Consider the following 576,716-nt stretch of genomic DNA (forward strand, 5'->3'; position numbering starts at 1 on the left):
TCCTTTCAAGCGAGACTTTCATCCTCCTAGATGCATTACAATGCACGAGCCTCGAGGGAATTCAATCAACAGTTTTAAATCAGCATCGGTATAAAAACAATCAAAGTTTCCATGCTGTTCCCCAGTAATTTGTTTGCAATTTATTCATTTCAAACTTGTTCGCTGCGGTGGCTTTAGTTTTTGTCAGATGCTTCTCTATTCAATTTATAACTATAACTGCTATCTTGTTCTTATTTGCGTTTTCATCAGACTGCTTCAACCTCTTTCAGTCAATATTTAGGATCTTCAGATGTCTCCCCTCTCAATGGAAAGGTTAGTGGGAAACAAACAAAAGGTATCCAAACCACAATCTTTTTCATTTTGTTACATTCATTCTAAGAGTATAATGTAGCTTACACCATAAAATAAATATGCCTGTACTTCTCTGAGCACAAAAATGATACTGGGTGTGTAGAAGCTTTCAGTGGCACAACGTGATGCTATCAACAAGATCAAGCATTGACTTGTTTTATTGTTTTATCACTGATGTCATTCTTGGGTAAAGCATCCTTCCCGAGGAGAGCACAGTTTAGTTAAGCAACACTCAGTTTGTTCCCTAGGATTAACTGACAAAAGAGTAATCATATTCACCGTTTTGAAATAAATTAGTATAATTTTACAGTAATTGAGCACTCGGCTGCTGGATTTTCACTTCTTTTGTCTCAGTTCACGTTTGTAAATCCGTCTATGTTCTTCTGCCTGGATGGACACTGCATTGCGAGGGTTAATTCTATTGAGGCAGTCACTGAGGAACCATATGCAGGATTGCAATAGGATGTTCAGGTGTCCTCTTCGTTGTGACTGACATTGTTAAACATTTACACTTCCTAAGTGCGTGATGTCAAGGTAGCTTTTCAGGTTTGTCTTGTCTGACTCTTCACAATGACCTCACTCTTCAAACAAAACCAGGCTTTTCTTTAATACAACTCAATAACTCAGAATAACTACAAAACCTGACTGTCCAGTTTTTTATTTTATTATTAAGTTCATTTTGATAAAGCTGGTGTGACTTTTACTTCAGAACTTTGCTACCTTGATATTTTAAGAGGGAGTTGTGTTTCAATCTTATAAAACTCAAATCTTAAAGAACAATTCCCAGAAAAGTAATTACCAGTATATTATTTACACATAAATTAGTCAAGATCTTTTATTGCATTATTTGTCTTCCCAGGTGTAATAAAAGATCCAACACACTTTCACAGGCATGTTACAGCCCTGGTTAAACATGCTTGCAAGAAAATAAATAGATTCCCCTAAATACAGGCTGTAAGTCATTTCCCGGAGTGAAAGTGACAGCTCGGAGGATGTGGTTGGATTTAGTGCAAGTATGCATCTATTACGCATACTGAAATGTTTCTTTAGGATAAATTCAATAAAAGTCACACCTTAGGGAGTATTTTTTTAATAAAACAGCATGTACATTTCTCAGTAAATCTAAGGACTCCTGAGGTTTAAGTAGTGTCTCATTGCAAACTGGTATCATAAGGGGGGTAGAATGTATACACGGATAAAACTGCGTGAAACTTTTTATTTAAGGATTGATTCCTCTCTGTGATAAGTGAAACACATCTCCCACACAGATTTGGTAGAAAAGGTCTTGGGTAGAAATGTTTCTTGTCAGTCAATGCATTCAGGATTATCATATGAAACGGAAGCACAATTCTCTTTGTCATTTTTTTAAAGAGACCCTTATGAGTTTATGAGTAAGTCTTCATTCTGCTGTACTGCCCACTCACTGACATCAGATGCAGGCCACGTAATGGGGATTTTAACGTGACTTCTGCTTTTTTAAGACGAACGCCTCTTTGACAATGCACAGTCGAAGACAGTAACTGGTAAATAAATCTATTACTGAAATTTGCAAGCAGTCTTTGCTTTAATATCCACGTAGATGGTACTGTTAATTACTCGGGTTGTCTTCCACATGTCCCGAAGGGGCATCCTAACATCTAATATTCATATGAAAGCAGTCTTGTGGAAGTGGCAGCGTTGCCTGAAGTCTAGGAGTGCCGTCTTAAACAAAGTACCTCAGATGTGGGAAGGCCTGTTCCACACAGTTATTTGCTCCTGTGCACTTCTCGAAAGTAAACAGGTTTTGTTATCTATAAAGCCATCCGAGCCATGACCTTTTCAACATTCATATTTTATAATTTATCTATCTGTATGGCAGTCCGAGGAGCAGGAAAACCCGTTCCCAGTTTCCTGTCTCAGCTGTGTCTGACAAACCCTTATTTGTCTAAACAGAGTCACCTTAAGATGCATTCACTCCCCAAGCAGCCCTGAGCAAAGCCTCGTGGACGTGCCATCTGTGTGAATCACCTCCTCAGTGTCAGCAAGCCTCTTAGACGCATGGCTAAGATTCGCAATGTTTCAAGCAGCTCCTCAGTAAGGAACCAAATCTGAGTTTTGGCAGAATAACGGACTAGCACAACTCAACATCTATATATCGGAATACAACCGAGTTACGAATGTGCCTAAGAATTCAGATTTTCATTGACGCAACCTTAATAAACACTTATGTCCCAGGAACACTGTTGGGTTGCCATTGTGTTCATCTTTACTGCATACCCAACCCACGATTATCATTTAAGCCCGTATTCACACACACATGGCAGAATGAACAGTCTCTCATAATTTCTCCAAGTCCCAAGCCTCCAATAATGACTCTATAGTACAGTATCAGAGTTTACACGATTAAAAACTGAGACACGTCTTGTCCTGTTTAAAAAGATTCACAAGCATTAAGAACAACTTCAGCTCGTTAATTTACAACCTCCAGTGTCTTTGTAAAAAGGGATCTATTTCAAGTACATTTCCTGGGATGTGTGTGCTTTTATTTTACTCTCTGTAAGTCTTGGCTTTATTTTCATTTTAGTCATTAAAAGCTAAGTTAGGAGCTGTCAAAGCCTTCCATCAGAGCATTAAAGAAAATTATGGTTTCTACATTAACTGGAATGTATCAGTAATATGTGGGATTTTTTTCCCATGATGACTTCATCTTCTGCGCTGCGGTTGAGACATGCTTCAGCGAGAGCCTGGCATGTCATTAACCCTACAAACATCAGGACCGGGGATTTTCAGTACCGCCAGGAACAGGCACAGAGCTCTGCAGTCTGCCCAATCTGGCTTGCGATGGTGAATCAAATATATAATGTTGCACTTCTCCGTGTGTAAAAATGCACTCCAAAGTAGTTAACACAACCTAATAATTGAGGGTAGACAATGACACAACAGCATCACACATACTCTCCTGCTAAAAAGGAGCACAGAATCTGTTTCCAACTTTCCCTTGAGTGGCAGTTCAGTATGACGATCAATTCCAAGTTTAGGAAATGTTTCTCTCTCTGTCCTTGATATAAATCACAAGGACCTGCATCTAGAGACCAAAAATATAATGATACTCGTATAATGCGAATATAGAAGGATGATATTCCTTCATGAGATATCAACAAGCCATTTTGCATTGGTTCTATCATAGAAGACGTCCAAAATAAATGAATAGATGTCATCGTGTTCGGTATGTTGATTTTTAAATGCTGCTCGATGTCATGTCCGTGATTTGTGTCCATGTGTCATCGTGGTGATTAATGGAGGTCACAATCGGAAGGGTGAAAAGCACTGACAATTTGCACATTGTAAACTATGCTGGGAGACCTTTGGTCCCAATACATCCGGTTTAGAACATATCTGACACGTTTTATGGCTGGCAGTGATACTTCTGACAGCATCAATGATAATTACATGAAAACCTGGATGGGATGCAGTCCATATCAGTGTGCATCTGCCTGACAGACACAATTATGGGAAACATAAATTTTAATAAGCCCAAACTGCAGTACTATTGCATACCAAGGAATATAAAACGTTTTAAAAGGTCAATAACCCAATGGTATAACACCCACGGCCTTGATAGAATACATACAGCACATCTAGCACAGACCTCTACAATATTCTGCAACTCCAATGGTCAGAAATACCTGAAATAAATTAGCAATAACATTATCCAAGAGTAAAAATAGCCCACGTGTGGAAAGTAACCTGTTGAAGAAATTTCGAGCACAAAGCTCAAGAGAATAGGGGGTCTTCTTCTCCAACATCCCTGTGCACATTACAGTTTCGCTTTATTAGACATGCCGTTGTTCAAAGTGAACCCTGGATATTTTTCTCCTGCCCAATTTCAGCGCCTAACAAATCTCAACGGCAGCAAACGTTTTGAAATATAAAATCCAGAATGACGAGGCTGTGTGAAGCCTCTCTTCTGGACCACTGATTGTCATCTGGGAGATTTAAAGGGGTATAACAGATGGTACTGTAAATGCGCTATTGCTTGCAGATGGAACTTACACCATGACCCATATCATTCGGAGCCCGTTAGACTAAATTACTGTACCATCAAACGCAAGCTTATATTTTCCCATCAGTCTCGGAGCACATGCAAGAACATTTTACTGCAAACACTGACTTACGACTACACGGCTATTAAGTACAGGTCAAAGGGGGCAGCTATTAAAGTTGTTTTTAACTAGGAAAATGCAGACACTCAGACATTGTTTCATTAAAGATAATTTCCTCGAACGAGAATAGTCATTAAAATGATGTAGCCATTGCAGAAAGGTTATACAAGATCACATTTTTAAAAATCCATCAAAAGATCGGAGCCTTAAATAAATACACTTTCTCTGTGTGCAGCTGAAGAGTGAGTACTGGATTTTAGGAAACCACTTATCAAACAAAAGCATTTCTTAGTACCAAGTCCAGCTAACCCTCATTAACGACACCATCAATCCCAATGTCATGTTTCGCGTCTGATGGCATTAGATAAGTTAATTAAACAGACTGCAGTGCTATAAAAACAAATCAGGTGATTGGGAAGAAACCGGACAACCTGTTGCTTATGCATTGGCACCAATTGACCCACAATGAAAAACACTCAAACAACCAAAAGCAAGATTAAAAAGCAGGAAACTGGTATAACTAACATGTTTGAACCAATAGGAAGAGGTCAAGGGTTTAACACTGAGCAATTATCCAGGTTCTGGTTGTGTCTTCACCCCCCGAATGCTTATTTAGTGGTCTATCATTTACACATGTACCTTTCTAAAGGTGTCCACTAAATGTCCCTAATCTGTACGGTCTGTGTGAATACAGGGGAGTCTTTATTACAAGACAGTATGAATAGACCCCAGTCAGTGGCCATTTTGATACCATAGCAGTCAAGCTCTTCTTTCGTGCAGGTCTGAAGGTGAGAGCTCACTTTGCAAGGCTATCAGAGTTCCAGCCTTTACTGAGGGGGGGTGTCATCAAACATCAGACTGCGATGAAAGTTGTCTACAAGATGAAGGACTTGGCGAGCAGAGCCTTACCTGGCCATTTCCTTTTCAACTCCCCCCATATATCCTATGAGACTCTCTCCTCCTTTCATGGAAGCTGCGCCAGATTGCCGTCTTTGATGTCCCGAGATCATGAATCCGCGTCTCTGAAATGCTTTCAGTCCTCCGAGTGGCCTCCGATGCTAATGCCTCGATGAGTGCCCGAGCAGGAGGCGCTGTGATGTCGGTGTTTGAAGCCCGGCCCTTCAGGCGAGCCGTTCAAAGGCAAATCTGGGCATCCATCCCCGTAGCCCCTCGCTCGGTGTAATACGGTCTGGGGAAGAGGAGAAAGCACACATTGATCAGCGTTTTGATCTCTAAATCCTCTGCTCCGTCTCCAAGATGTGTCCATTATCAGATAACCGGAGACTTGGCGATGTGGCCTTTGACACCTTTCCAGGTATTATGGGCAGCATTTGGTGAAAAACATTCTATATTCAGGTCATACGAAACCAGTTCAGGATGAGAAAGGGAAAGATACATTTGAAACTCTTCCAGTCCAGGTTCAAATGTGCTTATTATGACCAAAACCATGTCTGCATTGTCTGGGAAATCTATCAGTGCAGGGTGCTATTAAAACACGCGTTTGTGTTGCTGGAAAAGAGAGAAGAGAGACCATTGGCAAACATGGGATCAGATTTCAGAATAACAAACCTTTGGCTCTTCTGCAATGGGACAGAAAACAAGAAGATCCAGCTCCTAAATCAATTCCTTTGTTTTGCCTGATGCCTCCCATTCAGCAAGTGTTGGTTTTTCTCTCTCGCTAATTCATTGGTTGGCATCCTGATTTAATCTGCTACACAGATGTTTAAGTCACAGATTTCAGGACCCTGGGGAACTAGAGAACAGTCTCAGTGGATCATCAATTTTAATATCTATATTTTCAGGACAGTATGGAAATACAAAAACAGATTTTCTAGTTATAATGAAGATCAAACTACAATTAGAGATTAAACCTACTAAATTTACTGAGTTTGTGAGGAGCTTAATATGATGTAATTTACTGGCTCTTTAACATGTGGAAAAGTATGCAAAACAAAAACCAAGTGCTGTACAAGCAGTCAATTACTACAATTTGATGCCAATAATAGTGCCACACCCCACACACACAAGGTTCAAACCTTTTTTGTGAGTCAGTTTTTGCACATGTTCTTGATAAAAACCTGTACTTATTTTAAAACTATCTTCATACACTGGTCATGTTTTTACAAAATACTATTTATAATAATGCAAATAAATGAATGAAACAACATTTACTTGTCAGCATATTATACACTGTTCAGCCTCACCTCTGCAAATATAAAGCGCTAATCTGCCATCTGCTGGGAAAGTACAGAAACAACACTTTACAGACAGTTGAAAGCTGCAAATCCGATAATAAATCAGATACAGGTCTGGAGAGAAAATGAAATCCATTCACAATCAGCAATATGTTATTTTACCTTGTTTTACATTAAGAATCGAATTAAAACGCAACACTAAAAGTAGCTGCTCAACTGTAGGCTGATGAGCAAAATAACTGTGTGCCAATGCTGGCAGGTAAAACATATTTTGTGAAAAGAAAAAAGGTAGACTAATTATTACATTTGCCTTAAAAATTTTTTTCATAAAATAGGGTGACCGAGCAACTTCCTGGTCACCAAGACGGGACGCAATTTGAAAGCTAGCCTGTATGGGAAATAAATCAATATGTAAATGATGCATTACACAGCTTTTGCAGAATGTAATGTATTGCTGATCATCGTGTGCAGCAGACAGGTGACTGGGAACGTGACGTGCGCAGATTTCCGCAGTTCTGCGCAGATCTGCAGAATCTCAGCGATCCCATTGGTGGAGCCGCGCAGATCTGCAGGAACGCGACCAATGGAAAGCTCATTCCGGATCTCCCAGATCCTTCTCGTTCTCTGTGCACAGCTGTGCAATGTCAACCACCGTCCATGTGCAAGACAGGTGACAGGTAACACAGGAAGTGGACGAGGTATTTGTGTTGCTGTTCCTATTAGGTGAATAGAAAAGTTCCTATTCTTCCACGACTCGTTGTGTATTAACTGACCACAGCTTGCATAGGCACACGCAATGCACGGGGTTTGGAAATATTTAATCCCTAAATCATCTGATCGTGCAATGCAATGATTAAATTAATAGATCAGGCGTCGGGAAAGCTAATATCCAACACTGTAGTAAAGGGAACATGCCACCTTTGCACACCGGGCGCTGGGACACGGCGATTCCCGATTTCCTTCTTCGGCTCTCCCGAGGCATTCCGGAAAATCCCGAAGCAGCCGAGTGGGATATCCGCCCGCGTCACATGACCAGGGCCGGGGCGAGCCGCTCCACTCGGGCGGGGGGTCGCGGATGATGGCGGCCGGGCCGAGCCGCTGCTGGGGGCTGCGGTGGGCTTTGGGACGGATCTGCATCTTGTCTCTGTTGCTTCCGCTCGCCAGCTGTCACACCTGTAAGCACCGTGTGCCCGACTCGTCCGAGGTACGTCTCCCTGACCGTGCTGTCCCATCATTGTGCGGTGTAGGCAGTAACTAAGCCGGTTACAGTATTGCTGGCGATTGCTACACCGCTAATTGATGGTGGGTTACTGTATCGCATCTGTTATAAAGGATCACTGTAATGTGCGTGCAAAATAAGCATGCACATGAGTTATGCATGTTATTATGAGTGTTATTATTGTGTATTAGTGGGCAGACTGTGCATGGCCACTGTGATTGCAGAAGGGCTGCTAATTGATCTGCTGTCAGACACAGTGCGCGTCCCTGTCCACAGTGTCGACTGCCGGGGTGATACAGAATAACATTTGACGATGCATTTCTTTATCTTATCAATTTATATAATTTCTGAATTCTGGCTCTGATTTTTCCACCACTATTCACATTTATTGTAGCCTGTATGGGTATAACATGTGCAATCATGTACAACGCCTAAATGCACAGTGTATTTATAAGTGTCTCATACCCATACTGGCTTTTAAAACAAACCTTCGTTAAAAGCAGTGCATTCCTGCAGGGCCATGTCTTTGGGAAAGCAGGGCGATTCCAGATATACTGATTGCTTATCTCTAAATTGGATTATCCAATAGTAATAACCGGCACAGATGCGTTTATCAAGCAACGAGATTTTAATCAAGCTGCCTGCGATATGTATATATGTAATCATTTGGGTTTTCTGTGTATATCTTTAACTTGGTTTAGATGCAGCACCTTTCTCCAATACAGAAAAACAGATCGATCTAATGCATATAATCTCTTCCTCCTAAAAAACACACTGAGCTCTAATGTGATTGTAACATCCAGTAACTGTAGGATATTTTTAGATTTGAATGCAGTTGTCCGCCCATTGGGGTTAAGATTGGTTTTATGTTTAACTGCTGGTATTTACTGATCTGGGAAACAGACTTTTGAAATAATGGTCTAGTAAGTGTTTTCCCTGACTTGCATTTAAAACGCTAAGATGTCCCTTCTTCTCCTAGGTGGTTTACAAAGTATTATTGGAGTCGCAACGCATAGCGAAAAGAAGTACTGATCAGCAGTTAAGAATAAAGATTATATATGATATAAGTTTGGAAAGGTAAGTATGAATGAGTAACACACACAATCCTATTGCTATTTTACAAAATACAGTGGATCTCAAAAGTATTCACCCCCCTGGGACAACATGGAATCGGAATGGATTTAATCAGGAGTTTTTGCCACTGATCAACACAGGAATTGCCCATAATGTCAAAGTGGAAAATATAATCTGCAAATGTGTCTACATTAATTACAAAAACAAAACAGAAAATAATTGAATGCATAAGTAATCACCCCCTTCAGTCAATATTTGGTAGAGGCAACGTTGGCAGCTATTAAGGCCATGAGTCTATGTGGATAAGTCTCTACCAGTTTTGCACATCTGGACACAGCCATTATTGCCCATTCTTCTTTGGAAAATTGCTCAAACTCCATCAAGTTGGATGGGGACCTTTGGTGAACAGCAACTTTCAACTCTTTCCGGATATTCTCAATTGGATTGAGGTCCGGGCTTTTACTGGGCCACTCCAGGACATTGACCTTTTTGATTTTAAGCCACTCCAGTGTGGCTTTGTTTGTATGTTTGGGGTCATTGTCCTGCTGGAAGATGAATCTGTGGTGTGAGTTTTTTTCTTTCCCATAAAGGCCACTTTGGTGAAGCACCCAGGCTATTGTTGCCCTATGCACAGTGTCTCCCTGGTCATCCGTGGAAGACCATAGGCCTCTTGGTGGCCTCCTTGACTAGTGCCCTTGAATGGAGGTGTGGACTCCATTCAACTGATTACGTGACTTTTGGTTTCACCACAGCTCAGTCACATGTGTCATAGCAAAGGGGGTGATTGCTTATGCATTCAAGTATTTTCTGTCTTGTATTTGTAATTAATTTAGAACAATTTGCAGATTGTATTTATCACTTTGACATTATGGACATTTTCTGTGTTGATCAGTGGCACAAACTGATTAAATCCATTCTGATTTCATGTTGTGACGTAAGGAAAAGTGGAAAAGTCCAAGGGGGATGAATATTTTAATATTTAAATTGCAGATATGAAATACATACAAATTAATGTTCTTTTCTTTTCCCTTCAGTTTATATACAGATAAAAGAAGGCTTGTGAAGGTATGAAGAAAACTGCATGTCGATTTAAACTGTCACTTTAAGCCTGCATTGTTTACTCATAGATTACTCAAGTGTGGTTTATTAAGTGCACTTATGATGATGAATATGATTAAAGCTTTAGGTACAGTGTAATACACTTATTTAATACTCTTCAACTTTTTTGTATTGAAGGATAAGCTCTTTCCTCAAGCAATTGATTACTTACAGAAGGCATTTCAAGTTCGGAAGCAGAGCGGACCAATTTTGCTAAGCAGGTAGGAAAAGAAAATAAATAAATAATGAATGTGTTTGTTGTCTGCTTCCCTCTCCACCTATGTGTCTTAAATTATGCTTGTGTTGCTTTTTAAACCTTTTCAGAAACAAACCAGATTTATTTTTGCTTTATAAAGTAGTTTGAATGCATTGTATTTTTAATCTAGTACGCAGTCCTCTTAAATGTATTAAAATGTGTTAAGACAAATAGGAACTGTACAGAATATATGACGTCTAATATCTAGTAGAGCTTTAGACTGTTTTGCATACTTTATAATAACGATCCGTTTAAATGAATCTGTTCTCTTGTATTTTAAAATACTCATGTTTTTCAACAGACAATGTTCGACCAATCAGTATCTGCGGAAGAAAGATGACCCCCACAGATACTGCCAGGGAGCGTGTGCAGAGACCACCCGTTGCGGACCCGTCGCTGTGCCAGAAGACCACTTGCAGGTCAGAATCTTTATTGAAAAGCTCGGTGCTGAGGTTGCACATTGTACAGTGGCAGAACAATGAAAGATGATGCAAAATAGCAAAGTGTCACAGGATTGTTGTAAACTGTCCATCAGCTGGTAATTTAAAGAGAAAAATTAAGTTACTGGCGCTAGACAAGTGTGCGGTGTGTCCCTCAGCAATGCAAGATGTGCAACGCGACGGGGAAGCCATGTGGTGCTGCCGGACCACCCGACGGGCCGGGGATCCTGGAGGCCGACTTCCTGCTGTACGTGAGCGCGCTGACGACGAAGCGCTGCGGGCAGGAGAACATCGTAGCGTACGCCGCCTACTGCCAGCTGGAGGCCGAGGTGGACAGGTGAGACTCGGCACACACACACACACTCATCATACTTGTGTCAAATCAAGTCAGGGCTTGATGTAAAGTGTCTGCTGCTCTTATAATGTGAAGGCAACCAACAGGTCCTCTCTCCTGTCCTTGTGCAGGCCTATAGCGGGATACGCAAACCTCTGCCCAGCCATGATCTCGACACATCCTCAGGACTTTATCGGCATGCTGTCCACTGTGAAACACGAAATCATTCATGCACTGGTAAGACAGTCCAACGTGCCGGTTAACTATTTGTCTCTAGTTGTCATGCTGCTTACGACAATCCCACAAATCAGTAGAATGAAACGAATATCTTAACCTCTCTCCGTACGGAGAAGAAAAGCTGAACAAGATTCCAGAACTTAGAACACTATATTGGCAGATGACAGTTCTATAAATTCTACATAAATATAAACCGTTATTCTGCTATTAACCTATTTTTCATACAGGGTTTCTCAGCTGGGCTTTTTGCGTTTTATCACGATGATGATGGGAAGCCCCTGACACCGAGATATGCAAGTGGATTACCGCCATTCAACGAGAGGTGTGTGTAACGTAATGAAAACTCAATCCGCGGCTCTTTTTTCATGTACTTTGCCTCCTCGTGTTTATCTTCTTAAATCGGTATTTGACTGACCAAAGAGCCTCAATCCTGGGGATGTCCACCAGCTTTGATTGGCGCACTTGTGGTGATGACATCCTTACCTGCTTTCACAGTCTGGGCCTGTACCAGTGGAGTGAGAAGATCATACGGAGAGCCACCAGGCTGTGGGACATCCGTGGCGACAGGATGCTAAGGCATGAAGTGTCCCTTCTGGTCACGCCGCGTGTGGTTGTAAGTGATCGTCGTGATTTTGCCGTTTCAAAGTGATCTGATGTGTCCCGTGCGCTCCACCAGCTTCACGTGTACTGGACACCTTATTTCGGAAAGATGGAGATGTCTTTTCTTTGTCCCCAGGAAGAGGCAAGGAGGCACTTCGACTGTCCGATCCTGGAAGGCATGGAGCTCGAGAACCAGGGCGGGCTGGGAACCGAGCTCAATCACTGGGAGAAGAGGCTGCTAGAGGTAAACGAGACCATTTCATCTTGGCCCGAGTTCACTTCTCTTGTGGTCATAGAGCATAATCATCATCATGTTTCTGCTGCTCTTTGGTGCTTTCCAGAACGAAGCCATGACTGGATCTCACACGCAGAACAGAGTGTTTTCCAGGATTACGTTGGCGATAATGGAAGACACGGGGTAAACACTGAATCTTTCAGTATGCCTTTCAGTCACGTTTTGTGTTTCTGTCATGTCCATTCTGTTGACATTTCAGTTCCCATTTCCGAATGAACCCTTAGGTGGTACACGGCCAACTACAGCGTGGCAGAGAGGCTCGACTGGGGCAGAGGGATGGGCTGTGACTTTGTGATGAAGAGTTGCAGGTTCTGGATTGACAAGCAGCGACAACTGTGAGTCTTGAAAGGGTGATGAGATTTGTTACGTTTAAAGGGCTTGGCAGACGTGGGTAAAGTCACATTTTATGGGATACATATTATGGAGATTGTCCTGCCGTTCTCGCAGGAATCAGACTGTGGCGCCATACTGTGACGCTCTGAGGAGTACACCACTGAAGCTGACCTGCCGGCAGGACCAGATGGCCGTGGCAGTGTGCAATTTACAGAAATACCCCAAGATTATCCCGTTGGAGTATCAGGTATTGGATTTCTGACGTTTGTGTTTGTATTCATATGTTTATGTGGTGATTTTTCCTGTACATATATAACAGAAATACTGCCTACCTTGTACGTGAGCTGTATTTTATCTTTCCTTTTTGTGTGAAGCATATGAACTGTTTTAAACTTTCTCCAAGAGACAGTAATGATGAAAAACAAACAGTCCGAGAACAAAAGAACCACGTTTTTTCTGTAAGCATCCCTTGTCTCGTCCGCAGTACTTTGATCGCATCCCTGACGTACCTGTGCCGGAGTTGCCGTATTACGGTGGCTCTGTGGAGATAGCGGACTACTGCCCTTTCAGCCAGGAGTTCAGCTGGCATCTCAGTGGAGAATATCAGCGCAGCTCGGACTGCCGGCTCTCAGAAAACCAGCCAGGTTGGAAACTCAAAGCAGGAAGAAACATTTCCCAGAGAGCTTTGTCAGAGTGATAAACTTCAGTATCAGTAATAAGTATCATTTCTGAAACAGACACAAGTGTAGTGACTGTAATTGTAAAAGATCTTTCCCTTTATCTTGGTTTTTCCTTCAACGGGAACCAAACCCATTACTCATTTGATCCCGATTTCGTTTTTCTTTCTAGATATGTCCAGAAATTACGGTGCCGAGGAGTATGGCCCCCAGTCAGTGTGTCTTCTCCAGAAGTCTGCTTTTGTCATGGCGCAGTGCATCAGGAGTATGGTCTATCCCGACTGGGGGAGCGGCTGCTATAAGGTAACGCCAGACAAAGACGAGGGGGTAAGAGGATGGAATTGGACTGTGCAGGTGATTGAGTCCAACACCCTAAACAGAACTAGTCGGTTTTCAAAAGCACGTCTGATGTGGTAGTTCTTAATGCCCATGGCTTGCCAGGCGCTGAAGAGGCATGGATTGAAACGCAAAGGTCTTCAATACGAACCCACGTTTATTTATTTCATTTCAATTGTTCTCTCAAGGTCTCCTGTTCTATCCAAGGGCTGACCGTCTGGGTGCAGGGCCACGCGTTTCTGTGCAGCCGTGCGGGTCAGGTGCTGCGCGTCAATGTCGCGGTGAGAGGCTGGGTGTACACCGGGACCCTCCTCTGCCCATCTTGCTCCGACTTCTGCAGCATGTGCCCCCCCGATCGAGACCCTCCTTTCTTCAACAAGTCCAGAAGCGTTCCCATAGGTAATCTCTCTCTCTCTCTCTCTCTCTCTCTCTCTCTCTTTTATGAAACCACCTTCCGTCTTCTCAGTCATGCCATTTAAAGTATACTGTGTAGAGATGCTAGATGGATCATTCTATTTTTATTTTTTTTTATAAACCAATCCCACATATATATGTTTTAATTCCAGATCCGTGCTCCAGCTCATCCAGCTTGGTGGTGACTCTGTGGCTGCTTCTGGTGAACCTCATCCCCCTCATCGCTGGGTTCTTCCTGTGCGCGTGGAACTGAGCTTCGGGTCCCCCAGGGGTCTGAAGGAAACCGAGCGAAACTGCAGTCTGTGGACCACAACACTGCCATAGGCTGTCCTCTTACTGATGCTGCTGCTACAGATACAGTCGCAGTAAGATCTCTAGCTGTTTACTGTGTGTCCACTGGAGAGTGTTCAAGAGGGTTGCAGACATCTGCCAGAAACAAAAAGCCATTACACTTATTTTAGAGACCTAACCCGTAACTAAGTGCCAGTGCACTGTAAATAAATGAAGACAGTTACCTCAGATGCATTAAAGCTGTAATGCTGGCAAATTGTCGGTGCTATGTGTCACCACCCCACTGCCCCCAAACGTTTCCTGGAACATATATTGGTTTTACTTGAATGTGGGTTTTTTGTATGTTTTTTTTATGTCTTGCATTGGCAATATGCAATAAGCCATTATGTTTTGACTGGAAAAGTTGCTTTGATATGGATGGCATGCCAGTATTCTTCAGTTGCTTTGAAGTTGGGGAATTCCAGTGATTGGTTGAAGTCCTACTGTATTTGGAGGAATGGGGGTTTATGGTGGGTCGAGCCTTCAGTAACGGGAAGTTACTGGAGAGTTGTTGGAACGCAATCGGAACTCATTCTCAACCCCATGAACAGTAGGATGAAGACAATAGAGATTAAATCTATTCGTACAAATTGCCTAAGGCTGGGCATATATCTTGTGGTTTAAGTCATTTCAAGATTAATCTAGATTAAGATACAGCGTAGGGAAAAAGGCATTGTGACTTATGACTGTACGTCTGTAAGTAGGTATTGTATATATGTAAATCGTGTAGTTTTTTATGGATAGTTTTAAATATTATGTATAAAATATATTATATTATATTTAAATGAGAGAACTTAGTTCACTAAGAGAACTCGCTCAATCACTGCTGCATTTGTACTTGAAGATGATGTATGCGGTAAGAATATGTCGCTTCTGACCTTTTTGCAGACCTGTTATTATTGCAAACACTTATTTTATAACATGTAACACTAGGGTGGACATTCTGTATTCCTCCTGTCATTGTTTATAGCCGGGGAACGGTACGGCAACATCTTTTCTGAGATTAAATGTCACGTTCCTAGCGTGCCACGAGCACTCCACTAAACAAGAGCTCTTCTGTCAGAACAAGGAAACCAAATAAAGAGCTCGGGCAGCTATAAAGCTTTACCACATCACAGATCTTAAATGCTTCATTCTGAATGGCCTGTAGACCAGCTCTTTAAGGGACATAATCGAGGACAGAAATGTCAGCTTTGTCTTCCGTCTAGAAGGAGAAACTGCTAGTGCTATTATACTGTAACAAAGCGATTATGACGAAGATGATTCAACTAAAAGAGGCATGGAATTAAGCTGTTGTATACATGCAAGAAAAGCATAAGTTGTGTTATTGTATCCTAAATGCACTTGTGTAGTCGAGGAAGAAGCCTTAAAAAGTCCTGTGAGGCGAGTCTTGGCAGGGATTGCCCACAGTTTGTGATGCAGCAGGAGTTTGTGTATTGATGTTGCACCAGCGTGCCTGCAAAACCATCGCTCACATGTTCACAAAGGACTCTGTGTGTCTTCATGTTTTCGGTTTGTTTGTCCTGTCAGTTACCAAGTGTCACTCTAGATCCAGATCAATAAGAACTCAAGGATATTACAAATTATTCAGGACCTTAACCATCGTGTGTTGGATGTCTGTGCTGCTTTGGAGAGTTGTCTGTTCCTTAAGTTATTAACTACTAATGAGGATGTTAGTTGACTTATTTATAGGTAATAATTTTGCATTTATAAAGAATATATTTAGGACTATATTAGGATTTTAATGTCAAGGTCACTTTATATTGAGTATGGAGTTTGTTGTTGTTGGTAACATGTTTCCCTCCTGGGTTAATAATAGTATTATATTATATGTTAGTTTTGCACCTGCTTACACATATTTTCACTCGAAACTGACCTACCTTTATTTTTATTTTTTTTATTATTACTTAAATCCATATTATAGTATAGTATAGTATAGTATAGTTATACCACCCTTTGATTTGATTTAGCTTTCGTATTAGATTTTATATACAATTGAAGAATGTGCTCTCCATCTATAAAATATTATTCTTTATTCTGGGATATTCCTCATAAAGAATCCACCGAACTGTCTGACATGCTAATTTGACACCATAATGTGTCATTTTTATTTTACTTACCTGCTCGATGGGACAGATGTACATAGTTGACTTTTTACAGAATATCCACTTCATTAATAAGCATTACTTAATTTAAGTAAGGAATCCACTGGAGCGAATGGTGGTGTTGAGTTTTATTCCTGGAAAGTGAAGATACGTTGTAGAAGAGCAGCAACTGAATTGTATCTGAGCAGGAGATACATGCCCTCTCGGACCCATCCTCATTTTCTTGCTGATGTTTTAAGATATCATTCATCTATTATGAATTGTGTTGTCATGTTTATGCACATCGTAGAACCTTTCATAAAAAAGATTGTCTTGATTTTAAACATCTGTAAGGTATGTATTGTTGTACCTAAATTATGGATTTGACATTAGGAAGACATATATTGTGTTGCAACTAATACATATTTTAATCAGTTGCTGCTATAGTCACTGCAGTCCAGAAGAGAGACAGTTTTGCAGATTGGAATGGGATTTCAGGACATGGAATCAATGGCAATTTAGAAAATCCATTCAAGTATAGAATGTATTATGAATACTTGGTCTTTTCATCCTTTCATAATTATGATCCAAGGATCACTGTAATTCAAATAATGTTTACATGTTTGTTTTTTTGCTTTGTGAGGTTCTATTCTTGTTTTTAGCACTTAAGTCTTACTATTGTTATTATAATTATGTGATTCACCTCCATTAGACAAGGGACTAGATGATTTCAGTGACTTTGTAATGTACGTGTGGTCAAACCTTATCAGAATGGTTTGAAATAATTGTGATTTGCAGATGTAAGGTAGTTAATTGTCTTAGCTGATGTTTCTCATGTACAGAGACCAAAGACATTTCTATGCATATATCCATCACATTTAAAATAACATTTATACTGGACATGTTTTCTTTAACTCAGTTATGAATTTAATCTATATATAAAAAAAAAACACATTAAAAATAAGGTACTGTTCTGCTTCCTTTGCTGGTATAATACCTACATGCCTGGCAATTATACAATTAAGGGCTTCTTAGTACAACCTGTTGCCTTGTCAGAACATCTTTATTATGGTATTGTATTAGAAGTGACAAAAACCTATTTCCAAATAAAAAGATAAACTGGGAAAATGTGTGCTTCTTTTTTAATATGTACACTTTGTAAACATGCTATTGTTTCAAAGCTTACAGTAATATCTTCAAAATGATGATCTGGCCTGAATGAAATTTAGATTTCGAATCAAAAGCAAACATTTGAAACTACAACTACAATGCATGAGTAATTTTTCAATCAAATATGTAGTGGCCAGTACTAATCTGTAGTTTTGTAAAGCTTATTATGATTTGCCACAATCATTCTGTATGTCTTATATCCATCACCGAGAAATAAAGTAACAGTTCTGGTGTATTAGCACTGATTCCTTTATTTGTGCAACGAAATATAAAGAACATCATAGAATGCATGTCTGTGATGTTAAATTATAATTACAGGTATTTCCCACATTCCCAAACTGATATCTCACCACATTTTTTTTAACCTTTCCTTAAGCCCAAAAATGCAAAATCTGTACATCTGCATTTTGTAATCTGTAAATTTAGTAGTAAGATAAGTCTTGATTCAATTAGTGGTATTGTGTTAGTTTGTCAGTTGAGGTACTCAATTTGCATGTCCAATTTAAGTAATAGAATGTGTGTTAATGACAAACAACATTACCACTCAATGTACCAACACCTTTCGTCACACAATTTTCTAAAGTTTGTAAATGCACTTTCTGAAGTATTCAAGGAACCTTTTTTGTGTTATTGTTTTCAACAGATTCAATTTTTCCATTATATGCATGAAAGGCTGGGATTGGCAGCTAAAAGAATAATACTACATCATTCACTGTTATATATGTGTTTAGAAACATATTTTAGTGTTGCGACACATTTACAAGTATCATGAAAACTAAATTTCTACTGATTGTGCGTTTGCAGCCTGTTGTTAATTACACATTCAAGGAGAGAACAGTGGCACACCAGGTCACATGTGCTCCGGGTGGCTTTGTAAGCATATGATGAAGTCTTGAACAGGTCTGCCCTCGAAGCAAATCTGATAGACGGCCGTAAACAGCGGAAACCTGCATAGGAAGAAAAAAAGAAAATGAGAAAACATAATATTTCCGCCAATCACAAAGATGTTGCCGAAGAACTTGAATGTCAAATTAGTCAACAGTGAGGCATTGTGGGAGTTGCTTCCACTGACCACCGCTGAGTCAGCATGTGACCGGGCCTTTCATATTTGTTTATTGTATTCTGAATCCCTGAATTGTTGAATAATAAAGCCCCATTAACATACTAATTCCCATCAGCTGATACGGACCAAGTGAGTCATTCTATCCGATAGAGCTACCAAATCTTCCGGTCTAGCAAGATACTGGCCACCTCGTGTTAACAGTTAGTCAGAATAAATATCCCGCTCTAGGTTTTGATCGGAGTCCGTGTAGAAACAAACCAGTCGAGTTTCAACAGTGCCACATCAGCCTTTTTGAGTGATCGCTACGTTTGCTTGAACAAATACAGCATTGATGCTTTTTAAGACTTGTGAAATAAGTAAATCTTGTATATCCATTTATTGGCTAATTCTTACCTGGGATAGTTAAAATAAAAAAATAAAAAAAATGTATTTATTACAGGTATTTCAACAAATACCTTTATTTCTATCAAATAAAATGTCATACTTTAAAAAAGGCTGTGTATTAACAGTATTTTAACATTTATAGAATGAAAGGAAGAGATTGTGAGGGAAAAAAGCATGACTTATGTAGCCTATATTATCATTTTATTTTCTGCATGATAATGAATGTCTCTCCGCTGTACTCACTTGTCAGTCATGTCCCTCTGTTTGAGGATCTTGTACACCTCGGCGGACGTCTGCGGACCTTGCAGCTTCTGTCCGTTGAGCATCTCCTTCTCCAGTTCTTCGATGGACTGGATAGAAAAAATGATCAAAGGTCACTGAAAACATAATTATAACACTAAAGAGTAGCTATCAGATCTCACAATTTTCCACAATTATAACAAAGATGTGGACTGTGTTGCCATTTGGTTATGTCCATCGGTGCCGTGACCATTCTTCAAGAGCTTTCGGTTGTTCGTCGTGCAGCGTTAGCGCTCTCACCTTGGACGTCTTCACGAACGCCTCCGCCACCTTCCGGTTGCGGCCCCCGTAGCACGTGGTGATCAGGTCGGCCACCCCGCAGCTCTCCAGGAAGGTGGCCGAGGTCACACTGCCCTTGCAGAACAGTTTCGCAAACGCCACCATCTCCATCAGCCCCAAGCGGATCACGGCCGCCTTGGTGTTGTCGCCAAAGCCGAGGCCGTCGCAGAAGCCAGCCCCGACCGCCACGATATTCTGTCAGAGGTTCGGGAGGAAAGACAACATGTTGACTCTTGTTGAGCTCTAAGGGAAGGTAACAAAAGTCACGTACCACACACTGATTGAATACATACACCAGGTTAGAAATCGGCACTGTTGAGGAGAGTATAGAATTACGAGTTTCTTCATTTCCTTTTTTGGCTGAGACTCTACAAACAAAAGCTTACACATTCATGTAGAGTTATTATTTATATCCTAATGTAGACTGAAAGGGAAGTTATCCATGTCCCAGGAAGTGAAACATCTCGTACCTTCAGCGCCCCACACAGTTCCACCGTGTCGCTCTCCTTCACCACAGTGATCCTGAAGTTGGGAGTCTGCAGAAGGTCCTTGTAGATCCGGCCGTGCTGCTCGTTCTTGCACCCTGCGATGAAGAAAACCCCGAACACCTGCTTCAGCATTGCATTTCACATTGTCCATTTCAGTAAGGTGTGCCGAGATCTTTGTTTTTTATTTATTTCATTTTCCGACACGGGATAATTACCTATGGTTGTTTCACAGAACTTCTCATCTGCCACTTCATTCGCGATGTTGGCGCCCATCAACACGCTGACTTCTATCTCCATTTTCTCTTGGATGATGTGGGATATGAACTTCAGACCATCGGGGCCCTCGTCAATGCCCTGCAGCAATCATACAGGGCTCAAATCAAACACTCACCCACCCAACATACAGCTCGTAAACAACACTGAACTTAGAGGAATATTTTCTCTTCTAATAACTGAATACAATCAAACACTGACGCGTTAATCCTGCAAAGTTTCAAGTATAATATGGGGTTTTGAGTCTTACCTTGATCAGAGAGATGCCAATGGCCCCTGGTTTGACCTGGGTCTTCATCTGATCACACAATTTCCCAATGAACTGATGAGGAATGACAAACACCAGGATGTCTGCGCCAGCCGACGCCTCCAGCACGTCTGGCACTGCAACCTGAACAATGGCAGAAAGCAGGTGTTGGTTCTTGTATTCACATATCAGTTGTGATTTCTAATGCATATGATTCAGGGCTCTAAGTAAGCTTTTTATTTTAGTAGCCATCATTTTAGACTTTATGGTTGGTGGGAATATAAAATGGTTGCCCACACACACATACAAACAAACAAACCATTTGCAGTGGGGGACTCTCAAAAAACAACAATAAAAAGGAGCTAAACCAATGACCCATTATACACTTCTTTTAAGGCTACAGAAACATTACCCTTTCTTCTTTTACAGTAATATCTAAGCATAAACTTATCTTAGATGTAAAGGCTTTGGTGGCACTTCTGCCCATGTGGCTGGCACAGAATCAAGTAGGTCAAAGACCATGTCACACAATGCATTACAAAATAGTGTGAGCTTGTGCTCTCTGGTGAGTCAGACCTTGTATCAGCTTCACCTTGTGAGCATTGCACAACTGGATTGATTTATAGAATACTGAATTATATACACAGAAATTAAGACTCATTTATTGAGACAGAATTAAGGCACATTCATATTTGAGAAAGGCAGATACTGAACTAACTTCTCACACCATCTGATCATAACTGTTAGAAAAATCTCCTGATTTCTCTCTGCATTTTCAATTTCAGTTAATAACTTTTCAATTTCAGGTTGCTATAAGAGTTAGACACACTAGACTGGACTAGAGAATAAAGTGCTGTCGAATATGCACTAGTGATTTCTGTTTATCAGATAATTTATTATGAAATTAATAAAATTGTTTTAAGATGCACAGGCAAAACTCTACCTCAAAGCGAAAAGTGTAATTCTTGCATAGAAAAATAATATATGTGTGTCTGTGTGCATGTTTTGATGACTTGCTGATTTTTAAAAGTTCATCCTGAATTAAAGCCTTGTGATTTTTTAAAAGTTATTATGAAATGCTGTGCAATAAGTCTGTAGAGCAGAAGTAAAACTGTTGACAAAGAGCTTTGTCAGCCTCTTATTTTGGCATTTCTCAACCTTTAGGAGTATCAAAGCAACTTACAACATTTTTTGGCAGCTTGTGTCCAGGCAGATATTTCACATTTTCATGCTCTGTGTTGATTATCTCTGTGAGCTTTTTTCCATCCACCATTTCTTCATAAACCCACATTTTAACAATTGGGTCAAACCTGTTGGACTTGGTGACATTCCGCCCAATAATCTTGGCTATAGCAGATCCCCTTAGGAAAAGAAAATTAATCAATTCTATCAGCCGCAATGCATTATGATTAGGTATCTGTTGCATTTGTAGACATTTCACATATAGTTTAACATGGGAAAACATATTTGAAGCCCAAGCCTGATAGCTATGAACATTTAAAGTGCGTTTTAACTGATCACAAATCCTTTATCATGCTTATTATAGTATGCTGCGACTGCAATGAGACGTATGTGAAGAATAAATGATACAATTTAAGAATGTATTGTTGCAGAAACAGAAGACGTGCGAGTGTCGTGTGGCTCATTTAGATACAGATGTTGAGCTGCAAGTCCAGCGGCAGGGTTCAGTGGTTGCTGTTGAGGTTAACCCAATTCCAGCTCTGTCAAGGTGTGGTTACCCGAGTAATACCTAGTGCTCCGTCTTTAACAAACAAACAAACCCGCAAACTCACCAGTCTCTGTCAACCCACTGGGGATCAAACCACTTCAACCATCCATATCGTTGTGTTTATTTACAATCGCCATTTCTCACCACACATGCCCAACTGAAACGTATGAAGTAAGCGTTAAAGTGGTTCAGTGCTTACCAGTTTCCAGATCCAATGATGCAAACTTTCTTTCCAGGCATGTTCACCTTGTGTTTGTAGTATTCTGGTTGCAAGGCTTGTCTGCTACGTTATTGCTAGTATTATTTGTCATGCACGGTTAAAAGCGCGTCGTTTGCAGCTGGTGGCGGTGCAGAGAGCTGGACTTCCTGGATCCGCCTGTGTTCAGCCTCTGACATTAGCGAGATATCGTTTAAAACCATACCCCCTTCCCCCTTAAACATGGATTCATAATTATGGCGATGCACTGCCCGTAAGGGACAAAGTACACTTCACACACTTCAAAATCCGCTCCACCCCTCAGGTGTGCGGAAAGTGTGTTTAGCATGGATAGTTAATCTATTCTATGCACCTTCCTTCGTTGACAATACGAATCTGTAACGATATATCCTTATTTGAATAATTGTTGTTTTAAGTCGACATCTTTGCATTTGAACCATGTGCATGCTAGGAAAATAATTATTATGACGTAATTAGCAGACACCAAGTTGAATTCCAATGTCAAGTTTGATCAAGTCAGCCTAGGCTATACTATTTATACATTGCACAACCAGGGTTTACAACCTATTATTACAAAGATAAATTGAGCAACAAATAACAGTGAAAGACATTAAGTAACGAGTGTCTTAAGACAGAAACTTAGTGCACAAATAAACTTCCTACTTCATTAGCATACCCATACTACAGCTAGATATAAATAGTATTTATCTACTAAGCTGTACCTACTAGAAATAAGATGAATTTTAATAATCTAGTGAAATCTGTTTTATCTAGGGTAATAACTTGAACAATGTTACAATCGTTAACAATCCCAACGCTAACACGTTAATGATATCATTGGTGCCCCTCATAAAGATGGCCGCCTCCTATCCCGGAAGTGATGCTGTGAGGCTGACCCCCTCCGGACCCGTGTCACATGACTCCATGAATCATTTTGACTGCTTTCATGGAGGGTGCGAGCTGGGAGCTGACCGTCGTGAGCAGCGTCAGATAAACCCCGGGTGTCGATTAAAAAAAGAAACGACATGAAACCGAAATCGATGGTCCGTGTCGGTGCGGCGGAGGAGGATGCGAGTGTCTAGTGTCGCTGCGCGTTTCTACAGCCGCTGACGCCGGGCGAGGCCTGCAGGAGCCGCGGCAGCAGCAGCACAAGGAGGTGGCTTTGGGGTGTCCTGACCCGGGGTTAAGCTTGGCTGACACCCGCCCACCTTTCAACGACAACGGTACCCACGACTCCGGGGGCTCAGACGGAGACCATGCAAGGGGAGACCACCGCCATGCGGATATCGGACAGCGAGGGCAAGCTGGAGCTTTATGCCCAGACCAAGAACCCCAGCGCCGGCAGGGGGAATTCAAAAAGCTGGCAGTACAGGTACGAGAGGGGGCTGTGTTGGTGGTGGTGGTGGTGTCGCTGTTATAAAGTGGGAATTGATATTAATCATAATTATAACCGTATATGAATAGTGTGAATCTGTTATTGTTGCAGCGTACAACTGCTATCTTTGAATGTATCAGATGCATCTCAGAGCAGCGATACAAAGGAACTTACAATTAAGTTTCCAATTAACCAATTGTCTGATGAGCAGAAAGTGTGTATGTTGCTCCTTTTGTTGTCCACGGAGGGATATTGGCTACCTGCCTCTGACCGAATCAATATTGATCTCAGTGTATTTTTACTGTTCGTTTTACTGAGTTAAGCCCCATGTTATTGTCTTTGTCTTTATTGTATTGGGTGTTATTGTAGGTTACCAGTTGAGTGTCGGTTCTGTAGTTTACCAACTGCTTGTTACCAAGCCAGCCAATAACTGCATCTGAAACCCTCCAAGTCCCGCAATTTAAATACAATATCTTTTAATAGTATCACTTCAAATTTCAAAATAATGTTTTGCTTTGAAGTGCTACCTGGTTCTCCCAACTGCAATACACATCAAACCAGTAGCCCTTTAATAAACTGAGTTATTGCTCGTTTGCTCAAAGTCATGTTTTCCAGAAAATAAACTACAACACACTTGTATTGTAGACAGTCAGGGCTGTTTTTCCTCTGTGTGTTACTGTTATATACAAAATAAATAAATAAGCATCATGGTGTCCTTACCTGACTTACTCAAGCACCAGAGCAACCTGTCAGAAGATACCTGGCTAGTTACTGCCAGAACACACTCTTTCTGCCTTTTAAAGGTTATCTTCAGTAGGTATGCCTAGTTAAATTGTTAGAGAAAGCAGCCATCAGCTGAGAAATGTGCTTAACTATCCTCATATTCCCTAGCTTCACATTACTGTTTTCCCAACACAAGACAGTATTTTATCAATACCAAACTTCCTGAAAAGAAACTTTGCTGAGTTTGCTGTCACAGGTGAAATAGCATCTCTGTGTTCAGCAGCGCCACAGAGATATAGGGGCTGATGCTGCATTTTGGATTCAGCCCCGGCTTTCTAGAGTTCTCTGTGTGACCTTTGTTAAGATGTGTATGCCTTAAAGTATAAACTAGTGTCTAAATAACTTGCCTGCTTTTCTGGAGTACATTTATGGGAAGGTAATTGCTTCAGGGAGAATATTTAATGGTGTTTATTTTAAAACCTTTATGCATGCTAAATTAATGTATAGCAATATTACAGAGCACAAGCTATTGTCCTTAAGAGTGTGTTAGCGACAGACCATGCTATGCCAGCAACGTTTACATGAGCAATAAGGTTAATGGGAGTTATGGAATCTATTTGCTTAGTACGTTTGTTTTATTGTTTTTTTTGTATAGGGCTACACAAAACATGTGTATGTTAGTCTAGTTTGCATTTAATGAGATGCTTTTCTCTGTTTATGTAATCTTTAAAATGTTAATTGGAATATATACTACAGTGGCCAATTTATTATCCATTCAGACCAACAGGCAATTTAATTCAGCCTGGAAGAGGTACTATAAAAGCAATTTCAATTTATAGTAAATTATGGAGGCTGTTTTCTCTGTTTATTTTAACTACTGTAAGTCTAGGCATCAAACAGCTATTGGTCAGTATCACCTCTCTAATATTAGCCTTGAAAACCTCTGCATCATCACAGATTCATTACAAAAGGAAAAACAAAAACTCGATTACTTTCTCAAAATAGAACAAACCAGGGGCTTTGTGTCAAGAGTTGGGACTCTCTCTGCATTGACAGACAATACACTGTGCACCCAGCTCACTGTGCAAGTCCATTCAAAAGCTGAATGTCACAATGCCAGCAATACATTGTGCTAAGATTTGTGTGCGCCAGGTTATTACAGGAGAGCTTGCACTTGGTGGAGGTTTCTGACTCTTTGCAGCTGCTTGTGACTCTTAAGAAAGCACAGCAATTAGTCATTAATAATGAACCGCAAGGCTATTATCGGTGGCTTGTTTAATAATTGCACATATTGTTAAATAATGCTGAACTGCACTTTAGAGATGTTCACATGAGAGATACTGTTCCAAGCACAAAACAGTTTTCCAAATGTCAAACCTAGACTGAGAGAGGATTCGGTGGAAATCAGCTTTTATGAGTGTCCCTTGGATGTGATTTTGTAGGCATTCCTATTTTCTGGGAATTCGTTGCCTGTTATCTAAGCTGTGAAGTCTTGCATTCTCTAACTTTTGTCAGCATGCTGACTTGCGCAGTCTGTGGCTTTGTTTGTTTTGCTTGTATGTTTTCATGCAACCAGGGCTACAGCCTCCATGGGGTTCGTATCTCTAAAAACAATGCAATTAGGAGAGTCGATGGAGCGCACACTGCCATTCTCCTGAATTTGCTCAGATGGGACTGCTTAAATCAACAGCTCAAACCCCTCTCTTGGATAAGAACCTGATGTCCCAAGATGGGCTGTTACTATTATTTGCTCAACCTTGAAAGTTTTCTCAAGACAGTGTTCTTCCTTCTGTTGTATTGCTCCTGATTATTTATATATTAATTATGAATGTGTACAGGAAAGCATGCAATGGTCTAAAAGCTTCACTTAAATTAGTAGTATACAAACATGTTATATTTAGGTCTATAGCTATTATACGTCAAAACTATGATGTAAACCCTGGAATAATTGTTAATTCAGTGCAATAGATTCAGTGCCTGTAATCAACAAACACACAAATTGTTTTTTTTTTATTATTTGTTTGCATGTGGTCTTATCCTGTGATTTGAGAAGAAGCACCTTGACACTTTGTCCCTTTCGAACTGTTTACATCTAGAGGAGAGAGAGTTATCTGGCAAGCATGATCTATATTGTGCAATATGCTTGCTATTGCATTTCCTCTCAAAGTAACAATGTAGGCCTACTTGTTTAGAGAAGAGAATTTAACCACTTGCCAGGATCCTTTACCGTGCAATATGTTTCAGGCATGACGATGGTGAAAGCGTTGTGCACGTTTGTACAGGTCCGCAATTAGCTTACCCCCCGGTTTTAATCGAAGGCAAAGGACGGGATTGGAAGAGCTAAGAGCTCTGAGTGCAAGGTGAAGAAACCACTATAAGCAGTAGAGAGACGTTGTTGCTGATTTATGATCTGATAAATGTTCTAGGGTTTCTTAACAAATCAATGTCTGCCATATTAGCAAAGCGTACCTTCAATTGCCTACTGGTGCTGTTACAGTAATAGCAAATCTTTTTTTTGTTTTGTTTTTTTTAATCGAAATGTCTAGCACTCATTCAGAGCTGTGCTTGGAAATGGCTTTTTTATCCAATTTGATAACCCAAAGAACATGAGTTTGGTGATGCAGATAATTATTTTGAATGTGGTCAAGCAGCAGACTTGTTCCTTAGACTATAAGGCTTTAAAAGTGATCTCATCAAACGGTTCTGAGAAATACAACAGATTGTAAAGCCTTGTTTTGACTTAGATTTTTTTTAAATGCAGTGATCACATGGAAAACATTGACGGCTACCTGATGAAGTACACCAACCTGGTGACGGGCTGGCAGTACCGGTGAGTGAGGAGTATAGGCCACGAACTGCTGCTGATCAATACCATTAACTGTAGGTCGATTTCTCTCCTCACAGCCAGCTTGAGGATTAGCTCGGTTTGTGAAAGAAGTATATTATGAACATTGATCTGTAATTTGCAAAAATGTTAGTGGATTTGAGCAGCATGAAAACAAGTTTCAGACCGGTCTATGGCTCTGTGGTCTGTTTACTAACCCAAGCAGAGAAACCTAGTTGTCACTGTTTCGCACCAATAACCACAATAAAGTGTCCAGACCAACATAAAGAAAATTACATTTATTTATAGAACAATGTGGTTAGGAAGTGTGACATCCTAAAATAGCATATAATCCTGAAGCATATAATGCACAAAAACAAACATTAAAAAAACAAAGCCAATTCTAACTGGTGTGATAATTTGAAACTTGCGTCAGTCATATGAGACCAGGCCTCGTTATCTTCTGTTCGCTTCTGCAGGTTCTTTGTGTTAAACAACGACACCGGGATGTTGGAGTACTTTGTCAACGAACAGTCCCGGCCTCAGAAGCCCAGAGGGACTTTGCTGCTGGCGGGGGCTGTGATCTCCCCAAGTGACGAGGACTCGCACACCTTCACCGTCAACGCCATCAGCGGGGAGCAGTACAAACTCAGAGGTAGGAGGCTCAGCGCAGGGTCCCTCGTCTCGTCAGTGTGGACAGAGGCCGCTGAGGCAAACTGATATTATACTAATACGTTGATCTAATGTGAGATCAATCTAGTGTTCTTGTTGAGGGATTGTTTTAAGGCGATCAGCTGGGAAACAGACCACCGTGATAACCTGGTGAATATTTAAAATATCGTGAATTTTATTATGATCCGAAACCATATGCGGTTATCCGTTTGTATTTGTTTACAGCTGCAGACGCAAAGGAAAGACAACACTGGGTCAGCAGACTGCAGATCTGCACACAGCATCATACAGAGGCCATCGGGAAGGTGTGAATCATAGCATCCCAGCATCCCCTTGTTCTGACTGTTGATAATCTGAATGCTGTGATATATAAGCAATGCCGTGAAAGAAATCAGGGTGTGGAGTTATTTAGATCTGTGGCTTTGCTCTGAAGTAGAGCAATAATGTCTTCAGAGAGGGGTGTGGTTAACAGCTAAGCATTGTGATTACTACTTGACTATTTTCTATCATTCTTACTTACGTAGGGAGAAAATAAATCTTCCCACACAGCCAGTTCATAAATCTGTATCCGTACATTTCATTTAGCAGCATGGAATTGAGCAAATCACTCCCCTCTAGTGGTTAAAGAGGAAGGAAACTAAAGTATTACTCTCATTGTCTGAAGTGCTATTAATGACAGCAAAAGTTGGCATTTCTCTTTGTGTGCATCTGCTTCTTCATAGTCAGGTACTAAATAGTCTTTCCTAAATCAAGTCCGTCAGTGCTAACCTTTTTCTATTTCTCTACAGAATAATCCACCACTTAAGTCTCGGAGTTTCTCCATGGCGTCCCAGGGTAGCAGCAATTCCCCCCTGAACCAGCGGAGGGCCAGTCAGAACGCCGCCTCCTTCTTCTCACAGATGCCCAAAGGGACTTCAACATCCTCCAGCAAACGGTCCCTGCAGCCGGACCACTTAGTGGACGTCCGGGAGGTGGGCCTTTAGTTCTGTAACCTGCAGAGCGCGTTTATAAATCACGTTGGCTTTTCGTCCTGATGAAACGTCGTCTTCGGAGAGGCATGCAAAGTCACTCTGGGTTTTTTCCAGCTTTATAATTATTTAAGCTAATGACTAGAACTTGAGGACTGATTCTGAATTCACACAGAGAATGTAAAAAACACAATTCGATTTAATTCTAAGTAACCACACCCAAACAGCTCAACCCTGCTGGAGAATGTCTTCTATGTATAGAGATTGTGATCAATAGATAAATAGTCTGTGTCTGGCTGTGTCGGCACGCTAAATATTTGTTTGTGCTTATGGTGTAACGCAAGCTACCAAATACATCAAATATTTAGGTTACAGCTTATTTTTAGCTTGTGTGCTGATCAGCGTCCTATTTTATGTGCAATTTATATTTTGCTGAAATCATAGCTCTGTGTCCTTTCCTAAGGACATTTTTCCTAACATTTTCTTCCTAGTAAGGGCTTTTTAGGGAGTTTTTCTAGATCTAAACTCCAGCCCGGATATTGGAGGTGCTTTTCCAGGTCACTGGTGTCTTCTGTAATACATTTTTAATGGAACAGGCCAGACAAAGTGGTTCTGACCTCAAGCTTTTTGTGTTTGCTTTGTATAGATACCCATTTAATCTGCAAGATGTAAGAGAGGTTTTCTTTTGATTATGTATCTATATTAAACTGAATTATTGTCAGCTTTCACCACAGTGGTAAAGAATAGATATTCTTGTAGATTTTAAAAACATTCAACCAAAATTGTTTGTTTTGAAGGTCAGTTGGCTGTTTTATTATTGTTCTGAAATATATTTCCATCTGGAAGACCCCAAGCTGTTGGTTTAAAGTCATTAACTAACCTAAGTAGTCCTATTATCCACCCCCATGTTAACCTGATCTCGGCATCCTTGCTGTAGAGAGAGGTCTTATACATGCTGTCCTGCATCCTCAGATGATGACCCAGGCACAAGGGCAGCACAAGGACCTGATCCAGACCATCGAGGGCCTGCCCCCTGCGACCGGCCTCTCTCCTCTGGACCAGGACCTCCTCATGCTCAAAGCCACCTCCATGGCCACCATGAACTGCCTCAACGACTGCTTCCATATCCTGCAGCTTCAGCAGGTAGCCCGACAGAAGGGTCCCCAGCCAGGTGAGACCGAGGGTGGGATATGAAGGGCCTGTCTGTTTTAGTCCTAGCTGATGATCTCTCCTTAATTCCCCGATAGGTACATTTTCCCAGCTTCCCTTTCTGTCAGTGTCTTGGTTATTCAAAGTGTTTGTCATATTTAAGTGGTTTATTTATTTGTCATAGTGTCATGGGGATGTTCTAGTTCTAGGTTTAAGTTATAGATCCACTGTTTTAAGTGTCTAAATATTCTGTCTGTTCTAAGTTAAGCAACCGAGCAGTTCTGTCAGGTAGGGGCTTTCTGAGATGATTCAAGTCATTCTGTAATGTTGAATTCCTCTTGTAGCCAATTACTTTTCACATTAACTAAAATAACTTTTATAATTTACTCTTGTCATGAATCGCACCGAGAACTCCCCTCCAGTTTGATCTCACCCTCGCTGTCCTACATTATCCATTTTTAGTTTCTCTGCTATTTCTACACTTTCTCGGCACATTCTGTATTTGGCACCTGTCAGGACTTGAAGCGTCCTTCCTGTTTCTAAGAGTGCAGGGTCAGATGCAGTGACCTGCCTGGGATTCACGCCATCCACAGCCACAGCTTTCGTCTCAAGGCTACACGGAGAGGCCGTTGCATGAGATCTTTTTATTCGGTGTCCCCACAAGGTTTGCGGTGCTTCGCATCTCATCGGCTTCCCGCTCTGGAGCCGCTTGGAGGCAGGGAGCGGAATATATTTTTATAATTAATGAGGAATCTTATCCACCTCGATAGACTGGCCGGGGTAACCGGAGACGTGGGCCGTCAGCGGCGGAACAGCTTGACGGCTCTCCAAACGCGACACCGGCCTCCCTGTCAGCCGTGACGAAGGCTGCTATTATTAATTCAGCAGTCGCGCATTGTGGCGCTGTCACCCAAAATTAATAACAGCATCTACGAGTGAAGGTCTCTTTCTTGGATATAACAATATGCTGCATATACATCAGCTGCTTCTGATCTGCGGGTTCAGTGTAGGAGACTTTTATACATAGTTTAACACTCCCACTCCTTTCACATCTCCGGAGAACACAATACCTGCCATTAATCAACACCAGTAACCTCGAGGGCAATGATAAGTCTGTTTTTCTTGAGAGAGGAAAGATGAGGTAGTTTCTGATTCCTAAGCTGTTTTGAAGAGCTTTATTCTGAGGGCAAGGAGTTAACAGTACACGCACACACGGGCCATGAATAGGGTCTGTTTAATCACTTTGTCCTTTGCAGAGTTTGGGTGTCTTTCGGGATATGGTTACTCGCGTTCTCATTTCTTTGAGATTTACTCGGATACAATGTCTTTCATCCAATCGGGTGCTTTAGTAATTCCTGCTGGGCGGAGCACTGTGACTTTCTATTTTTTTTTTCTTTCTTCCACCTCTCTCTCCCTTCTTTCTCCACTCCCTCCAGCTGAGGTTAGGCAGCTGTGAGTTTTCTTGGCAACTGTAGTGGGGATAATTAGTCAGCTCTGCTCCTTTTTTAGATGGTGTCTTTTCACCTACCTCTGACATGTCGAGCGTCCAGAGCACGAGCGATTTTGAGCCGACGGCCGCTTTTCTTTCAGGGGCGACCATCGAGTGGCTGGAGCCCAAGCTCGCAGACCACCTGAAGAATGGGAACACGCTACAGAGCTTCTCAGTGGAGGAGGACAAGCCAGCGAGCGACTGCCGGGAGAGCGTCAGCACGGAGCCATGCGACTTGGCGGGGGTAGGAGCTGTTGCTCAGACATGTTTGTTGTGGTTTCTGTCGGGAGAAATATTCGCTCACCTGTGTATTTTCTTGTATTTTCTTTGGCACGGTAAGCTCTCTAATCAAATAACATCAGTTGTGTGTCATCTTATGGGGAAAACACATTCCCTTTCCTTGTAGAAGTTCGTTTTCTTGTGATGCCTCCTGATAAAGGAGTGCAGAAAGATTTTCCTCTCAAAACTGTCCTGGAATCATTTAACTAGCAAATGCGTTCAGGCCGTGGGATATGCTATTACATCACAAGCTTTTGCGTAATCACAAAACTCTTACTTATTGCATTAAAACACCCATGTATAGAAAGACGGTTTGTATTTTTTTTTACTGAATTTTATGTCAGAACTTTTTCCCTTCACAAAAGATGCGTTGTGAACAAACCCCATAAAACTAAGAATGAAATGATTGAGTTCTGTACTAAATAAATAATTGCACCCCAGAATCAAAGGAACAGAGAATGAATGGAGTGTTTTTAAGGCACAGAAAAGGACAAGATGCTACAGGTGAAATTCATGAATAGTTTCTAGTTTCTTTTGAGTCTGTGGGGCAGACGGGTAATTTTTAGAGGCCTGTGGTTTAGTAATCATTCAGCAGTGAAACATTAAAGTAAAAAAAAAACATGTAAAGCTAAAAATACACAGCAGCTCACATTGCAAGAGATGTGAAACTAGTTATTTTGCTCTTACTGGGTCATTTACAAATTTGTTCTTGTGTCAAGTAAAGCGGAGCACCAGAGAGCTTCTCTTACCAGTATATCGGCTTTCTTTTCTTGATGTGCTGTTTCTTGTCAGAGGTCTGTTTTTCACATCGCTAGTCAAACGCAGACCTAATAAGTGTGGATTACTAGGCCTAAATGCAAATCAGCTTCTAAATGATCAGATAAATACATCCAGATGTATTTTTATATGGATTTTACAGAATTATCCCTAAAAAATAACTCATTCCATTTCTCCGAGACGTGTGTGGAGATGAAGTAACTGTGTCACCTCATAAAAGCATGATTCAGGTCCCTCCTCTCTGCCAACCGTTTCCCAGTTTTCCCCCCTCAGTTGAACGCTGTTCTGGTTTTGAAATCATAATTTGGGGACATAAGAGTTTACATGGAACAAACTGGGTATCAATGATCTAATCAGATGAAAGGATCATGTTTCACTGAAGCATCTAAACATTCCGCATCCCTGATGTATATTTTAATGAAAAGCGTTTTCCATCGGCCTGACGTTTTCACCGTCCTGGATAAATGAGTCTTCTCTCTGTTTAAAATCACATAAAAATGATATGCAGCTTTCGGTCGAGCGGCAGTCAGGGTTGTAGTTGAATAGTATGTTTTCAAAATGTCGAGGGACACCACCAAATAAACAAGAACGTCATCCGTGTGACTGTCCCTTTCGATGGAAGGAATTTTCTAATAGATTCCAGACTCTATGGCTTCATGCCGTTTGTTAACATTTATGAATTGGTTTAAAAAAAGTTGACTGATCCTCCTGGTCTTCTCCTCAGGAGGAAGAGGACATCGACTGTGAGGAAGAGCAGGAGGACTCGTTCACCGACACGGAGGAGGACCTGGGGGCGGTGGAGGAGCAGCGCAGCATCATCTTGCACCTGCTCTCGCAGCTCAAACTGGGCATGGACCTCACCAGGGTGCCACACTCATTACTCTCTCTGTTACTGAGCTGGATCTGGCTGAGGCTTATAGTGGAGGCAACGCAGTTGAGCAAAACAAACTAACACTTTGATTTTGTTAAAACTTAGTCTCCGTCATAGTCACAGGGTCAGCTGTAAGACTAGTTAACCTTTTCATTGGTTGGATTGACGTGCTGTTCTCCCTGACGTGAACATGTCCATCCTCATCCCCTGCAGGTGGTCCTGCCCACCTTCATCCTGGAGAAGCGCTCGCTGCTGGAGATGTACGCCGACTTCATGTCCCACCCGGACTTGTTCGTCACCATCACAGACGGTGCTGGCCCCGAGGAGCGCATGATCCGCTTTGTGGAGTATTACCTCACCTCCTTCCACGAGGGCCGCAAGGGGGCCGTCGCCAAGAAGCCCTACAACCCCATCATCGGGGAGACTTTCCACTGCTCCTGGAGCGTGCCCAGGGACCCGGCACAGAGAGGGGGCTTCTCCTCCTCCTCCCAGGGCAGCCTCAACAAGGACCTGCCGGAGGCGGGCGGGGAGGCGCCGGACTGTTACCACGTGCGCTTTGTGGCGGAACAGGTGTCCCATCACCCGCCCGTGTCTGGCTTCTACGCCGAGTGCCAAGAGAGGAAGATGTGCGTGAACACCCACGTGTGGACGAAGAGCAAGTTTATGGGCATGTCCATCGGGGTGTCCATGATCGGGGAAGGTAGGCATGGTCCCTGTTCTGCGTGTCCTTGTGGTGGATAGCTTCACCCTCTGGAGAACGTCCGTGTGCCAGGGTGGGGGATCGGTCTTTCCCATGCATCAATGTTTAGGAAACCATTTTACCCACGGATAACAATGCAAACCCCCAGTTTTAACGTGGGTTAGAGCAGTATTTATCTGTCTTTCATCTGTGTTGTGTGCTGGCAGATTGGTGAGCCTCAGAGCCTCATTTGGGAAAGAATACACCACTAACTGCACATTGAAATCGAGAGCTACCGTCTCGTTTCCTCCCAGCACAAAATGTAAGGGCCATGGCGTTAGAGGAGCCAGGCCAACATGTCAGCGTATCCAGTACCTCGTGAGGCCGATACTTGGAGTTGTTCAGTTAGATTCTCTTCATGCCTGGACATCTTAAAGAATATCTTTATTTAAAACCCATTTCCTCAAGATTGAAAGGCAGGATTCGCTTATCGGTGAACACCCAGTAAACAGGATTGTTCCTTCGCTGGTCACCGAGGCTGTAGTTTGGTATTTCTGCTGCCCCCCAATAATAACTTCAAATTTGAAGCAATTATTCTTGGAATAAAGACTTTCTGTACTCTGCACCTTAAAAGAGAATTATCTGTGGTAAACTGTGCCCTTTTATCAATAACTGGGTGCTGAAATGGAGCTGAATTTGTGCCTCTTGTATTGTTTAGTTCAAATATGTAGTTTTTATCATCCATACCTTCAAAAAGAAATCTGTAGATGTGTGAATAGTTAATCATAATGTCATTTAGAAATGATTGCTAGTGTTGAGGTGTTTGCAAAAAACTAACAAATAATCTGGTTTCTGTTTCCATTTGAGTGAGTGTGTAAAATATTGCTTACGTTTCTAACTATCTTTTTTCCTCGTGACTTGATTGCGCTGTTCCAAAGCATCGTGCACTTCTTATAAAACACACACTCGAGCGATTTCCCACAGACGTGCGTAGGCATGGCACTCTGCTTCAGATTTGTTGAAACAGCTACCGGATTGTCTAAATGACTAATGCAAAGCTGGGCTTGGCCATAACAATACACATTTGTCTCTCTCCATGTGTCCCTGTCTGTGTGCTGGTTGCATGTGGCGTCTGGGCAGGGCTGCTGTGTTTGCTGGAGCACGGCGAGGAGTACACCTTCACGCTGCCCTGCGCCTACGCCCGCTCCATCCTCACTGTGCCCTGGGTGGAGTTGGGCGGGAAGGTGAACGTCAACTGCGCCAAGTCTGGCTACTCGGCCGCCATCACCTTCCAGACCAAGCCCTTCTACGGGGGCAAACTGCACAAGTAAGCTGCAGGGTTTGGCTTTTCAATTGCTTGTTTTTCCCCTTTGAAAATCTAATGGATTGGAGCTAAATGTAATGCCAGACGATCATTTTTGCTCTCTTTCTTTTTGGGAATTTCATTTTCTGAGAAGAGCACAGGAGACCTAAGTGTTTACTAAGCGTTTAATTCACAAATAGAACAAAATCCTTTTATCAGTGACTGAAAATAGATATAAACATTTTGCCGGACTTCAGAGTGTCTGTAAACTAAGTGTTTGTCGTATCGGTGAAGTTAATTGGAGCTGTACTCTTCCAGAGATTTGCTTGGCCTTATTTTGTGATAATTCATCTTCTCCCTGATCCCCCACCCCCGCAGAGTAACAGCCGAAGTGAAGCACAACCCCACCAACGCCGTGGTGTGTCGAGTGCAGGGCGAGTGGAATGGAGTCCTGGAGTTCACTTACCACAACGGGGAGACCAGGGTGGTGGACGTCACCCAGCTGCCCGTCACGAAGAAGAGGGTGCGGCCCAACGAGATGCAGGGCCCCTACGAGTCCAGGTGACACGCCCGCCGGACACTGAGACCGCTCTTCAGTGACCAGAAACAAGTCCCTCAAGTGATTGACGCACAGATTTCCCAGCATGCACGTCGCCATCTTTTCATAGACTGTGTTAAGATGCAGACTTGTTGCCGTTTTATTATTTTTCCCCTCTTCAAATCGACTAAAACTAACAAAAAATTTCCCGCTCGTCGCAGGCGTCTGTGGCAGAACGTGACCGAGGCACTTCGGAAAAAGGACATCGACAAGGCGACTGAACACAAATGCTTCTTGGAGGAGAGGCAGAGGACGGAGGAGAGGCACCGCATCGAGACGGAGACGCCGTGGCGGACCAGATATTTCCAGAGCGAGGTGAGGCACCGCGGCGGGGTCTGTGCATTTCTGATGCTGTGGGAGAATTGCATTAAAGCTACTAAGAGTCGATCGTTTTGAAGGGGGAAATTCACAGTCTGTTCTGATTATTTTTAATGTTTTAAATGACTTCTGTAGATTAGGAATCGGATGGCATAGTAAGATTTGAAACGACTGCCTCCTTTTCGTTTCAGGGCGAAGGCTGGGTGTATCACAAACCATTATGGAAGACGTTGGTCCCAAATCCCTAGACGCGCCGCCTCCCCATCTGTTTCCCCGGAATTAAAGCTCCATACGTTTGCATTGAGGTTTAATTTAGCCATGTGGGTTTTTATTTTAATTTGTTTTAAGAATAAAGAAATTATTTAAAAACTCACCTTTTTCCGATTTGCAAAACAAGCCACTGGTGTGCGTTCGTAATGTACAAAACCGAACACACACCCACACACACACACACACACAATGGGGCACTTTAACCTTCAGTAAAACCCGACACGGTGCATATTTTATAATATTGAATGAACTTTTGTATATTCAAATACTAACAGTCTTCGAGTCACTCTGTATTGTTGTACAGGTACTTTACTGATGCTGCCTTAAACAGATGGGTTTTGGCAGCGAAGAGCAATGCTGCAGTTTGCTCATGCTCGATGAACTGGACTTGCCGTTTTATCTCTTCAGGGAGTTTTAGCACACAATGCCATGTCTGAGAGGTCCGTCCGACCTCCGTAACCTTCCCTTCATGTGATATGAACATGGGATCTGGGCACCCATGAGGGCACGAAACTGGAAACCTTTCACTAGGAGATCGAGGTCTCGGTAGCAGTCCCTGTCGAAGATGTCTTTTCTACTCCGTTTGTACTTCGCCGCTGTTGACCGATTATCTGAATCCGAGAAGCTCTCACTGCAGAGAGATACGAGTCTCCTGACGAGTTCAAAAGCTGATGTTACCCTCAATCTCCAGTGTTTTGACCAAATGTCATGCGGTCGCTCAACACCGAGGTTCAAACCTGGCTCAAGCCGGCGTTCACCTTGGTGTTTGGAATATTTATCCTCAGACGAGCCATGAAATGCCGCACTTCGGTTTGGGTGCAAAGAGTGTTTTTTATATTTCTGTGGTGATTTTCCTTTGAGGTGTGGAATCTATAGCCTTTTTCCTCTTGACATGAAATGCATTATTTGTATTGATTCGGTTTATTCTTTGAGATGCAATCTTCCCAACATGATTCTTTCTCATCTAAGTGTCGTTTGTGTGAATTGTATAATGTTGTGCAGTCGGTGTTCAATTAATTGTGTACTCTTCCCTTAAAAATTATTTCACTACAATCCAATCGCTGACATACTGGGGACAGTAATTAGTAATTTGTGTACTTTAGTTCATTTTGAAATCCATGCCAGACTACAAGTTTCTTTCTGTGTCCAGCTTTTAGACCATGTTCATACTGCAACCCATTTGATAATTTCCCCCAAAAGTAAAAACATAAATTCAACTTCAATTTGAGTGAAATATTGTCGTGGAAAAAAGCACAACCAGAATAGAGAGTGTTCAAATATTGAGACGTCATACTGGAAAGATTGCAACTGAATGAAGAAGTGAACTTTATTTCAAGACTACAGTACTATGTAACTGGTTCTTAATCTGTGTCGTGCATTTTTTGCACTTTTATTTCTTCCTCCTTTTTCGGTCTCTAAATGCAATAGAGAGCCTGTGCTTGAATATACGTGTCAAATTGATTGAAAAGTGTGGAAATAATCGCATGTGCAGTGAACCCCATTGCATCCACAAGACCGGTCCGATTTCACCCCAGGAGCCGCGTTGAGGGCGCTGGATGTTGGTCTTTACTATAAGCTACCTTACTCTCCAGTGTGGTGCCTTAGCCATTTCATCTGTGCATTTGTCTTCCAGTCTGTGTATATAGCATGTCCTAGACCCTCCTCAAAGATAGTCCGACGTCTCCTTACATCATAGCTAAAAGAGACATGGCATTTATACATATACCGTATATATATATATAATAGTTTTTTTATCATTATTATTTTCTTCATTGCTGAAAGACATCAATAACACCTACTTGGGGAATCTGTGAACTGAGAACTTATTATTAAAAGTGTAATGCCCTCTACCCTTGTCATTGTGCCGTGATCGAGCGGCTCTTAAAGTGGTGATTAAATGCACATTTGGTTCCCTGACCGTTATGTACATCTTGCTAACCTGTGAAATGCACTGACATCTTTTAAGAGGTCATTCCTTGTAGTCTTGGCAGATAAGTGTGATGAAGAATGAATAAAGAAAACTACTAATCCATTTTTGGCCAGGTTTTGTTTCCATTTGTTGTTTAGGCATTTCCCCGTTTTATTTTTGTTCTTATGTTTTAAGGTTTGCAATCCATTCTGATATCTTGATTTATCATCCTGGGTTCTGCCTTTTATTATCACCAAGGCTGCTAAATAAATCATTATAATTACAAATACTAATATATATTTCTGATCGGACATTTACCTCCTCTAATTCCTGTACTCTTATTTACCATTAAGGTTTCTTCCAGCCTCTACTGTGTTGCTCAAATTAATTCTGTAATGTGAAATTATTAGTCAGGAAAACAAAAGTTGAAATATTTTTATGGTTTAATTTGTTTATGCTGCCCTCTAGTGACTGGAGACTCAGTCCAGACCTTTTCTCTGGAAATCAGAACATCCTGGCATGTGCAAATCATTAAAATATTGGTATTTCATTCAGTCGTAATGCCCAGGTTTACAAATGCCATACAAGTCTTTCCATATTGACTCTGAGGGAATACTTTTCTAACTGGTGTATTAGTTCAGACCACTTCCTTTTTTTAAATGGTGAATTCCAGTAAATGATTTCTGCACATCTGTTTGAAAGGTCATTGCTGGAAAAGAAAGACACATTCACTGCAGATAATTCCCCAAAATAGCCCAAATCACAGTCTGAGTTACAGCTCAGATGTGAGGCGTGTGCTGTTCTCGGACATCCAGGACATTTTAGTAACGGAAACTGAACACCGAAGGTTAAGGGTGTGTTTTACTGAATGTAGTTTAAGAAGATCACAGATGAGGTGTTTAGGTTGAGAAGAGCTCTATTTCTCCAGGTCTAACGTCTCATTAGAAACATTTAGGACTATCTTATAAAACAATGTTAAATCGCTGTGTCTACACAAGAAATCCCCTTAAACTTTGTACAAAAGTAATGTTCTTTTGATTATGTAATTCTTGAAATAAGCAGACACTGACAGAGTAATCAAAAATATTACACCCAAAAGGAATAGATTGGCCAAAGAGATAATTAACACTTTTTATAAAACGTTATTGAATACAAAAGCTGTACAAATGTGACACCAGTTCACAATAAACACAATATATTGTATTTGGTTACAATGCTGTTACAATGATGTTCTCCATCATCATCAACTACATTAGGTACTTGATCATTCCTTCATGTTCATTTTTCATTTTAAAGCCTGAATTCATGTTTTGTTCTGTTTGTTAACTCTACGCATTACAGTGCACTGGGGAGGGCGGGTGTATATAACTGATCAATTAGTTTATATCTTAATCAACACAATGAATCACTGCATTGTTTGAGTACATGGTTCCAAATTACAGATGTGCATATATTTGATTATTACTGTGTGTATATATATGTATGTGTGTGTGTGTGTGTGTATATTTTGTATTCTTAAGCAGTCAAACAGAGGTGGTCATATTGGGTTAATTCCAAATAATTTTACATTTATAATTCACACCCTGGCTGTATATGGTTACCATAAATTCTTTGACTTGAGCAGTTTTTTCCAGAGGCTTGGAGCCAAAAGCAAGTGCACGGCTCTGGATTCCTCGTTTTCAAGAGCACTTGGCTGAGGTCACAGCCAACTCACAGCCAGCCATGTGTTCAAACCCAGAGAGCTTCCCCGTGCCGGACCTGCCACCTGGCATCGGTGTGGGAAAAAACCCGAACCAGAATCAGACCAGGAAGCCGAGCGCACAGTAAGTGTTACTCGTATGAACTTGGGCATAACATTCATCTGAACCATTGAGCACTTGCCTTTTTAATCTGATGCAACACACCTTTGTGTAAATGTGTTCAGTGTATATATATATATATATATATATATATATATATATATATGTGTGTGTGTGTGTGTGTGTGTATATATATAGGTATGGACAAATATTAAAGATTGATGATGATGATGAATTATCCATTATGATTATGCCATTCATAAATCAGCTTATATTGTCCACACTAAAGGGCATTTGAGGGGGAAAAAAACAAGGTATATATATATATGCCAATCAGTAACTATTCAGCCATGCTTATTGGCTAATAAGAGAGTAAATATGTGACTTGACCTGATTTTAACCGACGTTTAATAGGGCTAATTTATTAACCTTCCGATAGTAAATCTGAATTACAGGGCCCTGTTTTTTGTGACTCAAAGCCAGTTAGGAAGCAGCATCAATCACATGACTTTTCAAATGACTAGCAGAGTGAAATTGCGTTACACACAGAGGTCTGTTTTCCGGATGGTAACAGCGCGATATCTAAAGAGCTGCATTAACGCGGGCCCAACTAATGCCTTTATGATTTAAATCAGCGTGATGGCTACTATAAAAGACAGCGCTTTGGCAGAGATCAGTCAAATGTAACTTGCATGTGCTGTACAGACCAAAAGCCTTTTCTTGTAAATGTTTTTTTTTGTTGTTGAGTTTTTCATTTCAGAATTTAATCCGGTCTAGTTATTTTCTGTTGAATTGCAATGTGCGTTTCTCATTCCTCAATTCTACTACAATGTAGTTGATTTCAAACTATATCACCTGCGGATCATACAGACTCAATTTAAAAGACCGTGGAACAAAATTAAAATCATCTTTTAAATGCTATCCATCTCCAGATCTTTCCTTCATGCTATCCTTAGAATTGTTCGACCAAAACAAATCTATAGTCTTTATAAAGGGCTTCCATAACAAGAAACCCAATTCAGAGGTGACGACCCACACATGTAGAAAATGGTCGCTTTGCTTTAGGAAGTTAAACTTTGTTTATACAGGGGGATGGACTGTATATTTTTACATGGCCATATGATATGTTCTAGTGCTATAAACACTGTAGAGCACACAGGCGCGTAAAAGACTGCAGACCTTCGGAATCAAACGCACCAAGTTAAGACAAATGACCCTGAAAAACAACAAAACTCCTCGGTTACAAATGAAAAGACCGATCAAGTGAATGTGTTAGATTTCAAAAGCAGGCATTGTTTCAGCAGAGACGTGGAACTATTGGTTAAAAACAATGTGAGAAGCAGCTGTTTATTCCTTTGGTTTCGTCTTGAGATGATGTGGCTTTTGTTTATTGTAGTTTCTTTGACAAATTTGCCTTTTTTTTTTTTTTGCAAGAGCCCGGGATTAATCAAGCTCAATATCCAAAGAAGACACCATAGCCATATTTTGTCTTTCTATTCTTGGGAGTGCTTCAGGCCAGAGCCAAGACAGGCCAGACCACACAGCTGCCTGGGAAACTGTGTGTTCATGTGAGGCAAAGAGAAATCTAGCTCGTTATAATGGGTCTTTTACTATAGTTATACTGGGTCTTATACTATAGTTATGATAGGTCTTTTATAAGATTACAAGTAATAAAAAAGTAAAGCCTCAATTGGTACATTTCACATTTAATATATTGATGCAATATCCTTTTTAAACTGCTTTTGTTCTGTTTACTTCAAAGGGGGCTTCGGTTAGAGTGGTTAAATTCTGCTTTAAAGAATCGTATCATGCAGAACAATGATCACATCTCTTTAAAAATAAAAATCCCACTCTTTCTGTATCTGAGAGCAATGAAAAAGTCTTCAGTGATATAAAATGTTCATAAATGCACAGCGATAGAATATCTGAGATACATCATAAAAAGAGACCAGCTCTTTTTTTTTCGTGAAGCAGTATCTTGTCCACATCTTCAGCCCTGCTCCATCCAACGGGTCCAGGATATCTCAAAGTTTAAACCACTCCTGAGGTCTGACTACACAGAAGTGCACATCCTGGGAACGAGCCCCACAGCGCTCCGATTTCTTCGCTGGCCTCTACACCTCGGTCACAAGCTGCACAGTCGCAATCCCGTCAAGGGCCGAGGGTTTCTGGACGTCGCTACTCGCTGGTTTCCTCTGCTCGGGGCCCGCGGGGAAGCGGGGGTGGCTGTTGTTGTTGTTCAGGATGTCCTCGCTCTGCTCCTGCCCCATCGCAGAGAAGCGCTCCTGCACGCAGTGGGCCGTGAGTCGGGCCTCGGGGTCGTGGTCCCAGCACTCCTGGATAGTCGCACACAGGAACTTCATGCCCTGTGGCCGGCACCAAGAGATAGGGAGGACATACATTTTAGCTAGAGTCTTAGATTAAGTTTAATGTTATTCTTGGATGCCCAAACAGCTGGAGCCATAGTTCTCTCACCTTAATAATGACTTTTTTTGCAGAATAATGAAGTCAGTGCAATACAGTGATGACTAATTAAACAAAAGGAATGGACAGTATATCCAGTATTGAATCAATGATACACTTGCACACCTTTAACGTGCCGCGTATCAAGGACGTCTTTATCGCTGAGTTTACAGGATGGGTACACAATGCCTTTCTGTACAATATTATGATTCTGGTTCATAGAATTGTATAATTATTTCATTCATCTTCACTATTCTGAACACATGGAACAGTTTGTCAGAAGACGGGTCAGCCTGGCTGAGTCAGACATTTCCCGAAACCGTAAACGTGTTTTGAAAAGACCGAGAAAAAGACAAGTAAAAACGAAGAAGAAATGACGATGGTCTGCAGGTGTATTCTCACTGCCAGCTCATCCTCTATCTCGCATCGCTGCTGTTATCCGTCTCCCCTCCTCTGCCAGCCGTACCTGATGTATCTGCCAGTTGCTGGGAATGTCCGGCCGGCCCCGATCCCGGAGAACCAGGTCCCTCATGCTCTCCACACACGGCTGCTCGCAGACCTTGGAGCCGAACGCCGGCTCATAGCTCTTCACCTCTGACGGGGGGGAGAACAATGTCACAGAGTCACCTCGGGTTTGGTGTTGCCGATAGACTTGCTACAAACATCTTCTGAATGCATTGTGATGTGTGCCAAGTCCAACAGAATTTCGGTAAAAGTTCATGCAAAATAAATACATTTTGGATTACACGTCATATAACATACATACGGTAAGAGCTAATGTAAAAGTTCTTAAAGGAGTCTCTTACCCCCTATGACATCACACCTCGATGACATTTCCCATAAGACCAGGGCCATGGAGTACACGTCCATCTGTTTGAAGGACTCCAGATCCTCTAGGTTGACACGAGACTCTAGGACCTCTGGTGCCATGTAGCGAGCAGTACCGACCTGCCACGGACACACAGGAGAAAGGCTGGTAAAGTGATCAAGGCTATTTTCATTTTATTTTACAATTATAATGGTTAACCACATTTAATAGTCATAATATGTCGTCAAATTTGTGTGATAAAATTAACTCCCTTAATTTCCCTACCTGCCCACTGTTGGCAAAGTCATCCACCGTGAGAGAGAGATCCAGTCTGAGCGCCAGCCCGAAGTCACACAGAACGCACTCTGTCTTGTTCTTCACCACGATGTTGGTGCTCTTGAGGTCGCGGTGGGCGATGGGGATCTTGGGCACCCCGCAGGTCGTGTAGTCACTGTGGAGGTGGGCCACACCTCGAACCATTGACCCGGCCATCAGATGCAGCTCTGTCCAGCTGAGCACGTGATTGGTCAGGTATTCCTGCAGGTTTCCCAGGCTGTGGTAGGCCGTGATGAGCCAGTATTGCTTCTGTACCCCGCTGCCCCTCTCCTCGGCCGTGAGGAACTGCAGCACGCTCTCGTGTTTGAGGTTGATGTCCGAGAAGATCTTGCGCTCATTCTTCCAGGAGGAGTACTCCACCGCGGGGAAAATCTTGACGGCCACCGTCTCGTACTGGCCCGAGGCGTTGTGGTTCAGCCTGGCCCTCCAGACCTCGGCAAAGCGGCCTTTTCCCACCATCGCTTCCAGCTCAATGGGCAGCAGCTCCGTGTTGTGGTTGATGTTGTTGGCGCACGTGGAGGAGATATCCGAGTGGCCGTCGTCAATGATGCCTCCCAGCTTCCCATTGTACTCCCCATTGTGCCTGCTCTCTGGGATGTCCAGGGACTGGTAATGGGTACGTTTGGGAGACCAGTCTTTGGGATGTTTGTTCTGTTGCCGGGTGCGGTAAAGGTAAAATGCCATGGTGGCTATGATGGCAACCAAGAGAGGTGGGAGCAGGCTGATCACTACCACAGGAATGATATCCTTGCTTTGTAACCTCGAGTACCCTGATGAGAAAATACAACTACGTTTTAGAATGACAGTAAGACAGCAATGTTTGTTTTCTGTGCCTTTTTCAATAACACATGCATATACAGACGGGTGACAAATTAAAGGGAAAAAGCTGAATAATTGAGTGGAGGAACATAACGAATGCAGATGCCTCCAAACAGGTGTACTGCATGATACAATTAAGCAGTTAACATCCTATCATGCAGTGTGGCATGTATACAAATGCTGAGCAGGCCCAGTTGACCTGGATTTTGGATTAAGATTGCAAGAGGAAAGGATCTAAGTGACTTTGAAAGAGGGGGCATTATTGGGGCACGAATGGCAGGAGCTTCAGTCACACAGACGCTCAACTGGCTAGTGTTTCAATAGGAACTGTGACTAAAGTTACATCTGCATTTAGATCTATGGGAAAGACATCAGTAAACAGGGTTGGAAACTGTGGTGGAAAGCATTATGTAAAGAAAACAGAAGAGCAACTCTTTCCCAGGTGACTGAGTGTCAATGCAGGATGTGATCAGACTGTGTCAGCAAGAACAGTCCGTCAAGAATGACACAGAGAGGGGTATTATAATAGGGTTGCAGTGCATAAACCCCTCAGTATAAAGACAAATACACATTTGAGAGTTCAGTTGTGCAAAAACCATAGGCACTGGTCTACAGAGATGTGGACAAAAGTGATCTGGTCAGATGAGTCATCCTTCATCATATTCTGGACAAGTGGGCGAGTGCATGTGTGGGACACGGTACAGGCCTGACTGCTGGACCCCTACAGTGAGGGGGTCCGGAGGCTCTGTTATGCTGTGGGGGGGCATTTTCCTGGCATGTTTGGGTCCACTTGTCCCCTTAGAGGGAAGGGTCACTGCACATCATGACAAAGTGATTCTGAGTGATCACCTTTATCCTATGGTGACACATTTCTATCCTGATGGGAATGTCTCTTCCAGGATGACAATGCCCCCATCCACAGGGCACGAGGGTCACTGAATGGTGTGATGAGTATGAAAATGATGTGACTCATATGCTATGGCCTTCACAGTCACCAGATCTCAACCCAGTTGAACACCTATGGGAGATTGTGGACTGACGTGTTAGACAGCGCTCTCCACCACCATCATCAAAACCCCAAATGAGGGAATATCTTTTGGAAGAATGGTGTTCATCCCTCCAGTAGAGTCAGAGACTCGTACAATCTGTGCCAAGATCATTGAAGCTGTTCTGGCAGCTCATGGTGACCAACACCTTACTGAGACACTTTATGTTGTTTTTTCCTTTAATTTGTCACCTGTCTGTATATCTCTCCCTATACAAAAATCAGACTATATAGCTAAACAGCTAGAGAACATTAAGTACTAAAAAGGATGGGGGAGCGGATTTTGTCAGGACTGCTATATTAATGAGCTTCTCCTTGTGCAATAGCGGGAATCTGTAGCTGGCACTCATATCCTTTTCTATAACGGAGAGTAATGGTTCTCAACAACTTTGAAGAGCTCAGCACTTTTGAACAGAGACTGAACGACCTTGGGAATCTATCCCAGCATTCAAACCACCCATATTTCACCCCAATTAGTGGTATAAGAGATGCTGAATTTCAAGAAATCACAAACAGGACAGGGAAGTTTGACCTTTCACAACAAGATTCACTAAAACAGAGACAACAATGGCAGGAAAATATTAGTCACACGTCATTTTGAACGGATTTTACCGTTGAAGCCCTTTTCAAATATCAGCTTGTCGTTGCACTCATGCTCATTCACACAGGCGCAGATGTACACAGTGCCTTCATCAGAGGACTGCTGCACCATCCGGCACTCGCTGCTCGAGTAATTGGACAGCACGATGTCCTCTAGCGCGTGCTGGGGATGGTGGCACAGCGTCCGGACACTCACGTTCCCGTTGTCCTGCCTCCTGGATCGGACGCAAACAGACACAACTTTGAATCACGGTGGGGCAAAGATAATTAAAGAGAGAGAAGTCCAGTTCTGTACTACAGTTTTTTTATTTTTGTCATAGTTGTGGTAGTGTTGTTTTTAGTTTAGACATTAAGAACACCAACTTGACTTGCTACATGTATATTTATAATAGAAAAAAGATGCACTTCAGAAAGCCTGGATAAAAACAAAATTAAGTCCAACATAATCCATGTTTATTTATATAAAAATAAGTTAAACATAATTTAGCAGTTGTAATACTCCCTCGATTTATTCAAGAATTTCCTAGATATATTTAAGACATTCCAAGAAAATCAGATATGCGACATTGGTATTTGAATAAAAGCAGGTATGAAATGTGTACTAGAGTCATGCTCCTCCAGTGAAAGAGAGAAATGTTTCCTGAACTGGAACCTTTTCTGTGATGTTTTTATTATTATTATTATTATTATTCTGTGTGGGATGGTAGTTTCTAATCGCATGAGCCAACTTTCCATTTGCTTTTCCCAGCAACCTCTTTCTGCAGCCAGTTGGCTCATCCTCAGGAACCAGAGTAACTTTAGAGAAAGTAATTCAGTGTTCGACTTTATTAACCCCATGTCAGTTTTCCTTAAGAAGACTGGAGGGAATTAAAATTAAATGTCTCGTGCATTTTTCTACAAGACTTGACATCTCGTTAGATAAAACATTGATTTAATATCAGATTGGACACAAAGACTAATGGCAGAAATAATCACTGACATCTTTAACAATCTTATTTCCATCCGATTCTTTTTGAAAGTGATTAAGATTGCATTGGAACACACATCTACATATCTGGCAAGAAGCTTTTTTTAAAAGGTTTTCAAGAATAATGAGCTCCTTTGATAATCAGATGTGATGTTTCAGCCTCACCCCCCCCCACACACATACCATATGGCCACACAGATCTCGTCCGCCTGGGAACAGAACGAGCCGATGGAGCAGTTCGTGGAGCAGATATTCTCCTCACACTGTGGTCTGGAATAGTCGCACCATTTACAGAAGTTGCTGTTGATGTGTGTAAAGGCAAGAACGTGAACATCTGCAAAACAAATCAGATCATAAATTAAGAGGGGCGTCTTCAGAGAGCCGTATGGATTCAGTTTAATTCAACCTATATGTTGCACTCCTCTCATGTTTGCATATTTGAAAGCGTTCATTCATAAAGCTAAACATGCCATTTTAGCTCAACAACAACAACAAAGGACAGTACAGCATTGATGCAGAAGTTGTAACATCAATACTAGCTTTTATGTCTTTTCCTTTCAGTGTCCTATCAGCTTCCAGCTTCATACCAGATCTCATTTACACTGTCATCTTTTTAGATAAAACATTGCTCAAATGTTTTTAGTTTCTAGTGTCTCCCACAATTTATTTTTGCTACCCCCCCCAAGCCTGTGTATTAATTTCACACAGTACAACACAACACAAGACACTGAGAAATGCCACAGAGGAACAGGCTCGAGTCAACATGCAACCGGGATCAAGCGAGAGATTATGAGCCGCTGCGCTGCGGGACACTCCATGTGTTCGACTTCCTCTACTTTCGGCCGCGATGCCAAACTGATCAGAAGAAATTGACCTTGACAGCGCAGTCGTGTTTGCGACTTTGATGTCATATTGTAGCCATCTCCACATTTTATGGAGCAGAGATAAGCGTTGGATAGATTCACCCCCTTTTCAATGATTTACTCACAGATTTTCCATGCAGTAAGAATTTTCTTTTATGTTTATGGGTGCCAACAGATATCTACTTCCTTTAGGAGGATTTGTGTGCCAGGTGGACCTGAAATCACCAGCTAGCATTGGCTCGTTCACAAGAGCTACTGGTAAAGTTCTGCTTTGACAGAAAACTTGTACTATAAAGCTGTTTCATGTCTACTTTAACTCAAATATTTATAATACAGCTGCTGTGCTTTGTCCTCATGATAATTGTAACCACTCTTGTTAGTCTAGATCAGACCTTTCTTTTCAGTTTTGACTCCTTGGGAAGCAGATATTTAAAATAAATGTATATAAATGTAAACTGATTTTATAAAACAGCCATTTAGATAATTTTGTAATATCTGGAGAAGATTATAAAGAAGCTTACCCTTGCAGGAAGTGAACGTTTATGTCAGTTAGTTACTGTAAGTGACAAGTTATTGCTTGTTTGTTCTATGAGTTTGAGTTTGGGAATGTGGTATCTAAAAGGAGAAATCTTAACAGATCAAACATACTTAGTGATTTAATGTATGCTCCAAATCTAAAACTAATACCCTTAACTTCCTGTAACCAAGAAAAAAGTAACGATATCATTTTCTAATCTTTGGCCTCTCTGACACTCATGTGTTTTTGTCTGATAGTTATTACCACGACTCAGTCCTGAATAACACGGTTGCCAGATTTTTAAACAGGAAGTCAGTTCTTCTCTGTCAAATCAACACAATTTACACACCCAGAGTCACAGGAGATGATTTTCATTTAAATTAAATAAATAAATCTGACAGCATTTGCGTGCACATTGTGAGGGCATGCACCATGTTTTTATCTCAAGGGATGTAAGTATGGTGTTATGTGTAAACACTGATAAGTCACCCCTAGAGGGTTTATCCACTACCTAAACCACAGTGTTTTTCAGTTCTCTTTTATTGTTTGATGGTTCACCAGAATTTGCAGTCCTACTGTGATGCTCCAACAGACAGGCTATAGCTTTTCCAGAGAGACGTTTACAATATTGCAATACAAGACAGGAGACACACATAGATCACCAACACACTGCTACTGCACAGAACATTTTCTAATTGAAACCTAATTCATCTTTACATGCAAGTAACAGAATCATGCATGATCTGACTGTAGTTGGCTCTGTATTATCAGATAAATACTTTGGCCCTTGTTATTTTGAGATGATTCAACACTGTGAATGTATCTTTAAGACTCTGCAAGTTGTCCTTCATTATCTCGCCTTCAGTGCTGTGTATTTTCACATTTTGGGCTGATTTATTTGTATAAATGACAAATTCCATTCTTAAGGACTTCTTCCTTCATTTCAGATGTTTATGTTACAGCGCTAAATTTAACACAAACCCTCTCTGTACATCTATTATTTAGAAATGTAGTTTTTTTCCAGCAGTTATACTATAATATGTAGGGGGTTTTGTGGCTTGACTAGGGACAATGGCTTTTTTTATTTATAAATCTGCGATGAAGACAGGCAGGGGATCTGCTTTCCAAACATCTTGCGTCTGTATTCTCTGGAGTCCCAAACCACAGATTGACTGCCACATCACAATATATTAATTGTTAATTAGACCCATATGGACCCTTTCCATATGAAAACTACAATGATCTAATAAAGCTGCACAAACATTAAAAGAAACAGTATACATCTTTAAAAAGCGTTCCAGATGTTTTCTCGACGCTAAACATCAAAATACAAAATTCAAAAAAAAAAAAGAACAGAAAAAAACAGAAAAGCCTGGATAAGCAAAAACTCTGAGCAAACTTAAAACTAATTAAAATCAGCAGTTACTGCTCCAGAAATAAATTAAATCCATAAGTGCCAGCCTGAGCCAAGTTAAAAATACAGCCCGTCAATGTGTTGCTGGGAAATTCGACTAAAGTGTGCTGGGAAGGGCGATGCAGATATTGCGCCGCATTGAGGTGTTTTTACATTAAACAGGTTTGTTAATTGATTCCTATTCGTTTACAGTACTCATAAAACACGGCACCTTTAGAACTATCTACAGAGAAAACACATTTTCAGATACTACAGTTTTTATAAAAACAAACAAGAAAAACATTCTACTTAACTGCTTTAATCCACAAAATATTTGATGGTTTTCGTTGTTGTTTCAACAGAAATTAAAAGACAATTTAATAAACGAATGAACCACACTTCTGGGAATGATTAAAATGTATGTTGCTGTGGGAACTGCACTCAAGTTATAGGAGTATGAAAAAAGTTGACTGTATTGAATGATTGAACATGTACTTAAATGCACTGTTATGTGACAATCCTTAGTGTGTATATATAATATATATATATATATATATATATATATATATATATATATATATATATATATATATATATATATATATATATATATTATGATCCAGTCATTCCCAGTGTAATTCTCTTTTCAGATCACATGCTACAGTACTGGATTGTCTGCTCAACAAATGGATGTCACAGTTATTACTTCAGTTTATCAATGAATGAAGAAACTCATCTTTATTGCTCTTGCAGGTCCCATGAGAACCATTTTTAACGAAGAGAATTAGGTTCTGCAGGCCTTGCCAGAGACAAGCACAAATACTACCGTCCGCCGCCAGGGGAGGGGGTATGTGAACTACACACCAATCCCACACAAACAGCAGGAGCAACACTCTACAGCACTGTACTAGCACACAATACAGCAGGGGATTTATCTGAAATTAAGTTAAATAAACTTGAGGCCAATTGGAGGTAAACGGAAACTGTTCTTCTTGCAAAGACATCACCAAGAGCCACTCATCGGACTGAGAGAGTTTTTAGTGTATTATGACAAACTGTCAACAATGGATAGACACTCAATAAGTGATAAAAGTAGCTTAGTAAGGGACTAATGCTAGTAGAGTGTCTAATCTAAACGTGTGAGAGAGAAGTTGTCTTTTAATATAGCATAGGTTTTGATATGTATGATGATAACCATACCCAGAAAAATAGTGAAGTGTCTAGAACAGGTTTGAATAACCTACACAACCATATCTCTCTCCTGCACATCTAAATAAAGCTAATATATAGAATCTTTAATGCATTTATTAAACAGATGTATGTATTCAAGATATGGAATGCATTTGAGTAGGGCTACTACAACATCAAAGCTGCCAGCTGAAATGGAAATTGCCAACATGACATGTTTAATTTTTAAATGATCTAGGCTGAGATTTATAAGGTCGACCTCACACTGGGAAACACCTAAGAGCCTTCCAGGACTGCTTTCCAGAAGGCTACGTGACATAAAAAATAATGCAACAAGAAAAGATCAGAGCTACAAAGACAATAACACAATTTCTCCATGTGTTTCTGCTTTGTTGTGTTTTCTATACAAAGATCTTTGAGATAATGATGTACTCAGATCCCATTAACATAGGAGCTGGCTCTGCTCTGCTGGTCCTATACACTAAAATGTTTACATGATCTTCAATCCTCTTTTAAACAATTTCGCATGCCAGGAATAATATTTAATATATGGCGAATTTTAAGTGCTGCCAAAATCTATATGCAATGGTACTTTTTTCTTCTAAGGAACTTAATGGTCTACCTGTACACTTCAATTCTGCCTGTAACTGTGTTTACAACCAACATGTGGAAAGAAAGAACTAAAAATGGAAAGAAAGAATAACATACGAAGGCTGATATAATTAAAATTCAGTGTGTGGGTAGAACCCTCTTAATCCTTGACAGATGTTAAATATATTATACTTATTGTACTGAAAGAAAGCATTAAAACAATGTTATTCAGTTCAAAAGAAATGCATGCCATTAGTTATACTCTGCTAATGGCACCATAATAGACCTATTCTATACATCCCACATAGTCTGTACCTACATAACAGATTTAATTTCATAGTTTTAATCCTATTTTTCTTAATCGATTACAAACTGATATCTATCCAACATCTCTCTCTCTCTCTCTCTCTCTCTCTCTCTCTCTCTCTCTCTCTCTCACACACACACACACACACACACACAATATATATATATATATGATTAAAGATTACAAATAAATGTCTGTTAATATATCGCTAGGACACACATAAACAAATATTGTGATCGTATAACTCGGGGCTAGAATATGTAATAGGTTAGAATATCGCACAGATGTGACCCCTGAAGAAAGGCCATATGCTACATCACATTGACAATTACAATATCTATGTCACATCTTAACGCCCAATTCCGTTTTTTTCTGAATTCCCGTCAATGAAAAGTACGCTTTGAAATGTGATTAAAGGAAGACTAATAACACTTGACATTTACACCAGGGATCTGTACTTTTAATGATGCACGATTTGTGACACTGAAGTCAGTGGTTTCAACTTAATAGAAATTAGTTCTAAGAAGAAGAAGAAGAAGAAGAAGAAGAAGAAGAAGAAGAAGAAGAAGAAGAAGAAGAAGAAAAGAGTTTGAAGAAGAAAAAATACATATATTTTGACTTAACTGCAATATACGCGCCCCCCCCACCCCCCCAACACACACACACACACACACACACACACACAGTAACTCAGTTTCAATACTTTGATTATATAAATCAGACAACACTGCTCGATTAATATAAATCTGCATTCTGCAATTTTTCATTACACAGTCCTGGAAATATAATTAGATCTTTAAAATGCACTTTGTTTCTCTTGGATGACAGCAGAAAGCTTCACTATCCCGCACACGGGCTTTTTATAAAAATTCAACGTGCAAAGAAAACAATTGAAATGTCTTGAGACGAGGACGGAGTCAAGCAGAGCTCCCCGATACTCACAGAAAGAATGGATCAGGACAGATGTTGCAGCTGTGAACGTCCAGCAGTACCCCATTCTCCGGATAGTAACAATAGCAAAAAATCAAAACGTCCAGCCCTTTCCCTGCTTGCATGCGAAATACTGGTTCATCTGCACATTTGTGAAAGTTAGACTGGTTGTAACAGGGTTCTCCGGGTTCGGGGCTTTTGGCTGCGGTTCAGGGTAGGCGGATCCAGCTGTTGCCGATCCAGCTGTGTGGGGCCCCGCCCAGGAAGTGGAGTTCATGAATGCCATCATCACACAGCACAGCCCGGCCTCTGGAGCTGCAGAAGGGGGGCAATGTCTTTGTATAATAGTAACAACATCTACCCCACATGGACGCACGTAATCAAGGGGAATAATCTGCAAGTAAAAGTCAAATTGAGCACTAAATTAAATAAAGAAAGTAGTGCATTTCGTGCTTGTTGTTAGTATGCACCATTTTCCATAACTCCCGAGACTTCACAGCTCCAAGTAAGAAGAAAACAGCTTCTTTATCATAGTTTATTTATTTTATTAGGAAGGAAACACTTGGCACAATGGTTGTCAGCAACTGCAACAAGCCTAACCTATATTGAATTATCTGTCCACTAATAATTATGCAATCATGTGTCTGATTTCATTGGTAGGTTCTGTCCATTTGTTTTAAGTGAGAGAAAGGTTACACTTGATGTCTGCTCATGTCATCTAGGTGCATGCTTAACACACGCTAAGTTTGCACCCCTAAAAAAGCGTAACTTGAACTCCAGCTGTGTCCAGGGTTTGAATGCCTAGTTAAAAGACATGGGATGTATTAGCTAATTCGTTAATATTGACCAGTTACCGTTGATTAAACGATACTGACTTCGCAATGAGAACAACACACTTTCACACAGAAAAGTCTGCAGTTTGATTGAAGCCAGTTCATCAAAGCAGGGTTGTATAAACTTTGGACTGCATGTCAATCAAATGGAAATTAGAATACCGATGCTTCTTATTCTTCACTTTGGGACTGAAACACCTCATATGGTGATATTGTCTTAAATGCAACAGCAATCGGGGGGTATGCATGTCTCTCTCGGACGTGGCAGACATGCACCGGAGCGCAGCTGGACAACTTCACTCCGGTGAGGAGGAAAGTGCGGTCCCGTGCGCATGCGCAGTAAGCACAAACCTCGGCAAGGATGGCGGACTCGGGCAGCGAAGAGGTAGCCGTGATCGTAAACACCGACCTGACTGATGCCGAGGGGCAGGAGAACCAGAACAACACGGTAACCCGGCGGTCGCTTAACGAGAAAAAGTGCTGGGAAACGTGGTTCAGGACACACGTCGCGGAGAAATGGCGGTTGAGCGGTGTAGGCCTGGCCAGCCCACGGTGTTGCGTGAATATGTGGCCGCAGCTGGAGCACTTCGAGTAGGCGCAGATTTTATTGTTTTATATGGACACCTGAGCCTGACGCTGAACTGCGATTTTAATTTTGTTTTGCTGTTCACAGTGTAGAAATGGTAGAAATCACTAGGCCTTTACCAGTGAAAGTTAACAGAGGGAATATTATTATTAAACGAGTTTATATATGATCATAATAAAAACGGTTAGTGACATTTTGCTAGAGTTAATCGTCCGTTTGCAGGCGGTGAGGTTGATTTCCACCTAATGAATCTATTAATAATCAAACACAAGAAGTATATCCTAATGGGGTTTAATTTACACCTCTCTGATTTATTGAATAAGCTGCCCACATCAGAGCAGAACAAACCACCTGATCGGTCATCTGACCCAACATCAGCGCTGCACTGCATTATTGATACTGCTTTTAGCTTGGAAAACATAGTTCACATCTGTTTTACACTTGTTGTCGGTGCTTGCTTTTTTGATCAAATGCAAAGTGCATTGGTAGAGTTTATAAATCGAGAGCAGAGAGTCATTTGCATGCATTCCTAGCTGTTGTCTGTCTTCCTAAATGAAGGTGTGTGCAACTTCATAGACCCACAGGGAGCTGCTGAGCTGCTGCTGTTGTTGGCAGCTGATGGTGTTTTTTTGTTAGCTGTGCATGATGTGTTTTAGTTGTGTATGAAGCAGGCTCTGCTATAAACTACTATGCTATGGATTCGTGTCTGTACTTGCTTAACCTAAGTTAAAGTTCAGGGGAAGGCCTTGAAATCTAATGTATCATTACAATGTAAGAGAATACACACTTTGCAGCTTTATGAATGTAAATGCATAGCCCTGCTGTGTGTGTGTTACTTGCTCTGTGGATTGTAAAGAATTAAGAGTTAAGAATGTGAAGAATAACATTTCAGTTCAGTCTTTTTTGTAATGCTTTCATGTTTTTTCAATAGGCGGTTGAGGAAGGCTCTACTCTTCTGAAGAAAATGGAGATCAGTGTTGCCGAGGCAGAGAAAAGAACAGGGAAGAATGCCGTGAACATGCAGGAGACCTATACGGTTTACCTCATAGAAACACGGTAAGGGAGTAGAGGGAGTCCTGACTTTCAACAGTTCATGATGAGATGTTAATTACTCATTATTTGACATTTGTGTGAAAGAGTGGTGCCTGAGAAAGATCTTAGCAGAAACCGTAAATCAAATTCTTGCAGTTGAATGTTTAAAAATACATGTATGTGAACAGCAAAAATAAAATGTCTAATTAAGTGCACAGGATAATGAATGCCATGGTTTCTGAAGAGGGGTTAATAAAATAATTCACTCTATGTATGAAAGGAATTGGAAAAAGTGCCAAAGATTAATGTTTCTTTCTAAATGGGGTGATGACTTTTTAGATGGAAAAAAGCTTGATAAACTTAACATTAGTCACTTAACTGGAAAAATCCACTGGGATGGATTAATATTATATTCCAATTTAAAGACTAGTCTTTAAAACTCTACTTGCACTCTGATGGTCTTTGCAGATGGTTACATTTCTTTATGATTTAAAAACAAGATTAAATTGTAACTTCATGATTTTTGTAGGTACCTTAGGATGACACATGAGATGGAAAATAGCTTAATAATGCATTTGTCTTTCTAAAACTGAAACCATAAGCTTTCATGGTAAGCAGCTGGAAAGTGTAGCTGTTGAAACCGAACATGGACAGGTGGGTGGATTTTCTCAACTGTGGCATTGGTAGTCATGCTGATAAAAGATATGCTAAATTACCTATAACATTTGAATTAATATAGTACTCAGGAAGGGCTGCTCAAATTCAAACAAAAGGACACGAGAGCACAGTCCAAAATAAACAGAAATCATGAGGTTTATTCATCTGTGTTTTTTATACCGTAAAAATAATTACAGTACTTTAATGGAGTAAAGGTTCTAAAAAAAATAATGAAATAGGCTGCCATCTTTAGTCCTGTAACTGCATTTGAATGGTGTCAGGCACTGATTGAAGATTCAGTCGTTGAAAAAGTGAAATGCACCGAGTGTGATCATGCCATTTTTTTTTGGGCCGTGTCATTCAGCAGTGTTTGTGCTGTGCCCTTGCAGTCTGTCGCAACTCCAGAGTAATGAGAAGGCGAACCTCCTAAGACGAGCAGACATTTTGATGTACTTGTGGCCTCTGTTTTTATGAATATACAAATTCAGTTTCTCTTTGTGTTACCGTACTGTCCTGTGTGTAGGGCTGTACCTGTTCACAATAACGAACAAATGTTATCTCAATGGGTTCCCACTGTTTATCCAAAGCAGCGCCAGATGAAAGCATGCTGCATTTTACTTCCTGCTTTTGTTGAGTGGTTGAGATAATGTTTACATCAGTGCAGTGTATTTAGACACATGCCGATGCGTAAACTCACTCTCACGCAGGCGTGCCAGACGTCTTCTCGACCTTCAGAGGTTTTCTGTTTGGGGGTAAATATTGACGCTAACTGAATCTTCTTTCCATACTCCATATTCCTCTTTAAATCTTTATGGAAGCTGACTTAATTAATCACAGGCCCATAGGAAGACATTTTTTTATATAATTTTACAGCTGGCAGTGCAGCAGAAATGTAGGAACATGTTGGATTTGGTTAACGAGAGGGACTGATTTATTGAAGATTTTTCAATAAAGTATAATTTACAGTTATTTTACAAAACACAAGGCAAGTCCAGTGTGAACAACACAGCAAAAATAGATTTTTACAATGCAATAGGGGTAAAGCACATTTATCATGGCGAGACTATAAATTTAACAACATCTCATAGTGTTTATCCTGAGATTATTTCCTTAATGCAATCTGCTTAATACAATCCAGGATATATCCTAGGGCTGTGAAACAATAAGCTAGAATGGAAAGTGTTACCCGTGTAGAAAATACTGCAGATTTTTAATTTTTAAATCAGGAGTGTGGCTTTTTTATTGTTTTGTTTATATAAAGTGTACCTTATATAAATAAACTGTAATTTTATTTAGTACAAGCGGACACTTTTAGTAGTATTTCCCTTGTGTTTCCAAACGTAAAAGAAACCATTTCTAAGGATACTTTATAGTAGATGTCAAAATGTGTCACACACAGCTCAGAAACCCAAGACCCAGGTATAGCAATGAGCTCATTGATGTAGAATAGTGTCTTTCTGATGGCCGTGTCTCATGAGACAATCGTTCCTTTGCAATAAACCGATTGCTTAGTCACTGCCACTTGTGAGCAACATCATTATGAATACTTTTCTCGGCTGCTTTTCAGGAACATAGATCCTCCTCTCTCTAGTCTTTTAATCAGGCTAATTGCTTTGGCAAGAAGTAAAATGTACTATCAAAGAATGGCATATCCCCTGGTCCCGTGTTAAAAGGCTAATCAGATTTTGTCAAGAAACTACAAAGATATGCCTATTATTATTAAATTAAGTGGAATTGCTTTCTTCTCAGGATCCTTTTCCAAGTTTATTAGATTACAGTAGCTATTTGGCAATATGTGTTTTCCTTGGCTAAAAAACATTATTTTTGTATGCTTTCTTTCCCTGATTGACTGAGTCTGGTTAGACTGCTGAATATTTATTTTTCATTTAATTCAATTTTCAAGGCAATCATAATACTTTGACATGTGACTTGATTTAGTTAAGCCAGGGTGCTTAAAGAACCAGTTGAACTATTTTGATTTGATTTATTAACTCCTTTACATATTATAATGAGCTACGGCATGTTTTTAACATTACTTGTGAAAGTGCTAATAGTGGGGACACTTTTTTTTAGAATCGGCAATGCTTCCTGGGAATCTAGCACTAGAAAATCATGTTATACTGAAAAGGTATTAAAACGCATAATGACTTCTGTTACAGCCTGAAACAAAGATAAAGATTTAAGCATGCTCTCATGGACAGTTATATGCTTTATCATTTTAAAATGATAATATAACTACTTTTTAGTTATGCATTGCAATGTTGTTATTGAAAGTAATTAAATGGGGAAAACCTATAGTGTATTATTCTACATGGATTCACAGTGTAAACAAATAATGCTATTCTATCAAAAGACCAATGTACCATAATCCTCATTTACCTTCTTGTCATCACTATCTGTAGATCAGGACTTTAGAACCGATTAAAAATTGCCTTTTCTGATCTGATGCTGCCTTCATCTTATTTTAACATAATCCCGTAGCTAACCTGTTGAGATTCAGAGGGCGGATCTGAGTTCTGGTAAACTGGTGGCTCACCTTTCCTACAAACTGAACATGTGAACTTCAGAGGAAATTCTCACTTTCCACACTGTACTAATTACTGGAGTAATAAAGGTCTAGGCCTGGACCACATGACAACTCTGACTAACCCCAGAATCACAACGTACACAGAGGGCTAATGTGACTTTATACGGTAGCCTTTGTTCACTGCATAGACAACTGAGAAAATATTGACACTGAGGAACTTTGCTGCCTCTTTCCAAGCGATTATCCCACAGTAGCTTGGGTTGATCAACTTTGTAAATCACTGTCTACACTTAAAAAACACAGTCTGAAGTGATTAAAATGTGGGTGTATTCATTTTTGCTGTGTAGAAAAGAAAAAAATCTTCAGCTTGCATCATGGTGAACTTATTCCAAGGAGAAAATGCTTTTTGACATTCAGCCATGACTGCATATGTGGTACAAGAGGGGCTAAAGTAATTCCATACTTCCTCTCGGGCAGCTTGTGTAATTATCGGGGGCTCTGATAATTGCTTTGACTTGCTGCTCCGCTGAGACTCCTGAGGTTTCACTTTCCCTTTTTGCCAATAAACCCACGATGACAGGCAGGGCAGATCTGCTAAATAAATCCCCTCTCGCACACCACTGCTTTTTTCACTCGGTGAGGTACAGGATTGTTTTCGGGTTGTCCAGATACAATTAAAGAGCTGACACCTGAAGTATTGCTCCGTATATTTAATCTCGTTCCTGTTGCAGAATATTCGGTGGTTTTATTACATGGGTAAGAGAAAGATGTGATATTTAGTAGACATCTTTACTTCCCTATTATTTTTTTTCTCAGAAAATAACTGATTATAGAACCTAGTATTTTCAATTAGAATACAATTTTTGTATTGTTTAATATACTAGGTTATGTGATTCCTTTATTAGGATAATTGTGTTTAATTCATAGTAGTTTGAATCACTAGGTGGTAAACAATTATTCATTAATAAAGATGGCTTCAAACCAGCGCCATCCATTTTATTTGTTCAGTTAATGTTAGTTTGCGACATGGACTTTTGATACTGTATCATGTCAGCTTGTTTTTCTTTGATTTCTTTTAGCTGTCTTTGCTCTCCCAACTGTGGGGCCTGAGATGTTTATTGCCACAGTTGTGCTGTTCGTGCTGACCTGGCAGTTTAAATAAAGGCCAGTGTGCTGCCTGCAGATTTGTATGTTTCCCAAACGTTTCTGACGGCGATTATGAGAGTAAGATAAAGGTCAAGGCGCAGCCACTTTTTTTTCTTTTGCTTCATCAGTCAGGTTCGCAGGATGCACAGAGCTGTATTGTTGGAATTCATCTTAAAAAGAAACACATGTTTTCCCTTTCTGAATACAGCACAACTATTATATACACATGCAAGGCTAATCTTTATTTACACTGGGCCAGCTCAAGGGGCAAACTGTAATGGGATTCCTCATGCGGTCACGCATACTGAGTCGAGAATGCCTTGAAGCGATGGAGCTTTTTTTTTTTTTTTTTTTAAATGTAATATTAGCATAGACCCATTATGTACTCTCGTTTCGTTTTAGGAATGAAATGTTTCGAAGGGTCTCATTTCTGTACAACTCACTATTGTTCAGTGCAGACTTTCCTCATACATTGTCCAATGTGGCATTAAATTTGTGTGCCAACTGCTTGCATACAAGCTTGAAAACAAACAAAAGATTCCTATCTGTGTATTTTGCGCTTAAGAGCCATATCTCATTGGAAAACAAATCCTGTTTTACTAGGCATTGGAGATGAAGTGATTCTCCAAGTCACAGTTTAAGTTTTGTCATGTGTTTTCTAAAGCCACTTAATATTGTGACTTTCTTAAACCAATGCGGTATAATCTGAGGGTTTATCTGGACTTTTCATGTGTCTTTCTAGCAAAGTTAAATTAATATCATGTTAACCTTTCTGGTCATGAGCTACTTGTGGATTCTCTTTTAATAAACTGGATTTTACCCTAATGCTTGAAAGAGTTTCTCATAAAGAGATCTGTTGGAGTTTCGAGCTGAAGTATTAGATTATTTTGTTCTATGGGATTTTTTTCTCCACACAAAGGGAGCAAACAAAATTGAAATTAGATCTACAACGTGGGCAGGTTGAGATAAAAAAAAAAACATCAAATGTATTGCATGACCTTCAGTGGGATTGCTAACTATAGCATAAGCAATGGTAAAATAGTTGTAACCTATATGTTGACCCATAAACAAGGGTCTGGTTTTGCATCTATTTCCCTATTTTTAAATAGTCTGGCAACACTGATAAAAGCCATGTGAAGGAGAGATAGTAGGGTATTGAACCTTTATGTTCACATTTATTAAAGATTTAGTTGATAATCAATTATTTGTTCTCTGAGTTTTAGTTATTTTCTAACACCCACACAAACCTGCATGTTGAAGCTTGAGTATTGTAACTGATCTTATTATTTGCCTAACGAATGCAAACATAAAGGACTTTCGGGTATTTGTGTAGAAACAACGTGTCAAATCGAATTCTGTAATCACCACAATGCCGTGGCAGTCCCTTTGTGGGGGGGAAAAGATCTCTTAGGATTCAGTATCTACTCTCTGGAGTTGCTGTCTGTAAGTAATTTTCTCGGTCTTTCGTTAAGCTGCGTTCATCTGGTTTGTTTTTAATTAGTGTTAGGTCTCTGTGTAGGAATGTTTATAAATCACTTGGTGTTGTCAAGTGTTAGCAGGGAATGGAATGGATCCATTCGTATTTGTGTGATTTTAATTATCCAGTTTGAGATGAGCTTAATCAAAACAATTCTCCCGGGGATTGGGTTTAAATTGCCTTTTATGCATGTGGCTGGAGTTTTTTTTTTAGTCCTAAAATGTTTGATAGCTTGCTTACTGAAGTGGATAGATGGCACCACTATTGTGTTTTTGTATTGCTTTTATATTCTGTAAGTTGCCCTGGATAAGGGTGCCTGCTAAGAAATATTAATAATATTGTTAAACATCGCATTGCTTTGTATCTTAAGCTCGTTGCTTGTTCTTCACACACAGATTGCTTTTAAATATACTTACATTCATATGTATATGTGAATATAGCATCTAAAATAACCTGATCTCCCAAATCGAAATAGATATTACTAAAATGAATATGCCCTTTTCCAGTAAAGCAGTCGTGCAGTTTGCAGTATCATTAAACATTCAATATGACTGTGAGGAAGAAATGTGTTATCATCATGTGAAATGAACACACTAGAGAGTTTTGACATTGGTAAATAAATGCTCGAATTTGGAAAGAACAATTGTTTATTCTGGAACTGAACAATGATGTTCACAACTTGTCTATGGTCTGGACACAAATCCTCACTGAGCTATCCATGACCAACCCCAGCAACAGCTTCCCACGTCTCCACAATCTCTCAGACGGACTCTGTTCCAGGAATGGCACATAATCCATCTGACCTGAAAGGCGGATGTTGACCAGTGTCCATGCGATGTGTAATTATGCTGTTTTCTAGCATAAAGTGGAGGGAGACCCCTTACTGTAATAATCCATCTCCTATTTTGACAGAATCAAGCATTGTTTTCAAATTTTATATTACTATTTAAATGTGAATTCTCTTCAAACTCTTTATTTTTTAATAGGCCTATATAAACCTTTGGTGTGGGGACCCTGCTTTTTGACTGTATATTTCATATTCATAGTTGTTTTAAAAATAATGTTAGATGCTTTGATAAAGAGGTAAAATACTAAAGATCAGAAATGTAGTGGTTAAAGTGCATTGATTTATTAAGAAATAAAGAATTTAATGGACCATGTATCAATTATTTAATAGACCAAGTATTTAATTGGACATGTTAAAGATGTGAAGGCTTGACTTTTAACATGTGCTGATGAATTTGTTCAGTTTAATTTGTCTGTAAACTTATACTGGAGTTTACTCTTTTAGTTTCTTTTCCTGGATGTCTGAGTCAGGAATAGAGGGGGAAAACAACATTTTTAATTGATTTTTGGCAACTGGATTTGTTTGAATTAAAGCAATATGGTTATAATTGCAAACACATCTCGAGGGCCTTCTGTCTATTACACTTTATCCTTTAATTGATTTTCCAGGAACTCCCTGACAGCTCAAAACATCACCAAAAGCACATTGTAATGGATTCTGCAGAACTGTTAATGAGCTCCAGCTTTGGTACTACTACAGTTGACCTTATATCTCATCAGCAATTCCTAACAGATTTGGGGAATACTTTATGGAGCCTTTCTGAGATGTGACAGCATTATGGGATATATATAGCAAACCATTAGATGTAATTAATTATAACTTATAGCCCACCTGAAATCTGATGCTTACTCATTTGGTTTTTGCATCCCGAATGTCATACAATATAAAACCGCTCTTCGTTGGAAGAATCTCACCACTTTCTGGGATTACAAGATGTTTCAAGGCCGAAGACTGACTGAAGCAGATGTTCCTACAGGAAAAGCTTTCAAACTCGTCCCTATAAGGCTGATAAGCATCATGTGTTTGTTTCTCTATTTCAATGATATTTCCTACAAATTAATAAAGACATGTTAGTGAGTTGGTGTTCAGACTTGGGAATGGTCCTATCGATTTGTTCTAATGGCTGACCGGACTAAAACTTCTCTCCGTGTGTCTCGCAGGGCCATCGATGCTCTCACAGAAGGACAGAGCCCGGCCCCCGACTCTCTGTGGAGGCGATACAGTGAATTTGAGTTGCTGAGGAACTACTTGTTAGTTACCTATCCATTCATTGTCGTGCCCCCTCTGCCTGAGAAAAGGGTAAGTCGGACAGTTAAAACTCACTCTTGCTCAGCGAGCCGGACAGCCTCTAGGCCCAGTCCTCATCCACGTGTGTTTTGTTTGTGCAGGCTGAATTTGTGTGGCACAAATTATCAGCTGATAACATGGATCCCGATTTCGTGGAGAGACGACGAATCGGGCTGGAGAACTTCTTGCTTCGCGTTGCTTCTCACACTGTGCTTTCGAAGGACAGTATTTTTTATCAGTTTCTGACACAGGTATGATTTTGACACTTCAGTGTTGTGTTTCAGATTAATTTTGTGATGTATAAATACTGTGTGGTTTCTGTTGTCAAAATATTACATTGTTCAACAGTATACACTGATGTTTAATAATCCGGTCCGTTTTACTTTAGGTACTATTGAGTTAATCCTAAAAAAAAAAAGCAATAGTTTTCCTTTATAGTTATACATGTTCAGTTGTGTTACGACAGCACTGAGGGACTGTTTAATTATTAAATGTCAATTTGAATGTTTAACAATGTTTGTTTTTAATTGGCTGATTGTATTTCTTCCATAGGAAAATGGATGGAAGGACGTTGTGTACGATACAGGATTCCAGGCGAAGGTACCGTATTTCCGTTTGCGAACGTTTTACGACAGCTCTTAGACGAAACACGAGCCCTCAAACGTACCTCGTTGACCGAGCAGTCTCCCACTCTATTTGCAGTCTATTTGAAAATCCCTGAAAAAGATTAAAAAGATCAACTACATATTCTAATGTTTAGCCTAGAAAGTGTGCGTGCTAGGACGGCAAGTTTATGGTCAATCAAACGCACCATTTCCAAGTGTAAACTGGTATTAATTTATATCTTCAAAACAGACAATTTCCCCAAATTAGGCCTGCGTATGTCTTCAGTTTCCACTGCAGCTGTACATATCAAGGTGACTTTTGCTGTACCATGTGATTCATTAAGCTAACAGTGACTATAAATTATTATAAATGCACTGCACTGGCATATGTCTTTTCCGTGCAAATTGAGATAATTGAAAAAGTAACGGAGTAAAGCGTGTGATGAATAATTAATGTATTTTAAAAACTGTGTCAAGGAAAAATGCTTTAGTAATGATTATTAATATGGATTAATAATTATCAGTGTTTTACTGATCCTTCCTAGGTCAGATATTCCTGTAATCCAGGGGGGAGTATAAACCCTTAAAAAAAAAAAAATTCCGTAAAACAAAATTATCGAATGTACAATTTATAATCCTTTTTTCTTAAAAATACATTTTGGAGTTGAAAACCTCCGAAGTTTGTATATACTGTTCATGTTAGCCATCACATTTAATCTTTTGTTAGACATTTATTTAAAGAAACGGATGAAAACAAGTGTTACGCCACCGAGCTGTCACTGTCATGTTATAAATACGCTCCTCTGTTTATATATTAAACAGAGCAGTGAGCACTCCTGTTAAAATGGAAATATGGCTTTAATAAATCTTGACGCATCTAGAGTTTGTCGATGCTCTAAGGTTTCAGTGAGGTTCACTACCTTTGAACCCTGTGTGGCCCGTGGGTGCCAGCACAGCAGTGTGGCAACAGGAAATCAGACCATCGGAATTAGGTTTGCTGTTTTGCTGTTCAAACCAATGGAAAAAGAATACATTCTTTCTCCTCCTTATGTTTTAGTCATGCATCCTTTAAAAAGAACCCTAAATTACAGCTGTATGCGGCTCCGTGTGCTTGTCTGTACACAGACCTGATTTTGACAACTACACGCTTAGCTCTGTGAACTGAAGGACATGGGAATCAGAACAGAGCATCAATAACACTCACAGATGGAAAGCATTAGGAGTTAAAACGCTATAATATCAAAACTTGATGACAGTGGGGTTTGTGCACGTCTGAGGATATGAAGTACAATGCAAAGTATGAGCTGAATCTGTGTATAATGTTTTTACTCGCCAACGCTGCTAACAATATGATCAGACTTCATCCGTATGCGTCTTAAATTACGCCGCGCACCAGGTACGGGACCCTGGTGAAACCTTCAATTGGGGGGTCATTAATCATTTTCCCAAACAGAACACATTTAAATCAGAGCTGGTTTTTCAGCCTCTCTTTGGCATCGATGGCGGGGCATCAGGATATGTCAAGGTTGTACACCCTGATTTAATATATTTAATTGTATTTTAAAGTTAATTTCTTCCCTGCCCCCTTCCTGCATTAACGCATCCTTATAATACAATAGTGTTCTAAATAATATTGGCATACATTTGTACAGCTAATGATTAAAGGAATATATTGTGTAGACACTTTCTCTTTGTACAAACAAAAGTTGGTTAGGAGTTCAATGGAAACATACTTACACAAGGACACACAGCATGCTCTTGAGAATACAGTGCAAAGAGAGGTCATCTGTAGAGTTTATTTTCTTTGAGTTGTAGAGATAAAAAAAAGACAAGGCCCCTGTGGCTTTCACCTTATTGCATCACTTAATAAGATACAGAGGGTGTATTTTCACAATTATTTGTGGTCTTGTGTGAGACGACACTGGGGAAAACTCCCTGATAACATTTCTTCTAATTGTTTCTTAAAACCTTGTGCTGTATTTATGATTGGAGTTCCTTCCTAGTAATAGCTTTCTGGAGTATACGTTAATTTCCGATGGTAAACTCTACTGAGAACAAATATATCTTAATTATTTCCATCTGTTGGCCAGTCAGCTTTTTTTCTTGTTCTTCCAGCCTGTAAATGGTGCCGGCTATACGTTCATTGTTGTACGTCCTGGACTGCATACACATTGTTTGTAGTATCGGGCGACGCGTGATTTTGTGCCGATGAAAAGTTGTGGAATTTGTGCTGTACTGGAAACAAAAATGACACTGCTAAACTGATAGCAAAACAAAATCTGGAGTAGGAAAGAAAATCTTGATGTGAGACAGATGCATTTGTAGTAGAAGATAAATCTGAATTGTTAGTGTGTAATACTGTTTTCCATAATTGTGTGTTTGTTTATTTTATAGGCTGATTCAAGACTGAAAGCTTTGAATGCCACTTTCAGGGTAAAGAACCCAGACAAGTAAGCCATTCCTCGTATGTTATGCCATCCCACATGTGAGGTTACCACAAATCCTCCGATACTGCCTAAATGATTTCTCAAGCATTGTGCAATTAAGTGCACTGCATACATTTTTAATTATTTGGTTTTGCGACTCCCTTTAATGTGAAAACGTTAATGGGAAACCAGTGTTGACTTTTTAAGGGACCCTTCTCAGAACAGTAACTTTTGAAATGAGGTTTCTTTTAATTCGAGAGTTGCTTTGTTTTGTTTGTTTGGGCTGTCCATCACATGACTGTTTTTCTTTCTCATAACCAGGAGATTTACGGAGCTGAAACACTATAGTGATGAACTGCAGTCAGTCATTTCGCAGCTGCTTCGAGTCAGAGCTGTAAGTATGGTCAACAACAAGTAAATTAATGGCACATTTTGCAGCATGTCAGCTTCACTTGAATTTGTAGGGGAGTATGGATGATTAATAGATGTACATCATAACTAATTTAATATTCTTATTAAGTGTGTGCAGTGCACTCTAACCATTAACCTCAAATCAATGATACTGTGTTGGGGCTGTTCTGTACATTTTCTAATTGCTACTGGCATTTTATTTTCCTTAGACCTACATGCAGTAAGTATGTCTTTAAGTCAGGCCATACCTTGTCTGGGATCTTTTTAATCCAGCTGTCATTCTGATTGACTTTTATAATTTATTGTACATTCCAAACTAATGAAGTCTGTACATATTGTAGATTTTTCTTAAATTGATTTTTTAAATCTAACTAGATTCTTGAAACTTTGCTAATTCCATGCTTAGCAAAAAAACAGTAGGTAAAATATCTTATGGTCAATTTTTCCCAGTAACCTTAAATATCATCAACAAGGTTCCTAGTTTTCCCTGATAACAAAATCACAATTCTCTTGGGGAAAAAATAAAAAGGAAAATAGAACAACAATAATGTTTTTTCAAATGTTAACTATTTTAATCAAGGTCAGAGCCCATAGAAAACCATCAGCCTAATTGTAGCAGTTTTTTATGTTTTATTTACATTTTAATATTTCAGCAAAAGAATCGGAAGTGAAAAAGTCATTTATGGTTTATCCTTTCTTTAGTCATTATCATCAACATTGTTGTTTAGGCATTAAGTTGGCATTAAGCACCGAGAAGAAGCCCCCATTTGTTAACATATATTTAGGCACTGATCACAAGAGGACAATGTTGTGTACAGTGCAGAACTTACACAACTTGGTAAGATAATCATTCAAAACACTTTCATCAGCATAGTTCATGGATAAAACATAAAAAATTCCACAAAATTAAAAACAGTGTTTGGACAATTCTGGTATTTCACAAAGAGTAATAATACAGTTCCATGTAATGTGATGTGTACCGTGGGGGAAAAACAAACATGTGTCTGTTTGCAGAGAGTTGCAGATCGTCTGTATGGCGTTTACAAGGTCCATGGAAACTACGGGCGAGTCTTCAGGTGAGAATTGAGATGTAGTGTGAAGATTACAGCCTTGAAAGTACTTGTATACCAACTGTAACTGAATGTTATCTCCTTGTCTCAATAAAACATTGGTATGCATCTAGTTTTACATACAACGTTCTGAAGAGCATAGTATGTATCGCCCTAATCTATTGAATTACTTGTGGGAGGGGGTGGAATTATTGAGTAATATATACTATAATATCAGAGAGACGGATGCCGACATTTCAGATTTCTTTACTTTGATTGATTTTAACTCTTCGTCTGGTGTTCTCCGCCTCCGGTTGCCAGTGAATGGAGTGCCATAGAGAGGGAGATGGGGGACGGGCTGCAAAGCGCTGGGCACCACATGGATGCGTGAGTACGCTGCGAATGCATCTAATCGCCAGATGGTTTCAATGGAACTAATACAGATATATTATTATTTTCTCTTATGCATGCTGCCGGTTTCATGTAAAGCTGTAGAATGCGTTTTCCAGATACATCGAAATACGGTTGGATTTCCATCAAGAGCTCGGTGTAACAAGTAGCCGAACGCAGAGCCTGAGGGAGGCGAGAGTTTTTGTTAAATTTGTTAGAGCTCCTTGGGAAGGTGCCAGCTGATCTCCTTCAGTCGCCGTGCCAAGAAAACCGGTGACATAACAGAAAACGTCTGTGTTTCCAATCTGATGAGTTCCAGATTGCCATACAGGAGAAACAAAAAAAAAAAAAGGGAAAAGTATACTCTCGACCAGAGCCAGGTATCTGCTGCAGTAACATTAACCTCATAGGTATAAATGAAAGATTGTAGGAAATAGACAAGCATGTCCTTAAATGACACGTACTCCATAACAGCCGCCGAGAGGATTGGGGAGCGAGTGTGTTTCACTTCCATTAAAATGTCTTCTGACAAGCAAGGTTCACACAGGAGCTACACATTTAAAATAATTACATTCATCAGTCTTTTTTCTTCTCTTCATTCTTCCCCTTTGCCTTACTCTAAAGCAGCTCATGTGGGGGTGGGGGAAGTTACTTAAATATAGAGCAGATTACGTGTATGGGGGGCAGGAGATGCTAAAGCTTTGAGACTCCACTTAATGAATCTTCCATTCCATGAGCTCCCTTTGTTATTTATTTTTTATGTCTTAAATGCTTTGAAAACACCTCTCTCTGTGCTCAGCAGTGTTGTTATTTTAGTTAGTCATGTAGTTCGCAGCCCAAGATCAAAGCCACATATCATTTGTTATGTCAATAAGATGGGTATTCATATTTCATCCCCTATTTTCAGACACATTCAGAACTTCTAAAAACTCGTACGGATGACGTACGTTTTTAACCGTGAAAGATTACGGGTGCCGGCACTGGTGCAAAGTGCATCCACGGTCTTGCCAAGGTCTGCTGGCAGTAATGAACAGGCACACCGTTGGACAGCTGGTTTCCGTTTTCCCGCAATAAAAAACAACTTTATCTCTGACAGGAAATCCTAGACCACTAATAGAGAATCTGTCTTTCTTTTTTGCATAGCTGTCCATGTCTTCAAGGAAGATATGTTTATATTATTCTGTTTAGTTTAACCAAAGAGCGGTAAATTACAATAGGGGCACATCTGTCATGTTGACTGGACTGTTCGCCCGGACATGAACTCGCTACCACGTTACTAAATTGATATACTTGCTTAATGAAAGCTGCGACATCTGAGTTATATATATAGTAATCTTATGACACAGGAAATTTGAGGTGGAAGTCCTCACTTATGCACTATCCAATACATAGAGATAGAGATGTGTGTGTGTGTGTGTATATACAGACAGGTGACAAATTGAAGGAAAAACCAACATAAAGTGTCTCAGTAAGGTGTTGGGCACCACGACCCCCAGAACAGATTATACGAGTCTCTGACTCTACTGGAGGGATGAACACCATTCTTCCATAAGATATTCCCTCATTTGGGGTTTTGATGATGGTGGTGGAGATTGCTGTCTAACACGTCGGTCCAGAATCTCCCATAGGTGTTCGATTGAGATCTGGTGACTGTGAAGGCCATAGCATATGATTCACATAATTGTCATACTCATCAGACCATTCAGTGACCCTTGTGCCCTGTGGATGGGGCATTGTCATCCTGGAAGAGACCACTCCCATCAGGATAGAAATGTGTCACCATAAGATAAAGGTGATCACTCAGAATCACTTTGTCAAGATTTGCAGTGACCCTTCCCTCCAAGGGGACAAGTGGACCCTAACCATGACAGGAAAATGCCCCCCACAGCATAACAGAGCCTCCGCACCCCCTCACTGTAGGGGTCCAGCAGTCAGGCCTGTCCCGTTCTCTTGGTGTCCCACACAAATGCACTCGCCCACTTGTCCAGAATATGGTGAAGGATGATTAATCTGACCAGATCACTTTTGTTCACATCTCTGTAGACCAGTGCCTATGGTTTTTGTACCACTGAACTCTCACATGTGCATTTGTCTTTGTAATGACAAAATCAATGTCAACTGGGCTGCTCAGCATTTGTATACATGCCACAGAACGTGATGGGATGTTAATTGCTTAATTGTATCATGCAGTACACCTGTTTGGAGGCATCTGCATTCGTTTTGTTCCTCCACTCATTTATTCAGGTTTTTCCTTTAATTTGTCACCCAACTGTGTGTGTGTGTGTATATATATGTGTGTGAGAAAGATGCTTTAGAATTCTCATTTCAATTTGAAACGCATTACATAACTGAAGGTGATCTTCCCAATAAATGTTTTTCACGTCCTGATTCCTGATATCAGGTATGCGGCGTCAGTGGACGATATCCTGGAAGAGGAGGAGCACTACGCAGACCAGCTGAAGGAGTATCTCTTCTACTCCGAAGCTTTGCGGTAAGTTATCTTTTCCCAGCATACTAGAACTAACAAAGTTGTGCATCGCTTTATGTACAGTCAAAAATGCTAGTCCTCATCTGTCACTTTCCCACTGACGGATTGCTCTCTGTCCCTCCACACTCTTTTTTTCCTTTTTTTATACTCCATTACAGAAAACAAAAACATTTTTTTCCATATGTTATGAGGATTGTGCTTGTTTTTTAAGTTGCTGTAGAATTCTGTAAGACACTCATATAGGCTCTGCCCCCTCGATACTTGTCATATGACTGTTATTCCCTCTGGTAAACACGTCCCTAGAAAGTATCTTAGTCCAAATCTAAACATGTCTAGGGCTTTAAAATCCAATCTCTTTCATATGTAGTATTGTATGTTTTAGATTTTAACCCTTTTCATGGTATATTCGTTAACCCAGAAGCAGCAGAGAGTGGTACGGTAATTGGTGTGTTCTGTCATCGCAGGGCCGTATGCCGGAAACACGAGCTCACGCAGTACGAGCTGGAGACGGCAGCTCAAGATCTAACCTCCAAGAAGCAGCAGCGGGAAGAATTGGCAACTGGGGTGTGTCTTTTTTTTCCTTTTTTTCCTCCTTTTTTTTTTTTCCGTTAGACCGTCCAACTCCTAGACCTCAGGGAGTTGAGCTACTTAAACAATGAAAAATGAACGCCTCTCAATGATGCGGCTTGCTGACAGCTTTGTGGAGGGGGCACACTGTCGTAGCTGTAGACTTCCCTTCGTTTCTAGGCATCCCCTGCTATGATGATTTATGCTGTTTGCTTAAGTATGTTTTAATAACTTGCAATTAAGTGAAAGCACAGACCCACCGAGTGATGGGTGCTAAGTTTATAATAGGTCATTTGCAGGAACGGAAGGTTAAAAACAATGTAATAAAGATATGTTTTAAACTTCTTTCTTTTGGTGTGTTTTAGTTTTTTTGATTTTAATGGAGTTAATTTAAACTAGTCTCATCAATTCACCATGTCCTTGTGTCTGCAGACGGTGAGGACGTTCTCCTTGAAAGGCATGACTACCAAGCTTTTTGGCCAGGAGACTCCCGAGCAGAGGGAAGCCAAGCTGAAGGTCTTGGAGGAGCAGATCATCGAGGGGGAGGAAGCTGTGAAGTCCAAGAATGCTGAGTGCGAGTAAGAAAGTTTTTTAAACCATTGGAGATGTTAAGATCGCCCAGTCTGGAGTTTTAGTCCAACCCTGACTTCAGATTCATAGATATCACTTATACACACAATCCACAAAGTTTATTTCACAATTTGGCTGATCGCTGGAGGAATAAAAAAAATCTGCATATTTTTAAGTGAACATAAACAATCTTCAAGGCAGAAGTGTGTAGCCCAGCCATCCTTCCCTTATAAGAATGGTAGGTTAAGTGAGAAATCACACCCTTCGCAGTTTCAGTTTCAAAGCTGTGAGGGATGGACTTCTCTAAAAATACATCTCACCCGGCCAGCTTTCCTCCGTGTCTGTGTACTTTGGCATGAGCACAGGAGGGACATATCAGAAACAAATGTTATTTCATTGTAAATTGCACTGTGATTAAAAAAAAAACAAGCCATGAATCAACCACAAGATGCTTTAGATCACATCGTTACGAGATTTATAGAGATGGGTGATGTTTTATGATCTTCATTTTGGTAGAGATGGCAGCTTGTTGGCTTCTTGTTCTCCAGCGCTCTCCCATCGAAATCCCAGCATTACAATGCAAAAGGACGTTTATATTAAGTCTCTCTTGCTATGGTTCTACACATCCGTTCTGTTCATCCGCAAGTGGAGAATAAAATCAAATGCTCCCCCCACGATTGTTGTGTAACAGTATTTCTGATTTGACTTGTTTCCACTCTCAATCCAGAGAATACGTCCAGAGTGCCAGGGTGGACATTGAGCGGTTTAAAAGCCAGAAGGACCAGGATCTAAAAGAGGCTCTTATCAGCTATGCAGTTATGCAGATTAGCATGTGTAAAAAGGTGAGCATTTAAAAGATTTTAAAGTTTGCTTTTTCATCACTGGCTGTACTTTGTACTCATGTGTTCGTCAATCTATTCAGATAAAACCCTGCTGACAGGATTTAGAGCAGCTGAAACCTTGTTTTAACCGTATTGGCCAAATTGGAAAATTGTTGTTCTGCATCTCTTCAAAACGGGCTTCAAGTGCCTTTTGCATCCCTTCATTTCAGTTACTGGCATTGAACTCAAGAAGAGTTCATAAGGAGTGTGTTTTCATCCAAACTTTTTTTTTTTGGGTCATTAAAACCCTTTCCTGTTTCACAAACTTTGTGAGCTGGTTGAATAAAAAAAAGTTTTATAGTAACCCAAGCTTTTCTTTCTGTAAACTTTTAAGTGTATAGTTTGTTTCATCTGGCACGTGGTGTGTCTGTTAAGTATGGATTTATTTATTCAGCAGCTTATTACATGTTTGATTAACTTGGCAATCAAAGCAGAACATCAACGCCAAGTCCCTACGTGAAGGTAGATTGTATAATTTGCGTGCCCTTCGTACCAAGTGGTGCTCTTTTACTCTTCTGTCTGGTCACATTTTCATTTCCTTTGTCAAAAACCTTGATAAAAGTTATGTCCTGCCATGTTGTTTTAGCAGCAGAAGACTAGTATTTTGTAAATATCTGGGATGGTGCTTAAAAGTATTTCTAGGGCTGCAATCACCTTTCAAGACCAACAGATTGAATTTGACCCCTAAAAAGTTGTGGCATATTTTTCAGTCCTTGGTGAAACTGAAAAGCAACTTCATGCAGATAATTTGCTAAAATCTGCTATAATAACTTTAAGATCATTTTCAGAAGTTCGTGCTGTCCAACCCTTGTAAAACAAACAAACTGCAAATGACTGTGATATTTACCATCTGGGGAAACTTAGTCCAGTTCTGTTATCATTTCTTAAGTTTTATGCTTGTTCAGATCTACGTTTTTCAGTTTTTAAATAGCTATTGCCCATTCTGTAGCAGATTTGTTTAGTTTTTCTCCTTCATAATGCATCACATTTGTTTTTATCGTATTTCTTTAAACAGCTCATAGTAAATGTACAGTTGTTCTGTATGTGTGAGTTTCCAGTCTGCCTTGGAAGCTGTTATTTGTGCTGAAAAAGCTCAGAGGAAGTACTGTGGGCATGATTGACTTTTTGGCAAGCCTCCCGCATAATTACGGCGTGTTTTTGTTACACCTTTGGTGATTGTAGCCGATTTTGACCAGTACCTAGTATGAAATGATCTGGTGGCAAGGGACTGCATTACTTCAGACTTATCAGATCGAGCTCCGCCGGCGTGCAGTGCCCTGTCACGCACAGCCGAAAGGGAATTAGGGCTTTCAGGTTACAATCCGAGGTTTTTTCAGAACTTTGTTTTACAGGAATATATGTAAAATACACAAATGTACGAGAAGAGAAGCCCACCCGAATCACTGGGTGCAGGGACAGGTAATTCGGCTTCCTCTGAGTTTTCTTTCTTGAACATTATCAGCCATCTGTGAGTTTTACTCCAGTAAAACTGCTTTATAAGGGGGACTGGTAGAGATCTTTCTCTCTACAGACTTTCCCAACTAATATGGTCAAGAGGAGTAATCCTTTTATCTCAGTTTTTGTGATTACTTTAATCATACAACAATAACAAACACCGCTCCCTGCCCAGCCAGCATCACCCTCTCGCTTTCAAACAGACTGGTTTTCTCCCCCGCCCTGAAAGCGGCTCGTTAAATTGTTTTGCTGGTTAGAGGATAAAACAAAGTTCAGCTTCAATTAAGGTTTTCAATAACAACGTTGGCAAGAAGGATGGCGTTGAGTGCCAACCAACATGATACTGCACTAGTTTAGAGACGAAACAAAATGCCATACATCAAAAACAAATTAATTTTATATTAACAAATTATTCACTAATAACTGATAATATGGGCTCCTTTTCACAGCTTTTGTTTTCTTAAATATCAAAGCCTAGAAGTAAAATAAATGGCAATTAATTTGCCTAAATAATTTTTACACTAAACCATGATACTGCGGTACCAAAAGGAGATTTTACTTTATTAGTGTTTATGATGCTGGAAAGGTTCATGGAGAACTTCTAATATGTAGGTAAAATAGTTGTATTGAAAGAAATGCATTTTGAAAGGATAGATTTAATTTGGAGTGTGAATACTTATAACCGAGAATTCAGAGTGGTCTGGAGTAACTCCAGTTTTTTCATTTTGTATATACAGTGTGTTATTTAGCTGGTACTTAATCTCATATTTCAGGTTTTAGTTTGAGTAACTAAAAGTGCAGGAGATGAGAGGCTTTCCTTTGAATTAAAATACATTTCTACAGGACTGTTGTGGTCAGATCTCCAGAGAAAATCTTTTTATGGCATAGTTACTTTTAATCATGTTTTTGTACACATAGGGATTTGTTTTGGACAGAACTCCAAAGATGGATTATATTGTGTCTTATCTATGTAATAAAACTGATAAGGAGCAGAAATGTAAATGGTATTTATCAGATTAATCAGATATAAGCCTTGTGTGACAGTTTTGCTTCTTCTAACTTCACACTTCCTGTATTTAATCTGAGGAGAACCATCTTTACATTTGAACTAAAACACAGAGGAAACCAGATGTGTGGATTCTGTGTAGTAGAAAAATATTACAAACAAGTTTTATAATATGTTTCTTTGAGTGGAGGGTGTGGGTTTCTTTGACCTGGATAGTGTTTTTCTGCTTCTTTTGTGTTCATTCCCGTTCACCACAGTCTGAATTGCATCTCAAATAATGACTTCATCAACAGCAATGACTTTTTTTTGTCAAATGAATGTTTTCCTTCAGTAGTGCTCGTACTATAGATGTTAAACTGAAGGGCTTCATTTTAACAGAGTAATACCTACATTATTGGTGTCTTAAGCCCAAGAGCTGGTAAAAACTGCCAACTGAGTGCAACAGTAACAAACACATTGATCTAAAGTGAGTAAGCATGATTTAAAATCACAATGTGGGCTATGCTTGATATCCGTAAACTTAAGTTTCTATCAATGGTGTTTCTAGAGTGTATTATGTTAGGACTGTAGCACGATTTCATATCTTTTTCTCTGGGGGAACAGCATTTGTTAAATCACTCAGCAGTCAGACTCCAGCAGGTGTGCCGTATCACGCAGACCTTTTCTGGGGATCCATTATCGAAGAATAACAGAAGTTCTTCTGCGCCTGGAAAGCTGTTCGAGTGCTGGAGTCCGGCTGTTGTATAATTTGATTTAAAGTGTGTATGAAAAGGTCGGTCCTGTGAAAACAACGACTTGAAAGACACTGAACAGCGATGTTAAGCTAGCTTTTCTCGGGGACAGTAGTAAACCTTTAAGCTGTTTCCTGTGTTACTAAAAGTCATTGTTGGTGTATCCCTGAGTTTTAAGATGAATATCCCCACTTAAGGAGGTTAAAACCTACAATAATACTTCTACATTTGGAACTGAGTTACTTTTAAAAAGCTTATATATTTCCCTTATTTTTAATAATAAAATTGTCATAATGCCTTAAATTTGCTAAAAGATCAAAGTGAGTTAAGACTGATTTCATCATTTACCACAAATACATGACTAGCTAATTGACATTTTGAATAATTCTTTATAATTGAATTAAACCGGTCTCTGGTTTACAGACACTCAATCTTTCAGTGTATATAAATGTGGGTATTTTATATCTGTCTCATTTGGATGCAAGAGTATTTTTCTCACTGTGATTTATTTTCAGCTGCTGTCAATTACAGATTTAAGAAAGCTGTACATGTAATCAATCAATAATTTAAATATACTTTATTTTTTAGGGAATTCAAGTGTGGACCAATGCTAAGGAATGTTTCAGCAAAATGTGAAGTTCCGGTCCAGTCAGAGCAACAACCCACAGCAGCAACACAACGGAGAAAAGTGGTGACACTACACATTATAAACGACAGACACTCCCTGGGACTCGTCCAGTGATCGACTGGAATCTTTTTTTTGGGATCACCCACATTTTGAAAGGAAACTGCACAAAATAATTAGTTTTTACTGAAAGTGCAAATTATGTTTTCAGCAAAGAAAAACTGAAAGCCTCTGAATGGAAGAATGAGTTTGTCTCCTTTAAACAATCACTCTGTGGCACTGTAGAATTAATCTAAATTATTGGTTCCAATTATTTCCACATGTACTCACAATATGTCCATTTATTTCTTGTTATTCTCAGATTTGCCAACCCTTCCTCTTGCGATTCTTTATTAGTTTTTAAGACATTTACGTGGCACTTATGTTTGATATATTTACTTTGAAGAATCTTTGAAATTGTTAACGTTTTCTTCTCCATCTTGCAATTAATGATGTTTACATGTTTTTTATTCCTTCAGATGAAGAACTGAACTCATTTAAAAGGCTTAATTCCACATTTTAAACCTAGTATGTTTTGTAGTCTGTGATGAATTCACAACGGCGCAGTTGACCAAAAAGGCCCGTTCAGCAAGACTCTTACAGAAATATTTATATTAGATTTAAAGACTGTTTATCTGCTCTTAACTCATATTTACTAATCCCTTCTTTTAAAGATGTTTAATTGGGTTTGAATTTGGCCAGTCAAACATGTAAAAGCAGCCTTGCTTTAACACGTCAGGTTATTTATTCAGTGCTGAAAACCCTTAACAATTATTATTTTTTTTCCTCTCTCTTCCCGTAACTCAAGTCCACACCCTCAAGTTTTTGCCAAACCCACTGGTGACCATACTGAGTCTCTTAAAACATTTCCTCTCCTTTCGTTTTTTTTCCGAGCATGTGATGTTCACAAACACAACTGAAACACAGTGGGCTGTTTAGAAATCCTGAGATGATTTTCTGCTTCCCCTCGGCTACCGAGGCATTATTTCGGATGAAAGCGTTGAGTGTCTTGAAGAGCGTGAACGTGGGTGAAGGAGGCGAGTTTGCAATGTCGTCAGCCTGTTTACCTTGGCCCGGGGCGATGCGAGTTCTCCTGAAGGAGCTGTTATTGAACTGCCTGTGAGAGCCGGGGTCAATCCCTCACGCTGACACGTGCTGGGGGGAATTGAACTCGTATATAAAACGTTAAATGCTTTTATCTCTGGCTGATGTACATTGGTAGTCAGTCCTAACTTCCTGCAGAGAAATGAATGGAGAAAAAACGCTGTACATTCCAGAACCCCCGGTCAAACAGACGAACGTTCCGACTCCAGAGACATTGTTGCCTTATTAATTAATGAGGTTAGTAAGACAGTAGGATCCTTGTCTTTCTTCTGTAGACGAACTGCCTCCTCTGTAGTACCTGAGGTCGATGGGCAGTTTGCACCCCTGACCTTCGCCCTGCGTCTCTTCTTCACCTTCAGCTCGGTTTGATCACGTTCCAGACCCAATTGGTGCTTGATTTTTCGTACACTATTGGGACAGATGCAGTAGTGTGGTACATTTCGACGAGGGAAAGTACTGTACTTGCATTCTAATCTTTGTGCCAAAAAGGCTATTTTTTTTCCTTTTGTATGTGTGTATGTATATATACAGATATGAATATAAATAATGAATTATGTTCATATTTATATAAATATGAATAAAGACAAACAAAAGATAAACTGGAGTTGTGTTTTTAAACCTAGACATGGATTTCAGCAACAGATGGTGCTTGAGTTTTAACTTGTTCTCTGTCAACATTGCTTATTTTTCCCCAGATAGTAAAGTAAGATTAGAGAAGATATCGAAAGGTTTACTTACTTGATCAAAAAGCCTGGCATTTGAAATTTCTGCGTGGTTTGTTCAGTGAAAGTCCTAGACCTGGAGTCTGTGTTTTCAAATGTATTTCGTCACTCAGTGCTGGAGAAATTGACCCAAATGGTGGGTTGGGTATAACTGAGGTAAGGCCAGACGGGGAATATAATACAGAAATGATTCTGAGCACATGGAAGCTGTGTGTCTGACGTAGGAGAGGTTAGGAAAGCAGACATAATCGCATTATCATTCACAGTATGTTCTGCTCGTGATTCAGTCCCCAGAGAGTGATGTGTCAAGTTTAATGCAGCCGGCCTCCTACTGTGTGAGTGACTTATAGAAGACGTGTCCTTTGATGTGCGTGAATGTGTCACTTCAGCAGAATAGGACTTTATCTATTAGAATAATGTGTCTAAAACAAACTTGAAACAGAAATACCCTGCCCTTATGTGGGATGTGGCTAAAGTTGTCTTCCATCTACACTTTAACATGAAAGACAGCTTAACAACACAAATAGGGCTGGTGAAGACTGAGCTTTTTCAGCTCTAATATCTATTGCTTTTTATTTTTGTAGAAATAATCATTTTTCTTTTAGATTATTTTTCAAGTAAGAATATGTGAATTAAATGTTCTAACCAATCCCATTTGGATTGTGTGGCACAGATGATGTCACAATCTATTTTACAAAAACAACTGTACCAATCTGAAATTGCAATCTGAAACCCTTGGTTATGAGGCTGGGCTCTGCATAGTGAACACTGCCCTCCTGTGGTCATCGGCTCAAACAGCTTTCACAGTGTACAGCACAACTGAGTGGCAACTACAGCTAATACTCATGAACACACCCGGTCTGTGGTGAGGAACAACACAACCTGCACAATAAAAACAGCAGTGTAATTTACCAAACAAACCCAAGCCAATTTTGTTGATACTTCCCTAGTGTACCACACTAAATAAATGCGCACAGGTGTAAATGTAGTCAGACTAATCACTGGCAGTCCTTCGAAGATGAATATATATGAAAATATGAAAGAATTGAGCTCCACGTGAGGTAAGCAGTAAAAATGATACTTAGGTCCCCAGTGTAGGGTTTTAAAACACTTGTGGCAGGTTATAAAACACATAATTTACAAGTGTAAAATCTAAACCCCTTCCAAATCTCCTGTAGTGGATAAAAGGAAAGAAATAAGAACTTAATTTAATCTTCTGTTATAAAAATAGTTAGTAAGCGTTTGAGTGCATCAGTTTTCACTTTCAAGTGACGTTATTAGTTTGAGTATGAGTGGTACTCCCTCCTAATCCGGACAGATGTGCCTGCATGCAATATTGACTGCTGTTAAAACATCAGGAGTACAGGGTGTGTGTTAGAAACCAGCCAAGCACAGTAAGCATTTTGATTATTAAACTGAAAACTGCAACCCAAGAGATCTGACATAAAAGACATGAAATTCCCAAACACATTTGGCACCATACTGATGTTGGCAGGACTTCAGTCAAGTGTATTTTACAAGCTGATATCATTCTGCAGCCCGATGGGCAGATCTGGAGCTCCTAAGCAGATTTCTTTTCAAGCCACGGGTCGAGTCCTGCTTGGAATCTTTACATGAAAATGAGTCCTACATCAATAGAGCAGTGCATCATGGGTACTTGCAAGAATTAAAGTGGTGTTTTATTTGATTACAGTGAAGATGATGATGAGGATTCTTAGAACATAAAGTTTTAAATCGAGAGGAGGCCATTCACCCCGTCGTGCTCGTTTGGTGTCTATTAATTAAGTGATCCAAGGATCCTATCCAGTCTGTTTTTGAATGTCCCCAAATTGTCTCTTCAGCCACATCGCTGGGGCGTTTGTTCAGATTGTGACGCCTCTCTGTGTGAAGAAGTGTCTCCTGTTTTCTGTCTTGAATGCCTTGCAGCCCAATTTCCATTTGTGTCCCCGGGTGTGTGTGTCCCTGCAGATCTGGAAATATTCCTCTTATTTAATTTAGCTCATGTCCAGGACAACTCACATTCAATAGTGAATTAAAAACTGTACAGTGCTGAGATGCATATTATAAACAAAAATGCAAAGTATAAAAAAAAAGCAAAGAGTTTTAGAGAGAAACACAATACTGTGCCAGATACAGCAATATAACTAGTGAAGTGCCTGAATATAAAACAATTATAACTTTTTAAGATGCATGTTATTTTATCATTACTGATAGAATTTCTCATGTGGGTTGTTAAAAACATTACATGGACTCTATGGAATAGAAAATGGGCAGTGTGTTATAATTGGGCTTCATTGTGCACTTTAGGAATATCGTTAATCAGTAATACCAGTCCCATAACAATCGTTAAATGGAACTGCGTGGAATTTGAACATTTAAATGGGCTTTCTCATAAATTTAGAAGCCAAACAATGACACCAACAAATAAACTGAGTGTTACTGTAGCTGACAGGTTATTGTATAAAAACATGACTGCACAGATGCTTATGTTAATCAGAGACAGTGGCATAGCTTGACTAGTTTCCAGGGGAGGCATAATTAAAAAAATAACTGATTTCAGTGATCAGGTTTGAGATGCATAAGTGATGTTATGTGACAGTAAGTATGTTAGTAGCTGGGGACAATAAAAGCAGGATTGTTAGTCTCCCTGATAGTATAAGTATATGTATGTTGGAAGCAGTGAGAATACAGCAGTATGTATGTAACAGTACTACACTTTACTACAGTATATTACACTACACTCTACAACACTGCACGAGCACATTGCAACACTTTACTACACTACATTGTGTAAAAGCACAGCAATAACTGCACTACAGTATATTACATTACACTGATGTTTCTAACAGTACAGTACTGCGAACAGCTGAACTGATCATATAGTGGTAACGTACCCAAGTAAGTCTTTTTATGTAGGGTGATCAGTGCCAAAATTAAGATGCATGCATTCATAATCGCGTGCATCTTTATTTTGGCACTTATCACCTTCATATCATTTTACCCACATCATAGGCAAATATGAGCCCAACATAGAAAGCACAGTCAAAGTGTTGTACAGGATGGCCAGAAAGTGCCATACAGATACAATAAAATGCCATATGGTTGTAAATAGTATCATTCACCCCTAACAAGATGTTAAACAAGACCAAAAGAAATGCCATATGGGAGTAAAAAGTCATGCCCGTCCACAAATGTCATACAGGACCTGCTTATTTTAGCACCACACTGGTCTGTGTGTATGTGTTAGTCAGTGTATCCTGGCTTCATTGCAAATTACATTTTAAGTTTTAATCCGCAAAAAACATTACTTTTGGATGATATCATGAAATAAAAAAAATAAGAACTAACAGCCGATTGTGTACGAGGTAGAATCACTAAGTTTTCTCTTTCTCCTAAAACAACAGTGACTTGGTTGAGCTGTTTTGACTGCAGTGGCAACTCGCAATAGAACTGGTCCAGGGGTGAACGAGGCATGATTATGATTTAGCAATGTGGTCACGCAGAACACAAGGGCGATGTGAACATAATATAATACATGCCATTTAAGCTTGAGGTTTTCATATTGCATTGTGCAGTCACTCTGTGGTCGCTGGTGTACATGACTGCTCTTTGTCCCGATATCTTCACTAAACTGAGTCTGCACACAAAGTTCTGCTGACTGAGTTTCCTTACAGAAATAGGTCAGAAGTAGTAGAAGTAGTGTATATGGTTATGCATACCAAGGGAATGTGCCACCTTCTTCTTAAAGAACAAATGGTAATAAATGAATAATGTTGGATAGTATCGGGTACAAAACCAAAAGGAACATATTTCATATAAACTAAAACACTTTTCAGTTTCATATGTGTAGGGCAATCACTATGTTAGGAGTAGGTGATTGTCTAAATCAGATAAAAGGAGAAGAAGATGATCTATGCAAGATAAGTTCTAGCACAAGCAAAAAAAAAGCACCTCCTGTACAGGCAGTCAGTGTCACAAAAGTGTCACAGAGGACAATGTCATTTCAAAAGTATTTCTGCCTAATCTGTGGCCCATTTGAACTATATAGTAATTATACCTGCGTATCATGTCACCACTTTCCTTCAGAAAATGACCCAGGTCAGAAGTGCAACTGTGTCAGACTCCAGCTCAGCTCAATGCATCCCCTTTCCCGTTGCAGAAAGCAGACGAAACCGAAGGGAGGGGCTGTGTTGCACATTTGCACAGAAAACCCAGCAAAAAAAACAAAATAAAAATAAATAAAGCCACCGCAGCAGCAGCACACAGTCTACACTGCACTTCCATCCGAGAAGTTCACCTCCCACAATGCACCGCGGGCAGGGCGCTCCGGAGCTGGAATGCTGTTGCTGTCACAGGGAGCCTCGGCGGAGAAACTTTTGCAGCCACAACATGACTCCGAGACGGCGCTGATCGCCCCGGCGAGACCCTGGTACGTGGCGGTGCAACACGCAGCGCTGGGCCCCGGCGCGGTACTCCCGAGCGGGCCGCCCCGGCTCCGAAACGGCCCCCTCCTCTGTGCGCGGCGGCGCGACTCGGTTCCTTATTTTGTTGCGCGTCGGAGCGCAGGCCTGGACCCCGCAAACAGCGCCTGCAGCCCCGCGGCGCCCGTGTCGGTGTGTGGGGGGGAAACAGACCCTGTCCTGGGGGGCTCGGTGGGGTGATCCTCGCCGGCCAGCAGGGCTCTGCGGCGGTCGTGCTGTGCTCGCCCGCTGCCTGGCTTTGTGAGCGCGGCTCGCCTGGTTGTGTCGAGGAAGAGACAGGCCTGAACTCCGGTACCCACGCAGCTGCATCGGCCTCCCCGTCGGGCCGGACCGGGCTGCTGCGGACCGTGCGGCGGTAGGAAGTGCACGCCTGTGGGGATGACAGTCGGCTGCGCTGGCCGGGCGGCGGGGGTCTCGGCTGGCACTCGGGTGGCTGTGTGGCGCTGTGTGGCGCTGGTGCTGGTTTGGGGACCGGGTCTGAGCGGTTCGCGATTCGGGGCAGCTACGTGTTTGCATTCAACTGGGGTCGTTTTGAAGATAGGAAAATATGACGTGCACAACTCGACGGTTAAAACGGAGCTAACCCCTTCATTTCCGACGTGACGTATTTTTTTCCGCGGCTTTATCAGTTTATTTGGCTGTGCCTGTCGGGGTCGCGACACACTTCTGCTGCCCGCAGGAGCTCGGGTTATATCTTTGAAAAACCAAGCTTAAAAAATAAAGAAACCCACCGGGTAGGATGCAAGCATATGCTCAGTGTTTGTTTATTGTGTGCACTTGATCTACGTCACAGGCATGTTTGCAACACTTCAAAGACATGGCTGACACTAAGTACATGTGTACATGGTTTCAAACTGATTGAAGTGCATGATGGGTCAGTAAGAACATTGCTTGTAAAACACACAAAATATAGGGAGAGTGTTTATGGTATAGAATTAAAGTTGAATCTCAGATTAATCAATTGTTGTGATATTTGAAAAATAAAGCCTATAGTCGTCGTAATGTTTTTATTTGTCATTCGATTACATTATTTGATCAAATGTTGATTTCCACAGAAATATATCGCCTTGAACTAATGGTTTAGATTCAATTCTTCGCCCTGATGTTTTAAGATCATGGTCAGTGTGTTTGCTACTAATGTAGTTTCCATCTATTCAGTCTGAAGTGATGAACCATACCAATTATATTCATTTCAACCAAAGTGGATAATGGTATTCATTGATTTTCTTTAATTGCTGTGATGATAAAGCATGCATTTATTACATTCATTAGTTGATATTCAGCTTCTTGCACCACCATTCTATGAGTAATGCCCCAGCACACAACTGGAGGAAGAGAGGAGAGGGAGATCCAGTTAACTGTATTTCTCTGAAGGAATATAGAACATTATTTAAGGGGGATGAAATATTATCAGTTATATCATGACATGAGGGCAGTTATGAGGTATTGCGGACCTTTCTCAAGGGAATTGAAAGAAACAAAAATGTGCAAATTGCAAACAATGTGAACTAGTGTATCCATTGCGACACACTCAGGAGTGTAAATGAAAATGATAATGCTAACATCATTACCAAGATTTAGAAGTAGACTTATTGTCTCATTATATGTCACCTTATTCCTCAGGTAGGCCTTTATTATTGTGTCACTATAAGGATGTCATCAGAAAATAGAACGGGAAGCTGTTAGAATTGGTGACTGAAAGTTTATGTCACAGAGGAAGAGAGAAATGTTCCCAGGGATGAAAATAAGATGCCTGTCTCTCTGCAGTTTGGTGCATTTCAGGATGAATGAGTAGCTGTACTGATGAGGCAGCGGGACGTGTGTTGAAAATGTGTATTATTTTAATTGAACTCAACATTTCGGGCCACGTCTTATTTCTACTCGCGTGTCCTATGAAGCATGTTATGTTAATTTTACCACATGCCGGTGATGATGAGCAATAGAATTAACAGAATTATGATACTTTTTTCCTCTCCCCCCTCATCTGCAGGTCCTGAACTGCAGAGTGCTGTTTTTGAGGATGAACCTCGACGAGAAGCTGGAAGGCATCCTTCTGAAATGCAGCAGCGTGGCGGGCATGCAGGCGTCCCGGGGGCTTGGTGCTCCGGAGGCGGCGGAGGTGGAGCACGGCGCGGGGTTGGGGCCGGCCCTGGGCGACCGGGGCATGACGCACGACGACCTACTGGTCGACGAGGACGAGGACGATGACGAGCACCTGCAGGCCGGCCGGCTCCCGCAGCACGAGCTCATCCCGCACCACGACGAGCTCATGGTCCACGAGGAGACGGTGAAGAACGATGAGGAGGAGCACGAGATGCACGAACGGCTCTCCCACGAACTGCACTACGCCATGCACTTGCCCGTGAGTCCATTATAGTCCAATATAGTTTTTCAGTGCTATAACTTTACTGGAAAAACACCGATTATAGTCACCGATTTATGTAAAATGAAAGACTTATTAAATTCATGTAAATAACTTCATATCAATTGTATCTGTGGCTTGCATATAGATTGCAAGTGTGCAAGGTTGCATGCCTTCCGGTGTTCACTCAGCGTTAGATTACTGGTGATTCAGTAGCTCTCAATAACGGCCGTCAGATTGAAGGGGTTTTAGGATTGATTGGCGTCCAGTGAGCTCCCCTGTCTTGTCACTTCCTCTCTTTCACTCAGTGGGAGTCATAACTCACTCTGACACCTGTTTAAAGTTGTGTGGTGTGGTGAGGTCAATCAGCCGCAGGTTATTTGCCCGTCCTGCTTCAATTCAACTGTCACAAAGGTGAATGTCTCCCTGACTGTAGGATCTCAGCCAAGACTGCCAGATCGACCTTACATGTACTCACAGCTGCCGATCTCTTGATTCGCAGAACTCAAAATGCAGAAATATTTCAGTAGCATTTTCTGTTATGCAGAGGTTTTTTTAGTTGTTTCTTTTCCAAGGATTAGAATGAGAGAACTCAAGATTGACAAGTTTATTTTATAGCATGGTTAACAAAAATGATTTGCACCTGTGATATTGTGAGACTCTCAATTTATAAATGTCTCTCTCCAAACTACGGATTGGATAATAATTGCACACCATGTATTTATTTTTTCATTTTCGATACTACAGGGTAGCTGTTCTGTGTGCTTTCTGTTTAGTGGTCCTTGGCTGTCTTACAGGTAAGCGTCAAACAGGAAATAAAGCTGGCAGAGGAAGCGATGCAGCTGAAAAAGGAGAAGAAGCAGGCGAGAGAAATGGCTGATTGTCAGAAAAAGAAGAAAAGAAAGCAGCGTTCTCCTGCTAAGGTATCCCGGCTTCTCATCTCATGTCCTCAACCCTTTAGGCAGGGATGTGTTCACCGTGATTTTATTTTTTTATTATAGTAATGGGAGCAAAAAGTAAACTTTCATCGGCACAGAATCTTCCCGGCAGCCAGATTCTCAGATCCCCGTCTTTGGGTTTCCTACAGGATGTCTTATAACTGTATTTCTGTCAATAAATTGCTTTCTTTTTTCTTTGCATGTTAGTTTGAGGGTAAGCTGTAGAATAGGAATATTTTTGCAGGAGGACTGATGGATGTAGGGGTTACATTTATCCTGGATTAAGTTGCCCAATACCCAAACATGTATGGGTTTCCGCTCTTAAAGCGGTTTGTGTGATTTATTGAAATGCATTTCTCGCCTCTGTTTCTGTCAGATTCTTACCATTAATGAAGATGGTTCTCTGGGACTTAAGAGCCCCAAGTCCCATGTTTGCGAGCACTGCAACGCTGCCTTTCGAACCAACTACCATTTACAGAGACATGTCTTCATCCATACAGGTATGGGTGGCGGAGATTTTTACCCACCTTTGCTTTAGTGTATTAATCTATGTCAACCGCGTTCAGCATTGCTTGTCTGTTGTCAAGACTCCTCCCAGCAGTCTAATGCAGTGAGATGAACTAGTCAAATAGTACTGTGGCTGTCTAAGGTGGACGTTTGATGTAATGCAGCATTAAGCAGTGACTAAAAGGACAATCCCTGTGTTAAATGCATGAATGAATGACTATAGATGAGTATACAACAGTATTTGCAATTGTGTTTACGCTTGCGTATCCTAGACATTCTTGAGTGGGACCAGGAGTATTTGTTTTGCTCCTTTGACAAACAGATACATCCCTCATTGTTCACTTTTGTAATAAGATCAAGGTGGTATTTAGGGAACTGTATATAGGTCATGTTTTCTGTCCTTGCTGTTGCAGGTGAAAAGCCATTTCAGTGCAGCCAGTGCGATATGCGTTTCATCCAGAAGTACCTGCTACAAAGACATGAAAAGATTCACACTGGTAGGACGAGAGCTTCCGATGTTATACAAACCGTAAAACTTTCCTGTGGCTCCGATATGTTAATCCCTTCGACCCATAGCGGTAGAATTCATACAGATGAATGAATACATAAAGGCAGAAATGAAGACAGAAATGCTCATAAAACCTAGTTAGTTGCCTGCTTTTTTGGGGTTTACAAATCTTAGTTTGAGGTGTAAGTAGCAGTGGAGACTCAAGGGGTCTTTTTTGATATGGTCTCATTATGCAAATAACTAGTCTATTATGAGAATGAATATACTCCGCTGATGGCTCTGTATTCACAGTTTTCCTTCTCTGCCAGCATGCTACACCCAGGCTATTCTATTTGGATGCTAAATATTTCCATCGTAGCATTGCAGTTAAAACTACACCATACCTTTTTATTTAACAAAACAAAAATCTGGTTTCTATTACCCATAATTCAAAGGTTTGACAGTCATTTGTAACTCCACCTCTGTGAAGCACTTTATTGGCAGCATCGGGGAGGCTGCCTATCTCCTCCCAAAGCTTTTTATAAAAAATATTTTGCCCCGTTTTGAATTAAATTCATAAAGCCATCACGTAAGTACAATTTTACACATTAAGTAAGTGAAAAAATGTGTGCTTGTGATGCACGGTGAGTCTTTGTTAGCCAAGAATGGTGCGATACCAATATAAAGACCCGTGTGGTGTTTTGTGTTCTCCGAATGACTTTGTTACGTAATGAAATGATCTAATTTCTGTTAATGTTTATGATGTGTATCTCCAGGTGAAAAACCGTTTCGCTGTGATGAATGTGGCATGAAGTTTATACAGAAATACCACATGGAGCGACACAAGAGAACCCACAGTGGAGAGAAACCGTACCAGTGTGAATACTGCCACCAAGTGAGAACAAACTGTATACATATATTTGAGAATATGTATATACTTGACTTTCCATTAAAAAAAGTGATACTATAGTAATTTTGAAAATGTATACAATTTCGGATATCCAGTACATGAAATATAATATTGATTATTTTTTTATTATTATATGTAGTGTTTTGACATTTCAACCACACAAGTAACAACAAAGCAAATTATTCTAAAGAGTTTGTAGAATACACGTTTTATGTTTAAAAGGGTGACTTGGCAATGAAGAGTTAATAAATCAAGGCACAATGTCTTCCCTCTTTTTTAGTACTTTTCAAGGACCGATCGTGTGCTCAAACACAAGCGGATGTGCCACGAGAACCGGGACAGGAAGGCAATCAAAGCTGCGGCTAAAGCTGGTCTGCTAGGAAGCGAGGAAGAGTTAGGCTTCTCCTTGCCTCCAAAGGAAAGTTCCCTGCCAAAGAAGAAGCGACAGAAGACTGGTGACAAGTCGAGGACGTCGGCGACGCTTCCGGAGAAAGACCTGCACAGCGAGGAGAAGCTGGAACCGAAGGCCGGTAAGAACGACTACCTGCCTCTGTACGCGATTGCTTCCAAAGTGAAAGACGAATACATGGTGGCGGAGTACTCTGTAGAGCTGCCTCACTCGTCCCTCGGTGGCAGGCACTTGGGTGAGTCGTCCTCGGAGGAGATGAACCCGACCAAATTAGTCCTGAAGAAAGTCCCCAGCAAGAGGAGCCAGAAGCAACCTCTGGAGCAAAGCCAGAACATGGCCGCCTTGTCTTCGTTCGAGGATGGAAAAGTCGCCAAGTACACTTTCGAGCTCGTGGACAAGCAAAGCCTTCTAGACACGGAGAGTAACACGGACATGGACCAGGTAGACGCCCTTCAGGAGGGCCCAAGCAAACCAGTCGCCAGCAGTACGAACTATGACGACGCCATGCAGTTCTTAAAGAAGAAAAGGTACCTGCAGGCGGCGGCCAATAACAGTAGGGATTATGCCCTCAACGTGGGCACCATAGCCTCCCAGCCCTCCGTCACTCAGGCAGCCGTGGCCAGCGTCATCGACGAGAGTGCCACTGCCTCCATCCTGGACGCTCAGACCTTAAACGTTGAGATTAAATCAAACCACGACAAGAATGTTATTCCTGACGAGGTCCTTCAAACCTTGCTGGATCACTATTCCAACAAGGCCAATGGCCAGCCCGAGATATCCTTCAGTGTGACCGACACGGAGGTGACCTCGAGCATATCCATCAACTCCTCGGACGTCTCCGAGGTGAGCCAGGCGGAGACGATCGGGCCGAACTCCCAGGCCCCCTCGACGGAGAAAGCCAGCATGCTCCAGGAATACTCCAAGTTCCTTCAGCAAGCCTTGGAGAGAACCAGCCAGAATGATGCCTATTTAAACAACCAGAGCCTTACCTTTGTGACCGAGAGTCAGAGTCTTTCCAACCAGCCTTTGTTTTCCACCATGGATAAACCGTACGCTTTGACGAACCGCTTCCGGTCGGGGATGAACTCTCCTCTGAGGTCCTCCTCGGAGAAATCCCACTTCGGGCTCATCGTCGGAGACTCGCAGCACTCATTCTCGTTCTCGGGGGATGAGACGAATCATTCTTCGGTCTCCCCTGCGGAAGACTTCCTCGAGCAGGTAACGTCATCGAAGAAAAGCGATTCCCAGGCGATCCACCAGGCCTTTCAGATTGGCACCTTCGAGCAGAATTTCCGGTCCCAGTTCGGGAGCTCTCGGTCTGGAATCTCTTCCCAGTTCAATACTGCCAATGGACAAGTGAGTCTCCGTGGACCTGGGTCCAGCACAGACTTCGCAGAGTTCTCTCTGGTTAACGTCACAGAGAGTAGACCACAAATGTCTTCTTCACCAGATGCCACAACCAGCCAAACCTTTGGCTGAAGAAAAATTATATATAAACTTTTAAATGGCACTTTATATCCACTTTACGTTCTGCCACCCGGGGGTGTGCTGTAAAAATTATAGTTCATGGTAATTTGAATACATTGTAAGTAAAAAAAGAAACAAAAGACAGACGACTATTTTTGGCAACCCAGTTTAATTGTGGGTTTCATCTCTTTAATTCTATAATTTCATACTCTCGGTTTCTCCTCCTCTTCTGTCTAGGAGATAGAAAGTTTGAGCATTTGTTCATCTCAGAATGTCATTTATTTTATGACTTCTTTAAATATACGTTTATTATTAGGGTTACTCTAATCTGTGAATGTAAGACTTTCTATATTTTTAGAAACTTTCACCCAGTCTTGTAATCTTTCATCCTACGGTGTAGAACAAATACTGAATTTAAGTATGATCCCTTTCCTACATCAGATTCTCATTCAGGTACATTTGTAGTTCAATTAGCAAAACAGATACCATATTCATTAACCCTTTACAGATTGTGAGACAGTTCCTTCTGCTAAATACAATTTAAATATGTCCTTTGCATTAGATTGATTTTAAAATAGATGATCAAATAATAAGGATTTTTCAGCACCTTCCTAGCCCTTTGTTCATTTTACAATATTTGCAACACAAACTTGCTTTATGTTCTAGTTAGGCATACAAATTGAGTAGGTACAATTGTTCCTGTAGCACTAATCGATTGAACTCAGTCCATGTGAAACGGTTGCACCTGGAATTTTTTTTTTTTTAGCTGTCAGCTCAAGCAGAACACAGTAAATATTTATTGATCAGTGGTTAAAGTCACAATGGGAAAACTCCCTTTGGGTTGAGCTGTTTTCACCTTTTTCCAGTGATTTACACCCATTTAATTTTGAACCTCTTATTTTTGCCCTGGTAAATGATCAAGGTCACGATTGTTCGCTTAGCCTGCGCCTGCGTCCGATGCCTATTCAGGCGGGTAACAGAGACGAGTCTGTAAAATAAGATAATCATGAAAAGATTTAATTTCTATGAAATTCCCCTAAGTCGTTTTAATAAGTGCTTTAACCTTTTGCATCCTTCCTTGTTCAACTTTAAAAAAAATGGTTTTTAAGTAACATTGAAAAAGCAAAAAAATCTTATTTCCTTTGCATATTAGGCAAGTGCACTTTTTGTTAATCAAATTGGATTATTCTTTGTTGTAGAGTGCGTATCTGTCCCTACAGTTGAACAGTCACTATCTGCCTCTGAATTGCTATACAATCCCTACACAATGAGTTTGCCCCTGTTTCAGTGCTCCTGCTACCTCTCTTAAAACTGCTGAAGAACTCAGAATGATTTTTCCCTGTAGCCTCTTCAGTATAAATGCCAAATGGAAAGCGTTTCCTCCCTCGTACAAAACGAAAGCGCTTTAAAGGAACCTGTTTTAGGGTCTGTCTTGAGCACCATGAAATAACAAAATATGACTAGTATTTTGTTAAGTAGTAAGTAAATGTAAAGCATTATTTGAAGGAAGTGTTCCTGCTTTGGATGCCAAGGGCTCAATGTACATTGTTTTAAGTCATTGGATTGTAAATGTTGGCAAAAATAATTGACATGCAAAAGTTTTTTAAGTGATCAGAAAAAAATATAGAAACCTTGTCATTTTAGTTCCTATATTGATTTTGTTTAAATAACTTAATTTGTATATTTACTCCCATAGCGCATTTCACTCAGAGCTTTAGCCCTACAGGATAGTATGCTCTGTGTGAAGTTATAATGGTTTATTGACTGTAAAATCGCACACACACACACCTATATATATATATATATATATATATATATATATATATATATATATATATACGTAGAAATGCACAGTACTTAAAATATAGATATTTTCAAGTCATATAAAACTTTTCTTTTGAGTGGGTGCAAGGTATTCCAGAATTATGAGTTGCTGAGTAATTGATTATTAATTACAGTATATAATATATAGTGGAGGTCATATTTATAGACCGGGCATAAGATGCTCTGCACAATTATTGTGGTTACCGCTGATCTACAATTCAATCAACTGATATAAAATATTAGCCGTTTTCTTTGTTGTAAACGTATGCAGCTGAAGATCTATACAATACTTCTACAGATGTATTCATATGAAATAATATATTTTAGCAAAGGAAAGGTATAAATATCATGTATAATTCAAATGTTTATAGCAGTAATGACTGCGTTTGTTTTCGCATCTTAGTCAATCTCAGTATTTAAATTTCAAATAGAGTATATTGTACAATATTCCTCATTCTTCTGAAGAAAGGGGATTTATAAGCGTTTCTTGTGTGTTTGTTCGTATGGTTTTCATCGCCCCATTAGTGCCTTTGCATGTATCTGCCATCTTCCTAATGTTTTGTTCACTGAGGGGAAAAAAAGTTTATTTTCTCTTAAGGCTTTAGAGGCACTTTTCCTATCAAGCTCAGCATCGAGGGACTGGCTGCATTTCTGTTATTGATGTTGCATCAACGCATTAGCATTCATAATGTGAAATATGTTTTTTTGGGAACATTTTTGATCACTAGTGGATGACTTAACATTGTAAAGCACTTTTTTATTCAAATCTAATGTTTTTTTCTTGTTGTGTTGTTGCTTTTTTTTGCTAATTGTATCTCTTAGTCATCCAAAGGGTAAAACTTAAAATTGACTCAACATTTGAATCCACGAGGTGTGATGGTGAGCAGCAATACTTTCCTAACGAGTGTATTGTGAGGTTTGACAAAAGTCACTTTAACGGTAGGAAACAAATAGGCCTTGTTTCTGTACAATTCACTTCTCCTTATTTATTAAAATGAACAACAGATATTATTATGGCCTTAAAACCAGTTTTCCATTGGCTGATTTGATCTTTTAAGTACACGTGTACATGATTGTGCATTTACACAATGCTGTTAGCTGAGGATGATCTAGCCGACTTACTAAATCATACCTTAAATCAATGAACTGCTATTTGCTTTGCTTGTCCTAAATTCTTTATTTGATGGAAAGCATATACTGTACTATATTTCATTTTTATAAAGATGAACTACAAGAACAACTCAGGTTCCCACATTGTCATGTTTTTAGTTATATTGTGTTATTTCCTGGGTACAAACATTGAGTTGATTAAAAAAAAAAAAAAGACTCAAAAACAATGCTTATATGGCTGTTTTATGTTTTTTTTTTTTTTTTTTTACATTAGCGTTTAAGGTATGATTTGATCAATATATGTCATTTTGACTGTAAATATCAAAGATTATAGATAAAGCAAACCTTTTTAACATTAACCTCAGCACCTTTTAGACTGACGGTGAGAAGATTTAAATGGTTGGCTCTTCATTCTTATCCTGATAAAGGGATGCCCTGCTCATCGATTAAAAGCACAGTTATCCACAATAGATGTTTTGCTTTGAGATGTCAATATTTGTATGAAAGTCTTCCCAGTTTTTAAGGCTTGTACAGTATACAGGTGTACTGTGATCTTTATTTTATAATAATTTCTTTATATCAAGTGTTGTTTATACAAATCTAGAAATACAAGTACAAAAGCATTCGTTCATTCAGATGTGAGTTTTTGAAGATGTTCCGACAATCAAGGACAAACGATTCTCTTCCTGTTTTTCTAGATATGCATTCCATTTGTTTAGGAATATTACGGTAGAAGGTTTAGATTGGCTGTAAATATGTAATGTATTTTGAACTGTATACTTTCCTTGGCCTGTAAATACAATCATGTAAAGTCAGTACAGTTTAATCCTGGTAACTGTAACATGTTTTTTCTCAGTTAAGCAATAATGTATAAAACATCAAACTGGATTCAAGTAGGGGAACGGTTTACAATCGCAAAACAGATCTAATGTCTATTTTATTAACTACATAAAAGTAAAAGAGAAAAACAAATGTGAATCGATTCAGAAAATTTGATAGTTTCTCTCCCCAGTTTTAATAAAAGTATTGCGATACAACTTTGGTGGGTCAGTGTAAAGGTTTCCAAAGTATTTTTTTCTTTTTTTAATCCAATGAAGTACATTATTGCGGATCTGCAGTCGTATTTTATTTTTATTTAATGTTTTATATTTTGCCAATTTCAAGCTTGAATCATAAAGGACACATGAGAAACCAGTGTGGACCGGCTGCCTGTAGTCCTCAGACTGATCTTGCGGAAAGTCTAGTACTAAGGATTCAAAATCCATCATTCATCAATTTCAATATTACTGTCTCTTCACTTTTAAGGTACAGTCTTCGGTTCGCTCCAATGCATCTAGCTTTGAGGAGCCCAGGAGACACAATCCAAATCTCTTTCCCACCCACACATAATGTTGGTCTCTAGAAATGCTTCCTGTGAACAGAGCTTGACAGTACCCATTAGAGGGCATGTTGATGTGGCACCACATCTCTCGAACACTTCTACAAGCACTTCTCGGTCTTCTACAAGCAATGTTTTCTGAATGAAAAATGGAAATTGATCAGGGGAAAAATAGAAAACATCAACTGAAAATGATATGTTGGTTACATGATCACAATCAGATATGTGTTTGATGTTTGATGATTCATTTAATGTAAACATCTGGAAATGCTCTAATGTGCGAAAATACGACAAGGGTGTAATTGTTTTTTTCTACTCTAGACACCTTCAGATCCAGACATTTTCGGGAAAGTAATAGATAGATCGCTGAACTAAAACTATTTTAAATCCTTGGCATACCTTTTTAAGATGTGTTCACAATTCCAAAATGTTACATTTCATGGGAGAAAAAAAAAACTTTTTAAAAGCTTGCTGTTTATATTGCGCTTTTGAGAGGATTCGCGGTCCTCTTTTTTTTTTTTTTTTTTGGTCACTTTTAGTACACTGGTTCTCTTTTATATGTAATGTAAGCTTTTTATTGTAGCAGATGCGTTTCATTAGGAAGAAATGACTTTTGCAATATTATGTATAAGTTTTGTTCTGTCAAAATATAATTATACTGGATATTGTTGGTTTTTGATTGTGTCTTACATTTTTGCTATAGTGGGTTTAATTTGTCATTCAAATATATGATTTACAGTACACGTCTGTGTCTGATTGATTTGTAAGTGTAAAGCAGATGGTGCATTAGTAATGTATACGGCTGTTTACATCTTTCATACATCATTAATTTATAGTAGGTATGTTTACATTCTTGTGCTTAAATTAGGGAAGTAAATAGATCATATTAAAGTCACTGGGGAATATTATAAATTAGTTGAATCTCAGATATTTATTTATTTTGAGAAGTATATTGTAACAGCAAACACTGCTCAAAAAGAAATAAATGCATCTGAGATCTATAAATATTCAGTTTAGTTTATATTGTAATATGTGTAGCCAGTGGCATTCCACATTCTAGAACTTGTAGAACTTTGAGAAAATCTAGAACTTTTAGAATGATAGAACTTTAAGAACTTGCACTGGTAAAATCCATGCTTCGTTATGCTTTTTAAAATTGGTATTGTCCAGTTTTTATGTTAATGCAATTGTTTAAATTCAGTTGTGATTTCCTTTTCGAAATGAAGTGCACTTTTTGGAAGCAGTTTGGATTTTTAAGACTGTATTACCTTTGAGGATTACCAAACTGCTTCCAAAAAGAAATAAACATCTGAGATCCATAAATATTCAGTTTAGTTGATTTATTTTGTAATATGTGCAGCTCACGTTTTGTTTTATGATAATGACACTATTAGTATGTGTATATTTTTGAGTGGAGGTAACACATTATATACCCATTGAACGTGTGTAACCGTGAACGCAATATGTAAATGTGTGATCTTAAAATACTCAAAACAGGTTGAGAATTAAGCCAGCTTTAAGGACTAAAGTGCAACTAAAATGATTGAATTATGACAGCTGTGTAATACTGTTATGTATGTTTGCTCTTAAACAATATTGCTGGTTTCACACCAGTGCACTTATGAACGCCAGATGTTGAAGCTTGGATGGCTTGCCTTTTGTAAACACACTAGTGCATAACGATACAGATCTCTGAGGCGACTGTTTACATAAAGAAATAACCTAACCTAACCTGCTGCACATTCACTCCAAAGGCATTGAGAGCAGCACTGAATATTCCCAGGAATACATTCAATAACTGAAGACTTCGGTTTAGTCTTGGAAGTGTAAAACACCATCTCCAAATCATCCATGGGGAGAGATGTTATGAAACACAGAACATCATTTCTGGTGCTCCGCAGGATTTACACTGTTCAGTTCAAGTGTTTAAGTGGTATGAGACTAAGCTCGTGTTTCAAAGGAGATTGTGCAAATGTGAATGGTAGGATTACTCGGTTCAAGTTACTAATGGAGAACTGGATCCAGTGATTCCTATAGGGGCAGGCCTGCATTCACCTCTTTCCCAATAAGCGGACTTATTTAACAAGGGAGAAGAAAACACCAATTGCAATGTGCTAATTAACAATCTTGATTTAATATGGATGTGGAGTAGTGGTTAGGGCTCTGGACTCCTAACCAGAAGGTTGAGGTATCATCCTGTGCGGGGCAGTGCTGTTGTACCCTTGAGCAAGGTACTTCACTTAAAGTGCTTCAGTAAAATACCCAGCTGTATAAATGGGCACAAATGTAAGTTGCCCTGGATAAGAGCATCAGCTAAGTATCTGAATTATTATTATGATGATGAAAAAAACACTTTAGCTGACAGATAACAGGAATTTACCCACACACACACACACACACAGATGGGTGGCAAATTAAAGGAAAAACCTGAATAAATGAGTGGAGGAACATAATGAATGCAGATGCCTCCAAACAGGTGTACTGCATGATACAGTTAAGCAATTAACATCCTATCATGCTCTGTGGCATGTATACAAATGCTGAGCAGGCCCAGCTGACCGATTTTGGATGAAGATGGCAAGAGGAAAGGATCTAAGTGACTTTGAAAGAGGGGTCATTATTGGAGCATCATAGGCAGTGGTCTACAGAGATGTGGACAAAAGTGATCTGGTCAGATTAGTCATCTTTCATCATATTCTCAACAAGTGGGCGAGTGCATGTATGATGACACCAAGAGAACGACACAGGCCTGACTGCTGGACCCCTACAGTGAGGGGGTCCGGAGGCTCTGTTATGCTGTGGGGGGAATTTTCCTGGCATGGTTTGAGTCCACTTGTCCCCTTAGAGGGAAGGGTCACTGCAAATCATGACAGTTATTCTGATTGATCACCTTTATCCTGTGGTGACACATTTCTCTCCTGATGGGAGTGGTCTCTTCCAGGATGACAATGACCCATCCACAGGGCACGAGGGTCACTGAATGGTATGATGAGTATGAAAATGATGTGAATCATATGCTATGGCCTTCACAGTCACCAGATCTCAACCCAATTGAACACCTATGGGAGATTTTGGTCCAACGTGTTATACAGCGCTCTCCACCACCATCATCAAAACCCCAAATGAGGGAATATATTTTGGAAGAATGGTGTTCATCCCTCCAGTAGAGTCAGAGACTCGTACAATCTGTGCCAAGATCATTGAAGCTGTTCTGGCAGCTCATGATGACCAACACATTACTGAGACTTTTTCCTTTAATTCGTCACTCATCTGTATGTATGACGTATTATTTATAGACCCCTACCAAGTGAATTGAGTTTTCCCTGTGTTACAACTCCTGGTTATGTTCAAACACTTTTTTTCTTGACCAATATACAGGAATGGGTCTGTGTCCCAGCATAAAAAAGGTTTACCGGTCAACCGGTAATAGGATAAAACATTAAAACAGTCGGTAAACAAAAAAAAATGTTTGTAACAGACCACGCACAGTACAGGAATAGCAAACATGCATCATTAAGCGGTGTAGTCATGCACTGCTGTACTGTATTTCCTTCAGTTTGAGTGTGGGAAGTTGTGCGGGGTTGCAGGACAAATTGGCTACGTCTACAGATGCATGGACTGTCGCCCAAACGCACCTGAGGAGGACCTGAGCACCCCCCCCCCAACCAATATTGACTCTGTGACGTTTAATCACAGAACACGTAGCAGAGGTGGTTTGGGAAAAAATGCACTTCGACAACCTGTGCCTCACAGATGTCACCCAGACTGGATTCCACGGCAGCTCTGTAGACGAAACCTTTTATGTTCATTTTTGATCGCTGCTTCTCTTGACACGGAGAAATGTCAAATCTTGAACTGTTTGCGTTGTCTTTTCGTACGGATCACAAAAGGTACACGTATCCTTTCTTTTGGTTCTTTAATCCAGGATTGTTACTAGATAAATTGAGATGCGTTTATGATTCCACCATTCAGCATTATTTCTCTCATATTCAGCGGTATCTGGTCCGCATTGTAGAACTCTCAGAACGTTTAGACATTCTAGAACTCTTAGAACTTTTAGAATTCTAGAACTTTTACAACTTCCAGAAAGTTTACACTGGTATAATGTTTGTTTCATTCTGTAACAGCTGGTTTTTTAAATGGATATTGTCTTTATTTAAATGCAGTCGTGATTTCCTTTTCGACTTTTTTTACTTTTAAGACCGTATTACCTTTGAGGGATAGTGCGTTTTTACAGGTACTGAAGTCTGCTGAACTTAAACATCCGAGGCAAAACGATACAATAAAGCAGTGTTTGTTAAGTGGGAGGTGAAAGTTGTCTTCCCGGATTCTTGAACTCAAAAATTAAATCTCACACTTTGGTCGATCAGTTGCTTGACTTGTAGAAACAAGAAAGTTAATGCTCCAGAGAACTTAATGATTCTGCATACACAGGTATGCATATAGTCGTTAAGCATGTTATAGTATGTTACAAAGGGTTTAAAATGTTGTTTTCTTGATGATGATGGTGTAACGAAGGCGTAAACACATTAACGTGAGCTGGTTTAACGTTAACATTAGATTGAATTGAACTGGGATGTACTGGGTTTGTGAAGTTCTGTTTTCTAGTGTTTTCTTTAAATGCAAAAAGTGAAAGACCGTTGAAGTGGCTGAATAATGCATTAAAGAAATCTACATAAATCCTGTGCAGATCCGGGTGATGGGTTGGGTTGTTAACAGTCCTTTTATCTACAATATAAACTGATATATAACTGCTTGTTTAACAACCCAACACAACTAAACAGGAAGAGAAATTAACACCTCCTAAGTTGTTTATACTGTTGAAACAAATAAGGCTGATGAGAAATGATCCATGTCTTTTATCTGGAAATACAGTACATGGAAATAGCTTAACAGTTACAGTTATTTCTAAAACAAGCCTTTAATTGATCTTTCACATACAGTAAACACACAGATATATAAAGTTCCATCTGTATGTTTAAAATTATTATTATTATTATTAATAATAATAATAATAATAATAATATTAAACTAAGCTGTTATTTAAAAAAAAAAAAAAAAAAAAAAAAGATCAGGAAAGGAAGACACTCAAGCCCAGAATGGTTTTACATGTGATGTGTGTTCTGCGTATTACTAACCAAACTTAATGTTTGTTTTAGGTACTAATTATGAAGTGGACAGTCATGTAGAGATTTGACACCACCAGCTGACACTTTATGATCACATTTGTTTCATGATGGAGGGCCCGCCATATGGCTGGTCTGAGTCCAGCAGGCAAAGTGTCGGGGATGTGTCTGTCTTACTGGAGACCGGCAACAGAAAGAGCGAAGCTGGGCACGTCCAAGAGCTGTTTCATGAGGACGCACAGGCAAGAGATTTAAAAAAAACTTTGATTACTACACACTCAAAACTCAAATCAATGGCTTTATTTTAACAAAGTATGAATCATATTCTGCCCAAATCTTTTTTAAATTGATATTCTGTCTCTTCTCTAAGCTACTCAAACTAGAAAGTGTCTGGACAACTGTAAGCTTTGTATTAATGGTCATTCATCCAGTTAACCTGGTTCATAATTAGTCATGATCTTTTAACATACTATTATTATTCCTTGGCATTACACCTGAATATTTTGGGCTTTCACTTCCTTCAGGCCAAGTTGATGAAGTGAACATGACTGATCTTGTTTTGTAGGGATCTCAGAGTCACCCCAAACCCTGGTGGAAAGTGAAGTTGTTCGTGTGGGAACCAGTGCTGTTTGGGACCTGGGACGGGGTCTTCACCACGTGCATGATTAATATTTTTGGGGTCGTCCTGTTTCTGCGTACAGGGTGGCTAGTGGTGAGTGTCAGAGATGATGCATCATCTTTAGTACTGATATGCAGGTGAATGTATACTTAAGATTAAGATGTGCAATTAAGACTTCAGGTGGTCCAGAAGTCCCACTTAAGCCTAATTTGTTTGTATGTGACCGCTGTGTTGAAGAGCAACTCTGCTGGAATTGTTTGCGATCAGATGCAATTAGAATAAAGTTGTAAAATAACGTATTTTCATCAGAAATGACTTAAAAAATCGTAATATTGTAACATCAAGATAATTCATGTGGGCCGACACCTGGCAGATGAAATTCAATGTGGACAAGTGCAAGGTATTACATGCAGGTAACAAAAATCTCCACTATAATTACACTATGGGAGGAACAGAACTAGATGAAGTAACACATGAGAAAGACCTAGGAGTCTACGTGGACTCCTCACTTTCTCCATCCAAACAATGAGGTGAAGCAATAAAAAAGACAAACACAATGCTAGGGTATATTGTCAAAAGTGTAGAATTGAGAATAAGGGCAGTGATGTTCAGACTGTACAATGCACTAGTTAGAGCTCATCTGGATACTGTGGACAGTTCTGGGCTCCACACTTCAAGAAAGATATCGCTGCTCTAGAGGCAGTTCAGAGGAGAGCAACCAGACTTATTCCAGGTCTGAAGGGAATGTCCTACTGAGAGACTGAGGAACTGAACCTTTTCACCCTGGAACAGAGGAGACTACGTGGGGACTTGATCCAAGTCTTCAAAATCATGAAAGGCATCGACCACATCAAACCAGAGGAGCTTTTCCAGATCAGCAGGGACACACGCACCCGGGGACACAAATGGAAATTGGGCTTCAAGGCATTCAAGACAAAAAACAGGAGACACTTCTTCACACAGAGAGGCGTCACAATCTGAACAAACTCCCCAGCGATGTGGCTGAAGAGACAATTTGGGAACATTCAAAAACAGACTGGATAGGATCCTTGGATCACTTAGTTATTAATGGACACCAAACGAGCACGATGGGGCGAATGGGCTCCCCTTGTTTGTAAACTTTCTTATGTTTCTTTTGTTTCATCAGTGGCACACAGGGCTGCTTTCATTCGCCCTAGTCTTGCACTACCAAGTGTTATTTCAGGTGGGTTAATCCAGGACTGGTGCTATTTAAGGTCTGTGGAACCAGCAATCAAGGTGTGAATATAAAGTGTCAGTAAATAAGGAATACAAAATTGTCCTTTGTTTTTTTTATGATAGGACTCAAATCAATAAGAAACGCATACAAAGAAAGGGTTTGAAGTGACCCACTTGCCCGAATACGGTCATGGCATTGTGTGAAAACGTATCTCTCGTCATCTTCACCATATACATGTTTTTTCCTCTGGTTGCCAGGGCAACACGGGTGTTGTACTTGGCATGGTCCTGGTGTCCCTGGTGGTGCTGGTTGCTGTGGTGACGGTGATGTCAGGAATAGGCGTGTGCGAGCGCTGCAGCGTTGGCAGCGGCGGTGTTTACGCCATGATCTCCACGGTCCTCGGAGGGAGAGTGGGAGGCACCGTTGGCCTGCTGTACGTCTTTGGCCAGGTAAACGGAGCTGGAATTGACCACGGAACAACCTTTTCTTAATTAAAATCCCAAACCCTTAGCCTTAAAAAAGTGTCCTTAGAGACCCCCTGGAACAACAAAATGGGAAGAGCTTTCAGGAACTGCACAGGAAATCCAAAAGGCGCCAGCGGTCTGGGCTGAATGCAGGCACAAAGGGACGGCTGCGCCACCACACCCCTGCATCCCTTGTTATGCGAGACTCTGGCCTGTTTATCCCTGACAGATGTCTTCTGAGAAGCAGTCCTATTTCACAGGCAGCCCCACACTGTAAGGGATTGTGCTGGGCGGGAATAAGTTATAGTCCGGGATCCCTCGGGGGGGGCGGGGATGTCAATTATTATTTTCAGTGCTGTGTTCTAAGGTCAGGCGCTCCCCGTGAGATTTGGGATCGATTTCACGGAGTCACAGCATTGGTTTTAAGGAATGAAAGCCCTGCAGATTTTATGAAGGAAATAAAATAAATAAAAACAAACCTGTAGAGTATTGGATTGCAGGCTAATCTGATTATATCACCTCTTCTAAACTACTGTGTGACAAATAGTGATGTGTAAGTTGTGAAGTGGTAGATAAGGCTAACCCACAGAGGGTCTGCAGTTACAGCTGATTTAGGAAAGCAATATAAATCCGAGCAAGATAGACTTTGCTTCCCTATGGTAGTTTCATAAGAATCACTGATTAGAAAGGGAATTAATAATCCTGTGAAAGTCATGCATTATTCATCCTATGCCCTGACATTGGAGTATCTAGAATTAATCCTCAATCTATTGTTAATCAATCTCTCCATCTATCTATATAGAGCTGTGTTTCCCAATCTTGGTCCTGAAGGAGCCCCTACCCTGCTGGTTTTTGTTCCAACTGAGATCTCAATTACTTAATTGTACCTTAATTGAGGTAACAGATTTGACTTTTTAAATTGTGTAATTAAAGAGCTGCTTCTTTAATAAGTTATTTATACAATTTTGTGCTTACCCTAATATCCCTACTGTTTAAAATCATTACAAGGCTCTGATTTAGGAAATTATTAGTTCAATTAAGGGTTCAATTAAGTAACTGAGATCTCAGTTGTAACAAAAACCAGCAGGGTAGGGGGTCCCCAATACATAAAATAATGTTTAATATGACACATTGTGTAGTCTCTACATTCTATGATAGTTTTAAGAACTTAAATTATATATTTCAATACTGTATCCCACTTTAAACCCTTGTAATCTGTATCTATACTTTTCAGGGGAGTTTCATAAACATGGTTCATTTAATTCACTTCTGTAAACAAGTAACTCTTGATAATGGTTTGATTGATGCACTGGCATGTATTTTACCTCAAGATGCCAAGTACAAAGCTGTAGAAAACACATTCCTGAGATATTTGTCACTTTTGAAAAACAGGTTTAAATAATAATAATCACCATCATAATAATCATAATAATATATTTATTTATTATCATACCAGAAAGGGCAATTAAGAAACAATCGTTCAGATATAATTGCAATATAATCTACTATATATAAATTAGTTAAGTGTTCAAATCCCTTTGTCACACTGTTTAGAGTTTAAATGTCTTGCTGCTCAAAATATCTTTAGCATTGCATTGAGAAACTGGAATACTTTAGTATGACTTAAACGATCTAAGGTTATAATAACACAGGGCCTCTTAGTCATAGTGGAATTAATACTTTACTTTTTTGTCTGTTACAGAAGCTTAAATAATAATAATAAGAAAAATAATCTCTCTGCTCTTTGAGTGTATTTCCATTGATTTGAAATTATTACTTCAATTAAGGGTTCAATTAAGACTTAAGACCCCAATACTTTTTTCCCCAATACTGATTAAAAAGTAGTTACTGCTGTGAGTGACCGGCTGTTTCTCAGTGTGTTGCAGGTGCGATGTACATCACTGGCTTTGCAGAGTCCATCGCTGAGGTGCTGAACCTCACTAGTGTCTGGGCGGTTCGGGGGATATCCATCGGCGTGCTGCTGGCCTTGCTGGGAATCAACCTGGCTGGGGTCAAATGGATCGTGCGCCTCCAGTTGCTGCTGCTGGCCTTGTTGGCCATCTCCACCTTGGACTTCGTTGTGGGAACCTTCTCGCACTTGGACCCAGGTACTTCTGGTCATTTACTTCATAAACGACTCCGTGAAGACTCTAGGAAGTCATGATATGAAAAATATAGTCAGATTAAAAGAAAAAAAATCTCCCCCCCTCCAAACAAATGAATCCGAAGCCCTGAATTGACATGCGTTGATCGGCACACAAGTTCATTTCCCATATCTGTGTCACCATGTTGTCCTTTGTAAATCTGTCCAGTAGATGTCTCTGTAGCTTCATTGTAGAGAAAAAACAGTTAAAAAGAGTGTCTAAGGCTAAGCCAGTTACAGAATACTGGACTAAATCATGGTCTTAAGTGTGAACTTGTGAAAAAAAGGACACTTTACGTTGGGCTCATAGTCAGAGATGATGGTAAAACTGATAAAATATAAAAAAGCCAGGAATGCTGTGGTTCTGAAGACACTGAGACAATAATTCAGACAACCTATTTCACCACAACCTCGACATTATTGTGGCACTGCTCAAGACAGCGGGCGCGCATATTATAATCACTACATGGACGTGTCCTTTAATATGAAGGGACAGAGTAATTGAGAGCATTGCACAGAGCCCCCCACACCCTCTATGTGTTAGTTGTCAGGAAGCTGCTGATCACTGTAGTTCCTGTCCTGCTTGATTACTAACTTCCTGATGTGAACGGCAGAAAAGACCTCCGAGTGGACAGCTCCCCCTGGCACAGGCTTTAACTGAAACAGGGTTTAACGGCAGATGTTGGGGAGACAGAAGTGCTCGGGGCCTGTCAGCACTAGTAGTCTTTTTATAGGCTGAAGCGGCATGCTTTCGATCAGTCGGTATTATTCTCTATGTTCAGGGGGAAAAAAAGGACTGGGTTATCCAGGTTTTTCCAATTAGGCATCATTGTATGCAGATGACATCACTGTTGAAATCCGGCCAGGCTTTTCAGTGGTCCTGCCTGAAATTTATTGACTGGTTACCTGCCAGTTCTGGGGAGATGTAGCTGCTGTACAGATGTGTTTATGGTTTGATAACATTGTTACGCACCCAACGAGAGATACAGCGACGGGAAGGTTGCGTTCGACGGCAGGAGGAGCCGCTTTTGTAAATGCAGACCGGCTTGTAAACAGCAAAACAGAGCCGAGGTACAGAAATGCGCTCCCATCTCGCCAGTTATTATATAAATCTTGGCAATCTGGAAAATGACAATGCTCACTGAAGAGTAGGTTGGGATGGAGCTTGATTTGTACCTCTGGAACAAAATGTTAATTCTCCGAGAGTTTCAACATCCGCCAAAACTGGGGGTGTGTTTGTGTGTGTGGGGCGGGGGGACGACAAACTGAAGTCTTCCAACTGTGGTTTTATGCTTTCCAACATGTTGGAGCACTAACTGTGGATCTGATCTTTTCATCCGGTCTGTGTCTTACATTCCTGCAATATAATTACAACTCTCATATCCTTAATAGGATAATTATAAGCCTCTTTTTCTCGATTTGACCCAATTAAGTAATCATTGACATGATCTGGCTATACGGTGTCACTGTCTGCTGCATGGAAATGAAGTGTGATGTGCTTTGTTAAGTATTCTTTGGTCTGTGTGACACCTTCTAGATCTTGAGTTTATAGTGTCGATTTTGTTTGCGTTACCCTGTGATGCATGCCATCCCTATCAGGGATCGCAGTGTGGAGAAAAACGAGAAAAGCAGAAAACAGCAGCTCATTTCCTTTGGTGTTCAGAAATGGATTTGTTTAATTAGTTGCAGGAGTGTCTTTGACGGAGAAGCAAAAAAAAAAAAAAAAAAAAAAAAAAAAGGCTAGTCCGGGCCTACTATTGTGTAAGATGTCCTAAGAGCTTCATCACTTCCACGAAAGTCATGTCCCAGATATAGATCCGCCTTTTGGCAGGACTGTGTGATTGTCAGTAGGGGATTTGGGTGTTACCCAGTTTCACCCACATTTTTCAATTCTGACAAAAGATCCAAGGTCCCGATTCAGAGAAAGTCTGAATCTTTAAATCGTTCCTTCCTGAGCCGAGTTCCCAATTCAAGGACGCTTCCTATAAATAGACAACATGTTTACCTCATCCTGTGATGGTGTCAGTCAGGGAGTTGTTTTATATTACTCACTAAAATGTCTACACACCTTGTTCGCTGTAGGAAAAATAATTGAGTTCCCCTTAATTTCCTTCCCAATTTAATCAGAAGCAATCATTTTATTTCTCATGTTTAAATTTTCAAATTTAAAAGTGTGCACAAATAAATCTAAGCAGGTTATTTTACGCATGATCACCATTTTATAACTTGAATGATTTTACACTTCAGTAATGGATTTTCATATTTCCTTTCCTTTCCTGCATGTTTTTTTTCATGTGTAAATAATTGACTATAGACAAAAAGAAGTCTGGAAATGAATTCCCTGTTCAAATTGCAGTGAAAAAAGATGCTCACTGACCTTATTTCTTTACAATGTTTACATCTGCTTGTCCAATCCTCTGTGGAAATGACCTCGGGCAATATTCCAGATTTATTCAGACCTAATCCAAATGCTCCTTTGTAACTTTTGGGATAAATGCACATACTAATATTATCTGACAGGAGACAACAATAAAATAATGTTTAATATGACACATTGTGTAGTCTCTACATTCTATGATAGTTTTAAGAACTTAAATGATATATTTCAATACTGTATCCCACTTTAAACCCTTGTAATCTGTATCTATACTTTTCAGGGGAGTTTCATAAACATGGTTCATTTAATTCACTTCTGTAAACAAGTAACTCTTGATAATGGTTTGATTGATGCACTGGCATGTATTTTACCTCAAGATGCCAAGTACAAAGCTGTAGAAAACACATTCCTGAGATATGTTTCACTTTTGAAAAACAGGTTTAAATAATAATAATCACCATCATAATAATATATTTATTTATTATCATACCAGAAAGGGCAATTAAGAAACAATCGTTCAGATATAATTGCAATATAATCTACTATATATAAATTAGTTAAGTGTTCAAATCCCTTTGTCACACTGTTTAGAGTTTAAATGTCTTGCCACTCAAAATTCCAGAGAAACTGGAATACTTCAGTTTTTAGACTTAAACGATCTAAGGTTATAATAACACAGGGCCTCTTAGTCATAGTGGAATTAATACTTTACATTGTCTGTTACAGAAGCTTAAATAATAAGAATAAGAAAAATAATCTTTCTATTCTTTGAGTGTGTTTGCATTACTGCATTGGATTTAATTTCCAGCAGATAACTTCACCACATGTTTTGGTGGAGTACTTTTGAGGAGTAAACCGAAGCAAAATTGTAACCATTCCTTCTTGCGGTTTTGCACAAGCGCTCTATATTTAGATCCTGCGCTTTGACTTCTCGGTCCAAACTACTAAACTGGACTGGAGCCCCGGCGTTCGCTACAGGGTTAAATGAAATGAAACCAATCGCAGAGCAGGCAAACAGTGGCGCGCAGGCAGGAAGTGGGCCCGCATTGTGCCTGTGAACAGGAGGCCCGGGCGAGCTCTCTGAATCTGAGAACAGTGCCTTGGAAGGGATAAACAGGCCGTGCTTCAGAAGGGTGGTTACTTCCTTTCGGATAAACACGTCATTAATCTGAGGGAAGGCATTCTTTCCCATCAAAAGATAACCGAAAGGAAATTGCCTTTCTCTTGGTTCGGTGTCTGGAGTGAGATGGTTTATGCTGCGTTCAGATTAGTTCCTCCACCTCTTTCTGTCCCTCGTTTAGTTCTTACCAAGTCCAATTGTATATATGTTAGATTAGTGCTGTAGCTACTGTTCTTATCAGTCTGTAAAGAGAGATAAGAAATCTACTTTCATAAACATACATTTTTTATATGTATATGCTGCAGCTTTTTCATATTTTTTTAGGACCAAAACAGAAAAGAATCCCCAAACTAGCAAACTGGAGATGTATGTAGGGATAAGGTCTGCATTGTGTGTTGTGAATTGAATAATTAATTATTCCCACGCTGCGTGAATATGATTTGTAGCTTTATTACAACCTGATCTGAGTAATCAACTGTCTGTTGGCACCACTGAAGAATATTGGCAGATTATTTTATATGAAACCTGAACTGATATGAAACTTTTACCATAATGCCGATTGTCCTAAAAGTAATGCCGAAAATGTGAGGTATTCAGTAAAATAAAATAAAAAGCACGGTTCCTTCAAACTAAAATGAGAACTTTTTCCTCAGTTGTCGACTCCAGTGCTCGCTTTATTTGCTCTAAACACTGCAGACCCGTCTCCATCCTAAACACACACTTGTGGACAGGATTATTGAACTTGGCCGGGTGCAGAGCAATCAGAACTGAGTTCAGGTTTGCACGCATCTTGGCACGACCGATATCCTCTCTGGACACTTGCATAATGAGCTGACCCCGCATCGCCAGCGGTCACTGGCAGCTATTCACGGCTCGGGCTTTCCAGGACCAAAGTGTTCAGGCTAGACATGGCCAGACCTGCAGACTGCGGTGTTGTGCTAAGGAGTGTCCGCTTCCCCCTCGCACGTTCACAAACAACACCATAAGCCGCTTTCAAAACCTCCCTGGAAAAGTCACAATCGGCGTATCAGCCTCGCCTTAGTTTCTCTTGCTTAATGTTCTTTCTTTAAGAGCAATCACTCTGAAGCCACACTTTTTATCTATGATTTTTTTATGTTAGTAGCATAATTGTATTTTATTGAAGCCTTAACAGATACCCTGGGCTAATGCTGTTTTAGTTTTTTTTAAGAACAGTTTGCATTTATGAGAACTTTAAATGAAAGCTAAGCTAATTAAATAGATTTTTCACTGAAACTGGTTTATTTTTATAGCTGCAGCTGGCCTTTCAGCTTTGTTAGTAAAAGTAATATCTGAGTGCAGTTTCTAACAAACGGCTACATTGACAAAACCTTTTTAATGGTAATGATCATGAGGTACACTATAGATAATTATTTCTGCAACTATCTATAAATATTAAATTACATTTCAATTCAAATGGTGCTTTATTGTCAAGGCAGACATTTGTAGCATTGCCAAAGCAATTACATATAAACACACTTCGAATATCCGTCAGTCTTATTGTGGAGATCATTTTAGTATTCAGCCTTTTGTGCTGATGACTCCACACACGTTTTATGCTGGGATTGATTGCCTAGGCTTGTGGACATCGATGTCCTGTCTGAGATGTCCTAGACCTTGACATGTGTTGTGCATTTATAAGAGCTTCAGCCCCAAGTAGCACTTCTGTTTCTGTGCTATTGAAGTAAATATTGGTTACTTGTAAATAAATGGATAATTCACAAAAATTGACATTACCTTAGTCGACTCATTTGAATATACCCTGGGGTTGTTTGTACGTTTTACCACCGAGGGGCAATACAGCTTGTCCTGTCTCATGTCATTTATAGACAGGTCATTTATTATGAAGTTGTTACAGAAGCTTCATTTTGTCCATGACTCTTCATTTTGTCCTGACATAAAATATATAATATTAAATAAATATAATATGTAAAATATTGTTTGTAAATCTGAGAGTACAAGCAATGAAATAACTGTATACGTACACTGAATCTTCAGAGAGAACTGGGGAATGCCATTCACACTAACGGTTTATATTCTCTATTAATATTTCTAGACCATGGTTTCGTTGGGTATTCGGAAGACCTTCTCTATAACAACACCCTGCCGGACTACACGCCCGGGGAGTCCTTTTTCACTGTGTTTGGGGTTTTCTTTCCCGCAGCCACAGGTAACCTCCATTGAAGTGTCTCTCATTTGAATAATCCTGTGAAGCCACTATTCAAGGCAAGGTCCTCCATAACGAGGAGGACCATAAGACAATTCGGCTGCGTAATCGTGTTCTTGGTATAATAGCCAATTAAATTTTTGATGTATTAATGACCGCAGACAAGCCTCCAACCTCAAAGCCACAACAGATAACAACCCAGCGTTGGAATCATAATGTTTTTGCTTTATTGAAAACATAGAAAAGGACTTTAAGGACATGATTGGGTACAGCCTCTTCTCTCAGTGTGTGAAAGTGACCTGTCTGTGCCCCTTCTGTCTGCGGTGCAGGTGTGATGGCCGGCTTCAACATGAGCTCAGACCTCCAGAAGCCAGACTCCAACATCCCAGTGGGGACGCTGGCTGCGGTCGGCACCTCGTAGGTTTCCCCTTATGATTATACTAGCTCGCTCGACAAATACACAGCGATCCGAACGCAACGAGTCCCCTGGAAATTCGCCTCGCTGTGTCGTTCCCCGGCCATCTGGAAGCAGAGGAACCTGGCGGGGCTTCAAGCCGTCCTCCACAGCGAATCGGCGCTGAGCTCTTTCAGTGTGAAAATTCATTTTATTTGCTTGATCCCACATTGACTCAGATAACAGGAATGCTGTCCTTGTGTGTTTTGTGAGATAACTGTAACTCTGAGTAAAACACGCTACAGGCCAAGAAGAAAATAAGGGACCGACAACTGTACTACAGTACTCGGAAAATATGTGGCCGTGAGATGTCCTTGCTGTACACAATCCCAGTCCCAAAAGGCTCCTTCTGACCACTCCCAGAAGAGAGGAATTTTCTAATTTAAACCTTAAATCAGTCCCTTTATGGCATTTACACAGACCTTCAGTCACATTTATGTCTATGTGAACCCCTCCACACACTTCTAATCAATAATTATTCTCACAAGATTAAAAATCTACAAAAAAAACTAAAATACTGTACCCTTCCTGTATTTAATATCTTACAATATATTTGTAGTTCATTTTTCAGCATGAGAAAGTTCCCTGACAATATTTTCTATTTTGGGAATCTGCAGGTGGTTCCTGTATTTAGTCTTTGTCTTTCTGCTGGGAGCCATTTGCACAAGGGAGGCGCTACGCTATGATTTCTTGATAGCAGAAAAGGTAAACACTGTGATGTAACTGGATTTATAGTCTTCCATGCCAGAAACTGTCCTGTTCGGGCAAAAGCTTCTGTTCTCGTTCAGTAATGAACTAAATCAGTATTTTGAGGAGCGCTGTTTTTTTGTTGTTACCCTGTAGAGTTCTTATGATGAAATACAAAAAATGGACACTACAGAGTGTCCAGCCATGTGTTGTTGATATTGTTGAAATTGCTTAATTGACAGAATTTTCCGTGAAGACCTAGTTTTTGATTAATCTGTCTTCTCAAGCCCCCCGGTAGAAATTTGCAATCTTCTCTCTTCTCTCTGAGTTTGGGAGATGTGGCGTATTTGCCAAGCTGGTTTCGTTGGAAATAATAAAGCCCATAAATAAGAGAATTTGCACTTCACTGCACATCACAGACATTATACAGAAAACGTGTCTTATAATAAATCAAAGCTGTCAGCCGTGAAATGGAGCCGGGGATCAGAAATTGCTTTGTTTACCTTGCGGCCTTACTGTGAAATTTCACAACTGTCTGGACTTTTGTTTAAAGAGATCTACAGCCTATTTCACTGATGCTTTGTTCTCTACCAAGTATGCCGAATGTATATACCCGAACACACCATATTTATAATGCATGATCCACGCACAATGTAGATGCATTTTTTAAACAAGAAGGGCTTTTCTTTAAGTACAGCTGACACTGCAATTTATTTTATAAATCTAAGGTGACGGAATGCACCGATACTCTGCTATATATAAATGCTAAATATATATAGACTATTCAGGTAAGGTAATAAGGTTACGTGATTTGCTTTCGAATGGTTATGATTTTTCTTTAGAGTTATAGACATGGGAGTTAATTGGTTCTGAAGTGGAAATGTTAATTAACTCCAGACAAAAAATTTCACTCCCCAGTTTTCTTTCCTAATCTTTCAGTGCATTCTTGCTATCAGAGTAGGGCGGCGGGTTGTTCGTTTGATGTATTTGTGTCAGAATGTCTCTTTTTTTCGGGATGCAGAACGCCGGGTGGCAGGGATTTGGGAGATGGTGATGGCGCTGCTGGGTGGGGACGTCTGTAAGCCCTCCTGTGTTTGTTTTACAGGTTTCACTGGTGGGGTTCCTGTTTTTGCTTGGGCTCTACATTTCCTCCCTAGCGTCCTGTATGGGTGGTCTGTACGGAGCACCCAGAATCCTTCAGTGCATCGCTCAGGAAAAGGTTATACCACTCCTTGGATTCTTAGGGCAAGGGGTGAGTGAGCAGAGACGGACAATTGTCACATTTCAAATTTCATCTCTTAATGAGGAAATGTGGTCATCGCCACAGAACGTGAGGGAAAAGACCTTCACTGTCATTTGATATTTGAAGAGCATGGATTTGATCTTAAAGCATTGATCTCCCTATAACCTGTGTGTTCACTGGCACATATTACACAGATTTAACACTCTAACATTTTTTCTACACATTGCAGACTTTAATTTCACAATGAACACTTTTAGAACAAAATGAATGAATCATGCTCTCAGTAGTGGGTTTTGTACGGTCATTGTTTTCATATTCAAAATAATATTGTGAGGCCCAGTAAGAGTGATCAATATTTTCATTCTAATACATTGTAATGTACTTAAATCAATAATGAATATAAAAGAAACACCGGCTTAATGCTTTGTCATAAAATGCAATGAGCTTAATAATTGATATGGTTGAGTGCAGTGCAAGCACGCAGACATCACTATCACTATTTCCTGTCATAGCTATAGCTCAACAATAGAACATCTATATTAGTTTTTTGGTAGTCATTCATTTGTTATTAACCCTGAAAGGTGTTTTTAGCCAACGTCTGCCTGTTTTAGCTACTCGAGTGAGACTAGTGTATGCAGAGTAAATGTGGACACAGACCACAAGGATAGAGAAGGTGGAAAACAAAGGCATGTAGCTCGGGGGCAGAATAAGTGAATAAACTGGTTAATTCTAATAAGACCCTTAATGTCTGCTCTGTGATATTTTACAACTGCAGCTATTGTTCATAATGATTGCATTCAGGGAAGCACATTTATTGTCGTCTTCACGGCTGTCATGTTTCTAATTACAAGGCTGATTGATATTCAGTTTGCAGTCTGTCCCTGTCATTGGTATTCAGGCACCATCTGTGTTATTATGCAGTCATCCCAAGGAGACTGTAGCCGGGCATTGGTTATTGATGAGAAACCTGTGCAAAGAGTTTGTGGCCATCGACTAAGATCTGGCATCTGACAGTGATTCACGTGACGACCTTTATTGGGGGGTGGGTTGGGGATTGAGAGTGGGGAGAAGGTGAGTCATAGCGGCAAGCAAACATTTCTAGGTACTAAAATAGGTTTGTTTGTTCGCGAAGTCTCACTTCCTTTTCTCAAAACCATGCGTAGTGGCCCAGACTTGGTTTTCACACCTACATTCACATTTCTTCTTGTTGCGCTTTGTTGCTTTGAAATGCTCCTTTATTCAGAGAAACAGGACTGTATAACTTATAATGATCAGTTTGGTGGTTCAAGCTGTCTTGTATAATCACATGAATGTACTTATCTTGCAGTTTCCTCTTTTTCATGGAGCGAAAGCATGACTTTTGTCCATAGGTTACAGAGAACAGACTTGAATTGCAGGACAGAGGTACCAGATTATGAAAAACGGAATCCTGGGTCCTGGAGGTGTCCTAGCACTCTCTTATGCTGTAAACTGCAGATTACTGTGGAGGTTTATAGACCAGGATAGCAGACGGATTGATGTTTGAAAATAAAATGTTTTGAGCTGCTTAATTATCCTCTGCCATATGGCCGTGTTAATTCTATATTTCCTTGTTTTTATTTTTCAATGTGCTCCCAAAACACCATCCGTCACTTGATAATTGTCCTCTGTAGACATTTCAAGAAACATGTTTTATTATAGATGGCATCCGCCATTAAAATGTCTGAATACAGAGACGTTTAGTGCTAAATATCATATTTAGATTATTATCTGATTCCCTCCCCACTTCCTTCGTGGTTCTGACCACTTGAGACATTACACTGCATATTGGATGCATTTCCACATCCTGAAATAATTAATGTATTTGAGCATCTTATAAAAAAGCATCTTACTAAGCGTGGTATGGAAAGAGTAGCTTAAGCTGGTGGAAATTTACACTGAAGGGGGAATTCCTCATCAGTGACAGCCTGTTAATTGCATTTTGATTAACAATTATACAAATTATACACAGACCTTGAATAGGACTAGTCCTGGACTACCCTACCTAAAATAACATGGGGTAGACCCAAGCCTAGTGCTGTTTAAGTCTGTGAAACCAGTCCTCAGAGTTAAAAAAACAAATCACAACGAAATACTAAGTTTTTATTAAGTTAATAAAATACAAAAAATGTCAAAAGACTTAAAACATGAAGTGTTAACAATCTAGTTTGTATTTAATATTGTACACAATTCATTGAAGCTGTGGTAAACACCTCATACTTCTGCTCTTCTGGGTAGAGATGCTAGTCATTGGAATTCAAATTATGCTAGGGTGGAACTGTAACCTCCTTGTTCTTGACGTTATCATGGATAATGATTTCAAAATAATGTCATAACATTCATCCGATCCATATCCCACATGAACGATTAACCGTCAGACTTAAACCACTCGCTGTCAAGCCAAGGAGCTCAACGCACATGGACCTCATTTTGTGTTATTTTGTTTGCCTTTATAATTGCGAAACAGCCCCCACTCCCCTGTTATAAAAAACATATTCAAGAAATAGAAAACCCTAATTATAGAAAAGTACACTCGAAGATTAAGGAACACAAGCTAACCGTTCTGTCTCTCGAAGCGAGCACACCCTTTCCCTTGCCCGCAGCACCGTCTGACCTCTCTCTGTGTGCTAATGGAGGTTGTAGACATCTCCCGCTGTATCAAAGCCCTACAACAAAGGCAGGAAAGAGCAATGCTGGCCAGCCCAGGTTAAACTGGAGGCACGCCAGGGACTAATAAGTATTTCCGTCTCGCCGTAATTAACGACGAGGTGTACTTGTGTGAATTTGAACCTTCTGCTGCAGTTGGAAGCATGAGGCATGTGTTTATGTTTATAATATGATGCAACACGCTACAGTCATTTATATATAAATAGTTTCCTTGTTTTCCATATGTCTGTCTGTGCTTTCGCTTCTGTGTTTCTCACAGAGAGGTCCAAATAAAACCCCAGTGGCAGCGATCTGTTTGACCAGCCTCATCACCATGGCCTTCGTCTTCATAGGCCAAGTGAACATCTTGGCCCCCATTGTCACCATCAACTTCATGCTCACGTACAGCATCATAGACTACTCCTATTTCTGTGTCGCCATGAGTTATGACCTGCAGATGAAGCGAGAGAGCCGCTGCCCGGGGGAGGATTCCTCCCCGAATGCCGGTAAACCTTTAATCCTTGCCAGGCATCCCGGATATGGAACTGAAGGCATCGCGGAGGGCCAGGGAAACGGGACCTTACTGGAGTTCACCAAGGACATGGACCAGATCTTTCACTCGCCCAACCCAGAGATGGCGCATCGCGAGCCAGAGGAGGAGGACAGCACTTTGGGCCACAAAGGCAAAGGCAGGAAGTCCAGAAAGGCGGCCAAGCAAATGCTGATGGATAGCTTTCGGTTGCAGTTGAATGGGAGCTCGGAGAGAGAATACACCGAGACCCCAGGCACAGACGTGTCGGATGATGGTGTAGCTACTAATGCGACACTTAATCTTCTTGAGGGACAGGGCTTAACGGGAGAGAGTTGCACAAGTCAGGGTCCACAGCTGGTGCGAGACGATGACCAGCCCAGTTTGGAAAAAGAGACATCTTCTCTTCAGCGACTGACTTCCATAGAACTCGGTCATTCTCAGGAACAAAGCCTTGAAGGTACATGAAGAAAATTGTAGTCAAGATATTGTGGGTACTGTTTGAGTGATTTTGTTTATTATTTGTGTTGCTCTCTGCAGGAGTATTTTGTAGAAGATATTTTAGATGACAAATCCCACCCTATTTGAAAGAGAATTATACTTTTTAATAATCCCATTAATGGAAGACTCCCTTCGCTTTAGATTAGTACCTTCAGTCAAGATGACCAACTTCTCCCAACAGCATGTTCCTCCCTCACTTCCTGCAATGGCTAAAATGAGAAATAGGTCACAAATATTCTCTCCCATTCACCCGTGAAAATCTCCTCTTTACTTCAATAGTGTCTTCACTTTAGGTGTGTCAAGGTCTTGGTGAATTGTTTAAAAATATATACTTTTACGGCTCTGTCGTTACAATTTAACTATCGTTTCATTTTAAGCATAGCATTACATTATAATACCAAGACTCCAAGAGGAAGGTAAACATTTAAACTTTTCTGAGACGCTGATGTAGAGCAATCTGAAATGTTATTGACAGTTGAAATATTCTGACATTTTCTCAGCAGATTCAATGGTGAAGCAAAAACTTCAGAGACTGGAAATCCAACAAATGCCAGCATCGGTTTACTCCGCTTTCTGCAACCACTGGGTTTCCTTAATTGGTGTAAGTGGCAAGAAAGACAGGGAAAGACAGATGGCTTTCGGCTCTCTCTCTCTCTCTCTCTCTCTCTCTCTCTCTCTCTCTCTCTCTCTTTTCCATTTGGACTAATTGGGCAGATAAGGTACCCGAAAGGGAAAGGAAGAGTTCAGTGGAAAATGTCCTGTGGAGATGTATCGACTTTCCAGACACACCTTTTTCATGTTTTTTTTTCCCTGAGCAACAGAAATCACATATCATGTGTCTGTGTATTTAACTCAAGACACTGGGTGGATTAACGAAACTGACATAAACCTGCCGGGGTGAGGTAAAGACGTGTCTCAGATGTGCAAATCCCTTTAGCACAGTGTAATTAAGATAAAAAGCATTAAAAAAGCAATCCCTGCCAATCTGTACACTAACTGGTGTTGAAACGTGTTGGTGAAGAATGGAAACTCCTTTTGTCCATACTGTTAAAGAAGTGAAATATACTAGATAAATATATATTCCAAAGCAAAATATAAAAGTGTCACATGAGACAGGAAATAAGTATATTAATGATCATATCTTGAGCTACACTAGAGCATTATACATATTTTTTAATTACCTTGATCAATGTAATTATCCGTAAGAATCCGCAATAATGGCAGCAAATTCCTAATAAGTTGATGTATGAATACCTTGGGAATAACAGCTGATCTCTGACATACATTTGCTGCAGCTCTTTGTTCTAACACTGTCCTCACCAATTTTTACAAATTATTTTGTTCAGGCCATAGCTTCTGTTGGGATTATGTTTGAAATACAATGGGTCTACGCCTTCGTCAACATCGGTATGGCCACGATTCTCTACTTCTACATTGGGCAAGCGAGTCCAGGTCTGCCAACAGGTAAGGGTTGGCCAGAATCTGCACAATACATTTTATTTTTATATTTATGAAAACATAATCTTCAGATTGCCTTTAAAGCGGAAACCGATTCTACCTTGACTGAATCATCTTGAGAATTTAAAAGGTGTTGATTATCTAGATGTCTTTCTAATTGGTGTATATTTTAAGGAAGGGTAATTTATTTTGATGAAGTAGTTTTCAGTTTCAGTTTGGTTTATGAGTTCCCTCTTATTTTCCATTCTATTTATTGGTATTTTCAATCAGACTTTTCCATTGTCTAACCAAAAGAAGCTTCTCGGATACACATTAGGTTTGCGCCTCCCTAACATGCTGGTTTGAATATTTCCAAATAATTTCCACTACAATAAAAATAAATTTAAATATATAAGAAGATATTTAAAATATAGCCGTTTAGATTATTATATGATGATTTTTAAAAGTGCAAGTGTTGCTGTTTCTTAACTGACTATAACAGGTTTAGTTCCAAAGTATGTGCAGATATTTTTTAATTACAAATAAAAAAACTAAAATTCTGAGGCGTCGCATGTGGTGTTACAATTTCAGTTTTCTGCAGAATTCCAGTGGATTATCAGGCCACAGATTCCAGACGTTATTTGCATTGTGATCTATTTGTTATGGTATCGTTTACGTTCTTCTGGCAAGTTTACTTTGTAAATTAAGATGGATCAAAATATTGCAAGTGTAAAAGCTAACCAGATTAAGTTATTAAATGGAATAAATGCAAAACAAAACCTCTTTCTGGATTCGAGAGCGGGAGAGACTGGCTTTGTTTGAATGCCAGCCTAGAATCTCTTTTAAACCTGCTTGCAGACGCTTTTGCATGCTTTCTCTCTGCCTGTACTCGGCCGAGCAGCTGTCCTGCTGGATAGCTAGAATACTCTCCCACTGCATTTTGCAACATTTAGTGATATATAATCTCTTCACAATGTCACGGTGCACATTTTAATTTTCGATCTGTGAAGCAAGAGATTCTTCCTCTGTGCTCCAAATAACAGCCACAACAATTCTCTCTCTTAATCACATAGAAAATAAGCATATTAATGTGTACCTATAAAGAAAGTATTCCTAACCTAAATGTAAATGCATTCGGGATTATATAACTGGAGAATCTCCTTATGTTCTCTTTAGACTAAAACAAAATCCCAAGATTAAACTTCAGTAAAGGTTTTTTTTTTTTCTTAGAGCAGCTGCGATATTTGGTCCAGTTGTGCATACTCTTTTAAGTCAAAATGCCATGATGCAATGTTTCATTCATTCTCTTAACAGGAGCAGCTGCAAATTTCAGCTTTTTCAAATGGATCAAAACGTCTCTGAAGACCATGGGCAGGTATGTCGTCCAGCCTCGAGCATTTGTCAACCCGTTGTCAGCCAAAGTCTTAACACGTAATGTCCTGATCTCCTGCTCTCCCCAATCAAAAATCTGCCCTTTTTTGGTGGGATTTATTTGACTAAGCCTCTTAAAGGCCCACAAGGCTGTAATTTTCACTTTCAAAAGCAACGGCAAATCGCATCTATAAAAAATGCCTCCGAGATCTATTGGTTGGGCTTGCTAGGCTGCCAGTGCTGCAGTGAAACACAAAGGGCTGGTGAGGTGGTGCGGGTAAGGCTGCCAGCATTCCTGAGCGCCCGCTGCTCCACGGCCTCGTAGCTCGGATCACAGCAGCACTGTGGGTCCCCTGGCCAGGCCAACCGCTTTCCTGAAAAGACACCCAGAGCAGAAAAGGCCTGGAGACCGAGCTCTCTTCACACCCCATTAGATGGAGAAGGCTGCTTTGAGGCGCACTGACAGGTCATTGAAAGCAAGCCCAGCAGTGAGGACTAGTCTGGTGAAATGTGCAGGTTTCTTGTGCTTTGGGAAGCACTTCATCCATCACTTTTGAAGAAGGCAGGATGCAGGCAGTTTTTTTTTTTGTTGTAGTCTAGATTTAATCTCTCGGTGGAGATCGGCTCATGCCTGGTGCATTAGTTGCTGAAGAAGAACTATAAACCTTCCCCCAAAGGCGATTTTTTAATGCAAAGAGTAATATGCAGCCAAAGGACTTGTTGTTCTCCGTGTACTTTAATTTAGTGCCCACATTAACCTTTTTGAGATCGCAAATGACACATCAGCTTCCCAAAGCCGAGAGGCGCGGATAACGACGTGATTGTGAGGGTGCTTAAGATTCAAATGGGTGCTTTCTCGGCCGGATCACTGCTCCTTTGTTAATCTGGAGTGTCCCGGCTCGGCTTCTGTACTTTCAGGAGGGGGGCTGCGCTGCAGGATCAGATTGTTGTGACACCCTCTTTCGCCGGCGTTGGCATGGAGACCCAACAGCTGACGGAGGAGAATGCAGACTTCGCCTCACGAGACCGATACCACCATTCTTCCATCATCAGCGGAGAAGAATTAACTCGCCAGCTCAAATGAGAAATGAGCAATACATCTGCGTTGATTATTTTCTCTTAAATGGATTGTTCAACTCGAGAGCGTTGGGTTTAATGTGATTTACACTGTAATTATACTAATGGTAAACAATGGAACATTTTTAGATTGACTTTATTTGTTTGGCAAAGTGGAGATTCAGATTTGATCACGTTTAACATTCCAACAAGAACAGACCAACTGTGCCAGAGCATGTCTTGCTTGGACATGTACCTCTGCCCCTGTGGTTCAAGTAAAACATGATGTCTATCTCTGTTTACTGTTGTGTTCCTTAAAATACAATTCATAATAACTCAAATCACAGAATTTGAAAATTATCTTTATTTATTGAATTGAGATGAAGCTGAATATTCAAGAATCCTCCATCCTCTTGAGGAAAGGGCACAGATTTTCTCGCTCAAGAAGTGTTTTGAAGTTGTTGAAAGCAGGACACTAATTGATCAGGGATCTGTCTTGTTTTGTTTATTGATGTGTTTTTCTATTCATGCTCTGTTTGAAGTCTTAAGACACATTTGCAATACGGGATGGAAATTTCTTGGGCGATTGTGTTATTCGCACATGCATTTATTAAAATATAATGAGGTGCATGCTTTACACAACCAGTACCACAACAATGGTGTGACTAACACTAATCTATTCTGAGTATATAACCATTAAACATGGAAAAAGAACACAGTGAATAATAGATCAGCGTACAAAATTATTTAGCAACTGTTTAAAATTAACTCTCCATTTTCGTTATTTATTCATATTTTATTTTGACAAGTGCCAATCGTTCATTAATTCCCCATACACACTGGATGACACACATGTCGTGTACATTTGGCTTTCCTTTTATAGAGCAGACGCTGAATAAACATTCTTGCATGAGCTCCAAGAAAGACTAGATTTGAAACATTAGCATAACAAATGGTTTGTAGTGGGTGTTAGTGGAGAAGGGGTAAGTGTTGTAACAATACATTTGTTGTAATGACTCCTTCACTATGATTAAATATTTATGTTAATGATATTAAGCAATGCAAATCTATAACTTTTTCTTCAGAATATGTCCACATGGCCTTAATAAATTACCAAAAACAAACAAAACTACAGGGGAGACTCCTGCAACAGCTCAATACTCATATTTTCCTTTCAAATGATTTCTGGAGGCTAGAAAACTACACACCAGCTGCCAATCCACAGTGACCTATAGTTTCACAGCATTTTTATTGCATTACTGCCTTGCAGCTTTTATTGTATCGCTCTAGAAAAGGTGTTGAAGGCAGGATGCTGCTGTCGTGGTGGTTGAGGTGCTAAATAATAAACCAGTTTCAGGCTACAATGCTAATACTTTCTCCCGGACAAAAATCACGTCCTGGGATGAATTTGCAGCACCTGCTATTCATACTGAAACTATTTGCAGTAGAGATGCAAAAGTGAAACCATCTTTACTGGAACTGGTGGAGGTTTGTGTTTCTGGGGTGGAAAAACCAACTATTCTCCATAGGGGAAAAACCAACTGGGTTAAGTCTGCTTTGCTGCGAAAGTCTGCATATTTCACCTGCTGCTCTCCAGAATAAGGGGGGGAAACTCATTCATTGCATTTGGAAATAACATTTTCATCTTGCCACGTAACCTGCAGATGTTTCTCCACATCGCAGGAGAAGCAACTACTGCACCTCCTTAAAAATACAAGCCAGTGTGCGTGTCTCAGCTCAGTACAGCCCGACCCGACACAATGTGCAGAAAAGCGAGGACTCCAGCCGCAATCGCCACAGAGCACAATGTTGCAGGATATCCTGAGCTGATGAAAAGGGTGGGAGCTGTTATATAGTGTCCGGAGGAGGAGCCGCTGCGACTTGCGCTTCTGTTTCACTCCCTGCGCCCTGAAGTGCCGCTATCTGCCACAATGGCGCACAGGGAGCGCAGCTGGCATCTGTAGCTGAAGCCCGGGCGAGATGGACCGCCTCAGATGCGCGCTGTGAGCCCCTCCGCAGGATTACTTATCCGGCTGCATCTCCGTCGCCTTCCTCCCTTCTGCAGCATCATGGCAACGTGCACTTCAGTGCTACTGCGCAGCGCTCCTCTGTGCGTGCTGCTGCTGGGTCTTTTTAAACCTCTCCAGGCTGGATCCTATACCGACACCGCGATGGAGACGGACAGCTTCACCCCCAACGGGACTGGCTGGGGAGAGACCACGGAGCTGCCCGCCGAGGTCGTGAGCTCCAGCACAGCCGCCGAGCCGGGCTGGGGAGAGACTGCGTCTGCCCGGGAAAGCGCGTCCCTCTCCGGCGTCGCGCAGGAGCAGCAGCCGCTGGCAGGATCCCGCGCCGGTAGGGTCGCTGTATCGGGTCTGTAGACACGGTGCCTCTCTGCTAGTGAAGTCAAATATTTATCATGTCAGTGTGCTTTCTGCAGATGGACACTTTATACACTTAAACCTACATTATTTCCTTTTTTTTAAAATGAGGGTTAATATGTAATTACTATGAAGTCCATCCTTTCACTTAAACTAGTAATCAACTTAATATATATCGAAACTATTACCAATTAACCATTAGGGGGATGTAAAAAGGCTTTTAACTTTCTGAGATCGCATATATTGTAAATTAAATGCCAACCTATAGACGGTTCTAGCTGTATTATAATTTACATTATAATCTAGTTGTATAACATAATTTAAATATTGGTCTATGATATCAGCATGACTGCCATTTACACTAAACACTTATGTAGTAATACAAGAATAACTGAGTATAAGTCAGGAATATGCCACACTTGTGTCCATTAGCACATGTGTGCCCATACCAGCATTGTGTCGGGAGGTCATTGTTCCAGCAGGTCATTGTGCAGGGAGGTCATTGTGTGATTAGGGTTCAGCATGTGAGCCTTCTGGGAGGGTTTTAGAGGCCAATCTCTCCTTGCACTGCAAGATATTGAGTATTAGAAGTATAGAATAAATTAGGAAGGAGCAGCTGTTTACCATGTGTTTCCTAAGCACAGGCCCACCCTTGACCTTATGACCACTGCGGTCCTAGGTGGGACACTTCTCACAGAAAGCTGCAGAGAGACTGTGTTGCTGTTCTCCCCCTTTCAGCTGCGTTACCAGTCCAGCTTCTTCCTGATTTGCTATTCTGAGTTTCTAAGTCAGGACTCTTAACAGGTCATTGCACGTTTTCAGGCCTGTTTGTAATGAATGGGCCCTCAGTAAAGGATTCTTTTCATTCTGGCCATGTCCTGCTGTCCAAAATGGCACAATACACCCTGACGGTCTGAGGACAGCTGCTGTTGTCCTGACACACCCCGGCCCGGCCGCCAACACTGTCTCCCCAGTCAGACTCTTCTGTCGGTAGCAAGGGGGCTCATCTTTGCGTAGGATGTCCCCCCAACTGGTCCATATCAGACTTTCAGTGTTCTTGGGTCCAGTGTCATTAGTGAATTCATGAAACAATCGTCACAGAGCTGTGAAATTTCCAATTAGGCTGTATTAATTACCTTTGTATCATAAAATTGACAGAGAGAGAGAGAGAGAGAGAGAGAGAGGAAAGGAAAACATTTCAAATCAAAGTTTTCTCTCTCTCTCTCTCTCTCTCTCTCTCTGTCAATTTTATGATACAAAGGTTTGCAACCTGTCTCTCATATTCCAGCCCCTGCTCCATCGCTTTCTCTGAAAAGTATCCGCAAGAATACAAATGTTTTTAAGCCACGTGCCAGGAGTTTTACACACTTGGTAGGCTTTCAAGGAAAATGAGGAAAACAGATGTGATTATTATAATAAAAGAAATCTTTCACTGTTAGTAATGGAAAAGAAAAAGGGGAATTCTCAGCCGCAGATGTTTACATGTTAGAAAATATCAAATCTACAAATAATATTTAAATGTAATCTGTTAAGGCTGAACAAATTAAGGGTACAGGGATCCAAATCAATTGAAAAAACAGACTGATAAAGCATTGTAACTTTAATAACATATTTTATTCTACTACTGTTATAGTGTGGATGGGTAGACAGTGATGTATTTGGTCTAATATCAAGTTGCATGGCTACTTTTACAATCATTCAAAGGTTGTATCACATATGCACAATGGTGATGATTAATATTATACCCCAAGCACAGTCCTGGGTGCTATTTTCTACAAAATATAATCTAGCAAAAGCTGTCAAACCCATAGGACTCTCCACCCTTTTTATGAGTATTTCTTATACTAACCTCGCATAAGAGTCATTTACTAATTATTGCAAGGCTTCTATGTGAACCGCGACTCAAGATATCGTAACAGTGAAAAAAGAGAAGCTCTTCTGTTCGGCTCAATGCAGAATGTCTCGCTTGGCTGTGAGCTGAGGATCCTGCCAGGCGGCACCACACAATGTACCGCTCCGAGTCACAGACTCTCCAAAGCTTGAAATAAATGATGTCTGAGAGTCTTGGACCACGAGGTTACAGCAGTACAATCTGCATTAATAAATTGGGAACAGGCCAGGTGAAATATTGACTTTAAATGTCTTTTTAAGTACAAATCATCAAGTACAAAATATATGAAACAGACATTTGAAATGTGCCCCTCAGGTATTTCATTTGAACAGATTGTGCTCTCTGCAATAGATCATAAAATATATTTTTTTATTTCAACAATTCTCTCTTGGGTGGTGTTTTAAGTTAAGTCTAAAGTGTGAGTGGAAATTCATTCTATAACGGATTGATGATAAGTTATGATGACGGGGGCTTTTGTGTTGCCTCACTCGTGAAGCAGGATTGGGTTTCAGGGTTCTGGATGTGAGATGTCTTAATGTCAATTTGTCTGAAAGCACAGATGAATACCAGTGGTTATATTGGTGAAATATCATCAGAGACGAAGACAAATGTATGGTCTGAAAGCTCTGTAGAGGATGATCTCTCTCAGCTTCCACTCAGCCTTGGGATTTACAGTTCATGCTAAGCGTACAGGAAGGCCTGAATAAAATCAGTTTGTCTTTATATGAATTCAGCCTCCGAAACATGCATTAATAATCATGAACTGAATAAAATGCCCAAAAGCTAAAATCTGTTTTTTATTCTTGCAATCATTTAAATTGGTCCTACGATTTGCTTATCATTCTAGTTTTGCTTAACTGCATCCTACAAAACTCCTCCTAGAGGAAATTAAAAATAAATACTTTGCAGAGGACATACCCCAGCAGCCTTCTCAAACAGAAGCTTTGGACCATGTCAAGGAGATCTGAATCACATCCCAATCTTTTGACTGTTGAGGTGCACACTGAATAGGTACTCTGGATTGATCTCAGATAGAGACAGACGTGATTTGGTCAGAATATTTCCCCCTTAAGTAACCCCAGCAACTCCACCAGCGAACAATTTCTATATTTGTAAGTTTCTTTCTTGTTATCAGAAACTGTGTGTTTCTGATTCACTGCTTTTATCTGTTTCTAATGCCATCAGACAACCTTAAATCCAGTGCTGGAGTTTATATGTGGGTTCTAATCATGCTCGATAGATTTTGTTCCAAGATAAAAACACCCTCTCCCTTGTGGGGTTTATTTGGACTGTGTTTATTCTGTTCATCAAGACCCAACATCATGGAAATTAAGGGGAAAGGTCATAGTTCATATGCAAATTAGCCATGTGTACAGTTCTCCCTCTCATGTCAAAGGAGAAATGGTGATTTGCATGCACAGAGAACGATAGATAGGTGATAGAATTGCGTCCTGAGATATCTATGGTTGTCAGGTGACATCTTATTGCTCTGCCATCTTGGAATCCACACAAGTGAATTCCCTGCTCTCATGTAAAGGTGTGGGATGAGATCATTCACACATGTTCATGAATCACGGGTTTACATGCAGGGAAAAGGACATGGATGTCCAGTTTTTCTCAGTTTCTCTTAAAACTCCTATTTCTCCTGGGTTGACCTAAACAGGAACATAACACTGAATATAATCTCCATGAATGTCAACCACAGACTGTTGTTTGTCTGAGCTTTCTTTCAGCACAGCTTAGGTCCTCTAACCTAATTCACTCTGTCACAATTGTGAAAGAAAGAGTCTGCGTTCGCTTATTGAACGATGCTGGCTGGCAGCAAACTCTAATAGCTCTAATAGCGGTATTGCTAGGGTGCTGGATTCCATGGCATTCGAATGACACCTACAGAAAAAGTGGAGCAAAATCCTCTGTGGTCACCCAGTGTTTGCTGCGTGTGTGATAGTGCAGACACAGCAGGAACACATTCCTCTTACTTTGCAGGATCTGAAGAAATGTGAAGCATGTGGTGCCAATATAGACAGCTTTATAGACGTGTCATTTTTGCCTGAACGTTAAATAAAACCAAGTCCATCCACTCTTTGTCTGCCACTGAATTCCCCATACTCACTGTGGTCTTTTTTGAATGCTGAGTTCATGGAAAGAAATGGATGTCTCTTTTATTTAGTCTTTTACTTTGTTTAAATATATATACACACAAAAACACCAGTCTGACATCTCTGTTGTTGCTTTTTTCCATCCTCTGGACGCTTGATAATAATCTGCAAACCGCAAACACTCCCCACCTTCCGTATTCATCTTGTGAGGAAGTCAGTGCACTTCATTCATCACTGGTTTGGTCATCTATAATTTAAACCTGGGACTCTTAACCTCCAACATGATTTACAGGTTTGCCAGCTCATTCATTACTGAGGCTGGAAGGCAAAAACTAGTAAATAGCCAAAGAGCAGGGAAGAAAAGGTGCCTGTTTTTTTTACAGTGCTTAGATTTAAACGGTGATGCTGGTTTACAGTACATATGGATTAATGTTGCTGCAGGTTGTATTGCACGATGGATGCCACAATATTTGAGCTCAAATGCCATGGATAAACAAAACAATGTTTTAATATATACAAGTATATTCCTATAGCCTATATTCATACCGTATAGTAAAAGAGTATTCTGATACATTTATATAAACCGTTCAGAATACATTTAAAAAATATATATTTATACTTATTTAAATGACTTCCAAACTTTTCATGGGAAATAACCCTTTTTTCTTTCTGATGTTAACTCACTATATGAGTCTATGTAATATATGCGTTTCCTCACAGTACCCAGATCGCTACAATATCCTCCCTGTAGTTAAAATGAATCTCTCAAAGGGATCGAGTCATATCTTTCGATTACAGGTTAAACTGATGTATTTTGCTAGCGTACAGTATAGTCTCGAAACCTTATCTGATGCTTTTCACAGGCACTTGTTTATTTACCTTTTCTGAGGGTGGGGGGCTGGTAACGAGAGAGAAAAAAGGAAAGGTTTGTAAACTTCGAGTGATGGCGTCTCGCCTCATTATATCTCAGTTCCGATGTGACTGGTTCATGGCAGCTGTGTCTATTTTAGGTCTTGCTAGAGCAGTTCATTGCACACTACCCTGCGCCACATCAAAGCAGAGTGCCCCCCACCAGCTCTGTTATGGTTTCATCCACAATGAACTGGACATCGATAAAGAGGGCTCTACTGATGCTCTCTGACTCCACTGAGGTTCACAGGACGTTTCAGGAAGCGATGAGATGAACTCGAACAAGGTGACATTAAATGAGCTATCTAATACTGTAGACCAGGGATTTTTTTTAAATCTTTTTGGCCTTGGTGCATCCCCTTTTTAAATCTCCCCTTCTGAACAAGGGCCCACTCAGTTTAAACATCAGATTTATTGGAAATATATACAGTATATGTATAGTGAGATCACAACTGCAGGTCAATAGATCCACCATTAATGTTTTAAAGGCAGGTCTGCCTTGTAAATGTAGAACAATTGGCGGCCGTTTTTTACGATGATTGCGTAAAATGTGTAAAAATCTTTAAAGTCCCACGGAGATCCCAAGCCTCCTGGTTGGGAATCTCTAATATGGACCTTTCTGTTCTCTCCTGCACTTTCTTAGCAGAGAACCACGTCTTACACTTCTGATAGTTTTAACTATGGAAACATCTTGGTTTTGGTTTGAGAGTAACAGCAGTCTATTATCATCGTTAGAAAGAAAAATCTTCATTTTTATCTGGTGATGTATGTTTCGATGTCTGAATCTATGCATGTATGTTTGATTGTGATTCCGTCCACAATGTTTCTTTCCACAGAATCCACAGTCCAGCCCTGAAAGGAAACAAATACTTTACATTTGTTACATGAGAAACTTGCAATTTCCCGAGTCAGTACTGCTGTAGAGTGAGGAGTACATTTGCACAGGCAGATATGTAGAAACTCTCCTGCAGTGATATATGTGATGCAGAATTTACACTCAGGACTTCTGACAGAAATTACACAGTGTTCTCGCAGCAGAAAAATGCAAATGATCTGATCTGACAGAAACTTAGCCTGACATCATAGACTAAAGCTGATTAAAGCCCAAATTCTGTCACCTCCCGTTAACTTTGAAAAGGGGTTGAATCAAAGGCTAACAATGCTCCTGAGCTTCAGAAAATAATCAATATGATTTATAATGACACAAATCACTAGAGTCTGTGTTATGGTTGTAAAATGTGTGTTGTTTGTGTGAATCAGTGTTGAAGCCAATTGATTCCAATGGGGCCTTTTGTTAATATTTTTGTTTTTAAATCCACATGAGTTTATTATAGCGCCAAAATGCTTTTCAACAATGTGTTTTCTTGTTGTTTGACATGGCTTAGAGTTAGCTGCTGTACTCAGAGGTTAATCTCAACTAGATTAATCCCAGTAGATTTATTAGTGAACTCTAGTGATCTCTAACAAAAAGGTGGAACCTATATATATATTGAACTTTTTTCTATAAATTTATGCACAACTAAACAAAAAACACTTGTTCCTTTTTGGGTGAAAATGTGTTTATGTTATAAAAACAACCGTGTGTCGACCCAAACCAGTTTGGACAAGGCCAATGTAAATAGTCCCTTCTGTTGATTTGTGTAGCATCTTTTTGTGCATCGTGTGCAGGCAAACGTAATAAGCAAATCTTTTTTGGAAATGTCTAAATAAATTTCATATTAAGTATCTTGTTTTCTGATTTCTGTTTCAGTAAATAAAGGAAACCGAGGTGCTTCATTAGATTAGCACTGCAGAGATCACACAAGATAAATGGTATAGAATTAAGTGCTTGTTGTAATCAGATAGTAATGAAACTGCCTTGTGAGCAAATCATGTGCAGTGACATATGCTTGCAAACAGCAATACAGCACAGATGTTTAGTGTAGAGGGTATTTTAAGTTTGCAAAGCCTTCCTAAAATGAAGATTCAAAGGATGCAGGTTAGTCACATGGTTATTGAAACACAGATTTAAAAGAATAATTAATTATGGAGGTTTATTTTAAAGTTTATGTTAATTTATTTATTGGATTGCATTCCAGTTCCTCATTCCCTAAACATGAACTATGTATATGTATGTATTAATTTAGATTAATGAGGAGTAATTCAGATCCCATTTCTCAGGAGGTCTCATGTTTCTCCCAGGACTGTATTTTCAAATTCCTGTGCAGCAGTGTATTCATTCGTGTATCTCTTGACTTACGCTTCCATTTTAACCTGTACAGAAAGCCCAGAAACTACATATCACAGCGGGCAGCAGTTTAAATTTAATGTCAGAATGAGAACGATAAACCTCATGATATACTTGCCATGAATCAAACTGTGCATTTGATCATAAATTCAGCAAAACCTGGGTCGTCAGACATGGACACAAAAACACAAAGTGAAATATTGTGTTGTTTGTTCCTGACGTCCAGAATCAACCTGTTTGAATTCTTATCAAAGGTTGCGTATTGACACAATTATTTTAGTCACACTTACAGCAGAATAATTGTGATTATTTTCACTCCTGCTGTGACATTCCTGATTAGTCCCAGATTAGATGTAATGTATTAAATAAATAACTAGAGAAGACGGCAGAATAGTTTGATAGATGCTATCTCTTAGTGATGGGGTGTATCATTTTCATTTCAACATACCCTTACTCCCAAGGTATTTAATGGAAACAATGGTGAGCATTAGGATTTCAGGACACAAGTTGAGGTGTCATTATATATATAAAGATAAAGTTGTTGTCAGTAAATGTAAGACACAAAATACACAAGGCATTTACATAACATGGAACATAAAAAAGGAATACATTTACTCCTGTGGTTCGAGTCTGTGCCTCACCTCGGTTTAAAACGTTTCATCCTGCATTTCACTCTGACAGTAAGTGGGTGTAAAAGTGCAGTTTTTGCGAGTGGCCTAATTTCGGCTCTTGTTTTCCGACTTGCCGGAGTGCACTGCTCTGTGCCTGAACCCTTCCCTGACCCGCGCTCTCGTGTCGTTGCCATGTTTTACAGTCAGGATGTTTTTCTGAAGCTCCTGGCTCCATTGTTTCACAGACCCCAGCAGCTTCACTCTGGTGGAGCCCTGCCAGCGCCCCCCACCCCCACCACCCCCGGCAGTCTGCGAGGCTCCAGCGCATTAGTTGGAGATTTAAGTCATGTCAAGTAGAATAACTGTGCCACAGATGTAAGTGTCCAGTTTACAGGACACAACAAACAGTGTAACTGGTGAAAAAACAGGGTGGCTGTATAGTATCCATACAGAGATATTGTTTACTATTGGAGGATGGCATTTTATAATGATGATTTCGGATAGATATTCAGTTAATTGGGTGTGGCCACATTCAACCTTTATGCCCTATTTATTATGGGGCTTTTTTGGCAATTAATGGACACTTGCATCACTCTCACCCACTGGTTCATTCCCTGATGATGTCACAGAAGCAAACTGTGTATCAAACGGCTGAGTTTTATCACCTGCATATTTTGCACATTTAATTTACATATTTCCCATTTACTGTGATGGCAAAGATGAATACCAGCTTCCATACACAACACTGTCCGAATTTCGACTAATTTCTGGGAAAGGGTTTTGTTCTGAACGACACAACTACCTTATTCTGAACTCGAGAGAATTAAAGGTTAACGCTGGGAGCGAGGATGTTTGAACACGGGCTCTTACAGGGTCAGCTGAAGGAAGGAAACTTCAAATCCCACTGCACCCAGTAGCCTCCATATTTAGGGCTCAAGCTTTTGTTAGCTTAGACGGGCTTGGCTGCCAATTGTTCTCCACCCACAATCATTACATCCGCAGCCACTTCTCAACACATTCCACAGAATTGGACCTGATAAGTGATAAGGAACTCGCTGTGAGCAGACGTCCTCTAGTGGCAGTTCGGAGGTGTTGCAAGGCTATAAAGATTAATGTGTGAAGTGTTTACTGTTTAGTGCAGGGGTTCCCAACTCTACCCTGCTGGTTTTTGTTCCAACTAGCACACAATTACTTAATTGAACCTTAATGGAAGTAATAATCTGCTTACATTTGACTTTTTAAATTGTGAATGAAAGAGGTTTTTTTTTTAAAATAAGTTTATACAAATCTATAATTAGCTTAAAACCCCTACTGTTTAAAATAAGTCAAAGGCTCTGATTTAGGAAATGATTAGTTCAATTAAGGGTTCAATTAAGTAATTGTGAGATCGGTTGGAACAACAACCAGCAGGGTAGGAGGTGGGAAAACTGTTTTCTGTTCTAGTTAGTTAATTAGATGCAAATTTCAGAGATCAAGAAATAAATTACTCTTGCTGATCACAACCAACCCATGTCTCTCTTTATAGTGTTGTTGACATCTCTCCATATGAGGACCTAATAAATTAACTGACGCTCTCGTTAGTCTAATTGTGGAGAATACATTCTGTTTAAAGTCCATTCCAACTCTTTACTGATCGACAGCTGTTTCCTCACGTCTTCCTTTTCTTTTTGTTTTGTTTTTTCCAGCCACAGAATACAGCCCACAGACTGGCACCCTGACAGACACAGAGAGCTGGAATTCCCCCTCTCAGACAGACAGCACTTACATCTCCTCCACGTTCACAAGAGCTGGAGAGAGGACTTTATTGTCTGTAACTACAGATAGCACTTCCTCCTCAGAAGCAAGCCAGAACCAAACCCAAACCTACACTATGGGACAATCGGACCAGAGCAGCAGCGAAGGACGATCAACGGCCCAGTCCCAGGTCACCTCCACTGGGTCAGGGCGCACAGAAGGAAGCACGGGGACAGATCGTATCGGGTCAGGGCGCACAGAAGGAAGCACGGGGACACATCAGCTCATGTTGGGGCGCACAGACGGAACCACAGGGACAAATCAGCTCGGGTCGGGGAGCACAGACGGAACCACAGGGACAAATCAGCTCGGGTCGGGGAGCACAGACGGAACCACAGGGACAAATCAGCTCGGGTCGGGGAGCACAGACGGAACCACAGGGACAAATCAGCTCGGGTCGGGGAGCACAGACGGAACCACAGGGACAAATCAGCTCGCCTCCAACACCTCAGGGAGCGAGTTCACTAGCTCGGGCTCTCCGAATGTAACTGGAGGGTCCTTTGATGAGACATCAGACAGTTCTACTAAGGTCACATCACCTTTCAGTTCTTCTCACAACTCCACGGAATCGATGAATTCCACCGGTACGTTTGAAGAGACCTCTTCCTCTTTGGAAACCACGTCCAGAACCCCATCTCCTTCATTGCCACCTTTTTCGTCTTATGACCCTGGTGTCACCAACAGCTCCCAGGCAGGCACGGAGCACTCTGTGACTTCAGGAACCAACACTAGTATGACCACGGAATCTTCTACCGGGCCTTTATTAACCGGCACAGATGACACCACAGAACCAATCCAGCCACAAACAGTACTGTCCGTGAATGATACTGATGAGACTGTGGCCACTGACCCGCCGGTGCAGCCCGACACCGAGACCACGGTGGCTGATTCTGGCGATGAAATCGGCTCTTCCAGCTCTACTGTCACCAACAGCTCTGGTGGGGAACTGACTACTTCTGAAACGCAAAAGATGGCAGAAACGACAGAGGTCCTCACCACAACACCCAGCAGTACCACCCAAAGGACACCGTTAAACAAAACCCAGCTAGTTACCCCTCCGCCCCCTGTAACGACGCATTTATATGTACCGAGCACAACAGAGGAGTCTCCAAATGAACACATCACGTCCTCGGCCACCCATACCACAATAAAACCCCAGACAACCAACGCATCGTCTCAGCAACCCTCGACGTCCAGGACCGAGGGGATGCACACCCAGAGTTCCTCGGGGACTAGCCTTTCTCCCACCGATATCACGACCTTAGTGTTAGAAACAAGTACCGCCACCCCGGGGAAAACCTCGGGAACCAGTGCCCACACAACCGCGTCTTACAGGACTCCGGTGCCAAGAAGGACGACTGCCACCTTGCCCGTCACTGAAAAGCCCACTGAGAAAGCAACAACGGCAGCCCAAGTTACAAGTACAACGAAAATGATAACGACCACAGTCGCGTCAGGTAATTTGAGTAAATATTTTTTCTGCAGAAATTACTTGTACGCATTGTAAGAAGGCTGACAATATCTTATCCTAACTGGCAAGGCCTGCTTGATACCAAGACAAAGCCACTTCCATAGTTATGACCTGAAAAGTAAGCTACACAAATATAATATAACAGCTCCATCTAGTGTTCGCTACATGTAGTGAAAGCAGAAACAGACATGCTTCTGTTTAATGCTGTGTTTTCAAATCACAGAGCAGGTTGTTGTTAATTCTCTCAGACCTGCCTGACAAGTGTCTTGGATCATAAAGCTTCTAGCAGCAAATGTGCAAATATCACCTCCTATGTGCTTAAGGTTGTGCAGGCATTCAAGTTTCATAAAATAATACATTTACATACGGAGATACAAAACATATCCATTAAATGCTTGAGTTCCAAATAGTTTTGTTGTTGTTTACTTGTTGTACCCGAGATAACATTAAATCGGATGCAGTGGCCCTGTTGTAAAGTCAAGTTCAATACGATGCCAAGATGGTTATAGACTGAGTCATGTCCTATAGTCAATACTCGCAAAAATAGAGTGGGTCTAATACATTCGTTAAACATTAATAGAGGTTATTCACTTTTATATAAAGTTAGTACCCAGGTGGTCATATAAAACCCTTTCAGCAATCCTGCATCATTGGAATAGCTAATCCACTAAACCATCTTGCTAATTTAATCTTTGAGCTTCCGCATGCATGGCGATGTTTAGAAAAGCAGTGTTAAAAAATGAAAGCCATTATTAATTCTACAAAATATAACAGTAACAGTAGGGACTGGATTAATATGAAGAGTAATTACAGGTGTTGACACATATTTTGTATGAGACACACGAAAGATAAGGGGTGTATACTATATTTAATGCACGCCTGTGAAAATTATGGGAATTATGCGATGCTAAGGAATACTAAATATTATTTTGGTTGCTGTTTTTGTAAACGGTTGTTGTCGAAGGGTTGCAATTTGACAAGGCACAGGACTGACACAGGGTTAAGTTTTTATATTGTTAAAAATGCATTCACAGAGAAATAGATACTAAAATCCAGCTTCTCCGAATGGTTGATTGAAACATTAAGTCAATGCTCATGTGTTGGAGTTCATTCAGGACAGTCCAGATGTTGCGCTGTGACTCAGCTGTGCTTCAGTTGTGCAAGTGGCCGGCTCTGCTTAAAAGTGCTGGTTCAATTTTGATCAAACTCTTCCGGACATCAGCTTTAGGTTGCTGTTTACCCCCATCAGGGAATTACAGAATACTGCGTCATTAACGCCCATGCCCTAATTTCCTCTGCTGCTCACACCCTTCCACGGGGCTGTGGTCTAAAGTTCACAGGCAGAGCTACAGCAGTTCCAGGCTGGAATTGCACAACTTCTACACAGATAGCTTTGGGTACTGTATAGTATTATGATGTATTTCAACACCTGCCAAGAAGTGCCTTATCAGACTAGAACACATGCCCTCCTCGATTACAAGTCAATGATTTGCCATTGGTGGAAAATACATGTGAAACTTTATCACCCTTACCTTGCCAGGATGTGCCTAAATAATTCAAAACATTTGAATCCAAAAAATATATATCTAGTGATGCTGAAAATAGCAAAGATATCAAATGCACAATTCATGTCTTTAATCTGTGCTATATTTGTTTTCTATCAACAGTGAACTTGTGTAAACCCAATCCTTGTTTAAATGGCGGCAAATGTGCCCTTGAGCATGGCACAGGACAGCGCCACTGTATCTGTACCTCCTCGTGGAAAGGAGACGTTTGCAGTGAAGGTAAAGCCTCCTTTGATGACCATAGTGTTTAATCTGCAGTTGTTTATGGATATTATTAACCTTTAACATCTGTACAGCTCATCACCATAACATTCCCTACAAAATACAATATTTTTTTGGAAAGTCTTAAATGTTCTCGTTCTGGAAGGCCAGGTTGAAATATATGAATTATTTTTCAAAACAAGTTTTCATTGAACTACCCAAATTATCTTGTACAAATTCATAACGAGCCATAAATGTGTAAGATATTAAACACTTCAGACACTCGGAGAAGAACATTATCTATGGTGGTAATTACACTGCTGTTCTCATAGACACAAATCTGCTGAGCTAGATTATTTTTTAAAAGAAACTAAATGCTGTTATGGGATACATGCTTTGCCTTTCTTTAGCTGACATCTAACTCTCCGATTCTGTCTCTCGCTCAGATGTGGATGAGTGTGGTCAGACCAGTCCCTGCCCCGCGGGCTCAATGTGCGTCAACACCCACGGGTCATTCACCTGCGAATGCGCTCTGGGGTATCAGCTGGAAAAGGGAAGGACGTGCGCCCTTGGTAAGACACAGGGACGATGTGCAATAATGGAAATACAGAGTCAAGTTTCTCTGTAGTTGCAAATGTATTGATTACACCTGGGCAGACAAATTAACCCCAATATAGTTTTAATCTATGTTTTAAACTTAGCACCTAATGATTGTTTTTATTGCTATATTAACATATTGCTCTGTTCACTTCTGGGTAAAGTCCAATCCAGGAAGGATCATAAAACCCTACGGTGAATGCCTTATCATGCCTTTATAACCCTGCACTTTATGTGTGAATCAACAACAAGGCTTTCAAGATCACAGTTCACGAGTATGTAAATAAGGCAATGATAACAAGCCTTTATTGTATCGGTGGGGACACATTATAGACCGATTCAAAGTGCTGCTGCAGGAGTTCAGCCAGAGAGAGCCTCCATCTCTGGGAAGGAACCACTGAGAGAGTAGCCAAACCAATTTACATCTACACCCCTCACACCAAATCACAAATTGGTGATTATATATGCTAACTTGCATACATACATGCATTGCCCATAGAGGAACTATGAAACTAAGAGGATAGAGGAACTAAAACTATACTACATACCCAACTTCGTTAACCAGGAGATTATATGTATATATTTGAGCACCCGTCCCGTTAACTGGGACACCCCTCTCCAGTCCCTCTGGCTGCAAAAAGATAAATCCTGCTACACGGGTTTGACTGGTAGAATACAGTATAAACACAAATGGATGCTTTGAAATACAACTGAAACCCCATTTGTATGCCATTGAGAAACAGCTCCCGGCCCTCGTATATTGCCTGCTCTGAAATATTCATAATCATAGCCTGCCGTTTTGGAGACCCCATCCAAAAGTTTATCTGGAACACATCCCTCATCAACATGTTATTTACACCACAATCAAGCTATCGATGGATGCTGACCTTGCTTTGTCTTGCCTCTTGTTTCCACAGTGAAGACATTCCTGGGCACTTTTAAAGGTCAAAACATGCAAAAGAACATGAATACCCATGAAATACAGCGAGAAATAATACTAATGGTAAGTTTGGTTTTGATTCAGATGCAGTTTGGATGTAATTGTGGGTGTGCATCTTCCCTCATGACTTCCAGATGATGCCCTGAATGGCCTCCTTTCTCCCAAAACCTTTCCTGTGTTGTTATTTCATACATGGTGCAAATAAAATGAATGGCGTGAAGTCTGTTGCTTGAGGAATTTAGCTCAGATCAGGGGTCTTGGAAGTCCTTGGAGTAAACACAACCTTTCATCCAGCAGATTGCATCAATCTGCCAGGGACACAGTTGAACCGGTGTAGGGAGGGATGCTCCTCCAGAAAGTGACAAAAGCATCTGATTTTGTTAAGGTGACACATGCTGAATAACCAGGCGGCCCATCTGCAGTTTCTGAGCTGTCATGAGATCATACATCCAAACCATTTGGCTTCCAGAGTGAAAGGATCACCGGCACAGATTGTACGAAACCCTGCTGTTTCTTGTTGGCATCTTTTTCAGACCCCAGATTCGCCACGTCATCACTCGGACACTTGCTATAAGGCAGATGGTCCTTGAAATATTGCTTCCTTTTCTTTTCAGCTGAATGCATCACTTTCACACCTGAGGGGCTACTCTAAATCTACTGTACATCTGAACAAAAGGTACGGCCCCATTTTGTTATTTGCTGATCTTTTATTTTAATGTTTAGATCTCCATTGAGTCTTCTTTTTTATTAATAATTAGATTGGGTACCATTGTATACCATGACATTGTTTGATTAACATCCTCATCTGAGCATGACTATATATATTTCTGTGGGGATTTTGCTTAAATACTTACTGCTTTGAATTACCAACGAAATAGTAGATTTTCCAAGGACCCCAATGCCGTGTTAGATGCTGTTAAAACACAGACATGTAATCGATTTATGTTACTTCGCTTTCAGTGGGAATGGTGAGGTCAATATTTCTGCAGTCAATATCTTCTCCATCAATGCGAATGTGACCCACGTGGATGTGCACGGACACATAGACGAATACATGAGGAACTGCGTCCCCGCGAGAACCGGCTGTGGGCACAGGCTTTGGCAATACCTGTCCTATGAAGGTAGATGTGGCTTTTCCTTCTAACATCTTCCCTTGCAGTGTAGTGTAAGAGACAGAAAAGTGTGATTTAAAGGTTTGGCCCTCATGCCGTGTGTCTCTTCCCTTTTCCAGATCTGAGTTTATGTGCCAGGATTCATCCCCAGTGTGACACTAACAGGTCCACATGTACGGACACCACTGGAATTGCGGTCTGTCAGTGCAAGGCAGGCTATTTCAAATACAAACCGGACGTCTCATTATGTGGAGGTATGGTTTTCTACAATAGTGTGCTTTTATACAACTACAATATTTGGAAAAGGAATTACAGAGGAGTATGTTCTGTAGTAGTATAGCTGTTGAAATGCTATAGTACCAGATAAGCTTTTCTAATGTATGCATAATAAAAAATATGACGCATAAATGCAGATAAAATGTGTTTTAATGTATTTAAAGACAAATCAAATTACATTTAAAAATGTTTTTTGGCCTTTATTTGAATCACTACTTTGCTTTTTTTGTCCTTAGCATGTGATGATGGTTTTAAACTGGAGAACGGCACTTGTGTAAGGTAAGGACAGTGAAGACAATTTAAGCAATCTAATACATATTTAGTAAAAACAATACACTTTATTAATGTACTCACACTAAATAGATTGGTGTATCTTTTTTCTTTGCAGCTGTCCCTTTGGGTTTGGAGGATTCAACTGTGGGAATTGTGAGTAAACCCTCTTAACATAAGAATAACTTAATTTGAAGAGTCAACAAGAACCACTACAAAATGAACTTGCCTTAATTGTATGTTTTTTTCCCTTTTCAGTTTACAAACTCATCACTGTGGTTGTGTCTTCTGCCGGAGGCGGTTTGCTGTTGGTTCTGCTCGTTGCTCTGATAGTGACCTGCTGCAGGTGAGAGTCAGATCAAATACTTTACACAGAGAGTGACAGTGTGGGAGTCAAGAAAACAAGTGAAATATTATTATTGAGTATTACAGGACTAAGAGTTGAATATGTGCATTATTTGTCATGGTAGAACAGAGATAAACGTACATGGCTCTCCAAAATAAGTCACTGTTATTTATATTTATTTTTTATCGTTGTGTTTGTGGAGAGACTATATTTGTATTGTGTCACCATGAACTAGATAAAACCATGAGTTAGATTTCAAGTCCACCACCATTGTATCGGTGTCATCTTGACGTAAGGAAGTCAAATGCTGGTTTGTATAATATTAAGATATAAAAAAGACCTCATTTAGATAAGAAAATCCAATGTTCTACTTTCTGAGAAGTGTAAAGTATCAGTCAGGAATGTGCTGCTGTGCAAACCAATCAACTGATAGGACATTTTGCACTGATGTTTACCCCTTACATGAACGTCAGTAGCTCAGTATTTCCTGGTCTGTATAGAAAACACAATATCAACTGAGAATAAGTTATTTTTTCTTATTTTCTTTATTCTTGGGGCCAACTTTATAAAAACAGATTTTGAAACCTCGTGTGTCACAATGGGGTATTTGATGATGTCATTATGATATTCCTCATGGATGTCAGAAACACAAAACACAAAATATCCAGGTCTCCCCATCATCCGTACTTTGCTTGCAGTGCCTTTGCGCCATTAAAACGATGGCTTTTTCATCTTCTCCCAGGAAGGACAAAAACGACATCAGTAAACTAATCTTCAAAAGCGGGGAGTTTCAGATGTCTCCGTATGCCGAGTATCCCAAGAGCAACAGGATCTCCGTGGAGTGGGGCAGAGAGACCATTGAGATGCAGGAGAACGGGAGCACCAAGAACCTCCTTCAGATGACGGACATATATTATTCAGTACGTATATATATTCCTCTGTACGGTATTCCTCTGTAGGTCGAGCTCGTAGACGTATTGCTTTCCCATGAAGTATTTAAATACATACAGTTTTTTTAACTATCTTTAAACAAATAAGATCCAGTAACACACAACATCAGGTATTTCAATACATTTGATCACTAATGTATAACTCCATGAATGGAATTAATATTGTCCAGATCTTGATTTTAAATGAATAGATCTTAGCCTATTTTGTAATAAGTGTATAGGAATTTTTCACTTATTTTTTTGTGTGTTTGTACGTTGCAGCCCGCTCTCAGAAATCATGAGCTGGAAAGAAATGGCCTCTACCCGTACTCTGGTTTGCCGGGCTCTCGGCATTCTTGTATCTACCCGGGACAATACAACCCCTCTTTCATAAGCGATGACACACGGAGGAGAGACTACTTTTAACCAAAGCAATGTTGGCAGCGCCTGTTGAATGATCGATGCCTACAGCAGGCTGGCCAGTTGTGTACCGACTGAAAACCAGCAACGTACTGTGAAAAAGCAATGTAAAGGACGATGTTCGATGAAAAGGACGTTGAATGTGAAGGCTTACTACTCAAATGTACCTTTGACCAGAGAAAAACCCTCCAAGGGGAACCTAAGTGGAGTGTGGAAATAACTCCCCTGCAATAACAAATCAAGGGACCGTCTTCCTCAGTACAGTTAACGTCTTTGTCCCAATTCTTTGGACTCTTTGTTTGTTTCTGTCAAAGTTGCACGCGTTCTACACACGTTGTTTTGTAGGAATGTGTTTTATGTTTCGTTGTAAATTATGTATTTATTTTTTCGTTTTAATTAATTGTGTGCATTATTGAAAGTTATACATTTTGTTTGTTTGTTTGTTTTGTGTAAGGACAGGATTATCTCTCCATACGATCATAGAAAATGTTTCCATCATAATGAACTGCTACTAATGTCGTATAATTGAAAAAATACTCAAAGTAAATAAGCCCTCAACCACAAACTACTCTTGGGACTGTTTCAAGACACTCCAAAAGACTTGTTATGATGAATAAATTATTAGAGTATAACGTATTAATAGTGTTAATATATGAATGCACCCCATCAAGAAGCTTTCCCTAAAACTGAACTGACCTGGTCTGCATTGTATCTTACAATTATATCATCATGATGTATTGATGAGGTACTTTGTTATGCTTTCACTTTAAATTCAGAATCCACTGGACAAATTTAAACAGTCACACATGTGGTTGAACTAGTCTGTAAATTCTGTCAATGACAAGCTTAGAGGTGAAAATGTATTAAGCATGTCTTCATTGCATATTTCATAGATAAGATTGCTACCAAAATCACACTACTACATTTGAAACTATGATAGCAATGTATAGCCGGTCCCATAATTTTCCTCAGTGTTTTACAAGATAACCCATTTGAAAAACGCTTAATTTATTTTCTCTATTTTTACCCATCATGCATTTTCACACACAATTTCTGTTGTTTTGTAATTTGAGATGAAATGCTGTAGCGACCAGTTATTTGTTTGTTTGTTTGATAGATTTGTGTTGTTGTTTTATATTTGTGTGTTCTGGCTCTCTGTTTGTATCCTGTATCATGTTAAAGACCATGCTTATTTAAGATTTACAATATTTGTAACTTGTCAGATATATATATATATATATATATATATATATATATATATATATATATATATATATATATATATATTTTAATGAACTATCTAATTAATTCTGGCGTTATAGTCAGACATGCATAGTGAAAACAAATAAACAAAATATTTTAAAGTGTTTCAACTGTAATTTTCATTTAACAGAGTGTTAAGGAAAAATAATGTTTTTTCAGACTTTTTTATATTTTAAAAAGAAATGGGTGGTAGATTTAACTTCATGTTAAAGTTTTATGAATACAGACCCATGTTTTCATTGTTCAAAAGGCATGTTCAAAGCATGCCTACAAATATACAGCAAATGGCAGTTAACAAAGTATGAAATACACATTTTCAGAAACAGCCATTATAAATGTCAACAGTTATTCATTTGTAATAATTAACCACCTTTATAGCTGCAATTAAGGTTCGGTAAAACCTTCCCTTCCACTAATGACCTTTCATTTGGAAAAGTGTTCGTGAGGGAAGAGAAGCATCTTTAAACTCTTGGGGGAAAATGGATTTTAAAATTTTGATTTATTTAATTCTTGTACTCTGTTCAGGTTAGTAGGACATAATTTTATATATATACACATTGTTTTTTTAATATTCGTGTATAAAGTAAAAGCAACATGTTCATTAAGTTAAATATAAGCATTACAAAATTAGTCTAACCAGATACATATTTTACAAAACTAATTAACATGGAAAGTATTTACAGCAGGTAGTTAACATAATTTGAAACAACATCTTGTATTAATCATAATGATACATTTGAACTTACATCTACTAGTTATGAATACTTTTAATTTTCAACAAAGCTCTATACTCTAAAACCAACAGAAATATTATTCAACATCTTATAAAAATAACATTGAAGACATTTGTACTTGCATTGATATATGTATTGTTAACAGAAAGACCAATCTTTTTCCATGATTTAAGTTATTCAGTCCAGCTCCGGTCGTATCTAACTCAACAGGGATCTGGGTACACAAAAAGTATTTACTGCATGTTTAGGTATTCAAAATCAGAAGATATATTTATTGGAAGTGTTATATTTATAAAGACATTTTAAATGAAGATCTTGTCACATCTAGCTCTACCGTTTGTAAATACAATATTATTAGAAATCACAAGTTGTAATAACAATAATTCTGCACTGATATATAACAAGTACAGACAAACCTTAATTCTTTAGTTTTTTCAAACTTCACATCTCACTCTACAGGTAAACAGTATATAATTGGAAAATACTTCTATTACTACATTTTAGACATTTGTACATGCATCTATGTATAATATTTATAAAGCAAGACTAAGGTTTATTATTTATAGATTTTTGTGGGATTTGTTCATTTAAAATCTATATCAATCTATCTATCTCTCTATCTCTATCGCTGCAGGGAAAAGTACATCAGGTAAACGGACTATTTAAGAACTCCTTCCAAAATTTACGATGAGACAAGGTTTACTCCAAGCTATCAAGTATTAAAATTCGAAAATTCAATTGCCAAATTTGTCAAAGTTTAGACAGGTTCTGGGCCTATATCCTATTAGAAATAAAAGCAATATTGATCAGTTAATGATGATTAATGTGCTAAAAGTGTTCAAATGATAAAAAAAAAACAATGGCAGATTAGTACTCGAAAATCATGTAGGAATCAAACGTCCTTCACGATTTTATTTATTCAACCATCTCCAATCATATCTAAATCAACAGCTGCAATCAGAACACATAAGTAGTATTGTAATATGTATAAAGAAAGAAATGTTTTTCATTATTTTATATTTCAAATGAAGATCAGAGAAATGAATACAAGATTGTTAGAAATCATGTCCTCTCCCAATCATAGTCTCCTTGCATTGACTTAATATATTTATGAAGACTAAGCTTTTTTATATCTCTGTATAATACTTTTCCCATTGTTTCTTTTTGTTACTCAATTTAGCATCCACTACAACAACGACACCAGGTAAAATATCGAATTAAGAAATCCTTCCACTATAACATGATGACATGAGGTTTACTCCAAGCAATCAAGTATTAAAATTAGAAAATATAGACAATATTTCTGAGAAATAAGCTTTTTCTTTCATTTCATAAACTGTCTCTAAAACATCAGACATTAATAATAGATATATATAATGAAAGTGACAAATCTCGGATCTCACTCTACAGGTAAACAGTATATCATTGGAAATGTTTAAAGTAACTATTTAAGAACTCCTTCTACTATTTATGATGAGACGAGGTTTACATCAGGGTATCGAGTATTACAATTAGAAAATTGCCAACTGGGTCAAAGTATAGACATGTTGTGGCCTATATCTTATTAGAAATCACAGCATTATTGATCATTAATTGAGGATTAATTTGATCAAAAGTGTTCAAATGATGAAAAGAAGTGGCAGAATAGTTCTTGGAAATCGTTACATTATTTCTCAGGCAAACCTCTAGAGCGATGGTATTTATCCTGGGGGTATTTAGCTCCGGTGTGTAATTTGATCTTTTTCAAGGGGTAAGGAACTGGAACCAGTGTTAAAAAAACTGAAATGAAAGCTTATGTATCTCTACAGAATATAAAGGCAATATTATAAGAAATCATGTTCTTCCAAGTCAGTTATTTTACAGTAACACATCATATTTAGAAAGACTAAGCTTTAATATTTCCTTTAACAAAGTACTTCTTCTAAAAATCAGACATTAAAACTGTATATATATATTATACAACGTGCAAACTTTTTCTATTTGTATTGAACTTTCTGTGAGAAACTTATCCATTGTATTTGATTCTATCTATCTATTTAAACGTGTCTGTATGATTCTTAAAAAAACATAACTATGTTTCTAAAACTCACAATCAGATATTTATAATAGATATATAGTATAAAAGAGAGAAATGATTTTATATCTGTATTGAATGTCCTGTCACATCTCACTCTACAGGTTAACAGTATATCATTGGAAATGTTTCTATAAGTCAAATCCAGACATTTGTGCAAGCATCTACGTGTAATATTTATTATGCAGGACTAAACTTATCCTTTGTATTGATTTTATCTATCTATTTATATATCTCTATACAATACGTATAAAAGAAGTAACTTTTTCCTTTGTTTATTTGTGTTACTCAATTCAGTATCCACTACAGCAACTTCACCAGGTAAAGTAACTATAAGGACTCCTTCCACTATATCATGATGACACGAGGTTTTCTTCAGGGTATCAAGTATTGAAATCAGAAAATGCAATTGCCAAATGGGTCAAAGTATAGACATGTTGTGGCCTATATCTTATTAGAAATCACAGCATTATTGATCATTAATTGAGGATTAATTTGATCAAAAGTGTTCAAATGATGAAAAGAAGTGGCAGAATAGTTCTTGGAAATCGTTACATTATTTCTCAGGCAAACCTCTAGAGCGATGGTATTTATCCTGGGGGTATTTAGCTCCGGTGTGTAATTTGATCTTTTTCAAGGGGTAAGGAACTGGAACCAGTGTTAAAAAAACTGAAATGAAAGCTTATGTATCTCTACAGAATATAAAGGCAATATTATAAGAAATCATGTCCTCTCCCAATCATAGTCTCCTTGCATTGACTTAATATATTTATGAAGACTAAGCTTTTTTATATCTCTGTATAATACTTTTCCCATTGTTTCTTTTTGTTACTCAATTTAGCATCCACTAAAACACCTACACCAGGTAAAATATCTAATTAAGAAATCCTTCCACTATAACATGATGACATGAGGTTTACTCCAAGCAATCAAGTATTAAAATTAGAAAATATAGACAATATTTCTGAGAAATAAGCTTTTTCTTTCATTTCATAAACTGTCTCTAAAACATCAGACATTAATAATAGATATATATAATGAAAGAGACAAATCTCGGATCTCACTCTACAGGTAAACAGTATATCATTGGAAATGTTTAAAGTAACTATTTAAGAACTCCTTCTACTATTTATGATGAGACGAGGTTTACATCAGGGTATCGAGTATTACAATTAGAAAATTGCCAAATGGGTCAAAGTATAGACATGTTGTGGCCTATATCTTATTAGAAATCACAGCATTATTGATCATTAATTGAGGATTAATTTGATCAAAAGTGTTCAAATGATGAAAAGAAGTGGCAGAATAGTTCTTGGAAATCGTTACATTATTTCTCAGGCAAACCTCTAGAGCGATGGTATTTATCCTGGGGGTATTTAGCTCCGGTGTGTAATTTGAACTTTTTCAAGGGGTAAGGAACTGGAACCAGTGTTAAAAAGACTGAAATGAAAGCTTATGTATCTCTACGGAATATAAAGGCAATATTATAAGAAATCATGTTCTTCCAAATCAGTTATTTTACAGTAACACATCATATTTAGAAAGACTAAGCTTTTATATTTCCTTTAACAAAGTACTTCTTCTAAAAATCAGACATTAAAACTGTATATATATATTATACAACGTGCAAACTTTTTCTATTTGTATTGAACTTTCTGTGAGAAACTTATCCATTGTATTTGATTCTATCTATCTATTTAAACATGTCTGTATGATTCTTAAAAAAACATAACTATGTTTCTAAAATTCACAATCAGATATTTATAATAGATATATAGTATAAAAGAGAGAAATGATTTTATATCTGTATTGAATGTCCTGTCACATCTCACTCTACAGGTTAACAGTATATCATTGGAAATGTTTCTATAAGTCAAATCCAGACATTTGTGCAAGCATCTACGTGTAATATTTATTATGCAGGACTAAACTTATCCTTTGTATTGATTTTATCTATCTATTTATATATCTCTATACAATACGTATAAAAGAAGTAACTTTTTCCTTTGTTTATTTGTGTTACTCAATTCAGTATCCACTACAGCAACTTCACCAGGTAAAGTAACTATAAGGACTCCTTCCACTATATCATGATGACACGAGGTTTTCTTCAGGGTATCAAGTATTGAAATCAGAAAATGCAATTGCCAAATGGGTCAAAGTGTAGACATGTTGTGGCCTATATCTTATTAGAAATCACAGCATTATTGATCATTAATTGAGGATTAATTTGATCAAAAGTGTTCAAATGATGAAAAGAAGTGGCAGAATAGTTCTTGGAAATCGTTACATTATTTCTCAGGCAAACCTCTAGAGCGATGGTATTTATCCTGGGGGTATTTAGCTCCGGTGTGTAATTTGATCTTTTTCAAGGGGTAAGGAACTGGAACCAGTGTTAAAAAAACTGAAATGAAAGCTTATGTATCTCTACAGAATATAAAGGCAATATTATAAGAAATCATGTCCTTCCAAATCAGTTATTTTACAGTAACACATCATATTTAGAAAAATAAGCTTTTATATTTCCTTTAATAAAGTACTTCTTCTAAAAATCAGACATTAAATTTTGATTTATTTAATTCTTGCACTCTGTTCAGGTTAGTAGGACATAATTTTATATATATACACATTGTTTTTTTAATATTCGTGTATAAAGTAAAAGCAACATGTTCATTAAGTTAAATATAAGCATTACAAAATTAGTCTAACCAGATACATATTTTACAAAACTAATTAACATGGAAAGTATTTACAGCAGGTAGTTAACATAATTTGAAACAACATCTTGTATTAATCATAATGATACATTTGAACTTACATCTACTAGTTATGAATACTTTTAATTTTCAACAAAGCTCTATACTCTAAAACCAACAGAAATATTATTCAACATCTTATAAAAATAACATTGAAGACATTTGTACTTGCATTGATATATGTATTGTTAACAGAAAGACCAATCTTTTTCCATGATTTAAGTTATTCAGTCCAGCTCCGGTCGTATCTAACTCAACAGGGATCTGGGTACACAAAAAGTATTTACTGCATGTTTAGGTATTCAAAATCAGAAGATATATTTATTGGAAGTGTTATATTTATAAAGACATTTTAAATGAAGATCTTGTCACATCTAGCTCTACCGTTTGTAAATACAATATTATTAGAAATCACAAGTTGTAATAACAATAATTCTGCACTGATATATAACAAGTACAGACAAACCTTAATTCTTTAGTTTTTTCAAACTTCACATCTCACTCTACAGGTAAACAGTATATAATTGGAAAATACTTCTATTACTACATTTTAGACATTTGTACATGCATCTATGTATAATATTTATAAAGCAAGACTAAGGTTTATTATTTATAGATTTTTGTGGGATTTGTTCATTTAAAATCTATATCAATCTATCTATCTCTCTATCTCTATCGCTGCAGGGAAAAGTACATCAGGTAAACGGACTATTTAAGAACTCCTTCCAAAATTTACGATGAGACAAGGTTTACTCCAAGCTATCAAGTATTAAAATTCGAAAATTCAATTGCCAAATTTGTCAAAGTTTAGACAGGTTCTGGGCCTATATCCTATTAGAAATAAAAGCAATATTGATCAGTTAATGATGATTAATGTGCTAAAAGTGTTCAAATGATAAAAAAAAAACAATGGCAGATTAGTACTCGAAAATCATGTAGGAATCAAACGTCCTTCACGATTTTATTTATTCAACCATCTCCAATCATATCTAAATCAACAGCTGCAATCAGAACACATAAGTAGTATTGTAATATGTATAAAGAAAGAAATGTTTTTCATTATTTTATATTTCAAATGAAGATCAGAGAAATGAATACAAGATTGTTAGAAATCATGTCCTCTCCCAATCATAGTCTCCTTGCATTGACTTAATATATTTATGAAGACTAAGCTTTTTTATATCTCTGTATAATACTTTTCCCATTGTTTCTTCTTGTTACTCAATTTAGCATCCACTAAAACACCTACACCAGGTAAAATATCTAATTAAGAAATCCTTCCACTATAACATGATGACATGAGGTTTACTCCAAGCAATCAAGTATTAAAATTAGAAAATATAGACAATATTTCTGAGAAATAAGCTTTTTCTTTCATTTCATAAACTGTCTCTAAAACATCAGACATTAATAATAGATATATATAATGAAAGAGACAAATCTCGGATCTCACTCTACAGGTAAACAGTATATCATTGGAAATGTTTAAAGTAACTATTTAAGAACTCCTTCTACTATTTATGATGAGACGAGGTTTACATCAGGGTATCGAGTATTACAATTAGAAAATTGCCAAATGGGTCAAAGTATAGACATGTTGTGGCCTATATCTTATTAGAAATCACAGCATTATTGATCATTAATTGAGGATTAATTTGATCAAAAGTGTTCAAATGATGAAAAGAAGTGGCAGAATAGTTCTTGGAAATCGTTACATTATTTCTCAGGCAAACCTCTAGAGCGATGGTATTTATCCTGGGGGTATTTAGCTCCGGTGTGTAATTTGATCTTTTTCAAGGGGTAAGGAACTGGAACCAGTGTTAAAAAAACTGAAATGAAAGCTTATGTATCTCTACAGAATATAAAGGCAATATTATAAGAAATCATGTCCTTCCAAGTCAGTTATTTTACAGTAACACATCATATTTAGAAAGACTAAGCTTTTATATTTCCTTTAACAAAGTACTTCTTCTAAAAATCAGACATTAAAACTGTATATATATATTATACAACATGCAAACTTTTTCTATTTGTATTGAACTTTCTGTGAGAAACTTATCCATTGTATTTGATTCTATCTATCTATTTAAACATGTCTGTATGATTCTTAAAAAAACATAACTATGTTTCTAAAATTCACAATCAGATATTTATAATAGATATATAGTATAAAAGAGAGAAATGATTTTATATCTGTATTGAATGTCCTGTCACATCTCACTCTACAGGTTAACAGTATATCATTGGAAATGTTTCTATAAGTCAAATCCAGACATTTGTGCAAGCATCTACGTGTAATATTTATTATGCAGGACTAAACTTATCCTTTGTATTGATTTTATCTATCTATTTATATATCTCTATACAATACGTATAAAAGAAGTAACTTTTTCCTTTGTTTATTTGTGTTACTCAATTCAGTATCCACTACAGCAACTTCACCAGGTAAAGTAACTATAAGGACTCCTTCCACTATATCATGATGACACGAGGTTTTCTTCAGGGTATCAAGTATTGAAATCAGAAAATGCAATTGCCAAATGGGTCAAAGTGTAGACATGTTGTGGCCTATATCTTATTAGAAATCACAGCATTATTGATCATTAATTGAGGATTAATTTGATCAAAAGTGTTCAAATGATGAAAAGAAGTGGCAGAATAGTTCTTGGAAATCGTTACATTATTTCTCAGGCAAACCTCTAGAGCGATGGTATTTATCCTGGGGGTATTTAGCTCCGGTGTGTAATTTGATCTTTTTCAAGGGGTAAGGAACTGGAACCAGTGTTAAAAAAACTGAAATGAAAGCTTATGTATCTCTACAGAATATAAAGGCAATATTATAAGAAATCATGTCCTTCCAAATCAGTTATTTTACAGTAACACATCATATTTAGAAAAATAAGCTTTTATATTTCCTTTAATAAAGTACTTCTTCTAAAAATCAGACATTAAATTTTGATTTATTTAATTCTTGCACTCTGTTCAGGTTAGTAGGACATAATTTTATATATATACACATTGTTTTTTTAATATTCGTGTATAAAGTAAAAGCAACATGTTCATTAAGTTAAATATAAGCATTACAAAATTAGTCTAACCAGATACATATTTTACAAAACTAATTAACATGGAAAGTATTTACAGCAGGTAGTTAACATAATTTGAAACAACATCTTGTATTAATCATAATGATACATTTGAACTTACATCTACTAGTTATGAATACTTTTAATTTTCAACAAAGCTCTATACTCTAAAACCAACAGAAATATTATTCAACATCTTATAAAAATAACATTGAAGACATTTGTACTTGCATTGATATATGTATTGTTAACAGAAAGACCAATCTTTTTCCATGATTTAAGTTATTCAGTCCAGCTCCGGTCGTATCTAACTCAACAGGGATCTGGGTACACAAAAAGTATTTACTGCATGTTTAGGTATTCAAAATCAGAAGATATATTTATTGGAAGTGTTATATTTATAAAGACATTTTAAATGAAGATCTTGTCACATCTAGCTCTACCGTTTGTAAATACAATATTATTAGAAATCACAAGTTGTAATAACAATAATTCTGCACTGATATATAACAAGTACAGACAAACCTTAATTCTTTAGTTTTTTCAAACTTCACATCTCACTCTACAGGTAAACAGTATATAATTGGAAAATACTTCTATTACTACATTTTAGACATTTGTACATGCATCTATGTATAATATTTATAAAGCAAGACTAAGGTTTATTATTTATAGATTTTTGTGGGATTTGTTCATTTAAAATCTATATCAATCTATCTATCTCTCTATCTCTATCGCTGCAGGGAAAAGTACATCAGGTAAACGGACTATTTAAGAACTCCTTCCAAAATTTACGATGAGACAAGGTTTACTCCAAGCTATCAAGTATTAAAATTCGAAAATTCAATTGCCAAATTTGTCAAAGTTTAGACAGGTTCTGGGCCTATATCCTATTAGAAATAAAAGCAATATTGATCAGTTAATGATGATTAATGTGCTAAAAGTGTTCAAATGATAAAAAAAAAACAATGGCAGATTAGTACTCGAAAATCATGTAGGAATCAAACGTCCTTCACGATTTTATTTATTCAACCATCTCCAATCATATCTAAATCAACAGCTGCAATCAGAACACATAAGTAGTATTGTAATATGTATAAAGAAAGAAATGTTTTTCATTATTTTATATTTCAAATGAAGATCAGAGAAATGAATACAAGATTGTTAGAAATCATGTCCTCTCCCAATCATAGTCTCCTTGCATTGACTTAATATATTTATGAAGACTAAGCTTTTTTATATCTCTGTATAATACTTTTCCCATTGTTTCTTCTTGTTACTCAATTTAGCATCCACTAAAACACCTACACCAGGTAAAATATCTAATTAAGAAATCCTTCCACTATAACATGATGACATGAGGTTTACTCCAAGCAATCAAGTATTAAAATTAGAAAATATAGACAATATTTCTGAGAAATAAGCTTTTTCTTTCATTTCATAAACTGTCTCTAAAACATCAGACATTAATAATAGATATATATAATGAAAGAGACAAATCTCGGATCTCACTCTACAGGTAAACAGTATATCATTGGAAATGTTTAAAGTAACTATTTAAGAACTCCTTCTACTATTTATGATGAGACGAGGTTTACATCAGGGTATCGAGTATTACAATTAGAAAATTGCCAAATGGGTCAAAGTATAGACATGTTGTGGCCTATATCTTATTAGAAATCACAGCATTATTGATCATTAATTGAGGATTAATTTGATCAAAAGTGTTCAAATGATGAAAAGAAGTGGCAGAATAGTTCTTGGAAATCGTTACATTATTTCTCAGGCAAACCTCTAGAGCGATGGTATTTATCCTGGGGGTATTTAGCTCCGGTGTGTAATTTGATCTTTTTCAAGGGGTAAGGAACTGGAACCAGTGTTAAAAAAACTGAAATGAAAGCTTATGTATCTCTACAGAATATAAAGGCAATATTATAAGAAATCATGTCCTTCCAAATCAGTTATTTTACAGTAACACATCATATTTAGAAAGACTAAGCTTTTATATTTCCTTTAACAAAGTACTTCTTCTAAAAATCAGACATTAAAACTGTATATATATATTATACAACATGCAAACTTTTTCTATTTGTATTGAACTTTCTGTGAGAAACTTATCCATTGTATTTGATTCTATCTATCTATTTAAACATGTCTGTATGATTCTTAAAAAAACATAACTATGTTTCTAAAATTCACAATCAGATATTTATAATAGATATATAGTATAAAAGAGAGAAATGATTTTATATCTGTATTGAATGTCCTGTCACATCTCACTCTACAGGTTAACAGTATATCATTGGAAATGTTTCTATAAGTCAAATCCAGACATTTGTGCAAGCATCTACGTGTAATATTTATTATGCAGGACTAAACTTATCCTTTGTATTGATTTTATCTATCTATTTATATATCTCTATACAATACGTATAAAAGAAGTAACTTTTTCCTTTGTTTATTTGTGTTACTCAATTCAGTATCCACTACAGCAACTTCACCAGGTAAAGTAACTATAAGGACTCCTTCCACTATATCATGATGACACGAGGTTTTCTTCAGGGTATCAAGTATTGAAATCAGAAAATGCAATTGCCAAATGGGTCAAAGTATAGACATGTTGTGGCCTATATCTTATTAGAAATCACAGCATTATTGATCATTAATTGAGGATTAATTTGATCAAAAGTGTTCAAATGATGAAAAGAAGTGGCAGAATAGTTCTTGGAAATCGTTACATTATTTCTCAGGCAAACCTCTAGAGCGATGGTATTTATCCTGGGGGTATTTAGCTCCGGTGTGTAATTTGATCTTTTTCAAGGGGTAAGGAACTGGAACCAGTGTTAAAAAAACTGAAATGAAAGCTTATGTATCTCTACAGAATATAAAGGCAATATTATAAGAAATCATGTCCTTCCAAATCAGTTATTTTACAGTAACACATCATATTTAGAAAAATAAGCTTTTATATTTCCTTTAATAAAGTACTTCTTCTAAAAATCAGACATTAAATTTTGATTTATTTAATTCTTGCACTCTGTTCAGGTTAGTAGGACATAATTTTATATATATACACATTGTTTTTTTAATATTCGTGTATAAAGTAAAAGCAACATGTTCATTAAGTTAAATATAAGCATTACAAAATTAGTCTAACCAGATACATATTTTACAAAACTAATTAACATGGAAAGTATTTACAGCAGGTAGTTAACATAATTTGAAACAACATCTTGTATTAATCATAATGATACATTTGAACTTACATCTACTAGTTATGAATACTTTTAATTTTCAACAAAGCTCTATACTCTAAAACCAACAGAAATATTATTCAACATCTTATAAAAATAACATTGAAGACATTTGTACTTGCATTGATATATGTATTGTTAACAGAAAGACCAATCTTTTTCCATGATTTAAGTTATTCAGTCCAGCTCCGGTCGTATCTAACTCAACAGGGATCTGGGTACACAAAAAGTATTTACTGCATGTTTAGGTATTCAAAATCAGAAGATATATTTATTGGAAGTGTTATATTTATAAAGACATTTTAAATGAAGATCTTGTCACATCTAGCTCTACCGTTTGTAAATACAATATTATTAGAAATCACAAGTTGTAATAACAATAATTCTGCACTGATATATAACAAGTACAGACAAACCTTAATTCTTTAGTTTTTTCAAACTTCACATCTCACTCTACAGGTAAACAGTATATAATTGGAAAATACTTCTATTACTACATTTTAGACATTTGTACATGCATCTATGTATAATATTTATAAAGCAAGACTAAGGTTTATTATTTATAGATTTTTGTGGGATTTGTTCATTTAAAATCTATATCAATCTATCTATCTCTCTATCTCTATCGCTGCAGGGAAAAGTACATCAGGTAAACGGACTATTTAAGAACTCCTTCCAAAATTTACGATGAGACAAGGTTTACTCCAAGCTATCAAGTATTAAAATTCGAAAATTCAATTGCCAAATTTGTCAAAGTTTAGACAGGTTCTGGGCCTATATCCTATTAGAAATAAAAGCAATATTGATCAGTTAATGATGATTAATGTGCTAAAAGTGTTCAAATGATAAAAAAAAAACAATGGCAGATTAGTACTCGAAAATCATGTAGGAATCAAACGTCCTTCACGATTTTATTTATTCAACCATCTCCAATCATATCTAAATCAACAGCTGCAATCAGAACACATAAGTAGTATTGTAATATGTATAAAGAAAGAAATGTTTTTCATTATTTTATATTTCAAATGAAGATCAGAGAAATGAATACAAGATTGTTAGAAATCATGTCCTCTCCCAATCATAGTCTCCTTGCATTGACTTAATATATTTATGAAGACTAAGCTTTTTTATATCTCTGTATAATACTTTTCCCATTGTTTCTTCTTGTTACTCAATTTAGCATCCACTAAAACACCTACACCAGGTAAAATATCTAATTAAGAAATCCTTCCACTATAACATGATGACATGAGGTTTACTCCAAGCAATCAAGTATTAAAATTAGAAAATATAGACAATATTTCTGAGAAATAAGCTTTTTCTTTCATTTCATAAACTGTCTCTAAAACATCAGACATTAATAATAGATATATATAATGAAAGAGACAAATCTCGGATCTCACTCTACAGGTAAACAGTATATCATTGGAAATGTTTAAAGTAACTATTTAAGAACTCCATCTACTATTTATGATGAGACGAGGTTTACATCAGGGTATCGAGTATTACAATTAGAAAATTGCCAAATGGGTCAAAGTATAGACATGTTGTGGCCTATATCTTATTAGAAATCACAGCATTATTGATCATTAATTGAGGATTAATTTGATCAAAAGTGTTCAAATGATGAAAAGAAGTGGCAGAATAGTTCTTGGAAATCGTTACATTATTTCTCAGGCAAACCTCTAGAGCGATGGTATTTATCCTGGGGGTATTTAGCTCCGGTGTGTAATTTGATCTTTTTCAAGGGGTAAGGAACTGGAACCAGTGTTAAAAAAACTGAAATGAAAGCTTATGTATCTCTACAGAATATAAAGGCAATATTATAAGAAATCATGTCCTTCCAAATCAGTTATTTTACAGTAACACATCATATTTAGAAAGACTAAGCTTTAATATTTCCTTTAACAAAGTACTTCTTCTAAAAATCAGACATTAAAACTGTATATATATATTATACAACGTGCAAACTTTTTCTATTTGTATTGAACTTTCTGTGAGAAACTTATCCATTGTATTTGATTCTATCTATCTATTTAAACGTGTCTGTATGATTCTTAAAAAAACATAACTATGTTTCTAAAACTCACAATCAGATATTTATAATAGATATATAGTATAAAAGAGAGAAATGATTTTATATCTGTATTGAATGTCCTGTCACATCTCACTCTACAGGTTAACAGTATATCATTGGAAATGTTTCTATAAGTCAAATCCAGACATTTGTGCAAGCATCTACGTGTAATATTTATTATGCAGGACTAAACTTATCCTTTGTATTGATTTTATCTATCTATTTATATATCTCTATACAATACGTATAAAAGAAGTAACTTTTTCCTTTGTTTATTTGTGTTACTCAATTCAGTATCCACTACAGCAACTTCACCAGGTAAAGTAACTATAAGGACTCCTTCCACTATATCATGATGACACGAGGTTTTCTTCAGGGTATCAAGTATTGAAATCAGAAAATGCAATTGCCAAATGGGTCAAAGTATAGACATGTTGTGGCCTATATCTTATTAGAAATCACAGCATTATTGATCATTAATTGAGGATTAATTTGATCAAAAGTGTTCAAATGATGAAAAGAAGTGGCAGAATAGTTCTTGGAAATCGTTACATTATTTCTCAGGCAAACCTCTAGAGCGATGGTATTTATCCTGGGGGTATTTAGCTCCGGTGTGTAATTTGATCTTTTTCAAGGGGTAAGGAACTGGAACCAGTGTTAAAAAAACTGAAATGAAAGCTTATGTATCTCTACAGAATATAAAGGCAATATTATAAGAAATCATGTCCTTCCAAATCAGTTATTTTACAGTAACACATCATATTTAGAAAAATAAGCTTTTATATTTCCTTTAATAAAGTACTTCTTCTAAAAATCAGACATTAAATTTTGATTTATTTAATTCTTGCACTCTGTTCAGGTTAGTAGGACATAATTTTATATATATACACATTGTTTTTTTAATATTCGTGTATAAAGTAAAAGCAACATGTTCATTAAGTTAAATATAAGCATTACAAAATTAGTCTAACCAGATACATATTTTACAAAACTAATTAACATGGAAAGTATTTACAGCAGGTAGTTAACATAATTTGAAACAACATCTTGTATTAATCATAATGATACATTTGAACTTACATCTACTAGTTATGAATACTTTTAATTTTCAACAAAGCTCTATACTCTAAAACCAACAGAAATATTATTCAACATCTTATAAAAATAACATTGAAGACATTTGTACTTGCATTGATATATGTATTGTTAACAGAAAGACCAATCTTTTTCCATGATTTAAGTTATTCAGTCCAGCTCCGGTCGTATCTAACTCAACAGGGATCTGGGTACACAAAAAGTATTTACTGCATGTTTAGGTATTCAAAATCAGAAGATATATTTATTGGAAGTGTTATATTTACACTCACCTAAAGGATTATTAGGAACACCTGTTCAATTTCTCATTAATGCAATTATCTAACCAACCAATCACATGGCAGTTGCTTCAATGCATTTAGGGGTGTAGTCCTGGTCAAGACAATCTCCTGAACTCCAAACTGAATGTCTGAATGGGAAAGAAAGGTGATTTAAGCAATTTTGAGCGTGACATGGTTGTTGGTGCCAGACGGGCCGGTCTGAGTATTTCACAATCTGCTCAGTTACTGGGATTTTCACGCACAACCATTTCTAGGGTTTACAAAGAATGGTGTGAAAAGGGAAAAACATCCAGTATGCGGCAGTCCTGTGGGCGAAAATGCCTTGTTGATGCTAGAGGTCAGAGGAGAATGGGCCGACTGATTCAAGCTGATAGAAGAGCAACTTTGACTGAAATAACCACTCGTTACAACCGAGGTATGCAGCAAAGCATTTGTGAAGCCACAACACGTACAACCTTGAGGCGGATGGGCTACAACAGCAGAAGACCCCACCGGGTACCACTCATCTCCACTACAAATAGGAAAAAGAGGCTACAATTTGCACAAGCTCACCAAAATTGGACAGTTGAAGACTGGAAAAATGTTGCCTGGTCTGATGAGTCTCGATTTCTGTTGAGACATTCAGATGGTAGAGTCAGAACTTGGCGTAAACAGAATGAGAACATGGATCCATCATGCCTTGTTACCACTGTGCAGGCTGGTGGTGGTGGTGTAATGGTGTGGGGGATGTTTTCTTGGCACACTTTAGGCCCCTTAGTGCCAATTGGGCATCGTTTAAATGCCACGGCCTACCTGAGCATTGTTTCTGACCATGTCCAACCCTTTATGACCACCATGTACCCATCCTCTGATGGCTACTTCCAGCAGGATAATGCACCATGTCACAAAGGTCGAATCATTTCAAATTGGTTTCTTGAACATGACAATGAGTTCACTGTACTAAACTGGCCCCCACAGTCACCAGATCTCAACCCAATAGAGCATCTTTGGGATGTGGTGGAACGGGAGCTTCGTGCCCTGGATGTGCATCCCACAAATCTCCATCAACTGCAAGATGCTATCCTATCAATATGGGCCAACATTTCTAAAGAATGCTTTCAGCACCTTGTTGAATCAATGCCACGTAGAATTAAGGCAGTTCTGAAGGCGAAAGGGGGTCAAACACAGTATTAGTATGGTGTTCCTAATAATCCTTTAGGTGAGTGTATAAAGACATTTTAAATGAAGATCTTGTCACATCTAGCTCTACCGTTTGTAAATACAATATTATTAGAAATCACAAGTTGTAATAACAATAATTCTGCACTGATATATAACAAGTACAGACAAACCTTAATTCTTTAGTTTTTTCAAACTTCACATCTCACTCTACAGGTAAACAGTATATAATTGGAAAATACTTCTATTACTACATTTTAGACATTTGTACATGCATCTATGTATAATATTTATAAAGCAAGACTAAGGTTTATTATTTATAGATTTTTGTGGGATTTGTTCATTTAAAATCTATATCAATCTATCTATCTCTCTATCTCTATCGCTGCAGGGAAAAGTACATCAGGTAAACGGACTATTTAAGAACTCCTTCCAAAATTTACGATGAGACAAGGTTTACTCCAAGCTATCAAGTATTAAAATTCGAAAATTCAATTGCCAAATTTGTCAAAGTTTAGACAGGTTCTGGGCCTATATCCTATTAGAAATAAAAGCAATATTGATCAGTTAATGGTGATTAATGTGCTAAAAGTGTTCAAATGATAAAAAAAAAACAATGGCAGATTAGTACTTGAAAATCATGTAGGAATCAAACGTCCTTCACGATTTTATTTATTCAACCATCTCCAATCATATCTAAATCAACAGCTGCAATCAGAACACATAAGTAGTATTGTAATATGTATAAAGAAAGAAATGTTTTTCATTATTTTATATTTCAAATGAAGATCAGAGAAATGAATACAAGATTGTTAGAAATCATGTCCTCTCCCAATCATAGTCTCCTTGCATTGACTTAATATATTTATGAAGACTAAGCTTTTTTATATCTCTGTATAATACTTTTCCCATTGTTTCTTCTTGTTACTCAATTTAGCATCCACTAAAACACCTACACCAGGTAAAATATCTAATTAAGAAATCCTTCCACTATAACATGATGACATGAGGTTTACTCCAAGCAATCAAGTATTAAAATTAGAAAATATAGACAATATTTCTGAGAAATAAGCTTTTTCTTTCATTTCATAAACTGTCTCTAAAACATCAGACATTAATAATAGATATATATAATGAAAGAGACAAATCTCGGATCTCACTCTACAGGTAAACAGTATATCATTGGAAATGTTTAAAGTAACTATTTAAGAACTCCTTCTACTATTTATGATGAGACGAGGTTTACATCAGGGTATCGAGTATTACAATTAGAAAATTGCCAAATGGGTCAAAGTATAGACATGTTGTGGCCTATATCTTATTAGAAATCACAGCATTATTGATCATTAATTGAGGATTAATTTGATCAAAAGTGTTCAAATGATGAAAAGAAGTGGCAGAATAGTTCTTGGAAATCGTTACATTATTTCTCAGGCAAACCTCTAGAGCGATGGTATTTATCCTGGGGGTATTTAGCTCCGGTGTGTAATTTGATCTTTTTCAAGGGGTAAGGAACTGGAACCAGTGTTAAAAAAACTGAAATGAAAGCTTATGTATCTCTACAGAATATAAAGGCAATATTATAAGAAATCATGTTCTTCCAAATCAGTTATTTTACAGTAACACATCATATTTAGAAAGACTAAGCTTTTATATTTCCTTTAACAAAGTACTTCTTCTATAAATCAGACATTAAAACTGTATATATATTATACAACATGCAAACTTTTTCTATTTGTATTGAACTTTCTGTGAGAAACTTATCCATTGTATTTGATTCTATCTATCTATTTAAACATGTCTGTATGATTCTTAATAAAACATAACTATGTTTCTAAAACTCACAATCAGATATTTATAATAGATATATAGTATAAAAGAGAGAAATGATTTTATATCTGTATTGAATGTCCTGTCACATCTCACTCTACAGGTTAACAGTATATCATTGGAAATGTTTCTATAAGTCAAATCCAGACATTTGTGCAAGCATCTACGTATAATATTTATTATGCAGGACTAAACTTATCCTTTGTATTGATTTTATCTATCTATTTATATATCTGAATACAATACGTATAAAAGAAGTAACTTTTTCCTTTGTTTATTTGTGTTACTCAATTCAGTATCCACTACAGCAACTTCACCAGGTAAAGTAACTATAAGGACTCCTTCCACTATATCATGATGACACGAGGTTTTCTTCAGGGTATCAAGTATTGAAATCAGAAAATGCAATTGCCAAATGGGTCAAAGTATAGACATGTTGTGGCCTATATCTTATTAGAAATCACAGCATTATTGATCATTAATTGAGGATTAATTTGATCAAAAGTGTTCAAATGATGAAAAGAAGTGGCAGAATAGTTATTGGAAATCGTTACATTATTTCTCAGGCAAACCTCTAGAGCGATGGTATTTATCCTGGGGGTATTTAGCTCCGGTGTGTAATTTGATCTTTTTCAAGGGGTAAGGAACTGGAACCAGTGTTAAAAAAACTGAAATGAAAGCTTATGTATCTCTACAGAATATAAAGGCAATATTATAAGAAATCATGTCCTTCCAAATCAGTTATTTTACAGTAACACATCATATTTAGAAAGACTAAGCTTTTATATTTCCTTTAACAAAGTACTTCTTCTAAAAATCAGACATTAAAACTGTATATATATATTATACAACATGCAAACTTTTTCTATTTGTATTGAACTTTCTGTGAGAAACTTATCCATTGTATTTGATTCTATCTATCTATTTAAACATGTCTGTATGATTCTTAAAAAAACATAACTATGTTTCTAAAATTCACAATCAGATATTTATAATAGATATATAGTATAAAAGAGAGAAATGATTTTATATCTGTATTGAATGTCCTGTCACATCTCACTCTACAGGTTAACAGTATATAATTGGAAATGTTTCTATAAGTCAAATCCAGACATTTGTGCAAGCATCTACGTGTAATATTTATTATGCAGGACTAAACTTATCCTTTGTATTGATTTTATCTATCTATTTATATATCTCTATACAATACGTATAAAAGAAGTAACTTTTTCCTTTGTTTATTTGTGTTACTCAATTCAGTATCCACTACAGCAACTTCACCAGGTAAAGTAACTATAAGGACTCCTTCCACTATATCATGATGACACGAGGTTTTCTTCAGGGTATCAAGTATTGAAATCAGAAAATGCAATTGCCAAATGGGTCAAAGTATAGACATGTTGTGGCCTATATCTTATTAGAAATCACAGCATTATTGATCATTAATTGAGGATTAATTTGATCAAAAGTGTTCAAATGATGAAAAGAAGTGGCAGAATAGTTCTTGGAAATCGTTACATTATTTCTCAGGCAAACCTCTAGAGCGATGGTATTTATCCTGGGGGTATTTAGCTCCGGTGTGTAATTTGAACTTTTTCAAGGGGTAAGGAACTGGAACCAGTGTTAAAAAGACTGAAATGAAAGCTTATGTATCTCTACAGAATATAAAGGCAATTTTATAAGAAATCATGTCCTTCCAAATCAGTTATTTTACAGCAACACATCATATTTAGAAAAATAAGCTTTTATATTTCATTTTACAAAGTAATTCTTCTAAAAATCAGACATTCATTGGGCATCCACAGCTGGACAGAAAGTCACACAGTTGATTCCCTGGAACTAACAATTACACTGCCGTGTTAAAGCAGATGCCCATTTGAACACCCCTGACACATTCAAATAGATCACAGATAAGCAGTTTGAAATGGTGTCTACTCGGGTTGTCTGAATGCATATCAATACAGTGTACTAATGCTTGGGTTTGTTTCAATTTATTACTTAAATACACTCATGATTCATGGACTCAAAATCTGTGTCCGAGCTTCCTTCCTTCATATCTTTGTCTTTTTTCTCTAACATGTTTATTCTCTTTTTTGTTCCTTGTCCCCAAATGTACATCTGTATGCATTTGTTCCAGAGACTGACAGTGAGTTATTCTTCTGATTATATTTCTAATACTTCAAATACTTCTGTGTACTATATTCTCAGTCTTCTTCAAATTTTGCTAGAGACATATGTTTGCATCAGAAAGGTAAATCTATCCAGCATTGATTAGTTTTGCAATTTATTGTACTTTCTGTTTTATAACTTTGTAAATTAACGAATATATTTTTACTGTATCATACAAAATGTGCACTTATTTGTGTATAGTTCAATAGAATATGATGAATGATTCCACAAATTCTCATTGTCTCATTTCATTTGTAGATACCATGAGAGATATTCTCATTGGAGTGAGTGTTGTAGGAGGAGTGGCTATTATTGGTTTAACGACAGGACTGATATGTGTGTCAAGAAGGTAATGCTATCATTTTCATTCTCAGTGTTATATTTTCTCTAAGATAAAATGTAAAACTATATGTGAAATAACTGACTTCTGTTCAGACTGGCATGTGCATAACTCTGTGCTCATATAAAGAAAACAGTATTTAAGCATATGAACCTTAAAAAATGACATTAGACTTTTGTTGGATTAACATTTGTAGAATAGTATATGAGGGCTGATACAATATTTGGAAATTCATTTTAGACGTGTTTAACTCATGTATTAACTTTTGTATTCATGTTTTTCAGTGCAAGAACTTTGCTGCTTGTGTTTCTGCAATAATAACAAGCAGGCTGTTAAAATAATACATATTTGTTCACAAAAAAAAGATGTATCAAGAGTTGCTATAACAATAATGTGAATAATGATCCTGTGTTTTCTCAGGAACAAGAGCAAAAAGAGTAAGGACACATCAAAAACCGATGACTCCGCTATGAAGACATTCAACATGACAAACGATTTCAAAACAAGTGAAAAACGGAGGATAGGGATGTCTAATCCATTGAATCAGATGCCTCTTTCCTATCCCAAAATGGACTATACCCGCTACGATGATGATGACGATGGTGATGCTGATGAGGGGAATTACAGCAGCAAGTTCAAAAGTCAGAGTGTGTTCCAAAACCAAGGGTTCCGAAATTCTGGAATGTCTTTTCCCATCCCTAAGGCCTCCATCACATCTTCTAAACCAGCCAATCCCCCCAAGGCCACCGCAAGAGGGTATGATGACGATCTGGATTTGAGAGTGAGTTCCTCCGACTGAAACCTTGCAAACTAGACAAGTCAGATTTCTTTATTTCTGTCTTGAAGTCGTGTAAAATGCTTTTCACACCTAGAGGACGGAGTGAGTGATTTAATAAGTTTACATTAGGGAAAGATATCTTGGAAATTGCACTTATTCTTCTTCATTATTTGTGTGATACATATCGTTTGTATAATTTTCAATGGTCATTCTTAAATATCCAGCATTATAGTAATTTCATGTGTTGTTTTTATATGAAGCTCATTGTTCAGCACTAGTCAAATAACCACCTCTTGTCTGGGAAAATATGAACTAGTGTTTGCAAGTATAGGGGACAAAACAATGTTCAAATCAGCATGTTTAATTAAACAAATCGGACAAAAACTCTGTAGTGGTTCTTTTAAAGGCCTGCTTCCTGTGAGTGTAGAGTTGTATCTCAGACATTTCAAGGCGTTTTTTACGGTTTTTATTCTTGTCCAGTTGCATTTGTTGTCTTGCAAGAATACCAAGAATAACTTCTCCACATTTTCTATGAACTCTGAATATATATTACGTGCACCACATTAAAACTAATGTTACGATTTATTCAAAGTTTGTAATTTAATTTTAGCAGCTTGTTAATATTAAACACACCATTTCAGTAGGTGGTGTGAACATCTAGATAGTCCCCCTATAAATCTGCAGAATAAAATCAGATAAATGTGTTTTGTGTAATGAAATAAACTATTAAAATGCATAAACTGAGACAATTAAACATGTATACAATATCCTTGTCTCAAAATTAACATGCAACACTATGATGACATGACAAATCAATATGAAAATCAAATAGAATAAAATAATATGATTTCAAAATGCATACAATTACATGAACATGCATTACTTTTAGATGGCATTACTGTAACTGAAAAACTTTAAATATAATTGTTTATCCTTAAAAGCTAATTATTTTTTAATTACATTAAATGTCTATTATAAAATAGACTAGACTATTGTGTATAATGAAACAAACAATCATAAGCTACTGTTTTCCTTTCTCTGATACATGTATTGTGAACATTATGTTTGTAAATGCCAGCGTAACAGACTGAGATGTAAGGTTTTACACGTCTACACAGCAATGTGTGGAATCTGAAATACTGAGCACCAACTGTAACAGACTGATAATGATTTAGATCAAATAGGCTAGGAAGCAATCAGTTTGCATTTGTTAATACGTTAACGTTAGGTAGCTGATTTGGTTTGAGATTTTAACCTTGTGTGGTTAAGGACTTTGTTACAGACCATACACCATCCTCGTGAAGATCTGTGCACTCCCACGCCCTCTGTTTAGCTGATACATTTCCAACTTAAATTTTTGAACTAACGCTATTTGGTCTAAACAAATCTCTCAATTTTAAACCTGCCTCTATGGGTCATTGAAAAAGTTGGTAAGGTTAAGCTAATTAGTTATGTCTCTCCTATGATAGTAATAGCAGATCAAACAACACAGACATACTCGATAGAGTATGACAACAGGTGGTTACAAATGAATGAAATGCAAAATAGGTGCTATTTACTGTAATTAATGTAATGTTATTGACAACTAGTGGTTATATGGTTCCACATTTTTTGTTTTTTAACATTTTTCCCTGTCTTTCATTCAAAAAGTGACTTTTTCTGTGGAATTGTGCACGAGGAAGAGAATTTTGCGTAAAAAGGCAAATTTGCAGCAAATTCATCCTTTAAGATGATCTTCAATTCAGGTGTTTAATTTGTATTAATGTATAAATGTGTTTTTCCTTTTCAGGGTCCCAACAGAAACCCGTACAGCAGCAACCTGTACAACAGCCAACCCAACAGCAGCAACCCGTACAATAGCAATGCCCGGTTCAACAACCCTTACAGCAGACCTCCCCAGAGAGCAGCTGTGGACCAAGGCTATGGTGGAGGAAGGAAATACTGAACAAGTTCACACAGAAATCTGCATTAATCAAGGATTATCAAGGATGTGATTTATCTGATGGTGTCAAATAAATGTATTTCCCCCTCTACATGTAAAAGATAGCTCAGGTTGATGAGGTTAAACTCGGAGACGTGGTGTTGGACCAGGGGACAGTGTGCCCCAGCATTCAGTATTTCAAAACACAGCAAGGTGTGAACACAAGTTTTCAGTCGTTGTGGGAAGAGGGAGGGTAGTGTGTAGATCCAGATGTTTCAGGAGACTTGAGCTGACTAATGTAATCTAATGTAATTGAAATGGTTTTGACTTCAATATTATTGTTAGCTTTTTATTTCTAAGATTAATTGTTAAAAATCATAATGTTACAGTTTTGTGATTTAGCTAAAGACATTCTTTCTTCCTGTATGTGTAAGGTATATTTTGCACTTTAAATTCTGTGCAGGAGATGTTGTTGAGTGCGCAGTGATCCCTACTGTGCTTTGTATTTACTGTTTAATTGTAACACAGTTTAGAGCAGATTACATTGTTTCTATTATTGCTGAGCCTTTGTAGTGAAGTTGCTGATTAATAAAACTTGAGTGAAAGTATAAGATACCACCACCTGCCTGATTCATTCATGTGACCCGAGAACTAACGTAATCCATTGCCTTAAGTCCACTTTTTTGTGTGTTGAAGCTGGCTGCGTCTGGGATTTTGACATGATTTAGGCCTGGGGGCTCATGAGAAATGCTGATGCTAATACTTTTTCTCAAGCTTTCTAGTTAAAATGCAAATGCTTTATGCTTAATTTAAACACCAGTATAATACTGAGCATGTGCAGGGCACACAAACTGAACATTGCACCAAGTCTTCTGAAATATTTACAGGGAATTGCACGTGGAGACCCTGCACTCATTTTGTAGGAAAATTAAATGATGGAATATTGTAAAAAAAAAAAAAAAAAAAAAAAAAGGATGTATAAAGATTCCCAGACAGCACACTGACTCCGGCTCAGTACTGGCCTGATTCCGGCAGTGAAGCGGCCCGATGTGAAATTAGACTCGCTGGATTCGGCCTGGACCCAGCAGCTGGCATCGGGCCGGGTCTCATTGCTCTGATTCCAGAATGTAAAACATACTTTTACATCAGTATATTCATGTAGGATTTATTAAAACCATTTTCACATCAGTATGTGTACCTAAGACACCCACCACCACCATGCAGTGCAACTCAAATATAACCACTACAATTCATTTCATATTGTAATTGCATTAAAATAGTAAAAGTATAAAACGGCAAAAAAACAACTATATTTTAACATTATTTAAAAGCTTATGCAAAGTTATGATTGCATAAGTGAAATAAGGGAAATGTAATTTTATGTAAATGTATGTTGCCCAAATCCTGCTCACAATAAGGGACAGTGGACTAAGGTCCTCAAGGTGAGAGATGAGATGATTCTCACTTCAAGCTCATCCATCCATTCTTCTTCATCTTCTCAGCTTAGATCTCAGTTTGTTTACTTTGTTTACTTGTGTGAAAAAAACATAGAATTAAGAATAAGACTTGTAATCCAGATATTCTGTTATTATTAAGTATAGGTTTGCATTTCTCTAAATATTTCATACAGTATAAAAATGGTATTCAAATACATACACACATACCCATATAAGACATTGTATTTTAAAGGTAAAAAATACTTGATTAATATAAATTTATTAAGTCTGTTAAAAAGGTATGGTAAGGTATGTGCATTGTTAAGGGCAGAGTGGGTAATCAAACAATGTTATTAATAAAGACCCTTTTTTATATATGCTGACATAAAAAAAAAAGAAAATAAAATCTCTGTATTACTGTTTGTATATTTCACATACTTTTCAGTCTGATGTATCCAAAATGCTTTTTTAAATTAAAATCACCAGCCATTTTCCTAGGCCAAAGCTGGTTGAAATAAGCAAAATAAATCTGAATTAGACATTTTAACAATATCTATAGATCAGTTCATATTGTATTAATATATTATGGTGATAGAAAGAATAGAAAGAATACATACTCAGTTTTTTAAAGTTATCCTTCGTCAATCACAGTGTTGGTTCAGCTGACGCGCACAGTTCTCTCAGAACTCATCCCTGCAGTGTGACAGTGTGTTATCCTGCCCCCTGTTCAGGTTAGTAGGACATATTTGTATATACACATATATTTTTCTATAAATTGTTTTTAAATATTTGTGTATAAAATAAAATAAACATTAATTAAGTTAAATACGAGCGTTACAAAAAGAGTCTAACCAGATACATATTTTAAAAAACTAATTGACAGACATTTGTACATGTGTCTATGCATAATATTTATAAAGCAAGACTAACATCTATTATTTATAGATTTGAGTGGGGTTTGTTTGTACCAACCTGTCGTGTATCGCCCCCTCCTATTCAGCTTGCTTAGTTATTGAAGGCCACATGTGATTTTCTTATGTCTTGACAATATAAAAAGGAAACTGAATGCTAAAGTATGTCCCTAACTTGAAATACCAATTTATGTAATATTATAAATGTATTGTTTATTTATTGTGAATTTAAAAAAGGGACGTTACATATCACTGCTCATTTTATAGTGGGTGTACGGGAAATCCTCGTGGGCATTCGACGTATGCCTGCGTGTCACGTAGACTACACCACTGGTCTGGGCCTATATCCTAGTTGAAATAACAGCAACTTTGATCAGAAAACGAGGCCTAATTCGTTTCATGTTTAGCTGATTTAAAAAAAAAACAATTGTATTAGTACTTCAATTATATTTCAGGCAAACCTCTAGAGCAGTGGTATTTAACTTGGGGGTATTATTCAGTTTTGTTTTTTCTGATCTAAGTGAATGCTATATAACTATTGATCAATGGATTGTAGAATGGTATAAACATAATGAGAATAAAATATATTTATTACCATATTTTCCTTTTAAGTAGTGGAGGGGTTAATATACAGTTTCTAGTGACTAAACTATTTTGTACCTCAACACCAGGTAAATACAATATTATTAGAAATTCTTTCTTCTAAAAATCACAATCAGACATTAAGCCTTATCTATATATTATAAATCAGCTGAGCATTTTTATTTGTAATTGAATTTCCTGTCATATCTCACTCTACTGATAAACAGTAGCCTAAATCATTGTTTCTTCTTTAAATCAAATTCAGACATTTGTGCATGAATCTATGAATTATTAAAGTAGTAACTTTTTCCTTTGTTTCTTTTTGTTTCTCAATTAAGCATCCAGTACATTGACACTGACAACTACAGCAGATAAAGTAACTATTTCAGAACTCATTCCACTAAATCGCCCAATAAATGAAGGAGCAATACATTCAAATGTCAAGCATCCCACCCACAACACTCAACAGGCCAATCACTGTGTGGGTCGTGATGTTACGGTTGGCCAGTCAATTAAAGATTTGAAGTCAGTCATCCAGTCCAGCCAGGGATGCCAGATGTGTGTGTGGGGGGGTGGAAACTGAAGCCATGGGGGGAAAATGGAGGGAAATATTGCATGGGAGGAAACGTGGGGGTAAAAATATATGAAACAGGGGGCTAAAGTAAAAAATGTGGTATTGTATTCCTCATTGCAATTTCCCCACAGTGCCCTCATGAAGAGTTCACTTTACCCCTGGACCCCACCTCATCAGCACCCAGCCCATCCTCCCCGTCCTCCCTTCACCTCCTCCGAAACCCACCCACTTTTGTATAGTATTGGGGGGAAACCAATATTAATTCAAGTATCAGAAAAAACAAAACGACAGCAGACAGTAAATATCTCTCTGTGTGTGTATTTCTCCCGCTTATCCGTTCTTATATGTCACTAAACATTTGAATGTAATACCTATAAATACGTTTCAGCTGTGAAATCCTTAAATGTAATAAGTTATAAACACTTTCTTCTCCAACCGCGGAACCTGCAGTTTATGAGGTAGGATATACTGACTACAAAATAGCCGACAATCTGGGCTCTGTAATACAAATTAGTCATTGTGAAAGTTATAATCGTGTTGATTCCTGAAACGTGATTTTCTACAAGTCATATATTCATATATCATTGTCATTATTTATTCTATTAGCAGATTTGCACCTGCTAGAGCTCTCTCTGCCTGCCCTGCCGCTTTCACTTTGCATAATACTACATGTTATATTTCAGTTTAATGGTAATTGTATAACTAGTTCCTTGTTAAATATGCATGCTGATTTATATAATTTATTGTGTAGAGTTTGTTTTATTATTATGTTTCTTGTGTATGTATATGTGCACGTTTTGATACACAGTCGAAGAATGACAGCTGATCTAGCCCGTCTGCTGTCCTCTGATCGGCTCAGTGAGTTTCTAACGTCCTTGGGATTCAATCATGACTCCAGAAAAACTGTCCATGCAAATCTAGAACTACTTAAAGTCCATTAAAGTGTGTTATATTAGGTTATATTAATCAGATCCATTATATCACTGCGTTCTTGTTGCATTTCCTCATACATTACTTTAACAGACTCCTTCATTTCAAAAGGAGTAAGGTTTAGCTGCATTTCTTTAGCATTGCAAGCACAGCAACACTTGACCAGTACAAAACAAATATGGAGAGGAATGAGGGCTATAGTAGCAGCAATTCTTCCTAGGGAGCCACTCATCCAGCTCCCCCGAGACCACTCCGAGGTCTGGTGGATTTTAGTACTTCTTTATGAATGTGATCCGTAAGATCATGAATCTGTTCAGAGTTGTCAGGAATGTAAATACAACAATCTTTACCAATAAGAGCACACACCCCCCTTTTACCGCCAGAGAGAAATCAAGGGCTAAGCGATTCTGCAGAACTGTGGTGCATTTAGCAGCCATCTATAGATTATCTAAACACATTTCCTTTACCATGCTGACAGGCTAGTCCAGGGACAGAGTCTGCCAAGAGGATAGAAGGCGGCCTCTGGGAGGTATTATATGGGCGGAAATAGGGCATTTGTCCAGTCAACTTTGAGGCAGATGCATCAACAGTATTGCAAATGCTCATATTTATTCTATAATGTTTCCATATGGCACAGTTATCTTCCCCAGTCAAGGGAACTGGGATCATGGGAATGCCTCCCTCAGCCTTATGGGGCTGAACACACCCAGCACCTTGACAGATTCAAGTCTTTTGTAAACTGATAAGACAGTTGGAGGTAGGCGTTTCCTCTGGTCAGGTGGCTGTCTCGTTGCTGTCGAATCATCAGTTGTATTTTATCAGTGTACATGTTAGTGTTTGCGGTGTCAGTATTCGAAAGGGGAGAGGTTACTAGCACGTCACACGGTATTTGTGGACCCGTGCATCCTGTTGCTTCTTTTGGGCCACTGCTCTGGCCCTGTGCTGTTAGCTGGATGGTGATGCCGATGTCAGCTTCTTCTGGACTGGTTTCCTCAGTCAGCGATGATCCTGTGGGGCGAAGGTGGAGCATCGCTCTGGTCTCCACCAGTGTTGTGCTGATCAGTCCCATACAAAAGACAACAGCACCATCCATAAAATGGGTGTCCATTTCCCTTACAGACAACGGAGGAGTGACGGAGATTTTAATATCCCATTTTGTCTCTCCACTGCTCCAGCTGACTGAGAGTGATGGGGCAGTGAAAATGCTGTTTACCTCACAGGGCTTTGCATAGTTCCTGCACTATTTTCCCAGTGAAATGAGTGCCCCTGTCACTGGAAACAGTATTTTTGCTACTGTTACTACGTCAGCCTTCCTACGGGATAGGCTTCAACCCATTTAGAAAACCTATACATTATTACAAGTATATATTCATAACCACAACATTTAGGCATTTGAACACAATCTATTTGCATATGAACAAAGTCATGATTTTGTGAGTTTAGCTCCCATCCCAGGATTATGAGCTTGACAAATGTGGCAAGTTCTATAATATTGCTGAGCTGTTACAATAAAACCTGGGGCAAACCAATTTAAAAAACTGATGCACACATCCCCCCTTTGCCCGTGTGACCAACACCATGCGCCAGACGGGCAAACCAGGGAAGGAGTGCCTGTGGGGCAACCAATGCCTTAGCAAATATTTGAGCTCTCTTATGGAAGGTGCAGTGGCCAGTTGCTATGTACTGGAGCTATTACAGCGCATCTCAGATTATTATTATTATTTTCTTGTATGAGTTTTTCATCTAGTATGTGCCTTATTGTTCAGTATCAACATCAATGTTATTATCATTAGTCATGTAACAATTCTAATTTATTTATGGACACTACTGTTGGTTGACACAGTTGCTCTGTGTTTAGTAGAACGATTGTATGCAGCTCGCTCTCTCTCTCTCTCCTCTCAGGCTGCTTGTCTGGAGCACACACAGTCACTGCCCCCGCCCCCTGCTCCCCTCTTCCTAATTGATAGGGTATTTCTGTTTGTGAAAGGACTATTTCCAAACAGTTTTATGACTTTAAACTTGCCATGACTATGTCTCATTCAATAATTTATGTTACATTAAGTTATACCTTTAGTAACTTCCTTATTTTCCTTCATATGTCATTCAAGCACCATCAGAATCTCGTGGCAGTACATTTGTCCCACACATAAACTCTCCTTTCTCACCCTTTTAAGCCTTATCAACTCTCAAACCCTCTTCAACTTTCTCAAACCTTATTCAACTTTGGTTAACATCGCTCTGCATCCTAACAGCTGTTCTTTCGCCTGTTCCTAATTTCTTATGAGAAATGTATTCAAGTTATATTTATCAATATGTATTATTACTATTTATACATATATTTCCCTCCATTATGTTGTTTAATGAATTAATATATCAAGGGATTTGTGCCTACATGACCAGACAGAAAATTGATCCATACCCGAAGAAGAAGGTCAAGGTGAGAAACGTGTAGGTTGCCAGCTTTCCATTGACTTTTAGCATAAATTGCTCACATTTTTAACAGTTCATGTTAAGTTTTGGTGTTCGTTTTAGTAGCCTAGGCTAAATCGTTTACCAATTTACGTAATGTTCTAGCTAACTATTTGACCCGAGTAGCAGCCCTCACAGTTAACGTTAGCTTGCTACTTTCAGCCTATGTCAAGTTTTCGTTGATTGTGCACGAAAAAAATAAAAGCGTTTCTGTGTTGTACAATATTACATTATAATGCCACGATATGGTGTAACTTGTTAAATGCACACACGTGCTTTATTTGTCATTAACAACGTTGTGCTGCAACGCCACTAAAGAGCAGGTTGTCAACCCATCCACCACTCCTTGGCAAGCTCTGTTTCTGATTACGTTTCTGGCTACATTTAAAATCAAAACATATTGATCATTTAATAATTGTTGACAAAGTGCTAAAATGTTTGTTTTCAACCTCCAATTAGGTGTCCAATGATTGATAAATAAATAAATTAATGCTAAATGATTGTACCCTAATTGAAGTAGCTGTTTAGTAGGATCATGATTTTGCATACCATTGCATGAATGACTGCCTGACACAAAACATATTATATTCATGATTAACAATCAAATGATTCATTACTTAGAAAATAGTTGCTATGAATAAAGGTGCCATCAGTTGTCTTCTTATGAATGACTTGTTTGTCATTGAGTCAGTGTTTCTGATGCAAAGTAGGCCCTTCATTACCAAACACCAAGTAACTAAATTAGGATACAATTAGGAGTCATTAGCAAACTGTTAGTTAAACATTAAACTGTTGGTTACTTTAAACTTTAAACTAACCTTCATCTGGGTGATCACAGGGATATGTGAATATTTGATCTGTTAACTGGTTGCAATGTCAGATTTATCACACGACTCGTTAGGCAGAGGAAAGCTGTCGCTATCAAACATTGTCTACTTAATCAGCTGAGTCAGTTTACTGCTGAAGGGATCGATCAAATAGGCCGATAGGAGGAAGGTTTACAAAGTGATTTTATGCTCCCTTGTAAAAGTATTTTTAGTATTTTTAAAATATAAAAATACAGTAGATTATTTTGATACATGGTGTGGCTGCTGTATTTTGTAATTATTTTGATACACTTAAAATTAAGGTATTTGGTATCTTATTTTAAAATACATTTTGATGTATCTTTGCCCATCCCTGAATATATCTACCTTACAAAATATTTTAGGAAAATAAGCCTCTTCATTGATCTCAATATTGATTCCCATTTACCTCAGGAAAACAAATGTAAAAAAAATGTGTTCAGTCAATTATTTCCCCAACGAAGAGCCTGCGTGGGCACTAAGACTGTCCGCTCATAGGTCTTTATTGTGTCAGCTTCCTCCTACTGAAGTCCAATCTACACCGGTACAGGTTCAGAAGAACTGTTCCCAAAGCCAGATTGAACTGATCAATAGTTCATTTCTTACCTACACGGTGTATTTAGGGATCTTATTTCTAGGGATTTCAAAACTCTTCATTGTGGAACTCATAGCTAACAAATGACCACATTTTTAATGTCCTGGAGTATCTGGTTATCTATTTATCCATATCTAGGAAACCTTCACCAAATGATTGCGGTTTCCTTGCATTCTTATTTCTAAATTTTGCTCTAATTCAATTTCTAACATGTTCCTTTCATTTCTGTATTCATAATAATTTTGTATTATTATTTATTTTGGTAATAGCTTTCTGTATACAGTTAAATGCTTACTTTCTTGTAGGTCTGTTATTATTATTATAATTATTAACATAGTTAACTGGTGTTTTTAGCTATCAGGCTAAAAACTCTCTCTCCCTCCCCAGTGTAGCACTCATGTGTATGAACTCTCTCTCTTAGAGTTTCTTAGAGCAGGCGTGTGACGCGCCACAGGAGGCCCTATGTTTTTCTGTGTCTGTGTATAAGGCCCTACTGTAATACATGTGTACTGTATATGTATTGCCTCTTTTCAGTCAATAGACAACGTAACTAAATATGTCCGGTGTCTTCTTGCTAATACAAGAAAAAAAAAAATCTTTCTTTGAAACTCAAGACGCTGTAATGTTTATTTGAATATATTTGTGATCTCAGACCCAGAATACTACAATTCTAACATCTAGGTAATTAGTACTGGCTTATATTAACACCAAATGGTTTGTTATTTTATGTTAGTAAAAATATAGAATTGTATTGTGTTACATACAATGCCATCCAGTGGCCAGATATCATAACGCAATTGTGCTGTTCCAATTGAGCTCTAGACTTTAGCTAAGAAAAGATGCTGTTACTGCTAAAAGTTCCTTTTCTAGCCTTTACACGTATGTTTGTTTGTACATGTGTGTGCTCATACAAATGTTTACGAGACAGTGGGGTTAAGCCCTTGTTAGTGTGATGTTGTGCCAAGTGGGCTACAGTGAGGGGCCACCAAATCTGTGTGGCAATCTGAAGAAACGCTGAGCATGCTGGGTAATAACAGCATGCACACAATATGCACCCAGCTGCATCAAAACAGAGAACAACAAAAAAGTGCAATACATCTCAGACACCAACAATACTGGAGGATGTGTAAAGAGTCACGGTTTTATTTCTGGAAGCATTTCAAGCTGAGAAATATACAGGCTTCAGTGAGGTTCCCGCATAATGCAATCGTTTGTAAACTTTATTATGTTCGTAATGTCTGAAATTAAGTTATTCATAGCTCAGCCAGGCCTAAGACCTGCAGACTGAGGTACTCCAGGGATCCTATCCAGTCTATTTTTAAATGTTCAAAAATGTTCAGCTTCTACCACATCGCTGGGGAGTTTGTTCAGATTGTGACGCCTCTCTGTGTGAAGAAGTGTCTCCTGTTTTCTGTCTTGAATGCCTTGAAGCCCAATTTCCATTTGTGTCCCCGGGTGCGTGTGTCCCTGCTGATCTGGAAAAGCTCCTCTGCTTTCATGTGGTCGATGCCTTTCATGATTTTGAAGACTTGAATCAAGTCCCCACGTAGTCTCCTCTGTTCCAGGGTGAAAAGGTTCAGGTCCTCAGTCTCTCAGTAGGACATTCCCTTCAGACCTGGAATAAGTCTGGTTGCTCTCCTCTGAACTGCCTCTAGAGCAGCGATATCTTTCTTGAAGTGTGGAGCCCAGAACTGTACACAGTATCCAGATGAGCTCTAACTAGTGCATTGTACAGTCTGAACATCACTGCCCTTGTTCTCAATCTACACTTTTGACAATATACCCTAGCATCCTGTTTGCCTTTTTTATTGCTTCCCCACATTGATTGGATGGAGAAAGTGAGGAGTCCACATAGACTCCTAGGTCTTTCTCATGCGTTACTTCATCTAGTTCTATTCCTCCCATAGTGTAAATATAGTGGACATTTTTGTTACCTGCATGTAATACCTTGCACTTGTCAATCAGACAAAAACTCTGTAATGGTTCTTTTAAAGGCCTGCTTACTGTGAGTGTAGAGTTTTATCTCAGACATTTCCAGGCGATTTTTACGGACAGGTTTTTATTGTCTAGTACAACTTCTTGACATTTTCTATGATCTCTGAATATATATTATGAGCACCACATTAAAACTAATGTTACAATTTATTCATAGTTAGTAATTTATGTTTAGCAGCCTGTTAATATTAAATACACTATTTCAGTAGGTGGTGTGAACATCTGGATGGTATTCTTCAGGCTTTAAGATGAGCTCAGGTGTTCAATTTGCATTAATGTATAAATATGTTTTTCTTTTTCGGGGTTCCAACAGGTACCCGTACAATAGCAATGCCCAGTTCAACAACCCTTACAGCAGACCTCCCCAGAGAGCAGCTGTGGACCAAGGCTATGTTGAAGGAAGGAGATACTGAACAAGTTCACACAGAAATCAGCATTAATCAGGATTATCAAGGATGTGATTTATCTGAGGGTGTCAAAGACATTTAATTTCCCCCTCTGCATTTAAGAGACAGCCCAAGTTGATGAGGTTAAACTCGGAGACGTGGTGTTGGTGATTCGATCAGTGGTAACTACTGTATTTAAGAACACAGCAAGGTCTGAACACAGTCGCTTGCAGGAGGAGGGAGGGTAGCGTGTAGATCCAGGAGACTCAGATGTTTCAGGAGACCTGGGCTGACTCATTTAATCATATGCTTTAAGGAACTGAAATGGTTGTGACTACAATATTATTGTTAGCTTTTTATTTCTGAGATTAATTGTTAAAAACAATGTTAAAGTTTTGGGAATTAGCTAAAGACATACTTTCTTCCTGTATATGTAAGGTATAGTAACTGAGACAGGATGTTTGTCTTTAAATAAGAACAAGAATAAGAAAATAATAATAATAATAATAATAATAATAATAATAATAATAATAATAATATATTGTATTTTTATTATATTATTGTATTATATACACATCAAACACACAAAGCCATTTGACCACAGTGCTACAGTCAATCTTCAATCTAAGAATGATGTGATGTACAGTTGATTTTGCTTCTGTGATTTAATTATTATATTCATTATCTCAACAATCAACCACAGTGCAATATGTAATTTAATTAATTTGAAGTGTTAAGGAACTGAGCAACTTTCAGTTTTATTATAAAGCAGCACACTGCGGTAGAGGAAGGAATATTGACAGTCTGCCTGTCCACCATGACAAGATTGAGATATGTATTTTACCCTAGTTTCCCATAAGATGGCGCCCACGTCCAGAGAATCAAGTATTTTCAAGTTAAAATGGAAACGTATTGTCAATTTACATTACGGTGAACATAAATACAAGAACCAGTTGTGTTTCGGTATCCCCTGCTCATTCTTATGAATATCAGAAATATGTGCCTTTCTGGGACTATTGAATTTGTATAACAATACCATTGACTGTATACTAATTTCATAACTGAAGAATAAAATACAATATACACCTCGGATTAATATTGCGCAGACAATAATGTTACCTTATAATTATTAACAACACTAATAATAATAATAATAATAATAATAATAATAATGTGAAATCCCAGCTGATATTGGTGATATTTGTACACTTACTAACATTGTGAGTACCAGCTAATCGAAATAATTAATAATTAACAGTAGATTTATACATGCATAATTAACAGGTGGCAACCTAATTAACAAGTCACCTGACTGCCCGTCGTGCACAGATTGATTCCTTAAAGAGACAGTACCCATATAAACAGAGTGCGACATTCAAAGAGCAAAGATTGACACCATATTACATTAACTGTTAAACTAACCGTATATGAAAAAACAAAACCAACAGGGTGACTATTTAATCATGTCGACATATTGTAAGAAATATCACAGCATCGTCAACCATCGCGTTTTTCACATTAAACAAGGGTGTACTGTTGCCCAAATGTGCAAAAGCACGTCTTAGGTCAATTATACGTCTACTTTACTGGTGACATTGTAGTGTTTATTTCAAGCGTACACAACCTGTGACTGTCTTATACATTACTATTTACCTACATGCACTATATTTATTTCCCATGCCACCCATACTTACCGCGTAGTACTGTAGTCGCTATGCTTTACTAAACACCTCCCTCGGCATGCTCCCTAATGCCAGTGGTCTGCGCAGTGAAGTGAAGGGTTAAGTGATGCTGCCCCAACCCCCCATGCCTCCTCTCTCCTCCCCCGCGGTCCAGGGGGCGGGGACTGGGCTTGATCGACGGGGCGCTTTCGGGAGAAAACTTCTGGGAGACGAGAGGAGCTGGGAACCAACACCAACACCAACACACGTTAAAAGTGTTACAACAACGAGTGCAATGGCATGACATGTTGCGCGTATACAATGCAGCGATGGGGGACAGATCCACATTCACAAGCCGGATTATGCATGTTTAGCGAAACCACCAATCGGCTAAATTCAGAGAAACGGGGTGGCTACTTCTGAGGACAAAACAACAGGGGGAAAAACTTGTTTAGCCGGCAGCTCTGGCTCTGTGGTTTAATCCTCGGACGACACCGGGTTTTGTAATCTGTGCAGAAAGAGAGCTGGCGTGATGAGTCCTGCTCACTTCGTCCTGGCTTCGTCTGTGACGTCATCTGCTGTGCAGCGGGGATACTAATGGTGCAACTTTTGCGGATCGAAATCTGTCAGAGAAGCGCCTCACAGCTGCGGACCCGCACAGCTCCATTTTACACACTGCCCGAACATCATGGGGAACAAGAGGCACCTATCCTACTGCTTCGCCATCAGCTGTGTGCTTTTGCAAGTGCTGATCCGAAATGTTGCAGGTAAGAGGCAGGTAACAGTTTAACTTCGCAGCAACGTGGTGGAATGATTGTTACAAGGGAGCAAGGTTTTATATGGACTATAGTAATAATATACAGTTATGTATAGACTGCATTAACATAACTCGCTTATGATGTCTCGCAAAGAAACTAAAACGGCAACTTTACTCGTCACATGCATGCATAAAGTATGATTTTTATTGATTACTGTTATCCACGATTACTGGTATACTTTAGGTTACAGTGATATAGTTTATTTCTCCACGCTTTTTAAGCTGTTGTGTCGCTGTGCTGTTTGCGCATCACTGCTTCCTTTGCTATTGGGAGTTATGTGAAATCATTTTTCTGCTCCAGCTGTGCAGTTGTTCTTGCATCCGCACCTGTGCCTGCGAGCCAGTGCACCAGCTACATCCACGCAACCCCCCATTTTTGATGTGAGCTGCTCTGCTGAGTTGCGGGAATTGGGTTTTCTTGTGAAAGCTTTGGTATTCTACAGGGGTTTCTTCAGGGAAAGTAAAGATCTGTCTTGCACTGATCACCAGGCCAGTGGTATTAGTCAGTGATTATTCATCTTATGGTGATGATGCTGGTTATTATTGTATTCGCCCCCTGTGTCTGTTGGCTGGTTTTTAAACTGTAGGGCAGCAGACATGGTGTGGTGTTGGTTGTCAGTGATTTTGTGATTTGTGTGCAAGGTCTCAACATGTGCTCCAGTGGAAGCGCCGCCTCTTGTGAAGAGTGTCTGCTCATCCATCCGGACTGTGCCTGGTGCGCCCAGGAGGTACTCCACTGCTTTGTGTCTTTCATCCCATTGCACTTTGATCTCATTTGTACTGTCCACTTTCCAATCTGTTTCAAGTCTTACAGCATAGAAGCATACATTTCCTAAGGTTTTCCTCGCATACATGGTGGTTTGGTTTGTTTTGCATCTGTTTCAGTATGTTTTCAAAGTTTCACAAAGAATGTCAGCATTGTGCGTTGATTGTCACTCTGCCTAAGTAGTGGGATTGTTAATTGAATCCCAAACTGTCTATTAAAGGTACACTCGTGTCTTAAAAGCTAGGCTATTGTGATTTTAGTGTAGTCTGCAATACTGCCAAAAAGTTTTAAAGTATAGCTTTGTGTAGAGAGTAGATGTCCAAAGTGAAAAAACAATGTGCCCTTATTTTGGTTTCACAGACCTGGATTAGCACTGGTCTTGCACCGCTCTACCGAATATCAGTGGCAAGTCCACAACTAGTGCTTATCTGGGTCTGTGAAACCAGCACATTCAGTTTTAAATACATGTTATTAAAGAGCCACAATGGATTTGTCCTGTTTTTTTCTTTTATAGGAGTTCGGGAGGGCAAGGACTATCACATCCCGGTGCGACTATAGTCCAAACTTGTTGAAGAGGGGCTGCGAGAAGCGCTTCATCGAGAGTCCAAGCAGCAAAATGACCGTGTTGAAGAACCAGCCGCTGAGTTCCAAAGGGTCGGGACCCACCCAGTATGATGTCATTCAAATAATGCCTCAAAAGATTGCCCTGAATCTGCGGCCTGGTAAGCCACTGGTCACGACATTTTTCGAATGCGCTGAATATTGCAGTGGGGTGTTATTAAAGATGACAGATTATGCTAAAAAGAATGTTGGCAATGGCAGCACTTTTGAGAAAAAATCTCAGCAAATTTGTTAAACTGAGCTCAATGAGTTGAGCTTTCCAGTAGCACAAGGAAAACCACTCCTTCGTGTCAACACACACTTTAAAATCCCAAATTCAGATTTAATTTCAGAGAATCTATCTTGCTCTCTAGGAACTGTGCAATACAACATCACTCTATTCATTCACTGTGAAGCGAGACAGCTGGGGAATTTAACAATGGTAGGAATAGATTTGCAAGCAACTTTACAACTGACCAGCAAAACAGCTGGATCTGTAGACTATTCATACCGTCTACTTACAATTAATCTTTTCTCCTTCCTGCTTACAGGTGACCAGACCTCGTTTGAAGTGCAGGTTCGGCAGGTGGAGGACTACCCGGTGGATCTGTACTACCTGATGGACCTGTCTCTGTCCATGAAGGACGATCTGGACACTATCCGCAACCTGGGCACCAAGCTGGCGGAGGAGATGAAAAAACTCACCAGCAACTTCCGTCTGGGATTTGGCTCTTTTGTCGACAAGAACATCTCCCCGTTCTCGTACACGGCGCCCAAGTACCAAGACAACCCCTGCAATGGGTGAGTGAGCCGGTGCACTGACTGACTTTGCCTGCATTTGCCGATTTCAAGCATAACACTACATGAAACCAACAAAATCAATTGTGTAATTGTTTTCTTGTATGTGTTCTTATGAGTTACTGTCAGAGCCATAGAGGCCGAAGCATCATTGATTTTGAGGTTTGGATTTAGCTTAGATATTCAGAAATTCCAGAACATCCCCTGTGAAAGTGCAGAAGTGAAGTGGAACTGTAATTTGTTTTCCTTTTCCTTCTTTCAAATCAAAATTGAGTCAAAACATCCTCTTTTTGGTTTCCTCTTTATTCATAACTAACATTCAGCAAATCTAAGCTAAGATGCCTGTTTGCAGCCATATGTCGTTATGTGTAAATTTTGACAGTCTGTGCAAAATACATATGCTTAGAATCAAAATGTCTTCAAAAGCTACATGTAAAGGTATTTATTCATGTACGTTATGCTTGTGCTTATCTATAATATGACATTGTGTAGATCAGCTGGTATCCTACTAATATAAGCTATGCAGTTTTAATTGGTCATTCACTGCCTTCTCACCTCTATTGGTGTGTGATTAGGTTAGGATAAATTAATGCTAATTACAAAGCTTTAAATTGTGATCTGAATTGTGTTACAGAACAGTATGATTTAATGGGTTCCTAGTAACAGGGAGAAATAGGCCCACAAATATAAAATTGTCTGTAAAGGAAACTGAGCTAAAAAAATGATTTAGAAGCTGTCCTGCAACATACTTGCCCTAGAGGCAGAATTAACTCTTGTCACGCCTCATTGCTCAAGTAGGTTATGCCCTTGCTTCTCTGTTCGAAGCAAAGTCATTACCAACGCCAGTGGAAAACCACAGTAATATTCAGATACTTTCGCCTTGATTACCTTCCAGCATCTGGGATGTGTTGTGTATATATGTATTACACCTCTTATTGACCAGGAGAGGCCTTAGAAAGGTGAAAGTAGGATAGTAGGATGGAAAGAAGCTTACAGGTTGGTTTTGGTCCCCTACAGATACAAGCCGTTTCCAAACTGTGTTCCCTCTTTTGGTTTCCGTAATCTTCTCTCCCTGACTGACAAAGTGGACCGCTTCAACGAGGAAGTCCAGAAACAGATGGTTTCTCGAAACCGGGATGCACCTGAAGGGGGATTCGATGCAATCTTGCAGGCTGCAGTGTGTAAGGTGAACCAGTCTCCTTAAATCTCCAGTTACTACCCATGGTACCAGGAAAGAGAGATTTGTGATGTGAAGGCTGTGTCATAGATTGGTATGACAAATTGAAGGGAAATAGATGGGTCATGGAATCTTTTTGTATTGTTTAAATCATTCAGAGTCATTTGTATTACATGGTAAACAGATGGCACATTGTTTTGCGAATTAAATGTGATTTTTTTTGTCCTAAATCATAGCATTAGTTTAACTGGAAAAGCAGTCATTACAGTCACTTTTACCTGGAACAGACCAATAAATACATGTTCACATCTTGTTTAGATGTACAGTTCTAGTCCAAAGTATTGACTTAAGTGGTGTGCCTACCTCTGCACACAAGTCATTGCTTAACGTAGTTCAAGAAACTGGAATCTGTAAAGCACATGCATTATAGATTGACTTTCTTGTGCCTGTTGTGGGCTCCACATTAGATACAAGCTGACATCTTGATTCTCTCTGTGAAGGAACGTCAAATTAGTTTAGCTCCACAGCGTGCGTTGTTTGGCACATAGTGACATGCATTGTCTCCTGGCACGCCATGTGCTTTTGTTTGTGAACATGTTTCATTTTTATCTCCTTCCCATTGATAAATGCAGTGAAAGGCTGAGTGAGGTCATTTGGCATGCAGAGAAGGAGGCTTTTGTTGATGGCTCATTTCATTGAAACTTTATATTTTTCAATCTTTGTGATTTGCTCTTTTGTTAACGTTTCATCGCCTGTCTTTGCCTTTTTGTGAAATCTGAAGGTCAGTGTGTGGCACGACTGCTTCAGTCCCTGCTCTTCAAGCATACCATGCTAGCCGATACATATATTCTAATTTTTTTTTGTTTAATGTTTACAAACAAACCCACCAAGACAGACATGAATAACAGGCTTCCAATTGTCACGACTGCAAGCGTTAAAGCAAAAAAAAAAAAGAAAACTAGAGGGGCTAAACAATTTAACAAGGCACTGTATATATTGGTCCAAATTGTACTGAACTGAGAGAATCATCTATTGTTTTAGACAATAACGTGTATTATTTTAACACCCAACCAGCTCAAACGTAACTGTTAAGTATCTTTTTGCAGAAATTTCCCAAACAGGTGCAGTTCCAAAGTGCACAGGAAATGAACTATTCATTAAACTGTCTCACTCTGTAACCTGTGCAGGAAAAGATCGGCTGGCGGAAGGAGGCTTTCCACTTGTTGGTTTTTGCCACAGATGATGTCCCTCACCTTGCCCTGGATGGCAAACTGGGTGGACTGGTCCAGCCCCACGATGGCCAGTGCCACTTAAACGAGAAGAACGAGTACAGCGCCTCGACAAAGATGGTAAGAAAGTGACATAATGTGCGTAACAGTGTTATTTATAGAATTTTCCATTTATTTATATGTTCTGGGATGGGAATGTTATTTTACTTCCTAAAGCACAGCAACACGAATTAGATACTTTATTGTCATTATTTATTCTGTGGGTAATCGTAATGCACAGGTCCGTGGGTCGTGATGCGTGCTTTTGTTTTCACGCTCTGCTAAAGTTAGTTCCTCGATGTGTTGGAAAACGCAGCCCTATCATTACCTCAGCCTTAGTCATCGCCAGTGCGTAGTTCTTCGTGGTGGTTTAGGCTTGAGTAAAAAGCTAAATGGTGTTTACAAAAGAACCACCACAACGCAACCAGAACATAAAGCCGTCCTTAATAACGGGGTCCTGTCGTGTGGGAATGTAAAGCGCACGGGTAAATGGCAGGAGAATATTGTCGTGGACAGACTTCTCTTTTTAAATACCTTGACAGGAAATGTGCTCTGTTAAAGATGTACTCTTCTTGTTTTGTAGGATTATCCGTCTCTTGCACTCCTGGGAGAAAAACTGGCAGAAAACAATATCTATCTCATCTTTGCTGTAACAAAGAGGCTGTATATTATTTACAAGGTACTTCCCAAGTAGTTTGCTTGTGGTTTTTGTTCTGATTTCTCAACCTAAGGACATGTCAAAATATTTCAAGAAGAGAGAGAATAATGTTGGCTAATACAAAGGAGACAGATTATGGCAAGGGGGGGACTTAATTAAAATATGCAGTTGTATAATTGGAAAGTAAAATTAAAAACATTTTGTGGATGTATTAATATAAATATATGTACATAATAGCCATGTTCTGATCATTATTTCTGTCTAATTCTTCAGAACTTTACAGCATTGATACCGGGTACTACTGTAGAAATTCTCGACAACGACTCCAAGAACATAATACAGCTGATTGTCAATTCCTATAATGTAAGTATGACCCAACTGAGTATAAAAGCACAACCTTTTATTTCTGTTGTGTCAAGCAGATTTTGTTGTCCTCCCTCTTTTCAAGTTAATAATTTCTGATCCTGGGTGCAGAATTGTCCTGCAGTGTAAACATCGGTTACTCTTTAATGATTCTCGATGTTGCACCAGTTGACTTTTATGGATGTTTGGCTGAACGTGCACCAGGCTGTGCTATTACCGGTCATCGTGAAGGACAGTTGGAAGGTGGTGTGGGCAGCTCTGGAAGATTGTGCCCTATGTGTGCAGCAGTTACAATGCTGACTGAAAGCATTGTGTACAGAATGTCAAACTGCGCTTCTGTGTCACAGTTTGTTCTCTGACCCCATCCAAAAACACAGATAAACTGCAGCAGTGAAAGCTTTGCGAAGCCCAGGCTGACACTGGTGTTATTTTGTTGTTTGTGTTGTCTGGATATGGTTTTGTTTTTAAGTTCAGAACATTCTGGTCTATGGGAGAAGAACTCGTGAGCCGGCATCTGGCAATAATAGTTTTAATAGTGTAAGCTTTTACGCCAAGAGAAGCTTCAGATCAGGAACGCTGCAGCTTTGCGTTAGAATTTAAAATGAAAAGAAAGCAACAGTTTATTTTGCTCACTGCCTCAGTTATTTAAGCCCTGTTTTTGCTGCTCTAGCAGTCTGATTGATGGTGCCCCTACTGGGCTTGTACCCCTGTGCAGGAAGGAAGTGTTAGGCTTCTCTCTGACCCAGGAGAGTTAAACTCGGCACATTTTGTCCTGTTATATGTTACTGACTGGCATATTGAGCTGGTGGGTCAGTGTCAATGGTGCAGTGCATAGTTTGACCTCATGGTTAATGCAAAGAACATGAGATTTAAATCACAAAATCTAGTCAAAGCTTCCGCAAATGGTCGCCCCCCCCAGACAGGAAATAGATTCCAGCGTTTCTAGCAATAGGTGTGTCTGCAACACGGCACCGATATCTTTGAGACCCCATTGAGCAGTGTTGTTCTTCAACAGACAGTTTTCCAGCAAAGACTGAGTCAGGAAGTCATGGAAGGGCTAAAAGGGCCTTCGCTGATTAAGAACTAAAGCTTGTGAAATATTTTACTTGCAACTTATTGACCTATTTGTATTGATGTATTTGTAGATTTGATTTTACAATGCGATCACGAGATCAGTCCATAAGTGTACAAGTACTAGACCGGATAACCATACAGGTTTTGGGCGTGAAAGTAGAAATTCTCCCCTTTTGAACATTTTTATGGGTACAGTCATGCACTCTTTACTAGACAAGTTTGTACACGATCTCTAGTAGCCTCCCATATGTCTTCAGTTGATTTAGTCTTTTTGTTTCAGCCCAGATGTTGAATCTTTTGTTAGTAGACTATCTTTGAACGAGGGTAGAAAGTGGAGGAGCATCTTCCACAGTAGTATTGATTAATTTGTTTTTCCACATACTTTTGTGCTCCTTGGTTTGAGTAGAAATCATAAATCTCTCCAGATTGTTAAGTGTTTATATCAGTGAAAGAGCAAGGTTATAGGAGCAGACTAATTCAGTTTTAATTCTCCTTCCCATTTTAACCACTGTCCATTTTGGATTCTCTTCATCTGAAGATGGCTGAATGTGTTGTACTAGCCAGTGTAGTAATAATAAAAGAATAAGCGCTAAATGAATCCAATTATCATATCTAATTTGTTTAATTTACAATCTTTAGAACATACGCTCTAAACTGGAACTGACGGTCTGGAATCATCCGGAAGACATCTCCTTGTCTTTCACCGCCACATGCCAAGATGGCAAGCCTCTTCCGGGACTCAGGAAATGTGGGGACCTCAAAATAGGAGACACGGTATGTTCAAGCCTGGTTGACAAACATCTGATGATTTTGGTTGAAGTTCCTAACTCTCTTTTCCCTGTCAACGCAAACCGTGGCTAAAAGCTGAAATTTCTGCTGGTGTTGCTGGTGTTGCTGGTGTTGCAGACGTCAATAAGGGTGTCCTGCATTCACTGGTTATTTTGATTGAGCTACTGTCTCACTGCCCGACTTGGCAAGAAACTGTCCACCTTTGCTTTTAGTGTAAATATTTACACACTGCTTGGCATCAACATTGCTTTGGTTTGCTGTTTCCACGATGGCACCTGCCCTTTATTCTCTCATTATCATGGGTCTTACGAATGACTTTTTTATTCTTTCTTTCTACAGGTTGTTTCACTTACAGCTTCATAACACTGTAAGGAAACTTCATAGCCTACTTAACAGGATATCTGACTGTTATTAGTAGTGTATCTCAGAATTTTTTTTTATTTTTTTTTTATCACTACATTTAGCAATAATGGAAATGGATGGAAACTAACAGAAAAGTTTGTACACTTAATCAGCTAAGCACTTGCCAAATTACTCCAAATATTTTTAATAAATCAAGTAGTGACTTGGCAGCTCCAAGCCTCGTAGGAATTTGTCTATTCCCGTTAGCATTTGGTTCCTGTTTAATTAAATCAAAGCGGCTCCAGCTAGGAGGAAGACTTGAAAGTACACGTACACCAAACTGAAAACATAATAATCGCTGAATAAGGTATTTATCTTAACACTCCCTGGAGAAATATGATGATTTGGTAGAACGTCGTCTGCATGCCAGGGGTGGAGGTTGCTGTGGTCAGACTTTCACAACCGGCGTGGAAAACATTTAAAATCTTTACCAGCTGTCATTTTGATTGGTTTGTTTTATACATTTTTATGCATTCATTCTTTGTTTGTTTGTTTCTGAGTGACTTTGTTGGGTTTTTGTTAAGCTTGCGTGATGGTTTCACAATCCTTTCGCTCATGTCCTTTTTATGGAAAATACCCTTTCAGGCCTTATTCACTCTGCCACACACAAGTAGTTTGCTGACCTTTACAGATTAGCAGCCGCCGGCGTACGAAAATGCACCAAAGTCCTGTTAATCACTGTAATGGTGGTCCTTTGTCGATTTATGGACTGCATGTTTAGAGTTGGGGAAAAAGGAAAACCATTGGACGATGTCAGATATTGTTGTTATAGATCTAGATGTTCTCTTTCTGGTGTTGTTTTGTGTATTGCTGATTTTTAATTGATTTAGACACAATTCCTCAGGAATAATGCAATGTAAGTAACTTCATAAGGGATACAGCTAAATCCTTCTGTCCTTGAGATATTATGTCCTCTGCTCTGGTTTGATGAAAAAACAAACAAATATCTGGAGTTGGGTCTTCCAGTTCTTTTCTGGCTTATCTTTGTTTTACACTAATGTTATCTACCACACTAATCCTCAGTCTGAGAGGTCTTTTTTTATTATGATTTAAATGCTTTTGATTAAGTAATTTAAAAGAACAGAAACTAAATAATGGAGGTGGAATAAAACTTGATCTTTTCATTAACTCTGGAGTACCAGATTCATATGAGGATTTTTAGCTGGCTTTGCTACATTACTGTTTAACAACAAGCTGTTCTTTTCATATCGGAGAACTAGGAAAAACCTTCATTATCAATTAACTACCAGCTACTGTGGAAATGGGACTGTTTAACTTGGCACGTAACATTCTCCATATCTCCTCTGAAGCAAACTTCCATCTCAAGAAATATATATTGTTGGTTTTTTGTGCTTCTGATTTAGCTGTGGCAATTTCTGATCTCATTCTTTTATTAAAAGCGGTTTGTCAGAAGTAAAGTCTGCAGTTGAATTCATCAGGTGTTTTGATCATTGAAATGTGGGTCATAGTAAAGATAAAAACTGCAAGGAAGTTTAGTTGTGAGGTTGGTAGGATGGTAAGGAAATGAACACTCACCCACCCACACAAACAGTCACGCACACAATTATGTTGGAAGTCTAAAGCTAGGCAGAATTTCATGGTTTTACGTTAATTTTCAGTTTACGTGGAATTACTTTTGGGATGCACTATATAAACAGCCATTCAGTGTCGACCTGACCTTTGAAATTCTTCCTTAAAGCAGCAGTGTCGGCCTCATGGCTGCTCGGGTCGTCTATCTGGGCTCTGGGACGGAGGTATTGTGAAGGCCTGAATGGGTCAGTGAATAGCTAAACCCATCTGTCCTTAGGCAGCGTAATACTTGTTTTTTTATGCCCAAAATGGGGGGGAAATGAATCGCATGTTGCCCATGTGTCACTCTCCCCTTTAAATATGCTAAATTGGATAGCACTGCAGGCCAAAGCCTAGGTGTCACTCAGAGTGAAACAGCACCCTGTCTGTGTGGTGTGAATACGTGTAATTGACACAGACAGAATCTTAATTGTCTGGGACAAAAGCTGTGGGGATTTGGAGCTCTAAAAAGGACCTTCTTTTAAGTAAATGTGACAGAAAGAACAAAGTAGTCTCAGAAATGTAATTTAATGTCTTTGTGTGTGTATGTCTTACGCAAGAAGGAACTACATCAAAACAAGCAAGAAAGTATCCGTTATGATCTAAATCAATTTGTGTTAAATATCAAGATACAATGCATAGATTTACTTGTGATATCACCCTACAGAATGATAAAGATACAAGTTTGCTCAGATCAGAGCAGTAACAAAATGCTGATGGATTTAAAGCACAGATCAGTTTCAGATCTTTAGCAAAGACTTGGAGCTCCAACAAATGAACAAACTTGGCAGAAACATATGTAGGAGAAAATATTAAACCCCCAGATACAATCTTTTACTTTCAAATATGTATCTGTAACATGATTACATTAGCACAAACTTCCTGCATGCTAGATCACAGGCAGCTGTAAACTAAACTGAACTCACCCCTGTGTATTCTGGGTTTCAATGATTGCCGTCAGATCTGCGGCACTGCCCTGTATTGTGTATTCACTGTGGTCTGACAACGTCGGCCCAGCCCTGCGCTCTGAGCTCCACTGAGCCAGATGTTTCTCTTCTGGCAGACCTCCTTCCATCCAAGTCTGATAACTCAAGGTATTATGTTCCCCCACGGGGTTTGTTATCTTTCTTGAAATGGGCATTAAAAAAAAACCAACAACAATTAACAACCATTAACAGTTTGGCTCACTTGGTTGCTAAATCAAATTCTGCTGTTTAGGACCTTCCAAACTTTGTTCCTGCCAAACAGTGTGATTTAAAAAAAACACAAGAACAACAAAAACCTGTTCTTTATAACTGCAAATCTTGTGATCTGAGTTTCTTATAAAATCAGTGTGGGATTTTCCTTTTTGCTCCAGCGTGGTGATGTATAACAGTGCTAATCTTTTCATATTAAGATGCGAACTTACCCACGACCTACGGATTGAAAACTAGTCAAATGAAAAGCTTTGATCGCACAAGCCAGGACAACCCTGAATGCTCCCTTCGATGTGAACCTTGGTGTCTCGTAAGTTGTGGAACTGCCTAAGATCTAGCAACAGAAATCACAGCCGATTTTCTCTCGACTTCGTGTTTATCGAAGAGCCTTTTCTCATGTGGGGAAGGCAGAAGCTGTTTTTATTTGGTTTTCTCTCAGAAACTCAAAACACAAGAGTCTGACACAAAACGCTGCCAATAACAATATTTCAGGACTATGACTGCTGAGCTTGGTCATAAATTCCTACGATTGAAGTTCACTCTGAAAGCTGGGCCACAGATTTGCTACATAATACTAGTGAATTATCCGATGTACACAATCCAGCTCACTTTTGCCCCTTTCTGTGTGAATCTCTGTGAAGAGCTGTGCTATATTTATCACTTCATATGCTGCTTCACAGACCTCGATTACCACTCGTCTCTGACCTCGGTCTGTGAAACCAGCCTTATAAGTATTGGGAAGACTTTTCTTTTTGTCTTCTTTAATTCGATCTGAAGTCTTCAAAAGCAGCGAAACATTCCCTGTTGGGAATTTTATTTTGGCATCAAAAGCTCTTAAAGAAATCTGTATTGTGGTTTAATCCGTTTTGCGAGGTGTTTCTCTTTGCAGCTTCTAGATTACTTACCTCAGTTGCTGAAGCTCGTTAGGATGGTTAACTGAGATTTGAAATCAGTGGGATTTGGGAGTTTTGGTTCTTTGTTAAACACATTGAAAGAGGTCAGTCATGCGATAAAGTGGATTATAAATGTGCATTTTGTTTGTGTTATAAAATGAAGAAAGCTGACTAATTGGGGTAAACATCTATGGGGTTGCAATTTCCGCACTTCAATAATTTAGTTGATTTTAGTAATTAATCTGTAACACCAATTAAAGCATAGATTTACTTTAGGGGCATAGCTTTAAAATTAATTTTATCTGTAAGTCAAAATAATATAAGTGGTTAATAGACTGATAAATGTGTAGCTGATCCTTTTAAATTGTATACAAAGTTACATGTGATTCTTATCTGAACTATGATTGAGAGTCTAATCCTCAAATTTGAAAGCTTTGCCAACGGAGACAATTATGTACTGATTTCGTCGGTAGATTCCCTTTGTGTCGAAGTTTACATACACATCAACAGGCTTGTAGGAGTATCTGGCAAGATTAAGTGTAATTATAACCAGGTAATGCTTTATAAATACCTTTTGGGTACTTCTATGAATCGGCACAGACTAAACGATATATTGTTTGTTGGAATTTGGGAGTGCTGCAGATCATTGTAACTGGCCTGCGTCTATTTAACCAGTCAAATGTTCTTTAATGCTATCGCATGGTATCTTTATACTTTTTTATTTTCTTTGACATTCTTCATAGCACATACTCTGTATGAGTGTCCATTATCCAAACTGTAAATGTTTTTCCTCAAGGTATAGATGAGAACGGACTTATTCACTGAGGAAATTAAATGTATGTAGTACAGCGAAGATTTACAAATAAAACTTTCTCTTTATGTCAAAGGTATCTTTCAACGTATCCGTGGATGCCAGGACTTGCCCTGCACTAAACACCAAGCACAAATTCACCATCAAGCCCGTGGGCTTCAAGGACACCCTGGATGTGACTGTGGACTACACCTGCACCTGTGGCTGCACCGCCGACACCGAGACCAACAGCAGCAAGTGCAGCAGCATCGGCACCTACGAGTGCGGCACCTGCAGGTGCGACCCCGGGTACCTGGGTGCCCGGTGCGAGTGCCAGGAGGGTGAGGCCAGCAACCTGTACCAGACCATGTGCCGCGAGGCCGAGGGGAAGCAGATCTGCAGCGGACGGGGGGAGTGCAGCTGCAACCAGTGCCTCTGCTACGAGAGCGAGTTCGGCAAGATCTACGGCACGTTCTGCGAGTGCGACGACTTCTCCTGCGCCCGGCACAAGGGCATACTCTGCTCGGGTGAGGGATTGTCGGGGAGAGAGGGAGAGGGAGAGGAGAGAGTGAAAGAGGGTTGCGTCTGGGGTCGGGGTTATGACACTCTTCCCCCTGCACTTCCTGCACGTGACGTAACATGAGCAGAGGAGGTCCGCAGCACAGACTTTGGGGGCACTTTTCTGTCTAAATCATTTGATGTAGAGGTTCAGCATTCAATTAGAAGGAGAGAGAGACTGGCATTGAGAGGATATGGCATATCGAAATCTAGTTTTATTTTTTCCAATTTGAGATTTTCAGGAAGTGACTTTCAGTTAAACTTTTAAATAGAGGAAAGTGCTGCAGGTTTTGTTTGGTGTGGAGTTTTCCCGTCAACGCGGGTGTGTCTGCAGTTTTGCCCAGTTCTGGGACATCTCCAGTATTACTCAGACGTAATGTATTTCTGACTCCCACCTGACATTTATAGCGTTCCCTCACACTCACTCATTGTTTTTTTTTTTTAAGGGTTTTATAGAACAGATTAAAGCTCTGCATTTAAGCATTAGGTATATATTAATTTTCATACTATACTAATATGATACGTGTACGATGACTCGAGAAACATCTGCTTCTGTTTTTTGGGTGACTTTCTAAACCAGTTGGAACGCATGTCTGCATTTTCTTTGACTAATGTGTTCATAGGTACAAGGGGATTTAAAAAATCCTGAATTAGCAATGTTTAGAGGATCCTTGCTTTCAGGCAGATTACAGGAAAGATGGATTAAATACAGCCTTGCCTCTCACCCAGGGGTTTGAATGTTACATTTAAGTAAGAAAACCTGTGCATAAATCATTTCCCATAATTTTAGCTAAATTCGTTCACCATAGTGGCATGAAAATTGCATTTTTGCCTGATGACGCATGCCTCAGTGAAACAATGTCACCATCGTGGTGATTACAGAGCCCAGACCGGCCTGCGTGGCTCATGCCGGGGGGCCCGAGACTGCTGTGCGCTGGTCTGGATTGGTGGAAGGATGCCTGTTGGCTCCCGTGCCTTCTGCTGCTGTTACATAAGCCGCAGTGCATCTTTGTAATGGACAGCTTTGTTTGGTTCTGCATACAGTGCGTTGGTTTATAGGCAATAATGGACTATGTTGTTCGGTCAGCAGGAACAATAGCACGAGCACAAACGAGATTCTGTAAACCTTTCAGAGTGACCCGAGATGGAGTACTGCAGCAGTCATTAAATGTTAACAGTTCAGTTATCGGGACATTTGCTTAGTTTCTAATTTGTTAATGAGGTAGTTGGTACTCGTTCCAGATACTTGATTTTGGTGTCCGTTGTATTCTGCAGTGAATTATTTGTAAAGATGTTTAAAGATTCCCTTTTCACCTGCTATTCTGTTGGTGTGTGTGGAGATTTTTCTGTTCTTAACGATTTTGCTTAATTGTTTCAACACTTGCTTTGTATTTGTACTTCTTGGCGAAAGCATCTACATTATAATTCGACTGAGGAAATCAATGGGACCAAACCTCTAGTAACCTAATATGCAGTAGATACGGAACTGATTATCAGAATTTACTCATTGGACATTCAGTTGGTTGTATTGTTTACCATTGTTGTCCTGCTGATGTGTCCGGTGATTGTTCAGAGTTCAGACAATCTGAAAGTATCATCAGCTGACAGATCTGCCTGTTTACCTCTTCGGCCTAGCTACTGAAGCATGCAGGCCACGCCCCGTAGGAAATATTTACCCAAGAACAGGGCCTAAGAGATCTTCCTTCTGGACTTTGTCAGTCTGATTTGATGCCTGGGTTACTAGGGCAAAAGGCAAATTACTGTGGTATTGATGGCATGTCAGTCACCGCTTGGGAGTGAAATAAAAGCCAGCTGTGAAGAGAGAGATCTGTGGTGGACTGTTTATAGATTTAAGTGAATTCAAGACCGTTAATGTACCCTGTAGCTTCTGCACCACATTCCTGAAATTATTCGCAAATCCGTATTTTGTTGATTCAATTCAGCTTTTTCCAGCTTGCCTGTAAAATATCTAACTATTGTAACTATTTGATGGGCTCACATTGTTGGGCGGTACGTGTTCAAGACTGGCACATGAAAAACAACACAAGCTGCACTTTACTTTGAGCTATGCCTTAGTCATGGTCGCCGGTTAGCTGACACACACGCACACACGCACACACACACAGCAGCAGAGGATCTGATTCGTGGGGGAAAGCGATTATATGAACACGTTGAGGAGAAATGACCACAAGACTCCCCTTGCAGTGAAGCAGTTTAGGCAATTAGCATCTTTCACAGGGGATTGGAAAGTTAATTTGTATAATCTCCTTAATTGCAGAGGTGCTTGTAGTTCAAAGATGGAGATTAGTGTCTCCTAAGGCTTCGTATCAAATCAGTGTTTCTCTCGGTTACAGATTTTAACCAGTTCCCGTTTTTATTTATTTAACCACTTATCCACCTCCTAGCTGACCTAAAAACTGCCGTGACTGTTGCCGCATGTATGATTTAACATTGTTGTCAGTGTAAAGGAAAACGCACATGCATGTCTAGACCTTGAGGGTACGGAGGAATTCAGTGATGGTGTTGAGTGCGTGTTAGCAGAGATCCCACCCCCCTGTAAGCCCCAGAGTCCTCTTGTGATCTTTCCATCAATCACCCGTCATCCAGCGGCTCCCAGCTAAAGTTAGCAGCTTCTCCAGGGTGGCAGGGGTGTCAACCACCAGGCTTAGTGAACGCTACCCATTAAAGCATCTAGGTCAGATCACTTAACGGGGGTGGGGGGGCAGAGATGCAGCAGGCCCCATGGAAGATCTGTTCTATTTCTGTCTCTCTGTGTTGATGTCTCTCTCTCTCTCTCTCTCTCTCTCTCTCTCTCTCTCTCTCTCTCCGAGCGGCTGTGCAAACCCTCGTGTAATGTAATAGTGCACAACCTCCGGACCTCCGTGGTAAATCACTTGTGTTCGTCGTGCTGAAAGGTGTTGAGGCTTGTCTCGGATTTGAGCGCACAGTCGGAGTTTCCTTTAGTTTCAGATTCCAGTGCTTGAGAAGAAAGGGAATACTTTCTCTGTGGAAAGAAAGAAAAAAGAGTGGGGGGATAATAATTTAAAAGCCAAATGTTGTTGTGTATTTTGTTTCTGGTCAATTCTGTGGGAACATTTATTTTCTAATCCTAAGCAAATAACATATTCTGAACTACTGAGCAATATAAGAGCAAACTATTTCCTATTTAATATTAGGACTATTTTAATGAGCCTGTCTCAAAATATTTATTTACTATAATAAACCTCTAATCAAAAGGTGAAAAAACATTTCATGTAATTTCTTTCACGTGATCGATACATTTTAAAGATTGTAAAGGCCAGTTAAATCATATTCAATATCTGGTGTTTTGGTTCATTGAACTGCTTATATTCATAGCCAAGACTTCGTGGCTTTGAGTTCTATATTTAGCTCCTGTAACACGCTGGCTGCTTATGACGAATACCAGTATAAACCTTAAGTTTATAGTTGGCTTGCTAGATATTGCTATTGCTGTTTCAAGCTGCTATTATGGTTAAAGGTCTGTCTATAAATGTTACAGCTTATATAAAACAAAAATCTCAAGTACTCAAACTTAATTTTCCACCATCATAAATTTCAGGGCTAATTCTGCTGCATTTGCATAGTGATAGTGAATTTAAACTACACAGAGGAACATATGTGTATGCCAGCCAGTCAGTGTGGTTTGTATTGATATCAAAGACAGTCCTTTGGAAAATCTTTTCCTCTCTCATTATTTTTTTCCGTCTGTAGCAATGTGTGTTCTCGGTTATACAGTAAGTTTTTAAATAACTACATTAAGTAAACTTAATTGTCCTCAGTAAAGTGTGTGACCCTGAAAAACAACCCTCCCAGCTAAATTAGTAGCAGTGTAAAGCAAATAAAGGCTCATCTGTGTTGACTATCACTTCCAGTTGTACAGTTCGTTTTGTTTTCAGTTGATAACGCACAGCATCACATTTACAAGTCATGTGGAATAAAAAAGGTAGGCTTTCCAGGAGACGGTTAAATGCAGCTGGGAGTAGCAAAATCTATTCCAGTTCCAGGTAAACACTAATGAACATATATTATGTAATTATTATTATTTAGTTCCTTTACAACTCTGAAATTACCAGGCAGCCCCAGACAAGGTGCTTTGCTAGTTAACATCTGATCTTTGAAGTAAACGAGGTGAGCGTGCACCTGTAGTCGAAATCAAAGCTGTACCAAATCATTTCATGCGGTTCAGGAGTGTTTTGTTATTTTTGGCGGAGGGAGGTGTGGCGGGGGGACGGGAGTTGGAAGTGGAGGTGACGGTGAACAGTGCTGAATTGGAAAAAGCCATTTTTAAACATTACTCACTTTTTTTGTCTTCACTTCAAGCATGAATTGCTCCTATCGATTTGTGTGCTAAGCAGATTCCAGTCTTCATTATTGCCATGTTGCTGATTGGACAGGTCTGTCGGTCTGTGTTGAGTGTTTATTGCTAGATCTTCACACTCTGCATTTTGTTTTTCCATCATTATTTATATCTCAGCAGACGCCCTTATCCAAGGCGACTAACCGTTTACACAAGAAGCATTAGAAAAGTGCAGTAATACAATCAGTCCAAAATAATGTTGCATTATTCAAGTGAATGCCTGAACAGTGACTTTTTCAAATAAAGAGGCCCAATCAAACTAAATGCATGTCGATGTGATCACATGGCAGATTGGACGTGGGTGAGGAGTTTGTCACAGCTTATTTGTTTCAATTGAGTAAATTAAACTCTTGATATCTTTGCCCCACCTCCTTAATTAAGTTTTATATGGTTTTCATGGTTAGAAAGTCTGACAGCGTTGGATTTAAATGCTCAGTGGTAATTTAACAATTCAGCTTGGGAGAGGGGGGGTTTCACCACGTTGTCAAACCAGCATTTATGAAAGGCGTGTTTACTTTTGTAATTACTGCGGTGTAATTGAACCAAGACTGGTTATGGTTTTATTTTGAGAACAGCAGAATACACATTGCTATTAAAAACATAACAATAAATGCTGCAAATAAGTAATGGGAATTTCACTGTATCTTTCATTCCTCTATGTGTTTTACTGTGGTGTTAATTTCTGCTTTCCTCGGCTAGGCAGTAGTGACTTGTAGGTCCAGCTGCTGCCGTGGATTAAGTTCACCTTCCTATAGCAAATATTAATTTGCTAAACCTGCGACATGTCTCTACTTGACAGTGCGTTCCTTCCAGCTGTTTCCAGTCAAAAATAGATAAAAGTATACCCCGAGCTTTGTTCTGGCAGGGGAAGAAAAATCATTTGAAACAGGCAGGTGTTCCCAATAGACGTATGACATTTTCTGGCTGTGTTTTATTACCTCAGTGGTGCGCTTGGATTTAAAACAAAAGGGCGGGTGGCGGGGTGTGAAGTCTGGGTGAAACGTGAGTTGAGCTGCACCTTCCCAAAGCTATCGTTTTACTGGCTTTAATGAGGCTGTACACCGTAGCCTTTAGCCATTCCCTGTACTGTAGCCGATAGCCATTTCCTGTCTGAGAGTCATCTTTGGGTATGGATGCTGTAGCAGTGCATAGCCAGGGTTTTGTTTTGTTTTGTTCTACTGCACGATTCATTTCTATAGTGTGTGTGTGTGTGTGTGTCCAGCAAACATGGGTGTGTAATGTGTGCATATTAGTAGTGCAGAGGTAGAGTCAAAAGGAGGAGCATTTTAGATATCTTTAGTCAAACAACTAAAAACCTAACAGACCTTTGGTAATTGTTTTCTTTGATCACATTCGTATTATGGCGAGACTCTCTCTATAATGTAAGCACACTGTCCACAGTATCTTCAATCCTGATTAAACTGCACACCACATTGGCTAGACTTGGGTTAAAGTGATCTGTGGAGTCTGGAAGCTGTTTTTTGTTTCTCCTGTAACCTTCGTAGATGGTACACTGTGTTGACCGAAGGGATGTTTAAAAATCCTTAACCTGCCAGCTGGGAGATAATGTAGAAATTATTTGGTTTCCTGCCATTTAAAATACAAGAATCTTTTAATAAGGGTTCTGTCTGTGATCTTTCAGGCTTAAGACGGTGCATTTTAACTTTAACCTCCTGTTGGAAATGTCATTGCCTTTTTAATGCTGGGAGTCGTGTTGTACAGTTGCCTGCAAATAGTGTCACCAGATTAATATGTGACTGAAATTGGATTGTGTTCATGAGGGCTGGGGAGGAGCCGAAAAGAGTTCAGCTGAGGGATTTGGAAGACCGTTGGAATAGGGCCTGAAAGAAGAGGTCCAGATTATTCCCTGCTTATGTCTCGCAGTATGACATTGACAAGGCAGCAGATAGTAACATGTATTTGAGAGTTTTCACCCATCAAACTAATTTATTTTGTGACAGGCCTAATTATAGGTTGGGGTAGAGAGACCAATCTACAAGTGCCGTCTGGTCTGGTAAAATAGTATCAAAGCCGTCCTTGGAAAAAACCCTCTTCTGTTGGTTTGTACTAATTAAGTTAGTGTGTTTCCAGTGACATTTAAAACTCTGGTTTACCTCTGGATTTTAAAAACCATCTTCTCTGCATTCAGTTTATATTTCCTAATGTTTTTTCCTGTTCAGCCTTGTCCCATTGGTAAGATATTAAACCGAGAGACTGAAGTTTAGGATTAAACAACACTGCTTATGCGGGGGGTTGCATGCAAATTGGAGTACTGCGTGCAGTCTCGCTTGGTAAAGGACGGTGGCTGGGAAAGATAAGACGACAAATGAGTCATATTTCTGAGCTCCACCTTCCTGAAGTAGTTTCTTTAAAGCTGGAGAACCTTAAAGATAACACCCAGACACGGCCATTTCCCCTGCAATAGAAGGACCTTGTGATCAGTCAAATGTTGCATTAAACACAAAAGGTCTTTCTCTACGGTTTAACTATGTGACACAGGTATATCGGCATCAGAACTCCACAGCATTCATGATTATCTCACTGGAAAATGTAGAGAATTCAACATGAAATATGCAATGCATTTTTACGGCTAGATCCACTGAAGTCCTAGAATCGTAATGTTGTCAAGGTTCAGGTGAACAACCTTCAGATTTTCACTTTCCAGCTTGCAGCCATCTGTTCAAATTTTATTGTGCAGATTGTGTGTGCAAATTGAATTGTGAGGACTGGTAGAATATTTTACAGGCTTCCTGTAAAATCAGAAGGTACCAGGATGAGTGCCTACTGTTTATTATTTTATTTTAAAGCATCTTTTTCAGATACCTGTAGAGTACTATAATTAGTGTTGGCACACTCTGCAAACAACAGCTGGTTGCCAAGTTGCATCTTCTGTAGTTTCAGTGTTGTTCGTTTTAAATATATTATTGCTTTTTTTTTTTTCTTCAAACTTTGTACGCGTGTTACAGAAAAAGTGTGGCCATAACTAAATTTTTTAGCAGGATGCACATTATGTGAATGTATTAAAGCAGTGTGTATTGTAGTGTCACAAATAATTATTGTAGTGTCTTAAGAGAGTTAACAATCGAAATCCATCCAAGCTTTATTTCTCTCTGTTAACCGTTCCTTCTTTAGGCTGACTTTCCTTTTTAATACCTGTAGATGGAGAATTAATACATGTTGATTTTAATACAACTTTTTTTTTTTTCAGAAAGTGTATCCAAAATTTAAACAGTAGGAATTCATAGAAATATGGTGCTAGTTGCAAAAAAAGTAAAAACTTGCTAAACTCAGACACTATAGGAATATAGTAGCTCCTGACAATTGTAGGCAAGTAAGCAGTTAATAAATGCCATGAAATATGAGGTGTATGGGATTGTCAGCATATGGGAGTGATTTGTTAGGTATCTACTGAAATGAGATGCCATTTCATTAGGGTATAGTACAGGAATGGCAAAATGGTTAAATGGCAGCATCACAGCTGGGAGCGTGTACTGTGTAATGCGCAAAAGCTGCCTGAAGCACTTGAAGGTCAAAAGTTGGCACGTTCACTGGCGGTTATAGCTTTCACATTTGCAGGAGTCTTACCCAGGGCTCTATCAAGAATTTGTTGCATTATAGTGTTAGCAAAGTTTAGTACCACGTTAGTGTTGCCTTCTGTTCAAGTCTTCGTAACATATGGCGAGCTTCTGACTAGCAATCTAAAATGAAAATATTTTCGAAAGCACATGCAGGCACTAGCGATGCCGGGCTGAGAATAATATCAGCCTGTTTGTTGCTGCAGTTGGAGGAACCCCCCTACACACACACACACACACACACACACACACACACACACACTTTTTTGTTCCCTCTATTTTTCCCCCCAAAGACTGAACTGGCCTTTGTTAAGGTCCTGGCTGTGCATAGCATAAATCTGGCCAACACCACAGAAACCTGTCATAAATATTTCTTAAACCCCGTCAAAATACATTCTAAAGATTGCACAGAAGGAAGTGTGTGTGTGGGGGGGCTATGAAATCTCTTTTAAAAAGTGACTCCTTATTTTTGTATTCATACCGAAAGAATGCAGGCTTTCATGGTGATTGAAGAGTTCACTCTTTTTATCCACAGATATATTTTTGGTATTTGAACAAGAATAATTGTCCTTAGTGACAACTTCAGCCCACCATCCTCCCCTCGGTTCTTTATAGCTTTTTATACAACAACTTCTAATATAAATGTATTTAATCGGGCTCTGGCATGGTGACAGAAACACAAAGAAACTACTGTATTGTGCTTCTTAATCCCAGTTCTTGGGCAGCAACCCAAACCATAGATGTAGGATTAGCAGCTGCTTTTAAGTGAGAGCAGTTTCAAGAGAAAAAACTAAAAACGGAGGAGATACAGTGCTTTCGCTAGTCTTACGGCCTACAAGAACAGATTTTGTGTTTTTCTGCTTTTCTGTGAGAAAATAGATATGTTTAGATACAAATGTTAAGTTTTCATGTATATCTTCCCAAGCTTAAGAGTCTTGATGATTTTTCCATTGTTGAAGTTCAAATGGCATAATCATTACTCATTAATTTTTCTTGTCTTGCCTGACAAAGGAAGACTTGTTTACCTGTTTGGAGGTTTACCAATGACACATATGGCTGGTTTAATGAAGCGTTTCTCTCTGACACACTGCAAGGAGATCTCTCTCAGTTTTGGCCCCAGCTGATGCGGTCGGTGAAATAAGATGAAGCTTTGTCAGTTTACTACTGTTCTCTGAAGTGCATTGTTTTACGAGCAGCTGTTGTGCATGCAGAATATAGCCAGGGTTTTAGTGCCTTAAGGTTGCATGGTATTCCTTTGGTAAGCAAGTTCCTTAGCAGCTTAAATAATAGGGTTTACAGAAAAGCTAATTATTTGTGTATCCACAAATTTGGCTATTTATAGTGACTGCTGAGAGAGTAAAACCACAAACCTCCACCACTACTTAGCCCAAGATTGTTAGTTCACAAGACACGCAGAGACAGTGCAATTGTGGTGCTGTTCTACTTTTTCAACATCACAAAGTAAATCATTCCACGAGGCAGCTTTTTTGTCCTCTAAATCATAGGTAATCTTCCTCAGATGTATCATTAAACACAGCTGGTCTTTGTCAGTCCTAAATATTTAACAATTAAAACAATAGATTCTTCCTCATTACAAGGAGTATAGCTTACATTGGACATTTTATTTGTAATATTATAATAGTTCCATCTTTTTTTTTTATAGAACTGGAACATGATGTATCCAACTAAGTTTTGGCCATTGCCTGTAAAAAAATGAAACGAAAAGTTCGTTGTGTCTATGTATAATAATAGCAGAGGATGTGATTCATCATGACACAATGTTTATTCGCTCAGTGGCGTGTCTTCATGTCTGCAGTGTGCCGTTAGCTCTTGAGGAGACTTTGCTTGTGGAGCTGGAGCCAAAGGAAGAATCACTCTGGTTGCCGTTTGGTTTCATTGGCAGAGTTTGGTTTTCTGGGAAGACGCTTTCTTCTCACCGTACATTCAAACGATGGCAAAGTTGTGCGTTCACATATAATTAGCGATGTTTAAGACCAGATTCTGCTACATTAAAGCAGAAAATGTTAACAAGTGAGACGGTACATTTTTCAGAACCCCTTAACCCCTTATAGTTCCTAAGCATTTTTCTGTGTATACATTCTGTATATTTTAAGAAGTTAACTTATATTTCAGGCCAAGGCACATTGTACACTGGCTTTAAGTTCTGCATAAACTTGGTTTATACATTTGTCCTCACCGTCGCTCTTCTTGCAGTGTGTTAACTCCGAGTTAACTCAGCTGTTCGTTGATAACGTACAAGGCCAAGCTGGGCCGAAGGATCCAATTACTCTGATGGTTCAGTCTAAGTAGTCACTCCAATCTGATTGCTGCATAAACAGTGGTTATATCAAGCTGTTGACCTTGCGGTGTGTTTTTCTTGGCCTCTTTGTTTGTAGGTTTTATTTGTGTTTGTTTGTTGTGTGTCCTTGGCCAACAAATTAAAGCCACTGTTTTCAGTGTCGAGTTGAGAAAGCAAAACATTCGACAGAGTTTTCCTTTGGGACACTCGGATCAAATAACCGGTTGTTTTTGAAAGTCTTTTTTGAGATGGTTGTTCAGTGAAAAGAATATATGAGCCTGAGCAGACAGCCTGCCGTGTCACAGAACAGCCTCAGAGACGAGATCCAAAAGGCATTTCCTCTCCCTCTTGCCAGCAGTGCTTTTGCTGACACCAGGAAATACTTGTGATGTTGGAGGGGCTGGCTGCAGGAAAGGGGCCTTTGGAATTAGAAAAAACAGAAGGAAAAAAGAGCAAAGTTGTCAGCTGGAGGAAGTTCAGAACTGGGTTATATATTTGTACTGACCTGCCTCCAGGTGCCTTGTACGGTAGGCACACATCCTCACTTCTAAGGAAGTTCTTACCAAACCGCTGCGCATGCCTGGAATTGAAACGGCAAATATTTTGAGCATTTGTGGTGAGACCAGACGTCAGAAATAACTGCACTAGGAAACATTGGGTTTATTCTGGGATAGTCACAGAAAACTCACTGCTCGTTTCTCCCAGTAGGTCTTCACCTATTGGTGAGGCTCCTAACTCCTACAGTTAGAACAACATGCGTTTACAGGACCAGCTTCCCACTTTGTGTTTTAGCTTGTTTACTGGGACTAAAAATTGTATATTTACGTTTCTTGTGGATCTGTGGACCTACATGTAAGCAGAATTGAACAGTAAACCTCAATTTCAGGGCAGGGGGTATAGACTCTTAGGTCTCTTATGACTTGTAACACCTAGTAAAATACTTAATTTATAAATGGTGTTTATTTGCTAGCTGAAATTGAAGCAATTGGACCAGTATCGAAGGATATCACATCAGTGCTTTACAGAAGTTGTTGTTCTCTACATAAGATAAATTGACAGCTGTTCAAGTAAGTTGTGATCCATTTTATTGAGGGATGGGGGCAAATCCCTACACAATGCATCACATTATTAAATGTCTGTCTGTTTTTTTCAGGTTGTCTACCGTTTTTTTTTTTTGTTTGTTTTTTTCTAACCATTGATTCTGGGAAGTGAAATAAAACATGTTTTCTTTTGTCCGTCACTAATGGTACCCTCAGGCTTGAATAACATTGATTAGTTTAAGTTCTGTATCTTATCTTCAAAATGTATGTTCTATAGAATAATTAGATTGGTTCTGGTAGTTTTCATCGTGATTTTAAAAATCTCGCTGGTGAGATTTTCCACTTTCAAAAGAAAGAAAGCCCTTTGTGTAGTCTACACTTCCTAGTGCATCCATGAGGATCTCCATTCCTTATTTATAGTCCAAAGAGTGACAGGGTATTTCAGTCTTGATGCCAAGAAAGGCATTTTGACCAAAGCTGACCAACACAACAATCTACTGAATTGAAACATCCCCAGCCTTTGTAATTGCAGGGAAACAAAGAACAGACTCTGAGTCAGTGTCCAGGGGAGCAAGAGCTGTCGTTAAGCCAGAAGTAAGGGCTAGGCATTGACTCCAACTCGGGTGAAATTACAGGCACTAATACTAGAGTATTTACAGTTAATGTGCTTCAAATATAACGCAGAGCACGTGGTTAAACACTCAAGTAATCCAAAGCAGCAAACATTGTTTAGTGGTTGTATAGAATGACAGGAAGTAATTTAACTAATAAAAGACAAAAACAAAACAAATATGGTTAACTTCAGCTGTTTCTATTTCCAAATATTCCAAACCAAATGTGTTCAAGATCACATGGTGTCCAATGGCAACTCTTTAGCATAAAAACAGTCAATGCTTTTTCAACCCTTGTGCATTTTATTTATATATAATGAAGTTGGAGAGGATGCAGAAATGCTGACTGTTGACTTGGCAGAATCTGGTCCTTTCCCACAAATATTCCTCAGTTCTGTGCGTCTGAGTCGGTGGTCCAGCGCAGGAGAGCATGCGAGATAATGGGATCCAGGTTGAAATTGTAGTCTGAGCCAACTGTGCTCTTGTGAATGTTATTGTCAAATGGTCAGACACCTGGCGTTTGTTAAGCAACTTTATAAAATATCTTGACTGTGAGCATTTCCCTCACGTAGTAGAACTTAAACATCTTTACCTGTGCACTGGAATGTCTCCTTGTAAATACACTGGAATTATAGTATTATATTCTAATATAAAAAGGAAACAAAATGAGAAATGAATGAAAACTGCTATTCAGTCAATTCCTTAAAGGACATCCTGAAATAGTTCGACTTCCTCATTGAGGACAGTTTCTCGGAAAAGACTAAAAAAGAACAGCTACATCTGTCAGGATATGAGTGCCTACTAGGGTTCAATGGAGTGATGCTCCAGATTGCAGTGCTGCCATGTGAAAAGCTCCCCTACGGAGTGATTTACTTCATTTATAAAAAAAAATTGACCAAAAACTGGTCTCTCTGCTCGCTTCTGCCGCCCAGTACCCAACGCAAGAGCATCCAGCTTAACCTGCGACAGATACGTGTGTTTGAAGGCTGTCATGCAGGCCTGCTCTACCACTCTGCCTCTTTGAGTCATTTATGGCAGCTGTTCTAGGATATCCCCCCGGCCAGCTGCTGAGGGAGAAGAGCAGTCCTGTCTGTCTGGGGTCAGCTGGTGGCATTAGGAACAGAGATGTTTGTGCCTCGATGAGACTGAGGTTAAGGTGGAATATGTGTGTATGTGACGTAATCAGGCAAAATTGCAAATAACCCGGGTGGGAGATGGGTGGTGTGATCGCCACTGCAGCAGTGTAATGAATCAATGTTTAAGGACTGTCTGAGATTTAGGGATCAAATGCACTGGTCTTCACAGAGCGGTTTGATTGAGAGATCAGGACCAATGCAGGCAAGACCGTCGTGTCCCTCCGGCGGGTTTCCTGCTGGAGAATTCACTTCAGTCTTGCCTGTTAATGAAGACAAAGGGGTCACTGTGCATTGAACGCTCTCCTTATTTATAGATCTACAGAAAACTACAGTTTGTAGCGTTAATTTAGAAACTTCCTATACCTACTTTGGGCTTGGTCTTGAGAGTCAGAAAAAGGAAATTACATTTCTTGTTTTACTTTGTTTCTTTGCTCAAAATTTAGTTTTTTTGATGAGTGTTAAAAATGTTTCCCCATCAGTTTTTGGGAGAAGTAATTTTTTTAGTGTTTATTGGTTTTTTAAATAATCTCGTAATTTGTTTTTGTCCAGTCAGCTTTAGATTGTTTTCAAGTTCTATTGAATGTATTTTAATTCCATTGCATTTTCAGAACATGGAAAATAGTTATTTTTGCTAATTCCCCATGAAAAGCCTCTCATACCAAGACTATACAGTTACTACTACTACTGTTGCGTGCTCCCTGGAGGCTAGAAGTAACTTGAAGTAACTTTTGATTGCCTAGAAATCTTTTGGAAATTCCTGTTACAATGGTTAACTAAGCATCACAATTCTTAATTTTGATGTGCAACCCAGTAAAGATAATAAATTAGATAAGTGTTTTTCTTTCCTTTCATGATGTTCAGTGCAATTCGTTTTCACAGATGTAGCACTGTGGAACTCTGGGAATTCTGATGGTGCAGTAAAGATTACAGTATTTAAATTGCAGAATTCATTTTGTGTACATGACATTGTGTGCCATGAATAAATACTTGTATTAATTGATTTATCTTTTGAGAAAACACTAAATATGAGTGTGCTTGCTCTTGATTGGTTGGCAGGCCACGGGGATTGCCACTGCGGCGAGTGCAAGTGCCACGCCGGTTACATCGGAGACAACTGCAACTGCTCGACGGAAACGGACCCGTGCCTCTCGGGCGATGGGCAGATCTGCAGTGGCCGGGGCAGCTGTGCGTGTGGGAGGTGCCGGTGCACCGAGCCGGGGGCCTTCGGAGACACCTGCGAGAAATGCCCCACCTGTCCCGACGCCTGTGGCACTAAAAGGTAAAGGCAGAGAAACCTCATCTTTCTCAATCTGTGCTTCGTAGAACTGTTTTTTATTTTTATTTTATCTTTTTAAACACTATTTATAATTACATTCCTCTACGTTATCTCTATGATGTCCCAGTCGCGTCTTAATGCTCATTGTGAGAAATGTGAGTATGTGTGTATTTGCCTGTTTTTTCTCAGTTAGAGAAGTCTGTGGCAAACGGAGACACTCGGTTCACAAAACATTTAATGTGCCTCGCCTTGACCTTTTCAGGGAATGAGGTAAATGTGGGTACATTGATAATAAACCTTCCTGTTGTTTCTGAGAGTCTTCCACAAGGTCAGACACTGTGAGGTGATATTTTACCAGAGGGGCATCATATTTATGAACTATATTTTATTACCAAGTAAACGTCTTATTGATTAATCAGAATGTCTATAAATGTATAAATACATTTTCTGATATCTTCTACTTCCTCCTGTCACTTGTTCTTTCCCAGGGAGTGCATTGAGTGCCGTCTGTTTAACTCCGGGAGACTTGCTGACAACCAGACCTGTCAGAGACAATGCAAGGATGAGATCATCACAGTGGACACTCTGAGTGAGTGCACTATTAATTAATCTGCAAGAGGAGCACAAGGTCCTATTTATCGCTGTTTGTCTGTATCGTCAATATAGCAGCAGTGGCTACGTGAATATGCAGTGAGATGAGGGGATAAGATGAGCACGTTCCATGGATGTTTCTGCTCAGAGCTCACGAGTCACATCAGGTTGTTGAAAACTAGGTTACCAGACATGAGGCCAAAGAAGAGATCGCCATTCGTAAACCACAACATCAGCTGCAGCATTTGATTTCACAACCGAGGAGAGGAACGCACAGCTGCAATTGTCTCTGTTAAAATCATTACTTTTAGTGTGTCCAAGACTTGATGTGCATACTGTGGTTTTGTGTTTCAAGATACGCAAAAGACTAGATGCATAAAGACAACACTGTCTCTTTTATGTATTTTCCTGTGGTAGTCTACACTAACATGCTGTGATTATCTTTTAGGCTGGTTTACAATTTAATCTTTTTTACATTCCATAGCATAATTCATTGTTTGAAACTTATAATCAGTTTTATAATAAGTGAACATTTAAAAACACACATGATGTTGGCAGAGTATAGGATGTATAACTGTAGGGTGTAACTTACAATCTTCTAACCTTCAATGTATTTTCACAATTACTGTATAGACCCCATTACTGCAGATGTTTTGCTTTTATTTTAATTATGCAATCTTAAAAGGAAGAGGACCAAGTTAAAAAGTGTATTTTTTAAAAGAAAATTGGTGTTTCAATTGCGTTTCTATGATTAACCCTAACCTTAATGAAAACTCTAACCCTAGCCCAGATTAAAACGTAAAAGTAGTTTCATAACTTTTACTTTAATTTCAATCCTCTGTAAACCACCTCAATGTGACTATTAGACCTTTCCTACATTAATCTATATTCCTCATTATCTTGGTGATTTTTTTTTGTAATTGTAAAACATTTCCTAAACATTCAAATCTTCAGTTAATGCATATTAGGCAATGAATTGGCCTGAGACCTAAATAATATAGTAAACTGTAACCGTGCAAGAACACTTTTTCCTTCCAAATGTACGTTCACATTTTTCAGATGGTTATGATTCTCATAAATCTCTCCAGTAGATGTGTATATACATCTGTACCCAAGAAAGAAGTTCAGTGTTTTTTTTACATAACTCTCAGCTATTTCAGACCCCTAACTCCGCCTTTAATGAGATCCACATGTACATTCCGGAAAATTCACACGTTAAGTTCGCGAACGGGGGGTTGGGAGATTCTGGACATTTACATTTTCTGAAGAGTCAAAAAATAATTTTTTTTTGGCGCATATACCGGGAGATAGTCCTTAATCTGCGGATGATCTCACTGTATATACATTTCCACAATGCCAAGTAAATGTCTAAGTTAATGAGGGCAGTGACTCTGCATGTATTTCACTGTGTGAGAGAGAGTGAGTGTTTAGATATTCAGTCTTGCCAGCTGTTTCATTATAGATGTCTGAGAATGTTTTTGTTTCCTTCTCTTCCAGGAACTGATGACCCAAATGCAGTTCTTTGCCTGTATAAAACTGAAAACGATTGTGTGATGAAATTTACCTACTCTGAACACGCCAGTGGCCAGTCAATCCTTGCCGCACTTAAAGAGCCAGGTCAGTTTTTGGGGAATAATAAAGTCATGGTTCTTATGATAATTGGACATTATAAATTCCATGATAGGTTTTTATCAAATGTTGTTTTATTGTAGTTTTGAGCTAATGTAGAAATACCCACATATACTACATTCAGACTATGTGTCAAAGTCGTTTTCGATTACCATTGTAATGTTTGTTATTTTGGCAGCTGTTTTCCTCTTTGTTCTGTTTTAATCATACTTGCAGCACACCATGTTATTACACTTGATTACTCTGTACATATGGAGGTTGAGAGCAAAGCACGATGTTGAGAGCTTTATGATCATATTCTACAGTTCTCAACACCATTCAAGCCTTTGAGCTCTTTGTATTCAAGTTTCCAAGATCTGAAGCCACGAAAAGCCATAACTCAGACATTTCGATAGCTATGTCCTTCGGGAGACGTTATTTAATTTTTCTTTCTTGGAAAAGACAGAGTAGAGAGAAATGCTTCACATTTGTGTTATTCTTTTAAAAACTATGTGACCTGTGTTCTATGTCTTTCTCTTAAAGTGATTGTAATGTCAAAACTTTTACGAAAGAAACAAGAAAACATGGGAAATAATGAGTTTTCAGCTTCAAGGATCCAGCAGAGCTTGAATATAAATGCCCCAAAAATGTATGAACCGTCCACTATGTAAAGTTAAAATATTTATTTTGTTTAGATAGCAGTGGAGAGATTATTGTTGATGCTGTACCCGTTCTATTTTCTGATGATGTCATTGCTGTGCCCGTTTTATTTCGTAGAGTGTGGAGCGGCTCCAAATGCCATGACGGTCCTGCTGGCCGTTGTAGGCAGTATTCTGCTGGTTGGCATCGTACTCTTGGCTATCTGGAAGATGGTCATCACTATCCATGATAGGCGAGAGTTTGCCAGGTTTCAGAGCGCCCGCTCCAGAGCCAGATATGAGATGGTAAGAGTTCACAGAGTGTCCCGGGACATTCAGAGTTTGTTTAACAATGTAGAGGGAAAATGTACTTATTTTATTTTATAGTCTTTATATTAATGGTTTCATGTTGTTAATTCTGTTTTGTCTTTAAAGCAATAATTATTTTGTACTTTCTGGGGGATCCTTTAATTATTTAATTTCTTGGAGTTGTGTACAGCTACTGTCTTTAGGTTCTTTAAATCGGCACAAACTGTATAAAGGTTGTGTGTTTTGGGGCACAGGTATTTGGTATTTAATTACATCTGCTGCCTGAAGAACACTGACCAGCACCAATCAACACATCAAATACAACATTAACAGTCATAAACTCAGGCCTATGTTAATTATTATGCGTATGGTAATTCCATTTGCACAATAGCATTTTAATGAGATGTAGAAAGTTCTGATAAGACTGCAGCCTATTGTCTATCTCTGAAGATATAAAAAGGCTTCTCCAAGTCACTTCCTTAGTTCTTTTCTTCAGTTCCTGTGAGAGGAAAGCTCTGGGTTAACCTGTATTTATTTATTTTCTACTAAAATTGAATAATAAACTTCTTCACCAGTGAATCCTGAGAACTTCTGAAATCTCTGTAACCCTTTAGTCCTCCATGATGATGATGTGTTGGCTTTTTCCCCCCATTTTCCTCCTGTAGGCCTCCAATCCTCTGTACAAGCAGCCGATCTCGAGCCACGCGGTGGAGACGATGTTCAACATGCGCAGTAAGTCCTACAACGGTGCGGTCCACTGATTTCTGACAGAAGAAATGGCAAAATATGACTGGACCAAAGAGAGGACAAGACACCGGAAGATAATGACCGTGCAATATTGACCAGCAGACCTATTCATCTGCAAAGGATACATAATGGACTAACCAAGCAATCAAGGGATGAGCGAGCTATCTGCAGACTACAAGATGAACTTGTGGATTTATTTTCCAGCGATGTCTGAATGGTCTGATCCATGTATTGACCAGAAACTTGCCAATATTTTGCTTCCGCAGCAGATGAACATATTGAACTCTGTTTACTGTGCTACTTTTTAGACTGGATTGAGGGGGGTATAATTCATGTGATGGACTTTGCTACTTGGAAATGATGGGTGAAGACACCGTTCAAGTATTTTTGTAAAGATTTGTTTTTGTTTTTCTATAGAGAGAAGACTGTACTATGAATCATGGGAATCGGTCATTATTTTGCCAGTCCTGCATAAAAGACATTTAAATACACTTTTGCAATTTATATGAATTGTACAAATAATAGGCTGTCATTTTCTATATGTATATATATTTTTGTTTGTTTTTAACCATGAGGGTACTTGCCCATTCAACAGCAGAACGAACTATGCATTTTTACTTAACTACAGAAAATTATTCATTTTTTAAAAAACATCAAGAACTCTTAAATTTGATAGAAGTACAAAACATATACATATTTTATTGGTGATTAGATCAGCATTCTGGTACTAATGTAATGAGAGTGGTTTGCTGACCCAGATTTGCACAAGAGACATTACGGACAGAAGAAAGATAAATGCAAGGTGTCATTTGCGGGGTCGTTTGCTTGAACATGTATCTATGAAATAAATATGAATATTTAAGAGATTTGTGCTTTGAATGCTTTGAAATGGGGTTGTTTGAAATGAAATGTAAACAAAATGCAGATCAGACGCTGTTCCTGTAACATCTCAACTGAGGCCTTCTTATCTGGTATGTAGACTTAGTGTGTTGGGGGTTGGGGCAGGGAATAGTGATTTCTGATCTGTGACTAATGTGTGTGTGTGTATATACACCCTGTCAAACGCATACACCAGGGTCTGCAGTATTGCCTTACTACATCCTGGGTATCTTCCTACCAGACTGGGATTCAACTCTGTGGTTGCTGCAACTTGGAAAATCATTGTACTCTAGAAATTAAAGCTTTTTTTTATTGTTTTCACTCTCTTTATTCAAATATTGGAGTTTTTTTGATAAAGAACTAAATAAAAAAACAGTGGATATATATATATATATATATATATATATATATATATATATATATCGCCTCCTGTTAAATGTATTACCCTAACACTGGGATCAGTCTCTGTGTGACTAAAGCGTGAAGTACCAACGATATTACCCGCAGGACCTCCGTGAAAGTAGTGGAAATTGCGTAAAAGATGCCTGTGAAAACCACAAATGGATTTGTAGTGTAAGGATTGGAAGATTAAACGACACAGTTCTTGAAAAGCTTTGATTCCTCTAGTTATGCATTTCTGTCCCTACAGTTTCAATATAGGTATGTTAAAAGTATTTGCAAGGAAATGGATGTAGAAGCATTCCTTCTGTTCCATCACTAGAGGAGAGTGCTTTCCGTCTTTGAACCTCCAGATCCACATTTCTTCAAACACATTCCAGTTTTGCTCCTGCTCTCTGCACGGGGTCCCTAAACCAGATCCTACTTTGATTCTCTCATTAACACTTTCGGTTTACTAGTTATGCTCTGACAGATGCCCGTACCACAGGCTTTTGGGAAAGTTAATTTCCTTTGCAAGTCTAGACTCATTTCAGGGCTGGATGAATTTGACGGCACGATATTAAGATTTTAGTTCTCCCAAGTTGAGTTATTCAAGCGCCGAACAGTAAATCTGTACAATTATTTTGATGGGGCTTCCTACAATGTGAGCTGGTGGTTAGATACTTGTATACAGACTTTGACAGTGAGTGACTGCTGAAAGGTTTTATAGATAAGATTGCAAGAGCGTTTATATTTCAGGACTCCAGACCTAATAATACAAATAGCATAGTTCTGGTTTCGTGTTTCATTGAACAATACAAGAGACATCACACTGGTTGTTGAATCACTTTTTGACATGAAGGTTTTAACCGGGTAGAATATTCTGCTTTGTTTTGCTAGTGGACTTTTATTCTCATCCATATAAATTTACATAGTCAATTAGTACACTGTGCTTCTTTCTTAAATGGTCTTCATAAGTGGCACAAGTGAAATAGAGGAACAAATAAATACATCTTTGCAATTTCCCTCAAGCCAAAATGTCTCGGGTCAATTTCAGCTGTAAGCATGTAATTTATCAGATGTTCATGACCCCTTAATAAAATGCACTTTTAATTAACAAAATCAATACTGAATTATCTTTAATTGACTTTTGCTCTCATCCAGTGCAACAGAGTCTGCTGAGCAGGAATGTATCCACAGGCTGTGTCAGTATGTGTTTGATTTACCGATGTCACGTGACCTTATCACTTCCACCAAAAAGCACCTCGTTTGTACATCTTGGTGAACAGGGCTTATATATGTAAATAAAGAAGGAGTGGGAAATCCAGTGGCAGGGTACAGATTTTGTTTTTTTTTCCCCTGAGTAGAAAATAGTTTCAGATTAAAGAAAAAGTCAGTCATAGGGTTTCTGTCATGTGAAAATGCTGATCGTTAGAAAAAAGTGATCCCTTTAGTCCAGTAAGTGAAAGCCTTAGATGGTTTTTGTTAAACAGGATTGAGCAAATTTACAAATCCTAATGTGGAGCTTTTTGTTTCCTCTTCCTAATTCAGGAAAATACTAAGCATAGATTGTGTGCTGGAGAGCTTTGAGACCTCAGTAAAGCAGCCAGCAGAGAAATTGTGTCATTCGAAATCATATTTTTACCAGCTCATAGCGAGTGATGCACCATAACCTTTGTTCAATAACTGCTATCAAGAGGAAGGAAGTGAAGTTGCCAAGTTTGAGTGTATTTACTTTTTAACTTTTCAGTTTAGCTGACTTGTACAATTCATGGCTAGATTAGTATCTAAGAAAGTTTACATGCTTTACTTTTTCAGTTATTTAAGTGAATCAGTAACTGTATCAGGGCAGTGCGTGTTATCATGAAATGTTCTCGAGATGAAGATGGGGGAGAGACATATTAGTAATTCACTTCAGTAGAAATTTAATTTAATTGCATGTATTTTCTGGAGGCGTGCAAAGCATTTTGCTAAGTGTTTATGTGTTTTAGTCTAGCGTTTAACTGGTGCTTTCATAATGGGTTTTGATAAATCGGGTAAAGAGACGATTAGTGTAGTTTAGTCTTCGTTTGATAGCATTTTGTTTTGGGCCTACACAATGTAATGTGTTTTTGTGTTTCTTCTATAATTTAAGCAGCAGTTTAAACCATGCATTGTCATATTCTCAGTTCACAACAAAAACATAAAAACATGTATAAATAGATTTTGTTGACTGCCCTTGCGTTTTCATTGATTTATACAACAATGTAATTGATAAGGACTATCTTCTGTCCCACAAAATTTCACACACACACACAAACAAATGAATGCTTTTGTTTTTCATTAAATATAGGGGGGGTTAGTATTACAGTTAGAAAGTTAGTATTATGTGTATAGCTGGTGCAGCAGATGAAAGCGGGGTTTGATGTGACTGTCAGAAAGCAAGAGTGACGTCTCTATGCTAATGAGAGGCTTGCTATATGGTAATACAGTACACAGCCTCAACACATCTCCCCATGCTGTGGGCCCAGGGCAAATAAAAGAGTATTGTCACAAGGAGCAGGTCCATAAAACAAGGGGGTGTGAATCAGAAAGGCGGCTGGTGTGAAAAGAAACTGTCTGGCCGGCGGCCGCACCACAATGCCGACGGGCCCCCATAAAAATCAGAACTTTTCTTCACTTTTGGATTTCAGCCTCAGCAAGGATCACGTTTTTTGGTCTCTCTCTTTTTAATCAGCTCTGTCTGTCAGTCTTTCATCGAGAGAAATGAACAAGATATAAAACCATCCACGTTACGATCTGTATGCATCAGCTATGGGGGCCCGTCGGCATCAAGGACCCCTAGGCAGAATAAAAACACGCAGTTCTGTCATGATTGTGCCACAGCCACCTCTATGGACCATCTTACTTGGTTCTTGTCTTAGACTATTTGCAATAGGAATTTTTAGTATAAAATAACTTGAGGGATTGGGATGTTTGAATGGTTTCTGATTAAATAGTTTTAGTCGAAATCACTGGCTAGGGTTGTGAAATGCATTTTTTACCCCTGATGTTTTTGATGCTCTGGTTTTGTTTTGTTTTGGATACTAATTATATACATTTTTCTTTTTTTTTTACCTCCAACCAAAACTGTCCAGTTTCTTTTACGGTGAAGAGGGAACTGATTCTGGTCAAGGTTGTTAGTGTCTTACCAAACTGAATGAAAGATGATGAGTTGTTTTTTCAGCCTCCTTGCCTTTGTGTTCCTCAGTGTCTTTATAAACCCCAGTCTATGCTCTTAGACATTAAGGAAACCTGCATGTGACACTGGGACACAGATTCACCTCTTTCTCTTGCATTCCTGTAATCACGCAGCCCCGATCCTTCCTTGTTCACTTTGCATTTTCATCAGACTTAAGCTGTAGCTGGTGACTCCACTTAAAATGCGTTTAAAAAGGACCTTTCATCAAATCAGTCGTGCCTTTTTATTTATCTTAATAAGCATGTAATTACACTCGATAGCTGGGATTTCTGGGAGAAGAAGAAAATGGTATGAACACAGTTTTTATAACACTAAACAGTGGATGACTTTAGTCAGACCTTAGTATCTGAAAAACCCTAAATGCAGATTTAAAAAAGATGAAATTTTTTTCTGAATGCAACATTGTTTTGCATAACATCGGGTCTCTTTCACAGATTTGTTTTTAACATGGTATTTTAAAATGATAATTGTACATCAAGAGACACATGAAGTTTATTACATTTGCTGGCCATGAAAAGCATATTTTTAATTCACCATATAGGATGAAAAGACCTCGGATGAGCTCAAACACAGTCTCCGCTTTCTGCTGTTTTGGGGGTTACTAAAAGGTACGGCAACTTGTTTTCTCCTCAGCTTAAAAGCTCTTTATGATGCAAATGCCTTTAGCACACTATGGCCTAGTTCCCATGTCTGGCTACAATGACAATGTGGGCAATCGGGCCTTGTGCAGGGAGGGTAATTTGTTTACCCGTTTACAGGCCATTTTATGAGCTCCTGCCTCAGCTATGCGTGTCACATTAAATACCAAAGCGGTGCATAGCAGCTCGAAGCATATGGCTCAATTAGCAAATTAGATTATTGGAATATGCTACACATTTCCATTGTCTGAAGTCACTGCGAGTTAAAACAATCTGGTTAACACTGACTTCCGGTGCGGTGACATATCGTTCTGTTTTAATATGTAATGAATATAATGACGTATACATTTCCACAAGTATAATTTGTTTTTCTTCATTAATACAGATTTTAGTGTGGGTGTGTGTTTTCACATTAATTTTATCAAAAACAGTGGCAGTCAAAATAAAACCTCAGATTCATGGGATAAATTAGGTAATTTGTGTGTTGATATGTTCATACCTGTACAGGGTATCAGATAAGTCTAACAAGTTGGTGATGAATATGGGTATCCTTGTCGGCTACATCAACCAAAGCCATCTAGTCTATATTTTGGGGGCAGACGGCCTATTTAAAAAAAACAAGATTGTTCTTGCTCTGTTTTTTTTGTTTTTTTGTGATTCCAATATAAATATAAATACAGCACTGACATGCTGGAATATTTGTGTATGTGTTGTGTCATCCAGGCTCAGCAGACATTGTAATTGCTTACAGGAAAGTGTGACTCAGATTGTGTCCAAGTGAAAACTCTGTACATGTGTAGCAACGTCCTGACAGTCACAACAAACATGACCTCTGGACCTCTGCTTCAGGAGGCTGAACATTACAGAAAACATATAGATGGGATTTATAAAGTATTTCTGGTCTGGAATGAAAAACAGGTGGAGCCCAGCGATTTTTCTCACTAAGTGACATTTCCTGCTTACTTTAACTTGGGACGGCCATTACAATGTTTACATATCAGTTTTTAAACAGTGGGTTAAATTTACTTTTGAAAACATCACTCATTGTTTGCAGACGTACAAAGGCCTTTCTCAGAGGTGACAGGTCAAATATGCTGTTGATTGAGACGAGTTGATTGGATGAGAGCAGACCACCATTCTCCAGAAAATGCAAACCGATCGCTAATCTCTTTGCTGTCCCACAGAGACCTTCCATTGTGCAGAATAAAGATTCGGCAAAGTTAAGAGCTTAGCCGAGGTGACCCTTTTTCCTAACGGAATGAATTAACAAAAGTACCCTTTGGAATGGTAGTCTTTGGGAAATCAGGTTGAATGTATTTCAGTTCAGTTTTTGTTTGTTTGTTTGTTGGTTCATTAATCCAATGTACATTACATAATAAAAAATATCTTGAGGTATATTGTTAAAATCATATGCAAACATGACGTTTTGGGTATTTTAGGGTGTGACATCTGTTTTCAGTTATACTTTACTAATTTACAGTATAATAGCTGTCACAAATGATCCTATGGCTCCCTCTGCTGGATTGGTTTATAAATATGTTTATTTGTCCTCTTAATAGGGTGTCTTGGGAATGCACCACACAGTCACAGAGTGTGCAAGGCAGAGCATACACTTTTGACATTTACTTTTACTACTACAATTTCACTCAAAAACAAGTGTACTACTTTAGTAACGGCATAGTTTTTAATAAGTGACAATTACGAAACCGTGAAGCCAACCAGTGAATAAAGATTATTGATGTAAGCTCGCCATGAAACCTAAACAAATATTTCAAAGCAAGTTTGGAGAAACACGACGGAAACAGGAGCCGATTCCTCATTTGTGCCAGATGTACTTCGACCTAGGTTTCATTTTTGGGACCGAAAGCTTGGTGGTTTCCCACACTGGATGTGAAGTTATAGACGAGCTGTCAGAATGAAGTCCAGTACAAATATTTGTGAACAAATAATGTATTTGGCCAACATTGTTTCATGTCAAGTAGGAATGAAAATGCAGCTATACAAATATGATCTATAAATAGGTGTAGTCTCAAAACACAAAATGGAAAGTAATGAAAAGGAATGTATTCTTAAAAACAGAACCGAGTGACTGTGATTGTTTAGCTTTTTACTTTAATATATTCTTTTGTATTCAAGCTTTGTGGGACTCAAAGCACATATCCAAGCGAAATAAAATGTTTTCAGAAATTCATATATTCTCTCTAACTGGGTCTCTGGAACCAAGCCTAGAATTGACTGATAGACAGGAGGGACTGCTGCCAGGTTAACACAATAGCTGGCCCTTCCTGCATCTATCCCTTATAAAACTATTGGTTTGATCCTTAGTTAATGCAGGAAGTCCGGTGTTTCTGATCTCTGTTATCTACAGCCTGTTCACTTTACCAGACCAGCAGAGGGGGCAAATATACAGGAAGTGGGTTAACAGCTGTTTCATGCTTCCTGCACAGAAATCAATTGTGCGTTGTGTTTTTTGCTGAGTAAACTGTGCTGCTGGACGTTGACCAGGCATGATAACTGAAACAAGCAAAAGCAAGAAGGGGTCTGGTACACTGTCTGGTGGTGAAGGTTTTAGCATTTAGATTTATGTTCCACTCCTATGTATTTGCATAATTTGAAATTAAATTTCCCAAACCAAAAAAGTGTTGTTTTTTGTTCTATTTGGAGCTTCGCCTTGAATCAAACATCGACACAGGATTTTTACCAGCCAATGAACCTTAGTAAGACAACTACAGGTCAATATTCAGAATTTGTAGTGGGTGAAAACCCCTTTCTCAGAAAACATCTCTCCTTCTTCTTGCATAATGAGGAGTTGTCAGAACAATAAAGCTTTTTTCTTTTGAACTGTAAACTGCCTCAGCCAGGAAACCAATTGATGGATTATTATTTTTTTAATGATGTTATGTTGGCGTACAGTGAAAGAGAAAAACGTTCAGGAACACTACGATTTGAGCATTGGGTGTAAACTGTTAAAGCTATGGTGTTGAACATAATACTGTGAAGTGCTGGCTGGCTTTGGAGATACTGAAAAATACTGAACATTTGATAATGTAGGACTTTTTTAAAGGAATATCATATTTTATATGTCATATCTAGCATATAACTCCTACATGTACATCCTTCAACAATTACAAGTGGAAAGCAGGAGTTACTTTACTAGAGGAAGAAATGAAAAGCGGAAGAAGGAAGAGGAAGAAATTATAAGCCTGAATCGTCATCCACTGTCAGCACATCACAACATTAGATACATTAAAAATGAGGACGGGCAATTTGTTCAATTTCTGTTTTAAATTATAATAAAATGTCTGCTTGTAATTTTCAATTCCATTATTCATTTTGCAGGTTTTATCTTATTTGCTGCCTTTATTTCAACAGGCAGGTTAATTAAGAACAAATTCTTATTTACAATAACGACTTGGCAGGAGTAAAAAGGCCTCCTGAAGGGATAGGGATAGGGATTAGAAATAAAACTAAATTATATATATATATATATATATATATATATATATATATATATATATATATATAAAACATGGCAGCAGAACAACAAGGCAACAGCACAATACAGCAGAAACATAGAACGGCAATAACAATAACAAGGCAGCAACACAACACAGTATCAACAACAAAAAAAAACAACAACACACAAGGTATGGTCGACAGTGGTGGCATGCTACATATAACAACTGCATGTGTCAGCAAGAGTGACCATAATGAAGCCCTTGAATGAGGAAATAGATATAAAACTCTTCATCTTTAGACCTTTCTGCAGTGCATTCCAGTCACTGGAAAGAGGCACGGCCCAGGAACGTATGCACTTTGGGAACCTTGGGCAGAATGTGTCTGGCAGACCGAGTTTGGTATGTACAGGATGAAGGTTGGATTAGATTACTCAAAGAACATCAAGCTACTCAAGAGCACCCTTACCTGCCGACCTATATACTATTTCTCCGTAATCCAACATGGGGAGGATTATCATTTGGACCATTGGTAAGTTTGGCAGCTGGAGTGAAAGAGGAGCGATTCCGATAAAGGAAACCAAGTCTAGACTTTTACCTTTGCCTGCAGCTTAGATATTGAAAGTGAAGATGACAGTGTATTATCAAGCCATACTCCCACATATTTGTATGAGATAACTACCTCAAGCTCTAGGCCTTCTGAGGTCGCAATAATGCCAGGAAGGTGGACATTTTTCTTTCCAAACCACGTATCTTTGGTTTTGGAGGTGTTCAAAACCAGGTTTAAGGAAGAAAAAGCTTGTTGAACACAAAGAAGGCTTTGTTGCCGAGAGTTTAACACTACGTCCAGGAAGGGAGCAACTGAATATAGGACTGTATCATCAGCATATAAATGAATAAGAGAATTTCCTACTGACCAGGCTATATTGTTTATAGCTTGCCAGACTGGCCTAAAACCGAGCCTTGGGGTACTCCCTTGGTGACAAGTAGGGGCTGAGGTAGTGTGTGTTCTGATTTTACACACTGGACTTTTTGGTAGTTTGTAAACAATGCCACAGACTGCTCAGAGACACCAATAGACCTTAGCCGACCTATAAGAATAGAATGGTCAACCGTATCAAAGGCTTTGAAAACAGCAGCACAACATTGCTGTCAAGGGCAGTGATGACATCATTTTAAGGTTGCAGAGACACAACCATAACCAGAATGGAAACCAGATTGCACATCGTAAAGGATACCATAGACATCAAGGAAACCTGTTAACTGCTTTTTCCAATACTTTGGATACACAGGGCAAAGTAGAAATAGGTCTATAACTGTTTGGATCAGCTTGATCACCCCCTTTAAACAAGGGTGCAGAGTGGAGAGACAGGCTAAAGATGTTGGAAATTGGCTCAGCTATGATAGGAGTGGCCACCTTGAAAAAATAAGGATCTATACCATCTAACCCAGGTGGTTTTATAGGGTCCAGTTTAAGTAGCTCATTTAACAGCTCTGAATCAGTGACTGAGCGTATGGAAAAACTATGTAATCTACATATTTAAAGTATAGATTCATAAACTGGTAAATCCTATACTAGAGAAAATGAAGTAATAAAAACTGTCAATCAAGTTTGTTTGCTGGAAACCACTAATAAACAATAAGTAAATCACTTGAGAAAAAAAAAAAGCCTAATATTACACATATGGAAACTTGTACCATAAGTACAATAAGTGGATTGTCAAAATGCTGTAATGCGTTGGTTGTGCTTAGACCTACGTTTATATAAGCAAGTCATAATTACCATACAAGCCTTTAGTCTAAAGCACATTATGAAAACATGTCTATTTTCTTCTTTGTATGTGCATGTTGGCGTTTTTCAGATTAGCACATCTTGGTACTTTACATCATGCACGTTACCAACAGTTTGATGTCATAAAAAAAAAAACATTACCAAAGCACAGGCCATTCCTCCGGCCCCCCTGGCTGAGATATTATCCTAATTGGGAGTCATTGCTGAGGCACTTTTTCAGTTGGAAACCGGTGACCTCACAGAGCTCTGAGTCGAGCAGTCTGGCAAGCAGCTCTGGTATAAAAACCTGGCACCCAGATGTTTCTCGAACAGAGTAAGCGCGGCACAGTTCCCCCAACACATACACTGAAAGACACACAGGCTGAGGGAATGCTAGTGTTCAAACTCATCTGGGCCATTTGTTTCCTCTTGGAAGAAACACACGAATGGGGTTACAAGGATGGAATACTACACAACTCAATTTGGCTGGGTGAGTGGGATGTGTTTTATGTTTTATAGCAAGGTGAGATGATTCCTAGATACCTATAATGTTTGACCTTGTACACAGATAGCCTAATTAATTGAATAAGAATGAGTGTTCTAACCTCGAAACATGGTCTCAGTCTTACACTGCTCGCTAATGTTGTATTAAAGTTTCATAGACTTTTTGTTCTCGGTGTTGGTTATTAACACAACCTTATTACATTGTTATACTGTAACATGTATTCAATTATATAAATGTGTTGAATCATATTTTTCACACTTTAATTGCCAACAATGATTTCTATACATTCTTTTGTTTTTCATCTTTGATCTGTTATTTTTATTATATGTTTTATTATATATTATATGTGTTTTTGCCCCCTATAATTGTTTGCAGTGCATTGTTAATCAAATTTGCACTTTAAATTGGTTTCCCACATTATTTATTCATTATTATTAATTTTATCTGAATTCAACAGTATTTAGACCCATTGCTTGCACTGTCAACACAGTACAGATGACAAAATGAAACCATACATACGTAAATAAAACATGGACAGTACCAAATGTCATCCCCAAGCACTTTGGGAGAAAAAACAAACGTATAATCGCTCAATGGTTTATTGACCACTTCATGTCATCGACCTTTAAGAGACATAAATGATGGCTAGCATGTGTGATTAGAATAAGGAACACTAAAGAGACAATCAAACGCTTTGCAGTATAAAGAATGGGAGAGGAAATAAAATGTATGAAGGAGAAGAAAGAGGATGTTTTGTACAATTGCGTGCTGAATGGAGACATAAGGAATTATTTGCCAATAGCTGGAATGACAGTGGGAAGACCACAGAAGTAAAGCTGGAGAGATGTGTCCCCTGCTGGCACCCCATTAGCCCTAAGGCTCGGGAACTTGGAAATGAAACCAATCTGTTGTGTAAAGAGAGGAAGAAAACAAAATAGAATAACTTTAGTTAATTTCCATTACATGTCACGCCTGCTACTGAACTGTATATATTTGTTCACAGATGGCTGTACGTCAGACACTAGAATGGTAAAACCCTAGCACTGAAATGAGAAAACTGGAGAAACTCAGTTCAGTGTATGAAATCCCCTAATTAGTCGAGTGGTCCAAGTTTTGAGGGGTCATTCATGCATGATGTCAAAACAAGCATACAGAGATATACAATCAAAGCATAGTGGCCAAGTGTGTGATGGTGACGTGGTTTGTAGAAAGGGTTGTGTAAATGATTGATTCCAAGAGAAACAAAAGCAGGAAATTCAAATATCCCAAGGGTACCTAGATGTAGCAACCTTTTGGCAGTCACCTCCCTATTCTACTTTTTGTGTACATCAAACTTCTTTTGGAGTGTGGTTTTCCTCATGACACATCATTAATGGAAACCAGATAGTGGATTGTAAATATCTTGAATAGTATCATTCTTCGTCTGCTTCTCCTCCTCCTCCTTTATCTTCCCCCTCTCTTTCTCCATATATAGAGCAAGCAGCCGGAGTTTACCACAGGGAATCACGCAAAGGGAAGTATCAGCTGAATTACAAAGAAGCCAAGGCGGTGTGCAAGTACGAAGGGGGACAGTTGGCCACTTACAACCAGCTGGAAGCGGCCCGCAAAATAGGTTAGCCTCCCATTGGAAACAGCGGGGATGCATTTGCCCCAGGAACCAAGTGCTCTACTCTTGTGACACACTGGTTTGTTACATGGAAAATACATTCAAATGACGTAAACACATTCAGATGTAATATTGGCTATTATGGGTTTATGGCAGGGTAAGTTATGTAATACCATGATGTTGTCAGATTGCGAAGAGAGATTAATACTTTAATGTGATAAGGATTAGTGTTGCTTAATTATTTTTGTCTCCACCAAGAACTGACTATAATAATCTGAGCATACATAATTTACATTTTAATTCAGTGGTATTTGTGTTACTGGAAGTTAATCGCAACAACTATCATTTGTCAATGATACCACTGTCTTCATTTGTAACTACTCCTTGGCAAAATGTCTAACCTCAGGAGTCTGTTTTATGTTTTCTTTCCTGGCACAGACTCTCAAATTGTATTCACAGACACAGATCACATTAAGGTTCTTTATATTTTACCCCCACCCCTCGATTCACTTAAAAGTCAGTTCAGCTTGTAATTATAGTACCCAGATTTCCATTTTTAATCTACTTCTCTAGTCACTTCTGAAATGTAAGCTTGTTAAACCCCATTTACTTGGATTTCAGGAAACCGGGGAAGTTCATATTTGTAAAAGTGAAACACAATACGTCTTGGGTTTACCGTGAACCTGTCAGAGTACTACATGACATCTTTATTAGTGAAGTAATAAAAATACAATATCACAAAAACATGACCTGCTTATAAAACACTGAAAATAACTTTATTTGTTAATCTCCACTCAGGTTTCCACGTGTGTGCGGCCGGGTGGTTTGATAAAGGCAGAGTGGGGTATCCCATTGTGAAAGCTGGGAGCAACTGTGGATTCGGGAGAGTGGGAATCATTGACTACGGCTACCGGCTCAACAAGAGCGAGAAGTGGGATGTCTATTGCTACAACCCTACCGGTTAGTAACACCATGAGTAACTCTGTGATGGCACCGTATTCAGTTTAGAAAACATAGTGGGCGGGACAGTCATACCTCTGAAGCATGGGAGAAACTGTTCATGGGTGAGAAAAGAAGTTTCCTCATGGTCCGATGATCAAGCGTGACTAACAGTGTTGTAGGCCACACATTGTGTCACAGTTGGACAAACGATATGCATCCAGTGAAACATCGCTGTTGGACATTAATTATAAGAGGAACCCAAAAAGGGGATTCTGAGATTATTGGCCAGTTTATCCATAAGGATAATCTAAAGATATGTATATTGCACTGCATCCGCGTTACTTTCTTTTATTTTTCCATGAGATGAATAACAGTAAAAACAAATGTATGTAGAGAGACGTGTAAGCAATCAGTTACATTTTAATAGCAAAGTATTCAGAGAGGTTTTCCAAGTTAGGGGCTCAGGCCAATGTGCTACTGCAAAGCCAATTATAATCTTTAAAAGCTTTCTGAACACATGGTAAGTTAGTATTACCTCTTGTAATTAATAAGTAGGAAATCAATTACAAAATGCTGTCTAAGCATATGATTTCAATTAAAATGTAGCTTTGATGTAGGATGTTATTTGTAAATGTCAGTGTACAGATTACTTAATGCAAAAATGACGTAATGCTACATTTTGAAGTTCATCCTATACATTGATGTCACTGACTCAAAGTTATTTAATAGTGCTGTTTGTGTATTTAGTTAATTCCTTTATTAAATTATTAAATGAATGCAAGCTATGAACCAATGAAAGATAAATAAACAATATGATGATAGAAATACTATGGCTACAGAACACACAGTATATATTTTTTTCCTGCCCTCTTTTGAGACATTTTGCTTTTTCAGTTGCGTTCATGTATATATGTAAATAAAGAAATGTTAAAGAATGCAAGTATTGCCCGGTGCTATTTCAGCGGATCTACGCAATCAGCTGAGGGCAGAAGTGACTTGATTGCAGTAGCGAGACACGGAAGTGCAAGTTGGTTGTGAAACTAACTGAGATCACGTGGGAGGTCTAACAGTACACAGTCGAAGTCAAACAAAAGAGAAAGAAATCCAAGCAAGGGTAATCCTACTTCGTTAAAGTGTATTTATTTTGATGGTGTCTGGTGACCACCGTTAAAACCACAACCTCAGAGACCTGCCAATCACAAATTCAAACACAGCTGAGATTCTGTTTCCTCCATCTGGAAATCCATTTGTGGGGTATTGGGTTCTGTCATTTGCGATTGATGGGAGGGTTGGAGCTTTGATTTGATTAGGGCCTTGGTCATTAATTCTTGAATAGAGTACTTTTATTTTTTGTTTTTGTTTTCTAAATGTCTCACCTACATGCCCTTTATATTTTTGTCTGACAAAGCCAAGGAATGTGGCGGCATCCTGACCGAGCAGAAGCGGGTCATACAGTCTCCAGGCTACCCAGATGAATATGAAGACAAGCAGATATGCTACTGGCACATCAGGGTTCGCTACGGCCAGAAAATCATGCTGAAGTTCCTCGATTTTGATTTGGAGGATGACACTTCCTGTCTGGCAGACTATCTAGAAATCTACGACAGCTATGATGATGTATCTGGTTTAACAGGAAGGTAAATGTATTGGGCTACCATTAGTGGTTGTTAGATTAACCGAATATACATATAAACACGCAGAGAATACAACCATACGGGAAGTTGTACATGAAGCAAAATACAAGACATGATATAGCAAGAGAAATAACAGCCTTGAAAAGCAAATGCATTGTGTGAGGGGAATTGTATCTGCAAGTACGTTGGAATGGCACATGAGAACATCCTGAGGGTTGCATTTGTGCTGACTTGGGGAACTGAAGCTTTCTAAGATATTCTCTTATGTTGGTGAACTGAAGAAATGTGCTTTCCTAACAAGTATTTTATATTTCACCTATTTCATTACTTTTTTAGACAACCATAACTCTTCCTCAATCTATAACTCTTTCTTTCAGATTCTGTGGAGATGAATTACCAGAAGACTTCATTAGCACAGGTATGAAAAACAAAGTAATCCAGCAATATTTATTTATTTATTTATTTATTTATTTGAAGATGCCCTTATCCAGGGCGACTTACAAAATATAGGCGCAATACAAAGTGCAAAAATACAGTTCAGTACAAGGCATAAAACATTACAATTTCAAATTTACATAATACAGTGAAATTCAAAGCATAATACATTTTACAAATTCCAATTTACACAAGTGAATACAATATGAGTTCTTACATCCTGGATTGTAAAAGCAGAGTTCAGACAAGATGTTAGATCACAGTCAAGGGCAAAGGGAAAGGGAGCATAGGGGAAATCAGAATAATACGAGTACTAGTAACACAAGGCAAGAAGTATGATAAAACTTTGTAAAGTGCTGTCTTACAGGAGTGTAAAGGACTAAATTACAAGTACTGTCTGAAAAGATGTGCTTTGAGTAAGCGCCAGAAGGAGGTCAAGGAATAAGGTGTTCTAACTCAATTAGAACACCCATAAAGCACTTATATATGTTTTGTCATTTTAGTATTTGTTGTCACAGCAAGTGATTGAGTGTTTCTGCCGCTTTTATTAGATACATCTGACTCAAAGTAAATACCACAGTCTCCTCCAAATTGACCAAAGAGTGATTTATGCTGTATAATCATAAGATGACTAAATGCCTGCATTTTCTTTTCTTTTCCAGGAAATGTTATGACTTTAAAATTTCTGACTGATTCATCTGTGACGGCTGGTGGATTCAAAATTGAATATAATGCGATAGATCCTCCCTTCAGTAACAGCTCCTATAGCGAAACCACAGGCTTGCTGACAAATGACAAGTGAGATGGCAAACTGCATTTAATAAAACCAACTAACTGTATATAAAAGTGTTGCTAGTATTAAATGTTACACTTACCAATATAACCCTATCCTTATAAAAGAAGAATATGTCATTCTATATTGCAATAACAGAAATGCCATTAGTGGCCTTTTGTCTTCATTTTATTCTATGGTAAAACTGTATTCATCTTTATAGAAGGAGGCTTAAGCTTTGGTTTTAAAATATTTGGAATTCTGTTTCTTCAGGACAAGTTTTCCTTTGTTTTTAACATAACCTTTCAGAGTTTGTGGAAAACAATAATAAAAGAAAGGTTAACTGCCACAAACACAAAATGTACTTCTATGTATTTATTATTGTTACGTTTCTAACATTTTAAGTTTTCACAAAGTAACAATCACACTGTGTGACTTTAGTAATGACTGTACAGGTAATCATGAAGTCGATTTAAAAGAGATTTATGCATGGCTAGTTTCCACTAAGCTATTAATAACCATTGTTAATACTGCAGTTTTAATATCCATTTTTAAAGACTTGGCTGCACAAACTGTACTGACGGAGGACCAGTCACTGCAGACACAGGCTTTAATCTCAGTGGGTCGCTTCCCAGATGAAGGTTGCTAATTAGTAAATGTCCAAAATAGCAATGGGGTTCTAGTAATAATTGTAAAATACACTATTATGATTATTTCCGCACTATGCATAAAGCCATTTTTCAATTTAAAATAAACTATATAGGCATAGCTATACTCATAGATATAGGCAAGACATCAGAATGTAACTTAAATTAAATAAATGGCTAGGGGGTTGGATAATTCATAAGGGGGCTGGTGCACTTTATACCAAATTATATGCAATGCTATTTTCAGACTCTGTCTGATCCCCTGTGTTCTGATACACCAATTGAAATCCTGCCTGATACACCAGGGGACCTTCCCTCAGCTGTGATTATTTTCACTGTAGAACTCTGCAACTTACTGTTCATGAATACATTTTTTATTGATTGAAATCAAAATGAAGGCCTCTGCATTCTCCCTGGCTTTTTAAAACTCTGTTCCTTTCTTATAATGATTGTTGGAAGCTCTTCTTGGCCTTACATGATGTGATCTTGCTTTGTAAGCTTCTTTTAAGCTGATGGACTTTCTGTTACTGCAATAAATATTAAAAATGTGACTTTACTCCTACATCTTTGTTTTTGTTAGACTAATGCAGACTTGAACATTACCTGATTGTGTAATGTATTATTTTTCAACTTTACTTATACTCTGTTCAGTTGTTGTAGGACTTTATGAAGAGTTCTTGGTGGGATAAGTGTTCAGCCCCCTAAATCAGCCCAGGTGTAAGCGATCGCCACTAAAATCATGCAGCAAATTAAGTGGCTTCCACCTTTGTTAATTTTAATGATTCACATGATTTCAGTATAAATTCCTGTAGGTTCTCTGTACTGGGGAGTGCATTTCAAAGCAAAGACTTAACCATGAGCATCAAGAAGCTTTCAAAAGAACTCCAGGACAAAGTTGTTTAAAGGCACAGATCAGGTTCTGGGTATAAATAGGAATTTCCCTTGGAGCACAGTCAAGATGATTATTAAGAAGTCTAAAGTGTATGGCACTACAAAAAAATCAGGCTGTCCCTCCAAACTGGATGATCAAGCAAGAAGGCTGATCAGAGAGGCTACCAGGAGGCCAATAGCAACTTTGCAAGTGCTACAGGCTTTTATGGGCAAGACTTGTCAAAGTGTGCATGTGACAACAATAACCCAATCCCTCCACAAATCTGGCCAGTATGGTACTCAGCAAAGTTCACCTTCAATCCTGTTTCAAATATTATTATCACTATCAGAAGTATGCAAAAAAACAAAAACGATTATTCTGAGATTCTGAGGAGATTCTGCAGCCAAGTGGCAAAATGTTTTGTGGTCTGATGCAACTAAAATGCAAAGCGTTATGTTTGGTGCAAACCCAGCACTCAGTTAAACAACACCGTCCTTACTGTGAAGCATGGTGCTAGCAGCATCATGTTTTGGGGATATTTCTCATCGGCAGGGACTGGGGCACCTGTCAGGATAGATGGGGAAATGAATGGAGCAAAGTACAGAAAAATCCATGAGGAAACCCTGCTTCTGTATACCTATCTGTATTACAACAACCTGAAGCACACAATGTAAAACTATATAATTGTCCTTGAGTGGCCCTGTCAGAGTTCCGACCTAAATCCAGTTTGTGGTATGACTTGAAGTTTGCTGTCCATCAGCATTTCCCAAGGAACTTCACAGTGAGGAAACATACATAAATCTTATTAAATATATCTCCAATGTTACAACAATCTGACTCCACCAAGACACTGGCAAGGGCAAGATCTGCAAAGAAATACATCAAGGATACACACTCTCACAAAAATACGTAACGGCAAGACTTTAGACTTGGGGGAGAAAAGTATCAAGATAAATGGAGCTTACTTGCACAACTTACCATTTGCTGATGACATAGTTATCTATGCAAAAACACCTGAAGACATGCAGATGCAAACATCAAGAAGTCTTGGATGCAAATAAGGAAACTGGAGCTTTGTGAAAAATTTTACTAGGTAAAAGAAGACAAAAAAACAACGCAGATGGAGATTTATAAAATAAATTAAAAAAAGCTATCGAAAGGAAATAAGAACATAAGAAAGTTGACAAACAAGAGGAGGCCATTCGCCCCATCATGCTCATTTGGTGTCCATTAATAACTAAGTGATCCAAGGATCCTATCCAGTCTATTTTTAAACGTTCCCAAATTTTCAGCTTCAGCCACATCGCTGGGGAGTTTGTTCAGATTGTGACGCCTCTCTGTGTGAAGAAGTGTCTCCTGTTTTCTGTCTTGAATGCTTTGAAGCCCAATTTCCATTTGTGTCCCCGGGTGCGTGTGTCCCTGCTGATCTGGAAAAGCTCCTTTGGTTTGATGTGGTCGATGCCTTTCATGATTTTGAAGACTTGGATCAAGTCCCCACATAGTCTCCTCTGTTCCAGGGTGAAAAGGTTCAGTTCCTCAGTCTCTCAGTAGGACTTTCCCTTCAGACCTGGAATAAGTCTGGTTGCTCTCCTCTGAACTGCCTCTAGAGCAGCGATATCTTTCTTGAAGTGTGGAGCCCAGAACTGTCCACAGTATCCAGATGAGCTCTAACTAGTGCATTGTACAGTCTGAACATCACTGCCCTTGTTCTCAATTCTACACTTTTGACAACATAACCTAACACTATGTTTGCCTTTTTATTGCTTCCCCACACAGTTCGGACGGAGAAAGTGAGGAGGTCTTTCTCATGTGTTACTTCATCTAGTTCTATTCCTCCCATAGTGTAATTATAGTGGACATTTTTGTTACCTGCATGTAATACCTTGCACTTGTCCACATTGAATTTCATCTGCCAGGTGTCAGACGACAACAAAAAATTATCAAAGTCTCTTTGAATAGCCTGTGCTGCCGAGATTGTATCCGCTGAGCCACCTATTTTAGTATCATCTGCAAATTTGACAAGTTTGCCAACTATCCCAGAGTCCAGATCATTAATATAGATTAGAAAAAGCACAGGCCCTAGTACTGATCCCTGTGGAACTCCACTAACAACCTCACTCCAGTTAGAAGCGACTCCTCTAATCGACACCCTCTGTTTGCTAGACATCAACCAGTTCATAATCCATCTACTTACATTACCCTGAATGCCTACAGCTTCCAATTTGAGGATCCGTCTTTGGTGTGAAACCTTATCAAAAGCTAAAAGTGAAAATCTAAGTATATCATATCATATGCTTTCACATGATCTACAGCTGCAGTTGCGTGTTCAAAGAACTCAAATAGATTAGTAAGACATGATCTGCCTCGTCTAAACCCATGTTGACTATCTCCAAAAATATGGTTTTCGTTAAGATGCTGCTCTATTTTCTGTCTAATCATTTTTTCCAGCATTTTACAGGTGATGCAGGTGAGACTGATCGGTCTGTAATTTCCTGGCTCAGTTTTGTCCCTTTCTTGTGGATTGGATGACATTTGCTGTCTTCCAGTCAGTTGGCACATCCCCTGTTCTAAGTGTCATTTGGAATATTTGAGTTAGCGGCCTATAAATAATTTACCTCATTTCTTTAAGTACTGTTGGAAATATACCATCTGGCCCAGGTGATTTGTTTGTTTTTAATTCTGCTCGTCCCTTTAGTTCCTCCTCCTCATTTATCCTGATCTCTCTTAGGGTTTCACTGGACTGATTGTTAACCTGTGGCATGTTATCTGTTTTTTCTTTTGTAAAAACCTCTGTGAAATACTCATTTAGAAAATCTACCTATTTCCCTGAAGATAAAAGTATCTAGTATACAGTATACAGAAACTTCAAACAGCATGCATGTAAACAAATAGTATGTAAAGATGTATGGTCTTTTCTTGTAATAGCAAGAATAGACAACAAAAACTAATAAATGGATGTGAGAACAAAGAAATGTATTTTAGTAGTGACTTCATCTAAAAAGTGAAAATGTTAACATGGCAATGGGCTGCAACACATTGTGACGACCAGACCAAATATGGACAAAAGGAGCTATAGAATGGATCCCCAAAGATGCAGAAAGTCCCAGCAGACCAAATAAAAAAGGAGAAGATGAAAGAAGAAGCTTTGCTGGCATGACTTGAAAAAGATATACTAAGATGTGTAAGAGATAAAAGAGATATAATATAGACACACTTACATTTTCTTTCCTTTTTAAGAATTAAAAAGTAGATTTTTTATGTATTCATCATCATCTTCACCCTCCTCCTCCTCCTCCTCCTCCACAAACCTTTATGTGGTTGATCTGTTTCCATCCAACACTGCTTTCGTAAATCAGAGAAACAAACACAGTGCATGGTAGTCCCCGAAAATGTGACTGTGTGGAATAATAATCTGATTTTCCCTAATGTATTATTAATTAGATGGGTAGCCGGTCCAATCAGGTGCCGGGGGGTGGTGCATTGAGTCGTATTGTATAAGAAAAGCTTGTATTTCCCTCCCAAAGTCTGTTAGTGTCTTTATAAACATAATCGTATTTTCGTCTACATGTGCAGTGGATTACAGTTATCATTAAGGTAAATTATGCATGGGAGGCGTTATCTATTGTATGTCACAAGATTGCATTTGCATTTGCATTGTGAAATATATTACCAATTATGAAGTGGTACAGATAAATTAGACATCAATACTGTCAGCAGTATGATAATGTATGTGCTTTCTTTTAAAGAATGATGTTAAATAAAGAATATGTTTCAATGATTGCCGCCGAGGGTGTGGACAATTGCTGCTGAATTATTCATGAGGGGGCGGTCCGGGTACGTGGGGTGAAAGGTCAGCAGCATTTCGACGTGCGCTGTTTAGTTTGGCGCCAGCGTTTTCGCGGGGATACCAGGCGAGAAAGTCTGGGAAGGTGCACCTACCGAAAAGATATATATTTTGTATTCACAAACGGATTGTAGCCGTTAATGGTCTCTTTTCTATTGCGTGGTGAGATTACGCCAGTTTTACCGAGGTAAGCGCCGGGTTTGGGCTGGGATTTGCATGTGGCGTTGATTCCCAGATGTACCGCATTCTTCAGCTTTTCCGGGGAATGTTTCCTTTTTTCCCTCCAGCCCACGTATGAAAAAATAATATTAATAATCGCCATCAGACAGCGCGTTTGCAATTGTTAATTGTTATTAAAAAGTTTATTTTGGTTTATGCATCTGAAACCAAAAAAGGTGCGTCTGATTGGGATTGTTGTCTGACACTTATTTGTGTTGTGGGTGTTTAATTGTGTATATTTCATGTGCAGTGTAAGCCAGTGTGCGATGCAGTTGTGTTGTGGCTGGTCTTTGTCGTGTGCAAAGTTAGAAACGTTGACTCCAATATGTTTTAAAAGGCATATTTCACTAATCATGGTGTACAGGCTAACACGTTGCATTGCACACACCGATGCTTCCTTATTTGTGTCGTTTTTTGGTTTGTTTACGTTTCTGCAAAGCTGTTTAAAGCTGACATGCAAGTTGACGACAGATGTTGTCAGTTTCTTCTCCCCGGCTGAATGCAATGCCATGACAAACCTGGATCAAATTAAACCATCGTCACAACCACCCCCCCACATTTTTTTTTTTTAAAATGGACAGAAGTGCAAGTAGTCTCTCAAACTCATCTTTCATGTTACATCGCTTGATTTGTGCACATATGGATGGATGGATTGATTGATTGCTGCTGACATTTTAGCATTTTACCTTTTTTCTATTTAAAGGCTGTCACTTTTCGACTGATGTTAAAGCAACTTGTTGCACGTCACTATGACGTTTTATACTCTGATCCTATTGGTCTCATTTATCTTAAATAAAAAAATATGAAAGCTGTCTTCTCCTATTGGCAATGATTTAATTTTAGGACTAACATCTTTCCTAATTTTCTTAAATCGCAAAGATACAAAGATAGATATGCAAATAATGTAGTGTTGTACAGCTCTCTCCATCCAGATCATCACTTGTTTGTTAATAGTCCTTCAGTAACTACTACACCAGCAGTCATATTGGAGTGTAGGCTACTGTGTGAATTATTTGCACACAATAGTATTGCCAATATTCTCCTACCTAAAACAAAATACTCTGGATTGGCTGGTGACAATGTGGGTTTGCTATAAAGGATCTGATCAGATTTGTGGGTTTTGCACAGCTTTCCCATGATGCACCTAGTCTCATAATTGATTTACACCCTTTTAGTTCACAGGCCGCAGGGTGTGAGGATGATGGCTACGGTCCACGCCACAAGCTCCAGCCTCCTTCCTCTCCTCGAGTCCCTGGAGGACTCCTCGGTGTGTCTCACAGAGCAGACGGATGCTTACCTGACCATCGCTAAGTAAGTGTGCAGCTGATTTTCTGTTACGTGCAGGCTGTAGATTGTCATCAAGAGGTTCCTTCACAGGGAAGTAGGAAGTGATGTCTATTTGGTGATAAGATGTGGACAGTTAGGGTTTTATCTACGGGAATTGCTATGAAATAAACCGAAACTTAAAAGCTCATTGTAAGTCTTTTGTATTAATAGTGTGCTGTGTTTATCAGGGGATTGTGATTTGTGATTGCATATGAAGACTAGTCTCTTCAGTGTTTGTGAGAAAAAGCAACACTCAATTGGCCATTGGTTAATGTCTGTATTGCAAATGGTTGGGCTTTAGCCAATTCACTTTTAAGAGATGCCTTTTCTCTGATTTCAGTTTGTCTTTAATATCAAGGTGATTTTCCTTTTATTGCCATTTAGAACAGAATTCTTTAGAACCACACACAAGAAAAATGAACTTCTCTCTCTTTTCAGCCGTATAAGCGGAGAAGATGGAAGACAGTTTATTCCTGCAGTTGTAAAGCACTTTTCAAGGCTTGGTAAAGTTTTTAAGGTAAGCCTCTTATTCTACTTTGGAGAATACAGTCTATTTGTTCTGGTCTGGTAGTCTTTGTGGGCCAAATTCAATGTTTTAAACTAAAGAGTATGATTGTAGTAATTTCTTTAAGCACCAAAAGTAATGTGTGTACTAAGCACGGTGGTCTTGTACGACTGGCTCCAGATGGTACACAAAATCAGCAGCAGCCCATTGTAGTGCATTGTGGGACTTGCTTCCTTCTTTCCTTCCCTTCTGTGTCTGTATTTTATACCTTCTCTCTCAGGCTTGGTTAGTAAATATGCTGATTGCTTTGCAGATGAATGGACCAGTAAAGTCTTCATGTTTCTGTTTCTCCTGCAGGCGCACATTTCAAGTCCGAATTCGGATCTCAGTCAAGCAGCACTTCAGGCCTTGGGCTTCTGCGTTTTCCACAGCAGTATTGTTTCTGCGTTGCCAGGTACTTTTCCTTCGCACCGAGGTAAAAGCATGCGTTAGTCCCTATAAAGTCCCTGCTGTGAGGGCTTAGTCTTGCCCCTCTGAGGACGAATGGGGGTTGTAGTGGTGAGCCGAGGTCAATAATTGGCAATTCCAGGGAAATAATTGGGCGATCTTAATTACTGTAGGGGAAAATACTATGTATATACATTTAGTTTTTTTATAAATAGTGATGTTTTTTGTTTTTACAGCAAGCTATGTGGAGGAACTGCTTTCGGCTCTTAACTCCATTGCTATCAAATCCACTGATAAAAACACATGCACAAGGGCACTTTGGGTGATTTCTAAACAAAACTTTCCACCTGAAGTAATTGCAAGAAAGGTAGGTAATACTGTAGATCTGTTGCATTCATCCGTAACTTGAGACTTGGTCATTACATTTGTAAAACAATGAATTTATAGTGATGTATTGTGATTACGTAATTTAGTTTTGTCCACAAGAAGCTGACTTTTCCTGGTCGGTATTTTAAAATTTCTGCTGAGTCACATGCTTTAAGACTGTGAAACCCTTATCTAGTTTTTAATTCGGCCTTTATTGGGCATGCTGCTTAAGGATGCACAGTGCGTGCAATTAATAACTTTCAGTGGGTCAACGTACTTGGCCTAATCAAAAATATAAATGCAAATTGAACACGTTTAATGATACTGACTTGTATTGATCATTGCACAGGTACCGGATATCCTGAAAACATTAGAAACCATGCATGCCAGGGAAGATGTACAGTCTGTGGTAATGGAACATGAAGCACTCAATGTTATAATAAGGTAAATATGACAGCTGTTATAATTTTAGCTGAAAACCATCTTTTAAATTAATGGGAAGTGAACAGGTCACTTCCCATTACTTTAAAAGATGGTTTTCAGCTAAAATGAAGTCATTTCATTCAGAATCCAGCTGTTGCTCCCTGTAGCTGTTTTAATCTGTTATTTGTTTATCATTATCTGTTGGCTTGAGTTTGCAGACATCGATGGATTGATTATTTAGGATACAGTGCTGGGGATGTGCCATTGGTGATCAAGAGTGCTTCCCTCTGTGTATGTCAGGTTGTTGGAGCAGGCGCCCGCTCAGATGGGGGAAGGAGCGGTCCGGTGGGCCAAGCTGGTGATCCCCCTAGTGGTCCATTCGGCCTCCAAGGTCCGTCTGCGGGCCGCTGCCGCCCTGGAGATGGGCGTGCCTCTGCTCATCGAGAAGCAACAGGAGGTGGCTGCCGTCACGGAGCCCTTGATGGCCACGGTGAGCGTGCGCCGGCTCCTGAGAATACTGCTTCAACTATGAAGATGTTTTAAAATCCTCCTCAACATGCTGTCTGTGCCATTCAAATTTGTTCGGTGTAATGACACGCGCTGGGACTTTTTTCTTAGAAGCTGATACCAGAGCTGCAGAAACTGTTTTCGACCAAGAATGAGACCAATGTGCTGAAACTCTGGCCCCTGTTTGTGAAGCTGTTGGGAAAGGTGAGGTTTAGAGAATGATTATACTTATACATATATTTGTCAGCAATAAATCTGTATTTCTCTGTATTGATGTATATGATAGTTTCAACGATGATATGCTGTTTTTTTTTTGGCATCCTATCATATTGTAGAAGAAAACTGAGATGCAATAGAGAGGTTTAAAACGAAAGCATTTCTGAGCCGGTGGGCCTCCTGTGCCAATTCAGACCTCTGTGCGTTTGTTTTGCTGCAGTCCCTTCACCGCGGAGGACCCTTCATCAACTCCCTCCTGCACTTAGAAGAGCTGGGTTTCCGCAGCAGCTCCCCGGTCGTCAAGAAAATCGCCTTCATCGCCTGGAAGAGTTTGATTGACAACTTCGCTTTGAATCCGGGTGAGTGAACGGATGCCCCGGCTGGAGTTGGTGTGATGCCTTCACAGTTGGCTGTGTTTTGAATTGGGTTGCTTCATTTTTTTTTTGTTTTTTTTGTTTTTTTAAATACGAAGACATCCTGTGCAGCGCTAAGCGTCTGAAACTGTTGATGCAGCCCCTCAGCTCTATCCAAGTGAGGACCGAGTCTCTGACCCTCACAAAACTGGAAGTGTGGTGGTACCTGGTAGTGAAACTGGGGCCACACCTTGCAACTAACTTTGAACAGGTAGGGGACTTATAATCCACTATAGCATTACTCTTCTCTGGAAAGCTATCTAGTACTTCCAGGTTTTTCATCTGTACTTGGATATTGTGAAATGTATGTAGAGGTTCTCAAATAACCTTGTTTGAGACTCAAGGAACCTTTTAATTGTTGCTTGTTCATTTAAAGGTCTTTAAATCTCTGCAAATACAAATGTGTATGGTATGTAATCGAACATATTTTGAAGAATGGCTAGCATATATTTTGTTATTCATTACTGACAGTTTTGAATCTTTATTTTTATTTTTATGTACAATTTGAAATATGATATTTGTGTTTATTTTGTCAACTTTATCCTTGTAGTACATTTTATTCGTATTCCTCCTTTTTGAAGGTGGGGATTCCTTTGGTCCAGAGCACGATCAGTGCTGAGCCTCCGGTGCCACCAGCCACACCGGCCAGAACCACCTCAAACCTGAACAACAGTGTGGGCCCGACTACCCCGAAAACAGGTAAAGCCATCATTAACGACTCGATGTTGGTGTTTCCTCTTTCTCCGGTTGCACGCATCGTTAACGGCGCCGATCTCTCCCTGCCTCAGGTCCGCACAGCTTCTCCAGCCCCGCCTCCACCCCCCGCATGACGCTGAACAGCAGTGTTCACCTCTTGCCCGCCTATCCCTCGATTCAGATGCTGGGCCTGGAGATGCTTCTGCATTTCCTCGTCGGCCCGGAGATCGGCGCGGTGGCCGCACCGCACAAACTGCACATCAACCTGGGTAACTTCCCTCATGTTTTCACTCTTCTACATTGGCCTATAAGAATTGATCTCCAAAATGAATACATCCTAAAAAGCTTTTATACCCAGAGGGCCGCTCGGGGCCACTCTACTTGTGGTATAACTTGCATGTATGTTGTGTCTTGTTGGTACTACAGCTTATGGTTTGATACCGAGTAGAATTAAAAATGGAATATGCCTCCTGTGAATGTTATTTTGGTATATTGAGCTGATGATTCACTTAGAACAGTGGTTCTCAACCCTGGTCCTGGGGACCCACTACCCTGCTGGTTTTTGTTCCAACCCGGCTTTCAATTACTTAATTGAACCTTTAATTGAAGTAATAATTTCCTAAATCAGAGCCTTTTAATTATTTTAAACAGGAGGGTTTTTAAGTTAAGTATAAATTTGCATAAGGAACTTTATTAAGAAACCATCTTTTTATCAGTTACACAATTCGAAGTGTCAAATGTAATAAAATTATTACTTTAAGGGTGCAATTAACTAATTGAGAGCTTGGTTGGAACAAAAACCAGAAGGGTAGTGGGTCCCCAGGACCAGGGTTGAGGACCACTGACTTAGAATATAGTCTGATATCCCTCTCTGATTGGACATCTTCAGATATGTTACTCATTCCCTTTCTTCTTTCCAGAGCCTCTCTTGCATCCCCTGCTCCCCAGCCCCTCTTTTTTCAGCAAGCACTCTGCCGTGCTGATCAGTGCAGTGAGAGACGGCTTTATTGCGATCGGCAAAGAAGCTCCAGGTGGGTCGTCTTTTTTTTCTTTTTTTTTAGCTACGGTGCTGTGTTTGTTTCCCAAGATAATTATGAATGCCTGTATTTAAATTTACTTTAAAATGTCATAGCGGCTTCCACTTAAGGGGTCTAGTTTATCGAACAGTTGGAAACCTTAACATTAGTAGTGTTTGCCAGCCAGGCAGCAAGCTTCTAGAAGACGTCATCTGATTTTGTCTTTGTTCTGTATTGTGAAATGCTGACTGGGAGAAACTTGGTTTTGGAACTTGGATCCAAACTACGCACATTTTCCTAATCATTTGTTTGTTCACTTTCAAATTCTAATTTTAATACAGATGCTTTGCTCACTCTTATCTGGAAGAATTTGATTGGCCTGGTGACGGGGGCAATAGAGACGGGTAGGTATCTTACTGCTGGCCTTTGTCATTTGAAAGCAAGAACCATAACATCATATGTGGGCCTTCATCTGAAATGGGCAGATTGGGAAATCTACCGTAATCTTCCCCATAGTATTTTTTCTTTTGGAAGAGTCTTCTCCTGTTTAAATATTGGTGACAGTATGAAAGATTGGTTCTCAGTTGATTTATTTTTATTTAATATAGTTGGACTTGCCTCATTTGAGAAGTTTTATACAACTTAAATACAATAATGAGGTTCACGATGTAAATCACTGCCTGCCATGTCTGTGTGACCACCTACTCAACTCTGCTGTGTGGTCTTCTCCTAGCGGGTAACAAGAAGGAGAGGCAGGGCTCGGAGGTGTTGACCCTCCTGATGCAGGCCTTGCAGTCTATCATCAACTCGGAAGCACTTCCAGCTCAGCGGGCGTTGGTGAGACTTTTCTTCTCTATTCCCAGCTCTCTCAAACCGTGGATATAGGTCCCATTGAGCACCAGTTCCTGTAAACCAATTCCACAGAGAGAGCCGAAGATAATCTCACACCATGTCTACTGTATTTTGAGTGCAATCAGTGCTTATCGTTGCTGTGTTTAAAATGTTTTGCTTCTTCTCTTCTGCAAGCAGTTTTCGATTTACTACTCTAATTAACTTGGTTTCAGGGTCTTCTGGAAGCCACGGTGAAAGGAATACCACAGAAGATATTGGGGTCTCCTGCCTACCAGGTAGCCAATATGGATGTTTTAAATGTAAGTGCTCTGGTCCCAAAAGATCTTTTAGCTTAGGGTCAGGAATATGGTTGGAGAACAACTACTTACCTTCTCTGCTTGCAGGAGAAAGACATATAACATACATTTGTTTTCCAAAGCATGCCGTGGGTGGTTGACTGATAGTTATTGGTGATCACATTGCACAGTCTTAGGTACTTGGTTCGTCACAGTAGTCAGTATTCCTCTGCAGCCAAGCAAATCCAGAATAAATTGAAGTCCACCCAACCCCAGGGGCCCTTACTCAGCTCTGTGCAAGCCAGACCCAGTCCAGAAAATAGCCAGACTTCTGGAGTATAAGGCCTAAACTCTACTCCAAATAAAAATTGTGTAAAAGAGTAGAACATTAGCTGCTCTTTGCATACTGTAATACTAAAATAAACATGATGTTCCCATGTATGTCAGTTCTACTGCTGATGTAACTTTCTCTGTAATTGGGTCATTTTTTTTTGTTTTTTTTTTGTTGCGTGCAGGTTCTGCTACAAACCACCTTTTGATTTCTCTCCCTTAGGGCACGCCGGCACTTTTCTTGATTCTCTTGTTCCATCACAATAGCCTGCTGGAAGCCTTTTTAACGGACGAGAGGTGAGCTCCTGGTTTGAACAGGCTAAAATAGCTGCAATGCTGTGATGTGATTTTTATTCAGTTTTCATTACTGCTGCAGGGTTGGCAGAGGAAGAAAACCTTTCCGATGCAAGCTCCCTCTCTTTTGCATTTAATTGACTACTCTAATATTTTCTCTTCCTGCAGGTTTTTCCTTTCCATGGAGACCCTGGTCAGCTGTGGTCTCTCCGGCCCCACATCCCCACTGGCCTTCAGCGAGTCAGTACTGAACGTCATCCACCAAAGTGCTAACCTGGTGCCGAACAAAGAGCATCTCTGGAGGATGTGGAGCATCGTAGTCAACCCTCTGACTGAAAGTATCACACAAGTAAGAACCTTAAACATTCGCCACATTTGCTCTGCTTGGTCTTGGTAAATATGCAGATGAGTACAAAATCTTAATTTTCCTGCGCTACGCTGCCCATCCACCATGTGGATGAATATCAAAATGTAAGTCCTGAGCTTTTCGTACTTTTACTGGGAATTTGTTCGGCATATAAAAAAGATCTCTAGCATAAATTCGACTACTGTACGATGGAAAAATTGGTTGGTGTTAAATTTGGCGGATGTGCTACATTGGGGGATATTGATGTTTTTTAATTTTAAAGTCATGTGGTACAGACAGATCAACTAACCACTTACAGTATTTTAAACTTGACATTGCTGCAGTTTAGGAATTGCCGATTTGATTGAATCTCATTGACAATTTCCTCTTTTCCGTCACGCAATGCGTTCAGAGGTGGCATCTCTTGCTTGGCGGAAGTATAATTGACGATTCAATCAAATCCACCAAAATCGCCTTAATAAATTCCCTGCCAAAATGTCCTGTTATACGGTATATATATTTTTTTCATGAACTAGTTACCCAGTCTTCCTCATAGTGTTCATATCCTTTCATGTGAACCAAGCTAGAAGGTATTACTCTGTATCTGTATGTGATCTAGTACTTTAGATTTACCAGAAAGTTCTGGTCTTTTCTGTTTTTAAAGGAAATTATTCCTGTGTTTTTTTGTCCTAGACCAATGAAGTGAACCAAGGGGATGCTTTGGAGCACAATTTCACTGCAGTCCACAGTGCCCTGGTGTTGCCCATTACACACCTCCTCACGGTCAATGGATTCCCACATGTAAGTAAAAACAACCTGCATATGAAGTCAAAATTAGGAAAATCCTCAGACCTCATATGACGATTAGACTGAACTTGTAGAAAAACCACTTGTTCTCCCTCAAGGCCTAGATAGATCACAAGCTTACAACCCACCTCCTTATTAACAGAATTGTTGACAGCATTGTAGACAGTCTTGTAATAGCTACATTTTTACCAAGCTTTATTCACTTAAGTGGTTCAGTCCGCTGCCTATTTTTCAGCAGCACAGTGATTTGATATAAAACGTCGTCTTTCCTCTTCTGATTCTCTACCTTTTTACGTTTTCTCCAGGTGACTATGAAAGCCCTGCTGCGGACGTGGTCCGAGCTCTACAGGACCTTCGCTCGCTGCTCTGCTCTGGTGGCCACTGTGGAGGAGAATGTGTGCTGTGAAGAGCTGTGCACCAAGATGGTGTTGGGCCTGGGCCAGGAGGCTCTTTCAGTGAGTGTTGGAGCAGCCATTGTGGTTCAGAATCACTTGAAACAATTGTATCATCCGTCAAAGAACGTGTTGTCTGGTGTAGGATTTTATTTATATTTTGTACTCAAGTCTGAACCCCCCAGTGTGCTAGATGACTGGGCCTTTGTGCTGGTGGAAATGTCCAAATTATTTTGACTTGGAGGTGCTCAATGTTCCCAACAGTCTCTGATACCATATCCTTCGCTGGGTGTTTTGTCTGAAGAAAATGAAACTGATAAGAGTGTTCTGAAAGTGGTAATACTGTATATGAGTTCCCTTGATGCCCCTGCCTGAAGGGAAACTTATCGTTACGGAAAGATTTGACTAAAGATGATCTGTTGCAAAGTTCCCTGGCTGTAAACAAGATTGCTTCGTTCTACTCCTTTTCATTGCTGTGATTACCCTCTATTAGAAAATAACACTGAGATACTATTCATACATTTGAGGATCTGTTTGAGTGAACATAATTAAAAGTTATACGTCATTTTAATGTTTTTTGAAAAGGGTTTGATAGTCCAAAGACGACAACATTTTCTTTTCTCTCCTGTTTCCATTCCAGAATCTGTCTACATTGGAAGCAGTTGCTAACATTCTCATGGTCATTATTGAGTGTGTTGACTTCTCCCCTTACACACCCAAGTTTCAACAGAAAAACAAATGTAAGTGTGCTGCAGTAGTTACTTCGGGCCAATGGAACGGTTTTGTTTAAATAAGCTGACCTTTGTTTTCATGTCTTGAACGTCCAACAGGGTTTGAGGTTAGGATTTAACAATCTACCAGGTACCTGGACTTTAAATAATTTAGCCCATGTAGAACTAAGAATGCTAAAATTGTGACGTCAATACAGTATCATTTACATCGGTGTCAGTGTTAGGGATGGGATGGTATTCATTTTCCACATGATAACTTTAAGCAAAAATACCAAGGCAAAAAGTAGGTTAGACTCGCCATTATTAATATTTACTCTTTGCTTGGAAGAATACTGTAATATATAAAATACTTTTTATAAGCCGTCTTTTTCTAAACACCAAATTTGATGCACTGAATTAATGGGAATAGGTTTCTTAAATTAGAAAATGTTAACTAATATAAATATGCCATTAATCAAAAATCAATTTGCCATATTTATAGGAATTTCCCAGCTCCTGACTGATGCTTTCACTTCAATTTAGAAATCTTTATTTCTGGCACGTTTTGAGCCCGTTATCATCATTTTGTTCTTTTAATGTTCTCTCATCACAGTAAGGGCTTATACCATGTATATAGCAATTGCAATATAGTGCAACAGGAACTGTGTAATGCATCTAAAACTTAAAACTGGTATCCTGGTACGGAGGACACATTAATTGGCCGTATTAATGTAACATTGTTGTCATGGTATAAACATCTGACCTCCCCCCTTTCTCGATATATTTAGCACCGCACACACCCCTGAGCTGGACGCGGAAGAAAAACAAGGCCCTGGGAAATATGACCAACTTTCTGAAGCTCCTAGCACAGTCTGTAGAGGCTTTTCACTCCCAGGAATCTCCCGAGACCAAATCAGACGCCCCTTCAAATTCGATGCTTGCAGTTGGCAGCGTCCTTATCGGTGTCATGTCCACGTTATTTAGCAACCTGTCTCTGTGTACTGCCATCCAAGAGGCCCTCTCCTCCCTGGTGGCTCCTCTCACGGTCTTCTATGACAAGATGTCCAAGTAAGAGTGATTCTGTGACCTGTTTTCTTGTGGGATTTGACTCGTGTCTGTATTTATGTAATGTGTACAGCGTGTGAACGGAAAATTTTAAATCTCCTGATTTTCTTAACCAGTTTTTATTTTCAATTTAGGCCTCAGAATGAAGTGCCAAAGTTCTACACCAGTCTGTCACACAAGGTCAGTGTGTGTATTGTTTTTAACAATATCCCCATTTATTTCAAAAGCATGAATACATCAACAGTAGGCAAATATTTAGTGTAATAGTTTAGATATGTGTTTAGTCCACATTCCAAAGAGATGTATGCAAAGAGTCTGTTCTTTTGTTAGCGAATGTCCTTTACAGCTCTGTTTTGTATTTTATTGATGAACTTGATCAAACAATCAATCCTTTGTCTCAGCTGGAGAAGTTACTGGGGGAGATCCTGACCTGCCTACAGACGCGCTATTCCATGGCCTATGACGATGAGTTGCTGGCGCAGCTTGCACCCCTGCTGGCTGTGCTGTTCCTTCACAAGAACAAGCAGGTTCGCAACCTGGTGGCCCAATTCTGGAACGTGACGTTCTCGAAGGCTCCCACTCTGACCTACCCACAGCAGCTCAAGTAAGTGCGACCAATGGAGTACGTCCCCCTCAATGAGGGATTTGACTGAGCCTGTTTCTGGGATTTCTGTGTTTCCTCTCTTACTTTAATTTTGAAATACAGAGGTATTAGCTTGGGATCATCGTCTTCCTTGCTCAGAATGTGATACTACAGGGTAGATTCCCATGGTGCCTTTCAACCCATTGTTATATGGAATACTTACTTTCTTGTGATGTAAGACACAGACAATACCTTTACATTTTCAGGGTGGTGTTGAGCCAGGTGAAACAGAAGATCCCAATTATCCTGCCCGGCTTTGAAGCGGTGATCGTACCTGATGATTATAATGGACCATACTCGGATGCTGTAAGTATCTCAAGTCGTTATGTTGTAGCTTGATTTGCATACAATGGACCAGGTTTGCAAATTTAAATGCTTGCATAAGAGTAATACAATTAACTAAATGATATTGAAAAATATAGTTCTGTAAATATATTGGGTTGGTACACTGTACTTCCTAGAACCAAATTAACTTTTTTTTGGTTGCTTCCTTCTGGTGTCCCTGCAGAGTGAATGTTCCCAACTGGAAACAAAACTCAGCGGGGTTGAAGTGAAATCTCTCGGAAAACGGGATTCTTTGCTTGCCAGAGCCGACGAGTTAAAGGAAAGGAATTCTACAACCAAACCTGTCGCTGTAAGAAATCCCAATTTTGTGATTTATGATGTTTTGGTACTAAACATATAAACCGCCAATTGTAAGTGGTAAAACAAGCTTTTCTGTGGTAACGCGAACACTAGAAATTCCGTGATGGATGGTGAACTCGTGTCAAAACCATGTGCACTGGTTTGCTTTGCAGGTGAAGCTGGACTTCGGTTCTGCTAAACTCCCTCCCAGAGAAGTCCTGTTAGAAGAGGAGAAGTCTGTGGATTTCGTATTTATTCCCCCTGAGACAAAGCAGCGGGTCCTCACTGAGCACCAGAAAGAAGTCCTGAGGACGAAAAGGTTAGGAGAGCGTCATGTCCAAAGTTTGAAAGGTTTCCCGTGTAGGAACGGGGTCTTGTTTACTCCACGCCCCCCTCAGAGGCATTTGTAGCCATATTGTCATAATTGGAGAGACTTCTAACATAAAATGTTTTCTGTGCCAAAGTAAATAGAGAGAGAGCTGTGTTTTGGTAAATGTCCAAGTTCATTTGAAGAACTTTGTGGTTATTTGCTGTTATTGCTAATATGAATGGTCATCTCCCGATACTCTCCATGAGTGCTTAATGCTTCCCCTGGATAGACTGAACTGAATTGTCTGAAATTGTGGAATGTATATTGTTGACGGTACATACGGTATAAGACCTTGAGTAGATTCTTTTTTCTACAGGGTTGATATTCCAGCCATGTACAACAATCTCGACGCCTCTCAGGACACAACTCTGTTCACTCAATACAGTCAGAGCCAGGATGACTCTATGTATGTACCGTGTTCCTGTCAGATTTACTTTTGTCATTTTCTCTATCTGTTTTTTCTAATTTGAAAAACAATCTATTTTTTGAAGGGAAAAATCATCTTCAGAGAAGAAGGCAGAGGAACCTGCAAAACCAGTGGTCAGTTCTGAGGTAAAATTGTGTTCTATATGAATCTGTCTAAAATGTAGTGGTTAACATATCTAGGTTGGATGTGACCCCTGCAAATTGCCTTTGTAATATCCTTTATCTGTGATATTTGTAGAATTATCTTGTAATCGAGTAGAGATCTTGTTCTTCAAACCTTGAGGTTGCGATTTTAGGTCATTTTTAGGCTGAATGGTTTGGGTGGGTTCAGGCTGGTAAAGCTTTGGGTTTGGGCCATGTGGTAGAGTAATATTTTCTTTAGTTATGACTGCATTAATCTATTAGCCTATTGCAAAGACTCGAGTGATCTTTAAGTGTAAATACAAAGTGGTGAAAGATGCCAGCCTTCTCTTTTAATGATTCTGAAATAATGTTGCATTTAACTGGTTTGCTTTGTTCTTACCCCACCTTCAAGCTTCCCGAGGAAAAAATGGAAATGGAAGAAGCCCCTGAAGTGCACGAGTTGAACACTGAGGTGAATGAGGAGAAAGCGGACCGAACTGCAACTTCTGAAATGGACACAGCTGAGGAACTGCCGTCGAAATCTGTGGACGTTTCCCTGGAAGCAAGCAAAGCAGGAGAGGATGCAACCATGGAAACAGAGGAGACCAGTGCCAATATCAGCAACGCCTCGGCCTCTTCCGACATAGTGTCGGGGACGCCCCAGAAAACCTCCAGCCGTCGGCAGTCATTCATCACTCTGGAGAAATTCAGTTCAGAGGGAAGGACGTCCAGTCCTGTGAGCGTCGGGAAGTTTTCGGGTTCAGTTACCAGGGGCTTAAAGTCTGGAAGCCAGGAGGTCGTTGAGACTGTAACAAAAGTGTTTTCCCCACAGCAGAGCCCCACTGCCGAGGTGGAGAAGGAGGCTTCTGCCGAGACGCCAGTGTCTAGACGTGGGCGCCGGAAAAACAGCAAACTCGATTCTTCAAAACCCGAGAAGAGTGTGGAAGACGAGACAGAAAAGCAGCCAGCGAAGCCGGAAGTGGAGGAACCAGAAGTCCATCAAAGTAATGTTACTGTAGAAGAAGATGAGGAAGACTGTATCCCCGACACACAGTCTCAGCTGGTAATGCCTGATGCAGAGGGTTCAGCGGTAGAAGAGCAGGAGAAAACGAAGATGTCGCCAAAAGATGAAAGCCCATCTGCCGAGTCCAAGGAGAACACCCCTCCAGAAGAAGAGTCTGATGACCAGCAGGGCGAGTCCCAATCCTCTCAGAGCCAGTCCAGCCAGAGCGAACCCCGACGCTCCTCAAGACGTCGAAGCAAGCCCTTACGCCCAGGGGAGTCTGCAGAGAGCCCCGACAGCGTTGCTAAGGCCAAGCAGAAGAAGATAATTTCGAAGGGCAAGGAAGATGGCTCTGTGGAGAAGAAGGCTTCCGAGACTGAAGTACACCAAGCTGAGGAGCAGAAGGCCTCTTCCCCGGCTGCCAGTCAAACCGAAGCTCAGTCACAGGGCCAGAGTGCCAAGAGGAAATCCGCTGCATTGGATGTACAGGAGCGGGTGACAAGGAGTGCGACTTCGGCCGCTGCGGTTGAGGCAGAAGCTTCACAAACCGATGACTCCCAGGCAGGGGCTAAAGACGCCTCTCAAGGTCGGGCCAGGTATCGGACGAGGCGGTCCTCCCAAGGTTTACTGTCCAGCATAGAAAATTCAGAGTCAGACGGTTCTGAGACCCGTGAAGAAAACCAGAAGGTGAGAAAGAATGCGAAAAAGAGAAAGCACAACAAACTTGTGAGCGAGAGCCCTCCCTCGGATGAACCGGCTGCGGAGAGTTCAGCGCAGGTCCAACCCATGGAAATGGACAGCGAGGTTGAAAAGGAAAATGCGGACCTTTTACCAGTTCCCGAGCCCGAAAAGGCAACGGATGCCAGCACAGTCACAGAGCCTTCAGGCCACCTTGATGCGGGCGAGACTTTGAAGTATGAGGAGGCTTCAGTAGAACAGGACGATAAAACGCTCGTCTTGACTAAGGCTCCCGAGACCGAACGTACGATGGAGGAAAAAGATCCCCTCGAAAATGCCGCTTCAGCAATGGCGGGGAGCGTCAGCACTAAGACTGTGGTTGAGGATTCTTCTACAGAGGTCTCTGATAGCAGTCAAACCACGGGGAAGATCCACCATTTGCACATGTGTCCTCACAGCAAGCGTGGCCGTGGGCGCAGGCGGTTCAAGGGCTGCAACTGCAGGGCAATGGCAGCCCAGCAGCAAGAGAATGACCTTTCTGATTCACAAGCTTCAGAAAAGCAAGAGCTAGATTTGTTGGGAGAAAAAGTCTCTATGGACCATAAAAATCTTGTTTCTGAAACTCCCTCAATGGTCCTTGACTGTAATGATGCGTTGGTTGGGCAAAACACAGTTAGCAATGATGATAGTGTGTTTGAACCAGATGAAGTTAGCACCCCTACGCTGCCAAATGGTCCAGTCCTGTTTACTCCTTCTGTAAGCACTCTGAGTTCAGTGGGCGAATCGGAAGAGGAGTCCGATTCGCACACATTAGTGCAAGTGCAGGAAGAAACGGAGTTGGAAACCGTTGACCTCGGGAAACCTGAAAGCTGCGAGCTGGCTGCGGTTTCAGAAGAGGAGACCGCTGAAAACCACGTGGTCGACATGGATGAGGACAAACTACAATCTGAAAATGACCTGGAGGAAGAAAGGTCTCCTGAGCCGAGGGAGGAACACCAGCTGGGTTCCCAGGAGAAGGATGGTGGTCAGCAGACTGAACAACATCTGGAGCAGGCAGTGATCGAGGACATTGCAGTATTGAAAGAGCAAGACCAACCAGATGAGCTTGTAGAAGAGCCGTTGGAAGCAAACCAGGTCGAAGCTGTTGAAGCCCCACTAACTGATGCAGATGAAGCCCTGCTAACCGATGCTATGCTTGCTGAGGTTCTGCCCGAGGAGTCCCCTGTATCTGAACAGACCACTGTAGGAGGCACGTGTTTGGACTCGCCCCCCAAACGAAAGGATTTGGATGCTGCTGTCGGACTGGAGGTGGGTCAGAGCCCCAGCAGCTCAAAGCCACGTGGGGTTTGGTCTCCAACAGCTTCTCCTTCCACGAGCATCCTCAAGAAAGGGCAGAAGAGGTCCCTGGAGGATGACACACCTTCCCCTCTGCAGAAGGTAAAGCAACGGAGGCTTTCTGTAGTTCTGCACAGACTTCTGACATGCGTTAGTTTATTTTGCTTTCTTATGTTTCCTTCAAGTCCTGCCATTTCAAAATATATGTACAGACTAAACTAGATTAGTAAATGATAATTCAAACCAAGTGCTAATACTTCTATCTGTGATTGTTCGCAATCGTATGATGTGGTAATGAAATGAATGGTTGCTGGTTTTGCCGTTGCAGGCTCGGCGCGTGTCCTTCGCCAACCCCATCCATCAGCACGAGCTGGCTGACGACATCGATCGCCGCAGCCCCGTTGTCCGGCCCTCGTCCAACAGCTCCCCGAGATCCAAGAACAACACCGTGGCGTTGTCCTCTGCGACACAGCAGAAGGTCCGTATCCCCGCGACATCGACTGTGCTTTGAATTATTATAGATGTGTGAATAACCACTTTACTCTGCAGCCCATTTGGTCAACACAACAAAATCTTAATCAAAAAGTATGATCGGCCTGTGCACAAATGTTCTTTGTTTACTGATGTTGCTATAGCTTTGCTTTATTGTTCAAATGTCTTTATTCGTTGCCGTTGCAGTTCATTACAACTCCAACAAAGGGCCTATTGAGCCTCAGCCCTCGCAACCTCCGCAGCCCAGGATTCAGGAGCTCCAAGAAATGCCTGGTATGTGCTCTATTAAACCGTGGTGGATAACCTCTGCATTTCACTGTGTTTCCAGGCTTCCGGGTGCCCCTGTTGGCCTCAGGTGTGGGGTGGGGGGGTACTCTAGGTGGTCTCCTGCAGTGAGTTTTGTTGGGTTTGGAAAAAGCACGCTCAACTCAATGGGACATCGTTTGGCAGTTAACTACATCTTGGAGACATTATGGAGTTTCATATTTGTGTGAATAATACCAAGTAATGTATTTGAAAACAATGTGTTTCTGTTTGACTGGGAGGGGAAAAGAACAATTGAACTTGTTTGGCAGAATAATGAATTGCCCTTCGTGTAGTTTTAAGCTTTTAATGTACTGAGAGTGTGATGTAAAGCCTGTGCACAAACATCAGGCAACAAATGGGACTAGAGGTTAAGAAGTGTGCCTCTTTTTTTGATCATTTTCTTGGACAGTGTCATCTGGAGTACATCAGAGACTCTGTGGGGGACGTGTGCAGTAAATGCCCTGAGATTAATTTCAGATTTCCTGATCAAGACAAAATATTTGGACCTGACATGTTTTTAATTTAAAGGTGTCTTGGGATTGAAGCAATGTTTTCATGTACAAACACTGTATGTTCATAAAATCCTTCATTGCAGATATCAGAAATGAGTAAAGAACCGAAGCCGATCCCCAAGGATTGCGTCTATCCTGCTTTGGTCAGTTGTTCGGCTCCTGTGGAGGCTGTCCTGCCACAGCTGACTTCTAATATGTGGTGAGTGTGGGTTAATGTGTGTCGATGGCCAAATAAACTTTTTATTTTTTTTATACCCAAATTGGATTTTGAGAAATAGTGTAATGAAGGATTGCAGTTTCCCCTTTATTCATTGGTTGGCAGGTGTTGGCTGTGGTTATTTACTTCTGTATAATACAATTTTGGAGGAAAAAAATTCTTTTAATTGCATTTGTTAGTTTGAACTGTACAACAAAGCTATACTTTTTCCTGAACTTCCAAAATTAGGGAAACAAAGCCCAAAACAAAAAAAAGACCGAAGGTGTGTTATTAATTTGAGATTGCATTATGACCCAGGCCCCCCATTCTAATACTGTTGGTTTGCGCCTGGTTTTAATAAAAACAGGATCATTTTTCACTTAAATATACATTGTCCTGCAGGCCGCGGGGTTTTGGACAGCTCGTCCGAGCCAAGAACATTAAGACGGTGGGAGATTTGAGTGCTCTCACCCCCACCGAGATCAAAACTCTCCCTATACGCTCGCCAAAGCTGTCCAACGTGAAGAAAGCCCTGAAAATCTATCACGAACAACAGGTAGGGCTTCATTGAACAATGCACACACTTAACGAAGTATTAACAAATGGTTTCATACGGGGGCATTTTCAACTCTGAAATAACTTGTTCATGTTTCTACCCTAACCTATTATAAAATCAAGAATAATAATGAATATTTAGAATTAATAGAATATTTTGGACATCTAGACAAGGCATTGTCCCACATCACGATGTTCACCTGTTGGTTTTCACATTTCTAGCGAAGGGGACGCTGTGACGATCTGAAAGGGTTTGATGAGACGGAGAAAATGACCTCAGAGCCTGAAGAGAGGGAGACCTCACCCCTCGACAATGAGGAAGAGAAGGTCGTAGCAGGTGAGTCAGTACCGTAGCACCTAACCTACAGTAAAAACCCAAGCTAAGACTTCACTCTAATGTGTTTCCTTTTGAAGCTTTAGAGGTAAATGCAAATCGAAAGGTGTATACAAAGAAAAGGATGCTTTTTTTTCTTCCATGGCTTTTCTTTATATTGGTGACTGTTATTCTTGGAAGAAAACTGCTCTTGATATTAGAAACACTGTAAGAGTCAATCCTCATATCCTGCGATTTAGTCTAATCTGTAATCCTTCTTCTCCTTTTCAGATGTGGCTGAGGCAACAGTTCCAGCTGAGGTGGAAAGCAAGCCCGTGGACCTTCTGTCCGAGATCCAAACGTTGAGAAGTCATTTGACCGAGGAGGAACTTGGAAGATGCTCCGGCAGCCAGCTGGTCCTGATGCACGAACAGTTGAGCGACATGATGAAGAATATCGTTGTGAACCTACAGTCGCGAGTGTCCAGCCCCCACGAGGAGAGCTCGCCTTGACCGCACGGTGACCCCTGCCCGCTGAACTGGTTTTGATCTTTGTTTGTTAGGATGCATATCCTCGGCTTGAATGGAGTTGCCCATTCCACCTCAAGAGTTGCATTTTAAAATATATTAAATAACAAACTCTGGAATTCACTTCACTTAAGGACTTTATGGTGACTTTTGTCAAGTTCTACCCAAACCTCATTGTGTTGTATCGACATGTACCGATATGAGGGATAAGGCTTATGGACCATGGATTTTAAAGCACTCACACTGGATGTGGATAGATTGTGCAGTTTCTTTTTAGATCCTTGTCAATTAACTGCAGCATCTTTTTAAAACTACTGTACATGGTGTGTTCTTTTTTAAATAAAGCAGTAAGTTTCTTAGTCTATTGGGTGACGGTGTGCTCCTATTCAAAATGTCTTGTGTACTTCTACATGGGATACTTCTCATGGTTAGACCTGTTTTATTTTGCCATTTGTGGTTAACCTGGAAGGCATAGGAAAAGCTGTATAAATAGTTTAATATGCATTTAAAATTGTGGTTACCTCTTGTAGTGATGGGAATTTTAATGAGATGCATATTCTTTTGTAAAGAGACTCCAGATTAATTTTCCTGGACTGCCTTTTAATACATGGTGTTAATGGGAAAATCTGTATCCATTTAAAAGCATATAGAGGGTATAAGAGGTGCTTGTGATTTTTGGGAGCTCTTGATGGTTAAACAAGCCGTTACTAGCACTGCTCAAATGCACTGGTTTTTAAACCGGTCCTGGAGTACCCCCTGCCATGCTGGATTTTGTTCCAATTGAGGTCTTAATTACTTAATTTAACAGTATATTGCTTTGTTAATTCAATTTAAAGATTCAATTAAGCAATTAAGACCTCAGTTGGAACAAAAACCAACAGGGCAGGGGGTCCTCCAGGACCGGTTTGAAAACCACTGCTCTAAGGGAAAGCATCACTTCTATTGGCTCATACAAATGACAACACCGATATACTGCAGAAACTTGGTGTGCTTTATTAGCTACTGTTACAAGGTACAATCGTTATGAACCCCAGAGCTAGGTTATCGGAAGAAACAAAACACACATGCACTAACTGCCAACCTTCAGCCAATAGGAGGGAGAGGCTTTCTTTGATTTTATTTTTTTTACTTGGTAATCTGGTTTGACAGTGAGGGTCCGAACACCCCGAATTTAAGCTGATGTATTTGCAAGGGAGATGTGAAATACGTTCTTTTGTTTTACATAGGTGACTTTTTTTTTAACCACTTTATGGTTTTAAAACTTGGTTAATGTATATTTTGTGGATTCTTTCAGTTTCTATATCCACACCTTTTGTTTTCCTTAAATATTTCTAAAAAGGCTTAGAAATGTTGGTTACAGTCATGGAGCCCATCTCTGGTCTGGTCTTCTACAAACTGATCCGTTCACGTTTGTGTTTTTTATAAATATACAATTCATATATAACAAAAGAGAGTAGGTTGTCGGTGGATTTTCACTTTATGTGGTAATTAAGTCTTGGAACAATGAGCTCTTCAGGAATATACTTCTGTACAGTTAATTTGGTTGGTTGTGACTATTTTGTCGATGGGTCTCATAAGTTACATCCACAAAGGTGAACAATAAACACGGCACCTGCTAAGAGACGATATTTCTACTTTGCAAACAAGGCGCAAACAATTCCCATACATTAGTTCTGAGAAGGTTAATAACAATGGAAACCACACGGTTATAACAAGTTCTACTTACACAAACCTAAAAAGCCCTGCATTCCTAATTCTAACCATAACTGCCACAGTGCCGCGTTTCTCACTCGGTGGATGTGGCCTATGACCCAGCACAATCATGGGTCTGGTTTAGATGGCCTCCACATAGTTGGCCGGCAGCATCCCTGTCTTCCCGGTCCTCTGCACGGTGCCGTACATCCAGCCCTCGTCGATGGACTGGACGTTCAGGATGACATCGCCGTCCTTGAAGCAGACCTCGTCGTCGTCCGCCCCGGTGTAGTCATACATGGCCCGGACGGTTCTCTGCGGGAGACAAAGGAGATTTAATCAAGTCATCCAGGATCGAGGAATCTGCCAACTCATTCGTACTTTTAATCCAAGTGCTGCTCAAGTTTTGGCAAACCTCACAACTGCAGGGGATGCTGCTATGCCGGGAAATGTGTGTTTTATTTCATTTTCTTTCTTTACCCAGGAGAAATCAACAGCAAGAACAGACCTTCTGTTGTTTTGACAAACAAAGCCCTCTTTGGAGCTTTATTTCATTGATTTTATTGATTTATTTTAGAATGACCATGGTTAATGAAAAACTTTGTTAGTTTTAAAAACTGCACAGTGGGATACAAAGACACTGGATTTTCTCATCACTAGTTTTTTTTTATAGATAGTATTTGAGGCCACAGCCCCCTTAACTCTGTACTAGAATGACTCCTGTTACATCCATTGAAGTCAGTCCACATCATTGCCTGCATGTAAGTGTTTGTGTACTTTTTCTGGCAACGGTTTTACATTTTATTGCATTTTAAAGGGGTGAAGTTCCTGTAAGACCATGTGCAACTCCTACAACTTGACTGGAAGCTGATCTCTGAAATAAACGCAAGCCTGTTTGGATTAGCCCAGGGGGTTGTGTCATGCTGTAGTGGTGCTGAAATGCCCATGTCTGTCACATCTGGAATCCTAAAACCCTGTGCGATGTGGCTGTGTACTCACTCCAGTTGTCGAGGGGTGAGAGGGGACAGAGGACACCGTTGTTTGCTGGGTGGCAACAGAGGAAGATCTCTGCTGTAATTCGGTGGTTTTAGCTTGCTGGTAACCTGATGGGGAACAGAAAAGTCTTGAGTTACAAGGTGGTTGGGTGACTATGGATTCAGATAATGATACAGCTTTCAAATGTATTGTGGAAAGTTTATGTTGATTGGGGTTTCTGCAGCATACATTTTTTTTATTCTGAATTTATTTGACAAACTATGCAACATTAGCCAAGTGAATCATTGACATCTGCCTGCCTTGAGTGCAAAGTCACGGCACGTCTTGCATGCTTAGATGAGGGCTCGGTGTCCCGACCTGAGGTGGATGTGGTGAAGAAGCCTCCGTTGCTGTACAGTGACAGGTGCTGATCCGCGGCCTCAGAGGCCTCGGACTTCTCGTCTCCGGCGCTCAAGCTCAGGGCGCTGGTGGAGCGGGAATGCTCTTTGCTGCGGCGCTGGGCTTGAACTAAACCCAAGAAGAGGCCAGTGTCAGATGCCAGAGAAGAACATCAATACGGCTGTCTAATTAACCACTTTTGATTTACTTTTGATGGACCACTGCAGATCGTGAACATAGTGAATCGTATGATGTAAAATCCCAGAAGGTAATTTTAATAAATTGAATTTATCTTATTCAATCACTCCAAAACAGTGGGTCGTGGTGGGTTTGGCCCTACAGTGATTCAGGGCTGTGGATTATCTCATGCAATGCTCCGAGAAACAAACAAGAGTATACTCCCAGGAGGGGAAAGGGTCATGAATAGTGAAGTACTAAAGGAAGAACACCATGTACATTCTGTAAGGGTCTACTACATTTCTCTGCAACCACCAAATGCACAACGACCTTCGCTCATACCAGACAACATGTGCAGGCTCCTGGACTGGATATTGTCCTCCGCAGGGTCATAGTCAAACACGGATCCGGGATTGGTGCGCCACACGCGCAGATCTGGAGAAACAGCTTGGTGTTGGTTTTATTGATTTCTTGGCAGTTGCAGCAATGAACTAATCCTTTTCTTTACATAAACATCCAACCCAGCATGAGGTCAAAAATAATGCATTGCATGGCCTTGCCTGTGATGGTCTCCTGGTCGTGCTCAGCGGCTCTCCTCCTCTCCATCTCCACCACACGCCTCTGGATGCCACGGTAGTTGATGTCGCTGAAGTCCTGTGTGTTTTTCTTCACACGCTCGGTGATGGGATCGGTCACCACAGAGGTAAAGCTGCCTTTGCTCTTCTCAAACTCCTGGTGGTACTTCACCTGCACAGGGGACGAAGGGGATAATCTTCATTGAGCACAGGTTGCACAGGGCAAATGTATGCCCACTTGCTTTCACTAGAAGTTAATTCTTGAGTTCCCTCTAGCACAATATTTTTTAATTAATTTAAAGTCTCAAGGCCATTGTACATTGGATCCGATCCATCATTTATAGTCTGTCAACCGAAAAGTTGTCCATCAAGGATGTTGCACACTGGATCTGTTAAAACTGCACCAGTTACACAGTCTTTCCAGCTTGCGCTGTTGTGCGTCTTGCAAGCTACGGCACTTTCTTCACCTCTTTAACTTCAATAATATATATATTTAAAAAACGTATCGCACAAAAACTACACCTGACCATGAAGACGTAAAAGCAGAAAGTATGGTTCAACGTTAAACTATTAATTTGAAAAATCTTTGTAAAGGTAAGTTACATTTATGTTGTTAATCTGTGCTTAACCATGTTCTAGGAGTATTCTAGCCACATAGCTCCTCTGCGATAGCTTGCCATATACTGTATTGTCCATCTATAGTTTGTGTTCTGTACTTTTTCGTGGTTAGAGATGCAGATGACTATATTCACAAATGAAGTGCATCAATCCACATATTCCCTTTTTCATTGGTCAATGTCATTTTTAACACACATAAAAACGGATCCATTCAAACGCTTTTCGATTCCAAAATTGACGCTTCACCGCCGTACAACAATTACGGACTCGGTGTGCAAGCTGATATAGGGATGCACACACTTGTTTTTTTTTCTCTTTTCACTCATATACAAATCAGATGCATCATCTGATCCAGTGTGCAAAAGCCCTTAAATGTTACAAAAAGAGCAAATTAAAATGTGATCTGTATTTCCTGATCGCTGGGATTTCTTTCTCCGAGGGTAAACAAAGATAAAACACCGCTTAATGTCTTAGTTAACACAATCAACTTTTGTCACCACTAAGTTTGGTTATTGAACATGTTTTGTGGTAGCATCATGGTCAGCCAGGATTCCAGCTGAAATGAAGAAGATTGTGCTGTGGAAGATGAGCGACTGCTTACGCCCGAGATGATGCGCTGGGTCTCTTTGACGCGTCTCATCTCTGGGGTGTCCAGGATGAAGGCGGCCTTGCCCTGCACCTGCTTGCGGAAGCTGTCAGAGTACAGCACCTGAGGAGCAACAACACAGACAATGTGGGGAAGGAAAGGGATGGGGATTTTACACCTCAGTCCTCCACTTTGATGCACAGTGTACGATCTACAAGGAAGCCATGTTATGGAGACACAATGGTCCCCAGTCTTTCAGGGGGCGGGTAATGATTTAGTGAACCGGGAATGGATTAGCAGGTCATAACTCAGATGGATTGGAAGAGGGGAAAGACGTTAAGAAGTTAGAATGATATGCGTACATCAGCTTCAAGTATTAAATACAGCAAAATAAGTTAATTGAAACCAGGGAGAGGCTGAAAGAGGGAGTTAGAATGTTATGAGGGCTTTTTTTTTTTTTTTTAAAGAAAAAGCAAACATCTTTAAAATACCGAGCTAATGTGTTCTTGATTGCGTTTGACTCTCTCCATCTCAGGAGTGTAAGTCACGGGCGTTCCCTTGCTCATTGTCTCCTTATACAACACCTACAGGACACAAGGGACAGCCCCGGAGAAGCAGTGAGACACAACATAGAGACACTTCTCCACACACACACACGCTTCGCCTCAGTTGATCTCACAATCACTCAACAGCATTCGGCTCAAGTGCCCCTGACCTCAGGAACACAACATTCAGTGCACAACAAGAAAACAAACCAGTGCCCATATCGTCTCGGGTTACATTCACAAAGTCAGACAGTTGATTACTATTCCTTGCCTGAGTGAATCAAGTTGTGGTACAGTTAATACAATGGTACATGATGTGAGGTATAGGAACTGGAAAATACGAAAAATACAGACAGATGAGATCACAAATCACAGCAACTACTTTACGGGTTTCAGGCAGACGGGTTACATACACTTCATAATTAAAGGGGGGATGGAGGCCAGATTGCTTAGGTGTTTATTTTGGTTTTGGGAATAGGTGACATGGGAGGGTAGCTTGCACTACAGCGTTAATTCAGGTTTTGGGAATACAGATATGCAGGTGGGAAACAAAGCACTTGGGTCAATGCCTGTCATTTTCTGTGCTGATGAATGTGGAAAGAAAGCAGCAGGGAAAGGTTAAGGCGTGATTTGGGACTGGTGATCACAGAGATAAGGGATCACACTATCTGGGGATGAAGCAAAAGTGTCTCCACTACCGAGCTGATGTTCTTCTGAGTCTCCTTGACCCGTTTCACCTCAGGGAGGTCAGATATCGCAGTGCCTGTCCCCACAGCTTCCTTGTACTTTATCTACTCAATCAGTCGCGTGATGAGCAGAAGGACAGACAATAAGCACAGAGAGCAACATGAAATGCTTGGACAGACAACAACAGTCTGACAGTAAAAACATTGCAACACTACTGATACATGGAGCTAAAATGCAGTAAAAGGCCTAAACTACTTGGATTGATAAAAAAATATCCTGTACAAACATAAGACAAGTTTCCAAAAAGTCTCTCTCTATAAAGAACTTTAATGATATATACATTTTTGTAGTCTGGCAGGTTTAATGAAAGGAAACAGTTTAAGATAAAGGTTTAAGTTAATATTAGGTATGGAAATTCATTACAGTATTTGGATGGATAAAGTACTTAAAAGTAGATTCATGGGAATCTCAGAATGTTAGAACCGTTATTATTGAAGATTATACTTTTAATTTTATACCAGAGGGATGTTTAAGGGGGGTAGTTAGCATTAAGGAGGGAAATCACTCGATTCTGCCGCCAACTATGTTTATATGAGAAAAGTTGGAAGGAAAAAACGACAGGGGACGGGCAGATGATAATCGTAGAGAGTATACCGTGCTAATTGCGTCCTGATTTCTCTTAACTCTCTCCATCTCTGGGGTGTCTTTCATAGCTGTTCCGCCTCCCAGATCCTCTTTGTACAAAATCTTAAACATGCAGAAGCAAAACAGCAGAATTAACAGTATTTTAAGCCCAGACTTTTAAACGATCCACAGAGTCCCAGCTCATACATGGCTTGTCTGAAAGCAAATGCATTCTTCTCGAAGGATCATTTTGTTTGGTGTTTTTACACTATGTAGAAAGTATAATATTTAGACTCTCAGCTATAAAGCAATATGTTACCAATCTTTTACTGACATTTTCTTCCCAACGTAAGGAAGAGAGACCACAAAGAAAGCAGATCACAGAAACAAAAACATATTACACATAACATAAAACATATGACAGTAAGCTCATTTCAATGCATACTATGAGATGGTTGTGAAGTTATGGACACCACTAACAGTTCTGGCATCACAACATCTATGGAAAAACTGTTGCAAAAATAGTTACGTGGTTAAGAGGGTTAAATTTCCTTTTTTTTTGTAATGGTAAATTACTTTTTAAAATTGTAACAGTTCAGTTGTTACGACTGTACTAATTGGTCCTGTTTAATACTGCAAGTTTATATATTTATTTAATGAAAAACAGCTAGAAAAGCAGTGGATGTTAAATTGCACACGAAACTTCAGTGAGTTTTTCAGTTAAAAAGAAAGGCTGGAATGGTTTAGAAATTAAGTTGTTAAGACAAAATGAAAGTGAATGTAAAAAAGAGGCTCAATAAGTACCGAGCTGAAATTCTTTTGATTTTCTTTAACGCGCAGCATTTCTGGAGTGTCTTTTACCACAGACACTTTTCCTTTACTGTTTTTAAGGTCAATCTGGTACAGTTGCTAAAAGGAAGAGAATAAACATACAGAATTTAAAGATTACTTCAGTAAAAGGGAAAAAATAAGTATTTTATAAAGAACATAAAAACCATAAAAGCTATGATTTAATGTCTTAAAAATTATTAGAAATTTCTTTGAAATGAAACACAAATGTAGTGTTTACAGTAATTCATTTGACTGGTCCCAGCTGAGTAAGAATAATGAAAATGAAAACTTCATTGGTTCATAATATTTCAAAAAATAAAATAGTAAAAATCCCACTTCAATTGTAAAACAAAAATGTCCAATGAATTTAATTGTTCCAGAATTGGGTGTATAACATTGGGTGTTGGATGTCAGAGCTAATCATTTCAGGATATTATGTTTAATAGATAAAATAAATCACAATCAACCTGTTTAACACTTTGTGTACAATTCTAAATACATAAGCTTACAAAATAGATAATCTCTTATTATACTAAGTCAGGAAAAAACTTTTTTAGCTTAGCTTTAGTTTGTAGCTTTTTAAATAAACTTAAATACGTTTTTATATCCATTGACCAACACTACATTTGTTTTATACCAATGCCAGACAAACATACAATACACAGGTGCATGAGCAACAGAGCAAAAGTGTTTCAAATAAAGTATTAAACGTAATACTTTTAAACAGCTTAACGTAGGACAAGATCTTTAACAGACAGCAAGAATAACAATAGAAACTGCAGTATAACAGCATCCACCTCCCGCTTCATTCACTTACTGTGCTGAAGTTTCTCTGGTTCTCTCGCACTCTCTGCATCTCAGGGGTGTCTATGATTGGCACGTAGTGAGACATGGTCTTCTCGGCCTCCTCTTTGTACTTTTTCTGTTATTGAAATGCACATACAAAAAAAAATACAATGAAAATGAGACCAAGAGAGGATCGCTCTCTACAGTTAAGCAGATAAACCTGAAATTAGAGTTGAAGGAAGGAATGGAGGGGAAAACAAATAAAATGTTATCTTGTTAAGTTCAAAGATTTTTATGGCTGTATTCTGCTTTTCAGTTTTTAACTTTCCAAAGCTGTGAGTTTTTAAAACCACTTTGTTATTTGGTGGCACATAGGGCCTGCACCTTATTTTTGGGGGAAAAGGTGACATGGGAGGGCAGCTTGCACTTTGGCGTTAATGTCGGTTTTGGGAACACAGAAATGCTGTGCGCAGCAAACTGGTGCCGTTCTCCGCACAGGTGGGAAACGGAGCACTTGGGTCAATGCTTGTCATTTTCTGTGCTGATGAACATGGGAACAAACATGAGAAGATGTCAAGGCAGCAAGGAAAGGTTAAGGTGTGATTGGGACTGGTGATCACAGGGATAAGGGATCACACTATCTGGGGATGTAGCAAAAGTGTCGCCACTACCGAGCTGATGTTCTTCTGACTCTCCTTGACCCGTGTCACCTCGGGGAGGTCAGATATGGCAGTGCCTGTCCCCACAGCTTCCTTGTACATGTTCTATTGTATCAGTCCCAGCAGAAGGACAGACAATAAGCACAGAAAGCAACATGAAATACCTACACAGACAGTTGAATACTATTCTTTCTCTAAGTTAATCAAGTTCTGGTACAGTTGTAAAAAAAAAGAATACATGGGTAAATGATGTGAGATATAGAAATAGGAAAATAATAATTAAAAAACATAGGTCGCGTTCATGTATCCTACAGCTGTCTGACGTCACACGCATCTCACAGAAAAATACCTTTCACAAACCCTGCAGTAATCAATGTAATTGATTGACATGATTTTTGTATTATTTGACAGTTTTTTTTTATTAATTTGGAATTAGACAAATTATTTACATTATGTTTGTTTAAATAATTGATGTAATTATTTAATGACAATGCTAAAGCATTGATCTAGAATTCTGTTTCTATGGTGTTGACAATGCAGTTTATGGCTTCATTGTATAACAATAAGTTGAATGTTGAAGAAAATGCATCTTGGCATTTCTACGCAGAACTGCGGAAATCTGTGCTGCACAAACACGACCATAGAAGAGCTCACAAATCACAGCAACTATATTTATGGGTTTCGGGCAGACGGGTTACATACATATAAAAATTGAAAAAATTAACAAGGACAGATTGTTTTGGGGTTTCTTTTTAGGAAAAGGTGACATGGAAGGGCAACTTGCACTACAGCGTTAATGCTGGTTTTGGGAGCACAGATACACTGGTGCCGTTCTCCGCACAGGCGGGAAACGGAGCACTTGGGTCAATGCTTGTCATTTTCTGTGCTCATGAACATGGGAACAAACATGAGAAGATGTCAAGGCAGCAGGGAAAGGTTAAGGACTGATTGGGACTGGTGATCACAGGGATAAGGGATCACACTATCTGGGGATGTAGCAAAAGTGTCGCCACTACCGAGCTGATGTTCTTCTGACTCTCCTTGACCCGTGTCACCTCGGGGAGGTCAGATATGGCAGTGCCTGTCCCCACAGCTTCCTTGTACATGTTCTATTGTATCAGTCCCAGCAGAAGGACAGACAATAAGCACAGAAAGCAACATGAAATACCTACACAGACAATACTATTCTTTCTCTAAGTTAATCAAGTTCTGGTACAGTTGTAAAAAAAAGAATACATGGGTACATGATGTGAGATATAGAAACAGGAAATTAAAAATAAAACCATAGGTCGCGTTCACGTATACTACAGCTGTCTGATGTCACACGCATCTCATAGAAAAACACCTTTCACAAACCCTGCAGTAATCGATGTAATTGATTGACATGATTTTGCATTATTTTACTTTTTTATTATTAATTTGGAATTAGACAAATAATCTACATTATGTTTGTTTAAATAATTGATGTAATTTTTTAATAAAGCATTGACAACGCTAAAGGGTCAATCTAGAATTCTGTTTCTATGGTGATGACAATGCTGTTTATGGCTTCATTGTATAACAATAAGTTGAATGCTGAAGAACATGCATCTTGGCATTTCTATGCAGAACTGCGGAAATCTGCGCTACGCAAATGCGACCATAGAAGAGCACACAAATCGCAGCAAGTATATTTACAGGTTTCGGGCAGATGGGTTAAATACAAATCAAAATAAAAAAAATTAACAAGGACAGATTGTTTTGGGGTTTATTTTTTGGAAAAGGTGGCATGGGAGGGCAACTTGCACTACAGCGTTAATGCCGGTTATTTTAACACAGATATGCTGTTCTCCGCACAGGTGGGAAACGGAGCACTTGGGTCAATGCTTGTCATTTTCTGTGCTGATGAACGTGGGAACAAACATGAGAAGATGTCAAGGCAGCAGGGAAAGGTTAAGGTGTGATTGGGACTGGTGATCACAGGGATAAGGGATCACACTATCTGGGGATGTAGCAAAAATGTTGCTACTACCGAGCTGATGTTCTTCTGAGTCTCCTTGACCCGTGTCACCTCAGGGAGGTCAGATATGGCAGTGCCTGTCCCCACAGCTTCCTTGTACATGTTCTATTCAATCAGTCCCAGCAGAAGGACAGACGATAAAAGCACAGAGAGCAACATAAAATCCCAACACAGACAGTCTTGTTGACAGACAGTTGAATACTGTTCTTTCTCTGAGTTAATCAAGTTGTGGTACAGTTACAAAATACAAAGGTACATAGATATAGAAGCAGGAAAATAAGAAGAAAAAAGAAAAAAAATAGGTCTCGCTCGCATATCCCACAGCTGTCTGACATCATATGCAGCTCATCTCATGATTTTTGTATAATTTGTATATTATTATTATTATTATTATTATTATTATTATTATTATTATTATTATTATTTTATAAATTTGGTATTAGAAGATTGATTCACATTAACTTTATTAAAATAATTGATGCAGAGTATTGAAGCAGCATCTTCCCCAGGCCGTTTAAGCAGCTCGGTGCAGAGGCGCTAGAATTCTGAAAAGCAAGATTGCCAAGGCGCTATCCTTTTCAATTGCACTATAAATATTCTAACGATGCGCTTACATTTCAAGAATTTGAAGAAATGTCAACGTTTTCAGTGTTTAAATCAAGATTTTGAGACCCGGGCTGCCATTTTGGTATGTACAAAGGCTGATGTCGAATGAACACTTCTAACTGGCTGACAAGCAAATCATAATCTACGATTATTGTTTTCAGATTTCTCTGTGTTACATTGTGTAGCCTTATGTTCCTAAAAGGAAATGTTTGCACTTACAGAAAATCCTGGGGAATACTCTGATTAATGTAATTATTTAATAAGCATTGACAATGCTAAAGCGTCAATCTAGAATTCAGTATCTGTGGTGTGGACAATGCTGTTCACGGCTTAATTGTGTGAAGAACGCATATCTCTGCATTTCTGTGCAGAACTGCGGAAATCTGCGAACGCAACCATAGATGAGGTCACAAATCACAGCAACTACATTTACGGGTTTCAGGCAGACGGGTTATGTACACATCACACAGTGCACTTGGGTCAATGCTTATCACTTTCTGTGCTGATGAACGTGGGAACAAACATGAGAAGACGTCAAGGCAGCAGGGAAAGGTTAAGGGCTGATTGGGACTGGTGATCACTGGGACAAGGGATCACACTATCTGGGGATGTAGCAAAAGTGTCGCCACTACCGAGCTAATATTCTTCTGAGTCTCCTTGACCCGTTTCACCTCGGGGAGGTCAGATATGGCAGTGCCTGTCCCCACAGCTTCCTTGTACATGTTCTATTAAATCGGTCCCATGATATGCAGAAAGACAGATAATAAGCAAAGAAAGCAACATGAAATCCCAACACAGACAACAACAGCCTGACAGTAAAAACACATTGCAACACTACTGATACATGGAGATAAATGACTGATTAAAATATATCTTCTACAAACATAAGACAAGTTTTAAAAAAATCTTCCTTTGGTGGTTTCACAGACCCAGATTAGCACCAGTCGTGAACCGCCCAATCTTATTTTAGGTAGAGTAATCCAAGACTAGTGCCCATTGATGTCTGTGAGACCAGACCCATAAACGCATGATCCAAATTGACCTCTTACCTGGCTGACTAAATTCTTGACCTGCTGAGCATGGATGATCTCAGGGGTGTCAATCACAGTGGTGTAGCTGGCTCTGTCATGCTCAGCTGAGTGTTTGTACTTCGTCTGAGAGAAAAGAACAGCAGTTGAGTGAAATATCACTACCGTTATAGAGTGTGACGTGTGAATGACAGATGTATGTGTTCAGAAAGGCTTGGAAAGACACTCACCTGGCTCAGAATATCAGTGGCGTTCCTCGCTCTCATGAAGTCAGGGGTGTCTGTTGCCAAAGCCAGCATTCCCTTTCCTTTGATTTCCTGCTCCAGGGACTTCCTGTATTCCCTCTGTGCAATACAAGAAAGATCATTTATTTATTATTCAGAATATACTAGTCTGAATTTGCCCGTTCTTGAGAAAAGACCAATAATGAACAATTAAAAGCTCACTGCTGTCCTTAAAAGTATTAAAGCTTAAGTGTATATGTTTATTCTAAAAATGACAAATAAAATTGATGCTGTTCATTTCTTTACAGTACAAATTGACATCATACTCATCTCACTTCATTCTTAATCTCTAGTGTAGGACAGAAAAATATATATTTTCTGGTGTACGCATGCATTTATTGGCGTCATCTGAAGTAATATTTTGTTACAAGTCAATGTAATGTCTTCACTTCAAAGTATTTTAATTTCCGTACTTAGTTCACATGCATTTATTAAAGGTTTAGGTCCGAGAACGTCAAAACAAATCACGGTTAAGCACATGATTAGAGGAACGTGGGATGATTAGAAAGCTTAGGTCACATGTACAGTACAGTAGCACAGGATTAAACTGCAGAAGATGAGGGAACTGTAGTACAACACAAGGAGAACAAAATGTCTGAAGTCCATACAGAGCTGGATAGACAAAAGCGCGTTTAGTAAACGTCTTGTACACTTTTTAATCCGATTACCTTGTTAATAGGAGCAGACAAGTCCCGTTAAAAGGAATCCATGCTTATTACCACTTGTTAGGTAGACACACTGAAGTGCTGCCCAGATAATTAGTCCCATGAAAAAGCTGAAGAAGATGGCTTTGGGAAACATGGCGACCACACCTCCACCTAGAGTCCTACCTCGTTAAAGATATGAGTAGCATTCTTTGCTCTCAACATGTCCGGAGTTTCCTCTAGTACTGTAAGCCCTTTACCTCTCACACCCTCCTCTAGATCTCTCCTGTACTCTTTCTACAGGACGAAGAAGAACAGAGAGACTGCAGGAAAACAACACAGACATACACACATCCCTGCACATCCATAGTGTTCAAATTCACAAAGTCCTTTTCTCCATTGTTTTGATTGCTAATTATTAATTTCTTTGTTTAAAGCATTACTGATAAACACAATAACAGTAGGCTTCTAAAACAATACACACACAGGTTACAATGGAGAAAAAGATTTTGAATTTGTCCTTTTTCTGATACAGAAATAAATATTTGATCACTTGTCTTCTTCAACACTGAGAAAGACAAATTCTGAAATATTTAGTTCATGACTATTTTTTTCAGATTTGTGCACATAGATCTGGCCTTTATTCAAAAGAAACCTCTAAAGAGGAAAAACATCTAATACAGAATATATATGCATATATATGTATAGAAAGAGAGAGAGATTACATATATATGTGTGCATATATATATATATATATATATATATATATATATATATATATATATGCATAGATAGATAGACAACAAGATAGAGCTACAAACACATTACAACTGGATGCAGTATCAGTACAGTTTTAAAAGCCAGGCCAAAGGTGGATTTGAAAAAGACAAGGCTCCTTAATTTATTGCTTTAAAATACCAAAGTTAAAGAATGGATGGCTGGAAAAATCACACATTTAAAAGATGAACAAAAAATAGACATTGATATATAAAAGAAAAACACTCAACAGCTACATAACAGGAAATGGTTGCTATGTTGGGAGTGTATTATTATCTAATGATATGACATGCTCACGTTACTTAATGGAGTTATCCTGAGTGAAACGGAAAAGGCAAACTATTGATTAGTCGGATTATAAGGGAGTGATTTTTAGTTCGATTATGAAGGATGGGTGAATGAACAGAGAGGTGGACTCTCTTTTACCTCATTTGCTATTTTGGTGGCATGTCTGACATGTAATTGTGCTGGTGTGACTTCCAAGCCTGACAGGTTCCTGCCTTTAATGCACTCTTCAAAGTCTCTCTTATAATTTTTCTATCAGTGGCAAGAAAGAGAAATATACTGAAGCAGAAAAGTGTTACAGTGTGTTTTGGCCAGATGTGTAATTGATCACATCCCAAACTAATATTATAATACAAGCTAGTGCTCAACAACAAATAAAAGACAGCAACGACCATGTTTAAGATATGTTTGTCCCGATTTCCTGTCACAGTTATGTAGTCCAAGATGGAGAGGCTGATCCGATCACAAAATTGTATGAGGAAGGTTACATTTCCAATTTGTAGGAAACATGGTCCGCTACACAATACATACAAAACTTCATAGAACAAGAGCACACATGTAGAAAACAACACATAAGACAGACGTACCGCACCAAGAGAATTTGTGAATCTGAGTGTTGTCCATACTTACTGCACACCACATATTTATGAAGCTAAAATCACGTGTCACGTTAAGAGGTTTAGAAAGAAATCACAAAAAATAAATGTCTCATTTACTCATAAGAGAACAAAGGCTGTGAAGAAAAAACAGGCCGTTCAGTGCAAAAAGCTTGACTGGTCACTCGATGTCTTCAGATGAAACTAACATTCAATTTAAAAGAATTTCGGGAAATTTCCTCATTATGTAAATGCATGGATTCATGGAAAAACCAATAAGCTAAAAAAATCTATTAGTAAAGAAACATCCCTTAATTAGTTTCAAAAATGGATGGATGGATGGACATCCCTTAATTATATATATATAAAAATATAAAGTATAAAACATGAATGAAGAGGAACACCACTGTATAACATGTAATACAGGAAGGCTTACCTGATGCCCCCATAGCAGAAGGTCTTAACATCTCAGAACTGACATTAAATAAAAAAGCAGCATTTTATTCGACCTTTAAAATGAATACAACATCAAGTACGTTGGCAAGATTGTGCAAGACTCTGAATACCCATGTGTTGCTTCTTTAAAGGGCATTCAGAACACAAGACGAGTGCAACATAGCGAAAAAAGCGGAAAAGATCAAAACTTTTACCTCACTCTGCATGTGCTGAGCTTCCTTTGCAGTCACATAGGTCGGTGTTTCAAAGTCCATCATCGGCTTGCCTCGCTCCTTCTCGTACTTCTCCTTGTACTTCACCTGAAATCACAAAGTAAGCCATTTTAAACAGTATCGACAGCAGGTATTGCACGGCTGTATTCGCAACGGTGTTCTTCTCAATTATTGCATACGAAAATATCACTAATAATGCAAACCTGTCTTTAAAACTGAAAATGATTATAGTTTTAGCTTAGTAAGATGAACAGTATCAACATGAGAAGGGGTCATGGTTGGTTCTGTGCTTGAAGACGACCTTTTCTTTGTCTGCCTTCAACTTGCATGACCTCCGTTGACCTGGAATTTATCTCAGTGAATTATATTTTGTTTTACTGGACAAAGCAAAAGGACAGAAGAACAATTTTAATGAAGTTTTGTATGCTGAACTCTCATGATATGGAAGGAAATAAACATGAGCTATGGGCTAGCAAATACTCACTTGACTTTGCAGTTCAGAAGCCTCCTTATGATGGATTTGTTCTGGTGTATCAGCGATCATGTGGTAGTGACCCTTACTGTCCTCAAATTTCTTCTTGTACTGGTACTGAGGGGGAATTCCCAAAAAGCAGCTCAATAAATATGTTCAAAAAACACTGCTTTGAGCTCCCTCTAAACCATTAAATATATAAACTTTCTCATGAAAAAAAAAAAGATCCCATAAAAAACACGAGGGGAAAAAAAAGAAGGAAAAAAAAAAAGATACCAGCGACCCCAAAATACTGAAGGACACATTTACATTTAAAACTCCTTGGCCCCTCTGAAATGTTTTGGAATATATATTCTTAATCAATTTGACATTAAGTAAAAAGAGGAGAAAAAAAGACATGTAAATAAAATATCTGTGATAATAAAGGGGGAAATAAATAATCACATTTCAAGGATAAAGGAGAAGGGGTTGTGGGACTGAAAGGGTACAGAAAGTGCCAGTCAGGGAGTTGCCATTGGTTAGTTTTCGGGAGGCAAAAAAGGAAAAAAAAAAAAAAAGCAAAAGAAGAAAAGAGAAAAAAAAAAAAAAAAAAAGGTTGGAAACTACCATCTAAGGTTTAAAAATGAGGTGAAAGAACATGAAAGGTTAAAAAGGAGTGCTAGTAGGAGGAGGCTGAGGGTCAGAAGGTGAGAAAGGTGAAGGTCACTACCATATGATGTCCTAGAAGTATTACACCCAAAGAGGATATTGCATTTATAAAAGCTGTTACTTGAAATGGGAAGGCTGGGAAGGCTGAAGGAGGTTACTAAGAATAGGAAGTGATGGTTAGTTAATGTCTTACATCACTGGCGAGCTTGCTGGTGCTCAAATTGTGCTGCATCGACAGTGACTCGGACATGTCCGTCACCGGCTTGTGGATCTTCTTCAGATCGCCCTTGTATTTGATCTGTAGGAAAATCACAAACACTTTTATTCACAGATTTGAGGGTCTCTCTGTAAGACTGAAATTAATTTTCAAATATCAACTGAAAATGGAATTGTAAAGATGGATAAACAACTTTACTTGAAATATAAAAAGGCTGAAGAAAAGCTAAATCTAATCCAAAGTGTGGTGATTCCTGTATTGTTTTATTTTCTTTGGCACAATAAGACCATGATCCTTTGGACTTTACCTCACTAGCAAGAATATTGGCATCCTTCTGCGTCTGGTAAATTTTGCTTTCCTTCAGGTCAAACTGTGGTCTCTTGCCCTTCATCTCCTTGTCAAATTTCTCTTTGTATTTGATCTGTTAGCAAAGAAAACTTGATTAATTTGTTTTTATTCACTTTTCTAGAGAAAGAAAAGCACGATGCAGCTTCAGACCACCAATCCAGAGGAACACTGACAGGCGGGACAGAAATACAATTATTGACAAGGGTTATAGGGTGCGCCATGGAAGTGATATACAGTGATATCATATTGTAATCATTTTGAAGGAATGTTTAAAGAAATATTGATATGCTTTTTTTCTAGGGAAATATTATTTTCCAAAGGCAACCTATAATGAGACAGAGATATTCACATACATTGGGGCAATGAATCAGTAATAGCTAGTCTTTGGTTTTTTAACGCATTAGAAGTTTGGATACATTTGAGATGTTTAATTAATCAAATTATTAATTTCAGTTAAAAACAAACCCCAAAGTATATGGAAACAAGAGGTCGGAAAATGACACAAGAACACAGATTGACAAGGCCAAACGTGGTACACAATCCATTTCACAATGCTTGTGCTGAAGAAGGATCCTTATTTGAAGGTGTTTCTTCTCATGAACAGTATAAATCGAATATGACAACATTTCAAGCACAATATCACAAGTTATTAGGAATGTTCAAATCTCCACAGTTTTTATTATTTTATGTAATATGATTATTATTTTATATTACATTTACAAAGGCTGACATCTTTCTAGACCTATAGAGGTTAGATTTATACAGATACAAATTGAAACTAATTTAGCACTGTTATTATATATATATATGTTGTGGGATTTGCACAGCCCAAATAATAAAGAGAAGACAATGGGATGCATCATTTCAAATACACTTGAAATAAAATTAACCATATCTGTATTTGCCATTCATCAGATTGTTTTAAGGGACAGAATACATTTAATGAATGTATGTGATGTATGATCTAAAATATAGAAATCAAGGCTTCCACAATCAGAAGCACTATTCAAGCAGCTGTTTCTAAACTGGAATATATAAAATAATAAAACATGTTAAATGTTAAAATGTTAGGGAAGGAAATGCATTGGTGCTATTTGCAAGGAAGCAAAGTGTACTTTGCAAAGCCAGGGGAAAAAATGGTTGTAACTAAAACAGATGAAGCGTGAAACAAGGGAGTCTCTGAAAGGAACCGGGGGAGGAGGCGGGGGGGTAAGGCCAAAATAAAGAATGCCCTGCTTGGAAATGAAAACTACTGCTGCAGGAGGTCTCCTGTTAAAAGGCTTCATCATCTTTAAAAAAAAAAAACCCTCAAGCTAGACATTTGAGCTTGGATGTGTGGCTGACATCTTGGAATGGCAAAAAAATACACATGGAGACAGACAGGCGCTGGCAATCACAGGCCCTCTAACACAAGGACCTTCTTACATTACTAGAGAGGGCAATCATTTTCTTAAGGTGTCTCATCTGAGGGGTGTCAATGGAAGCAGCTCCGTGCCCTGTTGTTGCTCCCACCTACAAAGCGCAGCGAGATAGCAGGGTGAGAGGAGCAGCGCAGCTGAGCAAAGGCTCGGGGAAGAGTATTAGCCAGGCCCAGTTTTGGGAGAAGCAGAAAACAGGAAGTTTGGTTCTGCTAAGCATTAGAAGAAGCACATAATTAATGTGGAAAAGCAGCTTGTTAATGAAGAGCAATCTATGCCTGCCATCTACTGTTCTTAAATTGCTGGTTATTAAAAACTAAATGATAGGTGACATTAGAACCTTTACTGTGTACATGTGTACAGGTGTTACCTTTTAATATTGGTAAATAAATTACACCATTTATTGTGGTAGACTATACACAACTGTGATTATGTTTTTATAAAAGCATTTATATAAAATTAAAACATCTTATCAAGTCTATTCTAAACTCTGATGTTCGTTACAGATCCCACTGCACTATTCACAGGCTGGTAAGTTGTGCCCCTGAGTTGTGGCAAAAGTCCAAGTCTTTCTCTCAGACTGTCAAAATGGCTGCCGTGTGCCAGAACCTCTAGGACAAAGAGCAATATACAAATGGAAGATTATTATGATTAATTCATTTCCCCAAATCCCACTATGATCCTACCACTGATCATATTTCTAAATTACCTGTGGTGAATAAATGGAAAATCCTTACAATCTCATTCAAAAAGGTAACTGTACACTTGAGTAAAATAATAAACAATAACATGAAACCTTATTCTGTAAGACATAACTTTATTCCTGTCGTCCCCTGATGTATTAACAAACACATATGTGATGTGCGTCTGAGTGTTACCTGGCTGGTGAGCTTGGACACCTCAGTGGCGAGCTCAATGTCCGGGCGGTTGACCAGGGACCCCCCGCGGCTGGCCTCCTGTCGAGCTTTATCACGGTAGCCAATCTGTCGGGCACATTTCAATGAGCGACATTTTCTCAAAAATGGTACTAACAGCATGAACTTTCAGTAGAGTTTTCCATGAGGTACATTTAGGGCAATACTTGTGAAAATATGATTACCTCACTGATCAGCTTAGAAGCCTGGGTGGCCTTCATAATGTCTGGACGGTCGGCCACAGAAGTGTAGTTCAGCTTGGCCTTGGCCTCCTGTTTGTAGGCTATCTGTAATGGCAGAAATATACCAGTTTTTAAGTTAAAATTAGTACCATAACAGTTTCCAGTTGCTTCCAAGTAAGCGGAGAAGGAACCACGTACGTTACTCTGGGACTTGGCAACGTCTATGGAGTGTTGCACATCAGGAGGTAAGAGCATCTGGTTATAGTTGGACCTGCCCTTCTCCTTCTGAAACTTCTCCTGGTATTGTTTCTGTGGGAAGGAGGGAACACAGGGTATAAACAAATAGTGAAAGGAATCCCAGTACTGTCGCTGGGGAAATGGAATCTACATTTTCAATGGGACGTGATGGCAGACACTTGACTGTGCCACATCAGGACATTGATGACCTCACAGGTTCTAGATGGTCTCACCTTACTGAGGATCTTGGAGACCTCCTTGACGTGCGCCGTCTCGCGGGTTTCGGGGAGGGTAGTGAAAATGCCGTGCTGTTGTTCCTTCTTACTGGCTTCCTTGTATTTGCTCTGGAGACAAAAAATGGGCATATGATGGATTTCTAATAAACTCTGCAAAATGTCATGAGAACACAAATAGAAAGAAACTGAAATTTGAATCAATCATTGGCGCCACTCATATCAAAGACGTCTACCACTTGACAGTGCGTACACAATACATTTCTACAATTTCTAGGTTACGAAATAACAATTCTTCAAGTATTTCTCAAGCATATCTCTACCTCAGATGATAGGGAGATGACAGATTTAGCGTGAAGGATCTGGGGAGTGTCTGGCACGGCCTGGTAAATGCCCTTAGATTTCTCATACTTCAGCTTGTATTTTATCTGCAAGGAACAAAAAACATTGCAATTAATTTGTCATGCTGGGATATTAAGGGATCTCTTCATCTTTATTTAGAATAGACTTGCAGACACCGGAGAAAAGAAAACTGGCATAGTTTCAAACCAAATTGTGCGCTCCAGTAATTTATACTACCTGAAGTTTAAATTATTTTAAATGAAACTTACAGCAATTAGCACACTTTTGGTCCACTGTGGCAAAAACCTTCAACCAGTGTCACAAAAAACACTCTAAAACACTCAAATAAATATCTACAGAAAACAAAACCAACACATTTTAAACTCACATCACTAGCCATCTCGTTGTTCTGCTTGGCCAGAGTCATGTTCTTGTCATCCGTCACCGATATTTTGCATCCTTTCAGCATCTCTCTGTCATACTTGTACTCAACCTGAGGAATACAATCAGATTAGCTGCAGCAAAGGGTTCGCAAAATACAATTTAGTCTAAATAAATCCGCCCACCTTTTTGCAAAAACTGACTGGGTATGCAATACAAATACTGAGACAACATTTAACCCTCTTAAAACACAGACATTTGTGAAAACACTGTAAAAGAATTTGAAATTTTCCTTATATCCATTAGCAAGTGTTTAGCCATAAACATAAAGTCATTTCAGTAGTTTTCAACTTGTTTCTGGTCAAATAAAGATAAATATGTTTTTTAAGATCCATCAAATAACTGCAAATTTAAGATACCTGCTGTTTTGGAAATATTGTTAACAACATAAACCAGTGCTCCAGTATTACATTTTCTTTTATTCCTCTAAGCTACGATGTTGCTCGGTTGCTCACATCACTCTGTTGGAAGGACGTCTTCACAGCATGGACGAAGTCGGGTCTGTCCACTGTCCAGATCCACTTGGCTTTGGTGGCCTCGTATTTCTTCTTGTAGTCGAGCTTGAAGAAAAGAAAAGGCACATTCTAGACATGGCAACCTGGGAAGATTTAGCAATTTTTTGGACAAACGTATATCAGGACATTCAAAAGAAAGTTTATTTGAAAACAAATATTTTGAACAAAGTGAGAATAGCGTCCTTCCTTTTACAACTAAATAAATAAATCCACAATCCAGTTTTGCTTACATTGCTGGTGTTCTTGTACGCTTCCCTGGCTGCCCTGATGTCGTGGGCATCTGGTGCGATTGTGATGTGAGTCTTATTCTTCTCATATTCCTCCTTGTACTTCAGCTGAGGAAAGACAACAGATATTGTGACGGCAGAATTCAAATGTCGACTCGGCGCGCTGTGGTTCGAACAAGAGACATGCGAGAAACATTATTTAAATTTTACACATCACAGGTTCCGTCAGCCCATTGTTCAATACTAATATCTCTAATGATCTCTATGCATTGATGGTACCTGACTGAGTCTGTCCTTGACCTTCTTCATGTGCTGAAGATTAGGGGTGTCGGGTCCCAGAGTGTATCCCTTGGCCTTGGTCTTGTTGTGCTCCATTTTATAAATAATCTGAAAAATAAACAGGTTAAACAATATATGTGTGTATATATAGACAGATGTATATATAGAAGAATATTTAGCTGATTAATTGATTTAGGATTACAGAATAGATGCTGTCAATGACCAATACCACTATCGTCAATTTGAAATACACAAACATATTTCGTATGTACTAATACTACTACTAGTACTACTACTTGCATTTGCTTTTGCATCTTCTGTAGCTCTCACTAGGTAAAGTTCTCTGTACATTTAATCTGAAGAATCACTGAAATACACGGAGGGAAGCCCATGACTTACGTCGCTGATCTGCTTGCTGCGTTTATGTACTTGATGTGAGGGAGTCTCCAGCACGGAGGTGAACTTGTCCTTTTCCTTCTCATACTCTGCCTTGTACTTCCACTGGTAGAGCAAAATAAGGACAAGTTAGGCAAGAAAATAGGAGTCTCTGTCAACAGTCTAACTAGGAGTATCCCCTGATCTCATGGTTTTCATTAGGAATCTAATCCCACTGACAAATCCAGTGTTGTTTTCCATCTGTCTGTCTGTCTGTATATCTATCTGTGTCTGTATCTATCTCTTATTGGATTGTCTGTAGTATGGGGGGGCTTTTACTGTTTTTTGGGTTTGTATGGTTTGATGTAAAAAGTTGCAATGTTTTTTGGATTTGTTAAAGTTTATTTACAAACCTATCCATCTGTCTGTCTGTCTGTGTCTATCTATATTTATCTATCTATCTATCTATCTATCTAGGTGATTGGTAGAAGGCACTTGGAAGATGTAAGGCAATACATAAAGTGTCAGGAGATTAATGGTATTTATCATAATGTCTCTTCAGATCTTACTATTCTTTTTGGAAACTGGTGTTGAATATTAGCTTTGTACTCTTATATAATACAATAATTAAAAACAATTTAACTTACCACTTATGACTTCATGCACATGTGCACACAATTTACAGATACATGCAAAAAGCAGAGAAAACAAAAAAACAAAAGAATGGCACAGAAGAAAAACATGCAATCCAATAATGGCAAAAACTAATTAAAACAATGCGTGCTTTTTCTGACTGGCCATTAAATGTGAGGGTAAAGAATTGCAATTGACTTGTAAATGTATTTATTTTTTGTAATTTAATAAAGTTAAATTTAATAAATTTAGGCAGCTTCGGATATCAAGAAGGTAACTTCTCATTACTATTATACAAAGTGGTCAAGTGATATTTTTTTAAGCCAAGTATAATAAATGTAGTTAACGTTGTCTGTATAACAGTAGATATATACATAACAAAAACAATTTTATATTTTCTTAATTATTCATTGTTCATCAATTTAATTTTCTCTACATGCAAAGGACATTTGGGAAAGGAAAATTAAAAAAAAGAAAAAAAAATCGCAGTAAGGAAAGGAACTAAATTAAATGATATATGAGAAAGGCAGGAGGTTGGTAGGATTTTGGAGCAGGAAAAAAAGGAAGAAGTCCCAGGGGTGAGTTAGGTTTATAAAAAAAAAAAAAAAAAAAGAGGAGGCAGCAGGGAAATAACCCAAGCGCCGAGCAGTTACCTGACTCCATTGGTTTGAGTTGTAAAGTGCAATCAGGATATCCGGCCGCAGGATTTCATTGCAACCATGCTGCAGCAGTTTCTTGGCCACTGACTTATACTTTTTCTGTCAACGAAGACACATGTAGCATGCACAGGATGAACACACATAGAAAAGACAGGAGACAAAGGAAAGATGGAGAGGAACACTGCCCCGGCTGAGACCGGCTGTCCGGCAGGGTGGGAGACTCCATAGGTGGGCATCTGTGTACTCTTTGTATGCCTTGTCAGAGGCCTCTGCGCCGGAAAAGCCTTTCACATGATGCTTGGAAATTTGAGGAGGCTGAACCATTATGGCACAACATATAGGTTCACATTTAGTTTAGTTTTCTTTAGTTTAGAGGGCAATACACAGGAGTACACAGAGTGAAGACAGGCACACTCAAAATGACAGCATTTTGAGCGGCACAGGACTGACAAGACCTGGCGGAATAGAGACGTGAACGTATGATGTCATGGCCGGGTGAGGGTGACATCATCGCCTGCTGATTAACTCATGCAATGACCAGGCCCAAGCCAGCACCACGTCAGAGGCTAGCTGGCAGGCGTCGTTGGCCTTTGGCTTTACCTGGCTCATTTCATTGGCCTGCTTGGCCAGTAGGTTTCTAGGATCATCTACAACAATGCTGTACTGATCCTTCGTCTTCTCATATTCTGCTTTGTACAGCTTCTGCTCAGAATGTAGCATGGGGTTAAAGACAACTGGCAAACAAGGTTACCCAAAACTGACACTTTTATAACTACTGAAGTAGCGTTCTGTGTACCATATGTAATCTACATTCATACAAGGCTAAGAAGTAAAATTATGCAAAATGTATTGAATACAATAAAACTGCCATTTGAACAAGAACAAATGAAACGTTACTGGTTGCTGATCAACTTCATATTTAAGCTATAAATCTCTCCACCTGTTCCGGTTTTTCACTTTCCATTTACCTCAGTGGCTGTGTGTCTATTTGAGAAGCCGTGAAAAGGGAAATTAAGGTTAAGTACACATTTTTATACCATAGAAGCAAATTATTTTACAGAAGGGAAGTATGTCCCACAGTACTGGAATGATATACAGACACACAGGAGTACATTTAATACCGGTGAAAATGCATCCGTAAACACGGCAGAGATTAAATCTCTCAGTGCAATATTTTATAATGTGTCTGTACTCTATGGTCACTACGATGTGTCTTTTAATTCACGTGGTGTGATTGACGTACCTCATTCAGAAGCTGGGCTGCATGCTTGGCGGTTTTGAAAATGGGCGAGTCTGCCGTGTATTTGAAGTTCGCTCTGTTCTTCTCGAAGGAGGTACGGTACTTGTTCTGTAAGAAAAAATTATGACAAAATGATGATCACAAAATAAGCCATGTCATACATTTTTCCTTTCAGTTTGCTGCCATCTTATATAAATCATTCAATATTAGGCACGTATGAAGCAGAAGAAACTCTTGTAAATGTTCAGAGTAAATGCCAGTACTAATATTATAAAAAAATGTCTGCTTTCATTTGCTACATTAAAAACTGTCACATTATGGCAATGGAAAAGCATATTGAATATTTATGTTTACACAGGGATCATGACTATGAACTGCTTAAACAATCTAACTATTACAAATATATATTATATTCAAATTTGAGGTGGGTAGGGGGTTCAATGTTGGCCCACAGTGAGGTACTGTTCAGATGTGCTGCTCCCAACATTAAAACACAAGCATAAATACACACCACACTGTACAGCTCCTTGTTCTTCTCAGCCAACACCAGATCCGGAGTGTCCCACACATAGCAGCCAATGCCCTTCAGCCAGTTCAGGTCATCTTTGTATTTGATCTGTTAGTGAGTGGAATTGAGAGAAAAGTGAATGGAAGTTCATTACAGAATATCTATGGAAAGGTAACATATTCCTTAAGTAGCGGACTTAAAATCCCAAAATCAGGGCACCTACATCGCTGACTGCTACACCGACCATCCTGTGGTGGAAAAGCTCTGGACGGTCGGGAGTGGACCTCCATGTGCCCAGGGAGTCGATGTACTTTTCTCTGTATTTCACCTGTGGAGAGAGTGACAAGAGAAGTGCTTGTTCTGAGCGTTTAAGGCCAAGGAAGAGTGATTTTCCCCAACTGATTAAACAAATTAAACCACACAGTCTGTTTATAAAACTGATACATCTAGCATCACCCAAGAGCTCACTGTAATTCTCCAAAGAACCTGGGCAGGAATTGTTATTCAGCATTAAAACATACCTACTTTGTCATCGTATTTGTGCCCCAGAGAACTGTACTTACTTCACTGATGTCATCGGTGACCTTGCGGTGGTAGATGACATCCAAAGCATCCTTCACAGTGCGGTAGTGTCCTTTGGCTTGCTCGAAGGCTTCCTTGTAGCGCAGCTGCAGAGCATAAATGGACAATTTAGTGTTCATGGCTTATCTTTATTTAAGGACACCATCACAAAGCTTCAGTAAAGCAGTAGTGGATATGTAAATGTTGTACACACATCGCTGGCGTTGAGGTAGGCCTTCTTGGCTCTGATCAGGTTGGGAGTGTCTCCGATCGCAGTGTATTTGTTCTTCATCAGTTCATACTGCTCCTTGTACTTTTTCTGGGAGGGAAGCAAACACACAAACATTTGGACTGTAATCAAGACACTGTGACCTCTATTACCCAGATGTCAAAGGCTACAGTGCTTAGTCATTCTCTGGCCATCTTTGGAAAATTTTAAGTTACACATCAAGCTACCATTTATCTAATATATACATCTGTATTAATTCTTACTTCCTTGAATAACATCAGGTATTTTATTGTCAATGTAGCAACTGAGATTTGTTACATCCCAGTAGATTTGCTACTATGAAGTTCCAGAAAAAGGTAAATTTCCTTTTGATAACGATTGAGCTCTGCAGAGAATGCTTTTCTTCAGACAAACAAAGAAATCGACGCGTCACTGACCTCACTGGTGATGGTCTTCATCTCTTTGGCATGTTTCAGGGATGGAGTTTGGGACTCGAATGTGAAATTCGGTCTCTCCTTACTGGCCATCTCAGTGTACAGATACTACAGCATATACAGAAAACATCCGTTAGAAAAAAAGCTTTATTATTATCTATTAGATATTTAACATATAATTGTATCTTGAATCATAATTAATTACACCCCACCTGGCTCTGAATCTGTTGACCCAGCTTGGCTCTCTTTATGTCAATGGTGTCCAGGGAAGAAGTGTATTTAGTCTTCTGTTCCTTGGCATCAGCCCTGTATACCAGCTGGGTAAAGAAAAAAGGTTGCATATTAAAAGAAACAGACCATTTATAAAAGACCTTCCCATTGGAGAGATACAGCTGAACACTTACATCGCTCATGTGCGTTTTGAGCTCCGAGACAGTCCTGTAAACAGGCGTGTCCAACACCACCGAGAATTTCTCGTGCATTTTCTTGGCCTCAGTTCCATAGTTACACTAAAACAGAGGAAAGAAACGTCGGTGAGAAACTCATTGTTTAAACTTAAAGCATAAGTCTGAAAACAGTTGTCAGAGTGTTTAGTCTTTTTAAGCTGGTCTTTATGACAAGAAAACTATGGCCAAGTCCTCTAAAAAAAAAAAAAAACACTTGCAGAAATATTGTTAAGGGAGAGTATATGCCTTTTATTACAAAAAAAAATACATACCCATTGTTTGGTCCAATTGCGGATACGGACCATCTCAGGAGTGTCATATAAGAAGCACCCGATTCCCTTCAGCCAGTGCAAGTCCTCCTTGTATTTCACCTGAGGAAGAAAAGAAACCCACGTTACTGTTATTGCTAGAGGTGTGACAGGAAATAAACATGAGTGGAATATTGTTATGTAATGAGAATGGGAATTAATTGATATTCAAGGTGAAATACTAGCAGTCCGTTTCAATACATCTGATTGGTTGGTGTAAAAACAAAAGCAACTACGTTTAAAAAACATCGGAGGCTCTAAAAACAGTTTCAATGGGACAATGGGAATAAATGCTTAGTAGACATCAATCTGCTCCTTAAAAATACGGTACATACATCACTGGTGATCTCGTTGACATAGCGGCAGTGCACCATCTCGGGGGTAATTGGCATAGAAATCAGGTTGCCCTTTATGTTGAAGAATTTTTCCTTATAGCAGAGCTGAAGGAGAGACAAAAAGACATGCTGGTAACCAGTAATCAGAGTAATCAAAGCTGTGTATCGTAAGCGATTAAATGTATACGTACGTCACTGACAGCCTCCTGGGTGGCTTTGACCTGTCTGATCTCAGGTGTGTCATAAATGGAATGGATCTTGTCCTTCTCTTTTTCATATTGTTGGCGGTACAAGCGCTGTTGGGGCAGAAAACAGCTCAGATCAGTACACAGCACATTCAAATATGATATAAGGTCACTTACAGATGCCTGCTTGTGACGTAACACTGTAGGATTCACGAAACTACAACAGAAAGTGTGTGAGCAGCAGCACATTTACATCAGAAGATTCTGGAGGAAAAGTACTAGATAACATTAAATTATTATTGTCTATAACAGAAACCACAATAACTGTAACTTATATAAAATAACATGTACGTTATGCGTCTATTGCCCACTGCAACAATGAAACGCTTTAGCTCAGTAAATTCACAATAATTTCAATGATCAGTGATTGAATGTATCTACTGTAGGACACCTACCGAGTTAATCGACTCGTTTACTTTCTTGATATTGACGAATCCCACGCTGTCAGGGAGGAGGGTGTAGTTCTTGGCTTTGATAAGCTCAAAGGCCTCCTTATACTTGTGCTGTAAAGACAAAGGAAACAATGATCACAACTGTGTTTCATCGCACTCCAGTAATAATAGAAGAGTAAGTTAAATCATTATTCCATATTTTTTCCAGATACATTTTAGAAGGGATACAGAAATTAATTATAGTATAGCATTACAGGATCTAACAGTTACAGTTAATAGTTAGTTACAATACTCAAATCAACTGGTGATATATATTAAGCATAGCTGAAATGGTCATTACAAAGTTGCGAGGCTTTTCTTACATTGCTGTTGATGATGCTGCAGTTCTTGGCCTGCTTCAGGGCAGGGGTGTCAGCAGGCAGGGAGTACCCAGTGGGCATAGTTTGTAGGTTGGCTTCTTTGTACAGTTTCTGGGCACAGAAAACAAAAACAGTGACCCTCTCTTCAGATGTTCACAGATCATTATTGGTTCTATACGACTTATGTCAATGACAACAGCAGTTCTCAGGGTTTACATTCGGTGATGGCACCGGTAAACATGTTTCTATAAACATTTGGATTGCTTACGTCGCTCTGAATCCGGTTGGCTTCCTTCGCCCTCTCCAGATCCACAGTGACCGATGGGGCGGAGTTTGTGCCTTTGATGTTCTTCTCATAATCGTGGCGGTAGACCAGCTGAGGATGGGGAGAGAGATGTCAGTGACACACATAGCTACACACAGGAGTCTGCACTTTACCATCACAGGATGCCTAGAGTAGCGTTCTTGGATTTGCTTTTAACATATTAATGAATGGAATTATTTATTGATTGATTAAATGACTTGGTTGATTGATTATTCATATATTGCATTTTCTATGTATTTATGTATTTGTCAAATTATTATATATATACAAGTCATTCATAAAGTTAATAACACTGTTATGGTGACTAAAAACAAATTAAAGAAGAGAGACCTAACTTACATCACTCAGCTGTTTGTCGTTGATCAAAGACTGCACGTATGTAGGCGTGTCCGTCACCACAGAGAAGTTCTTCATCTGTTCGTCTGCCTTGGCTCTGTATTTGGTCTGTAGGACAGGAGAAACGCAGAATGCTGTGTATCCACGCATACACATATTTACATAGATACACAATTAAGTCAAAATAGAAAGGTTTCTGCTTCAAGTGACTCACGTAGCTCTGAAGATTGTCGGCGTTCTTACAGCGAAGAATCTCAGGGGTGTCCCAAACATAGCACCCAATACCCTTAAGCCAGTTCATATCATCCTTATAGGATATCTGGAGAATCATGGAGAAATGCAATTAAAACTATGATAAACAGGAAGCAGCAGAAACCACTGTTATCCACTATTATTAACCACCAAGTTATCCCTTGAATAATTTTAATGACATTACATTGAGGTGAAATTGCAAATGTTTATTTTCAATTGTGTGCCGAACTGAAGAGTGACACCTAGTGGCCAACAGAGCAGACAGACATGATGGCAAAAACAAAAGTTAATTATAGTGTCATTAACATGATGCAAATGTATCAGTGAAACAAACGAGTACACACACCTAGAGATACTGTGGAAAAGATGTCAAACACAATAGTAAACAGAATATAGCTTCAAGATGTTTGAAAAAAATACACTTTTAAAAAGTGATTAACAACAGCTGACTCTTTTCCTCTAATGAGCAAATAACACAACACTGCTGTTCAGTGTCACACTCAGTATTGCGCACTATACTATCTGTGTTCCTCTATGGTTCAGCCAACCGTTCAGAAACGTTCGATGTCCGTTACTCACGTCGCTGAGCTGCTCGTTGACTTTGCGGGCGTGAACGTAGAGCTGCAGGTCGGGCAGGCAGATCCATTCATGCAGACGCTTGCGGTAGTCGACCTCGCTGACCATTTTCTGGGTGCTCTTAGCAGCCGTGATCTCCAGCATGTCGGGCACGATGTGCACTTTGGCCTTTGTCTTCTCGTAATTCTCCTTGTAAAGACGCTAGAAGATAAAGAAGGCAGACATCATTATGAGCTTCGGCTTTTATTTCCCAGGTTCGGTACATTGGTATTTCACAGACAAGCTCAAGCTTTCTGGATATTTTCGGCACATAACCCTTAAAAAGAAAATATTACATTGCATCACAAATGCAGTGCTTAGCTTTTTTTTTTATCACAACTATTAATACATTCTTACATCGATGGGTAGCTTTCCAACTCTAATGCATCTTGCGGTGGCAGGGTCATCCTCCAAACACTTGGGCAGGGTGTACAGAGCTTTGAACTTCTCGTAATCTTCACGGTATTTGATCTGAAAGACACCACGAAGCTCAGGTTAGAAAAGTTAGACATATATTTAAAAAGAAAGTTTATAGGAAATAATAGCTTGTATTTGAAACTTTACTTTCATTGGGAGCATTTCAGCACATTTACTTACAGAACTTGTGATGTTCTTCTGCTGTTTAGCCAGGTTCAAAGAGAAGGAGTCTGAAGGCAATTTATAACTTGTTGCCTTGACCTTTTCCCAGGCCTCGGTGTACAGTCTCTGGAAGATACAAGAGATATTTTGTGATTAATTAAAACTAAAGCATTCAAAGCGTTAAAAAGATGATTTTGTTTAATGTTTGAAACCTACATTGCTGCTGATAGCCTTCTGGGCTTGAGTTCTTGCGTAGTCAAGAGTATCCAGAACTGTGGTGTACTTATCTTTGCTCTTATTGTACAATTCCTTGTAGTTCAGCTGAAATAAAAACAAATATAACAGAAGTAAATCGTTTTATCGTTCAATCAAAACAGTTACATTAAATCTTATCATGCACTATAAACTATAGTTTAACAGGAGCATTTCAAAATAGTTACAGTAACTGAGAAAACTGATTTAAATGACTTACATCACTAGCAATGAGGTGTCCTGTAACAGCTGTAACGTACACAGGGGTATCGGTCACAACAGAGAAGTTCTTGAACTCCTGTTTTGCAGCGGCTCTGTAAGAAAGCTTAAAAACAAAACAAAAAAGCCATATTAATATGAATTTGATCAGGTTAGTAATAAGAAAAGCAACAACAACATCAGTATGGGGGCAAGGGTGAACAGCCCTCAATTAAGCTACATAGATCACAAAACATCTTATTTTACAGCTTCTTAACTGGGCTTTATCTTGATGCTGTAAACTGATACTTACATCACTCTGGAGGTCATAGGACTTCTTGGCACGGAGAATCTCGGGGGTGTCCCAGGCGTAGCAGCCAACCCCTTTCAACCAGGTGAGGTCTTCTTTGTAGAACACCTGAAAAGGAAAATTAATCAAGCCGATTAGCTAGTGAGTGTTAGCTTGTGAAAATAAAATGTACCAAAGTCATTCTTCTCCCAGTACAAGAGAGTTACATTTGAACTACAGCTTCAACATATTTAAATTGATCGGATTAAATTGGTCTGCAAATTCTATTGATCTACATATTCATGAATTCTATCCATCATCAAAACAGCAATTAGGGTTAGGGCAACGTCCATGATTTCTTACATTTCCTCGTTCAGATTACAGTTTATTGATCAATCTCTTAGCAACAAAGGACATTTTCTTTTTCTCTTTTCGGCTGGGAAACCGAGAGTTAGAAAGAAGGATTGGAAAGGCAGCTCACATCGCTCAAGATCTCGTTGGCCTTCCGGGCGTGGATGACATCGTGCTGGTCGGGGAGGCAGGTCCACTGGTGCAGGCGGGTGCGATACTCCACTTCGCTCAGGATCTGCTGACACTTCTTGGCCATCACGTGGCTCAGCATGTCGAAGGGAATATGGATCTTGGTCTTGCTGTCCTCATAGTCTTTCCTGTAGGTCATCTATAGCACACCAAAAAAATATGTTGAAATATATATTAGAGACACGTTCAAAGCTTGGCAAAAATATTAATCATGACATTTAAAACAAGCATTTTGAAACGGAATGATACCACACTTAAAATTAGATTGACAGTTAATACCTGTAGAAGCATTGCTGTGTACTAGCAGGTTAAGATAATAAGCTAAATCATTTGTAACCTTACAGGAGAGAGGTGAGAGAAATAATGAAACAATATGTAACATTCATAAAATGCTTTTTAGCTTTTTTAGTTGTGTACTACAGAAGTGAAAGAAATACAACATGGGAACTGATGTAGTCTGAATAATGGTAGTATCTTCTGTGCTGTTTGCGCTGCATGCTTTTCAGATATTTCTGCTCCGACTCTGGATTATAAGTTAAGCGGTCATGTGAAGGGTGTTTCTTATTGTATAAGAACAGTTTGTTTCTGGCTGCACAAACTGTGTGAAATGCTGCCCTGTGATTGTCTGGTTTCTCAAATGTGATTTATAATCATTGTTCTAAACACTGGTTCGGAGGTCAGCCGATGCCAGGCTGTAGAGAGCTTCCACACATATCAGAAGTCCAGCACGCCGGCCGTTCAGAGCTTACCAAACTCTTCATCTTCTCCACTGCCAGCGAACGGACGACACTGGGGAAATCGCTGATGTCCTTTCCAGCCATGTAGTGACCCTTGGCCTTTTCATACGCATCTTTGTATTTAATCTGCATGAGTGTGGCATGACAAAATAATGATATTAAATCATCATTCATTTACCGAGGCAAAGTTTTTAGTTTAGTCTGCAACTTCAGTGAGACGACGTTCATAGAAAAAAAAAAGGCCACTCCAAACAAATACATTTTATAAAGACTTACATCACTGACGATATTCTTCGTGTGCTTCGCTCCCACCAGTGGCAGGTAATCTGCAGACAGCTGGTAGCCTGTGGCCTTGGTGTCGTCCCAGAGCGATTTGTACAGTTTCTGCAGGATAATAGAAAGTGTCCAGTCAGGAATTAAATAATGGCATGACAACATCATGATTAAACGAGTGATCTGTCCTGCCATTGTACAGATGTATCTCAGGGAAATTGTCTGAATGGATGCTCTGCAGAAAGTTTTAAAATATACAATACTTGAAAAATCTCCTTGAGCAAAATTGTAAACATGGTAAGAAATATAATTGCAGCATATACTACCAAAAAAGTTTTTTTTATTGTACTTTACAAGTTACATTTCATATTTAAATACAGTTGAGATTTTCACTATATAATGAAAACAATGTCACAGTGGAGAATTAAAACTGTACCCTAAAAAACAACAAACAACACCAACAACAACAATTTAACATATGGATTTAAGGTAAAGCTTCAGCATAATTCGAAAACAGTACACACGGACTGCTGTGTAAGTACTATACCTCACTGATGTTCTTGGCATGTTCTCTGGAATGAGCCAACTGGGGCGTGTCTTGTGAGCCGATGTAGTGGCCCTTCTCCAGGTTAAAGCTCTCCTTGTACTTCAGCTGTGGAAACAAAGAAACACACCATCTCAAAGATGAAGACAACAGCAAATGTGGGTCTATAGAAGATATGAGAATCACTGTAACATTTACTTTAAGTACTTACGTCACTGAGGTTGGCAGCATTAATCTTGGCGAGAACAATTTCTGGACGGTCTGTAACATGGGTGAACTTGGCAAAGCTCTCCGTGGCATCTTTCTTATATTTCCTCTGAAAGAAAAAAAAACAAAACAGTATATTAATAATAATAACAATACTTAAAGGGAGCAGAAATCAACTTCAAATTGAGTTTCTGAGGTGGAACTCCAACGTACTTCATTCAGGATCTCCTGAGCCTTCTTGACCTTCACGTGATCCACTGAATCCATCGCAATCCAGCCACATCCACGTATCCATTCCATATCTGCTTTGTAAACGTACTGAAATGGACAAAACGCACAAGTTAATGAAATGTGTTGGCTGCCTTTTGAAACCGGACAATATTCCTTCATTGGCTGCACGAACAAGCTTCTATCTTAAATGTAATGCGTCCTAATATTGATTCATCTACCTTTTTCAGTGACAAACTGCTAAAGTGCAAACAACTCAATGAATACACTGATAATGCATGAATATGTCAATGTTCAAAAGGTTAACTAGCTTAAGTAGTTATAGATTCAAAGAATCCAACAATCTTCATGTCTAGGTTTTTCTGAACTGAGCTCATCATCTCGTACTCACGTCGCTCTGGAGTTCATATGCTTTCTTGGCCTGGATGACATCGTTCTGGTCTGGCAGGCAGGTCCACTGGTGTGGGATGTTCTTGTAGTCGATGTCGCTGACCTGGATCTGGCATTTCTTAGACAGCACAAAGCTCAGCATGTCCACTGGCAGGTTGTACTTGGTCTTGGACTTCTGGAAGTCTTTCTTGTACTCGGCATCACTGGCGATCTTGGCTGAATGTATCGCTAACATAAGCAGGGGGTCGTCCTTGACGCTGCGCGCTCCGATGTGGTGCCCGGTTTGCTTGCGGAAGCCATCTTTATACTTGTACTGAAAATGAAGGGGAACACAAAAACGTCTGTAGCTAAAATCACAAATATTTCAATGATAATGGTACACAAAAGAGCAGAAATCAAGAGATCATTAAAAACCAAGGTCAAATCATTAAATATACAATTCATGTTATAAATCTCTGTTATAATAGACTCCAACATTATCTGAAGCTGATGAACAAAGGCGATCATCAGACACACTGACAAACTTACGTCGCTCTGTATGTCCTGGCTGTGCTTCACATGTTTGATAGCCACGGCATCTGGAGGGATGTAGTAACCTTTGGCTTTGGTTTTGTCCCAGTTCTCTGTGTATAGTTTCTGTGAAGACATAAAAGTCCATTGTAAGAAGAGTGAATACATACAAATACAATTAATTAATTAATTAATTAATTAATCCTGTTGAATATTGCTATTCTTAATACATACTTATATATGTATTATAAATAATATTTTTTCTTATTATTGAATTAATTAATGAATAATTATATCTTATATTGAGTATTATAAATGCTCATACAGAGTGCCCCACCCCTGTGATGTAATTATTCATTCCTCATGTCTTGCTTTTACATGAACCCCAGTTTTAAGTCCATGCTAACCACAGTCTACCTGGTTAATGTTCTTGGCCGCTTCTCTGGCCGTCGCCAGTACTGGGGTGTCCAGCATGTGGTACTGAGTCTTTACGGCATTCCACGCTTCACGATACTTAGCCTGCAAAACAAAAATAAACTCTTCACAAAATACATCAATACCCACAATCCCTCTGCAGAGAAGGAACTAGGCAAGTTTCCATTTCCTATGAACAACTGACACCTGAACTATAAGTATCCAAACAACACCAGAATGCATGGCACTGAACATTAATTTTGTTTGAGGGCATGTTATACTATTAAAAATATACATCTTTAAACAAGATGTATAATTAGCCCATTGATTTTAAATCTGTAACATCCACATTTAGCACAAAAAAACAACAACATAAACAACACCCGGTCCTCCTTAGAAAAGACATGAATAGGCAAATGAAGCAGAATTCTCCTCTTTTCGCCTTTGATATCAGCAGGATGATCTGTTATCGTAGCAGGCCTCTTTAATATAGGCCAGTGGACATAATACACTGGTCTGATGGAGCCCCACGATTATCCAGCTGTTATATTTGGTAGACACAAATCCCAAAGCTTCCTGTCTGACGGTGTTACTCACATCATTGAGAATCTCTGCTGCTTGCTTAGCGGTGACATAGTCAACCCTGTCAGTCACAGCCGTGAACTTCATAGAATCCAATTTGGTGCGGTAGTCTCGCTGCATTGAAAGAGGGGAGAGAGATGATCAATTAAGAGTTCCAACGTGAATATGAAACAGAAAATAAAAATGGAGAGACGGGTCATCAAAGGTAAATATTCACTCACCTCACTGAGGATGTGTTGGGCATTCTTGACTTTGTTCACCTCCAGAGAACCGTTTGGCATCCAGCCGACTCCCCTCAGCCATTCCAAATCAGACTTGTAAACATTCTAGGAGAAATGAATATGAAGACAATGTTAAGACATGGTTTGGTATATTGTTCTATTCAAAGTCTAAAGCCAAAAGCACATATGTAAGGTAATGTTGTGTGAAAAACCTTTGTAAATATATGTGGGTAATCTTGTGTGTACTTTGGACATTTATATAATCTCCGTGGCTATGCAAGGAATGCAAGGATTCGTAACCAATAAATAATTAAAATGTCTTTAAGTGTCTGTGAATCTGTTATGAAACTTGTGATCATTATTAAATTACAATATTTAACTGTAATTAAGGGAAAAAGCTTGTATAAATTTATTTTTGCATCAAGGAAAGGATTAAATAATGACTACATACTACTTTCATAGAAGGAAAAGAAACAAAGCAAGTACTCACGTCGCTCTGGAGTTCATATGCTTTCTTGGCCTGGATGACATCGTTCTGGTCTGGCAGGCAGGTCCACTGGTGTGGGATGTTCTTGTAGTCGATGTCGCTGACCTGGATCTGGCATTTCTTAGACAGCACAAAACTCAGCATGTCCACTGGCAGGTTGTACTTGGTCTTGGACTTCTGAAAGTCTTTCTTGTACTCAGCATCACTGGCGATCTTGGCCGAATGTATCGCTAACATAAGCAAGGGGTCGTCCTGGACGCTGCGCGCTCCGATGTGGTGCCCGGTTTGCTTGCGGAAGCCCTCCTTGTACTTGTACTGTAAATTCATAAATGCAAGCAATAAAGTGAATTAGCGGACATGCGATTTCTCTTTAGGCTTTATTTGGAAAGTCAGAAAATGCCATTTACTGCGCAAGAAACGCTCACTTACATCACTGGCAATGTCCCTGGAGGCTCTAGCCTTAATCACTGAGATGGCATCCTCCTTAATATTATACGCCTTGGCCTTCTGGTTATCCCAGGCTTGGGTGTAAAGTTTCTGTGAAAACACAAGAATGAGGAATGACAGACCAAGATATTAGAAAGAAAAAGGATAACATTAAAACAAAGAAGCAGAACCTGTTTTGTTTTTTTAAGATTAAAGAAGTTCAGATAAACACATTTTTTGATGAACATCTTTATCCTCACAGGAGAACCTCTACCACAGTTATTAAACCCAGGCCACCCAACACATGCCCCATTGTCCTTTAACACTCAATATGTAGCCTGCATTCTAATATGCATGGGGAGAAGTAATGCGTAAACAAGGCACATACATACACACACTTTCAATCATGTTGTGGCTCCTAGTTCTAATACTGTCTTTTAGTGCAACGGACAGTTTTCAAAGGCGAGTACTGCTCTAAACAATAAGCTTAAAAGATGCTCACATAGCTTCAGTGAAGATGCTTTAACCTAGTCAAATTGTATTATTTTCTTGCCTTCCTTTGGAAAAATATGATGTCCCACTCAGTTCATACAGCATCCATAATGTCAGTTAAAATACAACATGAAGTAACTTGTAGTGTGTCATTAGAGATCTATATGTTTCAAGTACCAGAATACCAAACTTACCTGGCTGATGTTAATGGCATTTTCTCTGGAAAGCACAATAGCAGGTGTGTCAGGCATCACATGAGTTGTGGTCTTCATCTTCTCCCAAGCTTCTTTGTATTTCATCTAATGGGAAATAACTCAGCTGCTGATACACTGTCTCTGTACATAGATCGATATTGCCTCCTAGAGCATTATTACTGCATGTATGTTGTATGTTTAATTCAACTGCACCTTTATTTATTTCATTGATCAAAACAGAGATAAAAGAATACCTCGCTTCATTATTATTATTATTATTATTATTATTATTATTATTATTATTATTATTAGCTAGCCAAAATGTATGATAACCAATGAATAAAAAGGAAATAACGTCCGTACATCACTGATCTGATCGGCATTGGTCTTAGCCAGTACAATGGCAGGCAGGTCAACCACACTGGTGAACTTGACGGTGCTGGGGGGCTGGCGGTACAGCCGTTCATTCAGAATCTCCTGGGCACGCTTGACCTTGTTCACTTCGAGTGAGCCACTGGGCATCCAACCACATCCACGGATCCACTCCATGTCAGATTTGTACAACCACTGAAACACAGAAAATCTTGTGGGGTTACTCTTGTTATACCAATCTAACAATCTGACCAATCTGGCATTTAAAGCAATAATCAGTTACAACAAACGGCCTACGACATGGACTTTTAAAACAAAGTGTTGCAGAAAAATGCTTTTAACTCACACTATGCAGAAGATTCACAGATCACATTTAACAGTTTAATACTCACGTCGCTCTGGAGTTGATAGGCTTTCTTGGCCTGGATGACATCGTTCTGGTCCGGCAGGCAGGTCCACTGGTGCAGATAACGTTTGTAGTCTATGTCGCTGACCTGGGTCTGGCATTTCTTGGACAATACGACGCTCAGCATGTCCACTGGCAGGTTATACTTGGTCTTGGACTTCTGGAAGTCCTTCTTGTACTCGGCATCACTGGCGATCTTGGCCGAATGTATCGCCAACATAAGCAAGGGGTCGTCCTTGACGCTGCGCGCTCCGATGTGGTGCCCGGTTTGCTTGCGGAAACCTGCCTTGTACTTGTACTGAAAATGAAGGGGAATACAAACACTTCTGAATACTGTATGTTTTTTTTTGTAGCTAAATTCACAAATATTTCAATTATGATATGCTACAAATTCCATACAAATACACTACTAGTCCAGTACTACAGTGTCCAGTATTTGGTTTAGTATACTTTTTTCGGTCACTAAACTTACGTCACTGGCAATGTCCCTGGAGGCCCTGGCTGCCTTGATAGAGATGGCATCGGCACGCAGGTCGTAGCCTTTCTTTTTTGACTCCTCATTGGCCAGTTTATAGAGTTTCTGAAGAAAGAGGGATCATTTATTAAGTAAAGATGAAATTATAATTTTTGTACATTTATTTCATTATTAACACAAAATGTTGTTTAAGGTCACCAGACATCTGCAGATCATCTTAACACCATCCAAAAGTTTAAAAATAAATATAAAGAATTGAAAATAAAAAAATGACAGCAGTGGTACCCAAACACGGTCCTGGAGAGCCCCTATCCAGTAAGTTTTGTCCGTCACCCGCTATCGCAAATTTAAACAGACAGGGACCACATGGAAGTTATTGATCAATTAAACAATTAACTTGTTCAATTAAGGGAATTCTGGTGATTGAGAGCTGAAAATTTGGGCTATACCAAATCTCTACATAACTGCATTTCACAAATCACCTGCTAAATTGATCACATTGAAATGGTTCTAGGTGTTAAGAAATTGATAATTAAAGGTTACCTCTAGACAATGTTAGATAGGGCTTGAGGATTGGGTTTGGGCAGCACTGGTTTATAGCTTTTATGGAACTGGTTACACATTTAAACTTGGTAAGATCAATGGTTTTAATCAAACACATAAATGCAATTCTATACAAAGAATATTCTAATACAAAAATGTAGATACTATACATTCCTATTCCTTTAGTATTGTTTAGTCTTTTTTATTTTATTTCACATCCTGATCTCTGTTACACGTAGACCACCCACCTGGCTGGTGTTAATCTTGTTCTGCTGAGCGAGGATGATCTCCGGGGTGTCAGGCATGACGTGGATCTGGACCTTGTCCTTTTCCCAGGCCTCTGTGTAGAGACGCTGAAAGGAAGGACACGATACAATCAAATGAAGGAGCGGTGAATCTACAGATGAGATACCATTTCCATGGTTGGTTACCTAGACTGGCCAGGAACAATGTTTACCTTGTTGATTGTTTTTGCATTGGCTTGAGCCAGAGCGATTGGCATTGCATCGGATTTGCTAGTGAACTTGAAGTTGCAGGGATGCTGGCGGTAATGCCTCTCACTCAAGATCTCACCGGCTTTCTTGGCCTTCTCAACATCAAGTGAGCCGATGGGGACCCAGCCCACACCCCGCATCCACTCCATGTCAGCTTTATAGATAGCCTAGGTAAAGACACACAGAAAACACATACACATGAGGAATCTATTAGCATTTTTATTGCCAGCCCAGAGATCCAGTTTTTATTAAATAATTATATAGCTCTTTGACAAATACTTTCATTGTATACATTGATTTTTCTGTTTACTTGAATCTTACATTAGATTGACTTTAATCAATGGACTATAACTGCTGCCAATCCTTTCAGAAAAAGGTTGCTTAAATGATTTGTAGGCTTCTGCCAAAAGAATCTAAGTAAATACTCACGTCGCTCTGGAGTTCATAGGCTTTCTTGGCCTGGATGACATCGTTCTGGTCTGGCAGGCAGGTCCACTGGTGTGGGATGTTCTTGTAGTCAATGTCGCTGACCTGGATCTGGCATTTCTTAGACAGCACAAAGCTCAGCATATCCACTGGCAGGTTGTACTTGGTCTTGGACTTCTGGAAGTCTTTCTTGTACTCGGCATCACTGGCGATCTTGGCCGAATGTATGGCCAACATAAGCAAGGGGTCGTCCTTGACGCTGAGAGCCCCGATGTGGTGCCCGGTTTGCTTGCGGAAACCTGCTTTGTACTTGTACTGTAACAGAATGAAGTAGACTGATTTAGACTGTTGTTCTAAAACAGGACCACAAAACAAAATAATGAAGCAGTCAGAGTAAATAATTAAAACAAATCTTAGTATTACACTTTCCTACCTGAATAAATTATTTTCTAACTGAATCTCTGTTTTTTAATGGACATACTTACATCACTGGCAATATCCCTGGAGGCTTTGGCAGCTTTAATTGAGATGGCATCTGCTTTTATGTCATAACCCTTCTTGAGAGAATCTTCAAAGCCCTGCCGGTAAAGTTTCTGCAAATACAAAAGTGTTTTGTCATTCCTGTTCTTTGACCCGACAAATGGCTCCACCTAGGATATATATGTAATCGGATGTGTGCTGTGTACACAACAGATAAAGAAAAAGCAGTGAGTGAAATGGAATTTTCCTCATGATTTAATTTAGTGGATTACTGTGTACTGTTGTTTAAATACTGAACAGTTATAACTCTGTTGTGTAAATATAGAAAGGCACTTATAAATATAAATATGTATATATAGTAAAAATACTTTCATGTGACATAGATTATAAAGTATTTGTGATGAAAAGAAGATATATAATTAATTTACACTTTTCAATTATTATTATGAATAATTGATATTTAACATAATGTCCAGACACACAAAGAGTAAAGCCAAGAAGAACATGGATGGAGAGTTACCCGGCTGGTGTTCACAGCGTTGGCCCTCGCCAGAGTAATTTCTGGTGTATCAGGCATCACGTGAATTGTAGTTTTGTCTTTATTCCAGGCTTCTTTGTATAAGCGCTGTAATGAAACATTAAATAATGTGTTATACTATTGGCAAGCACTGTAATGAAACATGAAATATTGTGTTATACTATTGGCTGCCATTATAATGTACACTGATGCTTAAAAAGGACTGAATAAATATAAGATACTTTATCTTAAAAGTTTTCTTTATGAAATACTCTACACTATAATTAGATACATCTGGAATTAGGTGGAATGATATATTTAAATGATCACTTGTATTTATTTTCCTTGTACATTTAAAACACACATCAATGGATCCAAAGAATGACTGTTTTAAACTTCCAGGGAAGTATATTCCTAATCTAATGATTTGTATATTTTAAACTGTACAGGAGCATTTCCACACGTAATATTGAAATAATAAGGTACTCAATGTGTCAATCTTCCTATAACCGGTGTCGGTTCACTTACATCATTCATATTCAGCGCATTAGTCTTGGCCAAGACAAAGGGCATGGCATTAGACAAACTTGTGAATTTCAAACTGTCTGGGTGCTGACGATAAAGACGGTCACTCAGAATCTCTCCAGCTTTCTTCGCCTTCACGACATCCAGTGAACCGATAGGGACCCATCCAACCCCTTTCATCCATTCCATGTCTGCCTTGTACACAGCCTGGAGAAAACAGAGAAAATGTGGAAGAGAAAAACAAAACATTTGGAATGTTATACTAGAGCCCTTTTCAGATTGTCTTTAATCATTGAGCCATTGCTAGCAAATCCTTTCAAGAGGAGATTACGGAGATCATTAGATGTTTCCTGCAACCGGATTCAAGTACTCACGTCGCTCTGGAGTTCATAGGCTTTCTTGGCCTGGATGACATCGTTCTGGTCTGGCAGGCAGGTCCACTGGTGTGGGATGTTCTTGTAGTCGATGTCGCTGACTTGGATCTGGCATTTCTTAGACAGCACAAAGCTCAGCATATCCACTGGCAGGTTGTACTTGGTCTTGGACTTCTGGAAGTCTTTCTTGTACTCGGCATCACTGGCGATCTTGGCCGAATGTATCGCTAACATAAGCAAGGGGTCGTCCTTGACGCTGCGCGCTCCTATGTGGTGCCCAGTTTGCTTACGGAAACCTTCCTTGTACTTGTACTGTAACAGAATGATGTACACTAATTTATATTGTTGTTCTCAAACAGAACCACAAAACAAAATAATGTTGCAGTCAACATAAATTAACATTTAAAGGCTAGCTCTGTACTCCATTTCTTCCCCAATGAAACTGCATTCTTTTGACTGAAATCTCTATTTAATAAAATACATACTTACATCACTGGCAATATCCCTGGAGGCTTTGGCGGCTTTAATTGAGATGGCATCAGCTCGAATGTCATAGCCCTTCTTCTTAGATTCTTCATGTGCAAGTTTATACATTTTCTAGGAAATAGAATTTTTAAATTATAATATGCCAAGAAGAAGCTGATGGTGTCATAGTTTCTGAAAATGGTCAAAGGCACCAGTACTGAATAGAATAGATTCTGACGTATGTTCTTTCCTATACAATGCAGATAGTGGATACAGCCCACTGCATCTTGGTATAACCTTTTCATGATGTGATGTGTCTAATATTTGCCCAAAACCAAGTCTAGTTCAGGTCGAGAATAAATCAGAAAGGGTAACCTGCACCTGCAAAACACAAAATGGGTATGCAAAAGAGACAAAAACGGACCTAGAGGAAAATCGATAGAAATTTGTAACAGAAGGAATGATCGTTTCTCACAACATTGTTATTCTCATCAATTCCCTTTGACTCTTACCTCACTGGTGTTGATCTTATTCTGCTGGGCAAGCAGAATCTCTGGAGTATCGGGCTGGATGTGAATATGTAGTTTGTCTTTGTCCCAGGCCTCAGTGTACAGACGCTGCGATACAAATAAGAAGGCGTTAGAATTAAGACTTTCCAAACTAGATCAGTACAAGATCATCAAAGTACTGGTTTGTACAGTAGTGTTACTACAATCATCAACACTAAACCATGACAAAAGTGTTTGTCATGACACGTATATTTATTTATAATAGAAATGTAACCACCTTGTTAAAACATTTGACTTCTCATTTTATCGGTTTAGAAAATCTACAGGTGGTTTAACACCTTACCTTATTGATTGTCTTTGCATTTGCCTGAGCAAGGACCATTGGCATGGCATCCATTTTGGATGTGAACTGCAGAGTGCTTGGTGACTGGCGATACTTCCTCTCACTCAAGATCTCTCCAGCTTTCTTGGCTTTCTCAACATCAAGTGAACCAATGGGGACCCAACCAATACCCTTGAGCCACTGCATGTCAGCCTTATATATGGCCTGTTAACAACAGACACAAGGACTTTTTTTTAACATTTTGATGACATTAGTTAATGATTTCAAATACACTGAAGTAATACGATATTGGTGACAAATAGGCTGTGTACAATGCTTGGTGAAAAATTCCATGTTTTAATCATTGTAGATTCAGAAAACAATACTAATACAAATCTGCGTTTTTTATCTCTATGTCATTCATGTTTTTTATGTAATCAATTTTATGTAACACCATATATGCACTGTACAGTTTAAATGAGGCTTGGAAAACAGCTTAACATCACTGGGGAACCGTACAAAATTTAAATATATAAATTGCATGACTATGGAAAGTTAATATGAACCATGTCATGAAGCCTATGATATTAAAAGCAATTCTCCTTTTTGATCAAGGAAATATGTGCCCACCCTTTCCATGAATTTAAAACAGGAAGATTCCACACTCACGTCACTCTGAAGATCGTAGACGTGTCTGGCGTGGACAACATCATTCTGGTCCGGCAGGCAAGTCCACTGGTGCAGATAACGTTTGTAGTCGATGTCGCTGACCTGGGTCTGGTTCTTCTTGGCCAGCACAAAGCTCACCATGTCCACTGGCAGATTGTACTTGGTCTTGGACTTCTGGAAGTCCTTCTTGTACTCGGCATCACTGGCGATCTTGGCGGCGTTCAAAGCCAGCATAAGCAAGGGGTCGTCCTTGATGCTACGGGCTCCAATGTGGTGCCCGGTTTGCTTGCGGAAGCCCTCCTTGTATTTGTACTAAACATAAAAAATTGTAAAGTTTATAATTTCTCTTTGCTTAGACAAAAACTGCAAGGAATTCCAGTTTTTCCACAAGAAAGGGAATCACTTACATCACTGGCGATGTCCCTGGAGGCTTTGGCTGCCTTGACAGAAACAGCATCGGCACGCAGGTCGTAGCCCTTCTTCTTGGATTCCTCATTGGCAAGTTTATACAGTTTCTGAAAAAATAAAATCATACATCAGTGTTGGGATAAAGACATGTCAGCTGACGTTTTTACCTTGTATTGTAATATGAAGAAAATGTTGCTCAATCTTAATCATATTAAAAGAAATACAAATTCTCACGTACCTCACTGTAGTTAAGCTTGTTCTGCCGGGCCAGCGTTACTTCCAGTGTGTCTGGCATGAGGTGCACCTGGGTCTTTTCATTTTCCCACGCTTCAGTGTAGAGTCTCTGTAAGGAGTTTTGGAAAATACTTTACTTGATTTCCTCGTTCGAAAAGGAGTTGATATCAGATAGGCTCAATTTATATTTGGTTATTAAAAAACTGAAAGAGTAAAGAGGGGCCATAAGGCTATAAACAATATGAATATCAAAGTTCAATTATTGAAAAATGTATTTTTGTAATCAATAATAATGGGAAAACATTAACCTTGTTCTTATGCTGGATACGTTTTTTTGAAATATCATTGATAAAAATTACTTCTCATTTCATCGGTTGTGAGGTTTCACACCTTACCTTATTGATTGTCTTTGCGTTTGCCTGAGCAAGGACCATTGGCATGGCATCCATTTTGGATGTGAACTGCAGAGTGCTTGGTGACTGGCGATACTTCCTCTCACTCAAGATCTCTCCAGCTTTCTTGGCTTTCTCAACATCAAGTGAACCAATGGGGACCCAACCAGTACCCTTGAGCCACTGCATGTCAGCCTTATATATGGCCTGTTAAAACAGACACAAGCATATATATGAATATCTAGAAAATGTAGGGAGTTTCTGTTTGAATTTAAATCTAAATGAATCCACACTCACATCACTCTGAAGATCGTAGACGTGTCTGGCATGGACCACATCGCTCTGGTCTGGCAGGCAAGTCCACTGGTGCAGAAAACGTTTGTAGTCGATGTCGCTGACCTGGCTCTGGCATTTCTTGGACAACACAAAGCTCACCATGTCCACAGGCAGATTGTACTTGGTCTTGGACTTCTGGAAGTCCTTCTTGTACTCGGCATCACTGGCAATCTTGGCAGCATTCAAAGCCAGCATAAGCAAAGGATCGTCCTTGATGCTACGGGCTCCAATGTGGTGCCCGGTTTGCTTGCGGAAGCCCTCCTTGTACCTATACTGTAACAGAACAACATTGCTTTAACATGACTTTTCTAAATAACCATTGATTTTAATGTTTACATTATTCATGTTTTCATAAAGCTGCATGAATCTGCACATACTTAAAACATTTGAAAAAAATTGATTTAAATGGATGAACCCAATTGAATACAATCAATTCGGTGAGTTTTGTCCATATATTATATCCTCTTTTTTGAATTCCCATTTCATGTCACTGCAACGACCATTTGAAGAGTTGAGAGTAGTGTGGATAAATTAATTAATATGTCCATGTGTCCCTTACCACTGGATTAAAAAAACAACATTGGATCTTGCTGTACAACTCCCTAAACTCCCAAAGCTTAAAATCTCTCTCCAATGTGTACAGGTAGCATACATCACTAAACACCCATAACCACACACCCCTCCAAGATTGGCATATAATTCCTCATGGTCATTTCTTCTTAATACAATAAATAAATGTAAGAAACTCACATCACTGGCAATATCTCTAGAAGCCCTGGCTGCTTTGATGGAGATGGCATCAGCTCGCAGGTCGTAGCCCTTCTTCTTGGATTCCTCATTGGCAAGTTTATACAGTTTCTAAAATGGATAGAAACAGCAGAAAGTTAAAGCAGTCCAGAGATGTGCATTTCATTGGAGAAAAAACAAAGCATTAATTATTGCCATATGTTACACAATACGCAAACTGCATCTGCCACTTGAAGAGTTAGGAGTTGTGCTGATAGCGGTGCTTACCTCACTGTAGTTGACCTTGTTCTGCCGGGCCAGTGTCACTTCTAGTGTGTCTGGCATGAGGTGAACCTGGGTCTTATCCTTGTCCCAAGCTTCAGTGTAGAGTTTCTGAAAGGTGGTTACAGGAATGATTATAACCAGACACAACTGCTATCAGCACACAAAGATCCCAATTTATCGGACAATAAAATATGACTAAATGATCTGCCTTAGCTAACGAAATAAATGAAAGTCTTCGTTCTAACGATGTCTCAGGTTTTCAAATATCAGTGTATTAGAGGCTTTAAATTGGTGAAACTTTTAAGAAAATGTATTCACTTCGAACAAACTAATTCACCAGAGAAACACATATTTTCAGTTTCTCCAAAGATTATTTAACTGACAAAATGTAAATTACTTTTTGATAGTGGGGAATTTTTTTTGAGATAGAATGTTTTATATCAGAGAGCTTATTGCAAATGTTATCGCAAATATATGCAACCACATCATGAATATACAATTAAGCAGGACAAGGAGAAAATCGCACCTTATTGATAATCTGTGCATTGGCTTTGGCCAGGGCCAAAGGCATGGCATCGGTCTTGCTTGTGAATGCGAAGTTGCTGGGAGGCTGGCGATACTTCCTTTCACTGAGGATCTCTCCAGCTTTCTTGGCTTTCTCAACATCCAATGATCCTATTGGGACCCAGCCAGTGCCCTTCAGCCATTGCATGTCAGCCTTGTACATATTCTAGATGCAAAGAAAACAGCCAAGTTTTATACATGGTCTTGGTATTAAGAAACAAACTATCCATTGCACTAATGTTCTACTATTGGGTCTTTCCATATGTTATAATAATGCCAATTCTGATTGGTTTCATGTTCTTAAGCAGTATGGTGTTCAGGAAAAAATTATTTGGTTTTGGTGTTTCCATTGATAATGGGTGAAGAACAAATAAATATAGGACCTACATTTTCAAATCAAAATGATACATACTTGTTTGTATCTGTTTAAATAAAGAAGAATATAACTTACATCACTCTGAAGATCGTAGACATGTCTGGCATGAACCACATCACTCTGGTCTGGCAGGCAGGTCCACTGGTGCAGATAACGTTTGTAGTCGATGTCGCTGACTTGGCTCTGGTTCTTCTTGGCCAGCACAAAACTCACCATGTCCACTGGCAGGTTGTACTTGGTCTTGGACTTCTGGAAGTCCTTCTTGTACTCGGCATCACTGGCGATCTTGGCGGCGTTCAAAGCCAGCATAAGCAAGGGGTCGTCCTTGATGCTACGGGCTCCAATGTGGTGCCCGGTTTGCTTGCGGAAGCCCTCCTTGTATCTATACTGTAACACACAAATGGAAAGTGTTCAGTTCAGAGAACACATACATTTTAAGTAGTCTGTCTTTATTATACATTTAAAGATTAATTTTGTTGTCTCTTGAAAACGTACATCGCTGGCAATATTTCTGGAGGCCTTGGCTGCCTTTATGGATATGGCATCAGCACGCAGGTCATAGCCCTTCTTCTTTGACTCCTCATTGGCCTGTCTGTATTGTTTCTAGAAAAAGCAAAGACAATTCACATCTTTAATACAGAAATGACAGGGACATGATCCTATCGAATCAAGCAAATATTTTTGCAAACAGATTTAAACTTAATTTTAAGTTAATTTTGGTTAAACAACTAAATGTATACTTACTATTTCAAGAAAATATTTCTCCTGGCCCTAAGAATGCTTACCTCACTGTAGGCAACCTTATTTTGCCGAGCCAGCGTGATCTCCAGGGTGTCTGGCATCATGTGAATCTGGGTCTTGTCTTTATCCCAGGCTTCGGTGTACAATTGCTGTAGGAATATAAATTGAATGAGACAATTCAGCAAACTTACCTGAACAATAATAAAAGGATAATTGAACTCTGATTGTGGCACCATTGTGGAGGCTCACTATTATAGATATTATGATTTAGTTTTGGAAAATAAATACATTCCAAATCATTGAGGACATGATTTTCTACTGTGGACAAACTGAGAAATTTGATGGGAAGGTTCAGTATAGTGTGGAATTCAAGTTAGAATCATACCTTGTTGAGTATTTGGTTATTGACTTTAGCAAACAGCTTTCCCATTGCATTTTATTGGTTGTGAACATCTACAGGAAGTTTCAGACCTTACCTTATTGATTGTCTTTGCGTTTGCCTGAGCAAGGACCATTGGCATGGCATCCATTTTGGATGTGAACTGCAGAGTGCTTGGTGACTGGCGATACTTCCTCTCACTCAAGATCTCTCCAGCTTTCTTGGCTTTCTCAACATCAAGTGAACCAATGGGGACCCAACCAATACCCTTGAGCCACTGCATGTCAGCCTTATATATGGCCTGTTAACAACACAAGCACACCAGCACAACCACACGTGTAAGTATGTAAGGTAACTTCAGCTATGAATACAAACTCAGCCTGGTTGCAGGCAAATAAAATAATACACAGAAATGTAAATAAGACATGATTCAGAATGTCTTATTTTGTTTTGAATAAATCTACAAAAATAACATTAAAACTTTAAAGTTGTATTTTACAAACATATGTTTGTTTTATGAAAGCATAAACAATTATTATATCACAGGTAACTATAATATTGGATTTCGAAAATGTAGGGAGTCTCTCTTTGAGTTTAAGCTGAGATGAATCCACACTCACATCACTCTGAAGATCGTAGACGTGTCTGGCATGAACCACATCACTCTGGTCTGGCAGGCAGGTCCACTGGTGCAGAAAACGTTTGTAGTCGATGTCGCTGACTTGGCTCTGGTTCTTCTTGGCCAGCACAAAACTCACCATGTCCACTGGCAGGTTGTACTTGGTCTTGGACTTCTGGAAGTCCTTCTTGTACTCGGCATCACTGGCAATCTTGGCGGCGTTCAAAGCCAGCATAAGCAAAGGGTCATCCTTGATGCTACGGGCTCCAATGTGGTGCCCGGTTTGCTTGCGGAATCCCTCCTTGTACTTGTACTGAAAATTACCAATATGTGAAAAGTTGTGTTACTAAATACTAATGAAGGTTATCAGATACACCCCATGCTTTGGAGTGGTACAAGAGCCAAAGAATACTTTATTACCCCTGATTATAAATATCTGATATTAACGTTGGTAGTTAATATGTAATTTGGTACATGTAATCCACTAACTGGATGCTGATCTTGTTGCCCTCAGAGACTATTTACTAAATTCTTTACTCAGATCTTCTTTCTAAACTGAAAATATGAAAATCTCATTCTCTCACATGAAAAAATTAAACACTTCAGAACTGAATGATATTGTTGGTCTAAATTCAGTGGCTACTTTCACCTTTGAAAGATAATAACAGAACTCTGTAGACTTTATAGAAGAGTATCTTGTGAATGGTGTGAAGAGATTAAGATATTTCAACACTTACATCACTGGCGATATCTCTGCAGGACTTGGCTGCTTTGATGGCAATCGCATCGGGTTTGAGATTATAACCTTTCTTCTTTGATTCATGCCAGGCAAGCTTGTATTGTTTCTGAAATTGAGAAATAAATACAATGTAAACATTAACCATCATAACACCCTATTAATGAATATAAAATATATATTATTTAAGTTTATTATATAATACTGAATAAATTAATAGTAGTTTATAACTATGGAAAGGTTTAACGATTAAAACATTGTGGGGTTATTAATGAATCCCCTACACACATACCTCACTGTAATTTAACTTGTTCTGTGCAGCTTGCAAGATATCCAGTGTGTCGGGCATAATGTGCAGTTTCCCCTTGTCTTTCTCCCACGCTTCAGTGTAGAGACGCTAAAAGGTGGTGGGGGAAACAGGTTTAGAGTGATTTTCCATTATTAAGAACTAGACATCATTCAAGAAAAGCAAGTAAAAGCAAACATTATAAGTTCACGTTCATAAGTTAGACTGGTGCAATCTGTGTACTGCTCCTTCTGAAATAATATAAATAAATATATTTTAAAACACAGTTATAAAAGAAAAAAAGAACCGCAAAATTGCCATTGTTCAGACCGGGCTGGGGCGTTCAATTTTTGATCTCTTACCTTGTTCATGATATGTGCATTTGCCTTTGCCAGCTCCATTTCCACAGAGTCCGTCACACTGGTAAACTGGACCGTGCTCGGGTGCTGACGGTATGCTTTCTCACTTCTGATGTGGGAGGCATGCTTTGCTTTCTCCACATCCAGAGAGCCGATTGGCACCCATCCCACTCCCTTAAACCAGCTATTATAATCCATTTTGTATTGATTCTGGGGAAAGAGAGAGAAATCCCTTCATATCATGCGGAGGTGCTCGCTTATATTTCACTTTCAAACTCTGGGAATCGCATGCGCTCAAAAACCTCCCAGTATGTCCAAATGTCAGTTATCTATTCATCTTTTGAAGAGTCATTACACAGTTTCTGCTGTGAATTCCCCTAAAGGTATTCATAGTAAATCTTTTCGTATGATGGCCAAAATACATTAAAAAGACATTCAGATGTGTCTGCTAACACAAAGCTAATAAAATCTACCCACAAAAACTAGAACTGTATTGGGCAAGATCTTCAATCACCGGCAGACATCAAACTCACATCGCTCTGGATCGTGTTCATGTTTCGGGCCAGCTCCACGTTCATCGCGTCGGGGAGGAGGGTATAGTTGTGGAAGTGCTGCTTGTAGTGGGTGTTGGATATAACCTTCATAGCCTGCTTCGCCGCGATGACACTAAACATGTCCTCAGGCGTGTGGTATTTCACCTTGGACTTCTCATAGTCCTTTTTGTACTCTCTCTCACTCTGCATCTTGGCCACGTTCATGTAGTGGACCAGCTTGGGGTCGTCCTGCAGACTGCGGAAGCCCACATGATGGCCTCTAGCCTTCTCGTAAGCTAGCTTGTACTTGTACTGTGAAGATATGGAAAGATTGAAGTCATTATACTAGACACACAGCTATTTAAGCATGTACTTGGAGCACGTTTATTTCTTACAATAGTTTCTGTTCCTCACTTTCACTATTAGAACATGTTATTCCTAAGCTTCTGAGAGGCCCTGCCAACTTCACAAATTGTCAGGTTTTAAGCACATATTTCATATCGGATTTGAAGCTCATATAATTGGAACTGAATTTCTAAATGAGAAGCTCAAACAGGCGTTTTATTTGTAACAAGGAATTTTAAATACTTTAAGAAGAGAAATACACAAAGTGTGACGGACTTACATCACTTGCAATGTCTCTCGAAGCTCTAGCAGCTTTAATTGAAATAGCATCAGCTCTCAGATCGTATCCCTTCTTCTTGGACTCTTCCAACGCCATCTTGTATTGTTTCTGAAAAGGAATAAAAAAACATTCAGTTTTTAGGTAGAGTGAGAGAAATAAGGAAACTAGATATTCCATATCTCTGTATAGACTGGTTGTTTCAGGTCGTGAACTACTATTTTTTTAAATCTATTTAATGCATTTAAAAGATTAAACAGCTTGTGGTTGCCCTTACCTCACTTATCGCAATGGCATTGGCCTTAGCAAGAAGAACCTCAGGTGTGTCTGGCATGACATGGATACTGGTTTTCATTTTGTTCCAGGCGTCCGTGTAGAGTTGCTGAAAAAATGAAACAGAAAAGTTGAATTGATAGTTATACAGTTATACATTATAGTAGGACTCTAGTATAACATTTGTTTTATCGATGAGTTATACTGCACATAGAATAGCTGTACATTGTGTATTTTAATTCTATTTTACCCACATATTCTAGTTTAAGTATCTATTTCTGTATTTCTGTTTCCTTTTCTGTATGCTTTATTCATATTGGTTTTGTTAAACCTCTCTACACTGCAACTTTAATGTTCCCTGTACTTTTGTGTTGCGTATATTGTTTTGGAAGCTTTGCAATAGTATTTCCCCTGATTTTAAAGATGTGATATGAATAGCAAACATCGGACCAAAGAGGTAAATCTCAGGAGTAACATTTACTATGGAAACTGACTGAATAATGGCACTGAAGAGGCACTTACTTTGCTCATAATTTTGGCATTGTTCTGAGCCAACACCACTTCCATTGAGTCAGTTACACTGGTAAACTCGACGGTGCTTGGGTGCTGGCGGTACTTCTTCTCACTCAAGATGACTCCAGCGTTCTTGTTCCTCTCCACATCAAGCGAGCCGATGGGTACCCAGCCCATGCCTTTCATGAAGTAATTGTAGTCAGATTTATATTGATTCTGAAAGCAAACAAGGACACGGGTCATGTGATGTTGACTAATGTCTTCTTCAGAGACAACCTATAACACTCTTGTACTCACGTCGCTCTGGATGTCCATCATTTTGCGTGTCAGCTCCACGTTCATGGCGTCAGGGAGGAGGGTGTAGTTGGTGAGGATCGATCTGTATCCAGTATTGGAGGTCACCTGCTGGGCTTGCTTGGCCGCAGTCACACTGACCATGTCCACAGGAGTGTGGTACTTCAGCTTGGCCTTGTGGTAGTCCTTCGTGTACTCTCTGTCACTCTGCATCTTGGCCACGTTCATGTAGTGGACCAGCTTGGGGTCGTCCTGCAGACTGCGGAAGCCCACATGATGGCCTCTAGCCTTCTCGTAAGCTAGCTTGTACTTGTACTGTGAAGATATGGAATGTACAAATTTGCTAATGAACAAATCAAGATAATTAGGTCTTACAATGCAGCAAAACATATCATATCCTCTTCAATTAACTATTTAAACATTGAAATATTGTGTATGAAGCTCCTTTTCATAGGCCAGCTTGTACTCGTAACAAAAACATGGAGAAGCTGAAATGTAAGAGAGATACTTTTTTTAATATAGTGTTACATATAACTGACATATATAAGGGGCTACTGTATTGGCAACATGATAATTGCTCAAGGTGGAAATGACTGCAAAGCCAACAAAACACACTCACATCACTAGCAATATCTCTGGAGGCCCGGGCAGCCTTCACGGAGATGGCATCAGCTCTGAGATCGTAACCTTTCTTCTTACTCGCCTCCATGGCAGCTTTATAGGCTTTCTGAAACATAACACAAGCACAAGTCATGCTGTAGTTTCAATAGCCTTACATATTCGTGACTGCTTATTTCTATGCTGTTATTATTATTATTATTATTATTATTATTATTATTATTATTATTATTATTATTATTATTATTATTATTATTTTCTTTCTTTCACTAGAACAATTTACATTTAAAATCATAATGGCCTGAACATAACAAAAAACAAAACTGACTCCACAAACCCTACCAGAAGGAGTTAAATCTGTATTTTTATAGTTTACAGTGTGCAATGTATGGACTAAGTTGGAATAATCAAGATCAATAGACACTTCAGCAGCAAAAGGAATATGAACAGTTGTTTTTATAAAAGAAAAACAATTCTTCTGAATCAGTTGAAAGGCTACCTGACTTATGTTGATCTGGTTGGCCTTGGACAGGACAATCTCGGGAATATCCGGCATGACGTGGATCTTGAGCTTATCCTTATCCCACTTTTCTGTATATGCTTTCTGTAACAAAACACAAAAAAGACAATTAAAATGGCTTCCATTTTAAATGGACCTAGAGGGTACCTATGACATGGTATCTAAAATGTACAACTGTTTTGCTATAAAATCATTCATTGGCTTTGTGTAAGCAGAATAATACTGCAACAGAGAGCTTTGATTTCATTGGATTAAAGTGGTTCTTCTAAAAATGGTCAATAATGTGAATGTTTTTACTAGTTAATAATGTTTTTAAACATAAACGTGATACAGGATGATTCCAATTCTACCTCAAAGTTGAGATCAAAAAGACACCTCGTCATTAAAATGATTTATTTTAATTAGTATTTTGTATTAATTAGTTTGTATTTTCCATTTCAATGCAGTTGTATTGCATTGAAATGCATGTTTTGTATCTCGTAAGAGAGACGTCTGTTGATGACAGGAGGACATCCTTCTTTTCAGTACATCTACATTTAATATGTTGTACCCTTTCAAAAAAGAAATTAATAAATCTGAAGACGGTTTTGGGGGTATCTTACAGTTGGTCCACGTTGTACCTTATTCATGATTTGATTGTTAGCTGAAGCCAGAACAATATCCATGGAATCCATCAGCTTCTTGGACTGGAAAATGGAGGGATGTTGGCGGTACTTCTTCTCACTCTTCAACTGTGAACCTTTCAGGGCCGTTTCCACTTCCAGGGAGCCGATTGGTATCCATCCCACTCCTTTAAACACATTGTTATACTCACTCTTGTACTCATTCTAGTGTGAGAGAGAAAGATGCAGAAGGTTAAATACTTGGCATCCTTTTGTGGAAAACTCTGGAGAAAGAATGGAAGGAAACAGCGAGACTCACGTCGCTCTGGATGGCCATCATGTTGCGCGTCAGTGCCACGTTCATGGCGTCTGGGAGGAGGGTGTAGTTGGTGAGGATCGATCTGTATCCGGTATTGGAGGTCACCTGCTGGGCTTGCTTGGCCGCGGTCACACTGACCATGTCCACAGGAGTGTGGTACTTCAGCTTGGACTTGTGGTAGTCCTTCGTGTACTCTCTGTCACTCTGCATCTTGGCCACGTTCATGTAGTGGACCAGCTTGGGGTCGTCCTGCAGACTGCGGAAGCCCACGTGGTGGCCTCTAGCCTTCTCGTAAGCTAGCTTGTACTTGTACTGTGAAGATATTACCAGCACAATACATTGTAAGTTGTATTCCAATTTAAATCTATTTTCAAATATGTCATGTTTTTAATTAGGTTTGTATTGATGGAAACTTAATATCTACTGCATTTTCAAAATAATCTCAAGTAACGTATTCACACTTTTCGGTACTCACATCGCTGGCAATGTTTCTTGAGCTTTTAGCTGCAATAATGGAAATGGCATCTGGTCTCAAATGATACCCTTTCGCAAGGTCCTCAAGCCAGCTGTGTTTGTAGTGAGACTGGAAGAAAACAAAAATTTTCATTTCAGAGCAAATCTACTGCAATTAAGCCAGAACACAATTCATACATTATCATTTTGAAATTCCACTGTTATTTCTGGCGTCAGTTCACAAAAGGAAAGTGCTGTTCTGTGGGAAAGCCACAGATGAAGGCTACAGCAATGGTTTCTACCGTTCTCACCTCGCTCAGGTTCTGAGCGTTGTATCTGGCCTGCAGGAACTCCGGGCTGTCGGCGGGAAGGTGGTAGACGTGCTTCACTTTCTCTCCAGCAGCTCTGTAGTTGGTCTGAAAGAGACATCAAAATACAATAGGGAGTTCAGTTGGGCACAGTGATTATGAGGCTACAGTGAAAATCTTGGCATGTTTTGTATTTAAGCCAGTGCTGTTGTCCGGACAGTTTATTGTGAACCAAGCTGGCAGGCATGCTTTCGTATTGGCTAATCATCAGCTTTCTATTCACAAAGAAGAGTACTTCTGTGACTAAATAAATGCATACATGATATATATTTACTGATAGTAATGGCACCATAAAAATAGATATTTCTCCCATTCCAGTTGCTTCTGGTGCGGTAGATGTTTAATCCCCATAGCATGGCAACTATTTCGAACGCTACACTGGGTTCTCTGCAAATCTGCACATCGTGGGCATCATTTCTAATGTCTCTGCGAAACCTTACATCGTTGAGCTGTTTGGTGTTGCTCTTGGCCAGTGCCATGTTCATGGAGTCTGTGACGCTGGTGAACTTGATGGTGCTCGGGTGCTGGCGGTAATGCTTCTCATCCAGGGCCTCCCCTGCCTTCTTGGCTTTCTCCACATCCAGGGAGCCAATGGGGATCCAGCCGATGCCCTTGAACCAGTTGTTGTAATCTGACTTGTATGCATTCTGCAAGAGGAAAGACAACGCATACGCAACAGTTATTACCATTTTACCATTTTGTTCTTATCACGCCATGTATTAGTAAACTTGTGTTGTTTACGTATCGCAAAAAAAAGGACACTAAATTGACCGTGGATTTGTAGTCTCCTGAAACTAGGTTGTGTTTCTCTTAAGTCACAATATCTTCTGCAAAAACGAGTTGGAACAAATCCAAGGGTTGTATCGGCCTTCCATCCTGTCTGAGCGAGCAATTGTAGACAGGCCATCGATTTTGGTTACTCAACACAACAACGGTAAGCATATGCCTGAAAAAGCATGAATTGACAATTTGAGACGCCTCGCGCCCAACTGCAGAAGAACACAAAAACTCACGTCGCTCTGGATATGCATCATTTTGCGGGAGAGCTCCACGTTCATGGCGTCAGGGAGGAGGGTGTAGTTGGTGAGGATAGATCTGTATCCAGTATTGGAGGTCACCTGCTGGGCTTGCTTGGCCGCGGTCACACTGATCATGTCTACGGGAGTGTGGTACTTCAGCTTGGCCTTGTGGTAGTCCTTCGTGTACTCTCTCTCACTCTGCATCTTGGCCACGTTCATGTAGTGGACCAGCTTGGGGTCGTCCTGCAGACTGCGGAAGCCCACATGATGGCCCCTAGCCTTCTCGTAAGCTAGCTTGTACTTGTACTGTGAAGATATGGAATGTACAAATTTGCCAATGAACAAATCAAGATAATTAGGTCTTACAATGCAGGAAAACATAATATCCTCTTAAATTAACTATTTTAAATATTGAAATATTATATATGAAGCTCCAAGTGATACTATATAAAACATAATTTAAATGTAACAACTCTAAACAACTTGTATTGTAAACTGAAGACGAAAGACAGCTTTTGCCTATTTTCATAATTTAAGTTTTAAATGAATCTAACTGTACTCCAATACAATAATAAATAATACATAAATGTTGGATATATTCTATAATTAAAATGTGTATGATACTCACATCACTGGCAATATTTCTGGAAGCCTTAGCAGCAATGATGGGAATTGCGTCCTCTTTCATGTGGTGTCCTTTGAGCAGAGTTTTGTTCCAGGCCATTTTATAAGTATTCTGAAAAACAAAACGACAAACATGATAATATATATATATAAGAACTAACTAATTTGTTGGATCAGTGGTAGAGGCTATGATATTCTCCATTCTCTTCCAGACAAAATGTATTGAATCAGCTTATTTAATGAAGTGTTTAACATGACCTCTTAAAGAGCAGTCCCGCTCCAGTGCTGAGGACTCACCTTGCTGATGTTGTAGGCATTGCACTTGGCCTGCAGCAGCTCTGGGGCATCATTGGGCAGGTGGTAGGTATGCATGTACTTCTCTCCGCTAGCTTTGTACTCTCTCTGAAAAAAATGAATCCCAGACCATTAGTTTGCCCGTCGTGACACAGAGATATAATACGTCTCTAGTGTTGTGTTTTCTTTCGTATCAGAACAGGATAACTGATATAAAGTTGAACATGCAGGTAAGATGGTCTCTAAACCAAAGAGCTGAGACTGTGCCATAACCAAGCCCATGAAGATGTCAGGTGACTCACATCGCTGAGCTGGTGGGCGTTGACCTTGGCCTGCACCATGACTGGGGTGTCCGACACACTGGTGAACTTGATGGTGTCAGGGTGCTGCCGGTACTTCTTCTCGTTCAGGGCCTCGCCTGCCTTCTTCACCTTTTCTACGTCCAGAGAGCCAATGGGGATCCAGCCGGTACCTTTGACCCAGCCCTCGTAGTCGGATTTGTACTGATTCTAGAAATGAGATTGAACGAAATGGATCGGGAATTATATATAGAACATATTCATATATAAAATATTGATCACTATAGACTGTCAATCACTATAGACTACCTCTCCTAAGCAAAGGTATTTAGAACGGCAGATTTCCCACAGTTTTCCAACAGTGAAAAATTGGGGTCCTATATATCTATCCCCAGCATTTGAAAATCCTACAAACGTTTTTTAGCTTGAGATTTAGTTTGCTTCCTTTCAAGAAGCTGACTCACGTTGCTCTGGATGTGCATCATTTTGCGGGACAACTCCAGGTTCATGGCGTCGGGGAGGAGGGTGTAGTTGTTGAGGATTGATCTATACCCGGTATTGGAGGTCACCTGCTGGGCTTTCTTGGCCGCGGTCACACTGATCATGTCTACGGGAGTGTGGTACTTCAGCTTGGACTTGTGGTAGTCCTTTGTGTACTCTCTCTCACTCTGCATCTTGGCCACGTTCATGTAGTGGACCAGCTTGGGATCGTCCTGCAGACTGCGGAAGCCCACGTGGTGTCCTCTCTGCTTTTCATATTCTTTCTTGTACTGATACTGCAGGAAAAAAAATCTTCAATATTATTTATTTCTTGGCAGACGCCCTTACCTAATCAATATATATATATATATATATATATATATATATATATATATATATATATATATATATATATATATTGCTCTCCAAAACATTCTAGATAGTATTTTCCATGTCATTTCTAGTTTTATCTTACATGAGTTGGAGCTGTAAGTAAATATACCTATCGCAAATGAAGAATTTTTAAGCCTAGGTCAAAAGAAATCCTGTCTTCATTTCCACTCCTCTACATTTTTGGTAGCCATTTATTTAATTAGCTACAAAACTGGATGACAAGCAATGTCCTTATAATGGGGTCTATTGAAAACACTTACATCACTGACAGCCTTGCGTGCCGCCTTGGCAGCAATAATGGGGATGGCATCCACACGGAGGTCATACCCCTTCTGAATGGTCTCTTCCCAGGCCATCTTGTAGTAGTTCTGAAGGGGGGGGAGAGGAAATTTACGGCTCAGTATATTTGGATGTGACCTGAAATCGCCACACACTCCTACACACACAGAGAAAGGAGTAAAGAGGCTACAATGCATGTCCCACGCCTGAGACACCCCCTGATCTCGTACATCGTAATGAAGAAAACGACCTTACCTTGCTGATGTTGTATGCATTGCACTTGGCCTGGATAAACTCTGGGAGATCTGCAGGCAGCGTATACTTGTGCTTCACCTTCTCGCCCTCCTTCTTGTAGTTCAGCTTGAAAGAAAAAAAAAAAAGAAAATCAGTTAAAGGTACAATACATAGAATAATAGAAGAAAGACACGTTTATAAGGAGAGACCTGTGTGTCTGAGTAACCTTTCTGAGGATTAAACAACTGATGTTACTTATATCTTACATCGCTTCTCTGTTGCTGGTTGATCTTCGCCTGGACCATGATGGGGTTGTCCTCAATCTGAGTGAAGCGGACAGTGTCTGGCTTCTGTCGGTACTTTTTCTAGGAAAACGTGAAGAAACCACGTCAGTAAGTGCATCGCCACTGAAATCTACACAGAAAGCTATTTATATATATATATATATATATATATATATTCTTTTCAGACAGGTAACAGTGTGCAGTACCTCGTTGAGGATATCCCCAGCTTTCTTGACCTTCTCCACCTCCATTGAACCATAAGGAACCCAACCTGTGCCCAAATGCCAGTTTTTGTAATCAGCCCTGTATTCATTCTAGAGACACAAAAAAAAAGAGTGAGGGAGAGAGTCAGCCTGTTTCTCCAGCATCTGTGTTAAGGAAAATGAATCAAACAGGCATTTTTCATAAGCAACTGACACTTTGGCCTGTGGCAGTGATCTCTCTATGAAGTATTGCCATAGAATAGACCTCAAATTATGTGAGATGTCCAGAAAAAGCTAGCTAATGCTGTCCTAGGATTATTGATTCCATGTTATTACAGACAGCTGAAGCTAGTCAGGGTTCATACACTAGCAAAAGAGACAAGATGGCAGACTAATCCAATTTATGAATGTTTTTTTGAACCACAAAGCAGAATGGTGGTGGGAATAGTTTTTTGTTTTTCTCTCCAAACAGTGGTTTAATCTTAAGTAAACAGAAGGACTTTAACTAGGAACATCTGGGTTTTATTTGCAAAGTCAAAAAACTGTCAGAGTCTGAGTTGGTTACTCACTTCACTCTGCAGAGAATACGACTTCTTCGCCAGATCCAGCGCAAGACTGTCAGGGGGATAGAAGTAGCGGTGATTTGGTTGTTTATAGTCCGTATTGCTGGCAATGTGCTGGGACTTCTTAGCCAGAGACACAAGCATCATATCCAGAGGAGAGTGGTATTTGGTCTTCATCTTTTCATAGTCCTTCTTGTATTCACGCTATGAGACAACATTGAAACAGACATTAGAGATCGATAAAAGACACAGAAGTGGGAAAGATACGCTCAAACCACTCCTTGAAATATCGGAGAGACAACATTTCGAAATACAGAGAAGCGTGACTTACTTCGCTCTGGATTTTCGCCACGTGAACAGAGTGCAAGATTTTGGGGTCATCATGGATACTGAGGGCCCCCACCATCTTTCCTTTGGCCTTCTCATACTCTTTCCTGTATTTAATCTAAAATCGGGGTAACAAAACAAACAAACAAACAATCAAACGTAAAAGACCAACATTAAGAATTTGAATGGCATGTATACAAAACATAATGACAATAAAATTAATTACAGACATTGACATGGTTAATATCTTGTACTTTATCTTAGAAATGCATATTAAAATGTACAAAAATGAAACATTACATGTGGTGCTTGCCCTTTACAGGCTCAAAGCATCGATACTTACATCACTAGCAATGTTTGTGTGAGCTCGAGCAGCAACAAGTGGAATTGCATCAACCTTGATCTCGAACTTCTTGGCCTTTGATTTGTCCCATTCATACTTATAACAATTCTGAAAACAAAAAACAGAGAGAGAGATACATATATTAAAATATAATCTGTGACATTTTGCTTAGACATCCAGTTGATGTAAGTCAGTAGAAATGTAATCTTACCTTTAACAGAAGGTATTTGTTTCTGAAATTGATGCAATACCATTTATTTCTATCTCTAATTAAGTATATATTTCTTATGAAGATGTAGACAACAACAATTAAATATCTCTTTAAGAATATTACTCTCACAAAGAAGGTAAACATGACTAGATCTATTATTTATAATGAAATGAAAACAAACAGTTGATTCATCAAGAAAGACTGGATGATAAGATACAAATGTATAAACTAAGAGTACATATCTAAATCTCTTGACAAAGTTCAGACTCACATCACTGAGGTTATAGGCGTTGACTCTGGACTGGATGAAGAAGGGATCGTCTGGAGGACGGTAGCATTTGAACTTCTCTTTTTCATACTTTTCCTTGTAATTCAACTGAAAAGAAAGAAAAATAACCTCTCTGATTTTTGTTTTACTTTTTGGAATATGGTAACTGCTAATACCAGAAGAATACAATTACACCACACTCATAACACATTAAAATACAAAATGGATTATGGGGGAAAAGCAGGTGATACAATTCCCTTCTTGAATAGTCTACTAGTCCAGGTACTTCAACCCCATCTTGTATTTGTGCCCTTGATGTGTACATAGACAAGCACTTCCAATTGTGGACACTAGATGGAGATACTGGCTATTGGTTAAAGTTTATTTCCCTGGTAAAATCTTAATCCGAAGACATATTTTTAGTAAACTAAGCATGTGTTTCTAAAAATAACATATTGCAAATATTCTTATCCATGTCAGTTAGCATATAGTAATCGTGCCAATAAGGTACAATAATCAATTTAACAAGCATCCTTTACTTTTGTGAATGTAGGCACACAGATGTTTTGTACGGTAGTTTCTCTGCGACACTTACGTCACTCAGTTGTTTGGCATTGATGGCTGCCTGCACTTGTACAGGGGAATCTGTCACCTGAGTAAATTTAACTGTGTCTGGATGATGTTTATATACTTTCTGGAAGATAAAAAAAAAAAAGACAAAACAGAAAATCAGCTTCAGAGCTTGACAGTGTACAGAAGACTTACATGAAAAACAGAAAACTGAATAACAAAGTATAACCTGTTTGATTAAACAACGTATTTAATGGTATTTTTTTCATGCATTAGTTGTCATTTTTTATCTGCTTTTGAATACCTGTTTAGGAATGCATGCTACAATTTAAGCAATCCTCTAGTTTCGTCTTAACGCTACCTTCTCGGGCCTAAGGGGCTGACTGGGCAAAATCCAGATATTATTAGAACAACTGTCCCTTCTGTATTAGGATACTTACATCTTTACACTGCTCCAGTTTCTTTATAGCATCATATTCAGGAGTAACGGTTTGAGGAAAGTAGCATTTCGTCTTGTCATATTCATAATCAGCCTTGTAGTTTTTCTGAAAAAGAAAATGTTGGTGCAAAATTGGCACAGAATCGATCATTTACAACTTTCATCTGAGTTCCAGGGCACAGTAGACATTTATAAAACAGGAATGCAGAATTTCTTACGTCGCTCTTCATTCCTTCAACTTTCATACAGTGAACCATATAGGGGTCTTCATAGCTGCCAATATAATGTCCCTTGATCTTTTTCTCATAGGTATTTTTATATTTAATCTAAAACAAGAACAAAAATACAAAAAAATAGTTTAGACAAGATAAATGCAGAGAAATGACAGATTATATGGACACTAAAAGACGAGATATGAGATGATACTACACTTACATCAGAGAAATTCTTCAGCACGTTATCAAGCTGAAATTTGGGGGTGTCACAGTAATTTATACTCGACCCTCTTGATTTCTCATAGTTGTCCTTATAAACTTTCTGTACAAGAAACAGAGAGAAGAAAAAAACATGAATCGGGTGAACTGGGAATGGGAGAAAAATTGTAGAGGTAGACTAACCCCAGTAAAAGACACGCACATCACTCAGAATTGTCCCAGCGTATCTCAGTTGTCTCAAGAGAGGGTTCTCGGTAGCTGGAAGGACATTGTAGTCTGCAGTATTTTTGGTCTTCTCAAAGTCTTTCTTGTATTTTATCTGTCAAAACACAACAAAATAAATGTTAATTTCTCATTACCCCCAAAACAAATCACCGGTCTTGATTTCACAAAAACATACAGATTTACGAACATGATGCGTGTTACGGTTATAAAACTGAATCTTCATATTATCCATGATAGTCAAGCCAAGCAGACCATGAATGTATGAATGTATGCAGTAAGCAGACTCGGAAGTCCAGGTGGGATCAAAATGTCTTCCTCTCGACCAATTGCAAATAAAAAGACGATCTATTCCTGTTGTTTAGAGAATCGTTAGGAAATAAAAAAAAGCCATCTACTGCTAGATTTGTTGTTAGTCATAGTTAAATGGATCAAAGTGTATGCTTAATAGAGGCCTGAATTTAGAAACTTCTACAGTCAACATATAATAGAGTTGGGCAATACAAATAAATGCTTTATGAACAAAACACATTCCTGACAAAAGACACAAGCTTTGAATCTGGCAACTGCACTGCAGGCCTGTGTTTCATAGTTATTTATAGAGTACACCACGAAGCGCACGGCTGTGCGATTGCTATACCGAAAGTCCTTGTAACTATGGAAAGTGACTACAATCAAACCCAGCTGAGCTCCGAGCTCTGGGACACATCTTTTGGCGACACACTTGAATCCCAGCTTGATGAGAGATTCAGTGTTAACTCACACCTCTTTTGGATCCGAAGGTCAGCCCAACAGCATCACTGCCGCATGAGCACAACCCAAATAAATAATCCTACTCACATTGTCTGGCCTTCATTTTCAGTGAACTGTGTTAGAATTCCCTCTAACACACATTTGACCCTCTCTGAGTGCATCACAAACACTGCAAGATACGCACCGAGCTCGCAGCATTCCCGGCCTTTTTGTGGCAGCTGTATTCCGGGGTGTCAGTTTGCATGAAGTAGATCTGGTCTTTAATATCTTCATAATCAGCTTGGTATTTTTTCTGAAAGTAGAAAAAAATTTATGCAAAACATCCATTGAAGAAATCAGTGGCTTTTGTCTAAATTGAACACTTGAACACATTGTCTCCCCTTGGACGTTAAATATAGCGTACATCACAAAATTAAAGCATGGTGTATACAGGACTAAAGCAATTATCATTTGAAGTGTCACTAAAATTGCAGGTGCTGCTCATTTGTTGGCATAAAAAACACAGCAGCTGTAAATCACTCACTTAAATGAGAACAAATATTGAATGTACAGTAAAACACTCTTTAAATCCAATAATAATCTGGTAGAAATAAACAGGCATCTGAACTCAACTTCTAACTCTGAAGTTAAGAACTTCTCCAGCGGTAGTAATTCAGATAATATGATTCATCCTACCCAGTCTTTGGGACACTTACGGTACTGATGTTGTCCGAGACCATTCTTGCTGTGGCAACTTCATAGTAAGGAGTTTCACACCACTTGCCCTTGACATTCTTGTTATAGTCTTCGTGATATTTGAGCTGCAGGGTGAAGAGGGGAAAAGGAAAATAAATGTAGGAAAGATACGAGGCAAATTTCAAAGGAGTGTCAAATATAAAATTTTGGGTTACATCTTAAAGAATTAGCACCACCTATACCGAACATTTGGGTTTTAAATCTTAATTCAGGCAGATGCGTACAAACATGAAGAGCGGATAAAGCATTTGTTATTACAAGTTTTACTGTTCCGTGTAGGAAAGTATGATAACTTTCCAATTATATCTAACCTCTGTGGTAGCAGAGTATTATCTGTATCCTGTCACCAAGGACAGCGGTCACCGGGCTGGCACAACCGAGGTCCAGAGAGCTGTCAGGGTGTGAGTGACAGCAGGACCTGCTCGCTGGCCCGGTCACCCAACTATGTGCTTTTGTGTGACCTAATGCTCTGCTGCTATTCCGCCCTGCATAGGGGGATCTATTACAGCGAGAGAGAAAAAACACCTGCCAAGAATAACCTCTATTTTAGAAATGACTTATTCACAGACAGTTTGCTTTAGTGCAGATTATCTGGATTTAGCACTTATTAGCAGATGGCCTGACTGTGTTTATTTATTTTCCTTTACAAACAACCTAACATTGCATTTAAGTTACAGTAATATGCAATTGATAACAGTAACTTCAAATAAAGGTGTCTGTCTAAATTTGACTGGCAGGAAATCCTTGAAATCTCGGGGGAAGGGAGGATACTCACATCACTGCGCTGTGTAAACACTTTCTTGGCGAGCTCCATGTCGGGGGGACACGCCAGTGAGGTGAACTTGGACAAACGCTCGTCGTGCCCCTTCTTATACTGGATCTGTGTGAAGTGAGATTAAGATGAAATGCATAAAAAAATCTCCTCCAGTCCAATTACTGCCCAAAAAATACCAAGTGTAATGGCATGATAGATCTGCGTTAGGAAGAGAGAAAAAGCCTCTTACATCGCTGAGAACCTTCTGCGCTTTGGCCACCCGGCGGAGCTCAGGGCTGTCGCTGTAGGGGTAGTACAGCACCTTGTCCTCGTCCCACGACTCTGTGTACAGTTTCTGACGGTCAGGGAGAAAGGCAGCGTCAGGGTCGGGCATTCATTGTCTCACTTCTCTCGGAGAACGCTACAGAATACTTGTTTTATATTTCAAACTTTGCCTATAATGTAAATATGTCCTTTATCCACAGGCCCAGAAGCCTTAGCAAATACATGGAAATCAATCGTCTCAAATGTGAAATATGTAGTTTCAATGAATAGCTAAAAACGCTTAAGACTCCAGTTTCGTAAGACGTTCAGTGGATAACCTGTCTGTCCCGATATAAGATGCTCGGCCGCGTACCTTGCTGTAGTTGGCAGCGTTCTTCACAGCTTGCACCAGCTCAGGGGCATCTGGAGGAAGCAAGTACTTGTCCTTGGTTTCATCCCATTTCTGTCTGTACAGAACCTTTGTAAAAATAACAAGGTTCAGTATTATTCAAATGTTTAATATCAAACCTGTAGAAGTTTCTCTTGGTGTAAACAAACACTTAAATATTGAATTGTATACTTGTTATGAAAAACAATAATGATTTTGCTCTGTTATGAAATGTATGACATTGATCACTGTGTCCATGTTTCAATAGTTTAAAATCATTTCTACAATATGTTTAATCAATAATAGCATATTTATATGACTATGGTATATGGAAGGTAGCACTTACTTTGCTGATAAGCTTCGAAACATTTTTGACATGTTCCACCTCCCTGGCCTTTCCATCATAGTTGCTCAATGTCTGTGATTTGTGACCCTCCATGCGATATTTCACCTGATAAACAAGAAATCAGCAATGTTTCTCAGCTGATGTTTCTTCCTGCAGAAGGACGTTAGGAGGTGATAGGACATGTATAGGCAACCCAGGCAAAGGGGAGCTAAAGAAACTCTGTATTATAAAATATGTGTGTGTATCAATTCATAACAAATGGTAACTGGAAGAAAATCAGTAAAACATACCTAGCTGAGGTGCATTTTCATGATAAATTATAATCATCCTATTATAGAGTACCTTTCATAAGCCTACCCCCAAAGAGCTGAACTATATTAATAGAAAAACAGATGTTTTTATATTGGAAATATTATGTAAATGAAAAAAGTGTCATTTCATACATGTGACTGAAAACAGAGCACTTATTATCTGATCTGTCAAGATGATGTGAAGAGACAAGGAACAAGTCTTTAGCCTCTTTACACTTCCTCTATAAAAAAAATAAGTCTGTTCTATCAACTGTCTAACAATGTGTGAGTACAGGAGCAACTGAGTCAGCACTACAATTAGTCTGCACATAATTGTGTGTCATCATCACAGCAATGAAAGCTACTATTGTGTTGAACGATTGTCTGGCTGAGGGGTGGCATGAATAATAAAGACCTCAAAATAGAGTCCCGAGGCCCACCTGAAAAGAACGCCAACTGTCACCCAGTGCCAGTGATTTGAAGAAACAAAGGGCAATGCTTGTGATACCTACGATATTCTCCAAATGCCTCAAGTATCATGAACCAATTATTTGAGCTATAAGATGCAGCAGAGCAAGAATGACTAACCGTAAGCAACTCTGACAAATGGCCATATATATACAAATCTGCAAATCAGCTTGGAAAGACATTGATTAAATCACGTATTTTCCCAATGAACTTTAATATCATGTCGCCAGCTTCTGCTGTACCTCACTGAGCTGCTGTTGAGCCTTCCTGATCCTGCGAAGCTCAGGGGTATCTGTCGAGATCGCATAAGGTTTTCCTTTCTCCTTGTCATGCGTCTCCCTGTACTTGTTCTGGATGAAAGAGAAGCGCGTTAGATGGGTTTTAAAATGTCTCGGTGTGGCATGCAAGTACAGAGAGCTTGGATCCGAGCCAGACACAGCAGTAAAATTACATTAAAGATCTTTCCTTACATGACTGAAGAGATCCATCATCTTCTGGCTATGGGCCAGGTAGGGGGTCATGAATTTGGAGGTGTCAACTTTCTTCTTCTTCTTTACTTTCCTGACAGGCAAATCACTAACCTACAGACCAGAAACACACACATTAGTATCTGTGAAAGGTCTAGTCCCAAGTGCCCCAGATGTAAGGCACCAGGACTGGAGGACTGCAGTAATACTCTCTAATTAGTTTATGATTAATTAGTAGGATCTAATGAATGTTAATGTCTATATTGATATGCTTCTACTAAGAGTAAAACATGTTTGATGGAGCTATGTACACATCACAAATATGTTGAGATGAAAAAAACATGTATAAATACATGTACAAATACAATATATTTATACATTAGCTGTGTCAAAACTAACCTCCTGTCTATCCATAGATCCATTTATCTAAACATTACTACACACTAGAAATGTGTGCATTGCAATGTTTGTACTAAGTGACAAAATGTTCAGGAATACTTACTGGGGATACTATATATATCGAACTGCTATTTTTTGTAAATGAGAAGCAAGTATAACCTTACAATGTGTGTTCTGTTATGTACATCAGAATCTGATGACTAAATCAGATATACACAATATAAATGTACATATTTATAACCACCACATTCACTTACCTGTAAATTAGACAAGAAGCACTACCCTTATACATACAGCAAATCACCAGACCTACCCTAAAGCATGTCACAAGCTCTGTACATTGAAACTGAATTTCATACGTAGTTTCATTACATTACGCTAAAAAATAAACAGCTCCACAAATATGCCACAGCTCTGGACAAACAGCACACAGACAGTGACACAGAGGACGAATATCTCCTGTAAAGCAGCACATTCAGAAAAGCGCACAGGTGGCTGCTGACCGGACCCCGAGCTGTCATGCGCTGGTCTGCAAAACTAAGCAATGCTGCATGTGAAAAATGAGGTTAAGAAAAGCTGCATTTCATTTGAAGACTTTTTTCAAAGAAACGGCTATAGATGAACAGCTTTTTATTAATAACAATATGAAGGTTATTTCATTAGCTACTCCAGTGATATATTTTCCAAATATATGCATGCTTATGGATTTCAGGAACGTGCTGCTATCTACCAGATAAAAAAACACACCATGTGGTGTCTAAATGAGAAAATGAGGAATGAGAAACCTGTGTTTCCTGTACTGAAGTACCCCTAAATCAGCTGGATATATGAAATAACTTTCACAACATGCAGGCACAATCTGGAAGCATAAGTTGCACATTTGTTTCACCATTCTCCAGGGGGAGGGTCTCGTTTACCTCAGGGACCACTGTTTGCGATGTGTGCTGTGTGGTCACTTCCGTACGCTCCACAAAGTACTATAAACATAGGACAAACTCCATTGTGTCAAAACAGGGATCAGGGAGAGATTAAGATACACCAGTCACAGTGGCATTTTCCAGCTCCGGTGGAAATGTGGTCGATGTTCCTAGAATTACGAATCTGACTTGATCCAACGAAAAACAACATCGACGTTTATGTAAAAGTATGTGGTTCTACAGTAACACTTGAAGAAAAAGATGTATAAGGACAGCTGACTTATGGAAGAAGAAAAAAGAAACTTCACGGAAACCACGCTAGCTTGTTTTTGATGTATATTTTGAAAAAACTTCAAAAGACATTTTTAAAACTAAGGGGGCGACTGATGTTGACACAAGATATCCCAAATATCTTATAAGGAATTGAGAACAGAGACCACAGAAGCTATGCCACCAGTCTTGACAGCAGTTCAGGGAGAGTCAGTGTGTTGCTGATATTTTCTTGAGAAGCAGAAGTTTTCCATTAAGATCTTATTTCATTGATAACTTCAGCCTTTGAGCAGCTACACCGCCAGTTACAGAATAACAAATCTGTTCGTCTCATGTAGGTTAAATAAATACAGAAAAATAAACAGACCTCTTTAAAATGAATGAGGGTATATTTTGCCATAAGAAACTAATTAACTGCTGAAATAAATTGTTACCGGATTATAAGATTGTTGTAGGGAAAAGACACAAATAAATAATATTATATGATATGTACCACAAATGTGTTCAAGGAAAAACTCCAGTTTAAAATAGGCCTGACCTACTTCTTCTTGACTGACACAACCAACCCACACCGATATGCCATTATATCCAACTGATCTAACATCTATTCTTGTTTGTTGTTAAAGTTCTTGTCATTCTGAGGTCATTATCTAAAAGAATTCCCTTTCACAGCCAATCACTATGGCACAATCCCCTCGGTGCTAATATCAGCCACAGGAATCCACAAGACCAATCAATCCTGACATTATTTCAAAAGAAAAAGTGTCCTTTGTCTAATTTATTAAGAAAAAGCAGGCATTAAAAAGATGTGGGACAAAATACCAATCACATATTAGTCATAGGCCCTGAGGTTTCGCTGGCTGTTGCTGACGCTGATCACTTGTGCCTTATTTTAGCTTTATTATCCCTGCTGCACTGGTGGTCTACAGCTATTTTAAAAGCTTTTCTTCAACAGGGTACGTCTGATGAGTCTCCCTAAAGACCCCAGAGACCCAGAAGTGGTCTACATTCCTGTCTCATGCATATTCTAGAAAGCCCAGAAATGATCTTCCGTAAATGAAAACGGATATCAATTTGCACCCAGAGCTGGAAAAATAGCCACAAACTAAAACGACAATCGATCAAATAGGAGTAGCTTCTTTCCTGTGAATCTGCAGGATTCGGGAGTTTAATGCCACTTTATAATTCCACTGCTCTGTACAGAAGATAGTGCGGCACGTACGCCGATCTTAACATGTAATAGGGAGTGGGATGGCACAGGTGTTTTATGCATACTTATCCCAATCAATTTTTAGTGCCATGACGTTAATGCTGTGGGTAACTGCAGGGTGATTTACAGTGCGCTCCCTTCTCGGTTGCAGTATATCAGTATATCTGCACCGCTACTTCGACAGTCATCACTTTTCAGAGTGTATGCACTGTGGGGAGGCTTTTCTCTTGTGGAAAGAGTACAAGATCTGCCATACGCTTTGTAATATAAGCAGAAAAGGAAAAGTGATGTAGCACCAGAAACATATTTTCATAAATGTCTCGCCGTATTGTGTGTTTTGGCTCAGTAAGTAGCGCCAGCTGTTTTTAAAAGGATATTTTACGAATGCCTGTCAGAAACAGTGACGGACATTTTCATTCGCAAAACCTCTAAATCAGAGCTTCTGTGTAATTGATGAGTTCATGCATGAATAGTGTATGTATTTAGATATAAAAAGTTTTAAAAGTCGGCTGTCAGTTTCTGAAGGGGCCTGCAGATGCTTCCCTACTTATGCAGATTCACTGAATGAAGCCACTTGAGAGATGTGGTTTTAAACATGATCTTGAGCACTACTGAGATGTCTTTTTAGAAATAATTAACTTCTCTAAAAAGATCACAGAGCAAAGACTGAATGGAAAGGATCTGAAACCAGAAGGTAAAGTCTTTTGGTTTTCATGTGAGAGAAAGGGAGCAGGAAGAGAACATGTTTTGTATGAGAGATGAAAATGTTCCAGCTTTGTAAACAAAAAGATGGAGCAAAATATGTTACAATTTTGTTTCTGTTTTGTAATATGACAGCATATAATAAGACACTTAGCAAATACACAGTTACATTTAATCCCATTTCACTTGGAAATAAGAGATTAAACAATTAACCTGCATCACTCTTCCATTAAGCATTCAGACAGTGTTGGTCAATTCACATCAATTATCATCACACCCAGTATAGTAACAATATAATACAATTATATATTTTATTGTCCTTGTCACAACAGAGACGGACAATAGAATATGGATCTGGAAGGCTTGAAGAAGAATGAACAGAATGCTGGAGCAACTGCACTTTGTGGGGCCTACGATTATATGAATCTTTATAATACATTTGAAAATATATAGTACAGTGTGTAAATATACACCTTCATATCACATTGTCCTTTCATTTGATGTAGTTCATAAGACAGAGAGCTGTTCATCCCTATGGATTGCCCATTTAATACAATCAGAAAGGATTTTAGCAGCGCTCCAGCATAGATGTCCCTTCCGATTTAAGCTTGCAAGCAATCAGGATCTCTTAGCAATAGGAAGTACAGTTGTATGTTGGAAGATTAAGTTTGGTGGTACCTCAAGATAATGTCAACATTCACAATGAGAAATTTTACACAGGCATAGATCAACATTGCAATATAAAAACTGAGTGTACAGAATACAAATACAGAGCTGTTTAAAGAGGTCTTTGTAATTCTTTGTATATATGTCACACATTACGACTGGATCTTGATACAAATCATAATACAATGTGTTGTCAGAACTGTGCTACCACAGTTTTAATGATGTAGTTGATGTTATCTTTTGATATGGAATATATTAATCATTAAATGTCCGTATTTAAGGTGTTTGGAAACCCTGACATGAATCAGAAGTTAAAATGGTGTGTGAATTACAGCAGGCTGACGGAAATGTTTGCCCACTTGCAGAGCGAGAGAAACCTATTTGAAACGGGATATAACATTCCTCTAAATGGTTAGGGTGTCATTTATGAACTGCTGACTGCAAGAGTATCACAGTTCAGCATTCGAAGACAGATACTGTACCCAGAGACTTTGAAGACCACTACACTCATAATGCGAAGAGGAAAGAAAACTGCTAAACTGCCAACAGAGATAATGTCAGCACAGATAAGAATGGAAGACATTTGGAATGATACAATTGATACATCTCACATCCATCCTTTAAGATGACACTTCATATATCCATAAAAAATGTTGTCCAAAAGCAGTACACATTTTTCCACACCTGTAGGTAAGCGATGGGTTATTTCTGAATACGAAAAACTTTAATCTTACCTCCTCCACAATCTCCTCCTCTTCAAACTCTTCCTCTTCATACTCTTCCTCATATTCCACAGTCTCCATTACTGTTCAGTATTTAAGGATCTAAAGACAGATATAATACCATAAATCATATCCCCATACAGCCTAGGATTGTGTAATGAGTTGTACATTTACAGGCATCAGGCAAAACTCTATATAGAAACTAATTTGTCAAATTCCCTTTTCTCCAAGGTGTTGCAATTGTTTAGCGACCAATGAAAAACAGAATTCCATAAAGGGACTCTATAGGTAAGCCATGCATCCCCTATTGAACATGTCTGCACATAAACTAAATACACAGAAACAGTGCAAAACTATGGACATACCGTTGTATAACACGATGCCAATTGTAATATTTTCAGCAACCTTACAGGAAGGAAGCTGTGTGCTTTTCATTCGCCAAGGGGTAAAAATGGTATTCCTTTAATTTGTTTAGGTTTCTGCAGTTCTCAAACCTACAAAAAAAAAAAAAAAGATTGAAATGAAAGAAAAAGTGTTTTATGCTTCTGAAAATGTTGGAATGCTTTTTGCAGGCCTCTCGGAGTCACAGTCCGAAGAGTGACACCCAAGACCGTGGGCTACCAGGCTGCCCCATGAAGGCTCTCGACAGCTGGTCCCCGGCCCTGAAGTTATTTGTCACGTAAGCTAATGCCAGAGTGCGATTGGCCCGTTTTGTTTAGCTAGCTGAGCTGCAATTCCTTCTGAGGCTGCAGGTTAAATATAGGACCACATACTGCAGCGCTACCCTCTTTTTTTAGTACAAGACTCAGATCTTTCTCTTCAAAATACAAGAATATAGATCAAAGCCCTTTTTTTCAATGAAATGGAATGAAAACAAATGCATAAACTACGGTTGGTCGTTACGTAAAGATCAACAGGTTGACATCCTTAGCATCCCAGTGGGATCCCATAGCTGAGGGAGCGGCTCCAAGCTCTTGCAATTAGGAGGTCCTATGAACAAGGACAGATCGGCTTGGCCATCTAACTAAACTTCCTGCATTAAAGGAAAAAAGACAAACACTTCAGCCCAGGCAATGCAGCACAAGTAGAAAAGGAACCCATTGCTTACCAGTGATTATAAGTTAAAAGTTTCCCAAGCAGACCAAAGCCTCCCCAACTCTTCCCTCCTGAGAAACGCTGGGTGAGAGCTCACAGCTGCACCAGCTCCCGAATTATCATGTGCTCCGGGCGGCCAATCAGGAAGCTGCTTTCTCGGGTTTCAAACGCTAAATATACCTAGTGACCCCCTCAGAAAGACCACCTGTTCAGCAAATCCATAGAGAAACCAAAATAAAAAAGGGACCAGGGGCTTAGAGGTTCTGTGAGCCGGCCAGCAGAAAGCAAAACAGACTAAGCAGGTTGACGTCTGAGGGGTCATCTGGGCCTGAGGACCAGAGATGTTCGCATCACGTCAAGGATGCAGTTGGGTAACACTGACACAAACGCTCTAGATCCCACTGAACTGCACCTATAATGCTCAGAAACATCTGAAGTAAACAGTTTTCATTATTTTCAATGGATTTAACTTTTGGGTCTGAATTCCATGAAAGTATTGAAGTCAAATGTCCACTAAATGTGAACAGGCTACAAATAAACCAACCATGATAACCTTTACACTCATATGGGATTTATGTGAAGAGGCGTCAGTTACTGATAAATCCCTTGAGATGTTTATTTTGATTGGTGTTTTGCCTAGATATATAATACAATGTTATATATATGAAGAAAACTTACGCCCAGGACACAAATGTGTAATGGTTCAATAAACATTACATTGTTTTAGTGATGGTGTGTGATGGGAACACATGGTCAATAAAAAACATGAATATGAAAACACAGAGCATAATTGTATACAATTGCGTATATATATACTTTGAATGATTTCATTACTGCATAAAGAATAATTGACAGTTTCAGGACACAGCACCCCTCTCACCTCAAACTGTTTACCCTGCAAAATCACAGCCAATACCTTAATGTCAAATGGATACATCATGTTAGAGTTAATGTTTGTGCGATGCCCTTTAAATAATGAAGATTTGCTGATTTATTGCACAAGCTGCTCCAGAAGGATACTGGAAAAGGATGAAATAAAAATTAAGAGTACCTGGGTAAAGTGTTTTAAAGTTTCCTGTCAATATGCTGCTATATATATATATTTATATACAGATGATTTGGGAGGTGTACAGGTATACCTATTAACACTCAATTATATTCTATTCATTGAAATCAAATAATCACTTCCAGTTCAGTGGTGTATATTACATATAATAAAAACAGACCAGGTGGCAGTTTTTTTTAACTATGACATTTTTCTTGCTATATTTTACTGTGATATTTCAAGTCCACTTAAAACATACAAGCTCCACTGACTTGACAGACAGGCACAGCTGCAGTATTTCAACCGTCCTTCTCCTTTACTCCTTTACTCCCTCGCTCTCTCTCTCTCTCTCCGTCTGTCTCTCTTCTGGAAACGGCAGCATCAGCGCTCTGGCCTCAGAGCCGATGGGTGCCATGCAGCCCATATGACTATAGCTTCTGTTCTTTAAACAGCAGGACTGGTGAACTAAAAGATCACTAGACAGTTTGGCATAAGACATCCAAAGGACACAGAGAATTTAGTAAGTGTGTCTACTTTTTGAATGTGTACATAATTTAATTAATGAATGGGTCTGAACAATTTATAAGCATTAACATTAAATGTCTTTAGGCATTCAAATGAAAACCTCTTGACTGATAGCTTTTTGTGTTGTTGTTATGGAATTACATTAGAAGTACCCATCAACACAGCACAAATTGGAATGAGGTTATTCTAAAATGACAAAACTTTTATTTTTATTGTCATTATCATTAATTGCAACAGATTGAAAATGTGGCGTTGCATAAACATAACATTTTGACGGCAGCAATAACAATCACAACACACCGAGATTGTTCATTTAGGTAAGATTTTCAAAGTTGTGATCGAAAGATAAGCTGATTAAACTAAGACAGGGAATGTATTTTAGGCTTGAGTTTCTAAAATGTCAGACTTTCTTACTTCCTGTTGTGGAAAGAGATTCAACACAAATAGCCAAATAATAATTTAAGCCAAGGATCTACAGTGAACTGTCTTAATAAACTAGTCCTGCACTGAAGTCAGTGCATCCATTAAAACACAATGATAAAATATTTAGTGCTGGTATTTATTATTTATAATGGAAAAAGTGCTGTAACAGCAGGAGCTGATTAAATCCACGTGGAAATCCTGCTGTTTCAGGCTGCCTTTAAACTCTTGTCAAATATACACTCTGATGCTTTTGAAGAGGTTTCATTCAACAGACTTTGTAACTACATTTATGATCGGAAGTACGGTTTTATTTGAATTACAGTTGGAAATATCCCAAAATTGTTCTGCTGATTTCATCTGAATTGAGCTGATACTTTTCAGAATTTGGTGATCTTAACTCTCTACATTTTCAGGTTTGGGAGAGTAGCCCCTTTAAAACATCTATCACAGTGTTACCAGAATCAAATCACCTGTCATTTCCAGGTTTTAACCAGTACATTGAAAACCTGCAGGAATCCAGCCCTCCAGGATTCCAGTTGCCCATCCCTGATTTAGAGTAATAAAGTAATGACAGAGAAACTTCAGGAGGTATTTAAGCGTATAGTGGAAAAGGACACAGCTACCTTTGCTAACAGCCCACAACACAGTGAACGTCCATAACGGTTGACCAAAGATCTTGGCCAATCAAACAAGTGTCAGCAGCCTGTGGCACTTTAGTTTAATTGTCATTATGCCCCTGCAGGTACTGTTATAAAAGTCTGTATTTCAGGTGTTGTTCTGTCCCCTACAAAAAAAAACTAAAAAAAAAAACGTTTTAGACAATTCAATGCAGATTCAAATACACAACTGGCAACACCTTAACAAACATTCAATTCTTACATTAACATATGATGGTTCATATTATAGTTGGATTGATACGTTTGCTCTGTATGGGGGAAAATCATCAGTTAAGTTTAGACAAACAAAACCCTGTTAGATTTACAACTTCAGCACCAGCAAGTGATCAGAAAATGCCAATATCAAGGAGAAGGATTAATGTTGCAAAATCCCATCTAATTTTACACTAAATGTAGTCTACAAAGGATCAAGTTTTCTGACGAAAAATATATATGGATAGTTCAGTTCATTCAAACTTTCACTGTATAAACCCCCTCCCTCATTACAGACAACAAACAAATAACCTAATAAATATCAGTTTAACGCAGATCTCTCCACATCTCTTGGTTCAGGACTAGACATAAAAAATAAAAAATAAAAGTGGTGCATTTGTCTCCCTCTAGTGGCGAGTCCAGATAAACACGAACTCCCAATATTTGTCAATATGTAATTAAAGCACTCAACTGTCTGTGTTGATGCTACAAGAATGGCTTGGGGGAGAATTCTTCATTTAAACGAATTGCACATTTGCCAGATCGACAAGCAAGGCCAAACGAGCTAATTAAAAATCAGCCAACAGTACACATCTCCTCTCAGCAGCAATGGGTGACATAAATAGAGCTGGTGGCAAGATCCCTGTGGATTTGAAAGGGAAAACACGACCTGGTCTGAACTTCATAGATCTGAATATATAATAAACAAACAAACAAATTAATAAAAGGTGTAGTTATCGTTTTTATTAAATATGTTGCTGGTTTGTGTGTTTTTAGAAAACATCAACTCCCACAGATTGTCAATTAATTAAATGGTAATCCAAACAATATAACTGCAATAAAATACTTTTGTAAAACTTGTTTTACATTAAACATTTAGTTTTAGTGATGGTGTGTGATGGGAACAGACAACAAACATGAAAACTTGTTTTACATCTGGCTAGTTCTACTTGGAAGATTATGATATACAGAGTATATACATACATATACATACATTTGTGTATATATATATACACTCACCTAAAGGATTATTAGGAACACCATACTAATACTGTGTTTGACCCCCTTTCGCCTTCAGAACTGCCTTAATTCTACGTGGCATTGATTCAACAAGGTGCTGAAAGCATTCTTTAGAAATGTTGGCCCATATTGATAGGATAGCATCTTGCAGTTGATGGAGATTTGTGGGATGCACATCCAGGGCACGAAGCTCCCGTTCCACCACATCCCAAAGATGCTCTATTGGGTTGAGATCTGGTGACTGTGGGGGCCAGTTTAGTACAGTGAACTCATTGTCATGTTCAAGAAACCAATTTGAAATGATTCGACCTTTGTGACATGGTGCATTATCCTGCTGGAAGTAGCCATCAGAGGATGGGTACATGGTGGTCATAAAGGGATGGACATGGTCAGACACAATGCTCAGGTAGGCCGTGGCATTTAAACGATGCCCAATTGGCACTAAGGGGCCTAAAGTGTGCCAAGAAAACATCCCCCACACCATTACACCACCACCACCAGCCTGCACAGTGGTAACAAGGCATGATTCTCATTCTGTTTACGCCAAATTCTGACTCTACCATCTGAATGTCTCAACAGAAATTGAGACTCATCAGACCAGGCAACATTTTTCCAGTCTTCAACTGTCCAATTTTGGTGAGCTTGTGCAAATTGTAGCCTCTTTTTCCTATTTGTAATGGAGATGAGTGGTACCCGGTGGGGTCTTCTGCTGTTGTAGCCCATCCGCCTCAAGGTTGTACGTGTTGTGGCTTCACAAATGCTTTGCTGCATACCTCGGTTGTAACGAGTGGTTATTTCAGTCAAAGTTGCTCTTCTATCAGCTTGAATCAGTCGGCCCATTCTCCTCTGACCTCTAGCATCAACAAGGCATTTTCGCCCACAGGACTGCCGCATACTGGATGTTTTTCCCTTTTCACATCATTCTTTGTAAACCCTAGAAATGGTTGTGCATGAAAATCCCAGTAACTGAGCAGATTGTGAAATACTCAGACCGGCCCGTCTGGCACCAACAACCATGCCACGCTCAAAATTGCTTAAATCACCTTTCTTTCCCATTCAGACATTCAGTTTGGAGTTCAGGAGATTGTCTTGACCAGGACCACACCCCTAAATGCATTGAAGCAACTGCCATGTGATTGGTTGGTTAGATAATTGCCTTAATGAGAAATTGAACAGGTGTTCCTAATAATCCTTTAGGTGAGTGTGTATAATATATATATATATATATATATAGACGTGTGTGTTTATTACTGAATTGACTATTTTCCATTTGTATTTGGAGAAACTAGAAGAGACAGGAAGAAGTCAATGAAAATGTCATCCACATCATCAGGATACAAACAGTAATGGACACATGGTTGAAAAGCAACTGATAGCATTAAGGTCTCTGATGCTGAATGGGATAAATAAATAAATAGCCAGATGAAGAGGAGAGCAGACAGCTGGTGCCTGACCCAGTGCAAATGATATCATAACCTCCATACATATGTATCATTTCACATTGCAAACAATGGGCACAGTAAACACTGACCCAAGTTCTAAATGTAGGAGGGCACACATGCAACATGACTCACTAAAAGACGTTAAATGTTTATTGCGTTGCTGAGAAACATCGGTCAAAAGATGTTTATACCTTCTGACAAACATGTGACCCGCGAGTGCATCAGAATTAAATATAAAAGACCGACAAACTTGTTGACACAGAAAATTCAATGCAAAATATGAAACGCTTCAAGTCATAATGAGCGATACAGATAGATGTTAAATACATTATTTTAATCTTAAATCTATACATAAATACCCTTTTAAAAGAAAACAAATCCTATTTACTCTAAATCCTGTTTCTCCCTTTTAAAAGCATCATCTTTGAAACTCTGAAATGAACATCTGTGCAAGAGGCCCTAGAATAATGATGCATCAGGCTAAATCACTTAACAGAAATGTGTTTATTTTGAACATTACCCAAATAAGTGCATCAAAACATAACCAGTTATGTAACAAACAAAGTGTAGCTTATATACATAAAACACAAACCCACATTACATGTTTCTCATTCATTCCTCAAACATCACACACAATAAGTGAAAAGACCACTATCATTAAATTGAACTGAATATAATTACACAGTAAAAGCACAGTGATTTTCAGTCGTCACTGCTTTAAACCATTAGTAAAACTTTTTCCACTTTCATTAGCTTTATTTAAGAGTAACAGTGCTTCAGACATTTTAGTTATGCTTATTTTATAAAAAAAAAAAAAAAAAAAAAACTATTTTCACAGTCAGGAAATATATTTACAAGACTTCTGCAAACCCTCAGTTTGCCTTTTAATAAATACACAATTTAAAATCCAATTTTCATATAACAGGATTGAAATTGAGTCATCTGAATTAATAGAGCACAACCTATATGGTTTGTTTGTCCCCATATATATGTTGAGCATAGAAAATAAATATTTGGGGCTTCGGTACTATACAATAATTAACATTTGATTTGTAACAAAAAACAAACCATAATAAAAACAAGACAAAAGCAAAAGTTATTATGCTTAAGAATGTTAAAAAAAATAAATTAAAAAAAATTCAATATTAATGGACTCCATCTCAAACCAATGTTCAAGTTGTGTATTTAAATGGATACTTATGTACATCACATTACCTTTTGTCATGCTTTTTGGTTTAATAGTGTATAAAACAAAGAAAATGTATACTCTAAGAAACACTATAAGCTTACCTTATCTGAAAGTCCAGAACACTCAAAGGCACGTACACGCACACACACACACAGAGGCATGTACACCCAGTTCATGTGAAAATGCACAGCATCTCACAATCTGTGAGTGTTCCCACGCGGCATGAACCCTAAAACTATCAGGCAGGAGAATTAAAGGCAAAAAACTTGAGGAAATTAAAGTACTGTATTGAAATAATGAATCTCAATATAAAGATACATAATCTTGAAATCAATGTAGCAGATGAGGGGTATTGATCAGTAGCCATGTTTTTGGTTGTGATACATGTACAAAAATAAGGGCTCTCAATATATTCGTCAGTACAGTAGATGACAAGTCAGAAGCGAGGTTGCAGTTTAAATTGTAATAAGGCAACAATTCAGGGTTTCGTAATGCTCACGGTACTAAACATGCAGTATGTGTTTGAAAGGGAGTTAATACTGCTCTGAAAACCCAAATCAAGTCAAGTGTACTTGAACACAGCTTTGCAAAAAACACATCTACACACAAAAAAAAGTTTATAATTGTACAGAACTACAAGATTCAAGACAAAAAAATAGGACAAATGACAGAAAAAGCATTGTGTCAGAGCCGAAGAATTAAAATGGATCTGCTTTGAGAACTACTGTAAACAAGCACTCATAAAAGCTGATGGGAGTTGAGCCACAATCAAAACAAATTAAGAGGATACAAAAGACCAAGGGGTAGGGGTTTATAACTAGAGGCAAACCAGGGCATGGAAAACTGAAACCATGACTCATTCTGGAGGAAATCACTAATTGTTTTACCACCTCAAAGAATCAGGATGTAAAAAGAAAACGTTTCCCAGAATACAACACAGAAAAAAAGTCACAGGCTCTGTAAAAGACACAGCACCACAATGTGAAGGTTGAAACTGGAAAGTGTATTAAGCAAGTTTAGACACGTTTACACCCATTTAGGTAAAAATTTAAAGTAATAAATAGCCATTCGCCTTCTTCAAAATGGTACAACTAAAAAAGCATGCATAAATCACCACTTTGATTCCATGACGAGGGGACCTTCAATTAGAGCGTCGAGCTGAGAAAGTCTTAAGTGTAGTGAGTAGTCTCAGAAATGCTGTTTGCAAAGAGCGAAGCCAAATATGATTCATTTTGCTTTATTCAGGTGGATCAACAGGGAAAGAAAGTGAGAAATTGAGATATTTAAGACTAATCTTCCCCAGATGAGAATGGAGAAAGATCCCAGCCTGTCCAGATAAAACGGTCCCTTTCCAACCAGGACATATACTGAAACCAATTCTTTTAATTGCAAAACACAGTGTACCATTAAATAAAAAGGTTCTCTCTTTGTCGTTTTCCCTTCCCCAAGAGAAATGGCGAAGCTCTATAGATTGGTGTGCATCTACCAAGGAAAATACCACATAGGCTTTCAAGTTTCAGTTTAATTGATTTGTTTTATTGATTGTTAAAAGTGAAGAGAGTTTGCCATTTGAGGGGTGTTTATTCTTTTTTTTAGTTCAGAAAATAAATGTATTTTTAGAGAGAAAGGTTAAGACTAAGATCTTTTGAATAGACGGGTTCCCCTACTCCTCCCCAGATAAAGCCTTGGCATCTTCCCTCACACCCTGCCCGATTCAGCCCCTTCACATTGTTTAAAGCATTATACTTTTCAATGTATTTGGCAGTTCAATGTAAACATGAATATAGCCAGCTGTATACCTCAGTCCTTCAGTTACTATAAACGGTCACTCTTCTGTCAGCTTTTCTCCTATCATCATTTTTAGCCAGGCCTCAAAATGAATTGTCCCAGTTTCTCTTGTTTTCTAAGACATATGGGATACCTGGATGAATGTATATTAGTAAGAGACTTTAGCTCATTAGCTGTTTTAGCCCAGAACACAAGATGTGTAAGAGAAACACACAGTCAAGCTCTCAAGAGATATTTATAAATAGGAAGACTGCACCTACTTAATGCAGTCTCCTGACTATCCCAGTAGCAAAGCCTTTTTTTATCCCTCTTTTATTGTACTAGACAAAAAAATGAAAATAAAGTTTTTCCTGGTTACTGGTGCTAGGTTCTGAGGGGAGATTTAAAAACTTGAAATGCTTCTTAAAATTATGTAAACAAGAGACCTTGGCTAGCCATTTCCTCACGACTACAAAATGGCAGCACAGTCCGAGTCCACTGAAGCTCCGACCTAACATTCGCAGCAGCTGATAACGCACAGAAAGATACAGTGTGTCGATACAAATAACAAAACATTCTTCAGAACTTCAAGTAGCCGTCAAGTCCTGAAATCAACGTCAGAAAATCCATACATACGCAGGTAACAAAAACATCATCTTGCAAACCTATTGTTCTACCTGTTATTCATCATATCAAAATATCTTTACAGAAAGGAGAGTGTTAATGTACCACGCCACCACATAAATCACACTTGTTTGGATTATTTTTCTTTTGTTTAAAGTACCAAGATCCCTCTGAAACATGAAACGTAGAAAATATATACGAGCCTTGCCCCCCATAACTTTGCACAGGAAGACTCCCATAGAATTGAAGACATTTACATGGATTAAATTAACTTACCTGCCTTGTCTAAAGTTTCACAAAGCTGGGTGCACCCATAACACATAAAAAGGCTTTATTTAATTATACTTTACAGGACCATCAAGAGTTGCTTTGCTTTTGTTCTGTTCTCCTGTTCGTCTGGGATTGAGGGGTTCCGATGCAGGCACAAAGTAATGCTAAATACTGTACATAAAGGCCAATACTATCTCCGATACGTAATCAATACTACAAGGCTAAACCATCCTCTCAGTCGCAGCATTTGGCTCCATTTTCTTTTCAATTTTTTAGTTTTTCCCAAACCTGAAATCGTAACGGAAGTGTTTTGTTGAGTCGAGCCACAGTACGCAATAAATTACCGTCACATCCACGGAGGGCCAATGTCATCCTGACAGACTGGTAAGTGCGAACTCGTACATAGGGAGAAAAAAGGAGGAGAAAAAAGAAGTCCGTCTAAGATGACAGCGGAGGTCATCTGACTCGAAGTCGCGACATCATCCATTCTAGGCCTTGGCAAAGTCTGCAAACGGGAAAAACACGGCATGGTGGTTATCTAACATTTGGCCAAAATCAGTGTGCAAATACACTTTATTGATTTCATTAAATGAATGGTAATCAACAGATTTAAAAGGCAAAGCGCACACTTGGAGCTCTGGGTCTGGGTGCATGTTCAGGACAGCTCGATAGCCCTCTTACCCCTCGCCGGTGAGGGCACAGCAGGCCTGAATGTGCCACTGGTGATCTTTGACTGAGGTCAGCTTGAGGTACTGGGAGATTTCAGCCACGGTCATGCATCCTTTGACATCCTGCTTGTTAGCAAAGATCAGAAGCCCTGCTTTTTTAAGGTCCTACGAGGAAGACAAAGCGTGTTACAGGTGATAAAAAAACATTAAATAAGCCCTTTTAACATATACACATTGCATGAAATAATTAATTTTCAAAGCTTGTGTTGTGTTCTTTCTACCTTCAAGTAAAGCTAAATCAAAATGTCAAAAGTCTTCTTCAGTATGCTTCAGTCTATATCTATATATTCCCCACATCATGGTTGTCTCTCATGTGAAGCTCTTGACTATCACTTCTACACATTCAACAGAAGAAAGCTTGCTAACATGTAATTAAGTTAGCAAAAGCATTATTATGTTCTCCTGGTAGTGCATCTGAAACTGTTGTCACACTCACTTCATGAGCCAACATTTTGTAGAGCTCCTCTCGGGTGACAGAAATCCTCTCTCTGTCTGTGCTGTCCACCACTACGATCACAAACTGCAATGTGGAACAGAAAGGAAACATGAATGGATAAACAGGCCATGATTCTCAAAATGACAGTCCCCACTTTCAATTCTTGTTGTTACTGCAAGAACAACGATCTCATCGTGTTTTAACACCCTGGGGCTGTGTGCGAACTCACCTCTGTGTTTGTGTAGTAGGTGTTCCAGGACGAGCGCAGAGACTCCTGCCCACCGATGTCCCACATGAGGAAATGGGTGTTATTGACTACGAGCTCTTCAACGTTGCTGCCTATCGTCGGAGAGGTGTGCACGACTTCATTCATTGAACTGCAAAGGAGAGGACATTCAGATTATCTGTGAAACAGATCTGCGCAACTGAAAATAAATGACTTGCCGTAGGGCAAAATAAACACATTCAAATGCTAGCTCTTCAGAATAAACAAACATTACCAGTTTAATAACCCATACATTATAACTCAATGGAAAACTATTACAATTCAGAATAGCTTTTGTCACCCTCTAGAGGCTACAGAAATTACTGCAGAGAAAAACATCTGTAATACTGTACATTCTTGCACTGCCACATGCTTGAGGCGAAATGAAACAGCACTGCACACAGTACAACAATGCAGGGAATGATACTCACAATTGATACAGTATTGTTGTCTTCCCAGCATTATCCAAACCCACGATAATCACTTTGTGCTCTAAAAAAATAAAGATTTATTTTAAATCACATCTCAAATGCACTGATTAAAGGTCTAATGGTTACAAAGATATATAAATATAATCTTGAATAAAGAAAGCTTGTAACCAGTACATTAAAGAGAAAGATTAAAACATAAAATAAATACTGTCCAGCTTTCATTAAGAAAATGGAGTAGAAAATGCAAGCTAGTTTAGGATTAGGCCTACATGTACATTAAGAAAAATATATATTTTTTCTTTACTTTTTAAACAAATTGACAAATTTTTTCACAAACTTAATGCCTTTTTCTGAGCAATAACACTATATAAAACTATCTTCCGTCACATTTGCAAGGTGCACACAATTAGTTCATGGCCGACAATATATTTAAAATATAATTTAAGCTGCCAGGCTCTTGCTGAATCAGCACATAAAAACGCACTCTCGCGCTGGGATTTCGACAATGTTTCCTCTCGCAGTTCTGAAACAAAACCGAAGAATTACTGCCTTTCACCCAGCTGCGATCTTGCACAGGAAGCTGCCTTGTGATATCTTGTACCAGTGAAGAAATGTAAACTTTCACTTCAGTTGTACAGAGGCTGACTTTGCAAAGGTCCAAGAAGCTGAACAAGACAGCTGCTGAACATTAGACTAATTAGCCTGCCATGTGAGAGCCATTAACCAACACACCTGGTGAAAGGAGCTCAGGGCAGCAATCTACACCCAGTTGAGCAGATATTTGTTTTAAGCCTCGAGACACAATGTTCTAATAGGCTTAACAAAAATTAAACTGCAGGTATGGAAATAGAACCTCCATTGCGTCATACACAGAAGCATTCCTGGTCTTACAAAATATACAAGGTAACGCCAGTCGTCAGCCATTTCTGTTAACATATTCTGAATGTATTCGTACAGACATTAGGAGTCAAAATACTACTGATTAGGTCTAATGGTTGTTAATGTCCTCAAGCAGAGTCTGTCCTGGAGTTGGTCTTCCTATATCTCTAAATGTTCAGTAACTATAGAATTAGTGGGCAGATTGTGGAGGAGGAAATAGTGAAACATTTCTCAATCATTGCAGACTCAATCTCTGTGTTTTAGAATGCCTCTCTTAAACACACAGTATTCACAAACACTTCAACGTGAAAGTCAAACAAACACTGAAGTGAATGTAATGTTTGCTGGACCCTGGGGTCATTCTTGTCACATTTGCCGTACAATCACACAGCACATCTGAATTCCCTGTGCTTATAAAAGTTTCTCCACTAGCATGTCAGAGAACCAAAATATATTTTTCCAGGACAATATCTCACTTGCATCTTTCACAAACCCAAGACCCAAATACATTTTTCATAAAGTCTTTATCCCTGTTGAGTCAAGTCTATTAATTTAGTCAGTTGTTGACAAATACAGATTTCATAATCATTTTTCCCTATCATGTTTTAACAGGAAAAACAGCTTTTGCAGAGTCAGCACTGCCACCTGAGTCACCAACAAACAGCTAATTTACAGTTGTTCCCACAGGGGAAATAAAGGCTGAATGATACATTTTGTATTAGGTATACAACAATGACTAGGGATCTACATTACACAAACACACACATATCACCATCACCATCTCTCTCTCTCTCTCTCTCTATATATATATATATATATATATATATAACCACTGCTGGATGAAGGCCTCCCCAAAATGTCTCCACTTACCACGATCTACAGATTCTTTTGTCCATGTCACACCTGCAAAGTTTATCATTTCATCTTTTATGTGGTCGTCTTGTTCCATCTCTTGCTTTCCATTCAATAGCTACCTCTCTCCATCTTTGATCTGTGCTCCTTCCAATATGTCCGGCCCACTGCCATATTAACATCTTCAATGATGCACATCTGAACATCACTTTATACTTGTTGGTAAGCATTAGAAAGATGCAGACAATTTGGGCTTCCACAGTGTGTGGGCTTTATTGACCACGAGAAAGCACTTGATTCAGTATACAAACTCAGTCACCAGGGCTCTGAGAACTCACAACATTGTGGAAACCTGCATAACCATTATTAAAAAGATCTACAACAATGCCATATTCACAATCTGACACCACCAAGACAATGACAAGATCAAGATCTGCACAGGAGTACGTCAAAGAGACACAATCAAGATAAAATAAATCAAGATAAACAAAGCTTACTAGAACAACCCAAGATTTGCTGATGACATCTACTCAAAAACACATACATCAAGAAAGTCTGAGTAATCTTACTAGTGCTTGTGGGGAGACTGTATGGATTTTATTACAATTTGAATTTTGTCTATCGATCAATGAAGTTCCTACTCTCTATAACGTTTGAGGTTTCAGCAGAAGCCATATACCGTAGTGCTTCCTGTGCGCTCACCTCACCGCTGCCCACACAATCACCGCTAATTCTGAAGGAAGTCCTTGTGTGTGACCCCTTTCAGTGTACATGTGACTCTAGGTTAAGATCACAGTAAAAAACTGAACGTGAAAAATTCAAACAAGAAAAAAAAAACTAAAAACAACTTCCCAAGATACCATGGACTGTGCAGATTCCACTTTAAAGTTCAATATCGGGGAAAAACTGATTCTGTAATGAACCTCACACTTGGAAAGCATGACACAATGTTTCTTAAAATTCAGTCTAGATAAACATACTCTTCGCCTGCACCTAAGCAAAATATATTGTTTTGAAGAGTACTTCTTATTAATGTAATCATTGAGACAAGCAAAAGGAATCACTTCAGCCTAATACAGATTAGACCTTGCCAAACTAAACATGTCTTTAGGGATGTACTGTACAGGGAGTCATTTCAACAATTGCCAGGACGTAAAAGTTTCCCAGGTGGCGTTTCCCACATCTCTTCAACCAGTGTTAAAGCAGGAGAAATCTACACAGCAAATGTCAGTATCTTCCCAATTCCTAGTGCCGGTCCCAGTAGCAATTCCCATCATTTATAAGATTCTACAGTCTTTAGAGTATGTTAATATAGATACACAGATGGAAATATGGGCCTATATTTGTTTTCCATTTCTATAACAATTCCATCTTGCACACCGTCATTGCCTTACTACAGTCAAACAATTTGCCCGCTACAATCTCTTCATTGATACAATTTCAAGAATCAATGACCCCATGTCTGAATACATAGAGACAGGGTAGATATAGTATTAATGTAGAGGGGAAAGTAAAACCAATTTTAAACCTTGTAGGATGAAACTTTCATTTTCTAGGCCATGGTAAACTTTCTGAGAAAAAACATATACGGAAACATGCCTAAGTTCATGATTTGACTAAAATCCTCTAATGAGGTCAAAATCATTTATAATGTATTAACAGGTATCAAATGCTCCACCACAAGAACAGCAGCTACAGGGGAACAAATTGTTGTCTCACTTTCAAATGACTAATTGAAAGATGAAAAGGCCGCAATACATTTAGCTGAAAGATTAGTTCTCTGAAATAACAACTTTAACGAGAAGGAAGAAAGGTTGCACTGAACTGAGAGGATGCATTTAAAGAAAACTTGGTTTAAGAAACTGAAGCCAATCGACTTTGTTATTACATCACAGTACTAGAACTGCAGGAGCAAAGTTTGCGTGGTTGACACAGAAACACATCTGTGTGAAAGTATTAATAGGTATAGATTTAAAAAAAAAAAAAACATGTGTACACTGGTTTTTCACAGCAAAAACCAGTCCAAAGCATAGTGTGAATTTTCAGACATATTCCTGCACCTAAAACAGGAAAATAAACTCAATTTAGAAATGCATCCACGTCCACGACACAGGAGAGCAAACAGCTGGCAGACTTTGATCATCTGCTGATGTGCACTTACCACCACCTCAACACATCTCAATCACAATAATACCGTGTTTTTTAACTGTCCTTTCCCAGTTTGAATTGGAAAACGCCTGAAATCCAGCTTTGTCAAGTTGCACAACAAACCCCACAGGATTTCGGCACCAGAGAGCTGGTCTTGCCCTCGTCCAGGCCAGAGACAGTGCCTTTACATGCATTCGTGTCTATCTGTAATGTAATGAACATTAACTGATGCACTAATTGATTCCGTGACAACCCTTGCTGTCTTCTCGTCTCCTTCGACACAATAAGCTGCCGGAGGAGGAGAACACGTATTGATCGAGGCTAGCAATGGAGAAGAGCCGCGGACACCCACCTTGATGGTTAAAAAGCCTCCACAGCTTGGTGAAGAGGATCCCCATGGCCAAGACGAGGGCCTGCAGCCTCGGCCACAGCGTGAGCTCGGCGCAGACAGCCGGACGACAGCCACCGCACAGGCGCCGCGCTGCTCAGTACCTGCCCGGATGGACAACCTGGCTCCGGTTCACGGTAACGCGGGGGAAAGAGGTGTCAATATCCCCGGGAGACATCGTCGACACCGCGCCCGGTCGTGGCCTAAGTGTGCGGAGCCATAATCTGAGCACAGGAGAGGACCTCGGGTTGTGTTACAACGAGAAACCGACTTAAATATATATATATATATGTGTGTGTGTGTGTGTGGAGACAGACAGCAGAGCTCTATGCAGTGCCACTGAGCCTGTACTCGTCGCTGTGAGCATGCGCAGTGGCATTTGCGCCGCCTGGCCGTGCGTGTCAGGATGTGACGTCAGCAGCAGACACACTGAAAGAGGAAGTAGTACATGAGCGTCTTGTTGTTATTGCTCATTATGCCAGTTTCACGCTACTCTTTTTATTCCATATCGTTTGGTTATTTTATTGTTATTATTATGTTGGTGTTGTTAGGGATGAGTAGTAATAGAAAGGAATCTGATTTTTTTAATTTATTTTTTAATCTGTAAAGTGTTTCATCCGCCATTTGTGTTTCTATTTTGTAATCAGTGATATCGGTCATTTTAGTTTTTGTTGCTAGTGCATTATAATAGACTAAGAACATTTCATGACAGGACTTATTGCTGCAGCCAGTGACCGTGTCTATTTTTTAATTGACTAGTTGGCATGATTAAGGAAACTTAATAGTAATTGTAAGACATATTTTCCTTAAGTTATACTTCATGATTTCTCTCAGATTTGGCACTTTTCTGAAGACGTGTGACAGTACTTTTTGCATACATTATTGAATATGTATATATTTGTATGTATGGTGATACATACAAATATATATAGTGATAGTTTGTACATTAGTGTAAGCAGCTGTAGTACAATTTAGTTTAATGCATCAGTGATAGTATGTGATAATATGTAGGTTAGTAGCAGATGTTTTACTGTCCATGTTAGTATGTAGACTAAGTATATAGCAGTCTGATAAATCTGACGTTGTTGATCTTGGGAATCAATGTCAGAATCAACTCTTAAATTTGTGGAATTGCCCATTCCTACCAAGCTTTTCCATCTGTATATTTTAAAAGTACCACAGGATGCTGGTAGGATGTGGGATGATTGAGGGAAAATATGCTTTATGTCAAGAGGGGTAAAACTTTACACTGCTGTAGTTCACAACCATTTGACTTAACTGGATCAAATTGCTTGTTAAATAACTCCACATGCATGTTTTTTCTCTACCAATTACAGATCATACACTGATCAGCCATAACATTATGAGCACTGACAGGTGAAGTGAATAACACTGATAATCTCGTTATCATGGCACCTGTCAGTGGGATATATTAGGCAGCAAGTGAACATTTTGTCCTCAAAGTTGATGTGTTAAAAGCAGGAAAAATGGGCAAGTGTAAGGATCTGAGCGACTTTGACAAGGGCCAAATTGTGATGGCTAGACGACTGGGTCAGAGCATCTCCAAAACTGCAGCTCTTGTGGGGTGTTCCCGGTCTGCAGTGGTCAGTACCTATCAAAAGTGGTCCAAGGAAGGAAAAGCGGTGAACCGGCGACAGGGTCATGGGCGGCCAAGGTTCATTGATGCACCTGGGGAGTGAAGGCTGGCCCGTGTGGTCCGATCCAACAGACGAGCTACTGTAGCTCAAATTGCTGAAAAAGTGAATGCTGGTTCTGATAGAAAGGTGTCAGAACACACAGTGCATCGCAGTTTGTTGCGTATGGGGCTGCGTAGCCGCAGACCAGTCAGGGTGCCCATGCTGACCCCTGTCCACTGCCGAAATCGTCTACAATGGGCGCGTGAGCATCAGAACTGGACCACGGAGCAATGGAAGAAGGTGGCCTGGTCTGATGAATCACGAGTTCAAGGTGTTGACTTGGCCTCGAGCATGTGTGGGATGTGCTGGACAAACAAGTCCGATCCATGGAGGCCCCACCTGGCAACTTACAGGACTTAAAGGATCTGCTGCTAACGTCTTGGTGCCAGATACCACAGCACACCTTCAGAGGTCTAGTGGAGTCCATGCCTCGACGGGTCAGGGGGACCTACACAATATTAGGCAGGTGGTCATAATGTTATGGCTGATCGGTGTATTTATTAGCTGTAGATACACAGCTTTTGATCAGTTTGCAAACACCATCATTCACTTCCTGTAGCAACCACAGTTAGAAGAGGAACAGAAAGTCACAAAGCCTGGGGCATCAGTCATATACGTCTGGCATTTAAGTTCAGATTTTTCTGCTTCCAAAAATGTCTGGCCTGACTTATGAGGTTGTGGTTTTATTTTTGGTTGTTGCTATGCATGAATGCACCCATCAGTCAGGCTGGAAGCAACAACTGTTGATTCTTAATTAGGAATATTAAAACAGGAGAATTTGTCTTTTTAAATTTTAAAGACATTTGAAGTCTGAAATAAAGATATATTACACAAAAGTATAGGTTTATTCTGGATCTCTGTTCTATAAGGGTGCATATTCAGCATTTATGTATACACGTCATCAAAAGTGGTGTATAAAGTTGTGTAACTGGGTTCACACACATGATTAGGGAAAAATGTATTTCTTGACCAGCAGATGTTTAATTTCATTTCCCAATTAATTGTGGTACTCAACACTTACTGAAGACAAATCACATGACCGTCAAATCAGTAAAAAATTTGAAAGGATTGTTGTGGGAAATCAGTTGCATCACATTTAGGCAGATAGTCAAGCAGTGTGGTGACTCTATTATTCCCTTTTCTTCCTTCAATAGAAACTTCAGCCTTTTGTGTGCTATCTCAGAACCTGCTTACAACATTCATATTTTAAGACATCTGTCTAAGTGAGTTTAAGTAAGGTCAGATAATTTCCCATGAGACATCTAAGAACACTAATAGATAACAACATAACTTAATAACATACTACTACTAACAGTACTGTTTGAGTAGGGTATGTTTTTAGACATGAATAAATAAACGAGAATAAGACACAATTGTTAGAGAGTTCCCATTTATTTTAGAAAAAAAAAACTTTTTTTTAAATGCAGCTAGATTTTTTTTTTTACACATCTATTTCCCATAAAACATATTTTGTTTCCGTAAATTTCAGAAATTAAAATGTTATATTCTGCATGCAATTTTGCATTTCCCTTTTAAATGTCTTCTTCCACAAAAATAACAACACAATTTCATTTGAACTCTGATGAAGCCGCTAAGTAGCATAGGGAGAAGTAAGCATCAGCATGCAGCACTGTACACATTTGCATAGTAATGATTTTAATTTCAATTTTGTTTTTTTTACCAGCATGCTTTTTATAGAATACTGCACATAACAGAAATGTTGTATTTTAAGAACATAAGAAAATGTCAAACATATATATATATATATATATATATATATATATATATATATATATATATATATATATATATATGTATGAGACGTGTAGTTAATTGTTTACTCTGGGCATTACCTCCAACTTTAGTAATTATGTCAATAGACTGCAATTTAGAAAACAGTACCTCTAGAACATTAGATAAAACAGCTCAATATTTCACATAAAAATAATATGAAACATTTTTTTGTGTGTAACCTGGACAATCTTTACATATTACATATGCTGTTCATGTAAGGGAAAGAGTTTTTCTTTATTACATATACATATATAAAATATGCAATAGGAACGTTGCTAGGTAGCAACAAAGCAAGTTCAGAAACACAATGGACCATTAAGTTAGGCATGCAATAACCACTAAACTGCCTTAAATTAAGGCTTTTCTGTAGAAAAATAAGTAAATAAAAATCAAAAAAATCAGTTCTTACCTAAAAACCTATAAATTATAATGTAACAGAAACCTCTCCTTCCAAGGTACTATTTTTTATTCTCGTATTTCAAAGGAAATACAAGTCATCATTTTTTGTTTCTTACAGAGGTATTTTAGGCTATACATAACTTAGATGTTACCATTTTTGACCGCAGAGTGGTTTGTGTTTAATTCGCACCATAGACATTGGCAGTGCAGAACGGTATGATCAATTGAGATATCGATGGCATCATATACTAGTCCAATTATCATACCTCTAGGTTATGTCATGTGCTCGACAAGGGCCTTAATAATTCAGTCTGAAGTGCTGCTCAACTCATATTTAATAATGATTATGATGGCACCTTTATTTTTACTTTTTCCAGGTCTCCTCCCAGTGGTTAAAAGAGCATCTGTTTAGCAGCACAATAAACTAGATAGCAAGACATGTAGTGAATAGGCTGTATTCATAAAACTGCTTGCATGCTGGTAAATGCATGTAACCGCAATGAAAGTTATGGTATGCAAATGCTGAATGAATACTGTAAACAGAGAAGATAAAAGGCTTTATAAAATTTGAAGCAATATTAAGTGGAAAGGCAACGCAAATTTTCTGAAAGTAACAAAACAATTGATAGATTAATAAGAAAAACAAACCAAAAAAAACAACCCCTGATATGCAGTATCTATTCATGTCTGGATTCAGGGGAGAGTGGTTCAATCTATGCATTAGAAAGTTTGTTTTATTCCTACCAGAGAAAAGGTGCCTTTACCATTGCGCTTGTTGGGAAATATGTCCCTTCATTTCTAGTTGGGAAAGTTTGTTTGTTTTCACACCTCCCCTGGAGAATGAGGTGTCATTACTCATCGTGTTGACAGGCTTTTCATTCAAGGTGAGGCAAGGCTGAGACACACAAACCCACGTCTTTTGCAGCCCTGCTGGCTTCAGAACCACAAAATGAGTAAGACGCGTAGCAAGTGATTGCCTCCTTTCGCCCCAGACCTCACATTCAGAGTTCAGAGGTGCTGCTGCACAGGAGGATGCAGGGTGCAACATAAACATCATGCCATCAAAGCATCCTCTAATATCCACAGAGAAAGGCTGATGGTGACTCCGCACAATCAACCAGTCATATAATTCACGAAACCGAAGGTAGTTTTTTTAAACCTGTAGCCCTGCTTTTCTTTTTCATAAATATCTGACAGATATGTATTTTAACATATTTACACATGTATTCACTATCTTTATATATTATTATTATTTTAAAATTAAATGAAGCTTTCTGCATTTAGAGCTAAACTATTTTAACCAACTGCCCAATATATATTATTTTCACTATTTTTGAGTAATTGGTTAATTCAGGCTGGGGTTTAAGGGTTATATATCAAAAACAGTACAAAGGAAAAGAAGAAAAAAACAGAATTAAGTCCACAATATATTCTTACCTTTTTGAACATGTATTCAAATAATAATAAAAAAACAAATACATATTTCCATCCCAAGGGGACAATAAACTGCTGGCCCACATCCCAGAATTGGGAACAGGTGCCGAGTTGACAGTTACATTTCTGATCGTTTTAAACACCCCTGTCCCATTTTCACTTGTTCAGCAAGACATATTCAGAGCATGAGAGGTTTTAATTGGATCCAATTATATAATATGTATAATATGTTAAAATGTACAGGGCTAAAAATACACAAATTGTATTGTTTTTTAAGGGCGGCAAAGATTAGATTTGTTATTTATGTTTCTGATGTCAGCTTTTATTGAATTTCATGTTCAGATCTGTATCAGATTGGTATCTCAAATCTAACAATTAATATTCTTACAAAAACATAACAAATCTGGAGTGTATCACATTTCCTGCTTAATTATATATTAAGTCTTATCTGAACAGGTCAATGAAGCTAATTTACCCGTCAGACAGGGAGAGTTTATTATCCTAACTTATTATTATTAGGTTTTAATTGGTGATATAAAACTGCAATATTGCTAAACAGTGCAACCTTGGAAAGAAGATTGGATCTCCAATTCAATGAGTTTGTCTTGCTGTTGATGAAAAAGTGAACACCTATGTACTGAGGAATGGGAATGATAATAATAACAACAACAACAATAAAAGCAATAATCATATATGTACAAAAGTATATTCTTATAATTTTTTAGGGCTTTCACATTATTCTTTAATAACTTCAGTATACAGTACATCCATTGGATGAATTGGGCTTACACTGGACATACTAAAATAAAAGCGGACAGTATTTATTAGTGTGTGTGTGTGTGTATATATATATATATATATATACACACACACACACACATACATATATTAAATAGGTATCTTAAAAAGTTCCAGTAGCCATTCTATAGTGCAGTTATAAATTATTGCATGCCTGAATGCCATATATATGTACAAATGCAAAATGTGTAATGAGCTAAAATAATATATATATATATATATATAGCTATTTGCCAGTGTCAGGGGAAGGTCAGTTACTCCTTTTTTTGCCACATCTTGGCACACTATGCTGTGTCTGAGAATAAGAGCACTCCGCTACTACACACCTACAGAATCACATGCCACAAATTCAGTGAATGTATGTGTAAGAAACAAACATTAGGGATTCACAGAACTGCTGTGCGAAGAGGAAACATTTGAACATTTATTGCAGTGCTTGAAGCGCTAATATAAAATCTCCAAGATTTTTTATTTCAGGTTCAATATGGGGGGATAAAAAAAAAAAAAAAAAAGTGTGGGCTTCCAAGACGTGGCCAAGGTGTCTAGGGTTAGAACAAAACACAAGATCGATGTTTGGATCTCACCACTTTAAGCAAATAAAATAAATAAAATGAATCCTCTAAGGTCACTTGTTCCAGACACACACTGTATCAAGATGTGGATGCTCTTATAGTCTGCATGGTTACCCCTTTTTGATACGTTTTTTTAAAGATGATAATCCAGAATACGTATTCTCACAAAAGTACATGTGGCTATTTGGGCTGCTATACAATATATTCTTCTATGTATAAAACTCCAAGCACAGAAAGTAGCACCAGAGAAGAAATACTCAACTGGCAAGAATAAACTAAATAAAAATTAAAAATAACAAATAAACACAAAAATCCATGTTTAAATAGTCAATTTGGACTATGTATATGTTAATTAATCAGTCTACCAATGATAAAACAACCCTCCCACAAAAATAAAATAAAGTTGTGACAATGGACATCGAAGGGGTTCCTACCAAATTGGTATAGCTTAGCTAGACACAGTATGTGTTGTAAATGTAAATCAGAAGATACCTTGCTGTAAGTAAATTAAACATTAAAAAAACAAAAATGGCACAGTACCAACATTTAGATATTTAAATTAGTTTTCAGACATAATTCTGTTTTAATTTGTATCTGCAAGGTTTATAGAAAATCATATACACGAAAAATTATAATCTTTGTCCAATGGGTGTACTCCTTACTTCCAACTCCTAATACGTTTTCTCTAAATACATCCAGAAAAAAGTAGCTCTAGTCGAAGTTTGTGCTATCACCAATGTGCAATCCCTATATCAGAATGTGCTATTTTATCCTTAATCCAAAGATGTTCCTCTATTTTAAAAACAAATAAAAAAGGATAATTATCAGTACACATGACACAGGGGAATCCAAACATCTATTTTGCAGTATTCCTAAGTAATCAAAGTGTAAAGGCAATACATGTTTTAATTTGGCAGCAAAACATCGCAACAAGTTTACAGAATGATAAATGTAAGGCATTAGATATAGGTTATTGGCATACTATGGCAGAAGTTCAATTATGTCCATTATGTTTCTTTTTTTTTAATCTATAGAACCAGAGTTAACTGAAATACTGCAATTCTGAATAACAGCATGTTATTCCCCCCACCCACCCCAAAAAAGCAAAATAGTATTTCTAAAAAAATCTATAAACTGCTTTGATAACTCTCACAGACATTTATTTTGTATTCACACTTCAAGTGTATTAAAAAACTTTAAAATTGCTTTGTGGAACAAATAGGGGTCTCTGTCAGTTCAGACAAAAATCTACTATCCAGTCTCGAGTGAAGTTTGTTAAATTGAAAATATGGTAGAAAATATCCTTTGCTTTTGCCATATCCGATGTCAAAATCAGAGCACCTGCACCTTTTGAACAGGGCAGGAAATATATTCTGAAGTGTAGATCTATATATTAAATAATGTATCAGGATTTTCTAACTTAGCAACAGTTGTGCAAACCCAGTAGCCTAGCCAAGCGTACATGCTAAAGAAAAAAGAAAAAAATATATGTAAATGCCTTGAACAGACTGAAAAAACAGACATGTTTTCTTTTCGGTGCTTTGGAACTGTTGTCCACAGAGCTTTGACCACCTATAATAGGAACCGTTTTGCACTACACTACAGGAATGTCTACGGTCCAAAACGCAAGAGCTAAAGTGAGAAGAGGAGCGCGTGGGATCGACTAACAAAACTCTTCTGATTGTCATAAAAAGCTGGTCCACGAGCAGTGCTTCAATAGTGGATCCATTCCACAGAACAGGGCAGTGATTTTCCCCAGCTTCTAAAGAAATGATATTCCACCGGCCATGGTTTTATTCTCATTATTGTATAACAGAAAAGCATGCAATATTAATTATTTTTTTATTAAATCAAAATAAATTATTATATATTTTTATAATGTTTAATCAAATGCACAAACTATTACCCTAGCAAATAGTAAGGGAATCATTTGGTCTTCAGGGGAATTCAGCTCATGCAAAAGTTCAGGAAAATAAAAAACGTACCAGGAGACAGGTGTTCGTTTAGGAAATTCCCCCGACTCCTTCTGAGCACTCAGGTCATTATTTTAAATCCTTCAACATGCTATGGAAACTTCTGTCGGCTCACAAGGAGTGAGACACCAAACTTAGTAAAAACCTGGTATTAATACAGAAAGAAACAGAAATGTTCCAGTTGAGTGAATTAAGGCAGCAACTTCCTCTAGCTTTCCTGCTCTGCTGGCTAAAGTAGTGTTAATGTCATTGTTATGGTGGTGTGATGGCTTTAGGACATTCAAGATGGTCTAAACATCCTATTTCGAATGGTCTCTTTAAAATAGTGTGCTCTGTGATATATTCCAGAATGGAGAGTGAAGTGATCAGGCTGAAGCAGAAGAAAAAGCAGCTCTAAAAAGCAAGTGACAGTGCACGATACGAGTCAAGTTAACTTATCTAATTATGCTCAACTCAAATGTGACCCACAATGAAGATACCTACATCCAGTCATGTTTGGGAGTTGTTTACCTGAACCCATTTGATCTCAAGCAGTGGTCTATATGGTCAATGTATTAAGCCTAGAGAAAATAAGCAGCAGGTGGGGGGAAATGACCCAGGAGTAAAACTGCGGATCCGACTTTACACTACTAATATGGATGTCCGATAAAATGCTTTAAACATATTTCACCAAAAGCTAACGATACTAAAGCTGACAATTAGTGACACCAGTCCAATGCATAGGGGGGTGATAGCATTCGGGTCCATGTAGCTGCAATGGGGGTGACAAACATGTTCTCTTTAGGCATGACATGGAAGACTTTTTAACAAGGCTTTAAAAAAGAGGCACTAAAATAACAACGGGAAAAGGAAACTAGGTGAGAAAGAAACAAGTAACATAAACACTGTATGCCATACAGTAAAACACCAAACGCCTCGTCTAAGTTTTCAGTTTGTTTTCTGACCAAAAAAGCTTGGTTGTCCACTAACAAAAGAAATAAGTATATAAGCTTTTCACTATTCAATACATTCGACTCGAGAACGCAAAGTCTCAAAGTGTTAATGTATGCTTTTTGCATGCACTGGTCGCTTTTCAGTTTTTCTGCAATGGGCGCCCAATACCTGGATGTTTGCAAATCCTAATCAGTAGCAACAGTGTGAGAGAGCAGACCTCAAACATTTAATAAAGTATGGGACATTATGAGTCTGGATAAGACAAAATGTCTCATTGGGTTCCCCTAAGACAATATTCTCGGTAATTAAAAGTGTTGTTATCCACGTGACCAAGATAAAAACCTGACAGTGCCCATCTCCACAGCTTGACCCGGGCCCCAGGGAGAGAGCACTGTCTCCTCCATAACTCAGTCCATCTGAGCTGATATAGCCATGTCATATTTCAGTAGGTTGCTTTACTGCAGCCAAGAGTTATGTGGAAGCCTCTTTCATTCCGGTCCAACAGGGTTTTCATTTACAAAATAAATGTGCACTGCAATTGGGGAAACATGCCAGCTACAAAGAGAGTAAAATATGATGCAAATGACATCACATTCACAATAAGCTGCTATGGATTTTGGCACGGCAAATGTGAATCATGTAATCATAGGTTAACATGATCAACACTGTCTGCCTCTTGCCTTACTTAATATCTCATCCCTGCTTAGTTACAACTGAGATCCTTTAGGTAAGGTTTGAGCAGCTGAAAACGCTGAAAGGCAAAGTGTTGATTTATTTCCTTTCCACATGGATGACTCCTAACTCCAGTCCTAATTGGTCAACTTAACTTCATCCAATCCACACAGGAGTCGCCCTCCCCGTGCTGACAGGCAGCTCGCAAGTCCTTAAAACTGAAATTTTGTTCTGCTGTAGAGAAAGGACCTTCCTTCTGTACAGAGTTTAGCTAAGGACATAGTGCAGGCCATTTGGTGCAATTAGAAAAAGAGAAACAAAATCGCAGCCAGACGCTCGGCCTTCTGCTTAGAAAAGACGGCCGGCTGTGTTCCACTTTCTCACGGAACAAAGGGTTAGTCTCGAGCTTGATACCAAACATCTCAAATGACACGAAATGTCATCGGATAGAAAGGGGGATTGGAACGGTCAAGACCATTTACATGTCACGCTAAGATTTGCGGCAAATATATATTTTTTTGCCTTATATTGTACAACCAATTATACAGTGATAAAAGGTAAACATAAACTTAATTGAATCAAAATAAGGACATTGATATAGAGTGTTATACTCCGTTTCGATTGGCTCCTGAAAACGTGCAAATGCCGTGCTGATCAGCGGACGCAGCCGCGTCAGAGCATTTCCGCCACAGTGGCACTGGTTCCACACATGCTACCGTCAGTCCCGGTGGACACACAAGCCAAGTGCTTTCCAACCACTCTAAGCTAGTGCAAACGTATATCTTAATGAGCATAAACCCAATACCTTAAAACTGTAGTTCATGTTTTCTCTTTGTTAACAAATACAGTTACATCAAGCTATACTGTTGACCACAAGGACAGGAAATACAATAACAGGCCCTTAAAAGCCAGCATAAAAAAATAGTACTTCCTTTTTCTCTCGAGAGTTTGTGTCACGCAGAAAAAGTGGATGTACCTAGATTTGTTGGCAGAGCAATGCTTTGTTAGTGGAACCAGTGCCAGAGGGAAACGAGGTATTACACTTTGAAATTTCACGTGTTTCAACAGGACTGTCTTAGCTCTTTAGTACTGGGTGGTGGAGTGGAGAGGCCTAGCAGGTTTCATGTCAACTCAAAGCCTGTGCCTTGAGTCGTGGCTGTAGCCGCCGGGAGAGCCGCGGTTGCGGTGCGGTTTATACGTGTCCTGGTAGGGGTCAGAGTACTCCTCCTCCACCAGTGGGTAGTGGTCTCGGCTGTGCTGGGAGCCCGAGGACAGCCGGTTTCGACTCTTGCGCGCCCGCTCGCTGTGGTAGTTCTCGTCTGAGGTCATCAGGCTGCGGCGTTCGATCGGAGAGTGGTCTCCCGAGTGGTTACTGTGTCTCATTCTTTGGCCCTAGTAAACAGTAATTAGAGAACATGAAACCTCTGTTGTTGTTTTTAATATCAACCAGGATGGGCTCTGACATTTCCCATCTGAACATGCTGAATTACAGGACAACAATGCCAGTTCAGGCACGCTTACGGGTGATTATTATTATTATTATTATTATTATTATTATTATTATTATTATTATTATTACTATTATTACTTATTTCTTAGCAGACACCCTTGTCCAGGGCAGCAATACAATAAATGCAATACAAAGTGCAATAATACAGTGCAATTCAAGGCATAATACATTTTACAAATTCACAATTTACACAAGTGTATACGAGATATACAGTAAACAATATATAAGGTCTTACATCCAAGAATGAAAAAGCTGTTAAGTGCAGACAAGATGTTAAGTCAATGTTAAGAGCTAAGGGAAAGGGAGCATAGGGGAAATCAAAATAAACACTAAAAATACAAGTAATGCAAAGGCAAAAGTACGACAAAACGTTGTATAAATGCAATCTTATAGGAGAATGAATGACTAAATTACAAGTAGAGTCTGAAAAGATGCGTCGAGTAAAAGGGGGGATGTTAGTACGTCAAATCTTTATTGTTATATTGTGGATGTTTGGATATAGATTAAATAATTAATTTCAAGGACAAGGTCAAGTGTTGGCAAATCTAGAAGAAACCCTAGTATGTAAATCATGTGGACTAATTAAAGAGGACTCAAGATTTTTGTATACCTGTACAGAACGGGTAACAGCCAGGAATCACATGGCAAGGACATTATATATCTAGGTAAGCACAGTAGTCAGGCACAGCCAAAGAGAATATTTAAAGGTGCAGTCAACAGGTTGGCACTTCATTTAGTCTAGTAAATGCCACAGAATACCAAAGGAAAGCATCACCTGTAATCCAGAGATAGCTGTAGGATACGGAGAAAGCGCGGTTGATCCTAGGTTTCGGCCTAGCAGAGGATTCATGGGGGTACTACTGGGGGCGTGTGTCGCACGCCAATAGGCCTCCAAGTACTCCGCCAAGTGTTCACAAGCATCTTCTAACTGGTTCTCATCTAAAATGATATCAAACATTTCCTAGGAAGAAAAAGAGATGTGGATTTCTGTATTAATTTGAGCAGATTGGGTCGATGAGTTGTATGCCTTACATATGCATAAATAAAATCTCGCTCAAACTAAATACATACCGGTGGACATTGTGCTAGCTTGTCAGCTGCCACCAGCTGAACATTCAGATGTTTGCTTTGGGATTTCCCTCTAGATTTTATCAACCGTTGAAGAACCTGGGAAACAAAAACAAAATCAAAAACACAGGCAGAATCATATTGCTTTGGACTAAAAGGCCTTATCTTGCTCATATTCTTTCTGACCCTCCTGTGAAAGTGTACAGGTAAGAAGGAGTCAAATGCACCCTTGGTTATGTTTCGGTTAGCCTTTCAAGCACTGTACCTCTTTTAACATTCAGTAATGCGGAGATGAATCTATTAGCTTGGGTGTGAGAACAATAGGCCGACAGTAGAGGGCAGTATTGAGAAATGTTTTAAAAATAGGCTGGTTAAAGCCGTCTACCTACTTTTCTGTTGAGGAGCACTGAAATTCACACAAACATTTATACATCACAGCTTTTGTTTCTGAGATTCCTAAAATAGCAGCATGATCACAGTTCTGTTTTTTGTTGCACCCAATGGCCAAACGATCATTGTCACATTTCCAATTAATTGCAGAAGCTGGCCCCAATGAAATGATGGTTTTAATTATTCATTTAATACACGTGATTAATTATTTGTCTCACATACTGACCATGTGATTCTGAGTGCTGACATTTTATATACGTTTCTTAAAACAAAATACAAAATACAAAACATTTAGTGAATACTGGATGTTATGGAAGAACAATCAGTGTCAATTAAAAAACTCATCGATATGCAGATAGGTCTTTAATAACACACCCTGACATTTCCTAACAGCCAGAGGATGACAATCATATGATATATATGTTTTTATTAGGATCCAGATTTTTGGAAAACATAATTCGTTCCTCATGTGCATATTTATAAATTGATACTGTACAATTACTTTCTTCCATTATTTTCACCTTAAAACTCATGTTTCGTGACCCTTGGGTACCCACCTTTGGAGATGACACTTTCACATGGACAATAATTGGTGCTAGAGATGTCTTAATTAGTTGTGCAGGATGGTTGATGGTGTCTGCATCCAGTACAACTAGCTGTAGGGATCGCGCCAACTCGAAAATCCTCTCTATTTCACTCTGTACCTCAGCTGGTGAAAACACAGAAAACAGTAGCAAGTTTTCCAGTGTTAGAAATTTAATGCAAATGGGAACAATTAAAAAAAAAAGAGTACAATGAATTGTTTCAAAATATTTTGCAACTGCCACATTTTAATACACACATGTAGATCAATCTCTCCATTTGAATGGCAAATACACACATTTTCCTAGAAAAAGAATTCGGCAAACCTCACCTAAGCTAGACCTGGTGTTTGACCTTTCGATGATGGCCCTCTTACTTGGGTTATTTAGCACAGACCTCTTGGCTAGAGATATGTCTGCAGTTACTCTTGTGATAGATATCCTACGAGAACAAAGTCAAGATTACAGTTAGTCAGAAAACAACACACAATGATATCAAGCTTTATTCACTGACTGCAACAAAGGGTTATTTTAAAACCAATATATCAAAAACAAAGAAAAGATAAAGCTGTTTATGTAGTAAGAATCCCCATTGTAATAAATATACTATTTTCTTGTAGATACTTTATGATGGTTGTCTTGTCAGCACCACAATATATACTTATTTCCCCCACAGGAAACAAACCTTGGTCATTTCTTCATATTAATGTGATATTTTACCTTAGAAGTTAACCAGTTTGGTTATTAAATCCTTTTCAGAACAGCAGATATCTGCAAATTGTGTTCTTAAGCAATTGCAACAGAAAACAATTGAAGTTAAAAGAGCTAAGAGAGACAAAGAAAAAACAAAACAGAACCCTTACAGAGAGAGAGAAGAGACAGATTAGCATTTCATGCATATAAAGATGGACTGTCTTCAAATTAACACACATGCACTAGGGGGGAACACCTTGAAGAATGATCAGTGAGTACTTAATAAACTTAATTTTATTTTTTTCCCCTTTTAAATACTTCAAATAAGCCTCCACACAGTCAAATCAAATTCCTACCAATTCTCATATAACAGAGTAACAGATATTAATCAATGGTTGAGATAGTGTTTTTATATATTGTCATTACCCACTGAGCTACACTATAGTAACCTTGTTTACATTTGAGGTGAAAATACTTCCCTGGCATTGGTGCTCCACTGACATTTCCAGGGAAGGAAAATTAATCATTGTGTCATACTAGCCAGACCTAAACCCTCAATAATAAGGAGAGGGGTGTTTTCGTTTTGCTGTGTCTGCACGTGTGTGGAGGATCTGGGGATTGAGCACAGTATGGTTCTGTAAAGCAGGCACAAATAGGCCGCTAAAGACGAGAAAACTTCTATTTTCCTTGTACCGTTCATTGCACCTTGAAAAGCGTCTACTTAATTATTTTCAGATGAAGTGACTGTTACCTCACCTTCCATCAAACCTGTGCTTCAGGAAGTCAAAAAGCGCTTTCTGCATCATGTCTGTGACCTGCACAGAGAGCCGGAGGAGGGTTGCAAAGGAGAAGGTTTCAGAGAAAGATAAAGACAAAGATTAAGAAAAGGAAAAAGAAAATCAGCAAGCACAGATGATGCACTAACCTATTCATTTTTTCTCCAGCCTCACTCATTCACGTACAGTATATTTCCTGCACTGCCTCCCACATTCCTTCTTTCATTGAAGAAAAATGTCCTTTCAATGCTGACCTACTCTATGCTGACAAGACAGTGTTTGTAGACTATGACCATTATTTTAGATTCTCGCCCCCATAGCTCCCTGTGCAAACGTAGCCTGGGGCCTTGGTTATAGTCAACCTCTCAATGTAGTAATTATACCCAAGTGAAATTAAATCAAATAATGAGGCTGTGTCATGGAATTGAAAAGCTCTAACTATCCTGGTCTTCGAACTTAAATCAGAGCCGGAGCTTTTGGTATTTCACCTTGCCAATGCTGCATGCGAGAAAGAGAAAGAGAAAGCCAAGCCACTGAGTGCATTTGAATGATGTACAGGATCTCTGACATGCCCGTGGAATGGACAGATTTGAGACTGAGTTGAGTCAAAACTGTTTTGACTAATATAATTAATACAATTAATAAATCCATTTGTTTTATTGAAAGAAAGAATACAATATCTAATGCAAAAAAACAGTCAAGAAAATACATATTAGCTCGAGGGGAATGTGTATGTTTACATTTAGTAAGGAGATACATTTATATTAATGTTCTCAACTACCCTAGGCCAGTTCGTGCATTAGTAGATAGACTTGAGGATGCATTTTCACTAATGAACACTAAAAAATTTACAGTCTCCAGTTTGTCTATTTAAATGTCAAATTTGACTTCTGGCTCGATAGTGCTAAAACTACATTAGACTGATGCATAATAGAAAGAAATTGATTGGATGTATTTGCTGTTCTTTGTTTCTAATGGCTCCTCTCGGTTGTGGCCATGGCCGAAATGATGAAGTGCTTAGGAACTTCTGCATGTGTGGACAGCCATTATGGAATACAAATGGATTACAGGACATTTTCCTCATGACCAGTAAACACAAATCAAATCCCACTCAGCATCAAGTCAGGTTAAACCAAAAGAACAGTGACATTACTGACTGATATACAGAGAAAGAAAAAGCTTATCGTCTTTTAGATTAGAGACAAATCCCTATAAAAAGAAACATCCTTGATATGTATACTGACAAATAAAGAAGGAGACAAATGTCATAAATAGGATGTTACAATAATACTGCCACAGCCAGTACCCAGAGAGCAATACAACTGGATTAATCAACATAAGACAACACAAAACAATTGATGACAGATTGGTCGCTATAGCATATTCATCGTGGCATATTTCAGACCGTGTTCAAGCATGCAGGTGGAAAGAACACGCGTGATCTTTAGTGACAAGGAGTCCTTCATCTGTATAAGCAGGAGCACCTCTCAGAGCCGAGTCTCCAGAGAGGTTCATTCGCACACAGCCCTGGCTTTAACCTTGACACAGTTGCTTTCCACCGAGGCCTGGCAATAATGGCGTGCATACCGATTTTCTTCCTTGTATAACTTTTAAATGATCACCTACTTATTTAAAAGCCTCCCGTAGCACGATAAATCATGGAGCTGTGCAGTGCTAATCCTTGAAAAGGGCCAGCTATAATTTTCCTTGTAAACAAGGCTCCCTTCCAATCACATTTTACAGTTTATGTAATTGTACTCCAGAGTTTGTGACATATATATCTCCCTTTATTAACTGGCACAATGTCAGCTTCCTCCAGGGCGGACGGCATTGCTGTGCGCCCCCTGCATCATCCTGTACTGTTGGGGGTCGCATTGTCTGCCCTCCCCAAAATTCAAAAGACATCTAGTGCTACAGGTGAGGTGTTCACACAACAGGAACATCTGTAGGTCATTTCAGTAGGTCATCTGAGACGGCGAAGTCAGAAGGTATTCGTCAGTGACAAATAAACAAACCAAACGTGTTTACTTCATTTTATTTAACCGCGTTGTTGATGTTTTAAACATGTGCTGTGATTAAATAAACAGCATCTGTTTAGGCATTTATCATTTATTAGATCTTTGCTTTTCCTTATGTAAATGTTTTGCCGCTGTTGTTGTTGTTGTTATTTGAACTGATTTTTAAATGGTACCACGTTCAGGGCTTCTCTTTCATTTCGAATTGTGTTCTACTTTTACACGCGGCAGACTGTATCCAGAAGGCTGTTACCATGGAAATGATATGTAAAGGAAAAGAGTTTGATTCAAGAGCGAACCGTGATGCCGTATAAGCACACGTTATTCCTTTTCTGTGAGCCGGGAACAGAGCAGCAAAAAATAAGAATGTCCTAATTTAATGTGAGATTTCATGGACGAATGAAAACAAATGTGAAGAAAGGACGTCACACAATCAACATCATCACCAGCAACCAGGCAAAGAGGCAGCTAGCAAGACGGATACCTTGCTGATAAAGCCACCCGAGAAAACAGAACAAATCTAATTGAAGATTCCAGGAAAAGTTGCAGATCAGAGGACTGCAAATGTGTCTATATTAATGTGGGCTTAGATCAAATCAAAACTTTACCCACTAGTATATCACAAACCATGTTTAGGGCAGATTTATGACTGACAATTAATTATCCTTCTTACCAAATGCAAACCACCCATCATGTTAGCAGTTTGAGGTTGGTTCTAAGTTCTGATCCGGCTCAGGCCTCAGTGTGACTGCATTATACCATGCATTATTATTATTATTATATATATATTTTTAACACAGCGTCAAAAATACTGCATTGCCAGCTGGTGGTATTGTACAACTCGTGAAAGTTATTTTTGTAAATCAAGACAACAAAACATGACCCCCTACCAGTTGTAATACATTAGCTTATGACAGTGAGTGGAAAGGTCCAGTGTTGGCTGCCTACCTCATATCCTTTCAGAGATGGGCCAACCAGAACAACAGGCCTCATGGAGGGAACCACATCATAAGGAGGAATGTGCTCAGTCTGTTAAGGAATTACGATGTTAGTCACAGAATTTTCTAGTTTCCAGCTACAATCTAGTTTATCTTTTAAATGTGATTTCCTATTAAACAATGATATTTCTTATTATATGCATTAAATACATGTGGAATGCTGGATGCGCAAAAATACCAGTTATAGTTTTGGATAAAAGAGCATGTTTTTGTTTTAAAGTCACTAAAATGCTTAGCATATACTATCACTTTGGTATGTATTCACCACCTTGAAATATCCAATGTCTTCAAAATCTATAAATACAAGGTTAGACATTGGATAAAACATGGACCAGCTGACGGCAGCATGTTCTGTCATAGATGAGACAATACCTTGTTCCAAAGCAACCCTCATAATAATTTGTCCTAGATGCTGTGTTATTTTAAAACAAGTACACTAATTGATAAGTTATAATGTTGACAAGGTTAATATACATCATAATACAAGAATCAGATCATTGTTCTCAGCAAAGCAGTCAAGGCAGGTCATTCGTATTTTCAATGAAGTCATTCATAATTTGGTTATAACAAAATCCTGCAGTGAAGTACAATAGGTGATCAGTCAGGTCACAGGATAGTGGAAATAGTCTGCATTGATGTTTACCACAATAGTTTATTCCTTTACCTAATCTGATTAAGAGCGATTTCTTAAAAAGTCATATGCTATTGTAATGATCATAAGGAATATCACAACCATCCCAGCTGCATGGGAAATCTATCAGAATAAAACTAGGCTATCTAATAATATTGGTGAGCTTAATAGTTTTGCTTACAGTAGGAATATTAGCCGAGTGGCCACTTTCTTAGGTACACCTCCCCTTTCCATGAAACAGCATAATGTGTTCAGACTATGCTATTTAAAGCAGGTACCTAGGGATTGTGTGTGTGCATTTCAGAGGGAGAATGGGCAAAAGTTTTAAGTGACTTTGAATGGGGCGTGGCATGAGTATGTCAAAAACAGCAACCCTGCTTGGGTTTTCATTCATGACAGTGTCGTGGTTGTATCGTGATTGGTCCACCACCCAAAAAACACCACCCAGCGAACGGTGGTCCTGTGGCCAGAAACAGGAGACTGAAGGAGGCTGACACGACTTGTGCAGTGTAACAAACGGGCTACAGTCAGTCAAGTAACAGCTGAACAGAAGAGTGGTACCGAAAGAGGCCTATCAGAACAATGTCACGGATGGCAGCCGACGGCCTAACCACGTCCCATTCATGTCCATTGCATAGAGAATTGGAAAAACATCGTCTGGTCTGATGAATCCTGGTTCCTGCTGTTTCACGCTGATGGGGGGACCAGGATATGGCAAAAAAATCAGAAATCCAGGGATCAACCCTGCCAGATATCAACAATGCACGCTGGTGGCAGTGGTGGGATGATGTGGGGTATGTTTTATGTTTTCGTATGTTTGAATGCCATAGGATATCTGAACATAGGATATCAGGTGCATCCCTTCATGGTAGCAGTGTATCCATCTACAAATGGGTTATTTCAGCAGGATAATGCTCCATGCCACAAGGCTAGGATTTTCTTACACTGGCCTCCCCAGTCCCCAGATCTCAAACCAATCCAGCATCTGTGGGATGAGATGCAACAAGCTATTCAGAGTTGCAAAAACCATGGGAAGCAATGGAGTCAACATGGGCCAGCATCCCTGTGGTGCACTTTCAACACCCTGTTGAGTCCGTGCCCCAACAAATTCAGGCTGTTCTGAGGGCAAAAGAGGGAGTAACTCGCTATTAAGTCAGTGTACCTAATAAAGTGCCCATTCAGTGTATAATGCCATTATAAATATACTAAAATAAACTTACCACTTTCTGCTTCTGTTTTGCTGTGAAGAAAAACAAAAAACATTGTAAATATATTGAAATAAAATACTTAAGGACCGACTGTTCTTAACAAATCTAGTAAATAAACACAATGTTTTGCATTTGCTTTAAAAAACTACATTTAGTGCTGATCTTGCATAGTTCTACCTAAGACAATATTAGAGAGTTCAATTAACCAAAGACAGTAAAACCACACTTGGTATAATATAGTTTTGCAATTATCACTGTCAAAATACAACTTTGGTTTCTCGGGTTACAGGTGTAGTAATGGAACTAGCAGTGGCTATATAAAATAAATAATGTTCGCATACCACTAAACCGAAGCTATGAGAAAATCACAGATATAAAATTAACGGTTTTCACTTCTCATCGTGTTAAATCAAAAATATCTCGAGTTCCCAACAAGGGACTCTTATCTGTTCACATTTGTTTATTGGAATCAGCAATGGAAAACAAAATCCTTTGACTGTCCAGTACAGGCTGCAACGAATGGATTTTTCCAGTCAGTATGACCACCTGCCTGACAGGAGTCCCGCAAATTAAAGAATACAAGGTTATGTAAAGCTGCAGGTCTCTGCTTTCCATTGTCGTAAACCTAATTTTTTGTTGCGTGAGTCGTATAATTTTACATTTGGGAGTTAAACACATAGGTTGGGTGTAATAGTGCTAGAGAAACAGATAAAGGCAGTAAAGAATTTCTTATATATAAATAATACATAACAAGCATTTTGCCGAGACAAAAATAATTATTCTATAATATGGAGACTGAAAATATAAAATTATAAATTCATGAAGGCGTTGTTTACCATATTATTGTTAAGGTAAGTGTAACTGATATGGAGATGTTTGTCTATAGTATGCTTCTATAGTTCTGCAAATGAGTTGCAATGTGAACATTTTTTATTTAATCCAGCCCTAGGTCTACCTTTATAATTCAAACCAAAATCTTGAAACTATGGTAAATCCGCTGCAGTATTTATACCATCCATGTTTCTGTGACATAACATTCTGCAGACTGACATGTCATGAGACCTGTTTATTGTCTGTTTTAATATACTTTCAAAACAAATGTCAACTGTATATTGCTTGATTTTGACACGAACAACCAAAGCAATTCTGATGCTTCACCTTTAATTAGTTCTCAATTTGTTCTCAAACACAAACAATGTCTTGGATATCCATGTGGTCACACTCTCTTTGTATGCATTTATAATCCAACAAAACAGTTCACACAGTCAGTTAGCATTGCACTGTACCATGCTGTTTCAATGCTGTGCTAAACACTTTTAAAGCTTTTCTGGGCTCTCTATTCTTTAGCATGCTTCAAGTTCAAACAATAATTTAGATTTTTACATGATATTATTCACCATCTAATACCACTATACATGTTTATCAGTAAGAATCATCACTCTAACAATGTCTTATAAAGAAATTGAAATAAACATTAATATTATTCCAATTTATGGTACTTCAGAAAGAATTCTGTTTATAAGACAGAAATAGAAAACTTAAATTGAACTTTCCAGCATTAGCTTTTGGTCTTTGGATTAAGCATCTCTTTTTTTTATGTGGTCATTTGTTAATTAAAAGTGTAGCTGTTTGTTAAATGCCTCAGGTGGATTTGATGCAAAAACAGAGATGGTTGAATGGCAGAATAGTGTTACATGGAAAACAAACTAATTTAACCACCTAGTCAACATTTAACATTTAATAAAAACATTCATTAGGAAAGTTATTGTTGAATATTAATGCATTTTCCTGACACAAAAAGTGTGCTTCTGCAAAAAGGGTAACATGGCTTGAAAACCAGGACTCACTTATTTCAATTTTAAATGCAGGACAGCTCTCTCTAAAATGTATTTATCGTTTGATATATGTGAGAATGTTTGCTTTACATTTTACACTTATTTTAAAAATCTGCATAGTTCTTCAAATTGTTAGCCAAATCATGACTGTAATTTGGCCACCTGCAATAGCAGAGTCAGACCAAGACCTTGCTGATGGTTGAAGATTTCACCAGACCAACACTAGTGTAGACTGAGGAGATGCTTTATCCTGTTGAGAGACCATTGGCTGGTACTAGCGGCCCTGGTATTGTACTTATGAACGTGAGCACCCATCCTCAATGAGCTTGTGTAGTCAACCAGTATCGGGGGGGGTTGAGCGGACTGAATACATGGACTGGCCTTCACGTTCACCAGACCTGAGTCCTATTGAACATGCATGGCACATTCTGGAAAGACACAGAGAACTCAATACGCGCAGCGCAATCCACAACCACCTCTCTCTCCCACTGCCAGCCCGCTCTTATGGTTACGGCACTGCCAACCAAACTCCCAGATGGCTTTGTCACAGTTAATTCATTCACTTCATAAAAATCATCATCATCATCATCATCATCATCATCACTCTTTGCACGGTATTTACATTTTTTCTCAATAAATACCTCGATCAAAAACACTGAATTGGGGAGACCTAACCAGTTTAAATGTACCCATTTGTCGATTGGTTTCTCTTAGAGGAATACACTTCCCACATTTCAAAAAATGCACCGCAACACTGTTTTGAGAACACTGTGGTAAAATTAATTTAAATTACTGAAAACAAAACACAGATACAAGGGACTTGCTAAGCAGGACCACAGAACATTTGTATAAGTACGATTATTAGAACAAGGAAGTGCTAATCAGAGGTCCATTAAACTGAGTATTCAATAGATTCACAGCTGATATTAGACGTTGAGGTCCTTGTTCTTTACTTCATTGAGTTATAATTTGAATTCTAGGAAGCTCATCCCACCAGGCACCTGCTGGTAGGCTCACCTGCAGAGGGAGGGGTGGCTCTGAAAGTGCCTGATACCATCTCTCCTAGACTGGAGGAGGAATTCCCACTGGACTTACTGCAAAGGACAATGGAGAATAAAGCACAGCATTAACAAGCAAGGTAGTGGATACAACACCATACATCACATGTGTCAAACTCCCTGCCTCGAGGGCCGCAGAGTCTTTGGGTTTTGTTTCCTCCATCCTCATTCGGCTCAGCTGCTTTTATGAACCCTTTATATTCTCATCGAAAAATTTCTGTTTTCCACTCTTAAGTAAGTGATGAGTTAAAGACAGTTATAAAATCACTGACTGAATGGATCGTGAAATACATTCAGGAGGCAAAACCGAGAAAAATCAAGAAAACGCATCATAAGGTCAAATCTTTGTTTGTGTCGTATAAAATACAGCAGAGGTTTTCAAAACTTTTTTGTTTCCGACATAACATTTTAGATCAGTTGTGTATTCTTTCCTGTTTTTATCAAAGCTTTGTATACCAGTCTGTCCTTGTAAGTTTAAACATTAGCACTACTGTTTTCTGCTGGCCAACACGACTGCTGTGCATACATTTTAACAACTGCTTTTTACATTTTTGGGTGATAAGTACTTTATTAGAAGGAGAAGGTCATAAAATCTTAGTGAAACCCCTTTTAAGAAAATAAGGTCTGACCCAAAAAAGAATGTGTCATTAAAGAGAGCAATAAATATAAATCCCATACAAATATTTATATTAAAAGTGACACTGTATTAATTCCTAATTTATTACTAATTCCATTTATTTTTTATGATATAGCATACTCAACTAGGAAGACAGAATTAAATGTTGTCAACATATATTTCAGACAAATACAAACTCTGTGTACTTCAGCAGGATTATTCAAAATGTTTGGAACTGAAACCAGACAGACCAAATTAAATATCCCCACCCCCACCTCTCATTATATATAATATAAAGTGCTGATTTTATATGATTTGAAATGTAATGACAATACCAATTCTATAAGCAGTGTCTATTATAAGCATTAACGTGCATGTAAAAGGGTTATCATTTTTTGAAAACACTTGCTCTCAACTTGTGCAATAATAAGAGTATGACTGAAAACAGCTCAGTTTGCATGTGAAGAAAGCTCTGTGGACTCACTATATCTGTAATTGTATGTCAATGCTGGCTATACACATTAATGTAGCTTCACATTTGAAATCATGCATGTGTTGTGTTTTTACCAAAGCGCAAACTGATCCATGGTTACCCCTGGACAACCCTAGAGCACAACCTTCAGCGAAGTTTCATGAAATACTGCATCTTAACAAGCTGCTGCTCCAATGAACCCACCTTCAAAATTAATATAAAGCACAAGCAAATGGTTAAAGCAGTGCTGCAAGAATAGCTGCAGCTTGACTCATGTTTGAAAGTCCCCAGAGCTGTCACTGAGTCAGGTGAATATTTCAAATGAGGCAGTGCTGTCTTTTTTTTTTTTTAATACCTCTCTCTCACGTCAAGGATTTATGATAAATCTTGCCTTATTTTCATTTCCATTTAACACTTTATTCAAAGGAATTCAAATCAGGATGTTCAATTTAGCAAAGAGTCAGACTAGGAATTTTGGAAACCACAGATACCTACTGCACTCACTAAGATGTTGGGATGACAATAATATACATCGATAGCTTTACTTTATAGAGGTATTTGGTTAATACAGCTTTCTCAGACTTCTCCTAGTTAAATACTGCTAGCTAACATTATAAACAAGCTACAAAGGTGTCCGTTGGACCTTAAACAGGGCTGCAGTTACAAACAAACTGCAGGATCTCCATAGGGTTTATAATAATAATAATAATATGTATCTAGCTTTGTCTTCAAAGCATTGGTTCACTGCAAAATCAGTAACACAAAACAAACAGATGCCCAACACAAGTAACTTTGATATAACAGAAAATATATATGTTATCTAGTTTTATGATCTCAAAGAATGGCTCTCTACAATGAAGCAGTCATGGACTGATTGCTGATAGTTGACAGCGGGAAATAAACTGCTAGGGTGACACAATGACTGCTTACTGTGTGGGTAGCAAAGATGGACACCAGCACTTGTCTCTCAAGGCCTGTTAGGATGGTTCAAAATAACATCAAAATAAAGCAGAATGTAGTGCTGAAAAAACTTGATCTGCATGTTTCTGTTTTTCAGCATAGATATATGTGTGTTCTGAAATATGCTGAATAAAAATGCCAGTGTTTGTATGAGTGTAATCGTTGTAGGAAGCAGAGTGTTTAAATATTAAATATGTTGGTCGTGCTATGAGAATCCATCTCACTGTGACTCCTCCCCCTTACCCGTGGAAGCGCCCCCTTTTCTGTTCCTGCTGGATTCTGATGTTCTCCAGTTTGAGGGGGCTTGGGATGAATCCGATCTCACAGCCCTCCTTTACCAGCCGTCCTATCCACCAGTCATTGTTGTACTTCTGTGCAAACAACCAAGGAAACAAAGATTTGTGGAAGGATGACACCTGGCAAAACCTGTGGCGATTTGTCGAACAGGGAATGGTAGGCAAATGACAGAATTATAGGAGTTATATTATTTGAATTATAGGAGGCTAGATGCCAAATCTTCATGGGCATTTGGCATATACCTTTGTATGCCCTCAACTACAACACTGAAAACACCCACAAAGACTAATGAGTGTCAGTGTAGATTGAGTTGCATGGCACTTTTGGGGACCGGTGAGTGACAGCAGCTATAAGAAACCTATAGGGTGGAGATTTTATTTGAGTTTAGATCCTTCAAAGCTGTGGCGATGTTCCGAAGAGTCACTTCACACACCAGAACTTTCTAATGGACTGCGAGAACGCCCATTTTCTTGTGTCAGTTCCTAGTTAAACATGTTTGCATTTCTTTTATTAATTGAGAGCAAATTAATAACATTAAACATCAGGGGGGAAAAGTCTGAGACTCAAGACTTTGTGTTTGAGTAAGGCTAGCATTATGAAACGTATCAATATGATTATTTAAGTGACAAATTCACACTTTTATTAGCTTATCACTTAAAGCTTTGTGATCAGAACCAACTGGAAAACATGACTGCGGAAGGAAGAGGTTTCCGCAGCTACTATTAATGTGAATATAACATGTAGCCAGTAAAAAAAAAATATTTAATATATATTCGACTGACAGTTCTATTCAAAGCAACTTAGATGGTACCCCTTTTATAGAATTGGAGGTTTACTGAGTAAAGTATGTTTGCTCAAATGGAAAATAGGCTGCTGCCGGGAATCAAAATGCATGGTCCTGCTACGCCAACAAGGCCAGACCCCCTGGCAAGGCAGTGCGCGAGAACTATGTGCTCCCAGGACCCACTCCAAGGCCGTGCACGTTACAATATTTTAGGAATCTAATCATCTAAAGTAATACTCTTAATGTCTCTGCCTCTGACACACACAATCAATTTTTTCCTATCTTACCACATGCCAAGCCTTCAATTAGTCAAAATTGCAGTGCTCATCCAGTTTACGGTCATAAGGTGCCAAACCTCAAAATCGAGAACTTTTCCTTTATAACCTGCCAGGCATAGCACTATCCTTCCATTCATAGTGCTTCTTTAAAAAAAAAAGTAATTCTTTAATCTCTAATTGCTGGCAACGTGCAAAGGTGTGTACCTTTTTTAATGTGTTCCCCTTTGCATTATTTACAGACCTCGTGCGTTTGACTGAAACATCAATAGCCTCCTGCATTGTAGTGAATAATGCAGCCTTCAAAGGCACCACGGCCATGGATTCTGTGAAATACGGATCTATCCCCTTTTAATCTGGGGAATTAATGTTTAAAAGATTCCTATCCTTTCACATGCTACTGTATGGACCCTGGAAAAGCCCTGTTGTCTCTTCTATAGGGGAAAGAAAGGTCTGTTTCACAATATAGTTTTACCAAAACAGTTAAATGAACTGATAGACTCGGAAACATTATTATTTTTCGGAAACCATACCTCTTTAATGTGTAGAAAGTCCTTGGCATCAAAAGAAATCGCAGTGCCCGCTACCGGCACGTCCTCATCCAGAGCCCCACAGTAGCTGACATTGGTCTTCACAGCGAAGGCGACGGCTTTGGCCTACAGAAAGAGCACACTAGAAATATAAGAAGACTGGTAGGTGTGTACACAATGGAGCTGAACAGCACACTAGTGGGAAGGGCGCTTGCTGTGGCCTCGCCCCTCTCACCTTTGCCCTCTCCAGCTGAATCGCGGCCTGCTGCTCTCGCTCCTGCCGAACGCCCTCCCTGTCCTCCTCCAGAGAGACATCCGAGTCAGATGGTCTGCTAGTGTAGGAATCAGCTGAACCCTGGGAGGATGCACGAAAGAATGGCGTTAGAGCGGTACATCACGCAAAACTGTGCAGAGTCAGAAATGAGAGCCATGCAATGTGGCGCTTCGTTCCTACGCAGCTTAATGCAACAAGATCCCAGTCGCCAAACTGTGTGGACCCTAATACTGGAGGCGAAATAGCATGAAAGTCGCACAGTTCCACGTTTTCAAATAGCCAACACTTTGACACCTTGTTGACTTGATGCCTATGATGAACTTTCCTAATGAACGATATATAGCAGTGTGTTTGCAATACAGCAGGTGTCTCTGCAGAGGGGAATGCTGCAGTGCGTTGATGTGACAGTGTGGGAGGGTACTGCCCTTCCTTTGCCTTTATATAGCCAATTTGGAGTTTTCCACCCTGCTCTTCTGCATGTTAATTACACACTTAATCACAACATTAATTATAAAAAAGGGCATTCAATTAATACTAGAGAAAAGCTAAAGTGTTAAAGATAGCATTGAATTCTGTTTATTCCATTGCAGCCATAGTTTTAAAACGGAACCATTGTCCATGAACAATAAAATAAAATAAATAAACACGGGAATTACTTCATCGGATTTTATTGAGGATTTTAATATACCACCCATGACACTCATTTAAAATATCAATACTGTAGTAAGAAAGAGATAAAAGAGAAAATGCTCAGGACTTTTATAATGTTCTTTAAGATATGACTTATAGGTATATCAAATTAAATAAAAAAAATTGTAAAGATACAAACCTATAAAAATATGTCAGCCTGTTATTGATTGCAATTACAAAAAGCTACATTACCTGCTTGGGAATATTTTTGTTCAGTCAGCATTTAGTGAATAAAAATGAACTAGATTTAGCAGTGAACTCATTACAGCTATATTTGTAAAATAGTGTTTTATTTCCACCTAGGTGGACTATATTTTTATGTCCAAGTGAAGGATGATACAAAAATATTGACCTGATTTGTCAAAAAGACCAGAACCAAGTCTAAAACTTAGACCCACATCCAACTTTGTGGGTCAAAGCTTTGGTTTTATCCAAAACTACATTAAGTTGTCACAGTCACAGAATGATTATGATCCTTGCCAATGTTTATCTGATTTGACTTCACTTTCATACCAGCTAAAGTAAGAACAAATAAATACAAACAAAGATATTCAGAAACCTCCATTTAAGAAACACATTCTACAATGCATTTTAATGTCGAATTGGAGTAACATACCTGTCTGAGAAACTTGTGAGGTTTGTAAGGTGACGTTGCCTTAATTGTTGTCATAATTACATTACAGACACACTGGTGGTAATGCCAGCTGCAATTGTCTTTATTTTTGATAGCAATCCCGCAAGATATGGCTTGGTTCCCTGCTCGAGTTAATCTAATACGGCCTCATTTTCGACAGTGGGCAGAATGCTGAGTCTAATGAGTGTTGCATGCATTACCTCTCTAATGCTATTGATACAGGTACAGAGAGAGAAACAATCAGATTGCTGAGACGGTGTTGCATTAAAAAGGATCAAAGTCCCACTGATTAAAGCAGATGAGTTGTCGACAGAGTTCAAAACTATTGGGAGACTTTTGAAGCTCTGCACTGCCCTGTGAGTGAATTTAGTTGAAATAATCAAATTGGAAACAACATTAACTCAAGTCAGGGAAAACAGTGGCTGGGTCAATAATGCATTAGGAAAACCCCATGGTCTGCTAAAATACTCAGGAAGGAATTTAAACAGAGGACTTCACAATCAGGGATTGTGTTGTACCTATTTCTCTCATGTACAATTTGTGTATTTTTTAGACAATAATGATGACTTCATTTTTTGTATTATTTGTATTATATTAAGAACTGTTGTCAATAACTACATTTGAATCTTTTTACAATTTGTCTTGCCATATATATGTATAATTAAATTAACTTAATTACATTTAACATCAATTCAGAAAATAAGCCAGGCAATGTCAAGCAACTACAATCCTCCACATGAATGGAGATACTAACTAAATATAAGAAACTATCCAATCAGCTTGATATGCTAAGGTGATGTGATATTTGTAGACCAAGACATACTTAGCTGACATTTATTCTGCAGCATATTTAATTAATTAGTATACAGTTAATAGTATTTTAAATACATGACATCAACAGAATATCAGTTCGGCTGTTTTCATTCACACCTGCTCAATGTAAACTGTAGCTTGTTGTCATAACATGACATAGAAGACGTGCTTTTTTTAATCAAATAATATAAAGGTTATTTCCCCCAGTTTCATTAAAAGTAATGAAGTGCTGGATGCAGTATAAGCAAGAAGAACAAAATATCATGATGTGTGTGTTTGAGGACATCAAGTTTATAAGAAACAGTGTGATACACGCAGCAACAATACTCTAAATTATGGGGTTTTCTCATTTTCAACAAGAACTATTCTGCATGGTGAAGGCCCACTGGATACAGCAGGAAAGAAGTTCTTTGATCCTGGAATCAAAAGATTTCTTACAAAGCAACCCACCCCTTGAAGGCTGATTAACCTTCCCCCACAGAGGGAAAATATATAAAGAATCTCATTCAAGAATTCTTTGTACTTTTAGAATTAATTTGTGCTTCTTTTGTTGCCTGAACATTCCCTGTATGACTGAAAACACTGACGACCTGTAAAAAATAAATAAATACAAATCTTTACAGATACTGTGTACTGTTTTACCAACTACTCATTGTAGATATAATGCCTGTGGTGTTTTCTGTTGCATTTTAAGAAACATTTAAACTTTTTTTTATGTGTTTCACCATGAAAACAAAATGAAGGACTATATTTTCATACATTTGTTTCAATTGCATTCATTGCCTGCTAACAAATAGGCATAATACTCAATCTGTCTAATGTGTCTTGTTTACTTTTGATTGATCAGATGCATTCAAATGTATATGTAGCTAAGCTCTAATAGCACAGTTTAAATACTACATCTCAGTTTGACAATAAAACAAAGGACAAAAAAATAAACTTCCATGTAACATTTCTCAATATTGTGTAAGCATATGCATTGCTTTAAATGTATCCCTGCCTGTATTTCAAAATCCTGTTGGTTGTCTCTCTAATTCAGACCTCCTCTACACAACACTGCTTCATTTCTAATTGTATTTCACAAATTCAGGCACCGAACACAGAGCCCCCTGCATTAGCTTGCCTTGCTTTGTCAGGGTTCAATATTCTTCCTCCCCCCCAATAACCAATCTAATAATATTATGATCAGTGGAGCCGAGCTTCTCCCCCACCCCCATATTGTTAATCACGCTTTGTTGGCTGCTGGGAAAATGACCTAACTCCGCACCCACTCTCTCTAGTCATACTGAGAAACCGGTGGGAAAGACGCCGTCTCTCTGTGGACACTCCTTGGAGGACATAGGATTACCGTTGTCTCTTAATAGTGTACAATGAATAAATAAATAAATGCATAAAATGCCTCCTACTGTCCTTATATGGGAGCTGATCTGATTAAAAGCCTTGCTTAAAATTCAGATGAGCAAAACAAGCAACAAAATAATTCTAAATAAAAAACAATAAAAAAACATTCAGCTTTGTGGAAAACTGAGCATGTATTTTGCTATCTGAACTTCATTCAATTTAGATACATAAACCGCTGTAAAACTGGAAAAGGTTCTTTATGTTTCCTCAACTTATTAGAGGTCTGAGGAAATGCAGAAACTAGACAGATTTTGTGATGTACAACCCACTGCCTACGTCAGTTCACTGCGTCAGTATATGCAAGACAAGTTGTGTGGTTGTGTTCAGGCTGCACCGATGCACTGACATGTCAAAATGCTATTGTGGCATTTTATTCATGTATTGAGACATAGAGTTATGATGCAATAATTAAATACAACCACAGAAACCAAGGTAGAGGCGTGCTTGTTTTATTTTTGATGTATTCTTGATTTACCCATTCAAACGTGTTACTACAGCTATTCCTCATCATTTTTCAGTGTGCTTAGTCTTTTTCTTGTGGTCTTTTGATATAATTGTCTTTTATGGTGGACAGATAATCCTTGCCTTATTTTGAATGTCAGGAGCTTAGCATTGTTGAACAAAAAATCTGATTATCAGATGAGTTTGTCATTAATTTGAAAGTGTATTCATATTAATTTTAGCTGTTCCCATTGACAGTAATGTGACTATTCCTAGTGCATTCAATTACATTAAACTACACCAATACATACCTTCCCCTCAGGTACCCCTGGGATAAGACTAGCTTATGGTTATGACCAAAGTGAATCTGACCAATAATCAATCTCAGCATCCGATAGAAGTGCCACCACCTCTCCTCACCCCTCCACGGAGCAAAGGTAAAAGCCAAATCAGGCTGGTGTGTCTGTGCCCATATCAGGCAATGCCTGTCAATGTCTCCACTGGCAGCTCTGGATAATGTCATTAGTTGACACCACGTCTAACTGCTTCTACACAGCCCTGTGAGGCTCCTCCATCACTCAACACGATCACAGTCACATGACCGCTATTACATATAACACAGCGAATACTGGCCAGATAAGAGCACAGTGCTGCTGCAGTATTCGAGATGACATCAGATTCCTCAGTGATTCATGCTGTAACTCACTCCCTGATCACTGACTGTAACATGTTTTCAGAAACAGTGGGAGAGAAACACCAAGTACCGACATGAAATACTGCAACATTTTCTCAGCACAAATACTAATACACGAAGCCATTATAAAGGCTCCCTGTAATTGATTTCAGGGGTGGCTTTCCAACGACGCACCGACTGACAATGGCCTTTTTCACATCTGAGATTAGAAATGTAAATACCGGTTGAGATTAGCTTATTATTATTGTAATATTTTGCAAGTGGAACCCAATTATCCGAGATGATCGTTCTTTTCAGCTTGGCAAAACGTCTTTTTCTCTCCTATAGATTTTAATGAGAAAAATGCAGTTTCACAGTAAATTAAAACACCGATTTGAGTCTGATATTTTCATTAGGTAGGGCAATGGATAGGATACAGTATTCAAAATGGTTTAAATCCTTGTTTTTATTTGCTTTCATGACCTCAGCTGAAGATATACCTATTTCCACATATATAAATTTCTATAGTTATTTGTGTGTTTTTGTTGAATTGTTCTGGAATGATATTTAATCTTCACTCTATGTGAGAGATATTTATAACCCGTAGGCTACTGCGATCACCTGGGGTGAGACCATTTGGCATTACTGAAAAGGCCTAAAAAATGTTCTGCATCCTTTAAATCTGCCTGGTTTTGTGTTGGATATCTGCAGGTATATAACAGGAGGAAAAATAAATGGAAATTGTTTCTCAGAAAACACAGAACAATTACAAGCAGTAAAAGCCTGCAGAAATGACTCTCCAATCCACCTCCTAAACAACATGACAGCATGTCACCAAAATAGGATTCCACTGCTGAAGTGAACTGAAAGTGATAAGTCTGAGAGCTGCAAGTCACACTTGTGAGTCAAAAAAAGGAGGAAATAATCCAGGAACAATCAAGCCAGCTCGTTACAAAAAATAATTACCACAATCAAATATATTACATTGTATTGTACATATATATGGTAGATGTAATACCATAACTGCATCAGGGAAAACGGCTTTTTACCTGGATTTTATTAAATTGTTCCACAGTCTAGCACCATAATTGCATACTTAGAACCCTAATTAAAGCATTGTGAACAATAATTAGAAAGTGATAATTTTTCCAATTGTATTATTTGATTTAATAAAATTAGGTTTCACAATAAAAACACAAAATATTGTTTTTATGGCAGCAATGTATTCTGGCAAACATTTTAAATCCAGACCTCTTATCAGTCATTTCAGTGGAATTGTGACACATGCAAAGTGCAGGGATGTTACTGTAATAGAGTAGCTGACCTTCAGTATTTTATTGTTGAGTTAATCGTGAAATGTGAACACATGCATAAGATTCCTTCCCTCTCGGGGCAGATGACCTCTACATTCACACCTACAGCATTGCAGAAAATCTGTTTCACATTCCAGTTGCAATCCTAATATGTCACTCCGGTGCCCATATCTACCCGGCACTACCCAGCCCGTGCTGCGTCATATGGTCGTGTTTCGCTGACGCAGCCACATTACATTGTTGGTTCTTCACCCATTTAAAATATCCATTCAAAGTAATCCACTTTCGATTTACCATGCCTCTTGCAAAGTCGGAAATGCCAGGGAAGGAATTTAAATCAGTCACTATCTCGAAGCTTGTGTGTCATTCTCAAAGGCATACCACAGTTTTCTGTTGAAAGTTTCTCAGCTAGCTAGTTTTATTTTAAATAAGCTTTTAAATATATGGATAGACACGTTCATTTTGGTAAAGTTTTCTTACAACCAAGTGTACTCCACATGTGATGGATAGAATCAGAATTATACCAACAGGATGGAAGAAGGGAAACTCTGTGAAAAGGGCAGTATTAACACAAACTGGTTCGAGTGCTTGTGAACCCATTGTGACACAACTACACTACACTGCAATTGACCTCCCAAATCCAGCTTATGGGATGCAACTGCAACTATAACAAACTATACTTGTATACTCACGTCTTTATGCAAGCACTTCTGAAAACAGCAATGGTTAATATTAAGGATGGCTTGTTCATGGGGAATTAAGGCCCTGAGTTATGACAGAGGTTTGCAAAATTGCATTTATTCCTAATCAGGCGATCACTTTGGAGCACATTAGCGTAAGCACCCAGCGAGTCTGTTTCATTTACTGCAGACACAGCTTTATTAGGGTGGGGGGGGGGCGTAGGTTATAGTACACAAAGGTTTACTGAACAGATGACAGGGCAATTACCCTGTACAGACTGCCACAGATACATTACAAAGGCCGATCTCCAGGTTAGCATCAAGTTTGCTGTTACTGTACATGACAAACCAAGCCTTTGAGCTCTGACTAAAAACACCACTGCTCTCTGTTTATAAGGGTCTCTCCACAATATTGTACACATTTCCTGTGGGCACCGTGCCAGTTCTGTTCTCTCAGCTCTGTAGGCAGTGCTGTGCAATAGGGGAGTTCAAGACTAACTGCGCTACTGTCTTCAAAGATGTCAGGTATGCTTCAACATCTTGAATTTTGGCATGGATGGGTTGAGGTTCCTGTGCCACCCTCTTGTTGACCTAGACCTTCTGGATGCTGCCAACATTCTCCACCACGTAGCAAATGTCGTGTCTAATGCAGCACTTATTTTCCCACAGCTTTTATGCTTTGTGCTCTGACATCAAGCATGAAGGATGAGTACAATCACAGCAGAGAGTGTGCACAGGACCAAACCTGTACCTTTATGGGGATGCATACTCCATTCAAAATAAATGAAGGATCAACAGAACTTCCCTTGTACGCTTTAATTCAATGAACACCCCCGTCTCTCTTCTCTCCATCACCTTTTTTTTTGTGATGTTTCCATAGATAACTTCCGCCATAACGGAACATATAACCGCACTGACGGAGATCCTTGATAAATGATTGAATTGATAAGTGAACTTTTTCTGCTGACTGTACATAGTATAGAGAACCATTTTACGAAGAAGCAGTGGAGAAAAGTACAAAGGTGTTCTTCTGAGTTAAACTTGATGAGTTATGTTTCTGTTCTTTAATTAATGAAGCTAAAAATTGACACAATATGCACATTTAAATTACTATGTATAAATATATTGTAGTATAGCCTGCTGACCTTCAATTAGGTATAACCCTATACTGTGTGCACATGACAAACATACCCAGGAGACCCATGGGAAATGTAGAAACATGTTTGCAAAGGAATGGTTGTCATGAAAGTAACAAATTATGCAATGCTGTGCTCACCAGATAATTGCCAATTAATATAGCTTCATGCTGTATTTCTGGCCAGTCCTAGTAATGGTTATGAGTTGTCAATGGTATCTGCTCATGGAACATCACATCACACTATCATTACACCGAAGAAGATACCTACCAGTCTGCCTTATTCCTGGCCCTACCAAAAAACAGAACCTCCCACCAAGTTTCAAGCAATATCCTATCTGCTCTAAGTTTACCCAGACGTAACTCAACACAAATACTAAAGGAAGTCTACATGTACAGCATAATCTAACCCTAACCTCAGCTCAGTACAAAGTATAAACCTTAACATTTTGTAATCATGAGACTATTTCTACCTTTAATTGTTTTCCAAATTAACCTACATTCACCCTGAAAATATTCAGAAAAGTCCTAACTTTAACCAGTACAAAAGCCAATCTGCACATTCAGTCCATACAACCTAGTACAAATGCAAGTCCCTACTCTGAACTCTAAACAACAGTGATAAGATCGTCAGAGAGGATAAGTTCATTTTATATTTCCAACACCTATGTATCTGCTGCTTTATCTGTTGATTAGAGGAAAACTGGAGTGAGGTTGTTAGTGGAGTTCCACAGAGATCAGTACTAGGGCCTGTGCTTTTTCTAATCTATATTAATGATCTGGACTCTGGGATAGTTAGCAAACTTGTCAAATTTGCAGATGATACTAAAATAGGTGGCTCAGCAGATACAATCTCGGCAGCACAGGCTATTCAAAGGGACTTAGATAATATTCAGTTGTGGGCCAATACCTGGCAGATGAAATTCAATGTGGACAAGTGCAAGGTATTACATGCAGGTAACAAAAATGTCCACTATAATTACACTATGGGAGGAATAGAACTACATGAAGTAACACATGAGAAAGACCTAGGAGTCTATGTGGACTCCTCACTTTCTCCATCCAAACAATGTGGGGAAGCAATAAAAAAAGGCAAACACAATGTTAGGGTATATTGTCAAAAGTGTAGAATTTAAAACAAGGGCAGTGATGTTCAGACTGTACAATGCACTAGTTAGAGCTCATCTGGATACTGTGGACAGTTCTGGGCTCCACACTTCAAGAAAGATATCGCTGCTCTAGAGGCAGTTATGAGGAGAGCAACCAGACTTATTCCAGGTCTGAAGGAAATGTCCTACTGAGAGACTGAGGACCTGAACCTTTTCACCCTGGAACAGAGGAGACTACGTGGGGACTTGATCCAAGTGTTCAAAATCATGAAAGGCATCGACCACATCAAACCAGAGGAGCTTTTCCAGATCAGCAGGGACACACGCACCCAGGGACACAAATGGAAATTGGGCTTCAAGGCATTCAAGACAGAAAACAGGAGACACTTCTTCACACAGAGAGGCGTCACAATCTGAACAAACTACCCAGCAATGTGGCTGAAGAGACAATTTGGGAACATTTAAAAGTAGGCTGGATAGGATCCTTGGATCACTCAGTTATTAATGGACACCAAACGAGCACGATGGGTCGAATGGCCTCCTCTCATTTGTAAACTTTCTTATGTTCTTATGTATGAACCTACAAAGAAACATATAACACGATAATTCCGAATGACTTTTCAGTAGACATGTTAATTTCTCCTCCGAATGATTCTTCTGGGTTACTTCTCATTAGTGTCCATGAGATTATCCTGAAATTCCTGAAGAATCAGACAGTACCGAAGGGTTGACAACCCCTAGGGATAATATAGTTTTTCTCTGTTGATTTCAATCAGAACAACAGAATACATATCATTCAAGTACAGAGAGGTTTTGTATTTGTATTGTGTATTTAGGGACAGTGATGATTCAGCATTCAAACGTTGTCTCAATTGTCATATTTCTTTGTCTTGTTGTGTTTGTAGGTAAAGAGCTTCAGAAAAATATCAGATTATATTCAAAACATATCTTCTATTCCCTTTCTGCAGTAATATCTGCAAAGCCCTGAGTTTAAGCCACAAATGAAGAATGTTCTTTTTAATTATTAATTCACTGCTCCACCTTTTTGGTCTGGCGCGAATCTGTAATCAATTGAAAATCAGTCTTGATGCCAACCTTTGCTATGACTGATGTCTGAAGTCCTATCCTTGAATCTCAGACACCCTATTTATCAGTATGAGTTCACAAAAGCTAATAATCTCAAGGATTAAAATTAAAACCAGTATGTAAGAACATAGAACAGAAAAAGTGTGATGTCTACTAATTAATGAATGCACTAAAACTCAAAAATATATTATTCTGTCATACAAATAAAACCTCCACCCAACCACACACCAAAAACTTTATAATAACATTTTTACTTTATGTAATACAATAATAATATTTCAGACAGGGCCGGAGAAACAGACAGGAATGGATATCCACAGCAGTATTTGTTTTGAGTTTGGCACAGCAGTTTTTACATATACCTGACATGGTGGCTACCTTTAAACAAATACATCAGAAAGAGTGAATGCAATGCAGTTTCAGACTGCACCCAAAAATGGAAAATTAGAAATGTATTCAGTCTAGATAAATCCATCATAAGTGTGATGAAGCTTCCCTGCTGTTACAAAATACAACCTTTTGAGTACCTAAACTAGGCCAAATACACTAAACATTATATAAAACTTTCAAAGCACACTTTGTCAACGGATAATTTATCATCCACATTCTCTTGGGTGAAACGGGGAAGTGTAGCAGACTAATTTAAATACAGAACACAGGTCACTCTTAATAAATTGCAAAAGGCCTCATAATGATTATCTTTCTGCAGTCCCCTGGAAAAAAGCAATGGACAGAGTTCAGCTTTGACCTGGTTTTGTTAAATACAAAGCCTCTTCCAGGTGTCACTTAAAAAAGTGGAGTGCTAGAAGTGAAAATAAAACGGGAACAAAACTGGTAAGTTTACACTTTTTTTTTCCCCTCTGAATAACAGTTCAGAACAGCTTCACAGACATATTTCACAGCACTAATTTAAAATCACAGACAGGCACAAGGATTAGCAGCTTCTCTGTTCTTTATCTGAAAGTTTGGTAAACCTGGTGTGGCAGACAATGTTTGAAGAATGTGCTCAATTGCCTTTAGTTTAATCATACTTCTTCTATAGCAACTCATTTTAGTTCACATGCACAACAAATTCTGATTCCCAACCTAATTGTTAAGATGCTGTGAATAGTATCTGTGAATTAAATGGGAACCAAATCTTTAAAAAACAACATCAATAGACCTCCAAAACACCTGTAATTCCCTTTGGCACAGAACATACAGCTTGTGTCAAATTGCCACGTTAAAGCTACCAAGTTGGGAAACTAACAGAAAGTAGATCAACAATATGTTCACTTCTTCAGACACCAAATTTGAATGGATCTGACCTAGTTTCTTGCGTTTCTGTTTTGAGAAGTGAAAACATCATTAAATGTTCATAACTATGGTTTGTAGCCCCTAATTATGCACTGGCAAAAGTCTCACATCACCTTTAGAGAACCAGCAGAGAAATAATTGCAGTGGGATGCGAGAAGATCCTCCTAGATACAGGTTAGGCCTCGGACCTCTAAGCATTGTGCTAAACACGATTATAAACACAACTGTACCTTTGCTCGTTTAATACAAAAACGATTAGATCATTTTTCTCTTTTCACTTCCTCACCGTGGAACCAAAAATTAAAAGTATCTTTGCTGGAACACAAGTGTGTTGCGTAACAGACCCAGGTATTGTGCGTTCCACTGTGATTTTATTACCCTGCTTGGAAGCCCTGCTGTTCTATTGGGTGCTTCAGCTCTGGATAAAATTAACTTAATACATTTCCATCAAAAAACTAAAAAGAAGACAATAACATGTGCTGTCACTTATTAAATTAAGTACTCTACGCCCGTCTGAACGGTTAAAAGCATTGCAATATATTGTTTGTGGTCTGTCAGTAGCTCGCTGCCGTTTTATTTTCCGTGCGATGAAAGTCTTTGAGACCACCTTATAATGATAATGTTACACAGTTTTCACCCTGTCAGGGCAGTCCCATTAGTCAGGAGTCTGGAATGCTTACTAGTATTAATGCATCGTGACCAGCAGCTCAACAGCTATCTGATCACTTTAACCTCTGCGTGCTTGGAGCTTTCCTTCCCCCCAACCCTCTTATTTCTCACATTAACTCTGCGTTTGCAGCCAGAATGTGTATTTTAGTGTTTGCAGTTTTATTCTCTCTTTGTCAGCTAACTCACACTGCTGATTTTGCATTTTTGCCTTATTTTGCTGCACTGTTACTTTTTTTGTACCACCACAGTGTACGCACAGTATGTGGTCCCCCCCTTCCTCCCCACACATTCATCCTTACCACATATTTAACCCCAGCATCTCAGTTAAATCATAGGAAGATGCAATAGCTTTGGATGCTACACTGCAACAAGGGGTGTCCATTGCTACAATTCATCCTGGCTTAAACTGAAAATGCACTTCTTAAATAAAATGAATAAATTATATAATTGGTTACAGTGAGGGAAAAGAGTATTTGATCCCCTGCTGATTTTGTACGTTTGCCCACTGACAAAGAAATGATCAGTCTATAATTTTAATGGTAGGTGTATTTTAACAGTGAGAGACAGAATAACAACAAAAAAATCCAGAAAAACTCATTTCAAAAAAGTTATAAATTGATTTGCATGTTAATGAGGGAAATAAGTATTTGACCCCTTCGACTTAGTACTTCATGGCAAAACCCTTGTTGGCAATCACAGAGGTCAGACGTTTCTTGTAGTTGGCCACCAGATTTGCACACATCTCAGGAGGGATTTTGTCCCACTCCTCTTTGCAGATCCTCTCCAAGTCATTAAGGTTTCGAGGCTGATGTCTGGCAACTCGAACCTTCAGCTCCCTCCACAGATTTTCTATGGGATTAAGGTCTGGAGACTGGCTAGGCCACTCCAGGACCTTAATGTGCTTCTTCTTGAGCCACTCCTTTGTTGCCTTGGCTGTGTGTTTTGGGTCATTGTCATGCTGGAATACCCATCCACGACCCATTTTCAATGCCCTGGCTGAGGGAAGGAGGTTCTCACCCAAGATTTGACGGTACATGGCCCCGTCAATTGTCCCTTTGATGCGGTGCAGTTGTCCTGTCCCCTTAGCAGAAAAACACCCCCAAAGCAAAATGTTTCCACCTCCATGTTTGACGGTGGGGATGGTGTTCTTGGGGTCATTCCTCCTCCTCCAAACAGGGCGAGTTGAGTTGATGCCAAAGAGCTCGATTTTGGTCTCATCTGACCACAACACTTTCACCCAGTTCTCCTCTGAATCATTCAGATGTTCACTGGCAAACTTCAGACGGGCCTGTACATGTGCTTTCTTGAGCAGGGGGACCTTGCGGGCGCTGCAGGATTTCAGTCCTTCACGGCGTAGTGTGTTACCAATTGTTTTCTTGGTGACTATGGTCCCAGCTGCCTTGAGATCATTAACAAGATCCTCCCATGTAGTTCTGGGCTGATTCCTCACCGTTCTCATGATCATTGAAACTCCACGAGGTGAGATTTTGCATGGAGCCCCAGACCGAGGGAGACTTTGTGTTTCTTCCATTTGCGAATAATCGCACCAACTGTTGTCACCTTCTCACCAAGCTGCTTGGCGATGATCTTGTAGCCCATTCCAGCTTGTGTAGGTCTACAATCTTGTCCCTGACATCCTTGGACAGCTCTTTGGTCTTGGCCATGGTGGAGAGTTTGGAATCTGATTGATTGATTGCTTCTGTGGACAGGTGTCTTTTCTACAGGTAACGAGCTGAGATTAGAAGCACTCCCTTTAAGAGAGTGCTCCTAATCTCAGCTCGTTACCTGTATAAAAGACACCTGGGAGCCAGAAATATTGCTGATTGAAAGGGGATCAAATACGTATTTCCCTCATTAACATGCAAATCAATTTATAACTTTTTTGAAATGCGCTTTTCTGGATTTTTTTGTTGTTATTCTGTCTCTCACTGTTAAAATACACCTACCATTAAAATTATAGACTGATCATTTCTTTGTCAGTGGGCAAACGTACAAAATCAGCAGGGGATCAAATACTTTTTTCCCTCACTGTAAGTATAACACAGCATTAGCTAGTCTGAATGTCCAGCTCTATCTTTTAGAGAATTGAATCTGTAACTCTTGTGTAGTCTGCGGGGTTTCAACACACCCAATAGAGCCACACAAAAAGACACTCCTGAAGAAATACTGTGAAGGCTTAACATCATATGCTAGGATTAGCACGAGTTTGGAGGACTGTTAAACATGCCAACAGATCTGATTGATGTTAAAACACAACATCCAGAATGCTTAGAAATTAATTTCATTCTTTTATTTTATTTTATTTTATTTTATTTCCTGGACCCCATTTCTGTTTTCACATCTGATGCAAGCAAAGAACCGCGTTGTGTGGAAGCCACCGTTCCGGTCTCACATCTGTATCGTCACCTCCCCCCACACACTGTGCCAATTCACTGGGTCACTAGTTAAATCCTCATCTATCCACGTCGACAGTGTAAGCACCAAATCATCAGTCAGTTTCCCTCCTAATTATTACTGGGGGTTTGTTCGTGCTTTCTGCTACACAGTTCCAGGTCTGTAATCTGTCAGGGAAAAAGCAGTAGGGTGGGACCGCTTCCACCCGCTTCCAGGTCAAGCGAGCAAGGAAAAGTCAAGAAAATAAATGTGTTGGCTTTGAGAGGTGCAGTGGAGAGGGTGCTGAGATTTCACGCTCTGCCATTTACTGATTGTATTAATTGTTATTATTATTATTGTTGCTGCCACTACATCAGTTTTATACATATACAATGGATAGTATGAATAGAAAGACTGCATCAACACGATGAGATGTGATACACATTTTAATAGCGAAGAATTGTAAAATGCTTTGGTTAGTTCTTCAGTAGTCTGCATTTGTTAACCAGCTTAATTTCATAGTTTGACAGCCCACACTATAATGTCACAGGAATATACACCTGTTTAAGGGGCACACACCTTTGTGAGACACAATGAAGAGATTGGCGACAAATAAACCTTCATCTTCAAGGATAGGTGTTTACAGGCAAGTCTAAAAAAATAGAATCACATTTGGAAAGAACAAATTGTGATAGTCAAATAACTGAAGTAAAGGAAGCAAAAGTATTCATATCCATCTGTGTCCCACCTTACGATGTAGACATTCAAAACCCCGGCTATTCAATTGTCAACATGAAAAAATTGATTATAACAATAAAAAGCACAATACTGGAAAAGGAGGAGTCACTGAAACAATTTAACAGTTAAACAATTATATGTATTACAAGTTACATTTATGGTGTGCACTTCTATGTAGTAAGACAAGATTGAGGTCGGGTTTGTATAGTTTAGTCCTTTGCTCTTATTGCCTTTTTTGAATATTAAGTTTAAATGCTTCATGGCCTAAAAATATTTAGGCAGAATAAGGAAAACTAAACAATCACATCCATGTTCTGCTCACTGATCTCTGGGGTGTCTTGCTTCTTTCCTTGATATGTGTTTATGTAAATTACTCTGAACATACATACATGTTCTAAAGCTGTTACACAAATGGTTACACTAATGTCAGTTTAACTTGCATGATTATATAAAACAATTATGTGTATGTAAAATAATCTCAATTCATGACTGGTATTGTTCTTATGAACTTGCTAAAAGTGTAAAGCAAATGCAGGAAAAATATGGGTGATCTCTGTTATTACTGTAATGCTGATTTAATTATTTTGAGGAATTAGTTCCTGGTATGTCATTAAGCTTGTACATTTTATACTTATATGGCACTCACTTATAATTAAAAGCATTTGTTTAAAATAAATTAAACTGCCAATAAATAATATATAATATCTAAGCTCTGTATCACTTAAAAGTTTGTAACTAATGATTTTGACAACTTCCTGTCCTGTACTACTTCAAAGGGAAACAATTTTATAAAGACCTGACATATTGCTTAACACTGTACAAATTATACACAGCCCATTACCTCTACCTACAGTAAGAGCAGGCAACAGTCATAGCATATAATTACACACCTAAGACTGTTAATGGTCTGTAAGCAGATTTTACTGCCAGCCAGCACCTCAGACACTGGACTGACTCAACAGTTCTTTCACAAAATAGAGAGCGGTGACTGCGTATGGGAACTGAGGTCTTCATAGTGAGACAGCAGCATGGGGCACTTGGGCTTGACTTACACGTTTCTGTTTTCCAAACAATATTTTGAAATGATTTGATTATGGTTTAGTTAAAATATGTTCAGTACATTTTTGTTTATTAAATATAGTTGATCTGAGAGAGAAAATACTACCCAAAGGGGGAAGGGACATCGCTCCCTACTATGGGGGAACTCATGACTGCGTTGTCTAACAAAGCTGCCTATAGGCCGCTGTGCGCTGACCCGCCCTCTGCCTCCTTGAACTTTTTGCTGGAGCTCGCCAGGCTCACGCACAACTCGCAGTCTTTGGGTGGTATTTTCTTTCTCAGATAACTGGGGTTGGATTTGCAACCTATCGTTATCTTTCGAATTGAGAATGCTACCCAAAGAGGGATGGGATTCTGTCTACCTAAAACGCCGCGAAGGAGGCCAGGAGCAAAGCTTCAGGAAGTCATGAAAGCGACATGCGAGGCCAATAGCCCACCTGAATACACAGACAGAGGCTGGCAGACAAGTACACATTTAATAATAGAGGCAGGAGACTGGGAAAACTGTTTCTCAACCACCAACACAATAATAGAGGTTGGAGCCAACACTGATTTTCCCAATAGAGGCAGCCGGGCCCGTCACATCCAGTCTGTACAACTGATGTGCATTCTGTCTGTATTGGGCACACATATAGGCACAAAATTGGTGCCTGGGTAGCAAGACCAATATGGTCACAATGCAAGCAGCGGAGATAATAATGTGGCTGCTCAAGGCCATGAGAGGAAAGTATAAGCTGCCCAAATGTCCCAGAGCCCTGGAAAAATGGGGGACAGCACACAGGATGTAGCCACAGTCGCGGACTGGAGTCTGGAGACTCAGCCAGGCCAAACTGAGATTTCTCCATGGCGCTCTTGGCAGTTTTAAACTGAAAATAAAGACCTGAAACAAGGTGGGTTATTTTACAGTAATAGCAGGTAAATATAAATAATAATAATGATAATAATTAGAAAAAAGTAAACCAAAGCTAACAGGCTGCATGACACGAAGCCCCATGCCGTGGATGAACTGATATTAATATAACAATATTACTAATTAGTCCAGTGCTTCGCTAACAATCGATATCACAATGGAATACCCTGCTGAATTAATATTAATAATATTAAGACAGAGAAAAAGGCTTTTTGAGCACATGAATCAGATGAAGTGAACGGCAAAAAGAGGTGGAGTCATCGTGTGCTGTACTAGTTAAAGCAGGCAGAGGGTGGGTCTGCCTGAGTGACAGCACACAGCGGCCTATAGGCAGCTTTGATAGACAATATGTTCATGAGTTCCCCATGGTAATGAGTGATGTCCCTCCCCTCTTTGGGTAGTATTCTCAATTCAAAGGATAACACAAAGTTGCATACATTTAAATACACACATGGAAAAGCAGGTGTTTAAAAAGGCTATACAACATATCAGTACATGTGAAATACATCATGTTAGAAAAAATGCATGAGTTTTAGCTGAATTGCTATTGTGTATTTCGCATATCTAGCAAATTGCCATTCTCTTTACCATGTAAAAAGCTTGATTATGCAGTCAATTCCCTTATGGTGAAGCAAAATATATGTATTCTCTACATGTATCTTATTTCCATCCACCATACAAATCCCAGTTTGGAGCTTTTGTGTTCTCAAAGGCTTTTAACAGGCGTTTGGGTCTCTGAAATAGCATATGATGTCACAATAACCTGTAATATGGATACATAGAAATCAAATGTTTTTATATTCCCAAAATGTTCAGTATTGTGGGCTTTGAATCACAAACACAAACCTCTTCCCCTTAATTCAGTATTAAACAATTTGTTCAATATGTGTGTAAATGAATATGGTTGGCAGCAAGAAAATGGGACATGCCATTTTAAGAAACTTGTAGTGTTGAAAGACCAGGCAATCCATTTGAACTTTACTGAGATTGTTCGCTGGCAATTTGTCACTTGCAAAAGGCCTTTCAATGTATTGCTTTTGCAAGCAATTATTTTGTCTTACAATACAAAATACTCCCATTGATGCCCACGATTTAAAAATATAAATACATAAAGCATCAGGCAGGTCTTTAGTACTGTATAGTTTCCGCTAATGTGACACACCTTAATATATTTGTGGAAGATGTATTTAAAGGAAATACAGATCTCTTGTGATTCTACCAGGCACCACAGACCATATTTAACTCATCATTTGATTCATCTGCAATCCATCCAGAAATATCCCCTAACATGCAGCTTCAAAGTGAAAAGAGAGAATAGAGGTGGAGAAATGAGGGAACTGCCCCTTTAAATGAACAGAAAATGCAGCTTGATATGACAGGAGCCTGTAAAATTATAAATTAAGCAATCATCACCTTAAAGGAATGAGAATAACAACATCTGCCTGCCCAAGAGTCTGTTGACCACATACTGTTTAATCGGAAGTCAAATTCCTTTCATGTGGCCGAGCGTTGCATTGTATCAAATAAATGGCTGCTCTAGCCTTTATTTGTACATTCAAAAATGCATGGCCTGACAAAACTGCATTTAATGGAGGATTACTGCAGGTGACAGGGAAACACAAGCATCCTCGGCCACCAAGATGTGTAATAAACACCATGCTGAATCCCAGTTCCCCCGGCCCTCCACAGCACCAGCGAGTCTGTGGAAATTCACCTATTCAGAGAGAGAAAAAATAGACAGAAAAATCTCCACTCACCGCCTCCGAGTCTTCGAATCCATGCAGGTACAAATTGTCGTACATGGAGGTTTAATATTCCAAAAAGCACCTCTTGATAAATGAAAAAAAATTAATAAATTCAAGGGATGAACCACAAAGGATGGATGGGGGACTACAATCCCCCCCAAAAAACACTTTAAAAAAAAAACAAGAGGCCTATACTGGTTTTCCTGAGCCTGCTAGTCAATTTTATGCGTATCCCCCAAGCTGAGATGCTGTTCATTCACATTATAAGGCAGTGAGGTTATCCCTAGAGGCAACCCAGACCTGGCATTTTATCTGCCTTCCAAACACGGAGCAGAAAAGCAAATCCTTCCTCAATCAGCGTCTGATGACAAAGCGGAGGGGGAGGGAGCTGATTGGCTGAGCTGTGCTCCAGTCAGCTGGAAGAACATTCCCCTTGACTGTGAATAAGGAATATAGGGGGTCTATATCTTGAAAGCAGCATTTTTCTGTCTTTTGCTGCCTATATTCCTCTCTCCTCTTCCCTGCCTCTCCCTCTCTGTGTTCCTCTCTCTTTTCTCCCTACATCCCCCCTCTCTCTTTCTCTCTCTCTCTCTCTCTCTCTCTCTCTCATACACACACACATACACTCTCTCTATCTATCTATCTCTCTGCTGTTTCCTGGAAAGACAGATAATGCACTTGGAGAGATTACAATGGCATGTGTGTAATATTACCCTGAACTAAAATTGAACATCCTTTTCCCCAGTTTCTTTGCACAGGAGAAGCTTGCATGTGAATGCTGTAGTGTAACAGTAAATGCACAAATGTTCCTGGGAGCTAAACATATTAACATCAAGTCGTGCTGGTTTGCATCTGGATCATAATGCTTTCCATTTTCGAATCCCTGCCTCATGAACACATCAAAATAGAACCATAAAATCTTCTGAAAGCCATTTGATCAAGCTGAGCAAGGAAGTATACAGGGGAACACGGTACATTTTTTGTGCAGCCACTCTTATTAAATTCTGCCAGCCATTTCCGATTGTTTTCCACAAAAATACAAGCCTGTGATGTTATGGTCTATATGTTTCCATGTACTACGTTTTCATTTGTGTTCTTTAATTTTAATTCTATGCATTTCTTTAACAGCATGCCGATGAAGTATCTCAATCCAAAATATTTCCAACATCCATTCATGGCTAAATAACGAGAACTTCAGTGGACTGTATATATAATTTATCCTTTAAGGTATACTTCACCAAACACACACTGTCAATCACAGACCATACAGAGAAACTGCTCAAGGTTTTTATGAAATAAAATAAAAACTGCATAATTAGTAATAAGATATTAATCAGTGGACCAAAACAAGCACTTAGTTAAATAATGTTAAATAAATACAACAACAAAAACTGCAATATTATATAATTTCTATGGTACAATTGTATATGTGTTCACTGAGGCAATGGGGGAAAATAATACATAAATAAATGATATATTAAATATGTTATGTAATATATATACTGAACAAAAATATAAACAGAACATGCAACAATTTCAGATTTTACTGAGTTACAGTTCATGTATGGAAATCAGTCAATTGAAATACTATCATTCAGCTCTAATTTATGGATTTCAAGTCTCAGTTTCTGAGGGAGGGTGATTGACTGCTGACTGCAGGGATGTCCACCAGAGCTGCAGTCGGGTCAAGACCCTGGTGAGGATGACGAGCCGCAGAGGAGCTTCCCTGAGATGCTTTTGTGCAGAAACTCTTCAGTTGTGCAAACCAACAGTTTCATCAGCTGTCCGGGTGGCTGGTCTCAGACGATCCCGCAGGTGTAGAAGCCAGATGTGGAGGTCCTAGGCTGGCGTGGTCTGCGGTTTGTGAGGGCGGTTGGACATACTGCCAAATTCTCTAAAATTAACATTAAATTCTCTGGCAACAGCTCTGATGGACAATCCTGCAGTCAGCAGCCAATCACACGCTCCCTCAAAACTTGAGACTATTGTGGCATTGTGTTGTGTGACAAAACTACGCAATTTAAAGTGTCCGTTTATTGTCCCCAGCACAAGGTGTACCTGTGTAATGATCATGCTGTTTAATCAGCTTCTGATATGCCACAACTGTCAGGTGGATGGATTATCTTGACAAAGGAGAAATGCTCACTAACAGGGATGTCAACAAATTTGTGCACAAAATGAGAAATAAGCTTTTTGAGCATATGGAAAATGTCTGGGATATTTAATTTCAGCTCATGAAGCATGGGATCCACACTTTACATGGTGCGTTTCTATTGGTGTTCAGTATATATCCTCCCCTGCTGCCTTACACCTGCAAGATTTGCCTGGAGATGTTGAAAGCACTGGACAATGTTGGGGTGTAAAGGTTAGCACACCTCTTCAATGTTTCATGGAAGAGGGGTACAGTACCTCTTGATGGCAGATGGGGGTTGTGGTCCCCATCTTTAAGAGTGCTGGAGGGGAGACTGTCCATTAGTTGAGCCGCAGTTTCAGGAGGAATAATGCAGTTTCAGTCCTATCCCAGCTGTGGAATAACATAATAAGCACTTGACTCTCTCGCAGATATCCGAGGGTTTGTGGGAGTTTGCTGACCTGGACTATATTTGCTTTGTGTTCCCCCGAGATGTCTTGTGGGACATATTGCTGGAGTACAGGGTGCCTATGACACTTATGGGTGCCATCGGAGCGGGAGTTGTGAGTTCCTTCAATGTGGGGTTGGACTTCACCATGGGTGCATCTTGTCTCCACTCCTGTCCATGATTTCCATTAACAGGATATCGAGGCACAGCCAAGGTGTGGAGGGTATCCAGTTTGGAGGGGTAAGGGTGGCATCCCTGCTGTTTGCAGAGGATGTTGTCCTTCTTGTTGCATCTGACTGTGAGCTCTGACGTGGAATGTTTTTGGAGTCAGCACCTCCAAATCTGAGGTCACGTTCTCTCCCAGAAAGTGGGTGAAGGGGGAGCAGCTGCCCTTAGCGAGAGGGTTCAGTATCTTAGGGTCTTGTTCGTGAGTGATCAAGACCGTTCCACGCAAGTTCCTCTGGACAGAGACCTAGGACCCAACCCAGGATACGTTGGAGGGATTATATCTCTCAGATGGCCTGGGAGCATCTGGGAATCCCCCCCAGGAGGAGCAGGAATCTATTGCAGAGGGTAAAGATGTCTGGTCGTCCCTCCTCAACCTGCTGCTGTCATGATATATACATCTATCCATCCATCCATATACATATGTGTTTTGATACAAAGCCTAACAACCTGTAGGAGCTGGAGAGGTTCAGTATAGAGGATTGGTCGAATATCCCTCCCGAGAAGTTGAGGAACTTATAAGATCATAGGGACCGTCTCCTCCATGTTATCAAACCCAAAGTAGGATTAACCAAATACTGATTGCTGGGCTATAAATACATTTTAACGTTAAAAATATATAGTACTGTTTTAGAAAGATATGCAACTCATGTGTACAATATTGATAGTCATACAGTTCCTTATGATTTTATCTATTTATAAAGCATTGACAAATACTGAATGGACATCTGCATTTTCTTAACTTTCACTAACCCTACATTCCATCAAGGGTATGCATACATTTGTGTATATATATATATATATATATATATTTATATATACACAAATAACACGCACATTTCAATATATTATAATGCTGAGCACAAAATAAATCTAAATCAAGTGCTTCCATTAAGGCAATGTCTTAATATTGGCAGTAGAGAGCACCAAAGTATCATACATAACTACAAAGCTCCTGAACTCGAGAGGAGAGCATTAACTCCTTGTACCACAACTTATAATTAAGGCTTGATTTCCTTTTTTAAGTAGATTAAAACATATATATTCAAAGCTGATTCAATGTGTAGAAGGCACTAGAAGCAATTGCAACAATCCACGTTAATTTTAGTGGCCCATGCCAGTTATATCTAAATAAATGTATCATCCTGTCAACACGTATGAATATTTCTGTTTGCTTTGCTGCTCTCCCCACAATAACTCTCCATCTGATACAATCCTGGCCAAGGCGGTTTGGGTGAGCGGTCAGTACGTGTTCATACTGCATCACATCAAAATCAGTTATCATCGCATGTACTTTTTCTGAATCTCCTTTCACTGGACAATGTGGAATAACCTGAAACTCAGATGTTTAGTGGTTTTCTTAAAAATGTTGCAATAATTAATAATAATGACCTGTGATTTGTTCACTGAATAAATATAAAAGTCACTTCCATTTTATTGACAGAACTGATGTTGATACCTTTCTGACAGACCATTAACTTTATTATTCTCAATCCCATATTTCAAAACCAGAGTGTAGGATGGCACTGCCAATTTAAGTCCGACAGATTACACACAAATATATATAAAGTTTTGTGGTAAAAGATAAAGCAAAGTAAATTAGTAGATTTCTTTTAGCATTCGGCCTTGTTGTTAGCAGATGTACTGAGGCTGCGAGACACTCTCTGAGTCAGGACTTTTGTGTAAATGCTGCAAAGCTAAGTAGGCCTATTTAATCAACTAAAATATATATCTCCCTTTATCCTAATTATATAACAGGAAATGTCTGATGAAGCCAAATGAGGTCAATGACTGCCACACTAGCAGTATACAGATTTGTTTCTCCCCTGTAAGATATAGATGGGTCAGTGTTAACCTTAGTCAAGTAACCACGTGTAGCTGTAGTTTGGCTTCCAAATGATCAGAAACAATGTCAATCAAACTCAAAGTTAGAGCATCAATGATTGTAGAACTGTGATTAAAATAGTGCATTTGCTTAAAATACTTTGATAAAATGATGAAGTCTAATACTGCTCTGCTGACACATTGCTTCTTGAACCTGATAGCCTATGTGTGAGATTTGTTTAGAAAACAATAAAATGTCCATTCAATACTTAAAGGTTTCTAAATATACACATCCACCATCGAGTGAGCAATGTTTTTGACCTTGGAGAGCAAGAATTATTCATCGCAGGAACTTCTTTGTGAATTGTATCATATTTGTATTGTTTAGAGGGACTTCAGATCCCTTAATTATGTGGCTGCTATGGAAACCATCCAAATTTGTGTTATCTGTTCACCATTTATGGCCCCTTCAATTTACAATCAATTCCATTTCACAACTGCAAGCACACAGATACACTCACTCACTGCATATCCTTCAGTCCTGAATATTCTCATGTCATTTATGGGAATAAGGCTTAAAATAGCCCAGGTGATTAATAATCATGACTTTTATACACAGGTAATATTAGGTAGTGTTATGAAGAAATAGATTTTCTCACAACTCTCTGTGTAAAGGTCTTTAAAACACTTCCTCCTAATTTCCACTCATGTCTTCTTCTCTGTGTGTCACAGTGAAGTCAGCTGGGTTGACTTTGTTGATACCTTTCAGGCTCTTGGAAACTTCTGTCAAGTTTCCTCATAATCGCCTGTGTTCCAGACTAAGGAGATTAAGTTCCCTTATCTTTTACAAACCTTTGAACCGATTCCAGAGCAGTAATGTCTTTTATTTGCAACACAAACACACCTCAGATATAAAAGATATCGCTCTTTTATAAAAACCTCCCTGAGTCCTGGGACAGAGTGTCTTCCATGTGCTATCACTTGTTTAAGGACAGTAGAGAATATTTGAATATTCAAAGGGACGTTGGTATTCGATTACTTCTGAGAGTAGTTGAATTCTGGGAGAAAACACTGTGTAGGAGTATTTTAAAAATGCTTGTCTAAATTAAATATAAAAATAAGCTCTTTGTGTGACATTATCCTAAGGGTTGTGACATTTGAAATCACACGGTACCTGTAGCACCACGCTCCACTCTCACACGGTATGACTGGCACTAGCGTGACCATACTTCCCAGATTTTAATTAACGTACTAGTGTCCCAACAATTCTCTCAAAATTGTTTAAATGTCTCAGTTTTTCCCTTTCCCTTGTATAGACTCACTTAAAACTCTTAAAACCATAAAAATAGACAAAGCATGTCATGAAGAAGGGAACATTTTAATTATATTGGTAAACCTGGTAACTATACGGAAACGCTATAGACGGTTCTCTGGATGACAACATCAACAAAAGTGTGCATGTGTCAGAGTTGTGTGCCCACAGAGACGTCCAGCTGCCTTTGACAAATTTGACAAATGACAGGCAGATGTTTCTTAAATGTTCTGACTACAGAAATACATCACTAACTTGAAAAATTAGCTTAATTGATGCAGTGCAGGTTATCCAGGAAAAAATGCTGACACTGAATTTGTGAAAAACAGTTTGAATAATTTAGGACAGCACCAGAACCGCATGATTTTGGTTTTTGAATACTCTAAAGAATATTATTCTAATTGTGAAAACATGTCAAATGCCCATCCTTAGTGGAGAGGGGAAGCCCTGCTAATTGCTACTGGAGCCAGAGTCGGCCTTACCATATACTGTAAAACACAATTAAATTCACTTATCAATTTGCACTAATCAACTTATTTGACTATCCCTGAATTCAGGTGCATCTGATCAAGGAAAATACAAGTATCCTTTTGTCCTGTTGCCTTTTTCCACATCACCCTCCTTTCTGAACTCTCTCTTGACGGGACACTGTTACACTGGAGTTAAATGGTTTAATAAAGGGCACACTATTGTTGCTGAGTCCAGTTTACTTTTAGGAAGAGGTCGGAGTCAGGCAAGCATTTCATATGGCCTTTTTTGTTCCCTGTGAAATTACATGAAAAAGTGTTGCTTATGACAGAAACACACAGACTATCGCCATAGTGTGCACCAGTGACATGAATCGTTTAAGCAACTAACTGTTCCAGATTGACAATCTTTCTGTCGACACAACAGCGGAGCCTCTGGGAGGATCACACTGGCTGGGATCATCGAAAAATGCTAATTCTGATTACTACAAATCAGCCCAGAAACCCTGAAGACAGGTCAGTCTGGTGTCACTAGAAACAGTCAGTGTTGAGTCACTCAAAAAGATTAATTATTGAATCACAACCTGTTTCAAGCATGTTCAAATCATCAATATATTGACCAATCATTTTACAGGACCCTGGAGTTTGGAGTTGAAAAATAGATACAATTATGGTCAAGTATTTCAGGCAGAAAAATGGCTGTTGGGCACAACTGGGTTACCCTTCAACACAGCTAGTGTCTACACTCTTAAGACCTCCTAGTTTTTAATGGAGTTTCAAAGGCTATAGCCCCCGAATTTGAAAGTATGAACCCAGTCACATCTCCTTGGTGCTGCAATTAACTCTCAGGTGCACCACGTGTTGTTACAAATAAGTGATAGAACAGAATAAATTACACAGGCCCTAAATGTAAGGCATCAAAAGCATAATGTTCTTGCTTTCAATTAAACATTGTGCCAGCAGCCGGAGAATAGAGCATTACATTTCATGAAGGTCATTTCATTATTTTTAAGCCCATCATTGTATTTGAAGAGAGCGTGATAATTTAGTCGGTGTTACAAGAGCAATTTAATATAAACCCCTGGGCTTCGATATGAGAGTTAATGATGTCATCTTATACAGTCATTTTAAGGAAGTAAGGAAGGCCCAGAAAATGTTAATGAAAGGCACAAGTTGTAGAGTGCAGTTATACGAGCCCGGGTTTCGATTACACTTATGTGCATACACAAAAATACCATGTATCTTGCACTTCTCTTACAAGCCATTAGGCTTAATGATCTGTGCACTTGTTTAAAGGCAGAAGACTCTCTTTCCCCTCTGACCTGCCCTCCACGCAAGAGCCTAGACTCATTATTTTACTATTTCCCACTGGTCTCCGAATATAATTGCACGGTTGCAGCACGTGACTCATGTTTGCAGTAGAGAGAAAAGAGAATCTGAAAAGTAGTTCACATGAAGCTTATCTCCTTCATTTATAGAACCGATAAATAAAAGAGGCACTATCATTAAATATGATTGTATACTAAATATGATTTTACTATTCTAATGAAAGCAGTCATATCTTATAGAAAAAAGTAGCTTACACTGAACAGCTGAGGGGGTTAATGGAGGAGAGTTTTGGCTTGCTATCCCATAATACAGGAGATGCATTTGATATTTTGTGTGGCTGAGCCCATTGATTTTGTGGCCAAAAAAAAAAGAATTTCAAATACAGCTGTATTCCCTAATGTTCACTTGATAACCTAGATTTAATATAGCATTCATTGTAGAAAGAAAATGTTGTATGAAACCAGAGCTATAGCTGTATGTGTATACAGTATAATTACATCCTATCTTAAGTGTTCTTGACTCCCCGAAATATTTTGTAATTTGATTTCCAATAAGACAAAGACATTGCTCAAAAAGATGGGAATATTTAAACAATATACATATTTATGAAACATGATAATGATCTGGTACGTTGTTGATTTCTACATTAATGATATACAGTAATTTAAAATATTAACCACACACACACACACACACACACATATATATATATATATATATATATATAAATGTACAGTGAGACAACAGCAGAATAATGGCCATCGAACAGCATATGAGGGTCATTGTACTTAGAACAGCTTGTGCGGAGTTGCTATGGAAACCCAATTGTTTTAATGCCACTGCCAGTGGTCTTCAGTCTTCAGAATAATCTGCGCATTTCCCCCAACGATCATTTGCATTTATCAGAGAAACATTTATGCGAACCGTGAGCCTGCCAGTTGTATCCTGCAACTCAAATATTCAACAAACAAATCTGTTATGGTCCATACCAACAACATACAATCTGGTTTCAGACTGTGATTGAACCTGAAAGCGGGGTTCATTTCTAGATGGTTTATTAATAGGGCCAGAAAAAACCTCTAGAAAATATATATGAATTTTCTGAAGTAATACATTAAAATACTATATTCCAGTACTATAGAATTTGGTGCTCAGTATTTTGGTCATTTACTGCTCTGAATAATTGCTTCTAGTCTGTTATGGGTGTAGTACTAAACCAAATATCACTGTAACCTCTGCTGACAAATACAAATATTAAGCATCCTTCCATCCTCCCGAGACCCCCATCCCCCTCTACCTGTCTGAGGATGAAGCTGGTGGAGGTGGTGCTGCCATCTGACCTCTTCAGCCGGCTTCGACGTGAATGAGTCCCTCGAGTCACCTGGGCAAGAACAGTAAATAAATCCGTTACTCTCTGTAAAACACCTTGAAGAGATACCTGTATAAACTGTATATACACTGCATAATACTTTCCATTTTGCTCACAGTGTTTGATCATTTTAATGTTTGTAAGCTTTTCTAAGGGAGACTCACAGTAAAAAACAAGTAGTGCTGGAGAGAAATAAGTTATTTTACATCTTTGAGTATTTTGATTAGCATACATTCAATTGCAGATAGTTTGGTGAACATCCTGCTCTGGTAGAGAAAAATAATCACTGATGGCACTTCAAAAACATTATTTTTGTTGTGGTTTAATGTATATATAACCTTATAATACATTTTCTCTTTCCCATGTATTGATTTATTTTTAATTGTTGGTCAGTTTCTCTATCTAAACAGCTACACCCGATTTGCCTGTTTGCTGGGTGTCTATTGAAGGCAGTTTTGAGATTTGTTAATCTAAGGATTGTGCCGTTACAAACTGAAAATGTGCGAGAGACCAAAAAATGACAGAAGTATGGAAACAAATCTGAAATGGCAAAATTTCTCGAGGCATAATTTAACTGTATTTATTTAATATTTTTTAATCAAATACATAACTATTTATATCAGCCTTCTCGTGAATGATTGCATGACACACAAACAAGGCCAAGGTCCCAGATACTGTGGTGTTTGAGTCTGCTCCGCTTTGTGCCAGGTGTTGTGTGATATAAATATTACCTCATTTGCATATGGCAGGGGTACACATATACATATGTCAATTGTTTTCAAGTATGCAAATATTTCATCAGGGGAAAAAAATGACCTTAATAGAGAAGGCTAATTACTCCCTGATGATTTGCTCCATTTTCAGCTGTAGAAGAGCGTACTTCAGAGAGAGGCTCAGTGCGCCATTCAAACATCAATAACTCAGCGACAGTTCCAGTCACTTCGGTAGATACATTTCAAACAGGGCCAATTTAACTAGGTCATGTTTGGCGATTTCTCCTTCATCTGAATCATTACAATGTTTATTTCCCCCAATGCTCATACTGGATTGTCAATAATACATATTTAAAAAGTCACACACATAATCAGAAGAAAACACAATCGAAAAACGTTACTAAATGACCCACTTAGTATTCATCGTGAGACGTCTCATGTTGGCCTTTCTGACCAATGTAGGCATTCATGTAACAACTGCATGACTGTACAGTAACAGCGTGATAATTACAGCTTCTCCAGAGAAAATTAGTGTTTCATGTAAATGTAAAAGAAAAAGAAACACAAACATGGAAAAGAGAAATAGAATATGTAAACATAATGTATTAAAACTGAAGCCATGTATAACTTAAAAGAAGAAGAGGGATTTATTTGGACTGGAGCAAAGGCATCCTCTAAATGTCCAGTACGATGTGTGAAATACACTGTTGCTCTTTTTCATAAAGTCTTACTTTCTCAATAGTATTAACATAGCAGTGATTAATATAGATCAGAATAAGGCAATGTTATGTTTACAGTAAAGTATCCACTTAGTGAAACATTAACATTATGATCATATTTTTTTATTGACTGGTCAGAATAGTTGCTGTCCTGTTTAAAAAATAGAATTAAAACATAAGCAAGTATGTAAAGGTTGATCATATCATGAAGGTCCGGTTTGTATTCTTAGGTACCACAGATGTGGGGCTTTTTTCAGTAGATCAGTACAAGAAAAACTTTAAATATTTAAAAATGTCAAAATGGCATGAAGAAAAATAATATGACAAGAAACAGAGCATTTGAAATGCATGATTTAAGCAGATCAACAAACCCCCATGACACTTTTTTCTTATTCTTTAGCTTGTTTTGGCTGGTGTAGCCAACACTGGAAACAACAGCAGTGTGGAAATAAAAAAGTCCTCCTTATTTTACCTGAAAGATGGGTGTTTGCAGTCCATCCCCGATCTTGTGTCTTGTGTAGAGGTGTTTGGACATCTCCAATAGATCATTTGTCCAGATGTGAGCGTTGCTTTTCTCCCCAGCCAAACAGAAAAGCGAGGAATGAATTGTCTGCTCGAGCCTCAGTTTCACACATTAAACTGATGATTCCCCGTGTTACTGTGGAGCCTCATTACCTGAGGCAGAGAACAGCACGGATGCAAAGTTAAAGCTACAGCATGCATCACATTCAAAATGGTGTTCTGTGATCAAGTTTTCTGATTTCCTTTTTTTCCTAGATGGTGTGCAATTGAACAGGATAAACCAACAGGATACACATGTGTAAGTCTGGAACTCATGTGTTTTATTTAAAAGGAAGTATTTAAACATGATACATATATTATATATATATATATTTTATTTTTTTTGATAATTAAATGAACCCTTACATTGCAATACATGCAAATCAAAGCCACTACTTTAACAAAAATCTCCACAACTAAACAGAGAAGATGTTCTAATGTATCCCAGTAGATTAACGGTTTATTTTAAAGGTCTTATGGCTACTCCACCACAGAAATATTCAACTATAGGAGCCTACCTCTTATGTTGTCAGTCCTGGGTCTTTCCTTTAATTTTTTACATGGTTCATGATTAAGAAACATTAAAATGTCTCAGCAACCGTTGCTGATGTCTGAGCAGACAGAGTAAGAGGAGATCAGTAGCCCTGCCACCACTAATACAAAGTGGAAACAGAGGTGACAACATATTCATGATAGGAGTGAAGTCATTAGAAAAGGAAACTCCTTGTATTAATGGGCATTGGTGATCCAATTGTGTATGTTGTGGTACCCGTGTTCCCTTCCTGGCAGTAAGAGCACCAGGGATACGAATGTCTGCGTTATCACCTGCACCTGATTGCCAAAGTACCATGAGAAGGTGTCAACGAACATAGCACAGAGAAATGGCACGATTCAATCTGGTGCCATCAAAGTGGGAGGCTAGACTTGCACAAGTGTATACAATACAGTAATATAGCTAGTTCAGATACTGTCTATGCAACTTATACTACAAAGTATATTTGTGTGTTTTTTTTAAGAAACCTCCAGTATCAGGAAGGCCAAAGAAACAACAACAGATCACAGATATAAGAATGAGCACAGTCCTACGGGACTTTAAATAAATATGCATCCAAAGAGCTGATGTAAACGATCAAAGAGGACACTGGAGCCTGGGAAGAAGTCTTTGATGGGGCTCAGGAGAGGGGTAAAAAAAAGCCCCTTGGTTGTTGGCATGTCCACAGTGCGTTTGCAGTGTGTCGAAGCCAGGTGGGCTACAATTAAGGATTGGATTGGATGAAGTTTAATCAAATCCAGGGATTTTGGGTATGTTGGCAGACCACCATAGTGATTGGTGGTCCCTGTTAGAACACCTTCACATTCATGTGGTTTTATATACTACAGATAAAGTTTATGATTTGTATTTAGAGAGACAGATGGTCAGGAATTTAATTGAATGAATATAGTAATAATTACAGTCAAAAATAATAATGCATTGATATATGGACAATCAAATACAGACCTGTAGTGTTCAAGTGGGAAAAAAGGCTAAAAACCCAGATATATAAGTAAATACATATTAATAATTAAAATATAAACAAATATGATCATCAGAAGAGATTTCATTCATCTATATCAAGGAATTGCAACACCCACACCAGCATTTTAACCATGTAAGGATGATTTAAATTCAGTCTGCTAAAGAAAGATGGTAACAGGTTGAATTGTGAAAATAATCATGTGTGTGAACTAATTATTTCCCCTTGCTCCGTTTTACATCGAGAAAGCGGGGAGAGCAAGGGAATTCGGAGCTTCCTTTTTGCTTAGGCATCACAATACTCTCGGGCTGAGAAGCATGTGACCGAGTGCTTTATTCAGCAGAGGAGGCGACAGCACCACTCCTGACAAGAGCACCCAAATTAGCACCAGACCGTCTTTAAATAAATCTGTTAGCGACATCGGTGAGCAAAACATAAATTAATCACTGCCTTCCACCCTCCACCGGGAAGGGTTCCTACCAAAATACACCTTCACCCCCGCTTCATATAAATGACTGAGTTTTTACATTATTTTTAATTTGAATACCCATACATATTTCTATATTTCAGCAGGTTTGGGGAATGGAATCGAATTACATCCCTTATGCTCACAGAGGCTTTTCCACCCACTGGATTATTTGTCTGTGATTATTTAGGATGTAAAAGAAGCACACATGTAAACCTTATTATTAAATCACTACAAAGCACTTTGGGGTAAAATGTGGTGTTGTACATAAAAATAGTAATTTCCTTCACAAATTCCAAGGTGTCAATAATTCTTAAAATTCACCGATTCCCAAGTGACTCGTACGGCACAAGGCTCTCTCCACAGCGGACCTCCTGCTACACAGCTCCCCCTGTTGGTGACCAGACACCTGCCACCCATCCTGTCTGTTCTGCATCTGTTCTTCCTTTCCTTAATAATTAGTGCATAAATAAAATAAATAAACACGAAAACAATGTGTCATTATTGCTCTATTTATGGACTCATTGAGTCAAGGACCGTAGCTTTATTTTTCTATAAACCTGCTCTATGAATCAGTTTACTGATTAAAAATAAAGTTTACCAAAAGGTAGCTGCCATTTCTTTAGTTCTTGGCCTGACTTGGTCCCACCTCACATCCCAGTTTCCCAAATAGGAAAACCACTCTAAGCACCAGTACATCCCACTGGTAAGGATGATTGGGTAGCGAGACAGACACACAGACAAAAAATAGGAAATAAACCTCAGTTATTTAACACAACCAAAGCACTTTTCACAGTCAACAACACATGCCGACGCACACTGAAGGAAAAGGGAAAACAGGTTGGGTGTTGACATACAGACCCTGCCATTACACAACTGGGTAACACTTTTTATTTTGAAAGGCTTTTAAGTATTTTCGGGTAATCACAAATTAAACATTTTACAATGAAAATGTAACAAAGATATTAAGAACCTTGAGGTTATAAAATATGGAGCACAAGAGAATATGCACGTACTGGATAAACCAGAAAATCCTTATATATATATATATATATATATATATATATATTATATATATATATAAAAATCAAGGTATACAGCAGCTTTTTGGAATGGATTTCTCTGTTTTGTTTTTTAAAGAAAAGAAGGCAGTCGGTGGCAAAGAAAATGTTTATAAAGTTAAGGTGCAGTACCAACATATGCAAGATATTTTACATCTAATATACAGGACTTCATGTGTCAGATTAAGAAACAATGTGTACAGGACTCGGGTATATCGTAATTAGAAGAAACAATAGCAATTCACTGACCCCTGCCTTGAAAGACCCCTTTTTTGTGATTCACTTCAAAATCAAGCAGACTTTATTCTTAAGTGAATTATCTTTTTTCTTGCTGACATTCCTTTAAAAAAAAAAAAAAAAAAAAAAAAAAACTTTATACATATTAACTTTTGGTCAGTGTCTAGATTAAACAGGTTGATTCTGTTTGGATTTTGGATAAGACATCAGAAGTAAAAACAAAAACAAAAAGAAATAAATGCTTTTCATTTTGGAACAGACAAAGAAAGAACTAATTATAATTTTCCAAAACATACCAAGATACATGAGAGGTTTACAATTTACAAATATTTAATTAGAAGCCTAACTACAGCTTCAGTCACACTGTGCAGAGAAACTAGTATTTGCATATTAAAAGTTCCTTCTGTATAAATCAAAGTATCGTGGGCCCAATGGTGGACTAAAAAGGTTACAGAAAGCAGTTTTAGAACAAAAGGTTTTCAACATATGAATACTAATTCGGACACACAGTTAATATTAATAACAACCTGTGCACGTGGGTCCCCTCACCCCCAATACAAAGTGTTAAAACAAAAACATTCCCACAATGCACATCATCTAACCAAAGTAAAAAGCTGAATGAGACGCTGCCAAATAAGTGAATATCACATGTAGGCAGCGAATAAGTAAATACAAAAGTAACAAGGTGGATTCCAGTGGGATTTTACTTCCTGGAGAAAAAATATTCTGACAACCACTAACATCATGCTTTCTTTTTTGTATTATCTGAAATAAATGTTTTAATCCAAGACACAAACACCATCCTAAATGGTAACATCTTGGCACAAACACAAAGCAAATAAAATATGTTATTAGCAGGTTACTTTACATTCAGTTAAGTATAATTTTTTCCATCACACTTGTATTGAGGGATTCGGTCTGTTTTGTGTCCATTATACCCATATAAAGGGTATAACTCAGCTTGGTTATCTGTCAATGGTCAAATTAATTCCTCACCGGTATACAGATATTAAATCATGTCTTGCATGATAAATGCATGTGAACCTGACCACCAGGAAAACACCAAATGATAACTGTAGTTTCGTTCTCCTCTTCATAACAATTTATTAAACTTTGTGAAAACTCAGAAGCTTTTAAGTCACTAGTAATTGACTCACAATAGATTTGGGAGGAAAAAATATCAGACTACTTGATATAAATGCCAAGCAAATTTAAAATTAATTTGAAAAAAATCCTATTTTCACAGTGCTACAAACACAGTTTTTTTGAGGAGGGGGTTGAGCTGATTTTTCAATATTAATTAACAGTTTTTTTATGGACATTGTTAAATATGCATAATATGAATGCGTGTATAACACATCATACTGCATTGGATAAAAACAGCCCGATGTGTTACACTACTACAATATCTGTCCATCCGTCTCACTGGTAAGAACTGTCTCTATGAAGATGCTGTATCCTGACAATTATGGTTTTCTTTGTGTTTAGGAAAAATGAAAAGAATGAAGGCCTCATAGTCATTAGGCTTTTAATTAAATTAAATTAACGGGGATTCATAATTAGGCTTTTCTGCACGTGTCGTTCATCTCCAAGAGGCAACAATACTTCCTACCATTCTCTGTCAATAAAGTCTACTGCATCTGCCATCTATAGCAGGAGTAAATCAATGTCATGTTAAAAACCATGCAATCTAAATGTTTTGTTTTAACTGGTTTTAAGGATATGCACTGAAATCAAGGTCACTACTGTAGCTTATTAAAGGAGAGGTTGCTGGTAATAGTTTGCTTGCTGCGGTGGGCCAGGGTGCGCTGGCGTGACCATTGGATATGTGGATGCTGGAGTCATGTTAGGATTAGTGTTCTGATAGGCTGACATGTCCATAGCCATGCCCACCTGCTGTGGGTAAGGGGCCGGGGCGCCAGAGCTCTGGGTCATGTAACCTGCGTTCATACCACTGCGGAGGAGAGAAAAATACAAAAGCACAATTTTAATGAGTGAATGTTGGAAAATAGGGTGTTTGTAGCTTAATGCTGCAATAGAAACAAGTTTAGAAGGAGTCTAGTGATTTCAGAATGCATAACACTATGAGTTACCATACAATAATATGTATAAATACAATACTTAAATAATAGATATAATAACAAACATGCCTATTGCAGTCTTATGTCATGTTATTGTTACATAATGCTACTTAAAGGACTAAATGTTGTATTACTTATTAAATGCAATAAAAATCATACGATTAAAAGTCAGTACATACATAAAATATAGTGGTTGCTTTTTTATTTGTGTACTTGTGTACCTCATGTATGGAGTCTGCCCGGGCTGGTTGGCCATCGATGAGTTAACAGTTGGCGGGAGCGACCTCAGAGGGCCAGCCTGCTCGGGGCCCAAACTGTATCCTTGTCCGGGGGCCACCTGAGGAAGGCCTGATGGCATGTATGTGGCGCTCTGTGGTTGCCCTGGGTAGCCCTAGTTTGAGAGAAGAAAAATAAACTCAGGAGGCAGTTACTTTCAACTCTTTTTCTACAGATGTGCCACTATATCCCATTCCTGCTCTCCATATTTTTATCTTTAAAATGTGACATCTTCACCATCGTTAACCAACCCCATTTTAGGACAATCTTGCAGTGCTACCATAGTTTTATTTCTCCGCACTCTTGCTTATTGAAATACAGTCATTTTCACTTAGGATCCTAGAAAATGCAGCAGCCGGAGAACACACTAATTATTATGGTCCAAATGTATGATACAATTAAAACTGAGGTATTTATTACTTCAAAAACTTAATTTAGGCACCTTTGAGAAATGTACGAACCTCCCACACATACATGATGTATTGCATCTAATTATATTTCGCCTTTGCTAAATTTAGTCCAATTCCATGTTAAGAATGATAAAATAGAATCAGTCTTCTTTAAGAAACCAGTCTGCCGAGCGGTGCCCTTCATTTCTCCTGCCGTATCCACAGCGGGGCTCTAACCTGCATTGGGACACTGGCTGACGTCTGTGGGTAATGTGCCTGGGGCTGCATCTTGGAATAGACCGAGTACATCGGGGCCTCGTTCATGAGCTTGTTGTAGAGTTCCAGGGCCTCGAGGACCTTCAAGTTCAACTCAGAGAGCTCAGAGTGTTTCCTGGGAGGAGAACATGTTTAAAAGCAACGCAAGTGCCGTGTGAATGGGCATTGAGGTGTCGTTTTGAAAACAGATGCTATACAAGGAAATAAGGGTGATCTGTAAAACAAGTCTCTCACTTAGACAGATGAGCATACTTGCTACATACACTCCTCTAATACAGTGTGTAATCCAGCACCTCAGTCTATAAATAAATACGTTCACTGGTGTCAGGAGGAGGCAGAGCAATTTGCACGATTAGTTTTTAAGCTTCAATCCCATCACATGCAGGTGAAACACGCAGCTGGCCACATGTCCCGTCACTGGAGGCAACAACGCCTGAGAGGGGGTTCGTTTTTATATACGTCTAACTGTGAGCAGGTTTTAAAAGTAGGTTTCACCGATGGAAAAATAAAGCATTGACCACGTTTTAATTAAACAAGTGTGTATATAACAAAAAGCTTATTTGGTTATCAATGAAAATGGATAGATGTTGTATGATGTTAAAATAATTGTTTTCTACTTTTCATAAAGTCTATACACAGAAATTCAAGATTTTACGTTAGAAATCAAGTTTAAATATTCTCAAGCTCTTATTTAAATACAAATTCTCTTACCGGTCTATTTCTTCCAATTTTTCGTCAATCATTGGATTCATCTGACGACAAACATCTTGTCCAAGAAAATAAAGAAAAAGAAAATCTAATATCAACCAAATAAAGGTAAACTTTTAACACCATCACCACAGGTAAGCATTTCCAGTATAATTTTTTTCGAAAACTCCTTTGAAACCCATGCAATGTCAATGACAATTTAAACTTGTTTCAGCTAAGACTTTAAATTAAACAATGCATATTTGTAATTGTTGCTTTTGAAATGGGGGAAATTTTAGGTTTGCCAATCTGGTCTTGGGCAGCAGGATTTCGATTCGTTACCTTCGAGATACAAAAGCTCTGAAGAGTCCGGTTGTGTGTCGGCTGGGTCTGTGTTCTGAAGCAAGTGCAGAGTCCGGTCCATCTTTTCCTTCAGGCACAAAGAAAAGGTCATTCAAAATATATATTTATTTTAGCTAGTGAAATGCAAAAATCACTGGAGTGGCAGTAAAAATCATAAACGTTAAATCTGCCATGGACACTGGAAATACCCTTAGTCTGTGGTTTCCAAAAGATTTGTACATACAGTGCATACATGTAGACACGCAAACATGTAACCAAGTGTGAGCTTAATACACTATACACAGTTTACAAGGAAGATGTGAATTGTGTGAAACTCAATCTGCACTTAACCTTGAGAGGCATACAATACTCAAAAATGATATAAAAGATTAGAAAACGCATACAAAACACAAACCTCATCTATGAACACGGGCTCGGGTTCGATCTTGGCTTCTAAGCTGGTTTCCTCAGGCAAGGCAGATTTTTCCACAAATGCAGCTGAAATAATGAAGACAGTACAGTGACTTTTTATACACTTTTATTGCTAGAAATACCTTGAATTGAGACAAAGCACAGTGCTGCCAACAGAGAGGATGATCTGCTCACCTGGTTCGGGCTCGGAGTTCAGGTTGGTCGTCACGAAGTTCGATGGAAACAAACCGACACCTCTGTGATTCTCGCCTTTCCACCAGTTTGGATCACTGTGTAAATGAAACAAAATGGAGGAACAGAATTAAACAGACAACATCTTAAATAGACAATATTGAATTGAACACTATAAGAGAATAACTGAACTGGAGTGGGGGGGGGGTGGCGTATTTATGGATCCAAACCATAAAATGTAAAAATAAAAGCATTTTTATAATTTGATTTAAATATTTAAATCACACAATGACTAATGATTGTAACACATACACTCCTATTGCGTACTATGTGAATCGTGTTTGAAACTCTCGCTTGAAAAGGTCCTTCTTGCCTCCATTAAATTATTAAAACGATTAATTAGATCTCATTATTTTCAGAGCAGCGGCTGACGTGTGGAGACAGAAGGGGAGATTAATCTGGGGATGGGACGTTAATCTACCTGTCATCCTGAACGATGATGAGTTCTCCCGCCTTGAACGTCAGCTCGTTGTCCTCCGCGGCCTCGAAGTCGTACAGGGCGCGCACCTTGCGGGACTCGTTGCTGTTGAACGGGGGGTCCGCGGGGACAGTGATGGGGAGTGTCTCCGTCTGCTGCTGACGCTGTTCCTGCAGGGATAGCTCGATGGCTACCCGTAATAAACACGCCACATTAGGCTGTACTAAAACCACTGCTTCGGAAAAACAACGTATGTAAAGGGTACATTTATACTACATATAGAATCTGTCATGGAAGTCAAGTGACAATTAATTTATTGTTCAATACACAATCTAGACTGGTGTGCGTTATAATTAAAATGAATGAATGAAGGGAAAGCAAAGCCATGCTTCTGAAAACATCTATATTAATAAAGACTTTAAAATCAGGTGTTTATTATGGACCAGAACCATACCTTTTGCCAAGTCATCATCCTCCACGACTTTGCCAGCTGCAGGGGCACTGGACTTTGTGCTTGTGGAGCTCTGTCAGCAAACAAAACGTACAACATATTAGGAAGACTAGGAATATGGCATAAACATTAGGATAATCAATATCAATCAACATCATACCCCCCTTTGAAAGTGAAATTGTTTCATATTTCAGTGGTCGTGAAGAATAATTTAAGGTTAGTTTTCCTAACTTTGCTAGTGCAGGGACACCATCTAGAGGAGTTATATTAGTACTACAGTGCAGGTTTAAACAGCTGGCTGAACCATGTCGCCATTATATTGAGTGTCCTTTTCCTACTCAGAACTGCGCTGTCCTGCACTGGCTACATCATCATTTTACAGCCTTAGAAAAAATACAAACAAACATACAGCCTCCTCTAAAATAGCAAAACCACATAAAATAATCTTATATATATATACAGCTCTGGAAAAAAAATAAGAGACCACCTCAAGTTCAGAAATCAGTGTTAAGCAGTCTCTTAATTTTTTCCGGAGCTGTATATACATTTATGTTTTCAAAATTACATTTTCCCCTTAGAACATGAAAGATGAAACTCAACAGCTATCTGTACAAAAAGTCAAATATACTGACCAAAACCCACTGGATCTCTGGACAGGTCTAATTTTCAGATATTAATCTTTAATAAGAACTTCTTTTTCAAAGGGCATTATTGATGTCCTTACAAAATTCAATTAATTATATAATTAACCCACAATTAAATAAATAAATACAAATACAACATCAAAACTATCTACATCAGGGGTTCCCAACCCTACCCTGCTGGTTCTTGTCCCAATCGAGCTCTCGATTACTTAATTGAGCCTTAATTGAAGTAACAATCTGCTTAGGTTTGACTTTTTATTTTTATAATAAAAGAGTTTGTTCTTTAATAAGTTATTTATACAATTCTATACTTAAAACCCCAACTGTTAGTTCAATTAAGGTTCAATAAAGTAATTAAGAGCTCGGTTGGAACAAAAACCAGCAGGGTAGGAGGTCCTCCGGGGCCGGGGTTGGGAGCAACTGATATACATGAAAGAGAACGACACGTACAGACTCGTTCACACTTAAGGCAAATGCAAATAATCTGGCAGCTATGCAAATTACACAAGAAAACAGTTAACTTGTTCCCCAGTGTGAGCCAGCTTTATACTTTCAGTGGCATTTGGCTGCAAATGACCAAATATTTCCTGTAACAAAGACATATGGATAAATATTCATCAGACCGAAGTTAACGACCATAAAGACTGATAAAATAAAAACCAGGCCGCAGTGACTTTAATAAGGGGATTTGAAACCCAAGGGGCAGCTGTGGGTTTAAGGTTAGCACCTGTGAGCTGGAGGAGGGAAACACCACACCCTCCTCCTTCAGGGACTTGATTGTGGCCCCAATGAGGCTGAGCTGAGGGTCCTTCTGGAAATCATCGGCCCACTCCACCATCAGCGCCTTCAGCTTCTCACACACCTTGGGGTGAGCCTGTCAATCACACCAGGAGGACAGGTCTTAAGACTTCTAACAAAAATAAAGGTCTATATTTCAAATGTTAAATGTTATTATATATATTAAAACATAAAACATTACCGCTTACACGTGGCATAATATAAATATACAAATACAAAGGGCTCCAGAAAAATATCTTGATTGAATTGATTAAAAGAACAATACACACACATTTTTGTTTTAAAAAAAGACTCACAAAATATATTTATACTGGCTTTTCCAAGAGAATCACAATACCTTATTCAATAAGCTGCGGACTTCACTGGCAAAGTCTCTGGAACAGATTTCTAAGTGGAAGATTTTGCCACTGTTTGAGACACAGGCACTCAGCAACTGACAAAAGACAAATGACATTAACAAATGAATTCATTAACAACTATCTAATGAAACAAACACAGATCTGTTCCTTTAAGGAATAATATACATCATGGGGGTTTGATATATATTGACACTGAGGATGACACAAAGAAGCATGAAAGGATGTCTGCTTAGAATAAGAGACACAGAAAAAGAAATGTATGGATCTGAGAACAAACAAAAGTGTGTGACGTAATTGAAAGAGTGACAATGTTAAAATGTCAATGGACTGGACACGTTGCAAGAACAGATCAAAGATGGACAAAGGAAGCTATCAAATGGATCCCAAGAGATGAAGAGACCTAGAAGACGACCACATACAAGATGGGAAGATTAAATGATAAACTTTGCAGACATGACATGGAAAAGAGCAAGTGGAAGCACACACATAAACACACTTACTCCACAACTACATTAGAGAGGAGAAATCCAAGTCTAAAAAATGCACTTTGACAAACTTGGGGCTACACCAAATTAAAACTTTGACCTACTCACAAAAAGTAAAGTATAAACCTGTACCCTTTAGCAGTTTAATGCAGCGTCAGAAGACACTTTGTACTACTCCAACATCAAAAAGTGATAGGGTACAAGTCTGTAATTTGCAATTCGTGGGTAGGTCAAAGTTTTAATTTGGTATTGGCCTTGGTCAGACTGAGTACATTGCCAGAGAAATAAAATGAGAAAAGACAAATACATTCAAATCAGCTTTCAAATAACTTCTTAAAATAAGATTGGAATAAAATACAGCTGGTGACCCTTGATAAGGGCAACATAACTGGAATAACTAGGCCCTACATCCTTCTCTTTTTGCTCTGACACCTGATGTTGAACATGAATAAGAGAAAGTAACATTGTAAAATGAGAACCTGCAACCTGATTACATAAACTTCCTAAAGGTAATAATCACAAGGTACGCGGGTTATGGATTAGGAAGGTTTAACCACAACTACTACCACTATCCTGTATCTATGCAAAACATGTCAACGTGAACAACCTCTTCAACCAAACTCAAAGTATCCATTCAGTTCTCAATTAGACACATCACAAAGTTGTCTCCAATGTGGTAGAGCAGTACTATCATATACGATTCTCTGGCAGAAAGGCATACTATTGATAGAATGCATTGAAAGAAGAGCCATAGTAATTAGATGATACAGTGTGCAGTCCAAACTGCTCAATTAAATGGACAATTTGTCTCGTTAGGAATTTCTCATTAGCAGATTAAAAAACTGTGGTGCTTACATAGCGTTTTAAAATAAGAGATCTGTTCAGAAAATGATGTATGTAAAGATCTGAAAGTTTGGATTGCATACATGAAATCAATTAACTTAATAAATGCAACAGCTAAATAAACTTTCAAAAGAAAACATTATTGAAACTGAGCACTTACAGTCAGAGCCTGCATTGCAACATGAGGGACCTTGTGGTTGACTCTCTTCATTATGGATTTCAGACACTCTTTAGCTCTGAAGAATCAAAACGTTGAAATAAAACATCACCAAAATTGGAAATTTAAAACACACAGAAGTACTTCTACAACTGTTACACGACACACGTTGTACATCTTACAAACTATTTTTAACTGCTCACAAAGTAGTTACTTAATTTTGCTGTAGTGATTTTTATTACAACAAAAACTAAATCAGGTAAACACAGGTATTTTACATCCTCAGTATTCCAAATACAGCATGCAAACAATATATGCCTCATTTTATCTACATTTTGAGAATGAGCAAATCAGAATCATTATAATAACGATACTTTAAAATACATGGAAATGGCAAAAAGTACTGGAGTTTTGAATAGGGCTGAAAACAGGGAAATTGGAATTGATTTCCATAGATGCTAATTTTAGCATACCCATTAGGTGTTGTCCCAACCCGATCACAGATATCCATAATAAGGCCCCAGTCATCTGCCGTATTGTTTTCATTTGTAGCTTTCTCTGTGAAACACACAAACACAAAACAGAACCGTTAATGCCAGCCAATGTGAAGTGTGAACAAGTTCTCATGCTGTTGGTCAATATGTATATTGTGTCACATGTCAAGCATTGTGAAAAATGTGGCTGAAACTATAGGGTCAATTAGCTAATAATACCAACTTATGCAAGTTCCCACCCTCCTTATTCTCTCTTATATCTATACCAAAGAAAGTATAAAAGGATAGATAGTTCTACAACAGAGCTTTAGTATAATATGATGGTTTATATTGAATACTATAACATGAAAATCAGCAAACAAAAGACCACAGCGTTTTCCAAAACAATATTTATATTGTGTACTCTTGGGAGATTTAAATTGTCTCGCAAACATTTTGCACATTGCACAAGTTCCCTTTATGAAGGTTGAGGAGCAACAGCACATTGAACACAGTCCCTGGTCTATGTTGTGTAATCGATAATAAGATTATCAATGCATTACGTAGACATGTAAGGTTTTAATCACCTGGCGAATGACGTCACTGTCAACTTGCTCACCTGTTAAAACCCCCTGCTAAAGTTACAGAAATTATACCTCTAGTGTTTCCATTGCCCAAACATCACCCTACTCAAATACACAGTATTGGCTACGGAATTCAATTAAAGATTAACATCACAGGCCCTGCGTTAAAAATATAAATGGTCTAATGATAAACTAGGTCAGTTATCTGGGTAAAACAATGTTATAACCCTAAAATGATCCGTGTTTTGTTTGTCAGACACCTTGACTAGCTAAGCCTACGTGTTACTCACTGTCTGAAAAAAAACACACAAAGTCACATCATGTCAAAATGTCCACCTAGACAGCGTTTTCCTCTTCGTTGTGAAAATACACGGGAGCAGCAGCAAAGGCAATGAATAATCGCCCCGTGATCGTTACACTGTCATTAGCATACAGGCCAAGAAAAACATTGGGAGTTTAGCCCATACTTCCTATGAAAACGGAATCGACTGTGTAAACACAAGCGCACATCGGCGTATCGATCATTTCACTCACCCACATCCTGATCAAACGGGTTCTGCGTGAATAAAGGCATCTTGATCCCTCTGGTGCGGAAGGCGGCCTCGGGTTTGGGGGAAACCAGTAGTGTAAATATTAGGATTTTACCTGCCTCCCTTCCTCATCCATCCAACTCGGTTCACTTTCACCAGTTGCTCTTCCTTAAACCTAGTCGGCTAACAACTTGCCTACAAAAATATATCCATATGTAAAAGACCTCCTTTATATCGGTGTTGTTCAAAAGCATCACTTTCTTATATCGTATGTTTTAAGAATTGTAATTAAACTATATTTTATTTTCGCGTGTAATATGATTCAGGCATCGCAGCGGGCAGCTTCGTTTGAGGGCAGTGCGCTAAGTACGGAGAGCGCCCCCATGCGCCAGGCGGTGGTAAAGCAACCAAAACCATTGATGTTTAAACAGATAGATGATAGAATAAATAGATGCAAGATAACAGATGTGCAATTATGCATCATATTTTAAAATGTTAATACAAAAATAAACAAGTGCAATAGCAATTATCAGTATGTGTCCTTTTGCACTATTGGCAGTTTAAAAACATTTGGTTTTTCCAGTGAGAAAGTTGCCTCAAATACACCATGAGGACTGTAAAAATAAATGTGCAATTCTTAGTTTATAAGTATGTATTGCAATATTAGCTTCACCACCAGCACAGCTCTCCGTGACACTAAACCCCAGATCCCCGCAGATGTCGCTGTTTTGAACCTGGGCCTGGGCAGAGGAAGCCTCCACTGGAGCCGCAATTTCCTGCTTCGGAGCGACGGGAGGAGATCAGCGAGTCCCAGCGAGAGACATGGCAGCACCCGCTCCCGGGGCCGGCAAAGCGACGCACAACGATGCGTCCCACAAGCGCAAAAAGGGGCCGGGGGCTCTGGCAACCGCCTACCTGGTCATCTACAATGTGGTCATGACGGCAGGGTATGTAAGGCAGTGCTGGCACAGGGCATTTCCGTGCAAAATGAGGTGGCTCCGCATGAATGAGAGACGCGTTGTGTTTTATCTTGACCTGCCATTCTGTGCCTCACAAAGAAGTGAGCCTGGGTGTGCGTAAAAGTATAGTGTGCATCAAATCTGATGTGTGTTTTAGTATTGCACACTACTTAGCTGCACCAAATCTAAAACACAGTGCCTGATATAGGTGTGCATCTATATCCAGACAGCAGCGGTGATTATAAGCAGTGTATTTAGCTGTACCCTTCACGATTAGCGATTTTGCAACTTGAACCTTGACTTGCTCTTCAGATGGATGTGTGAGATCTGTCGATGCATCTGATTTGCCTTGGAGTGCTTTTGCATGTTGCCAGTTACAATGTAAACCAGCCGATTCTGATTGTGGCGTTGTGCTATTTTTAATCTGTGTCAAGGCGCTCCCACCCACGATGGTTGTGTTACTTTGTGGAGTGCAAAGGAAACTGGACTTTCTATGTAGGAAACATAGTCAAATGCACGATCAGACTGACACCTCGACACACATACACGTAGATCAGATTTTAATTCACCATAGCAAGGAATATCAGGTGGTTTTAGCTCCTTTTCTTGTTTAAAAATAGCCTACTTCAAGTGCTGAAGATCTGGGTTGCTAGTTCCCTGTGGTGTCATAATTATGCATTTGATTTCCAAGCACTGATTCATAGGGAGAGGGGCTGTGTTTCTGCTGCAGATACATTCATGACATTGATAGCAGGCAAAGTTAAAAATGTACCGGTTTCTATTATATTGTTCACAACATATCTGTTTTTAAGGTGTGCTCTAACCAATGTGTTGTGTCACTTTTTTTTTATTTTCCTGAGGACAAAAAGAAAGTTGAATTTAATTCAATTCATCATTACCCCCCCCCCCCCCACCTAAAAATATGTTAGATAACAACAAAGTCTGGGAGATCCCTGCATGTTTGCATTTCTTGACAGGTAGAGAAAGTCAATCTGACCCCCAGGCTGACTGCAGAAAATGTCATTATGTAGCTTTGTTTCGATCTTATATTTTCAGCAACTAAACCAGTTAATCTGCCATACTTGTAGCTGTAAACGAAATCAATTTCCCCAAATCATATAATCTGTACAGTTTTTATTTTTTATTTGAGTGAAGTAAAAACACCAAAACAACGCTTCTACACTGTTTTTACATATCTAAAATAAGTAGTAGTAAGAATAATAATAATTAAGACAATAATTCATAATTGCAGAGCTGTTATGATGTTCATAATATAATGCAAACTTCAGTTAACAATGGTTTCCCTTTTAGGTGGCTGGTCATAGCTGTTGGACTGGTCCGTGCATATCTTGCCAAAGGCAGCCATCACGGCCTGTATTACTCCATAGAAAAGCCCCTGAAGTTCTTTCAGACGGGGGCTCTCCTAGAGGTGGGTGGTAGTGAACTGTTTCACATTTTCACTTTTTAACCAATGAGAAGCTGTGACTTCACATGGAGCCATTTCTTATCTTGGGCCCTTTTGGCTCGGGCTTTGTGTGTAACTGCTCACATGACCCATTAGGTGGAATGTCGAGGAGTATTAAGCCGACTGTATTCAGTACAAAGTTTGAATAGATTTTTTATGGGGAATGTCACTCCACTTTCCTTTATATTTATTTATATTTATTCCACATTGTTCCCAATGTTTTGTAATACATATGAACCCTATGTAATCTAATAATGGTTATATTTTTATGCCACTAAAAAATATTTATTGAAATACCTGATTCTGTTTCTGGTATATTCGTGTTTTTAATGTATTTTCCTTTACCAGAAAGGTAATTTCAAATTTTAAATAGTGTATAAATGGTAACTTTAATTAAATGAATGTCCAGAATGAGAACTCTTCAGCACTCCGTGTAAATAAACAAGTCCTTTCCAAACCTTTTTTCCAGAGCTTTTTTCTATTATTATTTGATTATTCTATTATTACTTTATAATTCAGTGTTATTGTTATGTGTGACACTTTGCAGTGTTTCCATCTATATAGTATATATTATTAGTAGTAATAATAATGATCTGGAGAAACTGCTCTGGCCTCCATAGTATATCGGTAAGCTTCAGCATTTATAGACAATTTGTCTTTATGACCAACACCTGTTACACCTCTTTCTGGTATTCCCAGAAAAAAAGTACAATTTACTAAAAACCTTTGGAATCTGCTAAAATATGTTTTTATTTTCTTTCTCTCACCAGATATTACACTGTGCTGTAGGTAAGTGATGCGTGTGGCTGTTGGAACATTGTATGTATGTATAAATAATAATGACATTATTAATTCAAAAATTGCTGTGAGGGTGGGATCATTTGCTTGGTAGACATATAATTGGTGATTCAATCAAATTCGCCAATAATGCCAAAATAAGTCAACCACTAATATTCAGTATTCGTAATTGTCATCAGAGCCACCTGCTGGCCATTTAGGTGTGACATCCAATACATTTACAAAGGCCATCTTACTAATATGTACCAAGTAATAAGTATTCTGCAATAATTGTGTAACCTAATTATAAAACACAGATAAGTGTATTTTAAAGTTAAATGCATTCACATTCGCAAGTAAATGCAATCCACTTAATATTATGAATAATATTCAAACTACAGTCGATTTTTAAATAATGTGTGTGTGTAAATATAATTTTTTTACCAGGAATTGTCCCATCATCTGTAGTTCTCACAGGATTTCAAGTGATGTCACGAGTGTTTCTCACGTGGGCCGTAACACATAGTGTGAGAGAGGTAATGAATTTCCATAAATTGATATAAAACCGTTTACGTTTACATTCATGATGCAAGCTAGTAGCAGGGATGACAATCTGTAATTTTTACGTGAGCTGCAATGAGGGCGACAAATCCAGTGCTGTTTAGATGTAATCTGGTCTGCTATCCAGTAAGTGTTGAAGCATCACATCCTGACATACAGAAGAGCTATGCTTCAGGGTATTCACAGTCATGATTGTGATAAATTATATTTGTACGTTTAACAAGTTACTAAAATAATTGAATGGAACATAAAATCACAAATACTTTACCTATACACTCCTACTAACACACAAGTACATGTAAACGTATCATTGCTAGTTCACCTTTAATCTCTAATTAAAATCTTTAGTTCATCCGGGGATTAAAATTAAATTGTCCTACATAATATTCAGGTTCTATATTCTACACTGTGATGATGTTAATATGGATCAGTCTGATTTGGAGTAAAACGTATTCCTTTGTGCTGTTTATGATTATTTTAACTTTAGGGAATGGAGTCAATTAAATCATAAACATGTAATTATTCTTTTTGAAGAGTGAGAATGATCACATTTTAGAATAGGTGAATTTATAGAACAATAGATATTTCAATCGCCAAAACAAGAGTGCAGACAAAACAGAAAACACTGCTGAGAGAGGTCAGGGTGATTATCCTCGCTTTGTGCTCCATGGCACCATTTTCACATCATTTTAGGTAAGTGAAAAAGAGAAATACAAACAAGCATTTATATATTTTGTGGAAACTGAAGTGCCGCTTTATTCTTTTTAAACTAGAGCATTAAATATGTTGGGAGACATTGTGTTACATTTTCACCATGAACCCCCAGCTGTCTTATGAAAAATGTTGCCTCGTATCAGATAACTGTTTGAGCTGTTTGAATACCTGCTGAATTCGTACTCTGTGTTAGTTGTGGTGGAGAAACTTTCACACTATTTTAATTATTAATATTATATTTAATTAAGTTGAATTTGACTATATGGAGAAATCACCATTCTTTGAAAGGCAGAGATATGTCTTAAGTTGAGGTGTTGTTTGTTTACCCTAGTGGAAGGGAACATGCTGAAACATTGCTGTATGTAAGTTTCTTTCTTATGAATAAGTCAATTAACATTGTCATGAGAGTGGCCTACTTGTTAACGGTTTCTTTTACGTTCTGGAACTCCCTGAAAATGCCTGTAATTGGACTGAGTGTGTACTGTCTTCATGAATACATAATATACAAATAAACATAGTCAGGTGCTGCTTAGCGTGGGGGCTTGTTGTGGAAGTGCACGTGTTAGAGGACGCATGTACCTTGTCTTGGTTGGTCAATTAACAATTGTCGATTTCAAATTGAGATGGTAGAGAAGAAGAAAAGGAGCTGTTCGAAGTGTAACATGCTTTGCATTGACAGGGAAGATTGTGGTGTGTAGTCTGTGTGAGTTTTTGAACCTAATTTAAAAAGGTTGAAATAACAGCATGATCTGAACTAATGTTTTGATGCAGTTCATCTGAGACCCATGAATAGGTATGTTTCTTCTAACCTGAGCTCACATTTCTCCTAATCTAGGTACAAAACGAAGACAGTGTTTTGCTTTTTGTGGTTGCTTGGACAGTAACGGAAATTATCCGCTACTCCTTCTACACATTCAGCCTTCTCAACCATCTTCCATACCTCATTAGATGGGCCAGGTAATATGCAGATATGTTGTTGAACATTAAAGTGCCAGAACCTATACTATATTTACATTTGCCTGTTTTTATTGTGTGTGTGTGTGTGTGTGTGTACAATACAGTGTTGTGTGTGAGTAGATATACAATATTAAAGGATTCTTATTTAATAGAATGTTTTAATTGACATTAAACTACATTTCCCTACTTGGAACATATTAAGTTTGCTATGAAATGTTTTAATTGATGTCAATATATTTCGTGTCAGAACTGGTTCTTTTCGATCTGTAGTCTAAGACTCCTCAGCATTATTCTTCACGGCCGTGCCCACGTTGTTATTGTGAGGGTAATGCATTTGTACAGACAGTGCTTCTCAGAAGGCTTTTTACAAGTTACAAAAGGTCTGGAATGGAAATCTCTCCGTCACAAAGACGCGGAGTGGAGATTGGGATTGTAACGTGGGTTTTCAAAACCGTGGCAACAGGGTCTTTAACAGCCTTCGCCCGCAGGGAACTTGTTTTTGCAGCTATCTGTGCTTTTCAGCGTTGCCTGGTGGCGAATTATGAATCAGCCTCCAATTTTATCTTGGGCTTCTACAGTTTTGTGTTTGTTTTTGCCCCCCCACCATTTGTTTTCTTCTAGTTTCTTACAGATTTTCTTACAGATTCATTTTACATCTGTACTGTTCACACTGATTTGAATGACACATTAATCTAATTATGTATTAAATTATGATATTACATTAATTTGTCTGTAGGAGGAATTGTATTACTTTAACCATAACATACTATCTGGCATCACACAAACAGAAAATACACTGCATGACATATTCTTACTGAATCTGTGGACGACTCTATCACAGTGGGCCAGGATAACGACTAATCATAGCCGTAGTTTGTATCGTCTCGATTATCCTGTTATTCTATTTATTTTCTTATGCACGATACACATCTGTCTTTTGGTTCTGGATGGTTTTCTGAAGTTAATTTGCCAGCATAAGTAATAAGTGCATTGTCGCGAGTTTATCCACAGCATAGTTTTGTATTTTCTGGGCTTTAAAACTCTTTTCAGAAGTTGTTTGTAGTGTGGTAACTATCTGGGCCTAAATAGCAGCAGTCGGTAGTCATTAAGATCAGCAACAAGAAAGAAATGAACTGGAAAAACGCAGGTGATACAAACTCTTTTTAACTGCTTTTTTTTAGATACACTCTCTTCATCGTTTTGTACCCCATGGGTGTCACCGGAGAGCTGCTGACCATATATGCCGCTCTGCCCTACGTCCAGAAGACAGGGTTGTATTCGGTGACACTGCCGAACAAATACAACTTCTCCTTCGACTACTACACATTCCTCATCCTGACAATGGTCTCTTACATTCCCCGTGAGTAGAAAACTGACACCCGAACACAATCCTTGTATTTTGTATTGGTTAGATTTAATACTATATTGCACTTTATATTTTAGAAACCCTTACAAGGAGATTGAGTATATTACTAATTAATTAACTGGAGTAATTTCGTATTAATGTACTCCTGCTGAAACAGAATGAAGTGGTGAATAATCTTTTGTTTTTGTATAAAGTTACCCATACCAGATCAGTTGGTAACTTTATTCTGGGGGCTGGGTTTTTTATAAAATGCATTTTAAAAGAGAGGATGTCACTTACTCCTATTAAATGTTTATTCTTTTTCCTTCAACAGTTTTCCCCCAGTTGTACTTTCATATGATGAGACAGAGAAAGAAAGTGTTGGGACCAGCAGAGGACTACAGTAAAGTGGAATAAATCCGGCGGCGCCCCAGACGGAATGATTAATACAAAGTAGACGACCGCAGAAAAGATTACATTTTAAATGTTGCCTGACAAATTTAATATCTGCTCATCAAAAATGAACCCAAATGTCTCAAATGGGGGGAAAAAATAATAGGGCCAGGATGATTACTAACACAGTACTCGTTTGTAAATGAACTTTTAAATATTGGGATGTTGCATTTTGAAATAAAAGATGAGATGCTTGTTTCTAGAAGATGAGAACATGCAAGTATTATGATAACCAACATGCTTACAATGTGATAATGGTAAAATTAAAATAAATACACTTAATATGAATGTAACATCTGGTGTTAGTTGGCAGAGTCACTTAGGATACTGAAAAAATATAGAATTTCTTAGTTCTACGAAACCAGTCGGTAATCATTCTGTATTATTCCTAAGAACCCTTATATTCGTTAGCAGTGTACGTAAAAAATGTAATTAAGAACACTGCTAGTTTGCTTTTCCCATCATTGACTGTTTTGTAAGGCTGGAGCAATTGATTTATGGGTAATATATTTATTAATCAATGTGATGAAAGAGCAAAATCTAAAATTCAGCAGATTCTGTGGAGTGTTGTGCAACATTACTAGCAAACAATAAATAAATATACAGCAACGTATAAATACGTGAGATCTCACACCATCAGTGTTTGTGTATCCCAGCTGAAGGGAAAAAAACGAATTGGTTCAAAGGAAGTGTGTTCAAATTGTACACAGAATCAGGGAAAGTGATTTGAAGGTAGCAGAGAAAGACACATCTTTGCAAAGAATCACATTAATAATTGAATTAAATGCAAAGATATTAACCAAAACAATATAATTAATTGATGCACTGGCTCAGCCTTACTGTTTTGCTCATGAGGGAAAAAATCCATATTCTATAAAAAAAAAACACCACTTTTTGAGTTCATTTTAATAGGGGTGAGGACAGGTTAAAAGTATGCATATTGTAATGTTCATAAATTGAATTATTCAGCAGAAACCAAGCTTACAGGGATATCTCCCCAACGGTTCCAGATCTATTTTCATAGTAAAATAACGTTAAGCTTGTTTCGCACATATTATTATACTACTGTTTCATCGTTGATCTGTTTAAACTGGAATTGCAATCTTGACCGTGAATTGTTTACCTGTTTCCCATCAATCTTGTTTATATTTCTTAGTTCAGCAAAATTACCTGATTATATAATTACATGAAATTAACGTAGCAACACATAAGACTAAGCATACAATAAACGTAGCAGTGTAATATAGAGTTTTGTACAATTAAATAAGCCTTAATAGACTTTTTGTGTATATTTTTTCGATTAATTTATTGAACTTTAAAGCTTTACCTCGTTAGTGATGATAAACCGAACCCATTTAATCCAAGTGAAACCTGTGCACTGAACATTATGGGAAAAGGGGTCTGGCTAATCCAGTAATAAAGTTTGTGTTGCATTGCTACAGTTCATGCATTTTATTATATAATTAAAGCACTGAGTAGCTAGAACTACTAAACCGTTAAGAAACAGAAAGCCTCGACCAAACTAGAAACCAAGGTGAATCAGATTAACTCCTTTTGGAGTCACGCATTTCCAGTCATTCAAATCCAGTAATAACTGCAGAAAGATCTGAAGGGAGTGTAGTTGAATGCATGTCATCTGCTCTTTAGTTGGTTGTAAAGAGGGACCAAGAACAGGGTAATGTTTTATAGAGCGTCTAAGCTTAGTATGGGTTCCGTTTACAGCATTTATATTCATATTGCCTATGCTAGCATTAGAGAGAGTTTTGTACAGTTTTGACATATCAGGCTCAAATAACTGCCACAGTTTTGTACGGTTTTCCTGCTCTACTGGTCAAATTAATTATTGATTTATAAATAGCTAACCAACAAACAAACACTAGCTTTACACAGTTAGGCTTGGAAATTGTAACTGTTTTAGCTATGGCTTCTTTTTAGTTTAATTAAGAGTATCTTTTAATATTTTACAGTACTTTAATAGTGTTTGCATATTTTTAGTTCAGTTGTTTTGCTGGACTTTTGTATTTTACAAAATCATACTGATGCTAAGGATTGGTCATTTGAAATGCATTTTAATCCTAACTTTACATGCACTTATTTACAGTTCTCCTAATTCAGATATTGACTCTGTGTGTTATTCTGTCATGATGCAGTGACTTCATCATTCTGTCTTTAAAAGTACAATACAAATCGTGTTGCAGGTGATCTTCAATATCTTTATCACCGTAAATATTGGTAAGAATATGTAACAAACAAATAATAATAATAATAAAATCCTTATAATGAAGCCAAGGTGTTCCTGAAACAAAATCCTTTTATTATCTAGAGCATAATAAAATCGATGTTGTACTTTATCAGTGTAGTTGGTTTGTACCGTGTTGTTTTCCCTGATAAACAGTGCGTTGTTTCTTGAAGGGTCCTCTCTGTTATTTTCAGTCTTTCCTGCAAGAGTTTTCAATGAGAAATTGCAAAACTTGGCTGAATTGCATGGTGTCTGGTTTTCCCTTGCTGGAATTTATGACAGTTACTTCACAGTAGCAGGTTGGTATTGCAAGGTTAGGAGAAATGTCTCGCATAGATTTAAAAAAAAAAACTTTGCAAATATTGTATAATGTATCAGCATGGCCATGGGTTTAGCAAAATTGAAACATGTATATGACTTTCAAATACAGTGCAGTTCTGTGTAACTTTGCATGTCAACAGAAAAAAAAAATCACCTTGTGTCCCAATATGGCACTATTGGGGGGAGAAAAAGCACGTAACATTTTACTTGGATTCAATTTAACAAGGTTGGGCTTTTTGATACAAACCTTTTGCATGGGACCATTATCTTCAAAATATGAGACCAGACTTTGTATAATATAGCAAGTAATATAATATATATTTGCAATAAACTCTTAATACAGGAAGCAAAACTGTGGTCTGGATTCTTTCTGTTCTTTTTTGTCTTTATTATTTTTTGGTTTTGCCAAAGCTAAGCAAGGCATTACATGACAGTGGTGCTATAAATAGATCAGAGTTGATAAAGGTGCCCTAGGGAGGGTTTGCTCCCCAGTAAATCTTTTGATTGCAACTCCAGTGAGAGACTGACTACATAAGTAAGTTTGAAATGTACATGCAATTACCTATTTATTCATATACCAGATTATAATGATTTAAATGTAGCCTTTTATATACGTTATTGAAATGTATATTAAGTTGAATCCCAAAATAAAGCCGATACTGATTCAAGAGAAAATTCTAACCTTGACTGAAAGAAGATGCATATTTATTGTGGATTATTGTGGAGCTTTTTCCGACACTAGAGATTGATGGTCTTCCAAATAAGGAACAAGTAGACATAACCTGTTCCTTCACCGTTCACTGGATGGCAGTAGCACTCTGTTCAAATGCTATCTGTCTGGTCTGCAGGTATGCTACCCTTTTGAATTCACATGGAGGTGTAATCACTTATCAGCCATTGACTTCAAAGAGTCATTCAGCTATTTTAAGAAACAACAATGTTCGCTGGGAGTTGAATCTGTTCTGACCTGATTAAACGGTTCTCTGGGTCCATTTCATAACTCATGAATTCTCTGACTCATGAAGAATCTAGATGATGTTTGTGTTTGTGTTTTCTCTGTTGCCACGTCAATGCAACCCCCCAGGTTTGTACTCCGAATTACAGCTATGGTTGTGCATTAGTGGTAACCATCTCCCAAAGCATATTTATGATGGTTGCTCTCTATCTGTCCTACAACATGTCAGTGGGGTCGAGTCAGGTCATTGGAAAGCCTCAATTTCTAAACACTTTGTACTTCTGATCGAATTAGTAAAGACTGTCTGGAAGTGTGTTTGTTAAGTATCTTGTCAAAAAAATTTAATGGTATTGTGACTGTTACTCCATATGTAGTCATCCCTAGAAACCAACCATATTACCACCTATGCATTTTATTTGTAGGCACTCCTACTACATTTCCTAATTCGCTTCATGTAAATGGTTTCTATTGGAACTGAGAATCTTGAATATTTCTTTTTCTGCCTTGGCTATTTTTGTCTGTATATTTACATTGTTTTCTTGTATCTAGTGATTGTGGTCTGCCCTACATTCTGCAAAAAAATATATTTTACTTCTGAAAGGTATTTCACAGTACAGCAGCATTGTGGAGTTGCGGTCTGGACTCTGGAGCGGAGGGTTGTGGGTTCAATTGAAAGTGGAAGACACTGCTGTTGTACCCTAGAGTAAGGTACTTTACCTGGATTGCTTCAGTAAAAACCCAGCTGTATAAATGGATAATTCTATGTTAAATAATATGATGCATGATGCCCTGAATAATGGTTTAACTCTTAAACTCGTATATATGTTGGGAGTAAAATGAAGACTGAATTGACAGAAGTAGATATCCTCCTATAGAAGCAGGACAGAATGTTCAGATGTTGCCATGTTTTCCCCATATTGTAACTTATTTAATTGTCATGTTTTTACTCTCATTCAATTGTGCAGTTAATTTCAGTCAGATTGTCTGTGTGGCTCCATAACGTGTCTGTATGTCTACACATCCACACAGGGGTGGCACAATATATACATATTTGACTTCAGGAAATCCACTCAGTGTAATTGATAGACAGGGCTTATAGTTTTATAAAGGAAGACGTGGTTCTCAGGTTCAGGTTTGGCCAGCCCCGCTCTATGCCTTTAAAACCTCAGTAGTAAAAGGTGAATTGCCCAAGGCTGCCGAGTATGAGTCAGTCCTCATGAAACCCACAGTGTTCACTTGATGTGATTTATTTTTTAGCCACTAATCACAATCGTACTTCTATCCATGAAGACTTTGGTAGTAATTAACTAATCAATTTCCATTTTTTTTAATAAATAAAAGCGCTATTGTCGACTTCATAAGCTGTCGATTAGTTTTTCTTAACATTTTCACTTGGTAAAAAGGTAAGAGATTAACAAATAGAGCATTTAATGCTAAAGTCATTACATTGCTGGCTTTTTGTACATCAAAAGAAGATATAAATCAATCACTCCTCTTGCAACCCTCTTAGAAATGAGTCCTTTATTTTTACAATGAATCCATTAAAGTGTGTTCAGTTTATATTGTTTAAATCCCATTAATCTGTTTGGCTTTTCGTTAGGATTTCACGTCCATAACTTCAACATTTATTTACATTCTGCTGAGGGTTTGTTAGCATCCAATTATATTTAGGCTTTGGGGTTTATGTATAGTAGATAACCATCATTACAGACTCCAGCTTTTCATAGCTGGGGGGGGCCAAAAAGTCCTATAGTGGGGCCATAGCATTTCTACTACAAATGTTAAATAAATAAATACATACATACACACATAACGCAAGTAACAGTAAAATACATCTCTTTTGATTAAACTTGTACCTTTAAATGTTTTTATAGGTTCAATAAAATATATAGTGATTACTATTGCATAGTAATGATTTAACCCATGAAACTAGAGTGAGGAAAAGATGCTGAGAAATGTGTTGTATCAAAACATGGGTTTCTCTTCTAAAGTTTCCAAAACACTAACCGCTGAAGTTCAGTGAGTGAAGACATGGGTGGAGAGAAATAGTTGATGCTATTTATTTACACCCAGTTTTCAAGTCAATATTTGAACCTACACTTGAGTTGCCCTGCAGCTGCTGTGTATCTCAGTTTCCTAGCCAAACTGAGACGATTTAAACCAAAAGGGTGGTTCTGATCCAGCCTGGTCCACTCAGTTGGGTGGAATTAAGAAGATTTGGTACCATTCCCCCCTCCCATCCCAGATTCCACTTCTTAGGTATATCTGTATTGTGAATTCAGGCCCTGGATGGTATATATTTTGGCAGAATATATTACATGTGGTCTGTTTTTTAACTGCTAACCCGAGTCTCATGTCAAGTGGTTCTGGAAACAGTATCAGTGTCAGGGCAGTGATACTCCCTCCTGATCCTGATAATACCTTGCCACTGCTTGCACGTCTTTAGAATTTGTAAAGTCTGCCTACTATTTTAAATCTGCAAGACTGTGGCTCTAATCAGGGCCACAAATGAGTATCACTGTGTGGCACAGTAATCTGTAAATTAAGTTTGCTTAGCTGTAGTGAAAGTGGATGTTCTTAGAATGTACATAATCTTACTATTTCTATTTTGGGACAGTGTTGGCTTATCATCCACAGAGTTCAAAATGAGTCACCATTTTTCTGGATTTTAGTCTCTCTAAATAGAATACACCAAATATAAAGCCGCTATAAATCATCCAAATTGAGGATTATATACTAAATTTTGACAAAATCGCAGGTTTTCTTTTATATTTTTAAGTGCACACCTGCAGTCTTCATGTTGCTTCAGGGGAATGTATGGGGTTAACTTTTTCAATGAACGCTCAGTCTGAAACCCAGCTGTGAACGCAGACCCGCCCACTTTCCCAAATCAGTCGTTCGCACAGCAAAACCGAGACGACTGACGTGTCTCCAGACATATGAAAATCCTACAATGGACTTTATCTGATTTAACATCCAATCAGAATGGGCCAGAGGCGGTCCGTCGGTATCACCCTTGGTTGAATGGCAGTACAAAGACCAGCAGCAGCAAAAGGGATGATGCATAATCAATACGGTGCACGCATCTCTGTCCTAGGTTGCAGAGTAGACCGTTTTAAACCCTGCAGTGAGGAAAAGCACCATCGTAGCGGAGTGAACACCAAAAGTGTGACTGCTGTGGACATGGATGCTCCCTACTGTCTGATCTGGCATGAATAAAAATCTCGACAGCTTGAAAATGATACTCTGATGTTGCTGTAGTGCAGCAGCTCATTGATCCGTAATCGGGGTCTCCACAGTGACAGTTTGAGGGGAAGAAAAGTGATTTATTTTTCACCTTCTGGACCAGCTTGGTGTTATCTTATTTGGACGAAAAAAACGCGTGTGGATTGTAATGTTCTTCCAGATGTCAAGGAACCAGGACGCAGAAAGGTGCACAGGTGAAACGGGTAGCATGGCAATGTCTCAGGAACTGAAACTGGCTTAATATCGTCGCCTGGCTGTGTGGAATCGCACTTCTCTATTTCATCTGTTGATATAGTTCACTGATTTTTTGATTTCCGGCGAAAAACCAGAAAAGGCTTCTGAGAAAAATGAATGGTTGGCAACGAATGGGCTGCAGGTGCAGTTTGAACTCGCACAGTTGACGAAAGGCTCTTTTTTTCCGACCATCTACAGAGAGGATTGATAGCCGATATCGTGACACTGGGAAAACCTCATGCGCAATCAATGGGAATATTGGATCAGAATGTTGTCAAATTGGAATGTTTGATCATCGTGTTATCAATTGGAATGTTGGATCCGAATGTTGAGCGGTTGGAATGTTGGGTCAGAATGTTGAGTGGTTAGAATGTTGGATCAGAATGTTGAGTGGACACATTCTAGAATTCGGCTACGAATATTGGAAGACCACGAAACATTTCCCAGGTGTTGACTTTTATATGCCTTATTAATTATGAAATGATATCAGCAATGGCTCTATTCCCCCCCTGTTTGATTCTTGGAGTTGTTTGCAATGACACTAAGTTGCAGTTAACATTGAACATGTTACACTGCAACTACAAGCGATTTGAAACCCTTGATTGGTCCTGGATGGAATCGTTTATTTCCCTTTGATAGTAAGTGACATTTTTACGAACCATGTATTAAATATTACGTCAAAGATGCTAAACCATTAAAACATGTTTAATATGCGGTATGTTTCTATTTACTAAAATATAGTACATAGGAAACCAAATACAATCATAAATTCTTATTTTTCGGTTAAAATCCTCCTTCGAAAAACCATCTGAGAAGTCCTCCCTTGTGTGATGCCCAGCAAAACAATAAAACGTGAACAGCAAAGCTTTGGATTACAGCTTAACAACAGTTTGAACTTTGTGAGGTTCTTGCATTTGCCAGAAGAACGGATTATAAACCTCAGATCCGTTTTCTGTGTTTAAAAAAAAACACAAATAAACACTCCAATAGACCAGGGAGTAAGGACAAGCTGTACCACTAACATTTCATTAAACTGGGCTAGGATTACAGTGGGACACAAATATTCAATAAAATCACAAGTTACCCATACTGCACGAACAGCTGGCTGTTTCTGTACGTTTTGGTTACTTTTAAGTGTATTTATTGTATTTTTTAAACACGAAAACAATGTCCAGATCTAACAGCGTGAGTCCACCCGACTTCGGTGCTCCCGGACCGAGGGGAGGGACCGAGCACAGATCCGCCTGGGGCGAGTCCAGGGCCAACGGGTGCCCCTACTCCGCCAGATCCTCCAGCAAGAAGCTCACCAGGTCCAACAGCAGATGGAGGGAAGATGATGACTTGGACCGGCAGCCAGGAAGAACCACAACCACAGTGAGCCGGGTCAGCTTCAGGTCCAAGTCTGCGTGGCAGGACCATGGGGAGGAGGGTCGGAACAACAACAGGTCGACTCCGAGGCACACGGATGGAGAAGTGAGACCTAAATCCGTGGAGCTGGGGCTGGAGGACAGGAGAGGGAAGCCCAAACCCGACGAAGATAACATCACTCCCGAAGTCCACTTTTCCATGGTCGAGTGCTGCCTCGGCGTGATGCAGATCTTCAGATCCAAGAAGTTTCAGTCGGAGAAACTGGAAAGGTTGTACCAGCGTTACTTTTTCCGGCTCAACCAAAGCAGCCTGACCATGCTGATGGCCGTGCTGGTGCTGGTCTGCGCCGTGATGCTGGGCTTCCACTGCGCTGGACGGCTGGACAGTGTCACCTACGTGGTGGTCTTTTCGGTGGCCATCCTTCTCGTAATCATACTGATGATCGTGTGTAACCGGAATGGATTCCACCAAGACCACATGTGGATCGTCTGTTATCTGGTCATCCTGGTGGTGCTGGTGGTGCAGATCATTGGGGTGTTGCTAGTGGAGCCCAGAAGTGCCTCCGAAGGGATCTGGTGGACGGTCTTCTTCATCCACATCATCTACACCCTGCTTCCCGTGAGGATGAGGGCCGCCGTCATCACGGGGCTGATTCTGTCGGCTATACACCTGGCCATCTCATGGAAGTTAAACCAAATGGACATCTATCTATGGAAGCAAGTAAGTTACCGTCTACTGCTTCGTTTTTATTGTAGAATTGGGTGTTCTGTACAGCTACTAATTAACAACTACATTCAAATAATAGATTTCAACAGATTTGATCCGATTCTATTGATGTATTATTCTTTAGTGGCTACTGAAAGACGATGCAAACTTTGTAAGGACTTTGAGGATACATTTGTTGATATTGCGAATTCCAGGGAATTTCATTGCATGCTCTGGCCTTTCTGAAAGGGATTTCTTCAGTAATTGACTCCTCTATTGACTTATCCGTCAGAAGATTTTTTTGGCAAATGAATGCATGCTGGCCAGTCTTCTCCAACCAATATTAACTTTAAGGTTGAAGGTAGCTGCCCCTAGCCTGCTGCCAGTCAAAATATTTGTCACTATATATGACTTGTAATGACACTTGCAATTGATTAATCTGACTTCTTCCATGTATGTGGGATCATACTGCTCAATTATTGCTTATTTTACATTTTTGTGTAAGACATTTCCAATTCCAACTGCTGACATTGATTAGAAATGTGGAATTGATCACCAGCATGTTCCAAATGCCCAATTTGCCAAGTTTTGAGGGGTTTCTGCACTAGTCTGTAACCTTTGTATTTCTGACCAGCTGAATATGTGATAATATAAGAACATACGAAAGTTTACAAACGAGAGGAGGCCCCTCACCCCATCGTGCTCGTTTGTTGTCCATTATAACTAAGTGATCAAGGATCCTATCCAGTCTGTTTTTGAATGTTCCCAAATTGTCTCTTCAGCCACATCGCTGGGGAGTTTGTTCAGATTGTGACGCCTCTCTGTGTGAAGAAGTGTCTCCTGTTTTCTGTCTTAAATGCCTTGAAGCCCAATTTCCATTTGTGTCCCCGGGTCCGTGTGTCCCTGCTGATATAATGTGAAATAAAAAATATACAGCTGAAGACACCTTTCATGGTTTCTTAGGTTTAATGATTTTCCATGGCTATCCCTGCACTCAGATGTGTCTAAGGCCGGGCTGTAGTGCAGCCCCTTGACTCCAAAGCTGCAGGCCAGGGTTGATGCTTGTTGCTATGGAAACAATGGTTCTGTTTGACCATTGCCTGTATTATACAATCTTCCTGACTGATGTTGTGGGGGTGGAAGGCAATTAGGAACAGATAAATAATTACTGTGTTTCTATTCAGCCACCCTTGTGCTGTAAAAAGCGACGAAACAAAATGATTTTACGGTTGATCTGAAGGAGTTATAGTAAAATCTTCTGTTGATCTACTGCAGAATGCAGTAACTGTCCTGCGGTATCTGTGCATATTGATATTTTCATGTTGAAAGACAAAACCCTTCATTCATTTGTAGTTGTGAATTTGTTCAATTATAATAAAAAAATTAAAAAATCTAGCCAAATACATGCAAATTATTATTTTCCTTCTTTTAACATAATACCTTTTTTGAATGTATAACTTTGTAAAGTTATTTTTACACTTACAAATCTTTGATCTTATGTGCTTGACTGGTTTAGTCAGTATTAATACACTGCAGACTGTTTTGAATGAAGTCCAATGTGTAACACCTAAGGTTTGTTTATTAGGTCTTTATTTTGTGCAAATTTTGTGCAATGTGCAAGTATTTTTGATTAAGTATTTTAGACTCTCAGAAAGGTGAGGTCTCTGAAGGCTCATGGAAGTTAGTTCCTATTTTGGGACTCATCATTCAGGCTTTGCAAGTTACACTTTAATTATTCAGGTTCGTTCGTGAGATCAGCTTAACCCCTTTGTTATGTAATGTTTATGTGCTGTGAATAACTGAACCTCCAGCCTTTTTGTGTTCTTATATTTGGCTGGTGATATGGCTCCCAAAAACTGGTTAATGTAATTGATGCTCAGCAGGTTAGTGACCCGAGCTGCAGTCAATTCCTCTTTTTTATTTTTAATACCCAAAACCTCGGAGAGCAGAGCCAAGAACTGGAGCAAACGGTGTCAGAAATGAACATGCCTAGTACCATATTGTGTTCAAAACGACATAAAAGAGAACTGTAAAAATGTTAAACAAGTTCACCATTTTAGCCTTGTGGCTTACAAATATATGAAGTAAAACTGTCTTTTGAATGGTATTTGAACGTGTACTTTTTCCACCTTATTTTCATATGCTTCATCATTTGCATTTTGCCATTTTGTTCACATTTTAAGTACATGTTTGACTCATTAGCATTGTTTATGATCGACTACCTTTCAAACCTGTTGATTACAGTAGTGCAGGGAAGGGTCTGTTAACAGTGTGTTTGGGCAAAGTCCTTTTGTATCGATCAGTCTCATTTTGATCAATGTTTATTGCATTCAGCACGAAGGTTCAATTCTAGATGTTATTTCATCCAACTGTTTGTGGTGAATAAATATTTATTTTTTATTATGTATCACTTTGTTTCCCCCTCAATTTGTAACTGGGAAGTACTGAACAACTCCCCACACACATTGTCAGAGCCACCCGCTACGTTTTGCACGGCAAGCTCAGAGTGTTTACAGTCCTCCTATCACAGCAGTCGGAGGATTTGTTGCAGATGCTCACGCTGTGAATGTACAGGCGGGGGAGGGGCCCCGGTCATTTTCTTTAACAGAAAAGCACATCCACCCCTCCTGGCTGCTGTCAGTCAATTGTACCGGCACTGGCACAGGCTGCGTTTGAGACACAAGCGGCCTATATGACACACCCTACACCCCAGCAGAATGGTTTTAGCACTTTGTAGCTTGGCAAACAAAATGTCCTTACTTCTATGAGTTGTTGTCACTGCAAATGTAGTGGAAGTAAAACCACTGGAAACTGGTCCAAACTATGTAAAATATTAGACTGAGAATGTATGAAAGCTGTTGGCCCTCAGAATATTTTACAAGAGCTTAGTTGTGCTCTAAAATATTCAAATCCCATACTTCAAACTAATTTGGTTAATATCGGCAATACAGTTTGCATAAAATTGCAATCTAGAGAACGTGTATGAATGTGACTGGGTGCAGGCAATACTTTAATCTAAATGGGTTCTTTTAGGAAGGTTTTGCAGTTGATGGCTTCACAGTGGCTTTATGCAATGCATTTAAATGTTCTCTTTTTGGTCTTTTATTGCCTCTTTCGATTTTACGTTTGGTTTCAAAAAAGGTGCAGAGTGTGGAAGTAATCAAATACAAGTGCCCTTTCTACTGATCATGTAAATATCACTGTCCTAATTAGAACCACCCAAAAAAATAGCGGACGGGCTTAGTTTTATACAGAAGTTGCTCCCTGGAGTTAGATTTGTAAAGTAAAACCTCTGATCATTGTAGCTGAAGTTTCCCCATAAATTAACATGACGGTTGTTTTTAATAAAATGGCTAGTTAGCATGTAGCAATGTGTTCCTTCACTGGGGTTCTCTGGCTTCAATATAACACGCTTTTTTACCTTTTTACAAGCAGCAGTACATTTACTAATTCTGTTGTTCTGTTGTTCCGTTGTTCTTTGTGCACTGTGCGGAATGTAAATGTGACGCTTGGTAACTAATCTTTTCTTTCCATGTAGCACCGTAACTACTCATGTTGGTCATAGATGTACGCTTTTCAATATTTACAGTTTTTCTATTGTCCATTTGAACAGAGATCGCTATACATTTGACCAGTGAATAATTTTGAGAAGATCGAATTCTAGGTTGAAACCTAGCACTGTGATGAACTGAAGTCAAGTAAAAAGTCTTCTAGCATAGCCCAACTTCCCAATATTGCCAGCTCAAATCAAACGCTTTTGAAGTGTTACAAAACATAAAGATTGATATTCTCCATGTGTTACAATTTATCTGAAGCTTTTGAAGTTCATACCACAAGCCACTAGGAAACCTTGTCGGTAGTCCTGTATCCATCTCTTATATGGTGGGCTCGAGTCATATAAACAATTGGAAGTTACTAGGAGACAACATGGGAGTGAAGAGCTAAATTCCCACTTGGGGAATAAAGAGCCATGCTGCTCGAGGCAGTGGCTTCATGGTACACTGCCAAGCTACATAAACCAGCAGCCCGATAAGCAATTGTACCGTTTCTGCTCGAACAGCTGAGTTTTCCTGCTTTTGTTTGTTGACTTGTTTGATTCTCCCGCTGTGTTGACATAATTCCCCTCTGTGGCCGATCAACAGATGAATGCCATACGTTTGCCTAAGAAACACTACATGTTCTCTGAAAATAGAAACTGAGCTTTACTCTTCAAAGCCCAGTGGAAGAAACAAAAATAAGCTTAACCGTAGATGGATGAAATACAATCATTAATTATTGAGTGGAATGTTAAAACCACAATCTATTTTCCTGTGAGTTGAGCATGTCCGCTGTAATGCCAGTGGCTCCAACAAGATCTTGTTTGTGCTCTGAAAATGTATTGAGGTCGGGGTGATGAATTGGCTTAGTTTTGTTGAAGATTAAGACAAAATAAATGGCCTCAGCCTTAATTTTAAATCAACCTATCTGTGTTGCATGTGAAAGGCATTGTGGGAATTTGCTGCAGTGTCAGTTTCTCTTTCCACAAACGTGTTTCCTTTTCTTTCCTGCATGTGATTTTGATCGGTTTCTTATGATTTAAGTCGTTTCCACAACAGCCGAGGATTTCTGGAGGAGACTCTACACAACTAACGACTATTATTCATCCCAAATACTGTCATAAACCCAGGAGTAAGGGATTGCAGCTTTAAACCGTATTAACAAATGGACTGCTGTATTTCTTGACTCACTGAATCTCCTTTCAAAATCACATGCTAACATCATGATCCTATAAAAACAGAGCTTGTGTTTGTTTCAGTGAAAATGTCATTACCAAACCGTTCTACTTAAGTCTATAGCTCAAAATATCCTCAATGCACTGACATTGCAGACTTTTACTGTCAGTTTCTTCTTATGAGTTTGATTAATATGATGCTAAATAGAGGGATATTTAAAATGAGTGCATCGCTTTATAGACCTCTTGAGATAAATATAACCAGCGTCAATTCCCTTGTAGACGGGGCTGCCCCATTTTTTCTGGGAATGTGGCCATTAGTCGCCACAGAGATCCGATGGGTTGGTTGGATAAAATCCAAGACCTTGTGCACCACCATCTATATATATATATATATATATATATATATATATATATTACAGTGAGGGGAAAAAAGTATTTGATCCCCTGCTTATTTTGTACGTTTGCCCACTGACAAAGAAATGATCAGTCTATAATTTTAATGGTAGGTGTATTTTAACAGTGAGAGACAGAAAAATCCAGAAAAACGCATTTCAAAAAAGTTAAAAATTGATTTGCATGTTAATGAGTGAAATAAGTATTTGATCCCCTATCAATCAGCAATATTTCTGGCTCCCAGGTGTCTTTTATACAGGTAACGAGCTGAGATTAGGAGCACTCTCTTAAAGGGAGTGCTCCTAATCGCAGCTCGTTACCTGTATAAAAGACACCTGTCCACAGTAGCAATCAATCAATCAGATTCCAAACTCTCCACCATGGCCAAGACCAAAGAGCTGTCCAAGGATGTCAGGGACAAGACTGTAGACCTACACAAGGCTGGAATGGGCTACAAGACCATCGCCAAGCAGCTTGGTGAGAAGGTGACAACAGTTGGTACGATTTATTCGCAAATGGAAGAAACACTAAATCACTGTCAGTCTCTCTCGTTCTGGGGCTCCATGCAAGATCTCACCTCGTGGAGTTTCAATGATCATGAGAACGGTGAGGAATCATCCCAGAACTACACGGGAGGATCTTGTTAATGATCTCAAGGCAGCTGGGACCATAGTCACCAAGAAAACAATTGGTAACACACTACGCCGTGAAGGACTGAAATCCTGCAGCGCCCGCAAGGTTTCCCTGCTCAAGAAAGCACATGTACAGGCCCGTCTGAACATCTGAATGATTCAGAGGAGCTCTTTGGCATCAACTCAACTCACCATGTTTGGAGGAGGATGAATGCTGCCAATGACCCCAAGAACACCATCCCCACCGTCAAACATGGAGGTGGAAACATTATGCTTTGGGGGTGTTTTTCTGCTAAGGGGACAGGACAACTGCACCGCATCAAAGGGACAATGGACAGGGCCATGTACCGTCAAATCTTGGGTGAGAACCTCCTTCCCTCAGCCAGGACATTGAAAATGGGTCGTGGATGGGTATTCCAGCATGACAATGACCCAAAACACACAGCCAAGGCAACAAAGGAGTGGCTCAAGAAGAAGCACATTAAGGTCCTGGAGTGGCCTAGCCAGTCTCCAGACCTTAATCCCATAGAAAATCTGTGGAGGGAGCTGAAGGTTCGAGTTGCCAAACGTCAGCCTCGAAACCTTAATGACTTGGAGAGGATCTGCAAAGAGGAGTGGGGCAAAATCCCTCCTGAGATGTGTGCAAACCTGGTGGCCAACTCCAAGAAACGTCTGACCTCTGTGATTGCCAACAAGGGTTTTGCCACCAAGTACTAAGTCGAAGGGGTCAAATACTTATTTCCCACATTAACATGCAAATCAATGTATAACTTTTTTGAAATGCGTTTTTCTGGATTTTGTTGTTGTTATTCTGTCTCTCACTGTTAAAATACACCTACCATTAAAATTATAGACTGATCATTTCTTTGTCAGTGGGCATACGTACAAAATCAGCAGGGGATCAAATACTTTTTTCCCTCACTGTATATATATAATATGTATTTACATACACACACATATACATACTTTCAATTAAATGCATGTGAACCTACATTATATAGTCTCACAGGGATTGACTGCTACCAGATTTCCTATGGGTCTAAGACTGCAGAGTCCCGCAGTGTGTGTCCTCCATATAACCTTGTTGCCATACGCATACTGCAGTGGCTGAAGGTGAGCTATAGGAGTAAATCGCTTTGAATTCAAGGGCTGCCATCCCATAAGATGTGCCTCTTAACCCTATCACTCTTTAATGCACCAGTATGCACAGCCCAAATGGGATTTCCGATTTTTGTTTTTCATTTCACCTCCTTCCAATATCATAGGTGTCTAAACTGTTGCACCATCAGGTAGTGAAGAACAGCATTGGATGATAAGAGAGCAGCACTGTACTGGTCAGGGCTGAACCTGCCTGTGTTGATTCTCATCTTTTACTCCATCTTTTTATTAGATTTTCATTCTCCCCCACTTAGTCTCCTGACAGCAGTCGGTCCGTGCCACCGTCTGAATCTGAACTGTCAGCCCCTCGCCCCGAGAGCCCGCACTGCTCTTGGATGAGAAGCTTTTACTGGGTTTCCAAGAGCCTTCACATTTATTAAGTTCAGTTTACTTTTGTATTTTTTCTAACAGAATGATTGTATGTTTAGGTACCTGGAGGAGAAACCAACATGGCTCCCTTCCATTAGGCATCATCAAGGATATGCTTATCAATGTAGCAGTAATGGGCTACTTCTGTAAACTGTATACAATGTTTAAAAAGCTTACAAACAAATTCAACAGAGTCGTGAGCCAATCACATATCATGTCCATTTTGGGGCTTATTACACTTCTCACTTTTAGTCACTCTGGCCACTGGGAAAACACGCAGGGAACGCAGTCTCTCCTGTGACACCTCTCTGTGGTTTTCTCTCCCCACCTGTGATTAATTAGAAGATGCGGCGGATAAGGAAACCACTTTGTGGAGGTGCGCAGATCTCCCTTCGGAAGGGAATACTAGAAACTGCAGAGAGTAATTTGGCCCCGGTCCAGCTTTCGCAGGGTTTGTGGCGGCTGTAATTGAATTGTCCTGTGCTGTAACGTGCCGACTCGCCAGAATTTCAAACAGATGTCCTTCTTCTGACAGACCAGTTATTAATTTGCTGACCCACATTTTGACTTTGAGTTTTAACCCTTAAGATGGGTGGACTTGTGTAGAACATTTACGTTTCGGAATGAAATGTTTATTTTATTTTATTATCATTAGGTGAGCCCAGTTATGATATTAGTGTAAGCTGTTGTAGGTTGTATTATTCCTCCAATTAAATTAGTTTGATTTTCCTTCCACCTTGGTTTCAAGACAAGCTAATAATTTTCCAATGTATTTTTGTTTGTTTTTTGTTTTATTATTCAGGTCAGTTCTCCTACACTGTAATATACACTCACCTAAAGGATTATTAGGAACACCATACTAATACTGTGTTTGACCCCCTTTTGCCTTCAGAACTGCCTTAATTCTACGTGGCATTGATTCAACAAGGTGCTGAAAGCATTCTTTAGAAATGTTGGCCCATATTGATAGGATAGCATCTTGCAGTTGATGGAGATTTGTGGGATGCACATCCAGGGCACGAAGCTCCCGTTCCACCACATCCCAAAGATGCTAAAGTGTGCCAAGAAAACATCCCCCACACCATTACAGCACCACCACCAGCCTGCACAGTGGTAACAAGGCATGATGGATCCATGTTCTCATTCTGTTTACGCCAAATTCTGACTCTACCATCTGAATGTCTCAACAGAAATCGAGACTCATCAGACCAGGCAACATTTTTCCAGTCTTCAACTGTCCAATTTTGGTGAGCTTGTGCAAATTGTAGCCTCTTTTTCCTATTTGTAGTGGAGATGAGTGGTACCCGGTGGGGTCTTCTGCTGTTGTAGCCCATCCGCCTCAAGGTTGTACGTGTTGTGGCTTCACAAATGCTTTGCTGCATACCTCGGTTGTAACGAGTGGTTATTTCAGTCAAAGTTGCTCTTCTATCAGCTTGAATCAGTCGGCCCATTCTCCTCTGACCTCTAGCATCAACAAGGCATTTTCGCCCACAGGACTGCCACATACTGGATGTTTTTCCCTTTTCACACCATTCTTTGTAAACCCTAGAAATGGTTGTGCGTGAAAATCCCAGTAACTGAGCAGATTGTGAAATACTCAGACCGGCCCGTCTGGCACCAACAACCATGCCACGCTCAAAATTGCTTAAATCACCTTTCTTTCCCATTCAGACATTCAGTTTGGAGTTCAGGAGATTGTCTTGACCAGGACCACACCCCTAAATGCATTGAAGCAACTGCCATGTGATTGGTTGGTTAGATAATTGCATTAATGAGAAATTGAACAGGTGTTCCTAATAATCCTTTAGGTGAGTGTAGTTCTGGGGTCATTCAATAATGGCTGAAGGAGGTTCTTGGATAATTATCAGTTTCTATTGCCTTTTGTCTGGTAACCTGGTTCAAGTCGGGTTAGAAGCAGGAACAAGAATACCTTCTGTCAGATATGCATTGTTGTAGCTGCAAAAAAAAGTCCTATGGATCTATCTATCATTTTTAAGTGCATGTGTTACATTGTTTCACAGCGAGTTTGTTTGTGTCTTCTGTGAATGTATGTCCTATTCAGTAGCTTAGCAACTGGTGCCTACCTATCCATGTGTAAGGCTGCATATATTTTTCTTGTATGAAGTTTCTACTTCTTTTGTTCTTGGATTCCTTCAAGTTAAGCTGGGCCACATTTTCAGTAATCGCCAAGATAACAAATGTCTGACTCTATTATGGCTCCATGCCGTACTCTAGTGCTTTCCTTTAAAGCAAGATGTCCGAGTTATCTGGGAGGGATCGCATCCTTGAAAAGTCACCTCTTCATCACACATTCATAAGGTTTGACGGGAAATATTTTGAGCGACAATTTCTTAACGCGGTATTTTGAGAAAATACTGCTTAGAACCTTCAGCTTCATTCTTTTCTACTTTCTTAAAGTGTGTTGGAAGACTGTTAACATGAAACGGGTAATAAAAGTGATTTAGCGGAAGGAATTTTCTTTCCCATATGGTGTGACTGATTTGTTAGAGAAACACTAAGACAGCAGAGCAAAGGTCATGTTTGCTTTCCTACCTACAGCAGCAGCACTTTCCATCCACTGCCGTCTGCCAAATGAAGTATAGCTCCTGTGACATCTTTTCTAAGTGGCAGCTGCTTGACTCAGTTCACCGAAGTGAGCTCTCTGTGGGCTCGCTCCACACATGTGCTCAGCTACTGTCGCAATAATCAATAGAAACTGCCGAGACAACCAGTAGAAAAGCATGGTTTGATCTCTTTTATATTCTGCCTCAATTAACTAATTTTGTACTCGAAACATGACAACACGGTAAGATAAAATCCTGGCAGATGTTGGAGGCCCGTTGTGGCTCTCACTCTACAAAGATGGTCTGTTTTGTATTCCTCTTCAGTTTCTTTTGCTAGAATGGTGTTTAAGCATTAGTATGAGGAAAAAAACGATTAAATTCACTTATTTCAGCATGTCTAGCTAGAAAAATAAACATGTATTGTAGCAAGAGAGGTTCGCATCCTTTTCTATGCCCAGGTTCACGCAAGTTAGCCTTCACTGGTCTTCCAGCATCTTTGCCATATATCAGTTACCTCCAATAAGGGTTTGCATTGTTGCTCTGTGACCTGTTTAATTAATAATTGATATGTGCTCTAATTGTACAACTGAATTGATATTTATAATGACATCGATGAAGCATGTTTGACATAGTCGGCAATCAATACTTGGCTACCTTTTACAATGTTGCTGCTCTGAGTCAATAAATACATAAAGATATAAGGTTTATCTTAAAGATGTATTATTTTCACTTCCTGAAATAAACTTTTGTATGTTGAATAAGCTATGATAAAGCCTAAATAAAGGCATCTGCTAATACATAAATAATGAGATTATTTGTATGTGATATATCAATTTAAGGATTATAAAAGCTCTGCTCTTTCCTTAAAAAAAGTATAGCTTGTCTTAACTACCGAGTCATCAAAAATGGCTTTACTTCTTACCTGTACTTTTTGTTTATTTTTTATAATTCAAAATAAGCTTCAAGGATAACTAAAAGCCTTAAACACAGAATTATTCACTTATCACAGGGATAAATATAAATTAACCTGACACCAACATTTAAAGCTAGCTCTCTACAAATCTGCACACTATTCATTTAACCTGGTAAAAAAGCAACCCTAACCTTAATGAAAACCTAAGTTTACTGGGGACTCCAACCCTAGTCTGCACCAAAATTTTGCACAATTGCTAAAAATAATGGTCTATAAGCAACCTAAATCTAACCAGTAGACTTCTCCTACCGTAACCTAATTAACATTTAGCTTTTTGGATTTCACTTTTATTGTGCCATTTTTTATTTTTTATTTGACAATGCAAATGTTATGTTTTTGGGTAGCATTTTAAAAAATATGCACATTTGAAACCGTAAAATATTCAGTAAAGAAATGTTTTCTACCAGAGTCACACATGTCTGTACATCAGGACAAGCTCGGGTTCCCCGCTGAAAGCAGGCCTACATATTGATTTAAAGTTTCTAATGAGGTGGCCGCTGTTTACAGCTGAATGTGTATTTTCCGTTGCTATACCTGGCCCAGGTCTAATTTGGGGATTTCTCTGAGGAAACCCTGATAATGCTGATAATGCACGGGAAAGACATTGGAGGTTGATGAGGCTTGGAATAGTCCTCACCTGTATCTTTTGATGAATAGGGACAGAAATCATTGTTAGTCTTAATAAAGATGATTCGACTCGGCCCCTGTCGTCCTCGGCACAGTCGACGCCGTATCCACGGGAGTTTTCAAGAGAGTCATTATTTTTATGGAGACTGGAGTATCCAAATGTCGATTCTCTGTGGTTCTGTATGCTTCCTCTGACGCAAGCACACACACAGAATCACTTGCTCAATTTTTCCTTATGGCAGGATATGTCAACAACCCTTATAGTTGCTTTTCTGCTCTATGTCCTAGCCACTGTTTTTTTTTCTCCCACAACCACCTTTGTGCAATGAGTTCGGCCTTTTCCTCCATATTAGTTACAGCAGGAAATCTTCAGCGATCGGTCAAGTGTTCAGTGTAAACCACAAAGTTGTGATGTGTAAGTGTCTCAGGCCTGGTTGTTTGAGACTCTAAATGCTGTAGCCCCCATTACTTTCAATCGTGACAGTGAGGGAAGGGGTCTTTTTAATTTGCCCAAGATCACCCGAAACAATCCTAGTCTTTAAATTGGAGATTGTTCCCTGGATTCGGAGGCTGTGTTTTTTAACACTAATCATCCCCTTTAACACATCTCTATGGCCTGGTATCAGAAATCAATTCAGGTACACACTACAGTACTGTCAATCAGCTATTAATTTGTGACTTTTTTTTCGCTCCTGTAGCTATCATCCAAACACAATTTTATCACTTTGGTTGTTGTTTCCATCAAAAAAAAAAAAATTGTACAGCTTTCACATTGTGTCTAAAGTCACATTTTGATACGTTATTTACCCTTTACTTTACTGGAGCTGCTAATTTTGGCCACACACACACACACTTTCTTCATCAATTCAAAATGCCCACCGTGGGAACTGGTACACAGAGTCTGTCCTCTTACACTCAAAATCTGCAGTTTCTCCTTTAGAGTCACAGTGTGAAAAGTTTTAAATAATTAAATATACATTTTAAACCACTGTGCAAACATTTCAGTAGTTTCCTACAATAGTCGTTCTACCTGAAAACCATGTGTCCTTTTATGTAATTAGGGAAAAGAGCTGCCAGGTCTGACTAAGCCTTATCTCTGTAAAATCCCAAAAGCACACAGATATCTATTTTAGAGGTAGGTGTGGGAAAACCAAGGCTGAAATAAAAAATAAATAAAAAACAAATCCATTACTACAGACCAGTGGTTTGTGAATTGTTTTTTTGCCTTAAATGATATGTATGCAGGTAAAAAAAAAAAAGAAACAATTACAGATATTCACAAATGATTTCAATTAAAAGTAATTAAAAAATCCAAATATCTAGTTTTTGAAAGATGAAGAAAAATATTCGTAGTTTTTTGGCATCGTCTTGCAGTGAGTCGAGCCAATTTCAGCATCATTGTAATGACAGATTTTCCTCTATCGTCCCTTGAATATTAGCCCTCTGTTTTCCATCAAGCATGATCATTAATTGTTTTATATTTTACCATTGTAATGTGTGCTTTTGAAAAAGAAACAACAGAATTAACACAGAATTGAACTGCACTAAAATAAAGCTTTTCCTGACTTTGCACCTCTGAGAGTTCTTGCTGTTTGCATGTGTGTCAACAAAACACATTTTTGGCTACTTTAAACGACTTTATCTTTCCAATCTTCCTGTCTCATCTTCCCGTGGTTTCTGTAATTCCATATGATCTGGTGTAGAACAAAGTGCATGTGTTGGAATTGCAGAACATAAACATTTTCTTAGGCATTTATTTTCCCCATCCTTTTTTGTACAGAACTGGCAGCACATCCTCCATCTTTTATAATGTAAAACTGTTTCCTAGCTCATACTGAAAAGGCTGTGCTTCTCTTTATTAAGTCATAATCGATTACCTAAGCAAATAGTCCATATGTATGTATCCATAAAATAGAAGATTGTCAAATTGAACAGCTTTTTAATTACAGGGCTCTTGAGCTATTGAAAAATACTAGATAATGGGACTTTGGGGAGGATACTTACATGAATCTTTGAGTTGCCACTGTGAAATATGAAGTAGTAGTAGTTTCTTTGGCAACCATCATGTTACAGAAATCACATAAGTCGGGTAATACACTCCCTTTATTCTCTCCTGAGAGCATGTCTGAAGAGAGTTTATTTTTATTATTTTATTTTTTACCTCACAGTACACAATTTGTGATTTTCTAGTTTTCTGACATGGTCTCTGAAGGCAGTTTGAGAGGCGCAAGTAATGCATAATATCTTGCTGTGAAAGCTGCCTCAATGCAAGAAGACAAATATTGCTTTTAAACATTGTATGGATGTCAGTTCCAGCAGTAGTAGAATGTAAATGATGACACCTTATCTCTAGGTTAATTGTTATGCTTCTCACATAATAAAATGTCTCCCGCTCTCTTTATGAGCTTTTTTTGTTTGGGTTTTACATATTAACCTTGAGATGCCTTAGAGAAGACACAGACTGAATTTCTAATTCCAAGACTTGGAAGTAAAAATATACCCACACCTGAACAAGACTTTAATGTTGCCGTGAAGGAGTCGGGCAAATGCAGAATAAATCTATTACCTGATTCCCTACAGATACCCTCGGAACGTGAGTGTGACAGAGAGACCCGTCTAAACATGGCTGTTTTGTCTTGATCTTTATTAGAGCATCACATCAGCAGATCACAGATGGCCACATGATTGGGTGAAAAGGATTATGGGAGTTGAATCCTATATAAGGTTGAGCCTGACCTGTACAAAGGCAGTGTGAAGGTAGAGGTGGTACAGACAGGTCAGTGCTGCACCAGCCTTTCAAAGGGGTAGTTCTTGCTTGTGTACTCTGTGTTATGGTGTTGCTAATTTTCTTTTGGCATTTTACATTTTTTTTGGGGGGGGGTCTACAATTTCTAATGTTTATTTATTTTTGTGAAACAAATAGTTTCTTATTGCAAACTGATTTAGTATTGCTGTTCATCCCTGAAAGGTCAAACCTAGTCACTTGGCCTGGTGACATGGTGTCAGTAGTGGGATTTATCCATGAATTTGAATCCTGTGTAACTTTAGTCTGCTGTGTTTTTACCATTTATAATGGTAAATGAAGTGACACCATAAGCCAGTCTTACCTATGCTGGACTGCCCAAGAGCATGGAATAAAAACTCTTACTGTCAGGGCCCGCTTTTTCTTTTATGCATTTTTTAAATTGACAATTTATTTCACAAAGTACTTTCAAAGCAGCTTATTTTGGATTTGCAGGGAAGGAACTGAAAGATGTGTGCATACATTCCTGCATGAGCACTTAAAGAATCCACACGTCCATTTGGATGTTTTTGAAGTGATCCTCCTAATACGATTTCTGTTTAAGAGGGAATAACTTAACTCTGTTTATCTGATGGCCTTGTTTCATGCACTTGGAAGGCTCTCTGATTCAGATGTGTTGCTTACTGTAGCCTCTGGTGGTGGCTGACCTGTAGTCCAGTTTAATTACTAAACCAGTGTACTGTGAAGAAGCATTTGTTTCATTTGAAACATTCTTTACTCACACCCAGAGGGGCATCCATCTGCCATCCATCAATAAGCTATGCTCATATATCTGTTGTATTTTATGGACTTAAGACTGTAAGTCAGGCATCAGTGAAAGAAACTTTTACATTCGGTTACACATGCTGTAGCATTCATCCGGAAATCTCTATTGATTCATGGTCTGTAAGCCATGAGTAAACACCAGGGTTTCAGTGTCTTTTCACATAATTATCACATTGACACTGCAGAGACCAGGTTTCTGCTTTCATTTGAGATGCATTTTGAAGTTTAATTATGGGAATCCACTTTGATAATGTTTGCGTTATTGCTGAAGATGCACGGTGCGTGGCTTAACCTTTTGATCGGTTTGCTCTGAAAAGTGGGAATAGAACGTATTTCAAAAGCAAAGTGCTAGGACAAAAACGCTAAATAACAATGTATGCTTTTTATTGAGCATTTGATTTCATCCAATGCATTTCTTTCTATGCAAAAAACAAACACAAAAAAATGACTCAATCTCATAGATCATCTTACTCACATTTGCAGTAGCAATATCCAATCTTACAACGATATGCAAGCTCAGCCTGCAGAAATCATTTGCTTGAATGGAATTGTAAATAAGAACAGCTAGGATTTATTGAGTAACATGTAGGGAGGAATCGATCTTGAAATTCAACTTAGTAAACCCCATAGACTGATTGTGCACCCTTCTGGTCCCTGTCCTATCTTTTAATCATCAGCTATGTGTGTGTACTGTATATGGGGCATGACTGAGTGAGTCTATAGTGCATTGGAAACCCAAGCCTTTTCATGAAACTGTTTCAGAGGGGACAGAATTGATGACTAGAGAGGGAGCAAAATCTGCAAGGTCATCAACATTACTCTCAGGATTTTGCAAGGTCTTGCTGCACATTTCCAAAGAGAAAGGAACCTCATGCTGAAAATCTGCATCTGTTTAAATCCCAAGTGGCTCTCAAGCCTTGCCCATCTTTTTCTGGGTCTCCATTTCATGCATGGTCATTGTCTCCACATCTAGGTGCCCACAAATGCAAGCAATGCAAATGTGCCAGATCCTTCAATTACGTTGCATTCCGATTTTGTTTGTTTTTTAAACTGTAGGCATAAGTGGACACAAAGAAAGTGATTTAATTTTAATAACTGGCATTGAAATGTGTGACTTGCAATGTTTGTTTTAGTTTGTATCAAGGATCTGACATCCATGCACAACATGTATTTAAACCCTGAATTGGTTTTCTGTTCCACTGATCTGGTGGTGTTTGTGAGGGAAAGGGAATTTTCTCTATTGAGATTAATTGACCATTCAGTGACACGAGAAGAAAAAATGACTGTTGTAGCTCTAGTGCATAATTCATGCTGTTTAGACTTGATATAAAAGGACCTTCAATTTGTTTTGTTTTTGTTTTTATATACAAGGCTGAAACTAAACTGACTATTTTTATTGGTGATAATTAAATCATTTTACTCTTCTAGTGGTGAACATCATCTACACAGAGTTATTGAAAGCAATTCAATTCTCTTGGATCTTTACTACTGACACTTCAAGAAAATATTTCCTGAAACTGCATCCCCTTGACACACCAATAGAAAATATGACTTCCAATCTTGTAAAACCCACATTCATGCGTTCTAAAGTTTATCCTCCCAAATGCTGTCATTTGTGACCCTAATTGCCTTCAGTTTAGCAACAACTTTCATTTGCATTACAATCAATTGCTTCGACGGTCTGTGTTACTGACATTTTATATGCTTCACTGCTATATTGGGATTGAAGGACATAAGTAAACTCTGAGATGATCCTAATTTAAAAATTTTAAAACGTGACCAGACCATTATAAACAGCCCTGAACCCATTCTTGTGCAACGACTACATGGCGGCTTTCACAGCAGTAAACTCATACCAGGTGCAGACTGAAACTTTCACAGCACTGGCCATATATCAATATGATCTAAATTCTCTGTTTGGTAATAAAGAACACATTTAATGCATTCCTTGTTTTTGGATCAGTGCATTCTCGCAAAGAAAATTGGAAACGCGGGCCAATATCTTTTTTCAATTTCTGGGAAATAATGACTTGCCATTAAAGACTGGTGTCTAAGTTATTGATTATATTGCCCCTCCTTGGATATTTACTTATTTTGAGTTTTACAAGCTCAATGTTGGATGCAATATGAATGATTTAAAATTCTGATGTAACTAACCGCTAAGAAACTAGAGTGACATTAAGGACAACATTGTGGTTTAATACGAAATGCTGATGGAGGTGTTTTTGTTTAAGTAAATCTTCTGTTTATAAGAGTTCTTGCCAGTGAATAAAACAAGGATGTTTTCAGCAGTATGTCATGTTCATAATATTTCCTATGGATGGTAACACACATCATAGCAGTTTTTACAATCTGTAATATATTGGTTCATTCTGTCCTTGAGTGGCAGTGCTTGAATTCTGATACACATTAACCACAAATCTCTTCATGCCTGAGAAACATTGAGAAGTACACTTTTTTTTTTTATTTGGGCCATATATGTTGTAATGTAACCCATCCAGCATATATCAAATGTCAGTGTAGGAACTAAGATAAAGGCTGTGATGGATTTGCATCTCAAAGTTCTGCAATAAAAAATTAATACGGCCTTCAAATATGAGCTGCCTTGAATTTCGATTTACTTTCGGCATGATTAATATTCATAAATTCGCGATAACATTAGTGCCAGGCTCCTGTGTACTATTTGGCAGCTTAGAATTGCACCATGTACAATCTGCTCTCTGACTTTCACACAAAAGAGCGGTAATTAGAAGTACTAATGGGATGTCCCCTTCCCAACACTTTTGGATCATATTGAATTGTCAGTGCATAGCGGTTCTGAATAACATTGTCAATTACCCATTTTAAGTCAGTTCACCCTGTCATAGCTATGACTCTAATTACTGGCAGGTTGAAATAACCTTTCTTTTGTTCACAAGTATTACTAATGCCTTATACACTTCTTCTTGAGACCAGTAATGCGCTCAAATTACAGCTCAAGAAAGGCCAAGGCTATACTAGTTGCCGGTGATATCCATGATTCTAGGTCAGTCAGTTCAAAACCATTTTTCATCTGCCACTGTATCTTCATTTAGCCAATAAAGCAAAGGGAATGACCTTGTTTCATGAATGCTGTTCTGATTGATATATTCTGACCTATCATTTACAGCACCTGCTTTAAGTTTACAAAACGAAATGGGATACGACAATATAAATCAGTCGCACGTTGGTGAGAATCTAGCAGCTCCATGTTGATCATGTCTACAGTATCTGGACAGATGAAATGCTAATTATTACAAACAAACGACTTTGGGATGACCTTGCATAATAAAGTCAGTAGGAGAAAAGCGGGAAACAGAATCTTTAACAGCGGAAATCTTCTAAATTTCACTTGTGAAAGCAAATATTACAGACACTGTGACGTGATTTTTTGTATTTTGCATATTTTTCTATTTTAAATCACATCCTGTAATACATAATGAAGTATGCCAACTAACCGTGTAATCCTTATTCTCAAGTCGTCGAAAATCACAGCGCAACCCCATGACAATAAATGCAGGCTGGCCCCATTGACTCTGTTCTATTTGTGTGTGTGTTAATTATTGTTTACTTTTATGGCTTAATTAGTAAGACTTAAAGTGTGTGTGCCTCCCACGCAGCAGCCCTCTTCCTTTTTTCCGGCCGGCCATGTTTTCACTGTCCTCTGGCCCTAGCTTTGTTCTGCCTCGAGCATGGCAGCAGTCCATCAAAGCGCACACACTCGTAAGACGACACTGGGGAACTGCTTTGTCTTTCTGGGCCACGATGTTTGTGAGAAACATGAATGGAGAAGACCTTTTGGCACTGTGTACTTATTCTGTGTCATTTAATTTGGGGGGGAAAAATGTGCTTCTGTTTATGATTTTGGTCTTAATTATATTAGGGTTTACATTCCGTGGTCCATATAATTCAGCGACTGCAGCTTCCAGTGACCGGCTGAATGGTTTCCACTCAGCCTTCGACATGGGAGACTGAACACAGCGGTTCTCTACTGTTTGCAGGGCTACTGGTACAAGACTTTGTGAAAACAAAGAGTGTCAAGGTAACAAAATGTAAATCCTGCAGCCTCTGATTTTGCTGAAAATCATCACCTTCTTTTGCAAGGGTTTTGAACGCCATGTTTGCACAGAGCTGACCGTGTGGCATCCCTGCTGTTCCCAACACACGGCCTCTTCCGGACTGAGTTACTGCTGTTTAATAAGCAATTTGTGTGGCTGGGTGTCACCTGTGTCATCAACAGAGAGAAACGGGCAAGGTTTGCAAATATGTGGTGCTTTTAAATGGTTCGTTCCCTTTGCTCTAGTTTGGAATAAATGTAATCAGGAAAAAAAGGAATCCACTGCCAACTGGAAACAGAATTCCCTTTTGTAAATTCTGTAGAAGTTCCACAGCTTTCAAGTGCGCTGTGGGCATTACTCTCTGGAGCTCAACCTGAAGTATACACCATTAAAATGAAATGGGCTCTCTGAGCTGCAGTGTAATTACTTGTGGCTTGATAGATATACATTCTGGTCTTCCAGCATCCTGAGTATCCTGCCCAAGGCAATTAAAAACCAGTGAAATGGCAAGCGAATAGCTGAGAGCGCTCTCCTGTCTTCTACAATGGCATACTTCAGGAGAGCTCCTTCGCTGCGCTGTAATCTGCCTCGCTCTGTGAATTTGTGGTGTCCCAGATTACAGTTTCACAAATCTTTAGGCTAGGGTGGAGACTTGATTTATTTTCGACCTATAACATTTAAGAATATGTTTAGTACAGCTGAAAGAATGTGGTTGTTCTAAATATAGACGCATCGATTTAAAAGTCAATTTCTTAGTTTAGACCAGTATTTTCCTCTGGGGGAATTGCAAACTATTTTAAGATGGGTAAGATAATATGAACTAAGGATAGATCTAATCTTAGAGCATGTTTCTTGTTTGGGGAAAAAAAGCTGTAGATTTAGATCAAATTCCTGCTTAACTGATACTTTATATGGAATGAATTCTTCATTGTTTTTCATACAAATCAGTGAATACATTTCATAGAAGTAGAACACTTAAGCCTGTCATTTAAAACAATAAAGGCTGTCCAAGTTTAATGTTCAACAACAATCCTAATTTGAGCTAAATTGATCGTGGCAGTCATCTGTCCCAGACCGCCAGATACGTTCTAGTAGTTGATTCTTTCTAGTTTTACACAGAATGTATAAAAATGCTGGTACCAGTAGTACAGTACAAATTCTGTGGCCCTGAATTTATTTTATTAATGTGGCTCAGGTTTTTAAAAAAGAAAAAAAAAAACAGACCTGAGTTGGAGTGGTTTAAGCAGGGGGTCAGTCAAAACAAACACTATATGTCATTTTTTATTCTAAATTAAATGATGGTTTCATTGTTGCCTAATCAAGTGCATTACAATCATGGATTGTAATACCCAAGGAGGTTTTGGACAGATTTTCTATAATTTATGTAATGTGCTTTGGTGCAAGATGATTAGAAAATTGCACCTAAGTGTGTGATTATTAGAATATGTAAGGGACGGGTTTTGCGATGAACAGAATCATTACAGTTGTGTTTGACATTATGCTAATTGTTCCAAAAGAATGGTGTTATCATGTGTGGCATAATAACAGCAAATTATACATTGATCCTGCATTGGCATGATCCGCTTATTAAAGTACGTTGTAAGTTTGTGCATCTGTTTTAATGGAGTCCTTCTCAGATTGAAACAATGAGGTTTATTTTTGGCTACTGAGGCTACATTTGTTTAAAACCCTGACTGTTCAAGATTATGTATGTGTTCTTGTGAGTCTTCATACTTCATAACTGCAATCAAAGTATTGGCCTAGTAAAAACAGTGGGGATGGTTGATTTTTGTTTTAAGCAAAACCAGATGTGAGACGAATCGTAACCTTTGTCCTTCTTGAGCCCCTGTAGTTTAGTTTTATGCAACCTATGCCTTTTTTAAATATTTTGACTCCTGCCTATCCTCATAAGCAACATTGAATTAACCGAGTCACCGAGGCATAGAAATGTGAATGAAGTTGATAATATTAATAAACATACAAAATCTGAAGGAGCCTAATTATGTGTGCTAAATTGTTTGTGAGAGATTTGGGAGAAGCAGGGGGAAATTTAATAATGCCTCAGTTCCTCGTGGCATGTTTTGAGCCATAATAAAGGTCAGCATGCCTTATTTTGCACATCTGTGTCAATCATGGCAGCTTGTGTGAGGTCCTTTTATGTAATATTTTGCTGCTATACTGTCAGAGAATAGAAATCTTTAGGTCTTCACCTGTGCTGTTACAGAGTCTATTAACAATAACAAACCTTTTCTTTAACAAGAAGTTGGTTAAGAAGGGAGAATTTAGTTAATTCTGTTTGTGGCTGGTAAAGAGGGTCAAGTTTCAGGTTGCAACCTTGTTTTTAGGTGTCTATTTGCACAACTATACAGAAAAATGACATTTCTCCCTTGGAAAACAATTTTCTCTAAACCTGTTTGGTATTATGGCAGAAGTCGGTGAGAGTTTGTGTGGTTAAGGTGTTTTATTCATGGTCTGTTTATCACCTTGTGCCTGAAACATTAAAGGTACATTTAATGTACATTAAAACTGGCATTTGACGATCATATTTTTGTTTTTGTTTTTGTGTTGGGCTTTTGCTCCTCAAGGGCAAGCGGACAAGAGGAACAAAAGATTTAAATGCTTTTTTGTTGTTTTTGTTGTTTTGTGTCCTATGTTTATTTCTGCCAATTAATAATGCAGGCTTACAGCTTCCTACTAACAGTCCCAAATTGTTCAGAGGCCTGTAGTAATAAGTAAAGCATTTTCAGCTTATTTTTGTTCATTATCCTCACCCTTATTTTGCTTGATTTCCAGAATCATTCTCCAGCATTTGTTGTTTATTTAGTTTATGTTAATCCATCGTCACAGATAAATTGAATGTTAGTATCAGGTCATGAGAGAGGGTAAAATCGTCTGTGTTTTCCTTCTGCATTGTATTCCAGCTCACTGCCCGAGTGTTTATTGATATTGGGTGGATATTTCAACTTCTAAATTGGTTAGACATGGCCTTTATCCATCACAATAGATGTTTTCTTAAATTTTGGCAATGAACCTGCTAGGGTAAACACTGTATCCCATTGAATAGTGAGAGTTGGACAGCAAACACATTAAGCTGTAACTGCGTGCAGCCGCTTTTAATAGCGCATTGTGAATTGCAGAGTGGGAAGGAAGGTAATTATTATGAACGCCTGACAAAAACGGAGATCCCGATTAGCTCCTCTCTTCACAACCGGAGTTAGCCCGATGAGCAAGGGAGAATCTGGACACCGTGAGATTGATGGCCTGTGTGTTCAACTTGAATACCTTTTAATAAACAGTTTGAAAGTGAAGAATGAGATCCAGCCACACAATTCCTCCCTCAAACGATGAGACAGCACAAACCCAGTCCACACGCTCTTGTGTATTTATGTTTCTGGTAATGGATTATAGTGTACTGGGCCAGGCAATGTTGGCATGGACGGGGGTGATGTGAGGACATCCATTCTGGCTGTCTTGGTTTTCTTACATCATCAAGCCTTTTGTCTCTGTCGGCTCCAATCCACTATTTCTCATTTTTAGTTTATTTTATTTCATTAATTTCTGAAATGGCTTCGCTGCGTCAACTTAATTGCTACAAAGCACATAGATGAGTGTGATTAATATTGATTCATCAGATAGCATTTCCAAACCATGCAGCTGATTGGAAGACATTGCCAACAAATTGTACCATGGGGGGGTGATGGTTTGGTTGCACTAGGTTTCTGTTCAGTCAAGGTAGGGACACAGACATGAGTCTCAGATTGCCCGTTCAGCCAGGTACACCACTGCAGATATCGGACGATAATTTCCTTGAGGGAATATATTACCACCTACACTGGAAAGCACAATAACTTATGGTAAATACCTCCATTAGCAGAGTCAACACAAAGAGGACAATCTGCTGTCAAGCCCAAAGAAGTTGACGAATGTCGACTTGGATGGTGTCAGGATTATAGACACTCCTGCTGTACTTTTTAACAAGATTTAATGTATTAATTTTAGTGGGTTTGCGCATAGTCAAACACTATGATAATCCAACTGAGTTATTTTATAGGATGTAATTGATGACAGTAAGTGTTTTAACTGAAGACGTATATAAAATCAGTTCTGCAACAATTCTAGTGCCTCAGTATTTCATTTGCATGTCCAATACAAAATAGGAACATTTGCATAAAAACAATCAGCAAAGAACCACTATATATCCCCTCGGGCATAATTCTGGCAGATTATTAACTAGCAAATTAACAGAGAGATGCTGAATTTTACTTTTATAAGCATTTTAATCTTATTAGCAATCCATCTCTGTGCTATTAAGCAAATATTTATTTAATTGTACTTTTCTGTGATTAAATATTTGCAGACAGCAGGTCCAGTATTTCGTCTGTGATTATCAGACATGATCTGAACACAATGGAAAATGAAAAGTGAAAGGATGAGCAATTAATCAAGTGTTGGTAATTTTGCTGTGTTAAAAAAAACAAAAACAATGTAGTGCTAGAAGAGCCAATTTCCATTTCAACCTGACCGCACCATCCACACTGGCCAGAGAGGATCAATATTGTACTTGAGCACCATCCTCAAGGATGCAATTGCAAGGTGTAATTTGTACTGTAATTCTTATGTGAAAACTGTACACAGGTAAAACCGCCGCCACCCTGGTCCTAACAGTACTTGCAACAAGTTTGTGGTAGGAATGTTGCTTTCATTTGCAATAATATTGAACCTAAATAACCCTTACCTTATAATAAAAGTATAATTAGTGCTTGGGATACACAGCCAACCAATTACTACATTAGTTGATTGTAGTTATACTTACACAATGTACCGAAAACTACCCCTGTCATATAGTATTCTGCCTTCAACTGGCCTTGTGTATATACTCTATGCAACTCTTTAGCCTCAAGCTATATGCTGGTTAGGGTTGTGCTGCCTTTTGTACTTTCAATCAGACATGTAGTTGCACTTTTGCAAATTGTTATGGAACCAAAACAACCACAAGATGAAAGAAGCGACCAAAATAACATTTCATGTGCATCAGCCCTTTCCCCCGTACACTGTCCGACAGCGAGTTATCCTATATCCTATTTCTGTTACAGCACTGCATTGTTTTGGTCACGATGAGGTTTTTGGCACTCAAACGCAATGAAAAGTGCTTTCCAGTCAGGACATCATATTGTTATTTTAAGAAAGAGTGTATCTGGGCACCAATTGTGTTTGGTTTGATCAACGCCACCTCTTCGGATGACCTCAGTATGTTTCATTGTTGCCCAAGCGGATTTTGTTGTTCGGATTTCAAACCCAGCATATATCAAAACATGCAGCGTACACTAAACCCTCCTGAAGGTCCCTGTGTGAACATGGGTAATCCCCAGATTTTTTTTTGATCAGGTTTTCTTTTTATTCTCTTAAATCAGTTGTATAATCGGCAGACACCTTGATGCAGTTCCTTCTTGTGTGATCTTAACGTCAGGCCAAGCGTGTCACTTACATCACAAGGCAGACATTATCAACAAGGTGAAATTAAATCCTGACAGACGCCCACCACAAAAAGCATGTGGATGTTTCGCAGCCTAAATTAAGTTGATCATTTTCATGCTTTAAAGACGGTCCCCCCACTCAGCAGAGAATAAGCTCTTATTATGCTTATTTAAACCACAGTAATCATTTATATTTTCATTATAAAGCAAGAGATGTATTTAAATTCATATACAAGCACACACACACACACACACACACACACACACATATTGACACATGCATATATTTAATGAACCTGCTAACAATCGAGGTTGCATAGCAGAAACTGAAACGGTTACTATGGCAACTCGATGACACCAGGCAGTCAGTAGCATGAGACGCTATCAACACTTTGGCACTAGTAGTCAAATGCAAAAAGAAATAAAAATACTAATGCCATTTATCTACCGAATCCTTCATTGATATGCTGAATAGGTTTTGGCTTGGAAAGCAAGGTTTTTAAGTACAGTAAAGATGCTTGCCGTTTCAACCTTGACTGTAAATTATTTGCATTCAGGTTAGTGACGCAAGCCTGTGTGTGTATTCTTCATTTGTATTTCTGTTTGAACTCCTCTTTGTTGTATTTTGATGGCTGTGGCTCAAAGTCGTGGTACTCCTGTAGCTTGCAAACCTCTGTTTGAGGGTCTTTTGTGCAGAATGACGTCTCGATCGGCGTTATTTGCAATTCAGTGTGCATTTATGGCTTCAGTCATATAATTCCTCCCTCGAACGATGAGACGGCACAAACCCAGTCCGCACGCTCTTGTGTATTTATGTTCCTGGTAATGGATTATAGTGGACTGTGCCAGGCAATGTTGCCATATAAATATAACGAGAGATGTAATGGCAACTGAAAAGTTAATGAATCTGAGGTAAAGTGAAAACGTCTATTGATCTTGCACAGAATGGCCTGCCTTTTGAGCTATCAATCCTCTTTACATTCAGGGTTTTGTTGTCACTGTGGCATGGAACAACAAAAACATTAATTTAGATTTGAATATTAGCTTTAAGGAAAATAAGGGATTCCTGAAATGGCCTATTCTGTACTCTGTATGTTGTGCTGCCCTGTGCGATCTGTTCTCTGCGTTGTGCCCTGTGCTGTACTGTGCTCTGCGCTCTTTGCTGTGTTGTGCCCTGTGCTGTACTGTGCTCTGTGCTCTTTGCTGTGTTGTGCCCTGTGCTGTACTGTGCTCTGCGCTCTTTGCTGTGTTGTGCCCTGTGCTGTACTGTGCTCTGCGCTCTTTGCTGTGTTGTGCCCTGTGCTGTACTGTGCTCTGCGCTCTTTGCTGCGTTGTGCCCTGTGCTGTACTGTGCTCTGTGCTCTTTGCTGCGTTGTGCCCTGTGCTGTACTGTGCTCTGCGCTCTTTGCTGTGTTGTGCCCTGTGCTGTACTGTGCTCTGTGCTCTTTGCTGTGTTGTGCCCTGTGCTGTACTGTGCTCTGCGCTCTTTGCTGCGTTGTGCCCTGTGCTGTACTGTGCTCTGTGCTCTTTGCTGTGTTGTGCCCTGTGCTGTACTGTGCTCTGCGCTCTTTGCTGCGTCGTGCCCTGTGCTTTACTGTGCTCTGCGCTCTTTGCTGCGTCGTGCCCTGTGCTTTACTGTGCTCTGCGCTCTTTGCTGCGTTGTGCCCTGTGCTGTACTGTGCTCTGCGCTCTTTGCTGCGTTGTGCTCTGTGCTTTACTGTGCTCTGCGCTCTTTGCTGCGTTGTGCCCTGTGCTTTACTGTGCTCTGCGCTCTTTGCTGCGTTGTGCCCTGTGCTGTACTGTGCTCTGCGCTCTTTGCTGCGTTGTGCCCTGTGCTGTACTGTGCTCTGCGCTCTTTGCTGCGTTGTGCCCTGTGCTGTACTGTGCTCTGCGCTCTTTGCTGCGTTGTGCCCTGTGCTGTACTGTGCTCTGAGCTCCATGCTGTGTAGCAGAAATCCATGGCTCTATGAGAACCAGCTGTGGTGACTGAACTCATGAGTTTTAAATAGAATGGAAACATTAGTCTGCTGGGATTAGCATGGTGCACTAAATGGCAGTTAACCATGCATTCCCACTTGCCTCTGTACCACTGTGTTTGTTTCCTGTGTCATCTTGCTGTATTTTCCTCTACTCTTTGTTCTGTATTTGCACACGTATTTATGTATGTATCTTTTAAGGAAATATGACCATTTATTATTTTCATATCTGTCTGTTAAAATACAAACATGTCCTTGGGATCATTTTAATTCTGGACACTTTAAAAGTTAGGCTATAATACAGAGTCCCCATAATGATACCCCCCTCTTAATTTTCTTTTTCTTTTAAAAGCTTCTCTATTTAACCTGATGTGTGTGACATTGTGCAGCTGCAATGGTGATATATATTATGAATATGTTAAGTTGTACTGGATACTTTTTCAACTGGTAAATATTTACAGATTACTATTCGATGAAAACCCATGACCTTGTGGTGTCAACACAGGACTCATTCAATCATAAACCTGCCTAAAGAAAAATGTTGCCTCATGACAGCACAACCCTTTTTTCACCTGCCTTCCATTGTCTGCAAAATAGATAGTTTACTCTTTTAATTAAATTCAATCACGTTAAAGCTTAAGCCTGTAAATGCTGTTCATGGTGGTCAATAATACTCCACATTAACATATTTGTTTTGCATGTACAATAATTGAACTTGCAAAGTGAAATAACTTGTTCTACCAAGAGTGTAATCCATTAGTGATCAAAAGGTGAAGCGTGTGAATTATGGAAAGACATTAAGCACTTAATGAATCTAAAAATAGTGCTTGAAAACACGGGCTTAAAGTAAACTGCCGTTGTCATGCAAAAAATTATCATGTTGCTTGTGTTTTATGGCTGGCGTCCTCTTGCTTATGGTAATTTTAAATGTTTTATCTTTATATCTGCATATATACATATATATATTGCAATATTAACAGGCATATTAGAGGTGTTTTATTTGTGTGTAATATAATGTTCAGTGGTGTTGAAAGTTTTAAGGTAATAAGTTTGCAGAAATATTTTTTCAACCTCATCTACCAAAATAAAACTATTGCTATTTATATCGAAAAATGATACCTTTTCTTTTGAATATGTATGTTTTTGCAGACTGTATAGTATATCTTGGAGAAATAAAAAATGTATATATGAAGTTACATTAGTATTATACAAACATTGTCTTTAGCAATTCATATAAATCATGTATTTATTTAAATGGTGACCAAAGCCTCTGTAAAACCTAGTGCTCTTTTCATCATCTGTTCACAGACATGTTAATGTGTCAAATGAAGATAACCAAGATTTGAGATAGATGGCTGTGTGCAAAGAAACGCAAAGAAATCTCCTGTGTGGGTCGCCAGCAGCCGGAGCCTAATTAGAGCATCTTTCTTTCCACATTGCCTTTCCAAGAGAAACAGACATCTGCATTCCTCACATATGAAAAAAGCCTGCATTGCTGGCGCTAACCTTCTTGGTTATCCACTAGTTGGGGGGTTTTCACTGAAAGCACAAGCAGAGCCTCTCCAGAAGTATATCTAGTAATAAATCCTTTCCAAAACCATTAGCTCACACTTGTGGAACTGTTTGAGTGACAGCTCCATTCTCGTTGACGTTTTTTCATTCCTTTGAAAGCTTATTTATATAAAATCCATCAAATCATCAAATGACACCATCTGATTGATGGGAAATATCTATAATTTACAGATCAAGAAAAAATAAACATCACCAGCATTAAATACAAATCTTGTTCCGAATATGTAGGAGTAGTTTAGCCTCTGTGCTTGATCTTAAGTCAACATCCATGCAGTACAAGAGATTGATATTTGTATGAGCTATGATATTTTTGACTAATTGACAATGCCAACTGTGAAGCACTTACCTAGGAATATGGAAATACTCTACACCTTTATTTATATCTAGTGTGTCAGCTTGGCCAAGACAAACTGTGGTCCTCCCCTTGCTATGGTCAACTCTCGCATCTCGCATTACGCCTACATCTTTGAGATTGGCCTGGCTGTGTCATACCGTTATCCCTCCTCCTGGTAGAAATGTAAAAACCTTATTCTATCTATCTAAACATGAGGTCCTATAAGGTTACATCCTCATAAACTCAGTGTGATGATGTGTCCCAACAAATAATTGGCACGAGGATCACATGTATGTAGCTTATATAATTTTTACACGGTTTATACCTCTCCTTTTCTCCATCTTTTGAGTTACTTTAACAATGTAATTTCTTTGCAGTCTACAGACTTTTTTTTGGTGTATTACATGCATTATGCAACAGTATAAAAGCACTGTCCTGTCCTTTGTCTTGTTCTTGTTTTATCTGTCTGTGTCCCCCCCGATTTGGTAGGCAATACACTCTGCCTAGCCTCTCCGAAGCACTCGAGAGCCGGCTGAATTGGATGATGGAGGAATGTTCTCTGATGTCATCTTGACTGGATGTTGTGGTTAGGCTGGGCTGACCTCCCTCAGTTCTTGCGGTTCTGTGAACAAAATGCAGTCTATTTTTATCCTCCTATTCTCCGAGAGAGCAGTGGCATCTCGAGCACTCCCTGTGTGCCACCAGGGAAGACTGCGAATTGAGTACAGCAAGCACTCCCTGCCCACTCACTTTCCTGCCAGCGCAGTGTGCCATCCCAGCCATGCGAGCTATGTAGATGTATTTCTCTGATTTGCTTTGAACAATAGATAATGAAAACTACACTTTAGACTAGGCTCACTTGACTCCCTCCACTTCTTGCAGTGTGTCTTTGGGAAACAGTAATTACATGCATAAATCTGGCAAACCCTCAGTTCGTTTGATGAATTAACACAACCACGGGCCTGGGAGGTTGTCCTCCCAGGGTTTTCCTCATTACCCGACTAATTATCATCCGCACATCATCCGCTGGAGTTCTGTGCTTACAGCTGTTACCTTGCAGTATAACTAGGTGCTTTTGTACACGTCTCTTTAAATACAAGACGATGTTTGCTCCCCTTGTGGGGGCATTGCTGTCAGACGCCTTTTGAATTACATACCTTACAAGTATATGAACTGAAAAGCACAACTCTCTCAGTCTCCCATTAGTACGGTATTCCGGCTTTGTGTAGTAAATAGAGGAGTGTATGAATTATACTCAAGGACTGAGAGAAACCGAAATTTGGGTTAATCCCTACTTGGAAATTCACGTTACGCTTGAAATTCACGGTTCTGACCGTGGCTGTTGTTTTCGGATTTAATACCTTCAGCCAGGATCAAATGGGATAACCATAGCAACCTTTCAAAACCAAGTGCAGTTTCCGTTCCTCCAAAAACTGTGTAATCATTCTATCAGCAGGGTCTATATTCTGCCTTCTCTTCACACTATTTGTACTCTGTTTTTAGTTGCATAATCTTTTATCTATAGGCTTCTATTTGAGGTGATAACGCGTGTTGCTACACAGTGCTGGTTTACATCACAAAGTGGTCACTGAGTTGAACCGTTCTAGAGAAATGTGCGATCTGTTCCTGTAAGGGTTACCTTGCACTCATTCAAATTAATTCTGAGCTTTTACACAAGCAATTTGATATTTGTTGCCTTCAATTATAAATCCTCAAATGGCTCTATTTGCTTTATCTACACACACAGAGCAGTGAAGCTGTCTGTTTGTTTTAACATTTAAGTGTCTTAGTGTAAATGAACAATTTCTTTTATTTAATCCCCAGGGATAAAGAAAACCAAAACCAAAACATTAATGGCAGTTATTGCAGTCGATGAAGGCGAAAGAACTATAATTTAAAGACGTGTTTATTTTTTCAAGGCTGCTCAGTTCTCCATAAAGGATAGGGATGGGAACTGGCAGCAAAAATACCTTCCACTATTTCAATTCTTTATCTCTCGATTTGATGAGCAAAGCAATGATAGGGTAGGTTTTGGCTGAAGCAAACTGGGGGATCATTATTCTTTCAGATGAGACTTACAGAGACTAACTTTCTATGCAAAACTTTAGCAGGACTGTCATCTCTGCTGGTCATGTCAAATCAACCTGTTGCACTACTGACAGTTTAGCCTACCAATAGAAATATGAACAAGGTTGTTGTTTAAACGGTTTAAAGTGACTGAAACAGTAATTGAAAGCTTGACAAGGGACATTCTTTATGGAGATGCATTGAAGACTGCTGAGAACACAGAATGTCAGACTGACAGTCATTTATTGTATTATTGTTTCCTCAAAATGATTTTGTACATTGAGATCCAAAAAGTTGGGGCATCTATTTTAACTATCTTATTCTGAAACAGCCTTGAAAGCCGTGCTGTTGTGAGGAGTGAAACTGAATACCAAACACAAAATACTGTTTTCTGCCTTCTCGGTTTCATTAGTTACTCCAGTCTCGCTGACATCTTGTATGTGGAAGGCCGAAGTTAACCAGTTTATTTGCCTTCCTTCTGTAGTATGTATGCAATCTTTGTGTCCAATAAATTGGCAACAGATTTCCATAGGATGGCGTCTGCAGAGTTCAGTTTCCGATGAGCAGTGACATCTCAAACATGTAATGTTTTCAACTTTAATCCAGTGCTTTGTGTATTTTATGTAGTTTCACACTTTCTCTCTAATTCAGTCAAACCATAAAGTAGAAAATATAGTAGGTAATTAAGTGAATATGGTTATGGATTTGTGCCTCGGTACGGGGGCTTTTAACTGGCATAAACCTGCCTTCATTAAAAACCCAATGTCTAATTTATGTATATTGAATGCATGTATATATGATTCAAACTTGATTTTCTCTAAAATTGTTGGCTAAAATCCACCAGATGTTATTCGTGAAACACGTTTACAAGTCCAACTAACGCTAGGGCTGGGAAGGGCAATGCCTGCAATGTTTCTAGAACTGCTGTATTGAGAGAATTTTAATTTCAGGTTTAAAAGATACAGTATAGCTTGTTACAGTAACATCATCCCTCTCTTTGACCAGTCTTTTAGTGTAGTAGGTCTGTCACCTGGCCGGTGGCGCCGTGTGGATCAGACTTTTAGAGACGTGCCCGAGGCCATGGCTGGGGTCTGACCGCACACTGCATCAGCTTAGATGTCTCCATTTTCTAAGTCTAATGTATAAAAGCTGCTATTTTACACATTCTCCACACTATTAACTATACTTGTTATCATCACTTAAGTGCCTGTGCCTTCAATTAAACAAACAACAATAAATAACACACCAACAAATTGGTCTAATATACAGAGGAAAGTGTAAAGGTTTCGGCTGTCTTAGCCTTGATGTTTGCAGTTCTGTTTAAATGTCCAGCGTGTGCATTTATGATTTACCAGGAAACTAAATACAGTTGTCTTAAAAGTCACAGCCAGAATTATTTTCCTGACAATGATATACCAGAGGCAATCCTGATTCTGTTTCTAAAATCAGATAAAAGGCCCCATTAATTTATTTTACAGAACATAAATCACAATTACTGTTGTGCCTGGTACATACGTAAAGGTTTCATGATGTTAATACGCATAATACTGACTTTTAAATATAACTACTGTGGTTGAAAGGGTGACGGGGTTTGGTAGCTCCAGGCAGGGCTGATGATACGGCAGCCAGTCCTTTTGGTTTACTGGGCACCAGTATGCTTCCAACACAAATATCTGCCAGCAAAACAATCAATGCTTTATGAAAGTTGTGGGAGAATTGCATTTAAAGGCACTTCTTTAGGATTGTGATTTAATTTGTCTCTAACTTATACAATTGTGAACTCCAATCAAACTAGTTATTTTTTCATTTTTGCAGATTAAGTCTTAATATAAAAAAGTTTTGGTAAACTTCGGCTTCTAGTACAATACATCTGAAGATTTGAGGACTCTCATAGGGCCCGTATCAAAATATTTTATTAAGTGCTCAAGGCAGTGACCTACCTCTCGTGGGTCACATGGCAATCAATATGTTACACAACACAGCTCAGTAGGAAACTGGTAGACAGGGTAATTAAATTTTAATGAGGAAAGTGTCCTCACATACCTTGAAATTAGATGACTAAGAGGCACTCTTATGTAAAAGAAAGAAAGAAACAGCATTGTTATTGTGCAGTCATATAAAAAAAAAATGAATATTTGTTCTGCTCTTGGAATGAAAGGCTGAAGTAGCTTGAAATCCCAAGTGTTCATTTAATATATATTATATATATATATATATATATATATATATATATATATATATATATATATATATATATATATATATATATATTTTATAAGACTGGAAAAAACTATAATTACTGATGACGTTCAGATCGAGTTCAGCTCTCGGAGTAGGTGCTGCAGCAGTGTGACGGGGTGATTCATGTGGGGGGGGAAACCGGGTCACGCTGGTGATGCTCAGCTTTTACATCTCGGTCCGCACTGATGATTTGTCTACTGTACGTTTATAAAAGAAGTAAAGGTGCACTTTCTCAATATCACCCCCCTTTTGCCGAGGTGTTTGTGTAAGCATTTTACCCCTACAGTGTACACATGCCTGCTCTGAGCCTGTAGCATATGTTTTGGTTGCAGTTTATTACATTGCAAAACGGCAAAACGCATGACCTCTGTTTTTGTTGTTTTGGGAGTCTTTCCATTCGGTGAACAGATTGAGATTTTCTTTGGAAATTCCAAGATGCTATCAATAAAGGGAGAAGACATGTTGTTGTTTGTGTTGACATGCACAGACAGTACAAGATTACTGATCTTATTTAAGTGCATAGTTATACCGCCTGTATATGGTCATATTTCAGATTTCAATTTGTGGGTGAGGAATGTAATGGTCTGGAAAGCGAGGAAAATCTTTGTTGTGGCGGGTTGTTGACTAACTTGACTAATGTGTACCATTTTAACAACAAAATGATAGTCCTGAATGCTCAAGATGCTTTATACAGCACAAAATCAGTTTAAAACATGGAGAAGTCTCCCCGTGCATATTCTCTTTACAACACGCTTCAATTGAATCCAAAAATAATGTATTTCTTACCATCTCCTACCTGGTTTTAGCACTGGGCTCTGCTGAAAACCCCTCCTCTTGTGTTCCTGCTTAACCCAGTAAGGTCTTAATAGGATAACGTGATTACTGTTTGCCTCAGTGATCAACAGTGTGTGTGTGTTCTCATTTTTAACTGAAGGTACAGTACAGTACAGGCATCTCTGACTTACCGCCGTCATACCATACTGAGCCCGGGATCTCTTTGAACTTATTTATCAAGACTAAGAACAGTTTTCCCCTCTGACCTGTGCAATGCAACTCTTGTTTAGTTTGTTTCTCAGATGTCTGCACACACTCTCAAATTGCTGTGTTTGTGGCAGTCTGGTGTGGGGTATTGCACTAAGAAGCCTGTACATTTACAGGTTACAGAAAAGCATGGCAGTGTTGTTCAATATACAGAGAGCGAAGGTGCCGTGGGAGTTGGCAGAGCGAGAAAAGTGTAGGCCGAATAAACAAGCCGTGGAAATCTTTTTGGCACTCCTCGCTTGTGTACGGACTGCATGTACAGATTCAGAGCCCTGCTTATGTTTTTCTCTGGTAAAGACCTTCTGTAGCAAAACAAATTCCATTGAGTTAAAAATAAAGAGAGAAAGAAAGAGAACATTTATAAGATGACAAATGTTATGCGATTATAGGACTTTTTGAATGATGTTTTTCTCCTGTGAAGGACACACGTGTGGTGCATTCCCAAGATGTTTCATACCACCACAGGACTGAACTTTTATTTTCTTCTCTTTGAGTATAGGGACAAACACGCCGCACTTCCGATTTTGAGTCCTTGCATAACACAGCCTCAATGGTCAAAGACAGACATCAGATCTCGTCTTGCATGTAAATACGAAGCATTGAAAACCTTCAATGTGGCGGCACCCTTTCTCATTCTGCAGTATCCATGCCCACAGTAATTCGGTTGTGTAGCCGGGCTGCTGGCACAGCTCTGAGTTGGTGGGTGTTATGTAACCTTGTCCGGCTGATTCTCATAGGACCTTGCTTGTGTTCTTTTGGTCTGCTTAACCAAATTACGTCAGATGTGTGGAAAACAGTGAGTGCCTTTGAACCAATATTACCTCCTGGAAGGTTTTGTAGAAAGCACTGAATAATGCTGACGAAATCCAGCGGATGTTCACTTTGATTACGCTTTGTGTAACAAGTAACGCATTTGTGAAATTAATCAGTGGCCTTTTGTTGCTCCACGCTGCTTTTGATTAAACTGAATGTTGTATTTTTAAATTATTAGTATTATTTATTTGAATGATTTTCCACATAATTAATTATTGATCCTGTCTGTGGCTTTTCGTGGTGAACTGCTCTGGGTTCTGTCAGAGTTTAAATGTTCTCAAATTTGAGTTTAGTTTTTCTCCTCCTTGCCAAATGTTTTTTTGCTATGCTTTTTGCTATGATATGCTTGATCAAGCAACCATGTACAGCAATCCTCAGTCTTCGTGCTGCCTACACCCATAACCCTTCATAACTCTCTCAGATTCTGTAAATGTTCTGTGGCGATTTGTTTGTGAAGAGCACTACACCAAAAATAAATGATACAATGAATTCAATTTTGAGTATTCATGAAAAAAAAAAACGTTAGAAATGTCTTTCTGTGCAGGCATACTCACCAGAGCCTGGTTGTCATCAAAATGAAAGATTGTTTGACTTGCATGCATATGAGAAGGTGAAAAATAAGATTGGAAATCGGAATACTTCGGAGCATCTGTTGCCAAGTCAGTCTCTCATCAGTACCATGACCATAACAGATTTTTCCAAAAAGAAGGATTTAAAGAATAAATAATAATGATAATGCCCTAGTAGTATGACTAGGTTCATTGTAATCAATGCAGGAACTGTGCAATATGCCGTGAATCAGAGTCCTGATCTCTCCTTCCACCTTACCTTCTGTGAACAGACAGAGTTTAGCAGTGGGCGTTGGCTGCCATCCTTGGGTTCTGCTGGCTCTGCTCATGAATTACATAAAACTCCTCTGACACTCACTGCGCAGTGGGTGGAAGTATCTATCGTTCACCAAATGGCTGAAAATCACTTCCTCAATTTGAGCACAGTTTCATTATTTTTCATGGGATTGACTCTTTTTGTTTGTTTGACTGGTTCATCAAAATGAACGCTGAATCCGTTCAAAGCAATAATTGATTTCAACTTGTCATCGAATGTCCACCAAAGAAACGCCTCCTCTTAATCCATCATCCTCTTTTTACTTCTCCAAATAAATCATTCTATCCCTGATTTTCTTCTCTACCTTATTGCATCAGAGGGGGAACTGCTGATTGAGCACTGTTCTCCGATGTCAAAGTCTCAACAGGTCCTCATTTCCACCCATGGGCCCAATCAGTGAGTTCTGCCAGCTACTAAACCCAGGAGGAAGGTGCCCAGCTCTCGGCTGCTCTGAGGGCCCGTTTTGAATCACTCTGCTGTGCTGAGGCAACACGGGCCCAGAGTCACCCTGCACTAAGCAAAACCATTCAGTTTGTGTGTTGTGATCAATGCACTGCTTGAGTTTTTGAATAATGTAATATTGTCCAAACTTTATATCAACAACTTTCTGTATTTTTATGTTCTCTTTCATGTCCTCATTTGGGGACCCAATTTGGTCAATATTATAATATATTCATTAAAAAGTGAATTAACGTACAGAAGTTTTGGCAGGAAGTGTAGATGTTAACCACTAACAGGTTTTGTAAAAGGGGGGGCTGGTGCTTTATTATATAAAGGAAGCATAGCTCTCTATGGGAAATGTATTTACCTTGCGTTCTTAAATGAGCTTGTAATTATGGCAACTTGTCAGTGCCCAGGGTCAGAGCAGTACGTCACTGCCGCTAATAAATCAAGCCCTCTGGGAAGTGCAAATCCTTTTTCCATGATGACGGCTCACTGCACAACTCAGCACTTATTCCTTGCTCGCCTACATCAAGCAGCACCAGTTCCTTCTTTGGGAAAATCTGTTTCTGTGATCTGAAATGAATCAAATTCCTCTAGTTTTGCTCTCCGGTAGAATTTATTGTTTATTTGCAGATACTCCTTATATATGTCTGATGGTTTCCAGACTAGGCAGTGTAGAGGGCTGCTTTTACAGTCTTTCAGGTGACTACTATTAACATGTATATCCTAGTAGTTGTGGCATTTGCTTTACAGACATAGAATAGACTTATTAATACCAAATTCAACACAGAGAATTGTTGAGAGAAGGTTTTGGATCTTGGATGTTTTGTGGGCTCCTGCGTGACTCCTCCACACACACAGATTGACTTATTAGCTCAGACACCAAACGTTTCAATGTAGACCACTTGCATGTACTGAACATCAGGCCCCAGCTGTGTATCAAGACATGATTTAGAGTCTCATTACTCGGTCAGTGTGACATATTCAATATACAGTGTACAGGAATAACTGAAATATTTTTTTGGGAGGGTCATATTTTCCTTACATGGATGGATGGATGAAAACCCCCAAAACTGTTTGTGGATAATTTGTTCTTCTGAGAACTTCAAGGAGATTCTTCTCTCGTTGATTTCAGCCACCAAAGCAGAATTTTTCAGTCAATGTGTTTTTTAGAAGAACTGATAAAACAACAGTGATGTTTATCTCATGGCTTGATTTAGAAGATTACTTCTGAATAAATTAAATGTGTTCTCTGTCCTGCTACGTGGTAGTCTCCCTTTAAATACTTCTAAGGACTGATATGCTGTTTTTACAGAAGCAAACTAGTTCTTCCATGATACAATATATTCAGTGTAAGAGAATGTTGTTCGAATGAAAGCGAATAATTCAATTTTCTTGAGTTTTTCAGAGATTTGTGAAGGTTGCGAGTGAGGTGCAACACTGCTCTGTGCCACATTAATCTTAACTACGCTATTGCTACAGAGATTTTAAGACAAATACTTGACTGCCTGGAGCTCAAGTCAGAGGATCTGTTTCCTGTAGGGAGAGAAGAACTCCCATTGACTTCCCTGTCATTTGTTTTTGTCCATGTCCTTGGTCTGCCAAACCCAGCTGATTGTCACAAGGGACTCGGTGAGCCACTGTATCATTGACTTCCCAGCATGCCCCTAGATGCATAACTTACATAGACTGTTATATTGATCAAGGAACAGTCCCTAAGTCCACGAGACACTTGACAGGACTCCTAGAAAACAAGACCTGATCAGTAATCATATTTAATAAGTTGTCGCATGTGCCAATTATTTTTTTCAAACATTCCTTCCTGTTTCACCTCTTCCTATTGAACGTCTGGTCTATATTTAAAACGAACACCGGTGCTTTTATCAATAGCGGCTTTGACAGACAGTTTTTTCTGGTGTCCACAACCTTATGCCACGTATTCAGCTGTATATTTACCTTTTGTGCGTAATCATCTTTAAGCTTTCTTGCTCTGGGGTCTCCATGGTAACACAGTGAAACAGAAAGACGTGTGATTGAAGATTGAAGAAGGGTTTTTTCATGTTTTATTTTAGGGCATTTGGGTTGGGAAACTCAAGGCACATAATGCAGCTGTCTGCTTGGGAAAGAAAAAAACGAATCATCTTAAAAATCAAATGAATGAAACAAAATGAATGTCTCAAAGCCCTGGCAAATCCAGTGAATTATTTAGTAATTCCAGAGTGTACTTTTCTCTGTGGTTGTATTGAGATGTAATTTTTTTTACAAATATATATAAATAAAAAGAGTAAAAATGCAAACATTCTGCACATAATTATTGCCAATTTAAGTAGCTGGTTGTATTCGTTCGTAGTACCAAATTAAAGTTAATACATAGCATGAGGGGACAATAGAATTATAAATGTTTACTGTAAATGAATCGGTACATGATTGGTACCTAATAACATCACTTGAGGAGCACTTTTGCTGACGGCACACTTTGCAAAACCGTTCAGCACCGGTGTGTGGCCTCGATGCACTTTTTCACCATTTTGATGTTCTGTTGCAGCATTTGACCTTTTCGCAACATATGTTCTCTTGGTCTTACTTCCTTGACTCTGATGAATTTCTCCAGGTTGGCCTTTTATTACGAGAAGTCCTGGTTCCAGCTTCATCAGTGAAACTTTCCCCTACGTGTCTGGTCGTAGCCTCCCGGGCTTTCTATAGGGTAAACAAACAGGCGCTTACATGTGCTGTGATAGGACATTTATCTCCTTGGCTTCATAATGTTTAGCAATGCTTTGAATTGTACTATTGCAATATTAACAATGTAGTCTTAGTGGAGAATGAGGGGCCTTCCAGTAGGGCTGACGGAAAGGATTTGGACGCTAAGAATGAGCCTTTATGTTAATAAACTTAATAAACATTTTGCTCCTGTTTCGTAACACGGTTCCTGAAGTTAGACAGGAGATGTGCTTAGCGTGCGAGCTGTTAACATCAAAGAGCAACTCTGCACCTTCGAGCATGTGGCGACTGTGTAGTAAGAGGCTATATGTGGAATGACTTTGAATCTTTTTGAAGTGGGAGATGAAATGAGAATACTTTTTTTGTACTTCAGTGGAAGCACCTTTATACTTCAAAGGTGCAATGCTGATTATGACATTTAAGACCCCCGACAAAAATATGACTTCTCTGTAAAATATGCCCTGCCCACGATATATATAGATTTGTGTTAATGTGATTGTGTTTATACATGTATTTATGTGTATATGTGCATATGTTAATTCTAATAAAGAGAGAAATACAAACAAAAGAAAATTCCTTTAGGGAAAAATAGAGATTATATTGTAAGTAGGCTCAGGTTGCACTGAAATCTGTATTTAAATCATAATTCTATCAAGCGGTCTTTTAGTTCAGTTTGGTTTATAATATGGTTTTCTTTAACAGAATATTCACCCTACATTTCAAATGTGACCTTATTTTTTTCATATACAATATAATTCACGTATCAATGACATTGTTAATAACGAGCCCAAATGTATGCTATATTGTTTTGACAGTAAAGAGGCTACTGGGGCTACTTTCAGTACCTGCTTTATCATGCATATTGAGACACTGTTCATGTGAACTTTAATGTATTTGCAAATGTCAGGTTTAGTCAGCTTTAGTCAGACTAACTGAGTACAAATGTACACATACTTGGGTACATTATCCTTTGTACTTATAAAGCTGTAGGTATCATTCATTTAGACATGTTAAATCTGTCATATCTGTAAGTTCCTCTTTTTAGCGTTTTAGTGTTTGCTCGTGTATTTTTGGTATTATCACTTGCATAATCAACAACTGGGAATGGCTGAAATGTAATTAAATTGTGCCACTGCACATGACTGGTATTATGTAATAGCACGTTTTGGGTTGTCTTTTCAATTAAACCTACAGAGAAAGCGTATGGTGTCTTTTTCATTACCATTTGCAGCTGTATTTGAGCAAATACCATGCCTGTCTTTCTCTGACAGAGGTAGGATCAGATATCAACAGGGATTAGGATGTACGTTAGCCAGAGGTGAGAAACCCTGGACACGATGAGAGACACGTGTGTGGGGGGGGGGTGGGGGAACTGGAACTATTCAGCCAACAAATATTGACACAGATGCATTGTCACTGAATATCTTTTATGATACCGTTGGCAATTATTAACAGCAGACTAAAATAATATGTACCTTGAAATGTACTTGTCAGAGCAGTGCTACGGCGCGCTTCTTAGTTACAAATGATGGAGAAACTGTAAAACTGAAGTAGTGTCACCTCTTGATAGTATTTTGCAAACATTGGAAAAGACAATTGTGGGCTGTATTATCTAATGGGTGTCATCTTAGTGACATGCTTTATGACCGCCTACTTGGTTCTTATCTTACTGTCCCCATAAGCATGTTCACATGGTTTAATTATTATCTCCACCAAAAAATGGAAATGCACCATGAATGCTTACGACACACTAAAGAAGCAGTAATATGGGATGGCAATAAGCACATCTTAAGTGCTCCAACTGGAAAGGAGAAATGTATGATGTTGCAGACCTTAAAAATACAGTGGGAAATAAATGTAAATCCATTTCCATAATACAAAATTGTATTTCATATGCTGCCTTTCCCATAAACATTGACTTGCTGTAATGCTTCATTATTTTGCAATTATTTCAGTTAAGGATCATCTTTCAATACAACTACAGATATTACATAGATGTATCATAATAGTAAAGAGATTAGCCTTATAATAGTCCATTACAATGCTGTTAGATGGTTTTATGTTTTCATTGAATCGAGACCACATCCTTTATTAGATGTAATCATTTCTTACTGTTAATAGACCCATCCAAACTCCTTGAGATATCCTTTCTAGTCTTTCAACCTACACACAATCTCAGCCGGGCTCTGAATGTCATCGAACACATTGGTAACAAAAAAGAGATTGGCAGCAGGATTTAGACGATATTGACTCATCAAAAATTCTAGTCAAGAAACAGGTTTCAAAGTGGTTCTGAATTAACTGCGGTATCGTGCCTTGTTAACCTCTGTTGGTTAGTGCTGCTTTTCAATCGTGAATACCTTGAGATATCTTGAGGAGATGAGGTGAAAGTTAATGAATCTTAAAGGGGAAAAAAAATCATATCTAGGGTGCTGTTATTTGCTTTGTTGTTTTATATAGAAGGCTATATTCCTCTATTTCTCAAGGCTGTTATGTCCATCAAACAGTTTCACAGTCTATTTGGGGGCCCTGCTGAGATCATCTCGCCCTTTCAGCGCAGGGTCTTGTTAGTGAGTAATCCCCCCGGAAGCCGCGGCCCCCACCTGTGTTTCTTCCGGCGGCTGAATGTTAAGCTCTTGATTCGGCAGAGGTGTGAATGAATGAATGAATGTGAATGCAAGATCATATTCAATAAAAGCCTCTCAGACCCCTCACAGTGCTGTCCTATACATATAATAAACCTATCTTCTTTTTGCTTCGCGTTAGTAAGTGGCAAAGCAGAAGAAACCCATCGGGAATGATACAAAACACAATTTTGTAGTCATTATGATGGGTAGTTTGACTGGGATTTTAAACTGTGACCGTCTAGTAGTTGTAAGTGCTCTTGTTCAAAAACATTTCATTTACCAAAGGATGGATATCAGGTAGTTCTTTAGCTTGTAGTTAAGACTGTTTCACTTCATGGACTGGAAATACCCCAGGAACATGTTGAGTACGATCCTTCTTACTTTCTTTACTTCGTTTAAAACGCACAATGCTGCTGTGACCTTCGATTATCTTAAAAAATGTTTTCCGGTCCTTTGACCTCTACAACAGCCCAGTGAATATAAACAGATAAGATTAAAGCTGAGTATTAGAATTGACCCAACGCAGAACAAAACCTTGTCTGATGTACTTTACTGAAGTCTCCATGCAAGTTAGCTGCTGGCGCCTGTAAAAACTGGCAGAAGTTGAATCCTTATAATGCAGCACAGTGGGTTTTGTAGTGGACACAGTTTTTTTTGTGCCTTATCCATTGATGTATGGTAATTGTTTGTACTTTATAAATTGATGCATTTCTGTTTTGCTTAGTATTAGGATTAATGTAATTCAGTCAATTCAATTCCTATTTGTCTTGTGTGAGCAGCTGGGCCGTTCTGTACTCGGGGGAGAAAAGTGATCAATTGCACATAAGTGTCGCTTCCATGAATCTTATTTCTTAACCATGTCTTACTTTATGGATATTTTTTTGATCACCTGATCTATTTTATAGTATTTCTTAGTTCTTTTGTGTGAAGGTTACACGGACAAGACAAACGATTTCAAGTGAACAGGTCCGTTGCTCATTGACTTGTTTAAAAACACCTACGCCTATATCTTATTCTCACTTCTTCTTTCACAGGCTACATACAATTCAACGTAATCTTGCAGCTGTAATTTTATGTAGGCTCGTATAACTGATGGAAAACGTTAAATGGAGTGGCTTTCAATAAAACAGTGTCAGCCTTGACCGTACGGAACAATTCTGACAGGGTGATCTTTGTCATCCGTCACTGGACTGCATACAATAGAAACTACTTTCCATACGCTTGAGAAATTGCTTTATGAATAGTAACGCAAGTGCGTCACTGTAAAGGGAGCCGGGTCAATGCATGTGCGGATGTATTTTTTTTTTTCTTTCTCCTGCCAATGAAAGCAACCTTAGTGATAGCAATGCTTCTGCATACCTGTTGACATGTGCGTGTGCGTGTGTATCTGTGTGCGATTGTGGGAAAAGTTAGGCCATTGTGATACTACTGCTTATATGTTTGTTTTACCTGGAGGGGACTTGTTAATGATTCAGAATATTTATTTTTCCATACAAAATACAAACACACTCATTTGACTAATTTGTGATTAGGAGAAAATGTAAATTAGAAAGGAATATACGTGCCTGTTTAGGTTGACTTCATTTTAATTTCGTATAGTTCTGAAATTAACAGTATAAGACTTTGCTTTCTATTATATAGAGTATGAACAATGGCATTGTGGGTAATTTGCTATGAAACATAGTTATCACTATAGGTTACTCCTTTCTCGTTCCGCTACCGGATTAATCATTTAGACTTAAACAGCTTGGTCTGAAATACTTTCTGACATCTCATATTTTATTTATATTTTTTATTTCTTGCCTATGTCGTGGGACTTGTATTTAAACCATGACTTTAGATACACACATCAGAGATTCGCTCCATTACAAGATCCTGCTTTGGAAGAGTTCTTTTTATTTTTCTCTTTCTTTCTTTTCTTCAGCAATGATGTCATGCTAGAGATATGTCTGCAGAGTATCGTCCAAAATCAAAACACGGGGAGATGTTATGAAAATATGCAGTGCTGAGGGAGACAAAGTTTAAGATGACCTGATCCAGTCCCTGGTTTGACGGGGAGTTGGGGGGGAGGCCCTGTGCCAGATATTGTCTGAAAATGCTGCTCGGCACAGTGTGCAAAGTGGACTCTCAAGAACATTTTGACCTGAAGGCCTACTCTCTCTGTTGTGGTTTCTTTTTCAGCTGGTCTCCAATGTTCTCATCTTCTCCTGCACCAACATCGTGGGGGTGTGTACCCACTACCCTGCCGAGGGCTCCCAGAGACAGGCCTTCCAGGAGACCCGAGAGTGCATTCAGGCCCGACTCCACTCGCAGCGGGAGAACCAGCAACAGGTGAGAAGCAAAGCCTTCATTGTTTATTGGACTCGATCGGTCGTAATGAGCTGAGCGGTAACCACAAGCCTTTGAGAAAAGATGCAGGATTTAATTGGGCACTCAAAATGCAGGGTGGGCGAAGAAATTAGTTCACTGCCAGGCCTCCTCTTCTCAGTTCTTCCCGTTTTAGCCGCGTCTGCCCTCCGCGGCTGCGTCACGGTACGGCCCGAGCCGAGGGTGTTATCGCAGCTCAATTAGCGGGAGCGTGTGGCGGAGCGGGGGGGCTGTAATTTCTTCATCTGCTTCCAAACACAGGAACGCCTCCTGCTCTCCGTCCTTCCCCGCCACGTTGCCATGGAGATGAAAGCTGACATTAATGCCAAGCAGGAGGATATGATGTTCCACAAGATTTACATCCAGAAACACGACAACGTGAGGTGAGTGGAGCCGTGCGCGGCCTCTCCCTCCAGCAAGCGGAGAAACCTCCTATTGTTTCGGACTTCATGGGGGGAGAGAAAATCAGAGCTGTTGTCCTGGAAATGCCCTGCTTGTTTGTAATTTATAATCACAGGTTTTTGTCATTGTAATAACTGAGAGAGACTTGATAAACTACTGTTGGATAAGCATTGTGTCACTTCTGTGAGAAATGGTCATTTTACCCAAATTCTCTCGGAGTGAATTTTGCTAGAAGTTCCACAGGATTTTTACCTTATTTAATTGTTATTTTACATTTCTCTCAGTTTATTTTAGCCCCTTAACACGGGAAAATCCTTCGACCGCTTCCTGTATTGTGGCACTACAGCGCAATTCTGTCATATCCACGCATATAGATAAATTAAATTTGTTAAGCAACAGTTTCGTAAAATAATCTAGGTGCATCGGACTTCCTGCCAAAGCCATGTAGTCCTTTTCGCCCCTTGTTTTGATTGGTGCAGCTGTATGCATTTACTCCATTTTCGATGAGGAGGTTTAGTTTTCTGAAGGCCTGGATCGCAACAGGAAGCTGTGCCACATGCATCTACAACCATATTCCTTAGCAATAAACGAAATGCATTATTTGGAAAAGTCAATAAACACATTATATTGCTATTATGTTTCATACAAACTGACTTTAATCATTTTCAGCAGACCGTAACTGAATTGTGTCCATTTTGTTAGCATCACACACTAATTATCCCATAATCTGTAATCAGGAGAACTATTACTTCCTGGAAGGGTAATATTTTTTTATCAAATGCATGATGAATCGGAAGCAGTGCATTTCCCATAGTTTTCCCATAGTTTCTCGTCTTGCTAATAAGAGTTTATATACATTTTTGCACACTTCCAATTTAACTTTTAATTTAAGTTTAGTTCATGGAGAGGATAGGATGGCTACCATCTAGTGGTTTGTGTAAGTACTACATCAGACCAAAGGGTAAATCTGTCAAATGCAGTTTCAAAGTACATTTGGCAATTGGCACTAACATATATATTTGTCCTCGAATTATATATTATTTGTCAATGCAGACTGGAATGTTTCAGTGAAACCTTTCCAGTCAAATGATCTTCCATGTCTTACAATTTATGTCTAGATGAAGAGGGTTTTATCTTTTTTTATTTATTCATATAACTCTACTACGCACAAGTATTAAAATGAAGACAATGAATAAAGCTGTAGTATATACTGCCGTGGGGATTTCCTGATAATAGCTCAAGCTTGTGTACTTTAATTTATCGTTAAATCTCATATTTGTTTATGCTCCAATTAAAATCATCAGTAGTTCTAAATTTGGAAATGGATGCATGTGCCTCCTGTTATATTTAGAATCTGCTTCCGCAAAAAAGTAATGATATTCCCAGCTAGATGAGTCTTGTGTTTGAGCTACCGTGGACAACTGTTTTGAGTTATACAGTCTTTCATCCTGTAAAATTGCGAATCGTATTGGAAACAACTTAATCCCGTGATTCTGTGATAAGTAAGAACTAAAAAAAGCATCAAGCTTTCAACTTCAGCGGCTGAGGAGCTCTCGCTCTCCATGGAAGGTTGTGGAAAAATTACAACGAAGCAGATTCTTCATTCATAAAACTGGAACTATAACAGAAGAGAAAACAATTGTGTTTTGTTTAAAATGTGAAACAATAGTACACAGGAGGCTGAGGCAGTGACTTGTGGGACTAGCATAAAAATCAGTGGATGTTTTGTAACTCTCTGTTGCAATGCCAGTTTTTTTTTTCTTTCTTTCTTTCTTGTCTCAAATTAGACCAAAATAAACCATAATCAAAGAACAGCAGACAGGCCGTCACAGAGGATGGGCAGCTTGCCCTCGCATTGCCTGACCTGTTTTCACATGAATAAGAAGTTTGTTGAAATGCATTTGAATTGACCAAAAAGCTCTGTTGTATAACTTGATATTCTTTTGACCACTATTGTGTGACTTTTTTTCTCTCCACAGTAATGACATTATTATTTTACCTGATGGATAAAATGGATTGTTCTCGATTATTGGTTGATTTGGATCCTCTGAATACAATAATTAGTCCAAATCTAACTACTCTTATAAGTCTCATATGTTTATTTATCTTTTTTGGATATCAACTTGCCATAATCAGATTAAACCATCAAACAGATGCTTTGTGTCCTAATGGTCACATGAAACTGAACTCGTAAAGGACCTTTTAATTAAACCAACTGAAAATCGTCAGTATAATAATCCTATCTTGAATGTCTTTTTTTAAATTTTATGTAACATGGAGAACACAATCTCTCACTCGCGCTCTGTCGTGCGTGCTCTCTCTCTCTCTCATATATATATATATATATATATATATATATATATATATATATATATATATATATATATATATATATATATATATATATATTAGTAAAATCATGCTAATTGAGGGCACGAGTTAGTTTTGTATCTGAAGAGTGACATCACAAATTAGTTGTTTTTTATATGCTTGTGTGACATTGTGTGTAATATTCTACAAATGGGCAGCTATGCAATTCCAGACTACGTAATTAGTGCTTTGTAATAAGCTGACACAACAGTAAATGGACACTGTTTGTACAAACTACTTGGCAAAGGTTCTGAAAAAGCTGTGTGAAGTATTTACCTAACCATTAAAAGTTGTTCATGTGTGTATTATTGCATAATCACAGGTGAAGTGGTCTCAATGACCATTGCATGTTATTAGTTCAGCAATTCATCAAAAAACTCAAGTTACTGCCACTGCCTCTTTTTAATGTGAGCATTATAATATTAATGACATTCTTTCCTGTATATGAAAGAAAGTCCACAATGCCCGAGTCGCTGTGCTCTTGTTTGGACTTTCATTGTTAAACATGACAGTTCTGTGTTGAAGTCCTTTAATGGGTGACAGATTTGTCTCCTCTTTCATAAAACATAATTCAGTTTTTATTTTATTATTATTTAAAAGAGCACCCTTTTCTCTTTAAGCCTGCGAATGCTTGCCTTTGACCTGTCCATCGCTGTTGTCCCTGACACACAGTGACCCACGGTCACAGAGGAAAAACCTGGTCATTCTGTTTTTAATGTCTTCCTTGGTGGAGAAGCAGTGATACGATTATGTCCTTTTTATCCAGTTATGGAGAAATCTTTAGTCTCACACTTCTCTGAACCTCCTCCCCCCCGTCACGGGACTGTTCAGGTTATGTGGGATCCAAAGCTTCCCATGTGCTTTCATAATGATGTAGCTTTCAGATTCAGCCCAGGCCTTACTGAGAGATTGAACCAGTTATATAAGATTTCTCAACAGGAGCCATCATGAGCAAGTACAGGCATGTCACTCACTCCCTGGTTAATAATGTAGCAGCTTGGAAGGGAGGTTGCATTTCTCCCAAAACATATTGTTATGAAAAGAAACAGAAAGGACAGACGCCGCATCCTGTGCCAAGGAAATGCTCGGTGCACAGGCAACGACAATCAGGTTTGCCTTTCAAACAAAAAAATAAATAATAATTTGTTTATTTAAAGCTTGTTTACATTAAGTCATGTAAGTAAACAAAAGCAAGGCTCAGTTACCAAAAACACATCCCGAATGCAAATTTCACTGTCAACCACAAAGAGAGGGACACAAAATGGCAGTCATTGCCTGTGTGGAAGCTGGCGAGTAGGACGCCACGTATTTCACCATCTTCACATTCGTCACTGTGGAAGTTGGCGCGATTTTGGCAAGAGTCTGAAGATGAGTAAAACCACAGAGAATGATGACTGTCCAACCGAGGGAAGAACAATAAACCCTCATTTAAGTGTGGATCCTGCAAAGTCAGTTTGGAAATGACAGCTTGGCTTTTTACCTCACAAATAAGCCTTCATTAAATCAATTAACCAGGTCCCTTATTTTAAACCACCTATTGTGTATTCATGGGACACCAAATGAAGACTCTGCTATAACTCTTTGAAAAAGCTTTGAAAGCAATTTTTTTTGCATTGATTCCATGACTATGGGAGCTCATCAACACACAGTGCTTAAATCTGTTTGCTTAACAAAAATGCATATTCAATTGGATCAGGCCCTCATAAGGATTAAATACAATTGCAAAACATAATCTGTGTCCAGACCTTTAAACTGAACAATATGAAAGCTTCTCCTGGTGTTTTAAATGCACTGTTTCTGAGTTATAACCTAAACTTTCCCATTTTTGCTATCCCATGAGTACAATTCACAGTGTATCCATACCGTGCCCCTGTTGTAAAGCCAACATCCCATTTTAATGTCATGAATTATGTAGGCCTTGTGTTTGCTGTTTCTGTGGCAACATAAATGATTCAGTTCCTTTTCTTTTCTTTTATGAATACTTTAATAACCTGGAGTGGTGAGAATTGTCATTTTAATGTATACACACAAAAATTGTTGATGACATTGTATTCACAGGTGATTAACTTGGTGGGGCAAATATATGCCACTTGGTACACTGTCCCATTTGAAGGGTTCCCACCGGCATTTGTAATTATCCAACCACATATTGCAGGACTTCAACTCATAATGAAAGGCAATGAGGAATTTGTTTTTGGTTTAGCAGTGCAGAATGATTGCCAGAACCAGAAATACTACTGCAGCTAAATAAGCTCTTTCAACAGTCCTTCGAAAGTGTGACACAAAGTGAGTAAGTCTTTCTGAGCCCGTAGAGAAGAAGTACAAAAGATTTATTAGGGCTTGAAATCAATTAAAAAGCTAAATCATTAGAGCACTGTTCAGTGTAGTTTTGTAAACTCTTAAAACTTATAGGAAGTTTTAAATATCCTGGATGGCGAGGCTACGGTCGATTTCTAAGCTCGGTGAGAGAGGGTCAGATTTGTTAGGCTTCTCTCAAGACCTTCGTTGAAAGAAAACAAAAGATTGCTCCTTAAGGGAGTTGGGAGAGTGGGAGGGAGGATGTTGAAATGATCTGAAACAAGCCAGAAGCTAGTATAGCGATTAAAAAAAAAAAAAAAAAATTGGAAAACCTATGATGTATTATTCATGGTGAGCTATTCCTACTCAGCACAGGGCCCTACAAGCTTCACAGTCGAGAGCATCAGCCTTTGTAGGTATCTGAAACGGCTGCAGATCGAGACGGAGAATATTGCAGAGATAACCGGAGGGAGCCAGGAATAGGCTCTGGCACGGAAAATAAATGTTATTGTTAATGACCATCGTTAGTTTATTGTGGAGAAGATCAAAGCCTGTTTTTATCTCTAGAGTCGCGTTTGTCAGCTGTACTATGGCTGTCAGGTGGAGGGTGGGGACAGGATAGGACAGAGAAAGGGAAGTATCCTACACCTTTAGACAATGGTTCAATGGTTTGTAGTAGCTTAAGGGAATATGTAGCTGAGAATTGTGGCAGCAGTGATGCATTCGTCTCCGCATTGCATTGTGGGTCTTGTATCCTTTATCACCATCGAGCAAAGCAGAAGCATGTCAAAGTGTTGTAGGTAATGGCGTAGTTTTATATACATTACAGATAGTTTCGGTTTCTTATGCAAACATCCCAATAATGTCTGTTCCTCGCAGAAGTCTTTAATAGATTTATTATGTCCAAATAAATAGTAAAGTGGACTGTTGGTCTCATCATTACTTTTATATAATCAGACTGGGCCTCGATTGAGTGAAGTCCGACTTCAGCTGCAATTAAACAGATTACTCGTAAAGAGTTAGAAATAAGTTAGTGTTTTATTGTTTTCAGAAACCATAAAATAACTGTGATGGGTTTCATTAATCCAACACCTCCCCTACCCCCACCCTGTAATTAATTCAATATGATGGTTCTCTCAGCATCACGACCTGCAGGTACATCCAGCACAGTATTACACCACGTCATAGAGCTGATATTTATTTGTATGCAGGCACTTTGCTCCACTACTAATTCATAACATTGTTGGCAGAAAAAATAAATGAATATAAATTTGAAGGCCTTTGTTTGAGGAAAAAGTAAAGCTGCCCAATATGCCGCTCCAGCCAGGTGAGTCAGACAGCCCCCATTACATAAATTACTTTTAAAGGAGCTATTTATATCCATCTATTAGAGTGTTTATTTTAGGTGAGAGTAACTGGAAGCCTGAATCTCCGTCCGGGGAGCTTCGCATTTTCTCTGAGAGAATATTTCTAGATCTTTTAATCCCACTGTCATCGGAGGCACCAGGATTAGATTTATAGGTTATGAATAGCAGCAGTATGGAAATGTGTTTCTATTTCGGGTCTTTCTGTTTATATAGAAATTAAGCAGTAATCTCTCACTGGGAACAGAGCAGGACGTTTACAATAAAACATAACTCATCATGAAAATTATTTGAATGTTTAGCATGTTTTTTTTTTGTATGCTGGTGATTTTTACTTTGGCAAAATTAAAGTGTGTCACCATGATAAGTTTCAGAGTTTCAAAATTGAAAAGATGGACAGAAACCTGTACGGTCAAACATTACCATGATAACACACTACAATTGTCCTCCTTCCCTAATTTTCTATTGTATTAAGCACATTATCAGAGTATGTCATATTACGTTGATTACTCTTATGTGGAAGGTAATGTGAACATCAGAACTCATGTTGCTTTGCAGAAAAACTAAACATCGATATGGTTAGATCCACTGCATTTTTACATCTCGTTCAGTAGCCAAGTAAGCATATCATAAATTAAATTAAGTGAATACAGATTTCAGTTAATGTAAATGGATGTGAGGAGCTCATCTTATCCGCCTGCAGAAAGACCCTCAAAGATGAAAGTTGTGAGAGAGAAAGGAGGACGTTGATCACATTGTGCTGTTGTTTTGTAACAAAGTGGGAGAGGAATGTGTTGAAAGCATCAGTAATGCGCTTCTGAAAGGTATGCAGGAAATCAGGGTGTTAAGGCACCTACAAATAATGTATTCTTATTAAAAAGACACAACCCGGTGTGAATTCATCAAGCAGTAAGCGTCCCTGATTATGCTTTTGAAATGCAAGTGATTTGCATTTTAACAGATTATTTTCGTGTCTGTTTTGAATAAATAAAAAAGTGCCCTTTTTTAAAAGCCTTCCAGTTTTGTGCATGTCGTCTATTGAGAGAACCCTGGCAGCACACTTTATTTGCTTTACTTTTCCTGTTACCTCTACTGTTTCACGTTTGGTATCCATTCAGTTTGCCCGATAGACCTATATAAATCCAACGGTAGTGTAGAGCAAGAAAGCCAGTACATTCCTAACGACGTGCAAGACAAAACATCAAATTTTTTCTACTTTACTTCTTTTCTCAAGAAACATAGTCTGGATAAACACTCAATGAGCTATAAGGGGGAGAAGGCTGTTCTCAACTACAGTTTAAAAAAATGTTGTATGGGGCTACATTTTGAAAGTGTTGCCCATATAGAGACATTTGCAACTGCGCCCGACTCTTTTCTATGAGCTGAATTCATAGAAAAGCTTTATTTATGTCGTACACCCCCGACAAGGTCTTCCAAGTAATCCGTTCACAGATGTCTCACGAGTAAAGTCTCCTTTTATTGCAAAACAAATTAAACAAGATTAAGTCATGGAAAAATAGCAGTCCCTCAGATGTCTCTGATTTGTACTGTGGCCAGCTGGCCAGGGACGGTGTAAAACTGGCCAGACATACACCAGTGACTTCTGTAGGAGGACCCCTTTTTGGAATGAAAAAGTACCCCAAGCTCAATGAGCATCTACCCTACAGCCCAGGCCGACCCTCTCTGCTTTGTTGTCGATGTATAGCTTGACCGGCAGTTGAAGTTCGCTTGCTAGGTTGTTTGAATTAGTTTCCTGACGTTACAAATGAAGTCCTTGCTTTGAGCCGCTACAATAACCTGGTCTATAAATAAGTGAGAAGGAAAGGTCTCGAAGGTACAGTTTCAATGTGAGGGGCCTGTCATACAAAAACATTGCATACAAAGACCAGGTGTAGGTGTGCAGTCAAATGTCACACAGAGACCGACAGGGGAAGAACAAAACCTGCTTTCTATTCATGCAAAATAGATGTATAAGGAATAAATGGTCTTAATATTTGTTTATCAATGTGATGGATGGCATTTGGCTGATAGTGGACCATATGTATCGGTTTTCTAGACTCTGTGTTAGAACTATGGAAAGAATATTGTTTCTGATATTTAGAAAGGAATTTCAGGAAACTGTGCCTTCTGTCTCATTTGCATTTGTGATTTGATTATGATTTGCATGTCTTTGTTGGTGGCAACACAATACGCAGAAACAACAAACTGGAACCGTGGTCCCTTTGTCACATTTGTTGATGTTGTTGGTCTTCTGATTAAAAATGCGATTTGTCTGACACTTTTATAATGCAAACAGGAAGATTGCATCTGTCTCTCTGTTTCAAAGCTGATTTGCGATGGAAATCAACCATTATATTTTCTTTTCTAACTGGCAACAAAACATTTGTCATTAGCACATCGGAAAAATCATTATTTTAAGCTGTTGTACGTTGTTGCCTGTATGTAGAAAACGTGTCATGATCTTCTAAGGTATTGTAGTTTGAAATGCACTGGAGAGTCGTGTGTGAACAGAAACAGGCCAGAAACATCCTAGATCCTCTTGCATTTTTCTTTTAGCTCCTCTTTCCAGGAAGATCTGTTGATTCCTTACACAGTATTCATTTTTGTTATTTTATTGTATTTATGTATTATGCAACCATTAAAAAATGCATTTATATTTCCTGTGTATCTCTGGCCTTTGATGCGGATTCGTGTGTTTACATACTCTTAAAAAATAATAATAATAATAATAATAATAATAATCCATACTGCAATTGAGTATATTCTGAATGACTGAATTCCACGAAAACACATCCTGCTGATTTTGGAAGTTTTGACATTTCTTCAGAGCCAAAGAAATACAGTGCATGTTATAAAACCTGACTGAAAACCTAACTGTTTTTTGTTTTTTGTTTTTTTTGCCTCAAATTGTCCTTGATTTGATTTGATTTTACATTGAGCTTGAGTTATATTTGTTATCAGTCTTTTTGCATCCCGTTTTGTGTAGTGCCTCCGATCTGTTCACAGTTAAATGTTTATCCTCACCTCCTGGGAGAGAAATATTGTGACACATGAGAAACGGCAATAGATCATCTGCTTAGTGAAACCTGGCAAAATACACGGACTAGAAAATAAATGAAGTATTTCCACCGGCTATGCCTTCGTAGTCAATTATTGTCACTTATTGCGGTCAGCTAAACGCACATCTTTCACTGGATGTAATACAGCACCTGTCTGCTGTTTTAAGAATGTACTTTGAGATGCACATTGATATTGTCAACTGAAGTCGTTAGCCCGGCATGAGCTTATCCGTGGCATTGCTTTAATTGTATGTTTTCTTATCTTTTCTTGCAGCATCCTCTTTGCAGACATTGAGGGATTCACCAGTCTGGCTTCACAATGCACGGCCCAGGAGCTGGTCATGACACTGAATGAGCTGTTTGCTAGATTTGACAAACTAGCCGCGGTAATCTTTTCTTCTTCATCTTTGTTATCGAAGAGGCCTCATATTAGTCCATAGATTTGATTGAAACCAATTGAAATGCGGTTGATTCCTTCCTCCCCGCCCCGATTTATTAACCTCATGCAAATTGTTACATTTTTATAGGTGCTGTATATCCTAAATACCTGTGGAAGAGTTCATGTATTAGTATTTCTTGGGCTGAAGTCTCTTTCAGATGCGAATCACCTAATTATGGTCGAGGGCCACTTCCTGTTAAGGCCTAGCGCTTTGCAGAATCCCAATTCCCTTCATTTTAATTGTTCACTTTTCAAAGTATGACCATGCATATAAGTAGCTTTTGTTTTATTCCTTTTTCGATTGTGTCTAGACAATGAGAAATTAGGGAGTTTGCACGCCAGGTACCGTCTTCCTTTAAGGACTTTGGAAAAATGTCCCAGCCCAAAGTAACTTGGTTATTGAGGTCAGCAGTTCTATTAATTTATTTCTCAAGCGGAAATACTAAGATGTATTTTTTTATAATGAGGCAATCAAATGCAGTCTTTGAATTCCTGAGCTAATTTATCTAATTATCACAAGACAACAATCTTCTCTATTATTTCCCATGTCTCATTGTGTTCTGGGTCTGTAATGAGTCTCTGTAGACTCTGAGTACCCCCACCCCCAATGTTCTCCTGACATTGGTTCATTTAAATCTATCCGGCAGATTTTGCTGGTGTCACTTCCTTGTATTCACTGACATGCATTTCCCTAAGTTCAAGGACCATCAGACCGTTTTCTCTTCTTCAACCCTAGCAGGGATTGTGAGGCGTCCTTATTTAAACTGAGGCATACGGTTATATGACAATCATGAGATTCTCAGAGCACCATCCTCATGTTAGCCCTGGGGAGCAACAGCTTTAATAAACAGTCTTCCATTCAAAAACAGTTATAAAAGTATTGCAGATGTATTTTTTCCATGCCAAAATAAACACGTACACTCTCTTCAGCTGCAGACGCATATTCAGTTCACTCAAAACAAAAACAGTACGGGGTGATATACTTTTAATACGTTAAAACCTGCCACAATCCTTTAATTATAAGATTAACTGGCTTCACTTTAGACTCAGAGACTTGACGAGACACTTATCGAGTGATTCTGTTTTTTTTTTTTTTAAGTGCTCTGCTGGTGGGTTTTGTTTATTTTTTCTTTCCAAGCAACACTGTAACATGCTATCTGTTTGTTTAACTACATCAGGTTAGCAGAGTTCACACACGAGATTAAGAAATAATTTGTTCATAATGTCCTGACTTTCAGAAAATGACTTTTAGCTCATGTCTTTGGTTCAGAGAGCTAATCGACGGATGTTATTAGACTTTAGCATCTCTGAAGAACATTGTGAGAGGTAGACGTGCTCTGGAGATTAGAAAGCACAGTGCCTTTGCATTTCCGATGGCATCATTTGATTCATTTAAATCTAGATGCATCTCCGAATATTCCAGTGATATCAAGTTGTCTTTTATGTAGTAGTTTTTTCTCCGTCTTGCTCTTTAGATACTACAGTGTTTCAGTAATAATGCTCCTCTTTGAACTTGAGGCCGTCGACGTTCCAAGAATCCTGTCTAATGTTTAGGGTGTATTTTCTCCAACGTTACTTTGACTTTACTCTATGCTTCATACACCCTATTTAGGGATGTGCTTCCAATGTCCCCCCTACCTCCCATCAATCTCCAGACATGGTTTATGTTCCCGGTCTCTGCTTGGAAGAGTGAAACCAGGTCTGGAGGCCCTGTTCCTGTCCGCAACCGGGAAACAATGCTTACCTGGCTCAACTTAGCAAATGGTTCAGTTTAATAAATGGGAGTTGAGGTAGAAGAAAAACCAGAACACTCTGTGGCCATGGCCACCCACTACTGGCACAGCATATGCAGTTGGCGATGCCTCTACTGTGAACCAGACAGTATTTAGGAAAAAAGCTAACCCTGAATTAGGTCTGCCATATGCAAGCTCTTAAGACGAATTGGGCCCCGATGGCTCTGTCTGAATTTCCAGAAATGTGTGTGATGTTTTTTTTATTATTTTCTCGTGGCCCACTGCCATTGCTTTGATGATCTATGTTTATGTTTGTCTGAATTAATAATTTTCTCATCAGCATTTTAGTATGTTATACATCCTTAAAAGGGAAGCTTTCTTTGGTATGAAGTAATGTATTTCCCCCCCCCCCCTCTCTCTCTCTCTCTCTCTCTGCCCCTTTCTCTCCCTTTCTTCAGGAGAACCACTGTTTACGTATCAAAATCCTTGGTGACTGCTACTACTGTGTGTCTGGGCTGCCGGAGGCCAGGGCCGACCACGCGCACTGCTGTGTGGAGATGGGAGTTGACATGATCGAGGCAATCTCGTGAGTGTGGCTACAAAAAAGGGGGGGGGGGGGGGGGAACTACTTCAGCCCAGCCCTAACCCTATAGCTGAGTTACACAAAGATGGTTGATTTCACAAGTGGAAATCATCTCTCTATTAAATGACACGCTGCTAGTGCTGTAGCTATGATTTTAATTACTGTGTTTTGCCATCAGAACGGCATAATTGTTCTGTCTGTGGATCCGTGTTCTGTCACCTCTGAGAAAATGTGAAGGGAAATTGGATTGTAAATCAACCTGTTTGTTTGAAGGAGGAGGCAGCCTGTCTAAATTGTAGGTTTTTAATTGAAAAGAATCCAATCAGATCATATTCAATGAATCCCACCTTGAGGCAGAGTTAATGCAGTAAGTGCGTTTTTGTGTTCACCTAATTCATTGTGTGCAGAATTGTTATGGGTGTCAATAAGAAAATGACAAGAGTGCAGAGACTAATATACACTTCATGTGCCTCTCGGGTTCTTACACATGTTAAGGACTCGGAGACTAAGAAGTTCAGCCTGTCCTTGGAAACCAGATCTTGCGAATTTCCTCTCGAGTGAGAACAGCTATAGAAATGGCAGCAGCACTGACTGTTCCTCATAACCCTCAATAGGGTCCTTTTACTCACTCACCTTGAGTGGCAAAAGAATTGATACTTTTTGTAATCTGTCGCTGTCTCAGAAGAGAGGCAGAACATTCTGATCTTTCGGTCTCGTTGGCGACGGCACGCATCTGAGCCGAAGACGACTACGCGGTTCATAGGAGTCAGCCTCTTTGGCGTGTGTCTCTCTTTCATGTTATAGATGCACAAAAAAATCTGGATTCCACCCCTTGTGTGCTGTGGTTTTGACTTCCTGTTGACAACCTTGTGTGTTTGTGTGTCCGTATGTACGGCGGCCAGGCTGGTGAGGGAGGTGACCGGGGTGAACGTGAACATGCGTGTCGGGATCCACAGCGGCCGCGTGCACTGCGGCGTCCTGGGGCTGCGCAAGTGGCAGTTCGACGTCTGGTCCAACGACGTGACCCTGGCCAACCAGATGGAAGCAGGAGGCAAAGCTGGGTGTGTTTTACTTGTTCTCTCCCGCCCGCGATTGCCTACTATGGCTCCATAATAAAGTCTTGCATTTAAACGGCCTGAATTACTAACTGCGTCTGTTCTGTGTGTAACTGCACACTCCATTACATGCAAGACTGATGCATCTATAGCCAAACTCCCTGCTCTAATAGGATCTACCCCTCAATTGTCTCTAAATTGAATGGTGCACTGTATTTTGTACTTCATCTCATTGAAAACTAAACTACTACATGTTATGTCTGAAGTTGTAGATTTTATTTTCATGGCATTCTTGCACCCTTTCTTCAAATGGGCATGTTCTCAGATAGCTGTAGGCTGCAAGAGATAGGGATGTCTGCTGAGTAATAAATAATAACAATGTCTTGTACGAGTCCATTGTCATGCTTTGGAGAGTCAAGTTGTTATAATTATCGAACAAAAATGTTCCCCCTGCACCCTACTTAATGCTTTTAGAGGATGTACATTCTAATGGAGGAATTTGGACGGGTGCTGTGACTAGGAATCTTGAATTAACAGACCAATTAATGAGTTAATTAATTTTCTCCCCGAGCCACCAGGCCTTGCCATTGCATTATCTGGATAAATTGTTTTTAATTCGTACAACCTTGGATAACTTTTCTATTTTTGTCATTCTGTGCCACAGAGAAGATATAAGTCCTCAGATGGTTTTCGTAAAATGAACCATTCCACACCACATAGTTACTGTGTTTGTATTCATTAAAACTAATTATGCCTTCACACACAATCTCAGATCTTTGTGTTTGTCAGGAGGCTAAAATACCAAAGCTAATTGTGCCCTCTGGAACCCAGCGTAAAAAGTCTGTGATGATTATTATTATTTTTTTTTTTCAAATCGCACAACCTTGGTGCTCCCGTTTTCTCAGGCGTATCCATATAACGGAGGCAACGCTGAACTACCTGAACGGGGATTACGACGTAGAGCCGGGCTTCGGGGGGGAGAGGAACGCCTACTTGAAGAAGCATAACATTGAAACCTACCTCATCGTTGGCTGCAGTCAAAAACGGGTATGAATTTCCAAACCTGCCCTACCTCCTCTTTTGTCCTCCTTTGAAAGCTAATTTCTCTTTGCAGTCTCCTCTTTGGGGGTACAGAAATATCACATCTTCTCGTTTACAGCGTCGTTAACATACATCGTTAATAACATGGTCTTTTTGTTGTAACAGATACTGAACATTATTCACTCATTGCAATGAATTTCACACACAGATAAGGTACAGTGTGGTAAATTTTATCAGCACCTACTTTCCTAGACCGATGTTTAGGTTTATGAAAACCGATAATATCAGACAGGCGATTAGAAAAAGAAAAATCTGTCCAGATAGTTCTACATACTTCCTCTTAATGATATCAAGAGACGTGGGAATTTGCATAGCTATGGTGTATTTGAAAGGCGACCCTTAAAAAAGACTGGAAGGTCTCTGTTGTCTGTCATTTGTGTGTGTAGTACTTGACTTTTGAAAAGACACCAATGCTCGATCAGAGATGCATTGTTCACACTGGGGGGTGGTTAGTGACATTGAGAAGGTCCAGTTAACCTACTGTACTATTGTAATGGACACCAGGATCCGATCACAACATCCAGGGAGCGCAAGACCCACCGCACCACTGCTGTGCCAAGTTATTTTCTCTGGCTGTAGCTCTGTGGGTCACGTCTACAGCGGACATGGGCTTATTGTGTGTCTGAGCCAGTCAAAATAATGTCTCCTGGGTACAAGCTCGACCTGCAATGGCCGTGATTTTTGATGCTGCGTCTCTGTGATATGTACGTTATTATGATCCGTGGCCTGCCTTTCTCTCGCTCACAGAAGGAAGAGAAGGCCATGATAGCCAAGATGAACAGGCAGCGCACCAACTCGGTCACACACAACACGTCGCACTGGTGCTCTGACCGGCCCTTTTACAACCACCTGAGCGCCCACCAGGTCTCCAAGGAAATGAAGAGAATGGTAAGGGTGCCGGTTATTGGACCGGTTCTTCTCTACCAGCAGGGGAACCATCCCACCCCTGAAATCATCCAAGTTTCTTAATGAATGCACTGGGGGGAAAATGTTTAATTGGATCTCAAATCAATATAATAAAGTAATAACACTATTTGATCTGTACAACCTTACTTTATGCTGCTGTCATGTCGGTGATATGGAAATTATTGTATTTTTTTATTATTTTATCCAAATTCCGGCATGTATTATAAGTACTACGTCTCATTTTCCAAGTCCTAATTCAGTCAGGGACCCGGACCAATTACACTGTTCAGCTCGAGGAAGTGTCCCACAGGAAATTAGTTCGCACTGGTGTAACCCTGTCTGTGTAATTATGTTTGAATAATAAGTGCCTCCACCTAAGCCCTGCGTATCGAACAGGAAAGAAGGCAAAGTGACGGCAAGAGAGTTACTTAAGGTCGGATTGGAGACCTCGTATACAACTGCGGTCAAATGTTCTCCTTCACAATGTCTTTCTGGTGCCTGCAGGCATAAAACAAGCTGGTCTAAAAGGTTGTGATGGTAGAAACTGCAGATGCACAAAACATAACCCTGGTTCTCTTATTCGTGTTTGCACAGGGAGATAGCGCCTGGTAAACAAACTAGCATGAATGCTTTTCTTTGCATTAGACATCCTCAGCATTTTTAGTATTTGTGAATTATTCCACCCAAATTCAGTTTATTTCTTGGAAACTAGTCTCAGACCTGCTATCATATTTTCTTGCATCCAGTGAAATTCAAACTGAAGTTCATTCCCCTTTTTAGAGTCCAGCACTTATTTCCAGTACGGTTTTCTTCCAATTATTGTGCTGTTCCACGGAGAAAAGGCTGATTAAAAAAGCACAGCATAAATTTGTATGGCATCATTAGGGATTTAATCAGGAACTTCCCAATCTGTAATTAGAACTTGCTGTGACTTGCACCGGGCTTTTCTTCTCTTTTTAAAATATAATTTATCATTACTGTGGTAAGAGCTGTAAATGGCATACGGCCAGTGTTATCATGAAACCGATAGTTACTCTTATATTATACTTATACTTCCTGGCTTTAACAAATCTTTTCTATTTACGGTAAAGGTGTTACTGGGGTGTGGGTGAGGTCTGTATCTGAGAGGCTTGTGGGTGTTGGATTCGCAGTGCTTAAGCAACAGGGGACATGGAAGGAAAGCACTATCCTTCATTACATCCTTGAAGTTCCTTGTCTTTATATTTAAATACATGCAAGCAACAGCCTTCCTCTCTGTGAGCACAAAAGCACGAAGGGACGAGGAAATGTATGCATTTTAAAATCATTTTAAATACTTTTAATGTTCTAAAGGAAATACTCCTTCATAGTGGTGGGAACGCTTATATAATCAGTGTAGGTAGCACATATGAAATACATACATTCTAGCTGTAGATAATAAAATGAAGTGTAGCTATGCAAAAACCTCGTTAAAATTCACCACAGATCTAAGAAATTAGACAGTGAAAATGACCACATTGTTTTTTTTTTTTTTTTTTTTAGACCACCTACTGATTTAAATCAATCACATGATGAGTCACCCATTGCTGTTGTTTATCTCTATAAATGATGCTGTTATGCACTCACATGGACTTTAAATGTGACCTTTTTGTTTTTCGAACACATAGCTACAGTAATTGCTTTTTTCACATCCCATTTTTTCGATAATCTTACCCTGCTGAAGCGAGGAGGGACGGGAGGGACAATTTACGGGGAAAACACATTTACACGTCTTTAGGGAATATCTATCACTTATCAATTTTTCTAATACAAAGAATTACATGTTTTCCTTCATATCAGACTGGAGTTTTACAATGTTTCCAACGCAATGATGACAGTCTGCTCTCTCTTTATGGCAGTGTTCACTTTTCTTACTTTTAAAAGGCCTTTTTCTCATGTAGGAAGAATTTAATGTGGTCTTTGAGTACAAGCTTATCTAGAATAATACATTATTGTCTCATGCCTGAGTTTAAACCCTAAGTTTAGTGATTCGTTTTAGTGCTCATCACTCATAGTCACATTTTGCTGCCCACCAATCATGGCCCTCTATGCATAGCTGTTCATTTGACAAATACAGTTGTAGTGGCATTCTGAGCTATAACTGGAAAGATATGATATGATCAGTGTGTTCCTAATGCCACACTAATCATAGACATAGAAAAGGTACCTGGCAAAGAATAGCACCCGAATATTGTGTGTGAATATCTATATCTAATTGTCCAGCTAGTGCCATGTTGTTTTTTGATGTTTCATTAACTTGCATCACTTTTGCAAATGGACAGTTTGCCCCAGGTGTGAAAGCACTGATTTGGCAGGTCACATTGTTCTTATTTCACAGGCACACGGCAGAAAATATAATTGGTTTTTGAAATCTAATTGTGCGTGTGACAGTGGTTCACTAACTTACCACAATACTGGCTCTACACTAATATATGTCCTTACCAGTTGTATTTCGTTTTGTTAAATTAATTTATTCAATCATATCACAGAGATATCATGTACAGATCATACATTTATTATTATTATTAACAGTAGCCTTACATTAAAAGCACGCTCTTAAAACTGGACACACGGGGCCCCTGTAGAATAATTAATGTGCTTTTGTGTAATGCTTTGACTTAAAAGAAGGACGTGGTGAGAACAAATCTTGTTGGTTGGGTTGTTATTGTTTTGTTTTTTAATGAATAAATACATGTTTAACTAACTAATCTGACATCATAAGCGATTCTAACCACAGGAGCCCAAGCCTACGCTGAGTGCTATATATATATATATATATATATATATATATATATATATCAATAAACAGATCTGAAGAGAATTCAGGGGAAAAAACACAACTTAGTTTTGGTCAATCCTAACGAATGGAAAAACACTAATCAAAATGTCTCATATCTGCCCATATCTCCTGCGTTAAAACACATCATCAGTAATGCTGTCTTTAAAGGGATGTGCGGATCTTCTTCACTCCAGTTTTCATGTGTAGACAGAGTAATTCTCCTTATCTCCCGTGTTTATGTAAAAAGCTTTTAGGGAAGGTTTCGGAGGTGTAAGACGCAAATAAGCTGGTCTTCCGTTTCCCTGTTAATGGAGAGTTTAGCTTGACCCAAACCAGAGGAATGTGTCTGTGTTTCATGTCTCTTCACTCCTTTTAAGGGCTCAGTTAATATTAGTATTTCTTTCATCTTCGCTGTTCAAATGGGGATGTACGGACACGTTTCAAAATATAGTTCAGTTTCTAAAAATATCAGCTATACAATAACAACACATGACCGATATGTATTAATAGGCATGTGGTATGAGATAAGGTTAGCAGATTTGAACTGTACTCCTTCATGTTAAAAACAATCTTAGTGGTTGACTTCTATGGTGATAATCGTGAAAACCTTTCATCTGGCTGTTTTACCAATTCTCCACTAGATGGAGGTATTGCATCAGCTGTGGGATTTGTTTCTGTCAATGTACCTCTGGTTTATGGTTGAATGGTATTGACTGTTCAGAAAATCACAATTAACTGCAGATCTTGTGTCAAAACTATCAACATACCAGAGTTTGAGAGACGTGTTGTGAGACATTATTTGGATAAATGCAGGGACTCTTGCTTTCAAATGCAGCTAAATAAATTTAAAAATGCAGCTTTCGGTCAAACAGGACAGCACAGCACTTTTTGTTTATTTATATATAGTTTTTCATTTTATTTTTTGTAATTTTCTTATTAATACTGACAGCCTTGACAGAGACGAGACACAAGGGTTGTCTGTTTTGTGGCAAGATTAGTCTGCCGTGTGTAGAGACACTAAACTACCTTACATGGGGCTTTGTATTTTTGGAAGAGCAATTCAAGGTCAGTCCCGATCACTAATAACACGTGTTTCTCTTTTTTCCCGTCCCAGGGCTTTGAGGATCCCAAGGACAAGTGAGTGGATAAACGCCGTGTTCCTCTGAATTATGGTGATGGCTAATGGCTGCTACTACATTAAAACTTGACGTCTCTCGCATGGGCAGAAGGAAGTTGTGAAGCCAGCACATCACTGAATTACTCAATGTATAGCATGTTGACATAAATACATGCCGAGCACCTATCACAGAATATAAGAACATACATCAGAGATGTGTCAAGATATACTAGATGTGTTTTTCATTGCCGAGCCAAATTGTACACACACACCAAAAAAAACGCAACAATGCAAAGGTAAACACATTTCCTTTCAGCAAATATACACATTAACAAAACGTGCATTTTTACCACTTGCTTTCTGCTTTTCTGACATGATTTCCTCCTGTCAACGAGACATCTCTGCTGTGATTCCTCATGCGTGATCGTATCTAATTCAGTAGGTGGGGAAATTGGAGATCTGTCCTCCACTGAATGTAAAATCATTGGGAACTAAGCCTTAATCTTGCATATTCTTTAAAACACACACTATATGCCTCCTTTGTTGCTTGTGTAGTGTTGGTGCATGGCATGAATAAGGTCTTGGCAATGTAGGGGACAGAACATGCATACAGTAAAATGAATTAGGGAATCGTGCCCTTCATCTCTGTTCGCAATCACAGTACTTTACCCTGAAGCAGAACAGCAGTTTGGTATTAAAACGTCTTCTAGCATCTAGGCTATGTATATTTCTTATTGATTCTTATTCCTTACATAAATCCTTACAGTCTGTTACAAATGACCTCTGATGGAATAATTTGGCAGTTAAAAGTGTTTGCTTATAATGCATATTAATTTAAATGAAGAAAACTCGCCCAGAAGTATCTTCCAAATTCACACGCCATGCATTTAATTACCATACCTTGATTATTAATGCATGACCCAAATTCATGGAGAATAACCCTTGTTTTTCAGTGACTATATCAGCTAGGATTTAATTTGCTCTTCTGTACTTTTAAGTGCCTTACAAGAGATGCTAAATTATTTAGTGTAATTTGAGTAGCAGTTTTATTGTATGCATGATATATAGTTATGAAAACAAGCAGCAAAACTAATTAATCTTAGCCATCATATTTAATTGCTTCTGTGTTTTTAAAGTAAATGCCGCCGTGGTCTGTGTCTGCCAATAACAAACACTTAACTGATGACTTAACTGATCTATAAAGGCCGCACCGTCAATTAAAACATAAAAAGAAAAGCCTCATCTGTTTAAAAAAAAAAAAAAAAAAAAATCATCACGTCTTGTGTTATCTAGGCATTTCATTTTCAGAAACACCCAAGAAAACATGAACCCGGAAGACGAGGTGGACGAGTTTTTGGGCCGCGCCATCGACGCCAGGAGCATCGACCGGCTGCGCTCTGAGCACGTGAAGAAGTTCCTCTTGACATTTAGGGAGCCAGACCTGGAGAAAAAGGTAAAATAATTCCCTCTATGTTTAGTTTAGCAGTCAGGTAGTCGGCGCTGTCATTCTCTAGCGTGGATTCGATTGATTTGTGGAAAGCAGTATTGCATTCGGTCAGGGAACAGAGGGTGTCGGGATTAGCCCAGAATTGTCATTTTTTGAGCTCTGTACTTCAATTACAGTGACATCTGCCAAGAGAAAAGGCATTGCCCCTCTTAGGCACATACTTTTGGTGATCCTATCTCTAAAATATGCTTTATGTTTAATAGCTTCATTAATGGGCAAACCTGCACTTTCAAAACACACATCTGTGGAACTCTTAAAAACATATTTGGTAGCCAACAAGGCCCCTTTTTTCATTTAATTTATGTGGGAGCTAATCATTTTGAAATAACGAGAGTCAGATGCATCTTAAACCATTGCAGGGTAGTTGGTTGAACTGTTAAATTTGACAGGTGCCACTGCTTTGAACATCTGATGGATTTCTCCACACTTTGAGAACAGTCACTGTTACAGGAAAAAGAGTTGAGGAGGAACTCACAGAGTCCCTGTTAATAATGTGAAATCCATAAGTATTTAGCCTCTGATAAAAGTGCCCCAACATCTCAGGCTGGATGGATGATGTTGTCGGCCCTTGTGCAGACTGGGATCATTCACGATGAACATAAAGGCATCTCGTTAATGAGGATATAGTTCTGTCTCCTGTCAGGTGTGGGATGAGTTTGCAATAACGCTGGTGTTGTCGTCTCTCTCTCCCGGTCCCTCCTGGCAGTACTCCAAGCAGGTGGATGACAGGTTTGGCGCGTATGTGGCCTGCGCTTCGCTCGTCTTCCTCTTCATCTGCTTCATACAGATCATTATTATGCCGCGGTGAGTCGAGCCGAGCCGAGCTACCCAAAACCCCCGTTTCTTTTCAGTGTGTATGTATCCATGTATGTATGCGTTTGTTTTTAAATTACTTTGCCTTCAAAATCGGTTCTTTCCAAATAAAAGGCTACACAATTAGGAGACTATTCATCATGATGTCAACAAACATGATGTTTCTTTTGTCCCACAGTCTATTTCTTGTTGTGACAGGAATATATATATATATATATATATATATATATATATATATATATATACACTCACCTAAAGGATTATTAGGAACACCTGTTCAATTTCTCATTAATGCAATTATCTAATCAACCAATCACATGGCAGTTGCTTCAATGCATTTAGGGGTGTGGTCCTGGTCAAGACAATCTCCTGAACTCCAAACTGAATGTCTGAATGGGAAAGAAAGGTGATTTAAGCAATTTTGAGCGTGGCATGGTTGTTGGTGCCAGACGGGCCGGTCTGAGTATTTCACAATCTGCTCAGTTACTGGGATTTTCACGCACAACCATTTCTAGGGTTTACAAAGAATGGTGTGAAAAGGGAAAAACATCCAGTATGCGGCAGTCCTGTGGGCGAAAATGCCTTGTTGATGCTAGAGGTCAGAGGAGAATGGGCCGACTGATTCAAGCTGATAGAAGAGCAACTTTGACTGAAATAACCACTCGTTACAACCGAGGTATGCAGCAAAGCATTTGTGAAGCCACAACACGTACAACCTTGAGGCGGATGGGCTACAACAGCAGAAGACCCCACCGGGTACCACTCATCTCCACTACAAATAGGAAAAAGAGGCTACAATTTGCACAAGCTCACCAAAATTGGACAGTTGAAGACTGGAAAAATGTTGCCTGGTCTGATGAGTCTCGATTTCTGTTGAGACATTCAGATGGTGGAGTCAGAATTTGGCGTAAACAGAATGAGAACATGGATCCATCATGCCTTGTTACCACTGTGCAGGCTGGTGGTGGTGGTGTAATGTTGTGGGGGATGTTTTCTTGGCACACTTTAGGCCCCTTAGTGCCAATTGGGCATCGTTTAAATGCCACGGACTACCTGAGTATTGTTTCTGACCATGTCCATCCCTTTATGACCACCATGTACCCATCCTCTGATGGCTACTTCCAGCAGGATAATGCACCATGTCACAAAGGTCGAATCATTTCAAATTGGTTTCGTGAACATGACAATGAGTTCACTGTACTAAACTGGCCCCCACAGTCACCAGATCTCAACCCAATAGAGCATCTTTGGGATGTGGTGGAACGGGAGCTTCGTGCCCTGGATGTGCATCCCACAAATCTCCATCAACTGCAAGATGCTATCCTATCAATATGGGCCAACATTTCTAAAGAATGCTTTCAGCACCTTGTTGAATCAATGCCACGTAGAATTAAGGCAGTTCTGAAGGCGAAAGGGGGTCAAACTCAGTATTAGTATGGTGTTCCTAATAATCCTTTAGGTGAGTGTGTATATATATATATATATAATGGCTTGTCACTAGAGTGAGGTGACCTCTATCTTAAATAATGCTACTCACGATCCAGTAAGTGTCTCACATTATTTGATATAAATGTAGATTGTGATATTTTCCGTCATTAAATATGACCTACTTCAGAAGCGTTTACCCGAGGGGACCTTGGGGAAAAAGCACAGTAAAGACACAGCGATCAAACACACAAATCATGAGGTAACCCATGAAACAAAGAGTGGAAACCACAGAAAAACAAAGTATATGCATTGGAGTCTAAGACCTACTCAATCATTGAGTACATCTTAGTCTCCAACGCATATCATTTGTTTTTCTGTGAACTGTGAGGCCTCTCCACTAACTACTGTCTTCCGTCTCTCTCCCAGCTCACCGCTGATGATTGGCTTTTACGTGACCTGTTTCCTCATCCTCCTGACTGTGATGTTTGTATCAGCAATCTACTCCTGCTTTAGGGTAAGTTCTCTCCCAGCCCTTTGTTACCACCTCATGAGAAAGGTAAGTCTGCTGAGACCAGTTTTAATGAGGATTTTACAGAAGGGAAAGATGCATGATGCTTCCCCCCAGTCTCTGAGGAATAGTGAGCGTAACTTTCTCAAAACAAGTTAGTTACTTCATTATATTTAAAGATTTCCAGGAGGTAATGGGCTTAACTTCTTGAGTCCTGCTGAGAATAGGAGCAAGTAGGAGAAAATATAATTTGAAGTCTGCGGTTTTCTAATACAGATTGGGACAGGATATAGGCAGGCAGTTGTCAGTTGCCCTTGCAATGGATAGATGTTTTACTTTCATTTCAGGCTGCGGCAAAAATTGTTTCGCCTACTCGTGTCACAAATGTAATTTAAGCACAGTTTGGGCAGGGGGGTCTTCATGATTTCATTTTCCTCCATCTGTGTTTCGTTGGGAAAGGAGAAAAGAAAAATTGTTATTGATTCAGCTGCCATTGATGAAAGTTACCCAGAGAACCGTAGACTGGACACAGTTCATCTCTCTTCGGGGTTTTGGGGTGGATCTCGGCAAATTGTTTTGCATTCAGAGACCAAGTGAATGATGCAAAGAATACATAAAAAATAAAAAACAGGGCACACAAAGATCCTGGCCATTTTAAAAACTGACAGTAAGTGAAACAATTAAGGAGAAAACAAACAAAACCACATTTAGTAAGCTGCAAATTTCATTTTTCTGTCTGAAGCTTTTCATTGCATTGCTCAATGCTTCTTGGTATTTCTGTTGTTTTTTAGCCAGCATGTTAAGGAGTTTCCTGTAAGTGCCTTCTGCTTTAAAGTGTGTCTTGCGGTGGATTGAGACAGATGAATGACCCTCTTCCCCTCTGCCTCTCAGTTGTCGTAGAGCCCTGTTCAGTTCGAGTTATGCTGCCCCCAGTTTTCTGGAGCCCCTTGTCCATATGCTCTTCCTAGTTTACATTTCTGTCTTCCTAACATGGGTGTCATATTTTAACCTCCAACCTTAAGGCGGGGAGTAAAGTAATGCTCAATCTGTGACCCCTCCAGTCTTAGTTAACCACGTAGACGTTACCCCTGAGTTTATGGAAGTCAAAAGCCATAGAAGGATATTTCAGTTGAATTAAACCTTTATAAACAGTCTTGGTTCTGAAACAGTTCTAATAATACAATTCATTAAATAATTAATCACCCAATATACAAATCCTGTATACATTCCATCCTTGTAGCTGCTGTTGTTGTATATTTTTAAATATTAAATGGTAAAATGCGGTCACTTTACTATGTAATGTGCAATGAAGAAGACAAACTGTACCAATTTTTACTTAGCCTTTCCCAAAGTCAGCTGAACAGTGGATTTCGATCGAAACAAGTTCCTGACTTGTCAGTTTCCACTTCTGAAGCCGTCTGGACTGGAAAGATAAAGGTCAAACATAACCGACCCGGATCAGCAGTAAAACCCATCAGCCTTATTTCTGGCAGGAAAGGTCTTTTTACAGCCATTATCATTTTTTATTCTGTTTTATTTTGCCTCGTTCGATCCGTATCATGGCTGTTTGGCTTTTGCACCCCCCTCTCCCTGATAACATGAGCATGAAATTAGGGGAAGAGTCAATATAATTCCTAAATATTAACCCCCTTCTAGCTTTAAAGTTAAACATTATTATTTAGCTTTTTGAAGCATGTGCATTTTATAATCCTGGGTTCCATTAATTTCTGATTTACATCCCGTTACTAACTGTGAGTCAGTTGAATCCATTCTTAAATCATGAGGTCTTGTATTCACCTTAATATATGAGGTATAAAAACTTAATGTATTTCATGATGTCAAGGTGCATAATGAAGGAAATAGTTGTCCATTCTTCTCATGAAGCAAAACCATCGTCCTTTTATTCCAGATAGGGTGCTCTGTAGAAACCAATGTGACATCTTGTTTTACATTCAAGCAGTGTAATGTTTCTGCTGGATGATCATAACAAGGTTATTCTATCGCTGGTGTCTCGAGATCTCATATGGTGCCAACAGCTGGTATATGACTTTCATAATTAACTTTCTCTGTGTGGGTTTCCATTGACACTGTTATGGATTGATCCAAGATTAAATCCAAAACAGCTGTATCTAAGAATACTCTTACTGTATGATAGATTTGATATGATATGATATATGATAGATAGATAGTGAGCAGAACCATTTTAGGTTAGAACACCAAATTCTGCTTTTTATGGACTTCATGCAGATGCACATTTTCATTAGATATTCCCATGCTATGTCTTGTACCTGCATCTGTCTTTTCTGTTTAGTTTTTGTGAACTAACTTATACTGTACAAACTGGATGCCTTATAAATGTTCCTTCTCAGTGTTATTAATTCAGTTGATGTAGGGTTTGTATCAGGGCTATATAATCTGTCTGGAACAAGGTGATGCATAACGTCAGGTTCTTACAATGTCAATTATAACAAATCCTTTATTGTGACGTTCTGCCTGGGCTAAAAGTGCTTCTGCAAACTGACAGAGCATTACAGACCAGCTCAGCTAAGCTCAGTCCAGCAAGTTCAGCAATACACAGTAATGAAATGGGATTGTGTCGAAAGGAGAGGGCACAGGCAGGAGGAGGTCATTTGTCCGTTCATTTCAGTAATATCATCACAAAGTCACGGTTCTCTGTTGGTATGTCCATAGATCTTCTCTCAGGGAGGCTGTGCTTAAAGAGGGAGCCCTCGCTGGCTTTATAAGTGCTTTGTCCTTTTGTCATGGCAGAACACAGGATGCTGTAATCACTTTCCTGGCAGAATGCGAAGGAAAGAAAGAAAAAGCAAGATTTGACTTTTACAAATCAACAATGGCAACGTCGCTAATATTTATTTTTCAGTCAAGTTGAGGTATTATACAACCTGTTCAATTGAAATAAAATAAATAAATAAGCACATGAATAGGCAAGATACCAATAAATCAGGACTAGCTGATGCAGAATGATCCGTTTCCGAGTGTGTCGCACAAACGGAGTATATAACTTGTGGAAACATGCCTTATCAGTCCAGTTGAGCTGTCTGGATACTCACTTAAGGGAACAAGAACAGAAACTCAGCAAGACCTGTTGACTGCTTTCAAAGACGCTATAAACCCTTTTCTGAAACCGTTGTCGATCACACAGCTTAACCAACCGTGTCATTCTAATATTCTTCTGCTTTCCCTACAGCTTTTTCCAGTGCCTCTGCAAACCCTCTCCAAGAAGATCGTCCAGTCCAGGACCAACAGCACCCTTGTCGGCATTTTCACAATCATCCTCGTCTTTCTCTCGGCATTCATCAACATGGTGGGTCCTGTTCGAAAAAACAATCCCATGTTCGTCCCGCGGTTTGTTTGACACCAAAGTCCACAGTCCTCTCCAGACAGGCAGTTGTTCTCAGTTGACGCTTTGTCCTGTCATTGTCGTCCTTCCGTGTCTTCCAGTTCACCTGCAGCACCAAGGGCCTCCACGTTTGCCTGGGCATCGAGTTCGACATCAGCGCCAGCTACGTGAACGCCTGTCACGTCCGCAGCTCCAGCTTCAACTACAGCCTTTACACGGTGGAGGGCTTCTGCGGGGGCATATCGCCCAACTGTAATTTCCCTGAGGTACACCGGACTGTCCTCTGCCTCGAGAGAGACCCGTTTACGATGTCCTGGTCAGCCGGGGTTTCTCTGAGCCCCTTTAAAAGTCTTGTCACGTTCTAAATGTGTGATTCCAGGATTTCAGGCAGACATTTGTTGATAGGACTATAAATGCAAGAGTTCATGGCCATCCCTGTGCGTTTCATCTTGTTCTGCTCGTCATGGTGCAGCGTAGCCCTCGGATATACAATGAATAGTAATAAATGTTAGATTAAAAAGATTCCCGTACTGATCTAACCCTGCCTCTCTTGTGACGTGTCTCTCTTCTCTCCTTTGCAGTATTTTACAGCATGCGTGTTGCTAAGCCTACTTGCCTGCTCTGTGTTCCTGCAAATCAGTAGCATTGGCAAGCTCATCCTCATGCTGTTTATCGAGTTGCTTTATGTCATCATTATAGAGGTCCCCGAAGTAAACCTCTTTGACAATGTGGACTTGCTGGTGACAGCCAATGCCATGTGAGTGCCTCGTCTCCCTCGCTACCCAGACACTCGGGATCGGTGGAGCGCGTCTTGCTGCCTGGGGTTTTAAAAGCCATTACAGGGAACTTATAGGGCTTAACTTAAAGTGGGGATTTCGTACATTACAAGTCGTTACATTTCTATTGAAAGTGGGATTGTGTATGTTACCTTTAAGTGCCTTACAATGAAAATTAAAGTTGAACGACGGATGGAGCCTGCATCTCCGTTTTAACAGGTTTGATACTGGCAGAACCTTTCCATATTAAAAACTAAGAAAAGTTAAGGCTTGACACAAAATTGATGTATATAAATCCATCTTCCCTAGTGGCAAGGTCCCTGTTTTTTTTTTTTTTTTTTTTTTTTTTTTTAACTACATGAAGTTTTGCTCAATATAGGAATGTAAGAAAAGGACGACAGTTTAACTAATGCTTCAGTTCGAGAGTCTTTTAATTAACCTCCCTCTTTCGTCTTTTTCTCTTTCTCCTCCAGGCGTGACACTAATGTGACTTGGTAAGTGTGAACGACTCACAGTGTTTACATTCCCGTTGGGCTCCCGGGTCCCAGACATCCCTCACCGAGCTGTCTGTCTTTGTTGCAGTCCGGAGATTGATACCAAGGTCCCTCTGAAGATCATGACCCCAGTGGTAATGACTGTGTTTGTCCTGGCGCTGTACTTGCACGCCCAGCAGGTAGAATCCACTGCCCGGCTCGACTTCCTCTGGAAACTGCAGGTATTGATTATTGCCGATTGCTTGCTTTCTGGGAAGAAGGCACAAAGGGGAGGACTAGATACATATTATAAATTATCAATTATATATATTTCATACAGCTACTTATTAATGGAGCATGGATTAAATGTAGACCTTTCCCCCTTACATGCTTTCTCTTACATTCAGTGATGCAAGAGCTTGATGGTCAGGCATGCAAATATGAGAATACATCTTAGCAATACAGAAAGTAAATTAAAGATGCAATGTGCCTGTGGCGTTTTCTGCAATAAGTCCTTCTACATAATAAAAGCAATAAACAGAGCATCACTTCTTTCCAGTCTGATTAAGTGTCATATGTGCTTAAGCATGTTTTTGGCATTAAAACCCAGTTTCAACAATAAATGCAATGTGGCATCGTGGTTAGGGCTCTGGACTCTGAAGCGGAGAGTCGTGGGTTTAATCCCAGGTGGGGGACACTGCCGTTGTACCCTTGAGTACTTCACCTAGATTGCTCCAGTAAAAACCCAGCTGTATAAATGGGTAAAATTAATGTGATGTATTGTAATAACTGTAGGTTTCCCTGGATAAGTGTGTGTGCTAATAATACATATGTATATTTCTTGATCATGTATAAAAATGCCACTTGTTTTCCTTTGATGTTTCTACAATGATTGTCTCAAACTTGGAATTAGACCAATCACCCAAAAATCAGCTACACTAAGTTATAGTCGGACGTAACCCCTAATGACTCCACACTGTTCTCAGGCCACAGAGGAGAAGGAGGAAATGGAGGAGCTCCAGGCCTACAACAGGAGGCTTCTCCACAACATCCTTCCCAAGGACGTGGCCGCCCACTTCCTGGCCCGTGAGCGGCGCAATGACGAGCTCTACTACCAGTCGTGCGAGTGCGTGGCCGTCATGTTCGCCTCCATCAGCAACTTCTCCGAGTTCTACGTGGAGTTGGAGGCCAACAACGAGGGCGTGGAGTGCCTGAGGCTGCTCAACGAGATCATCGCAGACTTCGATGAGGCAAGGAGAACAAAAAAATCCTTGACCAGCTGTCGTCTTGCATGCAGTTACAGTTTTTAGTTTTGTGTAGTTAGGATTTCCAGGCACCTCGCTTTCCTATTGACGTGCTCCTCACTGCTCGTGCTCTGTCTAGCTCCTGAAGTGTTTCTTTTCCCCTTTGTTTTCTCCTCGCAGATTATCAGCGAGGACCAGTTCCGCCAACTGGAGAAAATCAAGACCATTGGCAGCACGTACATGGCTGCCTCGGGTCTCAACGACTCGACCTACGACAAGGCTGGGAAGACGCACATCAAAGCACTGGCGGACTATGCCATGAGGCTGATGGACCAAATGAAGTACATTAACGAGCACTCGTTCAACAACTTCAAAATGAAAATAGGTAAGAGGATGGGCGCAGTCCTTCTCTTCAGCTTTGACTGTTTCATTATACATTTCACGTGTGCATCTGCAGGAAGGTTGATGGTAATTCCTATTGGAGCACAACCCTTTAAACCCTCAAGCAACTGAATAAAATAAAATAAAATAAAGTGATATAGTTGAATTTGAGCCACCTTGGACAAAGACGTCAGCCAAAGAAAAGCAAAAGATCAATATCCTGAAGCTATAATGTGAGGGAGGTTAAATAACCGGTTGATTAACTAACAAACTACCAATATCATCAGTATTATTTTAAATGATTTAACTTTTAAAAAGTTGTTGTTTAGCATTTGTTTTTAATCTATACTCCAAATTATATTAGTTCGTTTTCGTTTGCTCATCAGCAGGATCTGCACAATTTGCACGGTGGCTCCTGGTGAGCCAGCACCAACTGGACTCTGACCAAACAGCCAGCTACTCAGTATCATTTATTCTGCTTTATTACAAGATATATTCCATGCTTAGCAAAGAGATTGGCTCTCAAAGCGAGGGCAGGACAGTGTAATGGAAGTCCCGGTGGCTCGTTGTGTGCTTGCTAGCATTTTTCGTCTTTCTTTTAAATAAAGATGACTTTTCTGTCGAGTATCATTTCAGCTCAGCCGTTTCCTTTGAGGAGAGTGTTATTGTACGTCAGTTCACTGGCCTCTCTGTGCTTCGACCGGTTAGGGTACCAGTTCAGATTCACCTCGGCTTAAAAGTGAAACAAACGTAATGGTTTCACTGTCGCCCGCTGAGAATGACAAATAAGGCAAAAGAAATGGACAAAAAGCCCAAGATGGATGGACAATCATACTGAAATCCCTTCTCTTTACTTCCCCTAAGATGGGAGGAAGAAATTCAAAAGAATTTCCTCCTTTATAACTTTCCGAAATGAGCTGTTCATTTACAAACTTGTTATAATTTCACCTGTTCCACAGACTCTTGGTCATGGGCTGAGGAACTCCAGAGGAGGTATAAAGGCCCTCAGTGCCCCCCGTTCTGTGAGGTTTTCTTGTTGACGGTGAAGAAGGCCAAGATCTTAAGTTCCATTGATCCCTCCCCATTTCTGAGGTCTTCCTCTCCTTGGCTTTCCAGGTCTCAACATTGGCCCAGTTGTGGCTGGAGTTATTGGGGCTCGAAAACCACAGTATGACATCTGGGGAAACACGGTGAATGTAGCCAGCCGGATGGACAGTACAGGTGTCCCTGAAAGAATACAGGTAATACACAACTTCAGAAGCTGACTGATGAAACTTTGTGGTACAAGTTACCAGATCAACTCACTACTATTCTGTTCTGTTACTATTGTAATACGATTTTCATTCGAGATTAGTTTTTGTTTCTCCTTTATATATAACACTTGACACATTGATATTTACTCCCCTCTTGTCTAACAGGTCACCACAGACATGTACCAGGTCCTGAGTGCCCATAACTACACGTTAGAGTGCCGAGGAGTGGTGAAGGTCAAGGGCAAAGGAGAGATGATGACCTATTTCCTGAACGAAGGCCCGCCGAGCAGTTAGCGCTACAGCAGTCTCGCCAGTCTGTGTGTGTTTTTCCATGTTGTGCTCAGTGTGGGGACGGCTGACCTGGGGGCACTGCCCTCACCGCAGCGGGACCTCTGGGCCCCTGGACGACTGCCACAAACCCACCTTCAGGACACAACGCCACCGACCGCCCCGCATGTCCCTGTGCCGCCGGGGGTGTCGGATAGGAGAGAACCTGGCTGTGCCTCTTTGTGCCGCGGAGGAGAGCCAGGCAACCTGAAGAGACCAAAGAATTCTGACACTTGCTGCAACGAGTCACGGGAAAGACAGACTGAGGACTGTCAAGACGTTCAATTACTAGATTCTGCAAAGGAGAGGAAATCAATAATCCAAGACTTACAAAACTAACGGTGAAGTAAAATACCTTACAAGGGTCCGGGATGGAGTGTCTCAGTGTTTTTGCATATTCTCTCAAGCATATTCTGTGGTGAAGGAGCCAAGTTCTCAACAGGAGTCTGTGTGAAGATGCTGCCTGTTGACTACAACTTATTTCTAATACATATGAATATGAAACATAAATATATGTATAAGTATGTGTGTGTGTGTGTGTGTGTGTATATATATATATATATATATAGATAGATATATATAGATATATATATATATACACACGCAAACAAGTGTACACCATACAGCGGCACTCAATGAAACTGCAAAACTATGGATCAGTCCTGTGTCAATCACCTAGTGGGTGACTGAGATGACATGAGATGACATTTCTCCTCTGATGTGTGAGCTGCAGACACTTTAACACTCAAAAAGAAAAAGTCCAAGTAAATCTTATTTTGTATTTTTTGTCATTTTGTATTTTGACTCCAAGAAATCCAGCAAATATTTGAGATTCTATATTTTGTACATTAATATATTAAGAAATGTTTATGACCATCATGTATTCGGATGTATGGAGGTGACCGAAATGTAGCCAGTCATGCCAATTTTCCTTCCTTTTTTCATGGGATGGAGGGGGTGGGGGGGCGGAGTCTATCGTTTTTAATCCAATTCCTATCAATTCCAGACCAACTTATGATTTTTTTTTTTTTTTTTTTTTAATTAGGTTAATGACATATTGTAATCGAGGCGACCGTGTGCGAATATACTTCCTGGCTAAGGATAGACAAAAAAACACATTGCATAAAGAGTTAATGGGTTTTAAAAGAACAGGGCTACATTCTCTGATGAACTTTTAAACTGCTGCCTTGGGTTTTAACAACGTTTCATTTAGTTTTATCCAAGTTTCAGAAGAAACCATGAAATCACCAGCTAGTTCCAGTTTAACTCCCCACTTCGTGAGCCACGGCAACTGGATGAAATCTGGTCTGTGACCCATCTGCAGCTGCACTGGTTAACCCATGATTCTCTGATACTGACCGAATGACTACGAATGTTGAATTAATTTCCTGTATGCTGCCTTTTATTCACCTATTTTTAAGTGCTCAGATTTCAGTGTAGAATAAACGCTGCCTGGATGTCCGTTTTGGACCTGAGGGAATGTGGCTTTTGTCTTTTTTTTTGTCACCGTTTCGATTTTAAAATCACTAATCAGTGTTACAGACTCTGAGAATGAGGCCTACCTTTGAATAAAGTGTTTGCTGTTGAAGTATGATGGAGACCCTGCAGTTTGTTATATCCGTTTGCTCACCTTCAAATAGGACGGTCACAATTTTTAGTTTATTTTTATCTCCTGCAGGAATGGTGCATTCTGGGTAATGATGTGGCTTGACCATTTTAAGGTACCTCATAAAGTAGAGGAGAAATTCCAGTTTTGTGCTGGCATTTATGGGTATTTTAGAGAGAAAAATGCCAAACCATACATCAAGGTGGCCTATTGTGCTTCCACAATCACTCCAGCTCTTCTAAGCTCTTCAGAGATGTTGGTACGGAAGCTTTTTTGTTTCCATTGTAGTTTTTGTTTAATTTGTTGCCGTTGTTGGGATGTTTCAGTTCGTGAAAGATGCTCTGTTAACGCGGACTGTTGTAATATAGTTTTTGCTTTTTTCATGTAGCAAACACTGCATGTTTTGTTTGGGCTTTTCAAGATTTGAATTATATATATACATCACCCAAAATATATTTCTCTTTATCATTCAAATCTTTAAAAGCAAAAAACAAATGCAGTGTAATATATATATATACACTCACCTAAAGGATTATTAGGAACACCTGTTCAATTTCTCATTAATGCAATTATCTAACCAACCAATCACATGGCAGTTGCTTCAATGCATTTAGGGGTGTGGTCCTGGTCAAGACAATCTCCTGAACTCCAAACTGAATGTCTGAATGGGAAAGAAAGGTGATTTAAGCAATTTTGAGCGTGGCATGGTTGTTGGTGCCAGACGGGCCGGTCTGAGTATTTCACAATCTGCTCAGTTACTGGGATTTTCACGCACAACCATTTCTAGGGTTTACAAAGAATGGTGTGAAAAGGGAAAAACATCCAGTATGCGGCAGTCCTGTGGGCGAAAATGCCTTGTTGATGCTAGAGGTCAGAGGAGAATGGGCCGACTGATTCAAGCTGATAGAAGAGCAACTTTGACTGAAATAACCACTCGTTACAACCGAGGTATGCAGCAAAGCATTTGTGAAGCCACAACATGTACAACCTTGAGGCGGATGGGCTACAACAGCAGAAGACCCCACCGGGTACCACTCATCTCCACTACAAATAGGAAAAAGAGGCTACAATTTGCACAAGCTCACCAAAATTGGACAGTTGAAGACTGGAAAAATGTTGCCTGGTCTGATGAGTCTCGATTTCTGTTGAGACATTCAGATGGTAGAGTCAGAATTTGGCATAAACAGAATGAGAACATGGATCCATCATGCCTTGTTACCACTGTGCAGGCTGGTGGTGGTGGTGTAATGGTGTGGGGGATGTTTTCTTGGCACACTTTAGGCCCCTTAGTGCCAATTGGGCATCGTTTAAATGCCACGGCCTACCTGAGCATTGTTTCTGACCATGTCCATCCCTTTATGACCACCATGTACCCATCCTCTGATGGCTACTTCCAGCAGGATAATGCACCATGTCACAAAGGTCGAATCATTTCAAATTGGTTTCTTGAACATGACAATGAGTTCACTGTACTAAACTGGCCCCCACAGTCACCAGATCTCAACCCAATAGAGTATCTTTGGGATGTGGTGGAACGGGAGCTTCGTGCCCTGGATGTGCATCCCACAAATCTCCATCAACTGCAAGATGCTATCCTATCAATATGGGCCAACATTTCTAAAGAATGCTTTCAGCACCTTGTTGAATCAATGCCACGTAGAATTAAGGCAGTTCTGAAGGCGAAAGGGGGTCAAACACAGTATTAGTATGGTGTTCCTAATAATCCTTTAGGTGAGTGTATATATATATATATATATATATATATATATATATATTATTTTTGTTTTTGGTAAAACACTGAAGGTACATCTTACCAATGTCTCCCATTCTTGAATATATCAGACACTATATGAGGAAGCACTTTAAGAATGAAACTCTAATTTGAGATGTGATGCACGTGGACCCTTGTATGTCCAGCAGAGATCTATCTACTATGTCCTAAGCTGAAAATGATACTGGGAGATGTTTCCTAAAAAAAAAAAGAAAAAAATTGTACATGAGGATAAAACAGAAGCATCTTTCTAACTTGAGTTGTCTTTACTTAAAAATCGAGTTGAAACACTATGCTGTTTTTTTTACATGCAAATAAATTGCTATAATGTTAAACCTGCCAAAGGAATTGTTTTTGAGTTCTGTCTTTTCATGCCCAAAGTGTACCCTTACACACACTCCCACAGAGAAATCTGCCAACACATATGTAATTCAGCATTCAAATAGGTACCTTGAAGCACTTATTATTAATATTGTTTGATGTATACGTATTTTCAAATCTATATTTAAAAACATTTTACTTTTTTATTGTTAAATAATGCATATATTTATAATAGCATCTCTCCCCAGGTTTATATATACAAATATGCTGATTTCAAAGGTTGGGAGCTGATATAGGATACACACAATTATCATTAACATTTTCTATACAACTTGTGAATACGTAGGCATTACTAAAACAGAGTCCACTAATGTATTCTGCCAAAATGTAAAACATAATTAAAACTTTTCTTAAAACCCACATCCCTTACTTCTATAAAAACAAACTGAACCCTTCTGATTAAAATAGACGCTTCACTTACTTCATTACAAAATCTGACTTATGTATTAATTTCTGACCACATTTTGAAAAATCAAGACTGTACGATCCAGAATCCAGATCCCCAGTAGGGGGAGACAGTGCACCTTTACTCATGGCTTTCCCTGCGTCCCCCCCTACTGATAAGAATGTAACTTAAGTTGTCCTTGTTCTACTTCAAAAGGAAAAAAGTCCTATAAAACTCAAGGCACCCTTGTGTTGCTGCATCTCCTCATAAAAGCCCCCAGTCCTGTCTGTGTTCAATCTGGAGAGCAGCAGTTCATGGCTCATGGGTGTCTGCTGTTATTGATCTCTCGTACCCACAGTACTGTATCTTCAATGATGCAGAAAGCGAGACAAGAAGTATCTGTTACTTTCCAATAAAGAATCGCCACTGAGGACATCAATTACTTAATGGGTAGATCTTAATTGCTGAAGAAGAACCAATAGAAGTCTAAAAGATGTTTACCTCGGAATTGCAGTTATTCTGAGTAACCAATAAAATACGGCACTCGGGCCGAAGGATATTGCAGTTACAACATATTTATTACTCCAGTCAACACTCGAGGTACTTAAAGGATTGTTCTTCCTCGTTGTTTGTGTCCCAGTGAATATAATTCAGATTCAAAGACAACAACGCAAGCATTTCTGACTGTAATGATTAACACTATGTGCTTTACCACTCCTAGACATTATATTGTAATAAAGTGCGCGTGATATTCATGGATCATGCTCATATCGTCCTTAAAAGCAGAAAAAAGTCAAGCTTACACAACACATACTGCGATCATGACATTGGATATAAAATATGGACTGGTAAATTCATTTTAAATGTTCGCAAAATGCATTTATTTTCATCACACCTTATGTTTGTGGTACTATGAATCAGTTTTTATGGTGGAGAAATGCATTTCAAAGCGGTAGAGATTAGTAGGTAGCTCTGTACCCACCTGCAGTATTTATATATTTTGGGGGGGAATTTAGGTCTAAACTCAGATTAGGGTCAGGCATTGCGCTGTAGGCTAGGATTACCCTGTAAACTTCTAATAGTGTCACGGTTGCATTTCTGATTGGTAAACGAAATATTGGCTGGAGTTGGGGATTAGGTTATTAGCCGATTATTAGTACTTACCCTAGCCAGAACCCCAACCCTGGCCAACACACAAATATGAAGCTAAACTAAATCCTCTACTCACCTTGTCACAGTTTAACCAGTAGAAACACAAACCCTAACACTAATTAAACTCCCAGTTAACAGTTTAAACTTAACCGTTTCATTTCCAGTTCTTCCCAAATTATAAAGTTGCGCAGCTGAAAATGCTAGTTGTGCTTTAACATTCAGCCTGGTTTTCTTTGACTGATCTGTGTTCAGTACAGCAGTGTCACACACTTTAGCTGCCCGGTTGACATGTTTTATTGTTGGACATGGGGGTTAGCCTTTCAGGAATTTCGTGAATGTTTGGAGTGGTGTTATTTAATCTATGAATGGTTGGAAAGTGTGGAAGCAGGTCTCTTCCAGATTCTTCTACCTGCTCCTTGTGTGTGTATTTCCGATTTCAGTAATGTGTGTAATTTGTTTCATTCAATAGATTTCCTGTCACACCTTCAGAAGGCTTTTATTTGCTTGTCTTTCAAATGTACTTTTACTTCGGAGACTGGTATATGAACCCCCCCCCCCGCACAGACAGATTAGACATGAAATATTAAATAAGCTCCTGTTGTTTATTGGTTTACATGAACATGAAGTAAACAACAAAAAGCATTATTATGCCACACGCATTGTAAAACCCATCAATTATGCAAATATTGAACACTTTTGCTCCGAGAACATGATGCTTATAAAGTGAGTTATTCATTGCTCCAAGGTGTAGTTTTCCAAACAACACTGAGTATTGTATATAATCACTCAGAACCTTAAAAGATCTAAAATTAATGAGTATCAGCTAAAATTAAACATACTACAGTGTTTATAAATAATTCCTTTAATACTTTCTCAGAATCCAACTACATTTGATCTCTGCAATGAACAGTCTAAACAAGGCGTACGGTAACCCTGAAAGCTTCTGCTCAGCGGTTTATTATTCGCTTTATCCTGTGTTGAGATGGGAGATGTAAACACAATGGAAAATTCAGAAATATTTCAGCCTGCCATTATCAGCATGGCAACACTGAAGGAAACTGTGCGCTTACAAGATAATGCTCAGCTACTGCTATGGAAATATGCAGCACAAAATAGTGAATACACACCAGCCAACTGAATCTGGTGCTTTTTAATCATCATAACCCACTGTATTTATGAAGCTGCAAAACACAATTTAAGCATAAACCCCACAAAAAACTAATGAGTGTAGCTACGATGCAGTAATGCACGGAAATTAATTTCTGAAAGAGGTTTATTAAAACAATTATGCCACTGTTAATGAATTTGGACAACTGCATAGTTTCACCAGCAGACACATTAAACCTTATTATTGTCTATGCCCATGATTTCATTCTCTTCCCTAGTGTGCCTTTTGTCAAACGCTGAAACATTACAGCCCAGTGAGACATGAACAATTTAAAATGGGAGGCAGTCCATAATAATGTATTTTACTTTAGAAATTAAAGACGAGGAATGCAGAAAATGAAGTAAACAAAGGAGAACCAGTTTTCACATTCCAGGATGAATATATTTGCACTGTATATATTAACGTCAGATACATTACAGTCTGAAATTTGAAAAATTGAAATCAAATATGCTTCTTGTATAAATATTTTATATAATTTTTATTAAAACATTGAAATGCCGCTTTGTACTTTATTCCTGTAGGTCAGACTCTGAGGTGAGGAGTTCTTTGTCAACCTATCTGTGCCATTTAAATCCAATAGAGCGTGTCACTATAAACAGACAGTTTCACAAATTTGATTATTTGAGAAGATAATACAATTTATGCCCACAGGTTATTTAACTCGTTTTATAATTACAGAACACTATTAAATTGTTACAGCAATCTCTTTAAATGCATGTATAATGTTTGTTATGCTCTAAATATTAATTCTGCAGCCACAAACAAGTCAATGCATACAGTCTCAAAACATATATGTAGACATGGGCATTACACTCCATTATAGTTCACTTTTTATATCTATGCACTACCTCTAAAAATCACTAGACATTTAAACTTCAAAGATATAATTAAGGTTTTAAAATTAACCCAAAAAGAAAGTCAGAAAATATGAACCCTGTATTTTATGATGTTCTTCCAGCCTTCTGACAAATAGTTTCCAGCAACTTCACTGAGAGATTGATTTTATCCAGCTGAACACTATGAAGTATGATACATCTGATAGAAATGAAAGGTGTGCCTCAAGCATCACTATAGGGTTTATCAAAATAGCAGCGCTTAAAGGGACACATTAGGCGAACTTATGAGGACTTTAAGGCAAATACAGCAGCGTCCATCACTACTGTTATAAAACTGGCAGTATTGTCACTCAATATAGAATCGTGAAGTCGTGATTTCAGTACATGATTCGAGTAGAACTGCTGACAAACGTCTTTCTGCACCAAGACCTGTTTTTTCTAGTAGTCATTAAGTCAGGCTGTGGTTTTCTTCTATTTATTTTGATATTTGGGGGGTGGGGGTGCTTTATCTATCCAGAGGAGGTAAATAAAATGAAAGGTATTCATGAAAACAGAATGGAGAAGATGAAGAGGAATCTGTTGTTTAATAATTTAGGAAACAAACTAAAACAATTAATTAAAAAAAAACACCAGTTTAGTCCGCAACAATTTAATTCACATAAAAGAACCTCCAGAGGTGCCCATTCTCTAGCGTGCGTGTCAACTGTTTTAGTGAAAGTCTCCGCTTGTGACTAAGCTTGTGCAGCTCACAGAAGCCTTTAAATTAGTTAGTTGGTCATTCCAAATAAATAACAATAAGATGTACACATTTAAAAGTAAAAATGAGGCCTTTATGGCTTAAAAAAACAACAACTAAATAAACATTTTGAACTCATAGAAATGAAGAAACATCCTCAATGTGCTCTGCTGTGCTGCACTGAAACCTGCATAGTATTAATGATGTGCATGCTTACACACTTGTAAGATGTGAAATGCATCGTTCCGACACACTGGGAACTTTCACCACGAGCAGCGTCAACCGTTCTAGTATTTGGTCTTCCATCTTGGTTTTCAGTTTTTGTGAATTTCAGCAGGAATTTGCCGTCTCTGCGTCAGAATCGCCCCGTATTTGGCAGGACCCCTTCAGTGTCCCAGGGCTTTTCTCGGGCAGTGTCCGTCTCACACATTGTAGTCGGGGGCTTTCCCTTGAGGCTGCCGTAGTTTGACTTGCAGTGTGATGAAAGCCCCCACTGTCACATGGAATAAGATCTGCCACACGTTTCTCAGTTCATACAGGTACATGTTGCTCAGGCAGATTAAAGCAAAAGCCAGGAAAGATTTGAAGTTCCTCCATACGGTGCAGTATACAAACAGGTAACACTGGAAACAAGGGAATAATATCGTGACTATATGCTGGTACAAACAATAACATATCAGTACTGAAATAAACACTGTTACAAAGCATGACTTAGTTTCTTTAACACTAGCCTATAATTTTCTAAATCTAAGTTGTGATTAGTGAAAATCCACTGACTTCATGAATTTGCCTCCTATGCATTGTACGTGACCACATTTCTTAAGCTGCACTTTCCTCCTACCGCAAGGTGCTCATGTAGTCTGATTCATTTTCTTTACATTTTCATTAACGATCTCTTGATTCCTTTAATCATCTCAATTAGACACACTGATTGAGTATCAGCAGCTGCAGAAGTTTATTTGGTCATGCAACCCGTATCACTAATACGTCTTTTCAATATAATTTCTCAGAATGTGTAAATAAATAATTGAAATGTTTCAGTTTACTAATTGGAACACAGTCTGTCATCAAAAGAGTCAGGGGTGGGGGTGGGGGAATCAGTGCTGATTCCCAGAACAATTTATATAAAATACTGAAAGCATAATAGTGCCAGTTACATGACAAAGGCTACAATGACATTCTCTGAGGTTTACTGCCAAATTCAGTACATTTCACTTGTCGTGCCCACATCATAGCCCTTGCCAGCAATATCTGGGCAAATACATTTCCAAAAGCAGACAAGCTGGTTGCCACATTTAAAAAAAAGTTTAAACAATGCCCAAGCAGAACACTATGTTTTAAAGACCACCTGACAGAAGCAATGCAACAAGAACGCTGTGCTTCACACATAAAGTTGCCACCTGAGTCACACATAACACACTTGGGATTCTGCTGCTAAATATCAATCCAGATACAACCCTTTTCAGACTGTCTTCATAGAAAAGGAAATGTACATTTCACCAAACACTGTAGTGTTGAAGGATCTCCAGAAAATGCTTACAGATGTGCGCAGTTTAAAATCTTGGCAAGAGACGGGTGGATCTGATTTAGTCATCTGAAAGCTGTCAAGTGAGAGTCCATCCAACATATAATACAGTTGCAGAAATAATAAATACGTACCGAGCAATGGCAGTAGAGCTACACAGTACAGACACCGCAATAAACAAACTGTAAAAACCTTACGTGACGTTTTTGAAAAACCTACTAATTACTACAAGCTGGTTCAATGCACAAAATAAAGTTTAATTCAATGAGCTCATAACTTTCTGCTGGCAGTAAGGATATTCAACCCAGAACCAGGATGTAGTTTGGACCTGGAAGTGCCCCCATTATATTCCAATCCAGGATTTTATGCCGACAAGTACCGATCATATGCAAAAGAAAACGGCAGTAGAATGTCTTTTTTGGATGAATTTTGGATTAAAGCTGACTAATTAGTTCTCAATTTAACACAAGATCAATTCGGTGGATTCTTATGACTAATTGACAAAGGTTAAATTTAATAGCAAAACACATTTTCTTTCATGAAATGGAGACACTTATGTGCTGCTTGCAAAAAACCTGGCGTTATTATCATTTTTATTTTATCTTTGTAATATAAAATGTTAGAGCATTGATGTTATGATTTCAGTATTTTATATTGTTCCAGGAATCAGTGATTTGTTTTTTACTCTTCTGTTGACAAACTGTGTGTTCCTATTAGTAAACTGAAACACGTCAATTACATGTCTTTAATATTAATCGAAGAAATAATATTGAATACAACATTAGTAATAAAGTGCCCCATGTCTCTTTATATACATTTCTGTAGCTGTTGCCTTAATAGAATGACAAATTGAGAGGATTAAAGGAATGAGGAGATTATTAAATCAATAATAATTGATTAAGCGGACTACTTGAGTGAAGCCTAAGAATACAGGTCACGTAAAAAGCAGGGCCTTATTTATTTGAGAGGCACGGATGATTTTGTAATCTCCAGGTTTTATTTGCTGTAGATGTTTATGCAAATAACTGAAAACACATTCTGCTCTTAAATCCCAAACTGTGCATAAAACTGGGATTGGCGCCATGGACAGAAAGAGACAAATAACAGGGCCTGCATGTTAATTACAATCTGTGAGTTATTCTCCTGTCAACCAACACAGGGGCCTTCACTGACCTGATACAAACAGGCTGCTGTTCCAAGGAAGAAGGCAATAACATAATTAAAGTCTTCATCCTCATTCTGAAAATTAGAAAAAATTACAATTTACTGCAAATCTGGCAGAAAAAATGATGCACTTTAATAATCTCATAATGCGCTTTACAAGTGCATTTCTGCTGCATGAATTGGATCTCCATTGTTTAATATAGTTAATTTAATCTTGCAGTTATGACTTGTGGTCATTTGTAATGGTAACATTTTGTTTGTCCGGTAGGGGGCAATGTTAAGCCTATCCACCTAGTTACAAGATTAACGAACCCTGTACACTAGCTCATGCTACTCAAATCTCATACCGAGACAAATCCTGTACACAATTTTACATATTTCAGCATCACCTTTTAAAACATAATATGGTTGCATAACATTTTCGAATAATTTTGGAATTTATGCACTAAAATATAGTATAAAGCTTCAACATAAACATGTTTTTAATGATAACATAGAATCATTCATTCAATCATTAACCTTTTTAATTCCCCATGGGAACCTTTACTCGAGTCATTGATATACACTACCTGCAATATGCTTTCAATGGCATGAACTCCACGGATTAAATTGAGACCGCCACAGAGCAGGCTTAACACACAAGACACGATCCCAGCAAGAGTCACGGGCTCCAGCATTTGGTTTGGAGCTACAATGGAATAGAATAAATAAATACATATTTATACACACAGATTAATGATTAAAGTTGTCATTTCTGGCCTAAGAAATATTAAGCAAAAGACATTTTAATGAATTAAAATGTATATAACTAATAAACCCTGTATTGTGTGTGAGAGAGAGAGAGAGGGGGGTTCCATCTCCTAATTTAATTATATGGAAGATATTAGATGTGGAAATAAACTTGCATTCATAGGGATAGTGATTACAATTTAGGGTAGATGTGAGAATTATTTCATTAGTCATTTTCCGATGCAATTTCTCGGGCTACGCCAGCGTTGAAGGTACTGTGAACACAGTGTCAGGAAAAAGCACAAGCTTTGTATTGGGAACTAGTTCCACCCACACTGGGCAAACCTCACTGCAAAATATGCCTGGGATCATACGGACCTGTTCTGAACAAATTGTTTTTCTGCCAAACTGAGCTATAGAAACAGGAGAAGGCAGATTTTTAAGTTACATCCCTGAAAACAGACAATGCCTGCTTTCAAACAACTAGCTAAACCTCTATAGAACTCCTCAATGTAAAGAAAAATAAGCCTTTATTCAAAGCCCTCCAGAGTTAATGCACTTGATGCATGTAAAGGACCATGTGCTCGCAGTCCCGTCCCCCCCTGACACGCACAGCTCTGTCTATAGCCATCTGAGGTGTGTGATAAAGTGTGAAAAGAAAGTTTGCGCCGCTCTGCACCGCATGTGGGGACAAAGCCTGCAGCGAACCATATTTAAATCATTTTGCCTGGGTCAGCAGAGTGTGAAGGTACGAACAGTGAAAGTACTGAAGCAGAAAGTCAATACAGAGTGGGGTGCACAAACCGTACTTGGCTTTAGCCAACTAGGGGTACACAAGGCAATGGGAAACAAACAGTTGCAGCAAAAGAAAAATCTAAGAAAGGTCACTTGGCAGAGCAAAAGTTGTATTATTGTAACAGAAATACCCAAAATATAGAATGGGAACCTAAGGGATACACAAATCTTTTCTTCCAAAACCTCAAGATGTTTTATGTTCTTCAGCAGGCAAAAGTCTTCGCTTTTTTTTTTTTTTTTTTTTTTTTTTTTAAGAAACATCTACGCATAAAAACACAACAATTTGAATTCCACTGTGCTATCCTTCAGTTGCTATCTATAACTTATTTTAAAAGGCTCATCATTCCTATTGCATGGTTGCATACCTTTGGAATAAGTAAATATATTTAAATATCTCCTCAAATTCTGCTTGTTCTTGTTGTTATTCTTTATTTTAAACAGAGGCATACTTCTACAGTTAAACAATTGCAAGTGAAAAAAATGACCTATTAATGCTTAAGCTCATTGATCTGAGAAAACAAGATTTTTAAGAAAACAGTTGAGTGTCAGGAAGTAAGGTTTTGAAGATTCCCCTGCAGAGTTACTCAGCTGGCAGCGTTTGATGTTTTTCAATGCAACACTAACCAGCACCTCACTTTTTAACACCCTCTTTCAATCAAACCCATTCTGCCTAAATATGCCACTCTTTTCAAGGGTTCTGAACCATCAACTTCCTAAAGCCAGCTTGATAGAAAATTAAACAGGTGAGTGGGCCTCCCTTTCTCTACCACCCACAGTCCCCTCTTACATGCAGAGACAATTCCTACAGTTAACTCAGGGTTAGGGGGGAAAATAACAGAAGAGAAAAGCATGTTTGATCGTTCCTTAGTGTCCCTTCCCTTTAGGAATTTATTTTCAGACAGTAGGTAATTTCATTTTTACTTTCTGATTATCTTATAAAATCATACTCGAAATCATCTACTGTCATACTGCTTGCTTTGCCTTACTAGCACTTGTATCGTTTATTTTGATTTCCCCTACGCTCCCTTTCCCTCGGCCCTTGACTGTGACCTAACATCCTGTCTGCACTTGTATACACTTGTGTAAATTGGAACTTGTAAAATATATTATGCCTTGAATTGCACTGTATTATTGCACTTTGTATTGCACTTATATTTAGTAAGTCTGCCATGAAATTAATAATAATAATAATAATAATAATCATAATAATAATAATAATAATAATAATAATAATAATGTAACGATGCTTTGTAAATTGCAGTTTCAATTTAGGCATAAACTTGTTATTGGCCCTGGGTTCACCATTACAAAAATATATAATACTAAAATAACTTTAATTGTCCTACCATTCAGACACCAAAACCTCAGACACACAGATTAACAATCCACGTCTTATTAGAGAAGCAGTGCAAGTCTGTTTGAAAGGGCCTTTACATGCATAGCTGCTGTTCATTTTGACTGTTTTAAATACTTACACAACTATTAAAAAAAAAAAAAAAAAAACTTTCTTAAAGAAAATACACAAATAAAAGAGTCCACATGTTTTAAGCAAAATCTTACCTATTCCCTTATATTTGGTGGGCGACGGGTGTGAAAATCCATTGACGGTCCCTACATCTGCAGCTGTGAGCTGGTAGGGCGGTCTGAGCTTGATTTCCGTCTGCATGTCGGCGAGATTAATCTTCGTTGACAGGGACCGAGGGCTGTTGTACCGCTGTTTGGTCTTCTGAATGAAATTATCTTCGATTAAAAGAAAAATATTAGTCATTTGATGAAAGAGTAATTATTTTTAACACGGGTAGAATATGTTTGAAGTTAAACATGGACAAAAGGAACCCACTCACCAAATTCAATGAAGGAGTACGGTCGAACAGCACTGTTTATCCGCTTTGTGTCGTACGAAACGATAAACTCTCGTTGCAGCTCGTCCAGGAAGCAGAAGGCCAGGACATTGGGATAGCTCTCTGTACACACCATCATATAACTGACCCCTAAAGAACTTGTAAAACTAGAACAGGAGAGGGGAAACAAAATGAAAGCATGAATCCACCAGGTCTTCTCATCTGTTCAACTCCACAAATGGTGCCCACCACGACTTAAAAGACAAATTTCCTCTCAGGTAAAGATTTGAGTGATGTGACAATATTGCTCCATTAAAAAAATGCAACGGTCACCTCAACTCTTTGCATGTAACACAGCAATCATACTGTAGTTTTATTATGCCCATGTGTAAATAGCACATCTCTTTCCTAGTTGGAAAACATGGATAATTACTTTGTAAATGTCCTGCTATCAGACCAGCAAAAACACATAGCAAGGACACTGACAAAAGCTTAACACTAAAACATAAGACATCAGTAGAGAAATCTCTCACCTACAATGCATAAACAGCATTAAATGTGTTTATTACAATTATTAGTTTGGCAATGCGAGGCTGGTACTACGCACCGAGAGGAACGGTGCAAAGCATTTCTGGAAGAGCTTTAACGCCTCCTTGGAGGAATGTAAGAGATGCATGACTCATTCACAGCGAAAGACATAGACAGCTTCCTCTTTTATTCCACTTATGAAATTCGGGTGATGAATAGCGCATGTCAGAGAGTAAGAAGTGAAATAACGATACGATCCCAGAGGAAACATAGATCTGAGTTAAAAATCCCCAGAAGACATCATTTTAAGACTAGCGCATATTTTTTCATGTGTAATGTTTCACCTTAATTGAAACATTTTTTAAAATACAATAGTTAGCAGGGTGATTTTAAAAATGCAAGAGATGGAGAAAAATATATAATTATTGCTGAAGATAAAAGCATTAGGCATGCCATAGAATACATTTCAACCCTTCAGTATGGCTCTTAAATATAACATGGCATGTAAAGGGAAAGGTATTCTCAAACACTTACTTGATGTTGTACTGTCCAGCTTTCAGCATACACCTGTCAGGAAACTGGCTTAGTTTTTTGGAGAGGTTTTTCAGGTATTTCTTACTCTCCTGCAATCCTTTATCCTGCTCATAATCAGTGGATGCAGACAGAGGGAGACCATCTCGCACCCGGACCACCGAAGCAAACAGGACTGTGGACATCGTCAATCTCTGACACTGCCCACCTGTGTGTAGAAATAAAATGTGGTTACCAGAAATACTGACAAAGATAGTTATACATTTGAATAAAGTACATTGTTTCTACTATATTTACATAGACAAGCATATCTCTGGGTAAGCAGTTACATTGTATAGACCTTAATCTGTGAAGCTCTATTACTGCAGTGCTGTGGATTTCTGATGGTTAGAAGAAAAGCAGACTTCTTTGGCTTAATTGTGGCAATAGCTGTGAAAGATGTATCATATTGAAACTGAATATCATGGAGGATTCTGCCCTGAAACCATAATTAAAAAAAGGTATATTTTATGTTTTTCACCTTTTGCTGTGTGAAAAGAAAACAAAAACTGCAGTAATTTCTTGTGCTTTGAGATCATTGCCATCTTAGATTTGCATACTACCTTTTATAGATAAACCCCACAAAATATTTCTAAGTTCAAACAGAATAAAGGGCAAACAAGTTAAAGGGTGAAGTTATTTCCATTAATATATACATGTGGACAGGGATTCAAAAGATTAATTCATGAATTGAAGCAGCAACCAGGTGTCAGTATTGTGACAAAGTACATCAACATAATCTAAATTCACATTTTATGGACTAATTTTGTAGAACTACTGTCAAAGCAGAACCCAATCTATCAAATTGTTAAATTGAAAAAGTACATGCAAAAACAGTTTGAACTCAATCATAATATCCTGAAAAAAATAACTAAAGAATCCATCAAAGTGAAATTTGATTAAACAACAGACAAGACACTGTTTACAATATAACCGGAGGCATAGTAAATATTGACAGTAAATACAGCCTGAACAATAGAACGCTAAACAATAATATAGAGGTTGTATATATCCACTTAAATTGACAATTATGCAACAACTTCAAGTTCTAAATATTTTGTGTATGTCTTCAGAATAATGCATTTAACACCTCCATTATAAGATTAACTGCTTTTCTTCTGAATAATGACTAACAGAATAAAACAATGACTATTCTGATACACAAAATAACACTAATATGACCCTCACAACTGAAAATCGAATTGATTAAAGCCCCACAATAGTCCTCTGGTCAAACACTTGTCATTTTAGCATGGATGTCCACCTTCATGCAATCGCCCATTGCTCATGTGATGTCCAATAAACTGTAGTTCCTGACAAACACATTGCTTCACCAAACACCCTGCACACAACATGCCTTTTCATTCAACACCTGCCTCCTGCTCCACAGGCTAGGGTCCCTGTGGTTTTGGGCATGTGTGGTACTGGTGGGTGAATTCAAAGGCAAAACAGAGCAGATGGGGGGCTGAAATGCGAGCAAGCCCCTTTCCACAGAAATATTGCAAATGTACTGTAAACAATCCACCAGGACAAAGTGTAGCTCAACACTCACTCTAACCTCTGACCTCCTCCCCCTGACGTCACAGCCCCTTTCACTTTCGCTTCTCTGCCGCAGATTCGCCACAACTAACGCACAGTAACTGGGATAGTGGCACTTTCTATCCCCCCAAATAACTCAATAATGAAAAAGAGATCTACCCCAGTCATACCACAAGGTAAAAAAGGTAAAGAACCAAACTGTTACATTGAAGCCCAGATCACACAGCTGTCTGTTCTCACATGTGGACTGTATTGCCTATATATGCACGGAGTGACAGGCGTGTGTCGCCCATCCAGCTGGGTGCGAATAATAATATCCATAACACAGTCCTGATGCATCAACTATTGCTATGCTGTTGCAGCCACACAGTGAAAGAAACAGTTGCAAAGATGTATCGAGAAGCGTTACTTGAAAATGCAACAAAGTATCCTAAATCAGAGCGTCACTGAACAATAAGATTCAAATACAAACCGTGCCTCCTCCTCTCCCCAGCCTCTACTGATCACTGCAAACGTATTTCAACGTATTCCCCTTTATTCATAGGCACATTTTTATTTGTAAATGTCATTTCGGTATGTCTGTTATATTATCACTCTGCTTGTGGATAGAGGAGCTGCCGGAATCGTGTTGTATCGCCGCTGGGCTTCATTGAAAGTAAAGAAGCAGGCCAATATCAACGATAAAGACAATTGTTTCCCAAAACGAGTGCATGCTGACCTGAATGTGACCGGGTATTAAAATGGTGCCGATGACGGGTGCTCTGGACGGAGTTTTGTCCCAGAAAAAAGGCGTCGCATTGCTTATTATGGGTTACATTTCATCCCCGTATCCCTCTGCAGACAGGCGGCTGTGTTTACGTGGCTGCACTGTTGCATTGTGGGTATCCGTCTCTATCACAGTGCGCTGGTGTCGGGACGAGTGAAGGGGCTGTAGCTGCTCTGGGACACCGAGGGGCCCATTGCCTAGACAGGGACCACCATTACAGCACAATCGCACACCTAAACAAGTTATTTGAAAGTCACTGAGGTATATAGAATGGGAAAGTAAATACAGATTGAAAAAATAAGTCACACAATATACAAAGCCACACCAAATATTCTGTTTTCTCTGATTAATTAAAATATTACACATATAGGTTGTCTTTGACTGTAAAGATTGACAGTGATGTCTGGGCAAACGTGCATTTTGTGTTAAAGACTTGAGTGTACGTTCTTCCAGCCATATGTCACTTGTTTTTGTCTTGCTTAAAAGCATGCTAGTTTAGTATTTCCTTATTTATATGTGGTGTGTTGTATTGACAACACTGAAATGAAAAGAAAAGAAAAGAGAAGAAAAACATGCAAGCTAATGAATTGAATACCCTCAGCCTTCTATAAATGGTGTGTGTGGGAACAGTTACATATATTATATACATTATATAATAATGTAAAGTTTCCATATGGGGTTTATTGCAGCACTCAACTGCTATTGCTAGGGGTAGGAGCTGCAACTAGGGTACAGGTTCTTGTCTGTCTATGCTGATTATCAGGAGGTTTGAACTGTACTTAACATTGGAAATGTGGCAGTGTTGATATAGGTGAATCTAAGCAGGTGTGTTCATGATAACTCAAATGCTTCATTGATCAACTGCTGGATGAAAGCCTCCCCAAGATGTTTCCAGATGCTTCAATATATAGCCTCCCTTTTCCATGTCATGTATGTATAAATATAAATATATATGAATAGCCTACATTAAGGAGACATGTCATAACAAAAAGATAGACTTTGTGTCAACATTTGACTTAAGGAGACAATTATGTGTCTGCCTAATAATTCAAGTAGCTTTTTACCACTGTATAATACTATGAAATGATTAAAATAAGGTTTTAAGTTGAATATTCATGTCTATATTATTTGCTTCAAATAATTTTAAAATTCCAAACGCTCATTGTATTATAACCAAAGTGATCATTATCGCCATCTCCAACAAGATCGCAACTGCTAATACAACCAAGCAGAACAATCACCCAAATCTTCTGAACAGATACACTGTGGGACAATTTGATAAAGCAGGGTCAATGTCTGGGTTAACTAGAGCTGAAGACATGTATTTATCGGTTGATGCTCAGATTGCTATGGTTTCATTCATCACAGTTATCGCAGTGGATATCGCAGCCCGTGAGAGTGTCTCAAACAGCATATTGGAATTTAAAAACACAAGAGCCACTAACCCCAGGATCTGTCTGCCGGTTATGAGACGAGTTATACAAATCAATTAATGTTACAATCGCTCAGCGTCGTCCTTTCTCTGTATTTCAGAGCAATCCCGGTGCTGAGGCACGGTGACATACATCACTGTTCATTATCAGATCCAGAGATGAAGCAGTCAAAGACACAGTGGACTTTTATTCAGAAGACTGTAATTCAAGCACACATTTGGATCCAGTTTGAAAAATGCATCCTGTAATATAAATACCGTGAAAATGTACCATAATGTACATACATTGAGTGTGATGTGAATGAGTATTCAGTATGGTTGATGAGAGAGACATTACAAAGTGGCATCTATCAAACAGGCTGAATGGCCTTCTTACAGCTAATATCATGGAGGGATTGCTCTACAGCGATGCTGACACACAGGAGGCTACACGTTTCACTAAAACATTAACAGTTTTCAGGTGCAATGATACAGGAAATTAGGAACGGTTGCTGAAAGTTAGTCCGGCACCTTATCTTCGGCAATGAGACTGGCTCCGGTTTACTGTCTTCCTCGATAATGGCACAGTGGATGCATGCTTCAGACAACCCTTAACCCTTTCCCTCCTGATGTTTTCCACAATGCAAGTCAGCAAACAATGATTCTCTCAATTAGCTGCAATAATAATTCCTTGTTACACCGCTTTTATTCAAACTGGAGAAACCTATTATCCAAGAAAGGGAGTTACAGTCAGTTTTAGTCTCAGAAATGCTTATTTGATGACTTTGGGATTTAAAAAATATGAATCTTCATTCGTCAGGGTTTACTTTTTCTTCTGACAAACTGAGGATTAATTGCCCATCATTTATAGAGCGGTCTGTTTAGAAACTAAAACAAAAGTGTTCATTTTTCATTCTTTTCATAGCTCATTGAAATCAAAAAACACAAGTGAAGGCAGGCAAATGATCAAAAAGAAAGCAAACATATTTTGACAGGACTAGGTTTGCATACCATAGAAAATGAGATATTCTCTGGTAAGTATATGGACTGAATTCATGATTTTTCTTTTCCTGCTAAAAGATTTTTCTTTGACCTTTGCCCTATGTGTTCATCTGAGATATTACAAAAAAACTCTAATTTCAATAGCCATAGCCATTGCCTGGTCCTGCAATATGTTTTTCAATATAATTGTGATTGATTGGATATTTACATTCACATTCCAGGCCATTAATCAAGTGGCTACTGTAGCCGAACACTGCATACAATATTTATTAACAGGAGTTTGGATTAGGCAACAGAGCTTGAGATGAATGACTTAGCCTCAGCAGTGTATTCATATCGAACTTATTCTTAAAACCATATTGCTGATGAAATGTTCAATTTCTTCAGCAGGATCTAAATTGGGATTAGATTTACTGGCATAAAGGCATTATTCAGGCTTTTCTGTAAGTTTTAGACATGTAATACATTAATCGGAGTATCATTTACAAGAAGGAAATACAGAGGAAGATTTCTACACATGACAAGTGAAAGAAACCCGGTTCAATTCAGAGGCCATATATTAAAAGTTAAAGGTTTCCCGTCATATTCAAATGTGCCTTCAACTCCATTTGTATTCCTCCTCTAGGACAAAAACCCTACATCAGTTAAATGGCAAAAGGCACAGACAGCTGCACAAGGGACAAAAAACGGATCTGGCTGAAAATGTAAAGTCACCTTCTGACCTGCTTTAGGTCAGGCATTATTTATAAGAAGGCATCGATATCTTGGCATTTTCATAAATAACATCTGCTCTATTGCGGTTGCTCTGGAGGCATTTCAGAGAGCAACCAGACCAATCCCAGCTCTGAGGGGAATGTTGTATTTGGACAGGGCAAGATAACTGAAAATGTTCAGCCTGCACTTGAGATGATCACTCGGGAAATGTATTCCAGTTTTCAAAATCACGAACGTTACAGTCCATGTCAGTCCCCAGTACCTTTTCAAAATTAACAGTGATATAAAGACCTTGGGACAGAAATGGAAACTGAGTTGAAAGGCACTTAGAGAAGAACACAGGAGACATATCTTTACATGAGGAGTTGTGGAACATAAGCCTCGTTTTGAAGCCAACTCTTTGGGATCGTTCAGTAATAGACTGGATGATAGACTCATTCGTAAACGTCTTATGTTCTTATAACAATGAACACATTGCAAAGTTTTAGTGGCAAAAAGATCAAGGCAGTGCACCCAACATCAAATAAATGGTGAATGCAGTGATTTGAAATGCATTTTTCTTCCAGGATAATACATTGTTGTCAGCTGTCCAATTGTGCTTCTTCAATAAAACCCGTCTGTAGAACTAAGTTGTCCTATTTGACACAAGAAGAAAACAAATAATAATAAACATGATGAAACGGGAGCAATGACTTATTAACAAGCAAAAATATATGCATGTCAGGCATGATTTGTTTCTCTATCGCTACAATGTACACAATGCAGGACAACCCAGTCTCCCTCTATACCAGTACACCATGAAGCTGGTGGATATATATTTACTTGGCAAACAACTAAAAATGGGGTAAATAATGAGAAGCACAAAAAAGTATTTAAACATCAATATTCCTCAGCAACACTTGAACGTTTGTTAAATGTGAAGGTTATATTTGCAGGGCGCCACTGATGGATCAACAGCATGTGGTGCCTAATGCATGCTGGACAAGGAAATTGGAATCAGCCAATCCCAGGGAGGCATGCTGGCAGGTCAGGGTTTGGTGTTGTGGTGGGCACTGACAATGAAGATGAGCATATGTTGTTTTGCTTCACCTTCACAAAACAAATATTTCTCCATTCTGCTGAGATCTTAAAAATACAGAATCGGTTGCCAGGCATGTTGTCCAGTCTACTGTAACTCTTGCATTAAAGTGAGTTAAAAACTTGACCTAAAACACCTTACAACAGCGTCCGTCAGTTGGGGAACCCTGCCTTACAAGATAACCACTTGAGTGTTCTTCACTTAAAGACCAATGTACCATTTATTGGTGTTCCTGCGGTCACCGTTGACCCTACACAAAGAATTAAAGCCATTACCCCATTCAGACATGGTGTACACCACTTCTATCAGGTAGAAATGTATCTTCAGAAGAGGTGCACTCTTGCTCCTGCCTAACTGGTCATGTGAAGACAACTAATATGGGAGTGATGGAGCCAGTGAGCTTCTTCAGTTTAGTCCTTCCTCTCTCTGTGGGGGTCGACCATGCCATATGCAACCAGACCCCAGACTTTCACTGCAGCGGTCAGTGCAAGAGGGACCACTGCAGGTCACCTCCACCAGGAAGGTTAGATCTAACACAAAAGATCACTGATAAGACATGCACATCCACAGCTAGCAGGAAGAAACCTTTGTGGGCTCAGACAAATAGACACACAAATCTGTTGCATATCGCCCTTTGAAACTTTACTTCTTTGACCGGGAAATATCTACTTCAAGACTGCCTTTTTGTTGATGCGTATATACTGAATTTGTGAAGTCTCACAGGAGCCGGAAAGGTCAAGTGTGACAAAGTGTTTGGCTTGTTTTCTCATTTTCTGTCATGTCCAGTCCCTCCCCGAAATAACTAACATTTTGTGAGATCTCTATGCAAACTTATTAGTCCACTTCTTCAAGATTGAATCGCATTATTCTGACGACTGAGCATCAGATACTACATTCTGGTAAATATTTGGGGCAAGGATAAATAAAAGTAATAAAACATGGTGATGTCTATATCATTATCTACTTAAGGTATTTAAATCAAATAAATGACAACAGACGGTTCATTTAAATGTTTAGCCTTTATTTCTGAGGTCTTCTTGTTAGGGGCAGAACTGTACATATGGCTAAAACAGTTAAAACAAAGGCAAAACTGACTTCTTGGCATTATTGTGATAACTTCCTAGCGTTTGGAAACCTTTGGAATATAACAGTGCATTGCTTTAATGCATAATGTAATTCATACCTCTCCGTATTCCTCTAGTGCATGACTGTACATGGGTCACTACAAAGAAAAACGGCAAATCAATAAAGACAACAGGTGAAGAAGCTACTTGTGGAGGAAAGTTACTGTCAGTACATTTGGAAACAGTATGTAATACACCACAGGTCAACTGTGTACTCTGTCAGTTTGAATCTCTTAGCCTATTGGAAGTCACAGACAAATCATGATACGAGGATTTGTTCACATTTCTTCAAGCTATACAAAAAAAATACCATGGGTTTTGTTAAATCCCACCCCGATTTGGCACAGGAAGAGCAAACTCCCACGCCTTCCATGTTTTATTTGTTTCGTTACATTTCACATACAAGTGTAAACAATTCTTAATTCCTTAACTGGAGTTCAAGGACATCGAGTGGAATACAAATTACAATACACGAGTTCCCTTTAATTACCTCTCACTATCCCTGAGAACCTTATTTAATATGAACGAACCCAGCTCCTGAATAATAAAAGACAAGTGCTGTTACAGAAAAGGACTTGAAATATTTATAACGCTTTAGTTGGGAGATGCCAACGTACAGTGTTAAAGTTACCACGGAGATAATGTTATTAAAATCCCTCTCACCCCAAAACCGCGCTGTAGGACTGGGGATGTCATTGAGCATCTTCGACTTCTCATCGAGACTGCGAGTATTGCTCTGGGTAACCTCTCTCAGGGGAATGTACTGCACTGAGCAGGGCAAGGGAAGCGAGGCAGAAAATACTCTGGTACTTGCTTTGGAAGAGACCAAGGAGAAATTCCCCGCCACTGAGGGTATCTGCTGGATCTCTGATGTCTTGGTCCTAGTGGTCCTCCCATTATGGGTGACATGAAGAATTATAGAAGTAGTTGAAAGGTTATGTAGTCCCTTGTGAAGTATGCTGCGCAGATAAGAACGTCTTGCTGCTGGTGATTTTTATTTTTTTTTAAATATACTGCTTCTCAGCAAGAACGTCTAAAAGCAATTTGCCATATTTGATGAACAGCGGTTTGTCTTAACTTTCGTCGTCCAGAACGCCCCCTGCTCAGTCCTCTGTCAGTGCCAGTGTAACAAACACTTGGATAGAAAATATACCGTAAAAGGATGCACTGTGACAGTCGGGCAAACTGCGGAGTTAAAAGGGCCTCCCAAAGCTGAATCTTTACTTAATTTATTGCTCTTCGAAAGATCAGCAGCACATACGAGGACGAGCTACCAAAACAAATAGCAGCTACTTCAGTCTTCCTGATGAAAGGTTATGTTGAATAATGGGATTTTGAGGGACTCTTTAAAAATATTTTAACTGCATTTTCACTGAAACAGAACTGCAGTTTTAAAGAACTGACCTTTAAAATCCTACAGCAAAATAAATGATGTGCTGGGAAATGGTATACCAGACATGGTCCCTGCTTTTAAAACGTTTCCTTTGAAATCAGCTTCAACCTTGTTATTTGTGTCACACCACTTGTCTTTCAAACATTTCATTTATTTTTGGCGTTTTTACAACAGACTATAAAACACAGGGGTGGGGAGGGGGGATAAAGAACAACTAGTTCAAAATTACACCAGCACACATCACTGCTGTTACAGTTAAAAAAAGCCCAACCTATAATCACTGATAATCTCACAAGTGTATGGAAAGCTTGGGATATTTCTTTAACAAGGATCTTCCACACACTTTAACTTAAGGCCACAATTTGGACTATATGTATACTTTTCAACTCAAACATTTTCATACAAAAATATCTTGGGATTTGAACATACAATATATTTCTCCCCCTCTTCTTAGGAACTCATCTTGAGTTAGTTTCAATTATCCAATTTAAAGGAACATGCCCAACACCGACGGCGTCTGCCAGAACTGGGGAGGACACTGTATTGCATAGGTAGAGTAATACGTGAGATCGGCAGTCACAGGATCTGGGGGAAATGGGCGATTCTTCGGATTAAAATAATTAAAACCCTTTTTTATCGTTTTTATTCGTTTTCTAACGACAAAAATAAATCTCAAGTGGTCGGACTGTGTAAGAAATATTGTACAAACTGCTCGGCGGTATAAAAATGGTCTCGGATGAGGTGTGAAGTCTCTGGCTCTCGTGGACGAAGGGCTCCGCCTCTCTCACAGTGCAACGGCGGGCTCCTTCTTCCCGGCACAAGGGCGTTAAAGCTCATCTTTCCTCTTCCCTACTTTCTCCTGATCCTTGCCCCGGAGGGTCTTCATGAAGCCAATGAACCCGGACTCCTAATGGGAGAGAGAGTGGATCGGGGAAACAATGTTAATGCGATTGAGCATTTGGCGACTCAAAATGTCTCCGGGTGAGGGAGCTACGCAACAGAGCAGATCCTGCACGGAGGTCCTGCATGCAACCAGCACAGCCCAACGTACAGAGCAGTGAGGTACTTCCTACACGATGCTATTAAAAAGGATTTAGCTGGCAGTAATCCCCCCCTGTGACTGCTTTGATTCCTCGCTCATCCCAGAAGTTGCCTCCTCTCTAGCACACCTGCTGGGGGAGCTGTACTTATCCCACTGATCTATTCAACACATCGACACACACACTCTTCCAGGTCAGCGGTTGTAACTGTACAAGAATGCCTTCTGGTTTGTGAGCCTCTTTAAATGTCCAGAAAACAATTTCCTGTTTTCCAGCATGGAGGCACTGAAACAATATTGGGTATTTCATTTTAACGGTAGCATTACTCTTCCCTGCACAGTTCCGGAGCACAACACATACAAGACTCTTACCGTGGGTGACAAAGGGTTTCAAGAGATGGTCAAAACACTTAGCTGTGCATGAGTTCTCTTTTTTAGCCTATCATGCAATATTACGCAAAAGCATATTTCAAGGCTATCGAATCTACTTGCAGATCTGTTCTCGGTCTTACCCCTCTCTCTCCATTGTACTTCTCTGCGTATTTCCCATAGTTGTAGTAGATGAAGGTTGGGTAGCCTTCCACACCCTCTTGCTTGCAAAGATCGTGGTTCAGTCCCTTAGTACAGTCGACAGCTACGTAGGCAATCTGAAACACGGGAAAACGGCATGTTCAAAAGTGAAAACACTGACATTGAAAGAGAAAGCCTTCATCAATAAAAGCGTTGCTCACTGCTAGAACACTCCGGCGGTTATCTCAAAATAAAAGGGCAAATATGCTTATCTTGATGATATTTCATTATAGTGAATTCTCTATGCCAAGATGTTCAGAGGTAAAGAAAAGCAGAGACTAAATTGTTAAATTATATCATTGCTTGGACACAAGAAATACAAATGAAGGTATTTTTATTCAACGCAAAGGAATCTTATTAGAGAAATTCACATTTACTACAAATGTCCTCTCTACTTTGAATCTGGGTTACCTTGCACTGAACCTTTAAAATGTCTTCCCACTGTTTTCTGCGGGACATTTTCTATTAAATCCTGCTGATAAAAAGCAAGACCTAAGTGCAATACTAACACAGCAGTCGGCCATTATAGGTGCTTTAAAAATCCCGGAGTCTAAAATTCTGAGATCATGACTTCATAATGTAATTCTAAAACCTGCCTAAAACCTTCCTGGCATGATAAGACACTGCAGACATGGAAAATGATTTACTTTTATTGGAAAGACCTAAAAGATATATAAATCATAGATTGCGACATGCTTTGTATTCACACTAGCTGCCAAAAGATTTTATTGCCGTCCCCCCTGAGGCAATACTAATTAGACAAACGCAAGAATCAAATCATAGATGTGTATTGTAAATTTCACACCCTACACGATAAAGCATGGCTCCAAGGCACCATACTGTTGATAAACTGAGTTAAGGAAGATTATTTTTCACTCAGCGCAATGTCTTTGTTTTGGTGCTTTCGGAAGCAAAACTGTGGTGCTCAATGTCCAATTATCCTGCGTGTGACTAATGTAGGCATGTAAATTGAGACGCACATCATCCATCCAGTTTTGCCCACAAACTACACGTCAAAAGGCAATTTATGCTGAATTCTAAGGTAATGTCAAACTGACCTTGCAGAATAATTGCCCCAGGTCTACGGTGGGGGGTAGAACAACTGGGCAATTAAATGGGAAATGTTGTTAAAATATTCCAAGTAAAAAAATTAATAAGAAAAAGACACAACCAGATCAGCCATTCATAAGTTATCAATATTTTGCACAACAATACTGCAACTAACTGAATGATAAAAAAACTAAACTAAGTTTGCCTGTGGTATATCAAATTCTGTTTTAAAATTAGAAACCCCTTCAAAACAACTTGAATTACAAGTCCAGGGCACTAATAAAACAGAGGGCTGTCACTTATTATTCACAGAATCTCAGACATGGCTTTTAATGGAGCTGATATTGACCACTGTTTTGCAAATCCAATGAGTCGAGCGAATGAAACACGATCACAGCCCGGCCTCCTGATGGGGCTATGCTCGGTTCTTCTCGGATGTTTCCATGAGGAATGGGCGGTGATGCCCAATCAAAATCGGCTCACCAGCTGGAAACCCAGAGAGGTCAATAATCCATTTAGTCGGGAGCTACCCATATATTCTTCAAGGGGTTTGATTCAAATGCTCGCGTCCCCTATGCTAACGGGAATAATTCAGTTCAACACAGCAATAATACAGCGTTGAGCATTCGTGCGTTTGTTTGTTTTATGGGATCAATCAGGGTATGGGGGTGTATTTCTGGGATTGTAATCGAATAATGACAAACGTCTCTATGCCACAGCGCATTTGGAAAAAATAATGGTGGCAGGTCCGTCTGCATTGGAAACTGGTTATTGTTTATAACTGATGGTTGTTTTTCCCAAGGCGTGGATAGCTAGCTTCCTCGCTGTGTTTGTCATATCAATTAAAGCCCAAATTATCAGTAATTAATTAAGTTTGGTCATCTTCTATCATTTAATCTGTAAAACAAAACTAAAAATATTTTGCATCAGTTACTGAATATATGTAGCATGTAATTATAATGGTAATTTTGATCCCAAATTATATGTGCAGCATACTTTTCTTGGGTCACTCAACTGAGCGCATTGGCCGCCACAGCACAGCCGAGCTCACAACGGGGGTTAATGTGAGCAGCAGACGTCAGCTTGCGACAGCGGGGTTTCAGAGCAGAGTCCGAGACCGGGCTGAGAGCCGAGGTCAGGGCGAAGGAGCATGCTGATTAAGAAGGTAGGCATTTACTCTTGTGAACGAAACCCTCGTTTACAGTTGAAACCGTTAACCTCTGGAATTGATTTGGGTTCTGACTGGCACAGTTGCTTATGTGGATGAACATGAACAATAACAAAAGAAAACACTTACATTCTTTGTAGTTTAGGTATTGGGTTGTGGATCAGTTCTGCCAATAGCTACAGTGTTCAGGCATTGCTATATATTTGATTATTTTAAACTATTGATTTTAATATAACAGATTTGAATTTGAATCTGACCAGATGTCTAGCTTGTTGACACTAGAGTTGAGGATGAATGCATCTGCAGGTGGTGACAGACACTTTGTGAAGAACAGCTCGGTGAGTTAATCGCAGTCAACCAGTAGATGGAGCTTTTAATTAGCTCTTGATTAACACAATAATCTTTCCCTATTGCACTCGCGCCACCTGAATCTTAACTGAGCACCGAAACCGTGGCAGGCTGCTGTATGCCTTAGTGTTAGTGATGGACTATGCAACAGAATCTTTAAACACTGTGTTTTGCATAGGGATCAATTTCAATCTGAAATTGTGAAAATCCAAATAATTTCTCCAGCGGTACACTTTCACTGGACAGTAACTGTAACACCCACCCTAAAGGCAATCTAGACGATTCTGTGCGTTTATGTAAATGGTTAAAAAACACAGGGGGGGGGAAACTATTAAAACAGTATTTATACTCATTATAACATGGATTAAATCATCACCTTGCGGTCGTCTTTAAAGAGATCGGCTGCCGTTGTGAAGTGGGGGACTGCGTTCTTGCAGTGAGGGCACCCTGAATGAATAAATGAATAAAACATCAGTATGAAAAAGTAGACATTTTTCAATGCATGTGCTTAGTGACAGGTTTTGTTTAGGATAAAACCTTTCGTTTTTCAACCGTGGTATTGTGGTAGCTATTTCCAGGGACTGGTGGATATTAACTTAAAAACAAAATCAGAAACATTGAAGTTTCTACTTTTCATCCATTTGAGTGTGCTGGTCCAGAGAGGGTAACGAATACTGAAGGCCTGGTAATGAAAGCAAGTGCAGCTAGAAGCCCCTCAATGTGGTTTCACTCCGACAGGCTTCATTATCCATCAGACCCCAGAGCCAAGCCTTCAGAACAAGGGAGAAGTCTGAGCGTGAAGGTCATCATAACTATGAATAGCTAGATTCATCAACTACAAAAAAGCATAACAGATACAGCACTAATGAGAAGCACCACACAAATACCACAATTAAAACAAAAATAACATGTATAGCTTTTATTTTCATTCAACTGCACTACCGCACCGGTCAGAGGTGCTAATTGGGCTTCTGAAGGCAAAAGGCTTTGGTCTGAAATGGAAGTGTTATTTATCTCACTGCATAAAGTATATAATTTTATTTTATGTTTTAACTGTGGCTCTCAGATGTCTGCACCGCACCTGAGCTGGCAAACTGTCAAAGCCCTGCCCAGAGTGAGTGATGATGGCTGACGGGAGCTGCTGTTCGAGGCTCATTCGCTCGCAGCTCACACTAGATTTAATGCACCTATGTGCCGAGCATGAGCCACTCAGCTTAAAGTCACACTTGAGGACATGTTGGAGACCACCTTCCCACAGGTAGGAGGGTGGGCGACCGTCTCCTGGAGTAATCCCTGGCCGGCGAATCGAGTATCAATCACTCGAACGCTGAAGCAGGCCGCACCAAATTGCCCACACCTGCTTCCTAACTGGGCTGGAGCACATTAGTAATCACTCATTTTGCTTTATGACACATAATAAAATGCACTTATTGCCTTCATAAATGAAGCTTCCCTTGCGTTTTATAATCACAATATATAACTGTCAGAAACTCCCTAATCCTATCTGCTTCACAGCCTGTGGTAAGTGATCCCAAAAACAGATCAGCCAAAAAGTCTGGAGCTCTCCTGTCGAGCGGACACGGAGATTTATTTCCAGTTTTTATACTGGAAGGGGATGTTGAAATACCCAGCACAGGCCATAAATAAGTGGGAGTTTTATCAGTGATTTATAGGCTGTTTATAGGCAATTCGTTGATGGAGGACTTTCTAATCTTGCATGTACCTCAGTAAAGCTACTTAGTCTCTTCATTATTTCATTGACTATTAAGCAAATACCTAAACACAACTGCATCTGTACCATGGACAGGCATCACCAAATTACAGATTTTTTACCAATTTCTAACGTCACTAATCCTGAGGATTTAAAAGAAAAGGTTTAAGAAAATCCTAGGGCTCAGATGAGTTGCCCAATTCATTTGGGAAATTGGATTATGGATTTTGCACCCCCTCAATGAGTCTCAACATTGATCTGTTTTTGAACCTCAGTCTGAGACAAAATGGAGTTAGATTAAAGGAAACTAACATACAAAAGCTAAGAATGATAATGATAAACAAAATAAGAGTCAAAGCCCCAAATCACACTTGAGATTAGTTAGAACTGATACACATTACAAAGTGTACTTACCTAAAGAACTTAAAGGACTCATGACTTTGGTACGTGGCACTAAATATCTATAAACTGCATTTCACACACCATCCTTTATTCTCTACCTCTGTCCTCAGACTAATCACACATCCAGGATGAGTTACAAATGGAGCTTCAGTTTGAGAACCACATTCATAATATTCTCTTGTTGTAAAGACCCCATCAGATTGACAAATTACCATCACTACTTTCCCCCCACATTTCTGAAGCCTAATTTGCAAGATCTGAAGTACAGTATAGTCATTAATGACCATAAATACTGAGTATACCTTGCAACTGACTTTTTACGGACACTTTGTGTTAATTGCCTTAGTGTCTGCTCTGTTGGAGCTTTTACTTCACATTTAATATGGTGCTTCTTAATGCATTTTAGTCTGATTTATCGAAATTCCACAAGCAACTAAAAAGAATGATGCCCATTTAAGAAAATAAATAAATAAATAAAAAGTGTGGCACTAAGCAGACACTAGACAGTGGGTTTGTGCCAAGCTATTAAAGTTATCAAACAAATTACCTTTGCATGCTAATTCCAGCACTGTGGGACTAATAGGCGTTTCGGCGGAGGTTTATGAAAGTCTGACTTTACTGTTCGAACATAGCCCAAGTGTGTGACCCAACACAGTTCATAATTTGTGGACCATGAGTGTGATTATGAATAATTGAGTATAGAGGATTTTTCCCCCCTATTATTATCATTTGATTTAAAAGGCCAGGCAAGCTTCCAGCAGCGTGTCAGGTCAATTTGGCCTTGCCTCATTGCCCGGAACTCAACTGAGGTTCCTGCTTCACTAAAATTGCTTAGGCACTCACTAAAATGCTCATTTTTACACTACATGGTCCTAAAACCAATCTGAAAATGCAGGGGGCTTTCAGGAGATGAAAAGGTTAGGGGAAAGTCATCATCATTAGAAGGCCGGCCCCTGAATAGCAGCATATGCACAGCTTACTTTGTTTATTGCCCGCCGCTATCTGGAGAACAGAGCAGTTCTAATACTAGAAAAGATTAACATAAAAAAATATGGCCAAATGCTGATACAAACCAAATCCCAAATCACCTCACACTGCGGATGTCGCATTTCAAATGAACACTCATTCATCCCATCGTGGCGGGAGCAGGGTTTGAGGTCCGAATATAAAAGACGCTTTTCTATCAACACAAGTGTGTGAAATATCTACATAATCTGAACAGGAATCCGTTAAGCCTTTCCAGGGTCATTTGTTATTCTACCACATATTTTAAATTTCAGAGAAAACAAAACAAAGGATGTACATTTAATCCACATACATTACATAACCCAAGTGTTTTTCAATTCCGTCAGTTTTACACAATTAAAACACAACACTTCACTGAGCAGACACAAAATCAAGTTGTTGCCGAAACACAGCAAATGTCCCTTTCATGTGGCACCTATATTGTCACCCATTCATTTCCCTGGTGAAGTATGGAAGTTAGGAAGAGTTTACTTTGGGACAATGTCACTGAAATGATGGATGTGCAATGAATTACATGTGTGAATTTACAAAAAACACTGAATAAAGAGCCAAACATTGTCTTTTTAATATGTTAAACGTCATTTTCAACTACTAACTAAAGATTCACTTTTGTCCACATAACTTTCGACATCTCAATTCCACAACTCTAGACTTCATACAACTTCCTTCTAATGAAGATCTCCCAAAAAAAACAGAGAGGATTTAAAATGAAACGGTTGCATTCTCTCTGAATTAGCATTCCCTTAAACTCGGGCGTAGTGCTTTGCTTTCAGGAAGGGCAAATTGTTATTAACAATTTTGAAATAACTGAAGGTTATCTAAAGCAGCTTTCATCTAGATAATAGTTGTTATGCCATAAAAGTTGGACTCTGGGGGGAAGAGAAAATAAATGAGAATATTTAAATTCCACGCTACATACCAGCGGTGAACAGAAACAGTGCGTCTAAAGGAAAGAACAACTCCATCTAGACTTTGAAATCATACCAAATAAAAGGCAAATATTCTGAGCTTGTTACAATTTCCTTGATGATAATGGAGATAAACTATAGAACAATTAAATCAAAGAATTATATGATAATTAAGATTAGAACATAATATGTAGAAGGTAAGCAAGTAGCTGCATTTATTCTCAAACGAGTACAAGCAGTTAGGCCAGAAAAATCCCCCTAGAAAGCCAATTATCACATTTGCAGCTGCTGTTCCATCTCCACAAGGAACACCAAACCAAAATCGAAACTTCAGAGCACAAAGATTTTAAATTGAACTAATTAAACACTCCCTCTCTCTCTCAAATTAAAAAAAGTTAGCTCTTTTGTTACAATTAACACACTGTGTTTGTCTTAAGGCATTACACAAAGCCTTTAGATGTCAGAAAATAGTTTGATCATCCCCTAACAGAGTAATTTTGTGACAGAAAAGACAATCATCTAGAAGCACAATTAAAGTTGGGTAAAGAAAATAAATAAAAAGCCTCTTGCATGAAGTCAATAAAATAACTGTCACTGCAGCACTGACTGTTATAATCGTCCATCAGCCAAGTGTGCAACCACCAGTCATTTTTCTACACGTGCTTGGACAGGTAAGCGTACCGCAAGTCGAGGCTTCATTTTCAAATGCACTTACCTGTCAGCGGTCACATTGCAATTCACTCTGCAGTCCCCATGGGGGGCTGTGGATGATTGTAACTGTCTCTCAGTCATTTTTACATTAAATATCTGCCCCCTGGCTTGAGAAAGTCTACCCTTGAGGCCACACTTTGGTCTCCATGCAGAGCCAAGCAAGTTAATCGAAAGCTGAACAGTTCACACTGAAGTGTGCTTACTCACAGGGGGCGTAAAACATCACCAGCGCGTGCTTCTTCTTCTTGAGCGCCTCTCTGAAGTCCTCAGCTCCCAGGTGGCTGACGCTGGATGGCTTCTCGTCCCAGGACTGCTCTGGAGGAGGGGGTGCTTGTGGGCTACAGGAAACCAAGGGAAAAGCGAGAGGAATCAGGGCCTTTATTAGAGTTGAATACAAAATATTGTATTGGGGGAAATATATGAGAGAGAGAGAGACAGAGAGAGAGTCAGTCGTTCTGGGAGAGGGGGACACAGCCCCACTGGCTGCCCAATATGTGTCCACCTGTCACAGCCTGAGGGACAGCGCGTGACACCAGCCTGAGGGACAGGATACAGTATAGACAAAATGCCTGCTTGAGGGAGGGGGGGGAAGGGAACCTGTTCTGTTTGCATTTGTTTTTGTATGAGGATGGAGAGTGATATATAAATATATGCATTTCCTGTATTGTTTAAATATTGTTACATTGTTGGTTACATATATATAATATATTATTTATTTTCTTCTTTTCTGATAATGCTTTGGCAATACTAATGTATAACGGTCATGCCAATAAAGCAATTTGAATTTGATCTGAGACAGAGAGAGAGAGAGAGAGAGACACACACAGAGTAATAGTGCTCACAGCTATTTAATCAATTTTAATTAATTTATAATCCATAAATTGGTTGAATTTCCAAAGGGTTTAGCAATTCCAAACTGCCATTACCAGCTGTGCAGTTAAAATAACTGATCAGTACAAGCAGTAGTAAATTCGGCAACATGAAAGACATGATCAACTAGTTATATTATTCAGAGAGTTTTATAGAGGTCTTAAGCAGTGAGCCGGTCAGTCACTGCCGAGCGAGGCACTGTCAGACTGAAAAGCAGAGTGATAAACAGGCTCCGCCCTGGGTTCATCTTCAATTCACAACATCAGATATTCCCCTGGTCACTCATCCGTGCAATTGGCATCTTGCAACCGTAATCACTTACACAGTTCATTTGAAGGCCAAATTATATTACAAGGTCATTATTCAGAGATCCTGATTGAAATTAAATACACCGCAGATACACAAAGACATTACTATCAGACTGAATTACAGAGCATGTAATTCACTGCGAGCGCTTGACCTCAAGCAGGATCAAAGCAAGGTTGTTTTTTCATTCGTGCCCGAGGTCACTTACCCCTAACTACTGCCGTTGTTCATTTACAAATGAAGTTTGTTCTGGTTTAAGCACTGCTGACGGACTTCACGGTGGAAGAGACAACACTTTTTTTTCTTAATGCATCCACATACTTTGTGGGTATTATGCAACGTTGGAAGGTTTGCACTATTGGGCATTTGGACATGTTGAATTTTCAATTAGTGCAATAGATTCCAGGGTCTAATTGAATGCTAAGAGAAGAGAAACATGGATTCAACTCCATGTTTACTGCAGATTGGAAACTCAGGGATAGTAATGTCTAACTATTTCGTCTTTGCAAAAGGCCCAGCTTGAAGTATAAATCATTTTGTTATAGCCCCCCTACAAAACAATAGCTAAGACTCCAATGCCAATATGAACTTTTACCCTTTTAATATTAACAACCTAATGGTCCTTTTTGACCCACTGTTGTTACTGGGTAAAGGAAAAGAATGGACTGAATTAAAAAAGGAATGGTAACCTGCCCCTAACCTCTTTTCCTGTGCTAATGCAGGCTCTTACTGAAGTAGATAAAAGAAACCAGATGTGAAATGCTGGCTCTAGATCAACAAACCCCAATCCATTCACCTGGAGAGTTGAAGATGGGACACAGTTACCCCTGACGGATTATGAAGAGAGCGAAAAGAACTAAAACAAGAAATTAATAAATAAAATTACTTCTGAAGCCATTCGATGATCTTGTCTTTGCTCCGCAGATGTGGCACTGTATACTTTTCCTCTCCGTTCTCAAAGTACTTCACCGTGGGGAAGCCCGAGATGTGGTACCGCTCTCCGATCGTTTTGTGGATCGTGGCGTCGACCGCTGCCAAGACACCTGGGCTCTTCAAAAGGACAGGAAGAAACAGGGGGAAAGAAAAGGGGTCACAATGTATTCTCTCTCCCCAGGATTCGGTTTGAGAGTTTTAATGGCGTTTGTAATTACTGAAGACATGTCTTGAAAGCTAACAGATGACCGGCAGGATGTCAAGTCAATGCCAGCACCAGCGGTGAAAGTCAGAAAGACTTGACCTGGAGTTACAATTTAGTGTGAGCGCAGCACAAAGCCCTGCTGTATAACAAGGGCTTGCAGGTACTGGCAGAATGAGCTTGGCACCTTCCTCGCTGACCTCTACTGATGCCTCCTTCCCATTTATGTATTTATTTGTCGATGAAGAGCAGTCACCTGCAGCATATGAGCCGGATAAACCCGATTTGGCTTGACAAAAATGTTGATTGTGCCTCAACTGAAATAGGTAAGGCTTGGATTGGATTCCAAATTGTATTAACTTAAGGGTCATCTCGACTTCTGAAAATAGACAAAGAAAATGTGCCTCGGATCTAATGAAATGCTGTGTACAGAAAAATCAAAGCTGGCACAGGTAGGTCAGGTAGGACTTGAAGTAACCCAGAAGTAAACCAAATAGAGCATAATTCTTGAATTCGTGTCAGATTGAAAAACAAATGCTGTCTTCTGCCAATAAAACTAGAATTAAATTGCCTAATTGAAAATGTATGTGCATAAAAATACTTCTTGCACACACACACAAACACATCTATCTGTCATGTGTGTATGTATCTACAATCTCACACACACACAATGAAAAATAAATGACATCAGCGTGCTATGGGGATTGGGGTGTTAGACCCTATTCGTGTGTTAACATTACCTAATGCAAGGCCCTGAGTTTTGAAATCCAGCACTGGGCTTACTGCCATGAAGCAGGTCCAAGTGTAGCCTATGAGGACGGCCATAGGATGAGATAATTACAATAGTCACACAACCCGATGGGTTTTATTAGCTAATTCCTGGCTGCAGAATGAAGGATTACCATGCAGCCTAAGACACACCCAGCTAATCAAGTTATACACATCTATTGTGGAGGAGTGGACTCACATCTTTGTCTTTGTTGAGAATGGCTGCAGCTTCGTCATAATCTGGCTTCATTTTTTTACAGTGGCCACACCCTAAAAATCAAAGCAGAGAGACAACAAGCGTGAGGCAAACAACGTCACCTGCAGGGCTGCTTTGCTGACAAGTGGTACGCAAGCCCAGGTCACTGAACACAACTATTAAGCAGCCCGGGATCCTTGTAAAGTTGTTAAAGAGATTCTTGTGGGGAGACTGGAATGTGAAGGTCACAGGATGCGTCTAACACTGCGGTGCTGCCGACTTTCCATCACAAGGGTGACAGCTCATTCGTGAAGGACTGGGCGGACAGGAGAAGATGACAAGACCAACAATCCACTGGGATGGTGGAATGACACCCCAGGGGAAGGCAGCGGCAGTCACAAGAGTTCAAAAACCACACCCAGCATTACACAACGAGAATCGCATCCAGCCCTTGATGGACATTAAAGGTCGAGAAAAGGACTCTGCGTTCATGCTAAAAAAAAAGACTGTCAAACAAAAGCAAAGATAAGGATATATGAATTAATTTTAACTCCTGAAGCTAGAGCTTCTCGAGTGTGGAAGAAAAGGTCCCTTGTGAAAGTTTTTTTTACACTTAAAATACAACTGTAAATAAAAAAAAAAAGGTTATTTTGCATGCACACTGTAATAAAACTAAGCTGTTCTATTAGAGTTGGGATAGAAGAAAATACATCAGCTTGCTTGTGTCCCACTCATATGGCAGTCAAACTCAAATTTAAGAATGATCCATATTTTTCCATTACCGTAATTAAGGGGATAATTATAATTAAGCTTGGAACACTGAAAATAGAAACCCATCAGGCATTTAATATCCACCCTGGACTGCTCATAGACTTGAGTAGGCTAGAAAATACAGGCTTCCTTTTCCTGTTTATGGCGCAGTTTGTATTTTCCTACAGTTGTTTTCCCCCTTTCAGCTCTGAAATTCAGACAAATCCTGATCGAATTTGCAATTTGCACTTCCAGCGAATACAGAGAATACAGAGATCAGCCATCACTAACAGCTGGGATTTTGACCCGTATTTGAAAGTCTAGGAAAAATGTAAACATGTATTGGTAGGCATGAAGAAGAAAAAAAAAAAAAAAACAGTTTCAGAGGCGCACTGTGAGAAACAGTTGATTTAAGCCAGTTCCTCTGATGTCACCAGTTTGGGTTCAAGTCAGGTACTCAGATCTCTCCAAAAATGCACACTGGGAATAGAGAAAGTGTGCTTAACGAATCCAAATACTTCATCCACTACGGAATGCACAAGACTGAATTCCCAAATACTCTGAAGAGTTGACAATGTTACAAAACAAACAGAGTACAACTAGTCACAGTAGTTCAAGATTTCCTTTGTGCATTTGGACAAACTGAATTAAATATTAGTGCAACAACAACAAAACGTTCCTTACACCCACTTTTTATACATTGTGACAATATTTTGTATATAATAGCCCATAGTAAAAATACATTTGAACATGTTATACTTACAATCTAGGGCTGTAGAAGTTTCAGAAATGGTCTTATGTGCCACGTTATAATACATTTATTTACATGCGTGTGTGTGTGTTTATTACCTTCTATACTAAGCTACTGTAACTAGTCAGACCTAGAATATGAATAGCACATCAAATCTTATACCTCACAGCTATTTCACTCTGTAACCGACAGTCTGTTTCTGAAGGATCCTGCCAGATGATTCTGACAGCCTAATTCAGCAACTGTCATGAATAAGTTGCTGATACCCGGAGTCCACAATCTGTTTATTTGTTGGGTTTGCAGATTGAATCTCTCAAACCACCCACATCTCAGTGTAAAATACAGCAACAAATGGAGGTTTCGTCTCAAAGAACCTCTGCCGCTTAGAAAACATAAGCCAGTTTTCCCAAATAAATTAGGTAGGCAAGCTCATTTACTTTGCATTACTCATAAACTTTATATTTTTTCTTAAAGCTGTATTTAGTCATCGTATAATTAACTAAAAAAGGAAGTTAGATATGCATGTGTTCCATAATAAAACAAACAAAACCTATTACATTTTCAGTCCAAGCGAGGGGGTTATATATGTAGGCTAGCTGTGATAGGCGGCTGTTATGAAAAAACTAAACGCCCCCAAAAAAACTCTGGAGCAATACTTCTATTTTGATTTAGAAACACTGGGTTCTCTGGCATTAAAAATATATATTAAAACTGGCTTTTAAAAATAATTGAAGTTTTAGTCAGGTCTCTCTAATGGTTTTCTAAATTGAGAAGTGCTGTGATTGTCAAGGTGGGAGGCTGCATCCTGTTTACGTAAATGCAGATGGTTGGGTGAAATCCCAGCTTTTTCAGTGAATTAAGAGCTCTAATAAAGCCAATCTACCAGCAGACATTTCTGGACTCACTGTGCCCCTTTTTTTGTTGCTTGGTTTCTCTTAAGTACCTTCATATATGAGAGCTGTGAAGCCAACATAATTCCGGGCAAACACTGGGGAAATTGGAAGAAAGCCTGCTTTATCATTTCCCCCTCCTTAATTTACCTTAATTATGATTATATAAATGATCCTATGAAAGGAAATTCAGCAAACACACCATACCGTGGAGGTTACTAATGTTTTGCTGATAATCTGGACCTCAATATGTGCGGCCGAGAGATTTCAGCTCAGACCCGAGATACCAGAAGCTAATTGGTTTGAAATGGCTCAGAAACGCACATCGAACGCCTGCCCTCAGAGCCCATGCTTCGGTGGGTGCCGAGCATAAACCCAGCCAAGTGCGGGAAGTACGTGCCAGTATCAAAGCCCTGTGTGTGAAGGGCTGAGGAAGAGTCTCTCTGTTCCTGACCTACAAAATCTGTCCTCAGGGTGCAGGACAGAGATGATATCAAGTTATTTAATTCCAGCTTAGGTTTTACAGCGCATTGTGAATGTAGGCGATGCTGAAAGACCTTTGATTTTGAATGGAGAGAAACTAAAGAAAAGGTGGGTAAATGCCCAAATGTAAGATAAGGACTTTATCAAACATAAACCTCACCCCCACACCCCCGACTTACGTAACAGCAAAGGAAGTGCTGTACAAACATAAATGTAGCACTGAAAGCATTGAAGCATCTCCTATATTATAAAGGGGTTTGTACATTCCCGCATACCTCACAGGTGCCTGGTCAGAAATAACCACGCTAATGTGTTTGTGCTTATGAAAATAGTCTTGCTTCTTATGCAGGCTAACAGTGTCAAGTTATTTATGTACAAATTAATGGATGTATTATTCACATCTCTTAAGTTACAGGGGCATTAACAGGTAAAGCAAATGCCTGCGCTTTAAAAGCTTATGGAAGCCACATTTTACCTAGCAATTTACCCAGACTAGAACCTGTTCTTCATAACGTGGATTTGTAATTGTTTAAGCATGTAGTTCAGAAAAGCGTTGTAAGTGAACATTCATTCACATACACACCAACACTGACACATATACAGACCCCGAGGCATATAGCGGCAAATACTAGTAGAGCAGGGAAGATCTCTGGTAAAATTTACTGATCTGACTTGGCACTTTCATGATTGTATAAAACAAGAGTCAATCTAGGCAAAGGCATTCGCATGTGACTTGCATATGAATCTCACTCTTATGTAGTGTGCGTTTCATCCTTGGTTTTGTGGCATAATTCTTTTTTTATTAATGATCTGTGACCAGGAAGCAGTCAATTACTTACATGGGGCATAGAACATAACCAGAACTGACGGGTGCTCCTCGAGAAACTGGTCAAAGCTCTCATCAGTGAGGTGGAAGACATCAGAGCTCTCTTCTGACCAAGGGACCTCGGGGGTCTTGGGCTGAGGAGGCTGAGGGCTAGAACGACATCGTACGTGAGGTGCTGGACTGCTGGTCTCCGACTTCACGGTAAAGGCGATGACGACTTATTGCTCTTAAATGGCCACTATTCACAACAGCAGAGCAAGATAAACAGCTGTGTGTAGCTTACAGAGAGCGAGCCACGTGCTCAGAGCAACATCTGTTCCTACGCACCCCACCCAGATGACTCGCTCTTCGACACCCAAGCCAAATTAGAACACAGTGTATTTGGAAAGGCAAAGACTTTACAGTTCATTTTATTTGTGCATCTATTTATATTTTTAAAAAGCAATTCCTCCCCAAACCAATCACAGAACTTTGGAATGGGTTCTACAAGCTTTCTTCAAAAACAATCTCCATGTGAAGGTTGAGAACCAAGAAAGTTGTGACTCGAGGCCATGAGTAAAGGGTGCAGTGGCAAAGTTATATAATACTGGGAAAGTATTACAGCAGTCTTCGAGAACCTAAAATGGCTCATTTAATGCAGGCGCCCAATTACACAATTCTTCATTCAAGCAGTACTACTGTAAATACAGCTGCTTTATGATTAAATCCTTACCGTCTGAACACCTGCTAAAGCTTGAAATCAGTTATACAATACAATCTCAAGCACAAACAGTGAAATAGGGATATGTTACATTGTTTCATGTAAACCGGTTTACTTTCATCTTGAACAATACTAATCTGAGTAAAACGACAACGGGTAACTTACTTTTTCAACCACTCCACTACATCCTTTGCTGTGGCTCCGTAATTCTCATAATGATGGAGAAATTTCCCCTTCCTTTAAAGACAAAAAAGGATAAACAGTAATTAAAAACCAGGTGCATTACGATGGGTCTGCGAGGACAATTCTGAAATACATTCAAGTTGTACATAGTGTTATAGTAATTGTGTATCAGTTTCATCTCTTGGTCCAAGTGTATAATGTATGTTGTTTGATTTAGCAAGTTCTACCATTAATGTTGGTCCTTACAGATCACATGACCAAAAAATTATTATAAATGACAAATTCTAGTAACTTCAATACAAGTACATAAATATTTGCCACTATTTTAATCATAAACACTACAAAATCAGATGAGCCGTGTGTGTAAAGTGGAACAGTGTGTTCAGATCAGTGATAGTGAATCAATAAGAGAGTCTTACATTTTATTTCAAGCAATGAATCGCATGTCGAATTGCACAATAAATCCCATGCAGCTCGTCATCTGAGCGAACGATTGATGTCTGCGAAACTGCCAGCATATTCTACTAAGCATTAAGCGCAACTCCACAAACAGTTTAGTTATCTAAACAGATCTTTCATATTCCAAGTTGGAATTAATCTCGGTTTCTAAAGAATGTGGAAAGAACTGAACCTGAGAGAGAGGCAATTTGTAACTGTCACTGATCACTATGGATCTGTGAACATTGCCATAATATTGTAAAGAAAAATGATCAAACAGTAAAAATTTTCACAGATCATTTCACATGTCTGTTATTGGCTCAGCTTTCTTTTGAAGCCTTAAGACTCTTCTAGGTTTGCTGATGTGGATTAGATCTGTATTTAATTCAGCACTGAAGTCATCAGGTTTTCTCACCGAGCCCCCCATCTCCAGCCCCCAAACCAAAAAAGAAATGAGGTTTAGGAAAAGTAACATGTTTTTTACCAATAGATTTTAATATCTCCAATCTTTTTCACCCCTATCTCTCCCCAATTACTAAATCGGCTCACTAAAACAAGGTCTGCTCTGCTTCTGGAGGGATAAGGCAAAACATATGTCCTCCAAATGCACATTGTCAAAGCCATCTGCTGTTTTTCACCCCGCAAGCTCACAATGTCCTCTGTTAGTCTATCACACCTATTGCAGTATGTTATGTAGACAGCACAGCTAAGACCCCTAACTTGCAGGTGTGGCAGAGAACCACATTTTCAGCTTCTAATCCTCACCCCCAGAGGATCTTGGCCACCCTGGGAAATGGCGACATGCAGGTTTGGGGACACACCACGCACTCTGGCGTACTGCTCTTACCGGATGTGTGACTCAGGAGTCAGGCACTTATTCGTTTTGTATTTAATTAAACGAGAAAATAATTCAACTGTGTGCCCAGGTTTTCGTGTAATGTAATAAGACATCTCAGGGAGGCTTTTGTCTTTTCTTGATGTTTGCTTTCCGTGTTCCCACTGCACAGATGGACTGGAATTTAATTAGCCCTTTTGTGATTAAAACCCAGGGTGAAATAAAGAACTTTTAAATGAAGTGCTAGTTGCCTGACATGTCAATAGCAGATCCCACAATATGTTCAAGGCAGCTTCATTACACTTTGGAGAGCACTTCGGAAATGCTGCGCTGTTGCCTTTCAGGATCCGTGAGCGTCCCACGTCCGATTTAACGGAGACATAAGAGCTCACCATGCTGCGTGAACTTTTTACCGGCTCGGATGAGAAGAAATGTAATCGTTCTCCTGAGGAAGACCCTAACAGATATTACTCAGTGAAATAGCCTCTTTGGACTTGCATATATTTATTTTTTCTAATTAATTTTTTATAAATCCAATTTCCCAGAAACCTTTTTTGCTTAATAAGCGCCCTTTGTTGTAAAGATCATTTTTTTAAGGTTCCTGCGTAAAATTCTATTCTAAACGACTACATTTACAACACCGATTATGTATTCCAGACACAAGGTCACGCCTTATTAAAATTACCATTGAAACTGCACAGCTATTTGCAGTTTCAACAACAGCCTTTTCTTCAATTAAAATTACACAAACTATGTCTCTACTGAAGTGTTTTTACCTCAGCTTGAACCCTTATTCAGACCTAACCACAGTATCAAACTTCATTCTGACTCTAATCCTATCCTATTTAAGTCCTTAAAGTGGTTAAAACTGCAGAATTGAACAGAAAAAAATCAGAGACTTATATACTCCTAACAACATATGAACCATATTTGTTTTTGAAACTGCAATGTCCTTTAAAACTAGTGGAATTGCTGTTTTCCTCTTCAAACAATCACTACTACAGATAAATGTGTGACGCATATAAACACAAATCCCTCAGAACCACAACTTACTCAAAGTAACAAAAGGTCGGGTAGCCCTTAACACTGTACTCTTGCTTTAATGCATCGAACTCAGCGGGATGCACATTCATGCCAGCTAGCACCTGAAAAAGAAGAAAAACTGTTAAAAAAAACAATCAGATAAGCAAAGTTACACATTAGCCGTTGTGGGATTAGAAAGACCGGACCTCCACCCTCCAAAAGACTTAACGGTGTGTTCCTAATTAAAGAGAGCCAGTTCTAATCCTATAATCCTGCAGCATATGTACACTGACCCACTGGTACTATCTTATTGGTAATCAGGGGGGGGAAAATTGGTCTTTCTTGGTGTGTGGGCACTTGTGTTTATGAGAAAGCAGTAACCTCGAGCCCGTTCGGTTCTCCTGCTGCAGCCTCCACAAAGCACAGCTGGACAGGTGAGAAAAAGAAACCCGGAGCAGGGGGCAGAACCGCCACCTCCGCTGTCCGAGTTCATAGACCTCACAGAGAGGTCTAGAGCGCTCAACCTGCAGCTAGTAATTCAAAGCTGTCATAAAAAAAATGATCATAGTGTTTTCCATTATAATCCTTTCTGCCAAACATGTTTAAATATAGCCGTGCTTTAATTATCAGTGCTCTGGTTTATAACAGATGCAGTTTGACTGCCATACAAATATTTAAAAGAAGTAAATACTTGGTTTTCTGCAAAAGAGTGCAGAAGATAGGTAAGATAGGCGTATATTACAGACAAAATACAATAAACTATTTAAAGCAAAGGGTTTACCATAACTGACTATAGAAAAGCCTGATCAAGCCCAGAAACAGTTTAGTCAGCCCAGCCAAGCTTTTGAGGCAAAGGCATCTGACAGCAAGAGCAGGAAATAAAAAATAATAATCTTTTCCTAGTGTGTACATATGCACCAAAAATAATAATTATCTCAATCCTAAAATGAGGGCTGTATTTATTTGAAGCGGGTGTGGTGCCTGCATCTGTTGCTAATGGAGACTTTAGCTTCATCATTTGAAAAACACTTTATAAGTCCCATGTAGTTATTATTATTTTTATCAATCAGCACCTCAATTCAGTTTATAGAGATTAAGAAAGCAGGGCTATTGTTATCCATCGTTGAGACTTAGGGGTGAAGAAAGCAAGAATACTCTCATTTCAGATATTTCACACACTGTCACTGCACTTAAAAGGTCCCTAAGAAAGAAACTGACAGGTTAAGCATTTCCAAAGGTTTATGTATTTAGACACACTTACTTTTGTCCCTTTGGACTGAATATTTAATGCTAATACACTACACTATGTGTCGATCGTAATATTGAGCAGGATATTTTTCATTTTATATATTTAAATGTATTTAATAAACGATGCAGCATTCATTGTCAAATTAAAATTTGATTTTTTTTTTTTTTTTTTTTTATAAAGGAGGGGAACAGAATTTAAAAAAATGTGTACACCATTAGTGTATATAGATAGAGGAAGAAAGATGGAAACCTTACAAAAGTTCCCCCAAATAAATAAATAAATCCCCATAAATAAACCACAAAACAATACCAACAACAGGAAGTTCACTTACATATTTACCCTTTGTTTCTGTGGCAGCCTGCTGGAAGGCTGGCATCATTCTCTTGCAAACACCGCACCCTGTATGCAGAAGAGAGAGAAAAGAGAAAAGTAATTATCTCAGAGAGGTGTTCAGCAGAAACTCATCTTAAGACACTCATACCAGCTCCCTGCTCAACAATTTGCAAACACTTTAATTACTAAAACTCAGTGTGAAGTAAAAGCAGACACAAAATCTCTCTCCCTGAAAATAAAGGACCCTGGCACCAATAAAACCGGACATGTATCAAACAAAAGGTAATCTGGGAAATGACTGACTAATGTTTAATTAAACCTTTCGCCTCTCAAAGTGCAACCTGGTTAATGAAGCTGAAAGTCGCCTTGTCCATGCGATTATACAGATCGGTAGAGCTTTGATCCTTCTCACGTCTTCAGCTTCTATTTCCTTCACAGTGAAAAGATTCTTAACATGACACACAAAAAAACATAATCCTGGTGAGGGTTTTCCATTTTAAAAACAATCACTTCCCAATTTACCAATCATCTTTCACATTTCAAAGCATGAAAACAATATCCAAGGCCTCCTTGTTGCTTGGCCTGAAATACCCAATTGCTAATTTGGGTTTTCATTAATTGCTTGGCAGGAAGGCTACTCAACCACTCCTCCATGTAAAACCTCTCCAGCTCCCCCTGCATTGTTTGGCTAAATCAATTTTTACTCTTCAACTACTCTTCGTCAAAGGTATGAATACATTTGGAGGCTACTTGTACATATTCTCACACACACACACACACAAAAAAACCCAACAACAATGGAACACTCAGGGATTCTGAAGTTCCAAACCAATAGGAAGCTGATGTGGTAAAGGACAAGTAGAATGCACGGCCTTCTGGGAAAATGCCACTACAGCTGTCTCTCTCACTCTGCCAGGATCATATGGGGCTCCTGCCCACAGTGCCGTTAATTGGGCAACCCTTTCAAAAGCCTGAATTTAAAAATATTTACACAAATTCTGGGTAGAGTAAGTTAATGTGGAAAAATAGACTTACAAGGTGCATAGAACATCATTAAAACGGGTCTGTCCTCCTTCTTTAGCAGTTTCCTGAAATCCTGAAGTGAAGAGATAAAACCCGAATGAGATGAGAATGACCTTGACGGGGTCAGACGCAGCCAAACAGCTGTAACAAAACACTTCACTGCACAACAAATGGCACAATGGGAGGCTCCGTCTCCTGCCAGACCAGCCGTGATAGGAGCATAATAAAAACGCACACGTTTGGTTAGTCGCTGTGAAAATTAACCGGTAATTGACAAAACGCAGCCAACTATTCTCACTATCGCAGCAATCGGCCTACTAGTAACACAATGTTCCAAGACTTTTCTGCTTAGTAACTTCTCCTCTGCTGATCTAGGATTAGCTAAAACCATTTAAATTGATTTATTTAAAAAATTGGAGAGAAAAAAAAACTCCATTAACTGAAACCAGGCATGCAATTATAATCTGAGTTCATCACTTCACATTCTAGACCATTACCGATTTTGTTTTTTTCCCTGACTGTGTAATACTTCAAAAGAAAAACACTGCAGCCCTAATAGTGCAGTATATAAAACAGAGCAATCTATGTCATGAGAAAGCCCATGTTAATTACGTAAGATTACCATTCAGTCACCCGGTGGGTATCCGGTCATACTTAGACACATCAAGCCAATTTCAGTACTGGCACAGAACTAGCCAGAGAAACGTATCGCATTAAAAACATCCTGTAGGGAACACAATCTTTCTAGGTTCTCAAAACATCTCAACTATTTATTTCAAGTGTTCTATTTACAGTTCACTGTAGATTTTATATTTAATATAACGGCCAATGTCGCAATTCGCTATTCAATTCCGCCCCCTTCGGAGAGAGAAGTCAATCTCTCTTTTGGATAAGCTTTTCCATGGGCTTGTGCTTCACTAAAACAAAAACTCTAAATTCAGTGTCAAGATCAGATCTGCACCAAAGGCACTTTCATGCCACCCACCGGATAAAAAAAAATATCAAGTTGGTTCTTCAAAAGAATTTAAAATTAACTTCTTTTGTGGCTGAATTCGGTCTTCGTTGAAAGGTTCTCTCACTGCCGGCCAGTTTGTGTAACTGCTGAGTGAGTGTGTGTGTATGTAAAAATACAGCTATACAGTTCATATACAGCTCTGGAAAATATTAAGAAACCACTCCAAGTTCAGAAATCAATGTTAAGTGGTCTCAATTTTTTCCAGAGCTGTATTTGCTGAATGTGTGTGTTGAAACTGATATATTTAACATTGTTATTGTGTGGCTTTTGTGGTTTCAAATATCGGAAATCATTTTATTGAAAGTGGATTATCCTGTTTTTTCGCACGTTTGTTGAGATGTTAAGAATTAGTCTGTAGCAGCAATTAATCTTTACAAAATGATGCAAACCTTTCATATGCAATACAACTTCCTAGATAAATTATTATGGAAATTAATGTTACAGATGCTTTTGAAATCCATTTGACTATAGGTTTTGTTAGGAAATGTACAGTAACAGTAAAGCAAAGGTTCAACAATTATGTTAAAATGCATGTATTATACTGGATTGTGAACGTAAGGCAAGAGTAATTACATTTGGACTAATATTCTATTCTATTCAGTCACTTATGATGCATGAAGACATACCTTCTCATTTTCAAGGTGAACAACATCCTTCGCTTCTGGATTTTCTTCCCACAGAGGCGCCCCGGTCGGATCTTTTAAAAAAGCTACCATGGACTGTTTAAGGGGCAACATAAATAAAAACATGAGAGAATAGAATGATAAATAATTGCAAAAATAAAATCCTGCAAACCATAAGCATCACAAGGACTTTTATATTTGCACATGAAAAATATACGTGCTTTCGTGACAAAGCTTTTGTGATCTTACTGTCCTGAACAATAAGATCTCTTATTAAAGAAGACTCTCGTTATTTTACTAGTCGCGGGTGCAGCTGGCAAGTACATATACGCCTCTAAATAAAAATCGGCGGTGAACTTTGATTTCAGATGCAGGCGCATGAACATTTCTCCTCAAAAGTACCCTCAGCTGGGCACTGGAGGTGGACTATGCATTTGCTCCAAACGTGCCATAATGAGGCAGTAATTTGGTTCACTGTCAGGTATCCATGAAGTCCGAGATCATGCATTAGCCCTGGCACAGATTTTCTTAGAGGAGATGAGCAGTACAGTTGAGTTTTGAAATGGAAATGAGGGCAGAGAACCTGGCACCCAGACTCAACGGCTCATTACACTGCAGCCGCAAGTGATCGAACAAAACTCATTCTGTCACTGATTCACACAATGGGATACAGGACGATGCCAAAAACAAGGTGGTACATGGTTTGTTACTTTGATAATACATTTCAAATTTTTATTGTCACAGAGAAAAAAGGCTTTCATTGAAAAATTACTCAAATCATGCAGATGTTATAAAAATTACAGGGCTGGTTGCACAGACCCAGATTAGCACTAGTCTTGAACTTGGAAGCGATTTGAGGTAGAGTAGTCCAAGATTAGTGCTGATCGAGGTCCGTGAAGCTGATAAATTCCTAAAAACTTGTCCTTAAGCCAAAAATATATATTTGCAACAGATGGCAGATTATGTAACACCACTGTAAATATATCAAGTTGATGAGGAACTTCAGATATTAAAAGTTAATATAAACGAAAAATTCAGCTATAATGAATTATGGACTCTATAAATCATTACATGGTTGATAATAGAAAATTCAGAGCTAATTTCATAAAAGCATGCCATTTTTACTGTAATCTCCAACACCAAAATAACATTAAACTTTATAAATACATGACAATTGTATACATTACATCTGAATACACCGGGTTTTCATTTGTAATAAAACAGTATAGAGGAAAGTGACGCAGGAATCCTTTTTCTAACAGTTTCATTCCATATATTAATGTTCTTAATTTGTAGAAATCGATGATAAAACATTACAAAGGGGTTGGAACAAACAAGTAGTAATTAATTCACCCCTTACATGCCATTTTCTAAACCACTTACTGTTTCCTCTCAAAGGCTAAAGCACTAATTAGCTTTTTCACAATGGTTAAATGGAGAAAGACACACAATTCAGTTCAATAAATACTATTGCTGTGTATTTAAGGAAGGATAAATTGGTTATTAATAAAATGCTTACAAATAAATACACTTTTTGTGACACCACAGTAGCAAACATTTGGCAGGGATTTGTGGATTAGTAGACTTGTTCCTTGAATGTAGTTGAATGCCATTAATAAAATGTGTACATAGAGAGCAATTAAACATTCACAAATCATAATAGATAAAAGAAGGGCACCATAGTTATTGTTTTAATAAGTTAATAATGAGAAGTTTAGTAAATTACCTTAAATGTCTCAGGCCTGTTGTATTCAGTATGAAAGGTTCCATCCCTTAACAGAAACATCAGAAGGTTACAGTCTGCATTAGTAGAACTGGTGATTTTGTTTACTGGTCATTACAAAACATTTAAACTTGCCAATAAAAACTATAAAAACGTAAACCAACATTTTTACCTACACAAACATCACATCGGTCTTAACTTACTTATAATGTAGCATTTCAGCTCCACCCTTTTTGGAACTGGGATCCACTTTCATTTTCTTGCACAATTTTCTGCCTTCCGAATCACTGAGAGGAAAACAAAAAACACTTTTTGTTGCTGGATGTGAATCAAAGAAAGTAAGAGACAAACAAACATTTTTCCTGCAAACTTTAATGCATATTTTTTAAATTACAACAAAGATTGTTTAAGACAGCTGAGAGTCTCAATAAGCTAATGCATAAAGAATCTGCCTTCAAGCACTTATGCCTGGAGCACTGTGGTGATTTCAGATGTCCCAGAGAAAGTACAGTGCAGAAGAAAACAAATGACCAATCCAATAACAACTACATGAAGATTAATATTATACACTTTACAAAACGTTGTGCAATTCCATTATGCATAGAAACAGTCAAAGCTTTAATATTATGAACATACCACAAAGGTTTGTCTATATTTGCACACTGAACAAATCTCAGTTCCAGCCAATCTTGCTTCAAAATGAAACCTTTCACATCCGATGCATTTGTAAGCAGGACACAGCAGGTGCTTCCATTTTTGCAAAACTGAACCCAAACGAACTCTCTAATCTTCAGCTTTTCAAAGAGACTATTTGATGCTTTCTGTCCATTGCAGTTTAGCAATGAAAATTCCTTGCAGGTAAAAGGTGAATGCTTCAGTCTCGTTCCCATTTCTCCATGCTTCCCATATACAGCACAAGTAAAGTTAACAGCTTTAAAGTCAGCTACAAAAATACAGACTTACATTAATATGCGTTTTTTGGCAATAAAAAAATGTGTGGTTAATTAAGATACTTCTTGCCAGTAACTTCTAAAGTTTGCAAGGTTACCAATACACACTGCTACTTCCATTTGAGAGAAGGAGCCAGGCACCACAGTGCATTGCTAATACAATAAAACAAAATCTCAACCCACCGCCGAGCAATCTCGAGATGAGAACAGTCCCATAGTCTCCGGGGAACGAGTCTTTAATTAAAGAATACATTCTGTACGAGAAGACACGGCGTACAAAGCGCCAGCAGCAGAGCTCACACTTCATAATCATAACTCTCCATTCCTCAAGTGTTAATGAGCATGGAAATTCAAAATAAAAAGAAAAATAGGGGTGAAAAAAGTATTCAGTGGAAGGCTAAGCCCAGTGTTAATAGAAATTCAGGAAGACAGAATTCAATTATGGCACTGAATACCAGCTGGCAGGTTAACTGCCCTTTCTGCAAAAAAATGAGCCAATTTCATTTATGGCATACCAGTATATCACAGAAAGAGTTACTGGTGTAGAAATTGTAAGGTGTCTATAATAGCAATTGTTACACATGAAAAGTACAGTTATGCATGCATACAATACTTGGATAATTCTTGGGATTTTATTTAGGTTTCATAAATTCCACATCCTTAGGATTATGATTGCCATAGCTATGACACGAAACCCAAGTAAATGTATGCATTTGGGTCTGGCGTTGCCTCCCACTGAGTTTCTCTCCGACTCAAGGTTGACATTGCCATACACTATTTCAAGTTATTCGGAAAGCAACAATGTGACCCCTTTCCATTTCCTGTGTGTATGCATTTTGATTGATTGAACCTCGGTTTATATGTCCTCATGTGATGGTAGCAGTGTATAAATAATGCATCTGTGACTTTTTTTCTGTTCTATTACATCACATTAGCAACATTTAATAAAAAATAAAAAAAAACGAGAGGCTTTGCCAATACTGTGTTAGATCCCAGAGACATAATAAAGAAACACACGGTGAATTTGTTCTCAATTTCAACTAATTAGGAAAATGGTGCCCTTAGGAACAGATTTTTTTCCAGTGACAAATCCAGGTTTCGAAATAAAGACCATCTCAGTCATTTGCAACAATTACCATGAACATATGAATATTATTTTGCAGAAGATCTGTAAAATTAGTAAGGTGTTGTAAGGTAAAATAAGATCTAAGATGGCGGTGAGGTGCTGGGTTCTGAGTTGTGATCATGACCGAATAGGATCTTTAATGTAAACAAACTCGCTCCTGCTTAACCAACATAAATCTGGGAATTGAAGCTCCATCGTGGTGCTGATGGAGCAGTACTTAATGGAGCCGCAGCGAGACAGAACACAAGACTGGGCTCAGGGAGTTTCCTGGGCCTTTAAAGGCACTTTAACAGCCCCTGAGAGAGAATGCATTTAGCGGAGCAGCTTCCCCAACGATTGAACACGTGCCTGCAGGCTTAATTCATTGTGTGGTTTGGACTGTTACCAATGTCTCTCTCGGCCAACCGGGTACTGCGGAGCTGTGACCAAGAGGTCCAGTCTAATTAATATTCACAGAAGAATCTCCTTGATCTGTAACAATTGTCTTCTAACCACGTTTTCTGCACAAAGTCATGGAAAAGTACACAAAAAAGAGATGGCCTGTGTAAATTCAGTATCAGTTGATATTTTAATTCATTTTCATGTTGCCCACATGTCATAATTTGTATTTATTTTCATGTAGTTGACGCGTCACTGCCGAGTAACGGGTTTGGACTAAAAACCTTACGTGTTTCCCTTGTGACTGACCCGAGTTCTCCCTACCCCCTTATTTGTGTCATCTGTGAATCAGAGTGGTTTGCTAAAAATATCAGTCTTCATTAGAAAGAGCAGCCTTCCTAATATTAATCTCTACAGAAGCTAAATCCTTCCCTGAGCTCTTCAAAGCTTTATTTTGTCAATTCTTCCACGATGCCAACCTGCATCCATATTGTACAAAAAGCAGCCACCAAATACCCAAAGGGTTTTTACAGTGCCTGTAATTTAAAAAGTAATAAATAGATCAGATTTGAGAAGAGGGGGAAAAAATGGTGGCAGAGACAGATGTAACATCAGCAATTCAGATGCACTCTCTCTGGGGGTATAGTTAACCAGCTAAAATGAGCATTCAATTCTGCTAAACAAACTGAACAGGTACTTCTTCCCTATTTTCAAAAAAATGAAACTGCTGACTTAACAGTTTTCCATAAATGGATTTTCTTATCTCTGCATTATACCTCATGTGTTGCATTTTTATTAATAATGTCAAGGTGGTAACTTTAAAAATAAATAATGTCAGGTCAGTCTCAAGTTGTTTGTGTGGTAGTTAGTAGGAAGGGGTACATTTTGATAAATGCATACATTCATGGAAAGTACTACCAAAAAAGAAAAACAAATTCACAGTGGTATTATAAATGAAAACTGCAGAACCCTATCTCCGGGTTATGATTTCGGTAAATCACTTAAAAACAAATACATATATTGAATTTTGACCATTCATCCACAAGGGCATCTCAGAGATCAGGAGAATGGAGGAAAAAGTACTCCCAAACCCATGTATACATCTACTCCTGACTGTACCTATAAAAGCACTGAAGGGGAAATGCCGATTTTCCACTTATCTGCCGTGGAGACGTTTGCAAGGAGACTTCAGATGAGTGAATTGCTTTTTGTTGAAAACCATTAACAGTCATTGACTGCCCCACCGAGGACTGGAGTTTGGAACAGAGCCTGGTTAGAGGCATAAACCTGTAGTAGATTTGCTATCCTGAATGAAAACTTAATTAGCATTACATTAATGGCTGTCCACAGTTAAAACGCAGTGCTCTTTTGAGACATACACCACTTCATCGGTATGAATTTGTAAAGGTATGCTCGTAGACTTGTGTATTTTTTTCTAATAAGTCATCAAATGTTTTGTCGTCCTGTTACAATATAAAACTCATTGCACAAAATGCCTACAGCATGCAGGGGATGGACACTTACCCACAGTTCACCCAGGCAATGGTACCCTGGCCCTTCACAGCTTGTGCCACATCTGACAGCAGTTTTAGCTGACCATCACCAGAGGTGGCTAAAACATAATGACTGAAATGAGTAACCAGTCTTCCATACAGCATGGACTTTACCTCACAAGCTTTCACAGCGTGCAAAGGGTGTTTCCACTTCTCGTGTGTACACTGGTGTTCAGGTGTTTGAAATGTGATTAACAGCAGTGTTTTTTGTGTGGGTCACCAATAGGTGGAAACACCCTGATCTACAGATTCCTTCCGACGGTATTTGTTTTATCGATACAGTTTCAGGGTTTAGTTACAAAGCATTTTGAAGGAAATGGTTGACTATACAATATACAATAAAATGTAAAAGATTGACTAGGATAAGATTATATTACAAAACTGTGTTTGTGAAATACGCTGTAGAACATGAGAATACAAAGGTTGAAATAAACACTGTGGAATATTCAGCTTGAGGCAAAACTAATTTATTTGTAAACTAAAATCAATATTGATAATCTAAGTGGGCCACATGCAGAACTATTTTTATTTTCTTTACTTGTTAAATAGGCTAAGGATAGGGTTTCAAGGATGCATTTTCTATTTTTAATGCTCCTATTTGGCCCCAAGAATAACTCACAAGGGTGCTGACACTCTGCAGGTTGGTACCAACATGTCTGACCCAGTTGTTGGTGTAAGTTTCCCACTCTGAATGACATGCATTCACAAGGAAAGGGCTACAGTGCTGTAATTTGCAAAGGGATTTCTCGTGTCTTTGTTTAGGCCTGTTCATTGGTAACAGTCTGACAGTAGACTCCTTTAGAAGCATGTCAGAAAACAAGTTTAATGGAAAACACGTTTTAGATTTCCTCAGATAGGACACTCTTCGGCTGGGAGACAATGGCCACAGTGATACTGACGCCGGAAATTGAACTATTTAAGAAAGCTAGATGGGAAATTAAATTAACAGGCAGAAAAACAGAGGTTTGTGGCTGTGAAACCAGAACGCTACAGATGGGTACATTTGCCATCAGTCAAAACTGGGTGGTTGAAAAACACAAATCTTATCCAATAGGTTAATGCAAACTTAATGAATTAAAAAAACAAATTGTAAGAGCACAGCACCATGAAATGTTTTCTTGTGCATGAATGCAAATTGTTTTATGCAAAACATCATATAAACCATGTATTTTGCATGATTGTTACAGTTCAGTCATCTGTGAAATAATGCAAATATGACACTGGAAACTTAATCCCTAATGGTCTTTAAAGAGTTTTGATGGATTCTAAATACATTTCTCTCTGTGTAGTGGTGTATAAAACATATGCCACAGTTTGATAATCATGAGAATCTGATTAAACGAAACCATACATATATGAAGCAGGAGAACAGTGATGGAAATATTTTGTATAGCAAATTTCAAAATGTAGTTTCAAATTATGTACTGGTGACAGTAACTGACCTGATTTAGTGTACAGGATGAGGACATTGGTTCTTGTTCGCAGTAGTTTTTTGAAGTCCTTGTGGTCGCTGACTTTCTCTATAAGAGGGGAGACTTTAACTGCCAGCAACAACGCAGGGAGCGCGCTCTGTGGAGGAAAGCAAAAAAGATTTATCACTAAGAATAAAAATGAAAAATGCAGAATCTTGATTGCGAAAGATACATTTTTTTTTTTTTTTTTTTTAGTTGAAGAAAGTCATAACTCTGAAGCAAATCCATATTTTAAACTTAAAATTGATTACACACACCGAAGGTGGCTTTCTACCCGAAGACCAATAATTCCATGTTGCCTCAAACAACAAATGTGCCTTCAGCAATGGGGGGGGAAAAATATATATATTTAAAAAAGACAGCACACCGGCTTAAGATAAGAAGTGAATTAAAAGTGTGTCACCTAGAATGGAAAGGAATCAGACTACATTGGCAGGTTGTATACTCAGGCTATCCCTCCAGTGCTTATCTCTGTCGTGCCAGAGTGCTGTGCATGAAGTTGATTCCCGAGCAGATACAGTGCTGTGCAAGTCAGGGGGAAACAGACTGACACTGTTTCGAAGACGACTGGCAATGATTTATCTCGTGAAGCCCATTATATTCCACATAAACAGTCCAGGATAACGAAACCTGCAGTCCTCCTTGAAAAGGCCCTATCTTTAAGCTGATATTTAAATCGTTCAATGAAAACATTCACCTTCTGAGCAGAATAGAAGATCCACATATAGAGATCCTCAGGAAAACCCTTATAATGTATTCAAGCCAGTTCATAATACAGCTGAAATGCATGCTAGTCTACAGTAATTATCTACATTACAATAGTTGTCTGTTTAGTTTTCCCTCACATATTTACTCCCAAGAGAACATTTAATTTATAGCATTTTTAAATTATTTTATGAGAACTTATGCCTATTTATTCCCATGTATATATACACACATTTAATCCATGAACAAGTTGAATTAAAATAAATACAATATGCAGAAGGCCTTCTCTCCTAAATTAATAATGAAATCTGTCAGGCAAGTGGAAATCCAATTTTCTTATTTTCTAATATCTCCCTCATCAAACGTGTTGATTAAAATTATTAGGTGCCAGCATTGCAGCCCCTTCTCATTCTGACTGTCGGCACTGATAACTGTCAGCAGTCAATTAAAGACCTAGACTCAATAAAAGTAATCACATACGTTCAAAACCAACACAGGAGATAGAAGTTCACCTTGGAAAACCTGGATTTTAGAAGATCTAGCAGTTGATAATGTCAGACGTGCCTCAGTATCACACTCACCCAGAATGCAGGATTTCAACAATAAAAATAGATAAAAATTAACAACGTGTCTTACTGAAGATAAAAGATTAGTATTTTGGAGATTCCCCAACAATGTGACCCCTGCTCAGGAAAGCGTCTTTAACAGAAGGATTCAAACATATCTGTAGCTCCCTTATACATCACTGCCATTTGGTGTGTTCTGAAGAAGAAATATAGGATACTTATACTGAAACACAGTACACCGAATAAGACTTTTGACCATTTCACAACAGGAAAGCTACTTGGCCTACGCTCAATATCTGTGCGGACACACAATCTCACAGGTCAACATGATTAAGAAATCTGGCTCTTGGTTGTGCACTGAAAGTTCATTTGGTACCTTGAGAGGAAATGTATTTCTGCAAATGGTGTAATCTGGGTTGTCACACATGAGGAACTGGATGCTGAAAAGAAGGAACAGAACCTGGACGCTATCAAGACTTTGTATTAAATGTCTCATCCCCAGCCAATTAATACATCTTTTAAACAAGCATGCCTTTTCCTGATGTGTAAAGCTAACCATGGATTCACATTAAGACCAGAAAAATGTGATATCATCAGGCTTCAAGTGTTTCAGTCATTTAGATGCAGTATTCATCTGGAGTACAATAGCACTGATTTTCTCAATGTACAATTATGTTTATGTTAAGGTCACCCAAATAGAAAAATAATTGCCTTGCATTACACTATTTCCTTGACCCAGAAGAGGTGCAACACAGAACAACAGAAAACATTACGTGATACACCCTAATTCCTATTAGAAAACATAGAAGACAAAATATTTACAGTACATTACAAAGACCCTCAGACTGCACCTTACCAGTATATAGATTATTGGTCTTTATCCCATAAATGGGGGGGATTTATTCAAAACTGAAATCCTAAATTACCAACCCACCACTCGGTTCTAGCAAATAATTTGCTAGAGGCTTTCTGTATCAACCCGGTGGAATTAATCAGCTACTCCCACAAAGTCTTTTCAGTTCCTTACATTAAAATAATCATCCATCTGGTATTTGCCATGCGTGATCACAGCATAAACGCATAAAAACAAACCTGGAGGAGGAAAAAGCAATTCAACCCATTTCTGCTTTTTTCATTTGCAAGATCAGGGGTTTGAGCCCGGCTGCTCCTGACAATGTATCTGTAAAACTGGTGATTTGCATAGATAACGTGCTGAATGAACTCCACCCTCCCACTGGCGGACTTGACCTAGCCATGCCCATCTCCTCAGGGTACTCATTCTTACAATCTTTCCAGTCACCTGTAAAATAATAAACTCCTCCTTGATTTCCCATCCGTTTACTTCACACATATACATTAGCTTTTGCAGGATGGCAATTTTGTGTTATTACTAAGCTACCTCCATGAATTTACCAGTATGCATGGTAATATTACACTTCAAAATGAATGGGATCCACAGAAATACTAGCAATTTGGAGACATAGCCTACAACAAAATCATCAAATATTGAGTATTCTGTGAACAGTCCTGAAGCAGAGAAAATATAGTTTGGGGGCGGTGTCTTATTTTCTCTCTTCTTTCTCAGTGTGATCCCCAATGGACTGCAGAAGTCAGTGTCACCGAGTCAATGAAAAATATATTTTCAATCCCTATGCAAACACCTGCAATAAATCAGCAAACATGTTACTCTAAGTGATACAAATAGTATTATAAACACTATGGCTAGGTCATGCAAATGAGGTTATATTGTGTGATAAATATATTATAGCCTATATAAATATATAAAAACTAATTGATAAAGTCCATAACTGATATCATAAATGTTCAATTATTAGATTTACGAGGAGCAGTGAATAAGTATTAAGTTCACTGCTTTGTGGACACATTTCTTTCTCATCTTCAAATTCATGATCCAGGTACTCAAAGAATGTAATGATACTCAAATTACAGGAGCTAATGTGATTGTATCCACCCATGATTAAAGACTCCGCCTGGGTCCAACGCTGACACTGGATAAGTCTGCTCAAGCATTTAGTAACTAGTAATTAACTAAACTCAGGTACCTCATAACTGCTGAATCGCTCAACTCAGATATTACACTCTGGTCATATGAAGGGTGTACTGGAATTGTGTTGAGACATTCGATGATTCGCCGGCATGTGGCTGAATACCAGCTCTCACCATTAAAACAAAGATAATGTCCTTAATCCAGATTAAAAGACTTCATTTTTAAATTGCTCTGACAAGTAACACTGCAAATGCAAAGGATAAAAAAAATATGCTTTTACTGGCAGAAAGCGTCCCTCAAAGCTCCCATTTGCAGATCTATTGACACACAAAACGCCACCTTTGTTTGCTCTTCAAATAAGAAGCAGGATATCGAACAGGTCGTGAAAAAAAGGGGAAAGGATTGAAAGCTGTAAAGAAGAGTAGTAAATGGTAAGATGACTATAGTTTATGTATATTTGTATTGTAACCTCCAAGTGCTGAAAAACAAAAAGACATCCACTACTTGTTATTGCAAATCTTTGCACTACAAAAATGTATTACTAGTGGTAGTAGTAGTAGCAGCTGTAGGGAGAAAAACTACATTGCAACTGCATGGACATCATTCATTTCTAACTACAGTAGCATGTCGAAGTGGTGATCAAATCCTTACACATTGTTTGTATGTCTTTTTATTAATGGCCAGTGAACAACCCCAGCCCTGCCCCAGTGATTCTCCTGCACAAGTTATAGCCCAGACCTGAGACATGGATTGTATGCACCTCATGATAGGATGCACTTTACATTCAAGACCATCTTGTTCGTGAAACTCTGTACTTTTAACACCTTTTCAGAAACTGGACTTTACATTTGCATCTGTATTATACAACGTCAGCGAAATTTCAACAAACGCATAAACATAATAAAGAATCTTCCTTATATGAATACAAATCATGCATAAGATTGAATGAAAGCAGGGAAATGGATCTCCTTTTAATTTTGAATAATTCAATCTGATCGTATATGCATGCACGAAACAAGACTGGCATGAAGAATAATTGCACAATTATCATTAGTTACACAATAACTATCCAGCTTCTTAAATAAGTTAAACTTTCAATTTCCAAACCTTCTGGAGCTGCACCAGCGCACATCAACTTTGGTTTGATAGGACAAAGATGCATCCCATTCATATCCAGCCAAGCACTTCTGAATCGTATTTTAATGCAACACCTACAGTTTTGTGTAGACTACATTTCTTCACATACGAAAAAGACAAAAACTTACCAAAAAAAGGAGTATATACATTTTCATTCCTTTCACCCCACTACCGCAGCGAATCCAAGTAGCCATGATGCTGCTGCCACGTCTGGATACGCATGCGCAATCTGGCAGAAACCGGCCAGCCCTGCACAGCGCGTTGCCTTTCGGGACTTGTAGTCCAACGCCGAGGAGCTACTATGAGGAAGTCATCATGATTTAAGTGTAAGAGAACTACACTTCCACTGATGCAGTTTGGCTTGGTAAATTAGTATACATATGTTGTGTGGACCATGAACACGTCTGGGATCTGGGAAACTTAAAGCTGCATGGGCAGGGCGTTTAAGGGAAGGTTTCGTTATTTGTTTGTTTGTATGTATGTATGTATGTATGTATGTATGTATGTATGTGTTTATTTAGCAAAAACCTTTATCCAGGGTGACTTTATAGGTTTCATAACCACTAGTATACAATGTTTGTTTATAAACATGAATACATATATACAAAAATTGTGGTGATTATTATTATTATTATTATTATTATTATTATTATTATTATTATTATTATACCGAAAAGCTAACAAACTGAACCATCTTCCTATTTGAAGAATGCTCTCTAAAATGTATAGAGTCTCAAAATGTGGACACTTGTCCCAGAAAGCTCCATGCACAATATTTATGCCAATCTAAGGTTGCAAAAGGACAAATCACTGACTATTCTTGAATGACATTACTAAAACAACTGTCACCTTTACAACAGACTTCCCTTTTACAAAATCCCACGTTTATGTAGTTCTGAGGTAATAAATGCAATGTCTCCATTCTTTTCAATGCATATTACTGACAGGTATACTTCTAGAAATGTCACAAAAGATGACTAAGAATAGACAAAATGCGATATGTCTATTGCATTTAAATTAGCTGATTATCTGGGACAACATACACCTGTTCAGAGAGTTGCTCTCATATCTGTATCTTTATTGTTCCCTGAGCATTTCTTGAAGGCGAAGCAAATACAAAATTAAAATACACCAATGCAAAAACAATAAATATTTATCATAGCACAGCCTCTTTAAAGGCTTCTGCAAGACTTCTGGTGCCCTCACCTGGCTTCTGCCTCTCTTTGTGACTTCGTGACAAAGGTGAATGTAAGGTGAACAATGAGTTGAAAAGCCCATCAGAAGCAGGACTGTGGAAATGCGCTTTGAATACTAAGGACTGCTATTTCTTGTTATCAGCCCAATGATAACACTGAGCTACTATTGCAACTGAGGCAGCAACAGCAACATCTGCAATAGCCAGAATGGAGCAGGGAGGGTTTAGGGACAGAGATGACATTTTCTAAAAACACATTTTGCAGCCTTGAATTCAGCCATGAATTTATTGCTCCCTTTTGTACTCTTCTAAGTTGTTTATCTCAAAAAGTACTATACAATACAATGTCAGATATTTGATGTGAACATGGCTCTAGGGTTTAGACTGGAGAAAATATTTGTATCACAAAATAGCACCTTTTTATTTCCTTTAGATGCACACATCAAGGGTTCATTTAAAGGGATTATGGGCTGAGTACAAGTGGTTTGTACCTGGATTAAATGTAAATTTTAGTTTTTACTCAAAATGTTCTTTGTTTCTCCCCTTTTCCTCAATGGCATAACAAATCTTAAAACCAATGGCATTTGTTATTGCATGCTTACAATAGTGTTAGGCTGCAATTACAAAGTTAGTGCATTCTTAATTAATCCATTTGACACATTTTAAGTTATTATCTGGCCCCTTTTGTATGATAAATAAGTAAACATCAACGTTATATGTGTATTCGGGTGATTTCTCTATTCTCTGTAACGAAGCACCCAAAACAGTTAAGTAATTGTGAAGGTACCACTTCCACGGATGCGAGAAGACCGCACAAAATAGGGGTGCGGGGTCTCCACCACCACGCTATAACCGGGAAAACTCGCCTGACCGTCCAACAATAATCAGTCGTACTGTGCATGGGTTTGAAACGATCCTCTCCCACACATATTTGCGGCGCACGGCCATTTCGGTGGACGCTCGGCCAAGTTTCCCCACTCGCACCCCCCTCCATGCCTGCGCCACTTGCGCCCACCCCGGCCGCGCCGAGAGAGGAGCAGCGCAGCAGCGGACGGGCTGACACACTGTGGCTACACCGCGCAGGACTGGCGTCGGACCTGCAGCCGGGCTGAGCGCCTCACCCTGCGTGCGAACAGCGGCCGATCACTTCTAGAAGGTAATTCTTATTGTTTTCACCCCCCGCGTTCCAATCAGAACGGGACTGCTTCCTTTTTCAGAACGGAGAACTTTGAAGTCAACTTTTTGCGGTTTTAAGAATCATTCCTCGAAGCAGATGTGTGCATTCGTGCAAGCGGGATGCTTTATGATGTCACATCATGTGTGCACACGCAGAGTTGCACCGTTTCTGCGTTTTATTGGTCTTTTTATGATGCGGCGTAGATAAAGTTTTGTACCCACACCGCAGCTCACTGGGGATGCACTTCTGGATGGGGACCGCTGGTGAGGATTTGCATGTTTCCATTCATCTGCACGGGACGAGAGAGCGGATTTTTCGAGTGGTTTGCGCAGCTTTGCACTTCTTCGCTGTGGCTCTGGGGTCTGTGTCTTGCGATGCTTGCGGGCAGCCCGTGTGGCGGCGCCGGCGAGCGGCTCTTATTATCCGGCTGCGTTGACTTGCCGCTCACGTCCGCCGTGGATCCGAGAGGCTGCTGTCACTTTACACTGTAAACTTTACATTTCTGCGCTAAACTGGCCCCGCGTCTGTAAACCCCCGGCCCCGCACGGTCAGTCGCGGAGGTTTTAAAAAGATGTTTAATGCAGGACTGGTACTTGAGAAGTTCACTGGGGATCAGGGGCTGGAAAACAACCTCTCCACCCGGGAGAAGCGCGTCTGTGTGCGGTGTTTTATTTCCCACATTGTGCATCACATGCACTTTTGTTGATGTATATGTTTGTGTTATTCGTATTAAGTGCATGCGTCTGTCAAGCACTGCAGCTTAACTGGGTATCAGCATTTACTTTCCCCTAACACTGAGTTGTATCTTGTATCACAGCTGTGACGGTTGATTGATGACAGTGATTATGGGCCAATGCCATCATGTGCGGGTCCACATCCAAAAGCATTGTGCGGGTGGTTTCTGTCTACTATCTTAACAAAGACAACCGCAAGGTGTTGTTCAGGATGTGCCGTTGAATGCAGACACAATAGGGCGATTTCGGTCTCGCCTGTATGTGGACCTGAGGTTGAACTGAAGGTTAATGGCATCTGAAGACCTTGGAGAGGGCGATCTATAGTCGTGCTGCTGAAGTACAGACTACCTGTGGGGAAGTTGAGTTGCGGCTGAGATGTAAATGGCTTCATGGCAAGTGTCATTAAACCGTAATGTATTTGAAGGGACATTGTCAGCTGTGGGGTGATTGGAGATGGGGTAAGGGTTTCATTGAGGAGCCGGGAGCTCAGCGGGCACCGAAAACAAGGCTCTCCTGGACCAGCGCAAAGTGCCGCTCAGATGTGAGATATAATCAACACTGAGCACTTGATTTGCTTTAAGATTTAGAAGAGTCACTTTTAGCTGATGAGCAAGCTCGATTCAAAGCCTTGTATAAATGTGCATGTGTGTTTTTGTGCACCACTTGAATGATGTACTTGGACAATGTAAACTTGATTTGAGATCTATCAGTAGAGGGCAGTGTTCAGCAGTGTTCAGCAGTGATTTGAACCCGGCGTTGACTTGTTAGATGTGTTCAGCTTCCTTGCCTCTTCAACACCTTGATCCTGTAGGGCAGGGGATCCAAACCCGTGGAGTAGCCTTCTGTTTTTTGTTCCAACTGCAATCTTAATTGCTTAATTGGATTCTTAATTGAACTAACCCTGCAATATAAGGCTCAATTATGTAATTAAGAGCGCATGGGATGCAAACTAGGAGTGCAGGGGGTCCTCCAGGAACATTTTGTGCATTCCTGCTGTAGGGCAACAAAATGTTAACTATCACAATTTCTTGCGGACCATTAACACCCATTCAACCTTCGTTTCAAGAACAATTCAAAATGGGTCTTAAAAATAGTATTGCCAGGCAACAAGTCAGTTTGTTTTAAACCTTCAATCACAATTTAAGAAAAAGATTGAAACAGATGCCTAAAATGAGACTGTATGTTTGCTTAATAAAACCTAACCTTTCGAAGAAGACATGTTTACAAAGGCTTTCAAGACTAGAAGAGCTCTTGCAACATCTGATATAGTCATGTTCAAGGTATCTATCAGGGGACAGAACGGGGGAAGGGAACTTACGTTTTCATTTTGTTGGCTGCTTTTTCAGTCCTAAATTCAATTTGTAAAATGCCAAGATGTTTACCTGGACTCTAGTTATGGTTTGCAGAAATATTTTAGCTGCTGTCCATTCATGTATAAGAGAAGTCTATGAAGTCCTGAGACCTGCTAAATTGCTCTGGTCTGAGCCTGCACTTACATACTCTGCCAACACATCTGTTATATAAATAATAAAAAAAAACAGCTGCTTTGCAATATTGTTTTTGAGTAGTGCTTAACTAAATACACGTATTTCCGATACAGATGAGCGTTTAATCTTGTGGATTTTTTTAGTTCTCTTATACTAAAAAAAACCCCCAAAAAAACAGCTTGACAAACATTTCAATGATTTTTATATTGTTTGTAAGTGCAAGTGTTAAACAACTATGCTTTTAGCTCTCTTTAAATGTATAATTATGACAGTCAATTTAGCTATTAGGGACTTAATTAGGCAGAAACGTAATAACCAGACTTAAAACAAATATTGTAAATCTAGCATGTGCAGGTTGACGCTCTCCGCACCACACAGCTCCACCCAGTAGAGCGATAAACCCGCTTCGCAAAAAGACCAGGTCTGCTGACGTGGGACTTTAATGCTCTACTGATCACACAGAGAAATGAGTTAATGTCCACAATGACTGTTACTGTCACATAAACATTACTTTTAATTATTTTTGTACATCTATAGTGATCCATAGCGCAGACACCTTTAGCGTGTGATTAAAAATGACATATCCAATTGTAATTGTGCTATCAATTGTAAAGCAAGTGGTTCTCTCCATTCATCCATTCATCGCTAGTGTTAATTTGTTATTCTTTCGTTTTTTTTTCTTCTTCAATATGTACATGATTCCCTTGTTGACCATATTGTAGTACTCAGTGGTATCAGCCAGCATTTCTAGCCCTCTTGCCAACAGCGAGACACTGACTGAGTTTAAAATATCTTGAAATAGCAGTAGATGTGTACACTGAAGCACATGAGCAGATTCTGACATTGTGCTGCTGTATTTTGAGAGAGAGACTTTTTTTAAGTTCCCTTGGTGGCCTGCAGGAATATTATTTCTGGTTGTTTTTGCAGTCATGGTCAAGTACAGAGGTGAACAGTTGAAACTGGGGTGACCGCATTAACATTTAAAGACTTCGATGATCGTTGTGAAACCATTGCCTATGGACTCTTGCTTCCCTTGAGGTCGTTTAACTGAATTCTTCTGATGATAAAAACTGAATAATTGTTTTAATATGATTTTAGTTTTCCCTTTATATTTCATCGTAACACAGTGTTGCATTTTTCACGTTACGAGTTCCCTTCTCTGTGTGGTTGTTTAAAATGGTTTGCGCTGGCACAGTACTGTTGTTTAATCAATACCTTATTGACTTTCCTTAAATCATATGATGAAGGATGCCATGCTTATGATGTGAAATGTATGTACCACCGTGATGAGTGAATCCCACTATTATAACCAGTTTTTGAGTGCTGGATGAGAAGTCATTTTTTCAGGTTGCGTTAACCACTCTAATGTAATTATAAACCGTGGCTTTCGTGAACTCTGGGAACTTGCCGTTGCCATGTGTGAGGTATGTGTATGTTGCCATGTATTTCTTTGAAAGCAGAAATGCATTATAAAGTGAGGCAGTGTTAGGAAACCTAACACCGTGCTATTGTAGGCACAGTAACCGAAGGCAAGAAGTATTGGACTCCTAAAACATGAAATTATGACGAAGAACTTAATGAGGGGAACGTTTGACTCATTTCTGTATAATTTTATAAATGGAACGGTTTATTATTTATTTATTTTTATTACAAAACTATAATTTCCTAGCAGATATTAGCTGAAAATCCAGTGGCAAAGACGTTATAGTATTGCAGTGCATAAGGTTCAGCAATTATCTGCGACTTTGTAGGAACCATTTATATACTTATAATAGTATCGTTCATTAACATTCACTCATAGATAAATTGTCCTACATTTGGTCAGTATATATAATGTTTTGGCAACCTAAATCCTTGTTTCATTTATGAATCCTTCACGATTGATTTGGGTAGCCCGGTTTGGCATAGGTTTGTCCTCTCTACATCCCACAGCTGTCCCACTTCACCACAGAGACTGGCAACAGGGGGAAACCCCTGATTAAACAAATGAATGTTTTCTGCTGCATGAAATGAGGGTCAACACATGATACGAGGCCAATGAGGCATTATAAAGAAAATCTATATTAGACATGTATTATGGCCTATTAAAAACACATAGAAGCTTTTAAAGAGCCTTTGGGGATTTGTCCAGAAACCATTTACAACTACAATGTACACCACTTCCCCCCCTTACTGACAAATCAATATTTTTATTACAATTTTTAGAATTGAATGACTTCATTTACACCTTATGGCACATTATGCATGTCAGATATTTAGCACTGCTAGTTGGTATAATATGATGCAGAACCTGCTTATGAAATAGGGACAGAATTAGAACTTCCCAACGGTTTCAAAATTCCTCCACTGGTTTGACCTTGGGAGATCTGACGAATAGACGCCCGCCATTTGTGTAAATTGAGATTGACAGGTGAGCCTTAAAATCCTCAAATTATTCTGAGTACTGCACCCTCGTCCAATAGTTTTTGGGTCTTTTTTAAGTGGCGGAATAAAAGATAATCCCTTAATTTGTACTTTCTGGTCTAATGTTCTATTAACCCACAGACATTCTCATTGTAGTATAGTCTGAAATGGTTTTATTCAACGATACTGAGATTTAAAACCTTAGTAAGTTAATGTTTTACATTTTATTGTGTCTTTAGAAAAACATTTGTTCTGTTTGTGGGATAGATACTAGTCTAGTAAATGTCACTGTAGCATATTATAGCTCCCTCGCATTGAAGTATGGGCAAACACTGGCGCTTTGCTTAAATGTTTGAGTTTTTCGGTTGAAAAATAGAAATTTTAGTGTTGAATTTAAAAAATGCTTATGAATCAAACTGTCACATAATGAAAGCAATGCATTTATGTGGCTATTGTGTTGCCTGCCTGATATTGCATTATCACTTACACAAAGTAATGCAAACGTTCAATTTTTAAAGCCTCTTTTTTAACTAATCTTCCGTGTTTGCTTGCAGTCTGTTCTGACATCTCAGAAATGTGGTGGCTGGTGGTTGAATGTACTTGAGTGATATTCAGTTTGTCTCGTTCCCATCTGGCTGGACTGTAAACTGTGCCAGTATGGGTCACTGTCAGAGTGAGGCCATTCAACCCCCGCTGATTCACTCGTCCTCAGACTATAGGAGTGCAGGGGCCTGTGTCACGCTCTTTTGGTCTGCAGCCAAGGTTTGCCTGCTTCATGTTACTCAAATGGGAAGCCCTTTTATTTTATAACTACCCCTTCATACCAGTGGCTGTGAATACAACACTGAGTCACAATTATGTCATTTATTTTAGAGAGATAAGACCATTGCACACTGGGCCCGATTTTAACTTACGTAATTGTTAAACTGAAAAAAAGGAGTGTGTACTTTTGCTTTTGCACCTTTTCACTCTGCAGTTGATATAAGACACCGGGAAGTCACCCTTGGAATGGAAGCAAATCTAATAGATCGATGATAATCAAGTCTGTAAACGTGGATTGTTGCAGATCTTGTTTTTGGGTTCACCTTGGCTCTGGAGAAGCTCAACAAAACATGAACTGTATGGTAAATCTTTGTATCCAATAAGCAACCATGTCCTACCCATGAATTGCAAATGCCAAACTTGCAACCTATCACGTTTAGATTTTTAATTAGAAGAAAGCGACTTGTGACCGTAAATTTAATCACAGTCGGGTTTGGTGTCGCCCGAAGTCTCTTATGTTCGGGTGATTTTCACACTCAACATCCTTTCCTCGTGCAAAGGATTGTAGTTCAATTTCAAGTAGAGTACGAGCTATTCTTGAAAAGCCCAGCCACCATCCAGATGTTTTGAAGGTTAAAATGAATGATGATATTATGCCAAATTATCCTTTGATTCAGTCTGATTTAAACATGTTATAATAGCGTGTTGCAGTGAAGTTAATCCTCCGTACTCTGTATCTTCATAGACTAATTGGGACAGAATTATGGCAGCGAATACCTGCTGAGATAAACTTGTTAGGCAGACTTTGTTTGTCTTTTCCAAACCCTTACAGGTCAGACTTGAAAGGCTGCCAAATGAATAAGTAACTTCGCTAAGCTTCCAAAACTGGATCACAGTGTGTTTCCATTGGGTTTTGATTAAAGTTGACTGAATCTGGCCAAGACATGACACTTCAGTTTCTATTAGCACAGTTATTTGTACTTGCTGGGTTAGGGCTGATAAACATTTGCTGTGATTTCTTTTTTTGTTGTGATTCTCTTTTTACATCTTGGTTATTTGTAAGAGCACTTTAGTCCACTTTTTTTTCTACCTGCTGTGCCTTGGAAATCCATTAGAGAGATACCGGGCGAAGACGATTCTTGTGGCTGTAAAGTGTCATCTTCTCTTGGAGTAAAAAAATAAATAAATATATATCTCGTTGATAATTTTTTTCAAAAGCTTACGCAGTTGTTGTGCACGTCCCCTGATAAAAGCTGGTATTAAAATCAATATTGCATTTTGGAGAAGAGGAGCCACTCAAACTGCCAACAGACATTTGTTTTCCTTCTTTTTCTCCTTCCCAATTTAAGTTTGATTGAAGGGAAATCGAGCTAATAAACCTATTAGTATTGAGATACATCTTCATATGTAGCTATGACCACTGATGATGGCCTAATTAGTGATTTCAAATGGGAATGCAAAGTAATTATTTTTTATTATTACTATTTTAAGATACATTTTTTGATTCTAAGATGCCTTCACACTCAAACATGTATGTTGAGTGTATCAGAACCTTGATTTTAGAGGTCTACCTATGTCTTACTTCACACACATCTGTCAATTTACAGTTGATACAGTTGGTCTTTGCTCTTAGTTTAACTGAACATCCGCATTACTGCTTTCTACCTGCCAATGAAAGTGGGCTGGATTCACTGTACACTTTCCATAATCAGAATTTGAGGCAGGATACTTTTTTTTTTTTTTTCCTTTCTTGCAAATACAGAAAAACAGATGTTTAGCCCAGATAATACATCGAGAATGTAAACCCCTTTGTAATTCCATTAAAAGCATTGTCTGGAAACACACTTGACTTGATTAATTCCAGTGTAGTTGAGTGTGCTAAAATTGATGTTACACATGGTGACAGATGCTATTTTTAAATTGTTAAAGGGGGTGCATGACGGCCCATGTTTTTAGAGAATCCCGAGCCAACAAACTGCTCATGTACTTTGTTGTCTGCTACCTCCATTGCAGAAACGAGTCCAGAACAACGTGTGTGCGACTCGCTTGTCCGGCCACATGGGTCTCTGAAGCCACAGATGGGTAGATCTCCGCTGGTCACCCCCTCTTCCTCCTTTGTATTCTGCCATTGCTCCCACATGGCCAGTTGGGCGTCTGAAGGGCCCATTAATTTCCCGTACTCTTTGGAAAGGGGACCTGTGCAATGTGGGTGACATATTTGCTGATTTGCGCCTTGCTTCTAAGAAAAAAAAAAAGAAAGAAAATAAACTTCTGTTTGTTTTTCAGATTACGGGTACATGTTGCTTTTGATGTATTGCAGCTTTATTTGGCCTGCTGTAAAAACAAAGTCGTTACGTCTTTGACTGATTTACTAGCAAATTGGGAAAATGTCACAATGTCCTTTACAAAGAGCAGAATATTTGTCCAAATTTTGTATTTGCTATTTAGGTTTGACGAACAAATTCTTGTGCGCTCCCAGCCGGCGGTTGAATGCCAAAAAAAAAAAAAAATGTGTGTGAGTCCTGAATTCCTAATTCTCTGAAGGGTCCCCAGGCACTCGCCTTGTGCCTGTGGTAGTTACAGCTTAATAGCAACTACAGAAGTTGCATTAAGGGAACCTTTTGATGCTTTCCTTCTTCAGTAAGGGAGCAGATTTTTTTTTTTTAGACCCAATTTTTCAACAAGGTTTTAAGTAGTAGCCACTTGTCAATATTCCTGCTTCAGCTCTCTGATGTTAAGCCATGTCTTTATAGATATGCAGAGATGCAATGAAGGATCCTGCATTAAAGGAAAAGGAATGCAATCTTGATGGTTTGTAGGGTGCATTTCAAACCGTTCTTTTGTTTCAGAGATTGATTTGTTTTTGTCTTTTCTCTGTTTGCGTAGTAAAGATTATAGCGTTTCTTTCTTGTTTGCCTACAGTATTTGATGTTGCCTCCTCAGTCGTTGTTCGCCTTGCAGTAATGCAGTTGTGCCTTTGACACCATCTCTCCCCAATATCTTCTTTTTGATGTTCTTTTGTTGAGAGACTCAGCATTGGCTTCAGCTGAATCGGTTTCAGGTTGTTTCTTAGTTGCCTTGCCCTGGGGGGGCAATGTTCTCTCCGTGATTCATGTTCAATGTCTTAATTCTCTTTGTGTTTATTATATTTATGCGTCGTTTATTTATTTATTTATTTATTATAAATGCATTATTTTTTGTCGTTGACAGGTGGCTGTTACAGCCCAGTGTATTCAGATCCTCTTTTCACATGATTGTCAGCTTATTGAGGAACCGAGCTCAGCTTGTTTTGTTGACTAATCGTGTTATTGTGAGGCTAGTATGTCTTTATAGTGTTTCCAGAAAGGACCAGTGTGGTGTTTTCTCCACCTTCTCATTTGAGATTGTTAGTGTGGAGCAGCCAGAACATAATGTTTATATCGATCCTTAACTTTCGGTGCGTTGATACGGTGGAACATCCCTGAACGTTTCAGTCTTTGAACTTGATGGATAACCAAACTGTGTGGTTAGCACCAGTTCGATTAACACTGGCTGTGATTGTGCTGAACATGTTTTCCTTCTTTCTCTTTCTCTCTCTCTCTCTCGCTTTCTGCCTTTCTGAGAAAACAAGTGAATAAACATTTTTCATTGTAACATTTTGTGATGCATTTTTTGTATAATTGCATAAAGTGCAGTTTTTAATTAAACACAGCCTTATAAGCTTATAAGACCTCCTTTCGCCAAAAGCTTAATGTTTAAAAGACTTTCCCAATGTTCGGCGCCATAAAGATTCACTCTGATACATAAACCAAAAATATAATGGTAAATATGTTTTAAATAATTGATTTTCCCCCTGAAGGTTATGCTTATCGTTGGGTTTTGTCTCTCTCCTATTGTCGTGAGGGGGAGTTGGGGTTGCTGGAGTTGATGTCATCACATTCAAAACTTCCTTTATAAGGTACTGGGGTTTCTATAACAAAGCATCAATGCAGCAAAGAAAAGGCGGAAAAAGTGTCCCTGAATTGATTTGTCTATTGTAGGATTTAACACTATTCCCATTGATAGCATGGAAAATGTAGCTGACGAGCAGTGGAAAAAAAAGGCCTTTCAATGGATTTGCCAAGCGTGTGGATAAGGGCTGGGAAATGGATGTTAAAACCATTGTCGACTGTGGTGGGAACATTTGGTGGTTTCTCATGATTTAATGCCCTGGGCCTATAGGGGCTTGCAGAATATCCTCTGTAGTTTTAGCCCTGGACGCACTACAGTGCAGCTGGGGTCCCAGGACGAACGCCATATAATAATGCGATCTCTCCCCTTTATTCACCAGTGGCATCACCGAGGCTACGAGTCAGAGGTTTTTTTAAAGGTTGTTTTAAGCATGCTCATACCGCACGTGTTTAGAAATTTACAACCGGATTTCCGTCTGACTTTTTGTTTTTGGCGTTGCAACATTTTCCTAAAAAGAAGTAGGTGTGAACAGATTTTACAAGTGTATGGGGTTGGGTCGCACCAGCAGCCATTACCCCTTGAAAAGACCCAGCGTGTTTGTTGAAAAGGTAATCAGATTATATATTTGTGTCCTCTATTTTCCCCTCCACTAGAGCACAACAAAGTGGTTAAATGAGCACATTACAACAATTGTAAATAAACTGCTTTAAAACATTGGCGCTCAAAGACCAATTACAGCAGTCAGCACTTAAAGCCAGCCGGTGACGACACGAAGCCACAATATTTTCAGGCTGCAGTCTCGTAACAGTGTGCTTTTGTGTCACTTGTGACCCAGAAATGTATTAACGGCTTTAATTAAATGAGTGGAATACTTAGTTGCACAATTTTATAACTGATTTAGCAATTAACAGCCTTTGATTAGCTGTCTCTACAGAGATGTTTAATTTGCTCTTTAGTTATAAAGTGATGCTGTCATTGTGGTAGCAAATTGGAAGCGTGAGCTGTAAGTGGTACTTGGCCGATTCAGTTCACGATTGTTTGAGGACTGGTCAGCTTTAAAAGCTATTTGAAGATAAATTCTCAAATGTGACAGTTATTTTTTAATGAAAAATATTGTATAATCCAGTGTTGTACATTTTTAATTTCGGTAGCTGGCAAGATCCCAAAAATGTATTGAATGTAATCTTGCATATTTTTGGTTCTACCATTTCATTTTGTAAAAATAATAATTAAAAAAAAATTATATATATATATATATATATATATATATATATATATATATATATATTTATGTCTGTGATGACATTAAAAACTAATTTGATCAACTGAAAAAAAAACAGTCAACTAACACTTCAGATGCCCTGGAGGATGTCATATATTAAGCAATAATTAGTACCAATTACTAGTAATTGTTAAGTATCACACATTTCCTTCCTGTGTGTGGCACATTGGCAGCAATTTCCTATGTGCAAGAATGTGTTTTATACAGTGTTTCTTAATTACTGGGATTTATTATGTCATTGTTTAAACATCATTCCCCAACTCCCTCCTCTATATCCAAATATGTGAATATCGCTCTCGGTGTTGCACAAGTCTGTCTGTCCGTCACAGGTGTGCTATGAATCTAGACCCTGCGGTCCTGGCGCTGTCCTGTTGGGCCGATTCTCATGTTCTGTACGTTTATAATAAATTGGTGGAACAAGATGTTGAAGTTGATGCTGGGGCTCATCAGTCTGCATAATGAAGTGTCAATTTTTCACTAATCTAGGCTGCTGTGGTTAAACTGGAAGTTCACTCACTGTGGGCATGTGATCTAGGGACATTTATAACCTGAAGTGCTAACAAAGCTCTTTGGGATCTGAAGAATTGGGTAATTCATAAGCGGATGTCCCGTACAGTAAGGGACTGCTGAGTTTGGACGACTGCTTGCAAAGAGCTGTGTGAATAGAAGAGAGGGATAGCCGTTATTTTCCTGGATGGTTTGCTTGCAAATAATCCTGTGATTAGGTGTTTATGGTGAAGACTCATTCTTATTTTCTGCCCTTGCAAAATTGTTCAGCTTAGTTGCACTCAGAATTATAGCTGTGTGATGGAGCTTCGAGCATGTTTTCTAAGGGCAGAGTGAGATTTAGCTTTTTCTTATTATTGCCAGATAAAGGCTTTTTCGCAGGTTTGAGAGCCTGCGAGGAATCCATTAGCTCTGCCAATGTATATTTTTCCACAAATGCCTGTTTTGTGTTTACCTTTTTCACATTTTTTTGTGCTCTTAAAAGAATGCAAGTAATTGTTTTGGAATTAGGAAAATACTCAGAAGTCTTTTGTGTTTCAGATGTGAGGAAGAAGGGTGCTGTGAAACTGAATATTAGTAGTTGCTGTCAGCATGTACTGAGGTGGGATGTGTCATGCACCAAGAAAAATAAATACAAAATAAATTAATAAACCTATTACAAGAAAACCTTTTTAAAAATGTAAGTGAGGTATAGTTTGTATCCAGTTGTAAACATTGTTATGGATATTAAACAGTCAAACTAGACATTGAATATGATACAGAGAAGGAAGACAACACAGTACTGTGTGACAGTTCAGTTGCACGGCCTATTTTGTGAGTCATTGCCCTTCCAGAAAAACACATTAAAAGACATTCAAGTGACCCAAACTGTAATTTACTGGAATTTCTCATTGACCTTGCCCTGTAGTTTCTTCAACATGAGTCAAGCTGGCTGATGAGTCTTTAATTTTTGTATTGCGTTTTGAGTAATGAACTGCATGTTTGGAGTTTTGTTTTGGGAATACTGCTGTAGCACTGGGCTGGTAATGAGAATTGATTTGTAGCTGTTCAAGGTAAGGTTAAATGCATACTGTGAGCATGTGGTCTAGTCTGTTCCCATTCACAAGGATATTTTAGTCAATGTATTATCTGAAGGTGTGAAGTCCATTGTTTTGTGATTGTAGTTCTTGATTGTATCGTCATTGCTGTAATGACAGACCATTAAAGAACATCTCCTCGGTGACTCTTGTAATTAAATCCTCTGTACGGATTGCTTGTTGACCATTTGTATTAATCCATAATTTTGCGCTCTACTGGTACTGGCTGGGGTATCTGGGGGACATCGGCTGTGTGGTGCGGAGTCTGTTTTCATCAGAGCTCCAGCAACGGGGGGACAAAATGGTTAATCAGTTATGGAATTACAATTAGTATAATTTGTTCTTCTATGTCAGTATCTGGCAAATTGATGCATGAAGCGGTATGAGTTGACAAAACATTTAAAAAATGTGTGTGTGTGTGTGTGTGTGTGTGTATATATAAGTATCTATACACTTTTACAGTGGGATTTTCTACAGTGAACCTTTTGTTGTTGTGCACTGCATCTCCATCCATTCAAGTACAAATATTAAAGTACAAGCTCAAAATTAATAGTATATGCCATGTAAGTCTCGTTCTCAAACTCAGACATGCTTTGTGTACCGACTACCTTTTCGGAAAGGGCATTTTAGCTAGGTTGGTGGTTGTTTCTATGGAGATAAGTAGCTTTCTCCCTGGTACAAAGGTCCGTCACACACACAGAAACAAGTGTGACAGTGATTAATGTCCAGTCAAAAACACAACACAAAAACTGGGACATTGGTATCGGACATCAGGGAGAGTTATGTTTTAAAGGTTAAATGGCTTCAAGGAATGTAAACTTTTTCTTTTTTCTTTTCCTCTGCTGCTTCCTTAGATTTTTATAGAAATTTCACAAAATCAGAAGGGGGCAGAGATGTCGTTTGACTGCTTTACAAGAATTTGTGACCTTTCCTATGATCTTATATGACAAATCAGTCTTGGTCTTCTGTTAACTTTTATGAGAGACTAGTACATACGACAAGCTGGCAGGTTTTGCCTTTTTAGCTTTTCTTGTTCGTGGTGCTATGATAAATGTGTCTTCTGGCTTTGGTGCATTTCTTAATTCAGTCCTGCTGTCCCTCTGGATTATCCTGAGCCACACAATGTTATTAAGACCTTTCAAAAAGCTAACGGACACAAATGACCCAGGATGTTGCCCAATGGTTTGTGTATTGATAAATTAGGTCTATAATGTCTTAATGAGAACATTTCAAAGGGAGATAGAATCTATTCTAGGTGGTGCA

At 39.0% G+C, this 576,716-nt stretch overlaps 21 protein-coding genes across 66 annotated transcripts in view; 13 read left to right on the forward strand and 8 right to left on the reverse strand.

The window, feature by feature from the left end:
- Window positions 1–7,724: 7,724 nt before the first annotated feature.
- On the forward strand, window positions 7,725–17,816 carry lmln (leishmanolysin-like (metallopeptidase M8 family)). The gene is made up of 17 exons (XM_066687384.1): window positions 7,725–7,892; window positions 8,887–8,984; window positions 10,016–10,046; window positions 10,218–10,300; window positions 10,637–10,754; window positions 10,934–11,112; window positions 11,241–11,346; window positions 11,574–11,668; window positions 11,842–11,959; window positions 12,083–12,190; window positions 12,288–12,364; window positions 12,466–12,576; window positions 12,689–12,821; window positions 13,059–13,218; window positions 13,424–13,554; window positions 13,776–13,986; window positions 14,154–17,816. The coding sequence occupies exons 1-17, from the start codon at window positions 7,764–7,766 to the stop codon at window positions 14,252–14,254; spliced, it is 1,989 nt and encodes a 662-aa protein (XP_066543481.1). The 5' UTR covers window positions 7,725–7,763; the 3' UTR covers window positions 14,255–17,816.
- Window positions 17,817–17,818: 2 nt separating this feature from the next.
- Window positions 17,819–23,376, reverse strand: LOC136711260 (glycerol-3-phosphate dehydrogenase [NAD(+)], cytoplasmic). The gene is made up of 8 exons (XM_066687386.1): window positions 22,548–23,376; window positions 21,803–21,980; window positions 20,623–20,763; window positions 20,315–20,453; window positions 20,082–20,194; window positions 19,573–19,806; window positions 19,276–19,382; window positions 17,819–18,532 (listed from the first exon to the last, which is right to left on the reverse strand). The coding sequence occupies exons 1-8, from the start codon at window positions 22,586–22,588 to the stop codon at window positions 18,436–18,438; spliced, it is 1,050 nt and encodes a 349-aa protein (XP_066543483.1). The 5' UTR covers window positions 22,589–23,376; the 3' UTR covers window positions 17,819–18,435.
- Window positions 23,377–23,495: 119 nt separating this feature from the next.
- Window positions 23,496–38,892, forward strand: osbpl11 (oxysterol binding protein-like 11). Its single transcript, XM_066687383.1, has 13 exons — window positions 23,496–23,937; window positions 27,425–27,493; window positions 27,967–28,142; window positions 28,385–28,464; window positions 28,948–29,130; window positions 30,100–30,298; window positions 31,867–32,009; window positions 33,546–33,686; window positions 33,906–34,392; window positions 35,512–35,698; window positions 36,053–36,235; window positions 36,434–36,587; window positions 36,782–38,892. Exons 1-13 carry the CDS (start codon window positions 23,822–23,824, stop codon window positions 36,836–36,838), a joined length of 2,175 nt encoding a protein of 724 aa, XP_066543480.1. The 5' UTR covers window positions 23,496–23,821; the 3' UTR covers window positions 36,839–38,892.
- A 994-nt stretch (window positions 38,893–39,886) lies between these two features.
- Window positions 39,887–53,579, reverse strand: tgfbr2l (transforming growth factor beta receptor-like). Its single transcript, XM_066687385.1, has 7 exons — window positions 53,408–53,579; window positions 47,790–47,940; window positions 46,652–46,854; window positions 44,125–44,945; window positions 43,838–43,979; window positions 43,498–43,625; window positions 39,887–42,934 (listed from the first exon to the last, which is right to left on the reverse strand). Exons 1-7 carry the CDS (start codon window positions 53,460–53,462, stop codon window positions 42,683–42,685), a joined length of 1,752 nt encoding a protein of 583 aa, XP_066543482.1. The 5' UTR covers window positions 53,463–53,579; the 3' UTR covers window positions 39,887–42,682.
- Window positions 53,580–54,528: 949 nt separating this feature from the next.
- snx4 (sorting nexin 4) lies at window positions 54,529–78,733 on the forward strand. Of its 2 annotated transcripts, none has more exons than XM_066687443.1 (14): window positions 54,529–54,676; window positions 55,746–55,870; window positions 63,661–63,799; window positions 63,889–64,038; window positions 64,340–64,387; window positions 66,787–66,842; window positions 67,140–67,212; window positions 68,244–68,305; window positions 68,600–68,665; window positions 71,070–71,159; window positions 71,621–71,720; window positions 72,156–72,301; window positions 73,021–73,135; window positions 76,955–78,733. In XM_066687443.1, the coding sequence occupies exons 1-14, from the start codon at window positions 54,590–54,592 to the stop codon at window positions 77,000–77,002; spliced, it is 1,305 nt and encodes a 434-aa protein (XP_066543540.1). In that variant the 5' UTR covers window positions 54,529–54,589; the 3' UTR covers window positions 77,003–78,733. The 2 variants fall into 2 exon arrangements, with proteins under 2 accessions (XP_066543540.1, XP_066543541.1); XM_066687444.1 differs by lacking the exon at window positions 54,529–54,676 and adding an exon at window positions 55,352–55,372.
- Window positions 78,734–83,166: 4,433 nt separating this feature from the next.
- Window positions 83,167–95,470, forward strand: znf148 (zinc finger protein 148). The gene is made up of 7 exons (XM_066688688.1): window positions 83,167–83,285; window positions 85,328–85,699; window positions 86,497–86,622; window positions 87,014–87,137; window positions 87,558–87,641; window positions 88,408–88,526; window positions 88,822–95,470. Exons 2-7 carry the CDS (start codon window positions 85,358–85,360, stop codon window positions 90,427–90,429), a joined length of 2,403 nt encoding a protein of 800 aa, XP_066544785.1. The 5' UTR covers window positions 83,167–83,285; window positions 85,328–85,357; the 3' UTR covers window positions 90,430–95,470.
- A 2,947-nt stretch (window positions 95,471–98,417) lies between these two features.
- Window positions 98,418–120,955, forward strand: slc12a8 (solute carrier family 12 member 8). Of its 2 annotated transcripts, none has more exons than XM_066687302.1 (14): window positions 98,418–98,619; window positions 99,889–100,097; window positions 100,421–100,567; window positions 101,930–102,121; window positions 104,013–104,244; window positions 109,851–109,964; window positions 110,291–110,378; window positions 111,033–111,120; window positions 112,208–112,354; window positions 115,290–115,998; window positions 116,543–116,640; window positions 117,386–117,503; window positions 118,791–118,851; window positions 119,766–120,955. In XM_066687302.1, exons 2-14 carry the CDS (start codon window positions 99,963–99,965, stop codon window positions 119,929–119,931), a joined length of 2,295 nt encoding a protein of 764 aa, XP_066543399.1. In that variant the 5' UTR covers window positions 98,418–98,619; window positions 99,889–99,962; the 3' UTR covers window positions 119,932–120,955. The 2 variants fall into 2 exon arrangements, with proteins under 2 accessions (XP_066543399.1, XP_066543398.1); XM_066687301.1 differs by having other exon boundaries at window positions 98,419–98,619; window positions 116,540–116,640.
- Window positions 120,956–121,762: 807 nt separating this feature from the next.
- Window positions 121,763–141,196, forward strand: heg1 (heart development protein with EGF-like domains 1). Its single transcript, XM_066687300.1, has 13 exons — window positions 121,763–122,258; window positions 131,707–133,272; window positions 134,954–135,070; window positions 135,499–135,624; window positions 136,567–136,652; window positions 137,204–137,265; window positions 137,550–137,710; window positions 137,821–137,955; window positions 138,214–138,256; window positions 138,366–138,403; window positions 138,506–138,593; window positions 139,336–139,513; window positions 139,805–141,196. Exons 1-13 carry the CDS (start codon window positions 121,898–121,900, stop codon window positions 139,946–139,948), a joined length of 3,105 nt encoding a protein of 1,034 aa, XP_066543397.1. The 5' UTR covers window positions 121,763–121,897; the 3' UTR covers window positions 139,949–141,196.
- A 436-nt stretch (window positions 141,197–141,632) lies between these two features.
- LOC136711348 (uncharacterized) lies at window positions 141,633–165,369 on the forward strand. 25 transcript variants are annotated; one of them, XM_066687524.1, is made up of 22 exons: window positions 141,633–141,730; window positions 142,574–142,588; window positions 143,120–143,143; window positions 144,311–144,334; window positions 144,855–144,878; window positions 146,046–146,069; window positions 147,454–147,468; window positions 148,000–148,023; window positions 149,191–149,214; window positions 150,599–150,613; window positions 151,145–151,168; window positions 152,336–152,359; window positions 153,744–153,758; window positions 154,290–154,313; window positions 155,481–155,504; window positions 158,112–158,126; window positions 158,658–158,681; window positions 159,847–159,870; window positions 160,811–161,696; window positions 161,978–162,068; window positions 162,480–162,840; window positions 164,627–165,369. In XM_066687524.1, the coding sequence occupies exons 1-19, from the start codon at window positions 141,685–141,687 to the stop codon at window positions 160,870–160,872; spliced, it is 471 nt and encodes a 156-aa protein (XP_066543621.1). In that variant the 5' UTR covers window positions 141,633–141,684; the 3' UTR covers window positions 160,873–161,696; window positions 161,978–162,068; window positions 162,480–162,840; window positions 164,627–165,369. The 25 variants fall into 25 exon arrangements, with proteins under 25 accessions (XP_066543621.1, XP_066543627.1, XP_066543626.1 ...); XM_066687530.1 differs by lacking the exon at window positions 158,112–158,126; XM_066687529.1 differs by lacking the exon at window positions 153,744–153,758.
- An 11,971-nt stretch (window positions 165,370–177,340) lies between these two features.
- itgb5 (integrin, beta 5) lies at window positions 177,341–210,273 on the forward strand. Its single transcript, XM_066688612.1, has 15 exons — window positions 177,341–177,909; window positions 178,602–178,687; window positions 179,240–179,447; window positions 179,877–180,126; window positions 181,141–181,309; window positions 182,488–182,649; window positions 183,152–183,247; window positions 183,500–183,589; window positions 185,303–185,437; window positions 190,400–190,829; window positions 204,956–205,178; window positions 205,664–205,764; window positions 207,264–207,383; window positions 208,152–208,318; window positions 208,987–210,273. Exons 1-15 carry the CDS (start codon window positions 177,831–177,833, stop codon window positions 209,080–209,082), a joined length of 2,412 nt encoding a protein of 803 aa, XP_066544709.1. The 5' UTR covers window positions 177,341–177,830; the 3' UTR covers window positions 209,083–210,273.
- A 9,455-nt stretch (window positions 210,274–219,728) lies between these two features.
- Window positions 219,729–226,506, forward strand: tnfaip6 (tumor necrosis factor, alpha-induced protein 6). The gene is made up of 6 exons (XM_066688064.1): window positions 219,729–219,899; window positions 221,389–221,526; window positions 222,319–222,480; window positions 223,871–224,099; window positions 224,474–224,514; window positions 225,194–226,506. Exons 1-6 carry the CDS (start codon window positions 219,800–219,802, stop codon window positions 225,331–225,333), a joined length of 810 nt encoding a protein of 269 aa, XP_066544161.1. The 5' UTR covers window positions 219,729–219,799; the 3' UTR covers window positions 225,334–226,506.
- Window positions 226,507–230,686: 4,180 nt separating this feature from the next.
- Window positions 230,687–250,335, forward strand: rif1 (replication timing regulatory factor 1). 4 transcript variants are annotated; one of them, XM_066687638.1, is made up of 36 exons: window positions 230,687–230,852; window positions 232,060–232,195; window positions 232,649–232,727; window positions 233,073–233,169; window positions 233,399–233,529; window positions 233,878–233,972; window positions 234,252–234,441; window positions 234,570–234,662; window positions 234,895–235,033; window positions 235,147–235,298; window positions 235,669–235,786; window positions 235,876–236,052; window positions 236,704–236,814; window positions 237,141–237,203; window positions 237,533–237,636; window positions 237,864–237,950; window positions 238,480–238,553; window positions 238,719–238,899; window positions 239,590–239,697; window positions 240,009–240,158; window positions 240,736–240,835; window positions 241,594–241,873; window positions 242,005–242,050; window positions 242,272–242,474; window positions 242,720–242,819; window positions 243,022–243,147; window positions 243,311–243,456; window positions 243,824–243,913; window positions 243,999–244,059; window positions 244,469–247,174; window positions 247,401–247,550; window positions 247,751–247,837; window positions 248,466–248,581; window positions 248,981–249,134; window positions 249,356–249,470; window positions 249,738–250,335. In XM_066687638.1, the coding sequence occupies exons 2-36, from the start codon at window positions 232,083–232,085 to the stop codon at window positions 249,956–249,958; spliced, it is 6,963 nt and encodes a 2,320-aa protein (XP_066543735.1). In that variant the 5' UTR covers window positions 230,687–230,852; window positions 232,060–232,082; the 3' UTR covers window positions 249,959–250,335. The 4 variants fall into 4 exon arrangements, with proteins under 4 accessions (XP_066543735.1, XP_066543737.1, XP_066543736.1 ...); XM_066687640.1 differs by having other exon boundaries at window positions 237,864–237,926; XM_066687639.1 differs by having other exon boundaries at window positions 234,573–234,662.
- Window positions 250,336–250,943: 608 nt separating this feature from the next.
- neb (nebulin) lies at window positions 250,944–324,469 on the reverse strand. 14 transcript variants are annotated; one of them, XM_066687623.1, is made up of 142 exons: window positions 324,381–324,449; window positions 323,638–323,766; window positions 323,285–323,374; window positions 319,703–319,762; window positions 318,390–318,500; window positions 318,162–318,269; window positions 317,162–317,266; window positions 316,801–316,905; window positions 316,414–316,518; window positions 316,185–316,289; window positions 315,370–315,474; window positions 314,859–314,966; window positions 313,902–314,018; window positions 313,701–313,802; window positions 313,484–313,591; window positions 313,267–313,371; window positions 312,852–312,950; window positions 312,260–312,364; window positions 311,778–311,885; window positions 311,439–311,552; window positions 311,114–311,311; window positions 310,548–310,655; window positions 310,324–310,422; window positions 310,079–310,183; window positions 309,805–309,912; window positions 309,136–309,447; window positions 308,675–308,881; window positions 308,376–308,480; window positions 308,083–308,190; window positions 307,449–307,760; window positions 306,876–307,082; window positions 306,379–306,483; window positions 306,090–306,197; window positions 305,615–305,926; window positions 305,314–305,520; window positions 304,673–304,777; window positions 304,175–304,282; window positions 303,559–303,870; window positions 303,271–303,477; window positions 302,753–302,857; window positions 302,479–302,586; window positions 301,854–302,165; window positions 301,324–301,530; window positions 300,968–301,072; window positions 300,677–300,784; window positions 299,941–300,252; window positions 299,418–299,621; window positions 298,986–299,090; window positions 298,696–298,803; window positions 298,276–298,587; window positions 297,787–297,990; window positions 297,264–297,368; window positions 297,000–297,107; window positions 296,211–296,522; window positions 295,917–296,120; window positions 295,526–295,630; window positions 295,287–295,394; window positions 294,880–295,191; window positions 294,232–294,435; window positions 293,892–293,996; window positions 293,404–293,511; window positions 292,915–293,226; window positions 292,544–292,747; window positions 292,019–292,123; window positions 291,504–291,611; window positions 291,022–291,333; window positions 290,556–290,759; window positions 290,347–290,451; window positions 289,553–289,660; window positions 289,067–289,378; window positions 288,666–288,869; window positions 288,303–288,407; window positions 287,620–287,727; window positions 287,194–287,505; window positions 286,704–286,808; window positions 286,498–286,596; window positions 285,904–286,005; window positions 285,505–285,612; window positions 284,978–285,289; window positions 284,572–284,676; window positions 284,363–284,467; window positions 284,155–284,259; window positions 283,611–283,718; window positions 283,347–283,460; window positions 282,539–282,736; window positions 282,082–282,186; window positions 281,791–281,895; window positions 281,535–281,639; window positions 281,337–281,444; window positions 281,097–281,210; window positions 280,704–280,901; window positions 280,087–280,191; window positions 279,876–279,980; window positions 279,480–279,587; window positions 279,215–279,322; window positions 278,856–278,963; window positions 278,407–278,511; window positions 278,216–278,320; window positions 277,845–277,943; window positions 277,531–277,635; window positions 277,339–277,443; window positions 277,130–277,234; window positions 276,678–276,782; window positions 276,466–276,570; window positions 276,126–276,230; window positions 275,906–276,010; window positions 275,398–275,502; window positions 274,149–274,253; window positions 272,887–272,988; window positions 272,488–272,595; window positions 272,212–272,316; window positions 271,922–272,026; window positions 271,414–271,518; window positions 271,007–271,111; window positions 270,684–270,794; window positions 270,412–270,522; window positions 270,217–270,318; window positions 269,996–270,100; window positions 269,125–269,211; window positions 267,659–267,772; window positions 267,328–267,432; window positions 266,499–266,603; window positions 265,997–266,101; window positions 264,892–265,002; window positions 263,875–263,985; window positions 262,991–263,104; window positions 262,782–262,886; window positions 262,365–262,457; window positions 261,139–261,231; window positions 260,144–260,236; window positions 259,140–259,232; window positions 258,500–258,604; window positions 257,656–257,760; window positions 256,882–256,974; window positions 256,239–256,331; window positions 255,487–255,579; window positions 255,011–255,118; window positions 253,777–253,963; window positions 253,559–253,651; window positions 253,019–253,168; window positions 252,665–252,768; window positions 250,944–251,980 (listed from the first exon to the last, which is right to left on the reverse strand). In XM_066687623.1, exons 3-142 carry the CDS (start codon window positions 323,351–323,353, stop codon window positions 251,807–251,809), a joined length of 19,209 nt encoding a protein of 6,402 aa, XP_066543720.1. In that variant the 5' UTR covers window positions 323,354–323,374; window positions 323,638–323,766; window positions 324,381–324,449; the 3' UTR covers window positions 250,944–251,806. The 14 variants fall into 14 exon arrangements, with proteins under 14 accessions (XP_066543720.1, XP_066543722.1, XP_066543721.1 ...); XM_066687625.1 differs by lacking the exon at window positions 274,149–274,253 and adding an exon at window positions 274,755–274,856; XM_066687624.1 differs by lacking the exon at window positions 323,638–323,766 and having other exon boundaries at window positions 324,381–324,469.
- A 5,707-nt stretch (window positions 324,470–330,176) lies between these two features.
- On the reverse strand, window positions 330,177–340,035 carry arl5a (ADP-ribosylation factor-like 5A). The gene is made up of 6 exons (XM_066687457.1): window positions 339,633–340,035; window positions 335,402–335,462; window positions 334,935–335,082; window positions 334,706–334,789; window positions 334,223–334,374; window positions 330,177–334,046 (listed from the first exon to the last, which is right to left on the reverse strand). Exons 1-6 carry the CDS (start codon window positions 339,676–339,678, stop codon window positions 333,998–334,000), a joined length of 540 nt encoding a protein of 179 aa, XP_066543554.1. The 5' UTR covers window positions 339,679–340,035; the 3' UTR covers window positions 330,177–333,997.
- Window positions 340,036–342,738: 2,703 nt separating this feature from the next.
- cacnb4a (calcium channel, voltage-dependent, beta 4a subunit) lies at window positions 342,739–386,192 on the reverse strand. Its single transcript, XM_066687735.1, has 13 exons — window positions 385,689–386,192; window positions 366,873–366,992; window positions 366,641–366,763; window positions 364,995–365,122; window positions 362,663–362,739; window positions 359,823–359,842; window positions 357,922–358,002; window positions 354,939–354,997; window positions 353,822–353,931; window positions 353,466–353,617; window positions 352,522–352,617; window positions 352,226–352,411; window positions 342,739–351,332 (listed from the first exon to the last, which is right to left on the reverse strand). Exons 1-13 carry the CDS (start codon window positions 385,731–385,733, stop codon window positions 351,072–351,074), a joined length of 1,458 nt encoding a protein of 485 aa, XP_066543832.1. The 5' UTR covers window positions 385,734–386,192; the 3' UTR covers window positions 342,739–351,071.
- A 13,714-nt stretch (window positions 386,193–399,906) lies between these two features.
- stam2 (signal transducing adaptor molecule (SH3 domain and ITAM motif) 2) lies at window positions 399,907–410,805 on the reverse strand. The gene is made up of 14 exons (XM_066688442.1): window positions 410,513–410,805; window positions 409,395–409,479; window positions 408,925–409,000; window positions 407,415–407,510; window positions 407,007–407,153; window positions 405,639–405,708; window positions 405,188–405,374; window positions 404,710–404,804; window positions 404,519–404,601; window positions 404,104–404,191; window positions 403,786–403,840; window positions 403,036–403,189; window positions 402,355–402,524; window positions 399,907–402,006 (listed from the first exon to the last, which is right to left on the reverse strand). Exons 1-14 carry the CDS (start codon window positions 410,550–410,552, stop codon window positions 401,808–401,810), a joined length of 1,545 nt encoding a protein of 514 aa, XP_066544539.1. The 5' UTR covers window positions 410,553–410,805; the 3' UTR covers window positions 399,907–401,807.
- A 335-nt stretch (window positions 410,806–411,140) lies between these two features.
- hacd2 (3-hydroxyacyl-CoA dehydratase 2) lies at window positions 411,141–420,023 on the forward strand. The gene is made up of 7 exons (XM_066688443.1): window positions 411,141–411,455; window positions 412,779–412,896; window positions 413,703–413,721; window positions 414,157–414,245; window positions 415,820–415,941; window positions 417,123–417,301; window positions 417,621–420,023. Exons 1-7 carry the CDS (start codon window positions 411,331–411,333, stop codon window positions 417,701–417,703), a joined length of 735 nt encoding a protein of 244 aa, XP_066544540.1. The 5' UTR covers window positions 411,141–411,330; the 3' UTR covers window positions 417,704–420,023.
- A 4,291-nt stretch (window positions 420,024–424,314) lies between these two features.
- Window positions 424,315–503,332, forward strand: adcy5 (adenylate cyclase 5). Of its 2 annotated transcripts, none has more exons than XM_066687460.1 (21): window positions 424,315–426,822; window positions 470,258–470,407; window positions 470,705–470,826; window positions 480,211–480,322; window positions 482,567–482,694; window positions 483,594–483,752; window positions 484,652–484,793; window positions 485,595–485,735; window positions 489,665–489,687; window positions 490,961–491,120; window positions 491,881–491,978; window positions 493,842–493,929; window positions 497,132–497,248; window positions 497,386–497,550; window positions 497,866–498,041; window positions 498,534–498,554; window positions 498,643–498,775; window positions 499,520–499,783; window positions 499,958–500,162; window positions 501,275–501,399; window positions 501,577–503,332. In XM_066687460.1, exons 1-21 carry the CDS (start codon window positions 425,902–425,904, stop codon window positions 501,703–501,705), a joined length of 3,579 nt encoding a protein of 1,192 aa, XP_066543557.1. In that variant the 5' UTR covers window positions 424,315–425,901; the 3' UTR covers window positions 501,706–503,332. The 2 variants fall into 2 exon arrangements, with proteins under 2 accessions (XP_066543557.1, XP_066543558.1); XM_066687461.1 differs by having other exon boundaries at window positions 490,976–491,120.
- A 4,282-nt stretch (window positions 503,333–507,614) lies between these two features.
- Window positions 507,615–519,346, reverse strand: sec22a (SEC22 homolog A, vesicle trafficking protein). 2 transcript variants are annotated; one of them, XM_066687744.1, is made up of 7 exons: window positions 519,183–519,346; window positions 516,890–517,094; window positions 515,831–515,994; window positions 515,547–515,726; window positions 513,032–513,150; window positions 512,472–512,537; window positions 507,615–510,396 (listed from the first exon to the last, which is right to left on the reverse strand). In XM_066687744.1, the coding sequence occupies exons 2-7, from the start codon at window positions 517,069–517,071 to the stop codon at window positions 510,196–510,198; spliced, it is 912 nt and encodes a 303-aa protein (XP_066543841.1). In that variant the 5' UTR covers window positions 517,072–517,094; window positions 519,183–519,346; the 3' UTR covers window positions 507,615–510,195. The 2 variants fall into 2 exon arrangements, with proteins under 2 accessions (XP_066543841.1, XP_066543842.1); XM_066687745.1 differs by lacking the exon at window positions 519,183–519,346 and adding an exon at window positions 518,937–519,149.
- Window positions 519,347–524,435: 5,089 nt separating this feature from the next.
- Window positions 524,436–561,137, reverse strand: pdia5 (protein disulfide isomerase family A, member 5). The gene is made up of 17 exons (XM_066687445.1): window positions 561,029–561,137; window positions 556,455–556,581; window positions 554,984–555,071; window positions 551,209–551,292; window positions 551,009–551,054; window positions 549,286–549,378; window positions 547,657–547,717; window positions 546,620–546,687; window positions 545,070–545,161; window positions 542,726–542,797; window positions 541,874–542,010; window positions 538,164–538,234; window positions 536,948–537,111; window positions 535,093–535,223; window positions 530,504–530,574; window positions 527,504–527,638; window positions 524,436–526,859 (listed from the first exon to the last, which is right to left on the reverse strand). The coding sequence occupies exons 1-17, from the start codon at window positions 561,092–561,094 to the stop codon at window positions 526,779–526,781; spliced, it is 1,587 nt and encodes a 528-aa protein (XP_066543542.1). The 5' UTR covers window positions 561,095–561,137; the 3' UTR covers window positions 524,436–526,778.
- Window positions 561,138–563,133: 1,996 nt separating this feature from the next.
- The window catches only part of sema5ba (sema domain, seven thrombospondin repeats (type 1 and type 1-like), transmembrane domain (TM) and short cytoplasmic domain, (semaphorin) 5Ba), a 92,767-nt gene continuing 79,184 nt past the window's right edge, over window positions 563,134–576,716 (forward strand). Inside the window, exon 1 of one of the 2 annotated variants that reach the window (XM_066687420.1) lies at window positions 563,134–563,251. The gene's annotated coding sequence lies outside the window, so the exon portion shown is untranslated. The remainder of the gene's footprint in view (window positions 563,252–576,716) is intronic. The other variant, XM_066687421.1, reaches the window with a different exon arrangement.

Source organism: Amia ocellicauda, chromosome 16, assembly GCF_036373705.1.
Source record: "Amia ocellicauda isolate fAmiCal2 chromosome 16, fAmiCal2.hap1, whole genome shotgun sequence".
Taxonomy (NCBI): Eukaryota; Metazoa; Chordata; class Actinopteri; order Amiiformes; family Amiidae; genus Amia; species Amia ocellicauda.

Excerpts from the sequence above, each read along its gene's own strand:
- arl5a (XM_066687457.1), bottom strand. The coding sequence starts at position 339,678 with ATGGGGATCCTCTTCACCAAGCTGTGGAGGCTTTTTAACCATCAAG. Across the intron at positions 334,790-334,934 it reads CCTACTACACAAACACAGAG|TTTGTGATCGTAGTGGTGGA; the intron begins GTGAGTTCGCAC and ends TCCACATTGCAG. Across the intron at positions 334,047-334,222 it reads TGTGCCCTCACCGGCGAGGG|ACTTTGCCAAGGCCTAGAAT; the intron begins GTAAGAGGGCTA and ends TCCCGTTTGCAG.
- tgfbr2l (XM_066687385.1), bottom strand. The coding sequence starts at position 53,462 with ATGGGGTACTGCTGGACGTTCACAGCTGCAACATCTGTCCTGATCCAT. Across the intron at positions 43,980-44,124 it reads ACTTTGCCAACAGTGGGCAG|GTCGGTACTGCTCGCTACAT; the intron begins GTAGGGAAATTA and ends TGTCCGTGGCAG. Across the intron at positions 43,626-43,837 it reads GAGGTGTGATGTCATAGGGG|AGGTGAAGAGCTATGAGCCG; the intron begins GTAAGAGACTCC and ends CCCCCCCGTCAG.
- LOC136711260 (XM_066687386.1), bottom strand. The coding sequence starts at position 22,588 with ATGCCTGGAAAGAAAGTTTGCATCATTGGATCTGGAAACTG. Across the intron at positions 21,981-22,547 it reads ATCATTGGATCTGGAAACTG|GGGATCTGCTATAGCCAAGA; the intron begins GTAAGCACTGAA and ends TCTTTTCCTAAG. Across the intron at positions 20,195-20,314 it reads GTTCTGTGAAACAACCATAG|GGTGCAAGAACGAGCAGCAC; the intron begins GTAATTATCCCG and ends TCTTCATCGCAG.
- osbpl11 (XM_066687383.1), top strand. The coding sequence starts at position 23,822 with ATGCAAGGGGAGACCACCGCCATGCGGATATCGGACAGCGAGGGCAAG. Across the intron at positions 28,143-28,384 it reads GGAGCAGTACAAACTCAGAG|CTGCAGACGCAAAGGAAAGA; the intron begins GTAGGAGGCTCA and ends ATTTGTTTACAG. Across the intron at positions 33,687-33,905 it reads TGGGCATGGACCTCACCAGG|GTGGTCCTGCCCACCTTCAT; the intron begins GTGCCACACTCA and ends CATCCCCTGCAG.
- lmln (XM_066687384.1), top strand. The coding sequence starts at position 7,764 with ATGATGGCGGCCGGGCCGAGCCGCTGCTGGGGGCTGCGGTGGGCTTTG. Across the intron at positions 11,347-11,573 it reads ACGAAATCATTCATGCACTG|GGTTTCTCAGCTGGGCTTTT; the intron begins GTAAGACAGTCC and ends TTTTTCATACAG. Across the intron at positions 12,191-12,287 it reads GGGAGAAGAGGCTGCTAGAG|AACGAAGCCATGACTGGATC; the intron begins GTAAACGAGACC and ends GGTGCTTTCCAG.
- pdia5 (XM_066687445.1), bottom strand. The coding sequence starts at position 561,094 with ATGGCTACTTGGATTCGCTGCGGTAGTGGGGTGAAAGGAATGAAAATG. Across the intron at positions 547,718-549,285 it reads TTCACCTTGAAAATGAGAAG|GATTTCAGGAAACTGCTAAA; the intron begins GTATGTCTTCAT and ends TCTTCACTTCAG. Across the intron at positions 542,798-545,069 it reads CCGACCTTTTGTTACTTTGA|GAAGGGGAAATTTCTCCATC; the intron begins GTAAGTTGTGGT and ends TTGTCTTTAAAG.
- sec22a (XM_066687744.1), bottom strand. The coding sequence starts at position 517,071 with ATGTCCACAGTCCTGTTTGCTTCGGTGGTCCGGGTGCGAGATGGTCTC. Across the intron at positions 515,727-515,830 it reads GTACTCCTTCATTGAATTTG|ATAATTTCATTCAGAAGACC; the intron begins GTGAGTGGGTTC and ends TTTTAATCGAAG. Across the intron at positions 512,538-513,031 it reads CCATTGAAAGCATATTGCAG|AATGAGGATGAAGACTTTAA; the intron begins GTAGTGTATATC and ends TCTAATTTTCAG.
- stam2 (XM_066688442.1), bottom strand. The coding sequence starts at position 410,552 with ATGCCTTTATTCACGCAGAACCCGTTTGATCAGGATGTGG. Across the intron at positions 405,375-405,638 it reads GGATGATGACTTGGCAAAAG|CCATCGAGCTATCCCTGCAG; the intron begins GTATGGTTCTGG and ends TATTACGGGTAG. Across the intron at positions 404,192-404,518 it reads AGCCCGTGTTCATAGATGAG|GAAAAGATGGACCGGACTCT; the intron begins GTTTGTGTTTTG and ends TTGTGCCTGAAG.
- itgb5 (XM_066688612.1), top strand. The coding sequence starts at position 177,831 with ATGGGGAACAAGAGGCACCTATCCTACTGCTTCGCCATCAGCTGTGTG. Across the intron at positions 178,688-179,239 it reads GTGCCTGGTGCGCCCAGGAG|GAGTTCGGGAGGGCAAGGAC; the intron begins GTACTCCACTGC and ends TTTCTTTTATAG. Across the intron at positions 183,590-185,302 it reads TGATTGTCAATTCCTATAAT|AACATACGCTCTAAACTGGA; the intron begins GTAAGTATGACC and ends TACAATCTTTAG.
- hacd2 (XM_066688443.1), top strand. The coding sequence starts at position 411,331 with ATGGCAGCACCCGCTCCCGGGGCCGGCAAAGCGACGCACAACGATGCG. Across the intron at positions 414,246-415,819 it reads TAACACATAGTGTGAGAGAG|GTACAAAACGAAGACAGTGT; the intron begins GTAATGAATTTC and ends CTCCTAATCTAG. Across the intron at positions 415,942-417,122 it reads TACCTCATTAGATGGGCCAG|ATACACTCTCTTCATCGTTT; the intron begins GTAATATGCAGA and ends GCTTTTTTTTAG.
- snx4 (XM_066687443.1), top strand. The coding sequence starts at position 54,590 with ATGGCGGACTCGGGCAGCGAAGAGGTAGCCGTGATCGTAAACACCGAC. Across the intron at positions 55,871-63,660 it reads GTTTACCTCATAGAAACACG|GGCCATCGATGCTCTCACAG; the intron begins GTAAGGGAGTAG and ends TGTGTCTCGCAG. Across the intron at positions 64,039-64,339 it reads TTTATCAGTTTCTGACACAG|GAAAATGGATGGAAGGACGT; the intron begins GTATGATTTTGA and ends TTTCTTCCATAG.
- cacnb4a (XM_066687735.1), bottom strand. The coding sequence starts at position 385,733 with ATGTACGACAATTTGTACCTGCATGGATTCGAAGACTCGGAGGCG. Across the intron at positions 366,764-366,872 it reads TTCAGCTGGAGAGGGCAAAG|GCCAAAGCCGTCGCCTTCGC; the intron begins GTGAGAGGGGCG and ends CTCTTTCTGTAG. Across the intron at positions 359,843-362,662 it reads AGCCACCCCTCCCTCTGCAG|CAAAACAGAAGCAGAAAGTG; the intron begins GTGAGCCTACCA and ends TTTTCTTCACAG.
- tnfaip6 (XM_066688064.1), top strand. The coding sequence starts at position 219,800 with ATGCTAGTGTTCAAACTCATCTGGGCCATTTGTTTCCTCTTGGAAGAA. Across the intron at positions 221,527-222,318 it reads GGAAGCGGCCCGCAAAATAG|GTTTCCACGTGTGTGCGGCC; the intron begins GTTAGCCTCCCA and ends ATCTCCACTCAG. Across the intron at positions 224,515-225,193 it reads AGAAGACTTCATTAGCACAG|GAAATGTTATGACTTTAAAA; the intron begins GTATGAAAAACA and ends TTTCTTTTCCAG.
- heg1 (XM_066687300.1), top strand. The coding sequence starts at position 121,898 with ATGCGCGCTGTGAGCCCCTCCGCAGGATTACTTATCCGGCTGCATCTC. Across the intron at positions 133,273-134,953 it reads AACGACCACAGTCGCGTCAG|TGAACTTGTGTAAACCCAAT; the intron begins GTAATTTGAGTA and ends TTCTATCAACAG. Across the intron at positions 137,711-137,820 it reads GCAATACCTGTCCTATGAAG|ATCTGAGTTTATGTGCCAGG; the intron begins GTAGATGTGGCT and ends TCCCTTTTCCAG.
- LOC136711348 (XM_066687523.1), top strand. The coding sequence starts at position 161,983 with ATGAGAGATATTCTCATTGGAGTGAGTGTTGTAGGAGGAGTGGCTATT. Across the intron at positions 162,069-162,479 it reads CTGATATGTGTGTCAAGAAG|GAACAAGAGCAAAAAGAGTA; the intron begins GTAATGCTATCA and ends GTGTTTTCTCAG. Across the intron at positions 162,841-164,626 it reads ATGACGATCTGGATTTGAGA|GGTCCCAACAGAAACCCGTA; the intron begins GTGAGTTCCTCC and ends TTTCCTTTTCAG.
- adcy5 (XM_066687460.1), top strand. The coding sequence starts at position 425,902 with ATGTCCAGATCTAACAGCGTGAGTCCACCCGACTTCGGTGCTCCCGGA. Across the intron at positions 497,551-497,865 it reads CCAACTGTAATTTCCCTGAG|TATTTTACAGCATGCGTGTT; the intron begins GTACACCGGACT and ends TCTCCTTTGCAG. Across the intron at positions 498,776-499,519 it reads ACTTCCTCTGGAAACTGCAG|GCCACAGAGGAGAAGGAGGA; the intron begins GTATTGATTATT and ends CACTGTTCTCAG.
- znf148 (XM_066688688.1), top strand. The coding sequence starts at position 85,358 with ATGAACCTCGACGAGAAGCTGGAAGGCATCCTTCTGAAATGCAGCAGC. Across the intron at positions 87,138-87,557 it reads ACATGTCTTCATCCATACAG|GTGAAAAGCCATTTCAGTGC; the intron begins GTATGGGTGGCG and ends TTGCTGTTGCAG. Across the intron at positions 87,642-88,407 it reads ACATGAAAAGATTCACACTG|GTGAAAAACCGTTTCGCTGT; the intron begins GTAGGACGAGAG and ends GTGTATCTCCAG.
- slc12a8 (XM_066687301.1), top strand. The coding sequence starts at position 99,963 with ATGATGGAGGGCCCGCCATATGGCTGGTCTGAGTCCAGCAGGCAAAGT. Across the intron at positions 112,355-115,289 it reads TTGGATTCTTAGGGCAAGGG|AGAGGTCCAAATAAAACCCC; the intron begins GTGAGTGAGCAG and ends TGTTTCTCACAG. Across the intron at positions 118,852-119,765 it reads TCTCTGAAGACCATGGGCAG|GAGGGGGGCTGCGCTGCAGG; the intron begins GTATGTCGTCCA and ends CTGTACTTTCAG.
- rif1 (XM_066687638.1), top strand. The coding sequence starts at position 232,083 with ATGATGGCTACGGTCCACGCCACAAGCTCCAGCCTCCTTCCTCTCCTC. Across the intron at positions 235,034-235,146 it reads CAACTTCGCTTTGAATCCGG|ACATCCTGTGCAGCGCTAAG; the intron begins GTGAGTGAACGG and ends TTAAATACGAAG. Across the intron at positions 238,900-239,589 it reads TGACTGAAAGTATCACACAA|ACCAATGAAGTGAACCAAGG; the intron begins GTAAGAACCTTA and ends TTTTTGTCCTAG.
- neb (XM_066687624.1), bottom strand. The coding sequence starts at position 323,353 with ATGGAGACTGTGGAATATGAGGAAGAGTATGAAGAGGAAGAGTTTGAA. Across the intron at positions 293,512-293,891 it reads ATAAGATCAACACCAGTGAG|AAAATGTATAAACTTGCACA; the intron begins GTAAGAGTCAAA and ends TCTATTTCCTAG. Across the intron at positions 280,902-281,096 it reads TTGGAAAGCTACCCATCGAT|CGTCTTTACAAGGAGAATTA; the intron begins GTAAGAATGTAT and ends TTTATCTTCTAG.